At 34.3% G+C, this 566,786-nt stretch overlaps 23 protein-coding genes, 1 long non-coding RNA gene and 2 other non-coding genes across 60 annotated transcripts in view; 14 read left to right on the forward strand and 12 right to left on the reverse strand.

Moving 5' to 3' along the window:
• The first annotated feature begins 5,249 nt into the window (after window positions 1-5,249).
• LOC105210067 (uncharacterized) lies at window positions 5,250-7,378 on the forward strand. 2 transcript variants are annotated; one of them, XM_029038955.2, is made up of 5 exons: window positions 5,250-5,355; window positions 5,424-5,644; window positions 5,704-5,756; window positions 6,535-6,717; window positions 6,795-7,378. In XM_029038955.2, the coding sequence occupies exons 2-5, from the start codon at window positions 5,611-5,613 to the stop codon at window positions 7,260-7,262; spliced, it is 738 nt and encodes a 245-aa protein (XP_028894788.2). In that variant the 5' UTR covers window positions 5,250-5,355; window positions 5,424-5,610; the 3' UTR covers window positions 7,263-7,378. The 2 variants fall into 2 exon arrangements, with proteins under 2 accessions (XP_028894788.2, XP_011179098.2); XM_011180796.3 differs by having other exon boundaries at window positions 5,301-5,644.
• Window positions 7,379-12,864: 5,486 nt separating this feature from the next.
• LOC105210068 (protein twist) lies at window positions 12,865-26,146 on the forward strand. Its single transcript, XM_011180797.3, has 4 exons — window positions 12,865-13,314; window positions 14,881-15,556; window positions 15,642-15,949; window positions 25,370-26,146. The coding sequence occupies exons 2-4, from the start codon at window positions 15,231-15,233 to the stop codon at window positions 25,765-25,767; spliced, it is 1,032 nt and encodes a 343-aa protein (XP_011179099.2). The 5' UTR covers window positions 12,865-13,314; window positions 14,881-15,230; the 3' UTR covers window positions 25,768-26,146.
• Window positions 26,147-31,504: 5,358 nt separating this feature from the next.
• LOC105210069 (solute carrier family 35 member B1 homolog) lies at window positions 31,505-33,062 on the forward strand. Its single transcript, XM_011180798.3, has 3 exons — window positions 31,505-31,868; window positions 31,925-32,389; window positions 32,450-33,062. Exons 1-3 carry the CDS (start codon window positions 31,664-31,666, stop codon window positions 32,800-32,802), a joined length of 1,023 nt encoding a protein of 340 aa, XP_011179100.2. The 5' UTR covers window positions 31,505-31,663; the 3' UTR covers window positions 32,803-33,062.
• Window positions 33,063-33,931: 869 nt separating this feature from the next.
• Window positions 33,932-218,253, forward strand: Prkag2_1 (5'-AMP-activated protein kinase subunit gamma-2). Of its 12 annotated transcripts, XM_054225524.1 has the most exons (14): window positions 33,932-34,079; window positions 41,851-42,439; window positions 47,210-47,371; window positions 48,065-48,216; window positions 116,291-116,394; window positions 116,473-117,052; window positions 117,424-117,546; window positions 140,156-140,192; window positions 193,144-193,277; window positions 200,923-200,971; window positions 215,024-215,314; window positions 215,382-215,560; window positions 215,634-215,837; window positions 215,930-218,253. In XM_054225524.1, exons 3-14 carry the CDS (start codon window positions 47,236-47,238, stop codon window positions 216,680-216,682), a joined length of 2,742 nt encoding a protein of 913 aa, XP_054081499.1. In that variant the 5' UTR covers window positions 33,932-34,079; window positions 41,851-42,439; window positions 47,210-47,235; the 3' UTR covers window positions 216,683-218,253. The 12 variants fall into 12 exon arrangements, with proteins under 12 accessions (XP_054081499.1, XP_028894775.2, XP_054081497.1 ...); XM_029038942.2 differs by lacking the exon at window positions 33,932-34,079 and having other exon boundaries at window positions 41,842-42,439; XM_054225522.1 differs by lacking the exons at window positions 33,932-34,079; window positions 41,851-42,439; window positions 47,210-47,371; window positions 48,065-48,216 and adding exons at window positions 49,446-50,190; window positions 53,832-54,722; window positions 101,689-103,864.
• On the reverse strand, window positions 62,082-64,196 carry LOC105210081 (slit homolog 2 protein). The gene has a single exon (XM_011180820.3). It carries the CDS (start codon window positions 64,030-64,032, stop codon window positions 62,182-62,184), a length of 1,851 nt encoding a protein of 616 aa, XP_011179122.1. The 5' UTR covers window positions 64,033-64,196; the 3' UTR covers window positions 62,082-62,181.
• Window positions 77,511-81,255, reverse strand: Snmp1 (sensory neuron membrane protein 1). 2 transcript variants are annotated; one of them, XM_011180818.3, is made up of 8 exons: window positions 80,942-81,255; window positions 80,159-80,316; window positions 79,911-80,058; window positions 78,951-79,205; window positions 78,479-78,775; window positions 78,208-78,417; window positions 77,971-78,149; window positions 77,511-77,912 (listed from the first exon to the last, which is right to left on the reverse strand). In XM_011180818.3, the coding sequence occupies exons 1-8, from the start codon at window positions 81,059-81,061 to the stop codon at window positions 77,666-77,668; spliced, it is 1,614 nt and encodes a 537-aa protein (XP_011179120.1). In that variant the 5' UTR covers window positions 81,062-81,255; the 3' UTR covers window positions 77,511-77,665. The 2 variants fall into 2 exon arrangements, with proteins under 2 accessions (XP_011179120.1, XP_054081505.1); XM_054225530.1 differs by having other exon boundaries at window positions 79,911-80,103; window positions 80,942-81,190.
• Window positions 218,254-218,937: 684 nt separating the features above from the next.
• Window positions 218,938-220,922, forward strand: LOC105210078 (histone-lysine N-trimethyltransferase SMYD5). The gene is made up of 6 exons (XM_011180814.3): window positions 218,938-219,098; window positions 219,345-219,721; window positions 219,789-220,026; window positions 220,082-220,259; window positions 220,326-220,540; window positions 220,608-220,922. Exons 1-6 carry the CDS (start codon window positions 219,063-219,065, stop codon window positions 220,746-220,748), a joined length of 1,185 nt encoding a protein of 394 aa, XP_011179116.1. The 5' UTR covers window positions 218,938-219,062; the 3' UTR covers window positions 220,749-220,922.
• Window positions 220,740-221,995, reverse strand: LOC105210077 (DDRGK domain-containing protein 1). Its single transcript, XM_011180813.3, has 2 exons — window positions 221,800-221,995; window positions 220,740-221,737 (listed from the first exon to the last, which is right to left on the reverse strand). The coding sequence occupies exons 1-2, from the start codon at window positions 221,885-221,887 to the stop codon at window positions 220,929-220,931; spliced, it is 897 nt and encodes a 298-aa protein (XP_011179115.1). The 5' UTR covers window positions 221,888-221,995; the 3' UTR covers window positions 220,740-220,928.
• A 256-nt stretch (window positions 221,996-222,251) lies between these two features.
• On the forward strand, window positions 222,252-223,524 carry LOC105210076 (transmembrane emp24 domain-containing protein eca). The gene is made up of 2 exons (XM_011180812.3): window positions 222,252-222,525; window positions 222,603-223,524. The coding sequence occupies exons 1-2, from the start codon at window positions 222,393-222,395 to the stop codon at window positions 223,118-223,120; spliced, it is 651 nt and encodes a 216-aa protein (XP_011179114.1). The 5' UTR covers window positions 222,252-222,392; the 3' UTR covers window positions 223,121-223,524.
• Window positions 223,230-224,428, reverse strand: LOC114803706 (uncharacterized). Its single transcript, XR_003752144.2, has 2 exons — window positions 223,710-224,428; window positions 223,230-223,632 (listed from the first exon to the last, which is right to left on the reverse strand). It is a non-coding gene; the product is annotated as an uncharacterized LOC114803706 (long non-coding RNA).
• LOC105210075 (solute carrier family 15 member 1) lies at window positions 223,744-232,096 on the forward strand. Of its 2 annotated transcripts, none has more exons than XM_054225529.1 (10): window positions 223,744-223,771; window positions 225,859-226,071; window positions 226,575-226,803; window positions 226,883-227,157; window positions 227,292-227,500; window positions 227,568-227,696; window positions 227,756-227,935; window positions 228,085-228,195; window positions 228,261-228,368; window positions 228,427-232,096. In XM_054225529.1, exons 1-10 carry the CDS (start codon window positions 223,759-223,761, stop codon window positions 228,628-228,630), a joined length of 1,671 nt encoding a protein of 556 aa, XP_054081504.1. In that variant the 5' UTR covers window positions 223,744-223,758; the 3' UTR covers window positions 228,631-232,096. The 2 variants fall into 2 exon arrangements, with proteins under 2 accessions (XP_054081504.1, XP_011179113.1); XM_011180811.3 differs by lacking the exon at window positions 223,744-223,771 and adding an exon at window positions 224,741-225,254.
• Window positions 228,666-230,543, reverse strand: LOC105210074 (nucleoside diphosphate kinase 7). Its single transcript, XM_011180809.3, has 9 exons — window positions 230,374-230,543; window positions 230,205-230,312; window positions 229,948-230,114; window positions 229,723-229,881; window positions 229,453-229,660; window positions 229,296-229,395; window positions 229,100-229,233; window positions 228,926-229,039; window positions 228,666-228,864 (listed from the first exon to the last, which is right to left on the reverse strand). Exons 1-9 carry the CDS (start codon window positions 230,374-230,376, stop codon window positions 228,727-228,729), a joined length of 1,131 nt encoding a protein of 376 aa, XP_011179111.1. The 5' UTR covers window positions 230,377-230,543; the 3' UTR covers window positions 228,666-228,726.
• On the reverse strand, window positions 231,841-233,578 carry LOC105210073 (uncharacterized protein CG16817). Its single transcript, XM_011180808.3, has 5 exons — window positions 233,405-233,578; window positions 232,668-232,754; window positions 232,451-232,601; window positions 232,252-232,357; window positions 231,841-232,187 (listed from the first exon to the last, which is right to left on the reverse strand). Exons 1-5 carry the CDS (start codon window positions 233,419-233,421, stop codon window positions 231,994-231,996), a joined length of 555 nt encoding a protein of 184 aa, XP_011179110.1. The 5' UTR covers window positions 233,422-233,578; the 3' UTR covers window positions 231,841-231,993.
• Window positions 233,579-233,841: 263 nt separating this feature from the next.
• LOC105210072 (cytochrome c oxidase subunit 5A, mitochondrial-like) lies at window positions 233,842-234,727 on the forward strand. The gene is made up of 2 exons (XM_011180807.3): window positions 233,842-233,997; window positions 234,097-234,727. Exon 2 carries the CDS (start codon window positions 234,100-234,102, stop codon window positions 234,550-234,552), a length of 453 nt encoding a protein of 150 aa, XP_011179109.1. The 5' UTR covers window positions 233,842-233,997; window positions 234,097-234,099; the 3' UTR covers window positions 234,553-234,727.
• A 251-nt stretch (window positions 234,728-234,978) lies between these two features.
• On the forward strand, window positions 234,979-235,641 carry LOC128919904 (cytochrome c oxidase subunit 5A, mitochondrial-like). The gene has a single exon (XM_054225537.1). It carries the CDS (start codon window positions 235,143-235,145, stop codon window positions 235,590-235,592), a length of 450 nt encoding a protein of 149 aa, XP_054081512.1. The 5' UTR covers window positions 234,979-235,142; the 3' UTR covers window positions 235,593-235,641.
• LOC128919903 (kynurenine aminotransferase-like) lies at window positions 235,628-237,701 on the reverse strand. The gene is made up of 5 exons (XM_054225531.1): window positions 237,244-237,701; window positions 237,027-237,177; window positions 236,720-236,956; window positions 236,067-236,664; window positions 235,628-236,007 (listed from the first exon to the last, which is right to left on the reverse strand). Exons 1-5 carry the CDS (start codon window positions 237,672-237,674, stop codon window positions 235,790-235,792), a joined length of 1,635 nt encoding a protein of 544 aa, XP_054081506.1. The 5' UTR covers window positions 237,675-237,701; the 3' UTR covers window positions 235,628-235,789.
• Window positions 237,702-237,858: 157 nt separating this feature from the next.
• LOC105210071 (cytochrome c oxidase subunit 5A, mitochondrial-like) lies at window positions 237,859-238,597 on the forward strand. Its single transcript, XM_011180806.3, has one exon. The coding sequence runs from the start codon at window positions 238,099-238,101 to the stop codon at window positions 238,546-238,548; it is 450 nt and encodes a 149-aa protein (XP_011179108.1). The 5' UTR covers window positions 237,859-238,098; the 3' UTR covers window positions 238,549-238,597.
• On the reverse strand, window positions 238,584-241,407 carry LOC105210070 (kynurenine aminotransferase). 6 transcript variants are annotated; one of them, XM_011180799.3, is made up of 6 exons: window positions 241,268-241,407; window positions 240,198-240,367; window positions 239,981-240,131; window positions 239,674-239,910; window positions 239,021-239,618; window positions 238,584-238,961 (listed from the first exon to the last, which is right to left on the reverse strand). In XM_011180799.3, exons 1-6 carry the CDS (start codon window positions 241,328-241,330, stop codon window positions 238,744-238,746), a joined length of 1,437 nt encoding a protein of 478 aa, XP_011179101.1. In that variant the 5' UTR covers window positions 241,331-241,407; the 3' UTR covers window positions 238,584-238,743. The 6 variants fall into 6 exon arrangements, with proteins under 6 accessions (XP_011179101.1, XP_011179103.1, XP_011179106.1 ...); XM_011180801.3 differs by having other exon boundaries at window positions 241,200-241,341; XM_011180804.3 differs by having other exon boundaries at window positions 241,143-241,284.
• Window positions 241,408-241,561: 154 nt separating this feature from the next.
• Window positions 241,562-360,795, reverse strand: LOC105210084 (leucine-rich repeat-containing protein 15). 3 transcript variants are annotated; one of them, XM_054225533.1, is made up of 5 exons: window positions 359,501-360,795; window positions 317,775-317,803; window positions 292,209-292,323; window positions 273,737-273,772; window positions 241,562-244,699 (listed from the first exon to the last, which is right to left on the reverse strand). In XM_054225533.1, the coding sequence occupies exon 5, from the start codon at window positions 244,631-244,633 to the stop codon at window positions 243,332-243,334; it is 1,302 nt and encodes a 433-aa protein (XP_054081508.1). In that variant the 5' UTR covers window positions 244,634-244,699; window positions 273,737-273,772; window positions 292,209-292,323; window positions 317,775-317,803; window positions 359,501-360,795; the 3' UTR covers window positions 241,562-243,331. The 3 variants fall into 3 exon arrangements, with proteins under 3 accessions (XP_054081508.1, XP_054081509.1, XP_054081510.1); XM_054225534.1 differs by lacking the exon at window positions 359,501-360,795 and adding an exon at window positions 356,728-357,401; XM_054225535.1 differs by lacking the exon at window positions 359,501-360,795 and adding an exon at window positions 343,164-343,185.
• Window positions 360,796-398,961: 38,166 nt separating this feature from the next.
• On the forward strand, window positions 398,962-420,154 carry LOC105210086 (extended synaptotagmin-2). Of its 3 annotated transcripts, none has more exons than XM_054225760.1 (11): window positions 398,962-399,092; window positions 411,038-411,509; window positions 411,665-411,706; window positions 411,768-412,319; window positions 412,387-412,557; window positions 413,475-413,560; window positions 418,550-418,598; window positions 418,665-418,841; window positions 418,910-419,338; window positions 419,408-419,896; window positions 419,959-420,154. In XM_054225760.1, the coding sequence occupies exons 1-11, from the start codon at window positions 398,977-398,979 to the stop codon at window positions 420,043-420,045; spliced, it is 2,670 nt and encodes an 889-aa protein (XP_054081735.1). In that variant the 5' UTR covers window positions 398,962-398,976; the 3' UTR covers window positions 420,046-420,154. The 3 variants fall into 3 exon arrangements, with proteins under 3 accessions (XP_054081735.1, XP_054081734.1, XP_028894837.2); XM_054225759.1 differs by lacking the exon at window positions 413,475-413,560 and adding an exon at window positions 414,289-414,386; XM_029039004.2 differs by lacking the exons at window positions 398,962-399,092; window positions 413,475-413,560 and adding exons at window positions 403,310-403,653; window positions 414,289-414,386.
• Window positions 415,757-417,895, reverse strand: LOC105210085 (uncharacterized). Its single transcript, XM_011180824.3, has 3 exons — window positions 416,977-417,895; window positions 416,680-416,863; window positions 415,757-416,250 (listed from the first exon to the last, which is right to left on the reverse strand). The coding sequence occupies exons 1-3, from the start codon at window positions 417,243-417,245 to the stop codon at window positions 416,101-416,103; spliced, it is 603 nt and encodes a 200-aa protein (XP_011179126.1). The 5' UTR covers window positions 417,246-417,895; the 3' UTR covers window positions 415,757-416,100.
• LOC114803712 (U6 spliceosomal RNA) lies at window positions 417,989-418,095 on the forward strand. The gene has a single exon (XR_003752150.1). It is a non-coding gene; the product is annotated as a U6 spliceosomal RNA (small nuclear RNA).
• A 3,880-nt stretch (window positions 420,155-424,034) lies between the features above and the next one.
• Window positions 424,035-424,141, forward strand: LOC128920042 (U6 spliceosomal RNA). The gene has a single exon (XR_008470161.1). It is a non-coding gene; the product is annotated as a U6 spliceosomal RNA (small nuclear RNA).
• A 4,936-nt stretch (window positions 424,142-429,077) lies between these two features.
• On the reverse strand, window positions 429,078-496,525 carry LOC105210087 (protein CREBRF homolog). 7 transcript variants are annotated; one of them, XM_054225766.1, is made up of 8 exons: window positions 496,365-496,525; window positions 484,076-484,120; window positions 437,269-439,001; window positions 436,590-437,145; window positions 436,305-436,522; window positions 435,929-436,184; window positions 435,733-435,858; window positions 429,078-435,579 (listed from the first exon to the last, which is right to left on the reverse strand). In XM_054225766.1, exons 3-8 carry the CDS (start codon window positions 438,730-438,732, stop codon window positions 435,473-435,475), a joined length of 2,727 nt encoding a protein of 908 aa, XP_054081741.1. In that variant the 5' UTR covers window positions 438,733-439,001; window positions 484,076-484,120; window positions 496,365-496,525; the 3' UTR covers window positions 429,078-435,472. The 7 variants fall into 7 exon arrangements, with proteins under 7 accessions (XP_054081741.1, XP_011179129.2, XP_054081738.1 ...); XM_011180827.3 differs by lacking the exons at window positions 484,076-484,120; window positions 496,365-496,525 and adding exons at window positions 462,013-462,627; window positions 468,372-468,549; XM_054225763.1 differs by lacking the exons at window positions 484,076-484,120; window positions 496,365-496,525 and adding exons at window positions 462,013-462,630; window positions 468,372-468,549.
• Window positions 496,526-497,016: 491 nt separating this feature from the next.
• Window positions 497,017-499,428, reverse strand: LOC105210088 (BUD13 homolog). Its single transcript, XM_011180829.3, has 2 exons — window positions 497,246-499,428; window positions 497,017-497,177 (listed from the first exon to the last, which is right to left on the reverse strand). Exon 1 carries the CDS (start codon window positions 499,309-499,311, stop codon window positions 497,248-497,250), a length of 2,064 nt encoding a protein of 687 aa, XP_011179131.2. The 5' UTR covers window positions 499,312-499,428; the 3' UTR covers window positions 497,017-497,177; window positions 497,246-497,247.
• Window positions 499,429-505,962: 6,534 nt separating this feature from the next.
• Window positions 505,963-566,786, forward strand: part of LOC105210089 (mucin-17) — a 192,312-nt gene continuing 131,488 nt past the window's right edge. The window contains exons 1-2 of one of the 6 annotated variants that reach the window (XM_054225185.1): window positions 505,963-506,092; window positions 533,875-535,871. In XM_054225185.1, coding sequence (XP_054081160.1) covers window positions 534,561-535,871 — 1,311 coding nt within the window. In that variant the 5' untranslated portion in view covers window positions 505,963-506,092; window positions 533,875-534,560. Of the gene's footprint in view, window positions 506,245-514,562; window positions 515,913-524,255; window positions 527,271-533,874; window positions 535,872-566,786 lie in introns of those variants that run through there. The other 5 variants (XM_054225186.1, XM_029038957.2, XM_054225187.1 and 2 more) reach the window with 5 other exon arrangements.

The following is a 566,786-nucleotide window of genomic DNA, read 5'->3' on the forward strand; positions in this document are numbered from 1 at the left end:
CCTCTAGTTCACAGCCTTGACAAATGTTATTATAGGGTATGCACATTTTCATTGCATATTCTCCAAATGGTCAATGATCCGTTAGAGTAGCTGTAAGTCTGAAAATACTTTTCTTGGACCTATTTAATAATACCCCAGATCTAGTCTTATCATATTTTGGTCATATCTGTTTAGTTATTTTATATTTTGTTGTATTCTTCCATCCGTTCTCTGCTAATTGTTCAAATTGTATGTTGAGCTCTCTTTTGATCGCTCCTAGCGGGTATGGTATTGGCACAGCATCGGATTCGTCTAGAACGGCTTCTGCTTTTGCCAAATCGTCTGCCCTTTCTTTACCGTTGTTCCTATGGTCGGGAACCCAGACCAAGTCTAATTGTACTTTGTCTTTCAGAGTGCTCAATGCCTTCTTGCAGTTATGGACTACGCTGGAGTTAGTCAGTGGCGTCGACAAGGCCAGGAGCGCCGCCTGACTGTGGTTGAGAGCCTCCATACGTTTTTAACGAGTGTCGCAATTTTAATGAATTTTATTTCAAATAGAAATCGATACCCTTAAGTAACCCCTATGAACCAAACCTGAAAGAAGTCTAATAGCCATAAAGCCTAACATTTGGTGAATTTAGAACTCTTTAAAATTTACATATTATTCGTGCCCCGAAATTTTGTCTACAGGGTTACTTCTTGTTTTCCTATATATTAATGTAGATATGTATATGTGCAAATAAGAATAGGAGACAAGCAATATTTCATTCAATTTAAAATAAACGCTTCAATTTAATGAAATTACTCGCGTATCAGTCGCCGCGAACTGTTGATATGCTCCAACTGTTGGCGAGCTTTTGTTATTTGTTCCAAAAATAGTTCAAAGTGCCCACAGAAAGCTAACATAGCACGCACATATTTAAATATTATTATTATTTGGGTATCAGTAGCTACATTAGTGTTATAGGCTTTATTAGTTTGCTGATAACATTAAGATGTGTATGTTATTAATGCTAAGACATACATAACGATGGAGATTAGTACAATGTGTGATTGGCGTTGCAACCGTTTAGCCGGTTATAGCCGAATCGACGATAGTGCGCCACCTGTCTCTCTCCTTCGCAGTTCGGCGCCAGTTGGAGATCCCAAGTGTAACCAGGTCGCTCTCCACCTGGTCCCTCCAACGGAGTGGAGGCCTTCCCCTTCCTCGGCTTCCTCCGGCGGGTACTGCATCGAACACTTTCAGGGCTGGAGTGTTTTCGTCCATTCGGACAACATGACCTAGCCAGCGTAGCCGCTGTCTTTTTATTCGCTGAACTATGTCAATGTCGTCGTATAACTCGTACAGCTCATCGTTCCATCGTCTGCGGTATTCGCCGTTGCCAATGTTCTGAGGACCATAAATCTTGCGCAAAATTTTCCTCTCGAAAACTCCTAGTGTCGTCTCATCTGATGTTGACATCGTCCAAGCTTCTGCACCGTAAAGCAGGACGGGAATGATAAGCGACTTGTAGAGCTTGATTTTGGTTCGTCGAGAGAGGACTTTACTGTTCAATTGCCTACTCAGTCCAAAGTAGCACCTGTTGGCAAGAGTTATTCTGCGCTGGATTTCGAGGCTGACATTGTTCGTGTTGTTGATGCTGGTTCCCAGGTATACGAAATTATCTACGACCTCGAAGTTATGACTGTCAACAGTGACGTGGGAGCCAAGACGCGAATGCGCCGACTGTTTGTTTGATGACAGGAGATATTTCGTCTTGTCCTCATTCACCTCCAGACCCATTCGCTTCGCCTCCTTATCCATGCGGGAAAAAGCAGAACAAACGGCGCGGTTGTTGCTTCCGATGATATCAATATCATCGGCGTACGCCAGGAGCTGTACACTCTTGTAGAAGATTGTACCTTCTCGGTTTAGCTCTGCAGCTCTTATAATTTTTTCCAGCATCAGGTTAAAGAAGTCGCACGATAGTGAGTCACCTTGTCTGAAACCTCGTTTGGTATCGAACGGCTCGGAGAGGTCCTTCCCAATCATGACGGAGCTTTTGGTGTTGCTCAACGTCAATTTACACAGCCGTATTAGTTTTGCGGGGATAGCAAATTCAGACATCGCGGCATAAAGGCAACTCCTTTTCGTGCTGTCGAAAGCAGCTTTAAAATCGACAAAAAGGTGGTGTGTGTCGATCCTCTTTTCTCGGGTCTTTTCCAAGATTTGGCGCATGGTGAATATCTGGTCAGTTGTCGATTTTCCAGGTCTAAAGCCACACTGATAAGGTCCAATCAGTTTGTTGACGGTGGGCTTTAGTCTTTCATACAATACGCTCGATAGAACCTTGTATGCGATATTTAGGAGGCTTATCCACGGTAATTGGCGCAGATTGTGGGATCTCCCTTTTTATGGATTGGGCAGAGCACACTGAGATTCCAATCGTCAGGCATGCTTTCTTCCGACCATATTCTGCAAAGAAGCTGATGCATGCACCTTATCAGTTCTTCGCCGCCGTATTTGAATAGTTCTGCCGGTAATCTATCGGCCCCCGCTGCTTTGTTGTTCTTCAAGCGGGTAATTGCTATTCGTATTTCTTCATGGTCGGGTAATGGAACATCTATTCCATCGTCATCGATTGGGGGATCGGGTTCGCCATCTCCTGGTGTTGTACTCTCACTGCCATTCAGCAGTTCGGAGAAGTGTTCCCTCCATAATCCCAGTATGCCCTGGACATCGGTTACCAGATTACCACCTTGGTCTCTACATGAGGATGCTCCGGTCTTGAAACCTTCGTTAAGTCGCTTCATTTTTTCATAAAATTTTCGAGCATTCCCTCTGTCTGCCAGCTTCTCAAGCTCTTCGTACTCACGCATTTCGGCCTCTTTCTTTTTTTGTCTGCAAATGCGTCTCGCTTCCCTCTTCAGCTCTCGGTATCTATCCCATCCCGCACGTGTTGTGGTCGTTTGCAATGTTGCGAGGTAGGCAGTCTGTTTTCTCTCCGCTGCGAGACGGCACTCCTCATCGTACCAGCTTGTTTTTTGTCGTTGCCGAAAACCAATTGTTTCGGCTGCAGCGGTACGCAGTGAGTTTGAGATGCCGTTCCACAGTTCCCTTATACCGAGATGCTGATGAGTGCTCTCAGAGAGCAGGAGTGCAAGTCGAGTAGAGTATTTCGTGGCTGTCTGTTGCGATTGCAGCTTTTCGACGTCGAACCTTCCTTGTGTTTGTTGACGGGCATTCTTTGCTGCACAGAGGCGGGTGCGTATCTTCGCTGCGACCAGATAATGGTCCGAGTCTATATTTGGTCCTCGGAGCGTACGCACGTCTAAAACACAGGAGACATGTTTTCCGTCTATCACAACGTGATCGATTTGGTTCCGCGTGTTTCGATCAGGAGACAGCCAAGTAGCTTGATGTATTTTCTTATGCTGGAATCTGGTACTACAGACGACCATATTTCGGGCCCCAGCGAAGTCGATCAGCCTCAGGCCGTTTGGCGATGTTTCGTCATGGAGGCTGAATTTTCCGACTGTTGTGCCAAAGACACCTTCTTTACCCACCCTGGCGTTAAAATCACCAAGCACGACTTTTACATCGTGGCGGGGGCAGCGCTCATAGGTGCGTTCTAGGCGCTCATAGAAAGCATCTTTGGTCACATCGTCCTTTTCTTCCGTTGGGGCGTGGGCGCAAATCAGCGATATGTTGAAGAACCTCGCTTTGATGCGGATTGTGGCTAGACGTTCATCCACCGGGGTGAATGCCAGGACTCTGCGACGGAGTCTCTCTCCCACCACAAATCCAACACCAAATTTGCGCTCCTTTATATGGCCGCTGTAGTAGATGTCACAAGGACCCACCTTCTTCCGTCCTTGTCCCGTCCATCGCACTTCTTGGATGGCGGTGATGTCAGCCTTAAGTCGTATGAGGACATCAACCAGCTGGGCAGAGGCACCTTCCCAATTAAGGGTCCGGACATTCCAGGTGCATGCCCTTATATCATTATCCTTAAAACGTTTGCAGGGGTCGTCATCAAAAGGGGGGTGTCTCATCCGAGGCTTTCGTAGATTTTTCATTGGGGGGTGTTTTTATGTGGTGGGTCCCAAACCCTACGCACAACCGCATAAGCGGGCTTCGCCTTCTCACTTTAGCTCGCCTTCAAACGGATGTCTGTTGGCTACCCAGAGGATACTTGGTCTAAAACCGGAAGTCGTGAGCTGCTTGAACCATGTGGAGAAGAATCGTTTCTGGCCACTCCCAAGTGAGTGACAATCAAAAACTTTCCTCACTTGCGTGAACTTCTACACATGATCCCATCCTCCAAGTCTAATTGTACTTTGTCTTTCAGAGTGCTCAATGCCTTCTTGCAGTTATGGACTACGCTGGAGTTAGTCAGTGGCGTCGACAAGGCCAGGAGCGCCGCCTGACTGTGGTTGAGAGCCTCCATACGTTTTTAACGAGTGTCGCAATTTTAATGAATTTTATTTCAAATAGAAATCGATACCCTTAAGTAACCCCTATGAACCAAACCTGAAAGAAGTCTAATAGCCATAAAGCCTAACATTTGGTGAATTTAGAACTCTTTAAAATTTACATATTATTCGTGCCCCGAAATTTTGTCTACAGGGTTACTTCTTGTTTTCCTATATATTAATGTAGATATGTATATGTGCAAATAAGAATAGGAGACAAGCAATATTTCATTCAATTTAAAATAAACGCTTCAATTTAATGAAATTACTCGCGTACCAGTCGCCGCGAACTGTTGATATGCTCCAACTGTTGGCGAGCTTTTGTTATTTGTTCCAAAAATAGTTCAAAGTGCCCACAGAAAGCTAACATAGCACGCACATATTTAAATATTATTATTATTTGGGTATCAGTAGCTACATTAGTGTTATAGGCTTTATTAGTTTGCTGATAACATTAAGATGTGTATGTTATTAATGCTAAGACATACATAACGATGGAGATTAGTACAAGCATTGAATTTATTTAAAATAACCGACAGATAGCTTTGGCGTAATGTTATATGGCTTTGATTTAGCTGGTCGTATTTTGAAATGTCGAACAGATGGCGCTGTGAATGAGTTATTACTACAAATAAGATATCTTAGTCAATTTATGGCCCAATTTAATTAATTATAAATAAATTTACATATATTTATAATATTTTTGATTTTTTTTTGTTTTCTTCCTCCCTAATGTTAACTATTCCATTTCCAAAACTTTCCTCACCCACCCTTCACTGTTATCGCATATAAGAACATAGAGTTCTATGTGTGCAGATTTGTGAGCATAAACAATAGCTAGGCAATATTTGTCAATTGCTTCATTAAGAAAACACTTTGCTTCCTCACGAACTCGCAGTATGGTAAAGCGAATCAGTGGCGGTAAAAATTTTCGAGCATTATTGAGAGTGTCGGAATTTTATTGTTGTTGTTTTTTTTGCATCATTCAGCTGCCTTCCGCTCAGTTGCCATGATCAGTCGGTAGTTTAGTTCGACATATCCAGCATTTTCTTCAAGCAGTTGATTCTTGGCGGCGTTTATGTGTACATTGCTTGCTTTTTAGTTTTTTTGATTCTTAAGACAGAAGATTGGTCGCATTTCTTTTAGTACACCATTACAAGTATTAACATACACAAAATGAGTGAGAAGTCCTCAAATATTATCAGCAATGGTAGTTCTAATTATTTTTACAAAAAAAAAAATATATTAAAAAATAAATATTTTTTTAAGGCGAACTGGAGATTGTCAAGATCACCGAAGAGCTATACGATGATGCGGTCAAGGTAAGTCATTATATTGTAATATGGGTATCCGGGATATAAATCTGGGTGGTTATATTTCTATATTCATTTGAAATCGAAATTCGTTTTTTTACTGATTATTATTAAAAGTTATCAAATCGTTCAAGTTGTTATGGATGAGTGTAGTATTGGATCAGGCCATTTACATTTCTATCTTAACTTTTAATCCCTTATATAGATTTTTGCTATATTTTTTTTTTAATTGTGTATATTATTGACACGAGCCACTTTCTCCACAAACTCATCCATTATCTGAACTGATTTGATCGATTTTTTATACATATGTATATATCTTTCATCTCTATCATTTCATAAAAACATTTTCGAGTGTGCGGCAAGTGTTTTTTCAGTTATCAGTTTTGTGTGATTGATTTCATCACTACCAACATTAAAGTTATTCGACTTGAATTAAATTTTGCGAATACTTGACTCTTTTAAATATTATGTTCTTATCTGAATACAAATTTATATTTTGAGATATTTAACAACATTAGTCACTAACTTAAAATGTTTTTTTTTACAAATCAATGATGAATATCTTCGAAAATCACCAGATAGATATATGAAAAATCTATATTTAAGAACGCCATCTCTTGTCGGTGGTTACTTTCACACCAAGGAAAATATTAAACTTATAAGCGGTTTCAGAAAACTAATCTCTAGGTACATTTGATTTAGGTACATTTCAAGTGTTATTGTAATTGTGTTTGTCAGTTAGACCATTTGAAATAACCTCGAAATCTCTCATATTGTTTTGCAGTTGTTTACCGACAATTTTATGCAACAAGAGAATGCTTGCATCGCTACCGAAGTGCCAAGTTCACCACAAGCGATTGCAGAGCTGCAGGGGTTTTGTCGAGAATTACTCACAGAGAATATCTCCTTCGCTGCGCGTAATATTGCCAATGGCGAGTTAGCCGCCATCGCCATCAATCACCTAATGGTACGTATTTATTATCTCATAAGTATATGAGTTTAAGCCAAATTCATTTTAATTTCAAACACTTGTTATATCCACAGTCTGCGAAACCCGATAACTTGCCGCTATTTGGTTCGGTGCAGCAGGTGCAGTCTCCTTCTGTAGCGTGTATCAACGATTTCTTGCAACGCATCGAGATTAATGCTGACATCTATAAGACATTACAAGTTGACTGTGTCTTTGAGATTGTCTTCCTCTCAACTAGCACCAAATATGTGAAACGTGGCTTAGCGAGTGCCCTGTCCGAATGTTCGATTGAGTATGCGCGTCGTCTGCAGCAGGGCACCGTACCGCCGGAAGATTTGCCAGCTGAAAAAGTGCGTGCGCTAAAACCAAGTGCCGTCTGCTCGGTGTTCACGTCGATCTATACGCAACGCATTGGAAGAAAATTTAATTTTGAGATTTTAAATCAAATTCCATATACAGAGTTCTCGTTTGAGGGAAAAACATTTGCCGAGCGCATAGATCCCAAGCATACGTTTTCCACATTCGAGGCCTTGAGGCTGTAATGTTTGGACGAGTGGTGTCGAATGGAAATTGAATATGTTTACATATAATGTAACCAAGAATTATTCGAGAAATTGTATGAAAATCAATACAGTTAATTTTACACCAGCGAACACACACTTTCATTCTTCTACTAACTTAGATTAATGTTGCGATAGCTGAGTAAATCAAAGCAGAGTACTAGAAGTAAGATTTGTGGATTCAAAAAAGTTTGAGAGAAATATCCTACCTCGGCACAGCAGATGCCGTAACTATACTAACATGGAGAGAGGTTATGTATGGAATATCTAGTTACAATAATTTTGGCACAAGGGGGTTCAGGAGCGAAATCAAGCGAGGTCATGCCAGAGACACGCGATGTCAACCCATGGTTTCCGTTATTCTAGATGGTTATTTCCGTACCTCTGATTGGTGGTAATCATTTCACAATTTCGTCAAATATCGAATATTGACTTTAAAATTGATTCTAATTAAAGTTTAAAAGCTCAGCTTATAATATAGTGAACTTCGAAAGCTTTTGCAAATCTCAAACAGCTATGTTCTGTGATTTTTTGTAGGGCTGGTTTTCGTTTATATGTAATTAAAAAAACATATTTTAGTATTCACTATTCTCACTTTTAAATTGATTTCTTTGTTCAAAGGGAAAATTTTCAAAAGCTTGATTATGTAATGACAAACACATTTAACGCAACGCCATTATTTGTTGTTGCTTGTCTAATTTCATATATGTATTTCTATATGTATGATATTGTTATTGTATGTATGTATATAATACGCTCAAAATACCTTTATTGCTTGTTTACCGCATCCACAGTTTTGCTCTTTCAGGCGTGTACTCAAGAGGATTTGCACTTAATACCCTGCGTCAATAGACTGCCAACGCGATTACTCAAGAGGAGGGAAGATTTTGTGTGTGTGATAAGCGACGGGATTGTAATTTTTGATCCTTTTTTGATACTACAGTGTAGTTAAGTTTGGTTTAGAGATATGCTTGAACTGCGGATTTACCTTTATAGTATATACAAACATACATATATAATTATAGTTTTTTTTTTTTAATTTTAAAGTGACATCCCAATAAGCCTATATTCATTCAACTCGGTTTTATTTTTTATTTCTCGTCCCTTCCATCATATTTTTCAGGCATTACATTATTACATTGGCTAAATTTGTGGAGGGGAGAAATATATTACATATGAAGTTATCGTTTGCATAATCCTTTTAAGATAGGCGATCTTAAGTAGGGATATTTTCGGAAAGTGATTTTGGAATCATTTCGAAAAATAGTTAAAAATTAAATGCGGTTAAAATAGAACAAACAAATTTATTTAGCGAAAGTAAAGCATTTATGTGACGTTTTTTCTGTACATAAGATATTATATAAGTGAATTAATTAAATTTCAATAAGCAAATTAAATTGTAACAATTCCGAAACGTAACAGATTGACATAAAAGCCATTGAACCGATTTATGACCAAGAGCGCTGCCACGGATCTGTTAATATTTCTTTGGAACAGCTAGGAGATGGCGAGTCTTAAATATTTACAGCCAACTGAGTTCAAAATCATCATATTGAAACTTTTTTCAATAAGTAGTGCAATTTATACTGTGTTTTAAATAAAATTGATTGTAATTATGACAGTTGGTTGCTCCGAAAAATTGGTTCCAGATCAGATTGCTCTCTAACAGCTGGAGGACTCCTAAAGCTTTGATAAAGGCATTTCTAAAGATATACTATTGAATTAGTAACTTTTGGTTCGAAAAAAATGGGCTTGAAAATGATTTGATAACTCGTAAAGTAGGCAGTAAAAGTTATGATACTATGTTGCTCCTATGTTCGCTCTTTTTGTACACGTGTGTGTGTATATATGTATGTATTTCAATGTTTTCAAATCACTCAAATCACTCAAATTCTGATTAATGATGTTTTATGTCGCAAACTATTTCTAATTGTCATGTTGTCAAATTTATTTACTGTTTGGATAATGTTTTTAATTGTCTGCTATCTTAATTTTTCAGCATTAAAAGTGAAAGAAACTTACTATTTCACTTTTTACAAATGTACATATATAGGGTTGACTCTTAAATGTAGCAAAAAAGGAGTTACTAAAATGACTAATTGTAAATTGTTCTAATGTGGGTCAAAGCTTCTAACTTACAGTATGGCACGTCTTAACTAGCTCCAACACTTATACATATCTTTAACACTGTCAATGAAGAATTATCGTGATGTCTTTTTAATTATCAACAAATTTAATAGCATTTCATCTTGAACGTTTTTGTAATAATTTTATCAGACGAATTTGTTAATTTATAATTTTATAAAAAAAATACTATATTAGAAACAATAAAATAAAAAAAATATTTTACAAAAAAAATTATATTTTTGAAACAATTATAATTTACTAAAATTTTTATTCTAACACATCACGATGTAATTTCTTCTTTCTTTATTTGGTCTATAAACTGTTCATCATAACGCCAGTACGGCCTTCACGCTTTGAGGGTAGCGCTTATTATTTGCTTATTCAAAACGGCACTTCCACTGACAAGGGTGTCAAAATATAAATTCCTCATCCAATTGTTTAGCCACATTCAACGACATAATTTTTAAAACGCGTTTGAAACAAACGCATACTAAACGCAAATAAATATGTGACCCAGTAGGAAATATTATGCTTTCTTTATAAAATTACAGTTGAACTTTTCTAACTCGAATTACCATATAATATATATATATATATATATATTTGGCGTAGAAACCGCTTTAAGCGATTATAGCCGAATCCACCAGAGCGCGCCACTCGTTCCTCGTTTTTGCTGTTTGGCGCCAACTGGAAACACCAAGTGAAGCCAGGTCACTTTGCACTTGGTCTTTCCACCGGTCGTCCTCTTCCGCGGCTTCCTCCAGCGGGTACTGCATCGAACACTTTCAGAGCTGGAGTGTTTTCATCCATTCGTACAACGTGACCTAGCCAGCGTAGCCGCTGTCTTTTTATTCGCTGAGCTATGTCAATGTCGTTGTATAAATCGTACAGCTCATCGTTCCATCGTCTGCGGTATTCGCCGTTGCCATTGTTCAGAGGACCATCATCTCATCGGATGTTGTCATCGTCCACGCTTCGGCGCAATACATCAGGACGGGAGCGATTTGTAGAGTTTGATTTTTGTTCGTCGAGAGAGGACTTTACTTTGCAATTGCCTACTCAGTCCAAAGTAGCACCTGATGGCAAGAGTGATTCTGCGTTGGATTTCAAGGCTGATATTTTTGGTGTTGTTAACGCTGGTTCCCAAGTAGACGATGATATCAATATCATCGGCATACGCCAGCAGCTGTACACTCTTGTAAAAGATTGTACCTTCTCTATTTAGCTCTGCAGCTCGTATTATTTTTTCCAGCAATAGATTGAAGAAGTCGCACGATAGTGAGTCACCCTGTCTGAAGCCTCGTTTGGCTCGGAGAGGTCCTTCCGGATCCTGACGGAGCATTTGGTGTTGCTCAATGTCAGTTTACACAGCCGTATTAGTTTTGCAGGGATACCAAATTCAGACATCGCGGCATAAAGGCAGCTCCTTTTCGTGCTATCGAAGGCAGCTTTAAAATCGATGAAAAGATGGTGAGTATCTCGATTTTCCAGGTCTAAAGCCACACTGATAAGGTCCAATCAGTTCGGTGACGGTGATAGAGACTTCGAGTTATAGAACTTTCATTAAAACATGAAATTTTTCAAAAAGCTGTAAAATATAGATTTATACACAGTTTTATTTATTTACTACGCTAAAAGTTTTATGGACATGCGTTAAAACATGTATTCTGTAATTTTGTTATGGTATCTTGATGTCTATATCCCACGGCTTTGTTAGACGATTTATGCACTCCATAAGTGTAATATTATAATAATAATCGATAGTAAAATTTTAAATTTTGTATTAGTCCCGACCAAAAAGTTCGATTTATGGAAAGAAATTTGTATGAAAGTTGCCTTCTATTGCCTCTTCAAGAGTTCGAGTTATAAAGAACTTCGAGTTATAGAAATTCGAGTGAGGGAATGAAATTTGGCTTCTAAACGCTGTTGCCAATTCAAGTGTTCGAGTTATGGAGATCTTCGAGTTATAGAAGTTCGAGTTATGGAAGTTCCACTGTATTTCTAAAATATTATTATTTGTTTATTATTTTAAAAATTTCTATATATAAATATCGTCATGAAATTAAGTATTTTATTTTAATTAATACAAAATGTTTCCCAATTGTATAAAAAAATCTGAATAATGTGTTTTAAATTTGTTTATATTTATTTTTAATCGCCCATACTTTGTATACTTCATTTAATATATTTCAATAATTACTCGTAAATTACTGTAAAAATTGTATCATTTCATTTTACATATACTTTTCTTGTTCAAAATTTCCTACTGGTATTGCATTGCTTTGTAAATGAAAGTCATCACCCTACACATACTTTTATGAGGGTTAATTTTCAGGCATTTGATATCTACAGTGGGCTATCAATCGAATTGTTGTTGCTTGAGGTTAACATTATACAAATTACATATTGTTCTTTTATCATTTCAATCGTTGCTGTTGTTGTTTTACGAGTAGTCTATTATGATTGCGTTGTCCTAAGGATACGAATGATAAACAAATTATATTTATGCGAACTAACGAAAATTTGTTCGATGAGCAGCTGTGCAGCTGTATAAACAAATTAGTACGAAGGCAAAACCACTCACTGCAGATTTATATTTTTATAAGGTAAGAATTATATAGTAAGGATATTAGAATACTAGCTGACATCTACACTAGAGACTAGGTTAGATGTGGTTAACAATGAACGACTTATGGGGGTTTAAAGGAAGTCAAGAAGGAAAGATTTACTCTAATAGTCGGGTCATAGTCAAAGCTTTCGTGGAAGGATGGAACATCTTGGTAAAAGTTAAAACCTCAACAGGCCTCATTTTATGGAAAATCGTTAGCTCCTCTTGGTATGGTATAGTATCCTGGAAGAATTATTTAACTCACAAAATGAACAGAATGCATCAGAACAATATTTTATAGAAGAATTGCTAAACAAATCTTTAAGAAGACAGGTGCAATTGTATGTACTTTCCAAGGACATGGCAATTTGTACGTTTAGTTTTCGTTGACATAAATAAAGTAATTACTTGCTTGTTATCTTGCCATTAAATAATTTTTATAGAGATGTCTTAATACCTACATACATATGTCCATATACATACACATAAATGTAACCTTTTCACTGTTCAACCTGTCGTATTGAACTTCGACACCTCTGGCGAGTAAAAAAAATAAAATAACAACATTCCTACACTAAGCACACGAATCACTATCCGATTGGCACAGTGCTAAGCTCCGCCCAGTAAGTACATTCCTTGAAGTTTGCCGCCATCATTGTCGAAAAATGTCCACACACCCAACCCAACATGTGGCCTTAACTGCAGCAAAGCACGCACACACACGTTGCTTTGGTTCATTATCACTACAAGCTGTACAACAATCTGGCAGCACAGTCACCACCCTGTAGCACACAGAAACAACCCCCTCAAATGAGTGAGCATAACTGCATTATGAGGAGGTAGAGCGGGTGCATAGAACGTTCACTTATCAATTTGTCAGGATATCGGCGATGCTACGGCCACTTTTAACTGCCGCAAGGCATTAATTTGTCGTTCGATCTCGTGAACGGAAGTGGTACGCGATTTTGCGCCTAAAAACGGTTTAAATATAAATTGGCGATTGTCACAACCGACGGGCTTTCAAATCGCAGATTTAAGTGCGTGTATGGAAAAAAAGTTATTAAAAAAATATATGAAAAATATTTTATATCACGTTTTTCTCAATAAAAAAGTGCTGCCAGTGAATAGAAATGTGCTAATATCTGTTGTGTTTAATTGAAAATACTAAAAATTACTAATTATTTCAAAAACAGAATCTAAAAATGTTAAAAGAAAACAAATAGCATATCAATTAATTCGACGAGATCAAGGATCCGATGAAATCGTGAATTATAAAGTTGAAAACGCATAAAGTTAGAGGTATTTTTTTAATTAATTGATGTAAAAAAAATGGAACGACATAAAAAATCAACTTAAATGATACGCACCTCATAAATGTACATATTTCGTAAACAATAACATTTTTTTACAAAGAAAATAGTTTCGTCGAAGTGTACTTAGAAGTTTTTGGCGGTGGATTTAGACAATTTCACTATCTTACAAATCGCTTTTCTCTCTAAAACGTGCATTTGGCTGTCTTATAAGAATTTTTATTTCATTATTTAAAGATAACCTAAGGTCAAAATGGTTTCTTACTTTTATTCGTAGAAGAAATGGTTTATTCTTTTCAAAATCCTCGATCTTTTTGGTCAAATGATTAACTTAAAAAAAAAATAGAGAAACAATTAAAACGATATCCTCCTCAGAATTGAACTTTGTAAACCATTAAATTTTTTTTACAAAGAAAATAGTTTTCACAGACGATTTCGCTGCTATCTTACATATTATATTTTTTCTCCATAACGTACATATGGCTGTCTCATTCGATTTTTTATTGTGTTAAGTAAGGAAAACAACGCGATTTTTTCTAAGGTTAAAATGTTCAAAATTTTTTCTTTTCAAAATCTTCGTTATTTCTCTGTCCTTTTGGAACATTAGGTATAGAAAAGAACTCCAATAATTGAAATACTTTTTCGGAGCAGTCATTGGTGACAGACAAACGATTTGAAGACTACAAGCATTTCTTAAAACACCCTATTGTTTCAAAACGATCTCAAACCGTCAACATGCTTCATTTAAGAACAATGCCTAGATATATATAATATGTATATAAGATATCTGTTCGGCTAAACATATAGAAAAATTTGGAATTGAAATTATTACTACAATAAATAGGAAATAAATATAATTTTTATGCACTTAAATACTTTTTAAAAAATCTCATTTGAAATCGATTAGTATTTGATTTAATTTCAATTAGAAGACGTGTCATTTATCTATTTTCTTTTTTAGAGAGATGGCAATATTTGATGATAGTTCATCAAGTTTTTCCTTCAATACTTCTAATTTTTTATTGTATCAAGATCTTCGCAATACTGAAATGTTTTAAAATGCAAATTAGGTTCTAAAAGACTATCTAACGAACAAAGTGCTAAGCTTCTTTTATCACACCACAGATGTCTCAAGATTGATCGATTCGAACTAAAAAAGAAGAACTTTTATAAAAATTTATTAGATTTTAGCTTAGAATCAATCATTCATACTAAGTACGGAAATATAAAAAATCATGATTACCGTCCCAAGACAAGCCGAGCGCTCTCTAAAATTAACTACTACTTTTACATTTTATCTTTTATTTCATATATCTTTTATATTAAAAGCCACATTTATGAGTCATAGATTAAAAAGTGCAAGAAATATAGAATATTATGTAAAACAAAACGATTTTGATAACCAAAGTCATGTAAAACATTTTTATTACAATACGCTAAAATCAATAACCTCTAATATCCGCACTTAATATGTCATCATAAATTAATGATAAACAATATAATAAGAGCCAAACTAACATCATCAGATAATAATCATATTTATCTCTTCACATAGAACGTAATTCCAGCAAATTGATAAGGAATTCAAATACATTGAGCGCAGTTTTTAGAGAGAGGGTGACAACAGCACTGATTCCGATCATAAACAAATTAATTGTTATCTAACAAAGAATCTACAAACAGTAGACGACAACAGCTGTATGCTGTCGAAGAACACTTGTTCTGGTGTCAAGTGCACGTGTAGGACACGCGGCCCTTAGCAAGATTGTGTTGACGAGCATGAGGCATACTCGTATCGTTTTGTAACGAAAGTGTCAAAAGTCAAATACGAGTGCTGAAATCGGAGGCGACGCGTGTGCGCACTTAGAAAGTTGAGTTTTTGAAAGGAAATGCGCAAACCATTAAATGCCAATTATTCAATTAAATAATTGTGTTTACAAACAATTAGACGAGTCAACAAGCGTATGGAACTACAACAAGAACAATCTTAATAATAGTAATACACTTCACGCCGCACCTTTAACCAATATTACCGCTAAAATGTTCTCACTCGATAATTTCGATTTGGAAGCGACAATGGCGCGACACTTTTTCGAAGGCTCACAAGCAACGAATGGTTCCAGCTCCAGTTCGGAATTCTTCTTCGGCGATGATGATAATAGTTCGGAGAGTGACGAGGACGATGCGTATAGCAGTGGCTTCAATAGTGATCAGGAAAATAATGAAAAGAGGTGAGTTGCATATAATAAGGCTACAGCAGTTATTTCTGTTCCGTTAGCAATTTGATTTCAATTCCTTCCTCATTCCCTAAAATAGTCGCTTACACAAGCCGCGTCGCTTGAAGTGCGCCTCGCAGATGGCGCAACAGCGACAAGCGGCCAATTTGCGTGAACGACGCCGTATGCAGAGCATCAATGAGGCTTTTGAGGGGCTACGTTCGCATATACCCACCTTGCCGTATGAGAAACGTTTGAGTAAAGTGGATACCTTGAAGTTGGCCATCAGTTATATAACTTTCCTGAGTGAAATGGTGAAAAAGGATAAGAATGGCAATGAACCGGGTTTGACGTTGCAGCGCAATTATCAAAAAGAGCCGCCCAAGAAGATTATACTCAAAGATAGAAGTGAGTACCATCACTGTATAATAGTATTTATAAGTTTTTTGATATATTCTTTGGTTTAAACGACACGAAAAGTTAAAATGTTCGCTATTTGAATGATAAAATATGTGTATGATCTTTAAAAGAATACCGTCGGAGGTGAGTGGGTTGAGCCTTGAGTATAGAAAAACCATTTCGACGAAGACAGTCCGAAATATTGAAAGTCATCGTCATTCTATGACAGTTTCGTAGTAAGCATCTCTATAAAAACTAATCTGAAAGATCTTGAAAGAAGTTAGACAAAGTCATATAACGGGTGATTTTTTTGAGGTTAGGATTTTCGTGCATTAGTATTTGACAGATCACGTGGGATTTCAGACATGGTGTCAAAGAGAAAGATGCTCAGTATGCTTTGACATTTCATCATGAATAGACTTACTAACGAGCAACGCTTGCAAATCATTGAATTTTATTACCAAAATCAGTGTTCGGTTCGAAATGTGTTTCGCGCTTTACGTCCGATTTATGGTCTACATAATCGACCAAGTGAGCAAACAATTAATGCGATTGTGACCAAGTTTCGCACTCAGTTTACTTTATTGGACATTAAACCAACCACACGAATGCGTACAGTGCGTACAGAAGAGAATATTGCGTCTGTTTCTGAGAGTGTGGCTGAAGACCGTGAAATGTCGATTCGTCGCCGTTCGCAGCAATTGGGTTTGTGTTATTCGACCACATGGAAGATTTTACGCAAAGATCTTGGTGTAAAACCGTATAAAATACAGCTCGTGCAAGAACTGAAGCCGAACGATCTGCCACAACGTCGAATTTTCAGTGAATGGGCCCTAGAAAAGTTGGCAGAAAATCCGCTTTTTTATCGACAAATTTTGTTCAGCGATGAGGCTCATTTCTGGTTGAATGGCTACGTAAATAAGCAAAATTGCCGCATTTGGGGTGAAGAGCAACCAGAAGCCGTTCAAGAACTGCCCATGCATCCCGAAAAATGCACTGTTTGGTGTGGTTTGTACGCTGGTGGAATCATTGGACCGTATTTTTTCAAAGATGCTGTTGGACGCAACGTTACGGTGAATGGCGATCGCTATCGTTCGATGCTAACAAACTTTTTGTTGCCAAAAATGGAAGAACTGAACTTGGTTGACATGTGGTTTCAACAAGATGGCGCTACATGCCACACAGCTCGCGATTCTATGGCCATTTTGAGGGAAAACTTCGGAGAACAATTCATCTCAAGAAATGGACCCGTAAGTTGGCCACCAAGATCATGCGATTTAACGCCTTTAGACTATTTTTTGTGGGGCTACGTCAAGTCTAAAGTCTACAGAAATAAGCCAGCAACTATTCCAGCTTTGGAAGACAACATTTCCGAAGAAATTCGGGCTATTCCGGCCGAAATGCTCGAAAAAGTTGCCCAAAATTGGACTTTCCGAATGGACCACCTAAGACGCAGCCGCGGTCAACATTTAAATGAAATTATCTTCAAAAAGTAAATGTCATGAACCAATCTAACGTTTCAAATAAAGAACCGATGAGATTTTGCAAATTTTATGCGTTTTTTTTTTTTAAAAAGTTATCAAGCTCTTAAAAAATCACCCTTTAATACATAAGTTCTTTAAATGCGGTATATAAGTATGTTAGTTATATCAGCACCGGATCTAGAAAGTTGAATAGTAGAGTACCGCTGTAATTAATACCTTTGTATATGGAGCTTTTGGTGGATAATAATTACTAGAGTTTCAAGTACGTTTTCTGCTATGAAAATATGTACAGTTTCATCGTTCAGTTTCAAATAACACTGCTTGTTGTTATCCTTAATACTGTTAGAGTCCCATGTTGTTCACTCTAATGAGTGACCGCTCGTCTTTGCTAGTGCTTTCTCAGTTTCCGTAAGACGTCGTGGAACGTAGACAGTCTCTGAGTCATACAGTAGGCAGTCTTGAGGTCAAAAATTTCTCGGGCTTTAAATATCGGGCTTCACAAAGTGCTCGAGGAGTATTGACCTCTTCGCGTACATCTTTATATACATATATGTATCCACCATTAGTCCCTCACTTGTAAAAATGAAAAATGATAACTGTGCATCGAAATATTACCCAAAACAATTGAACTAATTATTACTCATAAGCAGATCTGGCACGCGATGCTGATGTTATACAATCATTCTTTATAACGCATGAACATCAATCAAATTGGTCAAGCGTTTACGCCCACAAGTGAAGCCACGGTTACACACAAATATGTATATACCCATAATTTGCTTTAATTTTCGAATTTTTTCACAAAATATCGTATATTTTTTGTTGAGATATGAAAAAATTGACGACTCATGGCTTGAATTGTGCGTTTCCGCGAATTTACGCCGCAAGCTGCACACTGAAATGAACATCCTTTGATCGAGAACACCAGCTTGAACTCGATGTAATACACCGCACCATAAATGCGATCGGATAGGGTGGCAAACACAAAATACGTTTGCTCTGCGTTCTTCTGCGTGTGCGTTGTATATTAGTAGTAACCGCTTACAGCAGCCACAATAAGCTGTTAAGTGTGACTAATTAGAATTTTCACACTTTTCTCATGAAAACCTTCGAAAAAAAGGTGCTTGGCAAAGTTAGAAGGGGAAGCGGAAGTATCGATCATTCTGTGCCATGCAATGCGAATTTCATAAATTGCCGCTGATACTCTCTTCATCAAATGTCTTTCTGTTGCACGTAGTGTTTGTGGCAATGATGCACGCGTGTATATATTCCTTCCTACTGCTTCCCCTTCTGCCGTCGCTAATAAAACCATCTTTAGTCACGGTTTTTGGTTAATAATTTTTCTATTCAAATTGAATGATGTGGCAGCGCATGCAAAAAAGGGGGTAGGGCAGCAAGAGCGCTGTATTTACTATGTAGATTTGGCTGATCTACGTTCTTCTACGGGCCTTCTTTCAGCTCAAAGGGTGCAAGTCGAAACGGGAATAGCGGTTAAGGTTTGTTTATCATTTCGAAAACAGTTTTTTTTATCAAATTTGTTGTATATTTTTGTCAAAACAAAAATAAATTTTATTTTAACGGGGAAAATTATGTCTTTTTTTGGTTTCTATTTTACGGGAACCACTTTAGAGAGTGAAATATTTGAACCGGTTTTTAGTTTTTTAACTGATATACCGCGGATGTTTAAGCAGTTACCCCATTATTTATGATTTTTATTTAAAAACAAGTAAGCAAGGACTAAGTTCGGGTGTAACCGAACATTTTATACTCTCGCAATTTATTTATTTAACTTTATTTATATTATATAATACACAATTTGACCCACATATGCGTCATATATATTGTATAAAGTCCATTGAAAGTTGGAAACCCTAATATTAGGTTAGAAGCACCGAGGTCCTCATGTTCCATATATGGGGCCTTGAAAACCTATGGTCCGATTTCAGCGATTTTTAGAATGGGGCTGCCACACTATAAACATAGTATTTGTGCAAAGTTCTGCACCGATATCTTCACTAGTATTTACTTTATATATTGTAAAGTAAACGATTCAGATTGTCTTCAAAGTTCTGGTACATAGGAAGTAGGCGTGGTTGTGAACCGATTTGGGCTATTTTCACAACATATCATTGGGATGTAAGGAAACTATTACAAACCAAGTTTCATTGAAATCGGTCGAGTAGTTCTTGAGATATGGTTTTTGACCCATAAGTGGGCGACAACACACCCATTTTACATTTTGTAAAAAATTTTGAGTGCAGCTTCCATCTGCCATTTCTTATGTGAAATTTAGTGTTTCTGACGTTTTTCGTTACTGAGTTAACTCACTTTTAGTAATTTTCAACCTAACCTTTGTATGGGTGGTGGGCGTGGTTATTATCCGATTTCTTTCGTTTTTGGACTGTATTAAGAAGTGGCTGAAAAAAAAGAATGCAGAAAGTTTGGTTTATATATCTCTATTGCTTTCCGAGATATGTACAAAAAACTTATTTGGGGGCGGGACCACGCCCACCTCCCCAAAAAAATTACATCCAAATATGCCCCTTCATACCAAATTTTATTTCCATAGCTTTATTTATGGCTTAGTTATGGCGCATTATGTGTTTTCGGTTTTCGCCATTTTGTGGGCGTGGCAGTGGTCCGATTCTGCTCATCGAAAGCAACCCTCTCACGGTCCCAAGGAACATGACAGACATTCGGACGGACAGACATTCGGATTTTGACTCGTCTCGTCACCCTGATCATATATACCTATATCTAACTCGTTTAGTTTTATGAGACTACTAGCTTTTTACCCGCGGCTTCGCCCGCAGTGGAGTCATTAAATAAGTATGAGAAATAAAGGGTAAGGGTATAATAATAGAAATGAGTCAATATGATAACTAAATTTGATTGTTTTGCTGAGATCAACAATTTTAAAAAATTACTACAGACAGAAGTTTCAACACTTTAATATATGCTTATTGAAATGCAACAACAAATGTTAAAATATATTTCACCGTAACACAAATAAATAATTCTGAATTCTAACAATTTAAAAAAATAAAATACAAAGTATTAATTTAAGATATTTTTGTAGACAATGTTATAAGTTTTCCTGTCGCGTGCAAATTTGTGTAAATTCCTGGCATTGGATACACGTGAACAGGCTACATAAAGATGACCATGAGAGAAGCATGGGTTTTCTAAATGCACTCCTGCTACCTGTATTGTTTGTCCTTGTGCCTTGTTTATAGTAACAGCAAAGCTAAGCTTGACGGGAAACTGAATCCTTTTAAATTGGAATGGAAGGTCAGTGGGAATAATTGGTATCCGAGGTATTATAACACTATTTCCCTTACCGACACCTGTTAAAATAGTAGCCAAGTATGTTTTGTCCCAATTTTGTTATCCGAAGCTTTGTTCCATTACATAGCCGAGGAGCATCTAGATTTCGCATAAGCATTACTGGTACATTTAGTTTCAATTGAAGTTTATGTGACGGGGTGTACCGATAGTTCAAGTGAATTTAAAAACTCCACAGGATATGAAGTACTTAGTTCCGTATCCATAATTGTATCCATTGACAAATATTCCTTCATTTCTCCCTGAACCTCGTTTGGTGCTAATATTGCTCTTGCACACAACCACTGATCACTACACAAATTTTGTTGTTATTCCGGAAAAACATTAGCAATGAGATCCACATCACTTTCTACTAAATTACAAAATTCTCTTGACAGTGATATGTAGCCTTCAGCGTCAACGTCTAAACAACCATCATCAATTTTCAACAACATTTCTGCGTAAAGTCCTGAATCCACGTCATTATGAAGATGCACCCTCATATTCGATTTCAGTCGGAGTTTTTAACTGTCGACCATAAGCTTGACGATTTAATGCACGCTTGAATTTCATCTGCTGGTGTCCCCCTCTGAATCACTGGGAGGGTTTGACGGAAATCACCAGCCAATAAAACTACCATGCCTCCCATTATATCTGTACTATCTCGCAAGTCCTGGAGGGTCCGGTTTAAAGCTTCTATAGCCTTCTTGTGAGACATTGTACTTTCATCCCACACTAAAAGATTGAATTCTACCTCGTGAACTATTTTTACTAAAATTACAGATGGGCGAATCTTCCTGTGCCAAATTCAATGGTAATTTTAAAACGGAATGTGCCGTACGACCGCCGTTTAATAGCGTCGCGGCAATACCTGACGAAGCTACGGCAACTGCTATTTTTTGGTCTTTTCTGACGGACATTAATAATAAGTTAAGTAAAAACGTTTTCCAGTTCCTCCTGGTGCATCGAGAAAGAAGAGTCCACCACTACCGGAGTCTATTTTACGTAAAACTTGATGGAAAACATGATTTTGCTCTGGAAGTAATTGAGGCACTAATTCTGTCACTTGATGTTGCAGTGCTATGAAATCATAATCTAGCTCTGTTATGCGAGCTACATATGTCCCAATATTGGCGCTCTCAAATCTCATACCTAACATGCTTCTAGAGTTGCCTGCCGTAAAGTCCTTCCCTTTTCATTAGTTAGTGTAGAGCTTTTGAAAAATAATTCATAGAACAGATCAGCTTAGACAAGGCCTTAAAAGCTTTTGGAAAGCTTGAGCCTTAGCTGGGGAGCTATTAAAGTTAATGAATCCTCCTCACTATATACTTCTTACGAAACATTTGCCCAAAACGAATGATTCCAATAGCATTAAAGATACTTTACATACATTGATTTATTGATTTCTGGCTCTAGCAACTGAAAATTGTTCTTGAATAAAGCTGTAATAGCGATGCAACAGAAAAAAAAACGTCTAAACAAACAAGTACATACTACAACAAAAATAATGTAATAACTGATAAGAGGAAACATGCAATGAAAATAAATCAAAAAGCGGTGAAATGGGGAAAATCAACATAATCATACCGTGAGAAATTCATTTTACGCCAACATATGGCTACACTTCAATAGACAGGCTTACACCCATACACTAGGAATTCATGTACGAGTATATACAAAAATGTAGAATGATTTTGTACAAAGCACAAAAGGTACGAACAGCTAATAAACAACGTTGGAGATGGATGTACAAAGTGGTGCAGGTATAATTGTGGGTGGCGGTGTAAAAAGGGAGCGCTTAATTTATATTTCATGTTTTAGGAGGCGAGCATAGTAGAAATCGTCATAGTGATAACCACAAAAACAATTTTAAAAGAAACTAGTAATCTTGTATCACGTTCTTAAATGATAGTTCAGCACTTAAGAGCTCTTTTTAGAAACTCGGGTTGCATGAAGAGGCACAACCAAAACAAAGAAGGAGATCCGACAAATGATTTCTATTTAAACTTTTGCAAGTGTTTTGGGTATTGCTGGTGATGTGACAAATTAGATATACGGCTGCATTCGTAAAATTGTGTAGACCCCACGAACTTAGAACCAGGTACGTGAAGTTAAGCTGGATGGGAGATATATTATTGGGAATTAAAAATTTATGCATTCATCTACATTTCTGTTGACGCCTTTAAAATATTCCCCATTCGATATTATCCACTTATGCCAGCGTTCTTCCAATTATCGAAACACTTCGCAAACTCCAACTCTTTTGGGATAGCCTTTAGTTCTTTCAGTGATTGCTATGCCTGTAAAACGACGGTCCATTAGGATTTCTTTATTTTTGGAAATAGAATATGGAGGCTCCGTCATCGTTACAATATCGTTTTTGATCAAAAATTCAGGAAAATAGTACCTCATGAGAGCTTTTAACAAAAGAAAATCGCCAAGCTCATAAGGACACGTCTAACCTTAGTCAAAGTAAGGGCTACAGACATAGTAAGCAATAAATACAGCTGGAAATACCTTCAGGGGTATATCATTCATAATAAATAAATTCTTAATTGGACTCTCTAAACTCGTAAGATTTTAGAGAATTTTACATTTCCCGTCATTTTTTGAACACACCACCTATATTACCCTCTGTACAGTCCAAATTAGATATACATTGATATCTTGTTGTTTCCAAGACTGAACTGAGTGTTTTGTCAGCCAGACTACATAAAAAGCCAGGAAAATACGAATTTGAGTGATCATTTTAGAAATTTAACCCTACATTCATATTTCTAGCCAAAAACGACAAGTTTTCAACACAATGAGCGTATTTCCGAACTAACATAAATTACACAATCTAATTAAGAGTAGAAGCTTCATCACATATCTGACGTGAAAGAAAGTATGTCCCTGAGCATTCAAAATGAAAAGACATTTTCGAAATTTTTAATGACTGCCCATATTAAGCGCACGCCTTGCGCATTTTCACACCAACAAGCAACAAATAAGCACCCAAAATAAGAGTAAATACAACAAACACTTCACAAAGAAACTGACACCAATGTAAATAATGAAGTGAGCTCTGCACTTTTGTTAAGCGTAAGCACTTGAACAACACCATTCGTGCACTTCAAATCTGGGAAACAACACAGCTTGGCAAAAACCCCACCCTTCGGCCACCCACACAAAATATCTAGGAAAGCGCATTGCTTACCGCCGCAACAAATTGCACGAAACTTAAGTTGTTTGGCAGGAAACTGGTGGCAATGAGCGGAACGCCCTCCAAACCAACGCATATTTAAACCAGTGAGAGCAAGCACATCCTTCCGCACAGCATAGAAAACATAGATACTTGCTACCCTCGGTGCTGCAACACGCGCTGATTGGCAGCTTATGCTTTCCTGCAAAGTTGTTGTTGTTGTTACAACTGCCGAAAATCCTGCGCTTACATGCAACACAATACAGCCGTGGCATACACAGACACACACAAAAAATTCTTAAAGGATAATTCGTTAAAAAAAAAAATAAAGTGCCAAAAGGCAATCAGCATCCGCGTTTTTAACGTTTTACGCAAACACACACAGACACACGCACTCTTATTTGTCAAACAATAACAAAAACGAGAGCAAAGCGGCAACCACTTGCGGAAGCGTAATTGTGGCACAGCATGCAGCTGCAATAACAAACAGCGGATAACGGCAAACATGAGTGTGTGCGCAGAGGCAGAGATTATGCGCCGTCGTCAAGTTGGGCTTACCTTTGCTCATCATGACCTCTAATGGGGTTGTAATGTTGCTGCTAATGGATTCTTGATTGTCAGTGCAGCCAGCCAGCCAGCCAGCAGACGGCTGGGGTTCGTGTAAACATGAAGGGGGACATGCAACGAAAGGATTCTGCAACATGTTATGTTGTTGTTGCTGTTTTTGTTTTCGTTGTAATTGCAATTGTTGGCATTTTAATTGTTTGGGCGTTGAAATTGTTGACACTTTCATTGAGGAAATTAAGCCCTTTATTTGTGCGTCGGGCCTAAAGTGAAGCACATACAGTTACTTGGTGTTCTATAAAAATCATTGGATTATATTTTTGAAATAATCTGAGATTGCAAAAATGTTTTTTATATAATTAATTTTGTATCTTGAAGCATAAATATATGGACATCGTACATGTTTCCTCGATGTTCGGGTTGGCAGTCCATGGTCCATTTGCGCAAGATCGTAGGACATACAAACATCACATGAGCTCATCAAGCGCTCGACAACACCAGCACCTGGGCAGAGCTTTCTCTTAGCAAAATCCATCTTGGTGCGATTATTGATGTGCTTACTGGGCATTGTCCGACATACATACATGTGTTGAGACTTGGGATCCTGAAAGATGCAAGTTGCCAAACCAGTTTGGAGGAAAGTGAGGTTTCACCAAAACATTTCCTCCTCCAATGTCCAATTACAAGTGTCTTTTTGGTCAATAAGGAGTTTATTGGTATCACAAAGGAGTGATCCAAGTGAGATCTTCTGGCCTCTAACCTAAACTAAACTATTCTTCTATAAATGTCTAAGAAACCTCTACATTTAAGCTATATAAATATAAAATAAATTTTTCAACTCTTTATAATATATCAAATTTCCTACCTTTACAGGCGGCGGTATTGCTCACTCACTCTCGTGGTATCGCAAGGGGGATCGCTATCCGGGTAGTAAACTCTATGCACGAACTTGGACACCAGAAAATCCGCGTGCACCTACACACCATAGCGCACATCAGCAGCACAATGGACACCAATCATTGGGACAAATGCCTTTACAACAACATCAGCAACACCAAATAACAACAACAGCACAACAGTTTAACAATCATAATCAGAATAGCAATCAAAGCGATGATTCAACCAGTGGCTACAGTAATTTAGGCGAAGGTAGCAGTACCGGCGGCGGCAGCACATCAACTGAGGGATATTGTGGTGGAACTGCGGATGGGATTGGAACATCAAAGCAGCAAGGCGTTAATGTCAATAGCATGCACCAAAATGGAATCTAAGTGGTAGAGTAAAGGTGCAATTCGAGCGTGCAATTAACAACAAAAAAACAAAAACAAGCGATAATGATGTGGTGATTTCTGTAAACGATGCTAGTCAAAAGCGTGTTAGTAGTAACTAAATATAATATGTAAAAATATTTTAAAACAAATAATAAGTAAAAGCTCTTCTTCGGCGCTAAGGCAAACAACAAGTTTCTGCTATAAACTCCTCGCTAAACACATTAGCCTAAACTCTTCTAAGTCATGATCATAAGACATACTTATTTACTAACTAAAACAAGTTCTTCTGTGGTATATTAATTTTAAGTGAATATTTATTTAATTAGAATAACTAATATTAAGGTTAAAGCTGAATTTAACTCTTTAGAAAATTGCGAAAAAAGAGTGTTCTAAGTCAATAAAAATATCAAAAATAAGCCTGTTTATATATATTTATAGAGGTTATGCAATTAAAATGAAAATAGGAAAGGCGAAATATTATGCAGAATCTGAAGGTTGAAGATCGATTTTATTCCGGCGAGAAAAAAGGCTTCTAACACAATTTCGGTGAGTTCTCATTTTCGGGAGAGCTCAATTTTTTTTGATTTAATGGATAATTGCAGACTGAGGATACTGATAGAGCAATGCACAGGTAAGGACTTTTGGTACTGTTTTAAGAAAATATACTCCAAATACTACCGATGTTAGTAGAGACAGAAAATTTGGACCTTTGAAGATCTTAGTTTTTCAAAAAATACTTTCAAAATCCGGTACCTAGATATTCGCTTTCGGACGATTGAAGTCATGAAAAGTAATTATATATATATATATATTTGGCGTAGAAACCGCTTAAGCGATTATAGCCGAATCCACCAGAGCGCGCCCCTCGTTTCTCCTTTTTGCTTTTTGGCGCCAACTGGAAACACCAAGTGAAGCCAGGTCACTTTGCACTTGGTCTTTCCACCGGAGTGGAGGTCGTCCTCTTCCGCGGCTTCCTCCAGCGGGTACTGCATCGAACACTTTCAGAGCTGGAGTGTTTTCATCCATTCGTACAATATGACCTAGCCAGCGTAGCTGCTGTCTTTTTATTCGCTGAACTATGTCAATGTCGTCGTATAAATCGTACAGCTCATCGTTCCATCGTCTGCGGTATTCGCCGTTGCCAATGTTCAGAGGACCATAAATCTTACGCAAAACCTTTCTCTCGAAAACCCCAAGAGTCGTCTCATCGGATGTTGTCATCGTTCACGCTTCGGCGCCATACATCAGGACGGGAATAATGAGCGACTTGTAGAGTTTGATTTTTAGGCGTCGAGAGAGGACTTTACTTTGCAATTGCCTACTCAGTCCAAAGTAACACCTGTTGGCAAGAGTGATTCCGCGTTGGATTTCAAGGCTGACATTGTTGGTGTTGTTAACGCTAGTTCCCAAGTAGACGAAACTATCTACTACTTCGAAGGTATGACTGTCAACAGTGACGTGGGAACCAAGACGCGAGTGCGCTGACTGTTTGTTTGATGACAGGAGATATTTCGTCTTGTCCTCATTCACCACCAGACCCATACGCTTCGCTTTTTTATCTAGTCTGGAGAAAGCAGAACAAACGGCGCGGTTGTTACTACCGATGATATCAATATCATCCTTCCTGATTGTACCTTCTCTATTTAGCTCTGCAGCTCGTATTATTTTTTCTAGTAATAGATTAAAGAAGTCGCACGATAGTGAGTCACCCTGTCTGAAGCCTCGTTTGGCTCGGAGAGGTCCTTCCCGATCCTGACGGAGCTTTTGGTGTTGCTCAACGTCAGTTTACATAGCCGTATTAGTTTTGCAGGGATACCAAATTCAGACATCGCGGCATAAAGGCAGCTCCTTTTGGTGCTATCGAAGGCAGCTTTAAAATCGATGAAAAGATGGTGAGTATCGATTCTTCTCTCTCGGGTCTTTTCCAAGATTTGGCGCATGGTGAATATCTGGTCCATTGTCGGTCTTCCATGTCTAAAGCCACACTGATAAGGTCCAATCAGTTCTTTGACGGTGGGCTTTAGTCTTTCACACAATACGCTCGACAGAACCTTATATGCGATATTGAGGAGACTTATACCACGGTAATTGGCGCAGATTGTGGGGTCTCCCTTTTTATGGATTGGGCAGAGCACATTGAGATTCCAATCATCGGGCATGCTTTCTTCCGACCATATTCTACAAAGCTGCATGATGCATGCACCTTATCAGCTCTTCGCCGCCGTATTTGATTAGCTCGGCCGGTAGTCCATCGGCCCCCGCCGCTTTGTTGTTCTTCAAGCGGATAATTGCTATTCGAATTTCTTCATGGTCGGGTAATGGAATATCTATTCCATCGTCATCGATTGGGGGATCGGGTTCGCCATCTCCTGGTGTTGTACTATCACTGCCATTCAGCAGGTCGGAGAAGTGTTCCCTCCATGAAAAGTAATTAGCTAAGGAAAATAAAAGCCAATCTGACCAAGATGAAATGAAAGATTGGATGAAACTTTGGCGTCTAAGCTGCGACTCTACGGGAGCTCAAAAGAAAGATAAAGGGAAAGATTTGTATATAATAAATGGAACATTAGCGAGTGTGAATTTTCGTCAGCTCATCCACACGAACTCAATTGAAGCAGTTCTAAAGGTTCTTAGCCGAGGTATAATAAGGACAATAAAAATAATAATTTACATGTGTAAATTAGCAATAAGAAGACAATGGATTATTTTCCGTGATGCTGTTCTCTTTCCATAAGTTACATATTTCTAACCAAAACTAATCAATGTAAAAAGAAAAATGTTTAGTAAACGAAATCTGTTAATCTATATACATATCTCCCTGTTGGGGGCGCCCAACTATTAAAAATTATATTTTCTACTTGCTGCAATATGTCACGCCATTCACTGAAATATGTTCGCTCAAATATCGTATCGTAATTACTTGTTTCACCCGCTGAGCATATAATTATGATTTCCTATACGTAACAAAACGAAAAAAAAATTGTATTGGCCTCCACCCACTAAACGCATGCAAGGCATATGCCTTATGTATAAAGTATTACAATAACTATTAATTGAGCAACAAAAATATTAAAAATAACAAAAAAATAAAGACTAACAGGTAACCTTTGTTTTTGTAGTGATAATTGTTGCACTTGTGCACATGTCAACTAGGGTTAAAAATGCACTTTGTTACATGCACCCACTCCAACCACCAACGCCACCACTGCATACCTTTTTTACTGCCATTATATCCAATCTGTATGTTTGTTGAGATGTGAGCGATTGTTAGTTGCCACAAATATTTCTTATCGCCTGCCGAACTAACAAATTTATTGAACACCTGGATTCATCATCCCTCACTCACATTAGTTCATAGAAGAGGGGTATAGAGAATTGCGTTTTTTAAACTAATTTCATATGTAAGTCTGTCTGTCTGTCTGTATGTATATATTTATCGTTTAATAAAGCATAACGTGTGTTATATTGGAATATAATGACCGATGTTTTGCGTATGCGACGCTGGTTACATAAAGGGGGCGGACAATTATTTCCGGTCTGCTGAAAATTATTATTGTTGTTACTATATTTTTTATTCAATTTGGAAGATAAGTTAAAACAATCAAGGCACGTAGCTAAAAAATTATGAAATTCTGGAAAGCATACAAAGACCTTTAGTGTTCCATAAACGGCGACTGATTTACTATACTATAACTATAAATTTCTTTTGTGGTTAAATTTCCATGTACAATTCGGTGTATAAGGAGCTTACTCGAGCCAAACATACAAAAGGCTATTAGAAAACAAAAAAGGTCGGCTACGTTCTAGGCTACCATTTAAACTCTCGAAATTTGTTTATTTAATTATACTAAGTTAAGACAAACTTTTACCCATTTCGCATAAAGCGTCTAGAATAACGAAAATCACTATATACATATATATGAGGGCCGGGGTAATCCCTAGACCGTTTCCACCTTTTTCGCCACCAATCTATATCATATCCAAAATTATATAATATATTAATTTAATTAATTTTGTTTTGATATCTCACATAATAATCGATATATACAGTATAACGGCGGCCGGAAGTTTGAAAAGCCGCTTATAAGGTATTGAAGGCTAGAGGAAGTATCGACTTGCTTTTGGTCATTTTTTATTTGATTTATTTTCGGTAAACAATGGGTTACAAGCCTTTCATGTTCGGTATCTGCGGCCTTGAAAACTTTTTGTCCGATTTCAGCGATCTTTGGACGGGCATTTCACACTAAAAATGTAGTATTTGTGCAAAGATTTTTTCCGATATCTTCACTGGTGCTTAATATTATAGATTGTAAAGTAAACGATTCAGATGGACTTGAACATTGTTGAATATGGGAAGTAGGCGTCCGTTGAAATTGGTAGAGTAGTTTCGGAAGTATGGTTCATGAATCATGATCAGGCATGGGCAAAGTCTTGGCAGGTACTAAAAGAGCGTAAGTGATCGTATACGTACACACATAAGTGGGCGACGCCACGCCTATTTAATTATTTTTATAACTTTGGGTGCAACCGCTTTCTGTCATTTCTTTTGTAAAATTTAGTGTTTCTGGAGTTTTTCGTTATCGCACTTTTAGTAGTAGTGGTTAATATCCGATTTCATTAATTTTTATGTATAATCAAAGTTAACATGTATAATCAAATGATATTGGGAAATGTGTGTATATACGCTCAAACCAATTTTCGAAGCACTTTTTTTGAGCGATTGTCAAATTGTGCGGGATCCAACGAGAACAAACCTTTTTTACGGCCAGGTGTTCATGCAATATCGAATGTATGCTGGTGGGAGATATGCATAGGCATGCCTCTATCTGAAGGTATGTTACATGACGGTTTTGCATTATCAGTTCACGTACGGCATCGATGTTTTCTGGCACAACGGCTGTTTTTGGACGACCTTCGCAGAATTCGTCTTTGAGCGAGCGTCGACCACGATTGAATTCGTTGTACCAGTTTTTCACAGTGCAAAGATTTTAGTTCATCGATGCACTCTTGTCGCGATAATCCACGTCGAAAGTTGTGAAAAATGATCGCACGAACTGGTGACGCTGTCAATCTCACTTTCTCAAAAAAATTACATCCAAAAATGTCCCTATATATTGTGATCACCTTGATTTTCATAGCTTTATAAGTGGCTTAGTTATAGCACTTTATAGTAACTTTTAACGCTATTTTGTGGGCGCGGCAATGGTCCGATTTCGCCCATATGCAATAACAATCCTCTCATAGTTCTAAGGAATATGTTGATCAAGTTTCATTAAGATGTCTCAAGTTTTATGTTTAAGTATTCGCTTGCAGGGACAGACAGACAGAGACACAAAATGCGGATTTGAACTCCACTGTATATCTGTATCAAACTCTTTTAGTTCTAAGTGACAAAAACAACTGTTATGAGAACAAAACTATTATACTCTGCGCATCATGTTGCGAGAGTATAAAAATTTATCATCGAATTTACGTAACCCATAAAATTTGAGAATTCGCCTTCTTTTTTGTACAGACCTCGAATAATCATACATACGCTTCCGACATTTACGCCATGCGTACAGTCGAGTTTCCTGCAGTTAAAGTAAGTACATCACAGACATTTGTACATTAAAAATCCGGCAGCACATATTCACCACCGCATTCCCAAACACTGTGGCAGCCCCCTGCATTTACTCAAACAGCTGATTTTGACAATCGCATAAATTGACGTAGCGTCGTTTGCCGAATGCAGAAATAAACGCTTTTAAAAAACTTCTGACGTGTGCAATTAAAGTAAAACAGTTCAGTGCTCCCAAAAAAAGTTAAATACTGCACTAAATTCTTTACTTATTGCGAGCGGTTAAAGCAAACGATAATTAACTAAAGTCAGCGTTCTAGCAGCACAAACGGAGCCATGAAAATACCAGAAAAGAGTAGTTTTCTTATATACTCCTTGAGTATATTCTTTTGCTACTTTCTATTCGGAATTGTGCAGGAGAAAATTACACGGGGGCGTTATGGAAATGAACCTAATGAAGATGGCAAAGTAGGTGAGCGATTCACTTACGTTCTGGCGTTAGTATGGGTGCAGTGCTTTTGTAATTTCGTTTTTGCTAAAGGTAAGAGAGACACAAGTACATTACGTTCGTTTGTATTTAATTGATTTATCACAAAGGTATGTTATGGGCCAAAAAACCAAAGAAAGAGGATCAAACACATTCTGGATACTATGCTGTTAGTGCGCTAACCTACCTATTAGCTATGGTATCGTCTAACATGGCGCTGCGTTGGGTACCGTACCCAACACAGGTGGTGGGCAAATCAGCCAAACCGATTCCAGTAATGATATTGGGTGTTTTAATTGGTCGCAAGTCTTATTCCTGGGTACGTTATGCTTGCGTTACAACTATAGTTGTTGGTGTAGTGCTATTTATGTACAAAGAAAGCCAAATTGCACATTTACCTAAAGAGACAACGGGTTTGGGAGAACTGCTGCTTTTCCTCAGTTTAGCTATGGATGGACTAACAGGTGCAGTGCAAGAGAGAATGCGTGCTTCGAGCGCACCATCCGGACAGCAAATGATGTTGGCTATGAACTTTTGGAGCACTATTATGCTCAGTTTTGCTACTGTTTTGACAGGTAAGTGCCATTAGAACTTCAGCAAAGTTCATTAAAAAGTAAAATAATATTTTCATTCAGGTGAAGCTAAAGAATTCGTACATTTTGCTACACGTCATCCTGAACTATGGAGCCATTTAGCAATGCTTGCATTATGCGGTGCTATTGGTCAATTATTTATCTTCCTAATGGTTGCGAAATTCGGACCACTAGCCTGCTCTGTGGTGACAACAACGCGTAAATTCTTCACTGTGTTATGTTCGGTTTTGCTCTTTGGAAATGTGCTTATTGCACGACAATGGTTCGGCGCTTTGTTGGTATTTGCAGCGCTGTTCTTTGATATGTTCTATGGAAAGGGAAATGACAAGAAAGCTGCAGCTGCAAAGAAAGCTGAAGGAGATCTTGCGGATGACAAGAAAAAGTTGATATCATAGAATTTAGATGAAATAGTATAGACTTTATATTATATATAATAAATATTTTTTAATTGCTGTATATATCAATGATATATCTAAGACATAACATATACATAACTTCCAAATTTACTTAAATAGTGTTTTATGCTGTATGAAGTAAAATTATACTTATGTGTGGTCTCTCTACTTTTATCCATAAAAGAAATGAAAGTAGTAATAGTGCTGTTGTACAAATAAAATAGCTAAAAATATATGTGAATTTGTTAAAAATCACCAAATTAATTTGTCTTACTCCACAATTATTGTATCCAAATGTAAATCACTCATTTTGCATAACGAAATATTTTCAAATTTATATTTTATATAACCTAGAACATTATATAACTAAAAAGAGTGAAGACTTCTATATCGCGCAGACATTGAAGTCTGTTTAAATTGAAAATGCCTCAATTGATGTCAGGCCGACCTGTTGCGACAGCTGCCTTCTAAAAAATATATTATTTGGCGGAAGTAGTTTACTGCTACAATAACAACAATACTTCCTTACAACTGTTGTTAACATGTTATAATCGAGCACTAATAGTTTTTTGATACGATTATGGAAGTTCAACGTACAAATTGACTTACATCACAATCCCGATTGCACCAATAACTCGCACTATTTTCGGAGATACACAATTTGAAAGAAAATATCGTAGGTTTATATAGTGGAATATATTTGGAAATTTGTATGCACCAAACCGTTTTTCAAACTTTTACATCTCTAATTGTTTCTAAATTGCTGCGGAAGCGCGCGTATTGCCGCTTATTTTAATTGTGAACTGTCAGTTTGAATTTTGCTGTTCTGCTATTCATCCATTTATTACAACAGTCCGCCAATGGAGAGTATTTTTTTTTAAATTCTCTCCTTTATATTTTCACTTATTCGTTCATCATATAAAGAGACGTTCTCTTACCGAATATCAAACGGATAACAGGAAGTGAGTCAAACAGTAAAGAAAATATCATTCACAATAGACAACAAACTAATAAAAAAAATAGTGAATGAAGCATTTTCCTTTGACATTTCGCCAGTTGACTGCAATCAGAAAAGCACTCTTTCTGTCATATTCATATAATATTCATTCATTAGTGTGTGCGTGTGTGCAATGGCATTATAATAGAAAAAATCCTATAGTTTTTAAAAATTCGCAAACGAATGTGTTGTATTAAATTAATAAAAATATATATATTTGCTATTAAACGATAAATGAAAACGAGCGCTCGACTACGAATGTGCATGTGTAGTGAAGGAGGTGATTATTGCAAATGAAATAAAATAAAATGAAAAGTTTAGCGAAGATGCCAATACACTAATGGCGATAAGAAGAAAAGAGGCTGAAGCTTGGGCCGAGGCTGCGCATTGAAAACGTTGTGCATGTGTGTTGGTGTGTGTAATATATACATAGCGTATGTTTGCCTGACCTGCTTGTGGTCGCCACTCGCTCCAATAGGCCGACCAGTTAGCTATTGGTGCTACAACGGTTGTCTGTTGTACGGTGAAAAATCATTACATTCGGCATTGTTTTATAAATGAAAAGTGTAAATTAAATGTGAAAATAGTATATACGCGCTTATCTGCATTACATAAAAGTACATAATCTTAAAATCTGTACTAAGTAAATAACAGTAGCCGCTACAAAAATAAAAGCAAATTTATTTGCTATACGCTATTTAATTAGCGTTAAATAGTAACGCGCGGCGCAGATTTTACGCCCCTCCAGGGGCTGTCGGCTAATTATCACCAGCAGAACAAAGGCATGCATATGACAATCAAAAACAAAAACGAAAACATGTAAAGAATAGAAAAAAAGGCATGTAGCAACCATAGTGTCAGTGTTTTTTTTTATAAAAAGTCGTTACTTTACGCGAGTTTTTGTTGCTGTTATACTACTGTTACTAAACCGACCGTTTGCTGTCAGTTTCGTGGACATCTCTTTAACATTGTCGGACGTAGTTGCATGTGCCCCGGGCTATTAGAGAATATTGCTAGTGTTAGTTGCATGAACTGTCATCCATTTGATAGCAGAGGAAGTTAATTTGTGAATGCATATATTTGTATGTATATATTGTGTGTATGTATGTAAGCGCATGCAAACATAACCGGCAAATGACGAGTGTTGTTATCGTTTACCGGCTGGCTTCCGCAGACAAATTGCTGTTATTGTTAGTTCGTTGTTATAGCATTTTAACGAATTGTTGAAATTGAATTTGATAAATGACGCTGTAAATTTTGTGAAATTTTGTTTAAAGTGCAAGTAAATTATAATTTATGTGCGCACATAGTAAAATACAAGTAAAATGATATAAACTCTGACAAGTTTAATGCATTGTAATGATTTGTGCGAGTAAATATAGCTTAAAGAATTGCTATTCAATCGAGTGTGCACCTAACCTAGCTTTTATAGACAACTAGTTCATAAAGCAATTTGAGCTGAGTGCTTTTCTGATAATTAGCTATTTGTTTGTGTTGCTGCAAAGCGAAAGAAAATAATCAATTATTTAATTGTATTTACAATAAACAACAACAGATACATGTATTTTTATATAAAGAAATATGAATACAAGTATATTTAAATTTTTCGTATTTCATTTTATTAAATATTCTTCTTCAACTTAATATTTACTGTCTCAAAGTATGTACCGTTGCGCGTTCTTTTTTCCCACTTATCACTACGCTTATAATAATAAAAGCCCCACACTTGCTGTCACCCATAAAACTGAATATTATAATTTATTATTGGAGATTTATAACACATCGACGCGGTTAAATTTAGCGAAATCAGCAATATCATTTGTATGTACTAATACATACATATAAGTATATACATATGTAAATATTTATGTATTTCTGCGCGCATTCGTGTTCATAGCGCGTTTGTATACGCTTTGTCGCGGTGTCCGATTGATATGATTATCAGCAAATATAAGCAATGGGTTCACCTGCTACGGCATTTCATAGAAAGTGATAAGATCGCTGTTTCGGCTCACATTTCTTTCATCGAAACTAATACATTTCAATGGCATGTCTCATGTCTATTCTCGAGTACTGGATATTATTATTATTAATAACTTTGATTCGTTTTTATGTAATCTATACAATTTTGAAATGAAACAAAGTGGCGCGCTTAAGCATTTCAGTAGTGTTGACGTATTTGTGTTTGTGTGAATCATGAGTATTTGTCACATGCGATTTTTTTTTTTGGTTTTTGTCAATACAAAATATTAGTATAAATTCTTTATAAAAAGCAACAGATTATACTATTTTACTTATAAATTAGTATATTCATTTATTGTCTACCAAAAGTACTTTAGAGCTCTGTTTAACGCCCAGAAGTGTGCCATAATATGAAGGTATATCGATCAATTGGTTTATGAGATGGAAATTTTTATCGAAAAACTTCGATTTGTGAATTTAACAAAATCTCGCTGCCAGTTTTTCTTTGATATAGAATAAAAAAGTTGCTTATATGACGTCACAATAGTTTAAAGCATTATTTGAAATTTATTTGCGTTAAAATAGAAATTCTTTGTTCGTGAGCTGCTGGTAACGTGTAATTTTTCCCCGCACTTTCATTGCAATATCGGACGAAATCAATTTCATGTTTAAACAACAGAGCAGACAGTCAAACAAATGAACTTAAAAATGGTCAACAAAAAATAATGAAAATAAATTAAATGAAAAACAAAAGCAAGTAAACGGATTATTTGACGGCAATGTTGAGACATTTAAGTAAAAAGTGTTTATTTGTGGCAAATAGACGTAATTGATTTCAAAGTAAATGCACAACAAAAACTACAACTATTAAAACTAAAGCTAATGAAAAGCGAAAAAGAGAAGTAAATCTTAAAAAAAAAGCAAATAAAGTGAAAAAGGCAGGCATGTCATACATTTTGTGCTCAAATATGTATGTATTTGTATCAAAGTATGTTTGTATGTATACTTGTTTCTTTGAGTATATGCACCAAATATCGCATAAAAAATTAAAAAATTTGCAAATTTCAGACACTTTTCAACGCAATAATTATTGTTTGCTCAATTGTTGCTTGTCTAAGGTACAGTACAATTTTTCGGTCAATTAAAAAATTTCCTTTGCTTACGATGATTCGCTCCTGTCAGCGTTTTCGCAATGATGTCATTAGTCACATGCGCCCATACTACAGCGAACACCATCATCGTCAGCACTACATACTTGGCACGCCCACCATTTGCTCGCGCTATAAATACACAAAATAATTAACGTAAAGAAGAAACAAAAAAAAATTAAAATAAACAAGCGTCGAAAGTCAAAATGTACGCCAAGCAACGTTAGTGTAAAACAAAAAAAAAAAAATAATATTTTGAAGCTGTCGTTAAAGCAGCTGAGTAATGAAAAAATCAATAAATACCTAAATTAACAAAACAATTTTGAATTTCGCTTTTATTGCGATTAGCTGTCATGAATTTGCGACGCGTAATTGAAGAAAATTTATGTCTTACTTGAAAAGAATTGCATTTAAAGAAAATTGTAAATTTGGAAAATATATTTTTATTTGTATTTTAACGAGATTTTCCTTTTAATTTTTATAGACAGCCGTAGTGCATCAATTTCAATAAATTTTAATTGAAATGAATTGAACAATTCGTTCGCGGCGAATGTGAAATCACGCAAAAATGCAAAAAAACATATGTAACGGCATTCTATATAATATATAAGTTGTATGTATGTATGCACAAGGCAGTCATGAATTAAATGGGGCCACCTATAGATTAGCAGGCACACAGACTCATCATACATTTTGATGGCCGGCAGTTGGCCGGCTGATGGATTGATAGATTGGCAACGTTGCGTGAGCGAAGGTCGGAGAGGCTGTAATGCAAAGTACTATTTATTATTATTTATGAAATAAAAAAAAAAAACAGAAAAAAATATTTAAATATGAGATTATTAGTTCTTCGCCAAATCAGCGCGATTTTTGTGTTACAACATTTTTCGCACTAAAATTCAAATTTGCGCTTTCGTGACACGGCACACACTTCCATACAATATACATATGTACATACACACTTCATGACAAGTTGCAATGTCAGCCGGCAGTCATGCAACCTACCATGGCGTGGCTTGCTGCCTGCAGGCATGACTCACATGCCACATGAGCGTGATTGTGTTAATAAACAAACACACCGCTCACGCCGCCGCTTGCATACTCGAGAGCGCTTTTCGTTTTCGCGCAAAAATGTCCAGTAGCGTTTGTGAAATTCGTGAAATTAACACCATGACTAATAATTCACTTAATCGCGCGCTGATGATCTCAACTCAGTGTAATTAACGAAATTACTATTCTCATTTTTATTGCCATCACCGAATATGCCCATAAAAATATTACAGCATTTTGCGTTATTTCACCGAATGCAGCAATGTTGCATTAATTGCATTCTTTCGCCACAACAACTGTGCCACACAGCCCGCAGCTTGCAGCGGGGCGCGTCAACCACTCACCCACCACCCATTCTTTCTGCTTTGGTACAACCCTCAGTCGTGCTCACGTGTTTTATCACAAACTGACAGACAGACACTCGTATGCAGTTCGAGTCCATCGCTGACAGCCTGCAGCAAGCAGCCAACAAGCCAGTGAGTCAAACCACAACACACGGCAGCGCTCTATTTTGGTTATCTTGGACGAACTTGTTTTTGCATTTTCGTTTTATTATTGTTATTTATTTTCCACTTGCTTTCGTCGTCGTCTCTGCGTTGCTGCTGTGCTGTCGTGCGCATATTTGCTTTGTTTTTGCGCCATTGCGCTGTTATGCTCTCTGCACGAATAATAACTCTCTTCTCAGTCTCTTTCTCTCTTTACACAACATTTTTACAAAATTTAACTGGTCACCGTTACTTGCCTGTTGTGGTGCATACTTTGAGGCTTTAACTGTTATGCCGCGTTCTTGAAAGTTCAAGATGAGGGTTAGAAATTGGGAGTACCGTTATTTTTTGAAGTCACATTGAATGTTTGACTTTGTTTTCAGTTTCTCGAGCTTTTCTTCTTTGATAATTTTTTAAATTATTCCAAAATTTTACAGTTACCAAAAATCTGCCTTGAAAAAAGGTCCATAGACGATTGATCTTATACAAGAACCGTGAATAATCTTATCTTATAATGTTGTTGGAAAGAAAAAAGAATTATGCTGTGCTGAACTTTCATACCAGCAGATCTATAAATACTTAGTCCAAGGTGTATGAAGATTCAATGTGATCCACATATGGATAACAACTCTCTGGAGTTTCATAGCCTCCACTCTGCATTTGACGATTCGTGCTCTATAATCTGTTTTTGACATTTAATCCATCGTTCATTTCAATATGGGAACCTGACCTAATTTGACAGTTTGGGTGTTAGGAAGGTGGTTCCTCGAGATTAAAAAATCTTCTACAAGATAATTATTAATAATTTTATGTTAGACTCAACCTTTAAAATACTCCGATCCATTCTGAGAACCCCCAAGACTTTATTGAAAGCAGGCATCTAGATATTTATAGAATATATTTCACGGATAACACCAAGAGGCATAAGCAGAGCTCGGGTGTTCGCCCTTACCCACCAAAACTGATCGATATAGTCAAAATCCAATAAAGTTTTGATAATTATGTAGTTTAGCGTACGCTCATAAATTGCTGAGCGACCGCCCTACACAGCGTATACGTAATCGCCGAACACGTGCACCTTTTCCCGGTCACGCATACGCCGCGTACAACATAAGAAAATACTATAAGCCAATGCCTTTTAGCATATTTTCCTTTTTCTCAACGTCAGTAACAGACACAATTTGCTATAACGTCAACGTGAAAATGCAAAAATTCTTGAAATGCTGAAATGTAAATGAACTCAAGTGTTTATTTTTATACAATTGGCAAAGTGGAACACATAAAAAGAGCGCAAGCACATGCGCACGAGAGAGCAGGCGCACCAAAATTGAAATGAATAGTATATAGCGAGTGATAGAGAGAGGCGGAGAGAGTGAGTTAGAGTGTATGAAAGGCTGTGAGCGTAAAGCAAGTGAATGCCTAGCCATTTTCACATGCTTACCCGAAGAGCTGTACATTATTTGCGAACGCTGTACGTACGGCAGCTGTTCAAAGCCAGCCAGCAGCACACAGTAGCTAGACAAAAGTTATTTTGTGCAAAATAGAAAATCAAAATAAAAAATATTATTTTCAAAACAAAAAAGAATTTTGGACAGTGATCGGGTTGAAAATTCGTAAAATTTTCCGCGCAGTGTGACTAATACGCACAGTACAGGCGAGTATTTTTGCTATTACGTCTAGTTAGCGGTTAACTGTGAGTGAGCGTGTTTTCATAAGCGAAAATGTAATTTTTTCAAACGAAATGAATTCTTATGAAATCGACAAGTTAAAGTGAAAGTGAGTGCGATTTCAGCAGAAGATTGCATAAATCGCTTGGGAAAAGTTTGTGTTTTAAGTTTTCAAAAGCAATCAACATTGTTGTTGGTATTTATTTGATTACCAAACACTCGCCTGCAGTCATATACAAGTGTGTGTGTGTGTTTGTGTTGCTGTGTGCGCTCGTAAGGGTGCATGTTTGCAGAGACGGCGTTGTGTTGCAGTTAGTTTCCGGTGTTGCACTGTACCAGCAACGATTGCAGTCGCAGTAGCAACAGCAGCAGTAGCAGTGCCGCATAGTTAATATTGCACGGCGTGTGTGTTGGAAATTTTAACAACTCAAGTGTTGTTGTTATTGTTGGCACCTCGACAAACAAAAACGCCGCAACGCAGTTGACACAACGAAATCCAAGACAAAATCAATAGTCGCCGTTGCTGCCAAGTGGCAAGCGTGTTGGTGGCGAAATTACATGCCGAGCGTGTGTTTTCAACACAGACTTTTGTCTGCAGCGTGCAAGAAAACTCGCGAAAATTCGGTAGTGCGACCACGAACCACGAAAACGCTTTGCAAATTGTAAATGAAATGCAAATCAGCAAAATTGATTTTGTGAATTATTTATGGTGTGTTTAGGATATGCAAAAAGATTATAACTGTTTTAGAAATATCATTATAAAATTTCAAATTGGGGCGTTTAAGTGTTTTATACAGTTTCAGTAGTGCAAAATTAGTTGTTTGGCTGATTTAAAAAAAAAATAATGAGAGGAAGAAGAATTATACAAATTTTGTGGATAAAAATTTAGAAAAAATTAAAAAAGTGTAAATTAAACGGTATAATAATCTTTATAATAAAAAAATAAAAATAATATACTTTGTAGACTTTGTTTGTAATTTTACCACGCACTCTCCTAAAATATGTAAATTTCTGGTTCGCGAGTTCTTCTTTATACTTAAATTGGCAGTTCTTATGAATTTCAGCTGAATTAATGCGTTGAACTTTTCTATATTAGAAATATGTTGCTCATTATCTATCAAATGCCGAAACTAATTTCCAATAATTTTAAAATACCAATTACCGGCTGCCAAACCCAATTTCATCTAAATATCAGTAAATAATCACACAGCAGTGGTCACGCTGAACGCTGAATGCTCAGAAATCAGTGTTAGCGCTACTTCTAGCATAAAAACTCTCAGGAAATGTTGGGTTTCAGTACTCATATGAATCTTCAAAGAAATGTCGAGCTCAGTAATCATTATTGCCAAAAAGTATCGTTAAAACTCGTTTCCTTACTATCTTAAAGGCATTAGAAGTGCACTAGATAAAATTGACACTACTTAATCGTTATGGTTTTGCATGCAATTCGAAGAAATTTGAGAAAAAAGTCCTTAAAACGTCGTTAATTTTTGTTATTTGCTAAAATTACTCGATAGTCGTCAATAAAGTAACGAGTAGTTAAGAATAGTGTTGATAATTCGTACTCAGTACTGATTAATATTGAACTCACTATCAATCCGAATATTAAGAATACTAATATTTTATTATTGATTTTTATTTTATTTTTATTTTAAATTACTTATATTAAATAAAAAATTCAATGAAATATTTTTCAGCATAATTTAATAAATTATTATTTAATTTTGTAGTAATTAAAGTGTCATTGCTTACACAAAACACTACAGAAATCAACAGCTTCATGATTGAACTAAAAAGTGTTGTGTATTGTACCAAAAAATAGTAAAAAAATAAATCGGTGAAAAATATATAATATTAAAGAAGATGATCAAATTAAAGTAGCAAATACTAGTTGTTGTATTTTTCATCTATAATAAAATGCTAATATTCTATAATATCCGCTGAAGCACAAAAAAGCTACCAGCAGAAGTGATGAAATAAAAAGTGCAATCTGAAAAAAAGAAGAAAAAAAACCGAATGCAATATAAAGCAATTTACACTTGCCACGTCTTCACCAACGTTCACTCAGTTTGTTTGCCTTGCGGCTTAACTAATTAACGCCTCCTGTGTCAAGTGCATTACTGTGTGGAAACCTTGAATAACTATACTAACCGCGCCGCGTAATTTTTCGCGAAAAAAATATTTAACTGCAAAACATAAGCTGCAGTAAAAGTGTAAAAACAACAACAAAGTTTATAAAACAAAGAAGCACCGTAGTTTTAATTCAGCAAACTTTCCGTACTACGTCGCTGCCGCCACCAGTTGTGTGGCAGTCAACAAATTGTAGCGGTGAGTAGCTTCCGTAGCTTTTATACAATTTTATTTGCATTACATACTACATATCTCATTTATTAATTTTATTACATGCAGGCGTGTAATCTATTAAGCCTATCACTTGTTGCCAATTACTTTGTGTTATCCATCGCCGTTGATAAGTTTGTAAATATTATGCCATAAATTAGAATTTTAAATGAGGCATCGTATGTCATAATAAAACAGACATAAAACGAAAGTGCGTCTATATCTATCTGCATACATACATATTTGATATGTAGTAGATGTAGATAAATTCAATTTTCATACAAAAGTTGTTGGTTAATAAATTATTAAGGCATGAATTAGAACATGAAAGAGTACGTGTGGATTTCTGCCTGACCAATAACGCATATTTTGCTTATTGAAGAAGCCATTCAGCCAGAAATGAGCCTCATCGCTGAAGATGATTTTTCGATGAAAATCCGTATCATTTTCAAATTGTTGCTCAACCGAATTTACGACCATTCGGCGATTCTGGTGATCAAGCTGCTTCAGTTCTTGCGTCAAGTTGGTCTTGTAAGTGTGTTGGCGAAGATCTTTTCGTAAAATTCGCCACAACGACGTCACAGAGATGCACAACGCTTGAGAACGATGTGTGAGTGACTGATTTGGGTCTTCCTCAATTGATATTGATTGATTGATACGGGCACTTCATTTTGTACTGTGCCTGTGGACTCAAATTTTTCCACTAGACGCTCAATTGTTGATCTGACAGGATGATTATGACGACCATAAGTTGGACGTAGCGCTTTTAAAGTTAAGGCCACTGACTCCGAATTACGGTAGCAAATTTTAATAATTTCAACTTGTTTTTGGATCGTAAATCTTTCCATGATGAAATGTCAAACCCTACTGAAGAGAGATGTCGAAAACTTCATATTGATACTTCACAGAGGAGTAGCTTGTCGAACGATTTTAGAAATAATTTTTCAACGATATATTTGCAAGAGATTTAATCTAAAAATGCTTCTAATATATTTTTTTTTTATAAATTCCGCAATAAGGCTTTGCTTGTCTGACCTTATGACCTTCCGTCATTGTTTTATTTAAACTACACATTCTCATTAATAAATTTCATTACGTGTAAGGATGTTCAAATTCGTTGTATCCTAATTAGTATGGGCAGTAAGTAGCTTACGTCAATTCCGCCACATACTTACATACCTGTACATCCTTTTTCGATATCACCGGGCTAAAAAAACGTTTAACAAAAGACTGCCAACACAATACATCTTTCCACTGAATTTAACAAAAGGCATTAGAAGGTTGGATACAAGTTTTGGTTAGATACAAATCATATACATATGTATGTGTGGTTTATCAATGAATTTGTGTGTGTTTATTTTTGCGGAAATGTTATTATAGCTTCGAGCATGAAATGGCGGTGAACCATGCAACCTTGAGAATGCCAAAAATATAAGAAATCAATTTTTAATGTTTCCTTTTATGAATGAAGGTGTACTGAATTGTGGTAAATATTCTGGTATTGTATGTATGTGCATGGTGTTTTAATGCCATCAAAAATCAATCAATCGGTTAGGTTGTAAGGCTGTTTCCCAAAGGGAAAACACACGTAGACTTTAAAATATAGTCCTTTGTGAAGCCTGGATCCCCCTTAGATTAACAAATTATGAGTCGACAAAGCGCCCTGAACCTACTACAAATCTGCACAGATTCTTAACCTCTATATTCGCTATTTCGCGAGCCTGTTCTAAAAAGCGAGATCCAAGAAATCTCTTTCTTGATCTCGCACATATGTATATAAGAAAGTTAAAAAATAAATTTTAAACTACATATATTTTTTGTATTTTTTTAAATTATTTATGAATTATATTTTTGAATTCACTATAATGTAGCCATATGTAAATTCAATATTTGGCTCAAATACATCATGTACATACATATCTAAATACATATTCATACATCAAACATATTGTGTAACGCCATTAGCCATTGATTTGCATTGAATGAACAGGGAATTGAGGCTAAAACAATAAAGTTACTGAATGCCCATATTAAGTAGCTCTTTGACAGGCAGTCCGCTGAGGATTGTGTGGAGAGCGTGTGCGAAGGATTTTTTATTAACTTGTTGCCTAAGAACACGCAATCCCTGAACCACATGGTCAGTTAATTTGATGGCAAGAGTAACGATATTTTAAAACTAGTTCGGTACGGGCCCCAAAGTAATGTATTTCCATGACAGTTGAAATTTTTATTTGAATTATAATGTGGAAGAAAATACCGTTTTGAGAAAAATTTTAAAACACAGTCTCAAAGACACCAAGTAGTTCTTGGTACAAGAATTTTCACACTTTATTGTTAGATCCAATATATTACACTACTTTCGTCGTTTTCCAATAGATGTCTCTAGGGTCAAGCACTGGTCGATTAAATCGTTTTATATCGATCTTGGACATTTGTGTCAAAATTAACCCAACAAAATATTTGTAGAGATCTGTTTGCATCCCAAACTTAATCTCAATTGAAAATGTCACTTTTTGAGCCGAATTCTCGACATTTGCGGGAATGTTTCTAGGGTCAAGCACTGGTCAATTAAATCGTTTTATATCGATCTTGGACATTTGTGTCAACATTAACCTAACAAAATATTTGTAGAGATCTGTTTGCATGTCAAACTTATTCTCAACTGAAAATTTCACTTTTTGAGCCGAATTCTCGACATTTGCACGGAATACGCATGCTGCCAGAGAGATGGTCAAAAGTAGTAACTGTTTTAATATAAAAAGCCTTAAATTTACAAAGAGCCTTAAATTTACAAAAAAAAAAGCGGCGGAAGCAAGGTTGTAGACCTAAATATAGTCTTATGTCTAATATCATTACATATATAGAAAACGTTAAACTGGGTTATCATAAGTTCTGAATCAGTTGGGTTATGTAAGTTTCCCTGTCAATCCAGCAACCAACGCGTTATTGCGCCAGCTAATACCAGACAATCTGATTGCCATCGAGGTTATTACGACTTATTTTTCCATGTTTGTTGCTTTTAGCACATTCATGGTCTCTCTGTAATACAATACAATACAACAACCATAACATCTTTTAAAGGGGGAGGCGGGTCCAACTAACGTGGATGCCATGCTGACGTCGTTTAGTTAAGCAACGCATTACAATGGCTAATATTGTTTGCGTATTTAGAATTTGTGCGTTCTCTTCATTCACTTATTGGAAGGGTGTTCCTGCATGCATCATTATCAGTTTAACGGTTTTTGTGTGGGTTTTACGCATTTTCGCTGCGGAAAAGTGTACCAACTGTTGACAAATGACATCAGCAAAATGATTTTATAACCGTTGTATAATAAAAATGACGCCACAGCTTTCAAGCGTTGGCCAACGTTCTACATGTTCGGGTAGACTTGTAGACTGCAGTGAGCTTTAATAAGAATAGTAAAGTATTAAAATAATTGTTGAGGGTTTTATCCTCAATTCGTTATATCTGTGGCTTTTTAGGGGTTCTCAAAGAGGCGTTTTAGTTACGAATTTGTCAAAGAATGCTTTAACCACCATCGATTCGTAACACTTTGTGAGCCCTAGGACTTAATGGTACTTTATGGTGTTCTAGATAACTTAAATAGGAAAAGAGGATTTAAAAATGATTGCTGATCGAACTTTAAAGACAATGTGAAGTAGTGGTAGGTTCCTTTCCTAGGAAAAACTGTATTCGAATTCTTGAAATTTAAAAGATACTGAATAATGACTGACTTTCGAGAAGCAAATATCTGTGATATTACTACGGTTATTATTCTATCCTACAGCGCGCTACTAAATACTACAAAATGTCTAACCACAGAAAGAGTACGGTATGCAGTAGGTATGAACCCCAGAGACACCATAACCTCACATCTTAGCTATCTGGTCTCGGTGATTTTTCACTCTCCACCACTGATCTGCAACTAATTAGACCGAAAGTCTGTCAACAACGCAATATCATCAGCAATTTCGCTTTAATTTCACTTTAATTTCCGTTGCACACTTTTGTCTTTCATCTATGTGGTTTTGCCATTTCCGTTTTTATTTAACCAAATATAATCGATGTTGCAAACACTCATAGCAGAAACAACATATACACATCAATCGAATCGCATGTCTGCAGTTCATTAGGCGCGTTGCCATGTCTCCTCCACATTGTTGGCCGCTATTTTCGATTCTCCCCACAGCTATTCTTGATTTCCATATACGAGTACAGCTAAAGTTTGAGTTATAAAGAGTTTCGTTTTCAGGTTTTGTGGCATTCATTTTATCGCTATTATGTCAATGACATATTATTTTGGAGGTTTTCATTTGACTTTTTAATATTTAATTTTCTATGAGGAACTGTCTAAATACCGTCACGTGATTTCGAAATCAGCTCTAGTCAAATTCCGAAATTATAAAAAAAATGTTATAGTCAATAGTCAAACATTGCCAAACCGACAAGTTTCTATCCGGTTTCTTATAAAACTATGAGGTTCAAAAAATCGTTCAGACATTCAGATAACATCAGAACAGCCAAAACAAGAAAGGTCGAAGCTCGTTTTAAGAAGTGACGCATTTTACTAAGTTACTTATATAGTATTTGTGGCTTTTTTTCATTATGGTCGGTTTGAGTTTCGGGCAACACCTCTCTAATAGACTAAACACTAACTGTATTGCAACAAATAATGCTTATCCTCCATATAAAATCCATGCCTTTCATGTTTTACCTGCATATTTAATATTATTTTGTTTTTGTGTATTTAATTACAGCGTGAACCTGCAGCAGCAACAACAAAATGCCTGGCGGTACGGGTGGTGGCAATGGCTACGAGGAGGTGGCTGCCGCCAGACGCGGTCGCTTTCATGTGACCTCAACGACAGCACAAGGACCACCAGAGACGACCTTCGGGCGATTTCGTCTAATGCCCACGTGTAAGTATAATTAAATGTTTGCGTGTACTTATATCGAGTATATAGTAGAGGACATAGCAGAAAAGTGAGATAAAATTGAGCTTCAGCAGAATTGTTAATTAGATAGAGGTTTTGTTCTGTACGCAGAATTACAGATAAGTGCTTGACTTTGACTGAAGAGTATTTTCTGCAGTTCGTCGGAAATTTAAATTAATATTCTTTGTTCTCTTTTTTCATTTCCATTCATTGTTAGGCGGATAATGGCTAGTTGATGAATACTTTACAAACAGCCGAGAGCTTCTTCGAATATTCTTCTTATTATTATTTATGTGGATTATTCAATGAATGATAGATAGGGATGTCTCAAGTTCGAATAAACCAAATAGAAACTCCTTGAAGCCTTTGAAATAGGTTTTACGTCTATCCTGTTTAATTGTCGACTAGAAATTTAAGAAATGAAGTCGAATTTAAAAAGCTTATGCCAGATTGTATATACAATACGTTCAAGAGTTGGTAGAAAAACTTAACTTAAGATTCCTTTTTATCATTCCTACCCACTCACTGAAAATTTCTCTCAGCTACCTATAATGCAATTAAATTAGAGTCAAAGATTGAAGGATTTGTGTGTTGAAACAAATTACGATTTTTGAGTTCATAATTATTTAGGCTCATTCTTATTAAAGTAATTAACATATTCCCTTTTTTGTTTTGCAGCTAATTATGGTGCTATTTCGCCCATTTTGCATCATCGTGGGCGCTTCGCTGTTATCCCCGAGGAACCACAAGGTTCACCGGCACAGGGCACACCACCCACTGGTGGTGCGGTGCGCTCACCCTCGCCGGAATGGGATTTTGATATTGAACAGGTAAGTGGAGAGCACCTTTTTATACGAGAATCAAAATAAATATGTAGGCGTGTGATTATATACATACATACATTCAGTTATGTAGCCTTCACTTTGGTAGTAATAATAACGAGCAACTGTTCTTCGCAAACTTCACTTTAGGGTTTCACTTATTTCGAAGAAAATTGTATTTAATCTTATACAAATGGTTACATATCCATTACTTTTACCGTTATGTTTATTGTTTTTGGATATGGTGTATAGTTCTTAGAATTTATTTATTCAATTTCTGCAGGCTTAGTTAGTTTTTGATCTTGAATTCATTAAAAGTATTCGAGTTCATATAGGGTGTTCTCAAGAGATTTGTAGTTTAAAATTAAATTACAAAAATTGTTTTCCTTAAATTTATATTATTAAACATTATTTTTGCATAGGATCTCTGTAAATTATTCGTCACTTTGGCTACGTTGTTTAAGATTTTCACGATTATTCATCTGAAAGAATCATTTATTTTTTCTTATCCCTCGAATAATTCTATCTCAAATCACGTCTTTTGGGTTGCTAATTTATATATTCGACATGGTTCATGAAACTATGCCTTAACATCAAAAGATCTCTTGAGTTTGAAAAAAATATTCCCCTCTCTTTCCATTGATAAAATTCGCAGTCACGGGAGAACTTTTAAGGAATCATGACAAGGTTCTTTATTTAGATTATTAACAAAAAACTGACAAGATGATATCGTCTGAAATTTTACTTTTTCGCGCAAAATACATATTAACCCGGCCGGTTGGAGAGTTTGCGATAACAATCTATGTTCACGATGGTGTTTCTACAAAAGCTTTATTCTTTCCTAATAAATGAATTGGAACTGCTAGAATATATTTATCGACTTTTATAGCATTATAAAAATAAAACTCAAAACAATTTGGAAATAAATCCAAGACTTTAGTGAAAAAAAGTTCCAAAAACCTTTCTCAGCGAATATCATATGACCACTTCCCAGGCTGAAATATATGTAGGTGGTGAAAAATGTTATGTCTTTCACTCGAATTTAAATTCGTAATTATTAATAAAAAAAAAATTAAATTAATTATTTTATTAAATATACTACCGAAAAATTGTAAACATGCCCTTAGTCAGTGAGAACTCGCTGCTGGAAAAGGTTCAGATCTTACAGTGAAATAAATGAAAACAAAACACAAAGCAACGAGTTGACTTCCAAAGAAACTGTAAACAACGTAAAACATGAAAACAGCTGATAGCCAACCAACTGCATGAAGTTCCAATAAGCAAAGTAAAAATTATAATAAACATCAACAAAGCATATGCTGTCTCATGCACGCACAGATAACACAAAGAGTGCATATGTAATCATTCTCAGTGAATAAATAGTCAAGCGGCGCATACAAACAAAGAGTCGACGTACTATTCCACTGTTTACAAAGGTAACAAAGCGGGTTGATAAGTGGGGTGCATTGAGGGTAACGAGTTTCAATGGCTGGCGAGCGAACCAGCTGAGTGGCTGTGTTGTCAAAACGTGCGCAGACTAACGAATGGAAATGTGTGTTTTGACAATTGGAAACTGGAAAATGGAATTGAAACTGGAACATTGTTGGTGTAGCGAGAACGCATGGAAACGAAAGCATTGAATTGGAACGAATTAGCAAATGCTGGAGCACAATTTAGTAACAGGCTAGTAAAATACTAAGCAGAACAAAAGGAAATACACAATACACCAACTGGAACACATTCACTTTGTAACAACAAAATGTGCAAAAGGCAAAATAAGACAGGAAACTAGTTAGAAGTAAACACCAAATAGCATCGTCTAAATTGGTGCGTGCTAACGTAAACGAGTGAATTCTAAATGGAAACGCTGCTTTTTGGCGAACAGCTGAGGACTTGTAACGAGAAAGCAGCAAATTGCTAATACTCTTGTAGGTAGGCTGGCCTGAGAATAATAACAAGAAGTGGAACTCCGGTAGTTGTGGGGTAAGTGTTGCCATCCAACAGAAGGCAAAAGAAATGAAAACGGCTTGGAATCGGGCAATCGTATGGCAGTGAACGACTTTAGTACTTAGCAAACTAGCGAAGTGTGTAAACGTCTAATAACATTGTCGGTGTTTATTTCGTTTAAATGTTTTTGGTTGTTGAGTCCGATACAAAACGGCGGATACGGGTCCGATAAAAAAACGAACGCATTGCAGTGAGCAATAAAATTAATTACAAAAAGTTAAAATTTTGATGAAAACTAATTAATTAAAAGACGGCGCGTGAGTTTGTGCGGTCGTAACGTCAACGATCGTGTGCATGTTCGTATGCATTTCTGCGCCAACCGTTTTGCTCATCGTCAGTAAGTTTAGTTAACTTCGCGAGTGTTTGATGTTCTTCGACGATTTACTGCTTTTAATACTTTATTTGTTGTTTGTCTGTGTATCAAATAAAAAATAAATAGAAATATAAATGCAATTGAAATCTCAGTAATTAATTGAGAAGTTTTTTTTTAAAGAACCTTCCATAAACGTTTGTTGAATTTTCGAGATTTCCAAGCGTGTGCGAAAGCAAAAGTGAAGCATAACGAAGTGCAGCGCAAAGTAAAGTATGTGTGGCAAAAAGTTTGTGTGAAATTAGAGAAAGAGCAACAACATTAAAATTTGTAATAGCCGATATAAAAGTTCTTAATGCACGATCGTATTATTTAGTGACAATGGTAGATGGAGCCAAAGAGAGCGGTAAAAGTCAGAATAAAGTTATAAAAAAGATTGGAAAAAAACTAAAACTGTATTAGAACAAGAATATGCTGGTTATTCCATCTTTTAATAGCCGGTTAGCATAGCTGAGTTGAAAGCATAAAAAATAGTTTTAATACTAAAAAAGCGTTGTGAATAGAATATTAAAAAAAAGTGGGGGAAATATACACCAATTTCTTATTAAAATTTAAATGTGTGAGGCTGAGCTTTGCTAATATTTACACGTGCTATTTGCATAGAAAATATTTTATTGCATTCAGCTTTTCTTAAAATCTAAATTTGAATTGTGTTTACTAGCTTACTTCCTTCTAAGTAGAATTATTGTAATTATTAATTGTAATTTGTGTGGAAGAAGCGCAGATTTAAATAAAATTATGAATGTATAATAACGTTTAGCATAACTTTTAGCGACAGGTGACTAAATAATGACTTTGGTCGAATTTTCAATTGGATGAGCTCAAAATAATAGTAAAGTCACAATAAAGCTTTTCAGTGAGTTTCTAAAAAACTCAGTTAAAGATAAAAACTTATATGCATAATAAATAAATATAACTAGCCTGACAATTTTTTAAGTTATATAAAATTTAATATACTAAAATAATTAAAATAAACTTTAATAATGATAATAACAAGATTTTACAGTGACGATATAAAATTTATTAGCTTGAAAGTGTAATTTTGATAAGAAATTATTTTAAATGAATAAATGTAAATATGATATCAAGATAAATAACTTTTTATGTCTATATGTATGTACATATCTATGTGTAAATAAATTCTAAAAGATTAAGGAATAAATAATTTTTTGATTTGCACACTGCAAATAAAAAATACAAATATACTCTACTAATAAAACACACTTTGTGTCAAAAATGAAGTTTCCTCTACAGTTTCCAAGAATTTTGCTGAGGTGAAAGTTCTTAACAGGATGTAGGCCCGGTTCCCTCTGACTGTTTATGTTATAAAAAAAAATTATAATAAATATTAGTTTATATGTATTTGTTTCAATGTGACTGAATTGTGAAACTGGTTAAAATTAAAAAAAAAAATATTTGTGAAATATTTGTGAAATATTTGCTTTGTATGTGAATACATACGAACGCAGTTAAACGAATATTAAGTTTAAATCAAACCTTGTGACTGGAAAATGAAATTTGTAAAAATAAAGAAAATGTGTTTGAATTGGAAATAATAAAAAGGCAATTACAATAATTAATCGAGTGTTTTGCAAAAAATATTGCGGCTTAAAAAACCAGTTTAAAAAATCAAATATATCACTTCTGTCCAGTTTGCTACATTAATTATTAAATATTAAAGTAAAATATTGAATTTTATATACGCAAATAGGTGTATATAAGTATGTAGACATACTTATAATAGAAATATAATTTCCCTTATAATTTTCTAAATTTAACTATTTAAAAAATGGTTTAGAGTTTAACTAATTTTTTAATTTTTTTTCTCAAAAAGCGCGCATTTTTAATTATTATCTATTTATATTTATAATTGGCTAAACTCAATATTTTATTTCTGTGAAAGTATTATTAAAAAGTAATAAATTATGTAAATTGCATAAGCAACAAGTTTTAAATATTTACAAAAAAACAATTAATTAACAAAAAAATCAGAATAACGTGGCAAAACAACCAGTTGATCGCACAACATAAAATGAAAAATATTCCAAAAGAAATCATAGCCATTAACGGCAAACAGCTGTTTTGGTGTCATTGGTGGCACAACGTCATCACCCCACCGTCCAAACAGCCTACATAATAACCAGCTCGGGCGACTAACGAACGCACACTTTACTGATAGGCCCACTGGAAGAAATGGGGCGAACACATAAAACGAAAGAAAACGAGTCAAACGTGTGCGTGTGATGTCAAAACAAAAACAAAAAAACAAGTAGTTTGTATGATTGGAGGCAAAATGAAATAATTGTGGAAATAATTGTTTAATTAAAAAAAAAAATTAACTAAAGTGTAGGCATAAAATACGAGTAGATATCGGTGTGAGTTTACAAGTAATTTATAAGTTGAGTGTTGTAAAGTTTTGTAAAAATATAAAACAAAAGAAAGGAAATGCAGCGATGTGACAACTGCAGGAGTTACGTATCCGACATGAAGTGGTGGGATTTGTTTACAAAAGTTGTAATAAATATATATACATAAATACATACATACAAACATATACATAGATATAAATATTTCAGCAACGTGCATAGAATTTGCGTCGCACCGCGTAGAATTACCTGAGAGCGCAAATAAAACAGTCGTAAAAGTAGTGCGAAATCATATGAAATCAAATGTAATGAAACGAAATATCGTTGTACCCTGAATCCCCAGACCATTACGACGACGTCACTAACGGCGACAGTCATTGTTCGTTTACACACATATAAATATTATATATGGAACTAAATAATCTTTGTTTTGCTCTCTCTGTATTTCATTTGTGTATAATTTTGTTTTCGCATTTGTTGCGTTGTTTTTAGCATTGTATTTTCTTTTCTTTCCATTTATTCAACACATTATTGTATATGCTGCGCAAAGCCTTGTACAAATTTTCCATACAATCGTCATGCACTGCGTAGCTACTCTCGTACATATGCTTTCTCTCTCTCTTTCACTAGCGCTTTGTTTACATGTTAGTTGTGCGCTACCCGGTCGCGCACTGTTGCTGATAAGATATGAATGACCTCCTTATGTTGCCTTTCGGTGGGTGAAGAAACATTGGTTAGTTAGGCAACCAAAATTTTTATGCGTTTTTTGCCTTACTCTCTGCTCCATCTATGCCATTGGCATTGGCTGATAAATAAGTCACGTTGTAGTGCAAAATTTTAAACTCTAAATTTTTTAATAATTCAATATTTTAATTTTTCAGTTAATTTAACAATGTACACGTTTGTAATTAATACGAAAATGCACGAAGCTTAAAAATAATTGAAAAAACAAGCAAGCAAACAGCGCATATTTTGTTTCAATGTAACTCGAAGTGTGAACTGTGTGTAAAATAATACCACGTTCAACGTGCAAAACCGGAGCAATATAAATTAAAAAAAAAAAAAAAGTTTTAAGTGTTAGTGTAAAATAAAATAAAAACGAACAGCAAATAAATATTGTATATTGAAATGAGCAAGCCAAAGGTTTGAATAATTAAAATTTTTCGATAACTGCTGCATACTAAACGCCATTGTGAAAACGAAATACCAGCTTGTTGAAAAGCAAGAGCAAAAAAAAATTATAATAAATGTGAATATAAAGTTTTTGTACGAAGTAAAGGAAAATATAAAAAAATTTAAATATTTAAAAGTGTATAAAATCAATTATTAAAAATTATATGAAACAAGCACAAAAAGCATTTCAAACAAAAGAGATTAAAAATTGATTGCTGCAGTTTTATTAAAACATAAAAAAAAATAAAAAAAAATCCGAATTTCCTCAATATCCGTGTGTGGAAAATTCATTTACGCATTTTATTGACACACTCCCACAATTTTCTGTGCCACATTTTCCACAGTGTTTGTGTGTGTCTATATATAATTTCGATTTCTTTGTTATTGTGTTGCATTGTGTATTTTATATACAAACATACATACTTGTGCATAAATATCAATTTATTTTCGTCTACGATTTGTTTTTGTATGTGCGTAAACTTGTTCAGTGCCCCGCGTATTGCTGTCTACAATTTACCACATCAACGCATGGCTTGCATTCAATAACGGAAAAATACACGCTTCACTGTTATACATACTGCATAAATACAGAAAAATAGGTGCGTATGCAGACGAAATAATTTTTTTATACACACATTTTTTTTATTTATCAAAATTTTATTATTTTTTATCTGCCACCAAATATGCTACTCTTCGATTGTGTTGATATGACTTGGTGTTGATTTGTTTCATGTTGAAATTACTATTTATCTTATCACAAAAGTATTTTGATATTTATCTTAAATTGTTGTGCGGGGAAAAGGCTTTTGCGTAGGGATTTCATTATGATTTCGGGGTGTCAAAATTGTCAGCTATCTACCATAATGTGGAAAGTTTAACAAAAACTAACTATTTTTCATGTTTCTAGACTTTGCTGCGTGAGCAAATACAATACAGGGTGCTGAAATGTGAGCACTACTACATGAATTTGAGTTTATAAAAATACATTTTTACGTAAATTATTTTCAACAATCTCAAAATAGTTTGAAAACATTTCAATCTATAGAATTATTAATAAAACTAAAGGGTTTTTCAATAAGATCGCAAGAAAAGTTCTTTATTCTTGTGAAAGTACATTCGATGCCATTATGTATGGAACTCGATTTCTTTTGCATGGCCATCACGGGCATGCTAGCAAAAGTTCAGACGCTGAACCGAATTTTCGACGGTTTTCACGTTCGATATTCGTACGAAATTCATCAATCGTCGCTGGCTTGTTGGCATAGACTATAGACTTGACGTGGCCTCACAAGAAATAGTCTAACGGTGTCAAATCGCACGACTGAGGCGGCCAATAGAATGCACCATTTCGTGTGATAACACGTTCACACAACTTGGTTATCAATAAATCGATTGAGACATTCGCTTTGTGCCTTGTGGTGCCGTCCTGTTGGAACCACATATTGTCCAAGTTCATATCATCCAATTCGGGCCAAAAATATTTGGTTTGGCCGGTCCTGATCATCACGGAAGAAGTACGGCCCAATGACGCCGCCTGCCATAAACCTCACCTAATCGTAGTTTTTTTGGAGCTGAAATGGTGACTCATGGAGTACGTGTAGATTGCTGCCTGAACAATAACGCATATTGCGCTTATTGACGAAGCCATTCGGCCAGAAATGAGCCGCATCGCTACGTAGGACTTGGCGCTCTTAAAGTTGATGCAACTGACACCAAATTTCGTTAGTAAATTGTAATAATTTCGTCTCATTGTTATTGGATCGTATATCTTTCGATTCGCTGTATAACCTAAAAACCATAACCTAAAAAACTTGAATGTTATAGATTCCGAAAATGGAAATATTTTTGAAGAATACGCCTGATATTTTGTGAAAAATTGTATTCCAATTTTAGTGTAGAACTCTGACGCTACTGTGGCTCAACTTCAAAGTATTAGCGTCCTTTTGAGAAGATTTTAATTTATGTTACTAATAATTCATTTATACATTTTTTGCAATAAATTATAAGTTTGTTTTATCAATAGGGGATTCCCAGCTGTCTTTTGCGATTTCATAATTCTTCTTTGTACCTTTATTGTAATATTCTTCTTGTGTAATAAAACAGCAACCCTGTAGCGAATGCATGCAGGGGATTTTTATGCTGCATTATACAATGGTTAGAAGAGTCGTAAGATAAATACATAGTTGGCAGCTGATATAGACTATAGAATTGCTTTATTGCAGGGCCAGTCTCGATACTTAAAAGGTGCACACGTAAATTAGTTGTGATCAGTGGAGATTTGAGTACAATTAGGCTTAAAAATTAAATCAATACATATTTCTATCACTAATACTTTTGTTTTATATTTGTTATTAAATATGTATTTCCAGCCTTGGCTGCTGTAAATTACAAAATCAAAGTGTAATACATTTGCGAGAAATCATATAAATATACACACAACTCACCAGAAACATAGAAAATATTATTTGATAAGTGCAAATGTAAATGAGTTATTCAAATGTTTACTTCACTTCCAAGCAAACACAATGTTCTATAACAAGATATGAAAGCACTATAATAACAACTACAAGTTTAAATTGCTAAGCTTTGCGCATATGTATATTATGTAATACATATGTATTTATACACATATGTACATACATACATATGTATGAATATTTTGTAATGTATTTCTACTTTTTGCATATATTTTTTAGTATCACGTATTTTAACACCTTGAAAGCGGAACTTGACTCTTCTGAAATGTTTAAGAACAATGAAACAACAATGAAATGAGCGTATTCGAGTGTCAAGCCACTTAAATATGCTTACATACAAATACATACATATATCATACATACGTATGCAGATAAGTGTAGTGTCCCACCTTTCTTCAGATACATAATCGCAGTTACTTAATCTGAAATAAACGTAAATGCGCCTTCAGCGTCAACAATCATTTGACGATCACATGGCAACGCTTATTGCTCGTAAACCAAATGAAAAAAAAACAAGTAAGGAAGGGCTAAGTGCGGGTGCAACCGAACATTTTATACAATTGACCCATATCTTCGGCATAAAGTTCAATAGAATAACGAAAATCATCATAAATAGTATATGGGTACTGAGGTAATTCCTAAACCGATTTCAAAAATTCAGAGGGAATGAATTACATAAAAATATCTGAGGGATTTACCTATATTTTCGGTGAAAAATTACCCTTAGGCACTGAGTTCTTCATGTTCGATATCAGGGGTCTTGAAAAGTCATGGTTCGATTTTGACAATTTTTCCACAAGTGATGTCACAGCTCAAATACAGTATTTGTGTAATGTTTTATTCCGCTATCTTCATTTGTTCATAATATATATATGTATTATAAAGTAAACGAATCAAAAGAATTCAAAATTGAGTTATATGGGAAGTAGACGTAGTTGTGAACCGATTTCGCCCATATTCCACCCGTGTCATCAGGGTGTCAAGAAAGTGTTATATACCGAATTTCATTGAAATCGATCGAATAGTTCTTGAGATATGGTTTTTGACCCACGCCCATTTTTCATTTTGTAAAAAAATCTCAGTGCAGCTTCCTTCTGCCATTTCCTATGTAAAATTTGGTGTTTCTGACGTTTTTCGTAAGTGAGTTAACGCACTTTTAGTAATTTTCAACCTAACCTTTGTATGGGAGGTGGGCGTGGTTATTATCCGATTTCTTTCATTTTTGGACTGTATAGGGAAATTGCTAAAATAAACGACTGCAGAAAGTTTGGTTTATATAGCTTTATTGGTTTACGAGTTATATACAAAAAACCTATTTGGGGGTGGGGTCACGCCCACTTTTCCAACAAAATTACATCCAAATGTGCCATTCCCTACTGGAAATCTATGTTCCAAATTTCATTTTCATAACTTTATTTATGGCTTAGTTGTGACACTGTATAGGTTTTCGGTTTCCGCCATTTTGTGGGCGTGGCAGTGGATCGATTTTCGAAAGCAACCTCCTCAGGGTGCCAAGGAACATGTGTTCCAAGTTTCATTAAGATATCTTAATTTTTACTCAAGTTATCGCTTGCACGGACAGACGGACAGACGGACGGACAGACATCCGGATTTCAAATCCACTCGTCATCCTGATTATTTATGTATATATATCCCCATATCTAACTCTTATATTTCTTGGTGACACAAACAACCGTTATGTGAACAAAACTATAATACTCTGTGCAACAGGTTGCGAGAGTATAAAAATTGTTGATATAGAGAAACATACAAAATACCATTTAAAATATAATTTGTAGGCATCGAAAGCGCACAATTCAATTGATTGACGCCACGTGATGGCTATGAGTGACTATCAATCTAAACTTTCAATTAAATTCTAATGATTTCTCTACTTTAAGCGCAATTTAGACTCTTCTGCATTTGCGCAAATGTAATTTTTTATAGAAATCTTTAACCTACAATACGCGATTTTATAGATTTTAAAATGAGAAGATTACTTTTTCAAAATGCAGTGCCGTGTGTAGTGATCGTCAACTCTTAATTAACGCTCGAAACTGTACAACAAGCTTTAGTTCAACAGTACATACTCGTGTTTTTCGTTATTTACTTTTCCAATTATATTTATTATTCTCGTATAATTTGCGCTAATTGATGCTTATCAAATACAATGCGAGCGGAAATATTTTTTTTATGATCGACGATCGTCAGCTTGGCGGCAATAACAAAAATGCATAGTTCAAAAAGAAATTGCTAAACTAAAATATAGACAAGTAAGGAAGGGCTAAGTTCGGGTGTAACCGAACATTTTATACTCTCGCAATTTATTTATGTATTTAACTTTATTTATATTATATAATAGACATATTGACCCACATATTCGTCATATATATTGTATAAAGTCCATTGAAAGTTGGAAACCCTAATATTAGGTTAGAAGCACCGAGGTCCTCATGTTCGATATATGGGACCTTTCACCTATGGTCTGATTTCGGCGTTTTTAGAATGGGGCTGCCACACTATAAACGTAGTATTTGTGCAAAGTTCTGCACCGATATCTTCACTAGTGCTTACTTTATATGTTGTAAAGTAAACGATTCACATCGACTTCAAAGTTCTGGTATATAGGAAGTAGACGTGGTTGTGAAGCGATTTGGCCTAGTTTCACAACATATCATTGGGGTGTAAGGAAACTATTACAAACCAAGTTTTATTGAAATCGGTCGAGTAGTTCCTGAGATATGGTTTTTGACCCATAAGTGGGCGACGCCACGCCCTTTTTCCATTTTGTAAAAAAATCTGAATGCAGCTTCCATCTGCCATTTCTTATGTGAAATTCAGTGTTTCTGATGTTTTTCGTTAGTGAGTTAACCCACTTTTAGTAATTTTCAACCTAACCTTTGGGACGGGACCACGCTTACTTCCCCAAAAAAATTACATCCAAATATGCCCCTTCATATTACGATCCTTCATACCAAATTTTATTTCCATAGCTTTATTTATGGCTTTGTTATGGCACTTTGTGTTTTCGGTTTTCGCCATTTTGTGGGCGCGGAAGTGGTCCGATTTTGCTCAACCTTCCTATGGTGCCAAGAAATAAGTGTGCCAAGTTTCATCAAAATATCTTAATTTTTACTCAAGTTACAGCTTGCCCAGACGGACGGAACTCCACTCTTCACCCTGATCACTTTGGTATATATGTATAACCCTATATCTAACTCGTTTAGTTTTGGGTGTTACAAACAACCGTTATGGGAACAAAACTTAATACTCTCTTTAGCAACTCTGTTGCTAGCAACTTTGTTGCGAGAGTATAAAAATGAAACGAGAAAGCAATCTCATATTTTTGAATAGAACGGCTAACTATTTGCAGGCTGCATTATTATGTTCATAGCCTTAGCTAAGCTGCAAATATTTTTGTATGAATACTAATAAAACAATTGTTATAATAATCACATCTCGTAAATAATTAATGATTATATTGAGTTATTAATATTGTCATATTATTTGCTTGACGTAAATTTACTGAAGCCTACTAATTTTCTCACTTACATACATATGTAAGTATTCTTTAATTGCTGCCCTGTTAGTTTTTTTCGGTATTACAAAATGGGTCAGGAAGACTTGCGCTCTTTTATCGTTAAATACTGGAACAGGTATTTTAATGTTATTTTAATGATAGTTTTCGTTTCACGTTTCCTGGACAATCTTCTGTCTTGTGATTTTCTTGTAAATAAAAATCTTGAAAATCAGATTTTATCAAAACAAGATTTTTCAAAAATTCGATTTTATTCACACAGTAAGCCCATTAATTAAGCCCAAAATTAAGTACTTTTAATAAAAATATCGTATGAAATTAAATGCTTTTAAAAAATCAATACTCTGTATACATATCCTTTGTTCTTCAATCTAACATAACCTACAAAATGCAAAGTCTGACAATTTCATGAATTCAAAGAAATTTATCATATTTTCAACAACTTTTAGCTATCAATCACAATCAAAATGCAAATATATTGTATCCACTGACATATTCATATAGAATATATTAGAATTTGCATATTTTTCGTGAAATTTCGTACGTCGCTACGCACTTATTTGCAATAAAAATATTCTGAAAAAATATGCAAATGTTTCTTTAACCAATTGTGGCCACTTTTTGGTAACCAAAAACAGTTTGCTTTTTCTAAAAATAGGTGCTGAGCGAAAATTCCTAAAAAACACTTAAATTTGTCATATTTGTATGATAAATGTTTGTACAAGCGTCATGCATGACTTTCAGACTTTTGTGACTAAGTTTTTTTTGCTGATTTGTGTTTGTTTGTTTTATTAACAATATGTGTACTTAGACACAAAAATGCGAAATTAAAAAAAAAATAATAATAAATAAATAAATGAAAATATTGGTAATTAAAATGAATTAAATCAAAAAATTTAGTTCATTATGTGTAGTTACAACTACCGTTGATGGATAATGTATTGTGTTAGTTAAAAATTGTGCGTTTTGCACGTGTGATTTTCAAGTAATCAGATCGGCTCTATCAAAGATCTTCGTGTCATTAACCTTTATTTTTTTCAAATTTAATTTTTTAATTGACTTTAATTTAGATATATGTGCATCTATCGGTAATTAAAATTTCTGATACAATTTTTTTCTATTATTTTTAATTTTTCCAAATATTTTATATAATAATTGAAATTATGAGAAAAAATATATTTTTTATTTTTACTATTTTATTATTATTTTTTGCATTATATGTTTTTCAGTGATTTAATGTTTAGTCAATAGATTCGAACTGACTACTGTACCAGCTTTGGCTAAACACCCTCGTTCTACAATCGTAAACAACTAAACTATATATACCATCATATATATAAATATGAATTATCTCTTTGTTGATAAGGCTACTATTTTCCTGATGATTTTTCAGCGATGTTCAATAATTATACTTAACTGTATGATCAGATAATCAATAAAATGAATAATACCGCTTTTATTTCAAAAATCTGCTTACGTAGATGATAGTTTGCTTCGAGAAAGCCTCTAGGTCTCTCAACTTTTGTTCACGAGTAATAAAAACTAGAAAACATGCTTTAAAAAATCAATATATCAAGTCTAATTGCAAATAAAAAAACTAATGTGATGGCGACCTCCATTATATTTGTGACATACGACGGAGCCGGTTTCTTGGAATACTTACATCCTCAGTGCCATCATTTAATAATATTACTTATAACTTCAACATTCCATTTAATTTATGGTTTATTTACGTAATCTATTGACAGATGACAGGTGACAACTGTTAGATGCAGGACTGAAAGTTCCACAGCAAGGTCAACAAAATAGTTTTATCACTGAAAACCTAACAGTAAATTGATTTAGATTGAATTCAGATGTATTTCACTAAAACAAGTCTAATATATGATTCGAACTTCCATATCTATGCAAGACCGCACCCAATAAACTATAAAAACTACAAATTTTTATTAATACACACACATACATATATATTTTGAAATAAATTGATATGACAGCAAAAACATGTAATTTATATTGAAATATTTGCCGTTTAATGCATATTTATACAGTTATTGTAACATGCTGGAAGAGCGTAGCATTCATCTTCTCAAAGGCGCGCAAACGCGCATTCAAGTTCTCGATCAGCTGAAAAGCACGATCGAATTTTTGTTCATAAATGCCCACAATAGCTTTAAGCTCCCTACGCAAGCTTTCCAACTCTTCTTGTGGATACTTTTGCAGTTGTGCTAGTTTATCCACCGCATTTGCACTACTGCTAGACTGATCAATGCTAGAGTCAAAGTCTTCCGCATCCTCGATACGATACATACATGCAATATCGTTGATATATTCGCCCGGAAATTCACTGTCCATTACATCGTGACCGTAAGCAATATTGTGCGGCTTAAGCAGTATATCCATAAGTATATTCAAATTGTAGCAGTTCCAATCATTGCCGCGTATATCGAAATTGCTCAACTTCTCCAGATACTTAAAATTTTGCGGATTGATCTCGCGCAACTGATTGTAGGATACATTGAGAAAGCTCAATTGCGTTTGCTCGGCGATTGCCTCGATGGGCAATTGCTGCAAGCCCGTATTGCCGAGATCCAAACGTTTCAAAGAGTTCGCCAACCACGGTGAGGGCAGTGTACGCAACTGCGGATTATCACCCAAATCGAGCACTTGCAACTCGGTGGCGCGCGACAGCGAGGCAACCTGCTGCAACGAATTGTTACGTAATGACAACGTTTTCAGTTGATCCGGTTGCGCAAAGTACAATTCTTGTATGTGATTGTAGCTGAGATCGACGTTGCGAACATAACCGTAAACGTTGACACGCGTAAGCGCACAATTGGCGGCGACCAAATTATGCAATTGCAGCAGCAAGACGAGTTTGCTCAATTTCGGATTATTCGTAATATCCAAAATGATGAACTTCGACTGACGTCGGAATGTGTTATCGTCAATCTGCTCAAGCTGATTACCGCTCATCGAGAGTATCAATAAATTCAAATTATTTACGAAAGGCTGATTGCTTAGCGTGCGTATGCGATTATTGTCCAGACGTAACTCCTCCAAAGCGGGGAGATAGTTAAACAGACGCTTCGGTAGTTGTGTCAGCCGATTATGACTCATATCCAAATAACGCAACGCCGTCAATCCCTCAAAACTATCGCTATCCAATTGTACCAAACGATTCGAATCGAGAAATAGATATTGCAGTTCACTCGCGTATTTGAAAGTGTTCGTGGTGATCACCTGCAGGCGATTGTTAGAGAGCAATAGTATGCGTAGATTTTGTGCCATCAGAAAACACTCCCACGTCACCACTTGTATGGAACAGTTACGCATATCCAACTCCTTAACGTTCACCGCATAGAAGAGATTTAGCGGAAAGCGCGCGAATGTGGAATTCTCAAAGATCAGCGTATCGTAATTGCGTCCATTCACAATATCATAGGTGGTAGCTTCTTTATTAATACGCACCTCCGTTTTAATATCGAAGAAGGCCACCTCATCGAGCCGTTCATAGCGGAAATTGTAGCAATAGCTCTCAAGACAATTTTCGTCCAAACTCTTGATGTTACGTAGTTGTGGTCGCGCATCTTCGTAAGTGTTTGTGTTCTCAAAATTATTCGAATCCTCAGTTGTTTTTAACTCATCTTCGAAATTGTTTGTGTTCTCAAAATTCTTTGAATCTGCAGTTGCTTTTATTGTAGTTGTCGGTTCGGCGGTATTTATGGGCGTGTTCTCAACCGAGTCGTACGTTAGCAAACCCAGCTCTACATTGTCTTCAACTGTTTCGGAGTCAGCATCTACACTTTCTTCCTCGCTTTGTGCGGCACTCGGCGCGAGTAGATAAAGTGCCAAAAATAAAAGCGTTTTAGCGAGTTCGCGTTTCAAAATCATGTCTCAAGAGGCGACGCTTAATTTTCGCGTTATCTTCAAATGATATTTTTTTTATTGAATTCTATGTTCTATATTTTTTTTGCCTTATTTAGGCTTCCCTTCTTGTTGTTTTATACTTTTGTACTTTTATTCGATTTTAACAAATTCGCTCCGTATTCGCCGACACTCGCCTTTTGACTGATCTCATTAATGCATTGATATTTTTCGTGCTAAAATTTGCTATATTTTTTCGCTGATCTTCTGAATGTTCTGAATGTGTGCGCTCGCACTAATAATTGTGTTGTATGTTTCATTTTAATGATATTTATTAAAATGTTTTGTTGTTGTTTTGTGCTTTTATTGAAAAAATAATAATAATAATGAAAAAAATATTATTTGCAAATTCTACACATTGTTGTTGTTGTGGCGCTCATAATAGATCATCATTTTGCTTTGTATTTACATATATAAAAATGACCTTTGCCGTTTTCATAGTAATTTTGCGTTTTTTTCTATATTTTTTCTATTATATTGTAATTTTTGTATTATATTTTTTTTGACATATTTTCCGTATAAATAATAGGGCATCGTGTAATTTTCGCAATTGTTGTTATTGTTTTGCCTGCTCTCGTGCCTTACTCTGAGGCTGTCTGTCTGTATGTAGGTTTGTAAATCACTCGCTAATGTATTTTGTTACAAATTGACATAGAATATAATTTAAAATATATAGCATTAGGTGCTTAACGCTTCACAAACGGCACATCATCCCGCCCGAGGCACGAGTATAGACCATATTTAAAGCTTACAAAGTTACGCCATATAAAGGGTTTTTCAATAAGAGCGTTAAAAAGCTACATTCATTGGCAATATGTATTCAAGCATAAATCGGCCGATACTGCTAAAACTTCGTACGAAGCCTCATCGCAACGTAGGACTTAGCGCTCTTAAAGTTGAGGCCGCCCCTACTCCGAAATTCGGTAGTCAATTTTAATAATTTTGACTCGTTGTTGGATCGTTTCCATGATGATATGGCAAACCTTACTTAAGAGAAATGTCAAAAGCGCGGTAAAAAATATGGCGTCGTTTGCTATCGCTATCGGTCTACTTTTGTAGCGTGCCTTTTGAAAAACCCTTTACTATAGTATACTACTCATAGTGCTTTGTGCGCTCAAGCATTTGTTTGTGCAGTTAATTCTAATAACATTTGCGTTGATAATAACCGTGAAGCGATTAAAATAGTTACGCTTGAGTTAATCTAGCTGCCATATCGTTTGGTGGGCATTATCTGATATTATTTTGCAATTAAAAATTACTGTTCTAATGGCTGCTGTAGAGCATTACATACGATAATCATTTTTTTGAGAACTTCTCTCTCTCAATGAGATACATTTTCGAAGAGGCAGTGCCTGATATCCAATTGAAAACTCTTCACCGACTAGAGAGTAAAATTCGTTGAAAATCATCTGATCTTATTGACAATCGTTTAAAATCTTGGATAAGTCCTGTGCAATGTTTATACTTTTTCTTACTTTATATTAGCTCTTTTGACGGGTTTAAGGGTTCTCCACCAAACTTAATGCTTCTTGAATGAAATAAATTTTATCTGTTTACCATTTTGGGCGTCCACTCTCAAATATATAATTCAAATGCTGTTGAAAATAACTTATTAGCTCTACAACTTTGCGTCCGCCGTTTTCCAATAGATGTCTCTGGGGTCAAGCACTGGTCGATTAAATCGTTTTATATCGATCTTGGACGTTTGTGTCAACATTAACCCACATCAAGCACAGGTCGATTAAATCGATTAAATCGTTTTATATCGATCTTGGACATATATTTATAGAGATCGGTTTGCACCCCAAACATATTCTCAACTGAAAATGTCACTTTTTGAGCCGAATTCTCGACATTTGCACGGAATACGCAAATGTCAAAAGTAGTACCTAGCGACGGCCAATATTTTGAATAACATTTTTGTAACCGTTTTTATACAAACCCCTGACCTCGGGGTTCCAAAAGATGCACGACTTTAGTAGAATGAAGAAAGAATGTTTTTAAAGGTAATTCCAATGGAATCGGAATAAACCGGCTATAGCACGTTCCATAGACACATAGACTATCCATGCTATCCGTCTTGAAATAAACCTCCCAACATTTAGGCTTATAACTTTAAGTTTACTTAAAACAATACCTGTATATAAATTTGTACTATACAGTATAATCGTATAACAGTTATTATATTGAATTATTATTTTTTCGCATTATCGCTTTAGCTACTTGAGTGGGGATCATTTTTTAAGCTTCCAATAAAGTTTAACACATTTAATTTGCACCGTTGTTAATAAATTAAACGAAAATAGCAATCGTTAATGAATTTTATATATGTAAAGAACTGTGTATATAAGTGTATGTGTCACTTTATAATCAATCAGCAAATTTAATGTCACTCACACTGCACTTAACTGATTTGAACGCGAAAATAATACAAAAAAATATGAAAATATCAGCGATAATGTCAACTGATAATGAAATCAAGGCAGACTTATAAAATTAGTAAAAAAAGGTTTGGGAAAAATATTGTGACAAATCTATTGTAATACCTTGATGAATTCTGATTTGAAAGGGAAAAGTACAAAATTTGTCCGCCGCGAAAAATTTAGACGCAAAAATTTAATTTTTGTAACCCATTATTATTTTGAATTTTTTGCGATCCCGAATTTTTCGGAATCAAGTTTGGGATCCCGAAATTTATTATTTACTATATTTAAAATAATCGCGAATAAATGAACGAAGATGTTTAGTGACGGTAACATCACATTTAAAACAATATATGATAGTCGCACTATGCCTATTTTTGAATCCCGAAATTTTCGGTATTTTTGAAATAATGTGTGTGGTATAATATTTTCGGTATCACATAAGCACTAAACACTTATTTCCATATATATTCATTTATTGTGCACATGTTCTATTTACCTAAGTGCCTGAGTGTCTGATAAGGTTGGCAATTTGTTTTGCCACTTGTCGGTGATAAATCTAAAAACACCAAGCGTTTCACTAAAAAAAAAAACAAAAAACACAATTAGAGAAAAAATTAAACATTAAAATGTACAGCTAATTGTGTACAAATGAAATTAACTTAACAAAGATTTGTTAGCTTTTAAAGGCTCAACAGTTACATTTCGTTGTACTGTTTTGTTGGAATTTTACTTTGTATTTGCTATTACATTGTTATCATGCATACTACTAACGTGCTGTGGAAATACCCAATCACTTACACGAAAATCAACAAGTGACTCACTTTGTATTATTATCTGTTGCTAAAAGCTATAAATTACCCATATTATTAAGTGCAATTAAGCTTACGTTTTTTATGAATTGAGGTATTAATTGCTATGTGAGCTCCGCCGTGTTAAGATCGAAAGTGTAATTTAGATAGTTTATGCAATCGTACAACTCTCATAGATTGTGTAGGAGGGTTGTATTGACTATTGACTCTATAAGTATGTACGTGCTTTGCCTACGCAATCCGGTTTTTGTTACACAGTGATATACTTCGAGGGATGTTCTTGCGTAAGAAACATACGATTTTGATATTACAAATGTGTCTCTTAATATCTCACCTTTATACGGATCTCCTTCAGCCCTATGAATCCCTTTTAAGAGTTTTACAGTACTCTTGAACTGTTTCTTCATCAGGTATCATTCATGGTTCGTGGCCACATGGCAGTACATTTCAAGTCTTCAGATTTCTGGTCGAAAGATCACTGTTCTTTCTAATACTTAATTAGTAGAGAGAGAGGGAGAGGTATGTATAATAACTTTGTCGTTGCTGACGCTCTCTAGAGGTGGGTTGTGGAAAAATTACAGACGTTTCATTGATCGGAATTTCGTTCGGTCAATAACAGTTGCGTGAACATGAGCTCTCTAAGGTGATGTGCTGGAGATGTTCTTGTTCGATATAATGGTTTTCAAAAACTACGCCTGGTGTATTGTTCAACAGATCGATATTGATGAATAGTTTGATGTTATACTTAAGTACTTTAGTGGATTTCAGTTTTGGACTAAGCATAACAGCTTTTGGTTGCCCTCGCTTCTTATAGCATTTATCATTTACTCTTCCAAATAAACTCTTCTTCATTATTTCTGTTTCATCATATAATTGCATGATAATATTTGTTCTATGATCTATGGATAGTCAAACATAGATTATTGTGAGCCGATAGACTCAACCGCTCAAAAGCTGACTTATTCGAATCCATTTCAACGATGGTACTTCGGACAGTAGAAATTATGATATACAGTGGAACTTCCATAACTCGAACTTCTATAATTCGAAGTTCTCCATAACTCGAACTCTTGAATTGGCAATACAAGTAAAATTTCATACAAATTACCTTCCGTAACTCGTCTCTCTAACTCGAGGTTTTTGTGTGGACTATGGTTATTCGAGTTAGGGAAGTTCGACTGTATATTTTATGTTTTGTGAGTGTATTTGCAGTCTCGATACAGATCATCAGAGATTCTTGGTTACATGGAAAACCTTTCTTATTGTTTATACACAAATATAATTATCCATAATCGCAAACTCGACCCAATTTCTTACTAATCAGAAATTTTTAATTTCCAATAATATGCCATCTATTGATTCCACACCGATATGCTTTCGTATTTATTTCCACGCATTTTTATTTATTTTTCAATTGGGGCAGCATATGACTTCGTTTAGCGTAAACAACAACAATGCAGTGGTATTTAATGTCTATGTGTATATACGAGTACTTAGATACAATCAAGTAGTAAAGCAAAGTAAAAACCGATAAATTCTCAATTTAATTTCATTTAAGAAAAACTTATTTTGATTCAATTGATTGGTCTCAAGGGGAATATAAATAAATTCATTATACTCCAGTGGCATGCAAAAGCATTAATTGATTTTTAATAAGCAAAAGCGCGCTCTCAAACTGATTGTGACTATCCCTGCTAACTGGCTTACATTTTATTATGTTTTTGTCTATTTCACAATTTATGCTAGAATATTTAAATTTTGAATTTATTCAGAATTATATACATGCATATATGTATACTATACACTATATACTATATACACTCATTTCAATGAATTCACTTCATACCCTCCCACACAGTTTACGGCGTTTACCTTTAACTAACCGACAACTTAAGCAATTCACTTTAAATCAGATTTTCCTTAATAGTTTTGCTTTGTCCCGAGTAATTTTATGATTAAGGCTCATTGACATGACACAAGTTAATTCAATTGTTAGGTTGTCTGATGAATTTGCGGCAATTTACTTGGATCTGTGTGAGTGTGTTTGTCATGTGACGGCACAATAAATTATAAATGATACTAGAGGCATACCTTACTTACATATGCACAAACTTAAAAGTAGGGGTATTCAATTGACGCGCGTTAAAGTGATAATTACTTAATGAATACTTAAGGAAATGTGTTTAAGTCGCTTCTAGAAAAAAAAACTAAACAAACAAATAAATAAAAACAATACTAATTACAATATTTTCTTATTTCCATAAAAAAAAAAATTTCCAAAAATTTCCACTCAAAATCGTTCAGTAATTCTGCATACCAATAGGTCCGGTTCACAACTCTGCTTTTTCGCTCGCTCACTCGTTCAATTACAATCAATTGACATACGTTTAATTGTCAATTTGTAATTGTTCAATATAGAGAGCATAGAAAGGCAGCTGGCAACAAGTACGAGGCACCAAGCGTCTAACAAGCCGCCACACTTCGAATTACATACGTGTACTTCATACATACAAACCTGTAATTGTTTGTAAACAGGCTAAATACTTGACAGCAACAATTGAGTTAGAAAACGGAAAGGTATCGGCGACACGATGACCTGAGAACTTGTCTAAACAAACAAGTGTGTCGAACGGTGTGTTGCCAGCTGCAAAATGCAATATACAACACCCTTCACCTAAACACTATTAGCCGGTAAAATTGGCAATATGATATAGCGAGTGTATGGAAAACAAATAAACAATCTAAAATGTCATTAACGCTTGATCGAGTGGATCGTCTGGTATATGGCTGCAAAGGTGTTTATTAACGAAAAGTTTCTAATCAAGCAATTCCGTGCAGTACAGTGCATCTTTTTAAATTTTTTCTGAAAAATATTTCCAGCTTAGGTTAAGACGGTCGACGATTTATTCTTCTTCTGGGAGAAACTACTACGCACCAAAAGGAAAACTGTTCAATATGTTTTTAAGCTGGTGAATTATTTGTGAAATGTCTCTCAATTATTTATATTAAAAAGTAGACTTCACAAGTGGTCAGGTATATCTTTGAATAAATAGAAAAAAAAGCTTTTGGAATCAACTTGTACTCCATCTGAGGCTGCCTAATACTTAAAGACCACTCTTCACTACCTTTACATTACACTCATAACTAATGCAAGTCATAAATCAGCCGTACAAATGCAGGATTATAAAGCATTTGTACATTTCCACATGCCAAGCAAGCGGTATCCTTACTTCAAGGTAGCATTAACGTTTTCTAAGAAAGAAACAGTAAAAAAAATAATAGCGGGAAAAATAATTGTTGTTTTCCGCTGGAGCGCTTAATCGTTGGCATTACAATGGCTGCCTTTATCCACTGTAATAAACAAACAAACCGCCTGGGCGAACTTTATATAATGATGACGCATCCGCATGGCAATGGAGACGAGCGACCGTTGGTGGCGTACACTTGAGCTGGCAGGTGTACATTTAATAAAAACTTTTTGTTGCAGGCATAGACACACAAATGTATGTATATCTGAGTAGATATGTGTGTGTTGCAACAATGTTGATACCAAGAAATATTGTATTAAGTGGCGTCAGTAATGGACAAAAACAATTCGCATTTTATACGCTACCTTACGTCCGTAACCGTGGATGGTTGGATGGCCAAGCGCTTTTGCAGAAGCATTATTAGAAAATGATTTCCTCAATTAATGTTGTTTCTTTTACTTCGGTTTTTTATTGTTATTGCTCCGTTTATTATCGATGACATTGTAGACATTCAGCTACAAAGTTATGGTTTCGAAGTCATCTAAAATGTAGAAGACAGTCAGAGAACTGTGACGTTTTCTTTTAGACAAAAGTAATGAAGCTTATAGTCTGCAAAAAAAATTTTTGATTAATGAGATTTATTTAAGGCGTTAATATAATCATCTATATTAAAAAAAAAACATTACCTTTACATTTTTTTTAATTTTCTTAGAATAATAGTAGCGATTTAAGTACTTATTTTTTACTTTACTTTTTTTAATTTTAATTTTTATTTTCAAATATTTAAAACAACATATATTAAATAAAAATCGCGGCGTAGCTTGGCTATCATTTCTTAAGCCATCCAGGCTTCTTTCATTTGAGAGTAGTACCCATTACTATATTGAGATTATCTGATTGTAACCATGACTTCATATGAGCTAACCATTTTTGAAAATTTCAAGCTTTAAATTTTGTTAAGGGTTAGGAGTAGTCAGAATTTTCAAAAAATAATTTTTTTGTTTTTTGCATTTTCGTTAAGTGTAATATCTTAAAAATATACTCTGAAAATTTGAGTTGATCCGATAATTACTTTTCGAGTTATTCGACAAGTAACAAAGAGCTCTCGGGCGCTCCAAAACGCTAGTGTGAAACTTTAAATGCGTTTTCCTCAAAACTACTAAATATGACGCTGACTGTATGTTTTTTGAACAAGTGACAACTGTAACTCGAAAACCGCTCAGTAAATTTTAATGAAATTTATACAGCTTTTAGAATACATAGTAAACTCAGGCCTGATCGAAGGATTTTTTTTTCAAAAATTTCGATTTTTTAAGACCAATTAACTGTTGATTTTTTCCCGAAAATCTAGAAAAAATTTCCTGAGGCCGCCATTTTGTTAATTTTTGAAAAATGTTTCGATCAGGCCCAGGATTATCTATTTATAATACTAATTTTTTATCCGATTGATTTTAGATGAATCTCCAAGGACTTATGATTGTCACCGCAAGAACCTTGTTTTGAAACTGGGTCAACGCAGACAGCTATAACGTTGGAAATTATAATTTTTTTTTTCAAATTTTCGTGACTTTAAGTCAAAACATTGTATAATAATGCCATATTATTACTTTTGTAAAATAACATGATTTAATAGCAAAAAAGATTCTAATTTTTTCGTGTCTCTGACTACCCCTAACCCCTTAACGAATAATACTACTACATGAGCGTGATTCCTATCAAAATTCCCATCTTCCATAGCAACCTATCTTAACCTCAAAGTAGCATGATTGCTTTGTAGCGTGAAATTATCGCAATTTTCACTTGATTAATCATAAAGGGTGATTTTTTAAGAGCTTGATAACTTTTTAAAAAAAAAAAACGCATAAAATTTGCAAAATCTCATCGGTTCTTTATTTGAAACGTTAGATTGGTTCATGACATTTACTTTTTGAAGATAATTTCATTTAAATGTTGACCGCGGCTGCGTCTTAGGTGGTCCATTCGGAAAGTCCAATTTTGGGCAACTTTTTCGAGCATTTCGGCCGGAATAGCCCGAATTTCTTCGGAAATGTTGTCTTCCAAAGCTGGAATAGTTGCTGGCTTATTTCTGTAGACTTTAGACTTGACGTAGCCCCACAAAAAATAGTCTAAAGGCGTTAAATCGCATGATCTTGGTGGCCAACTTACGGGTCCATTTCTTGAGATGAATTGTTCTCCGAAGTTTTCCCTCAAAATGGCCATAGAATCGCGAGCTGTGTGGCATGTAGCGCCATCTTGTTGAAACCACATGTCAACCAAGTTCAGTTCTTCCATTTTTGGCAACAAAAAGTTTGTTAGCATCGAACGATAGCGATCGCCATTCACCGTAACGTTGCGTCCAACAGCATCTTTGAAAAAATACGGTCCAATGATTCCACCAGCGTACAAACCACACCAAACAGTGCATTTTTCGGGATGCATGGGCAGTTCTTGAACGGCTTCTGGTTGCTCTTCACCCCAAATGCGGCAATTTTGCTTATTTACGTAGCCATTCAACCAGAAATGAGCCTCATCGCTGAACAAAATTTGTCGATAAAAAAGCGGATTTCACATTTCGAACCGAACACTGATTTTGGTAATAAAATTCAATGATTTGCAAGCGTTGCTCGTTAGTAAGTCTATTCATGATGAAATGTCAAAGCATACTGAGCATCTTTCTCTTTGACACCATGTCTGAAATCCCACGTGATCTGTCAAATACTAATGCATGAAAATCCTAACCTCAAAAAAATCACCCGTTATAAAGGGATATCTACATACATACGTACAATATCTGTTTTAGAATTCATCAGAAATTACCACAATTCGATCCATCGCACACAACAATTATCTTTGATTTCAACTGTAATTAAACCACTTTATGAGACCACAAACACTACATTTACCGCAACTAACAATCATTACATGGTGACCAGATAAACTAACGAGTGAAAAATCAAAAAAAAAAAAAAAAAAAAATAGGATATTGCATAATACATATGTACATAGGTATATATGTATATTTAGTTGCCTCTATTTTCTATAATGTACTCTAAACTAAGCTATGCATACACAAACAATTATTTTGATATTTGTTTTATGTTTTGTTTTCATTGCCTTAAGCAGTTTAGAGCTATGAAAAAAAACAACAAAGTTGCTAAGTATTTCTGTGGTATTTTATTTTGTGGTTGAATCGTAACAGACAAGTTGGCGGCGGCAACAGAGCAAAAGCAGACAGCTATAGAGATTGAAACAACAAAAGCTTTTAATGATAGATGCAAACATTTACATATAAATATAGTACATATTATAGAATGTAATGGAAAACGTCCCCAATAATGCAAGTTATTTACAAACAATGTTGAGAAGATGCTGTATCTGTTTACGGCTATTATATAAATGTTTATACTATATGTATATATATGTATGTTTACACTATATATATCTGTATACACATATACTATATGTTCTTACTGATAATTAAAAAATTAAAATCATTTGCACTTAAATAAATATCCATCTTTTAAATATACATATATTCATACAAATATGTGTTTTTTAAATTGTCCCATCATTTCTTACATCGAAAAGCTTAATGACCTATTTCTAATAGAAGCCACACAATACTTACATAAATTGGTTTTTTCTTCTCATTCCTCTGCCTCTCAAGATTTGGCACAGTTTTATCGCAACGATTTTGTAATCGGAATTTTTGTTTATTAAATGACGTCTTCGCTGAAAAATGTATACTTCTCTTGTTGGCAACAATGTACTCTTTAAAAGCATATTTGTTAAAATATTGCCAACAACTTGTATTTACATATATAAATGGTGGGTTTCTAAAATTTTAAATTCTACGTAATTTATTTTTATACCAAAAGTTGCTAAGTTTTGTTCACATAACGGTTGTTTGTAAGTCATAAAACTAAACGAGTTGGATATAAGGCTATATATATCAAAATGATCAGGTCGACGAGACGAGTCAAAATCCGAATGTCTGCCTGTCCGTCCGTCCGTCCGTCCGTGCAACGGATAACTTGAATAAAAATTGAAATATCTTTCGAAAATGGGCAATATCGGACTACTGCCACGCCCACAAAATGGCGAAAACCGAAAACACATAAAGTGTCATAACTAAGCCATAAATAAAGTTATAAAATTTGGAATAAAGGATCGCAATAGTAAGGGGCATATTTGGATGTAATTTTTTTGGGTAATTGGGGGTGGGCGGCCCCCAAATCGGTTATTTGTATATATCTCGCAAACTAATGAAGCTATATAAACCAAACTTTCTTGAGCAAAAATTGAAATATCTTTCGAAAATGGACAATATCCAAGTCCAAAAAAGGAAAGAAATCGGACGCACATCTCCCATACAAAGGTTAGGTTGAAAATTACAAAAAGTGCAGAAGAAATAGCAGAAAGAAGCTGCACTCCGATCTTTTTACAAAATGTAAATGGGCGTGGCATCGCCCACTTATGGGTCAAAAACCATATCTCAGGAACGTCTCGACAGATTTCAATGCAGTTCGGTATATAATATTTGCTAGATATCCTGGTGACACGTGTGGAAAATGGTTGAAATCGGTTCACAACCACGACAACTTCCCATATAACTCAATTTTAAATTCCATCTGATTCCTTCACTTTATAAGATATACATAAGAAACAATGAAGATAGCGAAATAAAACTTTACACAAATAAATACTGTATATGATCCGTGACATCACTTGTGAAAAAATTGTCGAAATCGGACTATAAATTTTCAATGCCCCGGATATGCCTTTCCTTACTTGTTTCACAAAGTTTTTAGATCCTTGCATTTTTTTCTTCCAATATTTGAAAATTATTTTCTATAGTTTTGGTTAAATTATGTTGTTTCGTAATGAAATATAAATTTATTTACGTGAGATCAGGTTTTTTTCACTCATCTTAAATGTAGGCAACACATTTGTTGGTATAAAATAATTGTTGAAAAGAAATGTGGTCTACTTTTTGGCGTTTAAAATGAATTAAGCGAAGTTACATAACTAATTTCGTAAAATAATTCAAATTTGTGTACAAAATTAAAGGGAGAGATATGAAGCTATTTGTAATCATTTTGAAAACTATTTTTAATTGAAAATTTTTATTTCAGCTGTTATATTACATTTAATGTGGATCATATATTGAAAACACTAAATATAGTAAAAATTTAAAATTAACTTAAATAATAACAAAATTGACCAACTGTAATAAAAAATTAAAAACTTCACTAAATTAAATTAAAAAAAAATTAACAAAACTATAATTAATTTAATAACATAATAAATCTCGAGAAAATTCAATAACCTTGTTTATATAATATACATCGCATAGTAGTATACATTCAAGCTAAATGATTATAAGGCATTCTAAAGCAAAACCTGCAGCTGCTTTAAATTCAAATTTCATTGTCTACACGCCTTTTTCACTTTCATTGAATAATAGAAATTTGTCACACTTGACTTGTTTTGAGCTATTTATAGAAGCCAGAGAGGTAAGGAAATTCTTAGAGCAAAACGAAAATAACAAAAGCTGAAATTCACTGAGATAAATTGAAATTTTGCCATTTTTCGCCATTAAAAGAATTACAGGCATGCACGGTGTTTTAAGCTGAATTTACATACATAGGTACATGAGAATTTGAAACAACCCAATAGGAAATTTTTAAAGCTAAAAATAGATATTTCCATCAAGTAAAAAAACAAAACAGATTTTGCTTTATTATCAAAATTAATTTTAAATTCGAGTCTGGAAAAATAATTTTACCGAAATTTTTACAATTTTCGTAGTTCAAATGAACGAGAAATTCCAGGGTATTCTACATTTTTTTATATAACGTTTCTTAATTTGTGACACTCTAGATTAAATTTCTGCAGTTCTTCTGCCATTTTCGTATTTGTTCTAATCTGCGTCGTCGCTAAACACCTGCAAATTAGCTGTCATTCAAATTTTCATTCAAAATACATATAACACGCTCGCCAAGAACTGTTTCGCTTGCGAGTGAGTAAAAAAAAAACAATAATTGCAACGAATGCAAAACACGACAAATTACATGGCAACAATGAAAGAAAGATGACATCATTCATGTCGAAAGAAAACACATAACTACATAAATCAAAGGAAAGATCAAAGCGAGATTAGCCACACATAACAGCAAAAACAACATGGGAGCTAGAAAAATCGGATTATACTCTGTGCGTGTAATTGCACGAGCGTAATTTTTAATTACAACTTGTTGTATGCAAATTCCGGCTATTGAGCAAAATCTAATAAAAATACGCCTATACTTAGTGCCTATGTCATTGGTATAACTAGTGATTTATAGCGCCTAGTGGTGTTGAAAATTATATACACGAGCACGAGGAAATTAAATGGGGAACACGTAAGAGTAATGCTTAGATAACAGATTCTAAAGAATTGAAATTTCTAAAAGAAATGTCTTCATATATATTTCTAGATCACATATTCCCGAATTTTAATAAAATCGCAGTCAATTCCCACACAATAATTCAGGTGTTAAATCCAAGAGAAATTGGTCTTGTTTTCGAAGTAAAACGCTTGTAGCTTGGTTTTCTTTAAAATCCAATGTTCAAGAGCTCGTAAACATGTCAGAAGAAGGTGTGGGTCCCTTCAAGGATCTTCCAAGTAGATGACCAAAGCTTAAATTCTGCCGAATGGCTGTGTGAAAGGTTATACCATCGACTGAGTCAGACCCTGTAACCGATTTGGGTCCATTTATTTCTGGGGAATTTATTGATTTAGTGGATGAAAATCAAAGATTGTTTGCGGTCGATTGTATTCATGTAGCTTATCTCGCCACTCTGTTAAGCCAAGACACCAAAGTTATAAACTGACTTTATGAATATTGCTGTTATTCCAAAATGTCTGACATCCTCTTGTCTCAAAGTCTCTGTCCCTACACTTTACAACACTGTATACATCAAATTTCTTAACTAAACGAAAAAAAATCGCTACTTTATTTCATATATTGTGTGTGTAAGTCTATATGTGATAAGATCATTATCTCTAGTCCTAGAGAATTGTGAATAGAATGTGCTTTTTGTAATACAAATTACAACTATTTTATTTATAAAATTAAAACGTATTCCTCGTGTCACGCGGGTTCGAGAGATCAGCCTGTGCGATAGTTGGAGGATGAGACCTTTTATCCGGCACTGGCTTCACATCTTCCACCTTATTGGTGAGCTCCGTTATGGCTTTCGGTGGCACAGTGATATCCAAACTATCACTCTTCTTGTAATACAAGTAACAGGTGGACATGAGTCCCACCAAGGCCATGGTGATGAGCGACCAACGCAATGCAGAGTTGAATTTTAGACCGCTGTAAAGGTTGTTTTTGAAAATTATACTGTTTACTGCATTCCATAACTATAACTTACAGAAATAATGTATATTTTAGCATATTTGTGAAAGTCTTATTCAATGCCACGCCCTCCTCAACCCAAAAGATCGGAAAAATCATTTTACGTAAATTCTTGGTGGGTTCAATTTTCTCAACGGGTTCCATATCAAAGTTGAATTGCAAACGTTTGGCGGCTTGAAATGGTGTGCCAGAGGTCTAAGCGAAAAAAAGTTTTGAAAATGAAAAGTACTGTTTCCGGAGTGTAAAATATTACCAATTCGAAATCAATGAAAACCGCATGATCATGCTCATTGGGACTTAAACCGTTCACCTCCTCTAGCAGGCGCGGATCGCCATTATAAAAGTGTGGCATTGATGCTATAATTGGTGCACCAACACAGGGTTCCAAATTCATGGTGCCTTTGGGTGGGCAACTGTCAATATCTTCCGGATCGTCGCAGAAGCAATGCAAACTGGGGTCCGCCTGTAGAGTAGTCGAAACTCTAATTTATTATTGTTTAACTCGAAAGACTTGTTGCAAATACCTTTATGTCACCCAAATCCATGTGATAACGCATTGCTGGCATACCATGGTAAGAGGACTTACGTCTGTAGACTGCGCCAAAGGAGCGACACACATCAGGCGTGAAGGCCCACAAGCCTTGCTCTTTGGTCATGAATGGTGCAAAAATCGTCGAATCGGTGCCGATAAATTCGTTACATTCATCGCCAGCCCACATATCCAATGTGGGCTCATCGCCGAAACGTATGACTTTACCCAGTTTACTGAAATTCTTGACGCCACGACAGACGGTAAAACGACCGCCATCGGTGTGATTGTTCTGGGAAAAAAGTGTTGTTGATGAGTTTTTTAGAAAATCAAAATAAACAAAAATTTCAGAAGTAGATTGCGTATGACATCACATTAGCGTTGACTTGGGAGAGAACGGAGATAATATACATTTTATTTTTACTCTCATATTTATAAACAATTTTACCACTTTGACCCAGACTCACATTGCCCATGAATGAGAATAGAAAATGTGTCGAGTTCACTTGTCTCGCTTGCTTCACCTCACCCGTGTAGAATGCCGTGCACAGTGCTTTGGCGGCAAATTCCGGTGACGAACAGTCAACGTAGAGTCCTCGAAAGAATAAATCCATAAATTTTACCGTGATTACTGCTTTCTCTCCGGCGAAAACAATATTTATAGCTTTAGCGACAAGGTCCAACATGGCGGCACGTTCACGTTGCACAACCACGGAGATTGGCTGCAAAGGTGGTTGGGGGCGTAAATATAAAAAATTGCTTTGAAATAAAGTAGTGCGAAATTTCTCATTTGATTTTCTCTAAGTGAATGCCAAATTAAATATTCTTTTTGTAAATATGCGCGACTTCGCTCTCTATAACCAATTGCACACTATTCAATATTTGTTGTAACAGACCCTACTGCATTTGTCATACTAAATGAATAATTAGTAGTTATTAATTTAATTTCATTTACTTTATTATTCACAAAGCGATAAAACGGTAAAAATAGAAAAAAAATCTGCCAGAAATGTCATTACATTTAACATATATTTTATCGTGATAAAAAAAAATTTAATCTAGGAATTTTTGAGAAACTGAAATGATTTTGATTTCAAATTGTTATAGAATGATAGAAATGGAATATTATTAATTCGCTTACTATTTGTAAATTAGAAGGATTAAATAAGTCAATTTGGAGATCCAGCATACCCAATATGATCTAATAGTAACTAGAACTAAACAGCCATACTGTTTACGAATAGCAAAGGTCATCTATCTAATTTCTAATTAAAAATCATCACACGCCAAACAATGGCAAATAAGTGATTTAATTTTAAAATAACAAAATTTCTCATATAAATCAGTTAGACATTTAGCGAAGAATTTGAAAACGGAAAAAACGAGTGTAAAAATACTTTTGTAAAAAATTATCACTTTCAACTCACCACAAGCAATGGATGTGGAATAGTTATGAGCTCTTCACCAGTTAGTCCCTTTGAAGCTTTTTCATTATAATAAAATGTGTTACGCATATTGTATGAGATCGAATCTTCAATTGGATCGTCGGCCAGATCATATTTATCCTTCCATTCGCTAGCATTAATAAGGTCATACAAGTATATTTTTAGTAGTTCTTCTCTAAGTCACATTTCATTTATTTATGGTGTTTCAAATATGTTTTTAATACACTCACTCGAAAACGAATGGCCCAACCTCTTGTAAATTCGGCTTTTCACCGTTAATCACCTCTTCCGGATTCGTGATGTTGAATACATAAATATAAAAGTGTAGTGGAAATGGCGTCTGTGTCCAGAGATCACGTATTTCGGTGCCGGGTTTCAGTGAAACTTGCTTTATTGTGGATTATTATTAAATAAAAAATTATATTTTTTTAAAGAGTAGAAAAAAATTAATTAGTTTTTTTTAATTTTTTCGAATGTTTAATTAGTTTTTTTAATAAACATTGCAATTTATAATTTTTCCTTTTTGAATTTGAGGCATTTATAATTTTAGTTCTTTGTTTATTTTATCTAAATTATAAATAGAATTATTAATATATTTTATAAATTTTATTTTGTTTTTTTTTTATTTGTTAATTATTTTCTTTTCTTTTTTTGTGGTAAAGGATTATCGTAATTTGTTGTTTTTAATTTTTATTTTATTTTATTTTGTTTTATTTTATTTTATTTTATTTTATTTTATTTTATTTTATTTTATTTTATTTTATTTTATTTTATTTTATTTTATTTTATTTTATTTTATTTTATTTTATTTTATTTTTATTTTATTTTATTTTATTTTATTTTATTTTATTTTTATTTTATTTTTATTTTATTTTATTTTATTTTATTTTATTTTGTTTTATTTTGTTTTGTTTTGTTTTATTTTATTTTATTTTATTTTATTTTTATTTTCAACTGATACCATTTTTTGCGTTCTCATAATCAACTGTCTGTGATATTTATTTAATGCGCACCTTTTTTATCATCATTTTGAGTATTTTCGGAAATCCGACCCAACCAAAAATCACGCCAAACAGCATCGCCGACACAGAGGCGATCAAAAGTTTATGTCTTTGCACTCTCATGGTTTTCATTTTCACTAAACTTAAAACTTATATGATATTTTTGGTGAAATGCACTTTTCAACTTCACCGGAACGCTTCGTTCTCAACTGCAAACCTTGCTTACTTCGAACACACTAAACGCGCCTATTAATTTTTCCTTTCATAGAACATGCAAACTTTGGCAATAGATATAGTTATTGCCCAGACGTCAGATGTCTATGTATGTCGCAAAAAATTATATATTACAACAACAAGTACTAAAAACAGCGGTGAAAAGCATTCAAAGTCGTTACTCCCCATCGGCGTACGTACAAAACAATCTGAGAATAAAATCATTATTAACTTAACTGCCTGCCGCCAGTCAGTCATCCATTCAATACATATGTATTGCTAATATTTTTCGCTTTAAATTCTATAATATGTGCAATTGATACCTGGCTATTGTATGGATATTACGATATTTCGCAATAGACGCCGTTCGCAACACGCCCGTTCGTCCAGCAGCAGCGAAAAATGCACATCATGCGTGGGCCTGGAAATAGTAGCATGTGTACCGGACACGTCCCACATCATTACAGCCGATCATACTCCACTTCCTCCACCTCTTTGACTCATATTAATTGTGTATTGGATAATGGTAATAAAGTCCTTATTAGTTTTGTTGTGGTATGAATATCCATTGTCCCTGACTTTGTTTTTTAATTGCAGTTTCTACGGAAACTTTAAGCAATTGTAAAGAGAACGCCCACTTAATATTGTGTTGTGATTGTGCAAAAGTTCTCACAAAACAATCAGCATTTATTTGCAGCAGGGTTGCCGTTTAATTTCCTTTGATAATTGAATTAATATCCTGACAAAATATCCTGAACATTTTTTTAATTTCTTGATTAACTCTATGACATAAAACTAGTTTAAATATTATAATCCAAGAGATTCGTGGCAAAGGAATCTTGTTTTCGTAGTTTGTTCTCAAAATGGCCTTGTTCCTGTTGACTATAGGTGTTTATATGTACCATATTTCCTCTTTATCCTATCGCTTCTTGTTTTGCAATTCGGTCGGTGATTAATTTCGTACTGTTGAAGGCATCGCTGGAGATGTTATATATGTAGCGCTGTTTGATATAATCTGTTGTAGACGGTAGCTTTTACTCATTTTTGTAGAGATGTACTTAATAGGTCTTTTCAATGATCCGTAGTACCACGAAAATAGAAGAAGATAACAGCTGCTCAGAGAATACTCTTGTGCGTTAAGATCGTTTTGATGAACCCTTTGTACATTATGTTGGCATCGTCATTATTTATATTACCAGTGCTTTCTAAAAGAAAATGTAACTTTTCAGTTTCTTCATACACCGATCGCTCTTAATTTCAATCGGGGATCAGTTAACATATCGTTATGTGATAGGAGTTGACTTAGACTCGTATAAAGTGGAATGACATTTGTTTCTAAGGTTATAGTTTTTTTTATAAATCTGAGGAAATGCTCGAAGTAAATATCGGTGTAATGCGGGATCGATAGTCGTACTCTCAAACTTCAATGCTTTCAAAATTAAGCGGAACAAAATCAATTAAGAGTAGAGAGCAACGTCAGCTACTATTCGGCCAACAAATGAAGGAAGTCGTATGTTTTGAGTGTAGTCAGTTAAGAAAGATGACATTTTCCTTGAGATGAACTTATTTTTCAAATATTCGAACTGGCAATCACTACAATACCTTATTTGCTTTCTTGTTTATTTACACATATAACCTGCAATTTATGCGTTCCTATTATCTAGTTAATTGACACAATTATGCAATGAAAATTTCAACTGTCGGAAATAGCTTTGAAACGCCTCAACACCTGTTCAAAATTCCATAATCTGGCAAATATTGTTTATCATTGGCAAAATAGCTGAACTTGAGAATTCAAGCAACTTAGTAATTGCTTCAAATTACAACACTTCAGATGGTGTTTTTCTTTTCTTTTTTTGTATCAAAAAAATATGCTTTTTGAAAAAAAAAAAATTAAAGGCTTCCAAGAAAAGTAACATGTGCTTATGATGTGTCATTATATTGTTAAATACAATATATTTGTAATTAAAATTGCATAAAGCAATTAAACGTTGGAATCAAGGCTGTACCAGAAGTACATTGAAATGGAAAAAATATTGAAAATTGCAACTTTTTCTCTTGAAATCGAAAAAAAATCTAAAATTAAAAAAATAAAAATTATTTTACAGAAAATAGCTAAAATAATATTTTTTTTGTTATTAAAAAATTATTTTTATTCATATTTTTTTAATAAATCCTTTATCCTGCAAAACATAAAAATTCACTCAAATCAATGAAAGTAATAAAATAATTTTCCGCCAAATCTTCAATGCTTTCTCTTGTGTATGTAATTTTTCTCGATTTTTCGGCAAGGCAAAGTTTGCATTTTCCAGCTTAAACGCGAATAAAACACTTAAAACATAATTGCCAAGAAATAACATTTAAAAACTCATTGCACAAGCAACTATAAGAAAATGGAAAGCACAACAAATATAATAAAGTAAATAGGGAAAAAAACGAGAAAAGTGTATTAACCTGTTCATTCCGCTTTACGCTTTTCTCGTTTTACCAGCACGTCAATCTTAAAAAGCGGGTCACAACGTGCTTCTTTCGATTTTCTGCTCGCACACATAACATGCATACAAATAATGTCAAAGCATGTGTGAGTGGCCGTGCAACAGCGCTTGCAACGTCAAAACCGGTTCTCTCAACACATTTGTATACAATTATGCAGCCGTAAGCAATGAAGCGCAACAGCATATATGCATACAGTAGATTTGAATGCTATACAAACCAGTATACAAGTATTCAAATGATTCAGAAAGCAATTGCATACCGGGAATATCGGTTCCTTGAATGGAATTCGTACATTGCTGTAAAATTAAGTAAACAGAATATATAATATTAATTGCATGTATCGTCATCAGCAAAGCCTGATAATTTATAAATTTTTCCTTAAATGTTTTCGATAATTTCTGAGCACAAGACCAAGGCAGAGAAGGCCAAAAATCACATAAGTTTGAGAATTTTAATTTCACATTCTATTTTATTCACTATTGTGAAATAAAAGGCAAAGGAAATGTCATTTTGGATAAATAATATGTATAAAACTTCTATATTATATTTAACGGCGTATATTAGAATATTTTAACTCCCTAGTTGCTCAATAGATTGATATTCTGAGGTCTTCCAAAGAAATATACAAAACCCTGTTTCAAATGTATAATAAAAGATTCTATAAAATTTCATTAAAATTCGACGGCCACACTGAACTGCTTATAATTCCTTCTACATATTTTCTCTAGTGTGTTTCTTGAATAGATTCTGATATTAAAAAAAATTTAAACACAAAAATGTTGGTTTCAATTTTTGTAAAATAATTGTTCAAATTGAATACATTTCACACTTTTCAACATAGAAACTTGTGTCAAAACTCCATATTTTCTTAAGCCTTTGGTACGAATACTACTCTTGCACAGTGTTGTTATTGGTTAACATAATGTGCATGCGGCAATATTTGTGTTGTTTCTTTGACTTTTACTAAAACATTCATTTTTATGCTAAGCTCTCAGCATAGTTTTTTATTTATGCTGAGAGAGAGAGAGTTAGTATCTTGCGCTCTCGCCGTGGCAATTGACTACATTCTCAGCCAAAGGGAGTGGCGATCTGCGCTGACCTGGCTGAACCCTAAATTAGCGGCTTGAGGAGTTAGTATGTGCAGCCTGTCTGAGGTCAATTATTGATAAAATATACACCCTTCTAATATGTCACTTCGGCACAAAATGTCAATTAAATTGGAAAGAAACAGTTGTTGAAGAGCAGCCACTTGCTGTGCTCTCTCACACCTATTACTACTGTCAACTTATGTATGTGTAATCAAAGTAAGCTTGCTTTAGGTATATGCTTAAGAAAAAGTCCGTTAAAATTTTGGCTTATTCATTGCTGAGCGCGACTGCTTTGGTGTTGGTATTGGTGCGCCGTGTTTGGGAGTGGCTTGAGAGTATGCGTCAACAAAAGTAGTATACAGTTAACACTTGTTCTGGCAAGACGTAACCATAACCATATTATTTAACATAATTTGTTTACACAATTGCAGACAGTGAAAATCTTATAGAAAAAACACAAAAATATTTATTATTTAAATTATTTTTGACACAAAAAAATATATACCACACATGGGTCCGCGTGGCGTCGAACTTTCCAGTGAATTGAAAGCGCAGATAATCCAGCATTATAAAGACAAGAAATCGGTGCGTGTTATTGCGCGTTTAGTGCACAAATGTCCAGCGACGGTTCAAAAGGTGATAGAACGTTATCGTGACTCGGGTAGCATACGAAATAAGGCGCGTCCCGGACGACCGCGTAAATTCGATGAGCGCGAGCATCATTTGATATTGCAGAAAGTGCAACGGAATGCCAAAATGAGCGCGCTCCAACTGCAAGAAGAGGTGGAATGTGAGACGGGCAAACTGTGCAATACCGAGACCATACGTCGTGTGCTCTACTCCGCTGGCTACATAGGACCACTGATCCATCGCAAGCGTGTGGAATTCGCCAAGGCTCATCTACAGCACGATCTCAACTATTGGCGCACAGTGATCTTCTCAAGTGAATGCCAATTTCAAACATACGAAACCGCGCAGCATGTGACGCAATGGCGACGCGTCAGCACAGAGTCGGATGCCACGAACCCTTTGTTTGCCTCAAAACAACCCGATAACCTTATAACACTCTGGGGTTGTATGGCCGCCAAGGGTGTTGGTCAACTGGTTATCTGCGATACGCAAATGAATCGTGATAAATATTTAAAAATACTACAAGAAAATGTGTTAGCAAGTGCCTCGAAGCTCGGCCTACTCTCTAGCGGTTACATATTTCAGCAAGATAATGACTGCAAGTACCGAACAGGTGTGGTGCGCGATTGGCTGCTCTACAAAGTGGGCAAAGTGTTGTATACGCCATCGCAGTCGAGTGATCTAAATCCCATGGAGCAAATCTGGGGTCATCTAGATTTCATGGTACAGCAAAGTGCGGTGCAAAGTGAAAAGCAGTTGCGCTCTTTGCTGGTAAATGAGTGGCAGCAGATAACTTCGCCCGTAACCGAAGCACTTGTCACATCCATGCCGAAGCGTTTGCAGGCCATTATAGATTCGGACCAGCCAAAGTCAAAAAATATATGAAGAATTTGCATTTACAACAGTTGCAATTGTTTTTTTAAATTGAAAAGTAAAACGACCGCCCATTACTCCGTCCAATTTTGGTTTAATATAATTTTAGTCCTAGATAATTTCGTTAAAATGTCCATATGCATTAAGTATAATTTTTAAAAGCCTATATGTTAAGTGTTTAGACTAATGTAACGCCAAAAGCTTTTTATAGCCCATTTTTTATACGAAAATATATACAAATAAAGTAAAAATTTGAAGTTTTCCTCAAAAAATTCCAAGTCCAGATACCTAATGCAAAATTATTTTCTCGGTCTATGCAGTCTTTATTTAATAGCTTCTCAAGGTATTCATTTGTTTACATATCCAAGGCGAAAGCCAACAAAACAACTTGATGAACTAAAAAATGTAAGCTCCTTCGCATGCATCGTTTGTTTTTCATATAGAGCGGATATCATGCCGTCGGAATGGTTCGAAACCTAGCCATGTTCTATAGTCTTATCCGCCTCTCACTTTCTATTGAATATACGAAACTTAATCTAGTTTCTAGTGGAGAGATCTCCTGGTAAATACTCTGCAATGGTCTCTGATCTCTGTTGGTTCTCTTTTTCCTGAAAATGGTACTTTTTTGGTCTTTCTAGAATCCAAATTTCACTCGCTTTCTTCATTCTTCGTATTTTTACATACTCATATTTGACTGGCCGAATTTTTTTTAACAACCTTTTCATCAAATATTGTCTCTTTTTACATACACCTACTCAATTAGGATTCGTTTGGCTCAACAAATCGTCTGAATTATAGGTTGGCTGAAGTTTGGCGTTTAGAAATCTTAACTTGATGTCTTGATACGATCTCGGTCAGAATTACAATGTATCAGGTTTTATATTATTATATGGTAATATACATCTCAAGTACCTATTATAAATAAATATTATTATCTAATATTCTAAAAATGTTAATGTATGTCAATGCATACCTTCAAACGTAAAAAGTAACAAAAACAAGTAAGGAAGGGCTAAGTTCGGGTGTAACCGAACATTTTATACTCTCGCAATTTATTTATTTAACTTTATTTATATTATATAATACACAATTTGACCCACATATTCGTCATATATATTGTATAAAGTCCATTGAAAGTTGGAAACCATAATATTAGGTTGGAAGCACCGAGGTCCTCGTGTCCGATATATGGGGCCTTAAAAACCTATGGTCCGATTTCGGCGATTTTTAGAATGGGGCTGCCACACTATTAATATAGAATTTGTGTAAAGTTCTGCACCGATATCTTCACTAGTACTTACTTTATATATTGTAAAATAAACGATTCAGATTGTCTTCAAAGTTGTGGTATATAGGAAGTAGGCGTGGTTGTGAAGCGATTTGGCCTATTTTCACAACATATCATTGGGATGTAAGGAAACTATTACAAACCAAGTTTCATTGAAATCGGTCGAGTAGTTCCTGAGATATGGTTTTTGACCCATAAGTGGGCAACGCCACGCCCATTTTCCATTTTGTAAAAAAATCTGAGTGCAGCTTTCATCTGTCATTTCTTATGTGAAATTTAGTGTTTCTGACGTTTTTCGTTAGTGAACCCCCTTTTAGTAATTTTCAACTCAACCTTTGTATGGGAGGTGGGTGTGGTTATGATCCGATTTCTTTCATTTTTGGACTGTATTAGGAAGTGGCTAAAAAAACGACTGTAGAAAGTTTGGTTTATATAGTTCTATTGGTTTGCGAGATATATACAAAAATCTTAGTAGGGGGCGGGGCCACGCCTACTTCCCCAAAAAGATTACATCCAAATATGCCCCTTCATAGTGCGATCCTTCATACCAAATTTTATTTCCATAGCTTTATTTATGGCTTAGTTATGGCACTTTATGTGTTTTCGGTTTTCGCCATTTTGTGGGCGTGGCAGTGATCCGATTTTGCTCATTTTCGAAAGCAACCTTCCTATGGTGCCAAGAAATAAATGTGCCAAGTTTCATCAAGATATCTTAATTTTTACTCAAGTTACAGCTTGCACAGACGGACGGACGGACGGACGGACGGACAGACAGACATTCGGATTTGAACTCCACTCTTCACCCTGATCACTTTGGTATATATAACCCTATATCTAACTCGTTTAGTTTTGGGTGTTACAAACAACCGTTATGTGAACAAAACTATAATACTCTCTTTAGCAACATGTTGCGAGAGTATAACAAAGGCAACTAAAGTCAAATTCCAGACAAATGAGCGTGACTTTGCTGACAAATGCGATGAAAGCGAACAATTGACAATTCCAAAGTTACATGATCTGCTAGTAAAATAAGCAAACTAAAAACAATAATAACAATCACGAGGTTCCTAAGCTGAAAGGTATCCAAAGAATATACGTTCAAAGCTAAAAATGAGTAATATAAACAAGACGTGGCTTGGCAACAGCTCTTCAATGCAATTCAGTGCATTTGCACTGCTTTCGATAAAAAATAGCAACAACAACATTAAATGAAACGAGCGAAATTGAAAAGCTAAAAACACTGAAATTGACAAATGACGCCTTGTGAGTGGCAAAACAAATCCGAAATTGATATTAATCGTAGAAATGTCAAAACAAAAAATGCGCTATAACAACAAATATGCAAATCAATACATATTTACATTTCTATACGTTTATATGCATCTTCACACACACCGAGTAAGAGCAACAAATGCAAATATGGTTGAATGCAATTATTCTGCCGCGCTATCACCTTAGCAACAGCAATTTGTTCTAACAATGTACATAATATTTTTTCTTTTTTTGTTTTTTTGTTATTGCGATTGTTGACAACACAAAAATGTGCCAACTTAATTTATATTTGAACGACATAAAATTAGCTCTCAACGCCAGCACCATAGCCGATTGCGTTGTTGACATTTATTTTCAACAATAAATTACTACTGCACAGTGGATCAGTTTACTTGATATGCTATGCAATTAATTATGTACTTGTAAACTCAACTCAACTCAACTCTTAAGAGTTATACTTGTTTTAAGTTAAAAAAAATAATATATCCTTAGACCAGAAACATAATTGCAGAAAGATCGTTTCGCATTACAACCTATCTTAAACAACCTTATCTATATAATTAATTTCTCACCAGTTTTTCGTCGGTCGTTAAGTTCTGTAAGAGATAAACCTACGTATATTGGGTAATTGTAGAAAATTACAGGATTCAATATTTGTTTTTCAAAGAGTTCAAATGAATCTCAAGCTTTTGCATTCTAATGAACTATGCCAAAAATATATCATACAAATAGATATATTCGTTTCTTTTAAGAAGTTTAATAGTACTTGTTTAGGCACTAAAATTTGTCAAAAATACGAATTTCTAAATATGAAGCCTCCAGCACCGGCACTACTAAGCCATCTTACGAAGAGCCAAATTACGAGAGTTAAAAATACATCCTTTTCAGTGCTATATACTCGTATAATGGATAAACTTTAGAAAACAGTGCTATAGACGCCAATACAATGTATAACTCGACTTCTAATGATACCTAACGAGTGATTAGTATTTGATATGTGAACACTATTTGACTAAAGAATTTCTCGATTTCATTTGCTTATTGAAATCAGAAGTATCTTCACTTAAATCTCCAAATTTGCGATTAAAAATAGTCGACTTAACAAATTGTAATAGACTGGACTGTCTATTTTTAGTAATCATGGTTTAAACCCATTGTATAGGTTTACATCGACCAAAATTATCATATTCAATTATATATACGAACTCCTAACTCTTCATTACTCGATCTTTGTAGATAACTTTTTAGTTTCTTCAGATAATGATCGATCATTTATCATATGAGGTTGATCTAAGGTTAGGTTTGGTTAATCTGGTAGGCGAATGAGATACACATAAACCGAATTCGGTTCATTGCGATACCAGATGGAGTGCCGTCACGTAGTAAATGAGAAGTAGTCATCCTTTAGGATGCTTGCGCTTGACGCGAATTTCAAAAGGTGTTGTGGTTTCACTAACGATATCTCTTCCAGTTTATCTTACTGTGAAGCCCCCAAGTGCTGAGCCGTTACTTTGTCACTGCAGCACAAGCACACAAGAGATGTTCCATTGTTTCTCTGGTAGCTTGCTCTTGACATTTTCTGCATTCTTCGCTTTCTGTCAGCCCGCCACCAGACTATGACCAGTGTATATGCCGACCATGTTCCTACATTTCCTTCTATCGAGCGTCAGTAAGAACTTCGTGTATTTCTGATTTACCGCTTTACACATAACATTTGCTGTTTTGCATCTTTCGCTCTGATTTTTATACTCTCGCAACCTGTTGCACAGAGTATCATAGTTTTGTTCACATAACGGTTGTTTGTGTCACCAAGAAATATAAGAGTTAGATATGGGGTTATATATACATAAATGATCAGGATGACGAGTAGATTTGAAATCCGGATGTCTGTCCGTCCGTCTGTCCGTCTGTCCGTGCAAGCGATAACTTGAGTAAAAATTAAGATATCTTAATGAAACTTGGAACACATGTTCCTTGGCACCCTGAGGAGGTTGCTTTCGAAAATAGGCAAAATCGGTCCACTGCCACGCCCACAAAATGGAGGAAACCGAAAACCTATACAGTGTCATAACTAAGCCATAAATAAAGTTATGAAAATGAAATTTGGAACATAGGATCCCATTAGGGAGGGGCACATTTGGATGTTATTTTTTTGGAAAAGTGGGCGTGACCCCGCCCCCAAATAGGTTTTTTGTATATAACTCGCAAACCAATAAAGCTATATAAGCCAAACTTTCTGCAGTCGTTTCTTTTAGCCATTTTCTTATACAGTCCAAAAATGAAAGAAATCGGATAATAACCACGCCCACCTCCCATACAAAGGTTAGGTTGAAAATTACTAAAAGTGGGTTAACTCCTTAACGAAAAACGTCAGAAACACCAAATTTTACATAAGAAAAGGCAGAAGAAAGCTGCACTGAGATTTTTTTACAAAATGGAAAATGGGCGTGGCGTCGCCCACTTATGGGTGAAAAACCATATCTCAAGAACTATTCGACCGATTTCAATGAAATTCGGTACATAACACTTTCTTGACACCCTGATGACACGGGTGGAATATGGGCGAAATCGGTTCACAACTACGTCTACTTCCCATATAACCCAATTTTGAATTCCATCTGATTCGTTCACTTTATAATGTATTCATAAGGAACCAATGAAGCTAGCGGAATAAAGCTTTACACAAATACTGTATTTGAGCTGTGACATCACTTGTGGAAAAATTGTCAAAATCGAACCATGACTTTTCAAGGCCCCTGATATCAAACATGAAGAACTCAGTGCCTAAGGTTAATTTTTCACCGAAAATATAGGTAAATCCCTCAGATATTTTAATGTAATTCATTCCCTCTGAATTTTTTTCTTATAACAGTTTCTCTCTGTACCTGAAATGGTAAAAATTGGGTCATAACTTCCCCCAGATCCCATATACCTAATTATAAGTAATATTAAATTAAGTGAGCGTATAGTCTTCGATACGTTGTATCTTGGTGGTGAAAACGAGTGAAATCGGTTTAGGAATTACCTCAGTCCTCATATACTATTTATGATGATTTTCGTTATTCTATTGAACTTTATGCCGAATATATGGGTCGAATTGTGTTGTCTTTATAAAATTACATCAATAAATTGCGAGAGTATAAAATGTTCGGTTACACCCGAACTTAGCCCTTCCTTACTTGTTCTTACTATGTTCCTGTCTAGATCATCATATAGGCAGTGCATGGGCTTACCTACGGCGATCACGTCTTCAGATGACAGTCTTACGAATCTCTTGGCAATTTCGTCTACTACCTCGCTACCCTCGACCTAAGATCTAAGATAATGATTAAATCATTTTTTAACACTTTCAGGATGTTTTTATATTCGTGTAGATTTTGTTGTAGTAATATTTTCTATTTTTTAATAATTTTCAAAAATTCTGACTTGAAAGCGTTCGCATTCCTTCCTGCACTTCATCTGTTGTTCTAACTGTTAAAATATATCTTTATAACACAAATACCGTTACAAATGCCGTCATCTATTTTGTTTTGCTAAGGCAAAAGTCATTAAGTATATTTCACTTGAGATGAGAAACTATAAAATTGTGTTAATATGCAATTACTTTTATGAGCACTGTTATTCACTATTGTCATTGGAAAATTTATGCCGTTATAAACACCAATATTTACTTATATACTCGCGCTTACATAGTATTTGTGCATTTATCTTAATTAATTGTAACATTTGCAAACGAATTGAATTTGTAATTGAAAGAAATATGCGTCGGCAGATGCATTTCGCTGGGCGAAGCGAGTGGGGGAGGTCACATCAATTTGAGTGGTTTACAATTAAAATGACAAAGAAGGCGGGGGAGTGAATGTCAATATGTAAGCACACATACGCACATATATATGAACTTCGTGTTGCAGCTAATGTGGGTGTGTTGGCTAAGTGGAGGCATCCTCCACTGTGTAATTGCAATGAGTTCAACTTGTTGCGCGCTTTTCCTACTTGCATGAACTTGGACAGTTAATGGGTGGCTGCCTACGAAGCTTATGTGGGTTTAGCAGCCTGTAAGCATTGCTGGGCGTATGCATTTACATAAAAGTACATATGTGTATATGTACATATGTATGTATGTGTTGGTATACAGCTAACTATTGAGTAGGCGCATCTGTGGCCATTTACTTGCATAGCAATCAAGTTTAATTGCGCGCGTGTGGCTGAGTTACAGCCCTATAAGTTTTAAAACATCCACTCACACATACACACATATTTGCATTCATACATATGGCTTGTTGTAAAAAATACCGCAATTTATAATGCAATAAGAAAATTGCTTTTAACAAGTTACAAAATGAATTGAGCTTTTACAAAGGGAATTGTTTTGTATGCTAATTCTGTAACTCAGTACTAATGAGTATTATGTAAAAGTCAATTAATTCATATTTGAAAACAATTATTTGAAAAAAAAAACAGTGACTGCAAGGATTACGTATACAAACACTTATTCTATTTTATAATCGTTCTATTTCGATATAGTTGTGAAGTAATAAAACAAATAAACTTATTAAGTTTATTTTTAGAAAAAATTTTTGATAATTATATGTAAACATATGATGATTATTAAGTGATAAATGCTATAATTAATTAGTTAGTTTACATTTTTGCTTCAGATATATTTAGAATATATACCTCATCAGTTAATATTGATATAGCTGTATATCATTTATTTCAGCAAGATTGCAAGTATAAATTTGATAGCAATTAATTCCTGGATTTATTTTTTTGTTTTTGAATAATTTTCGATAAAATCTCTCCACTTTTTTTAATTCTAAACACTCTTAGATACTTAAAAATCTTCAAAAAATAACCCTGACAGTTTAATCCCAATTAAATATGGTTTTATGCATGTTTAAAACAAAAGCAAATAATCTCTAAAATACCATTAATAATATTACAAAATGCACAAAATACAATATATACTGTAGAAAATCATAAAAAATTAAATTCATTGGCAAGCGATAACAGAGACGACAAGATTGCATATGTGAAACAAAGCGGCTTATTGGCTAATTAGCAGTAATTCACAAAGGATCGACAGCACAAAAACAAAAAAAATAATAACTTGAGAAAAAATGTGTTAGCGATAAATCACAAAAAAATAATCGCAATGTGTTGCATATTCTCGTAATAATTTTTGTTGAAAAGATGAGCATACATTTATGAGTACAATAGATTTTGTAGAAATGTGATCAGAAAGTTAATCTAAATAATTAATTGTATGTCATTTTAAAAGTTTGTATTTATTTTCTCGATAATACAATCTATTGTCTTTAGTAGAGTAATCTAAGTTTTAAATTTTATATTAAACCATTATAACTTCGTTTATCACACAGTTTTTGCTATCATGTTGGAGATTTCAATACTATTTGATTAATGCGCCTAATTGTAGGCAACAGTTTACTACAAATAACATTTCAAATTAGAAGCAACTCAGTGATCAAATATTGAAAGTGATAGTTTTTTAATAAATTTAAATATTTTTTGAAAGTTTTGGCTGCCACCCAGTGTCAGTTAAGTAATAGTTAATGAACGAAATGGACCACTCGGTCTGAAAGCGTACACATGTTATACTTGTGGAGGGTGAAACGCACAATAACTATATACTTTATTTTAATATTTTTGCCATAGGTAAACTACCTAAACTCATTTAAAGTTCATACTAAACACACTTATTGCATGACCCTTTATTTTTTCACAAATACCCATACGCTTCTAATTAGTGTCATTGCCAGTTATAGAAAATGTGCCATGTCTCGCATTGCCTCACACGCACACACACACACACACAGACATATGTTGTTCTTCGATATCTGCTGCAATTGTACCGTATTTGATTTTCACTTATGCAACATACATATATATATATGTATGTATGTACAAGTCTCCAATAATAGGTTTATCGCATAATTGTAATTGCAATAAAAGAGAAATGACGTCTGTCTCATTATGCCAGATATCTTTATGATAAACTTTGTTGATTTGGCATGAGTAGGCGCATGCATACCAACACTTGTTTGAAGGTATATGTATATCTCTATAATATAGAATAATTTGTGATAGCACATGATCATCGGCAGCATCGGCGCATGCAACCAATTAAAGTGATTTGAGTTATATATATGTAATTTACTAATATATTTATTTATATAAATATATATATATGTGTGTATGAGTATTTCCTGCCAAACACACCAGCCTGTATATACATTACCATGTATTGTTTGACTTTCCTTATTTTTATATTAGATGACAGACATGCATTCATAAATAAATATGTTTATAGCATGTATTTACACTGATCTCAATGCATTCTTTATCTGATATATATGTACATATATATTTATATATTTTGCACATTATATATGCATGCATTTATATTTTATACACGCTACTGTGACCAATGAGCCGTTGAAAGACTCTGCAGTAGGTCAAAGTGTCTCCAGACAAGCAGAGAAATAGTCCGTATTGGACTAGTTGTGGATGAGTTCAATTAGCAATCTAAAACCGATTTTTAATAGAAAATAACCTTCAATTGAATGGAATTTTCAACTTTTGTATATATCCAAAGTTTAAACGATTCTATGAAACGTTTAACGATAAATTTTTGGTGTATTCTTAATACTTTTATTCTTCTTCAAAACAGTTTCTCTCCGTCAGTCCCTTTCCAACTATAAATGTCCATATCTTGAGTTGTTGCTGTGATATTAATGCTAGTGTATCGTTCCGTTTTCTTAGTTTTCCAAGTTTTAGGATCATAATCATCGAGAATAATCTGGAAATAGGAGTCTTGGCTTTTTAGTGACATTGTAGCCTCTTCATACAGGAGCTAATTGATCAATGCACCGACCTCTGCTCGATTAAGATCGATTTACGATATAAAATAAAAATTTACATTCATTTTCGATTGAATTTTAATCGGTTTGAAAATTAAATGCACCTCTGCGACAAAGACCGTATCTGTAATTATGTATACGTTCTTTGTCTGCGAGTAGTTCACGCTCCACGGCGGTAGATGTCGCTGCTGATGAAACTTTCCAACTTCTTATGAAAAGCAAAAACAAGAATGTATAACAGCAGATCGGTTATCGAGTAGCCGGCAGTGTGAAGAACAGAAACTGATTTCTCAATCAAAATTTTAATTGTTCAATTACTTTGGCTGTGTGAAAGGAACAAATATTAGAGAAAATTGAATTGAGAACATCAATTTATTTTTTTTATTAGGTATTTAAATTTATTACAAATTCTTATTATACTCTCGCAACAAATGTTGCTAAAGAGAGTATTATAGTTTTGTTCACATAACGGATGTTTGTAACACCCAAAACTAAACGAGTTAGATATAGGGTTATATATACCAAAGTGATCAGGGTGAAGAGTGGAGTTCAAATCCGAATGTCTATCTATCCGTCCGTCCGTCTGGGCAAGCTGTAACTTGAGTAAAAATTAAGATATTTTGATGAAACTCAGACCACTGCCACGCCCACAAAATGGCGAAAACCTAAAACACATAAAGTGCCATAACTAAGCCATAAATAAAGCTATGGAAATAAAGCTTGGTATGAAGGATCGCACTATGAAGGGGCATATTTGGATGTAACTTTTTTTAGGAAGTGGGCGTGGCCCCGCCCCCTACTAAGTTTTTTGTACATATCTCGAAAACCAATACAGCTATATAAACCAAACTTTCTGAAGTCGTTTTTTTGAGCCACTTCCTAATACCGTCCAAAAATGAAAGAAATCGGATTATAACCACGCCCACCTCCCATACAAAAGTTAGGTTGAAAATTACTAAAAGTGGGTTAACTCACTAACGAAGAACGTCAGAAACACTAAATTTCACATAAGAAATGGCAGATGAAAGCTGCACTCAATTTTTTTTTTACAAAATGGAAAATGGACGTGGCGTCGCCCCCTTATGAGTCAAAAACCATATCTCAGGAACTACTCGACCGATTTCAATGCAACTTGGTTTGTAATAGTTTCCTTACATCCCAATGATATGTTGTGAAAATAGGCCCAATCGCTTCACAACCACGCCTACTTCCTATATACCTAAACTTTGAAGACGATCTGAATCGTTTACATTACAATATATTAAGTAAGGACTAGTGAAGATATCGGTGCAGAACTTTGCACAAATACTATGTTAATAGTGTGGCAGCCCCATTCTAAAAATCGCCGAAATCGGACCATAGGTTTTAAGGCCCTATATATCGAACACGAGGACCTCGGTGCTTCTAACCTAATATTTCCAACTTTCAATGGACTTTATACAATCTATATGACGAATATGTGGGTCAAATTGTGTGTTATATAATATAAATAAAGCTAAATAAATAAATTGCGAGAGTATAAAATGTTCGGTTACACCCGAACTTAGCCCTTAGTTACTTCTTTTTCTATAAAGAAAGTTGAGAGCACTAGTTAAAGTGTTAACTAATTTTATTAGGATTAGTCTTGCATAAAATAGAATCACTTAATCTTTTTTAATGGGTACATGTGGTTAAGACATTCATATGCCATTATTTATAAATATATGTATGTATATTATATACATAAGTACATCGTCGTTAATTACTGATTAAATCGCCACACGCTATGGCTTTTTGTAGACCCGGTGGCTCTGTCTCAGAATTCTCTGACTTCGACTCACAAACATGTAGCGGTACATGTGTGTATATCGCGGTACTCGCGATTTTATAATGGAAGTGTTGGTAATTATTGATTCCCTCACAGCGGCAATTGCCGTTTGTTAGTACATATGTCCATTATTTATTGCAGCTATCGATCAGGTGATTGATAAATCGAAAGTTCACTAAGCTAGTTGAGTTGATAAATATTTTACAACTTTAGTAGGTTGATAAGTAGAGGAAAGAAATAAATGTGGAAGTGGCAAAACTATATGTACATATATGAATTTTTAAATACATTATTTATATATATATAAATGCACTTAAATTCCATATTTCAAAATGTTAATATCAATATAATTCAAAAAATTATATATAATAGTTAGCCGCTATGATCAAAAATATTTAAAAGAACTCGTTTTTTTTAACTTTTGATTTGATTTTTATACTTATTTTATTTATTTTATTTTATCAAATTAATTTAAAAAACATGTTAAACAGTTGGCAACCCATTTCAAATACAAATTTCCACCGCAAAGTTTTCGCTAAATTCACCACATGTTTCGCATTGCATGACTTTGTGTTTCCTTCAAATATTGCAATTAATCGCCTTCCTTCGATCACTTTCAATTATCGCTTATATTCATAAATGTCGTGTTTTGTAATGCATCATTGCATTGAATTGTCTCTAAACACTTGAAGACTGCAAATGTACAGCATATTATATACTTGTCAGGCCCATATTCGTGATTTACAACCCACACTAATAATTTGTGTAGCAATTCAATGAAGTTGACTTGCAATTTCTTGTTCATTAATTATTGTGTATGTGTATATAAATATTTTCATACAAAAATTAATTACCAGGAAATTTATGAAACATGACAAATTGATTAAGTTTTTACTATGTACAAACCTTTTTTATTAAATAGCATTTAAGTACTTTGTTAATTAATTCGGTGATTTCTATTGTTCATGAGAGTATGTGACAGAGAAGTACTAGTACATATGTATAAGTATAAGAGTGTAGAAGGTAAAAGTAGACTTTTAATCGATGACGAATTCCTGTGAAAATTCATTGAATTATTTTTCTACATTTCTTATAAAATAGCGAACATATCGCTCATTTACTTGAACAGTGTCATAACTCAAAAAACACGACTTTTGAGTTAAGTATGCAGAAATGTGCGCAATTTCATCGTCCATATTGTATAAAAATTTCATTCCGATGCGTAGGAAAATAATCCATGATATAAGAATGTGCCGTTCTTAAACTTGTTATGTTGCATTAGTTTTTAACCACAATAATTATAATTTTTTTTAAGAAATAGCGACACATTTCTTTTGTTCCAACACATATGGGGCATTATTCTCTGGAAAAAAAGCCACTTGAAAAAAAAAAGTTCTTTATTTTCTTTGGCAATGATATATCTTATAGTACATGTAAAACCTAAAATAAAACATATTGTTTTAGGTCTGTGTAACGCGGGGTTGCCATATTATACGGGGCCAAAGTTTTTTGTAAACAAATTTTCGAACCGCCATAACTTTAAAACTAATGAACAGATTTTAAAACACCATGTGACTTTTTTGTACAAAATTTCTCAAACTTTAAAACTGTGTATCGTAAAAATTTTTAAAATTAATATTTCATAGCAAAAAAAGAAAATTTTTTTTTTTAAGTTTTAACAATTTTCGATTTCGATTTTTTTCGAAAATATCTTAAAATGTTCCTTATTTCATTACCTTTTTACCCCCTAAAGGGAATTTTGGGACAGCAGTATTTGTATGAGCTACAAATAAAAAACCAACTCAGAACATGATGAAAAATCATTGATTTATGCACTATTATTATCAGAATTTAGCGTAACCCAGGATTAACGACGTGTACGTAGCAGACATTTAATCCCTTTTTGTTTTTTTATTTTTTATTATTTTTTTTGTATTTTTCAAATTTTTAATTTTTTTTGTTTTTGTTTTTTATTTAAAATTATCACGTACTTGAATCTAATCTACGTAATAATTAAAAAAAAAGCAAAAACCAAAAAAATGAACAAACAAAAATTTGAAAAATACAAAAAAATTAAAAAAAAATAAAAAAAAAACAAAAATGGTATTTTTCTATATTTGCTAAATAAGAGACAATTGAAAACTTTAAATCGCTCTCCTGAGAAATCGACTTTTTTGTGTTGTGACACTATTCAAGTAAATGAGCGATATGTATCTTCCTACAAGCCTATGAAGTGATTAATCATATTTCGATTGAAGGCTCTGGAAGAATTTTTTTTTTTTTTGCCTCACAAGGAAACGGGGTTTCAAATGCGATCTCAATTGAACGAATCTCTATTTTTACGATTATAAAATTATACAACCCGCGCCTAATTGTAGACAATATTTTTATGATTTTTTCTGATTGTTCTCGTTTGAATAACCATAAATGTGGGATACTCTGAGATAGAGAAAATAAAAAGTATAATAATGTGTTAGTTCTAATTTAAAGTAATATCATTTAAAGTTTGTGTGGTGATTAGGAATGGGATTAAGAATACTTAATATCTAATAAATGACTAATAAAAAACTGAAGATTCTTAAAATAATTACTGCCTTAATACACCAATAATAACAACATATTTTTGACTGTTGAGATGTTGCCAGTAGTTTCCGAACGATGCCGATTAATCGGCTAGTTGAAAAAGAATCTGCCGGATCCGATGCCGATTAATCGGTCGAACTCTAATTACCAGTATTGTATTGTATTATAAATACCAACAGCGAAATTTTTAGCCGAATTTTTTTCACATCCCGAAATAAAAGAGCTTGAATGGTATATAATATATTCTTTTGTTTATAAAAATAAAGCACTTGCTCTGCGTAAATAATTTATTTGTTTGCTTCCTCAATTACTGGCTGTAATTTACTGTAAACATTTAATATTTTTATGCTGATCAGTTTGCATTTCGCATTTTCCATTTTACTTGATACCTTCTGCGCTTCAAGTTTCCGGCAAGTCCACCGAAGTGACTTTTTATAACTATGGCCGTTGTTGTTGTTTTTTGTTTTCGTACAATTTTGTTTATGAAATAAAATTAATATTTTTATTATGTTTATTTGTACAGCGGTGACCAAGTACACTTGATAACTTGTGCTGTTTGCGTGGTCCGCAAATATTGATACAATAAATAATATTCTTACAATGAGTACCAATGACTACCTCAAATGAATGGAAGTATGTACTTATATGTAAATATGTATGTTCTTAACTGCCAAATATATACATACATACATACTTTTGTGGTTACTACAAATCATATCAATTTTTTTTCTGTTTGAACTACACTCTCAAGAGCTTTTGAAGGCCAATCGCTACAAGCAACTCTAAGTATATTGAGTCCACATTGCTTTTACCGTCTGGCATTTCGATGATGTCAGTCGACCGCACTGCGTTGCTAAATGCTCTTTTGCGGTCAGTCGATATAGAGTATGCGCGCCTAAATGTATGTGTTTGTAAACAAATGGTGTCGAAGCAGACGCAGAAGCATTTTGAAAATATGAAAGCAGTACCTCTTGTGTGTTATTAACGCATTTTTGTCTGATGTGAAAGTAAAATATTTATTTATTTATTATTATAAACGCACTTGTAGCCATATGCGTACGCATATACGTTGGTATGTGTGCTTCCAAGTTGATTGATGATTGTATATAATGCGTCAGCAAATTTTCATAAGCTGCCTAAGTGGAGCTTAGTGGTCGCATATTAGTCACAAATAGGTGCTGACGGTTGGTGTTGATGCTTGGAGCCATTAATATTCTACCTTTTTTGTGATGTTAATTTAATTGATTGAGCGCGCATACGTGCCGTGTACGCAGACTGACACTTAACCCCTTAACGAATGAAAAATTATAATATACGAATAATATAATTTAAGCTCCAAAACTAGCGCATCAACACTTAGCCTTTAACGACTGATGTTTGACATCTCAGTAAGTAAGTTTGGGAAAAGTTTTAATTATTTTTTTTGTTAACGCTGGTTTACTTGAAAAGTGTCGTAACTCAAAAATGTCGAAAATTTAGTTAAGAACCCTCTTAGAAACTACCTAACTCAATTTAATGTAGCACTAGCGCGGGTCTCATTAAAGTCATATCAACATCAAACGAAATGGTAGCGGTGAAGCTTCCATAAATCATTCAGCTAACAATTCCTTATTTATTTTATTTTACAGATCAATGACCTGAAAACCAACAAATATCACTAATTCAAGTGCATACACATTATATACATACATAACCACACAAAAAGTATTTTCTTCAACGGTGTTAAAAACCAGCTAATCAATGTCGTTCAAAAGAAAATATTATCGACGTAAAGTGTAGTGAGTTATTTTTACTTGTGTACAATTCTAAAGTCCCTGTCCCCAAAAAGTTTAAACGTCGTGCTGTGAAATTGTGAGTTCAAGAGCAAGTTTATTGGTTGAAATTAACCCTAACCTTACACTATTTTATATAAGTTAACAGTTGAACGAAAACGAAACGATTTTATATACAAAACGAATAAAGAAACTACCTACAAGGCAGTATTTTCCACAAATGGCCACAAATTCTACACATATAAAGGATATCAGCCAAAGCACTGAACCGAGTAAATGCAATATATCGAAACACATTCCCGCTACAACAATGACGCACGAAGAGCACGCGAATACCGCCGAAACGCTGCAGAGCGAAAACGCGAACACGCAAACTGCAGATAAACCGAGTGTTAGCGCTAATAATGTTGCAACAGGTCTCCAACATGCCATCGACCCACATCGGTTGGGTGACGATGTCTTCGAAGATGCCTTCGACGAGTCCATGGATTGTTTGGAGCAGGCCGAAGCGGATGGTTATGAATCGGATTCGGAAAGCGCCAATGAGTACGACGATACACTCAGCGATTCTGTGACGCCTGGACTGCGTACCATTGACAGTGATCACCTGACTTTCTCAAGTGGTTTTGGCAGTTCGATGTTGTCCAGTTTTCCACCAACCGGTTCCTTTGATTACCACAGTTGTAGCAGTAGCAGCGATAGCGAGGAGGAAGTACGCGCAGCTGTACAACATGACGAGCGATTGGGCAAGTTCATGCCGGGGGATACGCACCACTTGGATATCTTCCATACGCGTCCATATTTATTGCCATTCGTAGAGCGTCGACGTTTGTCGCAATGCAAGGAGGAGGATGAGGATGATGGCGATAAGTCACCACAGCCGCAGACAAGCGATGCGGCGCCGAAGTTTGAGAAGTCCTCCCTGCCCACGCCGCCACCACCACCACCGGCCACAGATGAGGCATCAGCGGAGAAGTTTAAAGAACTGGAACGTTTGCGCCAGCAATTTATGCATAAAATCGACAGTATCAACACCAATAATGTGGACGATATAAAAACGGTTACAGTGACCGCAGAAAATTTTTCACCGCCACCACCACCACCAATACCGCCAACAATATTGCCACCGTCGCTTATTAATTTGTTGCAGTCGACAAAGAAAAAACCACTGCCGATGATTAAGGCAGCCGCACCACGTAAGGCAATTATGCCTGCACCGCAAATATTACCGGCGCCCAAGCTGGCGTCACACGAAGTCACCGTGGCGAATAATCAATTCCCTGTCGCAGAATCTGCCGTCAGCAAGGTTAACACAAACCACAACGAACAATCAGCATTGGTGAACACAAATGCGCAGCCACCAGCTACTAGTTTGCACTCAAAGATCACTACTATACCCACTAACAATGCAGTAACTGCAAATGTGTCAAAACTCGCACAAACCCAATTGCCACACGCCGAGAGCTCTGAGAAGCTTATTATTAAAGGTAAATTTACCGTAACCAAAGCGAAGGAGACGCCCGAACTTCAACAGTTGCGCACCGAAGCCGACAAGTTGAAACATTTGAGCTCAAGCGCCAATGCACACACTATCAGCTTCCCCAGCAGCTATGGTGGTTACACCTCGGTGCAGGGGCTCTTCTCACAACGTTACGGTAGTCACAAATTTACCCAAGCCGTGCCGCATCTTTCGAAGAAATTTTTCGATGCATCTTTAGTTGAAATACGTACACCGGCTGCCAGTAATACATCGCTCAATCAGGTCGGCAACGAGGAGCGTCCGAAGAGTGAACAGATCTCAAAAACCAATGTGAATGCCACATCTACGCCTACCGCCAAAGTCATAACGTCTCTCAATCACCACCAAAGTTACAATAATTGTGATAATAGTTTAGTGAAACCACGCGGCGATCTGGCGCATTTGGATGATGTGTGGATCAAGAGATCGGCGATCACAACGCCAGCAAGAAGGCAAACGCTAGATGAGAGCGCTTTAGGAAGTGGGCGCACAACAGCGGCGCCATCGGAAGATGTAAGTTTTAAAGCTCGAAAGAAACAGTTCTAAAATTAAATTTCTTGAGTATAATGATATGTACATCGTTCTAATTACACTGTGATAGTTTTTTTCAAAAAAAAAAAAAAAGACAAGACCAAATTCGACGATTTCCCACTATTTCGGGTCTTACGAATCGAACTGCATCATTACTTTTTTGAGTTACAATCATGGTTTCATACAAAAATTTTTGTTGAAGTTTTTCATCAAAGTGGCCCATTGTAAGAGAAAGGCACATTTTTCTTCGGTCTCTAACTTTTTTAATGTTGACTTTTTTGGTAAACTTTCTTTGGCAAAGCTTCTCAGAATAGGTCCGTCTTTAAGTTCTAAGATGACTGTAAACCCCAAAATCAATGTTTTTTGTGTCCTTATAGCCAATATGTCGAAAAAACTGAAATTTAATCAATTTTTTTAATTTTTTTTCCCTCTATCTCTATTCTCTGCAATCTATGCTTAAATTTTGACTCATCACATGTTATGAATGATTTTCAACGCACGGAATTTGAATATGTATATTTATAAAGAAAACTATACAGATCCCAATTTCTCTCAAATCTATTAGCTACAACTCTTTTAATCGTAATTTCTGTTTTTGTCACGTCATTTTTGAATTTTAGGTCATTGGCTTTATGGTACAAAAGTTCGAACGCATATTTGTACAACAAATATTGATATATGTAGAAATATCTATGCTCAAATACTCTCAGTTGTTTAATTGCAAGCCAATGCTTCGGACGAGACCAAAATATTTACATTTGTCTGCTTTTAAATTTTGACTGAGTGAAGCAAATGAGTAAGTAGCCTTGGGCTCTACGGCCATTGTCGGTCAATGCACCAAATAAATAAAAATAAAATCAAATCAAATGTGACAAGTATGAGTACGCATATTTCTCAACAGGCCATTAGCCTAACATCAAGTGAAAGAATTGCGACTGATAATAAGTCAATACATGTATTTAAAGGTAAACACAAACATAAATACATAAATATATAAAAATAATAATAAAAATTTATGAATATGAGTCTGTGCCTTTATTTACCAACCGTTTCACTTGTGCATTTCTCTAATTATAACGTAAAGTATATGGGTGTGGGGTATTAACTGCTTCCTTTCTTCGGCCATAAAAGCGAGTCACTTTTCAACTTTTGACTGTATTTATAGTATAAGAGTCATATGTATTTATAAAGTCCCAACTTTAAAATACTTTACACTTTCTTGCTTACTTAATTGCTTTCCGTAATTACGGAAAATTTCTATAGTTGCGGCTAAAACGTTTTATTTTCGCTGATTTAACGAGTTTCTTTGCATGGCAACTGTGCAAAGAAATTATTTAAGTCAGCGAAAATATGATTTTTGTAGAAATGCTGTATAAGACTTTAGTGGAAAATTATGTAAGTGCAGTGAATGAAATCTGTATAGAAGAAAAATTAGCATAATAATATTGTAAAATATGTATAGGGTGATCCATATTAAAATTTTTATTTCAAGAAATGTAAGACCACGTTTAAAAAGCGCTGAAGTCATTAAGTTCTTCTAAGATCTTGATATAAGTATGACTCGTACCCTTAAATACCTAAATATTTTAAATATTGTTGGCATAATATCGGGACTTCACTGTAAAGTACGTAATAGTTATAATTGCCGAGATTTGCGATCCATTATAAAAATCCACATTCTGCCAAAATTGGTCGCTGTCTTTTTATTCTTTCACAAAAACTCACTTATATTCAAAACACACTTGACGCGCCCTACATATACTAGAAGAAGTATATTTAAACAAGAATATTATAAATCAAAATCTCCCAAATGTACGCAAACATACCATATTCCATAGCTGCAGCATAAAGAACGAATTGTTGAAAAAGCCATTGGAATTGACTTCTAATAAACAATTAGTGCTAAATATAGCGCTTTTGTCGGAATTCGGTGACGACAGCAAAAAATGGTACCACCATACAAAAGAACCTCGCGGTGCTAGACATTTTGTAAACAAATAAATTAAGCAGGAAACAAATGAGTAATTTGGTAAACAACAAACAAAAAATACACACAAAAAGGGTAAAGAAGATAAATAAAGAATGTAGCAAAAATAATGAAGAATTCACAAAAAATTTCAACGCCAATTACAGTGTTATTCCCAACCATATTCGCATAATGGTTTACGAAGAAAGCAATAATAAGAAGCGAAATAAGAGAAGTGCGTTTTATTAATTCCGCATAGAGAAATTTAATCAAGACAAATGTATATACATAATTAATTAATGTCAGATTAAATATAATAATTTTTTTATAAAAATTTTTTCAACTGAAAATTGCAAAACAAAATATTTTTATAATTATATGACATCTAAGTGACCTTCATTAATAAGAAGCTGGTATATAATAACATTTTTATTAAGCTTTTGTAACTTAAAAAAAATACTAATCGATATTTTTGAGTATCGAAATCGATTTTATTACTACGCTTTGCGAAAAGTAAAGTACATATGAAAATAATCTCGTTCTAAGCTCGTTCAATAATCTAACCGTTTACATACATATAGCCAAAGGAGATTATCAATTGTCAAATGTGTTGTATTTGTTGTTGTATTCCGCATCTTTCTCTCGCTGTCGGCCATTTTTGTTTACATTTTCTTTGACATTTCACCTATTCTTCGCAAAATTATCGATAAAACTAGGAATAACACCGAAAATCTAGTTGTATAAAACGAGATAATTTTATAATCACGGATTATCAAGAGAGGAATTTTGTATGAGAAATCTCGTTTCTTAATTACAGTTTATTGAGTTAAGCTCGTAAATGGAGATAATCTCGTTATATGTAAACATAGTATAACTTTCCTTTGTAATTTAAAGAAGTTTGATAGAAATTATCTGTACATTATATTATCGTTTGCATCAATTTATCGATGCTCTTTACTTTCCTAAAATTTACTTTGTAATGGAAGACTAGTCGATAATATTTGTATAGAAATTATCGATTGCTACCATTTATCGACTTTATTAGTGTTTGTCGTTTGGTTTTTATTTTCTAATATACTATTTAATATTTTGCTTTCATAACTCAAACTTCTATAACTCGAAGTTCTCCATAACTCTAACTCTTAAAGTGGCAATAGAAGACAAATTACATGCAAATTTTGTTCCATAAATCGAACATCTCGACCAGGGTATAATACAAAATTTAAAATTTTACTATCAAGGAACGAGTTTAAAGCAGTCCCTATATTCGTATGGAGGCGAACAAAAAATAAGATATTATACTTATGAATTTCATAAATCGTGTAACAAAGGCATGAGATACAGACGTCAAGAGACAAACAATGGCAAAGTGCAACAAACAAAATTACAGTATATGTACTTGTTTTAATGTATTTAAATAAAACTTTTTGCGAAGTAAATAAGTAAAACTGTGGGTAAATCTATATTTTACAGATTTTGGAAAAAAAATATTTTTTAATGAAAATTTCTAGAACTCGAAGTCTCTCTAACTCGAAGTTTTTTTGTGGATTATGTTGGTTCAAGTTAGAGAAGTTTCACTGTAATTTTAAATTTTGGATTACATTTTTATACTCTCGCAGCAAATGTTGCTAAAGAGAGTATTATAGTTTTGTTCACATAACGGTTGTTTGTAACACCCAAAACTAAACGAGTTAGATATAGGGTTATATATACCAAAGTGATCAGGGTGAAGAGTGGAGTTCAAATCCGAATATCTGTCTGTCCGTCCGTCCGTCAGTCTGTGCAAGTTGTAACTTGAGTAAAAATTAAGATATCTTGATGAAACTTGGCACACTTATTTCTAGGCACCATAGGAAGGTTGCTTTCGAAAATGAGCAAAATCGGACCACTGCCACGCCCACAAAATTGCGAAAACCGAAAACACATAAAGTGCCATAACTAAGCCATAAATAAAGCTATGGAAATAAAATTTGGTATGAAGGATCGTACTATTAAGGGGCATATTTGGATGTAATTTTTTTGGGGAAGTGGGCGTGGCCCCGCTCCTACTAATGTGTTTTATGTATATATCTCACAAACCAATAGAGCTATATAAACCAAACTTTCTGCAGTCGTTTTTTTAGCCACTTCCTAATACAGTCCAAAAATGAAAGAAATCGGATCATAACCACGCCCACCTCCCATACAAAAGTTAGGTTGAAAATTACTAAAAGTGGGTTAACTCACTAACGAAAAACGTCAGAAACACTAAATTTCACATAAGAAATGACAGATGAAAGCTGCACTGAGATTTTTTTACAAAATGGAAAATGGGCGTGGCGTCGCCCACTTATGGGTCAAAAACCATATCTCAGGAACTACTCGACCGATTTCAATGAAACTTGGTTTGTAATAGTTTCCTTACATCCCAATGATATGTTGTGAAAATATGCCAAATCGCTTCACAACCACACCAACTTCCTATATACCAGAACTTTGAAGACAATCTTAATCGTTTACTTTACAATATATAAAGTATAGTGAAGATATCGGTGCAGAACTTTGCACAAATACTATGTTAATAGTGGCAGCCCCATTCTAAAAATCGCCGAAATCGGACCATAGGTTTTTAAGGCCCCATATATCGAACACGAGGACCTCGGTGCTTCTATAATATTTCCAACTTTCAATGGACTTTATACAATATATATGACGAATATGTGGGTCAAATTGTGTATTATATAATATAAATAAAGTTAAATAAATAAATTGCGAGAGTATAAAATGTTCGGGTACACCCGAACTTAGCCCTTCCTTACTTGTTGTGATTAGTTTTGAGCATTTTTTTATTTTTCTGGTTGTTTTTGTCCATAAAATTGATTATTATCCATGTATTTTTCTTATGCAATGCTCTCATAAATACTTAAAATATGTCATAAAACCCATAAATTGCTTTGCTACTACATTTTTGAGATTTAACAAACAAAAAAAATAAAATAAAAGCCGATTTAATAACACTCCACTCATATGCATACCACCTAAAATACAATAATAACTAAATATTGTATAAATATGTCTGTATGTTTATATGTTACTGCAAAAGACATAACAAAGTCCTAATTGTTGTGCATATTATTTGATTTTAGCAAAATTTATTTTCTCATTTTTGCCTTTCACATGTTTGCTTCGCCATTAAACACGTTTGTGCAAATATATATGTACATATGGATTTTTAAACAAATACATAGTATGTCCATATATGTATGCACTTATTAACACATTTATTTATGTCTTCAACTTTTAAAATCCATTTAAATTTATTTGTGCAAAATTTCATTCAAAAATTCAACAATAAATCTGACACTGTAGACAAGCATACAAGCAAAATACACATACGTATGCATGTATTTGTTTGCATATTAATAATTATTTATATTAGTGAAACTTAAGCGATTGTTATGATCATCAATCTCACTTGCGAAAAAATATTGATATTTATATGAAAATCATACCTTCAACCGGCAGCATTGCTCACTCGGCAATTTTCTAATCAAAAGTAGCTATGTACATATGTATGTGTTCAGACTAGAAATTATAATTGTGTCGCGCGTTCTCTTTGCATTAATCTTATGTAAAAAGATACTCAAAGACATACTTATCTTTAAATTGTCACTCTTTGTTATTATTTTATATAAGGTTGTAGCTTTATTATCTCTTTATGTGGTTAATCCTAATTAATATGCTTTTTTATTTCATTTAGATTTTTTTAATATTCCACTGAAAATTCATAATTTAGTCGGAAAACATTTAATTTTGTGTTATATATGACATTTTACTTAACAGCTCTTGGAGTAAACGTTCAAAGTAATCTTGACCGAGGTCACAATAACGCATCATAACTAGGAATGCAAACGATGTATCGATGTTTTTGAAACATCGATGTTTTCGTCAAAAAGCATCGATGTTAGCCATCGATGTCTTGAATTTAAAAATATCGATGCATCGATGCCACTTTCAACGATGTTTTATGTCGATGTTTTATATAAAAATTTGACTTCACACTTTTTCGGGTATTAACTCGAAACCCTCTATTTGGATACGTTTTATTACATTGGAATTCGATTTTTGTAAAATACGGAGAATTCCTTAAGGGAATGTGCGCTTGGACAATACTGCGGTTACTTTTATGATTTATTTATACAATTTAATTCTGGCGTAGGCTACTGCGTTAGATCAGAGATTCAAATTATTGCATTTTAAAGATGCTATGGCTAAGAGAAATACTTTTTTTGTTTCGTAAAAAATTCAAAGAATCGCGCTGATACAACAGAATCTTCGGATGAGTGTGAAACAGAATACTCGTTTGATATTTGGAACCAGGATAAACATTTGGTCCACCAAAGGGTGAAATGTAAGCTGTCAAATTTTTCTACAATTACAGGGACGGAAGGTTGAAGAGAAAGTGTATCTCGGCTGTTACACCTACCAATCAGAAGCCAATAGAGTTTGGGTTGACATGAATACTGTGTTTACGGAGTTGTATAAATAAGCTTATTAATATTTACACATTGTGGCCACTTCAGTGCCGAGTAAACGATCGTTTTCTAAACCCAGGGCAACTATCACGCAGAAGTGAAAACGAAAAGAAATGACAGTGAAAAAATTTTCCATATCGTTGTTTTGAAATTCTGTTATTTATTGAGAAAAAACTTTAACAGACATATAATGCTAAGTGAAATAAAACGTATCAACTTAAGACGTACTTCTTCTTCTTAACTGGCGTAGAAACCGCTTACGCGGTTATAGCCGAGTCCACAACAGTGCGCCACGCATCTCTCCTTTTGGCGGTTTGGCGCCAATTGGTAATACCAAGTGAAGACAGGTCCTTCTCCACCTGGTCCTTCCACCGGAGTGGAGGTCTCCCTCTTCCTCGGCTTCCACCAGCGGGTACTGCATCGAAAACTTTCAGAGCTGGGGCACTTTCATCCATTCGAACAACATAACCTAGCCAGCGTAGCCGCTGTCTTTTTATTCGCTGGACTATGTCTATGTCGTCGAACAACACATACAGCTCATCATTCCATCTTCTGCGGTATTCGCCGTTGCCAATGTTTAAGGGACCGTAAATCTTCCGCAAAACCTTTCTCTCGAAAACTCCTAGTGCCGTCTCATCGGATGTTGACACCGTCCACGCTTCTGCACCATAAAGTAGGACGGGAATGATGAGGGACTTGTAGAGTTTAGTTTTTGTTCGTCGAGAGAGGACTTTACTTTTCAATTGCCTACTCAGTCCATAGTAGCACCTGTTGGCAAGAGTGATTCTGCGTTGGATTTCAAGGCTGACATTATTATCGGTGTTAATGTTGGTTCCTAGGTATACGAAATTATCTACAACTTCAAAGTTATGACTGTCAACAGTGACGTGGGAGCCAAGACGCGAATGCGCTGACTGTTTGTTTGATGACAGGAGATATTTCGTCTTGTCCTCGTTCACCACCAGACCCATTCGCTTCGCTTCCTTATCCAGGCGGGAAAAAGCAGAACTAAAGGCGCGGGTGTTGTTTCCGATGATATCAATATCATCGGCGTACCCTGTATCCCTTAGCTTTTCACACTAAATTAAAAAAAAAAAGTTAAAAAATACATCGATATTTCGATGTATCGATATTTTAATGGTCGATGTTTTTGATTTCGATGGGTTTTGAAGAAACGCTTCATTTCACGATGTTTGCATCCCTAATCATAACTCGCCACCAGATTTAATTTTTTTTAATTATAATGTTTTGTTGTTCATCTATAATTCTTTCTTTCGCACAACCGAAGACTCATCTCACGTCCACCTTCTTGGATTATAAAATAGTTCTTTGATATTTAAGCCGATTACAATTTACTGTAACAGATTCAAGAAATCACACAACAAGGATCTATCTAACACCTTCCATAAAACATAAGTTTCGCTTTAAAATTTTGCTTATGTTAGAAGTAGACGAATTTCACTGCAAAGATAATATAGTTTCTATCATTTGTATACCAGATTTTATGAATCTTAACTTCTTCCTAACTGTATCTAAAACTTGTATTATTATTTGAGAAAAAGTTTATAGTGTTATTGTAATATTCCAGACATACAACTGGAAGAACCTATTCTTGAAGTAACCTTCAAAGCAAAAAATGTCACGCTAATTGATAAGAGGTTTTTTTTGCTTTGCTCACTTACAGTGGAACAAATAAATATGCCTATTTTTTCAAGCTGAAATGCCAACGTAGCCTTTATACAAACATGATATGTATTATATTTATTTTGAAAATCATAAAAACAAAGCGCCTATTTGTTGCCTTCTTAGCGTTTTATGAATGTCTTTTAGCTTTTTATGACGTCGTTTATATATTTTTTTTGATGTAGATATACGATCACGTAGACGTCTCGAGGGAGAGCCAAAACACAATTCTTTTATTTTTTGGTTTTCTGCTGACATATACATATGTATTTTGAAACAACTTTGTTGTTGCCTGAATATCATTATTTTTCTATCTGACAGTTTTTTGCATAATATTTTATTTATTTTTTTAATATATTTATTTATTTAACTTTTTATGACAAATGTATGTGTGTTTGTGTATATACACACATATAAATTTAGTATTTATTGTTTGTGCTAATCGTTTTGCGGTTTTGCATAGTTTTATGTTTGCCGTTTTGTTGAACTCGCTTCGCGGTTTTATCGTTTTATTTTATTTAATATATTTTTTTCCTTTTTTGTTTTCAAATTCGCTTTAAATGTAATTTGTTTATACTTTGCTTGCTCGTCTTCCACAATCTCTTTGCTCTTTCTCTATTGACAATTCACCGTTGACGCGCCACATTCATACATACATACAAATTTGGGTATACATATGTATGTCGTGGGGGCACGTGATAAGAATATCTTATTCCAGCTTTGGTACGCGTGCCTATTGAAGAACTTTGTTGATTTTTTTTTGTGATTTTTCATTACAATCTGTGGCCTTGTTCCGATTTAGTCAAACACTCTGCTGTTGGAATATCAAAAATACATACAAACAAACATATGCATATGTACATATGTAGGCAAGTCGCGTTGTGGGTGTTGATAAGTGGATCGTAGACGGTTGTTTGACACTTGCAACTGGTTTTGGTACAATTTCGATAAACAAATGTATAACTGCTTGAATTAATCAGAGGACTATATACAGTGAAACCTCTAATGGAAGAACACTCACCGTCGAGCGATTCTTGCCCGCCCAAGAGAGGTGTCCACCCATATGAGTGGGTCATTTATTCTAAAATTTTAACTACATGAAAAAATGTTCCGCTCAAGGCTGGTAACCGTTGAATGGAGGTGTCCGTTAGAAGAGGTTTCTCTCTGTATCATCATGTTTATTACCAACATATCTTTTTAATTCAAATTTCACGACGTTTGCTGACGTACGCCATGATATTGATATTATAGGAAGCAACAACCGCGCCGTTAGTTCTGCTTTTTCCCGCCTGGATAAGGAAGCGAAGCGAATGGGTCTGGAGGTGAATGATGACAAGACGAAATATTTCCTGTCATCAAACAAACAGTCGGCGCATTCGCGGCTTGGCTCCCACGTCACTGTTGACAGTCATAACTTCGAAGTCTTAGATAATTTCGTCTACCTGGGAACCAGCATTAACAGCAATAACAATGTCAGCCTCGAAATCCAGCGCAGAATAACTCTTGCCAACAGGTGCTACTTTGGACAGAGTAGGCAATTGAACAGTAAAGTCCTCTCTCGACGAACCAAAATCAAACTCTACAAGTCGCTTATCATTCCCGTCCTGCTGTATGGTGCAGAACCGTGGACGATGTCAACATCAGATGAGACGACACTAGGAGTTTTCGAGAGGAAAATTTTGCGCAAGATTTATGGTTCTCTGAACATTGGCAACGGCGAATACCGTAGACGATGGAACGATGAGCTGGGAAAGCCTCCACTCCGTTGGAAGGACCAGGAGGAAAGCGACCTGGTTACACTTGGGATCTCCAATTGGCGCCGAACTGCGTGGGAAAGAGAGGAGTGGAGCGCGCTATCATCGATTCGGCTATAACCGGCTAATCGGTTTCAACGACAATCACAATATACGTTTGATATCATTAATTTGCCCTTGTTATTGTATGTATATTATGTTTCCCAAATGGAATGTCCAGAAAATTTGTTGAGGTGAAATATTGACAGTTGATAGAGTTTAAGGTTAATTAATGACATAGACTCTCTCATCTATGAAAATTGAAGTTCATCATCTGCCAACTGTAGATATTTGATACGTAAATATACATCCCTTCTTGAATAAATTTTGTTCTGTTCTGCTCTTATATATTCTTCGCTACTATGTGTGTATTGCTGTTATCACACACGTGACTTTCTTCCAGAGCTAGCCACTATTTCATTTGCCGCTTCTTAGAAACCTGTTGCATTCTCGCTTGTCGCTATTTCGCTTATACGGCTTCATCTCGCACGTTCTTTCTCCCGCCGAATATTTTCGCTCGTCATTCTTCTTCGTTCGCATATTCGTTATTTTTTATTCGTTCAAAAGTTTTTGCGCACCTATACAAACATACATATTTTACGTACATATTTCTTCACGGTTCTGGTTCTTCAAGTTCGCACAGTATACATATTTATATAAGGTTTATTAACGGATTGGGGGTATGCTCATCGCCACGCTATGACGTAATTGATCCACAAATAACTGCATGTTGGCATATTTTTGATACCAGCTGCTTGTAGTCAGTCGTAAATACAAATTGAGAGATACATACTCGTATACATATGTATGTACAAACTTATAGTATGTCTTTCTTTAGAGTCAGTGGAAAGTTTGTTGAAATATAATTTTAGAAAAAAGGGATTGCCTGCTAAATTAGGGCGGCAGTATAATTTTCATTTCGGTAAATTTGCGAATTACATCCATTAATTTATACTGCAAGCTCACTGTGTTATCTTTTTATCCTTTAAGGTTATAATTTGTTAATTTTTTTTAGTTGTGTTCCCGGCAATTATTTTATTATATTTGCTTGCCAATTCCCTTTAATAAACCATTTTGGAAATTTTGGCTAGACATGTTTGTTCAAAGCTTGATAAATTACAGGCAATTCATTTAAGTGGACAGATTTCTTGATTTCATTTTCTAGTATATACAATGTAGATTTTGTTTATTTAATGAAAGGTTGTCAACATTTTCTTTTTTCTTCTGCAGTTTTTTTATTTTGTTTGTATAATAACGAAAAATGATGATGAATTGGCGTACAATTAGTATGAGACCATGGTCCTCCTAAGGTTTGTTGGACTTTTATTGAGACTTGTATTTATCAAATAGTTCCGCTCATCGCCTTTTTTTACTTACATCTCCATATTTCAAGAATACTTTCATGGACTCATTATATAAATTTTTATTTCACTTAATTTAATTAAAACAGTTATGTTTGTCTTTATATCTTCAGTAAAGCTATCCATAGTTTTGGCTTCATTAACGGAATGAAAGATCTTCAGCTAAAATGCGACCTTTACTCTTTGTCAATGAAATCGTTAACGTTAGAAGGAAGCACCAAATGATAGCTGAGCTACAATTCTTCAATTTCTATCAATATTCTATCCAATCTAAAAATATAGATGTTTTCAGAACTCGTTCGAAGTAATTATAAATTTGGAAGTGAAAACTGACTTTTGGAATCCAACATGGATGAGTTTAATAAAAAATAATTCCGAAAAATGTTGAACCGAAACTCAACACTGCTTCAAATAATCAATTTTTTATGTGAATTTTTTTCATATTTTCCCTAATTCAACAGTTCTATGTCTTCTAGAATATTTACTGTTTACATTTTTGTATGTTCTTTCTTATATTGTTGCTTTTGTTTTAACCCAACCATTTATGGGTTGTCTTCACGCCCAAAAAAATCGGCGTCAGCATTTGTAACGTTGTAAGATTGTAATGAAACCTCCTGCGGTTCGTTATCATTATCCTTTTTGTTTTCACACCGTTCCCTAGCATGCGCCTTTATTGACTTGCGCACACAAATTAATTGATAGCATTCGATTTAGACCACTGCGTTTGGCTTCCAGTGGCCAAAATTCATTGCGGCTAATTAACATTGTGTCAACAATTGACTAACAACTACTTATAGCAATTACAAGGGGTTTGGTAGTGCTAAAATAAATTTATATTGTCTCTGTACATGCATATATACATACACGCATAACTACAAATATAAATATTTATGTATGTAAGCGGGGGTTCTGTGTTGGCCAAAATATAGACAGCGCTCAAAAAATTGCTAGTCAGTGCTAACGGCGCTGCTGTGTGGAACAGTTGCTCTTAATATTATTAGACGAAGTGGTAGAAAATCGAAAGAGTGCACATTTCTTTTATGCAAAAAACGCCTAAAATACATACTCTTAAGCGACATGTACACTTTCAGGAACAAGATGGACGCTTGCCGGGTTCGCGACCCTCCAGCGCGCCAGCGGAACCCAATGCCAAAGCAGCACGAAAGGCTTCCAAAAAGATGGAGAAGGAGGCGCGGTGAGTTTGCTATTAAAATACACTTCAAAATTATCAATTTAAAATGAATTTCCTTTTTCACCACACACACTCAATTAGGCGCCAAGAAAAGGAAGCTAGTCGTCGCGAGAAGGAGGCACGCAAGTTGGAGCGCGAAACGGCACGCCGTCAAGAACGCGAGGCCGCCAAATTGGAGAAGCTCAATCGCAATATGGAGAAAATATCGCGCAGTACCGAACGTGTTGGCGCCACAACGCGCTCCGGTTCATTGGAGCGACGTCGCAGCGGCGAAGACTCGCCTGTGCTCAATCAGTCGACCGTGCACGGTATCGCCAGTCCGAATCGACGTCCCACCATCTTCGATGTGTTTCGACAGCGCACCAAATCCGATGCTAAGCGCAAAGATTCGCTGCTCTTGGCCGCTGGTAGTGGCAATGTCGCCGGTGCGCCCGGCACAGACAACAGCAGCTCGAGTAGCACACACTCCGGCACGGGCGGCGGCGGCGGCATAATGAATCAAATGAAGGTGGTCATGCAGAATTCAGGGCTGATTGGCCATCATCATCATGATAAGCAGCGTCAACATCCGGCGGTCACGATAACCGCCGCCGAGGGTGGTAGTGCGAAGAATAAGTACAAAGATGGATCGGCGCATCCGCATCAAGGCAGCGATGCCCAGGTGAGTGTGGGTGTGATATGAAAGGTGGGGGAGCAGTATGGTGGTTGATGAGCAGAGCGTTGTTAGATGTTTAAAAGTTGTCGGAGCTTTATTGTAATGTATGAAAGTGCGTTACTATTCATATGGCTGTTGCTGTATTTTATTTCGTTTACAAAAGAAAATATTTTCGATATTTTTTTTACTTTACAAATTTGTATAAAAAGTCATGCGACGCCAATTTTTTATAAAAAGTCGGTGTCGGCTTCTCTTTTGATCTACTCGTCAATCATCTGAAAGTGAAAACCTGCTAATTAACGTTTATTTATTGTTGTATTGTATTTTGACAAATAAATAAATTAATTATATTTTTTCACTTTCCACATTTTTTACAGTACTATCACACCGTTACAGCGGTACGTCGCGCTGACGCATCCCGCTCACCAATGACCAAAGTAATGGATTTGTTTAGAAGCCGTTCAAATTCAGCGGCCACCGAGGCTGATAAACGCAAAGCGGTGAGTTTGAAAATAACGTTTGTTTTTATATTTGTAATGATTTATATTCAACACACTTGTTAAGTGGTGAAAAGCTTATGAGAAGCTTTTTGAATCTCTTATAAAGTAGTGCTTTTTGGTTAGTATGAATAAAGCTTTTCGTGGTGTGTTCAGTGAGGTGAAAAGTGTTCACCTGTACAATTTTTCTCAATTATTTTATTCCTACTGCCCGGCAGATGGTGCATCACACACTTAAGTACGTTTTACACTGAGAAAAATTTAAGTGTTTCGTAATTAAATAAGGAAAATATCGGTATTTTTAGGATAATAAATTTTTTCAAATTAAATTAATTGTGGTCTAAGCGAAATATTGTTAGTAGCTAGCTCGTGATTCATCAGTCGCTTTATACCAGTGAGACATCGATAATTTTTATTTGTATATTCATATAACATAACATATAACAAGATGTCTTTTAGGTTGGTCCAACTAGTTTCCGACCATTACTTAGAGAAGCTGGGAACCTTATGTCAACGAATGAATATCAAAATGTTTAGTTCAAATTTTTAATTCAGGCCTTTACAGTAGATAATGATGGAAATTTTTACGATGATCTTGGTTATCCCTTTTTACAACAACAACAATGACACCGATACTAAATGCATGAACAACCAATTTTTTTATATCTCGTATACTCAATCATATCTAAAAAAATTTATTATATAAATAAATCTTTTGTAAACCAATAACAACAACAATATCCCACACAACAATTCTACAGTAGCTAAATCACATTTTGAACAAATCTCTATTACACCTAATTCATCAAACATTTTTTGCATTTAAAAATTCCAACAACACGCATGTATCTACCCACAATGTATGCGCTCAATGCTGTCTTGAAAAAGTAGAAAGTCAAAATAATTCCTTATAAGCAGAAAACCTAGTACATACACGCACACGTATACACACCTACAGCCACGTTATATTCATCAATCAAAATTAAACAAAAATTTGAATTGGTAATGAGTAATAATTGCGTTTGCAAAAAATACCCACTTTATCGTAATCATAAAAGCGTGTGTAACAGTTGTTGAATGTTATTAGTGTACACCCATTTGTCCATTGTTAATGAAAGTGAAAACGATTTTTGAAAATCAATTTCAAAATTGGTTACTGATATTTTTGGCATATGATTTTGTGGATTTTTTTCGCATATATTCCAAGGCATCTACTGCTATCGAATAAAATATAAAGAATTTTTTTGCAGTGCTGTCTATCACTCAGTTGTCAATGCTTCAAAAAATTCTAAATTTTAAAGTGGTGCTGGCAGAATGTCCTTACAAAAATTCCACACACATTTGTTTAGTAAGATTAACATTATAATAATAAACTTCAAGGAACACCCTGTGTATTTTGTTGTAAAATCTAATAACAGTAAGAAAGGAATATAAACAAGATCCTTCATTCAAATATGATCCCTAAAAAATTTTAAAATTTACATTAAAATGAGACCTAACACTAAAAAACCTGTAGAGCAGTGTTTCTCGTATTGGTTTTCTGATAATCTAAATATTTTCACTATCAACTATTCGCAAAAAAATATATAATTATAGCATGTGCACAATAAAAATGCCATTCGTTTTTTAAATCAAATTACTTCATAGTACGAAAATATAACTGTTTTCATTTTGCCTTTATATTTTTCTATCATTGTTCATTCTCGCTCATTCAATTGTGTTGACTTTGTTTATCTCGTTAATTTATTGTAGTAAATACCTGTGTATATAACATTTACCAAGTTATCGGCTCCGTTATATCGAACGTGTGTTGCAAAAAAATATTTTGATGAAATTGTTGTACTTTTTTTCATACTCTTTTTTAAGAGAAATCGTCTATACTTATAACTCTACTGCGCTCTCATTTGTGGATTGGTTATAAAAATATAAAATTGTACAGATTTATAGATCATCAATTGATCGATAAGTAATCGAGCTGTCGATTGATCTATTTAAAATATTGCTGAATACCTTATAACTGACTCAAGTGTTATTCGCCCTTCAAAATTGACACTTGCGACATGAGAATTTCACTTATTGTGGAGAATCACTTTAATCTCTCTTCCAATCGGTGAATTTGAGGTTCTTCTTGACTGGTGTAGAGGCGTGAGGTTACTTGCATAAAAAAAATTTAGTCCTGCGATTTTAAATTCAAGAGAAAGATCTACAGGTCTAATATTCTCTATATTAATTTATGGATAAACCCCAATTTTTCTTAATCCTCTCAACACTAAAATTTTGACATTAAAAATCACCTGTGCTACCGAATTGTTATTTAAACTAGACGCTAATGAGCAAAAGATAATAAGTATAATAATTGTAAATAGTTGTTAATACAATTATCTGGCGAGTATTAAAAACAAAAGCTCGAATATGTAAACAATAATTAAATAAATATTAATCAAGCAAACAGCTGTTCCACTGCGATCATGTGTACTCAGTCAGTTTGAACTTGAAAGCTCACAATGCACACACTCTTTCTCTCTCTCTCTCTCTGTGCGGTTTCTAGTAGTACAGCTCTCTTTCCACCGCCATTACCGGCTCACTGCTGCATAACTTTTCCCCAAACATCCGGCCCAATTTGTCTGACTTTTTCGCTTTCCTACGCTTTCTATCCAGTCAGCTGAATTCTTCTTCCTCTGTTTGTTTATGTTTCTACTTTCTCTCCGTGTGTGTGCGTTTCCTCTGCTTTATTGCTTGCTCTCTATTGTCCGCTATTTTGTATTGGGCCATTCGGTTGCGATCGCTAGCTCGCCTGTAGTGATAGCAACACTAGTCACTGTCTGTGCCCAAAGGTTCGGCGCAAATTCAAATGACTCGCTCGCATTGTCGCAATCAAACGCTCAAGTAAAACACGCGCGCGCCGTTTTGTATTTACTTTTCTTTACTATATACTTGTAAAAAGCGGTAAAGGTGTCTTTTTGTGATATTTAAGAGTTGGTGCTGATGCTCATGAATTTGACTGTATTGCCAATACCAAACAAAGGTGTTTTAGAGCAAAAAAAAAAAAATATTATAAAAATTATAAAAAAAAAAAATATTTTTTTAATGATTTCATAAATATAAAAATAACAAAACAATTAAAAAGTGATTGCAAGTTTTATTCAAGGTGTAAAAAAGCTTATCTACAACTAAAACGGCTTATGAAATTCTTAAAAAAAAATGAAATTTTAAATAAAAGAAGGTGTGTGTGTGTAGAAAAAATATGCAAAGGGCTTGTCGTTTAATGAAATAGAATTTTATGAGAAAGTTTTAATGCCGCACAACAATACAAAATCGTTTAATATTTATTATTCATAAAAATAATTCGAAAATTTTCAACTAAAAAGCAGTGCTCGAAAACTACTCAGCCTTAAAAATAAGTGAACCTGCACCTGCAGTGTTTATTTGAACTGTTTACTCTAATTGATTGTGTCCAAACAAAGCAAGAAAAGTGATTAAATATATTTACAGATATACATACAAACATACATATAGATAGTCATACCGTAATCAGTCACATTTCTTATCACACAAATCATAATATTTTGATTAAGGGTAAAATTTTAACAATAACATAGCACCTTTTGTACCTTGAAAATATTGATGAGTGTCAATTTTACATTGCCATTATATACTATACAAATGTATAAATATACTTTTCATTGTATAAAAATCTACATTTCAATCTGTGTATGTGTAAAACTAATTTAAATAGCGGCTTATTGAAAATTGCTCAGCTAGCAAAACCTGTACTGCCTTAGTGACGCGCTTTCAATTGTTCAAATAAAAAATTGTTATTTAAAAATATTCTAATATATGGCAAATATTGATATTGTGTTGAAAAAAAGATGACATAAGTGTAAATAACAGTTATGTGCAAAAATTTGTGTGCAAATGTATATAATTATTTATTTATTTATTTTTTTAAGTAGATTGAATTATATACTTATATAATCAAAAGTGAAAAAAACTATATATATTTTTATTGTGCATATTAAAACTTTATGAAGAGGCTGAAGCAACAAAAAAGGGTACACTGTGGAATAAACATATAAATATGGACATTATATTATTAACCTTCTCAACCAAAAATAGTGCATTTGATGTTCAATTACGAAAACTGAGTTTTTCTGTTCAACACTGGATCTATTTGTCATTATATCGCGCTCTTGTTGAAGGTTTTTCTTATCGAAAATCATAGATCTCGCATAATCTATTATGTTTCCACACTAGTCACCAGTTTTAACTGCTATATCACAGTTACTACCAGCCTAAAGTTGACATAAAAAAACACTAAACATTTTTCAGTTTCATTAAAAGCGTTTTAAAGTTTTTTCTTTTTTTTTAATTTTATGGTTTCAATATCAATAAGTGGATTTATAAGAAGAATATTATTTCAAATATATTCTAAAGAGTGTAAAAAAGCTTGAATATTTTTTAACTAAGCTTGTCATATGCTGATATCTGTGTATCACTTATCTGAAAAGCAGTTGTACAAATATTTTATTAAGCTGAAAAAAAAAGTGATTCCATTTCGTATTTATTGTAGTCCTGAAATTGAAAAACCATATATCGTGACAGACTTATTTTCTAATTGTGCAAACATGTGCGCCATAAAATCAACTTATATAATTTTAAAGTGATTTTATTTAAGGGGGGGGGGTTAAGGTTTGACAACTTTTTTTTTTATTTTTTGTTTCCTGAACCATCAACATCTCAAGAATATTGTGTGAAAGTTTTAGGTCATTCGGAGAAAAACTAACGAAATTACAGCAGGTTGAATAACGTGACCTCCAGTTACCTGCGCTGAGTGTACAAAACTTTGAATCGATTTTCCCAAATATGTCATTTTTAAAGTCGGTGACCAGCCTACAGAAAAAACTACTGCATCGATCGTTTTGAAATTTTAAACAAATATTCTACATACATATATATACAGCTCTCGAATGACGTCGAGTTTTTCCAAAAAATTTAATTACTAACAATTTTACAATAACAAATAGGTCGATTTTTTCGTCAAAAATCGTCATTTTGGCTTGAAAATGGTACCAAAAATTGAAAAATTAAAAAAAAACTCGACGTCAATTGAAAGATAAACTAATAAACTAAAGAAAGCATTTTGATTTTTTGGTTTCGGATGATCCAGTGATGCTGTAGGCTGGTCACCGCACAACAACTTTTTTCGAGATGCCTGCAGAGATCGACGATAAATCCGTTATTCCTCGCTATTTTTCGATAAAACTTTAACTTTTAACTTTTAAGTATCCTTTTTTAAGTATCCTTCAAATGTTGTGCTTTCATATAATAATAAGTAAAATAAACCTACAGCAATAATTTTTTCTAAAAAAATGCATGAAAAAAGGTCTTTTTTCGACGAAACAAACCTTAAGCCCCCCCCCCCCCCCTTAATGCCGAAGTATAGTTTGACGATAGCTGGGAGGTGGCCCTCATCTTCACAAAATCGAAAATATTAGCGTCTATCTGTAGATTATCAAAAAAATTGAATCAAATTCGAAAATGCGGGAAAATTTATTTTGTGACGTCACTTTAGCTATATTGAAATAATATAACGGTAAAAAATTTTGATGAGTAATTGTACGATTTTTTATTTATTAGTCGATAACTAGTGAAAAGTTGAAAAATTACTTCAGAACAGCTGATGAAATCGTAAATACAGAACGTCTAAGCCAGTTAACTAGACCCGATCTCAGCTGAACCCAAATGCAAAATGTTTTATTATTATTTTTAAACGAAGAAATTTTAATATAAAATAGTAGATTATTGCACATATAAAATACTAAGCTCGCATGCGAAATTGCACACCCACCAACTCTGACCTACCTCGTCCACTTGTTTGCGCACTAATTCGCTCATTTAAAAATATCAGCGATGGCACGTGACCGACCCACAGTCCGTAGTGGTGCCAAGAAAGCGTCAATTCCGTCAAGCATTAGCTCATTCCACATCATCTACAATCAACGCCGCTCCAAAGCGTTTGTGGCATGCCACACTGCTGTCACTAACACACAATCACACGTCAAGTCTTGCGGTTAAGCTTAATGGCATTACGTATACGCCGCGTGCGTCCAATTTACGTTCGCTTTTGCAGTTTTGCTTTAAAATAATTAACAATTAAGCATTAATTTGTGCGGCGCTGTGCAGCGGCGGATAAATAAAAATAGAGATAAGGAAAGAGCCATTAACTGCCGTAGACAAATGCAAATGCAAATTTATTTTGATTTATTTATTTAATTTTCTTATTGTAAGGAAGCGTAAAAATCACAAGTCCAATGCCAATAAATAAATTACATACGTTATGCAGCGCAATGATTTGCATTAAATAAATATTTAATATTTGTATGCTAGTGTACTCACTTGTTGTCACTCCCGCTACATGTGTTTGTGTTGGTGTGTGACGCCAATAATTTTCAAGTTCATTGACGGTCAAGTAGCGAAAATGAAAAGTGGCCATGTCGTTGAGTAAAATGTGTGATATATAAATGCACTGGCGTGTGTGTGTGTATGTGTATGTATATGAGGCGTGACACAAATTTTCTGTGAAAGAATTAAGCATATGAAAATTAAGCGCACGCAAAACAAACATAATCGTGTTGTTGTTGACAATTTCAACTTGCAAGAAGCAAGAATAAACGAAAAATCTTCAGACAAGCGCCGAGTGTCAACGAACAGCTGTTTCAATTTTCATTTATGTGTTCTCAAAATGTAAATAATTTTTCGAAATTTTTAATTTATTGGTACCTATGTTTTTATATGTACCATGGAAAATGACTCTCTGACAAATATAGACTATATATTTATGGCTCTCGGAAATACTTTATTAATTTTATTGAGGGACAACGCTTCAATAATTTTCCATTAAATTATGGAAAGGTGAATTATACCATATTTTATATGAAACATATAATATATACAAAAAACAAAAAAAAACGTTAACTTCGGTTGTACCGAAGCTAATATACCCTTCACAGGTGCATTTCTTTTAGTAACTATGTGTTTAAGCAAATCTAAAGACGTAAGAAAAAGTAAGTAAAAAACAAGCCCTTGATTCCGATCGTTCAGTTTGTATGGCAGCTATATGATATAGTGGTCCGATATCGGCAGTTCCGACAAATGAGCAGCTTCTTGAGAAAATAACATCCGAAAAATTTCAAAACGATATCTTAAAAACTGAAGGACTAGTTCGTATATATACAGACAGACGGACGGACGGACGGACGAGCATGGCTAAATCGACTCAGTTCAACATACTGATCATTTATATATATACTTTATAGGGCCTCCGACGCTTCCTTCTGGGTGTTCCAAACTTCGTGACAAACTTAATATACCCTCTTCAGGGTATAAAAAAACGTCATTTATATATATACTTTATAGGGCCTCCGACGCTTCCTTCTGGGTGTACCAAACTTCGTGACAAACTTAATATACCCTCTTCAGGGTATAAAAAAACGGTTTGCTGGCGTCACTTTAGCGTCTCCGTTCACAGAATGTCACTAGTTTCACTTCGATCCATATTGTTTCGTTTGTAAAATATAAAAGGTGAATTGATACTCATTACGACTTTGTTGTACATTGTTTTCGGAAAGCCAATTATGTATAGCCATACAATTCCATATAACTGACTTGTAATATCAATACAATAACTTCGAAAAAATTCCTTCATATTTTTCAAGTTCATTATTTTCAGTTGCTTAGAAAATTTACACCCAGCAAAATAAATATCTACTTCATTCAAAAGTTCTCACCTGTGCACACAGTTCATATGAGTCAACAACCCATCAATATACCGCTACATAACAGTAGAACATAATAGAACACACAATAGAAGTGAAATGTTAATTGAGCAATAATAAAACTAAAAATAAAAAAACAACAACAACAATAAAGTGCGAAGCAAGTAATTTTAATTGAAGAAATGTCATGCAACTACTTCATGCATTAGGTTGGATCGAAATACTCAATAAATATTATATCTCTTTTTAAAAACACTGCGATTTTGTATTTTATTAATTTTCAAGCTAAATATATATATATATTTATAATATATATTCTTTAATATTATGATACTAAAGTTACCCTAAAGTACAAAAATTTGCAAGACTTTACGTAAGAACACAAAGAAAACTAAACATTGCCTACATTTAGGCATGAAGCTCACTATTAAGCAAAGTTTCACACTCAAAGCGATATTGAGTTGATTCAAAAATGTTTCGAGTACAATAAAATTCTTATATAAGGTCTACAACTTTGCTTCCGCCGTTTTTTTGTTGTAAATTTAAGGCTTTTTTTGTATAAAAACGGTTACAAAAATGTTATTCAAAATATTAGTCGTCGCTAGCTACTACTTTTGACCATTCTTTCTGGCAGCATGCGTATTCCGTGCAAATGTCGAGAATTCGACTCAAAAAGTGACAATTTCAGTTGAGAAGAAGTTTGGGATGCAACCATTTTATTGGGTTAATGTTGACACAAATGTTCAAGGTCGATATAAAACGATTTAATCGATTTAATCGACCAGCGCTTCACCCTAGAGACATCTATTGGAAAACGGCGGAAGCAAAGTTGTACTACTGAGGAACGTATTTTCTACTGACGAACACAGGACTTAAAAATTGGTTTTTTATACGAAATTTGCTTCAAAAATATATAAAAGTTTATAAAACAAGTTCATAATTGTATATATTCAAAAAATTATTAATTTTTCGCAAATTTTACAAACCTTCTGTTTTCTGAAAAGCACAAAGAGTGCTTTTGCATCACCCTTTATTTTTAAACATGTATTAAATTGATCATGCGTACAGTTAAGTTTGCGTATAATAAAGTGGCTGACCTTTGTGCAGCAAAAATTTATTAAACCGAAGAAAATTAATAACATAAAATCAAGTAAAAATATAAAAAAATATTGGAATTCAATCAAAGCAATCAATTTACGAATAATCATAAAAGGCGTTAAACAAGTAGCATTAAACATTACTAAACAAAAAAATCGAATTCATTTTAATCACCTCATCCAAAAAAGGCACCGTAAAATAAATTTATTTCTAAAATATATATGTATACATACATCCATATATTAATATACATCCTTATATTTATAATTCAGCCAACCACACTATTTATTATACAAACAACAATAAACAAATAGCCGACAAAATAGCTTTTAATAAGCATTTATCTAGCGTAACCATATAAGAAGGAAAATATATACACAAAAATGCTTGAAATTTAGAAAGTAATTAAAAAGGTAATGCTGTAAATACTTCCTAGTTAATTTCTATTTGTTTAATACTTATTACAACTCATCACATTTGCTGGTTACGTAAGTTTGTTTCTTGCTTTTGTTTGTAGTACACTTTTGTAACATGCGAGTAAATAGTAGAAAATTAGATGAAATTTGTAATAAGAACGGAACAAATAAAAATTCTCACTACCAACGGGGTGAAAAGTCATAATTACTTAGTAAACATGTAACGGTAATAATGTTTCTAAATTGAGTTTGTATATTTTATAAACTCTTTACTGATTGTTGGCGGTGATTGTTTAGTATGTGACAATTTTTCCATCAATCGTAGCTTCGAATCTCAAAAACGAATTGTGTTTTCCTTGCTTAATGTGTTTCTTTAAAGGTTTAGGGAGAAATACTTTACGTTGTAATACTCTACGGATTATAGTAGAGTTTCGTGTTCGTTCTATCGAATCAAAATCCATAACTGAATACACTCAAAAGGCACTGATGTCATCTTAACAGGAATAAAGGAAATCTCAACATTTTCTTTGACAGCAGTGAATATGACAATTATGCAGGTTCTTAGAGATTACAGAGACCCAACTCTTTTGGGAACATCTTCTCTAGAAAACAATTATGCAGTAGGTACTATGTTTTTAGGTTATGTTATCTACATCGGCTGTATTTCTCCACTGTTTTGTAGAACCTGCCCAACCAAACAGAACAGCCTACACTTCAAAGATCACTATCGCTATTTAGCATTATAAAAAAAAAGATTCCTTAGTTACCTCAAGTGTCCACTAGTTGTTTGTTAAAAGGTTCTTATCTCTCATGCATTATCTACGCTGATTTTATGTAACTAACTTTTTCCCTAAGTCATCAACCGAAGAGTCAAAGACTCATCGCTAACTTTCATATTGTCTACAATAAAATTTTCTAAATTTTCCAAAATTTATTTATTTATTTACGTACAAATTCTTGTACAAGTAAATGTCGGAATACTTTTGCGCTGGGAAACCACATAAATATGATGAAAACTATTAGTATATATTATTTTTCCAAATTGTATAATATAAATTACAGATTAACTCTTGCACATTTTTGTAGAATTCTCGCCGCATTGCGACGCCAGATGATTACTATAATTAGTTGTTGCATTTTTACAAAATTTCCAATTTTGAGAATCTGCCAATTTAAATATTAATAATTTAATAGAACATTTGCCACATACGCCACATAAACGCCAGAATGCCTACGTATGGTTTGTTATTTCATTAATATTTAACGAGGCTTGCAACTATTTAAAATTGAACAAGTTTTTAGAGAAAAAATCGCTTGGTTTATTGAGGAAATGAAAAAATATAAGTAGGTGTTTTGAGCTTATTTCTAAATTGGGCACTGAATTATTTCTGTTTAATAACCGTAGTTTAAGGTTCCAGATATGCCTTTGTCATACAGTGTGGATTGCTAACTACATTAAGAAAGTAGAACAAAGATGTTTTACTTTGAAGACTCTTTTTTGAAAAATAGATATTCAATGCTATTTCTTCAAAAGTGTGGTAAATCTGTATAGCTACATATAAGGCCTAGTCTCATAATTAACGATCTAGTGTTGCGGTCTTCGCTGTCTCAAGGTGAATTATAAAATATGTGCGAAGCATGTGACACTCTATAAGGCACGTATTTATCTAGTTACAGGTGTTTTGACTGACCTATTCTCAATTCGAAGAACTCTAGGGGGAAGTATCTGGTAATGACATTAGTTGGCTCAGCAGATTGGAGATAGAGGCTTTTTTTGAAATGGTGGTTTACTCCATCTTCAGGTTTTAGAGTCTATCACATTGATCTAGTTATACTCTCGCAACAAAGTTGCTAGAGAGTATTATAGTTTTGTTCACATAACGGTTGTTTGTAACACCCAAAACTAAACGAGTTAAATATAGGGTTATATATACCAAAGTGATCAGGGTGAAGAGTGGAGTTCAAATCCGAATGTCTGTCTGTCCGTCCGTCCGTCCATCCGTCTGTGCAAGCTGTAACTTGAGTAAAATTAAGATATTTTGATGAAACTTGGCACACTTATTTCTTCGCACCATAGGAAGGTTGCTTTCGAAAATGAGCAAAATCGGACCACAGCCACGCCCACAAAATGGCGAAAACCGAAAACACATAAAGTGTCATAACTAAGCCATAAATAAAGTTATAACAGTAAAATTTGGAATAAAGGATCGCGCTAGGAAGGGGCATATTTGGATGTAATTTTTTTGGGGAAGTGGGCGTGGCCCCGCCCCCTACTAAGTTTTTTGTACATATCTCGCAAACCAATAGAGCTATATAAACCAAACTTTCTGCAGTCGTTTTTTTTAGCCACTTCCTAATACAGTCCAAAAATTAAAGAAATCGGATCATAACCACGCCCACCTCCGATACAAAGGTTAGGTTGAAAATTACTAAAAGTGGGTTAACTAACTAACGAAAAACGTCAGAAATACTAAATTTCACATAAGAAATGGCAGATGAAAGCTGCACTTAGATTTTTTTACAAAATGGAAAATGGGTGTGGCGTCGCCCACTTATGGGTAAAAAATCATCATATCAGGAACTACTTGACCGATTACAATGAAACTTGGTTTGTAATAGTTTCTTTATATCCCAATGATATGTTGTAAAAATAGGCCAAATCGCTTCACAAAAACGCCTACTTCCTATATCTATTCCTATACCAGAACTTTGAAGACAATCTGAATCGTTTACTTTACAATATATAAAGTAAGCACTAGTGAACATATCGGTGCAGAACTTTGCACAAATACTACGTTTATAGTGTGGCAGCCCCATTCTAAAAATCGCCGAAATCGGACCATAGGTTTTTAAGGCCCCATATATCGAACACGAGGACCTCGGTGCTTCTAACCTAATATTATGGTTTCCAACTTTCAATGGAGTTTATACAATATATGTGACGAATATGTGGGTCAAATTGTGTATTGTATAATATAAATAAAGTTAAATAAATAAATTGCGAGAGTATAAAATGTTCGGTTACACCCGAACTTAGCCCTTCCTTACTTGTTTTCTTTTATAGTTACTATTATTCGTCGTAGGAGAATTATTGTATCTTCGTATGTCAACTGCAAATTATTTTCTTTAATTATTTATTATATTTATTATACTATAAAGATAATATAAATATTTCGTATAGCAGAAAGCAAAATAGTCTGTTGCAAAATATTTAACCAAATAAAAATGAATATGTTTGTTTGTTTACGATTTTGACACGTTCAGCTGATAAATACATCATATTTAATTGGTTCACTTTACTGCACGTTATAGGAATATTTTTGAAAGTACAATAGTAAAGTTAGGAATTACACGTGACTTTACAGTAAAATAAACTAACGAACTTTTTATGTATAACATTTAGAAAAAATTCAAAAAATTGCACACACCTACGGTATTACGTATTTTTTTCTTTATTCTTATAAGTATAAATTTCTTATAATTTTTAAAGAAATGAGAGCTGTTCTCTCTACTTACTACAAGAGTTTGTCATATCCGAGTTTCAAACCCATTAAACGCCAACTGTTCGCAACCTCGCAATTAACCCACGCACCCAACATTCTTGTTGCTTCACTAAATAAATGATTTTTTTTATTATTATGCAATTAATATTTTATCATTTTTCGCTAAAGCCAACTCAATTAAATTTAATTCTGTGTGCGTTGTTTATTAGCACACTTTGTATATTAAATTATTTTTGCTTTCTTTTTTGCTTTCAATTTTCAATATTTACACTTTGCATTTAGTGTGTGCAAAGCGTTTTTCTCTTTGCTTTTGCTTTTTGTTTTTCCTTTTCCTTTTTTGTGTATATTTGTCTTTAATTAAATTACCGTTTGCATATTGAACACAGTGTAAGCACATACATATCTACATAGAAATCATTGCACTGCGCCATATTTATGTGTGTGTATATGTGTGTATTTCCGTTTTCTGCAGTTCATTTTGTAATTTTTCTTGTTTACCGGTTGGGCTTTTGCTTTGTGCAAATATTTTTTCTTCACTGCACGTCATTCTATTTTACATTTATGTATTTTCTTTTGCTCGCTTTTCCGATCAATTTGTTGCTTGTGAATTGTTTTTCGAATGTGCGATTTTCGTGACTTTGTTGCAAATGGTTGGGGTCTTGAGTGATTTGTGTGGTTGCATTTCATATTTTTATTATTGTAAGTAATTTTTTTTGTGTTTTTAATAAATTTTCATTCACTCAGTGGTGAAAGAAAAAACAAATATATTTATGTGGGTGATTCTACGATAAGAGGTTTCAATTGCATAGAGAAAACGGCCAAAGAAAAACTTTGCATTTTTTTCATGAAACCTCTATATTATGATTTTTGTCCCTTTTATTTATCTTCTCACGTAAGGGCAAGTCACATAATACATATTTTATTACTTTTTGAATCTAATCTACGTAATAATTAAAAAAAAGCAAAAACCAAAAAAACAAGCAAAAAAAAAAATTAAAAATATGAAAAATACAAAAAAAATTAAAAAAAAAAATAATAATGAAAAATAAAAAAAGACAAAAAAGGGATTAAATGTCTGCTACGTCCACGTCGTTACGCTAAATTCTGATAATAATAGTGCATAAATCAATGATTTTTCATCATGTTCTGAGTTGGTTTTTTATTTGTAGCTCATACAAATATTCCTGTCCCAAAATTCCCTTTGGGGGGTAAAAAGGTGATAAAATAAGGAACATTTTAAGATATTTTCGAAAAAAATCGAAGGGGGCATAAGTTGTTAAAAATTCAAAAAAAAAAATTTTCATTTTTTGCTATAAAATATTAATTTTAAAAATTTTTACGATATACAGTTCCAAAGTTTGAGAAATTCTGTACAAAAAAGTCACATGGTGTTTTAAAATCTGTTCATTAGTTTTAAAGTTATGGCGGTTCGAAAATTTTTTTACAAAAAACTTTGGCCCCTTATAATATGGCAACCCCGCGTTACACAGACCTAAAACCATATGTTTTATTTTAGGTGTTACATGTACTATAAGATATATCATTGCCAAAGAAAGTAAAGAACTTTTTTTTTCAAGTGGCTTTTTTTCCAGAGAATGTCCCATATATGTATATATATTTGGCGTATGCACCGCTTATGCGATTATAGGTGAATCTATTTGAGCGCGCGAGTCATCTCTCCGTTTTGCTGTTTTGCGCGAATTGGAAATACCAATAGAATCCAGGTCACCTTTAACCTGGTTTGTCCTACGAAATGGAGGGCTTACTGTTCCTTTGCTTACACCAGCGGGTACTGCATCGAACACTTTCCAAACTGAAGCGCTTTCGACATTCGAACAACATGACCTCATAGCCTCTGTATTTTTATTCACTGAATTACATATGTGTCGTCGTATAAGCTCATCGTTCCATCATCTGCGGTATTCGCCGTTGTCAATGCTCAAATGACCATATAAATTTTCCACAAAACCTTTTTCTCGAAAACTCCTAGTGCCGTCTCATCGGATGTTGACATCGTCCATGCTTCTACACCATAAAGCAGAACGGGGATGATAAGGGATTTATAGAGTATGGTTTTGTTTCATCGAGAGAGGACTTTAACATTTAAATGTCCACTTAGTCCAAACTAGCATATGTTGGTAAGAGCGATTCTGCGTTGTATTGCGAGGCTAATATTTTTGTTTTTTTTTTTGATGCTGATGGCTGGAGGTGGGGAAGGGGTCATGTTCAGAAGTTCACGCAAGAAAGTATCAAGACTCAAGCAGCTCACGACTTTCGGTCCGGGTGTCATGATGAATAGTATCTCCCCTGGTCTCTAACTTTCTCCCCTGGCAGTTATTTAATACGGCAGGGGAGAGACGTTTTCATTAAAAATTTAATTCTTTTAATTGACTGAATTATTTTTTGGGTTAATTATTTATTTCACTTTAATTATCACAGTATAGGCAAATAAATTAAATTAATAGAATACGTTATATGAATTGCCAGGGGAGAGACAAAATCAGTTTTCGAATTCAGTACACCACACGATCGGGGCGCAATAACTAAAAAACTACAGCGCTCAAACGGATTTCGCGATTAGTATTGTTAACTTCAGGCTGAAATGAGCTCATGACCACTTTTTTTCGATGCGATCTTTGAATTTATGTCGCACCAACGGAACAAAATTTGGCAGTGTAGATACATAAAAAAATCGAGACAAAAGTAAATTTTTAAGATTATATAAAATAAACAAAAATTTTTTTTTATTTAAGAATACTTAATTTCAATTATTTTACTTCCGATTGAACTTAGTTTGGGTTTAGCATTTCATACTAACAATATATGTATTGTCCGAAAGCTAAATAAAAAGTAGCAACGGGACAAGTCAGGGGAGAGACTAGACTAGACTTAGACTTTGTAAGGAATTCCAGAAAAAAATGTTTTAATTATGCAGTAAATTGTAATATTATTTAATACACTACATTAATATGATGTGATTAATTTAAAAAAATAGCAACATAAAGGACAAAAACAATACTTTAAGCTGATTGCCGCACAAGTTACCTCTTTCGTAGAATCATCCATGTATAGATAGCGACATATTTGAGTTTTAAACCGAAAATATGTACATACATAGGTGCTTGGTTGAAAGTAATTGAAACTCAAAATGACATTTAACCGTGACTCACATTTTTTTATTCAAATACTTAGTATCCATTTGTTAGTGTTTTCAAGTACTTAGCAATCGGTCATCAGTACTTTTACAACATTTTATTATTAGTTAAACTCAACAGTTCGCAGTATCAAGTAATCCCTTTAGATACTATTTAGATTACTTAGATTAGAGGTAATCATTGTTGTCAGTTTTTAAGTGCCATTTCAAAGATATACTTGTGTATTATCAGCACTGTGACGGTATTAAGTCGATAAAATCAATAAAATATATAGTATACAATCTTTAAGTAGTCTAACATGAGTTTGTAGTAATCGCTATTGTTTTCGATTACGCAGTGTTGATTAGAAATGCTGAGTTGCACGTTTTACCGTATCATTATCAATGCGTCTCAATTATACTACGGACTTTCGCTGTTTTAGAAATTATTTTACGTTAATGGAATAACCATTACGTTTTCAAAAACTCTTGTTCGCCGTTTTCATTTAATTATTCCCATAAATACATAAGCTAATGCCACAATCGGCTGCATTTCTAGGCATACAGGCATACTTATGTATATGAAACTGCATATTCTGCGTATGCATTCATTTACATTACTATTACGCTATCTGACGTTTGCTCATTTTACGAATTTCCTCAATTAATTTCAAGGCCAAGGATTAATTTGCTGTCTGCAGGTTTCTGTTTACTCAGCGCATTGCCTTTTTTGTTGTAATGTTGTGTTTTTTCACTTAATTATTGCATTTCATTTAATTATAGCAGACTACTTTGAATTTGTTGAGTGTTTTCTAAAGGGATTGCTCATATATTTACATACATATATTATTGTAATCTAGGTAAATTCGTTTATCATGTTTAACCTTCATTGTTTCTAACGCACTGTCTGCCTCGCTTTGTATGTAAAGTTATTTTGTGTTTATTATTATTATTTTTTATTTTTTGTTAATTTTTTGTTAATAATCTTATCAGCTTCACTTGTTGTTTTTGCACTGTCGCACTTAAGCATGGGTAAATAGCATATTGTTGTTATATTTACTTAACATTTCGGTAGATTTTAACTTAAATATTTAGATAAGGATTATATTTTTTCGTACAAAGCGCTTTTATAAAACTGTGAAAATGTCAGCTAATAATTTAGTGATTTATATTTGTTGGTGTATCGGTAAAATATATAACGGTAACATTTATCTGTGCTGCATGTGATGTGTGTTATCAATTAATCCCTTGAGATACGTCATATGATGAGATCTATTTTTATTTGTATGTATACATTGAAGACAGATGTGGTAGTTGCTTTTTACTTGATTTCTAGACTGTCTTTGTTCTAAAGAACTGAAAATTTTTAATTTGTCTGATATGCAGGTTGAAAATGATAAAATATTAATCTAATTTTATGTATTTTTCAACGCATAATCTATGGTCTTTAAATAAATTTTAATTACTTCAAATTGAATTTAGTGTTATTTTATCTAATCTGAGTTATTTTTGAACTTATTTAACTGACAACTGTAGTATTAATATATTTTTGTGTTGTTGCTTAGAGGCTTAGTATCTAAACGAGAATATGTATCTTATTCGAAATAAAATTTCAAAATTTTATACATATATGTATTATCCCTACTAATATTATAAATGCGAATGTAAGCAACATAGGGTACTTTATATTAAAAAAAAATTTACGAAAGGTAAAACAATTGTTTCTCAAAAAATCGTCAAATGCAAAGTGTATTCAACAAAGTGAACCTGGTATATGACATATCACAATTTTTTACCCGAATGTGACATGTTTGTTGCCATTGATTTAACCCATACATTTATTCAAAAATTCAAATTTCGAAATTCAAAAGTAAACAAATTTCAAACCAAAAAAAAATATTTTTTAAATGAATAAAAAAAAATGCCGAATACTTTCTGCTTAGGCAAAACAACTCATGGAAGCAATTTACTAAGGTTTTGTGCTCCAACTGACAAATTGAAAACAATTTTATCAATATATATTATATTGTTAAAGTTAAAAAAGGCGGGTTAATGTAAACAAATACATGTATTGTTTACTATTTTATTGTCAAAAGCGGGTATGTCAAATACTTAGTTCACTTTGTTGAATACACTTTGGTCAAATGTAGCTACTTCAGTAATGAAGTTTTACAGTCATGAAGTTTCAACCCTGAATACTGTAATACCGTCCCATTGTATGGCGGTAACGAAAATATCTAATTTAATTGAATATAGTTTCAACTGTTTATAATATTTCTATATTTATTGTGACTTTCTTCTGTCGTTACATGCAGTATAAAACTATTCCAATTTTTGAGGTTATCCGTAATTTTTGTGGTTAGCTGTTACTTTATTATTTTAGATCTTACTCGCTGATGTTAATTTTTACTCTGCTTTTTTTTTAAATGCCTCGAAAGCGGAAATCTGGTCTATCCAAAAATTCATTCAAATCAAGAAACTTCGGCTCACGCAGAGCTGAGAAGACAACAACAAGCAGAGCGACAAAGAGTTTTGAGAGCAGCTGAAACGCCTCTTCAGGCACGAGTTCGTTTAGAAAGACAAGCTGCACTGCAGACAACTAGAAGAGCGATAGAAACACCAGAACAATCGGTAGTGGTGGACTCTTCTTTCTCGATGCACCAGGAGTAACTGGAAAAACGTTTTTACTTAACTTATTATTAATGTCCGTCAGAAAAGACCAAAAAGTAGCAGTTGCCGTAGCTTCGTCAGGTATTGCCGTGATGCTATTAAACGGCGGTCGTTCGGCACATTCCGTTTTAAAATTACCATTGAATTTGGCATAGGAAGATTCGCCCATTTGTAATTTTAGTAAAAATAGTTCACGAGGGAGAGTGCTGCGAGAATGCAAGCTTTTAGCAACAAAATTTGTATAGTGATCAGTGGTTGTGTGTAAGAGCAATATTAGCACCAAGAAATGAAATCGTTAATAGGATCAACACTGACATTTTAAAGGAGGTTCAGGGAGAAATGAAGGAATATTTGTCAATGGATACAATTATGGATACGGAACTAAGTACTTCATATCCTGTGGAGTTTTTAAATTCACTTGAACTATCGGGTGTACCGATAAATTGAAACTAAGCATATATTAAAGTGTTGAAACTTCTGTCTGTAGTAATTTTTAAAAATTGTTGATCTCAGCCAAACAATCAAATTTAGTTATCATATTGACTCATTTCTATTATTATACCCTTACCCTTTATCTCTCATACTTATTTAATACCTCCACTGCGGGCGAAGCCGCGGGTAAAAAGCTAGTACATTTATATATCTATGAAGGGTTTTTCTAGGTGTCTGATAAGTATATTGAACTAATGCGTTGGCGGCAACACTTTTCAAGAAATCGAAAATCAAAGCATAACTGTCGGCTAAAGCCGTTTCAAGTGTTTTCGTTATCTTTTTACACAATTTAAATAATTCCAAATAAACTAAGCAACTGCATAGAATATATTTTTCCCACAAGATTATCATATGCAATTTGCGTATTATTCTGCTTAAAAAGTCTGCAACGGCTTGCAAGCGCATTATACAAACAATTTACAACGTGAATCTACATTTTTAACTGCCACTTAAGGTCATTAGATTATTTAGATTTGTTTCGTAAAAAAATTGCATTGGTTCATCAACCGAAATAAACGCAATTAAAAACAGGGAAAATTTAATTGGACTGTACTATTGACTGACGTTGTTGCTGTTGTGTTGGTTTGAAAAAATTATTTGTATATATGGACTTTGTAATATGCATTTGACTTTTAAAGTTCTAAAAAAGTAGAAAACTCCTCATAACTAAACAATTATTATAATTAAATTTTATGTAATGTTTTGCCGTAAAAATTAAAAAAAAAAAAAAAAAACAAATTGCCGGAAGCTCGTCTATTACACACACACACCCCGAGTAGTCTTACAATTGCAAGCAAGTGAACGTTTAAAGCTCGGACAGCGCCATCTAGCTGTGAGTAGCCAAATATAGTGACTGAAAGCTGCAGCCAGTATTGCCTATCTGGGGAAATTGTCTTTAAATATTTAAATTTAATTTTTTTTTTAAGTGAAGTTTTATAAACGAAAACGTTGAAATTAAAAAAATAATAATTAACAAAATGGAAAATTTAATCAAAAATGAAAATTAATTTAATATTAAAATTAATTTAGCTTTTATCTGAAAAATTAAAATATTTAATTAATTTCAGAAGTGAAAACTGTAAAAAAATAATGAAAATATTTAAAAATATATAAAGAGTATTCTCGAAAAGTATGCAATAAAATCTGAAAAAGATTAATCAAATGTGATGTTCGTGAATTGAAGTGCTGTGATCAATGACTGACCAAAATAAATATAATTTTTTAAAGTATAATTATAATATTATATATAACTAAAAGTTGGAAACATATATTTTAAATAAATATATACGTATAACGAAATTATTAATTAAAATAAATCACTTTTGGAATCATATACAACTCTATCTATACTTATGCAATAACTTTTGCAATAAATAAATTAGTAATCAAATAAAAAAATAATTTAACAATAATAAAAACCTGAAACAAATTTTTTAAAACATTTGTTGATTTAATTATTATACAACCACTACTATTATAATTTAAATGCTCAAATTGCCAATTAAAAAACTTGAAACCTAATTCAATAAATACTACGTTTCAAAAAAATGTCTGCTGTGAAACGCTGGATCTCCCGCTATGCCAACTCATCTTCGTCATCATCCTCCTCGTCGTCGCAGTCTTCGGCACCACCGAAAACGCCGCGTGGACGCAGTCAATCGCTCGATGTGCAAGCTTTGGAGCGTAGTGGTGTACGAATGCTGTTGCAAATGCAAAATGTAAAAAAAAGAAAATACGAAAATTAAACTTGCCTTACTATAATATTTTCTATTACTATTAAAGCTAGAGAATTTTAACGAAATATAAGACACGATTGTTCATTAAAAGGTTCAAATTGCAGTAAAAATGCATTGAACGAAGAACGTAATGAATATTCGCAAAAAAAATGTAACCGACAGGTGGTGCTAGAGTCGAAATACTTTCAAAAGACATATTTTGACCTATATAGTTGAAAGAATTTTTGATTATTTTATGGGATTGGTTCTTATTGGACTTAATGTTCCGATAATGAAAGCAATTTTATTTTTATTTATTTTTAAACTCTCGCAACAAAGTTGCTAAAGAGAGTATTATAGTTTTGTTCACATAACCGTTGTTTGTATCATCAAGAAATAAAAGAGTTAGATATGGGATTATATATATATATAAATGATCAGGATGACGAGTGGAGTTGAAATCCGGATGTCTGTCCGTGCACGCCATAACTTGAGTAAAAATTGAGATATCTTAATGAAACTTGGAACACAAATTTGGAATAAAGGATCGCGCTAGGAAGGGGCATATTTGGATATAATTTTTTTGGAGAAGTGGGCGTGGCACCGCCACCAACTCGGTTATTTGTATATATCTCGCAAACCAATGAAGCTATAATATATAAACCAAATTTTCTGCAGTCGATTATCTTACGTACCCCACTACACACCATTAAAATAGTTGAAATCGGATAATAACCACGCCTACCTCCCATACAAAGGTTAGGTTGAAAATGACTAAAAGTGGGTTAACTCACTAACGAAAAACGTCAGAAACACTAAATTTTACAGAAGAAATAGCAGAAGGAAGCTGCACTCAGATTTTTTTACAAAATTGAAAATGGACGTGCCATCACCCACTTATGGGTCAAAAACCATATCTCAGGAACTACTCACCAGATTTCAATGAAATTCGGTATATAATATTTTCTTGACACCCTGATATCACGGACAAAAAATGGGCGAAATCGGTTCACAACCACGACTACTTTCCTTACAACTCAATTTTGAATTCCATCTTATTCCTTCACTTTATAATATATATGTACATAAGGAACCAATGATGATAGCGGAATAAAACTTTACACAAATAGTGTATATCATCTCTGGCTTCATTTGTGAGAAAATTGTCGAAAACGGACTATAACTTTTCAAGGCCCCAGATATCGAACATGTTCAACTCAGCGCATAAGGGTAAATTTTAACCGAAAATATGAGTAAATTTCTCAAATAATTTAATGTAATTCAGAGGAAATTGTTTTCTTCTAATAGTGTGTCTCTGTTCCAAAAAATATTAATGTCGGAACATAACATATCCTAGCTCCCATATATGTACCTAATTATAGGTTTTTCAAAAATTCGTTGGGCTTTATTCCGCATATATGTATGGGTTAATATGTGAGATATCTTAACAAAATTAAGTGAGCATATAGTCTTGGATATAGTGCACATTGCTGGTGAAAATGAATGAAATCGGTCTCAGCCCTCACATACTATATATGACGATTTTCGTTATTCTATTAAACTTTATGCCGAATTTATGGGTAAATTTGTGTGTTATGTAAATAAAATTTCTTCAATAAATTGCGAGAGTATAAAATGTTCGGTTACATCCGAACTTAGCCCTTCCTTACATGTTTTTTTTTTTATTTTAATTCGCCATGGAACATTTAGTATATTATATAAATTTAGTTCATATAACAGTTATATTTAAGGATTTGTTTGGTATATTTTGAAATTACTCATATGCTCATCCATTTATTTATATTTACAGCGAGCAGCAGCGCATCAACAACAGTTAGCCGTGCAAAGTGAGTACAATTTCATTTCGGTAATATTTAATTCATATTTTCTTTTGTAAAAAAAAAATTACAACAAGTAACAAAAATAGGCGTGGCATTTAATGATTTAATTCATAATATTTAACTTTGGAATTTCAGCAACGTTAGCAATCAATGTTAATTCCACCATTTTCATTAGTAATTAAAATTTTATATATTTATTTTTATTTTACTAAAATTAGCTGCGTTTAGTCATGTATTTGTACTTTAGAACGCGTACGGAGCACGTGTAAAATATATTGACGTATGCAAATGTAATTAAAAGGTTCAGTGTGCATAACCTATAACTTTACATTAAATCACACAGTGCGTATATGTGGTCGCCAAATTACGAAAGTGGTTGTGTAAACCATAATTTTCAAGTGAATATGTAACAAATACCACAAAGTGTACAACCAAAAAACAAATTAAACAACAATTCGTTTAACCTTGACTTTGAAAAACTTCCCAGAAAATGAATGCAACAGTAAAAAAACAAACAAACAAATGAGAAAAACAAAAACAAAAACAATGAGTAATGTAAAGAAACTCGTTTTGAGCGACGACACTTGAAATTACAACACAACAAGAATGACTTACATACATATATACATCAATGCATTCGAACTTTGAAATCGAAAAAAAAAAAATAAAAATGCGAAAGAATAATTAACTGCTCAAATGCAGTTTGAGACAAGCGGCGTTCAGCAGCAGAGCGAGCGGTGTATATAGTTGCAGAGATACTTAAATATTACGTGAGTGGGTATGTAATATGGCATATAAACAAACAGGATCGCTGTCGAGAAACGAGGGCAATAAGACACAATCGATCGTGAAGCAATTTTATGGAACAAAGTGTACAAAGTATATACATATGTGCTCCTCGGATATGTGTGCCACTGAATGTCATGGCATTAAGAAGACCTTGAAATTCAGAAGCTTTTTTAAGTGTTATGGTGATCTGCTGAAATGCATACATACATACAGCTACAGTTCCATACACATATTATATATTATATTATAGCTAAAAGGTTGCGAGACTATCAATCGGGATAGCGTAAAAGTCTAAAGCTTAATCTGGAGATATTCAAGCAGACTGTGATCAGTTAAATGAGCAATTCATCCAATACCACTATCAAATTAAATACAAACCTACTTTTTGCCACTTTTTTGCTTATTTTCCTTGAGGACCTACACTTCCCTCGTTTACATATACAGTGGAACTTCCATAACTCGAACTTCTATAAGTCCAAGATCTGCATAACTCGAACTTTTGAATAGGCAATAGCGTTTAGAAATCAAATTTCACACAAATTTCCTTCCATAACTAAAATTTCTATAACTCGAAGATCTCCATAACTCGAACTCTTGAATGGACAATAGAAGTCAAATTTCATACAAATTTCCTTCCATAAATCGAACTTTTCGACCAGGGCATAATACAAAATTTAAAATTTTACTATCAAGGAACAATTTTAAAGGAGTCCCTATATTCGTATGGAGGCGAACAAAAAAATGATATTACACTTCTAGATTTCATAAATCGTGTAACAAAGGCATGAGATACAGACGTCAAGAGCCAAACAATAGTAAAGTGCAACAATCAAAATTACAGAATACATGATTTAATGTATTTAAATGAAACTTTATGCGAAGTAAATAACTAAATCTGTGGGTAAATCTATATTTTACAGCTTTTTGAAAAATATTTATGTTTTAATGAAAATTTCTATAACTCGAAGTCTCTCTAACTCGAAGTTTCTTTGTGGATTATGGTGATTCGAGTTAGAGAAGTTCCACTGTATTTTTCATATTGGAAGACGAACTTCTACGAGTAATTATGATCTCATACAATTCTGACTTAACTGACTGTCAGCTCTCTCTCTCTCTCGTCGTAAACTGACTCCTGAAGAATCTGAATTCTGCCTATCTCTAATGCTCTGCAAGTTATAGAAAATATACCGATTGAAGTGGGAATACTGAAGAAAATCGCTCATTAATCTCAGCTAATATTCAATTACCTAAATTGGAAGACTTACTATAAAACTAACTACATACTTTCATTAAATTAAAAGAAAGTTTCGCGTTTTAAATAACATACAACAACAACAACAATAGTTATACCCAATTTAATCAAGTTTATTCAATTTAATTTAAGCATTGCCGCCTTCAGTTCAAATAAAAACCGAAAATTTTTTTTGCGAAGGATACATTTAATTTCAAAACCGGCTGGCTTTATTAGCATGTAAATTTGTAAGTTCACACATTTGTACATGTGCATGTACCATATGCACAGCTAAGTTTAGCGTCCAGCCCCCATTTGTATGAGAAGCGTTTGTTTTGGGTTTAGCTGTACTCTGACTGTGCTGTTGGCTGGCTGGCAGGAATTTTTGCTTTTTTTGAACTTGACCTTGAAAGCTGTTGCATTTTATGCGCAGTAAAATATCAACCACTCAATCATGTACGTTTGTACAAATTATTTCTGCGCTATATGTATGTAAACATCCATTCCTTTGAATTTAAGGGAAGCATTTCAAGCACGCAACGTTGCATTTCCCTTTGGAAATATTGTTAAATTTTATATACTTTGCGATGTATATAAGCATTTCAGGTATTTGCAAACAGTACATGCCGGCTTTAGTGACACTCCGCATCTGAGCAGAACCCAGTAAGCATATTTTATATTCACAGAGAGTATGAGTATATAGAGACAAATGCCATAAGGTGCATTCCACACTAATTTTTTTTCTTAAAAAAAAAAAAAATTAAAAATTATTTTTATTTTTTAATGTAAAAATTTTAACCTAAATATAAAGAAAAAAAAAAAACTTTAAAAAATATACGAAAAATGTAATAATCTTGCAATTCCACTTGAATTTGCTAACCTTGAAATATACCAAATGGACAACTGTTATTAAAAAGAATCGCCATTGAACGCTTCCGTAAGTTTTTAGGGCAACATTTCCGCTTTACGCCTCAAGATATGCTTCATTGAATAATTTGAACTGTTAGTTTTCTCTCTCTCTCAGCTAGTTCTTGCTGATTGTTTATAAGCAAAATATTTGTTTTGGATTACTCACTTAGTTTATAGCTTGTCACAAGTACGATTTACAGAACTTGTAGCATCAGTATAAAGTACTGCTAACTGTGGCAGCTTCGTCTAATTTTCACTCATAAACTTCTCAGCTCTAAGCTAATTTTTTTATACTCTCGCAACAAATGTTGCTAAAGAGAGTATTATAGTTTTGTTCACATAACGGTTGTTTGTAACACCCAAAACTAAACGAGTTAGATATAGGGTTATATATACCAAAGTGATCAGGGTGAAGAGTGGAGTTGAAATCCGAATGTCTGTCTGTCCGTCCGTCCGTCCGTCCGTCTGTGCAAGCTGTAACTTGAGTAAAAATTAAGATATCTTGATGAAACTTGGCACACTTATTTCTTGGCACCATAAGAAGGTTGCTTTCGAAAATGAGTAAAATCGGACCACTGCCACGCCCACAAAATGGCGAAAACCGAAAACACATAAAGTGTCATAACTAAGCCATAAATAAAGCTATGGAAATAAAATTTGGTATGAAGGATCGCACTATGAGGGGGCATATTTGGATGTATTTTTTTTGGGGAAGTGGGTGTGGCCCCGCCCCCTACTCAGTTTTTTGTACATATCTCGCAAACCAATAGAGCTATATAAACCAAACTTTCTGCAGTCGTTTTTTTTAGCCACTTCCTAATACAGTCCAAAAATGAAAGAAACCGGATCATAACCACGCCCACCTCCCATACAAAAGTTAGGTTGAAAATTACTAAACGTGGGTTAACTCACTAACGAAAAACGGCAGAAACACTAAATTTCACATAAGAAATGGCAGATGAAAGCTGCACTCAGATTTTTTATAAAATGGAAAATGGGCGTGGCATCGCCCACTTATGGCTCAAAAACCATATCTCAGGATCTACTCGACCGATTTCAATGAAACTTGGTTTGTAATAGTTTCCTTACCTCCCAATAATATGTTGTGAAAATTGGCCAAATTGCATCACAACCACGCCTACTTCCTATATACCAGAACTTTGAAGACAATCTGAATCGTTTACTTTACAATATATAAAGTAAGTACTAGTGAAGATATCGGTGCAGAACTTTGCACAAATACTATGTTAATAGTGTGGCAGCCCTATTCTAAAAATCGAACCGAAATCGGACCATAGGTTTTTAAGGCCCCATATATCGAACACGAGGACCTCGGTGCTTCTAACCTAATATTATGGTTTCCAACTTTCAATGGATTTTATACAATATATATGACGAATATGTGGGTCAAATTGTGTATTATATAATATAAATAAAGTTAAATAAATAAATTGCGAGAGTATAAAATGTTCGGTTACACCCGAACTTAGCCCTTCCTTACTTGTTTTAATATATATTTTTGTTTAATTTCCATTAAATTTCTATTGAAAACTATAGTTTTTCTCCGTAAACTTCCATGGGCAACAATAATTTTTTAAATAGATAATACACCGCTTATCTTGGAACGCACCTCCATAATCTTTCATGGTACCACTTATTCGCTCAGTTGCATTTCAATACTTGTTTTTGTTGTTTTAATTTTTTCCTGTTATTACTTTTATTGCGCAACGAAAATAAATTCAAGCCCATGCCCGGAATGCATACTTACATATATATTTACTTACGTATGTATAAGTATATGCAACCGTGCATTCGCTTATGTGCCTCAAACGGCCGGCTTGGCGTAGCTGCTCAGCACAGGAAACCCCTTTTCAGTTCACTGCAACTATTTTGCTTTTGTTGTTGACTTTTTTGTATTGCTCATTGACTGAATCCCTCTTTTTAATAAGCAGCGCGTCTCATATGAATGTATGTATATACTCGTATACATATGTATATACATATACATAGCTCACATAAAAATAAAATACAAAATATGGACCATTTTTTTATATATTCCTGTACATATGTATGCTTGCAAATAAGAAATATGACAATAAAGCATAACGAAAAAGCGTATGAAAACAAAAACTCGAAAAAAATAATTCTCTCACTCTCCTTAAATCAACCTTGTCGCTCTTGGCAGCAGTGGCAATCCTTCTACAAATACATACGCCCTTACACGCCTACATTTATCGTTGTGCGTTTGTTTGTATGTACAATTATCTTTTTTATTTATTTACTCTTATGAGCTCACAAAGTGTATTATTGCCTTGCCATATGTAATAAATTTTTTTGTCTACAGTGTTTTTGTATTTTTTTGTTTTTATTTTTGTTCTTATTTTTATTCTTATTTCATTCCACAATTTTATTTTTATACCGTTGTTTTTTGTTTTTCTCGTAATCTTATTTATGTTGGAGCTTTGTGTGTGTGTGTGTGTCTGTTCGCCTGGAGCGGGCATGACGCAATTCTCCAACAGCTTGGACTCTATAATCAACAAGAGCAGCACATTCTTGCAAACTTTATACAGCTGGAAGAAGACTTTTTATGGCAGATTGCGTGATGTGTTGTTTTCGTTCTTTTTTGTTGCTTTTATTTTTGTTTTTATATGCCCACAATAATTTTTGGCTGGCTCTGGAAACCTACATATAAGAGGTGTTTTTGTACATATATACATACTCGTATATTTGTTTGTGCATACATCTGAATTCATTACATAAACTTGTTATTGCCAAAAGAATCTGATATGCTGGTGTTTTATACAAGGGGTTAGTGTTGTTCTGGAATACATGAATCTAGAGCTTAAATGAGAGATATAAAGTGTATGTACATACACATATTAAAACTGTATATGTATGTATGTTGGCATGATTGCTTAATAGAATATGTACATATGTATGTATGTATGTAGATATGAATAACATTGAACTTGATCCCATTTCTGCACCTTACATAATCCACTGTCATGACAACATGCTATTATGATAGATTATGCTGCAGAGTTGTCTGCGATAACAGCATTTGAGAGCACTGTGTACATACAAACATAATGAGACTATAAGTAGTGCCCCATCGCTACCAAATTTTTGCCCGATGCCAATTAATCGGTCGGATTCTATAAGTGATTAAGTTATTTGCAAGATTGTTGCATTAACATAATTTTTTTTTAATTAAAAAATAATAATATTTTATATAAAAAATTTTAATAATTTCATTTTTTTTTTCTTTTTTTTTCTAAATATATACCTATACGCTAGTCAATAGGCGTGTTTTGTTTGACCACCACAAGCTAATAGCTAAATCATGGACAAATATTATTTATTTAAAAACAATTAGGGAAGGGCTAAGTTCGGGTGTAACCGAACATTTTATACTCTCCCAATTTATTTAATTAACTTTATTTATATTATATAATACACAATTTGACCCACTTATGCGTCATATATATTCATTGAAAGTTGGAAACCCTAATATTAGGTTAGAAGCACCGAGGTCCTCATGTTCGATTAATGGGGCCTTGAAAACCTATGGTCCGATTTCGGCGAATTTTAGAATGGGGCTGCCACACTATAAACGTAGTATTTGTGCAAAGTTCTGCACCGATATCTTCACTAGTGCTTACTTTATATATTGTAAAGTAAACGATTCAGATTGTCTTCAAAGTTCTGGTATATAGGAAGTAGGCGTGGTTGTGAAGCGATTTGGCTTAATTTCACAACATATCATTAAGATGTAAGGAAACTATTACAAACCAAGTTTCATTGAAATCGGTCGAGTAGTTCCTGAGATATGGTTTTTGACCCATAAGTGGGCGATGCCACGCCCATTTTCCATTTTGTAAAAAATCTGAGTGCATCGTTACTGAGTTAACTTACTTTTAGTAATTTACAACCTAACCTTTGTATGGGAGGTGGGCGTGGTTATTATCCGATTTCAACTAATTTCAGGGTGTGTGGTGGGGTACGTAAGAGAACTGACTGCAGAAAGTTTGGTTTATATAGATTTATTGGTTTGCGAGATATATACAAATAACCGATTTGGGGGCGGGGCCACGCCCACTTTCCCAAAAAAATTACATCCAAATATGCTTCCTCCTAGTGCGATCCTTTGTTCCAAATTTTAGTTTTATAACTTTAAGCGACCCTCTCACGGTCCCAAGGAACGTGTGTTCCAAGTTTCATCAAGATATCTCAATTTTTACTCAAGTTATCCGTTGCATGGACGGACGGACAGACAGACATTCAGATTTTGACTCGTCTCATCACCCTGATAATTGTGATAAACATAACCCTGTATCTAACTCGTTTAGTTTTATGACTTACAAACAACCGTTATGTGAACAAAACTATAATACTCTCTTAGCAACTTTTGTTGCGAGAGTATAAAAACGGTTGAATTTATAAATTAAATTTCTTTTTGTCTACCGCTTTTCTATAATATTCTGATCTTTTAAGGAATCAACAATCATTATTACATCCGGGATGGTCTAAATAAATATGGATAAAGTTTTAATTTAAAATTTTGGTTTGTTTACATTTTTATCTGTCAAAATGGGGTTTCCGCGCTATTGTCAACTACTTTTTTTTGGAAAAAACCTAACTATTGTGAATGAAAAAACGCGATGAACTGACAATGCCTCTAGTTCAATAGACAAGCTATTATAGCTTATGACAAGCCAACATAATTATGTTGACTAAGTCTTCCATACAAAATAAGCTAATACCTTAATTTGCTGGTCAAATAAAACACCCATAATGCTACATCTATTTTGCTCACCTGTGGACATTTTCTTATTTATAAAAGTGTTATTTCAATTTGAATCATATCATATCGTCATAGAAAATCATAATCATAATGCATAAACGAAAATTTTTTGTTATCCAGTTTAATCCATTACATTATACAGAACTCGGCTGGGTATTTGACAAAACTATGTTTTTTCCGGGAGATCGTGTCTTAAGTAAAAAACCTGTATATCCCAATTTTCGAAGTTTGACTCCAAAATCGAAATATTCGGCTCCGAAGTTCGAACAATTGTTTTAAAAAAAAATTATATGAAAATGGTTTGTTCGATTCGTTACTCGCTAACTTTTAATGAATCAAAGACGAAGATTTTTTTTAATTTTAGCTACTCTTTCTACGTAAAAAAATACTGCCTGTTATGTATAAATGCTTTCAAATTTAGACGAACACTTTTATGCTCCAGTGTATGTTTTTACCTTACAATTAATTGTAAGCTTATTATGATTTTCTCATGTCTTTACATACCTTTTCATATCTCTAAGTAAATACATACATACACATGTATGTATGTTTGTTTGTTCATTGATTGTTATTGTTATTTGTCATACGATATACCCACTTACAATGCGTGCTCGGTCGACATAAGAAGCAATGAATGCTACATAAGTAAAGTACAACGTAAAACCAGCATTGAAAAAGCGCCCACGCACTGGCAAACAAGTCACTTAGCATAAATAAGAACCTAGATATATGTACATACATACATATGTTTTGTCTTACATTTATAGCAGGCAATTAGTACATTAAGAATAGCCTAAAAAGAGGAACAAGTAAAATAGTGGAAGTAGGAAAACATTGTTTATACAAACATATGTATGTACTTACAAATTCAAAAAGAAAACAAAAATTGTAAGCAAATAATAATAACATAAAGATAAACAAAAATAAATAAAATGTTGCAATAAAATTCTATGTTAGAAACCACGTCATATATTAAGCAGAAATCACGAGATTTGCCTACATTGCATTAGTATGCGACGCTCCTAACCTACACCACGACGAAAGGGTAATACGAAAGTGTACGAATTCGTATCCCCTGTCTGCTATTTCGAATTATTTCGCATTTAAGTGAAATCACGAGCTCTCAACCAAAGCACGATTTGCAAATCGTAAATGCTGAAATATGCGTAAGGGGTATCATACATATTCCTGAATCAGGTGACCAATAGCACACCATATTACAAGGAGTTCACCCACAAATACTCTACACGCTCATTCCGTATTTTACTTGAAGTTACTAACAATGCGTTACTGTGGTCTAATAAGAATCGAAACTGGCATACCAAGTGTACACGGATAGGACGCCCAGTCCTATCGGTGAGATTCGGCGCCCGACCACCTAAACGACAAACATCCAGAAAATGAAACGTCTGTCGGCTTTGCCTACGTGAGAAAAGTCATGTCGCGCAATAATACCACCGTTTGACGCCACCTACCCACCACCACGACCTGTACAGGGTGTGTGCGAGAATTACATAGTATCAATATGGTGCTGTTACAGTAAACATGAACGGAAAACCAGAGCGAATGCCGAAGCGACCCAACGACCTACCTATGCGCCCTACCTACCAGCATAACAACAATGGAAAACACGTGTTTTGTTTTGTTTTTCACTTTCGATGTTTGTTGTTTTCCGTCTACCGACCGCCAATACCACCAGTTGGTTGACTTGTTTTGTTGTTCTTTTTTTGTGAAAATGGAATGTTTTTTTGAAAACAACGCTAAAGCATGAATGAGATAGCTACATGTATGTATGTGTTCTAATAAGTGTGAGCAGTCAAGTGCATGTGAACGTTCGCCATGTAAGTTGTATGTTTGGGGAGAGTAACGCGCATGCCTCGCTGTTAAATGAGCGGCAATATTGCACTTTCCGGTCTCAAAAACATGTCGACCTAATATACTATTAGTTTGTAATGCTCTGCTCTCGCATGGTTTATAACTTCTTAAACTATTTGTTTGATCTCTTGTTGTAATTATTAATGTTGATGGTTTTCTTGCTATAATAAAGTGAAATCAAATCGAAAATCGGCTAGAATGATTATGTAATTATCGCTATGTTTTGTTTTGTTACCAACTTGTGGCGTCATGTTTAAGAGGTGGTTTCGAATAACTTAAAAACAAAATTAGGCACTTATTATACTTATTAGGTAATTTTGAGTGAAAGACAATTACAACATTAATACACTCGGATGTCCATCCTTTTTGAAAAACCTTTATGACCGTCAATATTAGATTTTAAAAACTATAGCTGAATTCAGCCATCGCAGCTCAATAGCTGGAACATATGGAGCATTATGTTTGCGGTTATCCGCGATTATTGCTCCTTTGCCTTAGCATGACAGCTTTTCGCATTATCTTGTCAAGTCGTTTCAGGGTGTGATCTATCAAATGGCGTTGACTTTCAATTCAATGTCAGTATATTTCTCTTTTATCTCGATATTCTTTTCAAAGCTCTCCCTTCATGATTGTAATGAGATTTTAAAAATAGCTACGCCGCAATGTTTGCCATTTTTCTAGCTAAAAAATTATTACTTCTAAGATACTATATGAGAAATATAAGAATCTATATTGGGTATGTATATATATTCATACACAACAATTTATAAAATCTACAACTTAATCTATGTATATTGCAAGTACTTTGTTATGAGCACTCTCTTACATTCTGTAGATAAGAAACAATACCAACAACAATATGTGTGACTTAATGCCTACACGGCAATTTACAAGCGCAAACATTGAATCAATTCACAACAACTAAACCAACAGAGCCGCGACTATTTAAAGAACAAAAATATGGAAGTGATAAATGTACAAATATAATATATAGAGATGTACATACATATATACTAAAGAAATAAACAGTACAAAGTATGAATGTATGTATGTATGTACAAATGGTTAGCAAAGTAATCACAGGACTTTTTAAGGAATCAGTCGATATCATTTGTACTTATCGATATGTGTAAATATGTATGCATATTTATATATGGAGATTTTACATACATATATATTTACCAACTGTCTTCTTAAGGCATATCAAAATTTAATTTTAATAAAACAATAAAATAAGAAAAAAATTCATTTTTATGTAGTATATGCGTCTTGAAAATTACAAATAGCTACAAGTACGCTAGTACTTCAATTCCAAAGCAGATAACAACTGTTATCTCACTGCTATTTCGAAATCGAAGACTTTGCACTGATTTACACTACCATCAATCACTTCCAGCACCCAGGGGAGCAATTCATATTCATATATGTAAATACATATGTATCTACTTATGTACAAATGTACATACAATTACATAGCACTGTTTTATGTAATCCTCATACACACAAGTTCTAGTTCTTCAGCACCGGCTTTTGCAACTGCGTCATTTCCGAATAGTCTAACATTGAAAAGTTTCGGTAAGAAGTTGAAAAAAAGTAATAAACTACAACAAAAACATTTACTAAAATTGTTATTCTCTGTTTTTTGCAATTTCCATTGGTATTAGTGCCGGTTAAAAAGAAGCAAAGAAACTACCAACCAACTTGTTTATTTTTTATGAACCACTAATGCCTGAGAAACCAGACGACTTTTTACTTTTTCACATCTCTATGCCTGTATTTGTAGTAAATGAAGGCACTTTGGCACAATACAAGTACATATAACAGTATTTCGCTCCCCTGCTGTGCATTTCATTGCTCTGTTGACGTTCGCGCAGTAATTTCAGTGTTTGTGCCTGCCTTACCCAACCCCACTGTGCGTTATCGTGCTATTCTTGTGTGTACGTTCTCTACGCTGTTCTACGGCTTTCGACTGTTAAAAATAAAAATTCACTGTTAATTAACAGTATCATGGTTTTTGGTATCTTTTAATAACATCGACTCATCGGCACAGTGGGATTGTTTAGTTATACTAATTTTGTATGATCAATAGATTAAATTAAAAACATCTCCATATCTCTTAAGAAAAAAGTTCTGTAATATGAGATCCTTCCTCTGTAAAGTCGTATACAGTGATCCCCGCTTAAGTGACCATATTTTGCGGCATCGTTATTTTTTCTCTAAATTTACATATAAAATTCCCCGCTTAAGAGCCTCCTCTTAAGTGCCTTTCCCGCTTAAATGCCTTTAATATTCAGACCACAAATACATAATTGTTTGCAATTTTCCTCTTTTAAGTGCCTTTTAATGTTTTTGACATTGAATGCACTGGGAATTGTAAAAAGAAAAACAGATACATAGTTTTGTAATATTTTTGTTTCTTTATATTTATTGTTATTAATAAGTATTTTTGTTATTAATAAGAAATAAATATGACTTTCAATCTAAAAGAAAAACTATTAAATCGAAGTATTTGCGAAAATGCTTGGTAAGTACCTCAAGCGGGATTCATTTAAGTGTCTTTCCCGCTTAAGTGTCTCAAAAGTCTTGCATGTTAAGAAGGCGCACTTAAGCGGAGATTACTGTGCTGACAAAATAAATAACTGGATTAGTTATACGGTGTTCTAATTAATTATTATTATTATTATTAACTGGCGTAGAAACCGCTTACGCGGTTATAGCCGAGTCCACAACAGTGCGCCACGCATCTCTCCTCTTGGCGGTTTGGCGCCAATTGGTAATACCAAATGAAGACAGGTCCTTCTCCACCTGGTCCTTCCACCGGAGTGGAGGTCTCCCTCTTCCTCGGCTTCCACCAGCGGGTACTGCATCGAAAACTTTCAGAGCTGGGGCACTTTCATCCATTCGCACAACATGACCCAGCCAGCGTAGCCGCTGTCGTTTTATTCGCTGGACTATGTCCATGTCGTCGAACAACACATACAGCTCATCATTCCATCTTCTGCGGTATTCGCCGTTGCCAATGTTTAAGGGACCGTAAATCTTCCGCAAAACATTTCTCTCGAAAACTCCTAGTGCCGTCTCATCGGATGTTGACACCGTCCACGCTTCTGCACCATAAAGTAGGGCGGGAATGATGAGGGACTTGTAGAGTTTAGTTTTTGTTCGTCGAGAGAGGACTTTACTTTTCAATTGCCTACTCAGTCCATAGTAGCACCTGTTGGCAAGAGTGATTCTGCGTTGGATTTCAAGGCTGACGTTATTATCGGTGTTAATGTTGGTTCCTAGGTATACGAAATTATCTACAACTTCAAAGTTATGACTGTCAACAGTGACGTGGGAGCCAAGACGCGAATGCGCTGACTGTTTGTTTGATGACAGGAGATATTTCGTCTTGTCCTCGTTCACCACCAGACCCATTCGCTTCGCTTCCTTATCCAGGCGGGAAAAAGCAGAACTAACGGCGCGGGTGTTGTTTCCAATGATATCGATATCATCGGCGTACGCCAGTAGCTGTACACTCTTGTAGAAGATTGTACCTTCTCTATTTAGCTCTGCAGCTCTTATAATTTTCTCCAGCATCAAGTTAAAGAAGCCGCACGATAGCGAGTCACCTTGTCTGAAACCTCGTTTGGTATCGAACGGCTCGGAGAGGTCCTTCCCGATCCTGACGGAGCTTTTGGTGTTGCTCAACGTCAACTTACACAACCGTATTAGTTTTGCGGGGATACCAAATTCAGACATCGCGGCATAAAGGCAGCTCCTTTTCGTGCTGTCGAAAGCAGCTTTAAAGTCGACAAATAGATGGTGTGTGTCGATCCTTTTTTTACGGGTCTTCTCCAAGATTTGGCGCATGGTGAATATCTGGTCAGTTGTTGATTTTCCAGGTCTAAAGCCACACTGATAAGGTCCAATCAGTTTGTTGACGGTGGGCTTTAGTCTTTCACACAGTACACTAATTAATTAGAATATCGAAAAATGGTGTTGAAAAACTCCTAATAATTGAACTTGTATAAATATACAGATCAGATAAGATTTAATAAATTTAATATTTTAGTCATATCCGATTAAGGTCGTAGGTGAGTACCACTGATTCAAGTGATCTCCACTAAATAGACGACAGATAAAATATCTGAATATTAAATTCTGATTTTTTGGTTTATTTTAATACATTTGGTGCGATATATTCATCATAAATCGCATGTTAAAGACGGACATCTTTGAAAGTATAATTGTATCGTTATTTATAATGGTCATACAAATTTTACTTTTACCTACAATACTTTTTAAAAAGATGTAGCAGAAATGACTTCAAATTTCAAATTCGTTTTTGTATTATACAATAATATACTAAAAAGCAATATGTCGATAATTAGAGATAATACGATTAACACACAATTAAGATTTGTTTTTTTGAAGACTTTCCTGCATTTCTGTCAATTAAACCTTATTTATTTAATTCTGTTTTGAACCATTACTTTTGTGGTCGAAATATGAATATAGAAAACGATCAGATTCATATTTCATTTATTTTTCGATTAATGTAGTATTTAATCAGTATGAGATTTTTCAGATTTTTCTTTACTAAACATTGTCTCTCTTCCCGGTTCTCTCTCGCACATTAATTACCATCATCTTACATCACTATTCTTGCCTAAGATTTATGACCAATTGTACCAATTCAATACACTGTGCAGCAAATGTTATATTATACTAGTATTTAACAGTTGCTTATATCAGCGCACTGTTACTTAGACCGATTTCACACAGGCAATTTTTGTTGCGGCAATTCTTAACTTTATAGGAGAGGGGGCGACGAAGAGAGGAGAATTTCTCTCTCTTTCGCTTCCCTTGGTCGCCCCCTCTCCTATAAAACTAAGAATTGCCGCAACAAAAATTGCCTGTGTGAAATCGGTCTTACAGAACCTCATTGCCCAATCGTTAACAGCGCGCTCTCTGTCGTTCGTGGCGTGTTTGTTCGTATGTCGTTTTTTTATCTTGCTGTGTTGGTATGTGTAGCCGCTGCCGCGCACGGTAGTTGAAGAATTTGTAGGTAGTGGCGCATTTTATATCAATTCAGTTTACTTTCAACCAGCGAGTTTAAAAGTGGTGTAAATTTTCAAATGTTTGTCGAAGGAAATTATTACTAAAATATATGAAATCAATTGTATAAGCAAAAATAATAGATTGGTGAAAAATACACGCTACAAAATACTATTATAAAAAGTGAAATTTATACATTAACGCAGCAGTGCAAAGGCGTTTTTACTACAACGTGCGTTGAGTGGGTGTGTCTAGAAGCGATTTTCAGTCTTGAAGTCAATTCATGAATTCAGTCTATCTGAAGTGTGGTGTGCAAAAGTGCAGTTCAAAATAATATTAAAATCATATCGGCTTAATAGTTGTTATTTTAACTAAAAGAAAAATTAAAAATCACGTGTTCAATTGTAAATATTTCATTTGGTTTCGAAATCAACCAACCAACTGTATGTTGTCAACACACACAAAACTAGAAAAAGAAAAGTGTAGCTAGACGAAACCGGTTAACACTTGAGGTCGAAAAGAGATATATTTATATTGTTTTATTTTTTTAACAATAACCTAAAAAAAGCAGCAAATAAGTCAACAAAAAATAGGAAGCAATAAAAAAGCGGCCTACAACCGGTTGACTGCCTGCCGTGTGTGACAGGTTTAAAAGAAATTAGCATACATGCGAGGAATGGAGGAGAGCTGAGCTGTTAAGAAATGTGCGTTTAAAGTTACAATTGCGATTTGAAACCGCTAAAGCAGTGAGGAATTGTGAGATATAAATTAAAAACTAAAAAAAAAAATAAAAAAAAATTTAACACTCATGTATCGAAAAATTGCATAAAATATTTTTTTAAATATTTTTGATTGTGTTGAACGTTTCGCCGGTAACACTAAACAAAATATTACGTAAGTGTTTTAAAGTTTTTTATATAAGATTTGTTAATTCTAGCTCTAATGCATACACACTCTCTCTCTACAATTGGTTTTTATAAATATTATATTGTCATTTAAGTATATAAAATGCAATGTAAAATATTATATATTTATTATTGTATATTATATACTACTGTGTATCTGTTTTATTGCTCTGTCAGCCGAGCGTGTACAAAAACCACAAGTGCCTGCTTTCTGTGTTTGTCAACAAAAAGTTTAAAAATTTTGACAGTTCGTCTACACTTTTCAGCTGTCATTGTGTGCAGCAAAAGTCTTTCGACACTTGCTTTAGCTACAATGGGCGGTGAGTAGGCATAAGGTTGTCGGAATTGAGTTTGACAGAAGTGACGTCATGAGCGCAAAATAATAAAATTTATAATTAATGAGTATAGCCGAACAAATAGCAGTGAAGAAGTGAAGCTGCATTATAATATTTAATTAAATCAGTAGATTAATAATGTATATATACAATATACATATGTATGTATGTATATGCAAGCATATTTATAAACAACTAAATATCAATAATTACTAATTATTAAAGCACGACTTTCCTCAATGAAATAACGATATTCGCGATTTTTGTTTATTCCATTTTATTATGAGTGGAATTGAAAACAGAAACTAGTTTATAGAGTAATTATTTAATATAGCTTCTGGATTATTCTGTAATTTGTTTTTTTATAAATTTTAAATTTTTTTTCAATTTTTATTTTTTTATTTTATTTATATTTTTAATTGTTTTTTTTTTGCGGTTTTTTTTGTTAATTAAAAGTACATTAATTTTTATTACCGCAATAGTCAATGAATATTTTGCACAAAGTGTAGAAGAAGATGAAAAATAATAAAAAAATATTAAATAAATAAAAGGTTGTAAACGCGTTTATTGTTGTTGTTATTATAAATGTAAATATGTATGAATGCTGCAAATAAATTTATGCACATATGTATGTATGTATATAATATAAGCCAATATTTTTGATTTTGTTTTGTGTTTTATTACACAAATATTTTCTTAAAATTTAAATAAGCTACTACATCGAAGCATCTAGATCTATTCTATAAGTTTCCATTTACATTTTTTTTAATACAAGTAAAATTTTTCATAAGTCTTACAAACTTTAAGTACAGTTTGGTAAATAAACTTCTTTGAATACAATTTTTAATGATATCGAGAGAGTATTATGTTCTGTCAATTCACATAATCATTAACCCTCCCATGTCCCAATTAAAATGGGTGAAGCTAAAATTTTTTTAGGACAGATATATATTAGTCTTAACTCAAATATGAAGCGATACAAATTTCAAAGTCATATGTATCCTGGTTCATTTGTTACAGGATGTTGCTTATAGGCACAAATTAAGTTATTATAAATAAACTAAACACTTTTCTCATGCAATTTTTTTTTTAATAACTCTTATCTTTACTTATTTATATAGTTCACTTTGTTTTAAAATAAAACAATTATTTTTATGTTTTTGAACACTTTTTGTATAACAATTTTTTTTCGCGAAACGATTTTTGACTATAGTTAACATTGGGCATGAAAGGGTTAAACAGTTTTACGTTTACGCAAAAAAAAGTTATGAGAAGTCCGCTCACTTAGATAGCCTTAAACATGTCGCGACGTCATTAACGAAAACCGAGTTCTTTGCTTTCATTTGACTTGTATCACTAAGTTTGGGAATTTTACTATGTTGCCACCTTTGAAATCTACAAATATAATTCTTAACAAACCATAATATAATCTCATGAAACTATTTATTTCACATTCACATTAAATATTCTTAAATAATAAATAAATTAGAATATTACAACAAAAACTATTATAATAAATTTTAAATACATTATTAACAATATAAACTTAGTTGCCTACTTAAAAACCTGAAACAATAATATTGTAAAACAGTTGATTGAAGTGATGCTTTGCAATTCAAATATGTACTTAAATGTCTAGTTTTTCCCATAGCACAATTATCAAGTATATTTAAGTGTTTGTTGTGCAAAATATTAAAAAAATTAATGAAAATATAGTAGGTCAGTCACGCAGCTGGTGGTGAAAGGGGACTTTGAGTTCATTTGTTAATAATATTTATTTGTTAACTATTAAATGAGTCGTAAAAGTAAATGAGTGCAAATTTATTTTTCTTTAAAATTTTTGTTGCTATTTTATCTCTATTTTATACCAAAAATTTTGAATCGCAGAAATCAAAGAGCTGATAATTTTAGTCTACAACACACTTAATGTGCCAGAAAGCAAGGTAGAAATAATTATTTTCGCTTTAATGTTAGATTTAAATATAGATGCATTAAATATAAACAAACTGAAAGCATTTCAAAGACATTAGTTTCGTAAATTTTAATTCTAAAAATATGATTTTTTCGCTGTTGATTTATTTTAATTATTATAAAATTATTTATTTTTATTATTTTTGTACCGATAAAATGTGCAAATTTTATTTATTGTGTCAGAGAAATATAAAATGGAAAACCACATTGCTCAGCAGCGAGCAATTGCCGGTTGAGACGAAATAATTTTTATACATATAAACAAAAAATATACATATGTACATACATACACGCACATCTGGGGGCATATCCATAATTCAATTATATTTCGTGTGTTTGTGTTTACATTTCTGTGCTAACAGAAAGTTTTATGGCTGTCACACCAGCAGAGTGCTAAGAAAATAATATAAAACGCGAAAAGTACGCTGAATGAAAAGCAGAATAGATAACGAAAAGTTAAAATGAAAAGAATGCAAACAAATTTTAGCAAGAGAAATTGCGCAGCAAATTTTTATCCAACCAGACGTGGGCACAGGCACCAGCAGCGGCACGCCAAAATATTGGAAAGGCCAACACATGAGAACAGTTGAGTGTAAAAAACAGGAGCAAAGAAGTTGAAGTGTTATTGGTAACAACATAAATTAAAACAATATCAACAACAACATTAGTTCTCAATATTGGAAAACAAAAATTGGTTAACAAGTGACTTCTCTACAGCTCTTTCGTCACTACAAAATTTCATGCAGTTCAACAACAACAACATCAACTCTCTCCACTTCAAACATTTCACTTTGTCTTTTAAACATTGTTTACATGTTGTGCTCTTAGACAGCTGTTATATGATACTTCTTTCTATGCAACAACAGTAGTATATTTGTTGTTTTTGTCATTGAGAAGTCAAGTTATGACAATTAACGGAGTGGCATGTTAATGATAAAGGTTAAGACTAAAACTGTGAACAACACACAATACGTGGAAAAATATTTATGCATATTAAGTAATAAATTAAAAATAATAAAATATTTTTTTATGATTAAATATTTAAAGTTTGTTATACAGTTCTCGGTTGGTTTGCATATTTTTATTGCTTAAAAACCATTATAAATTGCTTTTAAATCTGCTGAGTGCGTTAATTCTATTAAGATTTTCAATGAAACTGTCGAATGCACCTGAAAGCATGTTGGCGGTGCCCCGGGCCATAAAATACAGTTTTTTAACTTAAATCCGTTCTCGAATAATAAGAATTCGGCAATTAAATTTTTGCCAATTGACTTGTCGAGCTTTCTCCTGATTCCTGGAAGCTTTTTTAAATTAATTTAATTTCCATGTCGCCAGTTGAGTGAGGAGATACTGTTGCTGCAAGAGACAGTTTATCCATACATTTCTATGTAGGTACATACATATGGCATTCGTTCTTACTAATTGATGATGGCCTTAAAGCTTCTACGTTTGCAATCATTTAGCACTTCTTGTATCACATGATGATTATTTTTTTTTTTGTAAAAAAGAACTCAGAAATATTACCAACACGCAACTAACGTAATCTCTATTTATACCATTCTTGTATGGCATTTAGCCTACCCCATATATTTCTCATCACAATAGTCAATACTTACACTTCTATTGATCTAATTTAATATAAATTTAGTAGTACATGTGTAGAGTACAATTTCTGAAATTTTTGTCATAAATATAAATGTATGTTTATTGTCTTGTGTTTTCCATTTTATTCTTAAAATTCTGCAAACAGGTTAATCTTGTAGTTGATATCCAATGTGGCTGAATTTCATTTAATTTTTGTTTACCTTGCAGATTCTTTTGATGAATAAAATTCCCGTTTAAGAATGTAGATATCTTATTTGAGCCGTTGATTCGATTTACATTTATATAGCAATGCCAAGTCCATTCTTCCAAATAACCAAATATTGTTGAAGTTTCGTGTTACCTATGTCTGAGATTTTTCTGAAATAAAAACTTTAACTCCTAAATGCCCAAATCTCTTTAGGTCTATCCGTTATTCTTCATGCCAGTATTCACCTTTTTAAATTGCGTAATTTTCTATTCTTCATTTGTGTTGGCGTTAATTCATTACTTATTCATTCGACAAATCACTTTTACTTTCTACAGGACTGCCTTAGCAGCCAGTCAGTTATCAATGTCAAGCGGAAAAAATGTAGACTCCTCTTGTATGCATGTGAACATGTGTTAGTCAGTCAAAGAATAGGCATGTAAAGTGTTATGTTACTTGTGTGTAATGCACTAATTAATTAGGCGCAAAGTGTGTGTAATTTAATGACAGCAGGTGATCTTCTTCTTATCTATCCTTATTTTCACTTCATTCACAGTGTGATTCTTGAATTTTGTTGTAGTTGTGTTAGTAATTTTGGTATGTGGCCAAAAATATTTAAAGTGAAATCAATTAAAATTAATGGCAGATAATAGTAAAGATAACAATGACCCCAACATAGCAAGTGAACTTTGCGACGTTGAAAATTTGCTTGAATCTTCTGGAAAACAGCTACATATGGCATTGTTTTAGTCTATGTATATTTGTATATAGACATTATTTACTTGCGTCATTCTCATTTAATTTTCATTCAAATTAATAGTTGTATCTCTATTATATATATATTTTTGTTTGTTGGTAAAAAAGTTGGTTGGTTGCACCCAAATTTGCTTACAATGTTTTCACTTTAAATTTTTATTGGGTCAATGAAACGCCAAATCAACGTAGAATTTGCAATATATAGGGGGATTTATGCTCTAAATTTAGAGTTAATTAGCAAAGCATGTGCCTATAATAGCCAATTTCGCTTTTAATAAAAACTAAAAGTTAAAAATAAAATAAAATTTAATATTATGCCATTTGTTTACATATTCTCAACGTGCGTATACACCTTTATAATATAATGTAATACGTATTTCCTTTTATAAAAAAAAAAATATTCAATAAGAATTGACACGTGTTCCACAGACTTATGAACAATAATAATATTTACAATAATTTTATTATAATTTGATCTTTGATCTCTTTATTTATTTTGCCACAGTTACGAAGTCCAATTTTTTATGAAAAATATCCAGAAATTTCAATTTTTATTACTTAGTGTACCTTCATTATTTTTACTTGGTGTACTGTACTTTTATAAAGCGATTGTTTTAAAAAAAATTGTATTTTGACGACGCTTGACGCTTCAATGAATTAGGTTTGAACCTTTGTACATCTTATAACATTTTCTATTTTAATATTTTGCTATATGGCAACTCTTTAATTCAAGATTCGATAGTTTTTTCTAACACCTTTCTTACGCTTCTAATCTGCAATTAACTTTAAAGCGAGTGCTTGCTATTGTATTTGCGGAATTGCCTATAGAAAATACAATTCTTAAAATAATCCTGTCAATATTTAGTTACTCACAAAGCAAACACAAATATAATTTCATTTCATTTCATATAATAGAGTGTAGTATAGAGAGGGTGTTAATTAGCTGTAACTTAGCGCAAAAGTGTGAACATGCCATTTGCTACCTGACAGTCTAACTACGGGCTGACGCGTTCGACCAGCCAACTTTGTCGCATTGACGACTTTAAATGAGTTTAACAATCGTGAGCAGCTCATGAAATCATGTTTGCAATGTCGTTTAATGACACTCAGCGAAGTGCGTGCATACTTATATACATGAATACTTATGTGTGTGTGTTCTTGTATGTAAACATTCGTATTTATGAGTGTGTGTGTGCGTGTGTTTACATGAAATGTTTGCCAAATCAATCGATTCTATGCATTTATGTTTGTTCATTTACAACAAAAAGTAACAGTGCAATTCAAATGTCATTTGTCATACAAACATACATACATACATATGTATTTATATACAGACAGTTGCATTTTGTCCTTGCAATTGAGTTGTCGTGTAGTTGTTAGTTGTTGTTCTTTTTTGTTTTATCTAGTTTGTAGTGCGTACACAGTTCTGTTTGTCAAGCAAATCTCCTTGAGTGCACGAGACTATGTGAAAACAAATGTGCAATGTGAAATTATATGTTTTATTTTTTTTTTTAACTGAAGACACATAAGAGTAAATATGGATACAGCAGAGACTCACACTAGTTTCATATCAGTTCGCCACAGTTGCATTTATATACTGCGCAGTAGTTGCTAGTGGGGGTTTAAGTGTTGTAAAACGATACTTTTCTATAAAATTATTTTTTATAATAATTTTTCTTTTATCCTTTTAGTATCATTGTACATGAAAATATAATTTTTTTTAACTCAACTACTTTCAAACCACTTCAAAACTAACTACAAGTGTATAGGGGGTTTGAAACTAGTTGTAATTTTTTTAATATTTTTATACATTATAGTTAATAGTTGTACGCACTTGAACTAATGAGTTCAGTTTAATACTATAATTGTGTTTTTGCCTCCCGTTTATTTCTGGTTGACATTGAAAACTCTCCGTCGCGAAGGTGTTGCACGCAGTGGAATCCACACTCAGTATTTACAAATGTATTTATATGAAAATATGTATTCTCGTTGTATTTTCTTTATACTTTGCACAACTTTAAAATCATGAGGTTAATTTTGCGATTTACTGAATATCTCTGCGCTTTCATGGTGTTTATTGCACATATTTTTAGAATGATTTTATTTTTATTGTTGTTTTAATTTATATTAATTTTTTACGGTCTCAACAATTATTTGTTTTTAATAAGTTTATGTTATTTATATTTAAATTTGACTAATTTTTTTTTACTGTTTAAAGCTTCTTGATTATTATAGGAAAATATTTTCTTCAGTTTTCATTATCATTTAATTAATAATATTTTTCATAAAAAAATAAAATATTTTCCGTGCAACCTTGTGTTGCACTAAATTATGATACCACATTTTTTTGAATTTAAATTTATATATACAGAGGTAGTCAAAATTATTTACACATCGGACGTTTTTTTTTTACAAGTTTCACTGAAAAAGCTTTCGCTAGTTGTTGTTGTTGTCGCAGGGTAACAAAATGCTATGTTGTTGTAAACCTTGATCTATTCCCGAGCGAATGACGTCGGTTTGGCAAGAATTGCTAGAAATATGACTAAAGTTTTGGTCAGGGATGTGCGGAGGTCAACTTGATTTGCTTCATTTAAAACTTTTGTGGCTAAAGATCCTTTATGAAATGGAGCATTATCCTGTTGTAAAATGTAGTCAATAGTTGGAAAAGGCCGACAGACCACTATAATGGCATGGCCATTCTTTATGCATATATATACTCGCAACCGTTCATCAAACCAAATGTTTATTGGCGTCAACCGGCCGGCTTGCATTTGCTCTGTGTTGGCGTTGATTTTTAATTGAACTGAGCTACCTCAACATGCTTTAGATTTTGTTGTTTCTATTTTCTACTTCTATAACTACAACAATCACTCTCAGATGTGTTGCACTTGAATTTTCCATTTGAAGAAATCATTTTTACGTGCCATTTTTCGCGCCATTAATTTCAATTTTATTATTCAAGCTATGTTGCTGTTCCACTCGTATTAGTTTGCTGTCTCAAGGTGAAATTTTATGTATCTTACATAAGTGTCTGGATTTGCTACAGTTGTGCTACTTTCGACTGTTTTTCTTCATTTAAAAATCTTTGTTTTGATTTTTTGCGTAGTGAGCACATTTTAGTTGGGATAATTGCGAATATAAAATTATAAATGTACATGGATACCAACAATTTTTCTGGGTTGTAAGTCTTTTGTATACTAAATTTTCTTTTAAGTATCCTTTGGCAACTATTTTAAAATTATGAATTTATTAAAAAATATTTTTTTAATTTTTTATTTAATATTTTTTAATAAATGATGCCTTTATATACCGAATTTGAAAAAAAAAAACTAGCTGTTCTTTCCACATAAATCAAATGTATATATATATATGTATTTGTTTTGAGAAGGCATAACATTTAAATAAATTTAGAAAAATAATCACTTTAAGTCTTGTTGCCAACTCTTTTAAGTTTCATAAAATTAATAACAAATGTGTATGCGCACATAAAAAATAAATGTTCAGCTAATTTCAGTACTACGATAATTATTAATAAACTGAAATTTGCAATACACCAGAACTACATACATTTCGCTTTTATATTTGGCGCTAATGATTCCGAAAGTTATATTTGTATATTTAAATATTATTCACTTAGCAAAGCAATTATTGCCATGTCACTTCCCTGACCGGCTTCTTGATAGACACGTTTCACCGGCTGCGCTTGTTATGCTTCCTGGCATGTGCCGATGTTAGCGCCAAAGATTTATCTCTCTTTACTCGGTTTTTTCATTTTTTTTATAACACTCTTTTGGGCAACAAAATCGCCAAAATTGTTAAAAACAAATTCAATATTTGCGGTGATTTCTTATTTCTTTATTTTTATTTTTTGTTTTGCGTTGCTATTTGCATACCAATTGCCTTAAGCTAATTTTAGAACACATTTTCATAGTCACTGTTAAGGTCTAGAAGTCTAATCACACACGGCGCAGACGTACACAAATAAAGCAATCAATCTTCTTGTGACTGAAGCGAATTGAGTAAACCATTTTTATAAATCTGGCTGTCTGTCTGTATGTATTTTCTCACATTAATTCATCTTATTTCGTTTGATTTCTACATTTTATTTACTCAAACGCTTCGTCGCATTTGAGCCGCTCGTCGCATTTCATTTCGTATGACGTCAAACTTTTGCGCAAAAATTTTCGCGTTCATTTTTCGCCAACGTATCTGCAACGTGTAAATTATTCATTACAGTTTTTTTTTTTAATTTTACTTCTTCATTTAAATATCTGCATACTTTTACTCACATTACACTCACGAAATTATGCAGTTCATCTGTTTCATTTCAACTTGTTTGCCTCATTCATCTCTGTTTCTTACTCCTTCACGCGCCGCCTTTTATTTACTTAGGGTTAATGTTTTTCGTGCACGTTAATTACGCGCTCAACAAACCGGTCATTTGGCGAAATTTGATCACAAAGAATTTGTGTATTTTTGTAATTAATGCCAAAATGCTGATTTATTTATTTATGGCATGCTGCTGCAAAAAATCAGGCATTATTGCACTCGGCCGTAATGATTGACACTCCTCAGATAATAATGGGTGGAAAAAAGTGGTTCTCAAGTTGTTGAACTGACTCAATTCGAATTGAATGGCCTGGGTTCTTAATTGCCTATGGGGCAGCGTGTGCATGAGTAATTTTGAGAAGTCTTAAAATATTATTTTTTGAATTTCAGAGGCGGTATTTTCACTTTTCATACTCAAAAACATACTATCAGCCCTATTCTGTGCACTTTACAAATTCAACAAATTTCTAATTTGTAAAAATTTGAAATTTTTCAAGCATTTCGTATTCTGTGTCTAAAATAAAAAGCTTTTTTCTTGATAAATTGTTAAGAAGTAAAATGCTCTTGACAAATAAAATATCTCGTTGTGGATAGTTGTGAAAGTGAATTTGTTGTAATGGAGATATTTTACTTTTGTCGTGGAGATAATGAGGGTAACTTGAGGAAATTGTTTTCTATATATTGCATGCGATTACAGCTTAGCAAATTTTTGCCAATAATGAACAAAGTTTAGATTTCGTAATCCCCAAGGAACTTTTCTGAAGCTAAACATAACATCCAACTAAATCAAAATTTGCTATTAATGAAATATTTTTAAATATATTATAAAGGACATATGTACATATGTATATGTTAAGTAGTATTCTATAGCTTTACGGGGGAGCAAAAGACTAGGGGGAAATCCAAATCTTATCATCTATATAGTTGTTGTTGTAAAACCAAACCAAATACTTTGCATCAGGTCTGGGAGGCTTCAGTCGATATCTCGACATCAGAATCGGATAGATATGCTGATAACCGGTCAATCGGTCAATCGGTCAATCAAACCAAACTTATCAACGAAGCCACAATAAAAAGGCTCGGTTAAAAAAAACACTCATCCAAATAACGACCTTTTTCATGAAAAAATAGGGCCACATTCGGAGCATGGAATATTTATGCACTCTCAGAAACTTCACGTCTAGACCAAGGGCAACGGATTTACTCTGAAATTGAAGTTAAATTATTAACTATTTTGAAATGCATGTGAAAAAGTACGTTATAGAATAATTCTAATATATTTTTCAGTTCAATTCAATATAATTGGACAGAAATCAGCTGTTTCTGTTTACATTATTTTGTTTCCCACAAGTGTGGGGAAAAGCTATGCATACTGAAGCTTTTTATTTTATCAAAATTGTCACAGAATACCAAAACATTTCTTACTTGATAAAAATATGAAAAAAAAATTTCAATTTTTTTGTTACTTTGTCAAGTGCACAGAATAGGGCTGTATATGTATATACTTATATGTGATCCCACATATAAAGTAAGCACATGCCGAAATGCATTACCCTAGTGATTTCAGCTACATTAATTATGTATAACACGTAACACCTGAAAAAAACTGCATATAACTAGATCCAAATTCGCTGTTTACCATAATAATAAATAGTTTCAAAGTCACACCACAAATTGTATGAAAGCTCCACATGCAAAACACCTGTCAAGCGCACTGTTTATTATTTATAGCAATATTATACTGATTTTGACATTTTATTCTCTTCATCATTAATTTAAAAAGTGTTTGATATACTACGATTGGTACTCTCTCTCTCTTTTTCGCTTATGCTCCAGCGGTCATTCTTAAATTCAAGCTTGATTAGTTGTGCCATGATAAATAAGGTGTGCGCTTTGTAAGGCTGTATAGTGACGAATGTAGAGCCCATTTGAGGCAATTTAACAATTTAGTTTCATTTTCATTGAATTGAATAAGATTATGCATTTAATAGTAAAAAGCTTCGCGTAAGTGAGTTAAGTATGGGGAACACTATATACTATTAAATGAACTGGTTCAAGACTAGTCCACAAACTACTTATTTAAAGGTGAATTGTGTCTTAACTAAAAAAAAAATCATTATAACTTGTTCTATAAATTTAAAAAATGAAAGTTAAAAAAAGCATAGAGACTCAATTGAGTTTCTCACGCTTGAAAAAATGCTGTCAGTTGTATATACATATGTAGTTTAGAATTAAGCTTTGAAATGACCTTTCACGTATGACTCAGTTGCGGTAGGTTGCAAAATTGTTTTCTGTTTGTTGTTAATTAGCTAGTATTTTAAAATGTGCCAATCATATATGCTTTTCAGCTTATTCATGTAGCTATTCAAAACAGTTTTCTTTATCTTCAGCACAATAAATTCGCTTGTTATTTTTTTTCATATTTGCTTTTATAATAGCATATCACAATTGCTTTAAAGTGTCTTAAAGTAGCTTAGAAATGTAAATTTTCTACTGAGATTTATTGCTTTTTAGAGTAAACAATATCACTATTCACTCTATTATTCTGTTTTTTTATTGTATATTAATTATGTTTGTAATGTGCAAATTCACATGTAAGTGCACATGATAGCAGTTTATTCGAAAACAAATACAAACACTTGATAAATGGCAAAACACTTGTTGAATAAGTTCACCAGTGCAAACGCACACCTATGTAAATATATGTATATATTCTTTTTTTCTCACTCACACATACACACATAAAAAAGTGCAAAACGCTTGATAAGCAAAATCAAAACAATTTTAATTCGCAAAAAAATTAATTTTTTCTTTTGTTTATCAATTGCACTTTTTTTGTTTGTACGCTTTAGGGCATATTTTATTCGTCTGATTATAAGTCACGAGTTGATTTGTTGTACTTAACTTTTGCACAGATAGAGCGCACACTGGATTGCATTATTACAATGCACTTATGACTAATAAGTTATATTTTTGCGACGATAATTTTAAATAATGGCATGCCATTGTAATACACTCGCACTTAACACATGCTGACAAACATACATATATACACCTGTATATATATATAGAGTCGTGATCGTGACTGTCAGTATTCAAATAAACACATAAAAATATTGACTCAGCTGGTTGCAGCTATAAATTTGTATGGGATGAAGAGCAGTAAGTGCTCTATATTTATAATAAATTCGCAATTTGTTAAATGTAAAATATTATAATTTGTTTTCTAATTTGAAAATCACGAGAAAATATATTCTAATTATAAAGGCGGATTTAGACTGTAATTAATTTTTGTTAGATTAAATCCGTTTTAAAGAATAATCAATAAAGAAATTAACGTTCAATAAGTGTGAAAAAACAGACAGACATTAATATGTAATTAATCAACTTACGTGCAGTAATGTGAAAAATAATTTTACGAATCCATCTTAAAAAATGTCGTGACACAACTTTTTAGTCATTTCGTTATTTACAATAATCAATTATTTCTGTTTTAAACCATATAACGGTTATTTTTAACTAAAAGGAAAATAAATATAAATTAATAAAAAGCGAAAAAAAATGAAACCACTAACCTATTATTCGACTTTAGGCCCACCAGAACCACAACGTAGAACATAAAACCGGCTGCCAACTGTTTATGGTGGAAGACCGAAATTTATAGCAGTTTCGCCACTATAAAAAATCATTCAATAAGAATATTATTGGCAATCGGATAATTAGTTTGAATTGTTCTGTGTAGTTATGTCAAGAAAATTTAAACTTCATTAAAAAAAAAAAAATTAATATATATACTCGAAAATTAAAAATAAATTTAATTTAAAACTTAAAAAATTGGTTTATAAATTTCAAAATTAATATTATTTTATTTTTTAAATATTTTTATTTGAATATCCATTTTTTTTATTTTTATGTATGTATTTTTTTAAAGAATATTTTTGGAGCACAATAGTGATGAGCGATATTGCTATTTTTGAATCACTGTGATTTCAGTGATTGCTATTTTTAAATCACTGTTATTTTATATTGTTATTGCGATCACAAAAAAAAGCACGAATTATGAGAATTTGTACTCCACATTTTTTTTAATTTTTTACATTAACATTTTTATTAATTTTAACAATATCCAAAATTTACCTGCTTTTGTAATCACAATTAACTAATTAATAGATTTTGGGTACATTTAACTGCTTTTGTAATCACCGTACACAAAATTATCAAAATCACATCTAAAATTGCTACTGTGTTCACTGAGCAGTGATTGCTCGAACTGATATTGGTACTGAACAGTGATTGCTACTTTCGAACTGATATTGTTACTGAACAGCGATTGCTACTTTCGAACTGATATTGTTACTGAACAGTGATTGCTACTTTCGAACTGATATTGGTACTGAACAGTGATTGCTACTTTCGAACTGATATTGGTACTGTACAGTGATTGTTACTTTCGAACTGATATTGGTACTGAACAGTGATTGCTACTTTCGAACTGATATTGGTACTGTACAGTGATTGTTACTTTCGAACTGATATTGGTACTGAACAGTGATTGCTACTTTCGAACTGATATTGGTACTGTACAGTGATTGCTACTTTCGAACTGATATTGGTACTGAACAGTGATTGCTACTTTCGAACTGATATTGTTACTGAACAGCGATTGCTACTTTCGAACTGATATTGGTACTGAACAGTGATTGCTACTTTCGAACTGATATTGTTACTGAACAGTGATTGCTACTTTCGAACTGATATTGGTACTGAACAGTGATTGCTACTTTCGAACTGATATTGTTACTGAACAGTGATTGCTACTTTCGAACTGATATTGGTACTGAACAGTGATTGCTATTTTCGAACTGATATTGGTACTGAACAGTGATTGCTACTTTCGAACTGATATTGGTACTGAACAGTGATTGCTACTTTCGAACTGATATTGTTACTGAACAGTGATTGCTACTTTCGAACTGATATTGGTACTGTACAGTGATTGCTACTTTCGAACTGATATTGTTACTGAACAGCGATTGCTACTTTCGAACTGATATTGTTACTGAACAGTGATTGCTACTTTCGAACTGATATTGGTACTGAACAGTGATTGCTACTTTCGAACTGATATTGGTACTGAACAGTGATTGCTACTTTCGAACTGATATTGGTACTGTACAGTGATTGCTACTTTCGAACTGATATTGGTACTGAACAGTGATTGCTACTTTCGAACTGATATTGGTACTGAACAGTGATTGCTACTTTCGAACTGATATTGTTACTGAACAGTGATTGCTACTTTCGAACTGATATTGGTACTGAACAGTGATTGCTACTTTCGAACTGATATTGGTACTGAACAGTGATTGCTACTTTCGAACTGATATTGGTACTGAACAGTGATTGCTATTTTCGAACTGATATTGGTACTGAACAGTGATTGCTACTTTCGAACTGATATTGGTACTGAACAGTGATTGCTACTTTCGAACTGATATTGTTACTGAACAGTGATTGCTACTTTCGAACTGATATTGGTACTGTACAGTGATTGCTACTTTCGAACTGATATTGTTACTGAACAGCGATTGCTACTTTCGAACTGATATTGTTACTGAACAGTGATTGCTACTTTCGAACTGATATTGGTACTGAACAGTGATTGCTACTTTCGAACTGATATTGGTACTGTACAGTGATTGTTACTTTCGAACTGATATTGGTACTGAACAGTGATTGCTACTTTCGAACTGATATTGGTACTGTACAGTGATTGCTACTTTCGAACTGATATTGGTACTGTACAGTGATTGTTACTTTCGAACTGATATTGGTACAGTGATCGAATTAGAATCACTGAACTGCTATCGCTACAGTGATCGAATTAGAATTACTGAACTCCTATATGTACTGTGATCGAACTCAAATTACTTAACGGCAATTGCGATTGTAAATCACTGATATTTACAAAAATTGATCGCAGTTGCTATATGCGATTTTTCAATCACAGTGAAAAAATCACCGGTAGTGAAATATCGCTCATCACTAGAGCACAATATAATTATTTTTCTATAACAATTAATAATATTTTTCACATGACTGTATATTTAGGATCGCTGAAGTGTGTGTGGTTTTTATCAAAACACTTTTTTAACAAATTTCTTTGTTCAAGCTTTATTTTCAATGATAATCTTTGACAGGTTTGCCAGGCTACATAGGTCTTGGCATGCAGAAAACAATCAATCAAAACTGACGGGCTTTAAAACAGCTTAGATGTTTTTGTTGTCAGCTTTGCTTTTAATGTACTTTTTAGAACAAAAAAAAAATATTTGTATATATTATATAAAAATGTAATTTAATTTATTTAAAAAATATTATAAAGAAATGATTTGTTATTATTTTATAAAAAAATATTTTAATTTTTTTTATTTTAATTATTATTATATCTTTTTTTGTAATTCAACTTAATTACTCATTCAATCGCACTTTTAAATTTTCTGTATCAAAAATAATAATACTAAATGCCATTAGGAAAGCATAACACTTCTTATATAGAAAACAGGCGTAAATAAATTTATGCAAATTTTATGCTCTTCATAGTAAACAAATTTATATATTCAGAAAACAAAAATTAAATACAGTTATTAATATGGACCAACGCGCAACTATAAAGTTCATTAAGCAACCGCAGCTATTTGAATTGACTTCATTTACTATTCACCATGTTATTTATGAAAAAACAACAAGCACTATAAGAATAAACAATGACGCAAAGTATAAACAGTCAACAACAAACAACATACGCGCAAATTCAAATTGCAATTAATGAATATGTTAAAACGCCACACCAACCCATAAAGCAGCCAACTCACGTGTTCGCCCCATTGACAAGCCTCCTTTTCGTTGTCGCACTTTAATTACATGGTATTCATTACAATTTTTATTCACTTATTAAGCACATGCAACTTTTGATAGAATTGTTTACTTTTGCTCGCTTAATAGCTGTACAGCGCGCACACACACACACACACTTACACAGAAGTGTGCAGTTATTATTACATTTACTGTTATAGTTGTTTTTCCGCCACAGAATGGTCATAATTTTGTTTTGCTCGCCATCTCTTGTAATTTGCATATTCATAAGAAGGCACTATTCTGCCTAGTTAATAACAATTGTTTGTTTTTATTTTTCCGAAAAATGCACTTTGCACTATTTTTTTATACAAGTAGCGCAATATTTGAGGACTGATGCATCAGCTGATTGCATTGAATCAGCGGCAGTTGAAGTAAATCGTTTTATTTCCATTAAACGCTATAATTACAAGGGCAAATGTTGACAGTGTATATACAGATTATATAATTTTATAAAATTTAATTTAAATTTTTTTATTATGTGGCAACACTTTGTCGTATTTTTTTATTAAACAAGAAAAAACGTTAACTTCGGCTGTACCGAAGCTAATATAGCCTTCACAGGTGCATTTCTTTTAGTAACTATGTGTTTAAGCAATTCTAAAGACGTAAGAAAAAGTAAGTAAAAAACAAGCCCTTGATTCCGATCGTTCAGTTTGTATGGCAGCTATATGCTATAGTGAACCGATCTGAACAATTTTTTCGGAGATTAAATTATTTCTATGAGCAATAACTCACACCAAATTTCGTGAAGATATGTAGTAAAATGCGGAAGTTTTCCCTACAAGCCCTTGATTCTGATCGTTCAGTTTGTTTGGCAGCTATATGATATAGTGGTCCGATATCGCGATATCGGCAGTTCCGACAAATGAGCAGCTTCTTGAAGAGAAAATAACATCTGAAAAAATTCAAAACTATATCTTAAAAACTGAAGTACTAGTTCATATATATATACAGACAGACGGAGTTCGACTCAGTTCAACATACTGATATTTTTTATATATACTTTATAGGGACTCCGACGCATCCTTCTGGGATGGATGATGGAATTTCTAATGCATTACATCTTTCTGCAAAAAATGTTATGTGGCAACCCTATTCAAGTAATTTTTATTATCTTATTATGTGTGAATGTATCCTCCAGCGCCAGAGTAAGGAATCTACGAGTATCTTTATTTGAATCTGGTGTGCAGACAGTGTCTGTATCTGTGTGTGCTTGTCGCCTTCTAGACAGCAACAGGTCAAGGGTAAATTGTCTGCACTTGTAAAGTGTCGCTGCCTAACAACTTTGTTAAACGTCAGCTTTGAATGTCATGTATATTTCAAGAGCATGGTGTTCAGGCGCCATTGTCAGAGAATGAGTTGTACTTTTGTAGTTGTATAGGTGACAAATTATAAGAGGAAAGTATACTAGATCTTTGAAAGATATGTGCATTATAAATGAGCTGTGAGATGGTTAGCTGCTAATGAAAATTTATGATAAAGAAATATATGTTGATTAATACATAGAAAAGTGGAAGAAAACTTGGGTAATAAGGAGTAAAGTGGTGTTAGAATCATCGATACTGATATTAAAGCTTATATTCTCCACCTTCAATAACAATTTTGTCAAAATATACATTGAAATTATTGAAATAAATATAATAAAAAAAAAAATAATTTATATAAGTTAAACACATTTTTTTATTTTTTTTTTAAATTATGTAGTGTCTTAAATTATTTTTATTTATTTTTTTTTAATATTATTTACTTTCCTAAATTAGCTATTAAGTTTTATAAGTTGTTGTTTATACATTTGTGTATATTTAAACAGAAAATTTCTAGAATATTACTACTTATTCACACAAAAAAATATTTAAAACACACACAAATAACAACAATAAAAAGTGGGCTTGGCACGTCGAACGTGCTGTGTGAAGAAATTGCAATGAAAATTACTTACAAAATAAAAATAAATCACACACACACACCCACAAATCGCAAATGCATTGCAAGCACAATAAGTGCAAAGTTGAAAATTCTAAATAGTAAATTTAAGTTTAGCATTTAAACACGTACGCGACGACGCCAACAACAGCCGCAATAGTAAAAAGAAAAACACGCTACTTTATTTTTATTAACTTGTTTGTGCGCTATTATTTTTATGTATATTTATTTATATGGTAATTAACGAAACAAAAGCAGCAGTAGAAGCAACTTGTAACAAACAAACAACAGTCGACGCAATAAGCACGTAGACAAAATATAGAAATGCATTTCCGCAACATTTATGTGAAAGTTGAGAAAAACATAATTTTTTTTATTTTTATTATTAATATTTTTTTTGGTAATATTTTTAATCATTTTAAAATATTTTTTTTTGGCAATTTTTTTTTTGAATCTCTTTGTGGTATTTTTTGTTTTTGAATTAATTTTTGCAATTTTACTTCTGCGTAACAACAAAAACTACTTACCAATCAGCCAAACAGTGACACGCCCATACAATTATTGCCGCTGTCACACTTTGCTTGTCCAGCAACTAGATAAATTAGCTAATTTTTGTTACTAATTACAAAAAAAAATACAAAAAAGTAAAACACAAATCTCACTAATTGTCGATGCTTAATGAGCACAAAATATACACTTCCTTCCGCTAATTGCTGTCAACGCCGACGCAAACAGCGACGCAGGAATTAAAAGAAATGACAATCACAAAAACAAAGTGATTGCAGTGAATAGAGTGTCGCGCAGTGTATGAACAGCTGCCAACGCTGCAAGCAAAAAAGTCAATATTAATTATTTAGTCACAACAATAATGCAACACCTTGAAATGTCGCCAAGTGAGTGGCGAAAAAAAACAACAACAACAACAAAAGCGAAACTCATTTGCTTTGTGAAAAATTATGCATTAGTTGCACAATAAGGCAGTCTGTTCTATAGTGGGTGTTGCGTTAACTTGAATGCTACTAAACACAGCGGAAGTCCTTGTGTATGAAAATAAGAGAATAGAAAAATACAAATAAAAGCACAAACAAAAAGTAACGCTTCGTCATTCAAACGAAATTCGCCGCTTGCGTACGCTTAACAGTCGACATTTTTCCGTCTTTTGCTTGCTTTCTCCGCCAGTTCCCAGTGCCACCTGACATTTACGATGCACGCCCTCATCGGAGTAAAGTTGATAAATTGCTTTTAAATTGTCAAATTTGCCTCAAACATTATAATGACTCAGCAAAAATAAATGAACAGCGTTGGCGCCTTAGCGCGCAATTCATGTTCGCTACTCGAACGCCGGGGCGTATGAGTAACCAAAAATTATTTCGATTTTGTGGCCGCTTTTAATGAGCGACGTTGCCTAAATTTCCAAAAGAATTTACATTTCAAAACAATTGCGCCGCATTTGCTTAATTGCGATTGCATTTTAGAATATATATTTTTTCTGCTACATTTTGCTCAAGGTCAGGAGAAACATGCATTAGTCGTGGATTTTCAAGAACCAAAAATTAAAAGAAATAAATTAGTTAGTAATATTTTTTCGCTTAAGCGAAAGCTGGGAAAATTTAAAATGCTATATTTTATTGTTTAAAAATAATATTGTGATATTTATTTAAAATAATTTGAGTTTTGAAAATTTATTGTTTTGAGATTTAATAAAAATATTTCAAATTTTGAATAATTATTATTTTGAGATTTAAAAAAAGTATTTGCAATTTTAAAAATATATTATATTGAGAATTAAAAAAAAAGTATTTGAAATTTTGAAAAATTATTTGAAATTTTGAAAAATTATTTTTTTAAAAGTTAATAAAACTATTTGAAATTTCGAAAATTATAATTTTAAGATTTAAAAAAAATATTTGAAATTTTTAAAAATTATTATTTTAAGATTTAATAAAAATCTTTGAAATTTTCATACCAAAATGTATCGAGTTAAACTTTTTGGTTGGTAATATGTAATTAATTATCATTTAGAAGAGAGCAAGGGTTACTATTTTTCTCTCTCTCTATTCTCTCTTTCCGCATTTATCACAACACTTATATATTTCAAATTTTCCACTGTAATAATGAAGTGCAAAAAAAAAAACAAATGATTTATAATAATAATGACAATAACAGTAACAATACTATAATAACACTTAAAACCCAATAAGTCAACAGTTAAGCCTACTTGATATTCTACTAGCACTCCTTAAAAATAGTACCAAAACAGTCTTACTCATAACATCAGCCGCTCAGTACCACCCACTTGTGTACGGTATTTACACACAAGCGTAGCATATTTACATTATAGTTTTTTTTTGTATTTTGAGATTTGTAAAAATATTTATTTTTTGTTTACAAAAACTTATTAATTTAAGTATACACACACAATTACTTGTATTTCTGATTGACTTTACTTTACTGATTAGAGTGCCAATATGTTTTGTTATTCCATTTTGTTTTGGTCAAGGTCAAATGGCTAATGAAATTTTTAGCTTTTACAAGTACTTCTTACAAGCTGATATAATTTATAGAAAAAATAAAAATAATTTAACTAAAAAAACCAACAACAAACAAACCAATTTGCAAATCAGTGCCATTCAAAGCAGATAATAAGCATTGATAAAGTCAGCACTCGAGCCTATCAGCGGCGCACACACTCGGACATACTCCCGCACCCACCTGTGCATACGCTAACAACAACAATGGCAGGCTGCCTTTATAATATTTTATCAAATCAAATTGAGCGTAGACATTGTTGTTGACACACAGTGGTTTCTATTCTTCCATTTTCGCATGCATACATTATAAAGCAACAACAAAAACAGTTTGTGTTTATTTTGATAAATAATGTAAACTCACCGCTGCTGTCTATCGCCACCACGACTCACTCACCACAGTTGTTGGAAATTAGCGTTTGATTTTGTTTTTATTTTTTTTTTTTATGTATTTTTATTTGTTTGGAAATTCGTTAAGAACACTCAAGTTGTGTGAGTTGCAGAGATTTAATTTGCTTGTTGACAGGTAAAACGCTGCGCAATTAAAAATAATAATAAATAAATAAAAATAAATTGTTGCGGCAATATTTTACCACTGTTTACGTGAACACAAATTTATCACCGTTATAATTTTACTTTTATATTTTGGCCGACTTGAATTTCCGCAAGTAATAAAATCCAAATGTAAACCCAACAATTTGCTTTTTTTCACTTACATAAATACGCTGATATCATACACAATATGTTCTTACATACATATATACTATATCTAGTTGTAAATTGCTCCTGTTTTATCTGCGTTCACGTTGTTGGCATTCACCTTGAACGTGATAGCCAGTCGCTGCGCAGCTCGGTTTCCACTAAAATATTTCTTACATTTTTCGACTTAATTTTTTTTTCGTACTTTTCTCTCGTATAGTACGTTCAACGCCAAATATTTGCCGACTCAATGAGAATATGACACTTTAAGCCTGCTTTTCGCTGACATGTAAACTGATTTATGTTATTTGAGGGTGAAGTTTCTTTCTTTACTTTGGTGATTGCTGCAATATGAGCAGCTACATAAATCATGTGGTGAAGGCTTATTGTTGCTTGATTGCGCTGAAATGAGTGTTGGCACAATTTTGTTATCGGAAAATAAAACATAAAGAAACAGAAAAATACAACAAAAAGCAACAAAATAGGTTAGTATGCTTGCTATTGTAATTTATACGATTATACCAGTTTAAATGTTTTATACCAGTCGTTTGTTCGATTCACCAAAAAAGTCATATCTAACTTTTATATTCAAGTGAAGCATTTCATAAATTAATAAATTTAAAAATCATAATTAAGTTCCTACTCCTGGAGGTCGTAGACATTGTTGTCTTGGTCAAAGGTATCTAAAAAATGTTTAAAATTTGTGTTTTTTATGTTTATATTCATTTTATAATTATAATAACATCAAATCTAAGAGCATATTTTTCCACGTCATCAGCTGTTAACCCAAATAAGTTGATGTCTTTATAGGCGCTACGAAAAATTGCTATTGGCGCCTTGAAATATGCTACAATTTTCAGAGTACTATAAGTCAGAATCAGCAAATATTTTTCCCCTAAACTAGAAAACTAAAAAGAAGAATGTGCAAAAATTTTATTACAATAAAAAAAAGACGGAGCAAAGAGGCTCATAAGTTAAATTTTGATAGGGTCTTTAAACGTAAATTACAGCGTTGCATATCGAGTGGGTGGACATGTTACAGCAACTAAAAGTTGTCTTAAATTAGAAAAATAAGCACACAAGAGCACAGCTGCCTACACAAAATGAACCGCAGAGCATAATAATGGAGAAAAAGCCATGGTTGGGGTAACATAGTAAACGAAATTAATCATAAGCTCTGCATGACACAATTTTAGGCGTCTCGATGCTGTGCCTACGGCTGTGAATTAGTCACATACTAGGCATAAAGATTCATGTGCCAGTGGAGACTTATTTTAAAACCTTGCCAATTATACGCATGCACACTTAGCTAGTCGGTGAGCTCAGCATTCTGGTAACTTGAGACAAAAGCAGGCTGAAAAGTATGCTACGCTTTGAGTACAAGGGTCTTAAAGCTAATAAAGCACGTACACGTTCAAGTATTCATACACACATGCATTTTGCACGAATATAAACCCTCTTTTAGGTGCTTAAGACTGTAAAAGAGCATTGTAAACAGTTAGAATTATGCAGACACATGTTTATACACAAATGTACATATGTATGCTTATTTATATATGTAAATGTATGCTACATATATATTATGTATGTATCTGACAGCATATGCCTGCCAGTATATGTTATATAACTGTCTCGTTTGATGTTTTAAAGTAGAGAAAATTTGGGGAACTTTTTGAATGCAGCTTTATTATTGCCATTTTCAGGATAAAAAGAAATATTTTTCTTCAGAAATATATATTTCCCAATAAAATCATATATATTTATGTATGTGAGTATATTTGCTAGCAGAAATGTGCGTTGCTCACATAACATAAGACTCTCTTTGTTACAATAATAACAGATAAAAATCCCAAATATACACACAAATGGCAATCAAAACTTTTCAATTCCGACAGAAAATTCCTTTGAGCGCCTGGAAATAGGCCATCTGCTTTTGTATATTTTTTCGCAAAACAAAGTTAAATTGATATCTCTCATTTGCTCGCTGAATTATTTAACAGATACTTTGAATTAAAGTAGGCACTACATAAATAAATTGCAAAGTATTGGAGAAATCGCAAAAATTCTTTTGAAACTTTTTTTTCCTTTTGCATTTATCTAACTTTTGCAATTATTTTGATGATGGTATTCAATTTCAATAAAATACATAATATAATATAAATTTAAGTAATAAAAAGAAATTGTGAAAATTTTATAAAATTAAAAAAAATTAAATTATTTTAAATAATTTTTATAAATTTTTTGATTAAATGAGCATATGAAAAATATAGAGAGCGAAAAAAGTTATACTCTTACCACCAACGCATGTTGGATCATACTTATAAATGCAGTATTAAATAGCTTTCTAAGTATATTTATCAATCGATTAACGCGCCCCACTTTTATACATTGCGTGCACACATAATTAAAGCCTTTGTCTCCGCTTCTAAATGTGCCACAACGCACGTGCTTGCCATTACAACCCACGCACAACTTTTATGCGAGTGTATGCCTCTCCATTTCATATTTATATATATATTTGTCTCCGCACTCAGAATGGTTTATTTTTACTCAACATTTTTTATTCCACTTTATTATTTATAAATATTATTATTATTATGTTTTTTGGCAGCAAATCTCTTTCATCATATTGACGTCATGCCATCGGCAACATTAAATTATAGGCCATCAGCGCTGTTGTTTTGTTTTGTCAAAATGTCTCTCGGTCTCTCCTTTTATTTGTATTCATTATTTGCAAATTGTTATCATTTGTTGTGTGCTTGTTTGTGCCTGGGCAGAGTGCAAAAATTAATAGCCTTCACAGTGCTCCATGGTGATAATGATTACGTATATGCACACACTCTGCTGTGGTCCCAAAGCGTAAAGCTGTCAAGCTGATATATGCAAATGTACATACATACAAATACATATGTTTATAATTATGATTATTAAACGCCTTTGCTGCCTTTCTGCTCGTAATTATACGCTTTCATTAAGCGCGTATCTCATTGCTTTGTATATCATTTTGCTTGTCACATGCAGCCATTTGCTTTCAAGGATATCGTTTCGTGATATTTTATAAAGTTGCAGTGAATTTCCTGCTTTTAATTTTCGTTCAACTTGTCACAAAGCTACAGGAAATCAGCACATTATTTACTTGTAGCGTATTTCGTCCTTAACTTGAAGTGCCTTAACCTCACTTTTATAGTTTTTCCGTTAGTTTCTTTTTACTTTTGTAAAAAGCGGCTGGCAACCGGCCTGCAAAGCTCAAGTTTTTATAGTTTTTGTTTTCATATTTCCTTGAACTATTCGCGAGTTTAAATCTTAACTTTATACATGTATATGTATGCGATCACAAATAAAAACCGCCTAAATCGAATATGAGAAATTTGGAGATTTTGTAGTCGTAAAATATATATTAAAATTAATACTAAAATAACTGAGAAAAAACTGAAATTATTTTTAAAATTGAAATTTGAACATATTTATGTTAATTTAAAATAAAACTCATTAGAAAAAACTAAATTGAAAACTAAAATTAAAATTAAAATTAAAATTAAAATTAAAATTAAAATTAAAATTAAAATTAAAATTAAAATTAAAATTAAAATTAAAATTAAAATTAAAATTAAAATTAAAATTAAAATTAAAATTAAAATTAAAATTAAAATTAAAATTAAAATTAAAATTAAAATTAAAATTAAAACTAAAATTTAAAATTAAAATTAAAATTAAAATTAAAATTAAAAATTAAAATTAAAATTAAAATTAAAATTAAAATTAAAATTAAAATTAAAATTAAAATTAAAATTAAAATTAAAATTAAAATTAAAATTAAAATTGAAATTGAAATTAAAATTAAAATTAAAATTAAAATTAAAATTAAAATTAAAATTAATTAAAATTAAAATTAAAATTAAAATTAAAATAATAATCGATAAATTATTTCAAATTAAAATAAAATTTTCTTGAAAGAATAAAAAAAATGAGAAAAACCAAATTGAATTTTAAAATTTTAATAAAGAACTGAAAATAATTTCAAAAAGTAAAAAAAATATTGTACTTAAACAATTAATAAATAATTTCAAATTAAAATAAATTTTTCATTGCCCTAAATAAAATTGAACAACCAATTAGAATATTAAAAATAAAAATAAAAAAATTATAATTTTTAATTTTAATTATTCATACAAAAATAATAAAATACTCGATAAATGCTCTTTCTTATTTATAAACCTATGAACACAATTCATAAAATTTATTTATTATTCGTCTATTCCAAATATATGTATGTTTGTATGCATATTTCCAAGTTTATTTCACTAATTTTGTTTAATAGAGATTTCACAATATTTACATAAGAATTTCTATTTTCGGTTATATTTACCAAAATATACGAATACACATTTAATCATTTACTTATCACCCAAAAAAGCCTTAATTGCAGTTCAACTTGAATGGTGACTGGAGGTCTGATGAAACGTTGCCCCCAGCAGCAGCACCTCCAAAGGAGGCTTATATTATTATTGTGAGCATACCAGAGACTCGTTATCTACACAAGTGCGCTCTCATAGTACAGTTCGATTGTCATGCTCTTTTCGGTTTAAGCTCAACGCTGAGAACTTTTATCAGTACTTTCACAGCGCAAAGCGAATAGCATAAATGCACACAAATACATTTATAACTGTGTGTATACACATAAAAAAAAAATTAGTACGGACTGTTTAGCAAATTTTCGTTATCTTGACGTTCGTGTTCTCGATTTTCGTTTTCACTTTCATGCTTAGCTTTCATATACTATATGTGCTTTTCTATGTAGTGTAAGATTATGTCGCACGCATACATGCGCACATTTTCATTGAGAATATTTCCTATGGTGGTATTGGTTACTCATACGCCAAGTGCAGCCACAGCCCACATTCCGACACACACTCACTCCTCCTGTTCGTACTTTCCAATACGCTTACACTATGCTTGTGTCTGTGTGTGTGTTTATGTATTGACTTTTGTGCGTTGCGCTGTCATAGCACGTGCTTTGGCGACGCGTTGTATGACTGTATTTTATCGAGAATCGGCTAAAGCTTTACGCTGAAACGCGCTCACCATTCAGTCGCATTTCGTTCGTATTGCTTAGCAGACGCTAGCGCCGTTGAAACTGTTTTATTTTTAGCAAACCTAAATACTAAATGTAATATCGTTTTGTATCGCAATAGTAAATATATATCGTGTGTGCAGTGTATGTATTGTCTACAAATGTGTGTGTGTGTGTGTGACAGTGTATATGTGAAAAAGTGTCGCTCTCTAGCTGTGTCGCAACTGTCTACATATATGCGTTTATATATTTAATTGAACATCTTTAAAATGCTCTAAAGTCGATATATTTTTTAAAAATCGTTTTTTTTTCACTTACACACTCACATGCCTACAGTTACATGTGTGTATGAGTTTTCATCTGTTTTTTTTTTACTACTTTTTCATGCATACTCGTATGTAATAGTAAGTGCATAGTTAAACTCGTTTATCGTCTTTGCTTTTGTTGTTGCTGCACCGCACGTCATTGTAGTTAACCTCTGTTGACCTTAGAATTGCAGTCGACTGCCCGCTGAGTGCACAAAGTGCAACAATTTATGGCAATTTGGCGCGCCCTCGGACTCGGTGCACTAAAGTAAAAAGTGAAAAGTGAAAGTGTTTTTTTTTCTTTTGTTCGTGCTAAGGGTGAGTTTTTCGTGAAAATTTCGTGCAAGTGTGCCGGAAATTCAACGGCTTTGGGGTTGAGTCAGGTCGGCAGTTTTGGTGTGAAATTTCCCAAGTACTGTAATTTGCTGCGTAATTTTGGCTATTTACTGCTTCGAAATGTTTACGCAATCTTCTTATTTATGTTTTCGTTTTTTGCTTGCTGTGTAGCTCCCTACCAGCATTGCCTTGCACACGCTGCTTTGTGTATCTACACTTGCGCCGCTTTTCACACGCATGTCCTTGCTTTGCATAGCGAGGCATTCCTCTTACATAAATTTGTATACACATTTTTATTCGCAAGCAGCATTTTTTAATTGAAAATTGTAAACAAAGCAGTTTCTAGCTGGAAAATTTTTCATTTGAAAAATACAAAAATACGCCGTCTTGCATTTGAAAAGCTAATTATGAATCAAAGTTAGCGTGTTTTCTGAAAAGCTTGAGCTTTTGTTCAGCTTAATGGCCTGCAATTGTTCTTAAGCTACTTAAGTCGTTTATTATGCAAAAATTAATTAGCTTGCTTTTATGGCCGGTAATGAACTTCTTCAAGTGCTTAATGAGAGCGTTACCCAGCAAATATATAAAGAAGGCTTAACTGATATGGTTTGGAATTTCGCTATTAACGTCAATCTAAGTAAATTGTGCTGGTTTTTATAGTTTGTCGCGCATTTTTGCTGCCATTTTGTGCACAATTATGCTTTGACAAGCGAATTTGCAAGAAGAAGAAGAAAGCGCACTTGAATACTACGCAAAACAAATTAATTAATTCATTTGATTAATTAACACTTTCAGCTGGTTGTGAATTATTCATATTTAAGTTACTCGCTGTCATTGACGAAACTTACTATGCCTCTATACACACCTAGAGATATATAAATCGAATTAGCGACAATGTCTAAAGAGAAATTTAATTAATACTATTATATAAGTGAAATATATTACAACAGTTCAGCATGCTAGCAGCAAATATAACTAGCAAGCCTCGTGTTGCGCAGTTATTAGCACCATGGCGTATGCGTAATATTTGCCATTTCTAAGCAACTACTCAAACAGTTTGTTTGGCACTGGAATATGGCTTCAAAACTGTTAATAATGAATGCTTAGATACAGCTAATATTGACAAGTAAGGAAAGGCTAAGTTCGGGTGCAACCGAACATTTTATACTCTCGCAATTTATTTAGAGAATTACCTATATTTTCGGTGAAAAATTACTCTTACTGAGTTCTTCATGTTTCAGGGGCCTTGAAAAGTCATGGTTCGATTTTGACAATTTTTCCACAAGTGATGTCACAGCTCAAATACAGTATTTGTGTAAAGTTTTATTTCGCTATCTTTATCGGTTCCTTATGTATACATTATAAAGTGAAGGAATCAGAAGGATTAAAAATTGAGTTATATGGGAAGTAGGCGTAGTTGGGAACCGATTTCGCCCATATTCCACAAGTGTCATCAGGGTGTCAAGAATACCAAATTTTATTGAAATTTGTCGAGTAGTTCTTGAGATATGGTTTTTGACCCATAAGTGGGCGACGCCACGCACATTTTCCATTTTGTAAAAAAATCTGAGTGCAGCTTCCTTCTGCCATTTCTTATGTAAATTTGTAATTTGGTGTTTCTGACGTTTCTAGTTAGTGAGTTAACGCACTTTTAGTCATTTTCAACCTAACCTTTGTATGGGAGGTGGGCGTGGTTATTATCCGATTTCTTTCATTTTTGGACTGTATAAGGAAACGGCTAAAAGAAACGACTGCAGAGAATATAGCTTTATTGGTTTGCAAGATATATACAAAAAACCTATTTGGGGGCGGGGTCACGCCCACTTTTCCAAAAAAAAAAAAAATACAATCAAATATGCCCCTCACTAATGCGATCCTATGTTCCAAATTTTATTTTCATAACATTATTTATGGCTTAGTTATAGCTCTTTATGTGTTTTTGGTTATCGCCATTTTGTGGGCGTGGCAGTGGTCCGATTCTGCCCATCTTCGAACTTAACATTCTTATGATGCCAAGGAACACGTGTTCCAAGTTTCATTAAGATATCTCAATTTTTACTCAAGTTACAGCTTGCACGGACGGACAGACGGACAGACGGATTTGAACTTTACTCGTCACCCTGATCACTTTGGTATATATAACCCTATATCTAACTCGTTTAGTTTTAGGACTTACAAACAACCGTTATGTGGACAAAACTATAATACTCTCTTTAGCAACATTTGTTGCGAGAGTATACAAATTATTTTCGTTTCAACTAAATTTACAAAAACTTTTTTATATTTTTTTTAGCAATTCAATTCATTTTCAAAACTAAATGTATATTTTCGTAACCAAAGTCTTTAACACCATATTTAAATTCGATTTGAGTTTTTTAAACTCACAAATAAACAGCACTATTTTCATTTTTCATGATTTAAATTCAATAATTTCAATTTTTGAGGCTAATTTGTATAGTTTTCAAGTTCTAAGTCAGTACTTTTCCTTAGATTTGCATTTATATATATGCACCTATAGTGCAACAGTACTTTCCCCCGAGGCATCATTCAATTACTATAAATTTATTAATAACGGGTACATTTGCTGCCGGTCAATATACATATATAAACTTAAAACTAAACTCATATGAAGTTAAATACAAGACATATAGCATTATAAATATTGCATTTGCAACTTTTGCATTTCTTTGCTGAACTTTGAAATCAGTACGACAATTAAAAAGCTATATTTAAATAAAATGCTATCAAGAACAATAACTACAGCTAAAAAAATATATACATATATCAACCGCTTGATATGCAGTTGAACGCATATTAAGAGATAATAATTTATAATTAAATAATATAACACAGTGTAACAAAGTATTATTATTAAATATTACTATTTTATGAGATGAATAAAATTTGTAAAATTCTCCAAAATAATATAAGTTTAACCCTTCAATAGTTTATAATCAGGTTAAACATCTTGATGAGGTTTCAAATATTTTAATATTTTTTAAAAAGTATAAATTCATGCAAAATAATTTATGGCAATATAACTGTGAACTTAGCTTAATAACAATTTTTATTACAATATATTGGTCTACATCTTTGCTTCCGCCGTTTTTTTTGTTTTCGTAAATTTAAGGCTTTTTTCTATAAAAACGTTTAGAAAAACGTTATTCAAAATATTGGCCGTCGCTAGCTATTACTTTTAACCATCTTTCTGGCAGCATGCGTATTCAGTGACATTTTCAGTTTTGAGAATAAGTTTGGGATGCAAACAGATCTCTACAAATATTTTGTTGGGTTAGTGTTGACACAAATGTCCAAGATCGATATAAAACGATTTAATCGATTTAATCGACCAGTGCTTGACGCTAGAGACATCTATTGGAAAACGGCGAAAGCAAAGTTGTAGGCCTAATATATTTTTCTTATACACAATGTAATATTTACTGAGTATTTGACATTTACTGCATTGTGTAATATTTAACATTATCATTTTGTAAATATTCCTATACAAAATTATGTGTGTTTATGAAAAAAACCACACATAGTACACCACGAACTCCTCCGGCAAGCGTGAAGCAACAGCACAGTCAAGTAGCTTCATAGTCTGATAACAGCTTCTATTATCAAAATCGCTATTGTTGTTGTTGTTATACGCCTTTCGCTATTCGCTGTGCTCCTGCTGCTTATCAGCTGTTTGCATTGGTTATTGTTATTATTGTGGTTTGGTATACAGTTTATATTTATAATAAGAAATGTGAAGAGCGAGGCTTTTAGAAGCGTACAGTGTGACTGTGAAAGAATAAAACTGTAAAAAAAATCGATTTTTAATTTAACACGTTGACTGCCAAGGTCATTTTCTGAAAACTGTCCAAAAATGACATTTTGATTTTTTCACATTATTTTACTAAAAACTCTATTCCTAGATCATTGGTATCATCAAAAATCAAAAATGATGTTTTTTTGATGAGAAAAAGGACCTACGAGTTATCTCGTAGTTGGCGTCTGGGAAAGAACGCTACGAATTATCTTGTAGTAGGTAGGTCCTTTTTTTCCTAAAAAAACATCATTTTTGCTTTCTATAGTATTTTGTTTTATAGTTATTATTATTTATTAAAATTATCATAATTTTATTATTATTTTCTTGATTGATATTGAATGAATTTTTCAATACAATTTTTTTTTTAATAAAAAAAAAGCTCACGGAAGCCAAACCCAAAATTTTTTTATTTTCCCAGAAGCCATTTATCGATACTAACACTATTATAATACGGTTTTACTCGTAGCTACACAAGAAGTGGTAGTTTTAGGTAGTACGAGATAACTCGTAGTTGGCTTTCTGGAAGGGAAATCATACTACGAGTTATCTCGTAGTTGGCAGTCAACGTGTTCATTTATTTTCAAATGAATGTTGTACTCGGCTATAGCATGTTATAATGATTTTGGAATCGTGCCTTCACAGATTTAAGCCAAACTCCTCTTGTAATTTATTAAATATACAATACAGCTTCCATTTATTACATTGCAATCGTGCGGACAGGCGCCAACCAGCTTTTGGCTACTTTACAACACTACAAATACATGCATTTAACAATTGATATGTGTATGTGTATTATTTATACAGACATGCTCGTGTTAAGTCAAACACTTTACATCACGTTTAAAATACTCTAATTAGTTAAATATATATATATATATATATTTACAATTACGATGTACTTGCTAATCATCGTATTTTTTTTTCTACTCTACATAACGTAGCAAAATTGTAAATGCATACAGACATATATACATACATCTAAAAATGAGTTATATGAAATTCGATTATACGAAGTTTGCTGCCCTTGATTACTTAGCATATTCCAGGCAAACATTGTAATTTCACTGCGAACGGTTTTACAGCTGGCAACCAGCGTCATACGAGTATTCCCAGAAAAAATGCAAAGTAGGTCAATGCTTGTATACACAGGTATGCACAAGGACATTTATCGTGTAGTGTTTGTCTACAAAACTTTTTCTGTTTGTCGTACTTCGTTTTTTTGCACGCTACTAGCTGCTTTCGGGATAAAAATAGGGAGAACGTGCGCACAAACTCACACCCACTTTGCTTTATCCGCCGCCGCTATTTTGCTTATTAATCATATATTCTTTTTGACGCATGTGACAGTTTACGCTTGAGAGAGCATTGAGCATAAAAACGCAAATCTTTTTTATGAATATTGAGTAATTTTGTGCGTTTGTAGGTGTTAAAAATTATTAAAATGTTAATAAGCAAAGCAGCGATATATGTACTATGTGTATATCAACAAATAAATAAAATTTCGTAAATCAAATAAAAATAAATCTGCATACACATATAATCAGCACAATACATGTGTCAACATGCGCTCACATTTCTTCAGAGAGTGCTTGTCAACGTGTATTTGCGTACAGATAAGCTTTATAAATAAATATGTAGATATGTATGTGCATACATTATTCAAGATGTTCTGACAGATAAAACGTTTCGTATATTTTACTTATTATTATTGTAGACAGCGTATATTTTTGTTGTTATTTTTGCTTGAGTTTATTTATTTTATTCACTTATTCGGCCAGACAGAAAGGCAGGCGTGCGTGCATTGCTACACGAGCGCTTTTTTCGCGAAATCAGGCAGGTATACAGTACGCGGCGTCGTCGCTGACTACCCACAGCGTCAGCAACGAGCAGCGTCGTTCTGTCGTCTTCATAAACAATTGCTAATTTATAGTTGCTTTTTACAATTCAACCATACAAATCTACATATGTATATTATTTAATGAAACATGAAATACAATTTTTTATTCGGTTATTGCATTACTCATGGCCTTCGTGGCTTTATGTATGCATGTATATACCTGCGAATGCCCAAAATAGCCACGAAACAACAAAAGCATATAATGTGATTTTAAATTTGACTTTTCTCGTAACACTTTTATTGGCCACAAAAACAATTAATTTTGTTGTATTTGAGTTGGTCCTTTATTAAGAGATTAACTCGTATGATTACGCGCTGCGAGATTATTTTTGTATTTTTTGTTTGCCGAAATTAGGTTAAGTACAAGGGAGTTCGATAAAGTGTACTGATAAGAAGCGGGTTGTTCAAAACATGAGATGAAAATAAACACAACATGTGGAATAACTAAATACAAATAAAATAATATGAATATAATAATAAAAATAATAGAAATAAATATGATTAAAAAAAACAATACCTCGTTTAATTTTTTTCTAATTATTTTTTTTTTTTGTAATACGAAAATTATCAAAAAAAAATATCAAGCATTCATCAAATATAAGCTCAACAAAATTATAAATAATACCAATTTTTAATGACTTCATCAGGCACTTCGTCAAGCATAAAGTCGGCTGACCATTTGGCTAACATCGATTAGATGACACTTAACATATTGAGCATTTATTGATAATTTAGCATATTTGGTATATATTCAAATTCGGTCACGTAACGTAATTTTCTATATATATATATGTAAATATGAGTATTTATCATCATTACATATATACTCTCAAAGTTGTATAATATTGATATCTTAGCATATAGTAATATTGCGCTATCTTGTTAAAGAGTTGACAATTGTCACTATGTCTCCAGTCATTAGTGTCTCCTAATGGACAATTGATTATTTTGTTGTAACACAATCGCAGCAGAACACTTAAGTTATATACCACCAACTACAAAGTTAATATAATTGAGAGCTAATAGATTTGATTTTAATTAGATTGCGTTCTTGCAAATAAATAATGCATAGCTGTGCAGTACACTTTGTAATACGCATTGATGGCAGGAAAAGGCAGTTTTCTATCTTTTCTTATATAATTTAATTTAATTTTATTTTATTTTATTTTATTTTATTTTATTTTTATTTTATTTTATTTTATTTTATTTTATTTTATTTTATTTTTTTTTATTTTATTTTATTTCATTTCATTTCATTTCATTTCATTTCATTTTATTTTATTTTATTTTATTTTATTTTATTTTATTTTATTTTATTTTATTTTATTTTATTTTATTTTATTTTATTTCATTTCATTTCATTTCATTTCATTTTATTTTATTTTATTTTATTTCGTTTTATTTTATTTTATTTTATTTTATTTTATTTTTTTTTTTATTTTATTTTTTATTTAATTTTATTTTATTTTATTTTATTTTATTTTATTCTATTTTATTTTATTTTATTTTATTTTATTTTATTTTATTTTATTTTATTTTATTTTATTTTATTTTATATTATCATTTATTACACATTTTTATTTCATAACACTCTGCAATTCAAATAAATCGCATGTTACAAATTTAGTTCACTGTGGAAAATAATATTATTTGTCTTAAGTCATGTAAATGTACTTAAATATATTCAGACAGCAACAAAAAAATTCGATACACAGCGAGAAAATAGAGAGAGCGAGAGGGAGTGTGTAGTGCACGAGAGTACCAAAGAAATTATCATAAAAATTTTTATGTTGTCTACAGCTTTGACTTACTTACAGGTCGTTCAACTATCACTTTGACAACTGCAACTCGTATAACTAAATACACAAACAACAATAACACTAAACATTGTTGTAGTATTTGTAACAGCAATAACAACAATAAACTGAACCCGGGTGGGCGCAGTGTAACCACCAAGCATTTCGTTGCTGATAGTCTACTTGAATATAATGTGTGCATAGCAGTTGCAGTGTTACTAAAGCAGCGCAAAAGCAAAGCCAGTGCGTCGACCGCGGCGTCGACTGCGGCATTGGCAGCGTAGGAGAATTTGCGCGTGTTCGCATTGAGTGTTGTGTCGAATGCAATAGAAAAGGTAAAAATAAAATTACAAATTGTTGCACAAATGTGTATTACAACAACTGCATGAGAGAGCAGCATAGTGCAAGCGAGTAGTGAACTCTAAAGTTGTGAGTACACCAGCTGCTACTTAAGTGAAGAGCAAAAGTGAACTAGTGAATGCAGCGACGTGCGTATGTAAGAAGTGAGAGCGAATTATCGTTGCAGCAACACTTGCTGTTCTGGCGCAGAGACTTCAAATTGCCATAAAAGCCAGCTGATTGTATTGCTGTATTGTGTTTTTGTAATCGGATGCCGGCATTTTACAACGCTTCGTTATTTGTCGCTATTCAGCGAGTGGGTGACCGACAAGGCAACGTTCACATTGCAACAACATCAAGTGCAGTAGCAAAAACTACGTAAAGTGTGTGCTGTGCACAGTAGCTAATAAGAATTGATTTTTTCTTTACATACTTGCACACAAATGCTATGTTTCAAAAAAATAAACAACAACAAGTGCAATAGTGTAAAAAACGACTGCAAGGTGACCGACATTGGCCGTCAACCTGTCAGCGACTGATTTAAAGCTGTTGCGAGAAAAACGTGTTGCAATTCAGTTGAGTGAAAAAGTTTTAGCAAGGAAATCAACAACAATAACAACATGTGACTGTTAAAAAGTGAAAAAAGCTTCAAAATCTACAAAATACATAAACATTTACAAACGTGATTGTCTGTGTGATTTTATAATTTTTATAATTTCGTTAATTATTCGTAAACTAAATAATATATGATATATTTTAGTTTCTGCTATAATCTCATTACAACGCTGCATGTGTGATTTATTATAATATTACCGTGAAATTTTATTGCAAATAATTTTACATACATACATATAATCTTCGTTTGCGCCTGAAATTGTGATTTACATATAAATATTAATTAACTCAATATATATACTCGTATATAAAAACAAAAACAAAAAAAACAACAATAAATATTAATACATACACACATACATATAAATATGCATGGCATAACGCATTTATATCGGCAGCATGCTGTCGAAAAACAATTGAGCGCTGATAGCGCTTGCACAACTCATCATAATCACCACAACAACCATTCACCTTTTGCTGCACGCAACAGTTATCCACGTGACAGCATCAGCTATGATAGCAACGATGACAACACAAATCGTTTTCATAGCGTAGACTCGGGCAGCAGTTCCGGTTCATCGACCAACTCCAAATCGCCAAATTGGTCACAAGGTAAGCTATAGAGTTCAAGGAGAATGAAGAGATTTGAAGACTGTCTGTTTAACAGATATTCACAAGTGCGTCTTCATGCCCCACACTTAACTCTTCATATATGTATATACATTTTATAAGAAATAAGCTTTTAATCTCAAAACTCCACATTCCAGATAAGGTGATCGAAAAGTTGGTGCAGTCATCCAGTCCGCAACCCGTACCCGAGGGTAGCAAATCGCTCAACAATCATTACCGCAACTCGCCATCGAATGCCAGCAACATGACACGCAGTTCCTACGATAGCTACAGCAGCAGTTTCAAGCGTACCTGTTCGAAACGTAACTACTTCGATCGATCTCACAGTCCTGCCGTATATGCTGTAAGCAAAAATACTTATTTTTTAGAAACAACTAATATTAAATTGCAATCCCATTCATAGAGCCTACGTCGTTACCCAAACGATTATTGTGGTTCACCGCCAGTCTATGCCACACAGGGTGGCTATTTCCCGCATGATCTCGATGATATTTACGAATCGCAGGGCGATCATCAATACTTTACACATACGGGTGCGAGCAGCGCACGCACACCAGAACGTCCGAGTATAAATTCAATATTTCACCGAGTGGGCGCCGCCTACACATCGCTGGACGATTATGTCGGACAGACGCGACACTCGGCCGAAAATGGCGGCACTGGCAGTGCTTCGTCATACAAACATCGTTTCGATAATAACAGTTTTGTGAAGAGTTTGAGCACAAATGAGGATAGTGATAACTCATTGCCGCGCGAACATAAGAAATCCAAGGATCATCATCATCATCATCACTCCATACAGGAGATGTTGAAACAATTCTCGAAGAAGGTGCATATTTGGCCACGCAAATCGCATGACACGAATAGTGTTTGCACTTCGCCATTGAACGATCCGCAAGAGAACTTTCGTACGCGTTCGAAGAGTTTGGATGTGAATACGCTGAGTCGACCTAATCGGATATTAGAGGACTGTGGAGCAACATATAAAATCTATGAGCGGATTGTGAAAGAAGGTAAATGAGAAGTGGAGACATGGTGAGAGGTTTAAGAGATACATGAATGTTGTATATGAAAGGCTAAGTAAGAAATATGACGTAAGCTGAATAAACATTTGCTATTATCTCTAGTTTCTCGCGCATGTTTTATGATGCACATTAAATCACATGTCATATACGAGCATATCTGTATTTTACGCGCTATGAATACATAATACATATATATTTAACGATTTTACTTTTACTACGATTTTACGCCACGCCGTTACTTGTTGTAATTTTAGTTTACATAATACTTTGTACAGCACTGCAATGCAATTTCAACAGAAAAATACTAATTTTATTCATATTTTATTGAAATTAGGTGCTCATATGCGTCGCGCCTCAGCCGATCTGGAGAAACGGCGTGCTTCTTTGGGTGCAGCTAGTCGAGGCTTACGTGGCGATGGTACACTAGATCCGCATCATGCCGCCATATTATTCCGTGATTCCAGAGGGGTAAGTGAAAATAACATATTTTTATTTACGCACATTTTTCGGTGAACCTTATTCTTGCTTAAATCAAACAGTGATACTCAAACTGTTGGGCCCGCAAACAAAAATTGCGTACAACGAGAGTATGGTTAATGAGCACGGCAATAAAATCAAATATATAAGCTTGTCGTCTGTCTGCCAAGCGCTTAAACCTCATCATCCCCTAAATTCCCGATACTTGCTTAAAGAAGCGCAAACACACACAGTCAAGGTCATTTTAGTCTTCTAATCTTCTAATCGGCGAAAGAGTGTAGAACTAGTCAAATACTCGTACCAAAAGCATAAAATAGCATAAAGGAAAATATTGTTAGCGCGTCAATACTTCCACTGAGTTGTTTTTGTATTTATTTTCTCAGACAACACTCACTTGTTTGCGCTCCTATTTTACTTTTCATATAATTTTTCTCTTTATATACTACACATACACAGCAATAAAGAAAAACCCGTTGTAAATGCGTTTGCTTATAATTTTTTGTTAAATTTTTTGTTATGCGTCATTCGAAAGCTTTTAATCGTAAAAAGCTAATGCGCTTCATTCGCCATGAACTTTTGGTCAACTCTGTGAGCTTAATTTTTTCACAGGGTGACAATAAGCTCCCCATTTTCTTTAGCGTAAAACCAATTGAAGCTTTTACTTCTATATGAATGCCGCCAATATTCTGGTTAAGTTTATTTTAAATGTATTAAGAAAATTAAAGACGTTGTTTGAATCGAAACAACTATAAAATCTCGGATAAAAATCGAAAAAAATATAAACGAAAAAAGTAAAAAATTTACGACGATATTTAATACTTTAGAAATAACTGAAATTTTAATAATTACGAATTACTAATATTGCTCAGTGTAAAAGTAAAATTGTTGATTATATATCATAAAATTATGATATCAACCATAAAATTCCACAATTTACTATAAGTCATTACTATTACAGCAATGACTCAACAGATGTGCAGTGTTATTACAGCTCGAACGTGTCTTATTATCTTCATATGTTCTTCGAATGTATTTTTTATCTTTATGGGTGTTAAGCCTCAATATATTCAATATTTTCATTCCTTGCAGTCAGTAACCATAACACTTGACTCTCCGACTCCTAAGTCGTTCACAAACACGTTCCTCCAAAACCCACGTTTATGAATCTCTATTGACGCTGTTAATTAAATTTATTTATTTACACTTTTCACAGTTGTGACGCAAAACAAAACATTTTAGATGATAAAAAACAACAACAATTGCATCTTTGTTTAGCAACATTAAACAATTAGAGCCCAAAAACAAATTTGTGTTGATTGTAGATAAGTTTTATATTGTCGCTGTATGGAACGTAAAATTTGCTTTTAAAAACAAAATTCAATTAAGCAGCGTGTTTGCTAATTTACAATACATAATAAAAATATATATTTAAATAACACCATTAACTACAATAATTAAAAAATAATAATGAATACATAAACCTTGACGATTGTTTAGGAAATAAAATTAGTAAATTACACAGTGTGAGAACAGTGTGTTGAAAATGATGTAATTTTATATAAAATAAAAATAATAATAATTTTAATATGTTAATTATATTAACAAAATTTAAATTTTAAAACCCGAGACCATAATAAAAACATATAACAATATGCATTAAGGGGTTACATGGGTTTTGTCGGGTAAAAAAAGGAAAGACAAAAAAAGTAAAAACTGGAATTTTGGCAGAAATTTTTCCAAAAAAATAAAAATTTCTGTTAAATTTGCTTGTCATTTTTTTTTTTAATAATTGTAATAGAAAAAAAATACTTCGTTAAAGCACGAGTAAATTGTATCTCGAACACCTGTGTAAAATTTCATCAAGCTCGGTTGAAAACACGGTTTCGAGAAAAACACGTTTATTCGGATCGACTTGAAAATTTAGGATAATATTTTGAGATGTTGTAGAAATTAATAAGCAAAACAAAAACAAAAACGATTTTTTGAACCAAGGAAACCCATGTAACCCCTTAAAACTTCAAAGTAACTGCACAATGTAAGTCCACGCATCATGTTGCATAAGAATATAACAATTTTTTTTATCTAACGTAGTTCGAAAACTGCTTTAGAGATCATCCATAGAATATTCTGCATACTTTTTTATCCCAACTAGCTTACACAAATGCCGCTCCAGAACCAATTTTGGGCCACTATAGCAGATCTGACAAATCTGACATTTTCTGTTTTGAAATAACGTACACTAGCAAGAAAAGATAACAACATTTTTTAAAAACTAAATAAAATACTATGTAGAAATTATTCCGCAGCGGGTCAAGTGCCGCACTAATGAAAATCATTAACTGCTTGTCTAAAACTCCAATATGAACGTTAAGATAGATAGTAGCAGCAACAAAAAATATAAAATACGAAATAATTAAAAAAAATCCAAAAAATCCCTCAATTCAAAATTAATAAGAATTGTATTTTTATTTTCAATTTCAATAACACACTAGAAATGTCTACGTGAATTTGGCTGTGTTCTTTTGTGAAGATTCGCTAAATTCCAAAGAGCAAAAATCAGCATTAGCAACAGTAGTAAAACAATTTGTATTAATAGTATGTGCGCATGTATTTGCATATCACTTGCTTGATTATTTGACGATGTCTCTTTTGAGTCATTCAAAGTAAACACGTCACACCACAAAGTACGACAACACGCCACACAAATGTTTACCTAGTATTTGTACTTCTTATTCGCCCGACTTGGTCTGACTGTGTACCCTTCGCGGTATGTCTGTATGTAGTTATGTATGTTGATCGCAAACACACCAGTACTTTCGGCCTTCACTAACGGTTAGGTCGGTCGACAGTGGAAGTCGTTGGATTTCTCACATTCTCAGCATACCAATTTAGCACCAAATGTCTTCATATTTCTCTGTTTGGCTGCAAGAGTTCATAAAATTGTATATTCATTACTTAGCAGTACCTGAGTTAGAGGTCAGTAGACGCTTTGTTCATTATTCACACTTTTGGCAGCATTTTTGTATACGATAAAAACAATTGATTCCACTATTTTTATTTTCATTATTTTTTTCTTCTCAAAAACACAGTTTTGCTGTTTCCAGTACACAAACTTACAAATATGAACAATGTTATGTGCACTTAAATGTAATTAAAATCGCTAGTTTCTGCTCTGCGAGTAAATAAAACTCGGTCAATTGTTATTTAAGTGTACTCCTTCTTTTCATTCCGTTTCTTTAGTCACTTTCCAATTGCCTTAAATGCCTTAAATGCTCTTCGAAACTGTTATTAACGTTTTACCCAACAAAATTCGTTGTTGTAATGCATTGTTAACATATAAACAATTGTTATTGTAGTTGTTGGCAATCTTTGTTATACAAAATGTTGACTGCTCGGCCATCACCCAGCTGTTTGCGTGATCGCATGATTTTTTTGCTGTTGTTGTGCGTATGTTGGTTAGTTCATACGCTCATTTCCTGCTGCTTCGCTACTCACTGGAAATGTTGAGTGACTGCATTTGTATGGGTTTTCTCACATGTCGATTCGTTAGTTTTTGTTTACTCGCTGGTTTAAAGTTTTGTTGTTTTATTATTTGCTCGATAAGTGATGGTTTCTGCACTGCTTCCAACATACACGGTTTATATACTCTTTAAAAACGCACAACAGCAACAACAACAGCAATAGCAAACAAACGATAAGGTAATTGCTTTTGCAGCTAGTTTGCTGGATCGCTGTTGCAGCGAGTTACCATAGTCAAGTAGTTTCCAGTGATGATTGCAAGCGTTAAGTTGTGTTTTTCTATCGCGATCGCTGGTACACCAACTAACGGAGTGAAAACGATAAAAAAATTAATTTCGCTTATATGATTCGGCAATTTTGCCTTAAAATAGTCAAAGTGAAAAGTTCGCAAGCAAATAGTGCAATAAGGTGCTAATCAAATTAAAATTTTATGCATTGTGTAGTGGGGAAATATATTGAAATAAATATATGTACGCATTTACGAATGTTTTACATTTCTTTAGCCATACGCTTACATTTGTATAAGTATGTGTGAGTGTGAGGTACACATACATATATACAAACAACAATAAATGTGATTATCTTCGCACAGATAATTTCGTAATCTGATGTTATTTACTCGTAATTTTTAGATATTATTTCATAGAAAATAGTGTAATAACTTAAATAAATAAAATAATGCAAAAATAATTGAATTAAATAATAAAAACGTGAAGTGAACTATTGGAAAAATATAGTGAGGTTGTCATTATTGTTTAAACACTCTATGATGAAGTGAAGTGAATAAGTAGCACTTAAATCAAATTGTGCTGTACTTCAATTTTTGTTTTGTTTTATTTAAATATAAATATAAAAAAGTGTTGCTATGTAATGAAAATATTTTCTATTTTATATTAACAAAAACTTCTTTGAAAAAAAGTGATACAAAAGAGTTTTCAATAAAATATTATTAATTATTTATAAAAAAATTAAGTTTTATGAAAAATAAATAATAAAAATTTTTACATAAATAAAAATAAAAGGAAATTCAAAAAAAATATTTATATAAAGCCCACGCTGTACCAATTTAATGGAAATGCAAAGTGTAGTGTTAACCAATAAATATATTTTAAATAAAATTGAAAAAAAATTAAAGAATATTTAATATTTAGTACTAAAAAATTAAAAAAAAAATATTTAAATTATCGTTATTTTTCAACATTTCTCTTTGTTTAAACAAATTGAGATTAAAATCAACGATAATTAAATGCTTTTATTAATAGTGTGTTCCAATTATTTATTTTAAAACCGACCTTAAACTCAAAACAGTTTTGAAGTGCACCTCAAAGGCGAACAAATTAATATATAATAAATAAATCCGCAAATCAAGTTACGTGTATTATAAAACCACTTTGTATAAAGTGTATAAAGAGAAAAGTAGTTTGCAACTACAAAAAATAAATAGTTATATACATACAAACACACATATCAACAATGTTTCGACGTCGTTCTGCCTTCGAATCACCGCTGCGTCCATCGCCACCCGAGATACGTGTCAATCATTTGCCTGTCACCGATTACTGCACAGCATCCACAAAAAAGTCGGCACTAATTCGCGCTGCATTGCAACAGCGCGCCAAAGGTCGCTCGCTCAGCAATTCGCCAATAAATCGCAAGAAAAAATTTCATCATTTACCCGTACTCTTAGACGATGAAGCCGGTGAGGCGACACATAGCGGTGACGAGCACACCATAGCTGGCTACGAATACTGCGACTATGATAATGGTGTTGGTGCTACCGACAGCAACGTCGACTACCTCGGCACTTATACAGCGGATATAGGGGACGGCGCGCGGCATTCAAGGCATCACGTAAGCCGACGCGACCATACACGTAATCTAAATAGTTTCGGTAATAGTTTGGGTACGACGCGTTATAATCGTTTGGTCACAGGCCTGCCGACAACGGCGACAACCATACAAAGTGGACAGAGGAGTCAACGTTGGTTACAGCAACAACAACAACAACAACAGCAGCAATATGAATCAGCATTGCGTGCACAACAGCAACAAGAACAACAACAAGCACAACAAAAGTCGCGTTTACATCATCCACTTGTAAGAGACAGACGCGAATCGATTGCTACAAGCCGTCCAACAGCCACCACAGAACGCTCACCAGTACGGGAATGCATACTGGTGCGACGACGCAGTGATTTCACCGATCGTGAATATCAAGATTATTTACGGCAATGCAAAAAGCAGGAATACGAACAACAGTACCCAGAGCAGTATCCGCAAAAGCAGACTCATTTGCATCCGCAATTTACGGGAGCTTCGCATGTAAGTTGATGTGGTCGCTGGTGTCGTCGTCTTTCTTATTGTACGCGTGCCTTTTCGTTGTGGCATTGCCAAGTTTCTGACACAATTTTTCTTAAGTTTAAATTAATTGTGTTGGGATGCGAATTTTGTGGTATTTTTAATACAACCCCTTCGATTTTTAGTGGGCTTAGTGCGAAAGTGGACCCAACGGGTTACACCTCATATTTTATACTTCAGTAGTCGAGCTCAGTTGAAGTTGAAGCTTCTTTAACGAAAATTCTTATTATTAATTTTTCATCAGTTGTCGGCCTTTGCTTTCTTTCGTAATCGTGTTTAGTTTATTATTACTTTTTAATTTGCCGCTAACTCTTGACTACACGTCAACGTACACCGGCTTGTCGCTATGCCAATACATGCCTATATCTCATCGTATCTCGCTCTGTGTCTGACGTTGCGCGCTTTATTGTTGCTCATTGTGTAGTTATTCCGGTCATGTGTATTCAAGTAATTATAGTATGTTGTTAGGAAAATAAAAATGATTGCTTACATATATGTATGAGTGACAGACATAATATATGGTTAAGTTGTGCATTTATTTGGATTTGTATGCGGAAAAATTATGGCGGATTTCCCTATTGTGAATGGAAACGCGATCATTAAGTTATTGCTTTGAAATATTATAATGCACCCACATTATTTTTCATGGAAGCTAGTGCAGCGGCAAAGCCTTGAAAACTTGAATTGGAATGCCAGTTGTATAAATTTTAATGTGTATGAATGTAGAATGGTATAGTATTGCTATTTTATATTTCTTGCTTTTTTGATGGTTGGATAAAGTGCGACTTCTTTTCAAACTTTGGCAACAATTCAAAAACCATTTTCAAATTTTTTTGTAGAATGTTGTGAACTTGACAATTTTTCGCTGAGTAAAAATCTGGAACCATCGATTATTTTCCATCAACTATCATGGCAACGGAGCTAAAGTCACACTTTAATTCGTTTGATTTATATAATGCCTGAGCATATAAAATTTTAAAATATGCAATTAAAGTAACTTTACTTAAACATTAAAATCGTATGAGCAACTATAAATACCATAAATTTCGCATTAAATTCCGACGCATTTTGTAATTCTTTGCTTGATTTGAACTTGCGTTTGTTGTATTTGAATTTCGTCAGCGCAATATTTGCTTTTAGTTTTTAGCATATGAATATTAACTAAGCAATAATACTTAAAATTTGTTAATTTGATTAAAAAGTATTTGAATTGAGTGTTTAAACATTATCGGTTTGAGGCAAGCAATTTATAAGTGCTTGTGTACAATTTTATGACGTCATAACCACACCGGCGATATTGGCTATTAAGAATTTGAAGTATTTGTTGAACAACGCAAAATATAAAGAAATAAAAACTTAAGTGCTAATAAATAGAAAGCAAATAAGATAATTGGAAATACATTTTTTAACATAACTGTAAATGAGTGTGTTATACTTAATACTATAAATGAATAAGGCACTGCAATGAATGGTCACTAGGTTGTAATAGTTTTATTACCTTGGAAGAGAAATTCTTTCAAAAGAATAAATTATGTTGTTGCTTTATTCTACAGACATATAAAAAACAAAGAAAAACTTAAAAAAAATTATAATTAAGCAAAAATATTTAAAAAAACTTAAGGAAATATTTAAAAAAAATTTAATTTTAAAGAAATATTAAAAAAAAAAGAAAATTTACAAAATTTTAGAGAATTTTTGTTTAGATAACTAATACACATGTATTCCCATAATAATATATATTTTTCTTTAATTTTTTCAGTTGCCAGTTGCTGATCCATTCCTGGAAAAAGTGAACCTCTCCGATTTTGGTAAGTTCAACAAAAAATATTTAAAAAGCAATTTTAGTTAAATATTTTTATTCATAAATATGTATAGGTACCCAATCACTATGACATTGTGTATCTAAATATTAGCGACATATTTATTTCGCACCTGCGTTATGTTTTGCAGCGAAATAAATGGAAAAATATAATAATTAACACATTTCCATAGAAATGTCTTAAAAAAAAATAAAATATATGTATAAAAAATATAAATCGCTAACCAGTTTTTAAACAGAAAAACAACCAACCAAAATCGCAAATATACTTATAATATACATAGATGATTCATAGATATAAAGCTGTATTAATTACATCATCTGCCAACAGCCGCAGAAACAATTAAATTAATGTAAGGAACAAGAAAAAAAAATTAATATTTTATGCTAGTGTCAATTAATTTAATATTAATTAATTAAACTTTAACAAATTAATTTTTCATGCTTTAACTTATTTTATCTAAATCACATTTATGCTGACACATTGCCAAAATTCCAAAGAGCGGCACACTTCATAAAATGTTGAAACTGTTTGTTGTTAGACCATTGTTTTATAAATATACTTATCCACACATTATTGTTTTTGCCAACTCTTCAAAATAAAAAAAAACAAAAACAAATGGATGATCGGCAACTAACCATTGGCCGCAACGCAAATTCTTTGGCTTGTGTCGGCAACTGACAGTGTACAGCCTTACATTAATCAGGCTGCCGGACAAAACGTGGCATATAAATAACATTTTTCACACTCGAAATATTTTAATAATTTCATTTTAGATTTCATATTTCGCTAAATATATCCAAAATATCTATGTGTATGATCGGATGAAGATTAGTTGCTTCTGCTGTTGATCGAGGGCTTAAAATACCTAAAAATTTGCTTTAAACAAATAGTGAAAATCTATATATATGAGAATAAAGTTGTTTTTGTACTAGCTATCACGAAGAAAGTGGGAAATCACATGTGTTTTTCAAACAGATTTTAGTACTAATCGGTGGAGATTTGTTTATTATTGTAGTATTTAGAAAGATATACTATAATGGAACTTAAAACTAACTGTAAAGGCATTGATTTTTTTATATTGCTAAATTTAAAATAAAAACACTTAAATTTAAATCGTTAATCATAGAATATAATAATCTCATATCATAAGTTGATAATTCCAAACAAGGTGTTGTATCTTTTTTAACCTGTTCGCGTTCACTAGTAGTATACCATAACCAATTTTTCAAGAATATTCTCTACCAATATATTTAATTTTCTTTTTTTTTAAACGAACATCTTTGAGCAATTTGTATATTTCGAGAAAAAAAATTGTAATTTTAAACCGCCAGATGGCGCATTAGCATCCAATTATCTGATTGCATGTCGTAACACTGTATACTATATATATAAATTAATTAGCATGATTTTGGCAAATGACACACCCCTATTATTATTGCCGTCGATTCGACTTAACCATTTCGCATTCTTGTAAATAAGTATGTACATACATATATACCTAATATATAGAAAATTTAATTTAATAATATTTTTACATTTTTACACTGCCGCAGCATGTTAGATCTAAGCAGATTGTTGAGAACTCGAAATACAAAAAATCTGTATGATAAAACCTCGAAAAAGTGGTGGAAAATCATAATTTCTTTTGCTTGAAATAATTAACTATAATCGGTTTTTAGCTTACAGCCTCTTCACACTGGAGCTAATTGATCAATTAACCGACCTCTGCTCGATTAAAACGCAGATTAAGATCGATTTACCATACATAAAATAAAAATCTACATTAATATTTAATTGAATTTTTATCGACTTGAAAATGAAATGCAAGTCTGCGAATTATTGTTCACGGTACACGATGGTAGATGTCGCTGCTAAAAATAGCAATCAGCTGATGAAACTTACCAACTTCTTATGAAAAGCAAAAACGAAAATGTATAACAGCTGATCGGTTATCGAGTAGCGGGCAGTGTGAAGTGCAAAAACTGGTTTCTCAATTAAAATTATAATTGATCAATTAATTTGGCTGTGTGAAAAGGCTATTAAAGATTGATTAATCAATTAATATTTGTCTATTTTTTTTTTAGCTATATTTTTTCGAAAACATTATTTACGCTACATTTGTTGCAGAAACATATTGACTAGCTTTAATTATGTCGAAAAATTCGCTTTTCATAATATATTTAAGCGATTAGATGTTTGAAAACCAGGCAGTTAAGTGAGGTGGAGAATACTGTAGTAGTGCTATGAGTGGTATTTCTTCTAAAAGCTTAAATAGCGATTAGAATAATTATTAGAATTTCAATTACTGATAAATAAAATACTGATAATATTTATGGCACATCTTAGTGCTTACCCTTATTTACACCCATTAATACGTCCATATATAGCTTTATATATTTATCTAAAAATTTTGTATAGACATTTATAAATTTTTAATGACAATTTACACACATTTGGCAGCACATTAGTTTTTTGTTTTGTAGCCTACCACCAAATGTGGTTTCTTTTTAAAACCTATAATTTGCCGTAAACACAGGCAATAAATAACAGCGACAATTAATTATTATGCATAAGCGCTTATTTGTGTGTAGCTATGAAGATGTGCAACGCAAAGATTTACACATTTGCACACTTTGCAACAATTGACAATGCCAGACACTCGTCTAATTTGTTGCTACTATGTATGCACTACATACATACAAATGTACTTCTTAGTTTTTGTTTTCAATTTACATGCGATTTTTTTTCACTTACAGTTGTCTAATTGCCCGTCTAGATTTATCGCACTGATCATCGCATTGAGTATATCTCTAGACATTGTGAAGTATTTTAAACTCACTCACATTTTAATTGACGCAAACACACTCAAAATTGTAACAACTCAATTTCTTTTTTTTATACTCTCGCAACCTGTTGCACAGAGTATTATAGTTTTGTTCACATAACGGTTGTTTGTGTCATCAAGAAATAAAAGACTTAGATATCAGGTTATATACATATACCAAAATGATCAGGATGACGAGTGGAGTTGAAATCCGTATGTCTGTCCGTCCGTCCGTCCGTGCAAGCGATAACTTGAGTAAAAATTGAGATATCTTAATAAAACTTGGAACACATGTTCCTTTCGAAAATGAGCAAAATCGGGTCACTGCCCCGCCCACAAAATGGCGAAAACCAAAAACACATAAAGTGTCATAACTAAGGCATAAATAAAGTTATAACAGTAAAATTTGGAGTAAAGGATCGCACTAGGAAGGGGCATATTTTGATATAATTGTTTTGGAGAAGTGGGCGTGGCCCCGCCCCCAAATCGGTTATTTGTTTATATCTCGCAAACCAATGAAGCTATATAAACCAAACTTTCTGCAGTCGATTCTCTTATGTACCCCACCAAACACCATGAAAATAGTTGAAATCGGATAATAACCACGCCCACCTCCCATACAAAGGTTAGGTTGAAAATTACTAAAAGTCACTAACGAAAAACGTCAGAAACACTAAATTTTACATAAGAAATGGCAGATGGAAGCTGCACTCAGATTTTTTTTACAAAATGGAAAATGGGCGTGGCGTCGTCCACTTATGGGTCAAAAACCATATCTCAGGAACTACTCGACCGATTTCAATGAAACTTGGTTTGTAATAGGTTCCTTACCCCCCAATAATATGTTGTGAAAATTGGCCAAATCGCTTCACAACCACGCCTACTTCCTATATACCAGAACTTTGAGGACGATCTGAATCGTTTACTTTACAATATATAAAGTAAGCACTAGTGAAGATATCGGTGCAGAACTTTGCACAAATACTATGTTTATAGTGTGGCAACCCCATTCTAAAAATCGCCAAAATCGGACCATGTGTTTTCAAATCCCCATATATCGAACATGAGGACCTCGGTGCTTCTAACCTAATATTAGGGTTTCCAACTTTCAATGGACTTTATATAATATATATGACGAATATGTGGGTCAAATTGTGTATTGTATAATATTAATTAAGTTAAATAAATAAATTGCGAGAGTATAAAATGTTCGGTTACACCCGAACTTAACCCTTCCTTACTTGTTTTCTTTTCTTTTCTATTATTTTGCTGTGTTTTTAATTCTTTTACTACGCTAATGAGTTCAAAATTGTCGTAGCACTTTTCTCTAAAAAAAAACACAACGTTGCTTTGTGCTATTTTTCGTGAGAAAATTTTCAAAAATATCAAGATCTCTCAATTCGCACACCTTGAGTGTTCTACGCGTTGTTGGCCTGCTGCCCCTCATTTTCAGCAATTTGTTGCTTGATTTTCTTGTTGCTTTCATGTTAGTTTCGTGCACGAAAAATCGATGTATAGGATTTTCCTCAATGCCGTAGCTGTCGGCGTTGGTGAGAGCTGTTGATTACGGAAAATAGTATCTATAGATGATCGTGAAAATTCGCGCGCACTACAACAAGCGTGTGGTGATCTATTGGTCAGTCTGTGATAAAATTTCGAGACGTTTAGAACGAAATTTCTTTCGGCTTTTCAAATGAAATCAAATGTAAATTAGCGCAGAAAATATAAGCGGAAAGCAAGAAGGCTGAGCCCAAAGTGTGTTACGGTGACAGTGGCGATGACGCCTAACAAAATTGTGAAAAACATGCGAATCTCTACTATATATAAATAAGACAAACGGAAAATGTCTTGACGAAAATTAGTGCATAATAACGCCAAATAAAGTGTGGAAATCAAAAATAAATATAAATAAGTTTCTCAAACTCAAAAATACTCGTGTTGTGTTATTGATATTTGAAATAAAATTAAAAATAACTGTCTGCATGTGTATATATCGCTCATTTACTTGAATAGTGTCACAACTCAAAAAAGTCGATTTTTCAAGAGAGCGATTTAATGTTTTTAATTGTCTCTTATTTAGCAAATATAGAAAATTTCCAACTGTTTATTGACAAATCTAGTGGCATGTAATATATTAAATACAATGTTGAGCATAAATGGACCAAATACAGTGTACTAATGCTTTTTCTTGGGCATAAACGTGACCCATTTTGAATTGTGTCGTTATTTGTGAAAAAAATAATTCAATTTCGCCGTCATAAGTAAAATGTGTCGTTTTTGCTGAAAAAAGTCAATATGAAAAATTTAATTAATTTTTTACCAATATCGTTGTAACACAAAATATGTCTCTCTTTCAGATAAAAATCCATGCCTAATTCTGGCACAACTGAGAAGTGTCGTTGTTGTAAAGGGTGATTTTTTAAGAGCTTGATAACTTTTTAAAAAAAAAAAACGCATAAAATTTGCAAAATCTCATCGGTTCTTTATTTGAAACGTTAGATTGGTTCATGACATTTACTTTTTGAAGATAATTTCATTTAAATGTTGACCGCGGCTGCGTCTTAGGTGGTCCATTCGGAAAGTCCAATTTTGGGCAACTTTTTCGAGCATTTCGGCCGGAATAGCCCGAATTTCTTCGGAAATGTTGTCTTCCAAAGCTGGAATAGTTGCTGGCTTATTTCTGTAGACTTTAGACTTGACGTAGCCCCACAAAAAATAGTCTAAAGGCGTTAAATCGCATGATCTTGGTGGCCAACTTACGGGTCCATTTCTTGAGATGAATTGTTCTCCGAAGTTTTCCCTCAAAATGGCCATAGAATCGCGAGCTGTGTGGCATGTAGCGCCATCTTGTTGAAACCACATGTCAACCAAGTTCAGTTCTTCCATTTTTGGCAACAAAAAGTTTGTTAGCATCGAACGATAGCGATCGCCATTCACCGTAACGTTGCGTCCAACAGCATCTTTGAAAAAATACGGTCCAATGATTCCACCAGCGTACAAACCACACCAAACAGTGCATTTTTCGGGATGCATGGGCAGTTCTTGAACGGCTTCTGGTTGCTCTTCACCCCAAATGCGGCAATTTTGCTTATTTACGTAGCCATTCAACCAGAAATGAGCCTCATCATAAATCGGACGTAAAGCGCGAAACACATTTCGAACCGAACACTGATTTTGGTAATAAAATTCAATGATTTGCAAGCGTTGCTCGTTAGTAAGTCTATTCATGATGAAATGTCAAACATTGTATAGAGAAGTAGAGAAACTCCAAAAACCCACCTCCAGAAACTACTTTTGACATTTAAGCCAAGATGGCCGCCTATGTTGAGCTAATTCATATTCCCCAAATAGGGTTTCACATAATCAAAAATTTGTGTATTATTGTTTATTACCATTCGAATTTTTGGTAGTATTATGTTGTTATTTAGTATTACGAAATTAAATTATATTAATTCTGATAGGGATGAATACCCAACATAATTATTTGTAATGCGGTATGGTACGAAAAGTTGGCAGTAATTTAAATAGTATTTTAATTTAATTATTTTAAAGTATTTATAGACAAAATTGGGAATGGAAAATACAATTTATACATAAGTAAATATGCATGTGTATATTTTTATTGTAAATACAAATCGATTTTATGCGCTTTCATCAATGAATAAACATGAGAGAGATCATGCAGTTATTAAAATAACACTTCTTATAATAATGATATAAATTTGTTACATTATCAATTTTATGTATTTGTCTATATTTATACCTAAGACAGACATATGGTTTTCATACTATTACATGTACTACAATAAAAGCTCTAGAAACCATGAACCAGCATAGTAACACACATGTAGTATATTGTACTAAGTTTACATTCATCAGCTGATACAAATAAATTCAAGCAAATTGTAATTATGAATAACAGGCAGGAAAATTTATCCTGACTTAGTTATAACTTCAAGCAATCTTAAAATATTATTGTTCAATATAATTATTACATATTACATATTATTACAAACATATTACATATTTTTCACATTTTTTTCAAATTTTGTTTTTTGATATCAATTAATTTTGAATTTAATTTATTTTCTACATGTCAAAATGTCAAAAAACATATGATTGTGGCAGAAGAGCTTAAAGCTTAAGTGTGTTCAATGCAATCCATTGTAGTACATTTCACAACACCACAAAATTTCAATGGTTTCTAGAACTCTATTGTAGTACGGAACACCATTTGCTTTCAAACAAAATTCGGAAAACCGGTGATACACATATGGTTTCTGAAGCATACTACAATGTACACTACATGTCTGTCTCAGGTATTAGACAATACATTAGACCTATATACGAAGTTAAGGTTTTTTTCAAATTGTGTAAATATTTTTCATTTTTAAACAGCTAACGCTAAATCATATAAATCAAAAAAATTTACACTATATTTACAAATGAGTACAATACATTATATATTACCTATATTAAATTAAATTCTGTTCATTGTGCCCTTTTCCATAATTAATACGGATGTGCTGCCTTTTTATAACTTGTTCGTTTTATTCTTTTGCTACCCTTTTCCAATAAAGCTTTAATTATGAAAAGCAAAAACAACAACTAGAGAAACTGTCAAATAACTTACATGGTTGCTCAATTCTTGCTACCATATTTCTGTGGTGAATAATTATGCCACCACATTCGATAAAATGAAGCCCAAATAAATGCTTTCATTATTCTTAAACTTGGAAGTAAAAACGACTACTGTAATATTCAGTGTAAAGAGAAACCCTTTTTATATCGATAAAATATTGAATGCTTTCATGTAATCTGTATTTTTTTTACAACTTTTCATTAAATTTCGCAAAAATTCTACAATGCAACCATTTTCCGGTAAAAAGTCGGCCATCTTGGACGCCCAAAGAAACCTACCCCCGAGGACTACTTGACAGTTCTCCATGAACGTCTCTCAGCTGTGGATTGTTTACGTTTTATCAGCTGATAGTTTCTCTACTTCTCTATACAATGATGTCAAAGCATACTGAGCATCTTTCTCTTTGACACCATGTCTGAAATCCTACGTGATCTGTCAAATACTAATGCATGAAAATCCTAACCTCAAAAAAATCACCCGTTAGTTAAAAAATAATCCAACATAACAAGTTTAATAACGGCACATTCTTATTTCACGGTTTATTTTTCTACGCATCGGAATGAAATCGTGTTTTTTGAGATGTGACACTATTCAAGTAAATGAGCGATATATTCTTATACGAGTTTTGTGTTATTTTGAAAATAATTTTCGCTTGTTACCAGGAGCAGAAAGAGTTTTCCAATTTTTAGCTCGCTAATAGCGCTAAAAACAAACTACAATTATAGACACTACAAGCAAATAAGACACAAAAAAACAACTAAAAAACAAACAAAAATAAATAAATAAGATTCGTCTGAAATAAATAAATAGGATTCACCTGTCAAACCAATCAAGCACATCGTTTAGTTGTTTGCTAAAAGTAAAAAAAAAGTAAAACTAAAAGTTTAGTGAAACGAAAAGCTTACATTTTAAGCACATTGAACCGTTTGTATTTAATTGCCGAAATTGCAAAATTCGTAAATTACAGTGAATAATAGATAACAACAACAATAACCTTCACCCCTTTACATTAAATAAAAGAAGAAGAATAAAAACACAAACGAAGCGCTGTTTAAAGAAATTCGAAAACAAAAGTCACAAAAAAAGTGAAAAAACAACAACAAAAATTTCAAAGTTAAATAAAATTAAAATAATACGAAAAAATAAAAGAAAAAATGCATACAAAAAGTTTCAAAATTTGTATCACAGTAAATTTGTTAAAATTTATTTTTTGCAAGTTATTATAACTCGCAATTGATCCACGTTAGTTCCCATTGGATTATATCTAGAATATTCAAATTTTTAAATATAATCTCTTTTGAAATATTTATTTTTTCTTTTGACTACCAGTGTCAACTCAAACATTTAAGATAGTCTACCGATCACCAGCTAAAAGCCACACTTCAATGGCTTACAATGTGTTTCTGGGTATAGTTCTGCAAGGAAGATGTAATCCTGTTAGAAATAAATTCATTTTTTCTTTAGCCTAAACATATAATCCAAGAACTATGAATTTTGAAATTCTTTTTAAGAATTTCAAAGCACTAGACACGTTGCCTACGCCATGTCGTGTGGTGGGTGTGTTTTTGGCAGCACCCACTTTCTATCAGTATCGTTTCGGTTTTTGGCTCTCCTACACTTTTTTGTTGTAGCTAAAGCTTTTGATAGCGTAAATTTTTGTTTATACACCCACAAGTATGCATCATCAGCTATTTACATGCATGCATATATACTTATGCCAAACCACTACCACCAAAAGGCAGCCAGCCTGTGGCCATAAAGAACGAAAAATTTGAATTTCCTTAGTTTTTTTTCTTTTTTTATATTATTTATAAGCACACAATTAATATTTGTTTCTATTTTTTTATAATTATTTACTTTTTTTATTCTATAAATTCATTTGTTAATATTATTAAATATATTTTATTTATTTTTTTTAGGTTTGGATTGCATTAGTATTTGTGTTTTTTATTCCTTTCTTCTTCTTATTATTATTACTGTTCTTTAATTTACTATCACCCCCGCTTTAATATAGACTAATTTTCTTTTATTTTCAAAAGATTTGGTTGTGGCGTGTGTGCCAAAAATTCTCTTTAATCTGTGATCTGCATATAGATTTTTTGTTTTGTTTCTTAATCAAAGACAATGAAGCAAATACACCAGCCATTTTTTATATATTTTCTTATAAATATCAGTTTTTAAAACGATTTAAAAAAAAAATTATATTATATAGTATAAGCATAAATAATTAGACCAAGTCTCTTTTATTCACAGTTAAATAAAAGTAGCTACAATGACCTAAAATATTTTCCAAAACTTTTAGGAAATGTTAACGATTTTACAATCCTTATGCGTCCTAATTATGAGAAGCGCTTCCGCTCAGAATGTATTACATGAGAAAAACAGAGCGTATAATCCCAAATAAATAGGCCATAATAACTCAGAAGTAAATTGAAACATATTGTCATAGAGTTGAAACATATTATCATTTTAGCTTAGGCACTTTTTGTTAAAGATTTTAATTAAAAATCAATTAATATCACATTTACATCGAAAATCTTTATTTGTTTCGTGATATTTCTTTTGCAAGCTGAAAAATTTATCGCATGCTATATTATTCAACTGTTACTGCTTTCTCTCTCATGCTATATAAATAAACAAACTGTCAGTTTGAGCAAATAATCAAAAAGTGCCATTTTAATTGATGAATTGATTTGTCCAGAGGAAAAATCAACAAAAAAAAATTCTAAAAAAGCCAAAGCAAGGCAAGTTGATAGATATGCGATGAGAAATATGCAAATATTATAAAGTACATATTTTTGGTTCATTGAGTAGGAAATGGCATGAGAAGGTGACAGCTGATTTGTAGTGTGACACCTTTGCATGATCTTATTTCTTAACTAATTAAAATAAATACTTGTAATTTTTATATATTTTACAATAATTTTTTAGAAAATATTTCATTTATACAATATTTTTTTATTCAATTTTTTACTTTAGAAAAAAAGTTATATTTATTTTTGTTGCATTTTGAAAATATGTGGAAAATATTTATTATACTAGAATGAAAATGAATTCACTGCCAAAAGTCAGATATGTATAGCGTCAGAAATCATCTACTGATTTATGATATCTCCGATATAAATGTGTGTGTATCTACAGTTTATATTTAAATCTAAAATATTGGGCTAGGCAGGCGTGGCAGAAAAAATTATTGTTGCATGTACAGACATGCAATTACCACATCAGATTTTAATTGTTAGTTAATTGAAATAAATTTGAAAAGTATTTTAGTACTGTGTATGTACATATATAATCCTCAGCCACGTAATTATTTTAGAATTTTCCCGAAACGCTTGCTATGCGCCCTCCTACCAATTTTATTTACATACATAGAATTTTTTATATCTCTTACATGCAAACCACCTTCATGTGTATGTGTTTTAAAGTTTGCTTGCACCTTTGTCTGGTTTTTGTTTGAGAGTGATTTTCTTCTGGCTTCCGTTGCTTTGGTCACTACGTTGTTCGATTGCCAAAATAAATTTTGCGAAACTATTTGCCCAATTTATTTAGCGATAACCAGAAAGCACCGCATGGCGTGTGCTTACACAGCGAAGTTAATTAAAATGCACATTTAATTAAAATTTAAACAATGTTTGTTTTAAAAACGCCGATAATGGCCATAATGTGGGTGGGTGTCTGGCATATTTTCATGTACTTTTGTATGTATGTATGTATGAAATAATTTGTATGTGATTTTAGGCAAACATGCGTAAAATGCATTTCGGTTTAATGTAAATTGACGCAGGTGCCTGGTGTTGATCGGTTACAAATGCGGAAATAATATTTTCAAGTCACTTAAAAATCAACAAATTTGGGTTTTCAAAATAATCAATATTGTTTAAGATTTTTATTTTGTCTATGGAGAACAATTAGTGCGAGATTTATGATATCAAATAAATTTAAGTTTATGCAAATGATTAACCATATTCGAAAATCTGCAAAAATTATATGAATTTTCAGCTTTTTCATACAGAAACACATTTGTTGTTGTCCCCAGCTACTAAAAAGGAACTTTACTTGAATTTTTTAATTTATTTAATTTTTTTTCGTAAGCTAGTCTGTGGCAGTCATGCACTTAATTAACACCGTCGCCAACGTGGTTGGCAAGTCGTTTTTGATTGAAGTCGGCGAGGCGTGTAATTAGAATCGTACAAATTTGTAACAAATTCGCAGACTTAACTGAGATATGCAACCGATTCCACGTGCGCTTAAAATTAAATATTATTCGTTTGAATAAATGAAAAAAAGAGATTATTTTTTTTTAATTTTAAAATATTTTTTCTCTAATTTGAAAATTTTTTTTTAAATATTTTTTATAAAATTTTGAAAATCTCCCACTATTTCAAGCATGGTACCTTTTATATTTTTTTTTTTGCGCCGCCCATTACATTAGGCTGCTGCTACTCTTTTAGTCTTTTTTGCTGTTATTGTGTGCAATTACATACACGTATTGTGTTGATCCCTAGCGTGTGCCATACAAAGCTGGTTGCGCTCATTTTCATTTTGCCAAGGTGCGCATTGTTGAAATTAATTGCAAAATTGTACTTCATTTTCATCGGACTTTGCATCGCATTGCACTGACAGTGGGTAGATATAGGCGAAAATAAAAATCTATTTGCAAAAAATCAAATGTACCCACATGCTGTTGCATGTCTATGTACTGTATTTATGTATGTATGTACACTCATTTGTTGCAACCGGTGCTGAATTGTTTATTGTTGGTTTTGACAAATGCTTTTTGCTTGCTGCCAGACCTCAAGTCCGAGAGTAATGATGATAATTAAAAAAATTAATAAATTACACACATATGTATGTATGGTATAAACATACATATTTGTTTATAGAGTTGGTGATTATAATGTGTTAATGCCACACACAATTTTCATGGCAAATAGAGCGAAAGACAGGTTTATTTATACTATTATTTTAGTTTTTTTTCTTTCTTTTGCTTTGGTATTTTGTGGCATGTAGAGAGAAAAAATATAATTTTGTTTAAAATTTACAATTAATTATTTTTTAATTTTTTTTTATTTTTATTATTATTTTTTTTTCAATTTCGGTTATTAGACAGCAATAACAATAATTGTAAAGTTTTTAAGTTTTTTTGTATGCTTGCTATCAATAAAGCACACTCAATAAAAATGTATGTAAATATGTCAGTAAGCTAATAAAAAAATTAAAAAAGGAAACTATGAAATGTATGCCTAAGCAACAACAAGCTAAAATGCTGCTATATCATATTTCATTTTAATTAAAGCGCAAAGAAGAACAACACATAAAAGTTTAGTAATAATAAACCAAAGCGTATAAATTTTATATACGTACATGTGTATCTACATGCACAACTATAACGACACAACAACTTTGGATTATAGCAACAAATATTTGTATTTAGTGACAAAAAAGTGCTGTAAGTGTTCAGTGTTCGGTGCTAAAGGAATTATAAAAATTAACACAACAACATTAAATAAAACAATACAACAAAATTTAATGAATTTGCAATAAAAAAAAACCAAATAAATAGTACCAATCAAATTTTTTATATCAAAAAACATTAAAAATTCCTCAAATCAAAATAACGGTAATGCGCCAGCCAATACAAAATAATTTGTCACCACAACAACAACGAAAAGCAAACACAGCAAGCAACACTCTCGTGCAACACGCTGGCAACATTGTTGCGCATTTAACGCGCAACATTTACACATTTGACGCTGGCCAAAAGCGAAGTTCACGCAACAGCTGGCAATTGCAGCTGCAGTGTTGCTGATATTTAATATACTGTTAGGTATACGAGTAACAAACGCGTGCACACGCCACTAAATCCTCGTCCGCATGTTACAACTTCACTTTTATTCCAATCATGCTGGTCGTCTGGAAGTCGGTGGTGGCTCAAAGTCCACGGATCTTTGGTGGGCTCAGCAATACTATCCGTTAGAGAGTATAAAGGAATTTGAAACGGTATCGGAGCGATGGAAGAAATGTTTGGGGCAATTACTCAAAACAGGTGGGAGATAGTGTGTGAAGAATGTAAAGGAAGTTAAATGAAGGAAGAATAAGTTTATGTAAAAAAGAAAACAAATGTTTTATAAAAAAAAGATGTGTCTGTAACAAGCACCTTGGAATAAAAAATATTTAACAATTTTTTAAGTGAAAAGAAGTATATGTTTAATAAATAAGAAATTTTTAAATTAATTTAGGCTTACTTCGTATACTTTTTTACCTTTCACTGATTTTACTATATAATATTATATAATTTATACTAAAAAAAAAAAACAAGTGAATGTACAACATGTTTTTGCTGTTGTTGTAGCTTACAATATTCGATATTAGATTTAAGAAAGTTTGAAGATCGAAAGAAAATCTGTATAAGTACCGATAGAAGAAGTTTTGGTTGGTCGTTTTTCTGCACAAAAGAAAATTGTAGATATATACTGTTTGTTTATATATGTATAAACCGTTAAATACTCGTTTATACAAGTCTACTTTTATTTACTAATTTGTATTTTTATTTTCTTGTCATTTGCAGAAGAAGACGACTCACAAATATTCGTGAAATTCTTCCGGTTCCATAAGTGCTATGATCTAATACCAACCTCAGCTAAATTGGTTGTATTCGATACACAATTGCTGGTGAAGAAAGCTTTCTATGCACTCGTCTATAATGGTGTACGTGCAGCACCACTCTGGGATTCACAAAAACAACAATTTGTTGGCATGTTAACCATAACCGATTTTATCAAAATTCTACAAATGTATTATAAGTCACCAAATGCATCAATGGAACAATTGGAGGAGCACAAATTAGACACATGGCGAAGTAAGTGACGGCAATGCATACTTCTTTAAATTATGTGTTTATTAATTTCAATATTTCTACTTTTTAGATGTGCTGCACAATCAGGTTATGCCATTGGTTAGTATCAGTCCGGATGCTTCACTCTATGATGCCATTAAAATTCTCATACACAATCGTATCCATCGATTACCAGTCATTGATCCTGCGACGGGCAATGTTTTGTATATATTAACACATAAACGCATACTGAGGTTCCTCTTCTTATATGTAAGTGTTTTACTTAACAACTATTTATTTTAATTTTCAAACAAATTAAAACTGAATTTAATTTCACTTACAGATTAACGAATTACCAAAGCCCTCGTATATGCAAAAAACTTTGCGAGATTTAAGAATCGGCACATACGACAACATTGAGACTGCGGACGAGAACACAAGCATTATAATGGCGTTGAAAAAATTTGTGGAGCGACGAGTATCGGCTTTGCCGTTAGTGGACTCCGAAGGGCGGCTAGTAGATATTTACGCGAAATTCGATGTAATTGTAAGTATTTAAACACCTTAAATGGTGTTTTTAACTCACAAAAAAATCAAATGTGCCACAATATTTACGCTGTGTTTAACTTTGTTTTGCAGAATTTGGCCGCCGAGAAGACCTACAACGATTTAGATGTGTCGCTACGCAAAGCAAATGAACACCGCAACGAATGGTTCGAGGGTGTGCACAATTGTCGCTTAGATGAGTCGCTCTACACAATTATGGAGCGCATTGTACGCGCCGAAGTGCATCGTCTCGTCGTCGTTGATGAGAATCAGAAAGTGATTGGTATTATTTCACTATCCGATATACTGTTGTACCTGGTTTTACGTCCAAGTGGCGAAGGTTTGGGCAACGCTGATAATTCATTACGCGCCTCAGATCCCATCTTGCGACGTAAGTCGTCCGATGAAGAAGATGCCGACACAAAATCATCGGGCAGTCGTAGTATTATTGATGACATACCCGAGGAGGAGGCAGCAGTGGTGACAACAGCGCCAATATCGGTGCCACCAACGAATGAGGAAACCGTCGCTACATCGAATAGTGACGAACTTAAAAGCGCGTCGAATGAGGAGATCGATGCCTCAATACAAAAGCAAAATGGTGATAGTAATAATACCGCTGAAGTGTCCTTTGCCGCCGAGGCGGAAGAAGATCCTGTGGACGATGCCGATCAGTTAAGTGATAATGATGATGATGTCGTAACGGGACAATATGTGGATCTGAAGAAATCACTCGGCGCGTCAGCGGACGATGACAGAGAATTGGAAACGGCCGCGTCGGCAGCCTCAGCGTTGAGTGGCATGCCAACAACGACGGCACGTGAGATGGCGCTTGTTAGTGAATAAGTTTTTTTTTAATATACATTAATATTTCAAGCTACAAACAAACATATATTATATACATACATACATACTACATACATATATTTTAAGTATGCGTTTTTTAGTCAGCGAATTACAAACCATAGATTTGATAAACTTGAACGTTGCTATGAATGCTTCAAAGCCTTACTAATATAAAAGAAGAATAAAACATTCGAGGAGAGTGTTAATATTTTTTGAATGCATTGGAATAAATATGTGTGCGCAAACTGCGTGCGGCCAACGCTGTGAGTGAGGGAATGGCTGACGCTCGAGCGAGCAGCGGGTGTTGGTGCAACAACTTTGGAGTCTCAAAAGGCTTCCTGTTGATGCATGGTCACACATACACACACATACATTAAGCAGTGGCAAAGCAAGTGTAGTAAAAAAGCTTTTTGGATAGGGCTCTACACACCTCTTATATTTATATGAAGGTAAATTAGTGTTTTTTTTTTAATTTAAGTAGAAATTATTGCAAAACAACAAAGCAAACATAATATAAAACAAACGAAAAATGCTTGTATGATAAAAAGTCAATAAAGAGAATTATGATACTCTATGAAGCAGAAAATAAATACATTTTTATTTGCTAAAAATTGTAAGTAAAAATGAGCCTTAATTGGACAAGAAAACCAGAAAAATGGGAAGTGCGTGCAAAATCACACGAAAAAACTGTAAAATTTGTAACTTACAAGCTTCCCACTTTGCAAACACACACACACACATACAAATTCCTACACAAATATACATATATAAAATATATAAAAACATAAATAAATTCGTAAAAAACAAAATTACCAGCAACCTATTTAATAATAAAGCATAAATAAAAATAAAAAACATTGAATTGTAAACAAATACCGAAACAAAGATTTCATACCAATTAAAGCAGTCGCTTAACCACCATACAAATAAAGTGTAGTTTTAGTAGCGGAAAACGAAACAAAGTAAATGGAGCAAATAAAGTTTGGAGAAAGCGCCCGCGCGCGCTTATTATGTAATGTAATAGTTGATGGAAGTGTTATGTATGTTTTTATTATAATAAAACAAAAAAGCAAATTAAAATAAAAGTTGAAAGAAAAAAGGAAAAAACAAAAACATGATGGTACTTTTTATAAAGAATATTACTATTAAACTATTATTATTATTATGTACTGCTAATTCAATTATGATTACTATATATAATTATTAATTATTATTATTATTATATATAATTATTAATTATTATTATTATTATATATAATTATTAATTATTATTATTATTATATATAATTATTAATTAATGTAATTATGATTACTGCTATTATAATTATAAAGTTCAATAAAAGGAAACAAGTTTTAAAACATTGAATTATTGATGTATGTATGCGAATACTATTGATAACAATACAAACAAAAACAAAACTCAAAACAAACAAAATTGTATTTGAATAAAAGAAAAAGAAAATAATAAAAAACACTTCAAAACAGTAGTTAATTGTAGTATTTGCGCGTTGTGCATTAAACTAAAAGCAACAAAAAGAAAAAAAATAAATGCCTATATTTTCTTTGCAAAACTTGTGGATATCTATATATTTCTTGGGTTCTACTAAAAAATAGCGTTTGTATAAACTATCGCTCTTGACTTTTGTAGTTTTCGCTCTCGTAGGAAGACTGAACATTCCCAATTGGTTTAAGGTAATACATCTGATGTGACAACAAATTTCAGTCCGTCTCAGATTCAGACACCTATTTCGCTATAAAAATATAAGAACAATACTCTTGTCATCTATTGTACATATGGCTAAAATGGCAACATATTTACGTACACACTTTTTTTTAACCTGTATTTTTTCTATAATTATAAATCACAAAATGTTTTATTCGGAAATATTTATGTTGACTTTAGTTAAAACTATTTCCCCCACTCACTTTTTAAATACATTTATAAGTAAATTGTTTATATTTAACAAAATTAATAGAACTTTACCAAAAGGAAATCATTTATAAGCGTTGCTAAAAATATGGATGCCACATAAATACCAAATTATCACACATTAAGGTGTGTACATCCAGGAAATATGTATATCTGATTTGTTGAAAGTTATATTTAATATGTAAGTTAACAGCACATATTACTATAATTAAAGCTAATTAGTACATATTAATGGAAATAAGATTTTCGTCGACCATTTTATGTCAATAATATGTTTTATATGCCCAACTAAATAAAAATTTGTTAAGCAACACAATTTGTAGACATTGGTGTCACCCTGTGTAGCACATGTTTTTCGATTTGAAATAAATCAAAACAATATCACCGGGTTATAAAGTCAAGCAGTCAACACGTTAAAATTTTTAAGACAAGGAGAAGGCAATTATAGCCATGTATTCATTCGAAATTAAAGAAATTCCCGGCAAGGTGTGTAATCTGCGAGAAAGTTTAAAATATTTTCCGGAAGAGCAAAGTTGTTTGCTAAATCAAACAGGGCGTTTCTGTATGTAGCATTTTCAAGGAGCTGAATCCTCCTCGCTAAATGAATGTGTTCTGTGTCTGTGTAAAACGTTTTCTATTTGATTCAATGATTTATGTCCATGAGCGATATGCATAAAAAATCTAAACGCTCTTAGCTTATTGAAAATAATATGTATTTTTATTATGATTTAGGGACGGTCTATGATCTCTACAAAAGCATTTGCCGTTGGTGAAACTATATTCGAGGAGGAGCCCTTTGTGTCACGACAGTTTTCTTGGAACGCTGCTTATGGTTATAAAGCCTGTGATCACTGTATGCGACCTTTAGAAACAGTTGTTGAAAATGTACGTCGCTTAGCGAATAATAATGCACTGGCAGTGCCTTTGCCAGAATATGATCCAACGAAACCATGGTTGGAACAATTTACACAATGCCCAAATTGTAAAGTTCGTTACTGTTCCGAGGATTGTCGTATGGAAGCTTTAAATAAATACCATCGTATAGCGTGTATGGGTGCATTTCATACAGATGACACACATCCAATAAATGCATTAAATGAAATATGGAAGTAAGTAAAGAAATTTATCCGTACTCATTCCTTTATTTCTTTTATTTAACTTTAACGATATGTTTAGAAAAATGCATTATCCGCCGGAAACTGGTACAATTATGTTAATTGTACGTTTAATGGCCATGTATAAACAAAGTAATAACAAAGAGCAGTTTCTCCAGTCACTTCAATCCTTCCAATCGCTAATAGTTAATACAGAAGAAAAAATCTACCACAAAATGTTGGGTGAAAATTTTGAACAACAAATGGAACAACTTTTTGTGGCATTTTGTAGAGCGTTTGCGGACGAGGAATTGGCTGCAGTGAGTGTATTGACACAAAATACTGATGAACATATTTTCAAGTGTTTGCTTTTAGTTCACCAACGCGGAAGCATTTAAGGCTTTGATGGGTATGATTGGCACAAACAGTCAGGGCATCGCAACGAGTCCACTGGCGGAATGGGTTAAAAAAGTGAGCGATTTACCAATGCCTGAAGGCGATAAAGCAAAACTAGACGAATATATTGACGATTTATACAATAAGGTGGGAGAATGTAAGTTAACAACAAAAACTTCTTAAATTGTATTTTCTATTATCTCACACTTGCTTTTTTATAAAGTTGCTGGCGAATTTCTGAACACTGAGGGTGCTGGTCTATATCTACTTCAAAGCAAAATTAACCACAGTTGTGTACCAAATGCTCAATCGACTTTTCCCTATTCAAACGACATCGTTGTACTGAAAGCAGTGACACCGATACAAGTGGGTGAAGAAATTTGTATATCATACTTGGACGAGTGCCAGCTGGAACGCAGCAGGCATTCGAGGCAAAAAGTAAGTAAATTTATTAAATTCCATTCATTTGCTAAACTTGAATGCACTATTTTGAATACATTTGTAGATTCTTAAGGAAAATTATATTTTTGTATGCCAATGTCCTAAATGTCAATTACAAGCTACTGATGCCGATGAAACCAGCGAAGATGAAGACGACGATGACGATATGGATATGGACGATGACGATGCGAATATGTCGGATTAATAAAAATATTTATTTTATACATTTCGTATGTAGGTACATATTATTGTAAGAATTAACGTCATATTAAAATTGTTCATATGTACATTGAATTTTGTTCAGAATTTACATAAAGGTCTGTTATAAGAGAATTAAACAACAAAATTAGACTAACATATTTGTTTACATTCTCTGTACTATCTGTTAAGTACTTGATACAGGTGTCAAGTTAATCAAATTATTGCTACTTTCTGCCAGTTCGGCTATAGAAACTCGCCCCCGCTGTCTTATGAATTTTGCCACTTCAAGTAATTCTTCCTGAGAAACGTAGATGAATTTTCCACGATCATCGATTACTCCCGTTAATGTACCATTCGCTTGCAAGTCCTGTATACGGTCGATCACTTGTTGAGTTTTTAGTTTAAATTCCATCGCCAAATCTTCCAGAACAACTACTTTGTTATCTTTAATATATTGTATAAAATCTTGTAAAAGTTGCTCTTTTTCTGCATCTTCAGCTTCGTCAAAACCTTCTTCCTCAATTTTGAATGCTTCTTTCATTTTTAAATACTCTTCATGTTCTTTACGTTCGCGCTCTTCGCGTGCTAAACGTTCAGCTTCAGCAGCTTTACGTTCCGCTTCTTCCTCACGGTCTTCCTGCTGCTTTCGTTCCGCTTCGAGTTTGGCTTCCTTAACTTTCCGCTCTTCCCGTTGTTTCAACTCTTGCTCGCGCATTATTCGCTTTTGTTCTTTTGCTTCCATTTTGGCACGTTTCTTGGCGCCCATTTTTTCATCCAATACCGGACCTGATGGGATTTCACCATCATCTTCATCTTCATCGTTGTCATTCGCTTCCAAGGCATTATCTAAAGCAGCAGCCTGATCTGCAGCTGCAGCTGCCGCAGCGTTTTGACGCAAACGATTACGTTGATTTCGAGCTATTTGGGCACGTCTTGGGATACCTTCTTGTGCTCTCACTGGAACTCCTCGTTGCGCTGGCTTATCCGTTTTGTCTGTGAAAGTATATAAATAAATCTCAACAACCATATGCGAAATACCATATATTATCCCATACCTCCCGTTGATTTTCTTTGAAATAACAATATTCCAATTATTATTACTAGTAGCGCTATTGCTACACCTATTAATAACATCAGATCCATATTTATTTAGATATAGTAAAAATATATATGAAATTGATTTGCCTACACAGCAATTTAGCAATTTTGTTTTTGTGATTTTCTACTCAAACTGAATATCGTTAAACGTCAACAAATTACGAAAAGTGACAACAAAGCAAAATAGGTAAAAAGACTGCCAACTCAAAATATATTTATACGAGACATATTCAAATAACTGAATATACGATTATTTTGAAAATAAAGAGCAATTTGTAAATTTAAAAAGGGAAAGAAAATTATTTGATAAGAATTAATCTAATTTAATAAACTTATTTTCTTTGGATGACAATAACTTAAACATAATACTCTAGCGCACCCTGTAAGCCATATTGATTATAAAAACGAACAGAGCAAGGTATAAAAGCAAATAATAAAATGTCAGATTTTTCTACATTGGCATACGTGTCGAGGTGCCTATAAACGAATTAGGAATTAATAAATTTACACTTATTTTACCAGGGTTTAACCGATCTAAAAAGGATAAATCATGAGTAAATATCTAATTACCTCAATTGTGTTGCTTTGTGCGCTACAAACAACATTTGGACTTTACTTCCACATAGGTGAAACAGAGCGCAAATGTTTCATAGAGGAGGTGCCTGACGAGACAACAGTCATCGGTAAGTATTCTTAATATTACTATTAAGTATTTGCGATATATTTCAGATATGTATTCACCATTAAATATCTTTTATAGTGAATTACAAAGTGGAACTTTACGATCCGCGTTCTAATGGATTCATGCCGTCGTCACCCGGCATTGGCATGCATGTGGAAGTACGTGATAGCGATGATAAAGTTATACTCTCACGCGTTTATAGTTCCGAGGGTCGCATCTCCTTTACTTCACATATTCCCGGTGAACACGTAATTTGCATGTATTCGAATAGCACAGCTTGGTTTAGTGGGGCACAATTGCGTGTCCATCTGGATATACAAGTGGGCGAACACGCCATCGATTACGCGAATGTAGCACAAAAAGAAAAATTGACTGAATTACAATTGCGCATACGTCAATTACTTGATCAAGTGGATCAAATCACCAAAGAACAGAACTATCAACGTTACAGGGAGGAACGTTTCCGTCATACGAGTGAAAGCACCAACTCGCGCGTTTTATGGTGGTCGTTGGCACAAACATTCGTTCTGGTCTGTATGGGCTTCTGGCAAATGCGGCACTTAAAGAGCTTCTTCGAGGCAAAGAAATTAGTATAAAGTTTTATAACGAACGAGTAAGCGGGTGAATACGAATACAACAACGGCGGCAAATTGTTAATATTTAGTGAAAATAATTTTTGAATACACACCCTCGGAAGCAATGCTAATTAGAAGTAATTTCAGAATATATGATTTTAAAAGTTTTTCGAAGTGCCAACATATGGGAAAACTAACGTCGACACTAACCAAGTTCATCCACTTCATTTATTCTCAATCTCAGTTGCTTATCAATACAAATCTTTATATCAACACACTCTGTTTTGCAAAGAATTGCTCAGAAATAAAATTATAGTACTTTATAATATAGTAAATTTGTTCTGAATAACAATGAAACTTTGTATTAATCCTACCCATTTCTGTTTCATAATTCTTAGTAATAAAAAAAAGTAAATTTAATTAAATGTGATGTAATAATTTATTATGATAACTGTAAGTGTGAAACTCTTTCGTTCAATGTATAGTGACTCGGAGCACAGCATCAGCAGTAAGTTAACCATTTCACTGATTGTCTAGGAAGAAAGCGTTATTTACAAAACTTTATCTGCAGACCGCGTGACTTGTAATCAACACACATAAATATACATACATGTATAATCATATATTTTATGCCAGGATTACCACGGACATCGTTGTTTATGGTAAACACATGTAAGTACATAAATCGATACAGACCGTTTTGATGACAGTAATTGTAAAGATTAATTTGCATTTCAAAAACATGGCACCGAGCATACCTACAATATTTTAAATATTAATTATTCATACCTTTCGTACGACTGCTGCTACGATTTTTGAGAAAAATGCAAAGTATTATCAACTTCGATTTTCCTGAAATAATGAACCTAACGGCTTTTTGATAGTTATTACTTCGAATATTGATAAGGCACACTAATAAGTCGTCTGCAAGATCACAAAGTTGTTGATTTAAAAATTATAAGGTAAGTTTAACTATTACTATTCCAGGAAATTATCAGTGACCACCATCAAAAAATATTTTAAGTAAATAAAAATATTGTTACAACAGAAATATAAATATTTTGAATTCAAATATTTTTATTTATCTTTCATATCTTTTAATCGCTACACTTTTCGTCAACTTTGTTTGTACAAAATTATTGCACTGGATCCGACTTTGTGTATTTATTTGATAAGAGAAATATGTATTTAAACATGCACAACAACAGATATATATACATATGTACATATGTACTATGCATCGCGTAAGATGAACTACAAATAAAGCCTTTGATAAGAAGATCTCACTAAATATTATTAATTTACTACGCTTACACAGCGATATAAGATTAATGTCATAGTTATACTCATTTCAACGGTGGAGAGACGGCGATCCAACAATCGCTGCATCCAGAGAGGTGTTCGTTGATAGTTAAAAATCTGTTAAATGCCCCACAAGCATATAAACACTAATTAGTAAGAAATGCATTAAGGCAAATTACAATTAAAACGAAAATGAATGCAACGACTTGCCGATAATGTAGCTTCAGTCTGACGATAACTAGACTGAAACACTGTCGAAGCTAGACGTTATGGTGTGGCGTAAGACACCACAATCAGGCGGCTTATTTGCAGCAGCCAACAGCAGTCAGTCAGTGTTCAGTTAGACGCGTACGTTAACGGTTGGAAACGGTCCGTGCAAATGGTTTAAATGAAAATTATAAATTTACGATTTAAAAGCGAAAAGTTGGGCAATGTGTTCGTTTTACAAATATGTAGTTGATACTTTAAGAAAATAAATAAAATAAAATATTAAAACAAAATAACAGCGTATCATGTAAAAGATAAGAGTGTTGAACAAATAAAGCTAAATATTGTGAATCATGTTAAAAATAATATACATAATTTATTCAGGCAAAAAAATATAATTGCGGTATTTGATTAAATACCACAACAACCGCAACCACCCACCGCCGCAGCTTTTCCGCCACATTCAAAGGCCAACCACCCAACAAAGCGCTCGTATTCCATCTTAATCAGCTCATATGTACATACATATAGTATGCAATTGCGCTAATATCAAGAATCTACAAATCTACCTGTTTATGCACGCATTAAAAGTATAAATACCAAATTGAAGCAATGTTTCGCGCTTCACAGATCGTCAGTGAAGAGAGTAAGTGCGTCAGTTTGGAAGTTTTGTATTTAACTGAAATTGTGTTAAAACACGCATGAATGGAATAAAGTGCTGATATTATGTAATTGGAAATAATAATTACTCGAGAAAAAGAAGTGACATAAATAAACTACATATTGTGCTGAACTGAAAAATGATAAACTTAGATAAAATAATTGCATATTTGTAATATATTTAAGCTCTGTTGTAAATAATATAATAATTAAGTATTAAAATAAAATAAGAATTAAATTTAAAATTATTCCACCAGAGGGTTATAAGAAATTTTCGATAACACGGAAAAATGTGTTTCTCTAATATTGATTAGAAAAACCGGAAACTCGAATTTATGTTTGAATTACATCCCGTTAAAATATGCATATAAAAATGGAATAATATTAGTTTTACGAACTCAACGGAATCTGCAACATGTGTTTTGTAATGAGTGGAAAAATAATATTAATGTGCTTATCCAGCTCAAAAAAGGTGTTTTAATAAAAAAGCAATTATCATAAATATCCATAAAAGTAGTGAGAGAAATAAGAAAATTGTTTAAGCAATAAGTCGGTGTTAAATTCATAACGGTTAATTACAAATATTTCAGCACTACCTGCACTCTTTGAGTCAACTGCAGCACTATCAGACGATGATGTACAACCCGATTCAAGCACGCGTCTGAGAAAGTATGATAGAAGGTTCTCATTAAAATATGGACTTACAACAAGTTTACCACCGATTAATTATAAGTACCCACTGGCCGTCATTTTCATACTTGTAACGAAATTTTTCGAAGCGTTCGCCGCAAATGGTATTAGAAGTAAGTAAATTTTTGCATCTATATATGAAATATAGCATAATGCGTTTACATAAAGATAATGCCTCTAATTTCTATGATCTTTATATTACAATAGTAAAAAGCATATGTTTCAAAATATGCTAAATTATTCAATTCAAAAGCTTACTACGAATTTACGAAATTGTTAAGCTTCACTTCGTGCAATGAGTTTGGTATTGCAACAAAAATATATACATACATCAGATTGCATTTGGATTACTATCCTTTGTGATAGAAGAGGTCATTGAATTATACCTACTCATATGTATGTACAAACAAATATGTTGGTATGTACATATGTCTCTTATATTCAAACGAAATAAAAGTGTAACGCCTTTAAAGGGAAATAAAATGAGTATCAGGCCGCGCTTATAAATGTAAACAAATATTTTATGTTGTTGTTATTTTCATGACATGACTCTCATCTATGTACATACATACATATATTTAACAGATCACATTATCAATATTTTTGTATTTTACAGCAATTTTAGTTTTATATTTACGCGATGACCTCTACTTCAGCGAAAACGTTGCAACGATCACATTGCATATTTTCAATTTCTTTGGTCAGTTTTGTCCAATATTCGGTGCCATACTAGCTGATAGTTATATCGGAAATGTGCGCACCATTTCATATTTTTGTGTACTCTACGCTACCGGTTGGCTATTGTTGATTTTGACGGTTTTGCCCGCAATAGGAATATCCTTGATGTAAGTCGAACATAATTCATACATACATATATATATATATATATATATAACGTCTACAATGAAGTCATTTTATTTTCAGTTTCTTAGTATCGGTATCTTTGTTATTTATAGCCATAGGCAATGGTTCCGTACGCGCGTGCATAACCTCTTTGGGGGCGCAACAATTCAAGCTGCCCGAGCAGGCCACTCGTTTGGCTGAATATTTTTCATTGTATTATTTTGTTTACTATTTCGGTATATTACTAAGTAAAATTCTACCACCATATGTGCGCGCTAAATCACAATGCTTGGGGAAGAGCGATTGCTATCCGGCGGTATTTGGTATGCTGGGCTTATCCTTTGCAATCTCCTGGTGTACGTAAGATAAGTATACTCAAACAGAAATGTGTATGTGTGTGTTTATATTGCGCATACATAAGAAAACGTTTGTTTAAATTTACATTTAAACATACTTCAAACAAATACTTTTATTACTTACTTATTTGCAGTAATCTTCACTCTCGGTAAATTTTATTACAAAACTGAGAAACTCTCCGAGGAAAATATTCTTCTGAAATTGTGTGGTTGTATTAAACATGCTTTGGTTGTAAAGTTTCGTAGCGCGAACCAAAATGCGCAACCACGTGTCTATTGGCTGGAATATGCGACGGACAAATATGATGAGCCTTTTATCAAAGATGTTAGCAGAGTTTTGAAGGTGCGAAATCACTACTTAACTCACTTATGTACGTTACAAAATTTTCGATCAACATTTTGACTTTCAGATTTGTAAACTCTTCCTACCATTGCCGATATATTTCGCCTTGCTGGCACAACAAGATTCAAGTTGGACATTTCAGGCTTCAATGATGAATATGACCGTTGCCAATGTGATAACCATACAACCGGATCAGGTAACAGCAGTATATATATAATCTATTGTTTATTTGGAAATACATAATTATTTTTAAAGGCTAAAGCGATGGGTCCTATTTTGCTTTTCATTCTCATACCTTTATGGCAATATATTTGCACGCCGATCATTCGTCGTTTATTTGGTAGTGAGGTGAAGCCCTTGCATAGCGTTACTGCAGGTGGAGTGTGCTCAGCACTGTCTTTTATTTGTGCTGGCGTCTTACAAGAATATATTAATGTGAGTATGTTTAGTATATATGTTAACTTTAATATAAGTGATACTTTAAATTAAATGCAATTACTTATTCATATATGAAGTGGATGAAAAACACATAATTTAAAATCTCGCATATATTGACATGCATTGTTTTTGTTTTTAAATTTCAGAGTCATCCTTATCGTTATGTAAATATAGCTTGGCAAATTCCACAGTTTTTGTTACTGATGTTGGGCGAATTGTTATTATCTATACCAGGCTTGAAGTTTGCATTTACACAGGTTTCACAGTACCTTAAACGTTTACTTGATACATACTACACACATAATTGTGTTTTAATTCACAGGCGCCAGCTTCAATGAAATCGGTAGTAACTGCTGCATGGTTCATTAACAATGCATTTGGTAATCTAATTGTGGTGGCCTTAACGAAGTTGAATATGTTTGTTTCGCAGGTAAGTTTACAAGAATATAACTCAACACTTACGCTTACTTAAAAATCACTTATTTCAGAGTAACGAGTACTTTTTCTATGCTGTCATAATGCTTATTTCCATAATAGTATTTGCCGTGTTGGCCTATGATTACGTCCTACAAGAGACTGGATATTTGTTTACGAACAATATACCGCTAATTCGTACGCAACATTATGCACACAAAGATGAGGAGCCTAATACAAGCGCTGCAAGTACAAGTAGTCGCCGAACTAGTGTCTAAGCGACAAAGTTCTAATTATCAAATATACGAGATAGTAAAGCGGCCAAATTTATTTATTTGTACAATTTCGTATTTAAATTGAATATGAAATATCTCCTAGTCTAAAATTTTAAAGATATATTGTAATTCCAAAATTGTATCATCTGGCAAATCAGTGCAATGAACTGCATTTAATGTTTTACTAACTCCAAACTTGGCACGTAAGGTATGTGGACGTAACATTTTAGCAATTTCCTGTACACGAAATGTAGTTTATAATAAAAAAATAAGTATGTAGGTGCACGTAGTAACTTACTGGATCCATTGGCCCACAAAACTGTCTGAATTCCTCATAGCTATTTTTGTTTTCATCGGCTGACACTAGCTCCAATGCCATACTTACACCGCTTGCGAGTTGTGCCACCATTGGCTTTGAAAGAAATTATAGCTTTGTAATTACTTGATTACTGCATTGTTCTAATACACTTACAATATATTCCGGCAATATTCCACGATAAACTTCGAAAAATTCCTCACAATTCACTCGTTCCATCAAATTCATACGCAGTCCGGTTATTTTGAATCCATTATTGGTAATTTCAGATACTATTCGTCCCAAATTACCTGTAATGATATCATTAAATTATGTTTTTATTTTAAGTATTGAATATATAAAATATACAAACCATCTTTAATACAATGCGGTTTAATGATGCTTAATGTCGAATTTTTCAAACGCAGTGTGGCTTGCAAGCCATTTTTTGGATTAAAAAAGAAATTGAGATCCTGTAAAAGATTTCCGGAATTTAGCATAAGAATTTATGAACCTACTACATTTTATACCTGTTCAGCCTCCTCCTCATCATGTGGACAGTAAATACCTATGCGCATATCTTCCCGTTCGAATAAGGTAACAAGAGAGGCAACTGTGTTATCATTAGAACATTCCTTACTTTGGTCTCTGCAAAATTTAATCTTCTGTACTGCATTATCAGCGATTACTTCGAAACCCATTGAAGGACCACCGATTAACTGATTCATCAGCATACTCCTAAGTATTAAAAAAATACAGTATTTGATGAAAAATTAGATTTTGTGTTATGAACAACTTACGAAGCTTCTACATTGCGTTTATTGCTCAAGAACTGCTTTACTTGTTCCGGTGTGAATTGCACCATTAGGCCTCTGTTTATGCTAAAATTCGAATCTATGAGAGCACAGAGGACAGTGCCTAAGTGTTGAATGCACATGTTTTTTAGCAGCAGAAAGGTTCTATCAAGTGAATATAGCGGTAATTAAGTAAATATAACTAATATTTAAATATGTCGAATTAAATACTTTTTACGATATTTGTCAAGTGTATTCTTAGTTATGTCATCAGCATAGTCAACAATGTCAAATTGTCTTCCAAAGATGTTGATTTTCGAACCTATGAAAAAATCGCGTTCAGAAAGTTCAGGCATTTTAGTACGCCGGAGAAAAGTGCGTTTGTGTTGTTGATCATACTAAAACGAAATTATTCATAAGGACTTTCAAGTAAATCGTTTTTTTACTAATAAAATATCTTCTTTGACTGCTCCAACTGACGAACTTACCACTTCTATTGCATTACCCGTTGGAAAAAAGAATATAGTAAAAGCACGTATAATTGCCGCTTCCTCTTGGTACCATTCTGCTATAAAAGACAGACGACGATTGAAAGCCTTTGGGTTATAAATAAAACAGATTAAAGCTGATCTCAATTAGCATATAATATAAACACACCATTGAGTATAATTAGTTATTCTCACGTTTTTATAATAAAACTATTTTAAAAGTAATAAAATATATAATTCCTCTCCAATTTTCCGACTGATTGTCATTTATTTATTTTTTATTTTGGTTTCCCGGCAACCAGTTAGGAAATTGGTTAATACAGTGGCACTCAAAACATACACATGTAGTGTCAGAATAAATTTTATATATGTGTAATTCCAAACAAATCCGGTTAATTTTGAGCAGTCGAATACTGGATAAATATTAACTTTAAGTACATTACCACAATTTAATGTTTTTATATATAAATAAGAATTAAACTGTGGGTAAAAATAACATCTGAAATTGTAATTTGCTCTAAGAATTAAATTTTTAAATGAACATCTCGCGATAAGCAACAAGATACACCATTTTGTTGTTTTTTTATCTAGTTGAAACTCATACAATTTAAAGATTTGGAATAAAAATATTCTCAATTACTCCGTCAGAATCTCTGTATGTAAATGTATGGTAAATAAGAAAAAAAAATCGATAAGTAGATTAATAAAAAGGGAAACCCCACGTCTATTGATGTTTTCACTGAACAGATTGGTATTGATATCAGCAACTTTATCGTTCCAACTGTTTAAAATTGATATAAAATACTTATTTTATATACGCTTGTTATTGCTGTAGTTACACACGAAAATTACATACCGACAGCTTTCACACGTTTTGATATTGAATACTATATATGACATGTCCATAAATTTGTCGGATTCCCCACCGTTTTAACTAAAAACTTACAATTGAAACACTATATTTTATAGGTAAGATTTATTTACCCTCGAAGCGCTTGTTTTTCACAATTTAACATACTCTTTTCTTCCGACCCGTTTAGCAGAGTTATAGAAAAGTTTCATATAATATGAGTTTAATATAAATAAATTGATTGATTAGCAGCATGACGTAATTTGTTTTGCAGAATAGGTATGTTGAAGAGTGCTTTCGATAAGTATTATGTTTCAGTAGTCTGTAATTAAATGTAGTTCTAATATTTTTTTTTAATATTGGATCACTTTCTTTAGTATTACTGGCATATACCAACGTCTTTCTATGATTTTATTAGCACACTAACCCTTTAGCTAACACATCCATTGAATTCGAATTTATGTATAAAATTTCAAATATGCAAATATGTATGTATATTCAAAGTAAAAATATTGAATTTTCGGTCGATAAATCGCATATTATTTCCTTTATTTATAGGAAAAACAAACATTTATAGCTAACGTTCTCTGGTGTGGAATATATGTATGTAATAATGTAGTTGTGTGAATCGCATGACTGTGTGGTGTACATTCTTCCGTCTTATTAATTCTATCTTAGTACTCGAGTATCTTAGTAAAAGTACATCTCGAAACAAAGGTAAAAATAAAATAATTTACGCTTTAAAATCAATTAACGTACTGATTTTGAAATTATTTCGCAGTGTAATTGATTTCCTTTCCAATCGTTTGGAAAAATAGTTTATTTATAGTAATAGGGATTCTTATGTTTAGTTTGGAGTTTTTTTTTTGTTTTTGTGATCATCTCTTAAGTTCCATATTTTCTGCACTACGTTATTCAAATGTTTAACAAATTATTAAACTATTTCTTCTCAGCCTCAGGTGCTGGTTCCTCTGCTTCTCCCTTCTCTTTGTCTTCATCTGAAGAGTCCTCGTCATTTTTAGTTAAGCTGGGAATATCATCGTCTGAATCGTCATCTTCTAGACCTAAATCATCGAATTTTTTATTCCATGATGAATTGAAGAGATTATTGAAGGGAGGTTCTGGTTCACCCTCTGAAAAATTATATTTTGTCGTGAATCTACTGTGGTTTTTACTAAGTTTGTCTTTTATACATACCATCTTCTTCATCAGACTCATTTTTCCATTTAGTGAAATTTGCTTTCAAAAAGTGCAATTTGATTTTATCGTTGGTAAGAGAGGGCCAGTATGGACCTGCTTCTTTCTGTAATTTACCAGTAAATAATTGACGTATAAGTATAACAATATTACTCTTTTTTAGTACTCCTTTGATCGGGTAGTGAAAAGTTGTATGTACCTTATAAATAGTAAATTCCAAACATCTGCCAATGTTCTTACTCGTCACTCTTTCCGGATTCACAGGATGTAGGAAGTTGAGCGTAACTTCGTATTTTTTGGTTGCGTCTAGAGCGTTAACGCCCTTGAAAGTGAAAGTATTCTCTGTCACTCTATCAATGATAGCAAATAAATGTAAAATAAAACCGCGTTTATACAAAATATAAATTAATACTCACTTATGTTCAATGTTAGTGCATTCAACATCGATGATGACATAGAGCAGCTCGTGACGCTGGGCCCAAGAGACTGGAGGATATATTGTTCTGTTGGGATTCAGAATAAATAAATATTACAAATTAATTATTAAATGGTATTTACAGTATAAAATAATTATTTAAGAACTTTAAATACCTAACTCAAGTCTCATAAAACTCAGTTAAATTTTCTTCAATAGTTAGCTACCTAGCAAATCATTGCACATACAGGACTACAAAGCCAGCGTCACCCTAACCTAACATTAGTTTGCTATTTTCTAGTAATGCAATGAAATTCATTAAATATGTAACGAACAACGAAAAAAGTGACAAATTATATTTGTATAAAGAAGTTGAAAACGTCACTGTACATAACTATCAATCGGCATATTTCGGTTCATTCGAGAATTTGCTTCTTAACATAACCTAAAAAATTATTAATGAATTTGCGAAAAGCTGCTCAACACAACTAATACGATACAAATTTCAAGATTTAGACCTTTGGATATTATAATTCATTGAACCTCGTGCCTCGTGGAGTCATAATAAGGGGGGTTTTAGATGCCGGAATCACGGGCATTATTACTACCATCAACGCCATTGTCTTCGCCGCTACCGCTGTGCTTGTTGTTCTTCATACATATACATAGCCGTTGAAGGTATGTGCATCTCAATGATACGCCTGCCGCTATCGCCACAAATATATTTTATACACTTACCCTGCTGTTTCCGACATATTTTCAGAATGTATTTTAAGACTCCTTTGCGTTCAACGCCGTTCTTCACTAAGATATATTCTATTTCGTGTGTAAATTTACTTGTGATAGACGAGAAATTATCACCAAATCACGTTCAACTACTCGCACCCGTAAAAAAAGACGAATGGTAGAATAAAAAAAATTTACTCGTTCCTCTTTGTGAAGTAATGGGACTATTGTGAAAAGAACAAAAGTAAGAAGAAGAAAAGAAGAGTTGTATGCGGGTGTAATATTTGTCTTATTAACATAACTTAAATTAATTTATGTGCAAAAACAGTTATGAAATTAGGCATTTATTATTGAAAAGTATTTGAAATCCAGAAAACTCCGACGCCATTAATTTTAAGTTGTAAAATTCTAGAACAAATATAATATTATTTATAAAAGCTTAATAAAATAGCGCCCTCTATTTGTGTAAGTTGAATAAGCTAAATATGCTCTACTCGCCCAAATCTATAGTGTCAAATGATTTTGAAGTGTTGAATAGGTGTCTTTTCAGAGCTATTTGATTTCTTGTGAATTATTACTCGTCGTCTTGTTCGCTAATAAAAAAGGTACTACCAGAAATAAATTTATTACTTAACCAATGATTTATCAAATCTTTGATTCCATTCTTAATTGAAAATCTAAAATTGTTTTAATAAATTTCATAGAAAATGTTGCGTGTCGCTTCTGGACAAGTAGCCAACGTGCTGCGTGGTGCAATGGGCCTCTCTGGTCGTATTGCCACAGTCGGCTCAGTACGTGCTTCTCACGGTGAAGAAAATGAAGAAGTTTTCAACAAACGTTACCAGGAGTTCTTCAATCGCAACGATATTGATGGTTGGGAAGTTCGCAAAGGCATGAATGATTTGCTGGGTATGGATTTAGTACCAGAACCATCAATAATTGAAGCTGGTCTGCGTGCTTGCCGTCGTGTTAACGACATCGCCTTGGCCATTAGGTGGTTGGAAGGTTGCAAAGACAAATGTGGTGACCAGAAGAGCACCATCTACCCATACCTCATCCAGAACATTCGCCCCACCTTAGATGAATTGGGCATTCCAACTCCAGAAGAATTAAATTATGATAAACCAGAGTTGGCATTGCAATCAGTTTACGATCTGTAAATTCGTCCCATTCATTTAGTTAGAATCATGCTTAAGGTAATCTACGTTTAAGCAAAATAAAAAGAATGTTTAAGATAGAATGTGCTGCAATGATTTACATTAATGAGTAATAATTTCATTCGATCAATAAAAGTGCTGAATCAGAAATTAACCGACAGTGCGAAAAAGTGAAAAATTGTGTTTTTGTTGCGTAACCAATACCAGCCATTGAATTTTTAGTGTGTAATTGATAGCAAAGCGAGAAAATCGAGAAAACAGCTGTTGCATTGAGGTTAGAACTAGATGGTATAAAAAATATGGAACGACAACACAATTTCAGAATAAATGTTTAATTTAATGTCGATAAATTTGAATTTCATTAATTTTATATGTTTTTTTTAATATCAAGCCTAATCGTACCTTTAATAAATATTGTAGTGTGAAAGTCAAAAACCCATTTAATTGTGTGTACACATAAATATTTACAAATTGCAATTGAATCATGCGTTAGTACTGTTCTGAAACATAACATGTTTAATTATTAGTTTTCAAAGTTTTTTACGTCAGTTTTACTTTGTCGATTTCACGTTAGTCTTATACAAAAATCGAAAATGTTGCGTTGCATGTCTTCGGGTATCGTTAAGATTTTGAGTTCTTCTCAAAGGCTGCCTGCTTTGGTAATTTCCCGTAATTGCATGCATATGCACGAAGAAGAACCGGAACACATTTTTTCAAAACGTTTTGAAGATTTCTTTAACCGTTGCGAAATCGATGGCTGGGATTTGCGTCAAGGCATGAATGATATATTGGGTAGTGATGTGGTTCCCGATCCCAAAATAATTGAAGCTGCATTGCGTGCTTGCCGTCGTGTCAACGACATAGCTCTAGCTATCCGGTGGTTGGAAGCATGCAAGGATAGATGTGGCGATAAGGTAGACCAAATATATCCATATTTAATAGGTCACATACGCCCAACACTAATCGAACTTGGTATTCCAACTCCAGAGGAATTGAATTACGATAAGCCTGAGTTGGCTGTAAAATCAGTATTTGATATGTGAACTAATAAATCTGAGTATTGATAATTAAAACAAGATTTTTATCATTATATGACTTGTAGATTTTAATATTTTGCTTCTCTACCAGAATATATAAACAAATATGCAAGTGTACTTTTAATACACGTATGATTTACTATTGTCTCGAATTATCTTATTTCCGTTTAAAATATATATATATATATATATGTTCCACGGCATTAAGCTTTCCACTTCTTAAGGAGTTCAGCCGCCTTTTCTAAATTCTCCTGCTTTTTGATAAAGCAGTAACGAACAAAATTTTCACCAAACTTTTTATGATCTTCACCATAAAATGCACTTGGAGGGATTCCTTGCAAGCCCATATTTTTTGTCATCCATTTAGTGAACTTATAATCCAGATATTGGTCTGCTTCAGAACTTAAATCAATTTTGTTACCTGAAAATTAGTGTTCTTATTGAAACATTTAGTTTAATTAACTATTTAGAAAGTAATACCCAAATTACTCCAATCTGCTAACATGAAGTAGCCACCCTCGGGTATTGTGGGCTTCAAGCCTGCATCTTGCAAGAATTTCGCCATGAAGTCTCTTTTCACCTTCAATTCTTGTGGCAAACTATTGAAATAGCAATCGGGAGACTCTAGCCGGGTTAGTTCCAACTCAAAACCTATTGCCACAGCCTCCTGTATTGGAGTGGGGCATGTATACACAGAGTTTTGATGTACCATTTGTAAATTGGTAATTAAATTAGATGGTCCATAGGCCCAGCCGATTTTCCAACCAGTTACCGAAAATGTTTTGCCGGCTGAACCAATTGTTATGGTACGTTCCCACATACCGGGTAAAGTGCAAATACGAATATGCTTGGCATCATCGTATACCATCCATTCATAGACCTCATCTGATAGGCACAAAACATTCCATTTACGACAAAGAGCAGCAATACGTTCTAACTCTTCACGATGGAAAACCTTTCCAATTGGGTTGTGTGGTGTGTTTAGTATAATCATTTTGGTCTTATTGTTGAAAACCTGCTCAAGTTCGGCATCGTCGAGCACCCAATCGGCAGAACTGATGGTGCCATTCGATTTATTCTAAGAGATACCAACTTTAAATGTGTATTATGAAGTCATGACTGAATTGGTTTACCGGTTTTAGTGCTATGAAGCGTGGCACGCCACCAGCCATTTTCACCATAGGCTCATAGCAATCAAAAAATGGCTCGATGATAATGACTTCATCGCCAACATCAATATGACCCATTATAGCCGAATAGAGTGCTTCGTATGCGCCCGATGTTATAAGTATTTCGCTGAGTGGATTTACTTCACGATCAACTAACTTCGAGTAAAGTTTACTCAATGCTTGCACGAGTCTTACATGGCCCTGTGAACGTAAAATCGTGTAATTAATTAGAAAAACGAACCAGAAGAATAAGTAATTATCGACAACTAACATAACCACGTGTATATTGCTGCAGCATAGGATTCTCGCTTTTGGCTATATCCGCTAAGGCATCCGTGACATAAGATGGTGGAAGTTCATCTGGAAATCCCTGCCCCAAATTGAGTGGTTTGTACTGCAGAGCTAACGTAATGTACTCATTCCTACAAATTAAACAATTTTTGACGTTTTTATTTGATTATTCACATTTGTTCTAATTTTCAACTAACCAAACACTTGGTTTACTGCCCTGTAAACGTTTTGGCAGACCGAATTTTTCCATTCCGATGGTAGATTCTTCCCTTTGTTGTATATTCTGGACAAGATCTTTGCGTAAAATCTTCCATGTGGTCGAATAACTCAAACCCAATTGCTGCGAACGGCGACGAATCGACATTTCACGGTCTTCAGCCACACTCTCAGAAACAGACGCAATATTCTCTTCTGTACGCACTGTACGCATTCGTGTGGTTGGTTTAATGTCCAATAAAGTAAACTGAGTGCGAAACTTGGTCACAATCGCATTAATTGTTTGCTCACTTGGTCGATTATGTAGACCATAAATCGGACGTAAAGCGCGAAACACATTTCGAACCGAACACTGATTTTGGTAATAAAATTCAATGATTTGCAAGCGTTGCTCGTTAGTAAGTCTATTCATGATGAAATGTCAAAGCATACTGAGCATCTTTCTCTTTGACACCATGTCTGAAATCCCACGTGATCTGTCAAATACTAATGCATGAAAATCCTAACCTCAAAAAAATCACCCGTTAGATGGTATAAAAAATATGGAACGACAACACAATTTCAGAATAAATGTTTAATTTAATGTCGATAAATTTGAATTTCATTAATTTTATATGTTTTTTTTAATATCAAGCCTAATCGTACCTTTAATAAATATTGTAGTGTGAAAGTCAAAAACCCATTTAATTGTGTGTACACATAAATATTTACAAATTGCAATTGAATCATGCGTTAGTACTGTTCTGAAACATAACATGTTTAATTATTAGTTTTCAAAGTTTTTTACGTCAGTTTTACTTTGTCGATTTCACGTTAGTCTTATACAAAAATCGAAAATGTTGCGTTGCATGTCTTCGGGTATCGTTAAGATTTTGCGTTCTTCTCAAAGGCTGCCTGCTTTGGTAATTTCCCGTAATTGCATGCATATGCACGAAGAAGAACCGGAACATATTTTTTCAAAACGTTTTGAAGATTTCTTTAACCGTTGCGAAATCGATGGCTGGGATTTGCGTCAAGGCATGAATGATATATTGGGTAGTGATGTGGTTCCCGATCCCAAAATAATTGAAGCTGCATTGCGTGCTTGCCGTCGTGTCAACGACATAGCTCTAGCTATCCGGTGGTTGGAAGCATGCAAGGATAGATGTGGCGATAAGGTAGACCAAATATATCCATATTTAATAGGTCACATACGCCCAACACTAATCGAACTTGGTATTCCAACTCCAGAGGAATTGAATTACGATAAGCCTGAGTTGGCTGTAAAATCAGTATTTGATATGTGAACTAATAAATCTGAGTATTGATAATTAAAACAAGATTTTTATCATTATATGACTTGTAGATTTTAATATTTTGCTTCTCTACCAGAATATATAAACAAATATGCAAGTGTACTTTTAATACACGTATGATTTACTATTGTCTCGAATTATCTTATTTCCGTTTAAAATATATATATATATATATGTTCCACGGCATTAAGCTTTCCACTTCTTAAGGAGTTCAGCCGCCTTTTCTAAATTCTCCTGCTTTTTGATAAAGCAGTAACGAACAAAATTTTCACCAAACTTTTTATGATCTTCACCATAAAATGCACTTGGAGGGATTCCTTGCAAGCCCATATTTTTTGTCATCCATTTAGTGAACTTATAATCCAGATATTGGTCTGCTTCAGAACTTAAATCAATTTTGTTACCTGAAAATTAGTGTTCTTATTGAAACATTTAGTTTAATTAACTATTTAGAAAGTAATACCCAAATTACTCCAATCTGCTAACATGAAGTAGCCACCCTCGGGTATTGTGGGCTTCAAGCCTGCATCTTGCAAGAATTTCGCCATGAAGTCTCTTTTCACCTTCAATTCTTGTGGCAAACTATTGAAATAGCAATCGGGAGACTCTAGCCGGGTTAGTTCCAACTCAAAACCTATTGCCACAGCCTCCTGTATTGGAGTGGGGCATGTATACACAGAGTTTTGATGTACCATTTGTAAATTGGTAATTAAATTAGATGGTCCATAGGCCCAGCCGATTTTCCAACCAGTTACCGAAAATGTTTTGCCGGCTGAACCAATTGTTATGGTACGTTCCCACATACCGGGTAAAGTGCAAATACGAATATGCTTGGCATCATCGTATACCATCCATTCATAGACCTCATCTGATAGGCACAAAACATTCCATTTACGACAAAGAGCAGCAATACGTTCTAACTCTTCACGATGGAAAACCTTTCCAATTGGGTTGTGTGGTGTGTTTAGTATAATCATTTTGGTCTTATTGTTGAAAACCTGCTCAAGTTCGGCATCGTCGAGCACCCAATCGGCAGAACTGATGGTGCCATTCGATTTATTCTAAGAGATACCAACTTTAAATGTGTATTATGAAGTCATGACTGAATTGGTTTACCGGTTTTAGTGCTATGAAGCGTGGCACGCCACCAGCCATTTTCACCATAGGCTCATAGCAATCAAAAAATGGCTCGATGATAATGACTTCATCGCCAACATCAATATGACCCATTATAGCCGAATAGAGTGCTTCGTATGCGCCCGATGTTATAAGTATTTCGCTGAGTGGATTTACTTCACGATCAACTAACTTCGAGTAAAGTTTACTCAATGCTTGCACGAGTCTTACATGACCCTGTGAACGTAAAATCGTGTAATTAATTAGAAAAACGAACCAGAAGAATAAGTAATTATCGACAACTAACATAACCACGTGTATATTGCTGCAGCATAGGATTCTCGCTTTTGGCTATATCCGCTAAGGCATCCGTGACATAAGATGGTGGAAGTTCATCTGGAAATCCCTGCCCCAAATTGAGTGGTTTGTACTGCAGAGCTAACGTAATGTACTCATTCCTACAAATTAAACAATTTTTGACGTTTTTATTTGATTATTCACATTTGTTCTAATTTTCAACTAACCAAACACTTGGTTTACTGCCCTGTAAACGTTTTGGCAGACCGAATTTTTCCATTCCGATGGTAGATTCTTCCCTTTGTTGTATATTCTGGACAGCAGCACTTAAAATATTTCGTTTACCTCGTAAGTGACGTGTTTGTTGGCACAAAATGCGTGATGGTAGAATAAGCATCTGAAAAATTGATTTTAAAAGAACTATTTCATGCCGAATGTCACAAGAGATAATGCTGAGCACAAATCTTATCAGTAAAAGTATGTGAAGAATTGAAAGGGATTAATGATAAGCAGCAGTATAAATTAAAAGCCAAAGTCATAAGAGATAGGATGTATATTTACTTTTAGGAGTCTGCTACTAATTGCTCTGCGGTAATTAGTTTAAGATCACAGTAAATAAATGCAATTGGTTGTACTATGGAATTATATGCGCAACTTGTGAGCTTTTGCTTGTGACTAAATAAAAAAACGATTTATTCTATATACATTTATTGCATAATTCATAAGGCACATCATATACATATGAATATGACAATGACACAGCGAAGCAGTTCACTAATCTTTGCATGAAATGGAAGAGGTATACACGATTTTGTAAAGACTATATACAAATGATCGTGACAGAGAATGGATGTTGGTGCAATTGGAATGCCATAGTTAACTAGAGTTGCAAGTCAGCATTTGAAGCCAAGTGTTATCAAAAGTTATAAGAGTCAGCCACGTTGTGTGCCATGGAACCCTTTCCCATCATTAGCAATTATTTGTGTCGCGTTTGTTTGCACTCTTGTTTATATATTTTTAACAACTGATTTTCTAGTAAAAGGCATACTGGGATGCTTAGATCGTTTAACACTTACATTCCCTATTTTAATATATAAACATACAAACTACAAACTGTTGCTTGTCAAAATTCACACATGGATGTAAACAAATGCAATCACTGTAACGCTCACTTTTGCTTATAAACCCACTTTCATGATATATTTTTGTAAATAAAATAAGAAAATTACTTGATATATTTTATAGAAATTTAATTGCTATAGCATTTGTGTAGCAAGTTTATTTAAGTAATATTTACAAGTATTATCAGCAAACGGCAAAAACACAATTTGCCAAATTGCACATGCGCAATAGCTGACATCTTCGTATATTTTATTTATGGCTGCTATTCCTTTCTTTCATTACTGCACGCAGTGTTGCATTTCTGCATTTGTAGGCATTAAAAATGATTCGTATACACTCTGTGTTAAAAAAAATATCGCAAAACGATATTTGCGATAATTTTTTTTATTTTCTTGATTTTTTAGTTTAATCAATGATTCTGATGAAGAATTCTTATGAAGATTAAATAAAATTTATAAAGAAAAAGCAATTTATGTTTTACATAGTTCTTTTTATTGAGGTTTCTTATAAAAAAAAAATGAATTCATTTTAAAGAAAAGAACATTTATTATTAACAATTGCTTAGTTCACGTATATGCAATACACACGCGTGCGTATGTATAATACATAAGTATGAATGTAATAATATTATGTGCATTACTAATTTTAAACAATTAAAATCAATTGTGTTAATTAAATATAGTAATGAAAATTTAAATATGTATGTGTTAATTTGTAATTAATGTTTTTTTTTCAAATATATGCAATGTAAATTGTTAGTGTAAATGTGTGTAATTGAAGTAAAAAACGTCTTAACTAATTGCTATATCAGTAAATTGACTTTCCGTATTCTCGTTATAACCACACTTTATTTGTAGATATATGTATGTATGTGTGTATATGTATATGTATATAGTTCTGCATATCGCACATTTGTATAAGTACACAAGCATTTTGCTGTTTGTATTTGTATTTGTGTTTCGTTTCGTATATTTTTCTACTTGTGTTTTTTAACTTTATTCATTTAAGTTATTATTCTTTTCAAATTTCTTTTTTGCTTTTTTACTTTTCATTTCATTGTTTTTAGCGCTTTCAACCAACTAATGCTATGTAACTTAAATCACAGATATCACTAATGTATGATTTAATTCAAATGCAAGCGAGCACTAAATTACAGTGATTTTTGTTTGTTTTATTTTTGTATTGTATTGAATAATAAAAACTTGTATTATATATTCGAAAAGAGAAAGAAAATAATTGAATGTATATTTTAATTTATATATGGTATCTCATGTGATATCTGCTGGTATTGTGATAGACATTACTGTAGTTTGAGAGGCAATGTAGTGTAGTATAAATTACGTATGAGTTTGTTGATTTTTTCATTTCCGTTTTACTTACATAGCGGTTACATATACGAAATTTATAAATTGATAATATAATTTCAAATAACTACACACACTTTGTTGTTTTAATATCTTATTAAAAATAGTTTTAAATGCAAAAATATTAGCTCATCTCACAAAATTGCACGCAACACACTTTATTTAGCTTTAAAATGCAAAAGCAGCAATGGTCGCTAGAAACTAGTAAAATACATACATATAATTCAGTATTTATTTCTGGTCTCTTGAGCTTATTTTTCATTAAATTTAATCATATAAATTTTACTGTTTACAAATGCTGCTGTGATATGTTCCTGTTCTGTTGTGAAAATATTAAATATCTACTATGTATGTGTGTATGTAGTTTGTCTAATGTCTATGTTTGCAAGTGCGTGTATACAATATCTACAGATACATTTGTATGTATGTATGTATTAGACGATGGCTTTTAACAATTCCTGTGACACCACTGCTACTTCATACACATTTCAAATAACATTACTAACTACTACTATTTCCTGCGTCAGCTGCCATTTACATACATATATGTGTGTATGTGTATGTAAATATGCCTTACATTTCTTCAACTTTCGTTTTTGCGTCTTTTTTGTTTGATTTTTTGTCTTTAAATGGCACAAATTCAATTTTATTTTAGTAAAAAATCCACACGGTTGCCGCTGTATAAACCGCCACGACAGTGGCTATCGAACTGTGTTATCAACTAATTGGTGGTTTTCAAACTTTACACGTTACCACTTCAGCTCTCGAACTGTCACGCATTCGCTTGTCAATCTGTTGACTGTCATTTATGGCCTCTCATTTCATTTAACGCGCGTTAGTTTTTTTGTCGGTCTTTTTGTACTAGTTTGAGCACTTTAAACATACACTTCCGGACAATCCTCATCCTTGATCGATGTGTACTGCACCTTCTTGGCGACATTATCGAAAACCGGCGTTATCATGTACTTAATGCGCTCCCGACTCACATACACCAGCGCCACGACCAGTCCCAGCAAAATCATACTCAGAACAATCAGCAGGAAGATGAGTGTCACCGTGTGTTGATTCATGTGCGGCCGTCCGGCTGCCATGCTGTCATCACCTCTGCTCTGCTGCATGCCATAGTGCGCATCTGTGGCTGTGTTAAACATTGCGGCAGCAGCCGCCACCGTTTCCGCGCAAGCATCCATATTCAGCTCCATTATCGGTAGTGGCTCCACGTCGTTGTGATAGCACATTAGTGTGTTCTTATTGCGTACCGTTACATTCGTCGACAATATCCAGGTGTGAAATGAGCTGATTTTGCAGTCACACAGGAATGGATTGAGATTGAAATCGACAATCAGGTTGGTGGTGCGATCTTCACGTGTCTCCAGCTCGTTGAGCAGCATCATGTCGTGTGTCTTCACGTATTCGAATTTGTTGCGCTCCAAATCGAGAAAGCGCAAATTCTTCAAACAACGCACCTCAAAATTAATATCCTTTAGCAGATTATCGCCTAAATGTAAATCGCGCAGACTGGGCAGATCACAGAATACATTGCGATCCTTGAAGTGTGTGATTTCGTTCTGTTCCAAATGTAACTTCTGCAACTTGGTCAATTGACTATTCACGAAAATATCATGTAAATCTTCACTTAATTGTGGCGAACTGTTGTCAGCGAACGCATCGGTGAGGTGTAGACTTTGTAGATTCAAGAAATTCGAAAACACCCGTGGATGATGGTGATTCACTTCGTCGTCTTCGCGTGAAATGCTCAAATTGTTGTGATTTAAAATCAAACGCTCCACATTTTGCACGTGATGATAGGACTTGCCGCGTATTTCACGTATGTGATTGTTGCTCATGTCGACGATCTTCAGGTTTTTGTAATCGTTAATCGAGCCGAATACATTCCATGGCAGCTCGGGCACTATGTTTCCGGTGAATATTAAAATCTCCACCTCACCCGGCATGAACTCGAGTACGGTGGTGTTATGGATGCCAGTGTTCGTGCAGTTTACGATGTAACTGATGCTGCCCTCGTACAGTTCGCGCCCACAAAGGCAGGCCGCTGGAAAGTTGGGTCCACAACTGGAAGACCCTGTTGCCGGTAGCTGTGCTGTGACGCACAAGCAGGTGATGGTAAGCAGCGCATAAAGTAGCAGCTGCGATTTAATGCCTGTGGTCGTACTCATTTTGGTGCTGATTAATGGTGGTTTGGTGCTAGCAGCTCAGAGAAGGTTCAGTGGTACTGGTAGACGCTGTAATGGTAAGTAAAAAATATTTAAATTAATTAATTTATTATTATGTAATAATTATATTTAGTTAAGATAACGGTAAAAAAGTAACAGTTAAAAATTCGAGAAGTACTCAAAAAAAAAGTTGGCCTATACGATTCATATGCTTATAATTAATCCATTATTAGCACATAACCTAGACTTCTCACCAGCCTTGTTTGCATAGCGCGTTATTGGCCTCAATAAGCTTGCTAGTTGTTGAGTACCTTCAAACAAGTTTCCACGCAAATTGTACTACCACATGCACACATTGTCCCATTCATATATGTACAATATCAAGAGTCCTCTATATGTTGATGCATGAATGCAACCAGTGCAACCAATCAAGTTGAGGGTAAAGTTGATTCAAAAAGGTTGAGGCTCGACTTCGACATTCAATGCTAGCCGATATTTGTTGCTTTTGCTGTTGTCACTCCATCTAAAAATGATGTTGCATGTTGTGCCCAATTGTTCTTATTCTTCGTGCTTCATTTTCCTTTCCATACAGAAGATTTTCTGCAACTCAAAAATTTATGAGCTAAAGCTGGGAGATTTATGATTATGAGGTTTCATTTCGGTATATCTACTCTCATATGGGTCTGTACGTCTGTAACATATGTATATTTACACATACACATAATGGGTCTCAAATGAATGAATGCTGGCGTAAATTGGCTGAACGGCTTTGAAACGAAATGCACCTACAAACCGTAGCTACCCAGCAGGAAATTGAATTTGTAGTATTCGAAAAAGCTCGATACGAAACTAAAGCGATTTCGGTGAACATTATTTTTAGCTTTAACAGTTTTTAATACACTGCTCCTGTGAGAGAAAGCAATCCTGGACATTTCTCGAAAATTCGTTTTACTTTCTACCCTAAATCAGAGACCGTGCAGGATCTATTATAGTTCTATAAATTTGCCATCTACTTGTATCAGGTGTTATAAATTCGAATGATGATCAGATCTTTTTCTTTGAGATTTTTATACTCAGTAGGCATCTTTACAGTTGTGGATATGTATATAACACATCCACTATCCATTCACTAATGTGTGTAACTGTATGATGCAAATACATGCATATTATTTTTACTATATACACTTGTAACTCGGTTGGCAATTGAAGTGCAAAAGTTGTTTTTGTTTTTGTTGTACAAAAAAAAAAAAACGCATATGAGCCACAAAAGTCTGCATCGCGGTGCTTGGGGTAAGTTCATAGGTCAACTGTGTATTTATTGTGTGCTTATGAAGATATATGTTTGTATTTACTATGTGCACAACAGCTGAAAGTTGTTTACATTACATACAAACATATGGATGTATTAAGCGCTTAAAAGTTTGTTTAGTTCACACATATTTACATGCATACTTGTGATACATATAAGCCTGTAGTTGGTACAGAGTTATAGGTTACCTAAATACGCTGGAAAATATTATTTTAAAGTTGTTGTGTACAACAAGTGTTTTGCAACACTTTCGAGGAGCTATTATGTAGTTACGCACGTTATTATTCAGTTTATATGGCATCCTAATTATACCCTGAACAGGTTATATTAAGTTTGTCACGAAGTTTGTAACACCCAGAAGGAAGCGTCGGAGGCCCTCTAAAGTATATATATACATAAATGATTAGTATGTTGAACTGAGTCGATTTAGCCACGTCCGTCTGTCTGCCTGTCAGTATATATACGAACTAGTCCTTCAGTTTTTAAGATACCATTTTTAAATTTTGCAGATGTTATTTTCTCTTCAAGAAGCTGCTCATTTGTCGGAACTGCCGATATTGGACCACTATAGCATGTAGCTGCCATACAAACCGAACGATCGGAATCAAGGGCTTGTATGGAAAACTTCCGCATTTTACTACATATCTTCACGAAATTTGGTGTGAGTTATTGCTCTTAGAAATAATTTAATCTCCGAAAAAATTGTTCAGATCGGTTCACTGTAGCATATAGCTGCCATACAAACTGAACGATCGGAATCAAGGGCTTGTTTTTTACTTACTTTTTCTTACGTCTTTAGATTTGCTTAAACACATAGTTACTAAAAGAAATGCACCTGTGAAGGGTATATTAGCTTCGGTACAGCCGAAGTTAACGTTGTTTCTGGTTAAGTTTACACCTTTGAATATTAATGTAATTTATTTATATATAACTAGCAGACCTCCGTACTCGACTCTCAAGCGCGTATTTGGGAGGTTTTGGAATTTTGTTCAAGCAGCTGCGAGAGCTCGTTACTCGACTTTATGCCACGCGATTGCGATGCGAAGAGAATGACTAGACTATTTTCAGTTTCAGATTAAGATTCTCCATCACGGAGTCTTTTTGATACCCTCACCTGGGAACTATTTCCAGAAAGTTGAGATTCTAGCAATAAATATAGCCTGTGTTACTCGGGGTGAATGTAGCTTTCCAATGGTGAAAGATAAACATACTCTTTATAATAGTAGTATAGATATAAGTTTTTCATTTTTTCAGACATTCAAGAGCTTAACTCACTAATGAATTGTAATCAGTTAAATCAGTTAATCAGTTAAAGATTTTTAAACAACCCTCGAGGAATTTTTAGTCAATTGAGAATTATTTCCCTGCTCTTTCTTGGATTTCAGTGATTCGGTAATAAACGAATGGTTAGTAGTTCACTAGCGCAGAGCTGCTCTTTTAATCGGCATGGCGGAAATGCCATTTATTTTTCGAACTATATTAATCTCAAAAATCGTTTATATATTTAATTTATTATTATTTATAATTATTTCTCTTCTAAATAAATAAATAAAAAAATATTTAATTTAGTAACTTGCACTGCGAAGTAAATGTTATGAATATTAAAAGTTTGTAATTTCGGTGGCCATAATATGTGGTCAAGTAATAATAAATGGTGGTCGACGCTAATAAAATACTGAAAACTTATAAACACCTCTAGTACACATGTGTTCATTCTATATTTATGGCCATTAAGTATGTACATTGTATGTATGTGTGTCTAACTTGAGCGCTCGTGGCATAAGGCAACCAAAAACTTTATTAACTTTAAATACTAGTTATTGTATAAATATACCGTTATGCATTACCACTATGCATATTCGCACATACTCAAATACACACAGATACACATACATACATACAGTTATAAAACATAAATCGCATGCAGGCTGTGCGAACTGGATTCGAAATTTCGTTTTTAACTTGATCATAAACTTAGCTTTAGTTGCATGCAGCCATTTATGGAGGCGGTGCTTGCAATTGCAAATACAATAAAAATGTGGAAACTTTGTAACAATTGCATTGTAATCGCTTTTAAAGTTTGCCAGTTTGTTTTTAATGTCTCAAATTAATAGCTAGCAGACTAACAGGCGAGTACGCATTGAGCTCATATTGGTCACAAATGCAGTGGAGGTTGTGCTGGTCAATAGGAAAACAGCATAACTTAAAGCGGAAAATAATATTTATTGTACATTGTGTGGACCTCTAGCTTAATCTGAGTGTATGGACACTGGTAGAGAATTGAAGTCGGAAGGAATCATTGGAAAGAGTAGTATTAAATATTGGCTGAATATAGATATAAGTCGGTTAATAGAACAGCCAGTTATCAAACCATTTATTAATCTATACTGAGCTACTCGTATTCGACTTTGCATTCATGTCGGAAAAATCTCTCAAACGTTCCAAGACAGGTTAGGACCGTCCTTATTTTATATACAAAAGTCCAACGTGTGATGAGAAGGCTAATATAAAACAAGAAAAAACGTTAACTTCGGCTGTACCGAAGCTATAAAACCCTTCACAGGTGCATTTCTTTTAGTAACTATGTGTTTAAGCAAATCTAAAAACGTAAGAAAATGTAAGTAAAAAAAAAGAAAACATTTTACTAATTCTTTTTAGCCGGGTTGTTTGCTAGAAACATTAAGGTTATATAGTTAACCGATCTGAACAATTTCTTCGGAGATTATATTATTACCTTAAGCAGTAATCCATGTCAAATTATGGTGAAGATACCACGTCAAATGCGAAAATTTTCCATACAAGCCATTGATTCCGATCGTTCAGTTTGTATGGCAGCTATATGCTATAGTGAACCGATCTGAACAATTTTTCCGGAGATTAAATTATTTCTATGAACAATAACACACACCAATTTTCGTGAAGATATGTAGTAAAATTCGGAAGTTTTCCATACAAGAACTTGATTCCGATCGTTCAGTTTGTATGGCAGCTATATGATATAGTGGTCCGATATCGGCAGTTCCGACAAATGAGCAGCTTCTTGAAGAGAAAATAACATCTGCAAAATTTCAAAATGATATCTTAAAAACTGACTAGTTCGTATACATACAGACAGACAGACGGACGGACGGACAGACAGACGGACATGGCTAAATCGACTCAGTTCAACATACTGATCATTTATATATATACTTTAGAGGGCCTCCGACGCTTCCTTCTGGGTGTTACAAACTTCGTGACAAACTTAATATAACCTGTTCAGGGTATAATAAAGAAAATAAACACTAGTCATTTATAAGCTCCACTTCTTCACTTAATCTCAAGTGCTCCACTAAAGACACAGTAGCACGCTCCTTAGAGTTCTTTTATACTTCAACAACGTTGAAAGTGAAACGCTATTATCGTTGATTCTATGATAATAACACAACACACAACACTAATAGAGATGAAAATAAACTGACTGGTTGTTGTTTGTCTTAAAGTTGGCAACGCTTAACTGCTGCTCTTGCTCTGGCTTAAGTTCAAGTTAACTCAGTTGAGAAAGAAAAAAAAAACGATTTCAAAACGGATTGTTTACGCGTTGAGAGGCATCCCCGCTTAACTGTTGCGCACAATATGACCATCCGGCGGCCAAGCGGCACAATGGAGTCGTTTCGGCTCACTGCACCAAAGGGCACTACAGCTGCTGCGCCTAAGTTGGTCGCGCCTCACTTTGCGGTCGACTGTTGGCGGTTAAAAGTGCGCGAGTGAAAAACTAAAATTTGATATTCCGCACTGCACATTCTACAAATATGAATATACTATATGAGCATATAGTTGCTTTTGTATAGAAAGTGAGGTTAACAGCGAGACCTTGGCTAGAGACAATGTCAATTTTCACAAATTTTAGCAAAAATTGAAATGCACATAAATTTTCACTGCCCCATAGAGTGCTGCAAGTAAAATATGCAAAAGCATACAACAAAACAAAAACAAAAAATACAAAAACGCAGTAGCGTTCACATTGCTTCTAATAACGGTATAGTAAAAATACTCGGGGAAAAATAGTGAGTAAAATTTTAATAGTCTGCTGAAAAGTTGAGCGCTGCAAATGACGACTGATGAAGGGAAGTGAATTTTTTCGACTTTTAGTTGAAATCAAGTTAAAAAGTTTGCGTTTTTCCAACGGTTAAAATGATTTGTTGGTTTTTGCTACGTATGCTAAATGTAAACCAGTTCTATGTATGTGCCAGTGTATTTTTTGTTGGTTTTTCAATTGTGTTTGACAGTCACAGTTTGGTATGCAAAAATACAGCTCTGAATTCACAATGCCTAATTGGTTGGAAATTAAATTAAGAATTTTATCTCGAAATGAAAAATGATTCTAAAATACGAATATTAACTGAATATTCTATTCGTCACTCTTTTGTTCCGCATATACACACTATATCGATTAAACCTTTGCGAATTGGTTATGTTGGTCTAGAAGACTGGAAAAAGGACTAACTTCGACAATTTTTTCTGGTAGTAAGGGGAAAGGAATGGAATTTCTCTTAATACTATATGACATTTTGACACAAAACAGCGTCAGAGAGCCTCTATGGGCGACGGAACTGTAGGGATTCGCGGTATTTACGAATTGATGAAAATTAGTATATAGGAGATGGCGAGATAGATCAAGTTTAGGTACATTCTCCATAGACGGTCCTGAAACCATTCAGAGACCTTAAGATAAATAGAGAGATAATTTAAGACATTCCTGGGATCGATCAAAAACCGCCGCAAAGGTTTTGGAAATCCAAAACATCCATCTATTGGATCGTGGCGCTCGTATGTTCAGATTTCTGTTTTTCTAAATTATGAAAATATTTTTGTTACGTAGGCCAATAGAATATGTCATAGATTGGACAGATATTGAATAGTAGCGAATCGAATAAATAACTGGTATAAATGCAATAACTGGCATATTCAAATAGACTTAGAATACCAAACAGGTAATGAATAAAACAATAAATAAAAAGAATCAGTAGTAAGCGTGAAAGCTCAAAGCACTTATATAACATCTTATATAAACTTTGGCAACGGCGAATACCGCAGACGATGGAACGATGAGCTGTACGATTTATACGACGACATTGACATAGTTCAGCGAATAAAAAGACAGCGGCTACGCTGGCTAGGTCATGTTGTACGGATGGAAGAAAACACTCCAGCTCTGAAAGTATTCGATGCAGTACCCGCTGGAGGAAGCCGCGGAAGAGGACGACCTCCACTCCGGTGGAAAGACCAAGTGCAAAGTGACCTGGCTTCACTTGGTGTTTCCAGTTGGCGCCAAAAAGCAAAAAGGAGGAATGAGTGGCGCGCTCTGGTGGATTCGGCTATAATCGCTTAAAGCGGTTCCTACGCCAAATATATTCTGTGTATATATATATATAAGGAAATGAAAGCTCTACCTACACTTCGTGAATTTCTTCCATTTATCGCATCACCTTAACCTTCAATTCTTTTATCAGTATAATGTTAATGAAATTTTCAAAATCAGCACAGCAATATAACGGCACAAACTTTGGTCATTTGCGCGAAAAATCACAACTGAGGTTGTTCGGTGACCTCCCCTTGTTGACGCTCTATATTTTCATTACTTCCCATCTACCGTTATAAAAGCGAATTCTTATTGTGAATGTCTCTATGCAAGTTGGTGCAGTGAGAAAGAAAGCAAGGCGCAACAGACCGTAACTGCTCTCAGCTTTCAACGCTGTGCGGTTTAATGCAAAAGGCAAACATCTTTGAAATTATTGGCCAAAGTTTTTCGATTTGGTTGTTGCCGCACTTTTTCCTGCTTAACTTGTTTTATGCCAAGTTGTTTTGTTTCGCTTTATTTTGTCTCGTTTGCTTTTGCTTTTCCTTCGAGAGTTTGCGCTTGATATAAATCTCAACAAATTTGCTTATTTAATCTCGTTATGATTTGAAGATTTTTTCGTGGGTGGATTAAGAAATACTAACGAAATGGGATTAACAAAAATTAAGCAGGCGAAGTTCTCTCGTTAAAATAGTTATTTTATAAATAAAAACTTTTAATTCATTAAAGTAGAAAATTAAAATAAATAATTTTTATACTCTCGCAACAAAAGTTGCTAAGAGAGTATTATAGTTTTGTCCACATAACGGTTGTTTGTAAGTCCTAAAATTAAACGAGTTAGATATAAGGTAATATATACCAAAGTGATCAGGGTGACGAGTAAAGTTCAAATCCGGATGTCTGTCTGTCCGTCAGTGCAAGCTGTAACTTGAGTAAAAATTGAGATATCTTAATGAAACTTGGAACACGTGTTCATTGGCACTATAAGAAAGGTTAAGTTCGGAGATGGGCGGAATCGGACCACTGTCACGCCCACAAAATGGCGATAACCAAAAACACATAAAGAACATAGGATCGCATTAGAGAGGGGCACATTTGAATGAAATTTTTTTTGGAAAAGTGGGCGTGACCCCGCCCCCAAATAGGTTTTTTGTATATATCTTGCAAACCAATAAAGCTATATAAACCAAACTTTGCAGTCGTTTCTTTAAGCCGTTTCCTTATACAGTCCAAAAATGAAAGAAATCGGTTAATAACCACGCCCACCTCCCATACAAAGGTTAGGTTAAAAATGACTAAAAGTGCGTTAACTCACTAACGAGAAATGTCAGAAACACCAAATTTTACATAAGAAATGGCAGAAGGAAGCTGCACTGAGATTTTTTTACAAAATGGAAAATGGGCGTGGTGTCGCCCACATATGGGTCAAAAACCATATCTCAAGAACTACTCGACAGATTTCAATGAAATTCGGTATATAATATTTTCTTGACACCCTGATGACACTGGTGGACTATGGGCTAAATCGGTTCACAACTACGCCTACTTCCCATATAACTCAATTTTGAATCTTTCTGATTCGTTCACTTTATAATGTATACATAAGGAACCGATAAAGATAGCGAAATAAAGCTTTACTTGTGGAAAAATTGTCAAAATCGAACCATGACTTTTCAAGGCCCCTGATATCAAACATGAAGAACTCAGTGCCTAAGGGTAATTTTTCACCGAAAATATAGGTAAATCTCTAAATAAATTGCGAGAGTATAAAATGTTCGGTTGCGCCCGAACTTAGCCTTTCCTTACTTGTTATATAAAAAATTAAATAATTTTAAATGAAAAATTTTGTTGAATCACATTTACCGTTGATTTGCAGTGCTATTTTGTAATCGTTACTTGTACACCTGCACGATTTTGCAATTTTGGTTGGATTACAAGCAATTTGTTTGTGAGCATGAATCTTAAGGAAGAATTTGGTAATCGCAAAGCAGAGAATTGCACTAAGCGTAGCCACCAACATACAAACAATATCCGAGTGTAAAAAATTGCAAAAGAAATGCAATTTGTAAAACAACAACAGCAATAAGAAAAGAAGTATGTCAAACAAATGGCTGATCGAAGTGGCAGACAGTGTTTTTAAACAATGATGCCACATTTTTGTGTTTTGGAAATTTTTTTGCAATTCAAAAATCTCTTTTCTAAACTAGCGAACAACGAATAGAGTTGCTGAGAAGATTTTTGCTGTGTAATACCAACTAAAGTTGGATCTCAGTAATCTTATTCGCCAGATATTGACATTTGTAAAAAGGGTCACTGAAATATATAAATATCTGCCTCAAAGTTCGAACCATGAGTCGATCGAATTCGTAAGGAAAACTCGCTGAAGATACTTATATATTTAGATAAAAAATATTTTTATCGTATAAAACCACAATTTCTATAGTAATTGCTACAAAGTGGCAACGTCATTCTGAACTGCATCGATTTGCATTTTATTGGAATGCCACGAATACTCTGCTTGCCGGCTAAAGCGCGTGTAATGCGGCACGAGGTCAGACGTGGGCGTTGTTGGCGGATGGTATAGTCAGTTGGAGAGTGTGCTTGTGTGGAGAAACGGCACTTTTGCATATTGCTTAAGAGTCTTTGCCTTCAGGCCATGACTTCTGCTTTTACTATACTCTTTTATTGCTACACGCAGTCTGATTGCTTGCGGCATGCATACTTTTTTTCGTACAAACATATTTCGCTTGTATCTACCATGTCTCAATTTCTAGCATTCTCTTTTGCCTTTATACGCCGAACTCGAAAGCAAAAGCTGTTACCACTGCTCAAGAACATGACAAGTTAGCTGTTTTCGGTGGCAACGGTAGCAGCTGTCATTGCAAGCAATAACATAGTGTTTTCTTGCATTGCTTCTTTTCCTTTTTTCTTTTTCTTCCTCGCTTCGTTTTTGGTGTGTTGCAGTTGGCTCGACTGCATTTTTCCTTTGGTGAATGCCTGCAGTCACCTCCGCATTCAAAAGGCATTGTGTTGGTGTAAGAATGCGTACAAGTGTGGAAAGTGAATGCACCAAAAGCATGCTTAGAAATGTGCAGTTATGTTTGTATGTATGTATGTGGTGTGGATGTTTGTCTGCTTAGTACGTAGCGTAGTAGTATGACCAACAAATTCTTAGCAATTTCAAAGCAATTGTGATCCTTTGGAATTTGCCCATGTAATTGCTACAAAATCACGAACAACCACAAACATAATTAATAAAAACAACGAACGAACAATAGCACAATTGTTGCATATGCTGCAGCGCCTAAAAGCTAACACCAGCTGAACAAAGCATAATCGAACAAATACATGTGTAAAACAAAGGGATTTTTACAAAAGCTAAATTCTATTAAATGTATATGTGAGCGAAGAGAGAGTGGTAGAGAGTAGTGCTGCATATGCTGTTTATACCAATAGCTTGTTCGAATCGCCACTTCTCAAAGTTAGACTCTTTTCGCTAAATCTTAATTATTGTCTTGTATTATTACTGTGTTATATATAATGTACAACCTATACATATGTACAACAAATTGTTTGAATCGTAAATTGAACCGCATCAGTTGCAAACACAAACGAAACAAAGAATTCGATTAACAAACAACTACCACAGCAGGAATGAAGAACAAATGTTGCATATGTTCATGACTGTTTGGCATATGCCAGCATCCTGCAAGGAAACTCACATCTTACTGATACGATGTAGATATTCATATCGCTCATTTACTTGAATAGTGTCACAACTCAAAAAAGTCGATTTTCAGGAGAGCGATTAAAAATTTTCAATTGTCTCTTATTTAGCAAATATAGAAAAATGCCATCACTTTATTGACCTGTAATATATTAAATATAATGTTGAGCATAAATGGACCAAATAGAGTGTACTAATGTTCTTTCTTGGGCATAAATGTGACCCACTTTGAATTATGTCGTTATTTGTGAAAAATATAAATCAATTTCGCCGTCTTAAGTCAAATGTGTCGTTTTTGCTGATAAAAGCAAAAAGAAAAATTTAATTAATTTTTCACGAATATCGTTGTGTCGTTCTTTCTAAAAAGAAAATCAAACCTTTTCACAATATGTGTTGGAATACAAAATATGTCTCTCTTTCTGATAAAAATTTATAACTAATTCTGGCACGACTGAGAACTGTCGTAATTGTGGTTAAAAACTAATGCAACATAACAAGTTTAAGAACGGCACATTCTTATTTTCCTACGCATCGGAATGAAATTTTTATAAAATATGTATGAGGAAGTTGCGCACATTTCTGCATACTCAACTCAAAAATCGTGTTTTTTGAGTTATGACACTATTCAAGTAAATGAGCGATATGTATTTATATGATGTCGTTATAATTTTATTGAAGTAATGTGATAGAAAGAAGAAGTGCTCCAATAATTTCAAAATAGTTTAATTTATGCCAAATGGTTTCGAACTACTAGTACAAAATAGAATAGTTCTGCGAGAGAAATCAAAGTTCATATCAGATTCGTAGCGACAAAGAGAGCGTTTGAGAGAGAGATAGAGAGGGAGAGGAAAACGAATTATGGTCTAATCGATTTTAGATAACGCTAATCTGATTTTTTAACGAAAAAAGATCAATACATCGGTGAACTATTTCGACTTTGACAAATTTATACCAGTTCACGAACTAGAACTTACTAGCTAAGAACTCTTTCTCACGGAACATACTTTCAGCGTGAGCATATTCTGCAATCTCATAGGAAAGAGACGCTGGCACGACACTTAAAGGTATCTGCATATTTTACTTTTGTATTCGCAAACAAGTCAACTTAAGTCAAGAGACAAATGCAAGTGACAAAACAATAACAAAAACAATAGCAAGAACAAACAAAATAAATATGAAAGAGAGATGGAACAAACACAAACAACGCCCGCAATTTGTAGTTTTACAACAGTCACAACAACAACATAAATACAATAACAACTACAAATACCGGCATGGTGCAAGGAGATCGTCAAGTGGTTGCAAAAACAACAACTGCAATGACAGCAGCAATGCGGCAGCTGATACCAGAAGCTTTGCAATTTAAATTGAGTAATTTGCTGTTGTTGTACGGTTGTTGTAGTATTGTTGTTTTTGCTGTTGTGACAAACTGTGTATATAAGTGTGTGTGCGGATGTGTGTTTTTGCCATGTCTATTATGCACCTTTGACGAAGTTCTAATGGGAAACGCTGACTTTGTTTGTCACTTGTCTTGTGTCGTCTTTTGTTATTGCATTCACCGCCTTGGTAGCTAAACCAAGTACTATGTATAGCATGAAAGAGGTTGCAAATTAGTTTTTCCTGATAATAGAAGCAAATATAGATTTTGCGAAAAGTTAGTAAGTTAACGGAGAACAATTTTAAATTTTGCATATAATGAAATGCCAGTCGCTTGTGTTTTGACTAAATTTAGCGAGTGGCGAAACGAACGTGCAACTAAAATGTATTAAATACAATTAGATCTGACTTATTTTAGCATTTTTTTTCAAATAGTTAGAGGAGGTTCGTTGTAGCAATTAGAAAATTTTCAAAAAGTGTTGCCATCTGTTTAAATGTATTATTTCAGTACAATTTTTTAGATAATATAATTATATAAATGTTGGTATTAAGCTAATTATTTCTAAGAAGGCTTACAGTTGAAAATATTTTTGATAAGGGTTACCACCAATTTGAAAATTTTAAATCAAATGAATTTCTTTCAAATCTAATTAATAGCCGAAAAAAAATAATTTTGTTATTTTGAACACCCTGTAAATTCAATTCAACCAAGCATGTTCGTTTGATTTGAAGCAAAGCGCTTTCTCGTTGATTTATTGGGATCATTTAGGTTTAGGGATTTTTTCTGACAATAATAATTTTCTATCTTAACATTTTTTAACAATGTATCTCAGAGATTCAGTTCAAGGATTTGTACTATTTTTGTAGTTCTGCTTAAAAGTATTTTTTCCAAAAATTTAATTTAAGGTAAATATTTTACCAGCAAATGCACTATCTTAGCTTCCTTTTCCAATTGTGGCAACACGATTACATTGAATATAATTTGAAAATTCTTTTATCACCTTTTCCACCATGAAAATCGAATCAAAAGTCTCTGCTTTGCCAAACATAATTCGTTATCCTGCACAATTTTCTTTTATCCGTTTTTGCCAACATTCATCAACACTTACCAAATGTGCGCAACACTCAGTGATTCATGAGGAAGATGAGGAATAGGATGCCAAAGCGAAAGGGGGTAAGCCCTTGGCAGCGCTTGAACTCTTCGTTCGACTTTGTCGCCACTCTTTAACCCATTTATGTAAGCATTTGCTGGTAGTTGGCAGCAACAAACATCAATTGCCGACATTGCCGTTGCCAGCAGCAAAGCAAAAGCAATAGCAAACGCACGCTCAAACTCATGCCACACAGAGAGCACAAAAATCATTGCCGTTATGAAATTGAAATTCAGTTAAGAGATTATGGACAAAGAAACTCAGAAACTCGACTGTCTGTCTGTCTGTCTGGAACTCGGCTGGCTGGCTGGCTGTGGTGGTTTGCTGCTGAATGCATTGATGTATAGCTGGTTCTTTTATGCGCTGCTCAGAAGAAACGAGTTGTGGGACATAAAGCAGTCAGTTGCTCGCATATAAAATGTATGTTGTTGAAATAAAACGATTCGTTGTCCTACTTTCCGGACAATGCGAGTATGCGAACAGTGAGTGCGCACTGATTGCTGGCGCTTCAGCTGACACTGGGCCAAGCAAATATACATACATACTCTTATATTTGTATAGGTGAAGAGAGTTGGGAAGGGGGAATGCAATGTAGACATATGGACGTATGTGCGTGTGTGTGCGCAAACATAGAAGCATGCAAATACGCCCGCATGCAAATGTTGTATGCGAAATAACGGTACAAACCGACATTTTATGCCATTTTATTGCTTTCGCTCTATATATGTATGTATGTATGTATATATGTGTATATGTATGTGTGTGTATGTGGGTGAATCTCAAAGTAATGCCACGACACAGTGAAAGGAATGAACAAATAATGAAAGAGTGATATACAGAGTGTGAGGCATGGACCGAATGGCTGCCAACAGCAATGGCAGCAGCTTTCGTGCGCTTTAAAGCAAGCCAAAATATTGTATGCCGTAGCTCTTGGTGAAAGTTTCGGCTTCTTTCATTTTTCAAGTTAAAATCAAAAGTTGCCAAACTACGATCAATCTTAATGTGCAACGGCAACAGCGCGAGCTTCGCACTACCGCAGATGAGCTTGAATTTTGTATGTACATTAGGGTGGCCCTTAGTTGTATGGAGGATAAAAAAAGTTTCTGGCTTCTGGATCGCACCCCTTAGAAATATGCGAATAGCCCAAAAACTATTATATACAAAGTTTTGGGTCAATCAAAAAAGGTTTAGAGGTTGCGCAAGGAGCTTGAAATCCTGAAAAATTAAGAATTTTTGCCATTTTTATGTCTCAGACTTCCATATTTCAAAGTCACACTATCTGGTTTCCATACCGTAATAAGATCTGCATTTTATTACCTATCCAAAATTACCACAATCTTAAAAATCGGTCGATTGATGATAGAGTTACAGAAATAAATATATGAAAGTAAATTAAATGTGTTGCACGTGCATTCTCAAGCATCGCATGTTCGTGATATACCGTTATAACGGTTCTAATGTTATTCTTATTATCTTATTACGGTATGGAAAACCAGTAAGGGATAGTGTGACTTTGAAATATGGAAGTCTGAGACATAAAAATGGCAAAAATTCTTAATTTTTCAGGATTTCAAGCTCCTTGCGCAACCTCTAAATCTTTTTTGATTGACCTAAAACTTTGTATATACTAGTTTTTTGGCTATTCTCATATTTCTAGGGGGTGCGATCGAGAATCGGAATACTTTGGAAAATAAGGGCCACCCTAATGTACATATATGTATGTGTGTGCATGCGTGTGAGTAAATAAATGGTGGCATATTTTTGCAGTCAAAGAATTTTCGGCGTTTGTCCATGCTGCAAGCGGAAGCAAAAATAAAAAAAAAACAACAACAACAAAAACACATGCGTGTTGCATGCAACAGCAAACAAAGCGCCAACAAATTGGTGGCATAAATTTTAGTTATTGAGTATGCAAGTAAACTGCTGGCTTTGCCACTCTGTTTTTTGCGCTCGTTTTTTACACTCGCTCTCTATATTATTGCTGCTTTGTTGCGCTTTAATGCTGCAAGCACTGTTGCAGTCATGTCATTTGTTTTAGTTATTACTATTTTGGTTTCTTTAATATCATGTTTTCGCAAATTCTGCCCGGCGCTTTTCATTTATTTGCAATGAAAAATCATTTATTTCTTACACATACGTTCGTTACGGAGTTTTATTGACAACGGTCAAATGAAAAATTTCCAATAAAGACGCTTATGCTATGCAGCACTATCTGTCACAGTTATAGAGATGCAATAACTAATTAATTGAAAATAATAAATAATTTAAGAAATATGAATTAAGTCAAAAATATTAGTTAGGTTAAGTTAGATGAGGTTAAGGGGTTAGGTGGGTTTCAAAATTTCAAAATTTGGTCTTATTAAATTGTGCAGTAGTTTAAAATATTATCCGGTAGTTTAAAAAATATCAAATCAATCCGACTAATATTCTAAGAGATATACCATTTGGAAGTTCCATCCATCAGGCCACATCAGTATGAATGTAAAATTGTAAACGCGTTTATCTCTAAACTAAAATTTTCAAGTCGGTGAACACGATTTTACGAAAGTTTATGAACCGATTTTGTTCCAATTTAGCACACATATTTGAAATAATATTATCTAGTTAAAGAACGAAGGATTTTTTGTATCTTTATTACTACTTTTTTTTGCTAATATATGGCGAAGATTTGAACAAAAAAGTGAGTTTTTGGTTAAAATTCTGTCAAAAATTCAATTTTCAATAACTTCGTTCATTAACTAGATTTATTCATTTACTATCGAACTATTTTTAGATATCCACAGTAACACATTTATTTTGGACACGTCATGGAAGATGTGGCTGATTTTTCTTAATTCGTAAATAAAAATTTCACAAAATACTGTTTAATTATGTATCTTTGATATATTGAATTGCTTAAAATTTTTAAAATTTAAAAAATGCTCTTGTTTTTAGTTTCTGAAGCCCAACAAACCCCTTTAGTAAAAGTAATTACAAAACGAAGCATACATTTCGGAGCGGTTATACACGATGGATTCGTTCTAAATAAAAGCATCTAAATTCACTGTCTCTAAAAAAGACATTTAAATAAATAAATGTTAGTCCTAGTTTTGGTTTAAATCTAATCTTATTTTCAAGTCTTCAATTGATAGAAATTGAAAGCATGATTTTAAATACAACTTCTATAGTTCTTGTTTTAAACAAGAACCACATTTCATTGTCGTTTTTTTCTTTCTATGCACTCCTGAAATACTAAATTTCCATCGAGAGATATTGAGCAGCAACACAATCAGGCTAGTATCTATTCATAATCGTTTTTAGTTTACAGAAAGATGCCCCCTATTGAGTGCAATTTATTTGAGAAATTACAAAATATTTGCACATTCATATGTACATTCAAACATATTGAGTTTGTGACGAAAATAGTAAACATATTTGATACTAAATAGCGAAAAAGAAAATTGTTTCGAATTTACTTTATTAAAATTTTCTGAAAAATTCGTAGTGCTATGGAATATCTGCCTACATTTCGAATATCATAGTAAAAATGAATTTGTAAAGTTTTTGTTTACTTATCAAGAATTTATTTTGGATTTTGTTGTTGATTTCTATTTCTGTCTGAATCCTGAAAGAATATATGGTATGAAACTTAATTTGAAAATGAGATTTCTAACAGCTAAATCATTATTCACAATATGGCAACCCTGACAAGATTTTTCAAAATAAAAGATGACACACTCTACATGATAAAGAATTAGTATAGTCTTAAGTAACAGAGCCTAACATTTAAACGAATATTTGGATAGAAGATGATGAAACATGACAGACTAAGTAAACGGAACCGACTAGGATTCTTAATTAATCCTCATTAATTATTATTTTTTATTAACTCTCTTTTTTTAATAGGGCTCTAGTACTGAGTCTCAAACAATTTACTGAATATTCTGTAAATTGAGCTGACAAACATATTTAAATTAAAAATAAAAAGTGAAAATTGAAATAAAATACTAAGCGTCTCCAAAAAAAAAAGATTTTCTGCCCGCGCCAAACGAAACAAAGGAAAGGACAATTGAAAGCATCTGCTTCGTCGCCTTTTGTGCCATTTCGCTTTATATTCTATTTCAGCCACTCTTCATTCAATTCTTAGCATTTTTGTATTGCTTTCATTTGCATTGTTTTTATTGTTGTTGTGTTGTGCCGCCACCATTTGTTTGAAGCACGCCACTAAACTGTTGTTCTATTTTTCGCTTAACTGTTGTTGTTGTTCATTTTATTTTATTATTTCATTTTCATTTCGCAAACAAATAGGTCAGTTGTTGTTGTTGGTTTTGCTTTAACCATTGTGGCTGCAACAATTCGCTATCTCAGCCATCTGTTGAGCGCACTGCAGACATTCGAAATGGTTGCATGGGCAGTTAGGCCTCTTGGGAGAATGTTGCCGACAGCGGTTGTATGTTGCACATCGTCAGAGTTATTGTTTTGGCGTCAAGTGGCAATGTTTGTTGTTGGTGTAGCGGGGTATTCGAATGTAGTCTTCTTTCACTTTTGTTGAACTGTGCTTGTTAGCGCAATTTGTATGACACTCAGGATAGTTGTTGTTGTTGTTTTTGCATTTTGACAAAAATAATCGTAGGCATCTGCAGGCGATGGATACCGATGAAAATGTGAAAAATCGTTTAGACTTTTTTGGAACAGTGGATTCCGAGTGAATTGAAATTCGCTGGGTGCAACTGTACTGAAGTACATCTCAGGGTTGTAAATACTATTTTTAGCGAAAAATCCCTCTGTCTTTCGTGATTTTACCTCGTGGATCCAAACTTCATAATGTAAAACGACGAACGGCCGCGCTATGAACTGATTAAGAATTGGAAGTGAGAATTAAAATTCCGCTTTTGAGAAACAAAACAGAGATAAAGGGACGCCACAATATTAGAAGTATTCTGGGGTGTTATAATAAAAGATCTTCTGAAAGTTTTATTAAACTATGTAAATCTTAAAATGTGGCTTCTATAAAAACTCTAAAGAAGAGCATGGTCTTATTTAGCAAACATTTGCCGGAAGCAATCAGTCGCTCCTTTTGATTTTGTTACTTTATTTCGCTCTTTCCTTTTCACTTCTTATTCTTGTTCAGTAACTAGTAGTTATTTCCTTCATATTTCTATTGAACTGTACTTGACTTTATATTAGATCTGATGGTTGTATGTGTGTGTAATTTGATTGAATTCACCGGCAACCGGTTAACGCAACTGTCATTTCCATCTTTTATTGCATTTGCTGTAACCACATTTATTTAGTACTAGTGCCTGCCTTCCGATTTCCGTGATTTTATTTTATTTTATGATAATTTATTTTATTTTTTCTGCTAGCTCCACTTTCTGACCCATCTTCGTGTACTTGTTAGTTGCGCTTTGTTGTTGTTAGCATTTTACGCAGTGTTTTTGCTCTAAATAGTTTTGTAATATTTTTTATTTGAAAAAAAAAAACGTTCCAAATGCACTTCTCCATTTGCACTTGTCACTAAAAGCTGTATAAACTTTTCAACGAGTAGCAACTACTGAGGGCGTTCAGCAAGTTGAGCGCGAGACTAGCGGAAATGCCGAGAGGATAAAACTGACCAGACTGTTTAGCTGCGGTTGGGCAATGTCAGCGCGTGATAAAGTTATGCTTGCCGGGACGGTGGTCCATTTTTTGGTACTTGTGAGTAAATATAATTCTTTAAGGTATATTATTGTGTTGGAAAAAATGATTCCACAAAATGTATTAAATAATTATATGATAATTAATAATTAAACTGAATGGACTGTTCAAAAGTAACAAGGCAGTTTCTGGTGGGAATTGAAATGAAATGATTGGATTAAAATTTTCTTAAAATATCAAAAATCTAGTTAATGTCAGCATCGGGCAAATGTGTACTTTTTCATCCATGCTTTGTCGGTATGTTTCTATAAGTAATTTAAAATTAATCATAAAGAAAAGACTAAAACACTGTAAACATTTTTCACTTGTCTCTCTCATATTTCTCAAAATTAACTCAGTTCTTATGTTTCTAATTTAATATTAATTAATTAAATAAACAGTTTCACTTTAAAACTGTTTGAAAACCCAAAAAATTTCAACTTCTTTGTTTGTTGAGACAACTTTTTGGGTGCTTATTGAAGTTAACTAATTGGGAAAAGATTTGATATACATTTCAGAGTAACTCTTATTAACAAGTCATTAAGTGTGAAGTCGATGAAGGTTTCTCGATATGACGATTATACTTAGTCGATGACTAGGTATTTCGAAAGTAATAATGGATGGATATTGGCTTTCTGCTCAAATCGAACGACTCTAACAGCAATAAACTATTAAGTAGCAAATAAAAAGTTTAAAATATTGATACTTATTTGAAAGTAATCCATTATAAAGTACGAAGAATATCGATAAAGTCATTGATATTAATCTCAACATTTAACATTATCTATTTAGTTCATTTTTGTTTATTTTTAATTTGCATTTTCTGTTTTTCTTAAACAAATTATTTATGATTTTGTACATTTTTAAAAATAAATTCTCATTCAACTCTCTCAACAAGCAGAAACGGATTTTTATGAATAAATTCAAAGCTTATAAGCCAACAAAGCACAGAACGATTTTTCTACAATCTCAAAGGCGAAAACACGCTCTCATTGCCATAACGAGTGTTTTATTTGCACTTGTAAAGGATTTACAAAATTAGCAGGATAATTAAAATTCATTTCAATTAAATTTTCTGCATTTAGTTACTTTGACATTTTTGCGCTTCGCAAAAGTTTTTATGCGCTTTAGTTGCGATTTATTTTTTCTACAGCGATTTTTACGGATTTAATTTTGTCGGCAAAAGGAGCAAATAACAAAAACTCTGTGTGGCATCAAAAATTTACAGTTTTCAATGCAGCTGAATGCGTTTTAGCTAAGGCTGTGTGACACGAAATGGAGGCAACAGCTCAACCCGAACACTTCGCCCCTCCCGCGCGTAACGTATGTCACACGCAAGAAATCGCAAGCATGCCAAGGATAACGTTATATTGAAGAGCGCTCAATGCTTGTGAGTGAATGCAGCAGAAGCGGATTGACGCGCGAAAAGCGCGTGGACAGAGTTTATTTGAGAATTTGACGCTTGAAGGCTGTCTTTCGTAAGAGAGATGTGCATATGCACTATGATTCGTTGCGAAAAAAGCTATTTATTTTATAAAGCTATTTATTTTTGTACACTTATGTGCTGTGAGGCTTCTCCTTGTTATCCTTGTCGGGATTTGCGGAACTTTTTTTAAATATTTCTCGCAACAAAATTACTTGCAGTCAGTCTCTCAGTCAAGAGTTCACGTCAGCCATGCCGTGCTGTTGGTTATCAGTGCGACATGACAGGCAACAATAACAAAAAGTAAATGCTATTGCAACACTCGCCGCCCCTTAATAAAATACAGCGGAGCTAACGGCATCTACCGCATATGAGAGACAGCTTGCGAGATTCGCCCTAGCAACGATATTTAAATATCGAACCAGCCAACAAATGAAGAAATAATGGAATTAAATAAGAAAATACGAAAAGCTAAGGCAGTGAGACTGATAAAATTTCTCCGCTTACTTTACTGAGAATTTTCAATGTATATCATGCTCAAACATTACCATTAATTTAATCAATTAGAATATTATTGTTAGACAATTTTATAATTTTTTTGTTAATTGATTGTCAATTAAATGCTAATGAAGCAATTAGTTAATTAGTTTATAATGAAACGATTAGTTAATTAGTTTATAATTAAGCAATTGGTTAATTGTTAAAAATTAATTTAATAATAATAATATTACAATTAGTCAATAAGTTGATAATTGAGCAACTAGTTAAATGACAATAATTAGTAGATAAATTGTTAAAATTTTCTAATTTGTTGAAAATCTCTAAGTTGTCCAATAAGACCCTAAATCACTTTGATCTTGTCATTAAAAGTATTATTGTTTAATATTCAATAATCGACTAGTTCCCTATGTTAAAGCTTAAATCATTCGATTTGCAAGCAGAAACTGTAAAAGTAGCACTTTTTAAATGTCAGCAGGTGTGAGGGGCGCAATACCATGTTTGGGTCGCCTGTTAAATACATACATTTGCAGCTTGACGCCCCGTCATCAGTTTGCAGGGCAATTAAAAATCGTTTTCCATTTTAAGCGAAACTTTATAGTTCACTTTTTTTTAACGAATTCAATTTAACTTGCGAATTTTCGCACTTTTCGCAATTTTTCGCATTTTACTCTTATTATTTTTTGCCATTTTGCCGACAGCTCCCCCATGTTGCACGTTGTATTTAAGTTACGCAATTTTCCTTGGAAAAGTATGCCAATTTATCATTGTATTGAAGTGATTAAAAATGTTTGCTGCTCTTGGCAGTTAGCAGTTGGAAATAATGTGACTTTTCCGCATAAACTTTGCGAGCTTTTGTAGGAGGTCGAAAGAGGAGTGGAAGGGGGCGTTGGTGCAAACTGTTGCTGACATCGTAGTTTGTTTATTTGTTGTTGTAGCGCATGGCAATTCCCTTTTAATTTTCGGAAAATTGATGTTTTCTGCTGTTGTTGCTGCTTTTATTGGTTGGCACAATAGTAATTTTTAGCGTGTCGCTGATTGTTGCCCTAATTGATTTTTCGTACGCGATTTTTTCATGTGTGCGACTTATTTCGGATTAACACAATTTACTTTGTTATGGTTTATTGTTGTTTTGCGTTTTTTGATTGATAAAACTGTTATTAATAAAATTATGTTTTTTTTTAATTGTTTTCAAACTTTTTATACTCTCGCAACAAAGTTGCTAGCAACAAAGTTGCTAAGAGAGTATAATAGTTTTGTTCACATAACGGTTGTTTGTAAAATCGGACCATTGCCACGCCTACAAAATGGCGAAAACCAAATACACATAAAGTGCCATAACTAAGCCATAAATTTAAAGCATTTTAAACTATGTATGTGATTGGCGTTGCAACCGTTTAGCCGGTTATAGCCGAATCGACGATAGTGCGCCACCTGTCTCTCTCCTTCGCAGTTCGGCGCCAGTTGGAGATCCCAAGTGTAACCAGGTCGCTCTCCACCTGGTCCCTCCAACGGAGTGGAGGCCTTCCCCTTCCTCGGCTTCCTCCGGCGGGTACTGCATCGAACACTTTCAGGGCTGGAGTGTTTTCGTCCATTCGGACAACATGACCTAGCCAGCGTAGCCGCTGTCTTTTTATTCGCTGAACTATGTCAATGTCGTCGTATAACTCGTACAGCTCATCGTTCCATCGTCTGCGGTATTCGCCGTTGCCAATGTTCTGAGGACCATAAATCTTGCGCAAAATTTTCCTCTCGAAAACTCCTAGTGTCGTCTCATCTGATGTTGACATCGTCCAAGCTTCTGCACCGTAAAGCAGGACGGGAATGATAAGCGACTTGTAGAGCTTGATTTTGGTTCGTCGAGAGAGGACTTTACTGTTCAATTGCCTACTCAGTCCAAAGTAGCACCTGTTGGCAAGAGTTATTCTGCGCTGGATTTCGAGGCTGACATTGTTCGTGTTGTTGATGCTGGTTCCCAGGTATACGAAATTATCTACGACCTCGAAGTTATGACTGTCAACAGTGACGTGGGAGCCAAGACGCGAATGCGCCGACTGTTTGTTTGATGACAGGAGATATTTCGTCTTGTCCTCATTCACCTCCAGACCCATTCGCTTCGCCTCCTTATCCATGCGGGAAAAAGCAGAACAAACGGCGCGGTTGTTGCTTCCGATGATATCAATATCATCGGCGTACGCCAGGAGCTGTACACTCTTGTAGAAGATTGTACCTTCTCGGTTTAGCTCTGCAGCTCTTATAATTTTTTCCAGCATCAGGTTAAAGAAGTCGCACGATAGTGAGTCACCTTGTCTGAAACCTCGTTTGGTATCGAACGGCTCGGAGAGGTCCTTCCCAATCATGACGGAGCTTTTGGTGTTGCTCAACGTCAATTTACACAGCCGTATTAGTTTTGCGGGGATACCAAATTCAGACATCGCGGCGTAAAGGCAACTCCTTTTCGTGCTGTCGAAAGCAGCTTTAAAATCGACAAAAAGGTGGTGTGTGTCGATCCTCTTTTCTCGGGTCTTTTCCAAGATTTGGAAAATCGACAACTGACCAGATATTCACCATGCGCGAATATCTGGTCAGTTGTCGATTTTCCAGGTCTAAAGCCACACTGATAAGGTCCAATCAGTTTGTTGACAGTGGGCTTTAGTCTTTCACACAATACGCTCGATAGAACCTTGTATGCGATATTTAGGAGGCTGATCCCACGGTAATTGGCGCAGATTGTGGGATCTCCCGTTTTATGGATTGGGCAGAGCACACTGAGATTCCAATCGTCAGGCATGCTTTCTTCCGACCATATTCTGCAAAGAAGCTGATGCATGCACCTTATCAGTTCTTCGCCGCCGTATTTGAATAGTTCTGCCGGTAATCTATCGGCCCCCGCTGCTTTGTTGTTCTTCAAGCGGGTAATTGCTATTCGAATTTCTTCATGGTCGGGTAATGGAACATCTGTTCCATCGTCATCGATTGGGGGATCAGGTTCGCCATCTCCTGGTGTTGTACTCTCACTGCCATTCAGCAGGTCGGAGAAGTGTTCCCTCCATAATCCCAGTATGCCCTGGACATCGGTTACCAGATTACCACCTTGGTCTCTACATGAGGATGCTCCGGTCTTGAAACCTTCGTTAAGTCGCTTCATTTTTTCATAAAATTTTCGAGCATTCCCTCTGTCTGCCAGCTTCTCAAGCTCTTCGTACTCACGCATTTCGGCCTCTTTCTTTTTTGTCTGCAAATGCGTCTCGCTTCCCTCTTCAGCTCTCGGTATCTATCCCATTTTAAACTATTTAAGTAAAATTTGGTATGAAGGATCGCACTATGAAGGGCATATGTGGTCTAATTTTTTTGGTGAATGGACTTTATACCATATATATGCCGAATATGTGAGACAAATTGTTTGTTATATAATAAAATTAAATAAATCGAGAGAGTATAAAATGCGAAGCTAGCCCTTCCTTACTTGTCTTTGCTTGTTTTTATATACATATTTTTCTAAAATTGGAAACAAGATTTTTCTAAAATTTTATTTATTAATAGCTATTTGGAATTTAATGAGTTCGATAGCAGCAGCACCTGTCGGGCATACGACTTTAAATTTGACGTACTTTGAGATGTCAAAATCGAATAATAATAATATTTGAGTTGAAATCGTTTTCTGATAACAGCGCCACCTGTTAGTGATCAGATTATAGAACACTTAGTTAGCAACCACTTTCGACTTATCGATATGTTTAAGAAAAGTTTAATGTCTCTATAATTTCGCGGTATAATTAAAGAATTCTAGTGTACGTGATTTTTATTTAAATCTCGAAAACGTTATTCGGCACATTTTCTCTGCCTCAAACCACACGTTCAATGTATCTGTGAATTATGGAATTTTTCAAAAGCATTCTAAGTACACAAGTACACTTTTAAGTGTAATTATTTGTATGCACTCGTGCTCAAGTGTGTGTGTGTATGTGTTGCAGGTGATTGGAAGCGCGCGCTAATGGCAACAACGAATGCTACACCGCCAACACCATGAGTGACTTGATTGAAGTTGCCTTTGGTTTCGTAGCTTTCACAGTTGGCGGTTCCGGTACTTTTAACGGTTTCCACATCTTTCTTTTTACCGCTTTTAGCGCAACGAAGCGCGCACATACACATTGAATATCCAGCTGTGTAGACACACATACACATACATGTATACTCACAGTCGTAATGATGTGACAACTGCGGCAGGTGTGAACTTCTTGTGGTGACACATATTTCTTCTTTTTACTCGCTTTTCTTCGACTACTTATTCATACGAATAGAACAAAAAAAATATGAATACACGCAAGCATCATAGTCATACAAAGTGTATGAGCGTGATAAAACAACAACAAATAAATGTATAAAAATCCCCAGCAATGAAGTCGATGCCAAAGAAAACGCTTGTAATATTACAAGCATGCATCGCCGCTGAAGGGTGTCTGCAATGCAAGGAACACAGAAATAGTATAAAGTATAAGAACTAAATTCATCATAACCTCAAAGTGTGCGTTAAGGTTGCGCTAATGAGCAAGAAATATACACGTACAATACATACATAGAGTTGGTAACGCTGCTGCAAGGTGGCAAACGTGCTCGTCGAACGTGCTACATGGCGTATGAGTAACGCTGCGCTTCGCTGTTGGCGCTGTTGACGCTTAATGCCGAAAGCGAACCGAACGAATCGTATGTACATATTTACGAAGAACACGTGTAAATGCAAAGAATGCAATAAAAATTTTGTTGCAAAATAATGTCAACAAGCCAGCCCAAGTGTTGGTGTGTTATTTTCCTCTGCTCTAATGACAATAACAACAACAACAATAACAGCAAATGCAGATGTAACAAAAACGACACTTTATTTTAATGGTAACTAAAGCAAAATAATGCTAAATGATAAGAGGAATAAAGTGTTGTCAACGATAGTGCATTGAAAGTAGTAAACCAACAACAAAAACAAAACTAACATTTAAAGTTTTAATACGGGCATAATAAACAGGGCAACAAAACCCACTCAAATGGCGCTGTAAATAATTATTTATGAGGAAGTGTTTAAATTGTCCACGGATTTAGAAGGTACAGTCATGCTAACTTCAGCTGAGGTATAAAGAAGCCGTCTTATTAATATTAATTATTACAAGAGTACCGCTGATATGGCTGCGCAAAGGGAGTAGTGCTATAAAGTCTTAAATTTATTTCAAACTAGACAAGCTCAACCAAGTGATTGAACTGTATTGGTGAAATGTTGCTTTTTAGTACGCAGGCATATCTCTCTTTTTTAGACGTGATTGATTACAGGAAAGCATTAGCCAATGGGTTTGGGTGATCTCGGAGTTTAGATATATATTTATATCTGCTGTCCTATACTTCTTTCTTTACCATAAGAATTCCAAGATATTTTCATTACGCATGTACCATGGTCAGTACGTGATTGTTCTAAGTATTTCTGATTGGAAGCGCTGAATTATAACTATGTTGGATGCATAGAATTTTCTGAGAAAATAACCGTTTCATATTTGTTATGAAATCGAATTGTAAATAATCTTGTTGAGAAATTTTCTTTAGAAAACTTGGATTATTTCGTCTCTTAAACCATGCTGCGGCCAGAAATGTGGCTGGTTGAAAGGCATAACAGTGATAAAGACAGATAAAAATATAGAACCAATACAATTCACATATCACTACATAGATTTACATGTATAGGTAAGTAAAAGTCTATTGATTTCATTGTTCCGTGCTCCATTGATATAATTCTTCCTTTTATAGTCTAACTATAGGCGCAAACTCATACCCCGTAAATAATACACATGCAAATAATCAGCTTTGAAACGAAAAATCCGCTTACATGCTGATGCAATTGTGTCATACAATTGAATTACATTTGTCTTCGTTTAACAAAAACAAAACTCTACAATATTCATACTCCCACATTGAATCGCAACACTTTTACACATATTACTCATACGCCACGTAATACTACGACACTCATTGTATTGCCGCTGCTGGTAGTTAAGTGCAATCGTGCGAAATTTCACAATCTTTTTAAATATCGGCAAACACTGTTGCGACAACACCCAGTAAGCAATTTAGTGAACACGCCTGAGGTGGGTGGGAAAGTGTTGAATTTAATTGAATTTGAAACGTTAGATTGTATGAGCAAAGAAATTCCTTACCTTCATTAGTTTGCAATTTTTTTGGAGTTATTTTGGAAATAATTTGACTTTCGAAGTAGCTTTTTAAAGGCTAATATATCTACCAATCCATTTGTGTTGAATTTCACTTTTTCAAATTCAAAATTCCTTTTCAAAATTCGAAATTTTAATTTTAATTTTTTTTTTTACATTTGTATTAGCTTTTGGTTTGCTGGCCCTTCATATTTACAAGTACGCCAAATACTTGAATGGTTGAAGCTTCAATTTGGTGCATGTAAAACATTTAAAACACTGGTGTATTGCGAAAGAAGTGGCAGTAGTGTGTGTGGTGTTAATGTATGTGTGTAATAATATATACAGTGTATAGCGCCTAGAAGTATGCAACATGCAAGGCAAGTGAATGATATGCACTTGCTGTACGTGTGGCCCAAAATGAAGTGCGCTCACACTCATACACACATCCACACGCGCACACTCCAACTGCCTGGCGCATTTACTTATACATACATACATAGACTCTAATATACATGCAATTTAATATACACACAGATATATGTTTGAATGTGAATATTGTGCGGCGTGAATGAATTACATAGAGCTTTCATACTGTGCATTTTTGAGCGCAGCAGCACGTGATGCAGGGTTTTTCCATGTTTAGTTGCTGCTGCTATTGTAGTTGTTCGATTTTTTTTGTTTGCTACTCTTCGTCGATTGCTTGGTATGAATACAAATATGACAACATGATTAAATGCAACAACAATTACAACAATAGCAACAACAACAATGACAACAACAACAATAGCAGCAACTACGTTAGCAGTAAAGTAACAAAAATAACAACATAAATTCTACAACAACAAATCGAAAAAATATATATGACGCTGTTGAGCGATACCGAATCTAGTAAGGTTTTCGAGATTTATTCGTCGCGGCTAAACAGTTATTGCGAAAACGCTATGAACGGGTGTTGTACTAGCAGTTAATGAAACGTAATATGATAATGTAAGAGATATATTCTTTTTAACCGTAGCTGATATGTCTTGTAGTAAATCTAAATTCGCATACACACCCAAGTACCAATTATCTCTATTACTACAACTATAGATATGCACATACATTAAGAGGTTATATACAGTTAGGATTTTCAAAAAATCAATTTTTATATATATATCTGAGTATACACACACAAATTTCAAGTCGATCCGACAAATATTTTCGAAGTTTTAGACGCATTAGTGAAGGTGAGCCCACTACATGACTTGTTTTTCTCGTAACGGTGCTTTCAAAGTCGGTGAGCAAGATTTCTCAGAAACGGCTGAACCGATCGGTTTGAAATTTTTACACAAGCTTCTTAACTATATTTTTTAGCAATTAATCGAAGGATTTCCCCATCCGATGAAAATTTTTTATTTTTATAAACAATTAAAGACCCGAATTTCGGTCGAAAATCGAACATTTTGCTTTAAGTAGCCGCCATTTTGTGAAATTTTTTTTTTGCTAATTCCTTCGATCAATCACTATATTATTTATGATATTAATGAAATTTATTTGGTTTTTGCATTTTCGATGATCCAGTCCAGAGATATCGTGCTCACCGCAAGAGGTCTTTTTTTGTGGACCTCTGCAAAATTGGCAATATCAACGTTCCCGATAATTATTTTTGGCAATAAAAAATATGTGAATATAGTTTAAGGTTGTCATAATATACCTGCCATCAATAAACCAAATAGTTTCCTTAGAAAAAATTCTTGAAAAATTCCTTTTTTTCGACCTCCTAACTGTATATAACCCCTTAATCCATAATGTCCTTATGCTATAAACTTGCTCCGCCGCTAAATATGATTTACAACACGCTTGTTGGCTGAGTTGAGGCGTGAAATTAAATTACGAGCAGATTATGCGATTGCATTCTACGATAGTTTAGTGGAAAATTAGAGTTTGCAAATTTTGGCAAATAATAATTTGTAAAACTATACGCTTGATGTTGATGACTGTGGGTGTGCGTGTGTAAATTTGATAAACAAGTAATTTGCACGAGTGATTGTGCAAATGCAGTGAAGTGTTTGAGATTCGAAAATTGGTATTTTGTGCAGAAGTAGTTTGCAAATTGCATTGCTGTGACTAACTTGCTTAAAGTTGAAAGCTTAATGATTATTGAAGATGTGCAAATGCTGCGAAATATTTTACACAACAGTCAGTTAAGGCTTATAGAATTTAAAAAGTTGGGTTTAATAAAAAAAAATTGTGGAAAGAGCTCCTCAATAATTTGTTCTTGCGAAATTTCGGCTTTATATTAATTAGATGTTAACATTTAGGCAAGTTTAGTAATTACAGTGACATAAAAATGATATTTTTTCCGGATAATATAATCTAATGAGATTACTTTGGAAAGAAATTCATATCAAAAGAGCAAGAAAATATAAATATTTTGATATAAACAACGAATTACGTAACTTACCTTTAATTTTCAGACATAAGCTCATTGAATACTATTCTGTAAGCAAAAAAAAGATGTAATTTAAGTAAACTATACTATATAATATAAATACAATACTTAAATTAATGAAGATACCGGAATAAAACTTTACACAAATACTGCAGTTGAGGTGTGGCTTCAATCATTTCAAAATTGTTGAAATCGGATAATAACTTTTCAAGGTTTCAGAATCGAACATGAAGACCTCAGTGCCAATGGATAATTGTTTACCAAAAATATCTGAAAATCTCTCAGATATTTTAAAGAAATTCAGAAGAAGTCTTCTCTTAATGGTTGAAATCGGGTCATAATTTCTTCATGCTCCCATACTAGGGTTTTGAAACATCAGGTAGGCTTTATATCGTATATATCGGTTAATATATGAGCTATCAAAATTAAGTGAAAATTATTCAAATCGGTTAAGGAATTACCCCCGCCCTCATATATTATATATAATAATTTTCGTTATTATAGATCAAGTCTTTATAAAAAAAGAAAAAAAGTTAACTTCGGCTGTACCGAAGCTATAAAACCCTTCACAGGTGCATTTCTTTTAGTAACTATGTGTTTAAGCAAATCTAAAGACGTAAGAAAAAATAAGTAGAAAAAGAAAACATTTTACTAATTCTTTTTAGCCGGGTTGTTTGCTAGAAACATTAAGGTTAAATAGTTAACCGATCTGAACAATTTCTTCGGAGATTATATTATTACCTTAAGCAGTAATCCATGTCAAATTTCGTGAGGATACAACGTCAAATGCGAAAATTTTCCATACAAGCCATTGATTCCGATCGTTCGGTTTGTATGCCAGCTATATGCTATAGTGAACCGATCTGAACAATTTTTTCGGAGATTAAATTATTTCTATGAGCAATAACTCACACTAAATTTCGTGAAGATATGTAGTAAAATGCGGAAGTTTTCCATACAAGCCCTTGATTCCGATCGTTCAGAGTGTATGGCAGCTATATGATATAAGGGTCCGATATCGGCAGTTCCGACAAATGAGCAGCTTCTTGAAGAGAAAATAACATTTGCAAAATTTAAAAATGATATCTTAAAAACTGAAGGACTAGTTCGTATATATACTGACAGACAGACGGACGGACGAACAGAGACAGAGGGACATGGCTAAATCGACTCAGTTCAACATACTAATCATTTATATATATACTTTATAGGGCCTCCGACGCTTCCTTCTGGGTGTTACAAACGTCGTAACAAACTTAATATACCCTGTTCATAAAATGTTCGGTTACACCCGAATTTAGCACTTCCCTACTTTTTTTATATTTATTATTGCACACAGTGTTTTCAAAGTGCCTCTTTCACATTTTTAAGTTTGCCATTATTTGTACTTAAGTGATTGCAGCGCTTCCATTGGCAATACTATACGGGCATCTTGTGCGCCACGGCGTATGAGTGTCATAAATAAAGGTGTTAAAGTGACTGGCGTGATGCTTCCTTGGTATGCATATATAAATGCAAGCAGCTACGGAGGAACATACATACACACCATCAAAAAGTTACAACTGCATTGACTGGCTTGAAAATTTGTTCACACTAACATACAAGCACTTATGCACTGAGTAAGTGTTATATACCAATTCATTTGCATGCATGCATATGCATAAGCCAGCACACTGCATATATTTACATTTATAATAAATTTCATGAAAATCTTTTCAGCTGCTTGCCAGTAACTGTGTGCGTATGTGTGCACCACTTGCTGCTTGTCTTCCATTCTATTTGCATACATTTGGGCGTTTCTTGCCATTCTTCAATTGAAAGCTTTCCTTCCTGCCGTCTTCCTGCTTCAAAGTATGCTGTTTTTTGTTTTGTTTTTTGCACTCTGCTTTATTGGTTACCTGCTGTCTTTTACCGTCAGCTATCCAGTGGCTTCTTCAGCAGCTGAATTGCTACTTGTCGTACACTTTTTAGCTACTTGACTTCCGGCTACAATAGACCACAAGCCAGGCGCTTGCAAATGCTGCGGTTGGCAATCTTGGCCACTAAATCTACTATGTATTGTTGGTTTTGCTTTTTTTATCTTTATCATTCAAGATTTGAATGTATATGCGGATTTCTGGTGCAGCAGCTGTTGTCTTGCATCAAAGCAGTTTACTTGGTTACTAATTTCGTTAAACTGATTCTCTTTGATTTCTAAATTTTAGATGTTATTTGAATTTTTTTTTTCAATATTTAGAATTTTATATAATTCCCTGAAAGAGCTCACTATTTATCTATACTATAATATTTCAATCTGAACTCTCCATATTCTTCAATTTTATTATGGGTGTGTGACTTCGCTAAAAAAATTTTTGCCTACATTTAGGGTTGCGCTTAGAGTTGAGAATTCTCAGAAAGTGTATCTCTAGGATTGCAGGATTACAAATACACATGAGAGAAGAAGCGAATCCAAGCACTATCTTTTTTCACGTTTGACTTTTAAATAAATAGCATAATTAAAGTTTGCATATTGGATCATTTTTAATGCCAATACAAGCTCATTAAAAGTGTTTTCAAATCATTGGCTTATATTTCTCTTATCATCATTTCAAATATTTCCAACTCAACAATTTCTCGATTTCATATTTGTGGCTTGTTTGAAGCGTACGTTTTGATTGCGAAATTTCCAATAAATAGCATTGCCAAACCTCTGCTCCAACTCTTCCACACTCACCCTCGGGACAGAGGGCTGCATGAGAAGTATTGGCTTGGAAATAAACATCAAATCAGACACTGATACTTGCACATTCTTCAATATCATTGCCAACATCAACCAATAAGGACGAGTAGAGAGACCTTTCAGCAGCATTTCATTACCCAACTGCATTGCGATTGCGACAGAAGTAGATTCGCCACAAAACGAAGCCAATTTACTAGCAGCAAATTCTTTGGCAATACATTTTATTGAATTTGTTTAAGTATTTATTTACAAAATTGCAATTGCTCCCGCTGCTGCTGCTGCTGCTGCTGCTGCTGCTGTTGCTGACAAACAATGCGATAGCCAAGGGCTTACGGTCTGCAGTTGTGTACAGTGGTATGCGGTGAACGAAGGCGAGGCGTTGTACAAGTTGTAGTTATAAGTTGAGTAAAATCTCAACGATGCATATCTGCAACGTTACTACGCAATTGTGAAGCGTTTCTTAGGAAATCTGAGTACAACTTATTGGCTTGCGGATATATGATGGTTTATGTTGCAATATTGCAGTACTTAAAGTTTGTTAATGACATTGTCAGAAGCATAAATTTGTATATGCTGCTTGTGGTTGAGTTGGCAAAGATTTATAGTGAAAGCTAAATTCGATAAATATGAAATATTACATCTCTCATTATTAATATATACATATATATTTCGATTTTGAGCGAAATCGCATTAAAAATATGGATTTTACAAACATGTTGATGACCTAACGGATAATATTATGAAAAACAAGTAAGGAAAGGCTAAGTTCGGGTGCAACCGAACATTTTATACTCTCGCAATTTATTGAAGAAATTTAACCATATATGCAGAATAAAGCTCACCGTATTTTTGAAAAACCTATAATTAGGTATATGGGAGCTAGGAGAAGTTACTTTTGAAAAACCTACAATGAGGTATATGGAAATGTTATGACCCGATTTTATTAATTTTTGGAACAGAGACACACTATTAGAAGAAAACAATTTCCTCTGAATTAAATTGAGATATCTGAGAGATTTACCCATATTTTCGGTTAAAATTTATCCTTTTAGGCGCTGAGTTCAATATGTTCGATATCTGAGGCCTTGAAAAGTTATGGTCCGTTTTCGACAATTTTTTCACAAGTGAAGCCAGAGATGATATGCACTAATTGTGTACAGTTTATTCCGTTATCTTCATTGGTTCCTTATGTTTACATTATAAAGTGAAGCAATAAGATGGATTTCAAAATTGAGTTATAAGGAAAGTAGTAGTGGTTGTGAACTGATTTCGCCCATTTTTTGTCCGTGTTATCAGGGTGTCAAGAAAATGTTATATAACGAGTTTCATTCGAATCGTCGAATAGTTCCTGAGATATGGTTTTTGACCCATAAGTGGGCGATGCCACACCCATTTTCCATTTTGTAAAAAAATCCGAGTACAGCTCCCTTCTGCTATTTCTTCTGCAAAATTTAGTGTTTCTGACGTTTTTCGTTAGTGAGTTAACCCACTTTTAGTAATTTTCAAAATAACCTTTGTATGGGAGGTGGGCGTGGTTATTATCCGATTTCAACTATTTTTATGGTGTGTGGCGGGGTATGTAAGAGAACCGACTGCAGAAAGTTTGATTTATATAGCTTTATTAGTTTGCGAGTTAAATACAAATAACCCTCCTAGTGCGATCCTTTATTCCAAATTTTACTTTTATATCTTCATTTATGGCTTAGTTATGACACTTTATGTGTTTTTGGGTTTCGCCATTTTGTGGACGTGGCAATGATCCGATTCTGTACATTTTCGAACTTGATCTTCTTATGGTGCCAAGGAATATTTGTGCCAAGTTTCGTCAAGATATCTTAATTTTTACTTAAGTTACAGCTTGCACAGACGGACAGACGGACAGACGGACGGACGGACAGACATCCGGATTTCAAATCTACTCGTCACCCTGATCACTTTAGTATATATGACTCTATATCTAACTCTTTTAGTTTTAGGTGTTACAAACAACCGTTATGTGAACAAAACTATAATACTCTCTTAGCAACTTTTGTTGCGAGAGTATAAAAACATTAGCTTATCTTAGATTAAAAAAAAAAAAAAACACAAACAATATTCAAGTGTATTTATCTGTTCATGGTTCACTTTAAACAACAAAAACGTTCTATTTCCTTGCTCAGATTTGATTGACTTGCATAACAAAGTGTAAATAGAAAAGCTGGATTTGCATATTTCTATTTTTACACATTTTCAGTTTCCAACTTTCACTTTCGCACAATTTTCCGAATTAAATTAACTAAACTTGGAACCTTTTAAGTAGTTGTGGTTTTCCACTAATGAATTGCGAACGGAGCAAAATGTATTCCTGCCATTGTCTATGTGTCATACATACATACATTTGAATGCGAACAAATTTGTTTAATAAATTTCCAGTTTCAATGAATTTCATTAAAACGAGCCATTTATCATTTTGAGTGATAGGAAAATACGAAAAATTTAACAAGGCAAGTAAGAGAAAATTTGTTTGGAAGATACAAATTTATATATATATTGCATTTGTACAACTACAACGCTCAAATAGAGTGGAATAACTTATTTTGTATGCAAAAACGTATTTAAATGAATATCTAACCGAAATCAGTCAATACGATTTAATTGAGAGTGATGAAACTGCTGTAGTTCCTGTTGTTTTTGATGGATGATCGAGTTCTAAGAATTGTTGAGCTATGAAATATAGAAAATTTTGTGGAAAGCTTGAGCAATATTTCCAAAAACAATTTGATAATTTTTAAATAAATTTATATTTCATATGTCTTGTATATAATATGAATTATAAAATGCGCCTAAATGTAGGCAAATTGTTTTATTTAACTTTCTAAATTTTAAACTACATTTGTTTGTTTTCTGATTTCGTAACCAGAATGCAAGTGAATTTATTCTCAACTAAAAGAGATTACAACTTTGTAATCTATGTTCCAATGAGACTAACGTGCAATTAAAATCTTGCAATCTTGCGTATTTATTAACTTAATTGCCTTACCGAAGCGCCACCAACTACTGACAAGAATACCTTAACATTGATAAAGCTGCTTTTAATCAAATGGCTATTTAACTCCATCCATTTTTGTACTTTATATTATTAGCTGACGCTCGATTCTCCCAGCCAATTCCGTGCAATAATATAGTGCTCCATGCCGATTAGAGACAAATGGTCAACCTGCTCCAGCTTTTACTGCCATGAATAGATGCTCGAAATTGCAAATGCAAATGCGGAAATTCAACAACCTTTGTTAACCATCATGTGGGCACACCACTCGACCCAAACTCTCTTACGGTCTCACATGCACAGGCACGGCTAGGACTCGTACAACAACACGCATACCATTGGAACTCGGTAATACTTGCTCGTTAATGTATAAGCCTCAATTTACAAATGAGTTGCGCAATTGCTTTTGTGTTCTCCGCGGCTTTGTATTGCTTTTGTTGTTGTAGCCGTAGTTGCGGTGGCATAATCTGGCTATTTAATTAAGTAAGGCAAAAAAATTTCCTGCAATTAGTCTTGGCAAGGTAACGCTACTCTCGCCTCTCTTCTTCGCCTGCCTCTGCACGCATTAAGTTGCATAAGAGAAAGCTTCCAACTGAGGTGGTCATGAGAAATGCGTTACGAAAAGGCTTAAATTGCGTGGGCGGAATCAGTGAGTTGTGCTGCACACATTATAATGTGTTATTTGAATATTCCTCTTGGTAGTAGTTGGTTAATGTAAAGGCTCTACATTGGAAAAAATACAATTGCAGTCTAGGTTACGGAGAGTTATTTCGGTGGATACATATTTACACACCGGGTGTTTTTGGTAGTAGTTTAAAGGACTGGTTGACTGATTATTTTCCCCCATTCTTGGAGTGGGTGCCTATACATATATTTCAGCGATTCCCGGTTTATACCAGTTTCAGGTTCTCTGAAATGCTTTTGGATCTTATGAAAAGCTTTTTGGCATTTCACCTGATATTCTTTATTTTTCCAAAAATCCTTCAAGTGAATTTAGCTGAGTTTTTCTACGAAAACATTTTACACAGATTAAGTATCTTTGTACCAGACACCTTATAAGGATATGAAAGCACCTCCCGTAAAAGCGATTCTGATTCATAGAATTTGGAAAGTAAAGTTGAATTTTGCTCTTAAGTTTCCACACATTTTGGCCACTATAGTAACAATAACAACAGCAGCCACAATAACATAAGCAGCAACAAAGTGTACAACAAAAGTGGTCGCTTGAGTAAAGCTGTTGTAGTGGTTTGCTCGGTAAATGGAGAGAGTCTTCATGTGGATACATATGTGTGCATTTGTGTAAGTGTGTTTCAGTAAGAGCTCGTAAGCAACAACTTGAATTATGAGTTCATAAAAGGCATACATTTACACTGGGGAGCAATAAAAGTGCAACACATTTCTTTAAAATATTTTGTTGTTCTTTTTGTAGCAAAGAAAATATTGGTTTTATTAAATCTAGATTCAAAATATTTTACACTATTAATAAGTTAAAATCAAATGCTTATTTCCAAAACAATAGTTGGCAACTCTTAATGCCTTTTATTTTATTTTTTAATTTATCTATACTAATATTATAAAGCTGAAGAGTTTGTTTGTTTGTTTGAACGCGCTAATCTCCGAAACTACTGGTTCGAATTGAATAATTCTTTTTGTGTTGGATAGTCCAAAGTAATTAATCCTTTTTTTGTTTTCATGTAGATTATTAATTAAATAAGTAGGTTAGTTTACCTTATTTTCGTTTTACGGTAATTCTTTTGACATAATATTCAGTTTACGTAAATACCAAGTGCAGGTAAAAAAAATATGAAAAGCACTTGACAGAACAATGAAAGATCTGTGGAATAATAATCGTCGCTTTGGTTGTGCAATGATACCGTTAGCAGGCGATTTTCGACAAATACTTCCTGTTATTCCAAAATCAACAGCGGCGGATGAATTGAATGCATGTCTCAAGTCATCGTATTTGTGGCGGTACGTGAAAACCACACGATTGACCATGAATATGAGAGAGTTCCTGCAATAGGGCAAATTCCGTTTGATTTTTCAATGGTTTGATATCAATTCCACCTGCTAATTGTCAACGAAAGATGACTTATCACGAATGTATATCTGAATACATTGGCCAAAATTATAAGTAACTACGATTGGTTGAGCACACGCGCAATTTTAGCTGTCAAAAATACCGATGTCGATTACTGAAACTATGCGATTCAAAGTAAAATTCCGGAAGACTTGTGTTCATACAAATCGATCGATTGTGATGTAATTGAAGACAAAGCCGTGAATTATCCAGAAGAATTTCTTTGGATTTGTCTGGCATGCCACCGCATCCTTTGCGTCTCAAAGTTGTCATTATTATGGTTCACAATCTTCATGCGCCGAAAGTTTCAGTTTCCAGTGGGACTTACATATGCGATGTCAATCAACAAGTCACAAAGACAGTCGCTGGAAATGTGTGGTAAATCTGAAAATGCCATGTTTTTCACACGGCGAGCTATACGTGGAGGGTTCACGACAGTGGCGAACGCAGGAAAAAAAATTGGAGGGGGGGGGGGGCTGGTGCAGCGTATTTTAGGTAAAAAGACTAATGAAACATTTATTTTATTCACAAATTGAAGTCTAATCTTCTTTTATTTTGGGTCATAACATTTAAAATCTCTTCCTCCGTCACGTCTATATCTCTATGGATATTCAAGAGAGCCATTCCGTTCAGGCGTGCTCCTCCAGTTTTATTTCTTAAATATGTTTTAAGCCTGCGAAGTGAGGAAAACGAGCGTTCACTTGAAGCGACAGATATAGGGATTGTTGCTCCAATCTTTAAAAAACGATGCACTGTTTTGAAAATTTTTGCATCGCAACAATTCAACGCGTCTAAAAAAGTTTTGGATCTCTTTGTTTGATTTAACCAGTTCCTGAATATATATTCAAAATTTTAGTTAGAAAATATACCTTTTCCACATTCTAAATTCAGCAACGAAATTATCGGGATCTTCTACATCAGCGGACCATTGCTTTTCTAAAACACGAACAGTCTCCTGCATCTCAATAACGTCAAGATTTATGCATTTATTTGGCAAAATGTTTTCAATTTTGGAAAGCAGCTCTCGATGTTTTAAAAATCGTTCATTGATTTGGACCAAAAAATGATCTAAAAACGGTATATAAATTGATCTGCGGTGATATTCTTCCAGTTCGCCTTCATAATTGTCGCGATTAGTTTGCCGTTTCGCCAAACGCCGAATTTTGATTTCTAAATCTAATTCTGCGGCTATTGTTTTAACTGATTCAAAAATTAGTTTAAACGATTGTTCAATTTTGAAAAACAAATAATAAGTAAAGTTGTGTATCTAATTCAGACCAGTTTTTTCTGGTTGTTTTTATTAAAAATATAGACATTTTAGTTAAGACACACAAGTATTTTTTTGCAAAAAGCATAATTTTTTTTTAATTTAAATTTTTTTCACAACATGCTCATGGAACGAAAACTGAAAGTCATAATAAATGAGTTTTTATTTTTCCTGTATTATGATTAACAATAAACTGTAAAAAAAATAATAGAAACCTTATTGGTGACTTTTCAGTTCAGAACTAATTTTCAAAAGAAGTCCATTTTCGACTCACAATTCCCCTTAAATCTAAAAAAATCCAGTTCAGCAGCCACAGAGTTATAAGGCAAACTCATTACTTTGAAGCAAATTAAAAAAAATGTCTCTGTCCAGTTTATATTTTTCTGGGTTTTTTAATTGGCCTGCATTCCCACAACTTTTTAATACTATCCAGATACAATAGGTTTGTTTTTAGTTTAACATTTTCATAGTTTCAAAAAATTAAATTCTATCAGCAGAAAAGTATCAAAATAGGCCGTTTGTGAACAAAAAAGTATCAAATCACAAAATTTAGAAAAAAAAGTATCAAAAAAGATACAATTGTATCAAACCGGCAACGCTGTTAGTGACTAATGTATTAATTTATTTTACATATTCATACATCGTCGGCAAAAAGATTGCTTTGAAAACAACAAATTACAATTTTTCAAATGCCTATGAAGAATTAAATTCTATTATTTAAAAATTCAATTACTTTTGGGGGGGGGGGGGGGGTTTAACACCCCATTTCGCCCCTGGTTCACGAGTTGGAAAACCATCTTCTCTGTACATTTACGCACCGGAGCAGAAAACAAAGAATGTTGTTTATCAAGCTGCGTTACGTGAAAAATATGTAGAAAAATCGCAAATAAATCGCAAAATAACATTTCCCAACAACATTCTTTACTTTTCAAAACAAATACTTTCATACTTTCACGCAGGGCAACGACTGCGGGATCTGCTAGTATTACACAAATACCTCAGATTTGTTATATATTCTTTATTATTTTTACAACATTCATTATACATATTTAATTTTTTCTACAGCTGGCAATACTTTTAAAAATATTACGCAACTTTCCTCTTCTTTTGAATTTTCTCAAATACGTCATATTGGAATCAATAACAATTATTTTTTCACACAAATAAATATACAACATTTTAATTTGCTAATTTTCGAGTTGCATTTTTATTTGGCACCACTGTGCATTGTATGTGAAATATTACAGTGACTCTGTAAGTGTGTTTGTGAGAGTGTTGGACGACTTTTAAACTGCCGTTACCCACACTCACACAACGTAAATCACACAAGCTCATTTTTCACCATTCAAAAACAAGAAAAAAAACAAAAAAAATGTAACCACCATTCAGGCCATTGGGCTTGTGAGGTGAAATAAGCTAAGTGGTGTGTGCGTGTGTGTTGAAGTCAGGCAACGAGATTTTGATTGCATCGTGGCCAAATGCTAAGCCAGAATTTGCATTAAGTTAGAATAATAGGGAAGTAAGTAAAGCAGCTAAAGGAGCTAAATCAACTGCATACATATGCAAATATATACAAATACACACATGCACACATTTAAACATACTTATATAGTCAGCACATATATATATAAAATGCAACTGCGGAAGGCAAAGCTGTGCACATATGCTTAAGCGTGTATGTGTGAGTGTGTAGTGCCTCCAATAATCCCAGACAGCCATTCAGGCGACTAACAAAAGGTCAATGCCATTTTGTAGTTTAGGAAGTTCGCACCGAGCGCATACAAAGTACAGTCTATTAATTTTTGTTTTGTGTGAGTGTGCGCTTGTGTGTGTGTGTGTACTTTGTGCAGTAGGAGGAAATAAAACGGAAACAGCATTCATTTCCGCTTCCGACAAGGACGCTTTAGCTTCTCATTTACATAAAATCACTTACCGACACGCAGGCGAGGAGACACACACGTGTAAATATATGTAGGTATGTACACACACCTGTTCACATATAGGCGTGTGTGAAGAGAGTGCTTAAATTTATTTGCGGTAATTTATTTGGCATATATTTTTTCGCGTAAGTGACTAGGATGTGCCGATATATGGGAGTGTGTGTATGTCAGATTTGAAAAAAATTTTAAATTACCGGGGTTGGGAAAGCTTAATATGCTTAACTTAAAATTTATTGATTTTATATACAATTTGAAGGGATGTTGAGGTATTGAGCAACTGTTTTTTTATTGAAAAATAAAAAAACTTAGTGATGTGATGTTTAGAAACTTTATAAGCTAGTCGGAAATTGGAATTAAAAAGAGAAATCGGAATAAGAAAAGGGACACACTTTTTGACAGAGCTTTCCGTTCGAATTTAAATATACAACTTATGCCATCTTACCACACTTATCCACAGTTTGTTTTGGTGGTTGTGAAGCGATTTGGCCTATTTTCACAACATATCATTGGGCTGTAAGGAAACTATTACAAACCAAGTTTCATTGAAATCGGTCGAGTAGTTCCTGAGATATGGTTTTTGACCCATAAGTGGGCGACGCCACGACCATTTTCCATTTTGTAAAAAAATCAGAGTGCAGCTTTCATCTGCCATGTGAAATGTGAAATTTAGTGTTTCTGACGTTTTTCGTTAGTGAGTTAACCCACTTTTAGTAATTTTCAACATAACCTTTGTATGGGAAGTGGGCGTGGTTATTATCTGATTTCTTCCAATTTTTGACTGTATAAGGTAGTACCTAAAAGAAATCACTCTAGTAAGTTTCCTTGATATAGCTTTAGTAGTTTGCGAGATATGTACAAAAAACTTAGTAGGGGGCGGGGCCACGCCCACTTCCCCAAAAAAATTACATCCACATGTGCCCCTTCAAAGTGCGATCCTTCATACCAAATTTTACTTCCATGTCTTTATTTATAGCTTAGTTATTGCACTTTAAGTGTTTTCGGTTTTGTGGGCGTGGCAGTGGTCCGATTACGCCCATTTTCGAACTTAACCTTCTTATGGTGCAAAGAAATACGTCTTCCAACTTTCATCAAGATATCTCAATTTTTACTCAAGTTACAGCTTGCACGGACGGACGGACAGACGGACGGACAGACATACACTTTCCTCGTCACCCTGTTCATTTTGATATATATAACCCTATATCTAACTCGTTTAGTTTTAGGACTTACAACCAACCGTTAAGTGGACAAAACTATAATACTCTCGTAGCAACTTTGCGAGAGTATAATAACCTGCACTGCGACAAATATTCTACGCAATTGAGAAGCAGATCCCTCTCTTGACGAGAAAAAATTAGGCTCTATAAGTCTCTCATCATCCCATCCTGTTATGCAGCGTAGAAACATTGACAATGACAATCCGAGATAAGAAGATACTTGGAACATTCGAGCGAACAGTTCTCCGCAAGATCTTTGTAGCCGTCCGCGTGAGCGAGGAATACCGAACAAATTGAACCATGAACTGTATGAGATCTAGAGCGACATGAATAGATTTATAGAAAAAATCAACAAATGCGGCCATGTCGTATGGAATATAATGCTTCAGTGAAAAGTTTCTTCGTTTCGAGACTCATGGCTGGACAACGGAAGCAGGAAAGCGCAAACATCCAATGGAAGGACCAAGTGCATAGGGATCTGTCTTGGGATCGGTCCACACCGGTTGTAATGCTAAGGAAGAAGCTGAAGATATAGTCTTTTCTCTATCCATCTACATATCTGTTAAAGTCCTCTCCATGAATTTCGTGGAAAATAAAACAAATCTCCAGCATTTATATACGAAATAACGCTATATTACAGTATTCTATTTTATACTGTTCAAACAAAATATAACCAATGTACGTGTGTAGAATCTTGCTTACTTGCGGTTAACCAATATGGCGACACTGGCATTACATATGGTGCGTATATCCGGTAGAGCGTGCACAAAAGGCCATAAACTTGGCCAACTACTGTTATACGAAATATATGATAGTATTTCCATAAATTGCACACACATACACATGCAGGCACACAATAAATGTTTTTACTTTGGTGCCATGTGCCGGCACTTACTCCCAACTTGCACGCAAAGTTACTGTTCAAAAACAAAATCAAGTTAAAAACAGCAACAAAATACATAGAAATGAACAAAAAGAAGGCAAAAACATTGCAGTTTCGAATTTCGAGGTTACAGCAGCACCTTGGCCCTTAACTGTAAGCACACGACGCTTGACGGTCGCTACCAACGCAGCTGTGGTCGTAGTCATTATTGTGGTTGTTGTTGTTATTGTGTGTAGCAACAAGGCTGGTGTGCAATATGAAGCGGGCCAGGCTGGGCCGGATGCCATACATCTTGGGAGTTTCTATTGTTGTTATAATGATATTACTTGGCCAAAGTGCAGGCGGCTGCAGGGTAATAGTAGTTTTGTTGCACCTCCAGCTGCTCGGCATACATTATTTAAAAATAATTTTAATAACTTTAGTTATGTGAATGAATAGCAAATTAAGTATGTTTTCGAAAAATGTTGGAATATTTGAGTTTAAACCTTTGCCTTAGTCTAACTACATACATTTCGGAAAAAATTCTGTTATCTTTTCTTTTTTGCTAAAAATACGAGAATAAATCGAATAATTTAAAAATAATAAAATTTTTATAACAATTGATCAATTATTCCAAAGAATTAAATGCTAGTCATACCAGCTAGCTGAATGAATTTTAAATAAGTGTTAACACTGGTCATTTGACAGCCAAGATATGCACCATTTGTTTAGGCTATTTGTTGAGTCTTTTTATACTCTCGCAACAAAAGTTGCTGAGAGAGTATTATAGTTTTGTCCACATAACGGTTGATTGTAAGTCCTAAAACTAAACGAGTTAGATATAAGGTTATATATACCAAAGTGGTCAGGGTGACGAGTCTGTCTGTCTGTCTGTCCGTCGGTCCGTCTGTCCGTCCGTGCAAGCTGTAACTTGAGTAAAAATTGAGATATCTTAATGAAACTTGGAACACGTGTTCCTTGGCACCATAAGAAGGTTAAGTTCGAAGATGAGCGGAATCGGACCACTGCCACGCCCACAAAATGGCGATAACCAAAAACACATTAAGAGCTATAACTAAACCATAAATAAAGTTATGAAAATAAAATTTGGAACATAGGTTCGCATTTTTAATATAATTTTTTTGGAAAAGTGGGCGTGACCCCGCCCCCAAATAGGTTTTTTGTATATATCTTGCAAACCAATAAAGCTATATAAACCAAACTTTCTGCAGTCGTTTCTTTTAGCCGTTTCTTTATACAGTCCAAAAATGAAAGAAATCGGATAATAACCACGCCCACCTCCCATACAAAGGTTAGGTTGAAAATGACTAAAAGTGCGTTAACTCACTAACGAGAAACGTCGGAAACACCAAATTTTACATAAGAAATGGCAGAAGGAAGCTGAACTGAGATTTTTTTACAAAATGGAAAATGGGCGTGGCGTCGCCCACTTATGGGTAAAAAACCATATCTCAAGAACTACTCGACAGATTTCAATGAAATTCGGTATATCATATTTTCTTGACACCCTGATGACACTGGTGGAATATGGGCGAAATCGGTTCACAACTACGTCTACTTCTCATATAACTCAATTTTGAAATCTTCTGATTCGTTCACTTTCTATTATATACATTAAGAACCAATGAAGATAACGGAATAAAACTTTACACAAATACTGTATATGGGCTGTGACATCACTTGTGGAAAAATTGCCAAAATCGGACTATGACTTTTCAAGACCCCTGATATCGAACATGAAGAACTCAGTGCCTAAGGGTAATTTTTCACCGAAATTATTGGTAAATCTCTAAATAAATTGCGAGAGTATAAAATGTTCGGTTGCACCCGAACTTAGCCTTTCCTTACTTGTTATTTATTATAAATATACATACATACAAATATCTTTTGTGAAAACTTCATTCTTTGCGCTTTCTACAATTTATTTATCTTGCAATTTTATTGCCATTGTGGTTTGTCTCTTATACTACATTTCAATTGCTTCTTTGTAGAATCTCTTTATGCCTCGTATCATTCAAACAAACGCATATCTTCCTTATAAAGTGAATGCATAAATCTTGCAAGTACAACAATGAATTGATAGCACATTAAACGAGTGTACATATTAAAATATACCGTTATTTATGCTTCTCAACTTCAAGACTACTCACTTACAGTTTAACCACAACAGTTGTTTGTACGGATATACATAGATGATATGAATAAGTGTATTATGAGTTTTAGGGTGGTAATAAAATTATGAAAATTTTTCATATTTAGCGCAACAATAAAAATTTATATAAGTATATATTTAACCGTGCCTGATGCTAGAGAAGGTACAATCTTCTATAATAGTGTACAGCTGCTGACGTACGCCGATGATATCGATATCATAACACCCGCGCCGTTAGTTCTGCTTTTTCAGACTGGATAAGGAAGCGAAGCGTATGGGTCTGGGGGTGAACGAGTACAAGACGAAATATCTTCTGTCATCAAACAAACAGTCGGCGCATTCGCGTCTTGGCTCCCACGTCACTGTTGACAGTCATAACTTTGAAGTTGTAGATAATTTCGTATACCTAGCCACCAGCATCAACACCAATAATAAAATCAGCCTTGAAATCCAACACAGAATCACTCTTGCCAGCAGATGCTACTATGGACTACTGTTGCCTACTCAGCAACTGAAAAGTAAAGTCCTCTCTCGACGAACAAAAACCAAACTCTACTAGTCCCTCATCATTCCCGTCCTACTTTATGGTGCAGAAGCGTGGGTGAGATGACACTAGGAGTTTTCTAGAGGAAATTTTGGCACAAGATTTATGGTCCTCAGAGCATTGGCAACGGCGAATACCGCAGACGATGGAAAGATAAGCTGTAGGAGTTATACGACGACATTGACATAGTTCAGTGAATAAAAAGACGCTGGCTAGGTCATGTTGTCCGTATGGACGAAAACACTCCAGCTTTGAAAGTGTTCGAGGCAGTACCTGCTGGTGGAAGTCGAGGGAGAGTAAGGCCTCCCTCCGTTGGAAAGACCAGGCGGAGAGCGACCTGGTTACACTTAGGATTTCCAAACGCGCTGTTGTCGATTCGGCTATAACCGCGTAAGCTGTGTCTATGCCAGTCAAGAAGAAGATATATTTAACTGCAATAACGCCATTAATTTCATAGAATATATAATATAACAGAAATGTTTTTCCTACTTTAATGAACCACTCTAATGCATATGCATTTTTCAATTTTGTCTACGCTTTTGTTATATTTTATTGTTGTTCTTTTAGCATGCATTTCATATTGTCACTGACTATTGTATTATAAAAGTGTAATAGATAGCTTTCTTCTGGTCTGACAATGCGATATCAGTTTCATGAATTCATTATGGCACTGTCAACATTTGTTGTATATTATGCGAGTATACAGTTACACATGTGCATATTTCAATGTAAATTACTGTATGACAACAACAAAAGGGCACATGCAAAAGTCTGTACTCATATGTTTACATTATAAATGCCAGCATGCATTAGAAGTGTGGTTATGCTATGCCACACACATAGAGACTACACAACACCAATAAAAATGCGTTTGCATGCAGTCAGTGTTGGGCGTGTGAAGTGGGTTTATCGCACAAGACAAGGTTGACAGGCGATGTCACTTTACAGTCAGCTGTGTGTCGAGTAGGGTTGCCTTCAAAGAATATGCGTGTATTTTGGTGTTAGGCGGCTGAACTACTGAAGTTGGTAATAGTTTGTATATTTACAGCATTATATTTCTTCTTCTTGACTGGCGTAGCCACCGCTTACGCGGTTATAGCCGAGTCCAAAACAGCGCGCCACGCATCTCTCCTTCTAGCAGTTTGGCGCCAATTGGTTATTCCAAGCGAAGCCAGGTCCCTCTCCACCTGGTCCTTCCATCGGAGTGGAGGTCTCCCTCTTCGTCTGCTTCCACCAGCGGGTACTGCATCGAATACTTTCAGAGCTGGAGCACCTTCATCCATTCGAACAACATGTCTTAGCCATCGAAGCCGCTGTTTTTTTATTCGCTGGACTATGTCTATGTCGTCGAATAACACATACAGCTCATCGTTCCATCGTCTGCGGTATTCGCCGTTGCCAATTCTTAAGGGACCATAAATCTTCCGCAAAACCTTTCTCTCGAAAACTCCTAGTGCCGTCTCATCGGATGTTGACATCGTCCACGCTTCTGCACCGTAAAGTAGGACGGGAATGATGAGAGACTTGTAGAGTTTGGTTTTTGTTCGTCGAGAGAGGACTTTACTTTTCAATTGCCTACTTAGTCCATAGTAGCACCTGTTGGCAAGAGTGATTCTGCGTTGGATTTCCAGGCTGACATTGTTATTGCTGTTAATGCTGGTTCCCAGGTAGACGAAATTATCTACAACTTCAAAGTTATGACTGTCAACAGTGACGTGGGAGCCAAGACGCGAATGCGCTGACTGTTTGTTTGACGACAGGAGATATTTCGTCTTGTCCTCGTTCACCACCAGACCCATACGCTTCGCTTCCTTATCCAGTCTGGAGAAAGCAGAACTAACGGCGCGGGTGTTGTTTCCAATGATATCGATATCATCGGCGTACGCCAGTAGCTGTACACTCTTATAGAAGATTGTACCTTCTCTGTTTAGCTCTGCAGCTCGTATTATTTTCTCCAGCATCAGGTTAAAGAAATCACACGAGAGTGAGTCACCTTGTCTGAAACCTCGTCTGGTATCGAACGGACGTATTAGTTTTGCGGGGATACCAAATTCAGACATCGCGGCATAAAGGCAGCTCCTTTTCGTGCTGTCGAAAGCAGCTTTAAAGTCGACAAAGAGATGGTGTGTGTCGGTGGGCTTTAGTCTTTCACACAATACGCTCGACAGAACCTTATACGCGATGTTGAGGAGGCTTATCCCACAGTAATTGGCGCAAATTGTGGGGTCTCCCTTTTTGTGTATTGGGCAGAGTACACTGAGATTCCAATCGTCAGGCATGCTTTCATCCGACCATATTCTGCAAAGAAGCTGATGCAAGCACCTTATCAGCTCTTCGCCGCCGTATTTGAATAGCTCGGCCGGTAATCCATCGGCATTACAGCATTTGCTTCGTGAAATTGAACATTTTCTATACAACTAGTCCATTATTCACTTTTCTTTTGTGCGACTGCTACGTTTAATTATTTAAAGGCTAAATTATTAATTAATAAATATTAGACCACTTTTCTGCTCGCTATTGTAACTCTATTTTCTATTTCAGTTTGTGTGTTCGATTCGCCATTTTTCAAATACACTCAAATTACTGACTACTGATTATTTTTAGTTATTAAGCTACAAGAGTTTCACTTTTTTGAGCTAATAACTCAATAAACTTACCAATAACTCGAATGTTCACTTTATTAACAGCTTCTTCTAGGATGATTCATTGATGGTTTCCGGTAATAACAGCACTATGCTATGGTAGTAAATGCATACAAAATGTCTGCTGTTTCTAAAACGAGAAATAATAAAATAAAAAAATTTTAAAGACTTTTTATATTTGAAATTAAGTTTTTATATCAAAAGATCATAATAAGTTTTTAATAACCTGATAATTCTTATAAAATGTATTTCGGAATCCCGACATTTACTAATAATATTCGGTTCATATATTGGGATGTTAGTAACTAATATAACGATTTATATTGCATGGCCACCACGGGTAAGCTTGCAAAAGTCCAGAAGCTAAACCCAATATTCAAGCATAAATAAGCTGATATTACTGCAATTTGACGTTCGATATTCGTACGAAGTTCATCAGTCGTCGCTGGCTTGCTGACATAGACCATAGACTTGACGTAGCCCCACAAATCGCACGACCGAGGCGGCCAATTGACTGGTCCATTCCGCGAGATAACATGTTCACATAAATCGATTGTGACATTCGCTGTGTGGCTTGTAGCGCCGGCCTATTGGAACCACATATTAACATATTATCCAAGTTTATGACATCCAATTCGGATCAAAAATGTTCGGTTATCATTGAGCGGTGGCGATTTCCATTCACATTAACGTGACGGTCTTTCTCATCACGCAAGAAGTACGGCCCAATGATGCCACCGACCCATAAACCGACCAAACCGTAATTTTTTCGGGATGCAATGGGGACTCATGGAGTACGTGTGGAACGTAGAACGTAGAGCTCTTAAAGTTGATGCCACTGACTCCGAATTTCGGTAGTAAATTTCAATAATTTCGACTTGTTGATTGATGGTATATCTTTCCATGAGGAAATGAAAACCTAACTGAAGAGAAATGTCAATGAAATTAAAAGGACTAGATTTCGTTTAAAAAATATTTAATTACCCCTTACCGCGAGGTCAATTGTCTGATAAATTAATAAAGTATAATTACTTTAGACCATACCTTCCTCTTATTATCAATACTTCCGTTCATGGCAAACAAATGACAGGTAATTAGATTACGGCACAAGCAGCGCTACAATTCAGGTTGGCTACTAATACAGGGTAGTCCATTTAGATTGACTGAACTAACTAGAATAATATGCTGATCGTATGATAAGCAGGCATATGAACAGACTATTTGAACTATTTTTGGGTTATAGCAGCAATCAAGTGGTAAATCTTGTTCCTGGAAAAGTGTCTTTATCGATCTTCTTGGGTGGTGGGATAATTATTTCAGCATGAAGTTTAAGCTTGAGCTCATTAATAGTCCAAATACATTCAGGTACACTTCTAAAATAACTCCTTGAAAAGAAGTTAGGTGATTTCAAAACTGAAGATCTCTGCAATAAATATCACTACATGATGGGGAGTTTTGCGGAAAACTATAGGGATTGGCGAATCGAACAAACAACTGATATAAAACAAAACGCTGACACAATGCATTAAAGAGGGAACAACGAGTAGTTCTAACTTTTGTATGAGCTATCCATTTCTCTTACATCGATTTCAACTGTAAAACTTTGTTGTTGCTGTTTTGAACATAAAAAACTTGCATTAGAACCAACCATTATATATGAATAGATTTCCATTAATGTAAGCTTCCGACTATGCATTTCTACCACCTGAGATCCGCTGGTCCACAAACGGCATTTTAATTTCCGTTTGCTTTCGACCACAGCAAGGGAGAAGGAAAATTAGCCGTATCGGCAGAGATCAGCGCATTTTTGTTATGCACAAGCGAGGAGTATGGAGGTAATGATATTATTACCCGGATAGAGAGCCCACTGTCTACCTAATTGACTGACACACATACACCCAATAGTTAAGGCTGTCGGACGCCAGGATCCTGCGTCATTGTTGATGATTAGTTGTTTCATGCATGCAATTTGCAACTTGCCACATGTCGGGGATACACAGGAGTAACGGTGATTTTTTCTCTGTACACTGGGGCTGCGCGCATATAATTCCATTGTGGCGTACGGGACATTGATGTAGCAAGGATAAAGCAATGGCGGCGGCAGTCAACGGTGCACTGTAGCAAATGCGGACAGTTGTTGCTGGTGTTGTTGGCGGGATGGAGTTGTTGGTTGAAATGCGGAAAATTAACATGCTTAACGGCGCTTAGGCGCAATGACTGACAACCACTCGGCGATAAACAGGCGAATTACCAATGTTTACCGCAGGCCGCAGACCGGCCGCAATGCGGGCCAACTGAGGTATAAACGTAGGCTTTGGGGCTGCACACCTATGCTGTTGCATGTACATGTTTGTGTATGTGCTCTTATTTATGAGCTGTTGGTTGAGTACTAAATTGCTATGCGCGTGAGTGGTTATGTGTAAGTGTTTTGTGCCAAATCGCACAGCCATTATATATAGAGATGAGTGTGTGTTCGTGTGTATTTGAGTATGATTGGTGCCGTCGAAAACTTTGCAGTCAGTTTTATCTAAGCAATTGTTTTGGCGCGCACTTTGGCTGGCTGGTCGCTCAACCATGTCAGTCAGTTGTAAATTCTACGCAGACACTCATACATCAGAGTGCGCGTATGTGTGTGTGTGAATGAGTTTTGGTGGGTCGTCGCTTAACTCTGCGCCATTCGCGCGCTGTTCGACTGCACTTTGATGTTGATGTCTGTTAAACGCTGGTCGCCTAGCGAATTTTATAATTAGGCTTGACACGCACTGATTTCATTGTGCAACGGTGGAGCGCAGAACAGAATTTGAAGTAACGATGTGTTAGCTGCAAGGGTTGCCGACATCAATTGTCGTTTTTATTTCATGAACGGTGTGGTGAAACTAGTTTTAGTGCCACATTTCAATGGTTGCGTGGCCTTCCATGGGTGCGTATTAAGCTGATGGAGTGAGGAGAAAGTCTAGCTAAATGACTAACTTTTATTTTCCATACTTTGAATTTTCGGGAAATATTTCGAATTTTTGACGAAGTGCAAAGATGATATCAAAACTTAGGTAGATTAGCTTGGATGAAGCCTTATGATGGAAGAGGCATAAAAATTGATGAAAAATTCATCCAACAAGCTTTAGTCCCCATAAAAAAACTTATAATCATAAATACGAAATCACAACAAAACACCAGATATCAATAGATCGTGACCTCTGACACTATGCGAACATAACTCTTTCTCGGAAATAAATAATTTCTTATAAAGTACGAAATGCTTCGACGACACATATCAAGACCCATAATGTTAGACACATTTTGAAATGACGATTAGTCGAAAAGTTGGAGAAGACTGTATGTATGAAACAATTTACACTTCAAAGTCTACAGATTCAAACTCTCGGCATTCTTTTTATTGAACTTTTCCGTAAACAAAAAATAACATAATTTCTTAGCTATATTGTTTGAGAAAATCTGCTCACTGATTTTTCAATTGAAACGAAAATTAATAACCGTTTCACATAACCACTTGACTTCAGCAGCATAAATTAAATTCTTTAACAGTACACACTTTAAGTATGTTAGTGGTGTTGTGTCTAATTTGCATGGCGTAGAGAAAGTTCTTGTTTTGCCTTTCAATAACTTCGCAACGCATAGGCTCAACTTTGTGTCTGGTTTGCGGTTTACCTAATTCTCCGCTCTGCGGTTTACAACTTCTATTATTGGCTGCCTCAATGTGGTCTCTTACGCCTTTCACTCCTGTGTCGCTAACTTTTTCTACCTTCCTTGCCACATCTCCTACTCAAGTTAACCAGTTACATTTGCGGCACATTGTAGTAACTCAATCTCAATCTCTCATTGCACAGCTCTCTAGGTTGTGGTCCCAACAGTGTATACATATATATAAGATATTTTTTGCTGAATTTGACTCGTTGAAAAGTTACTGACATCCTTTCCATCAATAGATGCTTTGGAGCATAAAATGTTGAAAACATCCCACAGGAGCAAAACTGTAAATACGAGTACGTTTCGTTTGGAAAAAAATAAATAACAACAAATTACTTGAAATGGAAAGTGAACACGCATGGATAAACACACTCAGAGATTAGAGAGTATGTAGTATACATATCTACAATTATAGATATTATTTCTGTAAACAAAAATACGTAACAAATACATACGTTTAATAACGGGATATCAATTAATATTTAAACGATTTGAGAATATTGTTCTGCTCAGTTAACTATGTAACTTACTCCCAAAATATGAAGCTTTGAATATGGAAGAGTTAAAACTTCAAATTATTACAAAAACAACATCAGTGTTTCCTGGTATGTACTGAGTATTAATAAACTTGTGAAGACCAATATCTTTCGAATAACGTAAGAGCACATCTGTAAGCTCAAGCATCTCTTAATAAAATATTAGAATTCTAGAAAAATTATAATTTCTTTTTTCTAATTTTTAACCTAATGTTATAATCCATCATTCGTAAAAGCACCGAGATTCTTTGCTTTGGATATTAAACGTGTTTTTTTAACGTTAAAAAGGGAGAATTCTTTATGGGATAATTTCTCACGTTACCGTATAGCCAGTCTGTTCTCTAGTCATTAAAAAAATGTTATAAACATATTATTTGTATCTTCTATGTGTTCTGGGTGGTGCACAGATATTCACTTTTTTTATTTAAAAAACTAAGATGAAAGTTTACCGCAAAAGTTATCTAGAAAATACCGACATTTACACCTCTTGTAGATGTCTTTGTTTGTACTCCGCAACCGTGTTTACTTAGCTTAAATTCAATGTCTGAACATAACCTCAATAATTCCTCAACTCCCAGCCATTGACGTAGCCGCGGTTTACACACAAAGGTGTATAGAATGCAATTGCCAACGCCGGTAAATGCCGCCAAAGCAGTAAGTACTCATGCCACAACAACAATAACAATGACGATAACAATAATAAGACAAAAGAGAAAGATCAGAAAACAAACAAAAAAATAACAGAAACAATGCGACCACTTGAGCAAATCTCGCGCAGATAACGTGAAGTGTGAAAAAAGACTGCTGCATTTTCTCACAGAGCTAGTATGTAAGAACAGCAGTCGTAATAGTGTAGAAAACAAACGATTCGAGTAAATCTGTGCGGAGGTGCGAGTGATAGTTCAGCTTAAAACCCAAGTTAAGAAGTTGTCCAAAAGACAAGTAGGAGGCTGCGAGAACAATTTAGTGGGATGATTAGCAGAAACCACCTCAAGACTAAGAATGGCCGTTTTCTAAGAGCTGGGTTTCTTCAATAATATACTCAAATTTTACACCGTCTAACTTTCTTAATTCGGGAAAATACTCGGAGGTTTGACATTAACTCGAGCGGCGATGGCTCTTATAAAAGTTTTCTACACATTTTTCGATTTTTTATCGGCCAATATACCTATTATTATTTTCTGAAAGCTTTCGGCTAAGGCCGCTATAACCACTTTATAGGCACATGGTCGTCGATTTTATGTATATTTTTTCATTCTTCAGATAAGGAAAATTCAAAATGATTCCGAGACTTGCGGGCTTATAATAGCGAATATAATGTTCTCCGTATTCGAAGACCCGGCAGTTGATACATAACCATAATGACTAACCAAAAGGTTGTTCCAATTCTGTCGGGCTCAAGAAACCTACACACACAAATATTATATGAAACAAGTAAGGAAAGGTAAAGTTCGGCTGCATCCGAGCATTTTATACTTTCGCGGTTTATTGATATAGTTTCATTAAGATAACAAACAATTTGACCCATATATTCCAATAGAATAACGAAAATCATCATATTTACTGTATGAGGGCTGAAGTAAGTTCTGAACCGATTTCACTCATTTTCACCATCAAGTAGTGTATCTTATCCAAGATTACTTATTTTTGCTCACTTAATTTTGCTAAGATATCTCACATATTAACCGATATTCAAGTTCGATATCCGGGCCCTTGAAAAGTTATAGTCCGATTTTGACAATTTTTCCAATACAGAATTTCATTGAAATCGGTCGAGTAGTTTTTGAGACATGGTTTTTGACCCATTAACCACATCTCAACATTATTGAGGATTTCGAAATAATGATTAAAAAAAAGTTCTTAAAAACACAATGAAGCTCTTCTCTGCCGGGTTACCCGAACCGGAAATGAGATATGGGATAACCGGACATAATGTTACCGGAACCGGAACCGTGTCATCAGGGTGTCTAGAAAGTATTATCTACCGAATTTCATTGAAATCGGTCCAATAGTTTTTGACGATGCCACGCCCATTTTCCATTAAAAAAAGTGAGTGTAGCTCTCCTCTGACATCCTCTGCAACTCGTTTAGTTTTATGACTTACAACCAACTGTTATATGAACAAAACTATTATAATCTCTTAGCAACTTTTGTTGCGAGAGTATAAAAGTATAGAAAAACGAAAGAAGAAAACAAATGATGCCCACCATTTGTCTCACTTAAAGCCATCATTTGCTGTCTGCTCTGTCGACAAAAGCTTGAACTGCCAAGTGCGAGTATAAATGAGAAGTACGACCGCAGTGACTTCCTCCTGCTGGCGGCATCAATCTTATTCTTATAACTCTATTGCCGCTATTTATTATCTACTTGTTTTCTCGTTGGCTTTTAATGTATCTTTTACTTGCGTTGCCACCACTTTCACAGCAGCAATCTGACCAATTTATGCGTTCTTGTCAGCTATCGCCTGTCTCTCTCTTACTCTCTCTCGCTGGTGTTGAGTTGGTTGTTGCTCTTTTATTTGCGCGCTGCAATTGGAAATTTGTCTTTTGGCTGAAATCTTATGGCACTTGGCATATGACAGGCGCTATAACAAGGCCTGCGGGTCAAGTTGCGTCAAGTCGCAGTTGTGGCGAAATGCAGCGCCGTTTTGAAGAGTGTACATAACGCTTGTTTCACTGGTCACTTTTTGTATTATAGTATGTACTTATGTTTTGTTGTTCAAGAGATTTATTATTTATTATTTTTCCATTTTTTCTATTTCTGCTCTTTTTTCAAACCACTTTCACTCTTCGTACCACAAATTGTTGCACGTGCAGTTGACACATGGCAAGAAATATCGCCTGTGCTTCAAAATTCTCTCGGGCACACAATCAGTCGCATATACTCGTATAGAGTTCACATGTTTGACTTTTTTGTGTGGGCGTATGCGTGTCATATGTTCCCAAAAATTTTATGTTCCTGCTTGTAGACGCCTACTACCCGCCTGCTGCAGCAGCTGGCTTTCACATTTCTTATGTTGTCTTTCTGATTTTGAAATATCTTATTTTTTCTCCAAGTGTCAAGCGTTTGCAACTCTCTCTTTTTGTTGGTGGAAATATCTGTGTGAAACGATGTGGCTTCATTGTGTGTGGTATCATATTTCAAGTGACTGTATAAATGATTGCAATCACTTTGTCACAATAGCGGAAACATTTTAGCGAAATTATTTTCTTATTTTTTATTTGAAATATTTTACTCACCAAAATTTCATATATGTATAGTTATGGTGTCTTCAGAAGTGGAAAATTTCATTTGTATATATGTATATTGAAAATATAATAAAAAGTGCACAGATTATTAACAATCACCGCGTGAAAATTGTGGTTTTGCTCGCCTCTTTAAAAATTAACAGCCCTCATATTTTATTTTCATTTGATGCCTCAGTGTATTTTTTTTTTGTTTTTCGGTTCGCCCGATTTATTTAAGCTCTAATTGACCATTTAAAGCATATTTTATATTATACATAGTATATGCTAATTATTTTTATTACTATTTAATTTTCATTGTTTATCTTCGCATTATGGTTTCCATAATTTTTGCATTTTTTTGTTAAGAAAAAAACTCTGAAACATTTTTGACATTCAAGTACTTTTTATACTGACCGGCGCGCAGAATTGAGTGTGGTTAAACCAGCTCTTAATCCAAGAGTTTTGAATTAATCTGCGTTATTTTAACATATTTGCACAATGCTATTAATGAAATTATTTATTGGTATTTATACACTTACTTCGGTGCATTACCTTTAAGTGATAATTTAATGCAGTATTTGGTATTTTCATTATTATAATAACGGAAATTATTGGTAAGGAATTACTCGAAAATATTTGTTAAAGTGAAGAATTATAAAGTGATTTATTCGTTTGTAAATAAATATTAAATAGCTTTAAGTATACAGAGGTAGTCAAAATTATTTACACATCGGACGTTTTTTTACAAGTTTCACACAAAAAGCTTTCGCTAGTTGTTGTTGTTGTCGCAGGGTAACAAAATGCTATGTTGTTGTAAACCCTGATCTATTCCCGAGAGAATGAAGTCGGTTTGGCAAGAATAGCTAGAAATATGGCGGAGAAATAAGCAAATGAACTGAAGACTCGGAGTAGTCAAAAGTATTTACACACGGCGATTTAGCCTTTATCCTTGGATTTGGTTTGAGCAAAAGTAGTAATTTGATTCTATTGCATTCTTAACAACCTAACTCAGCCTTAAAATATAAAAATTGGTAAATAAAATATCGAAAACAAAGGAATTATCGATTATAACTAGATTGGAGACTGTTACTAAGTTTAAGACTCGGGTTTAGGCTTCGGAGTTAGTTAAAATTTATAGAATTTGATGGAATACTGTTTATAATGTTATTAAAAAGAAGGAAACGAAATATTGCAAGGACAATTTAAAGATAATTGGGCGGAAACCTGTGATAACTCAAGGAGAATGCAGAAACTTGTAAAAAAACATACGATATGTAAATAATTTTGACTACCTCTGTATATGATGGGTCCAAAGAACGAATAATGCAGAGTTTATAGATTGAATCGGCAGTTTTAGAAACGATGAACAAATACTTGTCAAGCATAAGTGCTTTTTTTTACCCCTAGTTTGACAGTTATTCCTCAAAGAAACCCTGTACTTGTAAAAATCATACACTATACTCTATCTATATACGGTACCCCTAGTTTGACAGTTATCCCTCAAGGAAACCCTATACTTGTAAAAATCATACACTATACTCTGTCTATATACGGTGTAGTATACCGATCATTTTGCTGGCGAAAATTCTAGTAAAGTTGCTCTCTACAATCCGGAACCGAGAGTTTCGAATTTTCAAATAAAAGCGATGCTTTATTCGGGGGATCTAAAACCTAATCTATATATTCTTCAAACCAGCAGAAATAGCTTCCCAAACGGAATGTCTTTAAAGACATGAACTTAAAATGAACGCTTCGTATATAAAATAAAAAATTACTCAAAATAAATTTTAATTCAAATATAAAACGTATGACTCTTGAAGTATTAAACTGAGTGACATGAACGCTATGAGCAAGCACACCGAGAGCTTAATATTCTTAAATTACTGAATGACTAATATAAATATTTAAAAGACGAGCGGAGAGAATACGCGAATATAGCACATCAAGCTTAACATTTTATGTGGAAAGAACGTACGCACAATATGAAATAAAAACCAATAAAAGCTGAGAAAAAACGAAACGTTGAAATAAATATTTACGAAGAAACGAAGCGTGAGGAGAAATACAATAAAAAGGGAATTAAATTAAATTGCAAAGTCTTGATACACGTGTTGTGTATGTGTGTCTGCATGTTTGGAGGATGTGAAAATGATATGGCAGCACCATTGCTTAATGAAAGTAAATAAATGCGCTGCAATCAGGCACAATTACAAGAGAGCACCCTTCTCAGTTGCACGCGCCCTCCCATATCACGCCCGACTTAATGAGTCAGTTGTAGAATTTAAGGGAAAAGTGGAAAAGAAAAATAAAAATCACAACAAAGTACATATTTTCATTGCGAATGAAGAAAGCTGTAAGAAAATCAAGCGGGCGCATGTGAGTTACTCACACCGACCCTTCATGACAACATGTACGAGGTTGGGCATTTGCAAGTACTAGCAAGATCAAGTGTGTTGTTAGAATCCTTGCTGCTCCTCGAGTCGAATCGGAAACGGAGGAGGGTGGGAGTGGTATGTAAATTGAAGAGACGCAAGGGTGCGCTGAAAAAGTTAAAAACAAAAACAAAGAAAAAAATAAAAAGTAAAAAAAGAGAGGCACAACTTGACAGCACTACTAATTGCTGGAAGAAAGAGTTGAGCTGCGTGTGTGTTGATTTGTAGCTTGTTAAGCCTGTGAAGTGATGGCAGATCTAACTTTATCCGTTTATACCCTTTGATGGATACAAAATGTGTATAGGGTGCGTCACAAATTCAAGTCAACGCATGCGATGTTGCAATACAGTGTTTTTCAAACAGGTGGCAACACTTCTCAAATCATTTCGGACCACAATTTTTTCAGGATATATATATAATCTACATGTATAGTAGATGTCCGTGTTTGAATATTTATCAATTTATTTTAATAACAAGTAAGGTAGGGCTAAGTTCGGGTGTAACCGAACATTTTATACTCTCGCAATTTATTTATTTAATTTTATTTATATTATATAATACACGATTTGACCCATATATTCGTCATATATATTGTATAAAATCCATTGAAAGTTGGAAATCATAATATTAGGTTAGAAACACCGAGGTCCTCGTGTTCGATATATGGTTCCTTAAAAACCTATGGCTCGATTTTTAGAATGGGGCTGCCACACTATAAACATAGTATTTGTGCAAAGTTCTGCACCGATATCTTCACTAGTGCTTACTTTATATATTGTAAAGTAAACGATTCAGATCGTCTTCAAAGTTCTGGAATATAGGAAGTAGGCGTGGTTGGGGGGCGGGGCCACACCCACTTCCCCAAAATAATTACATCCAAATATGCCCCTTCATAGTACGATCCTTCATACCAAATTTTATTTCCATAGCTTTATTTATGGCTTAGTTATGGCACTTTATGTGTTTTCGGTTTTCGCCATTTTGTGAGCGTGGCAGTGGTCCGATTTTGCTCATTTTCGAAAGAAACCTTCCTATGGTGCCAAGAAATAAGTGTGCCAAGTTTCATCAAGATATCTTAATTTTTACTCAAGTTACAGCTTGCACAGACGGATGGACGGACGGACGGACAGACAGACATTCTTGATCACTTTGGTATATATAACCTTATATCTAACTCGTTTAGTTTTGGGTGTTACAAACAACCGTTATGTGAACAAAATTATAACACTCTCTTTAGCAACTTTTGTTGCGAGAGTATAAAAAATGAAATAAGGAAAAACAGGTGACAACCCCCCCTGCATTTTTCTAACAGGAAGGCGTTTTAAATTCACTTAAGTTTAATAAATACTTATAACATATTAATTGATTTTTTAGAATTATTATTTTTGTAACAGGTGGTAACATTAAAAAAAATATTTTTTTCAAAATTGTTTTAAATTTTTCAGTTTAAAAATTTTTCTTATAAATAGTTAGACGTTTTACTTAAAAATTTTAACTAAGTGGCAGCATTTAAACATTCTGTCTCTCAAAAAAGTTTACTTTAAAACAAAATACATACATGGATGTTGTGTAGGGAATCACACGCACTTGCTTATTAGCAATGATTGCAATTTACATTTTTTATTCGCAATTTTTTTCTCGCTTCTTTAATGTTTCTCTTTCTTGCTTATAAAGGCGAACAAAAAAGTAAGAACCATTGAATAGATGATATAGGGGAGGGGGTGAGAAGTGCTTGTGCTGAGTTGGCAATGAGTCAAGTGTTTACGTGGAACGTGACTCATGCGACAACAGTGACAAATCTACACACACACATACGAGTACAAAGTATAAACACACAGGCTCTCTACTCAGGCTATCGATGGAAGGAAGGTAGGAAGGAAGGAAATGCTGCTACATACAGAATCAACACGAAATAAAAATAAAACAAATTTAAAAAATTTATTTAGCAAGAAAAACGAAGGCGTAAACTAAAACAACAACAACAACACACGAACGCAGAAAATTAAGGAAAAGCGCCAGCAACCAGCACAACCGCTGACGAACGTCAACGTTAATTGGTGTTAAAGTCGAAAGCGATGTTGCAAAAACAAAAACAAAACCAACCACTCGACAACAATAACACTCAACAATTAACGCATGGCTGGATGAAAATTAAAAACAAAAACCAACAACAACAAAAACAACAAGTTGACAAGAAAAACAGTGCAACGCAACAGCAAAACAACAACAACCACTACAATTCAGTAATTGCTGCTGGTGTGAATACAAAATCGGCAGCGTATATTAGTCGCTCGCTGATGATGCCACAGCAACAACACACACACATACGTACAATTTGTTGCTGCGACAAAAACAAACACGGGCTAAGAGCAACAGCATCATTTGCCAGTCAACAGTCATGTTGAGCTTGCAGTTTTTCGCGAAACGAACTGAAAATTGCAACTACAACAAAAAGCATTTGAGCTGCGAAACAAACATGAGCGAAAGAAAAATAATGAATGGTAATATCAACAGAAGCGCACAAAACTACAAAAATACAACAACAAAAGCAAACAATGCAACGCGTGGGGAGCAAACGGTACGTAAAGCGAGAAAAAGTGCAAATATACAAAAACAACGAAAGTTGAAAGTCAAAATACATACATACAGACGGACATACTGAAATCATAGGCATAAGTGTGATCGCGAAGTTAAAAAGTCAGCAGCGGTAGCAAAAATTTTAAATTTCGCAAAAAACAAAAAACATTGTTTGAAAAAGGTGAAAAAATGATAGAAGACTAGATAGGTTAAGTTAGGTTAGGTTAATATGGTAGGCCAATGAGCCATACATAGACTTTTTTCTTTGTTCCTTTGCGGTACCAGATGGAGTGCCGTAACGTAGCTAGAAGTAGTCATACCTTAGGATGAATGCGCTAGATGCGAATTACAAAAGGTGTTATAGTTTCACTAACGATATCTCTTCCAGATTATCGTACTGTGTAGCCCCCAAGTGCTGAAGCCGTTGCTTTGACACTGCAGGACAAGCACACAAGAGATGTTCCATTATTTCCCTGGTACCTTGCTCTTGACATCCCCCATCTTATAGGCGTGTGCCGCCATCAGACTGTGCGCAGTGAGTATGCCGACCATATTTCTACATTTCCTTCTATCAAGTGTTAGTAAGAACTTCGTGTATTTCTGATCTACCGCTTTATACATAACTTTTGTGGTTTTGCATCCCGGTAGATCTTTCCACCGCGCTTTGAACTTTCTTATAACGTTCCTGTCTAGATCATCATATAGGCAGTGCATGAGTTTATCTACGTTGATCACGCTTTCTGGTGATAGTTTAACGCCTCTCTTGGCACTTTCGCTCACTACCTCGTTACCCTCGATGTCCCTGTGGCCTGGCACCCAGTAGAATTGGAGTCGCTCATTTCTGGCGACATCCCCCACTGCTGCCCTACTGCATAAGGCACAAGGCACTGGACTAGATAAACTAAATAAGAACTGTTTATTCATCATAAAATACATAAGTAAAGATATGACTTTTTGAAAATGAACACAATTACATGTAACTATTGATTATTTTCCTTAAAATTGGCAGTTTTTCGTGTTTATTCATTTCTAACGAGCGGCGCAATTGTTGAGGAAAATTACGCTTCGACGATATTGCTGAAGCAAGGTATCCCTGAGTGTTTATAGTTCAAAACAGATTTCATAAAATCACATAATGAAGTGTTCCACAAGTTCATTTTGCCTGTTAATCACCAAATCAGCCCAAATAGTGGCGCTATTAACTAGTTTATTGAATCTACCAACTAGATGTGTGTAGGGCATCAGAAATTGCCGTTTAAAAATGCTGTAAAACATATTGTAAGCGATGTTTCAGCGGTGACAGTTGACACGACGAAACGTGATATTGGCGCGACATGTTGGTGCCAACCCGCAATTTGCTGTTGTTGTTATTGTAGCATGTTGACTGACGTTACTCGAGTGGTTTCCAATTTTTTTTTCGCACTTTTAATGAACAAATAGGCAGGCAGGAATATAGAGATATATTCATATACATATGTATATATGTATGTATATGTGTAGGCATGCGTCAGTGTTTGAGTGGAATGCGAATATGAGTATGCACGAATGCATAAATGCATTTAACTGTTACAATTAACATGTGTAAGAAGTCACGTGTGTACAGGTATACGTATATATACATATACATGCATGCTAAGTAAATATATGTAAGTAAATGGTTTTTCAATAGAGACGCTACAAAAGTTGACCGTTAGAGACAGCAAACGACGCCATATTTTTTCTCGCTCTTTTGCTAGGTTTCTCTTCAGTAAGGTTTGCCATATCATCATGGAAACGATCCAACAACGAGTCGAAATTATTAAAATTGACTACCGAAATACGGAGTCAGTGGCCTCAACTTTAAGAGCGTTACGTCCAATTTATGGTCGGCTTATTTCATGCTGAATGGCTTCGTCAATAAGCAAAATATGCGTTATTGCTCAGGCAGCAATCCACACGTATTCCATGAGTCACCATTGCATCTCGGAAAAAAAAAACGGTTTGGTTCGGTGTCATTGCGCCGTACCTCTTCCGTGATGATCAATACCGGCACGTTACTGTTAATGGGAACCGTTACCGCTCACTGATAATCGAATATTTTTGGTCCGAATTGATTGATATGGGTTGGACAATATGTGGTTCCAACAGGACAACATCACAAGCCACACAACGAATGTCACAATCGATTTATTGAAAACCAAGTTTGGTAAACGTGTTATCTCACGAAATGGCCCAGTCAATTGACCGCCTTAGTCGTGCGATTTGACGACGTTAGACTATTCCCTGTGGGGCTACGTCAAGTCTATGGTCTATGCCAACAAGCCAGCGATGATTGATGAACTTCGTACGCATATCGAACGTGAAATTACATCAGTATCGGCCGATCTATGATTGAAATCCGTCGAAAATTGGATTCAGCGTCTGGACTTATGCACCGTTTTTGTAGCGCCCTTATTGAAAAACCCTTTACTTATAAACACATGTACATAGATGCGGAAAATTAGTTTTAGTTTTATAGAAAGCGGTGGATATCCATTACATTACTGAGCATTTTCATTTACAACGTGCGAAATCGGCTATACATATACCGAGCTCAATCCGAAAACTACCGCTTATTTAATTAAAACCATGTTTTTTATTAAAATTATCGTTTACATTCTTGCCAGATCTAATTTACATAAGTAATTAATATTCTGATTATAAAATTGCACACATTTGTTAACTTGGGTTGTCATTTGTAAAAATGTTTTTTTTTTTTTTTTATTTTAAAAAGAAAATGAAGTTAATAAAGTAATTTTATATTTTTGCAAATCACCCACAGGCTAATAAATAATTGGCCTATTTCTCGCTTTACTTTCCAATTAAAATATTAAATATTTTTAATTTGATGAGCGTAATAAATATGCACTCGTGATTCAAATTTCTGATGGCTGAATGCATAATTAATGCACATTAAGGTGGTTCTTAAATAAAAAATGTTTAAGGTGCAAAAGCGAGGCTTTGATAAACACAGATTTTAGAAGATTTAAGAACACGGATAAATTAATTTAAATATTTCGCAACAATTTTACATACAATTTTCAAGTAGACGGCACGGTTGTAGTTCATAAACTAAAGTAGTTTCATTTCAAAAATCTATAAACAAAAGTTGAAAGGTCCTACTAATTGGAGGTTTACTGGGTAGATTGATACGTCTATACTAAAATTTATTTCCGATGTCTTCAACAAAAATAACAATCGATTGGGTATTAAGTGGCTATACTAGTGTGACATTTAAAAAAAATAGATTTTCTATTTTTTGCTTATTCGATAGTTTATACTTTCAAAGATATACTGTAAAAGCTGTAATGTCGTATTTTGAATAGTTTTTGAATGGCAGCGTTCTAAAGAGCGACCAGCCGCAGGTATACATAAGCCACTACAGTCGAAACTTTGAACACGTTTTTCTCGAAACAACATTTCCTAAAATTGCTGACATGAACTCAACGAGAAATTGGCCTATCGATTGCAAATTTAAACTGAGTATCCTTGAACATATTTACCATACAATGACCTATTGATTTTTGATTTGTTGAAAGTTGTCAATTTGGCATTAATAAAACAACCATTTTTTTACCTAAAAAAACAATTTTTTTCAGCACTATGCCATTTTGTTAATTTTTGATGTTTTTCAAAAATCGTAGGTCATTGTATAGGAAATATATTCAACTTTAATAACCTTTTTGAACTTTTTTGTTTCAGCTACTCATTCGGCCGGAATCATGTCAGCAGAACTTTTTTTGGTACCGCCGAAGACAGTTATTTTTTTATATTTTTGTTTTTTTTTTATTAAATCGATTTTTCTTAAATCGATCTTGGACATTTGTGTTAACATTAACCCAACAAAATATTTGTGTTTGCATCCCAAACTTATTCTCAGCTGAAAATGTCACTTTTTGAGCCGAATTCTCGACATTTGCGGGAAATTTTGCATTTCTTTTTTAATTCCAAGAAAAGTGCGGCTGAGGCTCATCGACATTTGTAACCGTTTTTTACAAAAAAAAAACGGCACAAGCAAAGTAATAGAAAAAAATTAAAAAAAAATCGCCAAATTTTAGATGGGTTACACTGGTGCTCTACCACCTACCTTCCTAAGTTTTGGAAATCTGATGCAACAACTTTATGAGTTAAGTGCCACCCTAATAAAAACATATAAAAAGTGATTGCTCATATTTCACTAAAAAATTAATCACTAATTATTGGCAATGCTTTTTAAAATAAAATCTCATTAAATATTAGTCAATTATTTACCGAAGTGGACGATGTTTGCTCAGCATGAATATTTTATAATGAACAGATACAACTAATTGCAAATACTAATTAGTATTAAATTCAAAGCGAAAAAAATAAATTTAATTAAATATTTATTATATTTTTAGAAAAAAAAACAGAATTTAATATTAATTTAATTTGTAATTTGCAGTTGAGGGATACATTAACGCGAATTGAATAACGACGCAGTGGGAATATCAGTCAGATACATTTGAAACGTATGTATGCATGTATTTGCCGGTGTTAATTGCACTAATTTAGGTGAGTGCTAGAAACGACTTTTTTGATGTTAAAATTTGACATTCGCCATTTGCAACAAAAGCGTGCAATTGAAAATTATTGTAAATATTCAGTGAAAATCTGCAAATGCGAACGAGTTTTTGCCATTTGTTGTTTGTGTGTTTCATTTTTTTGTATTGCTAACTATACAATTTTAGAATTTTTTATTTCTTTCAATACTTTTGTGCTTTGTGTTTCATATTTCAAACTGTTTTTATCTCTTTTGTTTTCGCTCTTCTATACACTAATGTATTCATTGTGTTCGTTCTACCATTAAATTCATTGTTGCTGATGTTTGTTGTTGTTGCAGTTACTTACAGTTATTCATGCAACATATGCAACAAAAGCATTGTCGTTATTGTGGGTGTATTGGTGGCGCATGCTGTCGTGATAATTAAAACTAATGAAGATACAATGGAAAATAGCTAATATAAAGCAAATATGTATGTAATTGACATTGAACTGTTTAGCCGGTTATAGCCGAATCGATGAGAGCGCGCCACTCCTCTCTTTCCTTCGCTGTTCGGCGCCAGTTGGAGATTCCAAGTGTAACCAGGTCGTTCTCCACCTGGTCCCTCCAACGGAGTGGAGGCCTTCCCCTTCCTCCGCTTCCTCCGGCGGGTACTGCATCGAACACTTTAAAAGCTGGAGTGTTTTCGGACAACATGACCTAGCCAGCGTAGCCGCTGTCTTTTTATTCGCTGAACTATGTCAATGTCGTCGTATAACTCTTACAGCTCATCGTTCCATCGTCTGCGGTATTCGCCGTTGCCAATGTTCTGAGGACCATAAATCTTGCGCAAAATTTTCGTAGTGTCTTCTCATCTGATGTTGACATCGTCCAAGCTTCTGCACCGTAAAGCAGGACGGGAATGATAAGCGACTTGTAGAGTTTGATTTTGGTTCGTCGAGAGAGCACTTTACTTTTCAATTGCCTACTCAGTCCAAAGTAGCACCTGTTGGCAAGAGTGATTCTGCGCTGGATTTCGAGGCTGACATTGTTCGTGTTGTTGATGCTGGTTCCCAGGTATACGAAATGATCTACGACCTCGAAGTTATGACTGTCAACAGTGACGTGGGAGCCAAGACGCGAATGCGCCGACTGTTTGTTTGATGACAGGAGATATTTCGTCTTGTCCTCATTCACCTCCAGACCCATTCGCTTCGCCTCCTTATCCATGCGGGAAAAAGCAGAACAAACGGCGCGGTTGTTGCTTCCGATGATATCAATATCATCGGCGTACGCCAGGAGATGTACACTCTTGTAGAAGATTGTACCTTCTCGGTTTAGCTATGCAGCTCTAATAATTTTTTCCAGCATCAGGTTAAAGAAGTCGCACGATAGTGAGTCACCTTGTCTGAAACCTCGTTTGGTATCGAACGGCTCGGAGAGGTCCTTCCCAATCATGACGGAGCTTTTGGTGTTGCTCAGCGTCAATTTACACAGCCGTATTAGTTTTGCGGGGATACCAAATTCAGACATCGCGGCGTAAAGGCAGCTCCTTTTCGTGCTGTCGAAAGCAGCTTTAAAATCGACAAAAAGGTGGTGTGTGTCGATCCTCTTTTCACGGGTCTTCTTCAAAATTTGGCGCATGGTGAATATCTGGTCAGTTGTCGATTTTCTAGGTCTAAAGCCACACTGATAAGGTCCAATCAGTTTGTTGACGGTGGGCTTTAGTCTTTCACACAGTACGCTCGATAGAATCTTGTATGCGATATTTAGGAGGCTGATCCCACGGTAATTGGCGCAGATTTTGAGATCTCCCTTTTTATGGATTGGGCAGAGCACACTGAGATTCCAATCGTCAGGCATGCTTTCTTCCGACCATATTCTGCAAAGAAGCTGATGCATGCACCTTATCAGTTCTTCGCCGCCGAATTTGAATAGTTCTGCCGGTAATCTATCGGCCCCGCTGCTTTGTTGTTCTTCAAGCGGGTAATTGCTATTCGAATTTCTTCATGGTCGGGTAATGGAACATCTGTTCCATCGTCATCGATTGGGGGATCGGGTTCGCCATCTCCTGGTGTTGTACTCTCACTGCCATTCAGCAGGTCGGAGAAGTGTTCCCTCCATAATCCCAGTATGCCCTGGACATCGGTTACCAGATTACCACCTTGGTCTCTACATGAGGATGCTCCGGTCTTGAAACCTTCGTTAAGTCGCTTCATTTTTTCATAAAATTTTCGAGCATTCCCTCTGTCTGCCAGCTCCTCAAGCTCTTCGTACTCACGCATTTCGGCCTCTTTCTTTTTTTGTCTGCAGATGCGTCTCGCTTCCCTCTTCAGCTCTCGGTATCTATCCCATCCCGCACGTGTTGTGGTCGTTTGCAACGTTGCGAGGTAGGCAGTCTGTTTTCTCTCCGCTGCGAGACGGCACTCCTCATCGTACCAGCTTGTTTTTTGTCGTTGCCGAAAACCAATTGTTTCGGCTGCAGCGGTACGCAGTGAGTTTGAGATGCCGTTCCACAGTTCCCTTATACCGAGATGCTGATGAGTGCTCTCAGAGAACAGGAGTGCAAGTCGAGTAGAGTATTTCGTGGCTGTCTGTTGCGATTGCAGCTTTTCGACGTCGAACCTTCCTTGTGTTTGTTGACGGTCATTCTTTGCTGCACAGAGGCGGGTGCGTATCTTCGCTGCGACCAGATAATGGTCCGAGTCTATATTTGGTCCTCGGAGCGTACGCACGTCTAAAACACAGGAGACATGTCTTCCGTCTATCACAACGTGATCGATTTGGTTCCGCGTGTTTCGATCAGGAGACAGCCAAGTAGCTTGATGTATTTTCTTATGCTGGAATCTGGTACTACAGATACCATATTTCGGGCCCCAGCGAAGTCGATCAGCCTCAGGCCGTTTGGCGATGTTTCGTCATGGAGGCTGAATTTTCCGACTGTTGTACCAAAGACACCTTCTTTATCCACCCTGGTGTTAAAATCGCCAAGCACGACTTTTACATCGTGGCGGGGGCAGCGCTCATAGGGGCGTCCTAGGCGCTCATAGAAAGCATCTTTGGTCACATCGTCCTTCTCTTCCGTTGGGGCGTGGGCGCAAATCAGCGATATGTTGAAGAACCTCGCTTTGATGCGGATTGTGGCTAGACGTTCATCCACCGGGGTGAATGCCAGGACTCTGCGACGGAGTCTCTCTCCCACCACAAATCCAACACCAAATTTGCGCTCCTTTATATGGCCGCTGTAGTAGATGTCACAAGGACCCACCTTCTTCCGTCCTTGTCCCGTCCATCGCACTTCTTGGATGGCGGTGATGTCAGCCTTGAGTCTTCTCACTTTAGCTCGCCTTCAAACGGATGTCTGTTGGCTACCCAGAGGATACTTGGTCTAAAACCGGAAGTCGTGAGCTGCTTGAACCATGTGGAGAAGAATCGTTTCTGGCCACTCCCAAGTGAATGACAATCAAAAACTTTCCTCACTTACGTGAACTTCTACACATGATCCCATCCTCCGTAAATACTAAAAAATTAAATACAATTTCGTTTTTCAGTTTATAAAAAATCCCATGAGGCATTCTAGATAAATAAGTACATATATTAATTCACAAGCGGAATGCTAATTGATTTTTAGCTGTGAAAATTTGTGTTGCCTACATTTTGGCGCGGAAGGCTTTTAATGAAAAGGAATTTAAAAACGTTGAAAATTACCTGAAAACTCGTATAAATTAAACAAAAACTTTTCACACTTTTTTGCTTGCATTGTAGAGATACAGGCAAAAAGCAAGTGTAGAGGCGAGAGAGCGATAACATGGCTGCAACATGCTGCAATGGCGCTGACAAAAAATTAACAGCAAATAAGAATATGCGACAAAATACAGCTGCGGGATACAACTCATTATTCCACACCAGACTCTCCGCCATGATTCAACACACCACACACTCGGATCTACCACATTTTGCTACTGGCAATTAGAAAATAAACCAAAAATAAATGTTGGTGTTTATATAAAACGCCATTGAGGCGATGTATAACGGGTTAACACAGTAGCAATGCTTGTTGCACAGACAGTTTTTTTGTGACGTCGCATTAGCGAAGCGTATTTTGTGACGAGAAAACTCTCAAAACCAACAACTCTCTTGGTAAACAATCAAACCATTTTTCGAGAGACACTAGTATTCGAGATTGTTCCTTGATTTAGTTTTTAGTAAACTCATCAGCTTTTTAGCCAAATTTCACAATTTAAATCGTGTACAGTAAAAGCTCCTAATTCGCGGGTCCTTTATTCGCGTTTTCACTATTCGCAGATTAAAAAACTGAAACCCAATTTCTATATTCGCGACTAAAAATTTGTTTTTGCGGATCTAATAAGTACATACATAATAATAAAATTATTCCAATAGGTATCCAACCCAATATTCTTGTCAAATGGACTAATAAAAAAGTAAAATAGATCTTATTACAAGAAAATGTTAAATGTCTTCACTTTTTCAATAACTTTTTTTTTTCCCAGATCGTGATTGCTAAGGTTTCGTTACATTGGCTTAATTATATGAGCACACCCGACTAAATCACCTGCGAATTTATTTTAATTTTTTCGCCAACCACGATACTTATTTCTCTGAATATGATCTTAGCAACTTCCCAACATATAACGGAACTTTATTGCGAAGAATCTGTGCAAGCTCAAATTTTAACGGCAAACATAGCCGAAATCGCGAATGGATAGGACGAGATGGGTTCGAACAGATAGAATCAAGTGACATTCAGGAAGTGCTTGAATCGCAAGATGAAGATTTGACTGAAACCGACTTGGAGGAAATGTTAAATTCACAACCTATTGAAGAAGAGGCTTCAACAAGCACTGGAAACGTGACATTCAATTTGAAAAATCTTAGTGAAGGTTTAAGAATGGCAAATGAGCTCTGCGATTTCTTTATGAACATTGATCTGTCTATGGAACGAAGTCTAATTTTTATACTCTCGCAACAAAGTTGCTAGAGAGTATTATAGTTTTGTTCACATAACGGTTGTTTGTAACACCCAAAACTAAACGAGTTAGATATAGGGTTATATATACCAAAGAGTGGAGTTCAAATCCGAATGTCTGTCTGTCCGTCCGTCCGTCCGTCTGTGCACGCTGTAACTTGAGTAAAAATTAAGATATCTTGATGAAACTTGGCACACTTATTTCTTGGCACCATAGGAAGGTTGCTTTCGAAAATGAGCAAAATCGGCCCACTGCCATGCCCACAAAATGGCGAAACCAGAAAACACATAAAGTGCCATAACTAAGCCATAAATAAAGCTATGGAAATAAAATTTGGTATGAAGGATCGTACTATTAAGGGGCATATTTGGATGTATATTTTTGGGGAAGTGGGCGTGGCCAATTTTTTTAGCCAATTCCTAATACAGTCCAAAAATGAAAGAAATCGGATAATAACCACGCCCACCTCCCATACAAAAGTTAGGTTGAAAATTACTAAAAGTGGGTTAACTCCTTAACGAAAAACGTCAGAAACACTAAATTTCACATAAGAAATGGCAGATGGAAGCTGCACTCAGATTTTTTTACAAAATGTAAAATGGGCGTGGCGTCGCCCACTTATGGGTCAGAAACCATATCTCAGGAACTACTAGACCGATTTCAATGAAACTTGGTTTGTAATAGTTTCCCTACATCTCAATGATATGTTGTGAAAATAGCCCAAATCGGTTCACAACCACGCCTACTTCTTATATACCAGAACTTTGAAGACAATCAAAATCGTTTACTTTACAATATATAAAGTAAGTACAAGTGAAGATATCGATGCAGAACTTTGCACAAATACTATGTTAATAGTGTGGCAGCCCCATTCTAAAAATCGCCGAAATCGGACCTTAGGTTTTTAAGGCCCCATATATCGAACACGAGGACCTCGGTGCTTCTAACCTAATATTATGGTTTCCAACTTTCAATGGACTTTATACAATATATATGACGAATATGTGGGTAAAATTGTGTATTATATAATATAAATAAAGTTAAATAAATAAATTGCGAGAGTATAAAATGTTCGGTTACACCCGAACTTAGCCCTTCCTTACTTGTTTATATACCTATTTGTTTTTTTTTTATCACCTAGGAACATATCCCCTATAATCCCATATAAATTACCATCCCGTATTCACGGTTTCTGTATTCGCGGCATATTTATGGAACATATACCCCACGAATAAAGAGCTTTTACTGTATCTAAAATAATTGGGTCTTACACACATATTCGTTAACATATATGTAAGTTCCAGGTCTCGTCATATAACAGTGATTAATTGAGTAATGCGTCTGATGTCATACTCAAGTCCAAATGTCATTTGTTGTTGTTTTTGAAATTGTTAAATGATTGATAAATGTGCATAAAAGCGTAGACAATAAATAATTGATTAGATCACTCAGGTACATTTATAGTACATAGTCTATCTTTGATCAAATTGTTGTGAGTTGCATAATAATTAATTTTTATACATTGTAAAATAGATTTGAATACGATTTATAAAATATAATTACCAACATAAAATCCACACTAGATGCGATAATAAAGTCATAAAGCTACCGAATAGTGAGTAATTCTGAAATAATGGACGAGTTTACGCTCTAGTTGCTTGCGTTATTCATTCATTTTCTAGTTACACTAACAATACATAGTTAGTAATAAGTTGAACTTAAACTTGCCATACTTGTCTCTATCACAAATGTTCAGGCAGTTTCTTATGAGAAGTTCAAAACTATCTATAATTTCTCAAACAAATGTAAACCCTTCTTTCTTCGCAAAAAAATGTAGTATACCTCTTATGTAAAATAACTGTAACAAACATCTTCTTTCCATGACCGATAATGGGCTTAAGAGAGGTTTCGTCTTGAAACAATAAGAAGATATGAGATCAAAATGAGTTATTAAAACGAGTGTTTACAGACATCACGTATAGCTAGCAGATTAAAGAGTATATAATTTCTCTTCATAACTATGTTGTTCTGAGTATAAGTATATATTCCATAAACTCATCAGCTCTTAATAAAGAAACTTTAAAGTATTTTAGTCATCTCTGCGTACTTACATATATCTAAATTATGTTTTTACTCGTTTAGGAATGCATCACTGTTTAAATAAGCACATATATATAGTAATTGATGGTGTTTATGAGTTTTGTATAACAATTATCCACACAATTATTTCTGCATTAAAATTTATATCAAATTCACGCATAAATACTTAGAGTATAGGGTGTCCCAACACAACACTTGAGCAACTCTTAAAGTTGTTATAAAATCAGCAGGTTGGTTAATACTATGATTCTACGATGTGTTCTTTAACTTCCGCTGTTTCCGATTTGAGCTCAGAAAAATTTGTGTAGAGCAGAACTTGAAGGATTGAATCATTTAAAACTTTTGTAATTTGTAACAAGCGCCATGAGCTTTCTAATTGTTATTTTAGGACTAATAATGAATTGGACTGAGTTCCTCAAGTAACAAGAATGTATATAGAATCTTTAAATATGCCACTTTTTCGTTGCTTTTGAAATGATGTTGAAAAGCTTTTGAAGAGCTTTTAACGAAATACAAAAAGTTTTAATAACAATCGGTAATCCCGTTAAGTTGGAGTACATACTTTTTTCATCAAAAGTTCATAACCTGTTAAGAAACTTCTAGAAATTTTAATTTCTTTTACATTAGATGAACATTTTGCTACACCCTGTATTAGCAAATGCAATTCTATATGTATGATTGGTATGCGCATCTGTGCGCAATTTGTATAAATTGTAACATTTGTGTGAACAAATCGAATGCAATTAATTATAAAATAAATTGTTTACGGAAAATGCATTTCATACACACATACATTCATATTTACACAAGCATATGCATATATGTACATTATTCTCTTTATTTTGTAAGCTTATCGATTTAACATGCATTAACGCGCAATAATAGCTTTTAGGCATTGTTGTTGTGTTTGCATTTCTATTATTATTATGGATTTATAAAATTGTAAAGAGTTTTGTTGTGATTTTCTATGTTTAATGTAACGAAGGTTTATCAGTAAATTATCTGGTATTAAATGGGTTTGGGCAAATGTGTGAAAGCTTCAATGCAAACAAACAAACAAACAATGAATTTTGAAGAAAGTGAAATTCACTTCTATAGATTTAGATTTTGTACAGAAATTTGAATTTTGATTGAAAAAGTTGGCACATACAAGTACATACTAATGCATATGTAAATTTTGTGTCGACAGATTAAATCATTATAATTTTACATATTAAATAAGTTTCAAATGCGAAAACATTTTAGAATATTATATCTTAATGGTTTTTTAGTAAATTTATATAATTTTATGGCTCATAAGGTTTGTGAGCCAGTATCCCAAATGCCATGACTTAGGCGTCTAATTTCAGACCCATTTATTGATGGTAAGCGGATCAAACCAAGGATTTGTTCAATAAAATTACTACTATATAGATTCTTGCAGCTTCCTCGCACCAATGATTCTTATATATACGTGTGGAACCAAAAAGCTTTGCTAGTTAAAGTAATAATACGTACCATCAGAAGTCAGTAGAACTCACGGAGATCTGCAAAAGAAAAATAGAAGCTTTTAGAAAGATAGCACCCAAAATAACTAAACATATTTTATTTGGGAACAAAGTATAAGATCTTATTAAGATATTAAGCTAGATGTCGGTAATTTTTTTATAGTTTATCGAAGCTTTTCTTTGAGTTTGGGAAATATTAACTCGGAAAAGAAGAGCTTTAAAAATGACAAAACAGCTTTTTGAACATGTAAGTATTGCAATTTTTTGAATATTTTGAAAACTTGCACCACTGATGTATTTTTTAGCTTTTTAACTCTCACAACAGCCGGTGGTAGATTTTCCCACTAATTTTATCCGCTCAGGGGATTTTTCAGAGGTCGGGACACAAACTCACCAATCCCTGGTACTCTCATGGATGTCATTTGTTTTGATCATCTCTCCACTCTCGAAGATTTGATGATTAGAAGACAGTTCTCTAGTATATTGAAAATAAAATTTCTATATATATGTACACAGTGGAACTTCTCTAACTCGAATCACCATAATCCTCCACAAAACTACGAGTTAGAGAGACTTCGAGTTATAGAATTTTCATTAAAACATATAAATTTTCAAAAAGCTGTAAAATATAGATTTATACACTGTTTTATTTATTGACTTCCCATAAAGTTTTATGGTCATGCGTTAAAACATGTATTCTAAATTTTGTTTGTTGCAGTTTGCTATTATTGGCTCTTGACGTCTATATCCCATGCCTTTGTTACATGATTTATGCAATCCATATGTGTAATATTATATTTTTCGTTTGCCTCCGACCAATATAGATGGACTCTTTTAAAATTCTGCCTCGATAGTAAAATTTTAAATTTTGTATTATGTCCTGACCAAAAAGTTCGATTTATAAAAGGAAATTTGTATGAAAGTCACACTCTATTGCCTCTTCAAGAGTTCGAGTTATGGAGAACTTCGAGTTATAAAAACTCGAGTTAGGGAAGGAAATTTGTATGAAATTTGGCTTCTAAACGCTATTGCCTATTCAAGTGTTCGAGTTATCTAGACCTTCGAGTTATAGAAGTTCCACTGTATATATGTATATATTTGTTCTATATATACTTATATTTCAGACAATAACCTCTTACCTCCATATATACAAGGAAATATGCAAATTTATTCGGGCAATCAAACCAAAACAATAACAAATAATTTCAATCGCTTATTTAAACGCCTCAAGCATTGCCAGATTTCACATAATTTGTTTACATAACGCTTAATGCAATGGTCCTTGCATTTATTTACATGTTTACTGGCTTGCGGGTGTTGCCATATATTTTGAAAACAAAAACACATAAATATTTGAAATTAGCTGCATTTGCCATTTAAGGTTTGCCCTAACTGCATTTAAGATGTGCTACTTATTTATATGAAAAGTGCATAAGTCATTGTTGCTATTGTTCTTACACACACACATACACACGCAAACGCCTGCCATGAATACTTGAATAACACGCTTGCTCGCTCATTACTTACACAGTTAGATTAATAATTTACAATTCTGCACGTGCGACAACGACACTTGAACACCCTTACGTGGAAATAGAGAATATAAAAACAAAAAGTTGAAAATAAATTGCAGTAAAATAGAATTTATGACAAAAGCTGACACTTGAGCAAAACTCATAGCTCAACGCATGCACGCTCATCCATTTGTAATATGCGCGCTTGCTCACTCGCTCGCTCTGTGCGAGTATATGGGTGTGTGTGTGTGTTTATGGGTGGGCGATGAGGCATTCACTACCAGTGAGTGGCATTAGTATGACTAACAGGTGCTGACGATTCTTGAAACTTAAGACAAGTCATCCAGGCGTTGTCGAGACAAGACTTAATGAATTTCTCTCTGGTATTTTAATTACATGTAAAGTCGTTTAGCTGTCATTGGGGAAGTAGAATTGCAAATTTTCGCACTGGTACTTACATACAGTCAAACATTTGATGGTGAAAAATTGTGAAATTTCAAAATTTCGTTCAGTCGATGAATTTTAGCTCACAATCCAGAAATTTACAACAATTTTGTTATAGTTCTCTTTAAGGTTTTTGTAGATGGCAACTCTTAAATATTATAAAATTAAATATTTTGAAAATATTTGTAAATGGAAGACTTCACTTTTTGTTTACACACCTAAACTAGTTAGTGGACTAGATCTTTCTTGTCATATCTGTCTTTATCATTCAATCTATCCGTCTTTATTTCTCTGTCTAGCTGTAGTCTGGTCATAGAACCTCCTTTGCCTCGGGGCTTTCATAAAATCTATGATTATCAATGGACGATTTTGGCAACAGCTTTGTTATAGATAATCTTCGGATTTAGTTTCCACCACCTATACAACAATAACATTTCAACAAGACAATCTTATTAAAAAACAAGTAAGGAAGGGCTAAGTTCGGGTGTAACCCAACATTTTATACTCTCGCAATATATTTATTTAACTTTATTTATATTATATAATACACAATTCGACCTACATATTCGTCATATATATTGTATAAAGTTCATTGAAAGTTGGAAACCATAATATTAGGTTAGAAGCACCGAGGTCCTCATGTCCGATATATGGGGCCTTGAAAACCTATGGTCCGATTCCGGTGATTTTTATAATGGGGCTGCCCACTATAAACATAGTATTTGTGCATAGTTCTGCACCGATATCTTCACTAGTGCTTACTTTATATATTGTAAAGTAAACGATTCAGATCGTCTTCAAAGTTCTGGTATATAGGAAGTAGGCGTGGTTGTGAAGCGATTTGGCCTATTTTTACAACATATCGATGTAAGGAAATTGTAATAGTTTTCATTGAAATCGGTCTAGTAGTTCCTGAGATATGGTTTTTGACCCATAAGTGGGTGACGCCACGCCCATTATCCATTTTGTAAAAAAATCTGAGTGCAGCTTCCATTTGCCATTTCTTATGTGAAACTTAGTGTTTCTGACGTTTTTCGTTAGTGAGTTAACCCACTTTTAGTAATTTTCAACCTAACCTTTGTATGGGAGGTGGGCGTGGTTATTATCCGATTTCTTTCATTTTTGGACTGTATTAAGAAGTGCCTAAAAAAAAAACTGCAAAAAGTTTGGTTTATATAGCTCTATTGGTTTTGAGATATGTACAAAAAACCTATTTGGGGGCGGGGCCACGCCCACTTACCCAAAAAAATTACTTCCAAATATGCCCTTTCATAGTGCGATCCTTCATACCAAATTTTATTTTCATAGCGTTATTTATGGATTAGTTATGGCACTTTATGTGTTTTCGGTTTTCGCCATTTTGTGGGCGTGGCAGTGGTCCGATTTAGCTCATAGACGGACGGACGGACAGACATTCGGATTTGAACTCCACTCTTCACTCTGATCACTTTGGTATATATAACCCTATATCTAACTCGTTTAGTTTTGGGTGTTACAAACAACCGTTATTGTAAATCGGATTATAACCACGCCCACCTCCCATACAAAGGTTACGTTGAAAACTACTAAAAATGCTTTAATTTAGTAGGGAAAACCAACAGAAATCTTAAATTTCATTATAAAGAAGGTACAAAAGAGCTGCACTCAAAATGGTATACAAAATTTTAAATGGGCGTGGTCCCGCCCACTTATGGGTCAAAAACGATATCTCCGAAATTACTCGACCAATTTCAATGAAATTCAGTTTGTAATATTTTCCTGCATCCCAATGACATGTTGTGAAAATAGGCCAAATCGGTTCACAACCACGCCTACTTCCTACATACCAGAACTTTGAACTCCATCTGAATCGTTTACTTTACAATATATAAAGTAAGCACTAATTAACATATCGGAATAGAACTTTGCAAAAAATACTGCATTTATAGCGTGGCATCGCTCTTCTAAAAATCGTCGAAATCGGACCATAAATTTTCAAGGCCCCATATATCGAAGGTAAGACCTCAGAGCTTCTAATTTTTTTTACCGAAAATATAGGTAGGTCTCTCAGATATTTTGAAGAAATTCGGAGGGAAAATCTTTCTTTTAATATCTGATATATCTCCGTCATGGACTTTATACCATATATATGACAAATATGTGGGTCAAATAGTATATTATATTAATGAAATTAAATAAATAAATTGCGAGAGTATAAAATGTTCGGTTACACCCGAACTTAGTCCTTCATTACTTGTTTTTCAATATTTGAAAAAAAGACGGAAAAACGGAACTTGAAAACTTTTTCTTGAAACCGTCTAAAATTTTAAACCTTGAATGTAATATCTCTTGAAATTCAATCTCTCTCAGGTTTTCTTTAATTACTAACTCACGACTAGCAACTTGCCGCATTCTTTCTGAGAATTATTCGCATGATATCGGCATTGCGCGTCGGATGCTTAATTACCAACTTGACGCATAACGAACTTTAAGCACAAAAGGTGTACAAAAACAATTGCCAAAACAGTCAATTTCTTAACGTCACCACAACTCAGCAACTTCCAACAGAGACTTGCGAAAGTATTACTTCTGCCAGACAGCAAAGTTGTTCCGGCCTTCCTCACCACCAGCCTTAGTAAATGACAGCTATGAAATTAGTCTGCCACTGCAGACTGTATGGCGGAGAATGGAGTAAAGTAGAATTTTTTGTTTGGTGACGAGTTTTGGCATAAAGCGTTAAAGTACTTTGTCAAAAAGGATAAGTCGGCGCAGAGCCTGACGAATAACTCGGTGGCTACTAGATGAGCAATTTGTAGTACAGTTATGCACTATGTATTTGTGTTGGGTATTCGAAGATATAGAGAAAGAGTTGAGCAGACAAAAGTCGGTGAGCATGAAGCACCCAATTGAAGAGGCAAGTCGAAAATGTTGACTAGCTTCAGAGAAGGCGCTTTTGGGACTCAACTCCGGTTATCTTTTCTGGCGAAAATGTTGTTATGCATGGCACTGAATGATTACTGAATAATTGAGTAGTGGAAAATGAGACTATGCGCATGGTGGTAGAGGAAGCGGGTGGCGGTGGCGGTGCGCTAGGGATTGTAGGAAATATGTACTTTATAAGTTGCTTGACGATTGTGTTGTAGTGGTGTAAAGATGTGTGTGCGTGTGGGGCAGAGGGAACCCACTGCCTTCGATGATTATTCAAATGTCGTGCTTTGTATGTGACTTGAATACAAAATAAGTTGGCAACGTTGAATTGGAAGGTAGAACTCAGGGCACATAGGATAATAAGGTTTTACAGGGTTCCACTAAGTGTACCCAAGAATGTTTTTGAAGATATGAAACGTGATATCGGTGGAAGTTAAGTAAGGTTATGCAGAAACACTGGTTATTTCATAGATGGCATCGATATAATTTGAGTGAACGGAGGTTTAGTGGTTGTATAAGCACAAATTATATGATTAGTGATTTATATAAAAATCGTTCGGGTTTATACTTAGTGATTTATGACTCTGTAGTATCACACCGATTATCTGGTTAAGTAAGCAACCAACATCAAGTGAGAAGTGACGAACTTTCGGATCATAAGGTTAGCATTTAAGTTTATACATCCGACAACACTATATAAAATAACACTGTCCAACAAATGAAGACTTTTTGAATGGAACAGAATAGCGACCCTATAATTCTGAAAGGGTATGTTGAGTAGATCATTTTTGTAGAACAAACTTATGGTCCAGCACGTCTGAGTTTTTTTTTTACAGTGGGTCAAAGTATTCATTTTTTGGTCGAAGGGAGCATTATACTATATGAAAAAAATGTTGTAAGTTAATGTCTGAGAGAATTCTTATGGTCAGAGTTGTGTTGTGGAATTGTATGAGGATTATTTTTGTGGAAGATCTTAACTCTCTAACTAGTTTCTTTATGGGTCAATTTGACCCTTTTGTTGAGAAAATCAAAAAATATCCTTTAAAAAAGGACATTTAAGGATTAAAATATTCTACGAAAATGTTTGGCGGAAAATTTCAGTGGGTGTCACCAAAGACACCATCGTTGTAAATAAAGCTCTTTACGATTAATTGGCAAAATTACACGCCAATATATACAAAGTAGGTGAAAACATCGTCAAGTTCGGCCGGGCCAAACACTGAGTTCTCGCGTCTAGTCAGCTGTGACTTACAAATCGGGTGTGATAAAATTAAGCATAATTGACTTACTAAGCAGTACATATCGGGTGTGATTTTTACTAAAATTAATATAAAAAAAGAACAATTAAAGCTTAAATGAGCATGGCGGATTCTGTTTGCAAATTAAGAGATTGGTTTTGTTTTATTTGTGGACATTTTACGCACCTTCAAAGCAGAAGAAAGATATTCCCTACAATTGAAGAACCATATTTTCTTTTCATTGGAATACGATTTTTATGTGAAGCTTGGATACCAAAAACTGTATGTACTACTTGCGAAAGTGGTCTTTTGACCTGGTACAAAGGCGGTACTAAGTTTTACTGCACAATGGAAATCAGCATCCATCAATACCAGTTGCGTATTCCACAAAAAAGGAGGAAACATACGAACATATTTCAAATCTCCTAAATAAAATTGAATACTATAAATATAAATGGGAAGTATGCGCAGACTTCAAAATGATTGCAATATTGACTGGAATGCAAACAGGATACACAAAATATATGTGCTTTCTTTGTAAATGGGATTCACGTGCTACCAGCAGCCATTATCATATTAAATATTTCGAAGAACGTAAAGAAAATATTATTGGTGACTTAAATGTAATCCATGAATCTCTTGTCCCAAAAGATAAGGTCATACTTCCACCGCTGCATATTAAGTTGGGCGTGGTGAAAAATTTTATTAAAAGCTTAAATACACAAGGATATGCTTTCAAACGCATTCAAACAATTTTCCCCAGATTATCTGCAGCAAAATTAAAAGAAGGTAAAATACGGTTTTAAGAAATAATTTATTTCATTTAATGTAAACTACCTTTTCTAGGAATGCTCGTTGGACCCGATATAAGAAAATTATTACAAGATGAAGAATTTTATGGTCATCTGTCGGATATGCAAAAGACAGCATTTGACTTTATGCAGAATTCCTTGGAAACTCAAAAGCACAAAACTATGCAGAAAATATTGAAAGCATGCTAATCGGTTTTAACAATATTGGCGGTTAGATGTCACTAAAGCTGCATTTTCTGCACTCTCATCTAAATTTTTTTAAAGAAAACCTTGGAGCGGTTTCAGATGAACACGATGAAAGGTTTCATCAGGATATAAAGGTATTGGAAGAAAGATTCAAAGGGAAATCCCATACTGTAATGCTTGCTGAATACGTATGGGGCTTGTACAGAAACCTTGACACATCGAAACATTCACGTCAAGCTAAATACAGGAAAGCATATTTAGTTTAATCTTTAATCCATTATCCTACTACTGCTGAAGCAAAAAAAAAAAATGTACATTCTATAATAAACCACTATTAAACCAAAATTATAATTTTTTTATCAATCGTAAAGAGCTTTATTTACAACAATGGTGTCTTTGGTGACCCCCACTGAAATTTTCCGCTAAACATTTTCGTAGAATATTTTAATCCTTAAATGTCCTTTTTTAAAGGATATTTTTTGATTTTCTCAACAAAAGGGTCAAATTGACTCATAAAGAAACTAGTTAGAGAGTTAAGATCTTCCACAAAAATAATCCTCATACAATTCCACAATACAACTCTGATCATAAGAATTCTCTCAGACATTAACTTACAACATTTTTTTCATATAGTATAATGCTCCCTTCGACCAAAAAATGAAAACTTTGACCCACTGTAAAAAAAACTCAGACGTGCTGGACCATAAGTTTGTTCTACAAAAATGATCTACTCAACATACTTTTTCAGAATTATAGGGTCGCTATTCTGTTCCAAAAATGCTGTTGGACAGTGTAATTAATTCCTCGTACTTCTGATTTTTCAAAAATATATGCTCTTCTGAAAAGTAGTCGCTTCAATCTTTAAATATATTACTAACCACCCTGTATGACTTAATATGGGCCGAGCTAATCGACTGCCACGCTTTTTTAGCTATGCTTCGTGGCTTGCCTACCGATGACTACCTCCCTAACTGCCATTATATATGTATGTAGCGTTTTCGTTGGCTCAGCGACTGTATTTTCGTTTTGGCATATCCGTTCGTGATATTCGTTCGCTGCCATATATGGATTCGCCGCGAATGGCTTTATAACTATGTATGTATGTATGTATGTACATAGTATATAGATAGACGTTATATAACAATCATTGTAAAGAACGTGTATTCTTGGCTATTGATGAACTTATATCGCTCATTTACTTGTATAGTGTCACAACTAAAAAAAGTCGATTTTTCAGGAGAGCGGTTTACAGTTTTCAATTGTCTCTTATTTAGCAAATATAGAAAACTGCCATCAGTTTATTGACAAATCTAGTGGCCTGTAATATATTAAATACAATGTTGAGCAGAAATGGACCAAATAGAGAATAGATACTAATACTTTTTCTTGGGCATAAATGTGATCCATTTGAATTATGTCGTTATTTGTGAAAAATATAAATCAATTTCGCCGTCATAAGTCAAATGTGTCGTTTTTGCTGAAAAAAGCAATATGAAAAGTTTAATTAATTTTCACCAATATCGTTCCAACACAAAATATGTCGTTCTTTCTGAAAAGAAAACCAATTTCACCCTATGACAATACATGTATGTGTAACACAAAATATGTCGTGGTTTCGTAAAAAAGGTGTAACTAATTCTGGCACAACTGAGAAGTGTCGTTAGGGGCCATCCATAAATTACGTCACACGAATTTAAGGACTTTTTAACCCCTCCCCCCTCCTTGTCACAAGTTTTCACCCTTCAAGGTGTGTCGTAATTTATGGATGGCCCCTTATTGTGGTTAAAGAATATTGCAACATAACAAAATCAAAAATCGTCTTTTTAGAGTTGTGACACTATTTAAGTAAATTAGCGATATGTATGTATATATGTAAGTATTGTAAGACGAATGCACCCATGTAAATTAGTCTCCAACCAAAAAATAACGGTTTATATAAATATTATTATTGTTGTTATGTTTTAAATATATAAATACAGTGGAACTTCCATAACTTGAACTTCTATAACACGAAAATCTCCATAACTCGTACTTTTGAATTGGCAATAGCGTTTAGAAATGAAATTTCATACAAATTTCCTTCCATAACTCAAACTTCCTTAACTCGAAGTTCTCCATAACTCAAACTCTTGAATTGGCAATAGAAGTCACATTTCATACAAATTTGCTTCCATAAATCGAACTTTTCGACCAGGACATAATAAAAAATTTAAAATTTTAGTATCAGGGCAAAATTTTTAGAAAAGAGTCCCTATATTTGTATGGAATCGAACAAAGAATATGATATTACACTAACGGATTTCATAAATCATGTACCAAAGCCGTGGGATACAGACGTCAAGAGCCACACAATAGCAAAGTGCACATACATTTTTTAATGTATTTAAATGAAACTTTATGCGATGTAAATAAATAAAACTGGGTATAAATCTATATTTTTGCAGCTTTTTGAAAAATGTATGTTTTAACGAAATTTTCTATAACTTGAAGTCTCTATAACTCGAAGTTTTTTTGTGGATTATGGTGATTCGAGTTAGAGAAGTTCCTCTGTATTGCCTAAATATATATATGTACATTATTACGACATGTGTTTTCTGACTTGAAAACAATATTTTACACACCAAAATTTATTGGGAATACTTAATTACTTTCACATTACTCAACGCATATGTGTCTTCCCGATATTGTAATTTATTGCATAACATACATACATATGTACATTATAATGATTGTATTGATTGTATAGGAATATATAACATTAGTAAGTGGAAATGTTATTCCTTTACGTATAAATACTCCCTCTTTTCTAACAGTACACAAGCGAGTACTGTAATCAAAAGTAATTACTTATTTTGCTTGCAATATATCTTTAATACTGATTAAACTTGCAAAAGATTTCAGAATGCTTAACTACCCACACTGCTAATAATTTCAAACCTACGCTCACTTGTAACGTTATAAAATTCTTAACATTTTAAATATGCAAATTGGTTTAAGGATCTCAATTTGTACCAAGGGGACACTTTGACTTTAATTGCTGGCATATTTTTCAAGTTAGTTAAAAGTCGTATCAAGCCGCTACGCGTTCAAAACGGATCCGCCTAATGGCTGGCAGTGCGTAGAAAGAGTCATTAAATTATATTTTGATATAGACGATGGAACCATACACTGCGTTTAGCATTTGAGCTTCAAAATATTTTGAAAATTTAATAACACACAACACAGAGACTCACTGACACACAACTGAGAATTGGATACCTTTGTGTGGCAGCACTGTTATGCGTTACCAAGGCCACGTGTTAGACTCAAAGGCAAACAAGCTTGTATATGAGTGAGATGTGTGTACATATGTTAATATAGAATACACTAGCCCGGTAGGGATAGGTTATAGTTTGATAAAGCTTACTTGGATAATAGGAAACTTTATAGTTAGAAATAGAAAGGTAATAGCATTGAAAAACTTGAGAACTGTGGAAGAAAGAATAGCAAAATGGTCGTTGAAGTTATAGACAGAAACTTTTTATATGTTAGCCAATAAAGCTATCCAGGCATCGGATGAACATACCTAATATTTGGCTCTCTCGTTTATTATATTCTCAAGAATTGCTAAGTGACTTGGAAGTAAATTAGTTACTACCGAAAGAAGAGAAACTGTTCCTAAGAAAGTGAAAATTGCCACTTACTGTATTAACTATAGAATGGGATGGATATAGAGATTTAGGCAGCTTCGTTCCGTTGCTTTTTGTGGTGTTCGTTTGATAGGTTATTTCGCGTTGTCACAAATGATAGATGCTTCTGTTGGATTTTGTCAGTTCTTTTATTTAGTGAAGTCTCATGTCGCAATCTTGTATTTTGCCTTATGTAGATCTTTTCTTTTACATTACCTATTTTTCTAACTAGAATATAAATTCGTCTATTCATAAAATTGGCAATATCGTATCAACTGTCTTTCTTCGACCATTGTACCACTTCAGCACCTTTGAAATTTAACCTACAGGGTATTCTAAGATTGACATATGTATGTTCAATTTTATGCCGAGTCATTTAAATATTTAATATTTTAATGTTGTGGAATGAATGTTTCGGGGATTTTTATTTGAATTAAGTTTTATGCCGCAACACATCAGGCAACAAAGGGCGGTTACTCACTTGAGCAAAGCGCCTATTGACACACAGACACACACACTCATACTATCATGCAAATGCTCGAAAACCATCATCGTTTAAGCGCATTTGTGGCCTACACCGACATGCATACATACATATATGCGTAGATATGTATGTATGTGTGTATGAATGCATGAGGCTTTACTGTGTGGCCCAAAGGCTTCGGGGCATACAAAGCTGTCGGTTGTGGTAAACATTGATATACTCGCCCATACATATGCATACACACATATACATACATATATCGTTTGCAAATATGTTCTATACATACATATGTACATATAGGCTGCTCGATTGTGCGTTTGTATTTTGTATTTTGTATTCCAAATAAATACTCTACCCACATACATATGTAGCACGTATATCGTTTTCATTTCCATGCTGAAGCTTCATTTCTCCATATCTGGTATTATGCAACAGACACGCTTTCGTGCAAAATTGCCGGGTCCATTATATTTCAGGAAGAAATTATTATTATTTTTTTTTTTTGTAAATATTCGAAGACATTATCATACAACTCAAATTAAAGAATTTATACTCGAGTGCAATTATTTTGAATAATAAGTAATCTGCTTTTAGTAATTGGCATGCAAAACAATTTTTATACTCTCGCAACAAAGTTGATACGAGAGTATTATAGTTTTGTTCACATAATGGTTGTTTGTAAGTCATAAAACTAAACGAGTTAGATATAGGGTTATATACATATATCAAAATGATCAGAGTGACGCGACAAGTCAAAATCCGAATGTCTGTCTAACCGTCCGTACGTCCGCAACGGATAACTTGCGTAAAAATTGAGATCTCTTAATGATACTTGGAACACATGTTCTTTGGGACCGCGAGAGGGTTGCTTTCGAAGATGGGCAAAATCGGACCACTGCCACGCCCACGAAATGGCGAAAACCAGAAACCTATAAAGTGTCATAACTAAGCCATTAATAAAGTTATAAAAATAAAATTTAGATGAAAGATTCACAATAGAAAGGAGCCTAACTTTTTTTGGGAAATGGGCGTGGCCCCGCCCCAAATCGGTTATTTGTATATATATATATCTCGCAAATCAATAAAGCTATATAAACCGAACTTTCTGCAGTCGGTTCTCTTACGTACCCCACCACACACCAAGAAAATAGTTGAAATCGGATAATAATCACGCCCACCTCCCATTCAAAGGGTAGATTGAAAATTACTAAAAGTGGGTTAACTCACCAACCAAAAACGTCAGAAACTCTAAATTTTGCAGAAGAAATATCAGAAGGAAGCTGCACTCATTTTTTTTACAAAATGGAAAATGGGCGTGGCATCGTCCACTTATGGGTCAAAAACCATATCTCATGAACTAATCGACCGATTGGAATGAAATTCGGTATATAATATTTTCTTGACATCCTGATGACACGTCTGGAAAATGGATGAAATCGATTCACAACCACGACAACTTCCCATATAACGCAATTCTGAATTCCATCTGATTCGTTCACTTTATAATATATACATAAAGAACCAATGAAAATAGTGAAATAAAACTTTAGACAAATACTGTATATGATCTGTGGCATCACTTGTGAAAAAATTGTCAAAATCGGACTACAACTTTTCAAAGCCCCGAATATCGAATATGAAGAATTCAGTGCCCCATTGTAATTTTTCACCGAAAATTTCGGTAAATCTCTCAGGTATCTTAATTTAATACAGAGGAAATATTTTTCTTCTAATAGTGTGTCTCTGTACCAGAAATGGTTAAAATCGGGTCATAACTTCCCCTAGCTCTTATATACCTAATTATAGGATTTTCAAATTGGGTCAAATTGTGTGTTATCTTAATAAGAATATATCAATAAATTGCGAGAGTATAAAATGTTCGGTTGCGTCCGAACCTAGTCTTTCTTACTTGTATTAATTTGCAAATGTGCTGTAAAAGATCGGAATAAAAAGCGATGAGTTCCATAATATTGAAGAGAAAATTTTTATTTTGAAATTTACATGCATAATTCGGAGAACAAGCTCTAATTCCGGGAAATATTTCCACAGTTATAACAGAGAGCGCTGTATAGATATTGTACTGTAGGGAAAAGGGCGCAAAAGTCAAATACTAAAAGTGATAATCACTAACTGATATAATAAGATCGCGGCCACACGTTCCACACACTTACATTTCACATTACAACGTCAAAAATAGGTGATCCTAAACCAATAATAAAATTTTGTAAAAATCGATATCTTATTTAAAATTCTTAGAATCACCTTAAAATGGTTTATTCAGTAAAGTTAAGCACACAATGAAACCTGCAGTAAACTAAGCAATAAAATAATTATTTATAAACGCTGACATTCATTACATACACTTCACTATGCAATTACCCTGAAGCCTCGGTAACTCTAAATTTAGTACTACTATTTCGGCGACAAGTTAATATTTACTATTTTCAATATGAAATTGTTTGCCAATTTGCAAAGCTATTTATTAACAGCCAAAAGCGTTAACCTGTTGGCATTTGAAATCTCTATAATTATATATTATATTATATATGCAAGTGTATTAAGTTAGACACAATGCATAAATGCTCATTTAAATGGCACACTAAAAGTTTAATTAAAGTGCCTCGGTGACGGCAGCAAACTGCACACGCCTGCAAATTAGACACCTTTTGATGTGAGTGTGTGCCTCTGAGTATGGAATTCACTTGTAATTTGCATAATGGAATAATTGATGGCATTGTTATTATCATGTTAGGTAACTTGAGAAATTGTTATTGTTGTTGCCCGTGTTAATGTTAAAGTTCTTGTTGCATTTGCCACATATCTCTTTTACAACATATGTAACATACTTGTATGGAATTCATATTAGTATATGCATATATGCAAATGTACATATTTATCGCACTTGTATGTAAACAATATATATAAATATATGCTCAACACCTGAGTGTGAGATATTAAGATACCTACATACTTTTTAATGTGGAAGGTTGGTCTCAAACCCATGTGGACTATCGAACTTCTCTTTGCAGCTTCAGAGCCAATGAGATAATTTTGGATGTACGCCTACATAAATAATTTCTCTTGTGATTACCGTTTTGATTTCCATATCTACAGAGGATCTAATTGATGATTTCAAGGATATTGTGAGTGAGCATTTACACATATATACATATATACATCATTAAACCAACCCAAATAAATATGAGCTGGAGTGGAAGATGTCTTCGAAAGGCAGAGCAAAATTCCGAACACGAATAGGAACATGAGTTAACACTAATACAACTAGTTGAAGAAACCTTTTGATGAGGACCGTAGTAAAGGTATAAGATCTAAGGCTTCCAAGATATGAACACAGTCTCCTCAAACTAAAGTTAAAGAATATTCTAATGGACCCTCTATTACTGAAACGGTCTAATATAACACTTTGAGCATTGAACTACAATCTAACTCAGGATTTGAGTGACCTACTACAACTCTCTAATGTATATTTCACCTAGATAAGCCTGAATACTATTTTTTGGGTAATATTATCCAATAAGTCTTATAGGTAGATAGTCCATAAAACATCGTCATATCGCTAATATGAATGGATAATCTTTATGTTATTCAAAACATTTTCCAAATAACGGATTTTATTTCAATAGGCTCTAGTTATTGAAAAACTTTCGAAAACAAATGTATTTCCAAGTTCATACTCTGTTTCGATTTGATTGACTGCAAGCATAACGCATTATCTCTATATTTTATACTTTATATATTTATATTTTATATTAAATCGGTAACTTTGAAAATTCTCATAAAGTTAGTTCGAGTAGTTTCACTTTTCTCAATCTGAAGTTCCCTTCTGTTGTTGGAGTTTATAATAACCGCCATTAATACCATTATTCTCTTACATGGTATAATCGTTTGTAATTCTATCAACTACTTGATTATGTCAGTCTATTGCATTTACACCAGTTGTTTGCTCGATTAACCGCGAAAGAAACACTGAATAAAACACAAAAATACTTTCTAAAAAAATAGTGAAATGTTTAAGCTTTGATTGAACCAGAAATGAGAGTGCACATGCAAAGTACATCTATATGCTATATATACAACTATATACACGGACGTAAAATATGTACTTGGCTAAGTTGTGTTGTTGTATATTTATACTCTCGCAACAAATGTTGCTAAAGAGAGTATTATAGTTTTGTCCACATAACGGTTGTTTGTAACACCCAAAACTAAACGAGTTGGATATAGGGTTATGACGGGTAAAGTTCAAATCCGGATGTCTGTCTGTCCGTCCGTCCGTCCGTGCAAGCTGTAACTTGAGTAAAAATTGAGATATCTTAATGAAACTTGGAACACGTGTTCCTTGGCACCATAAGAAGGTTAAGTTCGATAGGCGGCATCGGACCACTGCCACGCCCACAAAATGGCGATACCCGAAAACACATAAAGAGCTATTATAACTAAGCCATAAATTAAGCTATGAAAGTGAAATTTAGTACAAAGGATTGTTCTAGGAAGGGGCATATTTGGATGTAATTTTTTTTGGGAAAATAGGCGTGGCCCCGCCCCCTACTACGGTTTTTGTATATATCACGTAAACTACTAAAGCTATATCAACGAAACATTCAGGAGTCGTTTTTTTTTTCCTTATATAGTCCAAAAATGGAGGAAATCGGATTATAACCACGCCCACCTCCCATACAAAGGTTACGTTGAAAACTACCAAAAACGCTTTAATTCAGTAAAGAAAACCAACAGAAACCTTAAATTTCATTATAAAGAAGTTACGGAAGGGCTGCCCTCAAAACAGTATATAAAATTTTAAATGGGCGTGGTTCCGCCCCATCTCCGAAACTTCTCGACCAATTTAAATGAAATTCGGTTTGTAATATTTCCCTTGGATCCCAATTATATGCTGAGAAAATAGGCCAAATCGGTTCACAACCACGCCTACTTCCTAAATACCAGAACTTTGAAGACGATCTGAATCGTTTACCTTACAATACATAAAGTAAGCACTAGTAAAGATATCGGAACACAACTTAGCACAAATACTACATTTATAGTGTGGCATCGCCCTTCTAAAAATCGTCGAAATCGAATATGAGGACCTCGGTGCTTCGAACAAATTTTTTACCGAAAATATAGGTAAGTCTCTCAGATATTTTGAAGAAATTCGGAGGGAATATCTTTCTTTTAATAATATGTCTCCGTGCCTAAAATACGTGACATCGGGTCATAACTTCACCTAACTCCCATATACTTAATATTAGGTTTTTCAAACTTTCCATGGACTTTATACCATATATAAGACGAATATGTGGGTCAAATTGTGTGTTATATTAATGAAATTAAATAAATAAATTGCGAGAGTATAAAATGTTCGGTTACACCCGAACTTAGCCCTTCCTTACTTGTTTTTTGTTGTGGCTTTCCGTTTTTACGGTCTGTGCTGCCGGAGTCAAAGATTCCTTTTCGATGATTGCATTGGCAGTTTTGCGCTTTAACACACACTTTTTCTGCTTACATATTTGTATGTATATCGGTATATTTCTGTAATATTTCTCTGCACTTCAATAATATGTCTGCTTGTATTTTTTTTAAATTTTTTGCCTTACTTGCACTCTGCGGTATCGCTTGTATTGTGAGTGTGTCTGTGTGTGCGTGTGTAAATTTTGCGTTCGACAACTTTATCGTTGCCCATATTGACCGCCTATAAGCCATATTTCAATGTTGGCCTTAACTAACTGCACTGGTGATGCCACTTATTTACAAATGTGTATGTGCACTATCTTATGCTTGCTATTTAAAATATTTTTTCCTCTCTTCTCTTTTGCCTTTTCTACCTTTTGGTACTTTAGTACTCTCTACCGTGTAGTAACAAGCCAATATTGTCTGCCTTTTGTGCCTAACCGAAAATGTGCAAAAAGAAAAATGCTGATTACTTTTGAATACATTGCCTGAATACGGAAGGTGCGGTTTGGCCGACGAAAAATCTTTTATAAAAGTTATTAAGAAGCACACAGAAAATCGGTAACCTTTATGTTAAGGTCAATGATGGGTTATTCAATAGTCTGCCTTACGACAGAGATTGAGAGGGAGAGAGAAGAGCAGTTGCGTGGGAGAGCAGAATGGCTGGCAATATCATCAGCGTTAAGTTTATTTGCTTCGTTAGTGTTCCAAGTGAGGACGGGGTGTAACAAAAGGGTCTACAGCTATCTATGTGTGTGTGTGTATAGAACGGTTGCAAGGACGCCGGAAATCTTAAGTAGATTTTACTTGTGTTTTGAACCGCAACTCCCATACGACACGGACCCCTTTTGCTTTCTTCTTCTTCTGCACTTCCTTTTTCTCTTCTTCAGCTCTTCTGAGCCCAACGAAGCGTTTAAGACAAATTTACAACCAAAGTAGCAATTTTATTATAAAAGGTTAGCAAATCGAAAAGGATGCGCCGCATGAGGCTGGTAAAAATTGCAACAACAACTACAAAGAAAATACTTTGAAAACTGTAAGAGCGCCAAGTAGTCCCCACTTCGTTGAATTTTACTCTTCTTCTTGTGGGATTTTAATATGCTAAACGATTGTTTTGCTACAAACTGCTATCAACATTTTCATGTAAAGTCGTTGATATTTCTTTTTTACATTTTCTATACCTTCTTCACATTTTATTAATCCTTCCCTTATCACTTGTTTTCACCGTTAAGCCCCTGCCGCGACTCAAGGAGCTCGAAAGCTGAAAGCTTGTACGAAAGTTCGCAGCTTCCACTTTGCGCTGTTACTTTCAATGTGCGTCGCGTTGTGACAGCATTTTCTGGGTGTTTCAGCTGTCAACGCAAGCGTGCATTTTCCGTGGGTTCTTGTATGCGATCATAATCTGCTTTTATCGTGGAAAGATAGCTACTAATAGGATATTATAAAAAATGCTTTATTTTTGATGCGTCATGAAAAGGGTGAAGTGTTGGTTTTACACTTTTGCAAGGTGATTTGGCGGGATTGTTATTTGAAGTGGCACTGAATGGATGAAGCGGATGAAAAGGAGCTTACAAAGTGCATTTGCGGATAATATTGCTTCTTACAATTTAAATACGATTAGTACAACTAGTATTACTGTTGGTTTAGCAGGGAGAATATGAAAATGTTATTGTAGTGATTCATGTTTCACTTAGTTTAAATGTAATTTTGAAGCACTTAAACTAGAAATAAGAACAGAAAAATAATACGAAACTTTGTATAACCAAAATATTTTAATAACTTTATATATATATTTTAGGTCTCATTTTGAAAATTCCAAATAATATAATTTAATTCGAATATACTAGAATCTGGATTCACCATTCGTATATGAAAATATGGAGTCTCAGGAATTTTTGTATGAAACTGGTTTGCGCAGAAATTATCGTCAAAACTTCGCTATGATATTGAAGAATCGAAGAATAAAGGTAAGTGTGTTGACTGAGATCTGTAAGATAAGATATAGGGATATATATATACATTAAGGCAGTCCGCTTAAATAAGAATCAGATAGGAATATTGGACCCAATTAGATACACTTGAGATGTGTTGTTGAGTTTATACGAACAAAAAGGCCTCAATAGATCATAGGTCGCAGCTTCTGCAACACTTTTTCTTTTAACTGCAGAGCTCTAAGTGGCTCTAGGTCTCGAGTTCTGAACTTGCTTCTTCTCTTTTATGATTCCAAGTTCGCTAAATGCAATTTGAGGTTAGGATTTTTGAATAAATGTGGAGAATTTGCATTCTTCAAGCCGCTGCACACGCTTCGTACCCGACTCGCAAGCGCGTACTTGGGAGGGGGCAAGCGGCTGCGAGGGCTCGTTACTCGACTCTCTAGCACGCATTTGTGATGCGAAGAGAATGACTTGTAAAACGATTTTCAGTTTCAGATTAAGAGTCTCCATCACGAAGTCTTTTTGATACCCTCACCAGAGAACTGTTTCCAGAAACTTGAGATTCTAGCAATAAATATAGCCTATGTTACTCATGGTGAATGTAGTTTTCCAATGGTGAAAGAATTTTTAAAATCGGCACAGTAGTTTTGGAGTTTATTCATTACAAACATACATACAATTGGTACACATACATACAAGTAAGAATAAAAATTTCAATTATATTCGTGATAATTGTGCTTTAAATTCTTGTATTTATAAGTTTAGCACCACTCAAATCTACATACGCATACACATATGTACATTACATCGTTAGTTTTTATTCATCGTAGCATACCTTTAGGGTGCTTCCCGCTGTTTATTTTAAGTGTTTTTCTACAATTAATTGGAAATTGCTGGAAAACAAAAAGGAAAAACCGAAGAAGCTACGTGCATAGTTCAAATGTTTAATTGATAAACCTGTATAGACAAAAACATGTATATATAGATAGATTCATGCTTGTGTGAGTGTGTTTGTGAAAGTACGAAATTTTCCGGCTAACAATGTTAACAATTTTAGTTCAACATTTTTCTAACCAACGGTGGGGATAAAAACACCGACTAAATTGACACATAAACTAACAAGAACTTAGTAACATACATATGTATGTATGTATGTATATACAATAACAATATATATCTATGTATGTGTACTTGAGTTTAGAAACTTGTATTTAATACTAAATTGTATAGTTCATATATACATATATACACCGCTTAACACGTAAATTTGTTGTTGACTCTCGTTAAGCTGTTGAGTGCAGCAGCAAAAAACAAAAAACAAAACGAAAAGTTATCAAGCGGCAAGGGTGGCGCAGGCTAACAGGGAACCCGGCAGATGCAGGAGTTAGTAGTAAAACGGTGGTGTTGCGGTTGTTGTTGTGCATATACTTTTGCGTCCATTAAACTCAATACTAATACATATATATGTAGTGGAATAGCGGTAAATTTGCACAACACTTTTTATTCGGAATAAATTTCCGGAATCTAAATTTACGCACTTTAACTTGTACATATTATACATATTATACATATAACTGTATTTGTTTGTATGTCTGTATGTTTGCATGTATATATGTAATCGTGCATTAGAAATTTCAAGTATTTTAGTTACAATTCTTTACACAGTTTCTATTTACGAGCATTAGCTTTGGCAAAAGTGTAAATATTGGCAATGCTAAAATGGCAAATAAACAACAACAAGCCAAATACTACACAAATAAAATAAACACGAATAGACGAACACAACAAACGAACCCACCGAGAAGTAAATGAAGCCGACCGTACAAACTCACCAGCAATTGCAAAAAGCTGCAACATTGTTGATTGTTGTTGTTGTGCATAGTTGGTAGGGCGGAAGGAAAGAAGAGCAAGAAATGTGATTAAAATCAACAATACAACTATAACAACAAAACATTGCATTATCAATGGTTAGATAGAATGAAGTGTACAACTGAGATAATTGCCGGGAATCACACTTACATTAGGGTGGCTCTTTAAATCAGCTGCAAATTCTTTTCGAAATCACTCCATATAATAATACATTCACTGCATGAAGAGCGAAACATTTAAATTATTTTTGCTTACCAAAATTCACCTTTTGTGGCACACGTCATTGGCAACATTTGCATTTAATATCTTAAACAATATTGACGATAGCTTAGAGTATCGGTTTAGGTATATGAAATCCGATATAAAAAAGTAAAAGGTAAAAGCGGCTGCAAATGTCACTTTAACTGTTTGATCAACAATACCGTTACAAACATATGTCTTCTTCTTGACTGGCGTAGACACCGCTTACGCGGTTATAGCCGAGTCCACAACAGCGCGCCACGTATCCCTCCTTCTGGCAGTTTGGCGCCAATTGGTTATACCAAGCGAAGCCAGGTCCCTCTCCACCTGATCCTTCCAGAGTGGAGGTCTCCCTCTTCCTTGGCTTCCACCAGCGGGTAGTGCATCGAATACTTTCAGAGCTGGAACACTTTCATCCATTCGAACAACATGACCTAGCCAGCGTAGCCGCTGTCTTTTTATTCGCTGGACTATGTCTATGTCGTCGAATAATACATAGAGCTCATCGTTCCATCGTCTGCGGTATTCGCCGTTGCCAATGTTTAAGGGACCATAAATCTTCCGCAAAACCTTTCTCTCGAAAACTTCTAGTGCCGTCTCATCGGATGTTGACATCGTCCACGCTTCTGACATTGTTATTGCTGTTAATGCTGGTTCCCAGGTAGACGAAATTATCTACAACTTCAAAGTTATGACTGTCAACAGTGACGTGGGAGCCAAGACGCGAATGCGCTGACTGTTTGTTTGACGACAGGAGATATATATTGGAGGATGGAGTCATATGTGGAAGTTCAAGTAAGTGAGGAAAGTTTCTGACTGTCATGCACTTGGGAGTGGCCAGGAACGATTCTTTTACATGTGGCTCAAGCAGCTCACGACTTCCGGCCTTAAACCAAGTATCCTCTGGGTAGCCAACAGACATCCGTTTGGAGGCGACTAAAGTGAGAAGGCGAAACCCGCCTATGCGGTAGTGCGTAGGGTTTGGGACCCACCACATAAAAACACCCCCCAATGAAAAGGAAGGAACAGCCTCGGATGAGAGACCCCAATTTTGATGACGACGACAAACATATGTACGATGCGTAAATATACCAGGCAAGAGTGCAAAATTAAAGTAGTTGAGAAATTCCTAAATTCTTGGAAGTAGTAGAGTGAAATAAAGTAAATGCATTTATACCAAACTCATTATTGTTATTGTTGTTTAATATGTGCTAACGCTTTTACTTTGCAGGTACTTTGTAGCCTTTTTTACTAAATCCAAATTATTTTAGGGATGAAAACAAATCTTCTTATATATAATATTTGATTCAAAAAATCCTCTATTTTCATACAGTAGCGGACAGTGAAATCCGGACAACCATTTTATTTGCATTTAACGGGCGATTGTGACCGAACAGTGTATTTTACTGCCGAAAGGCTCATTCTTTCACATAAGTACGTGTTCGGTACACGTTTTAAAGCAACTTTTAGTTTATTTTTTAAGAGTTTAATAATTTATTTTGTGCTTGTACTTCGCTATTAAATATGCCGAATTTCAAAAAAAAATGTCCGAAATGCAAAAAAGTAATATTTTGATTTTGGAAAAATAAAAACTGACAATTCGTGAAATAAGTGATAGAGTTGGCTTCAGCAAGTCCTCCGTCGGAGAATTTCTTAAAAAAATCGATAGAACCAGGTCTCTTAAGAAAAAAACTGGCTCTGGAGCAAAGATGAAGACAAATTCAAAGGAAAATCGAGTGATGGGACGTATTTGTTTGAGGAATCGCTTCAAAACTGCTGAGGATGTTAAAGTGAAGATATTTCAAGATGTCGGTACAGAAAATTGCGCAAGAACCGATCGTTGAAGGCTTCAAGATGTTAATTTGAACGCTCTTCAGTCCGCCAAAAAACGACTTTGGACCTCAAACATGCATCAAAACTGTATACGATGGGCAAAAGATCATGAAAATTGGAGTCATTTTTTTGGCGAAATGTTATCTTCTCGAATGAATCAAAATTTAACCCTTCTTGTAGCGACGGCATGTCATACGTCAGGCGGAGAACTTGTGACTGGTTCAAGGACGAATGTCTTCAATGAATCGTCAGGGAGGCAGCCGAATGGTCCGGGGATGCTTTTTTTAGCATAGCCTTCCACAACTAGTCCTAATAGATGGAACCGTCATCGCGTTTAAGTACCAAGAGATACTTGAGACGAATTTAATACCCTCAAAAGAGGACCATTTTTCATAAGCGGATGTCCTTATTTTTCAGGATGACTCTGCGCCATGCCAGCGTGCCAAAATTGTAAGTATGAATTTTTTTGTACATCTAGAGGTTATTGCTATAATTTAAATTACAAATTTTATAATTGTCCTTTCATTTTTCTTTCATGTGAAGAATTATTTATCAAAAATCGGGGTTTCGACTTTATAGTGTTCAGGTAATAGTCAAGATTTCAATCAACTTGAGAACTTTTGGTTTATAATGAAGACTCAGATATCAAAGAAGAGACCAAAAACTTTAGCAAAATTGCATAGAATTCTCTAAGATGTGTGGTATAACGGTATCGCAGCAGGAACATTACAAAATCTGATAAATTCAATGGAAGAGCGGATAAAATCCGTTATAAAAAACAAAGGAGGTTCGACAAAATACTAATTATAATGTTTTTGTATCAATTAATGTTCCCTTTAAATAATACTAAAAAAATATTTCATTAGTGTAAAGAACAAAAAAGATATCACTGTTTATATTGCTAGCTACCAAAATGATAAAATATCTAAAATGAATTAAAATAAATGGAAGAATAAGTGCAATCAACAACACTGACTTTGTTTACACTTAATACTTAATTATTCTACATATATTATTGTTTTAAAGTAAAAAGTTTAAACATTTGACTAAAATAATATGAAATAACTAAGATTTTTTAGTTGTCCGGTATAGTATAAATAATAAGTATATTCGACAAAAAACTTAAAGACGCTTTTGAAAAGCTTTTTCATGATAGAACTTTTAATGCAAAGTCACATAAGAATTTTGTGTGTTCAAAAATTATTCTATTTTATTAGTTTTGCATTACTAAATCGTTTCAGTGCCGAAATTCATATTTAGGTGTATCTAAAGAACTTATGAGCTTTTAACAAATTATATCAAGTTATCTGAGACGTCATGATTTCATACTCAACAAGTAAGGAAGGGCTAAGTTCGGGTGTAACCGAACATTTTATACTCTCGCAATTTATTGATGTAATTTTATAAAGACAACACAATTCGACCCATATATTCGGCATAAAGTTCAATAGAATAACGAAAATCATCATAAATAGTATATGGGGACTGAGGTAATTCCTAAACCGATTTCACTCGTTTTCACCACCAAGATACAATGTATCGAAGACTATACGATCACTTAATTTAATATTACTTATAATTAGGTATATAGGATCTGGGGGAAGTTATGACCCTCTTTTTACCATTTCAGGTACAGAGAGAAACTGTTATAAGAAAAAAATTCAGAGGGAATGAATTACATTAAAATATCTGAGGGATTTACCTATATTTTCGGTGAAAAATTAACCTTAGGCACTGAGTTCTTCATGTTTGATATCAGGGGCCTTGAAAAGTCATGGTCCGATTTTGACAATTTTTCCACAAGTGATGTCACAGCTCAAATGCAGTATTTGTGTAAAGTTTTATTCCGCTAGCTTCATTGGTTCCTTATGAATACATTATAAAGTGAACGAATCAGATGGAATTCAAAATTGGGTTATATGGAAAGTAGACGTAGTTGTGAACCGATTTCGCCCATATTCCACCCGTGTCATCAGGGTGTCAAGAAAGTGTTATATACCGAATTTCATTGAAATCGGTCGAATAGTTCTTGAGATATGGTTTTTGACCCATAAGTGGGCGACGCCACGCCCATTTTCCATTTTGTAAAAAAATCTCAGTGTAGCTTTCTTCTGCCATTTCTTATGTAAAATTTGGTGTTTCTGGCGTTTTTCGTTAGGGAGTTAACCCACTTTTCGTAATTTTCAACCTAACTTTTGTATGGGAGGTGGGCGTGGTTATTATCCGATTTCTTTCATTTTTGGACTGTATAAGGAAATGGCTAAAAGAAACGACTGCAGAAAGTTTGGCTTATAAAGCTTTATTGGTTTGCGAGTTATATACAAAAAAACTTATTTGAGGGCGGGGTCACGCCCACTTTTCCAAAAAAATTACATCCAAATGTGCCCCTCCCTAATGGGATCCTATGTTCCAAATTTCATTTTCATAACTTTATTTATGGCTTAGTTATGACACTGTATAGGTTTTCGGTTTCCTCCATTTTGTGGGCGTGGCAGTGGACCGATTTTGCCCATTTTCGAAAGCAACCTCCTCAGGGTGCCAAGGAACATGTGTTCCAAGTTTCATTAAGATATCTTAATTTTTACTCAAGTTATCGCTTGCACGGACAGACGGACAGACGGACAGACGGACGGACAGACGGACAGACATCCGGATTTCAAATCTACTCGTCATCCTGATCATTTATGTATATATAACCCCATATCTAACTCTTATATTTCTTGGTGACACAAACAACCGTTATGTGAAAAAAACTATGATACTCTGTGCAACAGGTTGCGAGAGTATAAAGATGTACGTACCTTCATTGTACTCTCAAACCCCGAAGTTGTAACCTATTCTACGTCGAAAAGCTCAAAAAAATATGTATATTCCTAATATTAAAGAATTAGAAAGCTTTAACAATAACAATATATGCTTTTAAATACATGAATGGGCTGCTTTGAAGATCTTTCTCAAGGAACAGATTTATATCAGCTTTTATTGCTCTATTTTTATCCAGATACTACAAAGTAATAGAAAAGGAACAAATCGGAAAGCTCCAATTGTGACAGAAAGAGTTGGAGAAAATTCGTCTGTGTGGGAATTAGTTTGAGAAAGAATTCACCAACTCATTCCCAATAATCCTAAATTTTGTTATATATTGTTTTTTTTTTTGTACTTTCCTATCTCTATATTTTTTGCTTAAATGAATAATATTTGTTATATTCATACATCATCAAATCAACAGCTAAATAACAATGTGAATGATTACCTAATATTCTCTGCGAGATATTTCATTACGGTATTTCTCATGTAATCATTCACTTCACACACTGGTGACTAGCAAGAAATTGGCAAGTACAAAACCAAAGCCAAAACCTGAAATAAAAACAGCCCAGGAATGTGGGTGCGTAAAAAATAAAAATAAAAACAACAACAAAAACAAACAATCATTTACCGAAAAACGCAATTAATTAATTTCATGATAGCATCTGAGGACCACACACAAAAACACCGGCCACACTTTATTTGGGTGACTTAGCAGCAAAAACAATATAAAGAACAACAACAACAACAACAAATACAGAAATATTTCGCTTTTATTGCCATTTTTCCCACACATATACTTTCATCATTTATGTGCTTGACCACTTGTCATGGGGGATTTAATTTCGTTGCAAGCAAGCAACAAGAATGATACAACAACAAAATAAAAGATAAAAGAAAACAATCGAAATTGAGATCAATCAAGCTCGAAAATGCCTCGTTATGCGAAAAAAGGTAATGAAGAATTGCTCATGACAGCCTGCAAAACAGGCAATAAGGAAGTGTAGAACGCAGCATGTAAGACATTTGTGGGAGAGGTGATGAGGGTGTTGTTTGCTAAAATAAAAAATATAATAAAAATCAGTTCACTTACAAAATGAAATCAATCTTCGACGAGATAAGAGCTAAAAAGACATGGAAACAAACAGAAGTTATAAATGGTAAAAAATGATAAAATATTGATTATATAGATTGTGTAGAGCACATTGGTGTTGCCACTTCGGTGAGAAAATTTGAGGTTTGGAATTCCTGAAACTTTTGAAGATTTCATAATGCAGCTCTATTTACTTATTCTCTTAAAAAGTTTTGAAAAACGTAGTAGCCTTCTTATTTTAGACTCCCTATCGCTCCATTTATTTCTGAACCATGTGATCCAAAGTAGAACTGATTAGAACTGAGTACACAAAAAAGTTTCCAGTCTCTCAAAAATGAAAGAACAGTCGTAACTTGTTAACTTGGCTGTGTCAGCCATGTCTGAAGATAACTTCTGAATTTTTTTTCCAATTTTGCTGACTATAATATTCTTGAAGTGGCAACCCTGTTACTCGCGCATTTGTATATACCGAAGCGAAAGACAAACACCAGCGAAGATAAACATGAGTTTTGAAAAGTGGCTAGTAAACTGGTTGGCGGCGATAGTTTGAGTGTTGACTCCATAAACTTTGTCTGTTACAACTTGAGCAATGTTTTTGTTGTTGTTGGTCACAACAAAAGTTTAAACGAAATCTGGCTTACTGAACTGCCTGGGCACTGGTCAACGACGCTCAAGTGCATGCAGTATTTAGAAATGTATGTAAGAGTGTATGACTGCTGAAGTGCCATAATACCCTGTAGGAAATGTGCTCGGCCAATTTTATGTAGTTTTCGTAAATAAATATTAGATGAACTTTAAAGTGTATGTACTATTGCAGTACCCGCCGGAGGAAGCCGCGGAAGGGGAAGGCCTCCACTCCGTTGGAGGGACCAGGTGGAGAGCGACCTGGTTAAACTTGGGATCTCCAACTGGCGCCGAACTGCGAAGGAGAGAGAGAGGTGGCGCACTATCGTCGATTCGGCTATAACCGGCTAAACGGTTGCAACGCCAATCACATACATACATACTAAAATATGAATATCTTATGGTTTGAAAACCAAAATGTATTGGTCAAAAACAGAAAAGAAGATCAGATGGATTTCTATAGATATTTTTTGAAAGTAAATCAGTGCCTCCTACCTTGCCGTAACTATTTTAAAAAGAGAGATGTAGTGGTTTTCAAATAATTTAAAGCTTAACGAAAGCTAGATTTTCTCTCTGATTCTCCAAAAACGTCCTAAAACCTGTACCGACAGGGTGACGGTTTTTCTTGTAAAACTTGCGAACTAACCATAAAGTGTACTTGCGTCCTCTCATTCCCTTCAACAACAAATCACATCAAGTGGTTTCTCAAGTGCAGCCCGCTCATATATGATACACTTAGCGTACATACACATACCATATGTACTCGTACTTATGTATGTAGACATATCTGAGTGTGTGTTGACTCTTGCGTTGAATAATGGGAATTTTGATGTCCAAACGCGTTTAGCTGAATCGTCCGATACACCTCCGCACATATGGTCAGCGGCGTACAGCCGTTGTTCTCCAGCCGGCTAATGAGCGCAAAAAGAAGAGGAAGAAAAAAGTAATGGGTGGGCAAGCAGCAATTTGGTGCTGTAAATGAGATTTCCTTTTAAGCTAAATACAATCAAGGGATTGCAGAAATTTTCGTACACTTCGGTATGCGAGCGAACTTGTCTGTTTGTATGAGATTCGCCGTTTCTTTTCTGAACTCGTGCGGATGCTTCGCAGCAAAGTTTCCTTATTTGTATGTTTGTGTGCGTGGAATTTAATAACTTCTGTGAGAACTTTGTAAAATACAAATAAATAGAAATTAGCAGATTGGAAAATTCTCAACTATTGCGCGCAGTGATTGCAAAATGAAGTAAATAAGGATTTATTTGAGTGTGAGCATGTCGGAGATAAATCTTTAAAGGGCGTGTAAATAATTAGTTCATTTCATATGCAGCGCACGTAATCTTTATATTATTAGACAACTTTGCTTCCGCCGTTTTCCAATAGATGTCACTAGGGTCAAGCACTGGTCGATTAAATCGATTTTTTTTATATCGATCTTGGACATTTGTGTCAACATTAACCCAACAAAATATTTGTAGAGATCTGTTTGCATCCCAAACTTATTCTCAACTGAAAATGTCACTTTTTGAGCCGAATTCTCGCGGAAAATTTTGCTTTTCTTTTTTAATTCCAAGAAAAGTGCGGCTGAGGCTCATCGACATTTGTAACCGTTTTTATACAAAAAAAAAAAATAAAATTTACAAAAAAACAAGTAAGGAAAGGCAAAGTTTGGGTGCAACCGAATATTTTATACTCTCGCAATTTATTGATGTTATTTTCTTAAAATAACAAACAATTTGACCCATATATTCGGCATAAGGTTCAATAGAATAACGAAAATCATCATAAATAGTATATGGGGACTGAGGTAATTCCTAAACCGTTTTCACCACCAAGATGCAATATATCGAAGACTATACGACTCATACTCACTGCGTACCGCTGCAGCCGAAACAATTGGTTTTCGGCAACGACAAAAAACAAGCTGGTACGATGAGGAGTGCCGTCTCGCAGCGGAGAGAAAACAGACTGCCTACCTCGCAACATTGCAAACGACCACAACACGTGCGGGATGGGATAGATACCGAGAGCTGAAGAGGGAAGCGAGACGCATTTGCAGACAAAAAAAGAAAGAGGCCGAAATGCGTGAGTACGAAGAGCTTGAGAAGCTGGCAGACAGAGGGAATGCTCGAAAATTTTATGAAAAAATGAAGCGACTTAACGAAGGTTTCAAGACCGGAGCATCCTCATGTAGAGACCAAGGTGGTAATCTGGTAACCGATGTCCAGGGCATACTGGGATTATGGAGGGAACACTTCTCCGACCTGCTGAATGGCAGTGAGAGTACAACACCAGGAGATGGCGAACCCGATCCCCCAATCGATGACGATGGAACAGTTGTTCCATTACCCGACCATGAAGAAATTCGAATAGCAATTACCCGCTTGAAGAACAACAAAGCAGCGGGGGCCGATAGATTACCGGCAGAACTATTCAAATACGGCGGCGAAGAACTGATAAGGTGCATGCATCAGCTTCTTTGCAGAATATGGTCGGAAGAAAGCATGCCTGACGATTGGAATCTCAGTGTTCTCTGCCCAATCCATAAAAAGGGAGATCCCACAATCTGCGCCAATTACCGTGGGATCAGCCTCCTAAATATCGCATACAAGGTTCTATCGAGCGTATTGTGTGAAAGACTAAAGCCCACCGTCAACAAACTGATTGGACCTTATCAGTGTGGCTTTAGACCTGGAAAATCGACAACTGACCAGATATTCACCATGCGCCAAATCTTGGAAAAGACCCGAGAAAAGAGGATCGACACACACCACCTTTTTGTCGATTTTAAAGCTGCTTTCGACAGCACGAAAAGGAGTTGCCTTTACGCCGCGATGTCTGAATTTGGTATCCCCGCAAAACTAATACGGCTGTGTAAATTGACGTTGAGCAACACCAAAAGCTCCGTCATGATTGGGAAGGACCTCTCCGAGCCGTTCGATACCAAACGAGGTTTCAGACAAGGTGACTCACTATCGTGCGACTTCTTTAACCTGATGCTGGAAAAAATTATAAGAGCTGCAGACCTAAACCGAGAAGGTACAATCTTCTACAAGAGTGTACAGCTCCTGGCGTACGCCGATGATATTGATATCATCGGAAGCAACAACCGCGCCGTTTGTTCTGCTTTTTCCCGCATGGATAAGGAGGCGAAGCGAATGGGTCTGGAGGTGAATGAGGACAAGACGAAATATCTCCTGTCATCAAACAAACAGTCGGCGCATTCGCGTCTTGGCTCCCACGTCACTGTTGACAGTCATAACTTCGAGGTCGTAGATAATTTCGTATACCTGGGAACCAGCATCAACAACACGAACAATGTCAGCCTCGAAATCCAGCGCAGAATAACTCTTGCCAACAGGTGCTACTTTGGACTGAGTAGGCAATTGAACAGTAAAGTCCTCTCTCGACGAACCAAAATCAAGCTCTACAAGTCGCTTATCATTCCCGTCCTGCTTTACGGTGCAGAAGCTTGGACGATGTCAACATCAGATGAGACGACACTAGGAGTTTTCGAGAGGAAAATTTTGCGCAAGATTTATGGTCCTCAGAACATTGGCAACGGCGAATACCGCAGACGATGGAACGATGAGCTGTACGAGTTATACGACGACATTGACATAGTTCAGCGAATAAAAAGACAGCGGCTACGCTGGCTAGGTCATGTTGTCCGAATGGACGAAAACACTCCAGCCCTGAAAGTGTTCGATGCAGTACCCGCCGGAGGAAGCCGAGGAAGGGGAAGGCCTCCACTCCGTTGGAGGGACCAGGTGGAGAGCGACCTGGTTACACTTGGGATCTCCAACTGGCGCCGAACTGCGAAGGAGAGAGACAGGTGGCGCACTATCGTCGATTCGGCTATAACCGGCTAAACGGTTGCAACGCCAATCACGTACATACGATCACTCAATTTTATATTACTTTTAATTAGGTATATGGGATCTGGGGGAAGTTATGACCCGAACAAACTGTTGTAAGAAAATAATTCAGAGGGAATGAATTACATTAAAATATCTGAGAGATTTACCTATATTTTCGGTGAAAAATTACCCTTAGGCATTGAGTTCTTCATGTTCTATATCAGGGGCCTTGAATAGTCATGGTCCGATTTTGACAATTTTTCCACAACTGATGTCACAGCTCAAATACAATATTTGTGTGAAGTTTTATTCCGCTATATTCATTTGTTCCTAATGTATATATGTATTATAAAGTGAACGAGTTTGCCCTACCGAAAGCAACCTCCTCAGGGTGCCAAGGAATATGTGAATAAGTTTCATTAAGATATCTTAATTTGTACTCAAGTTAAAGCTTGCACGGACAGATATCCGGATTTCAACTCCACTTGTCATCCTGATCATTTATATATATATAACCCCATATCTAACTCTTTTATTTCTGGGTGACACAAACAACCGTTATGTGAACAATACTATAATACTCTCTTTAGTAACTTTGTTGCGAGAGTATAAAAACGGCGGAAGCAAAGTTGTAGACCTAATAAATTATTATTTTTTTATTAGTTAGACAATCCTATTTCTGAGCGCTACATATAACTTTTATCACTCTCTCTCTCTTTCTATTAAAAGCTTTTTTTCCGAACCATGCTAACATTCAGTTGCCAATAGCCTCCAGAAAGAGAACTATGATCAATTTCGCTCATTTGTGGTGTCTCTCAGGCATTAAACACGACAGTTTTTGTGAGACCGTGAGCTATTCTAACGGATAGATCTGCTGAGAACACGAACTTTCGAGGTTCTTATTTTTTCAGATATTTTAAAATAATAATCTTCTTACTTTTTTCGGCAAAGTTAAAGCCTTGGATCACTTTTCTATGGACCTTGTGGTTTATATTGAAGAAGAAGATAAATATAGTCCGAAACAGTTATCGGAAATATATCTCCTGATTTATCCTGATATTTATGATCATTCGGTCGATTTTATATATTTCAAAGTTCTGAGCTGCTGTCTGTTCCAATAACTGTCGCAACAAAACTACACATTTTTTACATAGCAAGCTGGTAGTTAAGAGTGACAGGGTTGCATTTAATGTCGCGTTGTAGGAAATCTACAAAGTCACAGACTTCTCAAACTAACCAGGCGAATTTTTGAATTCGTTTATATGTATGCACCTGCAGTAGCCATTACAAACCTATGTTTATGCTACATATGCACTTTTCAAACAAATTTGCCGACATATGCAAGCATCACACATTCACACACATACAAACAGACGCACTTGCGAGCGCTCAGGACAATTTTCAATTGTGCAAACATTTCCATTCACTTACGAAAATTTTCAATTATCCTGCAGCCAGTTTGTGTCTTCTGTGTTGTCAGCGGCGTTTGTCTGGCGCGACTTACCGTAGTAACGGTATGTGCATTTGGTTGGTGGAGCGAGCGGTGCAATGGTGATACGGCGTTCTCGCGTTGGTATGCTTCCTAACAGGTTTAGCAGTTTGCCATTTCGCAAGTTTGGCTATTTGTTACTTAGCCTCCTCGTGCGTGTTTATTTTCCCGCTAACTATGGTGTGCGTTGTATGTGTAACGTCACACAGACACATATGTAAGCAAGCCCATTCGGAAAGTTTGTTAAGAAAATTAAATGGGAAAACTCGGTTACAAATTGTATGTAGCGAATGTAGCCTTTTATTATTTAGTTTTTGTTCTGACTGGAAACTCCGTCATTTTATACAATACCATACGGTTTGGTTGTCCGTACATAAGTCGGGACATTATTTCATAATCAGAAGAGAAGAGCTTTTTTCAGAGAAATCCATCAATGCAGATAGTTGCTTGTAGTATAATAGTCTTCGGAGAACATAAAGACAGATTCTATACCACAAACTGACGATATTCAATCTTATAGCAATATATGAAATCACCTTCACAACTAGGGACGAGCTCCATAGGTCTCCGTTCCCACGACAGTCGGTTCTACGTAACCGGGACGGACCCGGATTTTTATCCGGCCAAGGACTGTCAAATCGGCTGCATTCCTCAAAATTATTTGGGGAATGTTTTATGTCGCTACAACAACAACAACAACAGCTCCAGAGCTCTACTATTTGATATCTTGGCTGTCGGATTCTAACCTATTGTGTTTGAAATCTCGATTTGCCGCGTTAAAACTTAGTATGTATGTAGTCTTCAATGCTTTCCAATAATCACTCTCTGAAACTTAAACTTTAGCAACCAATTATGTACCTTAAAGTCATTGAGTTGCTGAACCAGCTCCTTGTATAAACTCAATCTCCACTGAATTTTGCTAATTTGCAGCCTATGAATGTCCGAGTTCGCAAGTATTTGCATTTTTAATTAGTTTCTCAATATTTCCACACCAAATTACATGTGCATATAATTAGGTACGTGCGTTGAACCAATCCACAGCCGCAACCAGAGTCATGAATGAATAAAATCAACCACTTCGACACGTACACCAATTAATGCGTTGTATTCCATCGCCACGCAGCACCTACACAACACTTGTTTCTGTTGTTCTACTCTTTATTGTTGTCATTGCTGGTCGGTTGTGTGCTCCTGCGGTAAATAGTGAGTCTGAAACCGACGCAACTTTCGTGGTAACGCAAACTTCCGCCGCTAACTGCTTAAACTATGAAGACAGTAGAAGTACCGGGCCCTGCAGTCTACATGCCTGGCGTCTAGTCAGTAACAACTCAAACGTAAGTCCACCACAGCGATGCGTCTCTTCCCGTGTCATCCCACTTCACCATTTTATGCGACGAGTTGCAGTCTAAGCGCTTGGCAATGTTTTTGTGCTGGTTGTGTAGGGTTCGGGTTCTTTGGCCGCGAGTACTGCCTCAGCGCAAATTAAAATTACTTTTGTCTACGCCGCAAAGTCTGCCGCGAAGTGGGATTGAGTTACGATGTGGCCGTTGGCAAACAAGTAGTAGTAGTTGGCAACTTAAGCTGAGTTTTGTCTCGTGTCGGGTGACTATTTTCGCTTTGTTGTTATCGTTGTTGTTGTTGTATCGCTAGTTATCACACACTTGCGAGTAGTGATAGTGACATCCTTTTTAGCCGTTCGCACAGCTCGAGAATTGCTTCGCCTAGTACAAAACAAAAACAAAGTTGTTCTTTTCGCCGTGATCTCACGAAAATTCTAAAAATAAATATGAATGGGACGAACCAAAAATTCGTTTGAATTTTGATTTTTTTGTTGTTCAACCAATGTCAGGTTGCATGCCACATACGCGCTAAGTCACCTATTCGCTTGTTTGCTGCATGTTTTTGCAGCGCTACAACGATGCGACGACAACCTGCAAGAGCAGCAGCCCAAATGCAAATTCACGCTCACAAGCATTCACATACATCCTCAAACCGGGACGATGCAATGAATTTAGCGTTGCTGATAGCTTGCCTATGCAAGGGTTAAAAAACACCACACTCATGAATATGCTATGCTCATATCGACTCGCTTGTATTTGTTGTCATAGGTGCGAATAGCCAGAGGATAAACTGGTTTTTGTGGAAGCATCTGTGTCGGAGACAAAGGTTATATTGTGGTGCTGAGCGCGGTGGTACGCAGCCGGAGAAGAAAATAAACGCGTACTGTTTGTTCGTGGAATACACGACAAGCATTTTTAGATCGTCGATAATCTGATTTTGCAACATTACTATTTGAATCGAACTTGACAATATTTTTCATATTTGAAAAGTAAATCAATTTCTAAAGAACGAAGAAATTCTTATTCGACAAAACATCCGAAATATACTAATTCTCCACAACATAGGTTTTTTTTAGATACTTAAGAACTTAGATAGTCGTCTGATAGTAAATGCTCCCAGAACACCGCTTATTTAACACGTTGAAATTAGTGCGAACATTGTTTTCTATTCGATGAGAATGGATAGACGGATGACAATGAGTGTCCCTTAAGCTCATGAATGGGCACCCCTTTCTGATGTATTACAAGCAATCTGGTTGTGGGTTTTTCGATCTGCACAGCCAAGTAGCTTGATTATGCTGGAATCTAGTATTACAGACGACAATATTTCGGGCCCCGGCGAAGTCGATCGGCCTCAGCCTATTTGGCGATGTTTCATCATGGAGGTATCTTTGGTCACAAACGTCCTTCTCTTCCGTTAGGGCGTGGGCGCAAATAAGCGTTGTAGTGAAGAACCTCGCTTTTATGCGGATTGTGGCTAGACGTTCATCCACCGAGGTGAATGCCAGGACTCGGCGACTTGATCTAAGACCGGAAGTCGTAAGCTGCTTGGGCGCCTTGCAAAAGAATCGTTCCTGTCCACTCCCAAGTGAATGGCAGTCAGGAACTTTTCTAACATACGTGAACTTCTACACAATATCCCTACCCCCGTTCTGACACACTAATATTCGATATTTATGGTGAACGGATACATTTTGGCAGGCACTTAGGTATGAAAAATGTCGTGGAAGGTATGAAAAATTAGCTTTGTGATTGAGATTGGGATTGTCTATTGAACGACGAGGATTGCTCGAAAAATAGATTTTTATAATTTTAAGTCAGCATTAAATCCACTTAACAACATCGGTTGTTTAAATGTTGGAAATACAAAGATTTTTTATTATAATAAAGCTATTGAGTGGAACAATTAAACAAAATTCTGGATTAAATTGTATTTCATTTATATATTCATAACTGTATACAATTGCAATGTATATTGCGCAAAAAATACAAAATTCTGTATTTATGATTTCATTTCATTTAAATTGTTGCCTGCAATTTGTTGCTGCTGTCGATTTGATGCTGTTGATATACTCATACACTGCGTATGACTATACAAATTCATCAATTTTCATTTTTTATATTTTTTTCATATTTATCTTTGACTTCCATTTCGATTTTTTGTTTAATTAATCTGCGCAATTTTTCGCCATACCACTTTATACTATGCTAGCTGCATGGCGTTCCAAAATTTATTCATATCAAAACGAATTTGGCAAAAAGTTCGCTTTGGCTACTCCATGCGCCTGACATGGCTCCGGCACATGCATATTTATATATTTTATATATAATCGTATGTACATATGTATATATTCATTGTTTCGTTTTGGGCTTGTTGGCCCACGCAGATGTATTTAAGTGGTGTTGTTGTTGTTATTATTGTAGTTGCAGGCGGTATCTCGTGCGCTTATAGTCAGCGCGTTTTTCGCTTCTTTGTTTGGCAACTGCTGAGTCAGAAATTTTGATTTTTTCGCTTTTTGCTCATCTTCATTTATTTATTTACATACCAATGTATATGTACTATATGTATGTGTATATACATACTTATATAAATATTGTTGATACCGGCATTTTTACCCGTTTCGCATATTGCCTGTATCGCACAGCCAAATACATTAACGCCGCAACAAACGAAGTAATAAAGAGAAGTGACAGCGGCAAAATAATGTGCGGCTGCAGAATGTTCCCCACACACACACACTTACAAATATTCGTGTGTTAAAAAGTGTCGAGAATTTCGCCAAACGAAAACACTGTTGTTCTACAACTGAAAATATGCGAAATGACAGGCGTACGAATAACCAGACTAAAAGACAAAGAGTTAAGCCCACACGGATACAAGGGAATCTCTGTGGGTGTGGCGAACGCGGCTCAACGATGTATGTATGTATGTGTGTGTCTATAAAAAGTGCAAGACACGCGTTTCAGCTGTGGAGAGACAGCAATTTGGGCAGCGAGCGCCGCATTAACCGGCGAAAGCGTGTTGATAAAAAATTAAACAAACACGCAAATATTCAGACACTCATTTGCATATTAATGTGTACAGGTCTATATATACATACATAAATGTAATGTACTTCCTCACATCGGCTGGCTGCGTGAAAAAAACATATGGCCATAAGCATGCATAATCCAGACACTTGCGCATGTGATATAAATCTGTACAATAACAACACGACTCTCATCATATCGCTTGTAGCTTTAAAAATGTATGATTTTTTTTTTTTTTTTTTTTTGAAAATTTCATTTACACTTACTCACATTTTAAGCACATTTTGCGCCTCATTTTCACACAAATTACGCGAGTACATCAATAAAGGGTGATCCATGTGGTTTGTTTACTTGAAAAAGCATTTAAGTTTAATGCTAAGCCCTATATGTCGAGATTTTCTGTGATTAAAAATGAAAAGAAAAGACTACTATGATCTGGACAGAATTTGATTTTAGCTGCATAGTCTACTCTAAAGCAAATAATTTTGCCAAATTCTCTCAATTACAGATCTTGGCAAATAATCCCAACGTTCCTTTTTTTCTTCTCAGTGTTCTGAGTTATATAGTTTTTATTGACTGCCAAAAAGTACTGATGTTTTCCGAACAATTCTATTTATATTAATTATATATTATTTAAAAATTAAAATTTTAAAGAAAATGTAAATGCACCACCCTGTATATATGTTCCTATCATGCCTTTTTAATAATTGAATACTAATTATCTGAAACATGTGTGGATTTTGATTAAGACACTTTATAAAAGAATTTAAGCTTTTATAAAAGCTTGTTTATTTATAAATAAATAGAAAATTGGACTGAGTAAGCCCTTAGGCCATCTGTATACCTAATATATTATAAGTTTATATGTACAGTGGCTCACAGCTTATTTCGTGTAAGCAACATTTTTGATAATACTGATATGAAATTAATATTTTTTGCTCTGAACTAAATGAACGAATGATGCAATTATATTGATAATTTAGTTTTAAATACAAAAATGTAAACAAATTTACAAAAGTATTCAAATTCAATATTTTATTAAACAAAAACCAAAAACACTCATAATTCATGGGTCACAGCTTATTTCGTGAGGTATAAAAATTCTTACTAAAAAGTTATAAAAAGTAAACAAAAATAAAACGTTTCTTTCGATATTTTAAAACAACGTGAACTTTCAGACAAATTTCGTCCTCCCTCTTGAGCTTTGCTTTAAAAGCTCAGAACAGTAGCTCAGTTCATATAAATAAAGAGTGGAACTTCTTTAACTCGAACCATCATAATCTACAAAAAAAAACTTCGAGTTAGAGAGACTTCGAGTTATATAATTTTTCATTAAAAAATACAATTTTTTAAAAAGCTTTAAAATATAGGTTTATAGTTTGAAGTTTGCTATTTTTTGGCTCTTGACGTCTGTATCCCATGCCTTTGTTACATGATTTATGAAATCTATAAGTGTAATATCATATTTTTTGTTCGATTCCATACAAATATAGGGACTCTTTTAAAATTCTGCATCGATAGTAAAATTTTATTTTTTGTACTATGCGCTGGTCGAAAAGTTCGATTTATGGAAGGAAATTCCTATGAAATTTGACTTCTATTGCCAATTCAAGAGTTCGAGTTATGGAGAACTTCGACTTATAGAAGTTCGAGTTATGGAAGTTCCACTGTATAATATAACAATTTTTTAAGTATTCGAGCTTTACTTTTGGTTCAATAGCTCAGAATAGTTATTCTGTTCATATAAATATATTTTCTTCGGGAAGTTGTAAGTGAACAAACGAATATAGAAACGAATAATTTTACTTTAAGCACGATCATTATTTCATGATTTTAAGTGATTAGATGAGAATTATTTTGAAATCGTATTGCTTCCAGTAAATTAGTGTTTTGTCTCAATAATATTTCTCAGAGGATATTTGGATCATTAATTCTGAATCATTTTTTTTTTTAATTTCTGATTGATTGGAGTTGTAATGGGTATGTCAAGCTTTTTTCAAACTTTTTTTAGTTAAATATTATAGACCCCCTAAAAGTTATGTGTTTGAGTATGAATTCGTCAAATATATATTAAATTAATATTATATTTAAGATTCACATTCAAAAAAGTTTACTGGAACTTACGTATTGCCAACGAACATAACATAGCATGCTGATCTGCTTTGTCTCTGCTGTCAATTGAAGTGTTGCATGTATATTGGCTCAGTTGGTTTACCGGGAAGCAACACGCTGCGCTTCATTGAGACACACCTTTTCCATGGAGCGTTTGTTCAGTCAAACCACATAGCACATACACACACCCAAATGAATACCTACATATGTGTGCATAAATAATACACAGGTTGGTTGTCTCGCCGCCATGTGAGTATTATTACTGACCGCACGTTGGCGATAAAAGCTTACAAAGTCAACCGCAAATACCAACAACAAGCATACTAGACAACAACATGAATGCACAACTACCAACAAATACTGAAAGTGTTAACAATGAAGAGAATGTCGTTCGTTGAAAAATAGATCTGCCATTATCTGCCATTGAACTCTGCCAACGCTGTCACAAACAATATACTTTTTTAACTTTATAGCTTTTATGTGGTCACTATTTAATTAGTACGGAGGTTTTGCTGTGATAGATCTAGGAACTTCGTTTACTCTCATTACACTCTGTTTACACGCTCTCTCACTTTCCTAAACCGTCCTCTCTGACAGGAGGACGGTGTAATGTTATTTCCCAACATTTGTTAGACCCTAGTTGGAGTATTTTATTAATCACACTTGAAGACAGCTTTAACTTGTAAGCTTACTTTCTTCGGGTTTCATCTGAGATACTGATTTGTCCAATTTTATACCAATAAAATTAGCTTGAGGAATGCAGATTGACATATTAAGACTCCACGTGATCCAAATTAAAGAAACAACTGGAACTATGAATGGTCAAAAGTCTAAAATTTCTGTTTATACTGAACAGAGAGAGAGAGAGAGAGGCATCCGACGGAATTGAGATTTCAAAGCTCTAACGATTTGAATAGAGAACATGGAGTTGCACCATTATTAAATGATGATCAACTACGTGCATGATTTTTTCTGGTATTATGTAAGGTTCATAAGTATTCAATACATCATAAAGAATATAATAAAAAGAAATGGCCAGAGAATCTAAGCAAAGCCTTTAAAATTACAGTTTGGTTCTGCAACCCTGGAACATCAGCTTTATATATACAAAAGTGAGAGGTTCATATGACATACATAAATATAAGAATCCACATAAGTTCCACATATATTCCACTTAGTAAGATCCGCAAGATTTGAAGCAACTTCAAATAATATATGTAGAATAGTTAAAAAACTCTGAAGATACGCAAATAAACAAGAAGATTATAAAAACCGATCAACTGTGAAGGCATAACGAGTGGTGAACAATGCAAATACGAGCGTACAATGTAACGGCAGAACCAATCAAGCAATAATCTCAAAATTAAAAGGGACAACAAAGAATAAGACGTTCTAAAAAAATGAATTTTAACAAAAACAAAAACAATGATTTTCAAAAAGCAACTTGCTGCCAACAATAACAACATCAACACACTGTCAATAAACCATATTTATTTGTTGTTGTTGTTTTAAGTCTCGTTTAAGGCTCATATTCTTATTGTAAACTCATAGTAGTAGTAGGAATGTGTGTGTGTGTGTGTATTTGTAAGCGTTGGCCGCGCTTGAAACGAGTTTTCTGATTTTTGTGATTGCGAAATTCTGGTCTAAACGTGCGAGCAAGTTGAGGCATCGCTGCTGTTTGCGCTTCTATATGTTCCTACCCAGTTTTATTACATACAAAGAAATGTATACATGAGTATATATATACATGTATATATATAAATGTTTGTAACGGGTGATTTTTTTGAGGTTAGGATTTTCATGCATTAGTATTTGACAGATCACGTGGGATTTCAGACATGGTGTCAAAGAGAAAGATGCTCAGTATGCTTTGACATTTCATCATGAATAGACTTACTAACGAGCAACGCTTGCAAATCATTGAATTTTATTACCAAAATCAGTGTTCGGTGTTCCGCTTTTTTATCGACAAATTTTGTTCAGCGATGAGGCTCATTTCTGGTTGAATGGCTACGTAAATAAGCAAAATTGCCGCATTTGGGGTGAAGAGCAACCAGAAGCCATTCAAGAACTGCCCATGCATCCCGAAAAATGCACTGTTTGGTGTGGTTTGTACGCTGGTGGAATCATTGGACCGTATTTTTTCAAAGATGCTGTTGGACGCAACGTTACGGTGAATGGCGATCGCTATCGTTCGATGCTAACAAACTTTTTGTTGCCAAAAATGGAAGAACTGAACTTGGTTGACATGTGGTTTCAACAAGATGGCGCTACATGCCACACAGCTCGCGATTCTATGGCCATTTTGAGGGAAAACTTCGGAGAACAATTCATCTCAAGAAATGGACCCGTAAGTTGGCCACCAAGATCATGCGATTTAACGCCTTTAGACTATTTTTTGTGGGGCTAAAGTCTACAGAAATAAGCCAGCAACTATTCCAGCTTTGGAAGACAACATTTCCGAAGAAATTCGGGCTATTCCGGCCGAAATGCTCGAAAAAGTTGCCCAAAATTGGACTTTCCGAATGGACCACCTAAGACGCAGCCGCGGTCAACATTTAAATGAAATTATCTTCAAAAAGTAAATGTCATGAACCAATCTAACGTTTCAAATAAAGAACCGATGAGATTTTGCAAATTTTATGCGTTTTTTTTTTTTAAAAAAGTTATCAAGCTCTTAAAAAATCACCCTTTATATAAATATAAATATGTACTTATGCTAGACCAGACTGGCTTTGAGCCAAACTTGAAATTCCTATTTAAGATTTTGCTATTGGATGCTTACCGTTTGAGCGCAAAATTTATATGCACGTATGTTTAGATGTGTATGCATACATACATATATACAAGTTTATTAAATAATGTTGCAAGTGTAATTTGCTGTTTTGTAGGATTTTTGCACAAAAATTATTTTTATTTTAAAATTGAATATTTTCAGTGCATTTGTTTTTCACAAATGTGTAGATATTTTTTTAATTGTTTTAATATTTCTTATTCAATTTTTTTTTTAATTCTTTCAAATATTTTTAAATATTTTTATTTTTTTGTTGTTTTTTATTTTTTACTGCTACTACGTAACAGCGTCAAAATTTTGCTGAAGCGTAAACTTTATTTTTATTTCATTTAAAATATATAGGTTGGATATTGTTGTTGTTGTTTACACAAAATATTTTTTTTAAGTTGCTATTAATGCAAATTATATACACTAATGGAAATTTTCTTCTTGTTTACTTTTTTATACAATGACATTTAATATGTCTCTTCTCATTACAATAGATCATATGTAAATTACACATATGTATATGTATATATTTATTATTTTATGTGCAAATTTATTTTATTCGAAGTTAGCAATAGTTGCCACATATATATTTTTCAATATTTCTGAATTATCATAATAAATATACACATTTTTTGTTGCAATTTTTTTATTTTCTTAATTTTATTATTTATTAAAAATCAAATATCGATATGTAAATTTTTTCTTTTTATGAATTTTAAATTTTTTATATTTTTTTTTTTCAAAGAATATAACAAAAAAATTATTTTAAATTCAGAAATGTATTTTTTTTTTTTAATTTTTTCCACACAATATAACTCGAAAAAATATTGTCGAAATTTTTTTTCAATGTAATGTAGCACTTTTAACCACAATTCTCAGCACTTCCAGCTATAAATAGCAACAGTTTGGAGCATTGCTCACACATTTAACACCACTGTCGCGTGGTCACGCTTGTCAACTGCAGACGCATTTGCACCTACACTCACACTTTGGCACTCCTTTACACTCACTACGAATAAAATGACACATACACCGGCAGCAATTCGATTACAAATAACCAAATGTGCAGCGAGAATTTTTGTTTGATTTTTTTGTTCAACACACTTCCGTTTGCTCAATTTATTTTAAAAATAAAGAACTCTATGCACATTTAACTTGCATATCACAAAAGCCACTACACAAAGCGGCTACTGGCCACGCCAATACAAAATGTAATGCCAAATAGCCAAAAAGCGACGCGTTTAGTAAACTGGAGCCAACACAACGTCACGGCAACCGGTCAAAAACAAACTGAAAGCAACGTCAACTGTCTGTGGAAGCAACAGCCGAGTCAGCAAGGCACAACACGGCATAGCGTAGCGTCGCAGCGACTGCGATTACTCCACCTGGCTTGCAGAGGTGCGGCTCCAACGTGGTGGGGGGGCGAAATAGGCGCCAAAGCGCTGTCGAACGAGTGTGTACAACAATAATAATAATGTAGTTAGCTTAAGGCGCAAACAACATGTTGCAAGCGAGCGAACCAACATGTTGCGCGAGCATGTTGCAGAGCAGCATTTCAGTGCATGTACACATGTATTTGTTGTTAGCGGACATATACACATACATTAAGGTGCTGTGTCAGCTAATGCAGTCACCTTTAAACAGGCATACATACATATATGTAGACAGCAGTGATGCAATTGTTGTTGTTTTTGCTGTTGTTCTTGTATGTGTCTTGCATACCATTTTGGTTGTGCCTTGAAGAATGCTGAGGTGGAAACGAAGAAAAACTGGCTGTGCATATGCGCCAACAAATGTATATATGCATAGACACATGCTTCTTGGGAGTGCTTCGAAGTGATATGTTGTTGTTGTTGTTATTACATTGATATTTAAATGCTGTCACATTGTTGGCGTTGCTAAGAAAGTTTTTTTTTAGGTTCTTCTTGATCATGTTTCCAGAGTGTGTGTTGTTGTTGTAATTTTATTTCGATTGCATTAATTTTAAATTGTTTTCTTATACCAATCTAACAGCTTAAATTTGTTCGTTTATTTCCACCACTGTAATTGTATAACTTGTTAACTGTTATTTTAGGGACTTTGGTGATAGAATCTTCGGAATTTTTTTGAAAATTTTATCATATTTGTTTGGAGCTCTTGAAATCAAACTGAAACCAGTTTTATATTTTAGTATTCAACAAATCAATTTTAATCTGGCAAAATATCATCAAGAAACTCCATGAAGACACCAATTAATCGAGATTTATTAAATCGCATTCAAAAAAGTACTAAAACAAAAAAAAGTATTGAATACTCTTTACTTTTGAATCTAATCAAATACCTGATCTTAAGATCCAGTCCTATCATTAATCCTTTAGCCATGATCAAAAGCATAGCCATATTCAAAAGCCAGGACTTCAGTGATTTTTATTCGAAAATTTTAAGATTCCGTAGTATAAAAATTGTTTCTACTTCACTGCGCGTCTTTTTATTGGGAGCATCTGCGTAGAGACGGGCTTAAGAGACTCCCATTTCAAATGTTTTCTGATTATTTTCCATTTGTCACGGGTATTAAACCCAGCTAAATTCAGCTCAGACTCAACAATCAGTGTCTCGCTTGCGGCGGTGCTTGTTCATAGCTTTATAATTAACACCTAATCACTATTGTCTGCACTTCGCTAATCACCCGCCATGCATAGTTCGATATAAAATTAATTACTTCCATACTAGCTCTGTAATATGTGCAGATGTATGCTTCGGTGTAATAAAATGCATTCACTGATTCACTTCAAACTTTTTTCTTATCAGAAAATGTCCATTTTTATATTGAAGAAATTATTATTTTTATATTTTTTATAGATATTTTTTTTAACAACTGTTGCTTTTGAAGCGTTTCTAAATTGGTGGCAATGTTTGTCTACAGACTTTTCATTATACATATCTACTTTATAGTTCCATTACATGCACAATTGCTAGTTGTTGTTGTTGCTGTTATTGCCGTTGGTCGTTGCACTACTTATGCACCAATATTTGTGACGCTTTCAATTTCGATTTCGAACTTCAATCTTTCAATATCATCTCAATCGCACTCTTCTGATTACAATCATATACATTTTTGTTGTTGTAAACCATACCATAAACCTACGTAATTTTCATTGCTTTCTTTTTTGTCAAAAAACTCTAAATTCAATAAATCGTCTGACACGCTTGACTCTTCACCTCAACGCATTTTATTTATACATTAATTCAATTTTTCAGCTTTTCTTTTTTCGAACGCTTCGATAAATATTACTACCTGCTTTGAGTGACCATAAATTTTCTTTCACAAATCTATTACACATCATTCTCTTCTTTCTCCCATTTCATTAATTCATTGATTTTTAAAGGGGCACGTTAAAGCTTCTACCTCTGACAATTCCAATTTAAACAGCGGATATACTTCTAGTTGCTTTCAAAGAGCTTTCTCTTTTCAATGTGAATCAGTAATAAAATTTCAGTGCGACTAAGTACAATAATACAGTATTTCAAAAAGCGATTCGATAAATCCAGCATCTTTTTTGGAGAGCACAACTGACTTAATTTTGTCTCTCTTACTTCGACTAGTTCTCCATCTCTGTTGTTCAATTAGTCCATATTTCTTTCACTTTCTGCAGTGAAACTAAAAAAACAAGTAAGGAAAGGCTAAGTTCGGGTGCAACCGAACATTTTATACTCTCGCAATTTATTGAATAAATTTTATTAAGATAACATACAAATTAACCCATAAATTCGGCATAAAGTTTAATAGAATAACGAAAATCGTCATGTATAGTATATGAGGGCTGAGGTAATTTCTGAACCAATTCCATTCATTTTCACCAGCAAGATACACTATATCCAGGACTATACGCTCAATTAATTTGGATAAAATATCTCACATATTAACCAATACATATATGCGGAATAAAGCCCACCGTATTTTTGAAAAACCTATAATTAGGTATATGGGAGCTAGGAGAAGATATTTTTGAAAAACTCATAAATAGGTATATGGGAGCTAGGAGATGATATGACCCGATTTTAATAATTTTTGGAACATAAACACACTATTAGAAGAAAACAATTTCCTCTGAATTACATTAAATTATCTGAGAGATTTACCCATATTTTCGGTTAAAATATACCCTTAAGCGCTGAGTTCAACATGTTCGATATCTGGGGCCTTGAAAAGTTATAGTCCGTTTTCGACAATTTTTTCACAAGTGAAGCCTGAGATGATATGCACTATTTGTGGTTAAAGTTTTATTCCGCTATCTTCACTGGTTCCTTATGTATACATTATAAAGTGAAGGAATCAGATGGAATTCAAAATTGAGTTATAAGGAAAGTAGTCGTGGTTGTGAATCGATTTCGCCCTTTTATCCGTGTTATCAGGGTGTCAAGTCATTGAAATCTGTCGAGTAGTTCCTGAGATATGGTTTTTGACCCATAAGTGGGCGATGCCACGCCCATTTTCCATTTTGTAAACAAATGTGAGTGCAGCTTCCTTCTGCTATTTCCTCTGTAAAATTTAATGTTTCTGACGTTTTTCGTTAGTGAGTTAACACACTTTTAGTCATTTTCAACCTAACCTTTGTATGGGAGGTGAGCGTAGTTATTATCTGATTTCAACTATTTTCATGATGTGTGGTGGTGTACGTAAGAGAACCGACTGCAGAAAGTTTGGTTTATATAGCTTTATTGGTTTGCGAGATATATACAAATAACCGATTTGGGGGAGGGGCCACGCCCACTTCCCCAAACAAGTTACATCCACATATGCCTCTTTCTAGTGCGATCCTTTATTCCAAATTTTACTTTTATAAATTCATTTATGGCTTAGTTATGACACTTTATGTGTTTTTGGTTTTCGCCATTTTGTGGGCGTGGCAATGGCCATTTTCGAAAGCAACCCTCTCTCGGTCCCAAGGAATATTTGTGCCAAGTTTCGTCAAGATATCTTAATTTTTACTCAAGTTACAGCTTGCACAGATGGACAGACAGACAGACATACGGATTTGAACTCCACTCTTCACCCTGATCACTTTGGTATATATGACTCTATATCTCACTCTTTTAGTTTTCGGTGTTACAAACAACCGTTATGTGAACAACACTATAATACTCTTTTAGCAACTTTTGTTGCGAGAGTATAAAAATAGTAAGAAATTTGTATTAGATAAGAGCCGTATTCTACAATTGATTTAAGCTCCTAGAAACTAACAATTGCTTACGAGAACAATGCTTATCCACGTGCTCTAACTTCATCAACTTCTAACCACAGCTTTCTCTTGACTCATAAAATTATGCAAATTACATGTTGTTATTATTGTAGATTAGATTATATATATATGCAAATTCATCTTTGGGTCGCCGACATTGCATATTTAACATACGATTGCCGATTACTCGCTCAACTAACGGCTTAACTGGTCAACTGATTTATGAACTGCTTATCTGACCTACAACACCACAGACACACCGAATATTTGCGCTGATGTCTGCAGAAGGTGAAATTTGCATGTGCGTTTCAGACCTATATAGTATATAAATATGTCTATACACTATGGTTTGCAGTGGCAACTCAATAAACTTGAAATTTATGCAAGCAGAAAAGACAATCATATATTTACTTGATGTATAAATTAGAAGATAATGGCAAAGGTAGAAACTATTAAAAATAAGATGCTAATATGCATTTCCATATCTACTTACTTTAAAGAAATTAGTCTTTTATGAAACAAAAATCATGAGAAATTCAAGGTAGCAACCGTAAAAAACTGAGGGAAGATTATTTTAGGAGAAATATCAAGCAGCATGATAAATCAATCATCACTGTGACCTTTATATGCCACAAACAATGTGAACTCTATATATGCTTCCTAGTACAACTAAATATCAGTCATCTAACCCACACTTCGTCAAAGATTTATCCTTTCAAACAGTATGAGTGCTTAAACACCTGCCAATAGTTAATTAAATTCTATATCGATTAAACATTCTCCTATTAATTTGCCAACTAGCCGGCCAATTAAGTTCATTGTTATCAAATCAGCATAAATAAATGTGCTTGACTGTGCTATTTGAAGTCATTAAGTTAATGTTTATTAAATTTAACATAAAAATAACTCCGGGCCATAATAAATACGCATACAAATAACTGATCATGATTTTCATGCAATTAATTGAGCAATTATATTTTGAATGTGCACACGGCAAATATACGAGTATAATATAATCAAATGAATGCGAATAAAAATATATTAAAATGGAAAGTGTATACGAGTACATTAATTATGTGGCTTATTCACCATTAATTGACATTTGCTCACTCTTTATGACACAATTGTTTCTCTTTTATTATTACCTCACTGCTTTTTCATAAATTATAGCTAATTTATCACTATTTAATGAGAGCTCATTGCGACATTGTTCATCTATCACGGACAATTTTCAACGGTTATTCTTTTTTGCTTGAATTTCCTTCACCACGGAAATTTGTTAGTTTTCATAAATATGCTCTTCATAATATTTACTACGAAATACATAAATATATGGTCTACATGTTATTACATGAAAGACAAAATATTCTGCTTAAAGATTGGTTCGGTTTTAGTTACTAAGTACCACTACTAGTTCGCGCCTATTATTATTTTTTTGGTTAAGAGACACTGCTGTCAGATATAATGAACAAACCATCATTGAAAAAAGAACGTTTTATAGATCTCGAATTCCGAATAGGAACCGCTTTAAGCGATTATTGCCGAATCCACCAGAGCGCGCCACTCATTCTTCCTTTTTGCCTTTTGGCGCTAACTGGAAACACCAAGTGAAGCCAGGTCACTTTGCACTTGGTCTTTCCACCGGAGTGGAGGTCGTCCTCTTCCGCGGCTTCCTCCAGCGGGTACTGCATCGAATACTTTCAGAGCTGGAGTGTTTTCTTCCATCCGTACAACATGACCTAGCCATCGTAGCCGCTGTCTTTTTATTCGCTGAACTATGTCAATGTCGTCGTATAAATCGTACAGCTCAACGTTCCATCGTCTGCGGTATTCGCCGTTGCCAATGTTTAGAGGACCATAAATCTTGCGCAAAACCTTTCTCTCGAAAACCCCAAGAGTCGTCTCATCGGATATTGTCATCGTCCACGCTTCAGCGCCATACATCAGGACGGGAATAATGAGCGACTTATAGAGTTTGATTTTGGTTCGTCGAGAGAGGACTTTACTTTTCAATTGCCTACTCAGTCCAAAGTAGCAACTGTTGGCAAGAGTGATTCTGCGTTGGATTTCAAGGCTGACATTGTTGGTGTTGTTAATGCTGGTTCCCAGATAAACGAAATTATCTACAACTGCAAAGTTATGACTGTCAACAGTGACGTGGGAGCCAAGACGCGAGTGCGCTGACTGTTTGTTTGATGACAGGAGATATTTCGTCTTGTCCTCATTCACCACCAGACCCATACGCTTCGCTTCTTTATCTAGTCTGGAAAACGCAGAACAAACGGCGCGGTTGTTGCTTCCGATGATATCAATATCATCGGCATACGCCAGGAGCTGTACACTCTTGTAGAAGATTGTACCCCCTCTCTTTAGTTCTGCAGCTCGTATTATTTTTTCCAGCAATAGATTGAAGAAGCCGCACGATAGTGAGTCACCCTGTCTGAAGCCTCGTTTGGTATCGAACGGCTCGGAGAGGTCCTTCCCGATCCTGACGGAGCTTTTGGTGTTGCTCAACGTCAGCTTACATAGCCGTATTAGTTTTGTAGGGATACCAAATTCAGACATCGCGGCATAAAAGCAGCTCCTTTTCGTGCTATCGAAAGCAGCTTTAAAATCGATAAAAAGATGGTGAGTATCGATTCTTCTCTCTCGGGTCTTTTCCAAGATTTGGCGCATTGTGAATATCTGGTCAGTTGTCGATTTTCCAGGTCTAAAGCCACACTGATTAGGTCCAATCAGTTCGTTGACGGTGGGCTTTAGTCTTTCACACAATACGCTCGACAAAACCTTATATGCGATATTGAGGAGACTTATACCACGGTAGTTGGCGCAGATTGTGGGGTCTCCCTTCTTATGGATTGGGCAGAGCACACTAAGATTCCAATCGTCAGGCATGCTTTCTTCCGACCATATTCTACAAAGAAGCTGATGCATGCACCTTATCAGTTCTTCGCCGCCGTATTTGAATAGCTCGGCTGGTAATCCATCGGCCCCCGCCGCTTTGTTGTTCTTCAAGCGGGTAATTGCTATTCGAATTTCTTCATGGTCGGGCAATGGAACATCTATTCCATCGTCATCGATTGGGGAATCGGGTTCGCCATCTCATGGTGTTGTACTTTCACTGCCATTGAGCAGGTCGGAGAAGTGTTCCCTCCATAATCCCAGTGTGCTCTGGACATCCGTTACCAGATTACCTCCTCGGTCCCTACATGATAATGCTCCGGTCTTGAAACCTTCTGTAAATCGCCTCATCTTTTCATAAAATTTTCGAGCAATACGAGCATGTCGGCCAGCTTTTCAAGCTTTTCATACTCACGCATTTCGGCCTCTTTCTTTTTATGTCTGCAAATGCGTCTCGCTTCCCTCTTCAGTTCTCGATATCTATCCCACCCCGAACGTGTTGTGGTCGATCGCAACGTTGCGAGGTAGGCAGTATGTTTTCTCTCCACTGCGGAACGACAATTCTCATCGTACCAACTGGTTTTTTGGCGTTGCCGGATACCAATTGTTTCAGCTGCAGCGGTATGCAATGAGTTTGAGATGCCGTTCCACAGCTCCCTTATATCGAGATGCTGATGAGTGCTCTCAGAGAGCAGGAGTGTATACGTATTTTTTCTTTATCGAAGAAAGCCTAGTTCATTGATTCGGTGAGAGCTTCAGTCAACATTTTCTCTTTGTGGCTGAATTATTGGTTCAAACTGACTGCAATAATACACTAATTTTCCTACTACACATATGTTATATCCAACTTCTGTCTGTTCAGCGATGAATGCAAAATGTTCGAACCTTCTTTTTATTTTTGTAGGTTATGATCACTATATACATACATACTATTTCACTAATTATATTTGTGTATGAAAGGTTGAAAACATATTTTGAACTCATTAAACATAATTTAATACACAGCATAGAGTCCGTTTCGTCAACAACAAGAAGATAATCAACAACAAATCCTTTACACTGTGACATATTTTTGTAACATTTTGAAATTTAACAAGTAAGAAAGGTTTAAGTTCGGATGTAACCGAACATTTTATACTCTCGCAATTTATTTAATTAATTTTATTAATATTACACACAATTTGCCTCAGATATATATATGGTATGAAGTCCATTGTAGGCGTGGTTGTGAACCGATTTCGAATATTTTCATAAAATATCATTTGGAATTATGATACGGATTTCATTGAAATTGGTAGAGTAGTTTCGGAGATATGGTTTTTGACCCATAAGTGAGCGGAATCATGCCCCTTTAAAAATGTTTATACCCTTCTAGTGCAGCTCTTCTGTACCTTCTTTATAATGAAATTTAAGGTTTCTGCTGGTTTTCCTTACTGAATTAAAGCATTTTTAGTGGTTTTCAACATAACCTTTGTATGGAAGGTAGGCGCGGTTATAATGTAGTACCTATGAAACGACTCTAGAAAGTCTCCTTGATATAGCTTTAATATTATAGTTTACGAGATATGTACAAAAAACTTAGTAGGGGACGGGGCCACGCCCACTTCCCTAAAAAAATTACATCCACATATGCCCCTTCATAGTGCGATTCTTCATACCCAATTTTATTGCTTTATTTATGGCTTAGTTATGACACTTTATGTGTTTTCGGTTATCGCCATTTTTTGGGGCGTGGCAGTGGTCCGATTTTGCCCATCTTCGAACTTAATTTTCTTATGGCGCTAAGAAGAACGTGTACCAAGTTTAATCAAGAAATCTAAATTTTTACTCAAGTTACAGCGTGTACGGCGGACAGTCGGACGGACAAAGAGACATCCGGATTTGAACTTTACTCGACACCCTGATCACTCTGGTATATATCTAACTCGTTTAGTTTTAGGACTTACTAACAACCGTTATGTGTACAAAACTATAATACTCTCTTAGCACTTATGTTGCGAGAGTATAAAAATGGGTGATTCCACAGAATTCGGTACATTTTAAGAACTAAAACACATATGAAGTACGTAAATCTCCAACGGCAAAGACGAGTATAAAATTCGAGGTCCTTATTGAATATTTTGTGGACCTTCAAGTAATACTTCTAACAGCGGTTCAACCGGGAGTTTAAATTGTACATTTTTAGCAGGATTCTTAAGGCGAGGAACTTGGGTGGTATTAATAATAAACACATATACATACTTGTTTTCCGTTCAAACCTATATGGTTGCCAAAAATATTTAATTTTTGTCGCATTTCCCATGGAATTCCCTTTTTAAGGCATCATAGCGAAAACCCAAGCGGCGCCCGTCATCCCAGTGCTGATGTGCAATTTATCATTATCACTGTTAGTTTTTGATATCCTGCTGTTAGTGTTGTTGAAATGAATGTTTGTATTTGCTGCCTGTATATAGTGCATACTTGGTAGCTAATTTTGCGCTTGTAATTCAGTGAAATCAGTATCCTTATGGATATATGTACTTACATAAATGCCGGCGGGAGCTAATTGGAAATTCATGGTTTCATTGCTGAATTATTAAGCATGGCAATGCATAGAAAGTTGCAGATAAAGTAGGAAAACGGTAAATTGTAAATAATATATGTACTTCTACTGGCTATTCGTTCAAAATTCTTCGCCTCTTCTTGTTTATTGTTATAGTAGCGGCAGAAAATAATTTTTTTTAAGGAATATCAAGACATGATAAAACAGGCCCCTTTCGATTTCATATATCTGATTTTTGTGAGAACGAGCTTTTGTCATCCCGCCTATACAAAATCAGATAATTCACTCAAAACGTTTGGTGAAATGCAACACCTGGGGGAATCTGTGTGTCGATCGAAATCTGAATCCGTGGCAATCAAATGGGTCTGACAACATGGGAACCATAAAAGTGTGTCTCAAAGTATATTGTCAGCCTCCACACTTTTACATAACTCTATAGATAGATGAAATCATTCAAGTTTTCCAAAACTTAAGTTCAGAGATATTTGCAGAGATACCTTAACTACTCTTGCTATTTGTTGCTAAGCATTTAATTTCTATTATGCTTACCGCTTAGTGAGCACTCTCCCTATAACTTCTGGGCAAAGTACCCCCAAGTGTGTGCGAAATAATTATTATTTCTGCAATTTCAATAAACTCCATTAGGGTTGGACTGCAGTGACAATGGCAGACGTAACAAAAGCAAACAATAACAACAATGTAATGCAATTTTATGCAGGAACAGCAATAGCAACATATTTTTCACCAAACCCACAAATAATATTTTGTAGCAATCGTTTGGACTGTCTCAGACACAAGACTCCGGTTGACCTTCAACAATCGAATGAAAGTTTGTTCAAATTGTTGTTGTTGTTTCTGTTGCATGTAAAGTTTGTTGCCAATGTTTAGCCATTAAAATGATATATTGTTCGAATTTGTTGTACTTAGCCAAGTTATGAATGCCTTACTTACCTTGGTTGTGAGTATTTATTGGTTTTGTGGGGTACAGCGCCTAAAAGCTTACTAAAATTCGCGGCTTATCTATGTACTTTGGACTACATTTTATTTTGAATTATAAGCAGTTAAATATGGGTGAGACTGGCAAATTATTAATGATTTATGGTTTAGGTAGCTTTTTTAAAGAAATATAAGAATTAAGTTCATAAGATGTCGAGTGAGTTTATGTCTCAAATAACCTATTTGTTTCATGTTAAGGTTACTGTATGCATGTCAATTATTATCATGGTAATGGAAATCGTTAGTGTTGTTGTTTTCATTGATTCACTTCAACTGCGGCTGATTGAGTCCCAACACATCACTGCGGAGCGCAACACTTCGCCAAATTGCAACAGCAATTAAGTTGCAGCGATTGAATTCCAATGACAATAGGCGTCGAAGCTGGCGCCGGCATCAAAATGTTGTAGACAATGGTATGCGATGAAGCCATTGTTGCTGCTAATATCCTAAATTTGCACACGCGGATATGTATGCGAGCAGCAAGTAATATATGTGTGTTACCGTGGGCTAAAATTGCTGTTCGGTTTTAGCTGAAGTAGACCTCTAGAATATATCAGTGGTTTCATTTGATCTTTTGAAAGCTTTATACTAAATTGAAACTTCACAAATCACAGAAGTCCTTGAAATTATCTAACCATTGAAGACCCCTAAATGCGTCAACTCCTCTTTAGGGTTCACCAAAAGATCCATCACCATTTAAGAAGACCGTATATAGCATCTACTCGATCGCTACAGAAATTCAGTCATATCAACCTTCTTTCTTTATCAAAAATTCAAATTTCAAAAATCCACAAACACATTAGCTTCCATACTTGCTCACCAGAAGACTACGAAAAATGTCTCGGATTGTTTTATTTGAATTTATTTTCTTTATTTTAAAATTGAAATCCTCTTTAGACAAAGGGATGATTTATTTTGATTTTATATAATATTGAAATTCCACAAATATGGCAACCATTATGGTAAATATACCATGCATTATTTCATTACTAAAAGCCCACTCAATTGTAATTTGGAGTTCATTTACTGCATCGCCCTAACACAAAATTTCGAAAAGTGCTCGTAAATGCACACTTACAATCCTATATGTATGTATGTGAGTGAAAACCATTGTGCGTACACAAACACTCAATATGTTGATTGCACCAGAAATATTCATGAAAGTGCGAAAATTTTCCAGCTAATATAGCTCTTCTTCTTGCCATATTCGATCCATATAATTGGCCATGGTGCTCATGAAAAACGAATGTTGAATGGCTGGTGAAATATCTCAGCTGCACAGCTACACACTTGGCTCTGAGTGCCTATTCATGATTGTTGTACTATGAGCTAATAAAAGCCCCAATTTCACTGGTAAAATGATACTCGAATTTAGAGTCAATTTGAAATCGATGTAATTAAGTACCCTACATACATATGTAATTTACACACAAATATACATACATACATACTTACATATGTATATAAATGCTAATCGGTGTAGAATTATGTGTGTAGATTGCACTATATTAAGCTTTTCCCAGAATTTATTTGGCATACTAGATAAGTAGCTTTGGCTGGGGAAAAAATTAAAAAAGAAAACGTTGAACTTATTTTTGAAATATTTCCTGAAAATACTTTAAAATATCTCATGGATATTAATTTCTATGAAATACAAAACTCAAAGTTTATCCTATATTTACACTCTCGCAAAAAAGTTGCTAAAGAGAGTATTATAGTTTTGTCCACATAACGGTTGTTTGTAAGTCCTAAAACTAAACGAGTTAGATATAAGGTTATATATACCAAAGTGATCAGGGTGACGGCACTAGGAGTTTTCGAGGGAAAGGTTTTGCGGAAGATTTATGGTCCCTATGGAACGATGAGCTGTATGTGTTATTCGACGACATAGACATAGTCCAGCGCATAAAAAAACAGCGGCTACGCTGGCTAGTCATGTTGTTCGAATGGATGAAAGTGCTCCAGCTCTGAAAGTATTCGATGCAGTACCCGCTGGTGGAAGCCGAGGAAGAGGGAGAGTGGAGGCATTCCGATGGAAGGAGCAGGTGGAGAGGGACCTGGCCTCGATTGGTATAACCAATTGGCGCCAAACTGCCAGAAGGAGGGATACGTGGCGCGCTGTTTTGGACTCGGCTATAACCGCGTAAGCGGTGTCTACGCCAGTCAAGAAGAAGAAGAAGATCAGGGTGACGAGTAAAGTTCAAATCCGGATGTCTGCCTGTCTGTCTGTTCGTCCGTGCAAGTTGTAATTTGAGATATCTTAATGAAACTTGAAACACTTGTTTCTTACCACCATAAGTTGCTTTCGAAAATGAGCAAAATCGGACCACTGGCACGCCCACAAAATGGCGAAAACCCAAAACACATAAAGTGTCATAACTAAGCCATAAATAAAGCTATGGAAGTAAAATTTGGTGCAAAGGATTGTTATAGATAGGGGCATATTTGGATGTAATTTGTTTGGGAAATTGGGCGTGACACCGCCCCTACTAAGTTTTTTGTACATATTTCGTAAACTACTAAAGCTATATCAACGGAATTTTCAGGATTCGTTTTTTCAGGCATTTCCTTATATAGTCCGAAAATGGAGGAAATCGGATTATAACCACGCCCACCTCCCATACAAAGGTTACGTTGAAAACCACTAAAAATGCCTTAATTCAGTATGGAAAACCAACAGAAACCTTAAATTTCATTATAAAAAAGGTACAGAAGAGCTGCACTCAAAATGGTATACAAAATTTTGAATGGGCGTGGTTCCGCCCACTTATGGGCCAAAAACCATATCTCCGAAACTACTCAACCAATTTCAATGAAATTCGGTTTGTAATATTTCCCTTGCATCCCAATTATATGTTGTGAAAATAGGCCAAATTGGTTCACAACCACGCCTACTTCCTATATACCAGAACTTTGACGACGATCTGAATCGTTTACTTTACAATATATAAAGTAACCACTAGTGAAGATATCGAAGAAGATTATAGTGTGGCATCGCTCTCCTAAAATTCGTCGAAATCGGACCATACATTTTCAAGGCCCCATATATCGAACATGAGGACCTCAGGGCTTCTAGTTTTTTTTACCGGAAATATAGGTAAGTCTCTCAGATATTTTGAAGATTTTCTAAATCTATTTCTATTTCTGTCTTTATCTCTCTCTCGTAACTTTTTACTCTCTATATATCAATCCACTCCTTCTCTCCCTCTTTCTCTCTCTCTCTCCTTCTCTCTTGTACCATAATAATTAATAATTTCAATAAGAGTAAGTATTATAATTCTAAATTCTAACAAAGCTACATAGTCCCCGAGCAATATAGTTGCAATGAAAACTCAATAGAGGTTAAAGCTCATACTACTAATTGCACTTACACTTATTAAGCTCTGTATTAAATTTTAAACACATTTTCCAGCTTTGATTTGAAAATGTAAATTCTAAGCCTTCAATATAAAATGCAATGTATATATAGCTATGAGGAGGCTTTTGCTTCCTTCAACTTTTCCTCCTTATATAAGTGTGTGTTCATAGTGTTATTAACATGTTTTCAGACATGCAAATTCAGCTGACAGCCTCTATGAGTGCAGATTTATGATCGACGCCATTTGTTGCAAGCAGCTTAAGCGCCGCAACGAGCCTACGAGGCACAGCCTGGTAGCAAGGCGTGCTACCAGGATACCGTTAAAGGCAGCCGTGTGAACAGATTTTAGCAGGGAGTTGTGGTTGCAGTCAGAAAAGAGAGAGAAGTGGTGATGGGTGCATGCAACGAATTTAAAATGGCGATTCTCATATAAAATATAGGTAGGTAGACATACCGAAAGGGTAAACACGGCTGGCGGAGTTAGCTCAAAAATATTCATATAAAGTAAGGAAATTCATATTTTTGACACTGAAGACTTATCGAATTTTAGCAATTGAGAATAAAGTATTAATTTGAACGTTTCCGAAGGTTCTTTACCTAGTTAGATCAATATTTTACTAGAGCAATAGTGGAAGAGTATGCTATTTGTGAACCTTATGCAAGATCCAGGATACTATCGGTAATAGTATAGATCCACATTTGAGACTACTTTGAAATTTATCGTAAAAGAGAAGAGAAGACAGACATATACTAACGATCAAGGATAAAGCGGCCTTCCTACAGGTATTGTACTACCCTGTATGCATATGAACACAAGAGCCAAAAGTTCGCTGAGCAGGCATGAACTGCCAACTTGAGCACGTACTCATATGCAAAAATGTATGGATTCATCCTCGAAGCATACATGTGTATATGGTCGGTAGTGCATCATGCAATAACGGGCACTTTTTTGTAAACTACATATTTTCGTACAGCAGTAGATTGCAGTTCATGTTGGTCAGCAGCATGTCGAGCTGGCGAAATATTGCAAATATCCGCATGAAGCGTGACCTCTGAACCCACACACACAAACAAAGAGAGAGTGAACGTTGACCGTATTGCTACTCGCATAACCTATGCAGTGGCCAGCGTTCCTGGGTGGCGAGCTTCTGAAAAGCGTGCTAATGACTTAATCTGCTCACATTAAATGCGTGAAAGCATCCGCAAGCATAAACCCCGACACACACACACTAGCACACAGTAGCTGAGAGTGCTCCCAGTGCAATGTGTGTGTTACAAGTGCGACGGTGTGAACGGAAAATGGTAATGCAAGTGAAAGTGAGCTGGAACCACGCTTAGCAGCTTTTGAGAGCAAAGAAAAAAATTAATAAAACAGCTGGAAACGCTGTCAACACGCTGAAGGCGTATGCTCGCTGGGCGGAAAAGGATGCAGTAACAATAAAACCCCCGGAGAGTGTGCGAAATGCCGCGCTTTAACATTGTGTGTGCTCAGAAAGCGAGAAATATAAGGCAAGCATAGAAAACAAACACGCACACAAATGTACAAGCAAATAAGAAATCCAAGTGACAGCAAAACCGGAAAACATAAAATGTCCTGAAGCATTTTAATGACGCGTAAACGGTATGAAAGTAGCGTGGCTGTGAGCGGAAAGAGGTGAGTGAATTTAAGATATTTTTCTATTTAGTAGAAACCGCGGCAGATACACAAGAAAGTGTAGTTTCAGCATTTTAGTTCTAATTCATTTGTGACTTGGTTGGTACACTGTAAAGAAAGTGAAAGGTTTCATAAAGTTTCAGTAGTTTAAAAGCTTGCACCTTTTTGGAAAGCTTTCACTTTACAATGAAAGCTTCTGAAAACAATATCTCATCAAATTGGACCGGGCTTGTCCTAAAGTTATTCACTTAAAAATGTAGATCGTTGAAGTGGTTTTAATATGAGAATAACGTAGTAGTGCTCGTATTTTTGAAATTACTCAATGAAAAATGAGTTTTCGAAAATATCTTAATTATGGAGAATCGATTGCAGCATGAAAAGAATTCAACATCGTCCGAATAAAATTTCTTCAAGTGTATTCCCAAATCTTTAACGCTATTAAGGTCATTACTATTACGAATTTATTTGTTGTTGTTATTTTAACAAACGCTCAAGGGTCTAATACCTTTGATATAAGCTATTGTCACCATTAATTTTGGCATTTCTCTTGCTCTTTGATTCCGCCCCTAAGGCCAAAGTATTCCTACACTTGCTAATGCAAAGGCAATCAGCGAAAATGGTTTGGCTGCGGGTAACTTATTTATGTATAAACATTAGGGTAACTCTAAAAAATAAAATGCGTATGTTTCATATCAAGCGTAGACCCTCGAATGGTAATATCTCAGTCTATGACATTTACGACATGAAGAGCAGATTAAGGTCAAAGTTCATAACTCAAGTGTGCTATTATATTTTTTAGAACCTCCCCAATGTAAGAGCATTTTGCTAATGGGGCAAAATAAGTGTTTAATTTCGCGTAATTAATTTAACAAATTGTGCAACCTTTTCGTCCCAAAAAGAACGTCTTAGCAAATACACACCTACCCTTTGCTGACTGAACGACAACCGTTGTAATTTGTTTGCGCTCTCGTGAGTGCAAAAAGGCGTGCGAAGAAATCTAAGACACTAACAGAGAACATTCATTCATTAAAAAGGACATGATTTGATTATGAATGTGTGGCCATTGTACCAGTGTGTCTATGTGAATGGTGAGCTTGTCGCTGAGCTCATTAATTTCCGCTATTGCTATGTGACACAAAAGCCCAACTCAATGAGAATGAAATGGAACATTCGCCAGAATTAATTAAGTGATATGAAAAATTTTTAGAAAATCACACCGCTCACCAGCAACACTTTCCCTTCCACACATACATAGTATGTATGCCTGTATGTTGGTTTGTGGTGGTATTTCGGTTATTGCATTCAATTGCCAAAGGCATTGCAGTGCATCGTCAATTGTATGAATGAATGCGCTCATGAATGCACTATAAAGTAGGCCAAACAAGTGTTAATCACATACAGCATTACAACTACAACAGAAACACAAAAGTGGGTCAACAACCAAGGCGACCGACTGACTGAAGTGGTGTAGCATCAGCGGCGCTTAATAACACGTGACTATCTCATTATTGCTATTATTAACGGCACTTAGCTATTCCAGTGAGCACATGAAGGTCACATTTTCGGAATTTATAGCGTCTGTAGGTAGAAGTATAGAAAAAAATAATTTATTTTTTGGTAAAATTTGTTGTAGAAGCTGTGTGCAGAATTTAGAAACTTATGTACTTATTTCCTCAGATTAGTTAGAGTTGTATATTGGAGTATGCTTCATCATGGATATCATTCAGAAATAATTTTACCACATAAATGTTTGTTATTGGCTATTGCTTCTATTACCTTTGGATTCACGTGGCGTATACGTAACATTTTGGGTAAATTTTATTTTCACTGCATACTAAGTACATGTGAATTTCAATATATAAATATCTTTGACAGGGGTTTGTTTACATTTTGCGCCGTGGTCAATAATCTTTGACAGGGGTTTGTATCCATTTGGGCGATTGACCATTGGTCGGGGTTTGTTGAAATTTCTTCCGAAGTCAATAATCTTTGGAGGAGGTTCGTTCAGAGTTTTGCCGAGGTCTATTATCTTTGGCCGGGGTTTATTTGAATTTTTTTCGCGGTCAATAACCTTTGGAGGAGGTTCGAAGTTGGAAAGTTTTGCCGAGGTCTATTATCTTTGCGGTGGTATTTTTACATTTTGACCGATGTTATTAGTTAACATTTTGGTTGAGGTCAATGGACTTTAGCAGAGGTTTATATATATATTATGGGGTTCTGTGGAATCAGATTTGCTCAAATTTTGAAGGGTACGCGTTCACCCTCATCATGTGATATCTACGAGTGTAAGGGGGTAAGTTTTGTGAGATCCGAGAGGTTCAAGACAGATAATAAGGATGATCGTCAGTCAAAATTACGGGTTACGAGTGATTAATTAATATATAATATATACTAATTTCCTTATTCTGGATGCTTGTTTGCGAAATAAATCGATTAATATATGAGATATCTTAATGAAATTTAGTAACTAACCTCACTTTTTATCAGACTAATTTTTGAAATTTTTAAACAGCTTTTAAAGGTTATGTGGTAAATAGCTGGAGCCAGATTTGTATGGAAGCATCGATTAAAGATCAATTCTGCAACACTTAGAGACACTGTCTATTATATTGTAATCTTTAATATCCAATACACAAAATAATAAATTTTCAAGAGCAAACATGCAATTTTGTTTCCATAACACCGTCGTAACATATTTTCCTCATTGACTACATTTCACAATATGCACATATAAATTTATTATGGGCATTCTGCGAATTCAATAGAAATAAGCATAACAGTAAAATCAGCAAACGATTTTTATCGGAGCGTGACGCCGTTTTAATGTGATAGCCATATTGGTTCAATGCTGCAAGCGCCTTCCTGTTAGTACACACACACGGACATTCAAAGTGAGAAAACATGCGTTTTTTTTTTTCAAGTACATCTGGATCGAGTGCCTAACGATGCCTCGGCTCATTGTCGTGCATTTTTATTGCACAGATTATGTCCGAGAGGAATTCGTACATATATAAGTACGGGTGGATGTATCGCTATATAAAGGTAAACTTTTACCAGTCGCACTTGTGTATGCTTGAAGCACTCGTAACTGTATTCTGATCCAATGCGAGCGCCCTTTCGACAGCTGTTTATTTATTTGTTATTTTTTCACTTCGTTTTCCATTTTGCGCCCAATGGGCATTTTCGTTCGCGGTTTCATTTTGGCTTAACCGTTGCACACGTTTATGGAACCGCAGATATGCCTGTGGTTATAACATTACAATACAAACGCCAATGGAGGTTTGTATGCGGTAGGTAAACGTCGATGCTGCAGCTGGCGGTGTTTATATCAAGCGATATTTCGTACGAGGTGTGCTTTTTAAGTATTGAGAGCGGGAGATTCGTTGTTAATATATATTCTTTCTTTAAGCTTAGGCTTCGGCAAACATTAGTTCGTTATTGAAATCCTGATCAATAATGGTTCCGGAATTACGATTTCTTTGAAGTAACGGTGGATACTTACCATCAAAATGCTTCTTTACAGTCAAAAGTCCACAAGGCATTTTCTATTTTCTTGAATAAAATAAACTTTTTATTGTAAATATCCGAATACAGATAAAAGTGCTGAACAGATCCGAGGTCTGATGGTTTTCGAAGACCAAATCGAAGCTAATAAGATCAGTTATCACTGAATAGCCATTATATGTCTATCATGGCAGCAGGGTTTATAGATATTTTTCAGCGATTGTTCGTGGTAAAGGGATCCAAATAATTCCACGAAAGGTCGTTGGTTTGGTATTGAAACTTTGAGAGAATCCAACTAAGGTTTTAAGGTAACAGATTGATGCTGTAGTTATGCAGAGAAAGCTTCAATTTCGACATGAAAAATCGTTGGCAAGGTAATCATTATAAATTCAATCCGTATATAGTAAACTCGTACAACCCACTTAGGATCCAGTCTCCTTATCGTATAGTCAAACCTCGTAAATACATCCATATAGTTGTTGTCAAATGTCCATGCGACACAAAGGGCATTTCTACTGACCAATGCAGACTACTAACAATTTCCACAAATACATCCATGCGTATAAACGCACATTAAATAAACAGCCAAATGCGGCCAGTGTGCTGCCCACCGACATCTGTCGACCTTTCGTAGACCTCTGCAGCTGTTAATGTGACAGCGTTGCGTCTCGCCACGACTTCATTCATGTCCTTGCCACCGCAGGGCATTCCTAAGTATATATGTATAGAATTTCCAATGAAATATGTCTCCACGCCTTAAGCAATTCGTAGAGTGCGGAAGGCTTGTATAAGTGCTAAGTGGCTTGTACAAGTAATAAATATTGAAATGATTAATTTAATTTGGATTTTGCACTTTAACTGCTGTGGTTTCGTTTACTGGACGCTTGCCAAGAGAAAATAGGAATTTTAGCGTAAAATCTACAAAGTTTAGTTTGTTGTTGGTGAAGTTAGGAGCGGTATGAGGAGTTGCTGGCACGGTGTAATACTGATTGGAAAGCGTTGTAGATGTCTTGAACTTCAAAAAAATGTATTTTGAACGATTTTTGGCGAATTGAGTATATACTTTTGAACACTATTTCTTCACAGTGTAAACGTATTTTACACGCTCTATTACTGTTAACTTAAAATCCTTTCTCACTCATACATATGTACATATATATAACTTACATTTTGATTTATAGAGCTTTAATTACCCAAATAAATAAGAAAAGTGATTAAAACAATATCGAAAGGATAACGGGATTTGTGTAAACACAGCACGGAATATACTCAAGTATATAGTAGAGCAAATAAGAGCATGAAAACGATAAGTTCAGAAGAGAGAGAGAGATGGGCGGTATTAAATTAGTGGCTAACAACGGGATCAGTTACCACAGTTACCATATGGGTGTAATTCATATTATTTGCCACAATGTGAGTATTTCATACTTTAGGTTATTATGTGGCGCTTGTACACTGATTTATCTACATTATTTTTGTTATTGTTGTAAGCAGACTGTGCCTGCGCTTATTACAAACAAATACAATATGTTCCATCATGAAATCGCACTCTTCGGTTGATTAAGTGGATAATTAAAATATTTATGAACACATGAGTGTATGTGGTTAAAAAATAATTGCTCACCATGTAATCGATTGTTGAAGTGTCATTTTAATGAATGCATGAATACATCAATTTTTATGGAACATATTCTTATTTCCGATTGTAATACACTTTTTTATATTTATTTAATTTAAATTTTTTATTGTTTCTTATTTATTTTTTTTACTTTTCACTAAATGCGAATTAAAGCATTAAGCTGAAAGCGGCAACATGGTGTATATAATGCGTCATTTAACCAATTTGCATAAATAATTCAATTACAAAAGTGATCATATTGTATTATTTATTATTACCAATGAAAATAGTTAAACATTGTATTACACTTTTGTTATGCAGTAGTGCCGTAAATCCCTATTCATTGCAAAAACTAAGTATTAATAATGAATTTTAAAGAGAATTGGTGACAGATTAAGCAGTTTGAGAAATGATAGCCATTGATTTATTATAATTTTATTTTCGATGAAATCAAAGACAGAGAGGTTTCCCATAATACAAAAATAAATAGATAAATTCATACTATTTTTTGCTTCTTCTTTATATAAAATATTTAAAACTAGCACCCAGTCACTTCGACTTTCGATTTTAATTTCATTATATTTTAAATTTAATATATTATTCTTTGATATTAAACGCTTAAATATCATTCCATTTGCTCATAACACCACTCTTTTTCGTGTCATTAGCACGTTTTATTGTCATTCAACAGCACCGCGGCAACTTGCCTTCGTGATACTTGTGCTATTTATAGTTTTCATTTTCCACAGCAAGCATTTCTTGGAATCATATACATATACATACATACCTTATGCTGTGTCATCCGAAATTTCACCGCTGCATATTGTCACTGCACTGAATCACGCATTCAAATTATGTCACGCCGAGAAATTTAGGGTAAATAGTTTTTCGAAACAGTTTTCGAATTTAATGGCTTTGCTGAAATATTGTTGTCAGTTTACCATGAAATTCTTTGTGGGAAGCAGAACTTTTGTATTTTTAGAGAATGCAACAACATTTTATTGGAATCATAAATGATTATTTTTAAGGTGTAAAGATTGGGGAGATGTTTTACTAAAGTGGTATTTAAATATTTCATTGCTACTTTTCAGCAGTTAAAAAAGATACCGCACAGCGTAGATGCCATAAATATAAACGAATAGTTCTGCTGGCGACCTTAGATGTCCGAAATGCCTTTAACAGTGCGAGATGGGTGGATATGATCGACGCTCTATAGAAGAACTTTAGGATCCCCGAATACCTCAACACGGTTTTGCGGAGCTACCTCAGTAACAGGAAACTGTTATACCAGACAAGAGAGGGAACACGTCAAATAGCGGTCACGTCAGGAGCAGCACAAGGTTCCATTTTAGGCCCAGACCTGTGGAATATTAGCTATGATGACATACTCAAACTGGAAATCCCAGGCGAAACCTATCTTATTGGCTATGCAGACGATATCGCGGCAGTCATTACAGCGCGAGACATAGAAGAAGCCCGAAGAAAGCTGAATCAAGTCATGATTAGGACGCAAGCATGGCTTGATTCACACAATCTCCAGCTCGCCACAGAAAAAACAGAGCTACTACTGCTAACAAACAAGCATATACCTCTAGAAGTTAGTATGCAAACGACTATGGATATTCTAAGGACACAAAAAACAGTGAACTACCTGGGAGTTCACTGGGCTGGACCCCAGATTAAACTTCTGGGCACAAATCCAGCACGCCGCAGGAAAGGCAGGAAAATCACTTCCCAACTTTAATGGCGAACATTGGGGGGCCCACCCAAGAAAAGAGAAAGCTCCTAATGTCAACCACTATTAGCGTTTTACTATACGGAGCAAAGATTTGGGCTGATGTGCTAAAAAGGGAGAGTCGGCATAAAGTATTGGCCAGAGTGCACCGGACTGCAGCTCTAAGAGTCACATCTGCTTACCGAACAGTGCCAGGAGAAGCAATATTAGTTATAAGCGGTAATGCCCCAATTGACCTCCTAGCTTACGAAAGGAAAAAGATATGGGAACTAAAGAAAGTATGTCCAAACAATAAGAGTGCGATTGAACAAGCAAAGAAAGATACAGCATCAGCATGGCAACGAAGGTGGGAAAATAATAGCCGCGGCAAATGGACGGCCAGACTTATAAGGGATCTGAACTTATGGACAAGCCGTAATTTTGGAGAAGTCGACTACTACACAACACAGCCGCTATCCGGTCACGGGTACTTCAAAAAGTACCTCCACAGAATGGGAAAAGTCGAAGAGCGACCTACCTATACAACGACGCGACAGAAGACGACGCTGAACACACATTTTTTAAATGTGTGCATTGGCAACGGGAACGCACCGCCGTAGAAGACCTGGTTGGACCAATAAACGCTGATAACATAATCAGCGTCATGTTGGAGACCGAGGAAAACTGGAATATTATCCAGAAATACGTAGCCAACTTGCTACGCAACAAAAAGCGGGACCTGGACGCAGGTGTTTAGATGTAAATCTCTCTATGAGAAAAATGGAACGCCACCCTGAAGTAATGCGAAAGCGGTTCCAGGGTGGGCGACGGTTCCCTAACACATACAAGCGCTGCGACGACAGCGTTGATGATGCGGTAGGCATTTTCCACCCCCTCTCCCGCGAAAAAAAATTATTCTCTTTTATTTTATTTTATTTTATTTTAATTTAATTTAATTTTATTTTATTTTATTTTGTTTTATTTTATTTTATTTTATTTTATTTTATTTTATTTTATTTTATTTTATTTTATTGTATTTTATTTTATTTGATTTTACTTTATTTTATTTTATTTTATTTTATTTTATTTTATTTTATTTTATTTTATTTTATTTTATTTTATTTTATTTTATTTTATTTTATTTTATTTTATTTTATTTTATTTTATTTTATTTTATTTTATTTTATTTTATTTTATTTTATTTTATTTTATTTTATTTTATTTTATTTTATTTTATTTTATTTTATTTTATTTTATTTTATTTTATTTTATTTTAATTTAATTTAATTTAATTTAATTTCATTTTATTTTATTTTATTTTGCTTTATTTTATTTTATTGTATTTTATTTTATTTGATTTTACTTTACTTTATTTTATTTTATTTTGTTTTATTTTATTTCATTTTATTTTATTTTATTATATTTTATTTTATGTTATTCCACTTCACTTCATTTAATTTTTATTTATTTAAATTGTGTCCGACCCTTGACACAAACCCACAACAGTTACTCTCAAACTATTTCAAACAGCACAGCTTATCTTCAACTAATACATTGGCCATCAAACCCCCGAAAGCACAGCACTGCGTATAAGTAATGCTCACCGTGCACCAAAATCACTCAAACGACGGAGTGAAACTGAACCATAAAATCCCTTTCGAGTACACCCTTACTGCAATACACTCAAATGGGCTATATGGGTCAACCTGTGTGACAATTTGTGTCTTTTCGCCCATCTCTTTGCCGTTTCGGTGGCGTTGTCTTCTGGCTTCCGCAGCTGAGCCAAAGCATTTGCATTACTTTGTGTTTCAGTTGAATTCGCTGTGTGGTCTGTTGTTGACGTGTTTTGTCTCTCGTCGCGTGTGTCGCATGGTCCCACTTTATGTTTCAGTGAAAAAAGTAAATAAATATATGTGTGTTTATGTGTAGATAGGTGTAGTGCAAAAAAGCGCGCGCCCAAGTGCAGTTAAATCAATATTCAACAGATTTCCCATAAATTATTTCACTTCCGGGGAGACATTTCAACGGCATCAATCTGAAGCGCAAAAGTAAAATTAGCAAGAAAATGTGAGTAATTATTTATATGGATTTTAATGAAGCAAAACTGTAGAAAATTTCCGCGAAAATTGTATATACATGCATATGTGTGTGCGTAGGTATGTTCATACATTTCTTTATTTCTATTTTTATTTTTTTATGTCTTTATTTTCTAAATTTTCTTTTCTGCCTGTATTCTAAATAAATATTTAATGTGTGCACACATCCGTATATATCTAGTAGGTGTTTGCATGGGTGTGTGTGTGCGTATTTGCAACATTTAATGTGCGCTTTCAGCAAACCATAAAACACTTGGGAGTCTGTATTGGGTGTGATGTCAATTACAAGGCGGCGCCTGTTTGGTGATTTGCGTGCAAACAGTGTAGAAGATTGTATTTAAATTGCTGGAAAGTCTGCGATTTGCATATAAAAATTGAGATAATCAATAAAGTAATAAAAATTAATATAAAAAATTATTAAAAAAGACAAATATTCTCGAAAAAACTTTGTATGAGAATTGAACAATTATATGTCGAAAATGAAAATAAAAAAAAATAAATTCTCAAGAGGAGTATATCGAGTGTCATCAGAATAAAGAATATTTAAAAAATTAATTTTTAGAGTTTTTTAATATATTTACATTTTTTGCTAAGAATTATATGATATTACTAAAAATGTTAATACGCAGAGCAAATATTTCATACATTACTTTCCAGTATATTGTTTATATAGTTTTAATTTTTTTTTTAATTTATTATATTTTCTAACAAGTGAAAAATTTTTACAAAACTTTATTTCGATTCAAATACTTCTCAAACCTGTTTTGTTTGAATCTAAACATTATTAGGAGTGTTTTATTTGGCCAGCAAATTAAGCTATTAGCTTGGGAGACTTACAGCCGGTTTCATGAAATTTTTTCATTGAAAATTAAGTTCTATTTAATTTTAATTTTAAATTTTATTTAACTTGTATTTAAGTTTTTTAAAAATTAAGTCAAATGGTGAAACTGAAACAGATAATTTTTCACAAAAATTTGTTTCGTGAACATAATTATGTTGGCTTGTCATAAGCTATCATAGCTTGTATATTGAACTAGAGGCATGGCCAGTTCATTGCTTTTTACGCTCATTCACAATAGTTATGCTTTTTCAAAAAAAAAAAAATAGATGGCAATATCCAGAATTTTTAATTTATTTATTTTGACCATCCCGGATCTAATATTGATTGTAGATTCCTTAAAAGATCAGAATATTGTCGAAAAGCGGTAAACAAGAGAAAATTTGATTTATAAATTCAACCGTTTTTTTTTTTTCAAATAAATTACATTTCAGCTGAGAGTTCGGGCCCGTATTGCCAACACAATTAATTTTTAACCGAAGATATGAAATATGCTAAATGCATTTTATTTGTCCATGATTTAGCTATTAGCTTGTGGTGGTCAAATAAAACCCGCATATATATTATTTAATTTTATAAAAAAATAAATTCAAATATTTGGCAACGCTTAAATAATATTTTCAACTATAATCCTGCTTAAATATCTTAATTTTTGTAACCACATTGTAATAACACTGTCCAACAGCATTTTTTGAACAGAATAGCGACCCTATAATTCTGAAAGGGTATGTTGAGTAGATCATTTTTGTAGAACAAACTTATGGTCCAGCACGTCTGAGTTTTTTTTTTACAGTGGGTCAAAGTTTTCATTTTTTGGTCGAAGGGAGCATTATACTATATGAAAAAAATGTTGTAAGTTAATGTCTGAGAGAATTCTTATGGTCAGAGTTGTATTGTGGAATTGTATGAGGATTATTTTTGTGGAAGATCTTAACCCTCTAACTGGTTTCTTTATGGGTCAATTTGACCCTTTTTTCGAGAAAATCCAAAAATATCCTTTAAAAAAGGACATTTAAGGATTAAAATATTCTACGAAAATGTTTGGCGGAAAATTTCAGTGGGGGTCACCAAAGGCACCATTGTTGTAAATAAAGCACGGCGAGTGCCCAGCAATCGTGCAGAAAAGGAATTTCGTATTCATTGTAATATTTGAAATCACTTTCGGAAAATTTTTATGTTCAAAAGTCGATTGGTTTTATAAGTGCTCGCAACGCCCACAAATCCCCACCTTTGACTGCTCACTTTCGCATTCCATGGCAACCTTTTAAATGGAAAACAAATAAGGTTCTTTACCCAAAAGCACCGAAATCTTTCCAAAATCTCCAAATCCCAGCAGCTGCGTGTCTACGACTTTCAGCTTGTTGTGGTGTTTGTTAATACGTTTAGTTGCTGTTGTTGTAATGCGTGCCAGATTGTTTATCACCGAGTGGAAATAACAGCTGCTGGCGTCACAAATGAATAACAATGTGGGGAAACAACAACATTTTGCGGAAAATGAGAAAACACTTGTCCGAAAATTAATTTTTGGTTTTTGTTATTCTTGTTACACTGTGGTTTTCTCTTTGTTATTGTGCTTTGTTTGTTTTAATACATTTCTTTGTTTGTATGTGTGAGAATGATATTTAAATGTATCTATGTGCTTACATTATTCGGCATATTTCACGGTATTTCATTGTATTGCCACATATCGACACCTGTCACCAAGCGCATAGGCCACTGACCAGCATATGAATATGAATATACAACACGTACCCAAATAATCTAATATTATTAACCCTCTGCGGTGAGGCGCCACATATCAAGACCGATGAAGGGAGGTGTTTTTTGTGCTTTTTAAATAAATAAAAATGGAAGAAAAAATTTAAGTGGTGTCACAATATTTTTTCCATAAATAATCCGTTTTAACCTCATTTGGCAGGCGCATTTTAAGTCATATATTATATTAGTTCCATGAACTACTAGTTTCAGATTTGAAAGTACTTGTTAAGATATAACCTTGACTAAACACTGGAATCAGGAAATAATGTTGAGGATCTGCAATACATAAGCGATATCTTTAATAAGATTTAAAAATAGTGTCTGATGGAGCATTAAAAACATGCTGAAAACCGTGAAGAAACGAAATGAATTCTTAGGATAAAACCACACCGGATTAGTCAGGATGTCTTTTCTTGTCTGATACGACAACAACCCACACCGAACAAGACGAGACAAAACAAAGACGTCTTTGACTAATCCGGTATGGGTTGAGCCTTAGAAGATGGATTCAACTTTGGAGGGACTAATATAAATTAATATTTTTTCTCATCATTTGATGACATTTTATGTTCCCACATTGTGTAATCATTTCCGTTTTACGGAAATCATTCATCTTTAACTTCGGAAACAAATCAATTTTTAACTAATTTGGCATACTGCCTAAGGAAGTTAACTGCGCTAAAACATGCACAACTAAAGGGTGATTTTTTAAGAGCTTGATAACTTTTTTAAAAAAAAAAACGCATAAAATTTGCAAAATCTCATCGGTTCTTTATTTGAAACGTTAGATTGGTTCATGACATTTACTTTTTGAAGATAATTTCATTTAAATGTTGACCGCGGCTGCGTCTTAGGTGGTCCATTCGGAAAGTCCAATTTTGGGCAACTTTTTCGAGCATTTCGGCCGGAATAGCCCGAATTTCTTCGGAAATGTTGTCTTCCAAAGCTGGAATAGTTGCTGGCTTATTTCTGTAGACTTTAGACTTGACGTAGCCCCACAAAAAATAGTCTAAAGGCGTTAAATCGCATGATCTTGGTGGCCAACTTACGGGTCCATTTCTTGAGATGAATTGTTCTCCGAAGTTTTCCCTCAAAATGGCCATAGAATCGCGAGCTGTGTGGCATGTAGCGCCATCTTGTTGAAACCACATGTCAACCAAGTTCAGTTCTTCCATTTTTGGCAACAAAAAGTTTGTTAGCATCGAACGATAGCGATCGCCATTCACCGTAACGTTGCGTCCAACAGCATCTTTGAAAAAATACGGTCCAATGATTCCACCAGCGTACAAACCACACCAAACAGTGCATTTTTCGGGATGCATGGGCAGTTCTTGAATGGCTTCTGGTTGCTCTTCACCCCAAATGCGGCAATTTTGCTTATTTACGTAGCCATTCAACCAGAAATGAGCCTCATCGCTGAACAAAATTTGTCGATAAAAAAGCGGAACACCGAACACTGATTTTGGTAATAAAATTCAATGATTTGCAAGCGTTGCTCGTTAGTAAGTCTATTCATGATGAAATGTCAAAGCATACTGAGCATCTTTCTCTTTGACACCATGTCTGAAATCCCACGTGATCTGTCAAATACTAATGCATGAAAATCCTAACCTCAAAAAAATCACCCGTTACCTAACTGTAAATGTTTATATTCGCATGTGTAAAGTTTTCCTGATTGCTTCAGCAAACAATATCGCATGCAAAGGTTTATCGGAAAATCTTTGTAAGCATAAAGAAAGAGAGTAAAAACTCAACGCTGAAATTAAAATCCATTTTTGTAAATAATACATTTATTAGTCATAATTTTAAATGAAAAAGAAGCTTTAAAATGTGTTGTGCCACCTTTGTTACGAATTTTATGACTAAAGCTAAGCGCATAATCCAACCATAGACTAAAACGGCGTCCGAAGCAAAGCAGAATAATATAATAGAAAGCAAAAAAACATAAAAAAGTATACTAATGGTTGACCCTCTACAGATTTTACCTTTATCAAATCTGAGCTTTTAATTCTTTTCAAAAGAAATGCCTCAAATAACCTTAAATCGGCTCAAGATACTTAAATGCATAGGTTTCATGTTTTAAATGGTACTCTCTCTCTTAAAGACTTATATGTCAAAAGTTATTTTATATAAGTATAATGTGAATACTCAAGAACCCCATTGGCATAGAATACTAGGGGTTTAAACTAAACTGAAAACTTCTTAAACTGTCAAATCTTAGAAGACTTACTTACATACTTCGAAAAAACTGCCGAACGAATTATTATATTGATTATCTAAAGATTTTCCCAATGCATTTCCTTCTCGAAACAAAGCTTAGGTGTTTGAGATGTGTTCAAAAAATAACGGGAATTTTGGTTTTTTGGAAAAACTACTTATTCATTCCTTAACATTAATGTTGTTGTCGAAACGCTTCTCAAACTCAATTTTTAGGATTTGAACTCTCCAAATCCGAAAAATTTTACTTTGGTCCGAAGTGGATTGAAAAAAAAACGTAAAAATAATTAAAAAGCTTTCTGTTCATACATTATTACAGTACAAGAATTGCTTTATGTGCCATAAATATGCAAATAGTTACTGTCTACAAATAAAAATAAATATGTAGGCAGCGTCAGAAGACTGTCTCAAGTTACTATTTATACACTTCCATAAATGGTAAATGTTCGTGTGAGTATTATAATAAACCTGTGTATGAAAATATGAAATTATTTTAATATTTTTTTGCCAGCCAGTGGCATGTACGAGTCCGACGGGCTCAGCACGTGCGCTCGATTCTTAATAGCTGTTGAAAAGTTAAATAGCTGCTCACAAGCGCACTATTATACACGCTCATGTACATATGTATATCCAACCAGGTGTATTTGCACAAGTAAGTGAAAGCTATGAAATAACGCTTGTTCACATATTCATTCCAAGTAAAGCATAGGTATATACAAACGTATGGCATGAATTCATCACAAATTCTTACACACCGACCCACGCAAGTAGATTCACTCATCACCTATGCAACTGAGAGCATTTATTATACATTTTATGCCTGTCGTTGGCAGATCACACAAACAGTTCCAGCGAGGAGCATACGAGTTGCCAGCACGTGTTGACTACTATGTATGAATGGAGCGCCATTTAATTGCCATTAAATTAGAGAATAAGGTAATTTTCAGCCTTCACTTTCATTTTCACTTCCACTTCCACTTGATGCCGGTTGAGTTGCTTCCGCTTTGTTGATTTAATAATGCACACTTGGATTTCCGCTACTCATTAATGTTGCAAAGGCACAGAAGTGCATGAAATACTACTAAAATGTTAATATTTGAGTTGGTGCAAATTTTTCCACCGTCGGCTGTCAAATTATTAATATAGTTTGCAAACTGTGAGAAGTTTCAGGAGTACCACTTACGTGTGAAAGTTGGCGTAGTTTGCTTTTCACCAGTGCCAAATGTCAACTGCGCTCAAAGTCAAAAGGGCGAAGTTTGATTCGAAAGCTCATAGTCATACTAAAAAATTATATTTGAATTCGGACAACTCTCGTTCCAGCAGATAAAATATATATGTTACAAAGAGTTTGAAGATGGAATTTGTATATATTAAGCTTCCCAATAGACCCAAGAAACTTGGGGAACAGAGTTCACAGAGTTTTTCATATCTGTTGCTTAAATTTCTCATAAATCTTGTGGATTGTTTCGAAATACCAGATCTGTTCCGGTATGAGATTCCTTGCGGTTTAGTCTTTATAGTACTACTGAAGACTGATACTGATAAACAGCTTCTAAAATGGAATTGTTTTCAAATTATTTCAGGCATAAATTGAAATGCCCAAACACCACATAATTTTTTATTAAAATATCATTCTAGACTTGAAAAAATAGTAATCTTACCAAGATCACCACCAAGATCGATAGGTGCTTTAGAGCCCAAACTTAGCAAAGAGTTGAGGCTTTTAAATTCAGTATAGCCTAGACCAGTATTTGAAACCCTATTTGGGAACCTGGATTACATAAATAAAGCTGGTACTGTTTATTTATATTGATACTCTCTTCTTGGAAATTACAGTATAGAACGATCGTTTAGATCAGCGAGTAGCTTCTCATCGATTTTTTTCACCGAAAACCAGACAACTCGGAAATAGTCATTACGACAGATAAAAAAATAAATACTATGCTCGAATGCACTATCCCAGAATATATGTATGTGATGTATGACTTGATGGGTTTTTGTCTGACTGTGCTGTCCTTGTTACAAGTATGTGTCGCAATTAAGTATTTTTAGCAGGTGCTCATGGACAAAGTTAACGGCGAAAAACCCATTTGGCGAGTAACAACAACTGCCGCTTGCGCTCAGCGTATCAATGATGCTGCTGCGAGTGTGGCAACCACGCGAAACTTCTCCAACCCTTGATTGGACGTTCAGCGAGGCGTTGTTTTGAAAAAAAGCGAATACAGTCAACTAGCGCTGTGAGTGAAAAAACCTTGGCGTATGCGCTGGTGGCTGGCATGGAAATGAGATGACAACTAACTAGTAATCACACCAAATGCGCTAGAACCAACTCATCAGTGGTCTGCTGAGTGGCTTTTTTTCCACCTAAACACTGCAGGCAAATGACGCCGCTTATAACGGTTAGCAAGGACAATGTAGCTATTGACGTACCAAAGTGTCGCTGGCAGCGAAAACGGTTGATAAGCAGACGAGAATTCTTGTGGTATGTGACAGTTGCAAAAGCGTTTGGTATTAGCTTTTATTTTTATTTTTCAAACGCCTATTCTTTGTCCAAAATCACAGCACTGATATGCACGGAGGGCAGTACGCATTTCTACACCAACTGAATATATGGTCGAAGCCTGCTATTAAAAGCGATTTCAATCTCACTATTATTCCCACAAAAGATGTGATTTTACGATTTCTGCTGCCACTAAATGACCGTTTGAATTGTTTTATCCATGCTTTAGGTCACGTGTTCACCCACAGAGAGTAAAAACACATGATCGTGAAATAACAAGTAAGGAAGGGCTAAATTCGGGTGCAACCGAACATTTTATACTCTCGCAATTTATTTATTTAACTTTATTTACATTATATAATACACAATTTGACCCACATATTCGTCATATATATTGTATAAAGTCCATTGAAAGTTGGAAACCATAATATTAGGTTAGAAGCACCGAGGTCCTCATGTTCGATATATGGGGCCTTGAAAACCTATGGTCCGATTTTGGCGATTTTTAGAATGGGGCTTCCACACTATAAACGTAGTTCTGGTATATAGGAAGTAGGCGTGGTTGTGAAGCGATTTGTCCTATTTTCACAATATATTATTGGGATGTAAGGAAACTATTACAAACCAAGTTTCGTTGAAATCGGTCGAGTAGTTCCTGAGATATGGTTTTTGACCCATAAGTGGGCGACGCCACGGCCATTTTCCATTTTGTAAAAAAATCTGAGTGCAGCTTCCGTCTGCCATTTCTTATGTGATTATTTGGTGTTATTTGGTGTTTCTGACCGTTTTCGTTAGTGAGTTAACCCACTTTTAGTACTTTTCAAATTAACCTTTGTATGGGAGGTAGACGTGGTTATTACCCGATTTTAACTATTTTCATGGTGTGTGGTGGGGTACGTAAGAGAATCGACTGCAGAAAGTTTGGTTTATATAGCTTCATTGGTTTGCAAGATATATACAAATAACCGATTTGGGGGCGGGGCCACGCCCATTTCTCCAAAAATATTACATCCAAATATGCCCCTTCCTAGTGCGATTCTTTATAACTTTATTTATGGCTTAGTTATGACACTTTATGTGTTTTTAGATTTCGCCATTTTGTGGGCGTGGCAGTGGGCGTAGCAGTGGACCCTCTCACGGTCCCAAGGAACATGTGTTCCAAGTTTCATTAAGATATCTCAATTTTTACTCAAGTTATCGCTTGCACGGACTGACAGACGGACGGACAGACATCCGGATTTCAACTCCACTCGTCATCCTAATCATTTATATATATATAACCCCATATCTAGCTGTTTTATTTCTTGGTGACACAAACAACCGTTATGTGGACAAAACTATTATACTCTCTTTAACAACTTTGTTGCGAGAGTAACTATAAAAATCACCACAAATGATTATTCGAGCACAAGATTTGTTCAGTTTTTGCTGTATTGTATTGTAGTTTGACTCGCTTAACGGTAATTTAAAGTAAGACTTGAATAAAATATGTAAAGAAAGCGATGAAATTACTATGACAGTTCGCGTAATATACTAAATTTTTATAAAGAAAATGTTGAAGGAAATTCAGAGTGCTATGAAAAATTAAAATGGTCGTGGCATCGCCCACTTTTGGGTCAAAATCTATACCTCACGAATTACGCGATTAATTTAACCTGACATCCTAATGATGATAACTTGAAAATGCGCGGAATCGGTAGACAACCACGCCCACTTTCCATGTACTACAATTTGAAATTCCAGAACAAAATTTCACACTATTGCTGGACTTTAACATTTCAAAGCGAAAAGCGAGCATAAGATCCTCAGTGTCTAAAGATAATTTTTAAACGCAAATAGCAGTAAATCTCTCAAATATTTTATGAAAATTCAGAAGGAATATTTTTCGTCTAATACTGTGACTGTGTAAAATATTGTTGAAGTCGGTCATTACTACTTCAGGCTCCCATATACCTAATATTAGTATTTTCAAACTTCTGGTGGCCTTTATACCGCATATATCGGTTAATATTGGAGATATCTTAGTAAAATTATCATATAGTCTTGCATTTGATGTAGCTTGGTGGCGAAAAATTGTGAAATTAGTCCGGAAATCACCACAACCCTCATATATGGTACTACGAAAATATTTAAAAATACTACATATCGTTTTTGTCAAATTGGTACTGTCTGCAGCATGAAAGCAAAATTATCACATTTGTATACAATGAAATGTACTAGTAAACTACTAAATGCGGTCATAAATTTACAAATATATCAGATATGAAAATAACAGCCTTACTGGTCAATAATCATAAATATTGAATTAATACGTATCGCATTTAAGCAAAAATAAAATTGTTTGTATCGCTTGCAATATCAAACTAACCAATAAAATATGGTTAATATTAAAGCGCCACCAAATGGCGTGCTATCGATGCAATGGAAGATAAAAATTTATTCATTCCCATTTGCCAATTGTGGTTCATCAACGCCCCAAATATGAAATTGGATTTTGCCTTCACTGTCAATTCCATTTATACGCATTTGTGTGCGTGGGTGTATATGTGTGTGCCTTTAGTATGCTTAGTGGCTTAACAATGTAAGCTGTTTACTGCTGAAGTGTTTGTCAGTCACCGCGTATGAGCAACATTAATTTGATTACATATTTTATGAGTTACTCATACGCCAAAGCAGATATGACAGACAGCAACACGCAAGCCAGCTTAGTGTGCATGCTTATGCAAAATTATTTTCACCTTGCTAATAGTGGCAACAGATGTGCCATTTAGTTATGAAATATTTCATTTATTTATGATTGAATATCGGTATAGTAGATAGTCGTACATGAAACGATTTGACCCGTAGCGGAGAGACAATTTTGGGTGAAATTATTATTTTTTTCAATATTAGTTGATGGAAAATAGAATAATAGAGGTTTAATTATATAGACTAATTTAGGCTGACATGTAAGCAGTGTAATGAAGGCCTTTGCGTTCTCCACAATTTCTATCAGCTAATCAAAGATATATCTGTCCGTATAAACTTGCGACATAACAAAGAGTTTTCACTGAGCTAAGGCCGCCGTCAAAGCATTAACAGAGTAAATAAATATACACCATAACAAATTGTCTGACAAATCCTTTGTTGCTCACAATTCAGCGAAAAGTGTTGGAGTCCATAATTACACCGCCATGCAAACATTCCACTAACACATGTAAATGCTTGTGATGGGTTTTGTGAATCAGCATATAAATAAATATTTATAAGCATTTTTCGCCCTTTCAGCCAAATTCCATGCAGTTGCGACGAAACAAAAAAAGGAATGCCAAAGCAAACAAGCCTTGATCTGTCTGCAACGCACACACATACACACCCATTAGCACCGCTGTGTATTTCATACAAAGCGCCATCTGGTTGATGGACAGCAAAGTTGCGCGCTCGCTCGCTATTGTAATGGAGATGCTTGTTGCGAGCGTGTGTTACACATTTACATATTTATGTTGTTTGTTGTTGTTTTGCTGTTGTAGCCATGTATAGCTGACGCCTGACGCCAGCGGCATTCATTTCTCACGCTCAGCGAGGCTTAGCACCGATTTACAATGGTGTAGCTGCGAGGAAGAAGGAAGCAGCGAAAGGTAAACGCTGTGAAAAGTTGTCGACAACACAGCGTGAAACTTTCAAGGCAAATCGCTTCAATGGCAAAACGAAATTTATTAAATTTTTACTTTGTGTGAAATCATTTGCAATTTAATTAATTTATTGAGATTTTAATCATTGTGTTTTTATTGAAGTATTTATTGCTATATGCTAAGGAAATTGCTTAAAATTGTACGAAATTGTAAACCAAAAATTTATACAATTTTAGTGAAGTTTTTACAAAACTCTTCTAATGTTTCTTCTTTGAGGGATTCTGTCAATAGAAAATTTTATATTTTACTATAAAATGTGGAACAAGAGTTGGCAAGGTTCTAAAAGTGTCACCATTCACTTATATTGGTCCATACCTGAACCCAGCCCAGATTTCAAGCCTTATCATTTTCGTTGCCGAATTACCTAAGCAATTCGTTAGTCCAAAACAATGCTTTAAGAGTCTCTTCAACTCCAAATTTTACCATCAAGTAGATTTTAACATGATTTTTTCCAAATAAAGAAAGCAGCAGGAAGCTTCCGCAGAATTCACGTAGAAAACTTTCGGAACTGAAGTATGACTTTATGCAGTTCGTATAGCTAATTGTGCCTCTAGCATAGTGCAGTTGTCGCCACAATTGCGTAAAATCCCTCATATTTTGTGTAAACTATTTTAATCCAACGTCTATAGAGCCTTAATTCGGTAATCAATACCAACTACAACAGGGGATTTGTATTTACACGTTTCCAAACGTCAAGTCCATAGTGATCCTTCTACTTATGATTAGAACAATGACTTAACTGGCTATACCAGTGTCACCTTTGAAAGATTAGGCGATTTTCGTGATTTTTATACCCTGAACATGGTATATTAAGTTTGTCACGAAGTTTGTAACACCCAGAAGGAAGCGTCGGAGGCCCTATAAAGTATATATATAAATGATCAGTATGTTGAACTGAGTCGATTTAGCCATGTTCGTCTGTCTGTCTGTCCGTCCGTCTGTCTGTATATATACGAACTAGTCCTTCAGTTTTTAAGATATCGTTTTGAAATTTTGCAGATGTTATTTTCTCTTCAAGAAGCTGCTTATTTGTCGGAACTGCCGATATCGGACCACTATATCATATAGCTGCCATACAAACTGAACGATCGGAATCAAGGGCTTGTATGGAAAACTTCCGTATTTTACTACATATCTTCACGAAATTTGGTGTGAGTTATTGCTCATAGAAATAATTTAATCTCCGAAAAAATTGTTCAGATCGGTTTACTATAGCATATAGCTGCCATACAAACTGAACGATCGGAATCAAGGGCTTGTATGGAAAACTTCCGCATTTTACTACATGTCTTCCCGAAATTTGGTGAGAGTTTGTTCATAGAAATAATTTAATCTCTGAAAAAATTGTTCAGATCGTTTCTCTATAGCATATAGCTGCCATACAAACCGAACGATCGGAATCAATGGCTTGTATGGAAAATTTTCGCATTTGATGTGGTATCTTCACAAAATTTGACATGGATTACTGCTTAAGGTAATAATATAATCTCCGAAGAAATTGTTCAGATCGGGTAACTATATAACCTTATTGTTTCTAGCAAACAACCCCGCTAAAAAGAATTAGTAAAATGTTTTCTTTTTTTTACTTACTTTTTTTACGCCTTTAGCTTTGCTTAAACACATAGTTACTAAAAGAAATGCACCTGTGAAGGGTATATTAGCTTCGGTACAGCCGAAGTTAACGTTTTTTCTTGTTTTTTTTTTTTAAGAAAGTACTCTATCGAATGTTTCGAAGTTTTTTGGACATTATTAGGTATATTTTCAGCTACATTTTAAGACTTTTTTTTACAAAAATATTGAAAAATAACGGAGTTATGTGCTTGTCTTCGAAGGTGCAAAACAAAGTTCCCCAACAGTTGACATGATTCCGCCCGAATGAGTAGCTAAAACAAAAAATTCAAAAAGGTTAAGGAAAAATATCAAAAATTAACAAAATGTCATAATTCTGAAAAAATTGTCGTTTTTTAAGTAAACAAATGGTTGTTTTTTTAATGAAAGATCAAACCAAGTAATATCATAGGCCATTGCATAGTAAATATATTCAAGAATACTCAGTTTAAATTTGAAGTCGATCGGTCAATTTCTCGTTGAGTTGTGATTTCAGCAATTTCGAAACTGTCGTTTCGACAAAAACGCGTTTAAAGTTTTAACTATTGAGGCTTATATCTGCGAGCGGTCGCGCTTTAGAACGTTGCCGATTTTTTGAAAGTGTCACACTGGTATAGCCCCTTAAGCTACTCTTATTAATTAAATAATTTACAAGGTTGCAAGGTTAACTGCACGTAGTAAGTTTTTATTATAATTAATCTACTATAAAGCCATATATTGGTCTCATTCTGTAAGCATTTCCAGTAGAAAAGAATATTTACTAACTATTTATGATCCACCTATATACAAATCCATCTTATACAAATAGCATGGCAAATAAACACAATGTTTATCAAATTGGCTAGTTCTCTATGATGTCATTCGAATACACAAAGCATGACAACTTCACAGAGCGGACCTTCATACATTCCTTGCTGACATTCCGTAACTTTAATTAACACTCACTTATTATGGCCGAGCAGAAGTCACTAAGGAAGCACGAATATATACATACACATACACATAAAGATAGTAATTACTGTTTTACATGGCATTACCTTAGTTTTTCTTCGTACACATATTTTCTTTTTTGGCAAACTGTAATAAAAAACCCCACAGCTGGAGAAAAATAAAAAAAATGAATCTGCCTAGAAAAGTAGCAAACCGAAGTTAAACAAACGCAAACAATTGAAATGTGGCATTATAAGAATGTACGAGTGGCTGTTGAGCATACTCAGAAGAACTGAGTATGTACTTATATAGTTGTGCGGCACATATTTCGTCTGCGTTGCATGCCAACTTGACAATGGCCTATCTGCGAGCGCTGCGACACTGTGCATTTGTGCGTGTGCTTTCCAAGTCATTTGCGGTAGCCATGAATGGCGCCAAGAGGCTGCACAAGCACACACACATATACAGTGAGTGAGTATTTGCTAAAAATAGCGAAAATAAAAGAGCTTAAACGAAACGCTACGAATTTGCAAAGCAAAACAAAGAAGCTGCAAGAAATGCTTTATGTTGCTTCCATATGTGTATTTATGTATGTGTAAGAGTGTAAAGCATGCTCACAACACAACACTCAAAAGTCACTCATACTCAGCGAGCCGCACTCACTCAAAAGCTTTGAGCTTCTCAACGCGAGCTTTCACTCAAATCCAAAAGCTTGCTTCCACAGCAATTTTTTCTGCATAATAAATCTTCAAGTCACAAAAACCTATGCGCTTGCTATAGACTTCTTTTGATTGTCTTCAGTTTGAACGCGGTCGATGTATTGTGCGCTTTGTTTTTCGTTTGTGCGCTTGACGGCTTCGCTGTAATTCTGCGTTTGTTCATTGTTTGCGTAGCGTCAAGTTGAAAGTCAAATTTGCCTAATAATATACACACACACATACATATATAGATTTATATACTACAATAAAGAAACGTGTAAAGTCATTTGTGTTGTGGCCCGTAGATTTTCGGCTTCGCCGGTGCATTTTGCGGCTTTCTAAGCGCGCAGGTAACCAGAAGTGTAGCGCTAACAAAAGTGTGGTCAAAGAATAGTGCTTTGGTACATATTTACGTCAGCGTATTGTATTTTTGACAAAGCCGGTTTCTTTTCTTTTTTTTCGTTTCATTTTTCGGTTTGTTTTTGTTAGTTTTGTGCGATGCTTTCGGAATTTTAATGAACTACTACTAACATTAAGAACAACGAAACCGCTTTTGTTTTGAAATTAAAATTAATGCAAGCCATCTTATTCAATCGTTTGTGCTACGTGTTTAATTAAATAACAAAGCAAACAAAAAAGCAAGCAAAATATCGAAAACGAAATGTGAAATTGCTTATGGCAGCGAGCGCGTTGAGAAATATTATGCGGAGGCGGCAAAGTTTGGCAATGTGAAAGGCAATAAAGTGTGCGAAATTACACATAAATTGAAATAAAAATACAAAAATAGAAAGTTTTTTATTATTAAAATACATAATAAATATTTTTAAAAATGATAATTGAGTGAAACGCTTTGTATTTTAAAATATGAAATAGTTATAAATAATATTCAATAAATATTCAAAAATATAGTTTATGAAATAGTAGGTTACCAAATACTTAAGCTGGTGGTGTGATTTGCAAATACTTCTTTAAAAATATACAAAAAGAAAATTTCGAAATTTTTTCTCTTTTAAAAATTCTTACATAAAAAAGTACAAAATATTTCAATAAACAAATTTCTTCTTTGTGAATTTTTTTCCATGGGTTTAATGAAGGTGTATGTATACCTTGTTTGCTTGAGAATCATTAATGAAACCCTTTAGTGTAAATATGTTGTTTTAACGCATATATAATATTATATATTAAAATAAATAAACAATGTTTCTTTTGGATAAATTGAAGGTATACGAGTCTATCTTTTTTGTTCCTTCTTTGAGGGTGTAGTTACTCGCAAGTCAGTATCTTTCTGTTCGAAAAATATCTTATAGTACTTCATAATACACATTCTTAGGGCTCTATTAGTACCGATTATTCGTATAAAAATTGCTATTAGACACCCTTTAATGTAATCGAAGACTTTTTGAATATTTTTCCCTCTTATAAAACCTTCAAAATTAAACACATCTTCACCCTTCTCAACCAATTTTTCACCTCTTACAACCTTTTGTTCATAACTTTTGATTACTTTTGTTCTTTAGCTAGCTTTTTCTTTTCTATTCGAACTTCAATATGCTAAACTTGATTGATATCAGAACCAAAATACGTACAAAAAGTCATTTTAATGTGTTTGTAAGTGGGTTACATCTGGTTGGCTTGTATTTGTAGCATTAAATATTGCCTTCGTCGACCACTCAGAGGTAGTTCAATTTGTATGTATGTTTCTACTGCGTCAATACTGCGCTGCGTTTGACCATAATCTTTAATGACTTTAGTTTTTATTTACCTCAAAGTTGAGCTAGGAGGCAAACTTTATTTCAAAGCATAAAGAAATCACAGCTGTATACTTTTAAGAAAGCGTCGTAACTAAATTCAAGGAGTTCACAATTTTCAGTGCACTTTTTAGCTTTGTACTATTCTGAACATTGAGATCATCTAATAATACTCAAGTCTAACTGAAATGGCTGTAATTTTTTAATTTTTGAAAATTACACAAGTATACACGGTTTTGGATCTGGGCAACCAAAAGTGGTTTCTATGACAATTGATGACACTGAATCCGAATCTTCATTTCGTTGTTTAAGATTGATTCTAGTTTTTGAAATAATCAAGAATTTAATTTTTTATGATTTTTGTCAAATAATATTCATTTTATTAACTTAAAAGTAACATATCAGAAATGAAGATTGGTGGAACTTTGCCTTTTGTATTGTTTAGTATCTGTTTCACGTATTAGAGTCCAACAGTAGTCGCTCACCATGCCTTCATCCCAAAATCCTTCGTATCTTCTTTCAATGTTGGCTAGATCTTGGTGTAACCGTTCTCCTTGTTCGTCGCTCGTATCACCCAAGTTTTCGGGCAAAAATCGAGATGCGAATGCAGAAAATGGATCTTTAGAGACATTTTAGCTCAAATCTTTCGATAATTTTGCAACATATCGCCAATAATTTCCTTAAAATTAGGGGATTTGTGATTACCAAGAAAGTGGTAAACGATATTTTGAAAAGATGCCCTTAATTTTCATCAAACAAAAGTAGCAATCATTTACATGGTTTTTAGGTTCTCTCGAGAGCGCTGGCATTGAAAGGAAAAGTACTCACGTTGTCTCAATGACCACTTATACAGCTTTATTTTGCATGCGTTACAAATAAATTTCGGTATCCATGACTTATGAGTGTCTGCTACTCTGAAACCAAAGTAATGCAGATACGCATCTTTGAGCGGATTTGTTATTATTTTTTTTTTATCATTCAACTACCACAAACGTAACAAAACCACTTTGAATCAACTTTGCAACACTGTCTCTGCATTTTTATTTGCTCTAATCACTTATTTATAGCACAATGGTGCTATCATGCGAGAACTCGGAAACTAGAATCAATCTTAAGAAACTAAATGCATATTCGAATTCAGCATATCAAATATAGTTAAGAATCATTATTTTCTGCTCAGATCCAAAAGTTGACCTGAATTTGTAAACTTGTGTTATTTATTAACCAAAAATTTTAGAAATTTTTTCTTACTTTCACTGGCAAAAAATGTTTCGAGTTTTCAGTCACGAAGAATTTTCAATCAAATCCATCTGATAATACTGGCCTTGTACCCAGTTTAAAACATACTTTCACTCGGTATCACAACATATTACAATATTCCATATAATTAATTTTCGAAAATAGATTCGCTTTCAGATTATCTCTAAATAAATTTCAAAATCTTCAAAAACAAAGAATTCCAAAAAATGCTTTAGCATATGTTGAATGTCGAAAAAGGCGTCTGTTTAATTTCATTATGACCCAATTAAATGGCCAGCACACATACAAATACACAACAAGGCGCGAGCATGCAAACAAAAATGTAAACAAACACAGCAAAGGCATGTCAGCGCACACAAGCAAGCTTGTATAAATATATATGTGTGTGTGGGCGTACCTGTATGAGTGTGTGTGTGTATATACAATTAGCAACAACAACCACTTGTTGGTCAATTGACCGGGAACGCAACTGTGCTTTCGACACTCACTTACCTAGGCGCAATGATACATAACGGTAAAGCGCTGTTTGTGTTCCCGCATGTTTCTGTGTATGTCTGATTTGCTGGCTCTTAAGAGTAAATTAATTGCATATTTATTGCCATTTTCCTATTGCCACTCTACGCCGGCCACCAACATATGTACATACATATTATATATATGTACATATGTAAAATATTTCATCAACGTGCTGTAATTAATTGGCTTTGATTGCGTACATAAATAAATACAAATAAATATTCGTTATAAACAATATAAATCACGTCAAGTGTAAACACGTCCATTTTATTGGCACACATTCGAACAAATACACACAAAAACATTCGTGCAACATAAACAACAACTATAACAAATAACAACAACAAGCAGAACAACAAACACCGCACACAATTTAAGACAACGAAAACACTTTGCTGTTTTGCTAAGAAAAAAAAAACGCCGCGAAAATGAGGTGAGCTTTTGAATTGAGTCAATATCAACGAAAACAACAACAACAAAAACAACAACGGCAGCAACAACATAAACAGCATAATTCTTTAAAAACTACACGACGAACAAAAGTACAAAATTAGTTAGATCCCGGAAATTTCCCCAACAGATGACGCTCAAGCATCCGCGCCAGCCATTCACCCTTAAAGGCATTGTAAAGAAATTCGTACAATTTGCATAGACTGCGAAGCAAACAAACGACTCAACCAAAATTCCGTAGCGGGCACACACTTTTGGCAACGACTGTGACTGCGACTGCGACCGTTTTGGGGCGATGCGTTGTCGTCGCCACGCGAAAATTTCATTAATGTCGTGCTGCCGCGGCTGCTCGGACGATGTGTATGTGGTAACGGTTTGATGCCCCTGGTGACACGCCCACTTTTATGGCACTTTGGCAAATATATTGTTTTAGTTGTTGTTGTTGTTTATTACTAACACTAACACAATTGGTAATGGTAGTACTAAAGCACTGGTTGGTTGACAGCAAAAACTGACTAAGTGCAGTGAAGACAATTTTGATTTTCTTATATTTTATTGTATTAATTTTTTTTTTGTGGAAGTATTTTTATACTCTCGCAACAAAAGTTGCTAAGAAAGTATTATAGTTTTGTTCACCTAACGGTTGTTTGTAAGTCATAATACTAAACGAGTTAGATATAGGGTTATATATATCAAAATGATCAGGGTGACGAGACGAGTCAAAATCCGAATGTCTGTCTGTCCGTCCGTCCGTCCGTGCAACGGATAACTTGAGTAAAAATTTAGATATCTTAACGCAACTTGGAACACGTATTCCTTGGCACCCTGAGGAGGTTTCTTTCGAAAATGGGCAAAATCGGCGATGGCGAATAAAATGGCGAAAACCAAAAACTTATAAAGTGTCATAACTAAGCCATAAATAAAGTTATGAAAATAAAATTTGGAACATCGTATTAGGGAGGGGCACATTTGGATGTAATTTTTTTGGAAAAGTGTGCGTGACCCCGCCCTCAAATCGGTTTTTTGTATATAACTCGCAAATAAAGCTGCTATATAAACCAAACTTTCTGCAGTCGTGTATTTCAGCCGTTTCCTTATACAGTCCAAAAATGAAAGAAATCGGATAATAACCACGCCCACCTCCCATACAAAGGTTGGGTTGAAAATGACTAAAAGTGGGTTAACTCACTAACGAGAAACGTCAGAAACACTAAATTCTACAGAAGAAAGAGCAGAAGGAAGCTGCACTCTGCTTTTTTTACAAAATGAAAAATGGGCGTGGCATCTCCCACTTATGGGTCAAAAACCATATCTCAGGAACTACCCGACCAATTTTAATGAAATTCAGGATACCCTGATGACACATGTGAAAAATGGATGAAATCGGTTCATAACCACGACTACTTTCCTTATAACTGAATTTTGAAATCCATCTGATTCCTTCACTTTATAATGTATACATAAGGAACCAATGAAGATAGCGGAATAAAACTTTACACAAATTGTACATATCATCTCTGGCTTCACTTGAGAAAAAATTGTCGAAAACGGACTATAACTTTTTAAGGCCCCTGTTATCGAACATGTTGAACTCCGCGCCTAAGGGTAAATTTTAACCGAAAATATGGATAAATCTCTCTGATAATTTAATGTAATTCAGAGGAAATTGTTTATTCTAATGGTGTGTCTCAGTTCCAAAAATTATTAAAATCGGATAATAACATCTCCTAGCTCCCATATACATAATTAGGCTTTTCAAAAATATGGTGGGCTTTAATATGCATATATGTATTGATTAATATGTGAGATATCTTAGCGAAATTAAATGAGTGTATAGTCTTGGATATAGTGTACCTTGCTGGTGAAATTGAATGAAATCGGTTCAGGAATTACCTCAGCCCTCATACTATATAGGACGATTTTCGTTATTCCATTCAATTTTGTGCCGAATTTATAGGTAAATTTGGGTGTTATCTTAATAAAATTTCTTCAATAAATTGCGAGAGTATAAAATGTTCGGTTGCACCCGAACTTAGCCTTTCCTTACTTGTTTTAAAACACATTTTTTTAATTACGACATTCTACAAGTAAACAAGCTATATTCAAATCTATATTTATGTAAACAATACTTTCAGTTTTGTAAGCATTTTCTGCATTAAGAATTTCCTCACGAACTTTAATTTGTTTTCGCTTGCGGCTATTGCCTCTGCTTCAAAGATTTATGCTGCCAAACAAGCAACAGGTGGGCTACAAAGCATACTTATGTATATACATACATACATAAAACATAAAAAGCTTCACAGCAATTGTTGTTGCTGTGTTGCTGGTGGCATGCAGCCACTTGTTGAGTCACCTTTAAAGGAAATATGTGTCAATATGAGTGTTGTGTCTGTGTGTACTTGAAGGTTGTTTTAATCCAAATAGAATAGACTCAAACATATATACGGTCGGTATTAGAAAAATTAGTTCTTTATAGCTTGCTGTTTATTCATTCTGCCTTAAATTAGTCATACAGCAATTCCGTTCAATGCTATTTATCGCTTTTGTTTGAGTTTGCATTTGCTGAATTGTTTGCTGAAGACTTCGGTTCTTTGCTCATATGTCAGTTTTATCTACCTTTTATGACACTTTCAGATATTTTTATCGATATAAACATGTACATACACATATTTTTGGATATGATGGATAAAAGAGATTGCAAAATTTCGCAAATGCGTACTTCTTTTGGCGTAAAAATTTCAATTATGCCTTGTATAAATATTATATTTGAGAGGCATTGCCCGAAGTCTTTTAAGGTAATTTAAAACGATCCGACCTTCCACGTTAGCTCATTCTGTTGCAAATATAAAAAGAATGTCTTGGACCATTACACTCAAGTATGTATGTACATATGTAATTGTCGTAGAAACCGTTTAGCCAGTTAGAGCCGAATCGACAACAGCGTGCCATTCATCTCTTTCCTTAGCAATTCAGCGCAAGTTGGAAATCCCAAGTGTAACCAGGTTGCTCTCCACCTGATCATCTTTCCATCGTCTGCGGTATTCGCCGTTGCCAATGTTCTGAGGACCATAAATCGTCCACGCTTCTGTACCATAAAGCAGGACGGGAATGATAAGCGACTTGTGGAGTTTGATTTTGGTTCGTCGAGAGAGGACTTTAGTTTTCAATTGCCTACTCAGTTCAAAGTAGCACCTGTTGGCAAGAGTGATTCTGCGCTGGATTTCGAGGCTGATATTGTTCTTGATTCTGGTTCCCAGGTATACGAAATTATCTACGACTTCGAAGTTATGACTGTCAACAGTGACATGGGAACCGAGACGCGAGCGCCCTGACTGTTTGTTTGATGGCAGGTGATATTTCGTCTTATCCTCATTCACCTCCAGACCCATTCGCTTCGCTTTCTTATCCAGGCGGAAAAAAGCAAAACTAGTTAAAGAAGCATCGACTTTGTTTCAGACAAAAATTACATCGAAACATTCCGGCCGCTTTTTTGTGGTATCTCACAACAGGTTACTGAGAATTTACACTATTAATATACTTGATCTTATAATAGGAACTAGATACTGTAGGTCCAACGTAGCATTGATTCAGGCTTACGTTCTATCATCCTCAGTCCACTTCTGAAGTAGCTTTTTGATTTTTCCAATCAAATCAGCAGTTTTTTTTGGTTTGTTCCATAATAGATGATGGAACATAGGTGTTAATTTTGAAGACCCTTAAGGGGGTATTCTGGTCTAGACGCATGAATTTTTTAAACTGAGATAAAAAAATGAAAAACCTTTTAATAATATAAATGTAATTTTAATAATATAAAAAAATTGCAAAAAAACAAAATTCGTCGAGTGGAGTGGTGGCTTCAAAAAAACGGTGCGTCCTGGTTGACGTGATTTCAACCCTTGTAGAGATCTTAAACACAAAAAAACAAGAAGATTCTTCATTAGTGAGGATGTCGTTATCGGGTTGACCATTTAAAAAAAAATAACAAAATGGCGTCGACTTGAAAAAAAAAATTTTTTGACCCGATTTTTTCGAACATTTTCGAATTTTTTAAAAATACTTGAAATCAAAATATTTGGAAATCCAAGGCAGACACGATAGAGCATTGTATAAAGAATTGTATATCGGTTCAGTAGAACTTGAGATATCATGTCAACCACCTCAAAAAAAGTAGTTTCGAGAAAAACGCGTTTAATGTTTAGGAGACCGCTCGGCCGGTTCGGACGCCACGTCACAAAATCGGCTGTATCTCCGAAAATAAGTAGAATTTTGAAAAATCCTTCCAAGGTCATATTTTTGAAAGTCTAAACTTTCAAATCGATTTTTTTTTCAAAATTCTGGACCAGAATACCCCCTTAAGAAAATTTTATGAAAACTAACTTCAAAGACTCTAGAATTGTCAAGCTTGATGACATGCGTTCAATTCATTTGCATTTCAAATACATGTTCCACAGTCAAAATCCTCCTCCGTGACACGCCTCATTGAAGTACACTGTTTCTTGGAGTTCCAAAAGTGCATACATAAATTATTTTGTCATATGTTCTCTAAAATCTCAATCTCAAGTATGAACTCACTTTCTTAGAACTTAGAAGCGATTTGCTGCTAATACTGGCTCATACAAAGTCATTTGAAAGCTTGTGTCGGATATCAAGCATAACTTCCGAGAACTCTATATAAAATGTACTAAACGCACTAAGATAAGGGCACAATAATGTTTCTCGTTTTTATCAGCTTTAAATTTTCTTTATGAAGTATCCTTCATCCACATGGATACTTTATATAACTTATAACTCATGTTGAAAATGTCAGCCCTACTTTATCACAGTACTTTCTTCGTACATTTTTACTTTAATGAAACAAGTAGGTTTGTACGGATCCACCAATAATTAAACATATGTTAATGTATGTGCATACGAATTTATTTGTTTTTTCTCCTATTTCTATGATTAATGAGTAAAGCTTCTAGCATTTGTTAAAAAAATGCTACAAAACTGAGTCAGCGAGACCGGCATTCTATGCTTCGTTCTAGCTGCCTTCATCCACATGGATACTTCAGTGAACATTTAAACTAGTACACACATACATGTGTCCATTCCTCTAGTCGAGTCAGTATATTTATGTATATATATTTTTTTTGTTGAAAAAGCACATACTTGAGTTAAATGCTTCGTGTAAACATAGCGTGACTGCACGTTGTATACGAGTACATACTTTTTTTGCAATTTCTGTTTATATACATGCACCTAAATATATAGAACTGAATATGTGTGAGTTTGCCGGCATTTTTTCAGGCGGTTAAGCAGCAAAAAACACATATTTTAGCCTCACATACAACTGTACTTTATATTGAATAAATACACACATACATATCTACATATGTATATAACTAAAACGCATAAATATTGTGAGCCATTCCTCGTTAGAACTCATCGCCTTTACACTTATATCATTGTGTGTGTGTGTTAATTGCCAGCTGTTGGAATCAAATTGTTGTTTCTTTGTCCAAATAAAAAATGTTAACATTCACATTTCGCGACTGGCACTTTAACGTACTTGAAAAAATATGGCTTTCATTACAATTTCACTCCAATTGATACAGTTTTTATTATCCTTCAGCGCTTCATCATCATCTTCCATCATAATTTATAGCAGCAAATCGTTTTATTCGAAAGTGAAACAATGTTTTTTTACAATTACTACCGTTAAGAGGAATAGAAGGTGACTTTTCTTTTGTTTTTTGTTTATTTAATTATCCACAATAAATCTAATAAAGTTTCGAGGTTTACTTGGTTCGATTAGAGACAAAGCTTACATATGCATCAAGATCCTCTCCAAAAATATTATACTCAATACAAAGGTGATTGGCATATTGTCGATATTACCTTATATTCGAAAGCAATTTTCCCAATTTGATATCCCTACGTTAGAAAAAAAGTTAGAAAAAGTGTATATCTCGAAAACATGAAATTTTTCAGTGGTCATATCTTCAACAAGGCTGGTTTTCTATTTCGAAACAGAAAATATTCCCACTCTCTTACATATGCTTTCCATTTTAGGGGAACCCAAAGGCTTTATATGCTTTCCATTTTAGGGGAACCAAAAGGCTTTATATTGTTTTTTTCTTTCTGGAACCATCTTTGAAACTAATACAACTATCGTCGCCATTAACATTCATTTATTGGAAATTTTTTTTGTTATATAGACCGAATCACCTAGGAAAATACCTCACACGGTTCTGTAATGACTATTTTAAAATTTAAGTTTATGGTACTGTCTGATCTCTCAGTAACTGAGAGTATATACATTTTTTACAAGTTTTATAAAATATATGACAATCTCAAGTAGGTCCCTAAAGAACCTAGATACTCTGACCTTCACACACTTTCTTTATCCCATCTTCCAAAATGTGGTTAAAAATTTAAAATCTAATTAGCTTTTTACTTAATATTCATGGTAAAATACGTAACTTTTTTCAAAACGAAGCGAAATCGGTGTAAGTATATTATCTGTCACTAACGTCCAATATGGACCAAATACTCGTATAAACTGTCTCGTTGTTTTCTAATGAATCTAAACATGTACATATAATATGAGTAAATATCTTAGTTTCAGAGAATTGTGTTTCATACTGCTATTGACATTCCTTGACCGGTCTGTTGTGGTTACGACCGCAATGGAATTTCTCTAAAACTGAATAATCATTTCTAAAACATTTCCAGCATCTGTTATTGTAAGCAATTGCGAAAGTATTTCATGTACATTTCAACATATGTATGTATACTGAACCCTTCGTTAGGTATTTCAAGGTCACAACAATACCCACAAAAGGAATTTCTTATCGGTTTTGTGTTATTTATTTCCATAAAATGTTTTTTCTTTGTTTGGTTTGAGTATTATCACAATAAGTTACGAAGTATGCCAAAGTCAGTTTTATTGTGTTAGGCACTGGGAGATGACATCATCAGCATCCATATGTAAACAGATGGCTCTATATACATCTATGTATATATACATATGTATGTTTGTATAAACTCACGATTATCACGAATTTTGCGCCTCTGTAGTACTAATTTATCTCATATTTTTTATTCTTCTTCCTTTCGTTTATCTTATATATACAATACGTTAAATAATTGTTGTTGCTTTCTTCGCTAAATGTTCATATTTGTTATTATTATTATTTAGCGTAGTGAATTTGTTGAAAGCTTCGCCACTGATGAATTCGCCTAACGCTTTTGGCTTTCATTAATGCTTATATATTCATTATATATAAATATTTATATGCTTATAGTTATAAATAAATATATATGCGTTGCCGCACAGCGAACGAATTCTAAATAACGCCACACAGATTCCACTGACAGCGGCAGCCGGCAAAGCAAAGCATGAAAAAGTCCCACATTCGGTCAGTCGATCAGTCACATGCGTGCTTATTTCACAATTTGCTGTTAGTGGCGTCTTTAATTGAAATTCTGTGACTCAATGAGAGCGTGATAACATACTTCAGCGCTTTAATTCAAGCTTAGACAGCTGCCGACAGCAGAAGACACGACACAATCGACTTTGTGCACACGACGTCAGCTTATGTATGAGCTTGTGCTTTTACACCAAACACAAGAAATCACTAAAATCACTTGGAAAGCACTGCGCTAGCTTGTTGACAACTAACCACTGTTTAAATTAATAATTTGATACAAAAAATGCGCTCTACATACTCACACAGCTCATGTGCGCTTTTCTTTTTAGCACCATCGAAGATATTTCCGAAACCCCGGAGGTCAGCTCCACCACCACCACTGCCCAACAGGAACCTCTATTGTCCACGGCAAACGAGGAGTACGATCCCAATACGCCCATACCCCGTCCACCGCTCGCCGAACTTACTACTCGTCCACCAACACCCGTCGATGAAAGTGAAATGGCTGCCGCTAGCAAGGAAGTGAATCCCGAAAAAACAGTCCCTACAGCATCCTCCAGCAGCGATAGCATCTTCTCCGTCATCTATACGGTTTTCAAGAAGGTCGCCATTGTCGGTTCCATTTACTTGGTTGGCTATATGGGCTGGAGTGTTGCGTGGCTAATCGCGCCGGTTATATTGTCAGTGGCACGCGATGAATTGCGCAAAACCACGGAGCATAAGCGCAGCATTGCCAAAGCTTCGGCCATGGCCTCTGAAAAGGATGTCATACTGGCGCGCATCGATGAGTTGCCAGCTTGGGTGAGTAGAAATGTTCAGAATTTAAAGCAAATGTATATTCCCCGAAACTGCATTACGACACGTTGTTCCGCGTTATTTTTTGCTTGGATCACATCTCCCATAAGTGTTTAACAGCTTCTTACCTATTTTTTACACTTTCACACGCTCTTTTATAGGTCTACTTCCCTGATGTGGAACGTTGTGAATGGGTTAACAAGGTATAGAGATTATCCAACCTAAAAACACACCCCTCTAAACTTTATCTTCCACCTCTCACAGATTCTCAAACAAGTGTGGCCCAATGCCAATCATTTTGCACGCACTCTAGTCAAAGAGACCATCGAACCGAATGTAGCGCTCGCACTTTCCAATTACAAAATGAATGGCTTCCGTTTCGATCGCATCATTTTGGGCACGATACCACCACGCATAGGCGGTGTCAAAATCTACGATAAGAATGTCGATCGCAACGAGATTATTATGGATTTAGATTTATTCTATGCCAGCGATTGCGATATCAATTTCTATTTGGGAGGCGTGAAGGGTGGCATCAAGGACTTCCAAATACATGGCTGGGTGCGTGTAGTCATGAAACCACTCATACGTTCCATGCCACTGGTGGGTGGTCTGCAGATTTTCTTCCTCAACAATCCAAATATCGATTTCAATTTAGTGGGCGTTATCGATTTCATGGATATGCCCGGTTTGAGTGATTTGTTGCGTCGTATTATTGTGGAGCAAATCGGTGCGGTCATGGTCTTGCCAAATAAGCTGCCAATAACTTTGAGTAATGAGGTGCCAGCGATTAGTTTGAAAATGCCAGAACCAGAGGTATAATAGTGATATGCGATGTATTTGGAAAATATGGTTATGCTTTGCTTGTTTGTTTGGTTTGTAGGGCATTCTTCGTATACATGTCGTCGAGGCTAAGGATCTCATGAAAAAGGATATCGGTGTTTTGGGCAAGGGCAAGTCTGATCCCTATGCTGTGATTAATGTGGGCGCACAAGAGTTCAAAACGCAAATCATTGAGAATAATGTTAATCCCAAATGGGATTACTGGTGCGAGGTAAGCAATTACTTATTGATATTATTACAATTTTTTTAATTTTTTATATATGTATTTATTAATTAAATGTACAACTAAATTATTTTTGAAAATATTATACTCTACAAATAAAGGGTATCGAAATACGAAAAATTAAAAAAAAAAATTATATATATTTGAAATATAAATATTTAAAAATATTTTTTAATGGTTTTTAGTATTAAATTTTTAACATATTTTGAAAATGTTTACAAAACTAAAAAAATAAATTTATTTAATTTTCTGTTTATTTATTTAATTTAAATAATTCATTTTTTATTTAATTTATTTTTTTTTAATTTGTTGTTTTTTTATTAAAACTAATTGAACACTTTTTTTAACAATAAAAAAACAATTAATTTTAAACAATTAAAAAAAACATATATAATTTAAAATTATTTTTTATAAAATTATTGTATTTTCAAAGTATTTTTTTTAATTTTAATATCCTTTTATAAAATCATATATTTTTTTTAAATATATCTACTAATTCAAATATAATTATCAAACATATAAAAAATACTAAAAAATGTTTTTTTACGCACAATGCAAAAGCTGAGTTTTCAAAAACCAAAATTGCAAAATTGTTTTTGTTTTTCACGTTTGGCATGTCTAACCAGTTTTTGTTTGAAAAATTTTGAACACCTCTAAACTTTTTCTCACAACCCTCAATGTGTGTTTTGTGAGTGTTTACAAACTATCGCACCTTACACTATCCTACAAATTTATGTATGTACTATTGTTCTATACTCTTGATACTAATTTTTATTTTGTTTCATTTTTGGTTTTCACTTTGCATTTTCAAAAACCAAACAAATTTCCAAAACGTTAAAAATCATCCAAAAAATATTTCAAAACATACAATCTACTAAAAACAAAACAACAACCACTTTGAAAAGGCTAAAGTATTTGTTGAACTGGGTCAAAGTGTTGATATAACGGTATTCGATTTGGATAATGGCAAAGACGATGAGCGATTGGGCAGGTAAGTCAAAGGAATATTTTCAACATTAAATAATATAAATTGATTAAATAAATAAAAGAAAAATAAAAAAAAAATAATATATAAATATTAAATAAAAATAAAAATGTAATTTGGTATTAAGAAAAATAATATTTCAACTATATGATTATAATATAATATTATAAAAATATATAAATATTATAAATGCCAAAAAAATGATTAAATTAAATTTTACAAAAACCTCTCACAACTCATTAAAATACACTCATTGGTATTAACAAGTTCATCACCTAAACACAACAAACATAAACACGCCTACAAACATAAATGTCATATTCATACCGTAGCACATCACCCACACCCCATTGGCTCCGCGAACACCCACACTTGTAAGTGTCGAAGCGAGTATATCGTAATTAACGTGAGTAGTTCGCTAGCTTGTTTTTGCGCATCACATATGTATTTCTTTTTACACTTCAATTAAATAATTTCCCAAACTCTTACCCTCTTACCAAAAAAACTACCGTAAATTGTCTCTGCATGACGCTTTCCAACACTTTTTTGTACAAAACTCCGTTACCTTTTGTGTTTTGTGTTGTCTCAACTCTAATTAACACGAATAGCTTACATACCAACGAAGTGGCACGAGTGCTGCCGCCGTAAAAATACTTCCAAATTTATGAAATTAAAATGTTTACCGAATGGCAGCGACGTAGCATTCAACACATTTATCAGATATGTATTTGTAGGCCCCTGCGTTTGCTGACGGCACTTTGGATCTTAAGGTCGTCTTTCATCTATGGGATTCAGATATTCCCGGTAGTCCGAGCGATGATTTTCTGGGCAGGTTTGCTAATCGCATTTGTTAGAAATTTGTTTTGTGTTTTTTGAGTTTCTTTAGTTATTTGCTTTATTTTAATTTTGTTCGTTGTTTTTATATTTTTCTTGTTCCAAAAGATTAGCTCTAAATGAACTAAGTTAATTGTGTTCCTTACTAACCAACCGTTGTATAAAAGTGCTTACTATGCTGAGTTTTATTTTGCCTTTTATTTTTTAACTTTCTTTTCGCTTTGTTATATTCTTCCATAAGCTAAATCGTCTTTCCAAGTTATATTGTTAGAGTTCTGAACATATTAGCCATCATTTAGTAATTTGCGTCGTGAAGCAATGAAATTTTAAAAGACAAAAACTGAGTTTTCTTTCGCTATTTTGGTGGATAACCCACACCAGATAATTTACCCAGTATCTGAGTTCACTTCCGAGGCTCTGTTATGTCCTTCATTGGGAAGATTTTTTTATGTGGTGGTCCCAAACCGTACGCACAACCGCAGAAGCGGGCTTCGCCTTCAAACGGATGTCTGTTGGCTACCCAGAGGATACTTGGTCTAAAACCGGAAGTCTTGAGCTGCTTGAGTCGTATGCGAAATAATCGTTCCTGGCCACTCCCAAGTGAACGGCAATCAGAAACTTTCCTCACTTTGGTTTTCTTGGAATCAAACTTATAGGCTTTAGTCTCTTTACATTGACAACGTGACTCTCAACGAGTGTTTATGCTGCACAACCTCTTGAGACTGTTTATGAAATTAGTTTTTTCTTTCGAGCCAAAAATTCACTCTTCCATTAATCTCCTGACCCCACTTGACACAGTACAAATATACCAAAAAAAAAAAAAAACACGTATATAGCATGACAACCCGCCCCGTGACCTCTTGTGTGGAACTCGTAATTGCATGAATTTATATAATTAAGTAAATAAACACAAAAAACTTCGTAATTTAACTAAGCACATGTCTGTAGTAGTGAAAGTAGCAAAAGTAGAATATAAACACACTCTTTAATGTTTGGTAGACTTCTTTGCTTGTTGAACTTGAGTCAAATATTTTTTTATATTTATTTAATTATGTAAATGTGCGTCACCAGTAGCAAGAGTTGGTAGAGCAATTATGCAAATATTGTTAGTAGTATATATAACGGTATACTTCTATATAACAGTACATGCAATATGGTGTTTAGAAATTCAAAAAGTAACTAAGAGAAATATATTAAAAGTTGTTATTTGGCTTTTTTTTTCTTGTGTACCCCTCTCTCCTTCTCTTTCTTCTCTCGCTCACTCACCATGTAAAATTTACCACCACCCGAAAACGCAGGCCGTGGTTGAGGTGGCGCAACATACTTTCTTGGTATTGAGACTGTATGATTGGGATCGCACCGGTGATGATGAATCACTTGGCAGGTTGGCAATTACTTATGCACTTAAACGCTCTTTAAGTCATTTATTACATACAAAAGTTCTCTATGGCATTTGTTTTATGCGCAAAAAAGTACTTTAGTTTTTGACAATAGAAGTGCATAACTCAAAATATTACAAAATTTTAGTTCTTTTATTAAGGAATTATGAACAAAATTTTTATTTCAAATATTTTTAATAAGTTTAAGCTTTATGATTTTTAGTATCTTCGTGGCCATAATCTGAAAATTATATGCAGTTATTGCTCATCATTCTCTCAAACCGCTCTCTCGTACTTATTTTAATATAATTTGCTCTTCTAACCATCTTTTTATCAATCTTCCTCCATTGAATTCGTTTTCCTTCCAACCACCTTCTTAGGGTGGCCACAATGTAAACATCTTTTAGTTGTACAGCTCTTCTCATATTGTACATTTCGAGAAATACGCGGCGGCTCCCAAGGGATGCGCTTTTCGGGAATGACCTGAAAATATGATTAATAAAGAGTTTATAACTGTCAAAGCAACCAATAACTTTTCTTAAAAAAATAATGTTCACCCTAATGTTGGAAATCTACAATCATAATGATATGAAATATTGTTTCCATAATAACAGAGGTCCATAAAACCATAGACTTTCTTTCAGATCACATCAAATATTCTAGTTAAAATTTTCTCAAAACTCATTATAATTTCAAATCAAATTTCAAAGGGAATAAAAATATATAAGGACTTGTACTTCTTTAAATGATCCGGTGCCAATTGAGAATAATGTATGAAGATCTCTTTAAAAAGTTTCACACAAAACAGTCAAGAGACAAACTAATTTAAGTGTTGAATCAGAAAAAATTAAACCTTGGACCTCAAAGTTCTTCTATTTCTCACAAGGACTAGGCTATTATTTCTTTACTCACCACTTGCGTGCGCTCGGGTCTACCGCTACAAGTCGGACATCGGCGCGACAATTTTGAATTCGGCGACTTCAAAGCGCTTGGTGCGTTCGTTTCAAGTTCTGGAGACGTTGGACCATAGATAGTAATCAATTTCGGTAAACTCGAATAAGGGCGTGTTTCAAATAACTTTTCACGATTTAAAAAACTGCAAGAAAGAAAAAATGTGTAAAAGCTCATTAGCAAAAAAAAATATTTAAACTTTCGTGGAACACTTTAAACCCCTTGTGGAGTCCTGCCCTGCTTCTGAGCTCTACTTACTTGGGTCTCGGTGCCAGCCACAAATCCGACATACGTTTCGTCTTCATAATATCACCCAATTTCTGCAAGAGTCGCACATTCTCCACTTCAATGCGTTGCAAACGCTCCTTCTCGTTTTGCACCTTCTTCGGCTTGAGTATGACATGCGAGTAAATGGGTGGTGTACGCATATCGATGGCCGGTTTAGCTGAACGGAGATTGGCACGATGGTGTTCGTAACGTTGTTGTGTCCAAGGCAAATTCAAAAGCTTATCGCGACGTGAAATCATTATGCTTTGTTGTCGTTGACTATTGTTATTTGAGATGAAGTACCTTGTTGAGGTTCTGTTGACACAATGGATTATGAATCGCTTTACACCTCAAATGATGTGTTTGCCGTGTAGTAAATCAACTGTACGAATATCTTAACCAAGCATTAGCTGTAGACACTTACTAAATAGATATGCACTGAAAAGTGGGTTGGGAAATTATGGCTTGTTTATGCTGTTGCTCAGGTTGCTTGCTTGGTCTCTACGCTAAGGTAGCTAGGTGTTTTGATGTATATATTTAACAAGTACATATTTATGTATATTAAGCAGTCGAACGATGTATGTTTGTATATATACGTAGCTAGGCTGAACGCTACCTGGAAACCACTGTCAAGGACACCATCTTTGCGTTTGTTGATGAGCTGCTAGATTATACAATTGTATTTGCATTGCTCAATCAATTGGCAATATAAAATAATATTTTTTCTATTTATTGAGTAAATGATAAATTTAATATTACTTTCCTTGAGTGCCGGCTTCATATTACTTTACCCAGTGGCATCTATATCGACATACGCACATACTTATGCTCGTGCGTTAGTTCGTTCAGATAAAGGACTCACCGCAACCCCTAAAGGACATGCAGCTGTCTACTATGCATTTTCGTTGCATTTTTCATTCACGTCCGCATTCAATTGCTTCAATTCTCATGTGCTCTTTCGTCTTATGGACATTATAAGTATGAATTAAGAACAGTTCATTTTGTTCTTGCTTCGGCAGAACATATACTAAAATTGGAACGATACAGAGAAGATTAGCATGGCCCCTGCGCAAGGATGACACGCAAAATCGTGAAGCGTTCCACATTTTTTTTACAAACTCAGCTTGAAAAATTCTGAAGTAATACAATAGATAAATTTATTGAGAATTACCGGTTACGATGACTAGATGATGTTGTCGTGGAAGACGGGATGAGAAGAACCTCATCTACAACCTGTACTTTAGGAGGACCTAAGGAGGAATAAATTTGCTTCACTTCGGGAACATTTATTTTAATTCTAAGCAACACCTTGGGTTTCTCAACGATCATTTTTTTGTCAGTACAGGCTTAAAAAATATTTACCGTAAAATAACTAGCAGCTTTCGAAATATTAAGCAAACTAACTATAACGAACCCAAACTATTTTCAGTCATTAAATCATATTTTAACCGAGTTACACGTTCTTTAATACAATTTGATTTCCTTGAGTTCATCCAAAAGTTTCTAATTAGTAACGTTCTCAAATATAATTTGATACCAACACTAATCCTTGTATACCTTCTAGAGCTACCATCGAGATTTCCAATGTGATCAAGCGCGGTATTGTGGATACGGTAAATATATTATCCATAGTACCGAATGTTGGTATTTTTTCAACGCATATCTTTCTATTTGCACAGTGGCTAACTTTGGAGGACGCCAAACATGGACTCTTACATGTACGCATGCAATGGTATAAACTAACTGCCGATCCTAATGATTTACAAGCGGCGTTATTGGAAACTCAACAACTGCGCGTAACTTCCATGAGCACTGCACTGCTGACGGTCTTCATCGATTCTGCCAAGAACTTAAAGGTAATAATAATTATTTAATTCTTCCCTAAAACAAACATAAACAAATATATCGCCTATCCATACAACAGCAAGCGCGCACAAGCTCCAAACCCGATCCCTACCTAATCGCCATGGTTGGCAAGCATAAAGAGCAGACTGCAATGATTATGCGTGATGATTCACCGGTTTGGGAACAGGGTTTCACTTTCCTGGTGAGCAATCCGGAAAATGAATCGCTTCAAATACGCGTTGTGGACCAGAAGACCGGCAATGATATTGGCCAGTACACTTACCCGCTAAATCTATTGTTACCCAAAAAGAACATGGAGTTGGTTTCACAGCCTTTCCAACTGCAGAAATCTGGACCTGAATCGAAATTGATTATGTCGCTGTCACTGCGCATACTCAAGCCAGCCGAGATAATAGAGGAGACAGAGCTAAATGCAGGTTCACCAGATTCATCAGCTGCGCTAACGCGTTCGAGCTCGCTAAAGACGCCCACACAGGAAAGCGCTAAGGTAAATGCTCATACTATAATAATCATAAAATATATTTGACCCAACTTTCTCTGTCATTAACATTCCTAGGATCTGCAATCACAAACTAGTCGCATTTCGGTTGAATCACCCATTGCCGAGGAGCAAGTCACAACAATGAATGCCTCACCTGCTGCCACACCCTACTCAGCTGCACTCGAGTCGGGCGATGCAGTGCTCACACATCGTATGCCCGATTTGACTAGCTCGGCCGGTGAATACGGTCTCGGTCGCATACAACTTTCCATACGCTATAGCGTACAACGTCAGAAACTCTCCGTTACGGTGCATAAAATCATGTATCTGCCATTACGTGATCCCTCTAGCATACCGGATCCCTATGTTAAACTCTATCTACTGCCAGGACGTAGCAAAGAATCGAAACGTAAGACGATGGTGATCAAGGACAATTGCAATCCCGTTTTTGAGGCGACATTTGAATATCTCATTTCGACTGCTGAGCTCGCACAAACCGAATTGGAGGTGACTGTGTGTTCGCAAAAGGGCTTCCTCTATGGCGGCAGTCCCATTATGGGCATGGTGAGCGGCATTTTTTTAATATAAGTAAATATTTTATTAAAATTTGATTTTTTTTTATTTAGCTCAAAATCCCACTTAATGACCCAGAGATATCCAGTAATGGCGTCAACTCATGGATGGATCTGCAACCGGAGATAAAGCACGATTAAGCGCTAAGCTTAACGGAAATTATTGCTTTGTAGTGGTGATATGACTGCAGTAAGCGAACTTACAGTGCCGGTACCAGGATACCGTCTAACTGTAATGCGTTTTAAGTTATATATTTTATTCGAAATATTGTCATAGAAGAGGCGCTTCACTTCTCCAAATCTATTCTGTCAATTTTTTACATTAACACTCGGTGTTCCATATGGACTATCCTTTATGTAGTGCCTATTGTATCAAACATACCAATATGAAATGTTTATATTATTATCATTTTTCTTAAAGATTGTTCATAAAGAAATGTTCAAACTAATATGCATTTAAACAAATATATGTATATGCAACTTTCTGTAAAATATTAAGAAAAAAATTTTAATTTTTTTATTTATTAAATTTCATTAAATTAAATATTTTTTATTATTAATATTTTTGTATTTTAACAAGCTTAAATATCTTGTAGAATATACTTAAACGTTATACGTAAATATTCACTTCCTATTATTGTATTAATTAATTATTAATTATTTCAACAAATATTCCTAATATCAATGCCCAACCTCAATAATATTTAATTTTCATTTACAAAAATACACTACTATGTGCCTTCTTCACTACTGCGTTGTAGAGCACAATCTTTTGTGTATACATACTATATAAAATAATAAATAAATATGTATGTATTCGCAAAAATTTCATAAAATAATGTTTTAAATGTTTGTTACTGCAATTAAATGAAAATAAATTTAAAAAATTTTAATGAATTTTAAACTAAAACTATGTTAATAAAATGGATGTAAACCAGATAAATAAATAAATTAAAATAATAATTGTAAAATGTTTATCTATATTTAACCCTTTCGGGACTACTGGGATAATACATCCCACCAAATTACTAACTTTCGTATTTTCTTTACTGTGCATGCGATTGCCTATATAATTAGTCCCACAAACAGATTTAAGTGTATATTTTTAATTGTAAACAAAAAGATAGCGGTAAATTTCAGCGCATAGACGCCACATGACAAAGTATTTCGCAATATACGTGAAATTTGATCAGTTGGCTTCGCTAATTTGCTGAAATCGGTCGAAATAAAAGCGTGATCAACAAAATTTGCATTTGTTTGCATAAAAAAGTGTTCGGTTTGTTACATTTAATTGTTTAGTGGTGTTTTTTGCTATTATAGGGTAAGTTAGAGTTCATTTTATAAAATTGGGACATATAATAACTTGTCCCAATATGTTTTTTAGATGACGAAAAGGTATCTAACTCAGGAGGATATTGAGCGTAGTATGTCTGAAGAGTCAGACTCGGACGTTGATTTTGAGGACTCTGGGAGTGAATATTTGCTTGAGAGTTCCAAAAGCACTGAATCTGCATCAGAAACTGACGATAACATCAATGGGGCGGATAAGCCCACAAAAATAAACGACGATATACTGCCAGTTGCCCAGTGGGTAAATGTTGCTGGGGACGATTCTCAGAACTTTAATCCAAAGTATGATATCCCAACTGAGAGAGACTGCAAAATCCTTTTTGATTTTGCTCACGATTGCACCGAGTTCAAAGTGTTTTCAACGATATTTCCTTACAATTTGTGCATTCGAATTGCTGAATGTACTAATCAGCGTCTGACAGCTATGAATCGTCGGGCTCAGTCAAAGCGAAATTTAACCGATGCTAATGAAATTTTGGTATTTCTGGGCGTTTGCCATCTCTGAAGGACTATTGGAGCAAAAATCCATCGATGGGAAATTCAGTTATAAAAAGGTGTTTATCACGAGATCGCTATTTATTATTGTCATCGAAGTTATATTTCAATGACTGCAGTAAGCCCGCCGACAGTTGCAGAGATTATTATATCTCCGATGTTGTGCAATGTCTGAAACAAACATTTGCAGCTGCTCGAAGTGAAAGTTCATTTCAGTCTATTGACGAGTGCATGGTAAAATTCAAAGGTAGATCAACTATGAAGCAATATATGCCAATGAAACCAATAAAGCGCGGAATCAAAATTTGGATGCGATGTGACTCAAAGACAGGATACGCTTACGATTTTAATCTTTATACTGGTAAGGAAGCAAACGCTGTACAGTCTGTACCTACCACTCTTGGAGAAAAAGTCGTTTTGAAATTGGTTTCTTCAATTCGTGAGAAGGAAGTTTGTTTAGCCTTTGACCGCTTTTTTACCTCAATTAAACTGTTAGAAACCATCCCATATCCCGCACTTGGAACATACATGCAAAACAGAAAGAATATACCTAAATTTGTCGGAAAGTTGGCAAGAGGAGAAAGTCAGCTTCAAATCAGCTCTGGTGGCATTTTGGCAGCCCGATGGATGGATTCAAAAGAAGGTCTCTTAGCTTCGAATTGTCATAAGCCATCGCTTGTAGACGTTGAGAGGAAGCAAAAAGACGGATCGAAGAAGAAAATTAAATGCCTAAATGTATCAGTGACTATAACAAAATTATGGGTGGGGTCGACTTGGCCGACCAAAAGACAACCGTTTATGATTTCAATCGCAAATCTCAAAAGTGGTGGAAAAAGGTGTTTTTCAAGCTACTAATGGTTAGCGTCACAAATTCATGGATTGTTTATACTGAACATAAGAAGCAAAAGTTATCACTAAAAGACTTTCTTGTGCCCCTTGCTGAAGCAATGATTTTCGAAGGAAATAAAAGGCGTGAGACGATGCCTCGTCGACAGGGAGGAAAAACTCCTAAACGCTCAAAAACTGATAGCCTTAACGTTGGATATCACTTGCCAGTGGAGCAAGAGAAGCGTTGCCGCTGCGTCCGCTGCACTTCACTTGGAATCGAAAAGCGAACTAAAATGATCTGCTCTGGCTGTAACAACGCGTTGTGCTACAAATGTTTTGGACCCTTCCACAAATTAAATTAATAGTTATATCACATTACATTAAAATTATCTTAATAATAACTCAAATAAATATGAAATTTCATTACAATATAGCTATTTTTCTAAGTTTTTATTTATTTCTCAAATTTACAATAGTCATCAAAAACTCTTATTGGGATTTTATATCCCACAGTAAATGTTTATTGGGATTATATGTCCCAGGATAAAAGGACGATTTTAGGATTTCTGAGTATGCAGGACATAATTTTTTAGCCCAATCTTTCAGTATGAGCAGAAATTTTTGTTGAGACTATTTCCGGTTTTCAAATAAAACTCCGTCCCGAAAGGGTTAACTGAAAATGTCCAAAGCTTTGCGGTAAAGTCAACACTACTACTTTCAACTGTTCAATTCGTTGGACCACTTAATCAGGTTGTTGTTCATAAAGCCATTCGCCAAATATTAAATAGTTAGATGAATGCTTACCAGCCCTGGACAGATATAAATCATACCAACAGCGTTAAAGTTACCAACAGCTACAGCTGGAAGATACCACTCTGAAGCACTGATACACGTGAGTAGAATTCTCTTCAATAACAAAACGTTTCCTAAAATGATTGTTCCACAAGATACAGTGTAATGAGTTTGAAGACATATCTTCGAGGGCAACACAAAGAAATGGTTCTTTGTATAGAGTTAATGTCACCTACATATATCCGATATCAGTAACATTCATCCAAACACTTTTTGGAGGTCTGACATTTTATCATAGTTTACTAAAAGCATTAAACACAAATTCTATTAAAGAAATATCAAAATTAATCATTTGAAATTAAAATTTTTATAAATAATTAATTCTATAATAAAAAGTAAATTCCGTTAAAGAAGTAACAAAACGAATAATTTAAATTTGAGATTTTAATTACAAATGCAACCTTGCTTTTAGAAACAGCTGTTTAACACAGCCAAAGCAACTGTTCTCTGTTATAATGTTCTCACTATGAGTTGGGCAACAGGGTAGTTTCTATATTATGTACGAATGTGTGTGAGCTCAATTCTTTCGTTTCAATTTGCTGTAATTCCCATGTGCTTTTTCAGTAGAAAGTTAGTATAAGTACCCTAACAGAAGTTTCACAATTGTTCTTGCTTCGGCAGAACATATACTAAAATTGGAACGATACAGAGAAGATTAGCATGGCCCCTGCGCAAGGATGACACGCAAAATCGTGAAGCGTTCCACATTTTTTTGCGAAAATTTTCTTGAATATTATTTTTTGATCCAAAATTATTTACAGTTTATAACAATTGTTATATTTCTTTTGTGTTAAGACATTACTCTGCATTACAGGCTTCAAAAATTCGAATTTTATTTGTTTTGTTTTAAATCTCTTCCAAAACTATCCAAGAATATATCTTTAAAATTCCAGAGGCCAATTCGACATATTTTCGTAGCTAGAGCAGTTTTAGTGGCCGAGCGTCGAGCAGGTGCGAATACTCAGGCAGACTTTAAAGCGCGTTTTCTCGAGTTTTCATTTTCACAAGTGTTAGAAAAGGGTGCCGGCGATAGCAAAAAGAATATATGTCCGATCGAAAAAAAAAACCAAAGTGATCTAGCTTCAGTATTAAATTATCTTCTATATAACTTAACTAAAAAAGTTGGACAAAAGTATTATTTAAACTATTTGTTTTGCAACTTAAAGTCAATTTTTTTTCTTAAAAAAGTAAATTTTTTTTCAAACTTCGAAAAAATTTGGAATTTTATAACTTCTTCGGTATTTGTTTAGTTCATAAAGAAAAGAAACTTATAAAAATTAAAAAAAAAAAAATTGGTTCGACTGTTTCAGATGCATCGCACGACTTCCATCACCGGCACCGATTTACAAGTGCAGATTCCAGGCGCTCCAGAAAAATACTTACAACTTTCAAAAAATTTCAATATTTTTTAATAATAAATATTGTTTTTTAAGCCTTAAATATAGTACACTATCGTCTTAAAATTCGGTTTACCGCAATCATTTCCTTCCCTTTAAAAAAAATTGCTAAAAAACGCTTTTTACGCCTTAAACTATAATAACGACATTTTTTTATAGAAAGTGCCGTAAGCAAGTTGAAAGAGAAAAAACTTATAAAAAAATAATAAAATGTAGAATAAGAAATGCCATTGAGAGTTGTTCGTTTTTATCTTTTACTTTTTATTTTCTTTTATTTTTTATCATTACAATTTGAATCTGCAATACATCAAACACAATGAAATTTTTTATTTGTGTGTTTCCACTCCACCTAGAATGTTTTAATTACATATATTTATTGTTTTTTTACATATGTGATATTACAAATATATGCTTACTAATACTACATTTGTATGTTTATATAAATATTTTGAATGATTTTTAAGCATTATTTTTTATTTCTATTTTTTCATAGATATTTTAATGTAGCAAAAAATATTTTCAACTTGGCTTTCATTTTATTTTTTAACTTTCAAAATTAATAGATTACAAAAAAATATTATTTTGAGTGTTGCCATCGTTTTAGAAAAATAAATATTTATTGTAGTATTTGTAATGAATACCACATATTACCGTTATAAATTATTGTGCTTGTAAACATAAATGGCTGCCCATTAATGCTCACATGTAAAATAAAATATTATGTTTCTAACGGGTAAATTAAGCTTAAATTTATATTAGTAATTGATGATAACTAATTTTTCACAATTCAGTTTTTATTGACATGAATGTTGTATTAAATTTTTAAATAAATTTCTCAAATATTTAATATTTTTAAATTTTAGAAATTTGTAATTCTAAGACAATATTTTCATTTTCATAACAATATTATGACCAATCGAACATTTTTAGATATTCTCAAAATATTTAGGTAGAAATATTTGTTTTTTAATAATTATAATTTGTATTTTTGTACCACAGTTATTCATTTTTTATTTGAAATAAATGTTTTTACTTTTAATATTTCTGAAATGAAACACAGTTTATTTTTGTCTTATTTAGGTTTCAACCTATCTGCTCACAGTGTGTTGCGTTTTTATAGTTAGAATCTTCGTTTAGACTGAAATTTTTTTTCAGCGAACTCACAATTTTAGTTTTTTTTATTCGGGAAGGAATAATACCACATGTTTTGTTTGAATTTAAATTTATAAGTATTTGAATTTAAGAAAAAAATATTTTTTGCAAAGTTTTGAAATTTCTTCTTATATATTTTATTGTTCAGTTTTTATATATTTTTTTCTGAATTTAGTTGAATGTATTAAAAATTGCTTATGTATTTACATACATATGTACATATAGTTTTTTAATTTCGAAAATTTTCAAAATGTCTGAAATGAATATGTAGTAATTCGTTTTATAATAATTTTTTTGCTCAGAATTTGTTTGAAATTTGTCTGTTGATAGCATTCATCAGTTATTAAATATTAAAACACAATTGTAGCTTTCCAAAATTTCTGGTTTTATTTTAGAAAATTTAATAAAACAGTGTAAGAAATTTGAAAAAAAAAAAAAAAAAATTAATAATCAGCGGTGTTGTGGAATCCAAGGCAGATTTGCTGAATGTCAGAATGGCAAACCAATTCTGATTTTCATTGGTATCACAGAATCTGATTGGATTTCGTCTTTTCGAGTATAAGCAAACCAATATTCGAATCAGCTGTTCTGCTATTTATTCATGGGGAAAAGTTAGCAAGAAATGTTTTTGGAATTTTAATCATATAATTAGTTCAAAATATTCATTAAACCCAAAAAAAAAAATATAAATGAGAAATTATTTCAGCTTTTATTTTATTTGGCAATGAAAGTAGCGCGAAAAAATTAAAGTTTTAAGGAATCACAGTAATTTGCTTTATGCTCAAAGGAAGTCAAAAATAGTAATTATTTTTATGTAAAAATATACATATTTAAGTGTATAAATACAGTGAAACTTCACTAACTCGAATCACCATAATCCACAAAAAAAAATTTGAGGAAATTTGTATGGAATTGACTTTCAATGTGCCACTTCAAGAGTTCGAGTTATGGAGAACTTCGAGTTATGGAAGGAAATTTGTATGAAATTTGATTTTTAAACGATATTGCCAATTTAAAAGTTCAAGTAATAGAGATCTTCGAGTTATGGAAGTTCCACTGTATATTGTTTAACTTTTATATAAAAAGTTAGATATTTCCATGATCTAATCCGAATGACTTATTTTGTAAAATTCTTAGAATATTTTATTTTTTTCCGTTGAATTCAATAATTACGTCATTTAGCGTTCTTATCTTATTTTTTAATAATAATTATATTTTTTTTCAAAGCGTTTTAACGGCAAATCAAAATAAATTTGAACAAAATGTCTCAAATCTGTCAGCCCTGAAGCTCTTGGTTTGTTTCGGATAGCTAAACCGATAAAATTGGTTTCCATGACACCTAAAATCAATAGAATTTCTGACTCGAACATCAAACCAATAATATCAGAACTCATGACACGAACCAGAATTTTTTGTCGGTTTGAATTCTGATTCCGACAACTGTCAGATTCCACAACATAAATTGAAATTTTCATATTATATAAAATAGGAAACAAAAATTTAAAAAAAAATTTTAAAATTTCAAATTTCTGAGATAAAACATGCCATAATTTGATTATGTAGGAAATAAAAACCAGAAATATTAATTTAAAAATTAAAAAAAAAAAATAATGACATTATTTTTAGTTAAAAAAATAATATATAAATAATATATAATATATTCAGCTTCGAAACTATTTTTTTATGAAAAAAAAAAAACAAAAAATGTTTTATTATTATTTTCATTATTTTTTCAAAAACTATTTTCTAATGCCATTTTTACATACAATTTGTAAATATTTGTTTGTTTATATTTAACCACTATGCAAATATTTTTTTTTTCCAACGAGATTTGTTTTTTTTTATATTGAAACACTTTCTTTCATTTGCTTGCTTATATATAATATATAATTTTTATTTTAAAGCAATTTTTAATTCTAAATTTTTTTTCATATATTATGAAAGTAAGACTTGTTGTTCAGTTCTATTTGGTACCCTTAAGTGTCTTGGTTTGGTGCAGAGCATCTGCGCTTCATCCATACATAATCAAATTCTCAATTTAATTCTTTAATTGTTCTTCAAGGTACTTGGAATTATTGTTTGTCCCTTCTTTTCAGCTTTTTTTATTGTTTGATTGTGTTTATAAAACAATGGACACAATGTTTCAGGCTTTTGGATTTCGCAAATTTGTTGTTTCCTAAATTAAAAATTGCATTTTTTTTATTTTTATGATATTTGGAAATTTCATGGTTTTTTGCTTATTTCCAGCAAGTGCTATCCAATTATTGTTTTTACAAAAATTAATATTTTTTGTTGTATGAATATTATTCATTTTCATTTTGCTGCTTAGTTTCTTTTTTCCTTATTTTTTTTTTCTTCCTTTGGCTTCTATGCCACTGAGCACAGGGTTTTTAGTTTAAAATTTTCCTCAAAACTTAGTCATATATTTATATAAGCCTATATGGCTTTTGTGTATGTGTAGATGTGTGTGCATATGTATATATGTATGTATTTGCCAACTATTCTTCAGCATGCAAATTAGTGAAATACTTCAACTTATTATATAAACAGGTATTTTTATTTTTTCGTTCGTTTTTGACGGCAACTTAACATCTTAGTACTACGTATGTATGTAGAGTATGCACATATATAAAATTTAATTTTTTTTCTTTATTTTCATGTCTTAAATTAGAACTGTATGTACACATAATTAGGTCACACATTTTTGTATATATGTTGCATTCTTATTAAAGTTCTACTGAGGTAGTTATTTTCGCTTACACATTTGTTGGTTTTTGTTGTATTTCTATTTTTTTATTTTTTATTTCATCTCTACTCGTTTGTTTATTTGACTGTAATTTTATAAATCTTAGATGTTATACTTTTTTTTAATTTTTTATGTTTTTTTTTTATTCTTGGCTTTCTTATTTTTCTTCATTTTCGTTTGCATAATAAATGTAGCACATTAATTTAAAGCACATTTAACACTTATTTTTTAGTTTAAATTTCCTTTCAAATTCTTATTTTTTATGAAAAAAAAATTCTTAATAATATTATTTTTATTTTTTTCTTAATTCGCAAGTGGAATTTTATTTCTTTTTTTTTAATCCTATACTTTAATTTTTAATTCAGGTTTAGTATATTTTTGAGGAACTTACGTGCATGGTTTAAATTATACTTGCATGAAACTTAAAATCAAAATCGTGTTAAATAAAATATTTTATGAGACTTCTTTTAGCTAAAAAAATAGGTCTTTAGTAGCTAAATTATATTCCAAAAACTTTAGCCAGCAACATAAAAATTTGCTGCAACAATGTTGCTAGATACATAGTGACTGGAACACTTATCAACATTTTGGTGAAAAAAATTAAATTACATTTTTAACATTTTTTAAATCATAAAAATGACATTGGAAAATTTATATAATTTTTTAAAAACTTTTACCATTTTCTTTTTCAAACTAAATTTATATTTAACAAAAAAACAAAGTAATATTTTTATAATTTTTTGTTTTTTGAAACTTGGATTAAACTAGCGAAAACTTCACTCCACATTTTTGTCATTATATATATATAGATATATATATTTAATAGTTTTTATAACGGTTATTGTAAAAGAAGCCTCAAGTCACATACATAACTATAAAAAATATATTTCATATTGTTTTTTTATGCGCATTCATGGTTTCTGATAATTTTTAAACTAAAAATAAGCATTTCAATTGATAAATACAATTTTTTATTTCTAATTGTACTTTAGTTGCGTTTTTTAGTTTATAATTAGTTCCATATGATTTGCACAGCTATTTATATGCCATAAATAATCCTTACTTTATTTGTAAATATATGTATTTTTAATATATTAGTAATATACTTATATCATTCTTACATTCAATTTCAAATTCCTTAACACTAAATTCCTTATTTAACCCACACCACACTTGCCACTTGTAGCCTCCACTTTTGTAGCTGGCGAATTTGAAAATTCTTATCACTTTTCATTTAACATGTGTGTTCTTATTTCATATTCACCACACATTTGATCACTTTTCGTTTGCTCTTTCCTTTCTCATGCCACATATTCCATATGTGCTTTCTCGAATCAATACTTAATTTGAAAACTAAAGCTACTTTGGTAAATTTGAAAATTCTAAAACTTAAAAATATTAAATTTCAAAATTATATTTTTAATTTTTACTGCTAAAATTAACTCTTTTTCACATTAATTCTTTTCTCTTTATGCATTGAACTCTCGCTTATATTATATAGTAATTTATGCTCTTTTTTCAAATCATCATTCATCATATATTTCATAATTTGTTGTCATAACTACATTAAATACTACATAAATATGTCTTAAGAACACCTAGAATTCTACAAATAATTGCAACTTTATTTTTTTCCACGCTCTTTGTGAGTTTTCAGCTTGTGTCTCCTTATGGACGCTCTTCGTGTGTGCTTTCTTTTTTTTTAGTGCTATCCCTGTGCGAAATTTATATACTCCTATAAAGCTTAAGCTTTGCAACGTACCAAACATTACCAACTCCATTACATTTGCATTACAAAAAATAATTATATAACCAATAAAATAGCGTAAATTTTTCTGAGTCGTGTGTACTACTGTGTTCCTACTGGGTACATATAAGAGAACGTAGAGATTGTAAAGTTCCAAAAACCATATTCAATCTAATTTTTTTTTTCAAAAATACGCACTGCTAATGCTGCATACTTTTAGGCGCAGTAAGCAAAACATTTACTTCTCTATAATTTTTAACACATATTATTTCTTTTAAAAACCTTCTAGCCAACTAATTTTGATAGTAATTTGAACACAAAGCGTTACATAATAACAGCCAAAGGTACTTAAACGTAGCAGAGACAGAAGTTCAGTTTGCAAAATTCATTTATAAAATAAAAAACCGATATTAGTTGCTCTTATTGTTGTTGTAATAATCAAAAATGTTAAATTAAGTTGCCTTGGCTAACTTAAACTTGGTGCAATATACATAAATTCGGGTCCCTCACGGCTAAGTAGACCTCTCAAACTTATTATAACAATCGAAAATCAATGTAAAATTTTAAAAATTCAATTTTTTTTTTAGATAATCTAAACTGAATACAATGAAAAAAAAATTCCAAAATTATTAAAAAATAAATTTGTACTAAAATTCACCACACTTTGCACCACTTTGCAAATTTTAAGTGTAGTGAAACAAATAACAGTTGCTTTTAAACATTTATTGTTGTACTGTACCTACTTATTATTGAACTGAACTTCTGTAATATTTTTGTACTCAAAATTTCAAATCACAAACAAGCTGCTAAATAATTGGAAATTCAGCAAATATATACAAAACTACTAGAAAAAATCGATTTTTGAAAACTAACTAATAAAGAAGATAATAAAGAAGAATGTTTAGAGCAAACAAAGAGGTGTCTTCAAAGCAAAAAGTGCATAGAAAGAACAACTAAATGCTGAAAAATGTGTATATAGACAAGAGGGTCTACAATAAAAATTTTTAAAATAGTTTTAAAAACTTTTTTTTTTTATAACAATTTTGTTTTCAAAGTGTTGGTAAACAACTTTTTTTCAATAAAATTGCAAAAAAGCAAAATTAAACGTGAACAAAAGCAAAGGCAATAAATAGGTAGGTAGGAAGGTAAAGTGGATGTCAATAAATAAAAGCACTGAAAGTAATAAAACTCAATAGAATCTAAGTTGTTTTTATGTTTCATATTTTAAAAGTATTTTTTTTCCACAAAGGTTTTTGCATTGCATTAAATTAATAAATTTTAAATTTCTAAGTATATATATAGCGTATGTATTTGTGTTTATGTATGTGTAACGGCATGTAATTTAAGGTTTATATAAATATAAAATATGTTTGTTTGTATATGTACATATTACAATTATAAAAATTATATTTTTCTGGTTATACAAATTATATTTTATTGTTTCTGCTGTCATTATAAATTTTATATCTTTTGATTTTTATAATTTTGTTTTTGTACAATATGAAACCCGTTAAGTTTGTTTGTGGTGTGGCTGTTCGGTTGTTTGTTTTCTTGATTGATTATTTGGTTGCTTTATACCCATAAAAATAAAACTATTCTTTTGTTGCTGTTGCTTCATAGACAAGCCTAAATAGTTGTGGCAGTTAAATAAAAAAGTTATTTATTGAATAATAAATTTAAATTAAAAAAAACAAATAAAAAAATAGAAAATAAATTTCTAACATTATAGTAAAATAAAAACAAAATTAACTAATTAAAAATATTAAATAATACATATTATAAATAATAATAATTATAAATATTAATAAATGAAAAATTAAAATATATTAAGAAAAAATAAAAAATTTCATTTGTATCAATTCAAAACTAATAATTGTTTTAAAATTTACATTTTTCCAACAATATAAAAAAGTTAAATTGCTTAAAATAAAATAAATATAAAAATATTGAAAATGAAAAACTAAATAAATTAAAAAATTTGAAATAAAATCAATATAAAAATATTAAAAATTTAACAAAATAGAATAGAGTATTAAAAACAAACAATGTTATTTAAAAGAATAATTAACCAGAAACTAAAATAATATAAATATTTGTTTTATATTTTATATGAAAAATATAAAATACGAAATAAAAAACAACTCTTTGAATTTAAGGAAAAAACAATAAAAAAGGGAAAAATAATTAGACAAATTTAAATTGAGTGAAATTCATTAAATAATAAATCCATGAAATATATATAAACTATAATAAACTTCAAAGTTTGCGAAATTAAAAATATATCAATAATTATTATTTAAGAATTTTTATTAATTTAAAACTGTTTTTAGAAAATGTAAACTTGACTAACTCACAACAGCAACCGTTTTTGTAAAATCCGATGCTGCACATTGACACACTTGAACAAATTTCCCAGAGACAGCACTACAGTTTTGTTAAGAATGCTTCAAATTCCATCCATTTTTTAGTTTATATACTACAAAAATACATAAATGTATTTATACAATGTTAAATATGTATGTATATTAAATAAAAATAAAAAAAAAAATTCTCTCTATAACATAAATGTTCAGAAATTTGTTCACGAGTGCCTCAATTCAGCGTTAAATATGAAAAAAAATAATATTTTAGCAACTTGGTATATTTCAATTTCAAATATTTTGTATATAGTATACATATTTTTTTTTTTGTTAATTTTACTATTTAAATTTTTCAGCAATGCACTTTATGGCTTTTCTGTTTTCGAAAATTGTTTCTCTTTTATTTGTTTGAAAATATATTTCTTCGTAGTTTGCGAATATTTATTTTTATGTGTTTTTTTTTTTTTTTTGTTTTGTCTCATATAAAATAATTCATATACAATTCAGAGCAATTGCGTTATTATCCAAGTATTTATGGTTTTCAATTAAAATTAGAGTTTTAGATTACACAAGTGTGCATATAGTATATGTGTGCTTATATAAAATATATGTATAAACATAGTAATTAGATTAAATTAAGCAGAAATCAACTAGTTTAAGCATGAAAATAAAACTTAAAAATAATAATTAATTAAAAATAGCCATATTTTTTAACATATTATGTAATCCTTTATATATAAAGAAAATTAAAATTAAAATTAATTAGAATTATATCACCCTGTATATGTTGAAGTTCATAAAATTTATAGTATATTTATAGCAATTATATATGTACATATATTATGTATACACGTGGTATATATGTATTTATGTATGCGTGTTTGTGTAAGTGCATTTGCATTTAATTGCTACTACAGCCTAATTACGTATAAAGTAAAGCAACCAAATACCCATAATTATATAAAGCAAACAATTACATATGCATATTCAATGGTAAATGGCGCGTATGCATTTTTAACCGCATTTAATTTTTTTTATTTTTTCTTAAAAAACAAGCATATTTGCAAATTTTTTTTATTATTAAATTATGAAGGTAGCATTGTTATAATATATTTAAAATAGTTATATTTCATATGTATGTATATATAAAAAGCCAATTCTCTTAGCAAGCATTATTTGGCGTGCGTTCATTTGTAAGTTTGGCTTAACGCTGCAATTCGTTGTGTGCCATAAAAAATTAAGGTACATGTAGGTGTTTTTTGTTTTCACAACAAAATCAAGCAACAAAATGTACGTTAAACAACTATTGTTGTATATAGTATAATATTCAAAGCTAGTTGAAATGAGCGCTAAAATACATAACACAAATCTTTATTCATTCAAAAAAAAAAAACATAAATAAACTGTATGAAATTATGCACTAAGCACAATATTTCATAAAAATTATTATTATTTTTTCATATTCAAAACAGTATTCACATTAATTGCAGCATTTCTTTAACAAACAAAAAACTTAAACGCAAAACATTAGCAACCAAACTAAACTTAAAGATTGTTTTAAGCAAATAATTCATTATAATTGTTAATAATATAACAGTAATTAGAAAAGAAAACGCTTAATATATAATATAATAATATGCTGTGTATATATAAAATGTATGCACGTATATGTGTAGTTATGTGTGTAAAAATATATGTTTTAATAACTAAGTTGCGTCGCTCTACAATGTTTTTCGTTGAGGCGTTTCGCCGCCTAAAAGTGCAGCAACCCATGCACACGTGTGTGTTTCATACACATTTTTCACACTGTTCTTATCAGTAACATGAATTCATTTTTGTATGCCGAACTCACTAAATTTTTATATCGAAAATAGTTGTTTATTTCTATATCTATGTATACATATATTATGTAGTAAGTTTGTTTGTATGTATATGTGTGTTTTTAAAATTTCTGCATTCATTTGCATGTAAAAGCAAAACTTAAAAAAAAACCTTAAAGCCTAGGCAATTACACATACATATCTAAATCGAAAGTATATATGTATGTAACAGCCAACATTTATATGCTTCTATGCATGTGTGTATATATATAAATATGTATGTGGCTCACATTTAATTAAACTCCTTCAACAACCTTATATTGTTTAACACCCGCTTATTAACCATTACTTTTCACCGCATAACATTAGCACTTAAAAGCTAGTTCATATATATATATATATATATATATATATTATATGTATGTACATATGTGTAATTATATAACTGTGGCCTCTTTCGTTTACATTTAACAACTTTATGTTGACATAAAACCATGTTTCCTGCTCATTCTTGGTTAACAGTTATGCTCTAACAACTGTTAAATTCCCTTTTATAACACACAAAATCCTGCAGAAAAATCCTCGTAAATTCTTTACTTTCTTTCGCCAGTCAGTCCAGCATTCACACTCATTTCATTTTTGTTTGCCAGCAACTTTTAATCCCTCTCTTCCTCGACTACAGTTGCCATTACAGTATGTTTGTGTTCGTTTTTACACTCTTCCCTCTGCGTATCGCTTTTCATTTTCACTTTTGAGCCTCCAATATTTATCCTTAATAGCTATTCACATCTCCGATTTCTCACAACACTTCCGGCACGCTTCTATGAGTGCCTCAGATCCTCGAGACCACCATTTGGTACACCGCTCTTCACATTCTCCAGCACTTTGTTCACAAAGTCAGTAGTGTCGCCAGCTATGCGCAGACCAGCTGGAAGAGTGAGGGAGAGTTGTTTAGTAAAACAGTAAATGGATATCATATAGATAATATAAAGGACTCAAATGAGTGCTTAGAAGAAGTCTAAGCTTTTACTTAAACAACAACAAAAATGTCAAGAAATTGTTATCAAGCCACCGTACTCACTTTGTGCCGTTTTGTAGATCTGTTCAATGCGCTGATCAATCGCTTCGGTGTGCTCGCCATTGTTTTGGTTTTGATATTTGAGCGCCAAAGCTTGTTTTAGTTCGAAAATGCCATTTATTAAACGTTCTAAAATTTAAAAAACATGAAAATAATTAGCATAAACATGAAACTCGGCGAACTTTTCAAACACACTTACTGTGTTCAATTTCCAGTCCAAACAGTTTTATCTTATTCGCCTCGTGTTGAGCTTTCTTCTTGAGTCGGCAAGCACGTGAGGCTAATTTATTTTTCTCTTTACGCGATTTCGGACGCACATTGAAGGGCAATTCGGATACGGGTGTCATGTCGTTGATGGTGCGACCCAGCTTGTCCAGCTCCTTGCCGATGACGTGCAGTTTGCGTGGATTTGGCGTAAGATCATTGCCATCACCTTTGCGCGCCTTGCCGCTGTGCTGTAAAAATGAAGTAGAAGTGGGATTAGTCGATGAAAAACCGTTAGAGAACTACAATCTGCAACAGTCTGCAATTTAACATTGTTGTTGTAGTTCGACGACGCAATTGGTTGTATTTACTTTGAATACCTTGATACCGCGCACGGAACAATTTGGACTGAACACCGGATCGGTGGCCTCGTTCAAGACGTGCGGATCCTCCAGACGTGATTGGAATACAAGTCGTTTGCCTTTGGGGCCCTTAGCTTGCACATTGTACTGCCAAAAGTAGCGCTCCTTTCCTTTGCTGGACATATGGCCGGAGATGGTGGTGCGCGAGTCATCATCATTATCAGAACCTGCGGAAGGAATGTAAAACAAAAGTAATGAAACGTACACAAAACTACAAATGCTAAGCAAACATACCATCACTCGACAGGTCATCGTAATTGTCGCTATTATAGTCTGTCGACGCATCGTCATCATCGTCCTGCGATAATTCAATACCATCCGGCGACAACACACTACCGGTGCTAAGTGACGAGAACGATTCCGCCTCGGCCAGCGAGCCAGTGGACAACAAATGCTGTCGCGGTTCACGTCGCATCCAAATGTGTTCGAGTCCGAGATGTGTGGGCGCCGAAGAGGACAGGCGCGATATGGACGTATCCAATGGGTACTGGAACGATTTGCGCACTGAACCACCAGTGCTACTGCCACCTCCAGTGGTACTGCCGAAACCGCTACTACTGCCACCGCTGCTGGGGCTGAGAGCATTACCGGAGAGCAACAAGTGACTATTGCCCGGCACCGATTGACCCAATAGACCGGCACTGCCGTTGATACGATCGGGCGACATGGAGAAGCCCTTCTTCTGCAATTCCAACATGTTGCGCGACTTCACCTGCAAACTTTGTGAGCGATTGGCATGTGGCGGTGGTGGTGGTGTAATGGAATTCAGTTGAAGTGGCGAATGCGAGGCCTGTTGGTGGAGGGTAAAAAGTAAATATTATTATTTAGTTAAATCAAACGAATAAGACAGGAGTTGATAGGAGATTAAGTAGGAGTCAGAAGAACCAAAGGACGCTAATATATTACAACTCACCTGACTGCCCGGTGAAAATGAGTTCGAGCCCGAACTACTCAACTGATGTTGTTGCTGTTTATTTGGTGTACTGTGGTAGATTTCATATGGACTAGAAGAGTTGTGGTGGCTATGGTGTGTGTGTATGGCACCGCCAGCACTGTTGCTGTGCTGTATACGTGGTTGTTGTTGTTGTTGTTGCGATTGCTGCTGCTGATGTTGCTGCTGAGCCGTTTGCAGTTGTGTCAATTGTTGTTGCTGCTGTTGTTGTTGTTGTTGTTGCTTATGCATCTGCAGCAACTCCATTGGCGGTCCACCACTCGGCGAAGCCTGTGGACTATTCAACTGTTGTAAATTATTTGAGCTATTATTCTGTTGTGGCGATAGAATGAAATCATTCTGTCCAGCACCACTATTCAGTAGCTCATCAAAGTTATCGATCACATCGAGGAAATGATCATCCGGTATATCACCGAAACCGGCAGCCTGTATCTCAGCCTTATCTATGGGGAATATGTAGTCTTCCTCCAATGTGAATGGTTCATGCTTGGTGATGATGGCATTGCTGATGTCGCTCCACATGGCGCTCGAGTTGGGCGTGCCGGAGACATCGAACAGCAGCGAATTGTTGCCATCCTCGCCGGAGCGTATGCTATCGTTCAAACCCAATAGCGTGCTGGACGAGTCGACAGTGCCAACGCTACCGACTATGCTATTGCTGCCGCTGTTGCTGACCGGCGAGGCTGCATAGAAACCGTTGGACGTGATGCCGTGCAGCGGTGAAGCTGCGCCCAAGCTGACGTCTTGCAACAGTGTTGGTGACAACGAGGCAGCGTCCAGCGAGGCGACATCCAAACCGTAATCGGAGAAGTCGACGAAGAGACGAGGCTGTGAGTGCTGCAACGATTGCTGTTGCAGCTGGTGTTGTTGTTGTTGGTGCTGCTGCTGTTGGTTATTTTGTTGTTGTGCAGACATCATGGAAGATGTTTGGTTATGATTATGGCTATTGAGATGATGTGAATGATGCTGCAAGGGGCTGGGGCTGGGATGATGGTGCGAATCTCGTTCCTGCGTCCAGGGATTATGACTCTGATTGGGATTATTACTGCGCGGTATGCTGATGGCGTTGGTCAGCATCACATTACTGCTACCGGTGATGCTGCCACCACTGCCAACGTTGCCGCCACTGGTGAATGTGTGCGACTGCTGTTGATGTTGCTGTTGCTGCTGCTGTTGTTGTTGGTGGTGGTCGTTTGAAAGATAATTGGAATTGGGACTGGAGTTGGAATTTGTATTGAAAATGGTATTCACATTCAGCTGCTGCAATGGACTCAATGCGGGCAGCGTCGATGTGCCGAAAAGTAGACTGGAAGTGTTGCTGTTGCTCAGCGCCAACGAGAAGAGATCACACTTGAGTGGATTGCTGCTGTTGGACGAGGTGTCGAATAGATCGGTCGACATGGAAAATATTTGATTCTCGGTCATTTTACGACAAATGCTGACACGTTTGCGGCAGCCGGTGCATAGATTGCGGTCACTAGGACGCTGTGCTGCTGCTGCTGTTGCTGTTGTTGCGGTCGGGTCGCTGTTGCTGGTGTGGCTATTTGTGGCGGCACGCGCTGATACACAGCTGATAAGCACTATGTGAGGCAGCTAATTAAAAGCCTTCGTTGCCTGGCTGTGGTTAATTAATGGCGTTGGTGCCGACGCCGCGGCGTGTGGTCGCTGGGAAACGCCTACTAGTGCGCGTTTATCTGTAAATAGCAATAATGCATAAAGGAAGTTAGTGTTTTGACTGATACAAATGTGCAAATTTAATAGAAATAATAGATATTCAGAAGGTTTACAAATTTTACATATTTATGTACAAATTAAATTAAATAATAATAAAAAAATATAAAATTCCTTCCGTATGCAGCTATTAAAGACTCATTAGAGTATTGGTAAATGCTCGACCTTCACATTTTTGCACCAATATGCTAAGCATTAAAATGCCATTAATAAATTCTAGTGCAGACAGGGCGTGGTAACTCACCACGCTGCGATCAAGTTCATTAAGTAAGCAAAACGCGAGCGTAATTTAATCAAGTGGCACTCAATTATTTAGATTTTAATGCGCGCAACTTTATGCAGTTATAATTGCGTATGGAAAGCATAATAATTTAAATAAAGGTTTATTGTGACAGTAGCACAAAATGTCAGATCAAGTAATAATCTTGACTGTTTATCGACGCTTGAGAATTTGCTATCAGTTGATTAAATGCTTTACAGCTTGCAAATAACTCACATTCATACTTGAGTTGATTTGATTAAAAATTTATTAGATATCGATACAATATTATATTATCGATTTATATGTTATATTATCGATTATGTGTTCATTATATCGTTGTACTTATAAAATCCAATTATTAAAATATCGATAACGATACAATTATCGTGTTTTCTGTACATGCTGCCTATTTTATCGATTTTATTCCATTTAGTTCTTTCATAGAAAAAAGTCGAGAAACCTTGCATGTGATATACATATAAACGATAATAAATATATATTTTGAATTTTTAGTAAAAATTTCAGATATAATAACGTGTATCAATATATCGATAACTATTTAAGGATATCGATAAGTATCGATAAATTTTTGGAAAATTGAATTTAACTATTTCTAAAGAAATTATCTTAATAGAAATATTTTTAATGAAAAAAAAATTAATTCCGATAATTTTTCATTATCATAAATTTGTGACTGTGTGTGCCAACCTTGACTCTATAATTTTATTTAAAAGCAATAATCTATATTTAATGTTTATTATTAGTGCTTCAGCGAATGAACAACAATAAATAATGTTTATAAACACAGAATTTATTATTTCTCTTTTCACACCGCAGCAAAGCATTAAAATTAGCAATAAAACCAAGAAAACATCATCCAAGCACAGATCAGACTGCCTGGGAGGAAGAAGACGGATAATTATTAACCGCTTCGTATTATTTTTCTATTAATTTACCATTAATAAAAGCGATATAAATGGAATACACACTCGTATGTATGTATGTGTGTGTTTATCTATTTGCACTTAGCGCACACACTCGCATCCATTAATTGCGCAAATGACGAAAATACTTTAGGACGAGTGCGCGCTGTGTACAGCAAGCGCTAAGAAAATTGTAAACAAATTAAAAAATGCACTCGAGAAACGTGTCGACAAACGATTTGAATGTGTATGTACGCATATATGTGTGTATGTATGGTGTGCATTTCTGTTGACAAACAGTTACTTTGTATTACCAGCTAGACTGTCATTAGCATTTTCGCTAATTTTATCTAGCTTGTGGGAAAACATGCTGAGAACGTTGGAGCGTGCTGGTGAGAGCATGGCATGGCGGAGGAGAGCGCATTTAAAATAATAATGAAAAACAAAAATAAATGTAAATGTAATTGAAGTCGGTTGGCAAACACTTGAGCTGCCACATGCCGATGCAGCGAGTAATTGCATAAATATATTTACATGGGTAAATACAGACAGTTGAGGAGCAAAATAAAATAAAAATAAAAATTTAAAAAATAATATAGAAAAAATCAACACGTGCCAATACGGCGAGTAACACACGCACATACATACATAAGCTGAGTGTTCTAATTATAAGTATATTTACAATGCAGTACACCGTCATCTTATAACTGCAACGAAATGGCGCGCGTTTTTACAACTATATACAACTATATAAAAGCACATGGACTCTCATAAAAACTGGCAAAAAAATTCGAAGTAAAATTAAATATGTATAGAAAATAAAACTAAATAACATAAAATAAAACAAGTAAGGAAAGGCTAAGTTCGGGTGCAACCGAACATTTTATACTCTCGCAATTTATTGAAGAAATTTTATTAAGATAACGCACAAATTTACCCATAAATTCGGCATAAAGTTTAATACAATAACGAAAATCGTCATATATAGATATGAGGGCTGAGGTAATTCCTGAACCGATTTCATTCAATTTCACCAGCAGGGCTGTAAATAGATATATCGGAGCTAGGGGAAGCTATTACCAGATTTTAACAAACAGAGACACACTATTAGAAGAAAACAATTTCCTCTGAATTACATTCAATTATCTGAGAGATTCAAAATATTAGATATCTGGGGCCTTGAAAAGTTATAGTTCGTTTTCGATAATTTTTTCACAAGTGAAGCTAGATATGATATGCCCACCTCCCATACAAAGGTTAGGTTGAAAATTACTAAAAGTGGGTTAACTCACTAACGAAAAACGTCAGAAACACTAAATTTCACAGAAATAATAGCAGAAGGAAGCTGCACTCAGATTTTTTTACAAAATAAAAAATGGGCGTGGCATTGCTTACTTATGGGTCAAAAACCATATCTCAGGAACTACTCGACAAATTTCAATGAAATTCGGTGTATAATATTTTCTTGACACCCTGATAACACGGATAAAAAATGGGCGAAATCGGTTCACAACCACGACTACTTTCCTTATAACTCAATTTTGAATTCCATCTGATTCGTTCACTTTATCATGTATAAATACGGAACCAATGAAGATAGCGGTTATTATCTTGGTTATTATCCGATTTCAACTATTTTCATGGTGTGTGGTGGGGTACGTAAGTGAACCGACTGCAGAAAGTTTGGTTTATATAGCTTTATTGGTTTGCGAGTTATGTACAAATAACCGATTTGGGGGCGGGACCACGCCCATTTCCCCAAAACAGTTACATCCAAATATACCCCTTCCTAGTGTGATCCTCTGTTCCAAATTTTACTTTTAAAGCTTCATTTATGGCTTAGTTATGACACTTTATGTGTGTTTGGTTTTCGCCATTTTGTAGGCGTGGCAATGGTCCGATTTCGCCCATCTTCGAACTTAACCTTCTTATGGTGCCAAGGAACATGTGTTCCAAGTTTCATTAAGCTATCTCAATTTTTACTCAAGTTACAGCTTGCACGGACGGACAGACGGACAGACGGACGGACGGACAGACAGACTCGTCACCCTGACCACTTTGGTATATATAACCTTATATCTAACTCGTTTAGTTTTAGAACTTACAAACAACCGTTATGTGGACAAAACTATAATACTCTCTTTAGCAACTTTTGTTGGGAGAGTATAAAAAAATAAAATAAAATCAAATAACATAAAATAAAATAAAATAAATATTTAATAAATTTTAAGCTAATTTGGTATACAACTTTGCTTCCGCCGTTTTTTTGTTTTTTTTTGTAAATTTTAGGCTTTTTTTGTATAAAACCTGTTATAAAAATTGTGTTCAAAATATTGGCCGTCGCTAGCTACTACTTTTGGCCATTCTTTCTGGCAGCATGCGTATTCCGTGCAAATGTCGAGAATTTGGCTCAAAAAGTGACTTTGAGAATAAGTTTGGGACGCAAACAGATCTCTATAAATATTTTGTTGGGTTAATGTTGACACAAATGTCCAAGATCGATATAAAACGATTTAATCGACCAGTGCTTGACCCTAATAAATGTAATCCTTTTTTAATATTTTAATTCATAATTTTTCATATAAATTTTGATAATGTGCTCGACAACAACAAGCTAAACTCATTTACAAATTTTGAAACAGTTGAATTCTGGCGACAACAAAAATTATTTAAAAATATTCTCATTTTATTATGTCTGCCGTTACTCTACACTATAGTTGTTATTGTCACTTTTATTGTACACATAAATAACAAACGAACAAACGTCTAAGTGGCGCTTGGCACATGGCTGCCCCCAAAATGCACTTACAGCTGTACAATTTTGCAATTCATTGTCAGGGCTATGCACCAGAAAATATATATATACATATGTGTGTGTACACTGGTATAACTGTATGTAAACACTATCAAAATATATAAATAAAATAAATTAAAAAAAAAAAATTAATTAAAAAAGCATCATTGTTTGTTCATCATACGCCCCGTTGTACCGAGACATTTTTATTGCCGTCTGCGAGGACTCGTATCGATGACAAGCGGAGTGAACATGCACGACTTAATATATGGATTTTTGTACATACATACATACAAATACGAGTATCGCCATCAATACACACACACACACACATGTGTTTATTTCTATAGTTGTTGTAATGTTTTGTTTTTGCTTTGAAACGTCGTTTGCACTGCCGTCCAATGCACTTTTTTCGCGCGCCCTCACAATTGCAATTGCAATTCCCGCTTTTGTTTTGTTCAGCACGCCCGTTATTTGCATTTTTCGCTTCGTTTGCCATTTCTTGTTTGCTGCAGTTTATTGCATTTCGCTTGTTTGCTCATTCTGCAATTTTGTTGTTTACATTCGGTCACTTTGTTTTTTCTCTCCTTACTTTTGGCTCTGTCTTTCGCATTTCAATTTGTTTACAGAATGTTTTGCTGTTGTTATTACTGTTTCATCAATATGGCGCGTGATTGTAATTTGCATTTTTGCAATTCATGTAAATGCATTCGGTGTTTTTGTGCGTGTGTAGATGCTTTGATTCGGGCTGAGGTGTTTGAATTGTCAGCAATGTGGTCTGGCTAGCATTCGATGCGATATTAATTATTAAAGTACGACAGCATGGCAACTCTGCGTGTGTTTAATCCCGCTTTAAGTTCGCGAAGTTGCCTTTTTGAACTTAAATTCTTCACTTCTTAACTCTCCTCCATACATTATATCTAATCCATAAGTGGACTTCGAGAATGGAAACCTCATTTAGGATAGTACTACACAGAGTTATTGTTCTTGAAAAAAATTATCAAAATACTTTACAAAATTACTGTTCTTGCTCTAATAATACTGATCCATATATCTTCGCTTCCTTAATAGAGTCGCATTTGATTTATAACAATTTGTTAAATCTGTATTTATAAAATGTCTTAATTGGAAACATGAAATGCCAAGGGAAATTTTCACTTATTGAAGCTAAATCATGTATAGTTTTATCTGTTAATATGACTTTAGTTTAGATTCAATACCAGCGTCAATTAGCCGAAGCACTTAAGTGGTTTCCAACTCTTATCAATATACAATCTTCATAGTGTTACTATTGGGCTTTTAGAATAAATTTATTATCAATTAAATACTAATTGAGTAATTAGTTAATTACTCTATTGTCTATTAAATTGAGAATAATTAGTGGTTGATTTACTGATTGACTCTTAATTGCCCAATTAGGAGTCTGATCATTGTATAAAGTAAATATACTTACAACATTGATATAGAGAGGATTTAAATAGTTATTCAATTCTGAACCTGAGAACCTGTCATCTTCAAATTACATCTGTTACTTGCCAACATATCTTTCTAGAGAATTGTTTTACAAATTAATGAACTCACGCGTCTATTTATATCCAGTATATGATACTATGCTCACACAATTTCTCTTTACCTTCGAATATTAAATCTTTCGATGATGAAATTCCATGACTTGTATGTCATCATCAAAGCATTTACATATAACAAGAATTTTACTCAATAATGAATAATTTTTTGTGACTAACTCTCTTAATTATTTAATTAGTGCTGGTTCAACCTATTTTTATAGCAAATAAATATTGCTTCCTGAGAAAAATATTGCCAAAAAATAAACAGTAACTTGAAGTAACCAAAAATATATACACTAATGTGCTATAATTATTAATACACTAATGTGCTATAAAATTGTATACCAAATATTTTTCATGAAATCTAAGTTCGGATAGTTAGATTATTATTGCTAGAAATCGGCAAAGAAATGGAATTCAATATGCACAATAAATATTTATGGTTATATTTTTTTTTTTTGGAAATTTAATTGATACACGCGTAATTTAACTATATTGTGGTTCACGATTCAATTATTAATAATTTATTATTGATAATTTCGCTATTTTATCGAGTAATAAATTACAATTATTATTTGTAAGCAAAAACAGGGATATATTTATAATAACTGTTTTTACTATTTTTTTAATATATTAATTAAATATAATTGCTCAAGCATTACCACTCAATACTCGCTATGTTATTTATGGCATTCGCTACACAGCTAAGAAATATGTATGTATGAAGCAAAAAGTGGGTGTGTCACCAAACCCAGTCAGTTGTTTATATACAAATCAAGTGTTATTATTTTTCTAGAAATTCCTCTTTAATATGCATATCATACGAGTACATATATATTTGTAAATATTAAAGAAGTGCTGTTGTTGTTTACATGTTATTCATTTCTACAAAAAGTTGGCGAGCAAAACAATATTGATGACGGTGGTGTGAAGTGGAAATGGTTGACATTTAAATGTTGCGAATTATCTGCATAATGAGGAATCTTTATATGTACGAAGGTATGATCTAAGCTCTCATCATTTATGGAAAACGAAAACAATAACAAAATTTTCAAAATATAAATAGAAAATAATATAATAAATAAAAAAAGAAATAGAAATTATATTAAAAACACTTAAGTTATTTTATTTGTTTTTATGTGTGTATTACATTGTTATTTCCATCAAAACATTAAACAACAGACGTCAATAGAAGTACATATCTACATATTAAATTATTCATTCAACTAATACAAACTGAATGTTTATATTCATGTACCCTTAACAGTCGTTTGCACTTCCGACATAGATTACGTCGCGTCGGCTGCGATCGACTTGGACTATGGCGCCCGCACAAATTTGGCACAGTTTCACACTGATTGACGTCGACAAGTCAAAAGTTGCGCACAACGCCTCGTCATATTACTAAGTAATACATTGAGTGTATTCGACATAAACAAGATAAACTTTTAATCACATTACTTTTTTGTAGGAATAGTATTTAGCAAAATGGAAACCTTTATACCTAGTACATAAATGTTCTTATGATGCAGGGTTATCTTCAGTTTTATTCAAAACTACTCAAAATAGTTTTAAAATCCCGACTATTCTTCATATAAATATTTTTAGAAAATTACCAAAATAGAAATCAAGCACTTTAATTGTTTAAATTTCTTGATCTTCAAGTGAAATTACGAAAATGTACAAAACTTTCGAACAATTTTAGTTTATTTTTGGTGTAAGCTTTGTTTAATTTTTTAGTAATTAATGGTACATTTTTGATACTGAAGTGTTTTTTTAGCATTTTCGAATGTTCGAAAAAAATTTTGAATATTCGAAAAAATATTCGAATTTTCGAAAATAATATAATCTCACATATGTTTCCTACTGGGCATATTTCAATTGAATTCAAGTTATTTTCGTTTGTTTTTTTTTAATAGTTCTTCAGTTTGTTTCATTGTGTGTGTATTATTCTTATTTTTTAGAAGTGCGTCCTAATCTTTTGGCACGATTATTTCGTACTCATTTCTGCGTTATGTCTAAAATTTTCCATGGTTACCTGTACATATTTATATATAACTTATAGTATCGTTTTTGTTATTCTAAAATATTTTGTTTACAAATTTTATAATACTTGCGGTCCTCATTATACCATATGTATATGCTCCGTTCCCGCTTCGTTCCGCACCACACTTACCTACCAGTCGCTTTAATTTTATTACTTTTTCTCAATTATTTTTATTGCAAAACATTCACTTGTTTGACTTGTCTAACAGCCACGATCGATCGACTTACCTGTCTCTGTTTATCCACCAACCGGTTTAATTATAAACAAATTTTTTCTAGAATTATTCTGACGTTTTTTTGTTCATAGAAAAAGGTGTCAAAACAAGATTACGAAATTAGTTGAAACAGCTGATTTAGATGTGGCTTAGGAGAAGGCAATTGAGAGGCTGCTTTTGAAGGCGTTGAATTGTATTTTTGATTTTCGAATTAAATTATTGTATATATCTAAACGTGTTTTCTGAGCACTTTTGGAAGAAAAGAGTTAAACATCTAAATACTTGGACATCGAAACGAAATAATTCGAATTTTCGAGTTTGAATATGGAAATAATTTCGAAAATTATTTGTATAATGTTATAAATTTTGAAATATTTTAAATAGAGTTGACACCTGGCCAAATTATTAGATATTAGCAACTTAGTATTAAAAAGCTGTACCAAAGGTAGGAAGAAAGAGAAAATCTGCTGATCAGAAATAATTTTTTTTATACAAATGTTCTTCAAATGTCAAAACCAAAAATATTAGTCATCTACATTAGTCCATGGAATGTATATTATTTGTATTTTTCACTCAAAATTGTGACAAATTTCTAAAATTCCTGTTTTTTACATTTTAATCCAATAAATCAGGAAGCAAAATTCCTAAAAAAAAATATTTTTCAAGACGCGTGTATTGGAGTATTTGAATACACACATACTTATAAATACCTGTAGTTAAAAATAATAGCACATTAAGTACATATTAAAAAACAACTCGCGCCAATCTATTTTTAAAAGCATAGAGTTAAACATTTTTTTTTTTAAATAAACCCATCTACTAGCACCTTCGTCTATTTATTTTGTATATTTCCTTCAATTGTCTGCTAAAAATACGGAAAATTTATGAAAACGCTTAAAGTCATAAAATTCAATGCGCGAACACAAATGTAAGGTGTAATTTATGTTGCGGTCATAAAAAATATTTTTACAGGTGTGTATGCACCACATATTGATATAGACTTATTTGAATTATGCTTCAGAGGTGGGTAATAAAAATCAAATACAAATGCACTAATTTTATAGAACGACATAACTGTGTACTTAGTTGGTTGGAATTTCAAAATATGAATATTAGCGGAGCTTTACTTAAGGTGTTCTTTTAAGACTTCCTGGTCATTAAATTGCAAATAGTGGGTAGCATTTTATGACTATTTGTTAGTATGATTATAATACAAGATTTGTGTTTTAGTTGCGTGAGAAAAATAAAATTGTAAATATTGTCATATGAAGACAACAACCGTACAGAATATATAAGCATTTAAATAACTTTCGAAAGATATTTCAAAAATGAAGAATTATCTTCAGCAGACAAATATTCCAGATTTTGGTAATTTCTTTCAGAAATCATAAAATAATTTATTGAACAAGAAAAAGTTGAGTGGAATGCAAAAAACTAGGTTAGGTTGACAGACTTTCGACAACATTAAGTAGTGCAATGAAGAAATTTATATCAGTATATTTATTCAAATATAGAGATAATATTTCTGATATGAAAAACTGCTTGGAACACGAGCGAGAACCGACACAGGAAGTGCTAAAAACATAGCAAAGACAATAAATCTACCAAAGTGGAAAGTAAGGAGTTTTCTTTCTCACTAGATCATTGTTACAAGATATAGAACATAAGTTATAAAAATATAGAAAAATCTGAAACCAAATTGTGGTAAAAATAACAAACACAAATCAAATCCCACATGTCAAGTAAGCCGGGTAAGCGCACCTAATGTGACAAGCAACCAAAACGAATTAAATAAATAACTACGAAAATCCTAAAATATACTAAAATAAAAGAAAATCTATATTATAACAAAACGAAGAGTTCTACAATTCACGGCACCTCTACAATACTAATGGGTAGAGCATCAACATTTGGCATGGTTGCTGAGCTTTCAAAACATTTAATCGCCACAAACCAATACTTAAAATCGATTTTTTTTCGCGCGCTGCTATTTTCTCTATTTTGTTTAACATTTCGGATATGAGGTTATTGAACTCGCCCATTCCGAAGGCTGACCACATTCTTTTTTCTGGCATTTACAGCTACATATATGAATATGTTTGTTTATATGTGGAAAGAATAATCATAATAAAAATATCATAATTTTGCTTTACTTTGTATGTAAAACAATTTCAGTTTCACACACAACCACGCATAGTTAACGACTTAATGGGGTAAAAAAAAATATAAATTTGCATTGAAATTGATATTGAAAGATTAACAAGCACATAGACTTTTAATTAACTAGGTCGATTTGTAGCTGGGTGTATGATTCTTTGTTCATAGAAAAGGCGAACTGAAAGTTATTCGGTAAACTGAAAGCGAATTTATAATCGATACAAATTACAGAAAAAAAAATCGATTGAAAATAATTGAGATATACTACTTAATAGATAGATAGGATAGTAGATCAATCAAATGTTTCATTGGAATTATTAGGAAGTTGAGCTTTGTCCATATAGCACTGATCCAAACCCAATCTGGTTCCATACAAGCGAAGTGGTTTCAGTTTTTGAGATATTAGACCAACTAAATGAATATTCTCGCTTCTATAATTTAGAGAATTAGAGGGTCGGTGATGTATCTAATCAGATTTTAAGAGTTTAATCTCATTGTTGATATATATACCTATGTATATTCCATATTAATAAAGTCACACATATCACATAAGCCTGTTAAATCTGAGGTAAGAATGACATAAAATAATAATTCTACTCAAGCGAGAACTTAGATACATATGAGTATGTAGTAATGTAATAGAAAGAATGGAGGTAGGGGCAAACAGTGCCCCCATATCCATACACACACAACACACATTATCAAACTCGCCGGTAACTGGAGGCATTAGTAAACGTTTAAGGTAAAGAAGCATTTGAAAGATAATACGAAAAGCTTACGAACATATGACTGCAATATAAAAACTGAAAGCAAAAATAAATAAATAAACCTTTATAATTGGTGCGAAAGAAATACACAAAGAATGATAAACGATTTAAAAAAATTGCAATACTGCTGAAAATTGGCTGTCTAAGAAGAAGACACCAAAGGCAATTTTGAATTGAATGGCAACAAAGAAAACGCCAAACTTGGAAAGGAAATAACAAAAATAGAAGCTTTGAACTACATAAGAATTTACGAATGTGTAAGTAAAGAAAGCAATTGGGTGATAAGTGCAAAATGTTCAGAGTGCTAATTGAAGGCTGACAGACAGTGCGGAAGACAGTCAGCGAAATACTGGAAGTGATGTAAGAATAATAATGGAATGTATGAAGAATACAAAATTGATATATGTAATTGGGAGAGAAATCGAAAAATCTTCCGAAAATGTAAAATAAGATCAAATAAAATAAGAATGCGTTTCTAGGGAGCATAATGATAGCTTTATTAAATATAAAACATTTTTAATCTATCTGGGTAAGTGACCAATGGGCCACGGAAATTTCAATTGACAAGAAAGTATTGTATTGTATTGTAGAGCAAATAGAAGCATGAAATGAGTTTTTAAAAGCTTCGCAAAGCTTATTTGAATATTAGATGCGTAGTTGATGCAACTAGATAGGATCACATTTGAATCTGGATGATTCCAAGAAAACTGGATCTCCATATACCATATAGACGGCTCTCAGATAAAACTTATTGAACATTTTCAACACAGTAGGTTTCTCAGAAACTTATTTAGAAAATCATCTGCATTGTCACAATTTTTTATTTATTATAGATTAGACTAAAAATCTCTCCATAAAATTTTAAGAGAATTCTACAAGAATATGTTCCTTTGTATAATACTAAGCTAACCTTCGGATTGTGTCAATTTTTATACTCTCGCAAAGAAGTTGCTAGCAACAAAGTTGCTAAAGAGAGTATTATTGTTTTGTTAACATAACGGTTGCTTGTAACAACCAAAACTAAACGAGTTAGATATAGAGTTATATACCAAAGTGATCAGGGTGAGACTATGAATATTAGCGGAGCTTTACTTAAGGTGTTCTTTTAAGACTTCCTGGTCATTAAATTGCAAATAGTGGGTAGTATTTTATGACTATTTGTTAGTATGATTATAATACAAGATTTGTGTTTTAGTTGCGTGAGAAAAATAAAATTGTAAATATGGTCATATGAAGACAACAACAGTACAGAATATATAAGCATTTAAATAACTTTCGAAAGATCTTTCAAATTTTCAGCAGACAAATATTCCAGATTTTGGTAATTTCTTTCAGAAATCAGAAAATAATTTATTGAACAAGAAAAAGTTGAGTGGAATGCAAAAAACTAGGTTAGGTTGACAGACTTTCGACAACATTAAGTAGCGCAATGAAGAAATTTATATCAGTATATTTATTGAAATATAGAGATAATATTTCTGATATGAATAAACTGCTTGGAACACGAGCGAGAACCGACACAGGAAGTGCTAAAAACATAGCAAAGACAATAAAGACAATAATTTAGGGCTATATATACCAAAGTGATCAGGGTGAAGAGTGGAGTTCAAATCCTGTCTGTCTGTCCGTCTGTGCAGGCTGTAACTTGAGTAAAAATTAAGATATCTTGATGAAACTTGGCTTGTTTCATGGCAAAATCGGACCACTGCCAAAACGACGAAAACCGAAAACACATAAAGTGCCATAACTAAGCCATAAATAAAACTATGGAAATAAAATTTGGTACAAAGGATCGCACAATGAAGGGGCATATTTGGATGTACATAATTGTTTTTGGAGAAGTGGGTGTGGCCCCGCCCTCGACTTATTTTTTTGTACATATACCGTAAACTACTTAAGCTATATCAACCAAACTTTCTAGAATCGTTTCTTTTAGGTACTACCTTATATAGTCCAAAAATGGGGCAAATCAGATTATAACCACGCCCACCTCTCATACAAAGGTTATGTTGAAAACTACTCAAAATGCTTTAATTCAGTAAGGGAAAACACCAGAAACCTTAAATTTCATTATAAAGAAGGTACAGAAGGGCTCCACCCCAAGTGGTATACAAAATTTTAAGTGGGTGTGGCTCCGCCTACTTAGTGGTCAAAAACCATATCTCCGAAACTATTCGACCAATATCAATGAAACTTGGTTTGTAATATTTTCCTTGCATCCCAATGATATGTTGTGAAAATAGGCCAAATCGGTTCACAACCACGCCTACTTCCTATATACCAGAACTTTGAAGACGATCTGAATCGTTTACTTTACAATATATAAAGTAAGCACTAGTAAAGATATCGGTGCAGAACTTTGCACAAATACTACATCTATAGTGTGGCAGCCCCTTTCTAAAAATCGCCGAAATCATGAGGACCTCGGTGCTTCTAACCTAATGTTAGGGTTTCCACCTTTCAATGGACTTTATACAATATATAGAACGAAAGTGTGGTTCAAATTGTGTATTATATAATATTAATAAAATTAAATAAATAAATTGCGTGAGTATAAAATGTTCGGTCACAACCGAACACAGCCCTTCCTTACTTGTTTGTTATAAATTGCTACCAAATTTCAGCCGATTACTTCATGATTGCTATACAATTAAGTAATCGTTTTTGAACATGACTCAATACAAATCAAAATATCCAACTTGATTTATATGTTTATATGTAGAAGAACATACTTGTAGACTTATATTTGAATGTATGTAATCATATCTCTGTCAAAATTGTCAAAGCGGTCTCAGCCAGACCGATCACTGAACTAATGGAATATAAATAAATGGAGCAGTCATGACATGACAATGTGATATATGAGTACATATGTACACATTGAAATAAATATATATTGACGTATGTGGGCATATATAAAATGAGCAGCTATCAACCGATAGACAAATAAAATATAAATTTAAATTTTATATATATGTACATAAAAATATGTATTTGTGGATGAGGAAGCGTGACAGTTTATGATCGCCCGCCATAATGAGACGCCATATTTGAAAATAAAAGAAAAAACTTTAAATATTTATAAGAAATGTGTGTTTATATTTGTTTTTATGACGGCACATTGGTGCTGTGGGTATTTAGAAACACAATTATACACAAACAAACATATGAGAACACAGAAATCAAATGTTTAGCGAGTGTCAGTGTACTCAACTAAAATATACGATGAGCGATAAAAAATTAGCACAAAACCAAAACAAAAAAATTAGAGATTTTTCTTCTAATTTTAAAATAAATTTAACAACAATAAAAGCAGCGGTGAATTAAAAAAAAAATAATAATAAAAAGCTGCATATGGACCTACCTGTACAAACACCTATTTAAAATACACACAAAAAGTAGCGAAAAAAGTAGAATTTTTCAAATAAAAAATCAAGAACCCAGAGCTTGCTAAATAAAAAAATGTATACATATACGAATACAAAGTACAAAAAGAATTAAGCAAAACACTAAAAGACGCACACAAAGTAATCTTAAAAGTTTTGCCAACGTCAACAAAGCCTGGCAGCTGTATTTTTATTTAATGAGCGCTAAATGCGCTCGTACAAATAATAAAGAGTGAGCGTAGCAATATTGTAAACAGAGCGGGATAACTATTTACTTTATTTTTTTAGAAACATAAAAAGATAAACGAAAATGAAAAATGTCAACAGAGCGCCAAAGTGGAGCTTTCGGTGCTACCGGAGCCCCCTCATTTATTTATAATTTTAGGTGCCGGAGCGTGGCTCTCACTAGCTCACTATATCGCTCTCTGTATATAAATACTTGCAGGAATCTTTTGCTGCCCTTGTTTATCGCTCTTCGTTTTTGTTAATGTAATTCTTAGCTATAACAATAAGTGCATGTGTATTTGTTGAGGAGGTACAGCACGATGTGTGATGAATTCAAAATTCAAAACAAAATATAAAAAATAAACAGTATTGACCTTGAGTGTGGGTAATAACTGTGCATACACTTACTAGTACAAGCGAGCGAAAAAATTAAAAGCTTTTTTCGACTGACTGACTGACGACTGAATGAGTGCCGCTGACGGACTGTTTGACTGACTGTTGGGTGAATTGACGTTAGACCGCTCGTCGAAGTCTGCAATGTTTCGTTGTATGTGGGCGAATGGTCGTGTGAGCAATCGTTTATATTCTGTTTACACACACACACACTCACATATTACATACATACAGATATTATTTATTTATTAATCACTTATATGTGAGTACATAATACTCATTCCACGCATATTTCAATTGTAATTTGATTAGTCGAGTCTCAATTGAATAAGCTGCTTGAATTGTATAATGAGCTTTACTTTTTTTTATATGTAAGTATACACTACATTACATAATTTACTATACTATCAGCAAATCTAAGAGTTATTACATATAAGAACTTGAGCTTAATTTCACAATATTTTCTACAATTTATTGAATTTTTCACGATAATTGAATTCAATTTAGGTCTCCTGCAGAATATTTTCTTTTCTCTTTGATTTATTATTAAATTATTAATTTTATATAACTCATTTAAATTGATGTCACTAGATGTCGACAATTTATGAACTAATTTGACTAAATTTAATTCAATTAAACCTTCACACTGCGCTTAATTTTGTATAAATTAACTCATTTAATTTATAATATTCAGTGTAAATGAATAAAAGAAAATAAATTATCATTAATTGAACTCAATTAAACTAAATTGAGTGACAATTAATTAAATTTAACTCAATTAAAATGAATTAGGCTTCATGACATGAGTTTTAGCTTAAGTAAATACTGCAATATTGACTTTTATAGAAAAATAATTTACATACAATTTCACTAAACCAATTGAGAAAACTTCTAAAACACAAAAAAAAATTAAATTCAATTCAATCGAATAATTGCTCTCAATTAACTAAAGCTATTTTGTTTTTATTTCTATGATCGACGTTTCCGATAAACGAAAAGTAAGCCAAGTTTATAGCAATATATTTAAGTAAGTCCCTTAATTTAGTCAATTAACAAATTATATGGACACGAACACACGACTAATTGTCTAAATTAGTGAGATAATTATAACGTATTCACACGGTCTGCACTGAATGCGACTGCGATTTATGAAATGAATTTCAATTTCAAAAAAAGTCAGCAATATTTACTGATAAACTTCGACATTAAATCACTTGAAAGCTGCAAATTGTGTAATTAAATAACTAACTGAAAAAGAATTAAATGAGGTTAGTTGGCGAAATGACAATAAAAAGAATAAATTAATAAAATAAGAAAACTACAATAACATAGCGAAATCAGCAGTTCAATATAATATACAAAGCGATTTAATGCTGAATGGGTCGTTTGCTCTAGAAAAACCCGACTCGAATGAAAAAAAACGCAATGAATGAAAAAGCGCTAACACTATCTCTAGACGCGCTTTGAAGCTCCGCCAACGAGCCGTTGTTTAATATTTAATAAATATAATAAAAGCAAAAATCATTGACCAGAAGGAAGTGATTGCAAAAACGGTTGACACACACACACATACAAAATTACAATATAAAAGCAAACTGCAAATCAAGCAGAAACACAAAAGAAGAAGAAACGAGCGATTAATAAAAAAAAATCAAACTATGGTATTTTTATATGAAACATTTTGTATTCCGATCGTATAGGCGGTTGAAAGTCGGTGGCATCGACGTTCATTTGATTAATTTAGATTTTCATTCAATTGCAATAATAAATCAAAATTTGTTTAATGTTTTAAAATATGGTATTCTATATAAATTTGTGCAGGACGCTGCCTTACTGATAGGTAGTCACTTACTTCTAAAAATATGCTGTTATTCAATAGTATAATATATATTATATAGACAATAACTGTATGTAACTGGCTCGTGTTTCGCTGATAGCGCGCATACTTTTCAATATAAACGTTAAACTTTTGTCAAAGATCAGCGGAAATAATGAGGATTTCATTATAAAAATAATAAGTAAACATTATATGTTTAATAAGTTTGATTTATATTTCCATCAATTTTCAGTTTTCAGAGTATCATCAGAAGAAGCCTTATTAGAGCGAAAAATGCTGGGGAAATATATTTTTTTTATTTATATAAACTGTCGTGATGGTCACGTGTTGTTTAAAAATCATCATGTACATGTTATATACATTTAATCATAATTTAGAATTCATCTACCGTGATAATAACGTCAGATTAGCATACCGAAAACGTTTACTAAAAGTTAGAAAAAAAGATAGGCTAAATTTTATCTTGATTTGTAATTTTTTCAACCTTTTAAATTTTCAACTTTTAATTCCTAAAAAATATTTCAACTGTGAAAGGTGTTAAATATGTATCTCTAGTTATTCTTTCACTGTTCGAAAGTGTTAAATATGTATCTCTAGTTATTCTTTCACTGTTCGAAAGTGTTGTATGTATGGCTATCGATTTGAAATTGTGAAATGAAATCGCACGAATTATTTACGCTTGACATTGTTGAGGCTTTTTTGCTTTGCTGTACAAATATTTATTGTTGCTTTTTTGTATTTTTATTGGCTCGACTGCTCAACATTGCTTTAACACAGTTAAATTTGCGTGAAGTAACAAATTGTTTACTTAAATCAATATAAATTGATTTTAATTATCGATTCTATTAGCACAATCTATTGCAATATAAATGTACGAATATATAAGAGTGTACATCAACTACAATGCTGTCGGTACAGGGTGCCATAGGAAGTGAAGTGAAAATTGAGAGAGCTTTCACATGTTTCTTCAAACAAGCCGAAAAATTTCGCACGTTCTTGTAAAACAATACATTACGTATCTTAAAATATGAAACATTAACTATTTAATTCATAAAATAGTTAATAGAACTTAAAAAAGCTCGACAGCTTTCATATATCGTATAAAAACAATTTCGTAAAACATTTAAAAGCTCCGAAGCTTTCACTGGTAATTAAAAATACGTACTTACTTTAACTAGTAGATTGCTAAATTAAGTTATGAAGTATAAACCGATAATTACCTGAAAAGAAAAATATAAAAAATTATTTTTCAATAAAAAGTGACAGCTTTTGTATGCTTAAAATGCAAAAGTATAAACATTGACTTATGTGATTTGTACTTATTGCAAATTAAAGTTTTTATTGGCATTTCAAAGCTAATATTATGATACAATAATTGGGAGAAGTAAGTCATTTGCTGATAAGCTTTTATAAAAGCTCGAAGCTACAGCTAGATTAAATTTGAAAAAGGTTTCGTTTCCTATTTCTTTATGGCATTTAATAAATTGTGAGCTTTCATAAAGCTTTCGCTAGATTATAATGCTAAATAGATTAATAATTATAAATATTTTGAATTCTTGATCACAAAAATTATTCATTAAATTTAATTCTTACATACTTTTGAGCCCCCTCCTTTTTTCTGTTATAAATTTAAATGTAAAAACACCACACAAATATTTCAACAGAATTATCTCAGGCTATTATTAAACACTTCTATATTTATTTTCTATAACAACAACAACACTGGTGTACACAAATTTTCGTCTGAGCATTATTTGCAGAGTCATTGAGTCATTCATAGAAAATGCATACTAATGCACTTAAAATCACCAAAAATTACATTTTAGTAGGTATGTATGTACATTCATATGTGAAATGCCAACAAACGATAGCCTTGACGTCTGTAATGTGCTAATGCAATATAACAACAACATCAACTTCTAATCTCATCAAATTAATTGTGCGTTTGGTCACACGTCTTCATATCAACAAACACACATCAGGCATCAAAGTAGAACAATCTAAAAATATACTGACACTATCTTATCGATGGACAGACACCAATGTAAATACATAAATTTGTACTTAGTACTGTATGTTTAAAGGCTTGTTGAAAAGTAACGGTGCATATGAAAATCGGAAACAGTGAAAATTTGAACAAAAGTTAAACTGAAGAATATAGAAAATAATAATAATCCGCAGAGTGAATTAACAGTGCGTAGGAGATTACAGTTAGATAGGGGAGAGCTAACCAACTGTTATTACTTGCTACCTACCTAAGTTTGTTGTTATAAAGTAAATAAACCATAAATAACTGATAAAGAAATAAAGGAGACTAAATTGTTCAAAAGTAGGTCAATAAATATTAGATAATTTTCGATCTACTTTTTCATACGGGTACCGTTGGATATTTTTATAATTTAAATTGATATATAGAAAAGTGGTTGTAAAGCCGTTGTAATGAATTTTTTCTGAGATACTAAAAAGCTAAAAGTATCAAAGCTCAATAGCTTTCATTGATGTAATCAAATACTCAAATCAACACCCATAAATATGAAAGTGGTTGTAAAGTGGTGAACTTTCTCTAAGATACCAAAAAGCTTTCAAGGAAGTGATCAAATACTCAAATCACTGTCAATGAGAATGAAAGTGGTTGTAAAACTACAGTGGTGAATTTTCTAGGAAATCGAAAGCTTTCACAAAATTTTTTGAGCTTACATAGTAATGAACAAATGCTCAACTCATCGTGCTTATTATATAGAATATCACATCCAACGTTAAATGAAACATTAAAAGTGATTTCACATAGAAAAACCAAATTAAAAAAATTAATGGTAAAAACAACAATATTTTTTTGTAATTATCAATAATTAACTCAAAATCATATAAACAGTTTAAAAAACGTGCAACAAATTGCTTGAACAGTTTGTATTAAGCTGTCACCACCTCTGTTGTCACCGTCTCAACACATTGGTCTCTAGATAGCAGACATACATATTGAACGTATACATTCAGGTATTTGCACACATTTTTTATTTTTTTTTACTTAAAACGGTACACTTTGGTTGAAGGTCGCGGTCGACGTTTGCCAACCGACAATGACCGATTAAATATATTTAAAATGCAAATGTAAAACCGCGGCGAGGAGCCGAGAGGCAATAGAGTTAGCAGCAAAATACAAAAGTTATTAGTAAAGATGAAATTTGAAGAAAGGAAAGACGAGCACAAATTGTGTAAATTGATTTGAAAGCAATTAAAAAGAAATAAAGCAATTAAATAAATTTATACAAAATGAATGAAAAACTGGGAGTAATGACTGAGGCGCTACTGACCTATTTAGAAGGTGAAATTTGGTGATGAGCTTCATAGTTCTATCGACAATAGGAGGCGTGTGTAACGAGTTTCGGTTTGGTACAGAAGTTTTGTGACATGAGTTCTAAGTATTAATATTTTCATAATTATTATTGCCTACATTTAGGAGAATGTCAAATAGTTATACTTTTGTTGTAGTCTACTATTTGTGCATAAAATTTCAAATTGTTGCCTACATTTAGGCATATCTCTTAATGCAATTAGTAGGTGAATCCGCTAAACATATAATATGCGCTCAAATGTAGGCAATATTTTTTGTATATATACTAATTTAATTAAGTAAAATCAAGTTTACGCATTGAAGCTAAAGTATTTATTAATATACATACATATATCAGTCGCCATTCATAAAAGCATTCTCTAAAGAATTATAATACTAGGCTCCATCTACTACAATCATAATCACACCAGCCGCGGACACATGCTCTTAGGAGTGCCACGCGAATACGATTTTCATAATGAATTAGAGTAGTATCGTTGTAGAATAAAAACAACAATAACAACAAAGCCAATAAAAACAAAATATGATGCAATATACAATGGGAAACCATCAGCAATATATAAACGCAGCTCAAGCATAAAACGAAATGCTATCAATAATAACAACAACAAAGGATACGTCAGCAAAAATCAGCAAGTATAACCAGCGATAAATGAGCGACAGCCAACGATGGAGCGAACGCATTGTCACCCAAGTGTGAATGAGTCAAATTTCTTTTTAGTTATTATTTAATAAATAATATACATACATACATATGTAAGTGCCATTGTGGACAATTATCATAGCGGGTCATTGTTGTCAGAGGAAGAGATGTGAGGATGTGCGCATAAATAGCACAAAAATGATTATGAGCAGTGAGGGCTCGATCAGTTACCATATTGATATGTTTATGTATGGAAAAAATGCTTAACCCTGTAGGAAAAAGTGTTAGATACTGTTTGTGAATATTTAAAATTAAAAAACTCCAAAACACACCCACATGCATACATAATTAATGTATACACAAAAAACCACCAGCCTCCCCAAAATTGATTAAATAACATTTAAATCCGAGCGGCTTCAAATAATTTTAGGGAATTAGTTTAGGGTTCAAATGTAATTTTCTTAAACACACACAACATTGTAGCACTACATGCAGACCAGCAATTCGGGCAATAAATCGCCTAAAAGACCCAAAATGTTCCCAACAAACAAAAGCTTAATTTTTATTTTCTTTGTCATACAAAGGGCAGTGGGGCGTGACTGATAGGCTCTTTTGACCCTTTTCCGATGCCGCTACTAAACGTTAAAGAATGGCAGCACTAAAAAAGTAATAAAAAAACTTAAAAGAGGAGAAAACGAAACAAATTAAAAGCAAAATGAAGAATTGCTCATTGACATGCGATGCGGTTGGTGGCGGGACAGCAGTGAAAGCGATTATTGAAATTAAGTGTAGAAAGGTAAAAAAAAGTAAAGAAGCTTACAAACACACTTACATATTATTATAAAGAGAATTTTTTCAGTTGTGAATTATTGACCTTTAAAATTCTGATAGATGTATGTATTTTTAATCAAATTTCAATGGAAAGTTGGCAGTAGTAAAGCTCGGAGCTTTTTAAAACTTTAAAGCTTTTGAAGCAGATATCTTGCATAATATTAATACTAATACTTGGTTTAATATTTTAATAAAGAAATGATTTATTTTTAGTGATGTGCGATTCCTACGTTGTTATTGAATTCTATTGTTGTCAAGCTTTCAAGCTTTCAAGCTTGTTTTAATTTCTATAACGGTTAATGTGCTTTTATTTTTGATAATTATATTCCATTAAAGATATTAAAATTCTTTTAATAATTTGTGTAGCGTTTAACTTATACAATTTTTCATTTCAAAAAGCTTTAAAGCTTTTTAACTCGTTTTAAATTTAAAAATTTGTTATGACTCTTTTTTTTTTTGACAAAAACTGATAAAAATTACTGAATTCATTGACAATATGCCATATTATGTTTTCTAGCAGTATTTGATGTCAAAGTTATATGGAGCTTTTGAGCTTTTTAGGCTGTGAGCAAATATGTCATAAAAATCATCAACCATATAATTTATTTTTAAATATTTCAGCTAAATTAATATAATAAAAGGCTTACTCAAGCTTTCCAGCTTGAAAGCTTTTGCGATTTGCCATTAACATTTTAGGCGACTTTCAAATTTATTCATCCAACCACTCAAATAAAACAAAAATAGCTCCCACAGTCGACAATGTTGCACAACATTATTGCATTATCTAAGAAAAAGCTATTGCGCGTCCTTTACATGCCGAAACAAGTTAATACATAAATATAAGCGCATATGTCCTTAGCTAACCATTTGCCACTCGAAGTTAGAGACCAAATGACGCGCGTCTAAAAATAACCAAATACACCTAACAAATCACGTAGGAAGCAAGGCAGTAAAGGACACAGGAAATCAAAAGCTCAAAGTGGCTAAAAATAGGCTTACCTCAAACCACGTAGTGAAATCAAATCACGTAAACCACATCAAGCTGCACTACAGCAAGGATGTACGGATTTTTATTTTTGCATAAACTAGGAAAGGACTACTTGAATAGCTGAAATTCAGCGAAAAAGGTGTGAATGTGGGAGTAACTGTAAATGTGGGTTTTATTTGTAAAGGTTTGGCTTTGGCGTTTACAATAATAAAGTTTTCATATATAAACCATATATAAAATTTTTGCTATCCTCTCGATTTAATTGTGTATTAGAGATATTTTTTTAACGATTGATAATTTTATTTCTATCGATTTAAGTTTTTTTATTAAAGTTTAAATTTACTCAAACATTTCGATTTTTTTAATGAACTAAATAAATATAATTTCGATATTTCCCTATAATTAATTTTTTTCTGAAATAATTATCGATAAATATATGTATAATATATCGATATTAGAAATTAGTATTTTCCATTTTTTCATAAAGGAAATAATTGTTATCGATAAAAATAATCAATAGGTTGAAATAGTATTAAAAAACACTGTAAAAATAGTAAAAACAATAAACTTCAAGCAAAGTAGTTTACCTTTTTTCCACAAACTCTGTGCAATAAGTATATAATCGACGCTTAACAGGCTTTCAGGCCTGTTGGCCTTGCTCTCATGTACACCCCGCCTTGCCTCACTGTCGCTGCTGCAAATTTTGTACTCGCCTAACACGGTCAAATTGAAATTTCTGGACCTTTCAAATGATGTCACGCAGTAATGCGTACAAAAATCACGGGGAACACAAAAAATCACTTATCGTTTGTTGTTCTACGTTGCTTTTGTGCCGGTCTAAAGAATTAGGTAATAAGAGGATGGGTAGTAGAAATGTCGATTGTTGTATTTTGAGCGTGAGCTCAAGCCGGTTTGGTGCCGGTTTTTCGTCAAATTTATTGTTGTTGTTCTTTCTTGTAGTTTTTATTATTATTTCATGCGAGTTTATAGTTTGGGTTGTTTGTTAAACACTTCCTTGTTTTTCCATATACTCTTTCACTACTACTTAGGTACCACTTCATACAAATTGTGCTCGAGTATTTGAAATTTTTTTATTTATTTTTATTATGTTTTCTTCTCTTTTTCTTCCTTTGGGAACAGCTATTTTTAAACACTTTATATTGTATTTGTTAGTTTTTTTTTATATTTTTTTTAGTTAAAACCTGCTATTAAACACAAAAGAGCGATAAGTAAATTTGTTATAATTTATGCATTTTTGGCTATCAAACGCCACCGAAAGTGTGTCACGCATGTTTGCGCGTTTAGTTTTGTTTTCTCTTCTTCCCTTTTGCTCGAAAATTTCGTTCATCTATGCAGTTCATTTTCTAGTTTGCCACCTATTGGGTTTGCGCTTATTATTAAATCTACACACAGCCACAAGCGCGAGTGTCTTAAAGACGTCGAGAAATAAAAAAAATGTAACTTATGTGTGTATTTTATTCAAGCTCCCTCTTGCACCCGAAATCACAGCTAAACCGACATTCTTTTCGTATACTACACACATACAGACATGCTCATGTATATTTGTACATACCTAGTTGATATATTTGATTATATTTTTGTGATAATTTGCCTAACGAGCAAAACCCAACCTCAAAAAAAATGGCTTATCAACATTTGTATATTCGATTAGCGTTTTTGGCGCTGCCTCGCTTGCTTAAATTCGTTCGAAACCGATTATGTGTTTTATTTTGATTTTTTTTTTAATTTTTTTAGCTTAATCGACGCTTTTATGCCGCTTGCAAACTCGCAAATTTTTTCTATTTAAATTTTATTGAATTTTGTGTATTTGTGAGCTACTTAACTTATTTACTTTCGAGCTGCCTTTCTGCAATTCATGATAATGGCTTAACAATATATTTTTATTTCGAAGTACTCATGTATACATAACCTCAATCTATTATTCTTTTCTATATATTTTTATACTCTCGCCACAAAGTTGCTAAAGAGAGTATTATAGTTTTGTTCACATAACGGTCGTTTGTAACACCCAAAACTAAACGGGTTAGATATAGGGTTATATATACCAAAGTGATCAGGGTGAAGAGTGGAGTTCAAATCCGAATGTCTGTATGTCCGTCCGTCCGTCCGTGGCCCGCCCCCAAATAGGTTTTTTGTACATATCTCGGAAACTAATAGAGCTATATAAACCAAATTCTCTGCAGTCGTTGTTTTAGCCACTTCTTAATACATTCCAAAAATGAAAGAAATCGGATAATAACCACGCCCACCTCCCATACAAAGGTTAGGTTGAAAATTACTAAAAATTAGGTTAAAAATTACCAATAGAGCTATATAAACCAAATTTTCTGCAGTAATTTTTTTAGCCACTTCTTAATACATTCCAAAAATGAAAGAAATCGGATAATAACCACGCCCACCTCCCATACAAAGGTTAGGTTGAAAATTACTAAAAGTGGGTTAACTCACTAACGAAAAACGCCAGAAACACTAAATTTCACATAAGAAATGGCAGATGGAAGCTGCACTCAGATTTTTTACAAAATGGAAAATGGGCGTGGCGTCGCCCACTTATGGGTCAAAAACCATATCTCAGGAACTACTCGACCGATTTCAATGAAACTTGGTTTGTAATAGTTTACTTACATGCCAATGATATGTTGTGAAAATAGGACAAATCGCTTCACAACCACGCCTACTTCCTATATACCAGAACTTTGAAGACGATCTGAATCGTTTGTATAAAATAAGAACTAGTGAAGATATCGGTGCAGAACTTTGCACAAATACTATGTTTATAGTGTGGCAGCCCCATTCTAAAAATCGCCGAAATCGGACTATAGGTTTTTAAGGCCCCATATATCGAACACGAGGACTTCGTTGCTTCTAACCTAATATTATGGTTTCCAACTTTCAATGGACTTTATACAATATATATGACGAATATGTGGGTCAAATTGTGTATTATATAATATAAATAAAGTTAAATAAATAAATTGCGAGAGTATAAAATGTTCGGTTACACCTGAACTTAGCCCTTCCTTACTTGTTATTATATGTATTTCAATGATACACATTTTTTTTCATTTTAAAATTCAATTAATTTTCTTCTGTTTATATTCAATTTAAGCCAATTTAGTGCAAATTAAACATAATTTTAATTAATTAGCATTCAATTAAACAATTTTCGAAAATCTTTTATGCCACTCTGTTCCAGTACCGAAAGTGCGTTAATACAAGTGTAATGAAATCTAATTGTTTATGTTAACAAAAACGAAAAGAAAACCAAAAAAATTAAATATACAAAAAATGTGTTAAGCTGCCAGTGACGTCATTGCCAATGCGAGCTGTCGATAATCGAAATCTAAATTATGCATTCCATTCCATTATTTTCGGTTTGCACATTTTGCAATTATGTGAATTATTTATAAATATTATATATACACTTGTATGTTTATTTGCTCTACACTTCATTAATTAGCATAAACGCATTTTGTTATTGTTGTTTTTTTTTTTGTTTTACATTTTGCTCTTCTACTTCACTTGAAAATAATTCGCGCACTTTTATGACCGACCGCGTGTGGTTTTATAATACGAGTTTCGTATGAAATTTGAAAATGCTAAATAAATTCAATGTGAAAATGATTTTAATTGCTTCACCACTAATTGAAAATAAATGAAATGAAATGTGTTGAAAAGCGCTGCTACACTTAGGTGGTGGTTTCTAATTGAAAAGTAATAAAGTAGTCGTAAATCGTTATAATGGTATGTTTTATTGGAAATTTCAGTGAAAAGCGGAGAAATTTGGTGCGTTATTTAATGTTTTTTTTTTTTTTATTTTTGTTTTGAATGTTGTTGGCAATAATGTTAGAGTTTAGATTTGGTTTTAATTCAATAATATAAATTAAAAATATTTCTATTTTGGAATTCGAAACTAATAATGATTTGAAAATTTTTTACTACAGAGATTATTTAAAAATGGAAAATTACCATTATTTTAATTTTTAATTCTTATTAATTTTATTTTTTTTATTTATATGATATTTATTTTTTGAAATTAATTAATATTATTATATTAATTTTTAATAATTAAACTATTTTAATTTTATTTTTTTATATATTTATATTTCTTTCATTTATTTTAATTTGTTATATTTTATATTTTTTTATTAATGCATATTTTTTTAATAACACATTTTAGTTTCTTTAAATAATTTATTTTATTATTTATTTTTAATATCATTAATATTATTATTTTGTTTTAATTTTAATATTTTTTAATTTTTATTTTTATTTAATTTATTTTAATTCTTTCTATTACAAGTTTTTTATTAATTAATATTTTTCTTTTATTTTCAAAATTCTTAATAAATTTAATTTTGACTTTCTTTAATTTTTATTATTTTTTTATAATTTATTTTAATTGTTATTATATAATATATTGTTATTTTATATTTTTTAATTAATATTTATTTATTTGATTTTCAAAATTTTTAATTCTTTTTAATTTTATGTTTTTTTATTTATATGATATTTATTTTTTGAAATTAATTAATATTATTATATTAATTTTTAATAATTAAACTATTTTAATTTTATTTTTTTATGTATTTATATTTCCTTCATTTATTTTAATTTGTTATATTTTATATTTTTTTATTAATGCATATTTTTTTAATAACACATTTTAGTTTCTTTAAATAATTTATTTTATTATTTATTTTTAATATCATTAATATTATTATTTTGTTTTAATGTTAATATGTTGTAATTTTCATTTTTATTTAATTTATTTTTATTCTTTCTATTACAAGTTTTTTATTAATTAATATTTTTCTTTTATTTTCAAAATTCTTCATAAATTTAATTTTAACTTTCTTTAATTTGTATTCGTTTTTTTTATAATTTATTTTAATTGTTATTATATAATATATTGTTATTTTATATTTTTTAATTAATATTTATTTATTTGATTTTCAAAATTTTTAATCAATTATTTTAATTTTTAATTCTTTTTAATTTTATTTTTTTTTTATTTATATGATGTTTATTTTTTTAAATTAATTAATATTATTATATTAAAATTCTTAATAAATTTAATTTAACTTTCTTTAATTTTTATTCTTTTTTTTATAATTTATTTTAATTGTTATTATATAATATATTGTTATTTTATATTTTTTTAATTAATATTTATTTATTTGATTTTCAAAATTTTTAATCAGTTCAATTTCATTATGTTTCTAAATAATTTATTTTACCTATTTTTTATATTATTAGTATTATTATTTTGTTTTAATTTTAATTGTCTTTAATTTTTACATTTCTGTTATTTATTATTTTATTAATTAATATTTTTTATTTAATTTTCAGAATTTTTAAGGCGTTTAATTTGATTAATTATTTTATTTACTTTTCAAACAATTTTTATTTTACTTAAATTCAATTCATGTTAACATTTAATAAATATACATATTTATCATTTCCAATATATTTATTACTTTTTCTCATATTGATTTTATCAGTTAATTTTTTATAAAACAAAGTTTATTATAAAATATATCAACTTTCTTTAAAACATCATTTTATTATTTTTCAATTTTGTTTTTAGTTTTTTTACATTTAATGTCAACTCTTCGAACTTCTGTAACTTTATTATAATTTTTCTAACTCAACACATCAAAAATTGAAAAAAAATTATAAAACAATTTAGAATATAATTTTGCCATATTAGCGCGATTTTCTCCACCTTTTCAGCACAATTTCGCGAATTCAAAAGTGCTTTCAGCATATGCACGCGGCCTCGCTAAATGCTAAACTGAGATGCCGAGCAGAGCAAATTGAATGAATATATGAATGAGCGAAAGACTGACCGACTGCCTAATAGGAGACTGATATTGAAATGCACGGATGTCTTGCCCCGTGACCTGCCGCAGCGACCCACAAAAGGCGCCAAAAGCTTATATTATATTATATATATACGAACAAATATTTATATATACAAATATGCATGTATGTATGTGTGTATATATTTTGCTATTGTTGTGAAATTATTTCATTTCGCATGGTTCGGTTCTGATTGCTCGAGTCATTTGTTCTATAATATATATTTGCATAGTATATGCAAATGTAAATGTTTATATTGTACGAGTGTGAGTGTGCAGTTGTGTATGTGTTTTTATTTTGCTACTTTTAATATTGTGTCTCGAGTTGTTGGTATTGTTGCTTTTTGTAGCAGTAATCAGCAGCATTATACACACACATACCAACACATAAATAAATAAATATAAACACAGATATTTCAACTGATTATGCCTCACGTTGTGTTTGCTGTTGTAATTCGTGCATAAATTTCTCAAAAAATTATTTGTTATAAATCTGTTAATATTACTATTATATTTATTATTGTTGCTGTTGTTGTTGTCGCTGTTGTTATACAATGCTCACTGTATATTATATTACCGTATTATACACGTTTTAATTTCCTTTGTTTCATTTATTTGTAGTTGTTTTTTTTTTCTAAAAGCTTTTATTTTTTAATCACACACAGACGCACGCACACATCGACACAGTTATTAACTTTAATAAAACAAAACTCACTCACAGCTGTTTTTTTGTATACATACACATGGCAATATGTTACTACTGCAAGTAGTTGTTATCGTTGTTTTTGCACTTCAACACTTGCACTTGTTACGAAGATTTGTATTTCAATATGTATATATGTATGTACATTTGTATTTTTAATTAAGATCGACTTTTTTCCATCTGTACAATATGTCTGCACAAAATGGAATGAAATCAATTGAAATTCTTTGCTGAATTCACATTTATTTAGATTCTCTTTTGCACTCTTCTTTCATTTCATTTCAATTTCATTCGTTAGTTTTTGTTTGTTGTTGTTGTCACACACTTTATTGTTAAACAATTAGTTTCGTTTAAGTACCATACAAACACATATGTTTATAAGTATTTTATATAGTATAAGCTTTGCTTTTGTAATTTGTTGGGAATACGCGCGACCGCGTCTTAACGCGTTCAACTTCGACAAACGTTCTTGACCGATTGATAAAAGACTTTGGTCGCACCACTCCAACTGGCCCGAGTTCGCTTTGGCGGCAGCGGCTCCCACACTCGCGCTCGCACGACGACGAACAGTGGTACTCTCGCAGTAGGGCGCTCAACCTCACTTTTACACTCATTCTTCGTGTGCTCCACATGTTCATTTTTATACAAATGTGGGTGTGAATGTACATGTGTGCTCATATGGATCGACTTTGCTCTTTTCGACTAGCTGTTTGGGAACTATACAGTATGTGAGCACAAAAATAGAATAGCACAAAAATAGAATTTAGTTAAATATTGTAGAAAATGTGGTTGGATCAAAGTACGAGTCCGAAGCTAAGAGTTGATCAAATGAAAGATAATGGTACCAATATCTTAAATAAGCCTTATAATTATAATCAAAATTATATTTTCCATACCCTTGTCCTAGTTATAAGACTTTATTGTAAGTTAGATAGCAAGCTTTGCATCCAAGAAAACACTATGGGAACAAAATCATATACTTTCGATATTCTTTGGTTATCACTTTTACGGAATTCAACCATAGATTAAATTTTTATTAAATTTAAGGGGGGAGGTCTGGGTTTTCGCTATCGAAAAATCGATTTTTTTGTTTTATCTTATTGTTTAACATTTCAAGAATATGTCCTCAAAATTTTAATCCGATCTAAGCAATATTCATGAAGTTATTGTTTAATTAGTCTCGGGGCCTTTACCGCTCTAACTCTAACAGCGACGGCTTTAAACGCGTTTTTCTCAAAACTAATTTTTTGAAGTCCGTGTTCATTGCCATTTGAAAACTACTCGACCGATTCATTTCAAACTTGGTATTTTTCTTTTTTTCATTTTCTCCAATACCTCCCCCCTATGTTTAGTATTTTTTTTTTTTTGAACATTAAGGGTGTTTCCCACCCTGAAAATGGCGGAAATTTTACTCGAAAATAACGGTTCACACTTTAGATGGCCGCCAAAGATTTTTAAATAAAAAAACTAATAATCAGAGAACGTTGGGAGGAAGATTTGTTTAAAATTTAACTAAATTTTTATGGTTTGTCATTTTCGGATAATTTCCGGCCGAGTTACAGTGAACATCGCAAATTGTTTTTTTTTTTTTTTCAAGACGTCCTAGGGAAGCTCTGTCACGAGCTAATGGTTTAATATTTTTGCATGAAAAATTTACAGAACATAGTCAAAACTATGCTCAATAATGTATAGAAGCTTTGAATAAAATTGCTTAATCGATATTTGAGATAAAAAATCACAAAAAAAGTGTTTTTTTTTGCGCTGAAACTCAGACCCCTCCCTTAAAGGATTTAATACTAGTTCGACGTCGACGAGCCTTTACCATATACCATATACTTAGAATATCGGGACTTTCAGCTAGCTCGGATACAATTTTATCATTTTGTTCCAAGTCGGTGGAAGACCTGTTAGGGCACGTTAGAGCTCACAAGATAGCCTCATAGCGAACTGTATGCAAACAAATACCTGCTCTCTTGAAGAAATATAACCACAAAAAATACTTTGGCTACATTTTCAATGATTCGACGGAAGTAAAACTACATAAATAAAAAAAAAAACAACACAATTTAAGCCCTCTCTACAGTAAAGAAAACTCAAGCCAAGATTTTATTCTTTTCCACAGAGAAATCTATATTTGCTTGCCAAAAGTTTTGATAATTTGTGTGTCCTTTAATAGCGAACATTTTTACTTGCACGTATACTGTATTTACCACTCGCCACTCGTCGGAAACTCTTTGACTATATAAAATCATAAGCTTTTATCAAAGACTGCTTATGACAACTCTCTCATCATTCGGTTATTTGTGGCTCTGTTTTGTGTATATTCTACTTTAACCATATTTCGCTCCCTAATTTGTCGTCTTTCTGACACACTAACACATATGTTTGGCTTTATTTGTTGAACGAGTGTTTTGTTAGTGTGGCAGCAGTCGCCAGATTCCGCGCCTATCTTCACCCTTCGCTTGTTTACACTTTTTTGTCTTTGTCTCTCTTGTTTTGCTTTACACATTTATTTGCTCGTCTTTGTTTTTGTTTTAATATATTTTTCGCGAATGCTTTTCAAATTTCCTCCGTTGGCGCTCAGCTGTTTGCTTTCTAGTGCGCATGCTCGTACTTTTCAACTACCCGAGTGCCACCCCCCTTGCGCCCATTAAATACATATAAACATATATAAATATGTAGATGATGTAGAAATATTTCCCACACAGACGCGGCTCCCCTTTACACTAAGTAGTTCTTTATTTCCTTTGTTCAGCAGCGTAAAGTTCTTTCGTCAGCTTTCTTACAAGCGAAAAAAAAACGCCAGTAAGTATCATACAGTTACACTAACACGAATGTAAACCAGTGTGGTTAGTCGTTTTTACTCGTTTGTTTTCTTATTATATTTCGCATTTTATTTTCTGTTTTTCCACTGAAATTCTACACAGTTCATACTTCGCTTCGTTTACATCAGAATTTTCACAAATATCCCTGTTTCATTTACAATAATCATTTTATTCATTTTCTCTTTTCTCGGCATAAACATATCTCTCAGTTTGAATTTCCTTTAAATTCATGGGTTCTGATGAACACACTTACATATTTGTAACCAATTCGTGGAAAATACTCTTCCACGAAGACACTAGTATATTCCTTCGTTTGCACTATAACTTTTGCCCCCCAAAGGTTTTCTTTGTTCTTCAACAAAAATATTTGGTATGTGGAAAATTGCCGTAAGCCATGAGAAAAGACGCAGCGGGTGTGATAGCTAAAAATTTGTATTAAACAACATAAACGCTCTTTAATTTAAAATAGATTATATTAAAGACCAGAAAGCTTTATCTCAAAACATCTCTCTAAAATCTTGGTTCTTCTTCGTGTATTCTACGCGGTTGACTCTCTTGGTTTAAACAAAGTAAATAGTAAATAAATATTCTAATATAGGCCCCCAACCGAAACCCTTGAATATTCGAGAACACAATTTTTTAACAGTTCTTAAAGTCCAGCCTCTCGCATCGGGTCAGTAACTTTTTGGTTGTTATTATTGTAGCGTCATAAAACATTATCTACACAATTTTTAAGAATGCTGCCGATTTGACCGTCCTTGGCCGGAAAATAATCCTGGTCCGTACCGGTTACGTAGAACCGACTGTCGTGGGAACTATTTAGTATTAACATATGTATCTTGTTTAGTCTTCCAGCTGAACTTATTTTTTTAGCTTAAAAGTCACAGATCGTGGAGTCTACTATTAAGCACTTAGTACCAAACAGAGATTTTAAAGAAATTTATAGCCCTTTTTATTAGAAAACTTTTGAAAGATGTTCTTTAACCCCATACGAAGTAAAATTAAATTAAAACTGGATAATCCTGGACTTTTTAAGCAGTTTGCGGGAAACTTTTTGATATCACGAATACACTCAGGTTTAGCCTTGCTAGTTAAGTGAAGACAACTATTACCCCGTCGGGTTTTGAGCTCCCGAACTATCGTGTAGTAGGTACATCAGCCATGACTATGAAATATTTGTCGATTGAATATCTGAAAGTGCCCATGTGTGACATGTATATTCCCTCTTTCAAGGAATTTAGCTGTAAGGTGGAGCCTAGTCTGGCTAGTTCATACGGTTCACAATATCCTGGAATGTCACTATGTCCTCGAATTCATTGCAGGTTTATTGTGAAATAATCGTATGGTCTCATTAATAGCTGAAGGCATTCTTTCACTAACCTGATGAGACTCTAAGAGATTTCGATATAAAAATATTAAATATCATTAAGTTCAACAGACAGAACAGAAGTTTTTGATTGAAAACCTGTTTGGCTTCATGGACATGCCAATCAATACTCAAATAAATATTTTTATGGAGTTGTTTTATGTATTTTTTAATATTTTGGCACTCGATAAATTTTGCTTAAATTTTCATCATTCAGTTTCACTGTGCAACTGCTATACCACCTCCACTTGCTGGTCGATGACTATGTATGTAGCTTGTAACACGAAAATTCTTTGTTAGTTTGTTCATTCACTTCTTTTTGGGGGTGAAAATATTCCCAACGTACATATGTAAATAGTATAGTATATATGTATATATATTTATATACTATTATGTACATCTATTAAGGAACATAAATATAACATATGAGTTTTGTGATTTCATTTAATTTTTATAAATAAATTTCAAAAGTATTTGTATATATGGCATATTAATGTGAAATACTGTCTCTGTGTCTATGTACAATGTACAGATATGTATATAATGCAATATTTACAAAAGTTTGATTATTTCCTTTTCGCTTATTTGTTTAGTTGGCAATTCACTTGCTCTGCCTTCCAACGATTTCTCGCCACTTTTGCCATATTAAAGTGGTATGTTCTATGCGTGTGTGTGTGTTGGAGAATTGAGCATTTATATATGTACATACATACATTCCATCATTATCAAGTACAGTCGTTACATACAATAAAGCAATTTCATTTTGCCATTTGACGTTTCTTGGCAATTCTATTCGTAACTAATAATGTGATTTGACTATTTTGCTTAGTTTGTGTTTTGCTGACGAGTTTTATGATTTATTTTCATACTTTTGCTTTCAAACACATACACACTATATACATATGTATGTAAATAATCTTTGTATTTGTAGTATATAGTACCTTTCCGCAGTGATTCCCACACTTTCCTAGACTTTGGCTTGTGTTATGATTGTCGGCTTTCAGTTGTTTGTTTATTTTTATTTCGTTTGTTTTGTTTTTGTTATGACTGCCTTCAGTGTTACTTTATCTTTTACTTTTCGCCTCTTGTTTACCAATAATATTTTTTTAAATGTCTGTCTTGAATTTTTTTACAACAATTTTTATTGTTTTTATTGTTGTTATAAATTTTGTAAAATTTATAGTATTTACATTTATAGTATTTAAATTTAAATATTTTACGATAAAGCTGTTTATTGTAATAAGAAGTCGCTTTGCAATTAGTGATAAGATGGAGGGGTTCCCAGAAAAGATGGTTGAATGATAGATTTAATCTTCGAAACAATACATAAGAAGTATCAATGAGGATATCTACATGTAGAACAAACGAAACTTTTTTCTACAAATCCTGTATCCTGAAAACACGCCAGAAAAAAATTGTCAATATTTTTAATGTCCACCACAAATTTTAGATTTAATGAACTTAAAAAAGATAACCTCTATTTACCCTGGAACCTCTTTGTCTAATTTAATGATTTTTCAGTTATTTTTATAAATCTAAAATATTAGTTGACTTCTTAATGTAGTCAAATAGTAATAAAATGGTTTGAACCATTTGCTAATTGACTAAATTAAGACTGTAATTCTTATAATTTGACTGATTTATGTTTTTAATATAGTAATTTACATTTTTTTTCTAAATGTATTTTTTTATTTTATAAAAAAAAGCTAATTAAACGGCCTTTGCTCGATTAAAGCTGTGATTTAGATCGATTTACCATACAAAATAAAAATTTTATTTTTCTACATTAATTTTTAATCGAGTAATTACATATACATACGTTCGTTGTCTACGAGTAGCATTAATACTTGGAGACCGACCGATTAATCGGCTTTGGTATCGGCATCGGCCAGTATCGGCCACAAAATTAAGCATCGGCATCGGTATCGGCATCGGCCATATTTGACCGATTCTTAGCCGATTCTTTCTACTTCTTTCAGATTATACTAAAATACATTTTTTTTTCTTTTTTGATTTTTTTAGAGCATAAAATTTGAATTCTTCTGTTTACCATATAAAATACATTGAATCACATTTGACTAAACGAACAATTCATCATAAGATAATTTAAGTCTAGTATAAAGAAATTCAATAATTTTGCATTAATGAAAGGTTTTATTTAGCACTGCTAGAAACATTCGATTTATGTCAAATATGTACAGTTTTGTTTAAAGTTGTTGAGATTTTGAAGATAATGTCATAAAGTCACTATTATGGAAGCATTCGTTACTAGGTTAATTTATTTTTAAAAGTTTGCCATAGACAGACAAGCTTCCGAAGTTTCTATTGAGTCACTATCACTATTTGCCGTCTTTCACAATGTGAGATATAAATGACAAAAGTCATCTCTTTGAAAATAACGGATAATTTTTATTAGACCTACTATTTTCGAATATTGGCCTTAATGCTTATATTTGTCCTTAAGGGGTAACCCAGTGTAACCCATGAAAAATTAGACGATTTTAGTGAATTTTTTTAAAGGAAGTACTCGGTCGAATGTATCGAAGTTTTTTGGACATAATAAGGTGTACTTTCAACTATATTTTCAGATTTTTATTTTACAAAAATTTTGAAAAATAAAGGAGTTATGGGTTATGTCTTCCCCTCGCTGAGTTCAAAAAAAAAAAGTTACCCAACTGCTGACATGATTCCGGCCGAATGAGTAATTGAAACACAAACATTTAAAAAGGTTATTAAAGTTGAATATATTCCCTATACAATGACCTACGATTATTGAAAGATATCAAACATTAACAAAATGGCATAGTTCTGAAAAAAATTTAGATTTTTTAGGTAAAAAATGGTCGTTATTTAAATGCCAAATTGACAATTTTCAATAAATCAAAAAGATCGCAGGTCATTGTATAGTAAATATATTCAAGAACATTCAGTTTAAATTTGAAGTTGATCGGTCAATATCTCGTTGAGTTATGATGTCAGTAATTTTGTGAAAAGTCGTTTCGAGAAAAACGCGTTTAAAGTTTCGACTATAGCGGCTTTTACATGTGAGAGATTGCTCTTTAGAACGCTGCCATTCAAAAACTATTCAAGATACGACCTTACCTTTCACAGGATATTTTTGAAATTATAAACTTTCGAATAATAATTTATTTAGTTTTGAATATTAATTAAATCACTAAACAACTTCATATTTACATATGAATTAAGTGGTTTACCTATTTCGTGATGTTATTTGTCTTTGTTTTTATTTTGTTGCTATACTAATTTACTAAATAATGTTGTTGATGAAAGAATCGGCATCGGCATCGGCCGATTCTCTGCCAACTGGCCGATTAATCGGCATCGGCCAAAATTTTGGTATCGGTCGGACACTATTAATACTACTAGACGGTAGATGGCGCGGCTGGAAATAATGGGTGCGGTTATTGAAGAAATAGCAATCAGCTGATGTAACTTACTAACTTATGAAAAGCAAAAACAAAAATGTATAACAGCTGATCTATTATTGTTAATTGATCAATTAATTTGGCTGTGCGAAAAGGCTAAACATGTTTCTCCACCTCTCATATACTTATGTTTCGCTATTATCCATGACTTGTATTCAATAATAATATCAACAAAACGTCTAGTCTCTAGTCAATCACCATTGGCATTTGACGTAATTTGTTTGTTTACATTTTCAGGTGTATGCAAATGTCAACTCTTATTATGAGATACGCGAAGGTGGTCATGCCTTTTCATAAACAACAACACTTCAGGCTTGCACTTCACTCTTTCTATCAACAAATATGGTATTTGTTTTTGCAATCACGACAAAAAATTCATTAATTTCTGTACGTTTCTCAAATTTGTTTGAAAAATATTTTTTTTGTATTTTTTTGCAGTGGTTTAATAATATTTATAAATTTCCGAGAATCGCAAGAAACCCAGAAATAATGCAAGCTCATTTAAATACATAATAATAAGTAAATTAAGACATATGTGTCTGTCTGTGTAAGCTAAGCTCAAACATTTGCTTACTCTTTAAGCGCTTGCACTTATGCGCTTCTTCTAATGACACCATTAAGCTCTTAACTGTAAAGTTATTGTACTTTGTGTTCAAGTAAATCGCTTGATTTTGAATCTTGTGTGATTCCCCTCGCTGAGTGCATTGTAAATAAATTTAAATATACATATACGTGTTTCCCATAACCATCTGTTTTGGTATTTTTCGATTTCTAAATATAACTCCGATGGCACATGTGTGTTTCGCTTTGAGCATCGCGTGACAGAAAGCAGGCGGCGAATGAGTTGAGATAAACGGCGCCAAGCCTACACGCTGTCAGACGCCGTGGCAGCCCATTAGTCGATCAAATGGGCAAGTAAACATATACACTCATCGGAAACTTTGTTGTGGCAATGCTTTAACACGAAATTACATTTCATATTTACATTTCCAAGAACTTTTGAGGTTAGGTGTCATATAGTGCATGTTTTAGATGGTTTCATGGCAGGTTAATAACACGGAAAATCATACATAGATCTTTTGTACGTGTTCACCTCTTTATGATGAACAAAATTATTCTTAGTATTTATTACTAATTAGAAGATTCGCTTAATTGAGTCAATTAAGTTTCGAAACGTGAAATTTGTTGAATCTGATCTCGTTACAGCTTAATTTGTTAATTAAGAAACTTACAAAGTAAACAGTTGTCTATGTTACAGAGTTGAATAAAAATTAAACCCAAATTTGCATTCAATTTGCCTTAATTGCGTGGTTTAATATTTCGATTGAGTTCAATTATCGTCTTAATGGAGAAAATACTGTCAAATTGAATTCACATATTGTTATTTCTTGAAGAATATTTGACTTTAGAAATCATGAGAATTTAACCACAGTTTTGTACTTTAAATAAATCGAGAAAACAATTTTTTAACTCTGTTTCGATTACTAAGACATTTGTTATTCTATTTGGATAACTTCGCGAAAAGCTCCTTAAAATATCAAGAAGTACCGAAATTGGGTACACCCTAATGTATATACAAAGGCATTGAAGGGCTGTCAAATGGAATAGTTGTGATAGAAATAGAAAAGTATCGCTCAATAAATAAGGTGATAAATTACATTTTAAAAATTGCTTAGCGATGCTCATTACTAGCTCTCCAGCACCCTTAAAAAATAAGACGATATTTTCGGGATACTGAAAAGTAGATTTTCCAATCTCGGCATTTATATTTTGAACCATTTCGGAATCCCGCTAAATTGATTACTTATATTTGAGATGTCTAGTCTATGGATATATGAAATTTGTGACTTTGATACATCAAAAAAGTCATCGAATCAAAAGCTTGTTTTAACATATCAAAATCATGAGTTAAATCACATTACTTTGGTGAAATATGAATTGTTTTGTATTTTTTATGTAATGCGCCTAATTGTAGGCAATATTTTACATATTATGTATACATTTAGGATAATCAATGACGGATCAAGCGAAATTCAATAGTATAAGAAAATTTCGTAAAGTATAAAACAAATTAGAGTAATTTCATCTCAAAAAGGAATGGAAAAACAAAAACATATTTACATATACATAAAAATGCAAATAATGAAAACAGTCCTTGAACACTGTTCTACATAAAGTTCAATAAAAGGGAGAAGCGAACAAGCAAAACAAAATATAACAAAAACAAATCATAAATAAATGTAAAAGAAGCTAGAGAGTAATGGAGTAGGAGAAGAACGCCGTCCTTCACATATTTACTTCAACAAAATGGTTGGAATAGACGCCTAAGTCGAGAGGGGCTTGCATAAAAGTGAAAGTGAACTGATGAGTCAGCATATCTAATATATATTTATGGTAGTTATAGTCTGCTGTGGTAGGATGAAGTAAGGTCAGTGATGCTAGCAGCAGAGTGGATGTGGCGAAATTTGAAGGAAAGAGAGGTATTATGTGTATAAATGTTGGTAAAAATATATACATAATTTATAATGTGGTATATAAATACCTCTGGCTAGTAAATATCTAAAATCCCTTAAATATAGTTGGAAGCAAGCGCACAAGCAATTGAGATGCAAAAGAAAACTATTTTGACGCCTAAAAGTGACGCGACGGCGCGACAAAGCAAACAGCAACGCAAAAAAGTGGAAAGTGTAAGCTCCGAAATTTCCTCAATGAATGAATACGAAAACGGACCATAAGAGAGGTTATGTAAAACGAATAGTGCCGAAAATTTTCCACTACCACCACTCGTAACAAGCGAGCGACAACAGTTATCCTTAGCAAAAAAAACAGAAAAAGAAAAAGAATAGCCTGCAGCAGCACTGAATAAAGTCAGCGCACTGTGAGAGGCGTTCTATTGACATGGGCGTAGGCGTAGCGAAGAAATGGCCTTGGAGGTGAGTTTACGTTTATGTTTTCACTTTCTCTTTTCAATCAACCTTACAACGTTCGTTTTCACTTTTTCCTCCCACTTTTTATTACATTGTTGTTGTTGTAGGTTTTTTTATTGAACTGTGCGAAGCGGCGTTGCTGACGTTAACGTATGCACACACACACACACACCTGCAAGTGTTTCGTAAATATTTACAAGACACACTCACGCGCTAGCCACAGCCACAAGGCATACATGCATATGTGAGTGGGCGCACAGTGCGTATACGCAACCTACATGCAAGTGGCATTTAATGGGTGCGCAAGAAGTACAGCAGCCGCGTAGGCTGTTATGGACGCAAATGAGCAATAAAGCGGCGTCAAAATAATGCAATGGCGAAATACGAAAAATATAAAAAAATGGGTTATTTACAAAACATTTATGCGTTTGGAGCAAATGAGTTTTGTATGCTGGATGAGAAGGCATACCTACAGGGGAAGATCTGCACTGAATCCATCGCAAAGTTCGCCTATCTTAATGGGCTGTATTCAAATCGACATTATTCATAATTAAATGTAGAAAAAAATTTATTAAAATGGGATATTATCTATGAGTGTGTGTGGGGGTTGTGCGTAAAGCAATTTCAGCAAAGTGAATAGATGTGCCATACAAATGCAAAAATAAGTGTTTTATAAATACTTTTTTTTTGTTAAATTTCTTTCTGACAACACAACCAAAAACGATTTATCACAATTAAATCTTAATTAGAAGCAGAATTGCGTCAAAAGCGCGCGTGGAAATATTCTAACCTCAAAAATATTATATTGGTGAAATGAGTGTTTTGACCTACTTTTATTGGCAATTTGCATTTTTATAGTAAGAAAAATAGGAGTTAGGTTTTTTTCTCAAAATCTGATAATTTTAGTCAAAAAGAGAAAAACAAAAAATATATCTATATTTTTTTAAGCTTAAAAGCCCAAGTTTTTTTTACATAATCTAAAGTCAATAATTGACATAATTTAAGAACCTGGAACCAGATTTTTTTTTACATAGTTGTCTTAAATAATTTGTAATTTTCAAACATTGGCAAGTCCAAGAAAAAGCTTCTTCGAAAAAGCCGACCCCAACAAATATTAACTAACGGCGTAATAACTCCCTCCGTTATATATGTAAAATTCGTCCTTCGAATAAACGAAAAATTTCTGTTTAATAACACAAAACCAAATATTAAAATTTTTAGAAATTTGCTTTACAATTAGGCAGTATTACAAGAGCTTAAAAGCTTGCTAAGTAATAAAACGAAAAGTAAACACCGAGATAAAGAAAAGGTGGGAGTTAGGTAAACGCTAAATAAACGCTATGTACATAGAGTAAATACAGACAGAAATTCGGGCAGATTGTTGCGAAAGTACAGAATATAAACAGAATAACAAGATTAATATTTGTTGTTGAATTATGTAAATGAAATTGTAAAACAAAATGAAACATTAGGCATAACGGTAAAACATGGCGTGTAGGTGTCCTGAAATAACAAAATATTAGCTTGTTTATATAATATGTTTTGTCAAAGCCAATTATATTTTTGACAGTTACACGAATATGTATAAGTTGCCTAATCGTTGCCGGGGGCGTATGCGCAACTAATTTATAAGAACTTTGAACTTCTTGAGGACAGGTGTGATATTTCGCAAAGGGATTTGTGGGCGTTTGTAGTAATAAGTAGATAATGTTATTAATTGAATTAAAATTTATAAAAAATAATTATTTTTTTTTTTGTAAAAAAGTTTAAGGAATTATGGATAAAAGAAAATTTAAATTTATGTTTTAAAATTTATTAGAATTATAAAATATATTATTATTATAGATAAGGAATAAAAAAGATTTGAATGAAAATATAATAATTTATTTTTTTATTGTTATTATTATTATTTTATTTTATATTTTATTATAGATAAAAAGGATTACAGATAAGAAAAAATTAAATTTTAATTAAAAAAAATGTATTATAAATATAAATTATATTATTACGTAGGTAATAAAGAAAATGTAAAATGTGTAATAATTTCTTCAAAAAATATATAAATAAACCACAAAACGGATTTCCAAAATATTTAATATGAAATATAAACATAACCTAAAAAAATTTAAATTTACATATTAATTTGCTTGAATTTGTTTTCAAGAATAATTCCAAGAGCTCTATTTTTGCAGCAAATATTATGAACATGCTATTTTAGCAAAAATTTGAATAACTTGAAATTTATATTTTTTATACCAAAAATAGCCATTTCTGCATGCCCACATGTGGCTAATATTATTGCCAACAATGCAACAAAAATAATTGAAAGCTATTGAAACAAAAAAAAAAATACAAAAAAATAACACTTGAAAATTATTGCCATGAAATAATTTCGATGAAACGCCATTGATTGGAAAACCATTTTTTCGGTATTTTTAGACCAAGAATAAGTTCATGGACATGGGTGTTTGAAAATTTTTTTAACATTTAAAAAGAAAAAATAATGAAAACAAAAAATAAATAAAAACTGAAATTTAAAAAACAAAAATGAGAATTCAAAGAAAATCTAAAAAAAAAATGAAAAAATAAAATAATTTCGCACTAATAAAGTCAAAATATGAGCATTTACTTTAATATTGTTTCAATTTATTTCAAATACAATTTCTATAATGGTAAAAAAAGCAACCATTAAAACAAAGTAATTTACTCGCCATCCACGCAAAGTCAATAAGATGTCGCTTGCGGTCATTAGAAAAATCATGTTTATGAGAATTTCATTTAGCGATTACCGCATCGCATAACAGAATTGCATAAATACGCAAACAACAACAAAGAAATTCAAATGCTTTCCGGCAGCTTCTAGTAATAATAACGGATCGCAGGCAATTAAATTTGTATGCATATGAAATGAGTACGGAGAAAAACGCATAGCACAACACAGCATGGCATGAGATGACAACTTTTCGAAAAAAAAAAAATGTGCAAAAAGCAAATGAATGCTTGAGAAAATGCAATGAAAAGTAAACTAACGTAAACAAATTAGCGTAATTTGTAAAAACTGGCGTGTGCAGCGGTAGATTTATTTAAATATTTTTTTTTAAGAGCTGGCAACGCGTTGTCGTCGCCGCTCTGGGGGGTGTGCGACTAGGCTGTCTGCCGCTCGCAGACGGCGTACAAAAGTGCAGTTGCTAATTTTTTTGCTTGTGTTTGTTTTTGTTAATGAACGCGATTTTCAAGTTGAATGGCATTTTGCAGTCATAAATGTTTTTTTTTTATATTTGCAAAAAAGCTGGCATTTCAAAATTAAAGAAATAAAATAAAATAAAAAATATATACTTAAAAACTTAAATATGAACAGATGCATGTAAATATGTATTTTTTATTGCTAATAATTTTGCAATTTTTACACCTCCATACAACAAAGTGCAGAAAGTTGAGAAAAAAAAGGTGAACAAGTTGTGGAATTTAATGTCTGCGAGACTTTATTTTGTAAACAAAAGGCAACAAAAGCCGCACAGTAACAGTTAGTTTACACAAAGTGTTCACGCAGAACTGCAAATGGATTATTAGCGGAGTGGGCGGATTCACTTGTGTTTATTTTTATACTTAACGCTGATCTAAGGTATTTTGAGCGAACAAAGGGTTAGAAAAATTTCCATTTAAGCACAATTATTTATTATTAATATAAAATCAAATAGAAAAATAAAAAATAATGAAATGGAATAAATATAAAAGCAAAAAATGCAAATAAAAAATAAATATATAAAAAATATTTATAAACATATAAAAAATATTTGAAAAATTATAATTAAAAAAAAATAACAAAAAAATTAAAAAAAGAAAAACAATAAAAAAATATTAAAAAACAAAATTAAAAAAAAAATATATTAAAAAAAAATTAAAAACAAGTAAGGAAAGGCTAAGTTCGGGTGTAACCGAACATTTTATACTCTCGCAATTTATTGAAGAAATTTTATTAAGATAACACACAAATTTACCCATAAATTCGGCATAAAGTTTAATAGAATAACGAAAATCGTATATATAGATATGAGGGCTGAGGTAATGCCTGAACCGATTTCATTCAATTTCATTAGCAAGGTACACTATATCCAATACTATACGCTCACTTAATTTTGCTAAGGTATATCACATATTAACCAATACATATATGCGTAATAAAGCCTAACCAATTTTTGAAAAACCTATAATTAAGTATATGGGAGCTGGGAGATGTTGTGACACGATTTTAATAATTTTTGGAACAGAGACGCACTATTGGAAGAAAACAATTTACTCTGAATTACATTAAATTATCTGATAGATTTACACATATTTTCGGTTAAAATTTAACCTAAGGCCCTGAGTTCAACATGTTCGATATCTGGGGCTTTGAAAAGTTATAGTCCGTTTTCGACAATTTTTTTACAAGTGATGCCACAAACAATATACAGTATTTGTGTAAAGTTTTATTTCGCTATCTTCATTGGTTCCTAATGTATATATTATAAAGTGAAGGATTCAGATGGAATTCAAAATTGAGTTATAAGGAAAGTAGTCGTGGTTGTGAACCGATTTCGCTCATTTTTTAACCGTGTTGTCAGGATGTCAAGAAAATATTATATACCAATTTTCATTGAAATCTGTCGAGTAGTTCCTGAGATATGGTTTTGACCCATAAGTGGGCGATGGCACGCCCATTTTTCATTTTGTAAAAAAATTTTAGTGAAGCTTCTTTCCGCTATTTCTTCTGTAAAACTTAGTGTATCTGACGATTTTCGTTAGTGAGTTAACCCACTTTTAGTAATTTTCAACCTAACTTTCGTATGGTAGGTGGGCGTGGTTATTATCCGATTTCTTTCATTTTTGGACTGTATAAGGAAATGTCTAAAAGAAACGACTGCAGAAAGTTTGGTTTATATAGCTTTATTGAGTTTGCGAGTAGGCTTGGTCACGCCTACTTTTCAAAAACAATTACATCCAAATGTGTCCCTGCCTAATGTGATGCTATGTTCCAAATTTTATTTTCATAACTTTATTTATGGCTTAGTTCTGACACTGTATAGGTTCTCGGTTTCCGCCATTTTGTGGGCGTGGCAGTGGACCGATTTTGCCAATTTTCGAAATCAACCTCCTCAGGGTGCCAAGGAATATGTGTTCCAAGTTTCATTAAGATATCTTAATTTTTACTCAAGTTATAGCTTGCACGGACAGACGGACGAACAGACATCCGGATTTCAAATCCACTCGTCATCCTGATCATTTATATATATATAACCCCATATCTAGGTCTTTTATTTCTTGGTGTTACAAACAACCGTTATGTGAACAAAACTATTATACTCTGTGCAACATGTTGCGAGAGTATAAAAAACAATATTAAAAAAAAAATTTAAAAATATTTAAAACATTTAAAACAAAAATTATTGTTTTAAGAAAATTCATAAAAAATTTTATGCAATTAAAAATTCATAAAATAATTTATTACTAAATCTTACCTTATCTAAAAATTAAACACCGCTTGTATTGGCTTTTCTTCGTTGCTGTAAATATAATATAAGAGAAATAAATTGTTGTTTTGAGAAAATGAATATAATAAATAAAAGCTTTTATGTATATATTTATTAACAAACCCATATGTATGCATGTACATATGTATATACTAATTCATAAATAAATGCATTTATTAACGCAAAATTTGCTGTGTAAATTGTGATGTATATCTTGCCAGGTCCAAAGTGCAATTGAAACGCCGACTTTGTTGTGTTTACAGATGCCTTACATTTACATACATATATACATGTATATATATCCAATTTTTATGATCTCATTGAAAGTAATGTATTTCATATTTATTTTAAACTGACAATTAGTAATAAAGTTTACAGAAGAATGTGAACAAAGGCTTCTAATAATAATAATATGTACTTAATTTTACGTAGAGTTGTATAAATTAGCATCAATATTTTGAAATAGAAGAAATTTTTTTTTATATTGTTTCAAAATTAAATATTTAAATAAATTTAAAATAAATAAGACAAATAAAAATTATTATAAATAAATAAAAAAATATATATTGACAAAGAAAAGAAAAATTAAATAAAACAAAATAAATAATTAAAAAAATAAATAAAATAAAAATAAAATAATTTCAAAGACACTGGAATATGTAAAAAAAAAATTCCAAAAATTTTAAATAAAAAAAAAATATTTTTTTTACAAATTTAGTTTTTTTTTTTTATTTTTTTCTGTTCTTTTTTTTTGGTTTTTGTTTAATAAAAACCATGTCAAAGCTATAAAAAATATTAAACCAAAAAATTTAAAACCAAACCCACTATAATTTATACAAAAGCATTAATACATACATCGATTTTATGTTCTTTTTACGCAAAGAATTTGCGAAGACAACTAGTCAGCCAACTAGTAAATAGATGAACCATGCATAAACACTTGGCCAATTCGCAGATGACAAATGCGGAAATGCATAAGAGACACCGCTTTGAAAGCCAAGTGACATTTCTAAGAAACAAGCGAAAGAAAAAAGAAGAAATCTGCAACAACGGGTTAGCACTATACCATTGAAATAAGAAAAGAGAAATAAGCTATGTAAGCGTTATACATGCATATGTACATTGCGAAAACATCGAAGTATAAAAAGTGTGGGTGTAGATTGCCAGAATTGGAATATTACAAAAACAAGGTATATAGATATATATTATTAAACTTATATCTAAGTATATATGCACGTATATATGTATATGAGCCAAACAAGGACTCTGCTGACGTATGTGGGTGGGAGGCGAAAAATTCGTAACAAAAATTATTTGGGGGATGATTGCCCAAACTCAGTGTGTTTGTATGGGATTGTGGAATGCTTCTCCACCAAATTTAGAAAATAATTTGGTTAATGTAACTTAATTTGATTAATAATTTCATTAAAAAAAATTTAAACAAAATTATAATTTATTTGTACCTACATTATTAAAAATGTATAAATTACTTGAAATAAGTTTTACAAGGAAAGTATTAACTACTCAATTAATTTTAATTGAACTCAATAAGAACTTGTATAATATAATTAGGAATAAATAAATTATAATTTTATAAAATATATATATAACATTTATTATGAAATTTTTAATTAATGTTCAATTTAATTAAGTGACTTAATTTATTTAAATTGAATTTAATTTAAAATATCTAAAACATTAATTAAGTCTTCTCATTTAATATAATTTAGTTGGTGAATTTTGTTAATTAAGTATTATAATTTATATATTAAAATCATGTAATTAATGATGTTAATTAATTTAATATTTTCCCTTAACTCACCGATTTATAAACTGAGTCACTAGCACTGAGATTTTCTTCATAAAAACGAGTTCAACAAAGAATAACAAACTTTTTTTCCACAAAAAAAAACTGACGATTAATAACAAGTCAACAAGTAAACAAAACCGTTCGCCAAATTTATGCGGCCGAAACAAGTTCCCTCCAAACCGGCTGTATACACAAGCACCTAAACCAATGAGGTACTTAAGAAATTAACGGCAATGGGCGAGTACAACTACTACTACTAAACGCTACTGTTACGCGACGCGAGTCCCTATCAATGAAGCAAAACAACCGCACACTACGCGAGGACACAACAAAAACGTAAACATCCGACTCCGTTGGATTGCACACGAAAACTGTGTCAGCGCTGAAGGCAGGATTGCTCAAGAAGCTAAGAATTTCGCCAACTCAGCCATTGGCAGCAAGCCGAAGGGAATGCAACCACCACTTTGCTGCGGGACTTTCAGGTTGTGCGCTGCCTTGGTGAGTGGCGTGCGCGTCTCCCCCTCGCCTTGTGCTTAAAGCAGAGCGCGTACTTTCGACAGGATAACTGGTAGTTGAAGCACAACAAGTCCTTGCTTTCCTTGTGCTGTGCGAAATCGTAGAGTAATAACGAAAACAGGGAAGACTATATAAATGCCAACAACAGGAAAAGAAGTAATAATACAACTCAAATATAGATAAATCAAAATAAGTAGCGGAGGTAGAAGAAGGAGCAACAGTGGAAGAGACAAAATATAAATTCACGCAAACAAACCCTTATGTCGAATTGACAATTCAAGGATTTCTTATGATTTTCTAACAAGGCAAAAGCCAATCGAGCCATCGAAGGCCACAGGGGGAAGTTTGAAGGCAGACGTGAAGGTGAAGCTGAGACATAACGATTGCAAGTTCTTTTGTATCTGAATTTTCATTGAAACATACAACTACAACCCTCTTGCAACGCTTTGCTTGCGTGTCGGCCTCCCTGGCGTCGCGCATCCTCGCACAGCAGCTCGTTAAATGCCAGCAAACAGTGCCGACACGAATTGCGAAGGGTGGAAAAGCATTTGTTGAATGCTTGAAGGTCTTCTCCTCATCTATGGAATGTAATCATAGCAACAGGAGGAAAAACTTTTACTCGCTAGTAAATCATTGGAAATTTAAACACACACACATTGTCTGCTCGTTGAAGTTGGTTTTCATTAAAGGAAAAATGCTTTTGGTAGTACAGTTAAGTGGGCTACACTTTTTTGGTTTTAAAGTCTAGCATAGTTACAAGAGCAGAGGCATTACAGTGTCTTAAAGCTTAAAATTTGGTGTATTGAATGAGATTGTCACACTAGTATGTTATCTTTGCTTCACCAAACTTTGGAGAGTGACGAATCGAACAGACCAAAACATGGTATAAATGAAATAGATTAGTAAAAAAATGAAGGTACAAGGTTCTTCTTCTTAACGGGCGTAAGCATCGCTTACGTGGTTATAACCAAGTTTACAACCGAGCGCAATTCGTTCTTCATTTGGACAGTTTGGCGCCAATTGGTAATACCAAATGAAGTCAGGTCCTTCTCCACCTGGTGTTTCCAAGGGAATGAATGTGCAGATCGGCTTCCATCAGCGGGTACTGCATTGAACACTTTCAAGACTGAAGTGTTTTCGTCCATTCGGACAACATGACCTAGCTGCTGTCTTTTTATTAGCTGAAATATTTAATCGTCTGCGGTATTCACCGTTGTTTAAGGGACGGTAAATCGTCCGCAAAACCTTTCTCTCGACAAACTCCTAGTGCCGTCTCATCGAATGTTGACATCGTCCACGTTTCTGCAACATAAACCAGGACGGGAATGATGAGGGACTTGTAGAGTTTGATTTTTGTTCGTCGAGAGAGGACTTTACTTCTCAATAGTCTACTCAGTCCATAGTAGCACCTGCTGGCAAGAATGATTCTGCATTGGATTTCTAGGCTGACATTGTTAGATACAATAGCAAGTAGTTTAACCAGTGAATACTTCTAGATTATATTAAAGAAATCGGATAGTTCGCCGCTAAGAAGGAATGTTCTCTTCTAACGAGATAGTCGAATGGAATACATAAGTTACATTTCTGCACTTTGAAAGACACTCCGAATAAGGAGAGCAGATTTATTGAGGTTGAATACGGATACATTATTTTTTCTAGACATAAAGACCATGATACTCTTGAATGAATCTTTCTTGAAGCTAACTACTACGTCCAAAAGTGAACCATACTATGATTTCACGAACTCTACGCCCAATTTCTACGTGAGAGTGCCACTGTACCATGTTGGGGATGATATATTGCAGAGCAGTTATTTATAGTGGAGTTGAGCCATTCGATATGGTTGTATTTGGCCACCATCATACTTACACCTTTCAAGGAAGGCAAAGCCATGTGTATATTTGTAGGTATGTATATGGTAAGGTTTACGAGGTGTAGTTTATAAATAAGGAAAATACTGTTACGAAATTTGTATTTGAATTTTTGGTTTTTATGATATAAACATTTACTAGGCTTGAAATGCTGTGTATTAGTGAATTCAAGGTTTTGAGAAGCCACTCAGGTTAAGAACCTCGAATGAAACTGATAAGAAGCCCTTGAAACTACTTGACTGACCGTCGTTCAGGTCGTTTTAGGTTGCCGGATCAGCGATCCTGATTCTTGGCGTTTTTTAACTAGATGGCTCCGCCATTGGGAATGAATGAAACACCCTGAATGTCACAACTTCAGGCATCCAGGTGAACAGGCGGGATCGAAATGAAACCTAAACAGATCAGTGACTGGTTCGATACGCTTTGTTGAAATATGAAAGTGAAACTACTACAGGTAGTTTTTTTTTCTGATTTCACAAAGAACTCCATTTTAGCTTTCAAAATGCGGCCCCGATCGCAGGGATCAGTCAAAAAAACATAACCTAACCTTACAATCTTTTCGGATAATACAAAGAGAAAGATAGGTAGAAGGAAAAAGTGAGAGCGATGCGAGGAATAGTGTATGCTTGTGAGAGAGAGAGGAGTTATATTACATTTCTTTTTTTGTAACATCGTCAGCCACGTTATAGAATAACTACACCTCGTATATATCAATACATAAACATATTTACATCAATGCCTTCACATAGATTGTACCAAATAGTAAAACTCCACTGACATTCTCCACACCTATTTAAGATTTACAACTTTTTGTGCTTTTTACAGCTCGGAACGCTTTGATTTCACATTTTACTTCAAATTCGATGTGCCATGGAATTCATTCAAACGCACACATGCATTCGTTTGTATGTATAATAATGTTATATGTGAAATCCTATTGTTTTGCAAACAAAAGAAGGAAGAAGAAAATGACTGTGGGGCAGAAAACATGTTGAACGACAGTCACACAGAGGACAGGCGCTTGCGCACAACGAGAGCGACTATGACTGCATGTGTTTGTTGTTGTATGTATGAATGTAGGACGCGTTGTGTGTCATTAAGCAGATCTGAGGACAATGGAGGCACACACATGCACAGTGCGCTTGGCCGAGAGCCTGCGGCTGCGCGATCCTAATAAGGAAGATCGCTAGCGATGGCACACACACATGACTATTGGTGGATGCTACACTACTCTATTTTATTATGATTTTTATTATTCTTGGCCTATTGTTGTGCATTTGTTGTAGTTGTTGTTGGTTGCTATTTTCTTCCACGCGGCGAAGAAGTAATTCGCGTTGCTGCAGTGCCACCGATTTTCTTTCAACTTTAATCCCGTTGTAGTGTGGCGCAAACAACAAAAAGAGAACTCAGCTTAAGCTGAAGTAAAGAAAGAAGAAAAAAAGAATTCTTCGACAACTTACTCGCTCGCTTGTAGGTCTCCATATAAGGATTTATGCGTGGAAATTCTGCTTCAGAAAACAAATACAATGTTGCAAAACCCTTTAGACGGCACAACAAAGCCACGAAGAAGAAGAACAAAACAAATAAAGCAGAAAAAATATACAGTTCTTAAGTTGCTGCCTACTTATGCGCGCGCCATTGACATTTAAATGAGGAAAATCAACTCGGGAAATATTTGAATACAGCCAACCCACTGCTCAAAGGATGCCCGAACAAAAGCATATTAGACATGCAAGAAGTCCAGAGAAAAACATTTTCCAAAAAAGTGATCGCAAGCAGGGGTCGCACTTTTCCTTGAGTACTTTCTATTTTCCCCCTCTCACACATGTGTGTATACAAATTATTATAATTTGAATTTATGCTTATTGCTTATTGCTCGCGCTGCCGCAGTGACTCACGTTCGATTGGGGAGTGGGCACATGCAGGCAGGCAGCCGTCCCGACGTTCATAAAATTGCTTCCAACTGTGCCACGGAAGCGCCACGGCGAAGGGGTGTGTGCATGATTTATGCTAGCGTACTTTCTTCTAAACTGCATTTTGCATCTCATTAGTTGCAAATTTTTAACTGCAATCAATAACTGGGTGGCGTAAACGGGGAAACAATATTTATTGCAAACTGCTGTGCGGCAGCCGCGGGGCTTGAAACGATAAAAATAAGTGTGTTACGGAATTTCGAAAACCACAAATAATGATTTGCATACTATTTTATTGTAGGTTATGTTTGATTATGTGAGAAATTGTTTACAATATTTTCAATTGCGAAGGGAGTGGTACAGTCTGCTGAAGGGGGAAATATTTTAGTTGCAGTTGAGAAGAGTTAAATTGTTATATTTCCTATTTATAACGGGAAACTCCGGAAAACCCTTCAACTCTGGTTGGTAAGGTTCGAGGATTTCTTAGTCAAGCCACTTCGACGTTTACTAGAACCTTGAGTTACACTTTACCAGATCAGCATACTAAATGATTTTCTACGTAGTTTTAATCAACAAAGGCATCTCAACCTTCAACGTAGCCAAATTACATGAATATTTAGACGATAACCCGGAGAAAATATGTGGTTGGCAAATATGCTTTATAAAAATGATCGGATTTAGTTCAAATATGCGCCGTTTCGTTCGATAATCTGTTTCCATCTAGACGGCAACTTCATAATAACCGCCCCGTGGAGGCCAGCCTCCTTTTTTTGCGAAGAACTCGGACTACTTTTCACAAGCCTCTTTTGAGTTCAACTTTACACCACCAAGGGAGTTCGACATGGACAGCAACAGGTGGTAACCACTTGGCGCTATGTCCGGGCTATATGGTGGATGTGATAAAACCTCTCATCCGAGCTCCCGTAGCTTCTGACGAGTCATCAGTTGGCCAATTCTGGACGCGGTCCAGTTGTTCGCAGTAGATGGTAGAATTAAGCGTCTGGCCATAAGGGAGCAGCTCATAGTGGATAATTCTCTTCTAATCCCACCAAACACACAGCAAAATCTTCCTGGCCGTCAATCCCGCTTGGCCACTATTTGGGACGATTCACCGGCCTTCGACCACGACCGTTTCCGCTTGATATTGTCATATGTTATCCATTTTTCGTCGCCAGTCACCATCCGTTTCAAAAATGGATCGAGTTCGTTCCGTTTCAGCAGCATATCGCAGGCGTTGATTCGGTCAAGAAGGTTTTTTTGCGTCAAATCATGCGGCACCCAAACATCAAGCTTTTTTGTGTAACCAGCCTTCTGCAGATGATTTAAAATGGTTTGGTGACTAACTCCCATCTCCTGGGCGATGTCATGAGATGTCACATGGCGGTCTAACTTGAAGTTTTCATGATTTGATCGGTATTCGTCGTCACATGTCTTCCGCCGTCCGGCTTATCCATGGTGTCGTTTTTACCCACTCTGAATCGTCGAAACCATTCTTACGCAGTTCGAAGTGATAGAGCACCATCACTCAAAACACCACAAATCTTTCTTTAACGATTCTCTAGCGAATTTGCCTTTAATGAAAGAAAACTTTAAAATACGCGCGAATTTCGGCGTTAGTGAACTCCATATTTACACGTCTATAGCTGGTGAACGCAATATCCAAACTAATCATGCATAGCATCGTTTTGTAGGTTATGTCAAGACATTTCAATGATGTGTAGTATTGCCAGATACGAGCCCTGTAGCGCTTTATACATAGCCGCGAAATTCAAAAGACAAAAAGGCGGAAGGGAGATATTTCCCAACGAATATACCAAACTATGACAAACACTTTTCCTACAAAGACTATTCTTACGACTTTAGAATCTCTTAAATCAATTCCATTGCAGCATGGAGCTAACTGAACCGTTTGGAACGGATTTTCGAACCAGTGTGGGCTATATGGTATATACTATGAAGGACCAATTGGTTTTTTTATATAACATTGAGCTCATTACTATACTGCGGTTTTTTATTATACTGTTAAAGCACTGCTTGAAGCACATTTATGTATGTAATTGGAACCGTAGGAACCGTTTATCCGATTATATCCGAATCGATAATAGCGCGCCCCTCGCAATTCGGCACCAGTTGAAAATTTCAAGTGAAACCAGGTCCACCTTATCTTTCCAACGGAGTGGAGGTCTTTCTCTTCCTCTACTTCCATCGGCGGGTACTGCATCGAACACTTCCAAAGCTGGAGCATTTTCGTCCATTTGAGCAACATGACTTAGCCAGCGCAGCCGCTATCTATTCGCTGAACGATGAACTATCGTATAACCTCGGGAATGATGAGGGACTTGAAGAGTTTGGTTTTTTTTCATCAAGAGAGGACTTTACTTTTCAATTGCCTACTGAGTCCGAAGTAGCACCTGATGGCAAGATTTCGAATCACTTTCAGACATTAAAGTTGCGGTTTTATTGACCAAAGTAGGGTGGGAAACACAGTTGAACTTTGGATCTCGAACTTTTCACGATACAAGAAAACAAAAAAGAGAGGCATCTTAGAATTTGAACATTTTGAACTCATTACAAAGTTTTGACATTACCGAAGTGGCAAAGTGATCAAAACAAAAGTTAATTGAGGTGAGATTAATGATGCAATATTCTGATGAAACGTCTTCAAATTGTTTTATTGTAAATTTTATATATTTCAACAGCAACTAATGATGGGGAATATATCATAAATTAGCGTACATAAATAAGTAGACAAAAATAGTGATTTTAATGCAAACAAGCTAAACCGGTTAGAGATAGGTGAAAGAAGACAATAGAAGCGCAACACAAGGAGGGAGTCAATCATGTAGTAGTCTTAAGAGAAGGTCCTTTCATATTACAATTACGATAAGGCGAAAAACTTGTCCACTATTGAAAAAACCATTGAAATGCAGCTTTCATATACAACAACACAATAGCCACTCTCCACATACCCATACGGATTTATGTATGAAATAGGTCAGGCTGAGGTGCAAGCATTGGTGAAATAAAGGACAAGAGTTTTGCACGTGTTCAAATTAGCAGAACCAGTTTTTCTCAAAGACTTTTCATGATAAATTCGAGGGAAATCACAGTTACATGCCAGCACTGAGGCTATTGTTGTCTAAAGTTCGAAGAAAGCCATGAGGCAGAGCTCACTCAACACAGCGGGGTGAATTACATGATTTCATAAAGAAGGAGCAACACATATAGAATACATGAATGAAGTATATGCAAGGATAAAGCAATTGTAAATTGAATTGGAATTGGAATATAAAAATCATAATGGAAATTCCTATACAAATGAATTTCCTCAGCTTAAGCTCTACAAAGATAATGCTCACATTCGGAAGCTTGTGCAGTCTTGATGGGCCGTACTGTACGCCACATTTGGAATGCCCAAAATCAATTGTCAAATATATAGGATATACTTCTAGTGTTCGCATAGCCATACAGACCTGGCTTTGTTGTTGGTGTATGCTGAGAAATAAGTGCGAGTTCTTATTTAAAATACTTATTTGTAAATTCTACATTAAATCAGGGTGTAAAGCAATTAAAACCACCACCAAAGTGTTATGGAAAGGTCTAGGTGCACAGTGTTGTGGAAAATACCACCATCACGTTTACAACTACAATGCAAATCGAAGGAATTCATATTGTAATTACTATAACGGGTGGTAGAAAGGTATTTTTCATACATCTACATGTTGCACGGACCATAAATGTTATGAATTCTTGACTTGAGAAAAATTTAGATAATTTTATGAAATTTGGTACAATTTGGTTTGGTTGGGACACAATTTGAACCATTGTCACCCCCAACTTGACCTCCCAAATAGTAAACTAATCAGCCATGAAATGATTCCTTAAAATGTAAACAAACCAGACATCGCGGGATCCTCCAAAATATAGGGAGCATTTTGGGTGTCAAGTGAATTTTTACATTTTGGGAAAGCACTCGAAAACAGATTTGATGTTTAAGGGTTAAAGGGTCACATCAACTAAACCTTCCGATATGTATTCCCAAGATGATAGATGACAGAATGTCCGACCGCGAAATGAGTTCCCTCGATAGTCGGGTCTACGTAACCGGAAATGACTTGGATTTTTAAACGATTAAGGACTACCAACTGATTAATTGGTTTTAGATACTTACTGCCTGTACTTACTGTTACGAATTATTTTTCAACTTTTTTTTTTGTACTGTCTTATACGGTTTCGGTTATTACCTCTGGTAAAAAAGTAGGCATTGCAAATCTTGCTCAAATTAAAATAATAAACTACATTTACACACCATATAGTTTAATGTGTATGTATATTTAAGAGTGCTGCAAAAAATCTTAATATATTTTCTGTCCTGCTGTGTAAGTACTGCACTACCACCATAGAGGTCTTTGCTTTCACCTCCACCCCTTATTTTCCATAATTTTTAATACGTAATCGTGAAAATTTAAGGCGAAATTTAAAATGCATGCCAAGTAAATATAGATTTACATGTGTGAAGCATAGTACTGCCTCAAAAGCCCCCCGCTGCTTGCTTTTTGCAAGTATGTTGAACAAAACCAATAGTTTAAATTTACCTTCGTTGAGTAGAATATAAAAAAAGCATTCTTAGACGTGGCGTCCAAGCTAAGGTGATCGTCTAAGTAGGTCATCAGTCTAAATAAACTCATTCTAATACTTTTTTTTATTTTTTCCAGTGTATAGCATGTGATGTTAAAGAACCTTTCGAGGTGAAATACCGAAATTATTCAAGTATTGTTTTTCCGCTGATGTAATACTTAAAAGTCCAATTAGCAATTGCTTTCATAATGTAACTGTGACGTCAACTGTTCAATAAAAGCAGCAACAGCAAACTTTTACATACAATAATAAACAAACAAAAAACTGCTTTAAAAGCACAACAGCCCCAAACGAGACACACTACAATAGTTGATCAAACAGATGGTGTCTCAGCGCTGTATACGAATGTGTGTGGACCTGATAAACATTAGAATTTGTTCACATATAGTAAATTTGTGGTTACTGCTTATATTACAGTCACATAAATGTGTATTTCGAATGTGACGAGTTGAAGGAACGAATTCATGGTCAAAATGTGAGCTGAGCAGTGTGAAACAATTAATAAGAACAATGCCAAGGGTAGGAGAAGGTAAAGGGCAGTGATCGCACTCGCTAATGGCAAGAAATTCACGTACATACATAACTATAACAAAAGCAATAACAACAACTCACAAGACAGTAGTAGAAATAAAAGAGAATAAAATAAATTATACAAATTAAACATATACATATGTGTATGTATGTTTGTTTATATTATTAAATAAATTTAGCAAGTCAGCAGTCGTTAACGAATAGTCATGTAAATCGAAATGAATGTGGAACTTGGAGCGCGCTCATCAACGAACTTCAACTATAAAACTTTATAGAAGTCAAGTTCATGGCAAACACGGTATTTGAAGTCACAGAAGCTAAACATGTGCACAGAATATAAAACTTACTTCAGAGACAAACAAAGAAGCATTATAAATATTTTATTGTTTTAAACATCGGTGCATGAAGCACTCAAACGCTCAAGAAAATATTGATATAAATGCATCGAAATTTAAATTTTTTTTTAATTAATAATGCTTAAATTTTTAATGTACATATGTAAGTCAAAAAGTAAAACTACTTGGTTATTACAAGAACAAATGCATAAATTTGTGTATTATTGCCCTCAGATCTCTCCTAAAGATATTGATGAAAATCAACCGTTTGGCACTCTGACATCTACACAAACTTAATAATAATGTTAATTGGAGTTTATTAGTTTTAAAGTTAAGTTAAATAAGAGTCTCTACAAAGCATGATGATATAATATTATTAAATATAACATATTCTAATAAACACAGAGATTTTGAATTGTACGCTCAAGATTGTGGTTAGCGTTGGTGTCGCGCCCTCTAATAAGATTATATTCTTTGTATGTGCTTCTATGTCATTTGTAAATATACAAACAAATAACATAGTATCATAATCAGGTGCAAAGATATTTAGCTACCTGGAGTGAACAACTTTCAAGACCATGAAATCGTCAACAAACATACCAGCACCTCCACAGTAGTTCGAAACAAATCGTGCATATTTCGTGTGTATTTAGTTTTACTCACCAATTGGCATCAATTAAACAAAGTGCTGCTTTAATGAAATGTTTAAAACACTTTGAACGTTACAAGCAAAATGTTTATAAAAATTAAAGCACTATAATTCATTACTGTACTTGTAAGCACAACACGAATGGCACGAAATCACAAAAATAACCAACTGTTGTTGTTCTATTTCTTAGCAAATACATTTTGAACGCTGCTTTATCACGTTGTTTATTTTGGTTCTTCGGCTTTCAGCGCCAATTTGCAGTTATCGATAACAACGGCTATCGACCAGTGCAGCATATAGAGTTGCATGCAATTGTTTAATAAAATCAACAAATAAAATAAAAATAATTATAGTGAACTATGAAAAAATAAGTATACCTAAAAGCACTATAATTCATTACTGTACTTGTAAGCACAACACGAATGGCACGAAATCACAAAAATAACCAACTGTTGTTGTTCTATTTCTTAGCAAATCCATTTTGAACGCTGCTTTATCACGTGGTTTATTTTGGTTCTTCGGCTTTCAGCGCCAATTTGCAGTTATCGATAACAACTGCTATCAACCAGTGCAGCATATAGAGTTGCATGCAATTGTTTAATAAAATCAACAAATAAAATAAAAATAATTAGAGTGAACTATGAAAAAATAAGCAAAACTAAAAAATATTCTTGAATAACTTATAAAAAATCACATTTTTTTCTTTTTAAATAAAAGTTTCATTTTTATAACTTAAGAAGTAGGAATTCAAAACAGTAACATGGAATGTCCATTACACTGAATCCTCGGCCTTGATTCCACAATTATGTAGGACAGCAAACGTCACACTGAAATAAAAAGAAACATTTTTGTTAATAAAAAAATAAATTTGTCACATTGTTTTACAATAACTCACTTTCACATGTCCTCCACACTGTAAAGGTATGCCTCTTCCTGTAGCGCACGTTTCTCGTTTTGTACATCAAACCATTTCTTTTCAAAACCATTCGATCTGTCGACACCATCCCATCTATAACCGGGGCGTATACCGAAACGATTTTCTGGATAGGAACCTTCATATTTAGGTACTTCTGCCAAACCTCCCTCCTCTTTTTGGCGTTCCTTTTTCTTTTTTCGCATATAATCCAACATTGGATCTTCTGCGCGCTCTTGGTCTCGTAGATAATTATCCAAATCTTTGTCGTTTTCATAGCGCGCTAATGGTTTACTGCCTTCGTAACTCTCGGCTTCAGTGCGTTGTCGATAATCTTCAACCTGCTTCAAACCTTTGCCCCAACGATCATATTTCTCCTTCTTCTTGCGCTCGTGTTCTTCTTTTTTTCTTCGCACCTCAGGATCTTCTGCTTCAGCTTCACGCGCACGTTGACCTTTTCGCCCGGTATTGCGTACTCGCACCTCAGCATCCCGTCCAGACACTTCTTTAGACATCTCATTATACATGCGTTCCTCTCTACGTCGTCGTTCTTCAGTTTCATGTACTAGTGCTTTTGCATCTTGCAGACCAGCTTTTTTACCGTCGAGTGTTTTAGTTGCTTTTGGCTTATGTGTGGGCGGTGGAGAATCACTATCTCTTCGTTCCACCTTAGACCAACGACTATGTGTTGGTGGTGGTGAAGGAGAGCGCTCCTTTTTCACAGCGACCTGTCGTATTCTTGATGGTGATAGTTTTGGCGAAACTTTTTCACGTTTTATTCGAACTGGTGAATAGCTTTTTTGACGTTTACCATCGTTACGCCTTGGAGGTGATTGATCACTTGAATTTCTACCATTTATCTTAGCAGGTGAATTGCTTCGCTTCCTACCTCTTTCTACATGTTTACGCCTTGGTGGGGACTGATCAGATGACGAGTTTCGTTTCTTACGACGCTGTGGACTCAGATCGATACTGTTACTATTACTTCTTCGATTTCTTATGGACTTGTGCTTTTCTTTTCTTGGAGGGCTTTGGTCAGAACTAGAAGATCTTGTGTTATGCTTTCGACTAGATCGATTTATTTCTGGTGAACGATACATTCCTCTGGAGGAGGCTTTTTGTGGCGATCGACTTCTTGCCTTATTCGAACGTTGTTCAGCTGGGTAGTTATTTTTTCTTCTGGGGCTTTGATCTGAATGTTGACGGCCATTATATCTATCTTTACTGCGTTTATCTCTTCTCGGTGGACTATTATCTGGTGTACTTTTTCGCCTTCTTCGAGGACTACTATCAGGAGTGTACTTACATCTTCTAGGAGGACTATTATCAGGCGTACACATACGTCTGCGTGGAGGACTTTGATCATCAGTTCGATTACTTCTCCTAGGTGGACTATTATCGGGAGTGCGTTCACTTCTGCTTTTATGGATTTGTTTTGATTTGTATTCACTTTTCCTTGGCGGACTTTGATCCGATGAATATCTTTTTTCTTTCTGTGCAAGCCGGTGGGGTGAATGCTCATTTTTCCTAGACTTATTTTCATACTGTGAAAAATTACTGCTTGCGGGCTTACGCGTCACTTTATGATTATCTTTTTGCCTTTGCTGTGAATTGTCCGGTGTACTTCGTTGCGAATCCTTATTTGCATTTCGACGTGGCGGTGAAAATTCGTCTTTAATTTTACGTTTAATTTGTTTTGGACCCCATAAATCTTCTTGAGGTTTACTATTAATATTAAATGCGTTTTCTTCCTCTGGCTCATCTTTCACAACTATACTACGCCACTTTGGTGCATTAGAAGTGCTGCTGACCTCTTCTATATATTCACCCACAATTTGTGGCGCATCTTCGCCACCTAAAATCAGTTCTTCATCAAATTCCTCCTGTGTTTGGCTATATGAGACATCGTCATCAATGATTTTCACTTTGGCGGCGCCAAATTCTTTCTTATGCTTCTTGTCCTTCTTTTTCTTTTTCACTTTATCGCCGGATAAATATTTCTTCAAATATTCTTTCTGATCAATCTTGGTAGCGGCATGTGATGACATATTTTGTTGTAAAAATACTAGTAATTTACTATTTATTTATTTATAAATAAAACGTTTTGGAGAAACAAGCAGCCGCCTTGCTGCTATTTTATCCGCACAGAGACTATTCACAATTAATGTACACATGTGAATGCCTACAGCTGTTTGTATGCGCGCGACATCTGTTGCTAATTGCGGTGCATTTGTGGTTTGAAACATTGATAGTGAAATTAAATTTTTTCATTTTTAAAATTTGTGGTTTGAAACTTTGGTATTCAAATTAGAAACAGATTTTCAAATTTAACGGACGAGTCCTGACCACTCTTGTTCCTAAAATGATTATCCCAGACAGGGTTTGTTTGTTTGAAAACAGTATTTTATGATTTAAAAAACACACTATCTTCTTGAAATAAAAATTTAAAATAAATAAAATAAAATTTAAATTTTAATTAAATTTCATTACCAACACAGCACAACAAGCTGTGCTGTTCGATCATGATTCAATTAAAAAAGGTGATTCAATTAAAGCAAGTAAGTAAGTAAAGCAAAGTTTTGGTGTATTTGCGAAGGAAAGAAAAAAGGAAAACATTTTTCTTGTAAACGTAGTATATATTCTAAGAGTAGTTCTCGAACCAAAATGACGAGGGCTGCTATATATATTTCTTTTCGTGCGATCATTTTTCACAACTTTCGACGTGATTATCGCGACAAGATGAACTAAATCTTTGTATGGCTATGAAGCACCATCCTATAGCACTGTGAAAAACTGGTACAACGAATTCAATCGTGGCCGACGCTCGCTCAAAGACGAATGCAAGACCGTCATGTAACCTTCAGATAGAGGCATGCCTATGCATTTCTCCCACCAGCATACATTCGATATTGCATGAACATCTGGCCGTAAAAAAAGGTTTGTTCTCGTTGGATCCCGCACAATTTGACGGAGAATATTTTGAAAAACAATAAAAACATTTTCGTTGATAAATATTCCTATTTTCATTATTAGGCCAGAAATATATATAGCAGCCCTCGTAATAATAATTAGCATGGAAGTCCGGTTTTTTCTTCTAATAATGGTTTGAATTTTTAATTTTTATGTAGGTGAGTGACGTCCAAGTGCAGAGAGTTTTAAATCTTTTTAATATTTAATATTTAAAATTTTTCTCCATGAAACAAAAATTTTATTTTATTTTCGGAAATTAGTATTAAAATTATATAATAAATCATCAGACACATACAACAGATTAAGTCTGGCAGAATTTGATCTACACATTATGCTTTCGCTTCAAGTGAAGCGCTAGAAAGATTCTAACAATGGATAAATAACGTTGATTAATAACATAATCTTTCACCGAGAGAGTTACAAAAAGATCCGGAGTTGAAAATATAGTCATAAAATTTCATTCATTGTGCGACTGCTCTGAAGAATTCTCAGAAATATCTCAAAATGTATTATTCAGCTGTGATATATTTATCCAAAACTTTTTTATCTCTGATCAAATATTTAGCATATTTCTACTAGACTTGACAGTGTTAATTTCGGGAATGTATATGAAACCTTTGAAATAAATCTTCAGACACCTGAAAATCGCTTGGTTCCCCCATACATACAGTATACTCTCGAAAAGTAAATCGATTGGTATTTTGGGTAATTTACTTTTTCGAATAATTTACTTTTCCAAATATATACATAAATTATCTGTTTTTATAACATTAAATGCATTTTTAAACTTAAAAAATGCATTAATTTCTTTGTTTCAATAAAACATATGGATTTACATGAAAAACATATTTACATTTACATACATACATATACAGAGGTAGTCAAAATTATTTACACATCGGACGTTTTTTACATGTTTCACAGAAAAAGCTTTCGCTTGTTGTTGTTGTTGTCGCAGGGTAACAAAATGCTATGTTGTTGTAAACCTTGATCTATTCCCGAGCGAATGAAGTCGGTTTGGCAAGAATAGCTAGAAATATGGCGGAGAAATAAGCAAATGAACTTGAAGACTCGCAGTAGTCAAAAGTATTTACACATATTTTTTTACGTCAAAAGTATTTACACATGGCGATTTAGCCTTTATCCTTGGATTTGGTTTGAGCAAAAGTAGTAATTTGATTCTATTGCATTCTTAACTACCTAACTCAGCCTTAAAATATAAAAATTGGTAAAAATAAAATGTCGAAAACAAAGGAATTATCGATTATCACTAGATTGAAGACTGTTACTAAGTTTAAGAGTCGGGTTTAGGCTTCGGAGTAAGTAAAACTTTATAGAATTTGATGGAATACTGTTTATAATGTTATTAAAAAGAAGGACACGAAATATTGCAAGGACAATTTAAAGATAATTGGGCGGAAACCTGTGATAGCTCAAAGAGAATGCAGAAGATTAGTAGGAACTGTCATACAAAATCTCACAATTAGTCCTCTTAATATTGCATCATCATCGAATCAGCATATTGCATGAACAGCCAATGATGCTACACTGCTAAGGACAAATACATACGTTGTGTATAAAGTTGAGCTCTTCCGAAACCAAAAAATCTTTATTTCCGAAACCAAAAAAGCGATATGCCTCTCATTTGCCTTAAAATGCATCCTAAAGCCTGTCGTGGACAGATAAGGCTGATTTTTTGTTCCAGGGCTTCTTTAGTAAACGCTTTATGCATTTACCACGTGAGAAGAAGAATAATGCAGCTTAGACGCTAAATAGGGTCGGGAGTGATGATTTTTGATTTTTTTTATTCTTTGGGGAAATTTTCCTTACTTCTGTTTTGGAGATTTGGTACTAATTTAGTGACCCTAAATCATCCGGATATATCAGAATTCACATGACCATGCCATTTTACAACAGGATAATGCTCCATTTCATGAAGGATCCTTACCTTCAAAAGTTTTAAATGAAGCAAATCAAGTTGACCTCCGCACAGCCCTGACCAAAACTTTAGTCAAAATGTTTGGTCTTTCGTTAAATATCAGAGGACAATTGATATAATAACCGAAAACGCCGAAATTAGCGACATTTGGTCTAAATTAACTGTTAACTTAGCGCACAATTGTGTTGAATCAATTCGGACCATAAAGCAGGCCGGTATTGATGACAATGGTAATGTAACCAATTATGAATTTATCGCCTTAGAATAGTAACTTAGACTAAATATTAAAATTAGAAAAATTATCATTAAAAACTAACAGAATAATCCATTTTATGTTGTGTGTAAATACTTTTGACTACTGCGAGTCTGTAGTTCATTTGCTCATATCTCCGCCATCTTTCTAGCTATTCATGCCAAACTGACTTCATTCTCTCGGGAATAGATCAAGGTTTACAACAACATAGCATTTTGTTACCCTGCGACAACAACAACAACAAGCGAAAGCTTTTTGTGTGAAACTTGTAAAAAAACGTCCGATGTGTAAATAATTTTGACTACCTCTGTATGTATTTACTATGAAGAGAAAAAATCTTGAATGTTCTTTTGTTTTTTTTCTTTTGCAATATATTTTCTGACCATTTTTGTACGACAATTCAAAAAGTCTGACACCTGATTTGCATCGTTTTCATTTTTAAACCAGTGGATCAAGTCGGAGAGTTTATTTACTAAAAAGACGCGATAAACAAGAGAGTAAGTGTTTTTGCAATATCGTAAAAAATGCTGCTTGCTTCGTTTCGATTGTTTTATCACACTCTCTGAAAAGTAAATTAAAAAATTTACTTTTAAAAAATTTACTTTTTCGAGGTGCATGTGTAATCTTAAAGGTGATTAACTTTTCCGCGATTATTTACTTTCTGAGAATTTACTTTTCGAGAGTATACTGTACATGAGGTACCTATGTCTAAATATTACGGTTCCGTTCGAGTTCGAAATATATTCCTAATTTACTTATGCGATAAATAAAACAAGCAAAACAGAAAAAAGTTACAGTGAACACTTTATATTTAAAATTAGGTTTAAACAGTAATTACGTAAAAAAAATGAAGATAACTGGACTTCATTAAACTCATTTGTTCTTCCAATCGTGGCAGTCAAATTAATCTTCTTATAACTTCATAAGTCTTCTTGTTACTTTCTGTTTTGAACTCTCTTTTGATACGAAAGAAATCTCGGTCTCCAATCCCGAAACCAATCTGCAATCCTTGTAACTGCGCATTTTTGGCAATCGATTGTTTTGGTTTTTCTTCAATCGCACAATTCCCAGATTCAATAAAAAACTCGAATAAATTATCCTCTCGATATACATAACCTTATATGTAAATATGAACGATTATGTTGGTTTTTATATTAAAAATATAATTGAATCGAACAATTTATTTGAATTTCTGTAAAATTCGTTTGTCAATGAAAAAATTAAAAAAACATAGGTTAGGTTAGGTTAGGTTGGTCTGGTAGGCCTGCAAGCCACGCATAGACCAGTTATGGTCCTTTGCGCCTTAGTGCCTTTACGTGTTCCCTGAGTAGTAGTCATCGTTCAGGATGCCTGCGCCTATCGTGAATTTTAATAGTTTGTGAGGCTTCAAAAACGCTGTCTCGCTAACGCAGGACAAACGCACAAGAGATGCTCCACTGTTTTCTTGGTGCCCCGCTCTTGCCATTTTCTGCATTCCTCCCGATCTGACAGCCCCATTTTATAGGCATGTGCCGCTACAAGGCTGTGGCCGGTAAGAATGCCTGCTCCCGTTGCAGTGGAGGTGTGGCCGCTGGCGACACAGCTTGAAAAGTCGCTGTGCCCGCCGGTGGTAGCAGCCTCGTCTCCCACCGACGTTTGGGCTGATATCCCAGCCCGCTGTTCTTCCTTTTTGACCTCCATATTGAGTTTTTGTATTCGAGGGTCTCTACCCCTAGCGTTTTATACCTACCACCAGGTACCTCACTGGCAATGGCTGATGTACTCACGCCTCCACCGCCTTATGAGGATACATATAAAGCATTCCAACATATGATGAAGGATGTGGAGTACATCAGCTTTAGCTAGATGGCGCTTGCCTGCACTGCCGTGACTTAGCTTGTCATATACAGCTTGAGACCCCAGCAGTGCAGGCTGCGCCACCCATTGCCCAGTCGACACCCGCGCGGACGATATAGCCAAGAGGAATTTTTGTCGAAAATATTAATTAAAAACAAGTAAGGAAGGGCTAAGTTCGGGTGTAACCGAACATTTTATACTCTCGCAATTTATTGATGTAATTTTATAAAGATAACACAATTTGACCCATATATTGGGTATAAAGTTCAATAGAATAACGAAAATCATCATAAATAGTATATGGGGACTGAGGTAATTCCTAAACCGATTTCACTCGTTTTCACCACCAAGATACAATGTATCGAAGACTATACGCTCACTTAATTTAATATTACTTATAATTATAGGGGATCTGAGGGAAGTTATGACCCGATTTTTACCATTTCAGGTACAGAGAGAAACTGTTATAAGAAAAAAATTCAGAGGGAATGAATTACATTAAAATATCTGAGGTATTTACCTAAGTATATTTTCGGGGAAAAATTACCCTTAGGCACTGAGTTCTTCATGTTCGATATCAGGGGCCTTGAAAAGTCATGGTTCGATTTTGACACTTTTTTCACAAGTGATGCAACATCTCAAATACAGTATTTGTGTAAAGTTTTATTCCGCTAGCTTCATTGGTTCCTTATGAATACATTATAAAGTGAACGAATCAGATGGAATTCAAAATTGGGTTATATGGGAAGTAGACGTAGTTGTGAACCGATTTCGCCCATATTCCACCCGTGTCATCAGGGTGTCAAGAAAGTGTTATGTACCGAATTTCATTGAAATCGGTCGAATAGTTCTTGAGATATGGTTTTTGACCCATAAGTGGGCGACGCCACGCCCATTTTCCATTTTGTAAAAAAATCTCAGTGCAGCTTTCTTTTATTTCTATTATTTCTGACGTTTTTCGTTAGTGAGTTAACGCACTTTTAGTAATTTTCAACCTAACCTTTGTATGGGAGGTGGGCGTAGTTATTATCCGATTTTTCTTCATTTTTGAACTGGATAAGGAAATGGCTAAAATAAACGACTGCAGAAAGTTTGGTTTATATAGCTTTATTGGTTTGCGAGTTATATATAAAAAAAAAACCTATTTGGGGGTGGGGTCACGCCCACTTTTCCAAAAAAATTACATCCAAATAGGTTTTCGGTTTCCGCCATTTTGTGGGCGTGGCAGTGGACCGATTTTTCCCACTTTCGAAAGCAACCTCCTCAGGGTGCCAAGGAACATATGTTCCAAGTTTCATTAAGATATCTTAATTTTTACTCAAGTTATCGCTTGTACGGACAGACGGACAGACAGACATCCGGATTTCAAATCCACTCGTCATCCTGATCATTTATGTATATATAACCCCATATCTAACTCTTATATTTCTTGGTGTCATAAACAACTGTTAGGTGAACAAAACTATTATACTCTGTGCAACAGGTTGCGAGAGTATAAATATTGTCTACCCCTTGCGTTGGTAAATATCTGCTACTATTTACAACTTTTTGAACAATTTTCTGGATAAATTAAAATAAAAAAGAGTGAGAAAGCTGTTTACTTACCAAACCTTTTATAATTGAATCATGCTGTTCGATTATCTAATTGCAGAACATCAGCCACACTATCTCTTGAAATTTCAGTATTTAATGTTTTATATTTCATTACTAACTCAGCACAACATGCTAGCGCTGTTCGATTATCTAATTGCAACACAACAATCCGGCAGTTAAATGTCAAAATGAAAATATTTAAAAAATGCACGTCATTTCAAGGAAGTGTGTGTGGAAGGTATTCTGATTTGAATTAATACTCTTATTTTTATTGTGTAATTAAATAGTTTAAATGGTATATAAACTAACCACTTTGTAAGAGGTAAATATTTGAAGTGAGTGGTTATAAAAAGACGTGATTATTTAGTGAAATTAAAAACATGGAAATTGGTACGTACATTTGATTTTAACTAACCTCAAAATTGTAATAAGAAGCGGCTTGACCTTTTACATGTATGTATGTATATTAAACAGCTCTTCGTCATTCCAGTAAGACATTAAGCTGGCTATTGCTTCTACATCAAAAAGCTGTGTCGCTATTAGACTACTTTCATTTGTGCTCATTTGCATCCGGCCCTCATTAAGTGCATCGATCATTAGAAGCTATTGCACCAATTAGCGACAAATCAATTTATGTACATTACTTTACAATGTCTATTGTTGTTGTTTGTTGTAATTCACAATGTGCTGTTAGTATAGTATTGTTATATTTGCTTTTGAGTTTTTGCAAAAATATGGATTTCCATATGTTCGTCAGTTTGTACACTTCGGAATGTGGGCGCGCACTCTACATATTTGCATACTACAGAAACTAGCTGCCGATGCAAATTAGAAAAATGCATAAGTAATTGAAAAGGAAGGCCTCATTATTAGTTCGATGCAGTGTATCTATTGCGTTAAGCAATAATTGCATGAAAGTGGTTACGTATAGGTATCTGATCTGATCTATATTATATACATATATAAAATAATTGTATATTCTTATTTTCTATTTATGAAAGTTAGTGTACGGACGATATCAATTAAATGCCAATAATTGTCTTAAGCTTGATGACTCTATAACGTGTCTCTTCTCAGCATGATTTTCTAATATTGAAGCTGCCAATAAAATTGTTTCAATATTGTCAGAGGTTACTTCGACTTGGATAAACTCTATAAGCGATTTGGTTCTAAAAAAATACATTCAACAGAGAATAATTCTCCAGTAGCTACACTACTTTAATGTTTGAAGTATCTACTTGCACTACGGTTGCTGCTTTGTTGCGGTTTTGAACATTATAAACTATCTGGATCGCCGCTATAGCCCTTCATTTGGTTTTTAATAGCATATGCATACATATGTATGTACAACCATTCGTACAAAAGTATCTGTGTACATATGCGCAGTGTCTTAAACATATTATATTTCATTTTGGAATGTACGAAATTTAGCTGAAATGCCAAACACGTGGCCCACACACACAAAAATATCTCTATATACATAAATACATATGTACATACTTCTATACAAGCATAGTGCACCCAATAGTGCCTCGGAATATTTTGGAAGGCGCCAATAACTGAATTTTATTTTTTTTTTTGTAAAAGCAATTGAGAGAAACGCGATAAAATTTTGAAAACAATCAGCAACGAAAAGTAAAGTATGAATACATATATATTGTATATAAACATTCCATATATTATTTATCTACGTACATAGTTGCTATATTTAAACAGCAAGTGTTTGGTCTCGGTGCTTATTTGTTTTCATATCTGCGCTTTTATAGTCCACAGCAGCAGCGCTATTGTGCACATGAAATGGTCCGAAAATAAATGTTTGACGAAATGTACAAAGGATTATACGTAAATGCTTTGACAAGTGTGGCTACATACATACATATGTATATATTTGAGCACACGCCAAGCCAATATCTTTGTTGAATAATTTAAAGCACTCAAGTGACCACATTAAATGACTTTCGATTATCTTCTATCTTTACTAGCGACATTGCGACCTAACCGATACATTTCATATGGAATGTAAATTAATATATAAATATTTACTGAGCTACAGTTGTGGTGAAAGTAATAGCAGTGTGATGTAGATAAGAGATTGTCATACAAATTAATAAATATTCGAAAAAAAAATAATAAAAGTTAGGTTAGGTTATGTGAATTTAGCTAGCGTAACAGCTGGCGTTGTTCGAGCCGCAGAGTTAAACAGAGAAGATACAATTTTTTTATAAAAGTATACAGCTACTAGCGTACGCCGATAATATCGATATCATTGGAAACAACACCCGCGCCGTTAGTTCTGCTTTCTCCAGACTGGATAAGGAAGCGTAGCGTATGGTCTGGTGGTGAACAAGGACAAGACGAAATATCTCCTGTCGTCAAACAAACAGTCAGCGCATTCGCGTCTTGGCTCCCACGTCACTGTTGACAGTCATAACTTTGAAGTTGTAGATAATTTCGTATACCTAGGAACCAGCATTACCACCGATAATAATGTCAGCCTTGAAATCCAACGCAGAATCACTGGTGCTACTATGGACTGAGTAGGCAATTGAAAAGTAAAGTCCTCTCTCGACGAACAAAAACTAAACTCTACAAGTCCCTCATCAATCCGATGAGACGGCACTAGGAGTTTTCGAGAGAAAGGTTTTGCGGAAGATTTATGGTCCCTTAAACATTGGCATCGGCGAATACCGCAGCAGATGGAATGATGAGCTGTATGTGTTGTTCGACGACATAGACATAGTCCAGCGAATAAAAAGACAGCGGCTACGCTGGCTGGGTCATGTTGTTGGAATGAATGAAAGTGCCCCAGCTCTGAAAGTTTTCGACGCAATACCCGCTGGTGGAAGCCGAGGAAGAGGGAGATCGCCGCTCTGATGGAAGGACCAGGTGGAGAAGGACCTGTCTTCACTTGGTATTACCAATTGGCGCCAAACTGCCAAAAGGAGAGATGCGTGGCGCGCTGTTGTGGACTCGGCTATAACTGCGTAAGCGGTTTCTACGCCAGTCAAGAAGAAGAACAACAGCTGGCGTTGTAAAATGAAGCTGAAAAATTTTTTGGGGGTTACTTAGCAGTCACAAACATTGTAGCGCAGTTGTTCACAACACCACTGTACTCCGGTATTTTTTATAGAAAACACTTCCATTTTTATATTCATTGTCCAGCAATGCTGTTTTTTGACCACAGATGTGCATAAACCGTTAGTCGGCGGAAGTAAAAGTGACAACACTGAAAAATTATTGCAATTCGCCAATGAGAGAGGGTTGACATTTCACATCGCTACAAACACATTAATACTCATATAAGTATGAGTGTATCTATCAAATGAATGCCATTACAACTGCACGCCACACTCACTCCCCCAATAGTACTAATGCTGTGCAACCCCATTGTGTGCCGCACAATACTTCCTCATGATAATCAGCCACACAAAAGGACCTAAATTGTTTAAGGAACTGTGTGTTTTTTGGACCTTCACTTGATTTTGTCATCGATAAGAACTAAAGTGTCAAACACACTCATATATGTATGTTTGTGTGTATGAAGGATCGTCTCTATTGTAACGCAGCATCGCATCCGTCACGTTCATTATTGTTCGCGTCATTTTCGCTGCTAAATTACATATGTACATGTGAGAAATAGTTGAGCATAAAAGTATTCGTACACTAAATATTAAAGGAAGAAATATTTTTCAGAAAATATACATAAAATTTTATTATTGAATATTAAAAATTAGTGAAAACCCTAGAACTCAAAATCTGCCTCAAAGTCGTCACAATATCGTACAGCTGTAGAAAGATTCTAGGTAAACATCGTTTTAATTCTCAATTAGGTATTCTCCCAGACCCACAATACGACTGTATAACGATTCTTAGTAATAAGAGTCTTACAATCTTACGGAAATGTGTAGAATTGTTATGTAAAAGTTGATCCATTTCGATATTCCATAGTTTTTTTTTAAGAAAAAACACAGAAAATTCCAATTTAATGGGAAATGTTTATTATCATTCGAAAGAACATTCTTTTGCATTTATTTTTTTAAAATTATCTCTTCCAAATGTTGACCACGACTACATCTCACAGGGTAAATCCGTGGAGTCCAATTTTCTAATTTTAATTTAATTCTTTTTAATTTATTGATCCAAAAATTTATACACATATTATGGTATTTTTTAACTGTAGTTTTAGACTTAGTACTAGTAAAAATATTTATTTGAAAAAGAGCTACAGCTGATCTCCAGGAGCTCCTCTCAAAAAAGACGTTTTGCGGTGACCACTATATCTCGGAACTGGGTCATATGAAATTAAAAAACCAAACAGATTTCGTTAAAATAATGTTAAATCTAGTAATTAATCGAAGGAATAAGCAAAATAAAATTTTTTGACAAAATGGCGGTTTCTCAAAAAAAAAATCGATTCTTCACCGAAATTTCGGCCTTAAATTGTTTATAAAAAAAAAAAATATTTATCGGAGAGAAAAAATCTTCGATTAATTACTAAAAAATATATTTAAGAAGGTCGTGTTAAAATTTGAGACTAATCGGTCTAGCCGTTTTCGACTAATGTTGGTCACCGACTTTGAAAACACCATTTTGAGAAAAACGCGCTGCCGCTCAGACCTTGTACTTCCAAGCACGCTGAAACGCCTTTTCAAATTTGCTTGTAACTTTGAAAATATTCACCGGAACGATATGAAATTTTCTGTGTGTATTCTTAAATATATGTACATTAAGAAAATGAAATTAAAAAAATCGATTTTTTGAAAATTCTAGCCGTATATAACCCCTTAATTCTTGCACAAGCTTCATTTTGTACGCTTTCAATTTAAGAGCGCGACGTAAAATGGGCCAAGTAGTTCCATATGTCAATCCGAGTTGCTGTGAACGGCGCCGAATCGACTCTCCACGGTCTTCGTGTACACTCTCAGCTACGGCTGCTATATTTTCTTCAATGCTTGCTGTACGTGGTCTATTCAGTCGAATATTATCGAATAATGAATGCTGGGTCTCAAGTTGGGTGATGGTGGTGCGAATGGTACGCTCAGTAGGCCGATTATGTTGACCATAAGTTGAGCGAAGCGCGCGAAACACATTCTTTACATAACGGAATTTTCGTTAATTTATTTACGATGGACTCCTGTTGAAAAAACTATTCATTGCCGAAATCTGGCAAATTTTTTTTAATTTTTCAAAGTCGTCTCAATACTTTTACGGGCCACTGTTTCGCAAAATGGTGTATCGTACAATGTTATTGGGTGTCATAGGGATCCGAGACTGGGCAAGATAATCGCATAGGCAAATAGAAAAGCAATCAGCAAAAATAACAAAACACAAGCGCGTTTCAGCAGTCATTGCTGTGTTGTTATTGTTGTTGTTATAAAAATGCGAATTCACACAACAAACAAACACAGGCTGCCTTGGCATAAGTCCATTGTGCTAACTAAATTAAAATTTAACTATATTTGAGCATTTCTTCTTTCCAACCGAGAATAGTTGTATGTGCGTGTGTGTATGCGTTCAATGGTTGTGACATGGCATAAAAGCGTACAATCGAAGAAAAAATCACGTTCGCATAAATAACCAACATAAACGCATTGATTGGTCGGTTGACGTGGGACAACAATTTCATAGTGAAATTCAAATACAACAGCTCATGCGCAAGGCGTTTGTGTTTGTATTGTGTGTTGACAGACCGTCCTGTTGCCGGTAGACAGCATCAAACCCATCAATATGTGGAGAGTTTGAGTGCGAAAAAATAAAATACAGATTTATCCCCCCACTCTCCAGTGTGTTGTTGCTGTTGTTGTGGGCAATCACGATTGTGTGTTTGTTGTTGTTATAATACCTTAATTTAAATTCTTTTACCACCAACCATTTGTTGATATGTTGATGATTTAAGGCTGCGCTCGGACAACCAATGAAACACACATACATACATACAACTGCATATTGTGTTGCACAGTGCTCCGGTGCGGTGTCCATTACACAGTGTAATAGTTAGGCCAAGTTGTAGGCCAACAATAAGCACTAAAACAGCAACAACAACAACAACGTTATGCCCAGCAGACCAACAGAGCAATACAGAGCAATAAAAATCAAAATTATAAAATTGCCTGTTGTTGTTGTTGTTGTAGTGTGTAGTGCTGAGTGGCAAAAGGGTCGCACAATCGTCGAACCGGACAATTGATATGTGTCAACGGCGAATAGTAATGCCACCCCCAATGCGAGCATAATTTTTATTTTTTTTGATAATTTTTCTGGAGTAGCGGTATTTGCGGGGAGGCAAGTAATTTGAGCGATTTTATCTCACATGTGTACATACATACATTCATCCTCATATTTACTGTTTAATGCTTGATTTGTCGGTGCTTGAAATTGAGACCTTAAGTGCAGAAATTAAGATAAAGTGGAATTTCCTACAACAATAATACTAACACACATAAACACTATTTCTACTAAAGTAACCTAATCAAATCATATGAAGATTCGGCGAAACGCAAATTAATGAAAGACGTTCACACACAAAAGCGTCAATAATTATATTAGTGTATATGTGTATGTATGTGAATAGTGACATTTATGAGACAATTGAGGTTATGATTTGGCGCACACTGTGTGTCTAAATTGTGGGAAATAATGATATTCATAATCATATTATAATTTAAACCATTTTTGGGTTGTCATAAGTAAGGTTATGTCGAGTTCAAATTAACACTTTTCTTAAAACTGTATTTTAGCTTATGTTAAAGATGTTAGTGAGTTGCATTTTAGATTTTATTCTTGAAATACCATTATGTGGGTTCAGAAGTATACTTAGAGTACATTTTAAAATGCAATCGAAATTTAAGCGATTAATTATGAGATCCAAGGTTCTACTTAGGTTCCTGGAAAGCGTTACGATTTGTACAGCAAGTAGAAGCTTTCTGTACCAAAGGATATGCATAACGTATTGAACAGATTTAACCTGTAAGAGATATGTTAGAGCTGTTAAGGAATATTGATCAATTCAGGTTACCTCTCGAGATAAGTTATGTTAGGTTATGTGGTTGTCAAAACGACGCACCTAGGCCTTTTGGAGGCCCATTGTGACACCACTGGGACTGTGATCCCTCACACTATAGAGTCGTCTTTGAACCACCCTGTGGTCTTAATAAAGTGAGAAAGCTCACGCAATTTGATATGAGCAACTTCACCCACATCCTCGAGAAAACCGCGTCCAATAGTCGCAATTATTTTCCTATACAGAGCCTTACATCCACATAGAAGATGTGTAATCGTTTCTTCTTCTTCTTACCTCTCGAGATAGATAATAATATTTGTCATATCTTCATTGTTGAATTATAATAATTTATGGACCTTGTATTACTAATGGTATTGACTCTACTAATATTATTTCTATATAAATTAAAGTACGTTAAAGCTGCGGTTTCAAAAATAATTTCCACTTTTTCTTCCGTTACAAAATAGACATCGACATGTTCTTCATTATAAGAACACTAATAAATAAGCGATATGTATTTCTTTAAGAGCCGTGATGTCATCCCTTGTAATAACAAAGTATTTTCTAAGCGCCATTGTGAAATAATCTTCATTAGATAAACACATCATCAAACAAACAGTCAGCGCATTCACGTCTTGGCTCTTACGGTACTGTTGACAGTCATAACTTGGAAATTGTAGATAATTTCGTCTATCTTGGAACCAGTATTAACACCAATAACAATGTCAGCCTAGAAATCCAAAGCAGGATCACTCTTGTAAATAGGTGCTACTTTGGACTGAGCAGGAAATTGAAAAGTAAATAGATAAAGGTATCGATGAACAAAAACAAAACTCTACAACTCCTTCATCATTCCTGCTTTATAGTACAGAAGCGTGGACGATGTCAAGATCTGATGAGACGGCACTAGGAGTTTTCGGGAGAAAGGTGTTGCGAAAGATTTTCGGTCCATTAAACACTGGCAACGGCGAATACCGATCAACGAACTGTATGAGCTATTCGATTACTTTGACATAGTTCAGCGTAGCCGCTGGCTAGGTCACGTTGACCGAATGGACGAAAATACTCCAGCTTCCACTCCGTTGGAAAGGTCAGCTGGAGAAGGACCTGATTTAAACTATGTGAACTTCAATTCTTCTGAAAGCTACTGTCTCAAAAAAGATTTTGAAGCTGCTTTGACTTTGCTTTTAGGCATATCTGTCGCCTTCAGACTACAGTAAGGGCCAAAATTCCGCGGGAACTGTTTACAAATCAGATTCTCAATTTGTTGCTTATGTTTTCAAAGTGCGTGAACTCCAACGCGAAAGTCGGATTCGAGTGTAGAGTTGGAGCTGTGCTGTAATATTAAGATTGATTTCCATTTTTACCCACCCCTAACACCAGAAGCCTTAGCCTCTAAATTTTACAAAACGTAAGGACCTCCGGTTGACCCGGACCTCCTAATCGCTGACAAATCTACAAGAAAACAATGCAGTATTCCAAAAAGGGCTTTGACCATGTACCCCTGCAAGATCTAATTTTTTTTACATATAGAACCCTCCCTCCAATGCCTACAACACAGATCGAAGATAACGCACGAAAGATTTTCTTTTATTTTTTTTTTTTCTTTAAGAATTTCGATTTCTTTTATTTTTATTTTTATTTTTATTGTTATTTTTTTATTTTTCATTTACAAAAAAAAATTTCTTCAATTTCGCGCTTTTCTTTTCTGCTATCATGCAGTATGATTTATGTACCTCAATACATATGTACGCACATGCAAATGTACGACGCTACCAAAAAGCGCAGGGATTACCTAAACACCGTTTCGAATTAGCACGCTCATTCTCTACGGCATCATTTTTAGTCAAAACATTATTCTTTTTTTGCATTAAATTTTTCCCCACGCTTGCTCGACCGACCGACCTCGTTTGTTGATTATTAAAAACATATCAGGAATTCACGAAAAATGTATCGCCGCAGCAACCCTTCGTGACAATTGTCGTACAAAATAAATATACAAATATAGTATGAGCAAACATAACAGTTGTTTTATATGAGAGTGTTTGTGTGTGTGTGCTGCGCTTATGATTGAGTAACGTGTCGAATTTTGACCTTTTTAGCGTTTTGTCTGGAGCATATTCGCAATGCAATGTACTACATAATTAACCGCATAATAAATTCTTTTCGTTCCGATGTGTGACGAATCAACCCTTTAACGGCTGCAAACTGCACATGGCTACATGCATACATGTATACATAGATATACATATGTATATATATGATTGTATATACATACATATGTTTGTGTGCGTGTGCGTCCTTGCCAAGAGCAAATATTAAATGTGCGTATGCAAAAACAACAAAAATGAAAAGAAGAACTCCAAACATCTTGTAGACCAATAAATTGAGACTCACTTACACACATACATATGTACATACATATGTATTAATATTTTTTAGAGCGTGTAATCATTGCTTCCTCATCTCATTTGGTGTTTCAGGTATTTTGTTTTTATATTTTTCTTTACATTTCGCTGCTTTAGGGTTGTTGTTGTTAGCTTATTGTGTAAGTTGCCGCTTATCCGCCGTTAGAAGCACTCAATATGTGTTAAGGACATTATTACGGTTATTTTTTACTTTTTTGTTGTTGTTGTGTGAATTTTGAGGTGCGCATGAATTTCAATTAATATTTTCTTTTTTTACTTGTTTTTTTTTTATTTTAGTCCCGCGTTCATCTTTGTTATTGTATGAAATTGAAATCGCCGATCATTCGCTTTTTCTGCAGGAAATTGGGGACATTATTTTTCTTATTGTTTTTTGTTTTTGAAATTAAGCGTCGCCAACAGATGATTCTAATTTCCTCTATTATTTCCTTGGCAGGAAGGCGGCACAAATGCAATAATAAATATATCAAGTTGTTCAATATTTTTCACAGCGGGACGCTTTATGTCAATTATTATTTTTTTATTGTTTTCATTGTAGAAGGTGTGTGGAAATTCGTTTAGAAATGCAAATGTCAAACCTTACTTTGGCTGGGCTGAATGTTGATTACTCTTACCACGGCTTGAACGGATAGCAGGTATATTGTTCAATTGTTTTCTATTACCCCTCAACTGTAGAGCTGAGAGGGGGAAGAATCTGAAGAATTGAATGCATTTAAATTTAATTAGAACTTCATATATCTACATTTATTTATACATGAATTTAATTAGTTCTCTATAAGATGTGTTTTGAGTGATCTCGAGATCATACTTCTAAGTTTTGTACTGAAAGTAACATCAATACTTTCAAACCATCTAAACAACCCAGTAAAAAATCTTTGGATTACTACCAAAATCGAGTAATAAAGGAGTAATGACTTGTTCATCCATTTCGAGCATTAAGTGAGCAATAAAGCCATATTCGTTTGTTTCCTCGCTTTTTGATAAATTTTGGAGGAATAAATGAGCTTTACAAGAATAGAGGATAAAGCGTAAAGGCTGATCATAACTGTTAATTATTGTGAAATTCATTTATGTTATATAAAAGCGTATTTTGGCAATTTAAATTAGTTTGAATTTTGCAAACAACGCGTCAACGTGAATCAATTTTCGCGAATATTTGTATAAAGTTGTTATACGGGTAAAAAGTGATAAATTATATTATAAATGTATTAATTATTTATAAAAAATGTGTGAATATATTTATTCTTAAGACAATTAGTGAAAAAATAAATTTAAAAAAAGTCTACCAGTTATCGAGAAACTTCTTATGAAAAGGCGTCGAAACCAAAAGAAATTGTGATATTAATGCATTTGAATAATCAGAGATCAAATTCCTATTTATAATAATTGTACATAAAAAAGTTGAATTTATAATAAACTGCTAAAACTGAGTATATTGGTCCATCAAAGCCTTCAAACGTAAGAGCTTTACTTACCAGAAGAGCTGATTAAAAACAAAAACTTTTGTTTTTCGGTAAGATCTGAGTTTTTTATATTTCGTTTAAGTAAATAACATATGTTATTTTTTCATATTTTGCAGAATCCGTTAAAGAAAATTTTACATCATTTGTGGACTTTAAAATCAAAACCGTGAAATTCACTAAAATCTGCTCCGACTTCAACTCTTCGTAAATATGAAAATTACGTCTTTTATTTACCCACTCTTAACATTATTTTGAAATATCATAACTATTTCTGTTAAGTGAATTACTATTTCTCATATCTTAAAAATGAAGAAATTAATAAAAATTTTCAACTATTTACAACACTGTTTATACACTGTGTGTCGGATTTCTGCTCTTTTTCGTACTCTTTCTGGAGACAAAGAAGATTACTCCCTCTGTTTCGGAGGTCAAAAAGAGCTCAAAAGAATGCTCGGTTTGCACTCCATTTGAAGTTTAAAAGGAGTGATCCCTCGTAAGGACATGCTATGTTAAAAAGGAGTAATAAATGCATGAGTCTCTGAGCAATGTGGAGTAATCCATGGCTCGGAAAGGAGCGATCTAAGATTAATCTTTGGATGATCGGATTTGTTACTAGTTTAAACTTGTCGATTTTTCAAAGCAAAGCTTTGTTGTGACATTCCGTATAAGAACAAAACTACAAAGCTCGTTTAAGCTTAAGTTACTATACAACTATACAAAAATAAAAAAATTTTGTTTCAAACAAGAGGCTAAGTCAAAGTTAGCCAAATCTTGTGAATAAATTAGCTAATACATTTTTATTTCACAGTTCGTTGGTAGTTATTAACCTTGTTTGGTGATCTAAAGTTCACGTTCTTCAATTTTTCGGCACGAGTCTGGTAAGCGAATTATGTGCAGGAGTTTAATTTGAATAGTTCCGGAAGCTCTCTAACGCTAAGAAGGGTATTTTCGAACAATATTTTCTTCATTCTCTGAGCGCAAGAACGTTTCGCGATGGGATTTTTTTTTGAATTCACAGTCTACTGGGCTGGAGCCAACACGTATTACAATAGTTGAGAGATAGTTAGATTTGTATGATCACGACGAAACATATATATACATATATCCATTTCGACGTTCGCTCCTTTTTCAAGAAAAAACACAGACAATTCAAATTGAATCTGTAAGGTAATGTTTATTATCATTCGAAAGAACATTAATTGGCATTGATTTTTTTTTTTTTTTAAGAATATCTCTTTCAATTGTTGGTCGCGGCTAAGTGTCGGATGGTCCACCCGTTGAGTCCAATTTTCATTGACTCGTTCGATCAGTTCGACTGGTAACTGGCGAATGACACGGGTGATGCTTCCAAGGCATAAATCTAAGCGGAATTGTCCACAAACACTTACGATATCCTCACAGGAAAAATTCTAACGGTGTAATATCATACGATTTTGGTGGCTAATCGACCTTCCCAAAACGTGAAATTATCTACTCATTGAAGTGTTCCCTCGATAAATCCGTTGATTGATGCGATGTGTAGGAAGTGGCGCCGTCTTGTTGAAAACAAATGTCGCCGAGATCACGTCGAGATAGTCGGTTATCATGGCGGGCTAACGGTCACCATTGACGGTTACGTTCTCAACGGCATCATTTTTGAAGAAATGTGTATCGATGCCTCCACCGACCCACAAACCACACCAAATCGTTGTTTTTTTTTTGGATGAAATGACAGTTCTTGAATCTCGTCAGGTTGCTCTTCGTCCCAAATGTGGCAATTTTGCTTGTTAACATACCCATTGAGCCCGAAAAGATCAGAATTTGGGTCGAAAGGAACATTTTAAGTGCCCAAAAAGCGGAAAGACGTCGCTTGAGAAAGTCGGCGGGCTTCAGTTCTTGCACAAGCTGTATTTTGTACGCTTTCAATAAAAAGATCTCGACGTAAAATGCGCCAAGTCGTTCCATACGTCAGCCGAGTTGCTGCGAACGGCGCCGAATCGACTCTCCACGGTTTTCGTGTACACTCTCCCAGGTATGGCTGCTATATTTTCTTCACTGCGTCTCGAACGTGGTCAATTCGGTCGAATATTTTCCAATAATGACCGAGCAGAGGAAAAAGCTTTATACAGATCTTTTGTTGTTAATGTTCTAGGAATTAAAAAAAAACCTTCTTTTATAAGTTCTACAACTCGATCTCCAGTCTCCAACCCACGACATGTTAATGTATCTTTAAATAGAATCGACTGCGGTTGCCAGCAATGAGCTTTTAGAACATATTTCACATATCCACCTTCGGCGAAAATCGTTGAAATACTTCTGCAAACACATTTACCTTAGCACTCAATGCAGTCAGCAATATCTTCCTCGGTAAGCAATATTTTTCACGAAACGACAACAGCAATAGCGAAATACAAAAATTGCGATGCTTTAGATCCGATTGCATGCCATTCTGTGCGCGCAAATGTCAATCATTTATCAAAACAAACGAATTTTTCCCAGAACATTCCAGCTGTTTTCCAAACTAACACATCACATAAACAACAATGCTGCTGTCACCCGAACATATATACACACATACTTATCCGCCCTCCAATCGCACATTGCGCCTACTCAGCGCTAACCTCAATGCCATCCCCTCTCTTGGTGGTTCACCCGACGCGCACACGACACTCGACTTTCTTGCAATTAGCTAGAATTTTCTAAACATGTGGCAAGCTTTTGGCATGCAGAAAATGATTTTTCGCGGATAAAAGTGCGAATATGCACTTTTAACCTTTTTACTCGCATGCAAACACACACGCATACATATATAATATGTAGATCTAAGACAATAGCAAGCGCGGAACGCATCTACAGAGACAACAACAAGAACAGCGCGTATACTCATACTATAAATTTCGTTGGGTAACACTGCATGAGGTGTCGATTACGCGGAGCCTAACGATATGTACATATCTATTCATGGATGTGCTTATGAGTACATACATACATGAGTATCATAAGTAGTACTCGTAGCAACTGGCCTCCAGGGTAGCTGGCTTCTCAGAATTTCAAGCAGCACAGCAACAATAAGAGCAGCATTATAAATATATGTATGTATGTACAACAATAGTAGTGGCAATCTTTAAGCAGCGCACATATGTATGTATGTATGTATGTGTGCTTGTGCATTGAGGAATTTTGCGTCGGTTTCGCATTTCGAGCACGTTTTTGATTCCATCTTTTAATTTCTAATGTGCGCGCCGACACCGCAAGCTAGTGTTGTATCAAGCGGCGCACTGGCAGGAAAGCACAGCAAATGATGCGCTACATACAACAACAACAACACCAGCTACATATGCTTAGTAGGGAATATACTTCCTCACAAACATACAGAGAGACAGCGACAGGCGTACGTCGCCATCGTCAAGATTGGCGGCAGCGCACAAGACGCGTACACTGGCTGATAAAAAGCAACATCTCAAGGGGCGCAAAGCAAATACTAGATGTTAAATGAGACAGCGGCAGACGGCGCGCGCTAGTAAAAATTAAAAAAAAAAATTGCGGAAACAACTTTATTGTTTTAGCGCAATTTTTATGATTTTTCAATAGAATTTTTATTCCATTTTTATTTCATTTTTTTTTTTTTGCTATTTATTTGTATTTTCACCTTTTATTTCACGTGTGCACGTGTTGTATGCCGTCGTCATTGTTAACATTGTAAATGCATACGCTCGCCACAGCCGCAACCCTGCGTAGCTACTAAACATAATAGCGCGCAGCAGCGCTAACATGGCACACGACGCGCGCGCTCATACTCCCCAACCGCACACACACCACCCTACCAACCTACCGCCCAGCGCACAAAACACCTATCACTTGTGTCTTCTGCCCGACGTCCGACGTCCTACAGCCAACGTCCGCTGCTGCTTCCTCTTCTACTTCGTCGACAGGCGTGCGCGCGCCTACAATAGCTAGTGCTGCACAGCTTGGTATCCACCTTTGAGTGGTGCTTGAGCAACTCAATTGAATGTGATTTATGCTGTAAGATACACATAGCAGGAAAAATACTCCACATCACAGCAACAACATCAGATACATACACTTTTCTATTGAATTGTCTTATGGACGACTTCTTCATGTGCTACACACACAGCGCAGCATCAAGCGAGGAGAGCGAGCCGCCGAGCACGCTGGCAGTCAGCCACCCAAACCTAAACGCCCGCCGCCACATTCGCCACATTTCAAGCAGCATATGTACGAGTATATTGTTCGGCATTTCATTGTCGTTTTGCCATTTGTTGTTGTTGTGCGCTTGCCATTGCCGATGTTGAGGCTGTTGAAGCTGTCGTTGATTTCGCTATTTGTTTGCTCGTCACCGTCGTGCGCCTCGTATATACATATTTATGTATATTTTTCCTTTAATTTAGGGTAAATCAACACACAGCTAGATTTTCGCCTTGTTTGCCGCTTTAGAACAATGGCCAGTGCTGCGCGCAAGCAGTTCGCCACTTGATGACAGCCGTTGACCCCGCGCTCGCGTATATTTTGACTTTTCACTAAGTCGCAAACAGATAATCGCATTCATTGGAGTACAAAACGCTTCAGCGCAACAACAGCGTACCGGCGACAGCCTAGTCGTTCGTCCTAAGGCGGCATTGCTGTTGTCTTGGCGTATGATGGGTAAAGCTGTGATGGACTGGTTGGTTGTTGAGTGCGCGCATTATCGCTGTACGCATAGCTGCCGCTGGAGCTATTGTCTTGATGGCTTGACTCATTGAACTCGGGTCAACAGCGAACTATTTATTTGTTGTGTTCGTTTAATTTTTGTTGTTGTAATTTTTATATTTTTTTGGTATGATTATTACTACTATTTTTTAATTTTTTGTTTGTCATAAATTATATTATTTTTTTTTTTAATTTCTTTTGTTATATTCTTATATTATTTTTGATATTTTTTTAAATATTTTTTTAAATATCTTTAGTTTTTTTATATAATATATTTTTTATTATTATTTTTATTAATTTTTTCTATTATTTATTATTATTATATTTTTTTGGAATATTTTCTATATTTTTTTAGTTCTTTTTCTTGCTCCTGCGCCTACTTGTTATCAGCGCTTTTATGTAATTTCATCATGCATACATTGACAGCTTGTGTATGCTTGCTCCTACTCGCCAGAGTCAACGTTAGAGTTGTTGCTGTTGCTGCTGCTTATTGCCATGTTGCCTGATGTACTGTCAGTATTGTTGCTCTTTCTTTTCACATGTAAGACCGTTTTCACACGGGCAATTTTTGTCGCGGCAATTCTTAGTTTTATAGGAGAGGGGGCGACCAAGGGAAGCGAGAGAGAGAGAAATTCTCCTCTCTTCGTCGCCCCCTCTCCTATAAAACTAAGAATTGCCGCAACAAAAATTGCCCGTGTGAAAACGGTCTAAGCAATACAAATACAGCAGAAATTTTAATATGAGAGACATTGCTATGTGCACGTGTGTGTGTGTTTGTGTGGCACTGCTATCGACCGGTAGCAGGTAGCACGAATGTTGAGTAAACAATAACAAAAGAAACAATAAAAAAACATTAATAAAACAAATGCCCGCAGTGCTGCGGCAGCGAGCGACATTGTGCGCTCGTCGGCGGCAGCTTCAACTTGAGCGCATGAACAATATGCGCCTACACACACACACACACACACAACATCAGTTAGTAAAGCTTTTGCTGTTACAATTACAATTGTTGTTGTTGCGCTGCGCTACAGCTGTTTGTTGTATAACTGCTGCTGTAAGCTACGCTCTTCTTATTGTTGATGTTATTATTATTATTGTTGTTGTTGTTGTTATTCATTCGTTTCATGCATTTTAAGCATATTCGCTTCGGCTCCTGCGCATTTTGTCCGATTTTGAAGAGTTGATGGGTTGTCGCGGCGTTCGGTCGGTGGCTCTGTAGCTCGGTCGTGCAACGAGTCTCACGTACGCGAGCAATGCACACATGCTTACGTAAATTTGAAAACACAAAAAAGAAATGCATATAAATAGCGTGTAGAATGAGAAGTTTAGTGTGCGCAGTTGTTGTTGTTGTTAGCATGATGCAGTGCAGCGCGGCGCGCGGTGTGTGTTCGCACTCAACCACCAGACAGTCAGTCGGCTGATGGGCCTGTAGGCGCTTTTCTTACTTACTGCTGACTTGTTGTTGTTATTATTTTTGTATGTAGCTGCTGATTACTTTTCTGCTGGCACTGTCGCTGTTGTTGTTGTTGTTGCTGCGCTTACTTACTGTTCGTGCTGTCGCCTTCCTTTTCCTTTTGCTCTTCCACTTGCTGTTATTGCTTTGCTTGTTGGTTTAGCTCAACAATGCCATGACACGAGCTGTCGTTGGTTTATGTAGTTGTTGTTGTTGCTGTCGTCATTGCAGTCTATTGTCCTGTGTAGGAGCTGCAGAGCATATTGTGCGCTATATCGCACACATCCGGCGCATAGCACTCGTGACATTTGAGCGCACTCTTCGTACTCGGCAATCGCCGGCGGGAGTGTATGAGTGTGTAAATAAGCCACATTGAGTCACAATTGTGCGCTGTGAAAGTGCTCTCACTTTGTACTCGCGGTACTCGCACAATGCAGAGTTTAGTTGATAAATATTATGTGGCAAAAAAAAAAAATACAAAATAACAACAGCAGCCTTGTCTATAATTAGATGACATTAAATGGAGTGAAAATCATTGGATATTATAAAAATACAAAACACAAACAAAAATACGGTAATTTCATAATTTTGAGATTTCAAGGTTTTGCGCTCATTAACGTTTTATTTTTGTTTAATTAAAGCGCATTATTTATAGAAATTATATTATGTGTGTGTGCACAGAAAATTGTTTGTTTTTAATTTGAAAATTTTCTGTCAGTTTTGCAAAGAAGGCAGGGAAGCTTTATAGATTGTTTTGGTATTTGCATGAGGAAGCAAATCAAAATTGTTTACATATGGCAGACAAATTTAATTTTAATTCACAGCAATTAAAATAAAAAATATTTTTTTTTTAGTTGATTCTATTTTTTATTTTATTTTATTTTATTTTATTTTATTTTATTTTATTTTATTTTATTTTATTTTATTTTATTTTATTTTATTTTATTTTATTTTATTTTATTTTATTTTATTTTATTTTATTTTATTTTATTTTATTTTATTTTATTTTATTTTATTTTATTTTATTTTATTTTATTTTATTTTATTTTATTTTATTTTATTTTATTTTATTTTATTTTATTTTATTTTATTTTATTTTATTTTATTTTATTTTATTTTATTTTATTTTATTTTATTTTATTTTATTTTATTTTATTTTATTTTATTTTGTTTTATTTTATTTTATTTTATTTTATTTTATTTTATTTTATTTTATTTTGTTTTATTTTATTTTATTTTATTGTATTTTATTTTATTTTATTTTATTTTACATAATTTTTTCAATAAACAATCATTTGCTTTAAAGCTGCAAAAATTTAAGAAACCTTTTTGTTTATATTTAATTCTTGAATAAGAATAAGAGAATGAATGTACTTGTATTATAGTTATATATGACCTGGTCTACGAAAAGGGAGCTAACGTGCGAAAACTAGTTTTCTGGGAAACAGCTTTTAAAAATAAACAACATCTCATCTTCCATCCGAATCAACTAAAAAGTGAAAATTGATTTTTTGACACCGCCTTTCCGTAGACCAGGTCACATATAGTTGGAAATTAGTGGTTAATCACATAGTCGACGATTTGCGACTATGCGGATACTGAAAACCGAATATTATTATTCGAATAAAGCCCTATCCGGTTAATTCGTTTAGTCAATTACCAAGAGCTTTAGTTCCCAGTCAATGGTGATGGGTTCCTGAAAGACAATTTTCGATTGCAGACAAGTAAATATGAAAATATAAATAACTTTTGGTAAAATATTTTAAATTTTTGTGTTAATTCTCGATGAAATTATTCCTAGTTTATAATAAGCTAAGTACAGTTGAAATTCTATAACTCGAATATGTATAACTCGAAGTTCTCCATAACGTAAACTCTTGAATTGGCAATAGAAGTCAAATTACCTTCCATAAGTCTCTGAAACTCGAAGTTTTTTGTGGATTATGGTGATTCGAATTATGGAAGTTCAACTTTATTTTCAACTATTTTTTTAACTTTTAGTTCTATGAGGTGAAATTACTTAATTTGTACTATTTTATGCATAAATTAAAATTATGGGATCTATCTTCAACAACACCATAGTATCAAATTCTTCACATTATGACAAAATAAAAATGAAGATTTTTACTATAAATTAAAAACTGAACTGCATCAGCTTAAGTCTACTAGCACAACTTTGCACGAAAGTATAAAAATAATTAAATTAAATTTAATGTCAATTAAATAAAAATAATTAAATTCTTACATACTTGAACTGAAATGCATGCGTCCTTACTGGTACCTACTCCGCACACGCACGCGAAAGTGATACACTGTAAAATGTTGAGTGTTTTCCCCATTACAGGCACACATACATACATATGTATATATGTTGCTAGTTAGAGTGGTTAGCGGTCGAAATGCGGTAGGACAGCATCTACGTACGTACGTGGGCTATGCAAACGTCATTAATGCCGGTGCATTCCCCCAATTGAATGAGCTCAACAACAATGCAACCGAGAAGAGGCTGTCCCATCACTTGAGATTCTGTAACAATGCGTTGAGCTGTTGATGCAACTGTTGTTGCTGCTGCCGTTGCAATTGCTATAGCCATGTTGCTGCTGCTGTTGCTTGCTTATCAACGGCACTTTAGTGTAATTAGTCGCTGCAGTGAGCAATGATGCGTGCGTGTGCGCCGCGGGCTGCCACAGTGAAGAGCCAAATTCTACAAGTACTCACGCTGCCACTCCAATATAAACGTACATACAACTTTATTTATCTACATAGTTCATATATACTTATCTATATTTATGTGGCATTGTTTGTTTGTATACATTTTGGTCAAGTATATATGTATGTACACGCGACCGTTCTGCAGCGCATTCTACTCTGCTAGGCAACCCATCCAAACATCCATCCTGCTGTTGCTGTTAGTAGGTATGCCTGCTATCACTAGTCAAGACTGTTATATACAGCAGAAAAATACTCGCAAGTACTCAATTGAGCCAAAAACTATTACTCGCTATGACCGGCAACTATCAGCCGTATTTGTATCTGTGTGTGAGTGCGTATCTACACTCGTGCACACACAGAAATATAACAATGGAAATGTGTGTGTTTGATGTCGGCGCACAGCAGGGGCGCATTTTACGCTGCTTTGCCCAACGTTGCTAGCGCTCACTCTCCACCTTTATGCGCTCATTCATTAGCGGCAAGTTGCCAGATGGATGGTAAAAAATTTACCGATTGGTAAAAGAAAATGTCTAATTTCGCTCAGTAGTGCGGAGAGCGTAAGAATATACAAATTAGAAGAGCGTTCTCCGATATTTAACAAGAATTTTATATATTTCATAAATACATTTGAACTTCTCTAAGACGAATCATCAAAATCCACAAAAAAGCTTCGAGTTATGGAAGATAATTTGTATGAAATTTGACTTTTATTGTCCATTCAAGAGTTGGAGTTATGGAAAACTTCGAGTTACAGACGGTTGAGTTATGGAAGTTCAACTGTATAGATTTTTTAAGTATATTCTGTGAATATCGAAGTTTCAGTATCCAGCACAGTACCCTGAAATTGTTCGAGAGACTGCAAAAATGTCGAGAATATTACGCATGAAAGCGTACTGTCGATGTTCTAATCCTTGGAGTTCAATAGTGGATTTTTTTTATATTTTTTTTAGTATTTTTCGTTTACGAAATGATGTAAGTTTTCAATAGCATGCAATGCAAAATATTTTTAAATATAAAGTGAAACCTTTTTTGCACGGACAGTCACCGTCATGCGATTTTTGTCCCCCCAAGAGAGATGTCCGCCTAAGAGAGGGTCATTTATTCTAAACATTTTACTTGGTGCATGAAAAAATGTCCGCTCAACCTGAAAGATGTCTATTTGTAGGGGTGTCCGCTAGGAGAGGTTCCTCTGAAAAAATATATAAATATTTAATTTAATTTAACACATTATTCGAAGAAAATCCTAATTTTTAGATTAGCGCAAAACCAAATTTATTTTTTATTCCATTTAATTTCTTTTGCAAAAAATAGAAAAACACACTAACTTTGAGTTAAACCAATCGGACAACACACAGATCTGGCAACGTATTGGTTGAGCTTGCAAACAGCTGAGCGCAGCACAAAATCAAGCCGAAAATGAGTTGGTTTCCTATTGTTATTGCGAGCGTGTAGACGTCGCTGACGCTGACAGCGCCGGTAACGACGTCAGCAGCGCGATAGCACCAGCCGACGACAGCCTCATTGCCGTATGGCCGTATTGCCTCAGCTGACTGTGGCCAGCCGTACCGAAGTTAGTATCAATTCGTCTTTAGAAGCGTACGGTACAATAGAGTGAATGGTGAATAATAAGTTCGGAAAATTGTATAGAGTCCAGCGCCTATAGACCAAGTAAAGCAAGAGTAAGTTGCTGGTTGATTGTGGTTGAATTTAGAATATTTGAATGGAATGGCAGGTCGACGACGACGAGTACCTCAGCGTTAAGGTGCTTAGGCAAAGAGGGGGCGTACGGTGTGTGCGTGTGTGTAGTGGCATAATAAGACAAAATTTTAAAATATTCGTGTAACTTCGAGACGGTCGAGTGGGCGCGCGCGTACATAATACAAACACACAGATGTGATGTGTGCGCCTTCACGTGGGGCTGCCGTCGAAGTGTAGTTAACGGTGTAGTTGGGGGTGTTTGTTGCCTGCCGCCCTTGCTGGCGTTCCGTTGGTGTTTGTATTGGTGTGAGAGTTTTGTTTAGAGCTTTAACACGTGTATGGATTTGGTTTGGCGCAAGGGGTTTGGGTGGCTTTGGCAACTAAGCATACCTGGGCAGACGCACGTTTGGTCAGTGGTGTGCTCGAAACAATTACTGCTGCTGCGGTCGTGCGTGTGTGTGTGCGTAGTCGTGTTTTAATTTATTTAATCCGCTAGAGATGTGCGAAGTGAAGTGTGCAAAGTGCAGGGTCCATTGTGAGCGCTGTGAGAAATGTAAAATCCAATTGGCAGCCATTGTTCGACGTCTTAACTAACTGACAACATCCCGGATGGGCGCTCTACAAGATAACCTATTGAAGAAAGTGATATAAAACGAAATCGTGTATAACAACTACAGTAACAATAAGAAATAAAGTACGAAAAAATTGCAGACTTATACAAAAAAATTAAATAAATATAGTGAACTCGACGTTGAGGACGTTTTCGAAATCAATTTTCAATGAAATACCAACAATAACAATGTAAGCAACCAGTGCACTCATTGAAAAACGCTGATGAAAGCTTAAGTAAGCGCTGTGAACTGTGAAAAAACTGTTTTGTGTAACGGACAACGAAATAGGTATGTGTGTATGTATTACTGAGGCGAGTAGAAAAGTCCACAAGCAACGTCCAAATAACAGCTTGACCGCCCCCCTCCATCAGCTTGCAAGATTTGGCTGCTCAGCAAAATTGTACGAGAAGGTGAGAAATTCAATTGAAGGAAAGGGAAAGTCAGCTGGCTGGTGGAGCTCGTTTTGCGGACACTTGCTGATTTCGGTAGGCGACGGTTTGGCGCGGTGGCAACAAGCACAATGGAAATGTACAAAATATACTTCGGCATAAGTGTGTAGGTTCGAGTATACAAACAAACGTTTGGATGGGTTGACGCTGGCGGCAGTTTCGCAAATGCAAATCGCACGCGAAGACATCGCACGTTAGCAACGCTAATAACAGCAACAACAACAAAAACAATACCAAATCAAATGAAAACAACAAATGTACGTTGAAGGCTTCGACACAATAAGCGCTGGAGGTCTCCCCTTCGGTACCAGTATCAAACCTCGAACACTTTGTTGTTTTTGCTTTGTCGTCAATGTGTAAATAGTAGTTATTGTATGTACTTGATGTGCCTACTCGGTGCAATCGCGTGTACTCGCCACAGCAGTAATTTGGGAAAAATTCAGTGATTTTGGTGATACGTTTTTTTGGCGGACTTTAGTTAATTTATTTTTTGCTTTTTTCGTTTATTGAGCAGTAAAATGTTTTCTTAAGTGCTTGTGTGTGTGCGTGTTTCTTGGTTTTTATTACTAATTTGCTTCCGCGGTGCAAATAGTGCAAAGAGCAGCGTGACATGGCGGCACAATTTTATTTTAATTTCCAATTTTTGTTTTTATTCTTTTTCATTGTCATGACTTCAATTGTTGCAAAGTCGAAATGTATGTTTTCCCTGCTGGCCTAGCCGTGCCTCTGTGATATAGCGAGGTGGGAAAATCTTAGTTTGATTTTGGTGCTTAGGTGCGCCATTAGTGTGTACAAGCCAGAAGGTGCGGCGGCGTTTACAGACGACTTGCTCAAAAGATGCGGTAATATAATACGCGACGTCGTCAGGCCATCTAAGGAAAAGTGAAGCAGAGTCACGGTTTTTCCAGAAATGTGCGCAAAAACAGAAAAACGTGAAGACGAAAATTAAACAAAAACTTGAATTTTTCAAAATATGCAAAAAAATTACGACGAAAATTAAACATAAACTTTAATTGGAAAAAAATAAATAAATAAAAATATTGTGGCGTGAAAATACATTTATAAAAACATTTTGAAACATTTAATTCAGAAAATATGAACTTTTAAGCTTTTCTATAGTAATAAAATTGTGCTTGTGTCCAATAAATATGTGTTTAAAAGTGTTGTAGGGCTGTGTCGCGACATTTGTGCGCAAATGAAAAAAATAATTAAAAACTGTCTCAATTAAGCGCTAATCAAATAAACGCTAGACATGCGGTAATCAACGCTTCAAGCTCTGAAACAATAATAACAAACACGTGTCAATATAAATATGCACATACATATATATGTTTTTAATCTACACAACAACAATAAAATAATATTTTCGAAATAAATACGGCTGTAGCTTTTGTTTTCGAAATTTTTGTGAAATTCCGCCGGCTTTTTATTGCTCAAATACACGCTTGTTATTTATTTTTGTTGCAAAGGCTATCAATGCCGGAAAGGAAGCTCTTAAGCACATAATTTGTCTCATTTGTATAGGTTTAACGCTATTTAATGTGAGAAAGGCCTACAAACCAGCCCACTGATGTTATCAGTAAGAAGCAAAAAAGAAAAATAATAACTATGAAATACAATTTAATAAATAATTTAAAAAATCAAAATAAATTTTAGACAAAAATCGACATGAAATATTGAAAGAAATAAAATAAAAATAATAATTAAAAAAATTGAAATAAATTTTAGGCAAAAATTCGCATAAAATAATAAAAAAATAAATTAAATTTTAAACAAAAAGTCCCATAGATATGAAAAAAAATTAAAAGAATAAAATTAAATTTTAGTCAAAAATTTGGATTAAATGTTGAAAATAATCATAACAATTAAAAAATGCAAATTTAATTAAAGCAAAAAATCCATATTAAATATTAAAAAAATTATAAAAATTAAAATTAAAATTAAATTTAATTAAAACAAAAAATCCGCATTAAATATTGAAAGCTGACAGCTTTTAACGCATTATGAACTGATTTGCATGGTAAATTGTGTTGTGTGTGTGATTGTTGTACAGCCAGTTATGGAGATTTGCCCCAAATTTTCGTACTTACGCTATTACGCGCATCAGCAGCAACACCAACAGAAAATTAGAATTTATTTATTTTTGTTTGGCTATTTTTGGCCACTCGTGTATGTATAGCGTATTGTTTACTTTGCATTGTGAAAGCATTGTATTGTGTGAATTCTTGAAATTCTGCTAAATATGCAACTGTCAGCATTTGATTTTGATATTTACGCTAACAGCGAATACTCGTAGCTACCGCCCACCATCGCTGTTGTTTATTTTATTACGTTGCTAGTTTGTGTTGTTGTTTTTGCTTTCTATTTTCGCCAAACAGCCAGTTTGACGTGTGGATGTCTATTCGCAGCTGACGTCGCCGCCACCTCCACCTTCGTCAAGCAGTCAAGCAGTGCAGCAATTGTGCAAGTCATTCAACGAGTAGTATCGTCTATTACATTTTAGCAATTTTATTGTGTTCGTAACTAAACACCTGACTTGTGTCGGCACGTCGCTGTCATTGCTGTAAGGCAAGCGCAATGTAATTGATTAAATAGTGAGCGAAATTGTTATAATTGAAATTTATTGTGTTGTGTAAATGGTGCAAGTGAAATGTGCCCACACGTTTGTTGTGCTGCGAATAAATCAATTTTGACATTATTGGGAGGAGAAGTGTGTGAAAAGAAGGCGACTCAAATAACTATTAAATTTAAATTTTTTTATGCAATGCAACGAGTATCAGCTCGATTGTTCTACTAGCCGTCGCATTTGTTGCTTTAATTCTATTTCGAAAAAGACAAATACACGGCACTACTAGTAACTAGTTGGACTACGCATAGATAATGCTACACACACACATACGCACGCACATAATTGTTTTATGTATGCTTAGTGTGCGTCGTCTTTTGAGGTCAACGGCATCACACCAACGTTGTCAACTCTTCTTTCAACGACGAACGACCTAAAAACGCCATGCAACGACCAACTATTATTCTCTGCGCTAGCATAATTGTTGTTGTTGTTGTGGGTAGTCGACATATTATTTTTAGTGAATTCTACAGCTATGCGTCGCCCAACTCCACCGCCTGTTTACACACTCGCCCCAGCAACGAGACAATAGCCGGTGCTGTTGACTTCGTTTTTGCTTTTGCTTGTGTGTTGATAGCAGCAGCCAGCAGCAGCAGCAGCATTCATTCGCTCGCTATCACTATGCTTATGTGCATACATGAGAGCGTTGATTTTGATTTTGTATCTGCATGTGAGCGGCAGCATAGCATGTATTTATATACTTACATACAAGCATACATACATACATACGCACGCTGGTGAAACGTGTTGAGCGGCAGCAGCATGAACGTGTCGGTTATTCTAGTTAGAATTTAGAAAGAAAAGCTTGCTCATGCTCTGCTATGCAGCACATAGTTTGGCAAACAGCCGAAACTTGAAAGGAATTTCTCTTGCTTTTATATGGGAAATGCAGTGCGCAGGTGCTTGGGGTCGGTTGGTCATACAAATATACAAACAAAAATAAATATGTATGTGTCAGCACGGTTGATGGGCATAAAAGTAAAAACGTATATATGTACATATATTAACTCACCTCGCATGCTGTGCTAAGCAACTAGTATACCGCGTCTTAGCGCTTAGACAAAAGCGATGACTAATCATGCAACATTTGTGGCTTTGATCAGTGTGCCGTGTATATTTTATAGATACATACATATATATTTATTGTTTTTGTTGTTATAGCGGCTGCTCTGTCCAGTTGTCCGTTTTCGTTTTTATCGCCAGTTCTTTCGCCTCGTCTATTCCTTAAACCGTTCATGCGTCAATTTGTATGCGCAGCCAGGTACAATGGGGCATTTTGTAGGCGAAAGTGTCCTCATATTTATGAATGAATACAGCTAGTTGCTACAACCAGGCGTTGTGCTATTATTTGCAAATGCCGTCGGTGTGGTGAAATACGGATTGCTAGCAAACACATGTGTGCATTGTTATCACTAAAAAAGGCTGAAAAGCAAGCAATAAGCGTTGTCGATAACGCTGAAACTATATTTATAATTGTATATGTACACGCAGACAGCTATCAGCAGCGATAAGGAAATTGTGTTTTTATATGTTAAACAGTCTGAATTAAATGTGATAATAATGTCTGTTATTGTTGTTGTGCGGTTTTCAAATGTGCTGTGCCTGCTGTAGAGAAATGCATTTATTTTTTGTGTGAAAAAGCGATAAAATTTACTAAATTTAAGCATTTGCTTAGTTTTTAATCAATTTGAAAATATAATTATTTACGCATAAATGCCTTAAAAGTGTGGTGATGACGTAGGCAATAACAGTTAGACATTTGTTTGCACAAAATTTTGTTTAAAATACGAAAAACGAAAGTGTCCTTCTAGTATATAGACTAAAAATGAAGATAAAAAATTTTAAAGTGATTTTTGTATGGCGAAAATGCGTAAATATGCCTATATGGTAGTGATATAATATATTAAGAAATATTTTTAATATAATATTTAATATAAAATAGCTATAACATGACAACACTCAATTGGATTAGAAATGTGTGAAATAAAATATTACTGAAATGTCAAGACATTAGTGGAAAGAACTGTGTTTAATAATCGTCATATCTAGAGAAAAAATAAATACAGTTGAACTTCCATAACTCGAAGTTCTCTAAAATCGAACTCTTCAATTGGCAATGGAAGTCCAATTTCATACAAACCACCTTCCATAACTCGGAAGTCTCTCTAACTCGAAGTTTTTGTGTGGATTATGGTGATTCGAGTTAGGGAAGTTCAACTGTATATAAGAAAGACCGTCTCTCAGTGTAACAAACCCTAGCTTTTAGGCTAGCACAAAATTGACTTATCTTTCCAACTGCATTACACACGTTAATAGCTGATAACGGTGCATAGATAATGCGATAATAATTCAATAATCTATAGACAGCTGCTAATCATACAACCAAGACAATATAATTTACTCTAACATAAACGTCCAGTGTCGGTCCACAAATTTGTGTAGAAAATCCTACATATACCTTAAGCCTATAACACAGTGCAGAACGCACAGCATCGCGTCATCGGTGAATAAAAACTACCTGATTTGTCGCCAACGCCACTTAATCGAGAGCTGACTGACCGCTTACCTGTCACAGGCGCGCATTCCACGCTTTTTATTATAACCAAGCAGTGCAGGCAATACAATTTTTTTCCTTTCGATTCTTATAGCTGCGGCCATGCGGTGGATCCCATGAGATCGCATTGCACGCATGTTTATTTACCTTATATTTTTTGTACTTTCAATACCTTTATTTTATTACTTTTTTTTCATTACTTATTTGTTGTGCGTGTGTGCGCACAATTACAATGCATTACCTGCGTGCATACAAACAGACATGCAGACAGACAAATGTATATAACTCTGCGTTTGAGGCACTCATTAATAACAGATTTTTTCACTATCTTTTTTATGCTTGCAGATTGTAACAACAACAAGTGGCATCAATGTTTAAGCGCAGCATCTCCAACAACAGCAACAACAACACATACCATTGCGGATAAGTGAAGTGAAATAAGTAAATAAAATAAAAGCGCATATTAAAATGAGCAAAGAATCATAAAACGATATATGTAAATGCGCTTGAATAAGTGAACTGAAAAGGAACACGCATACAGCTGTAACTAAATGTATCAGTTATAAGAATACATATATGAATTTAAAGCAAAAGTGAGTGTGTGTGTGTGTAGCAGAAAATTGAGTTTTATTAAATTTATTTGCTGCTGCGCTAGTGCGACGTTTTCAACATTGTTGCCAACAATTGCGGGCGCGTCGTTATCGTCGTGGCGCACAAGTAGCAATTCACAAAAATATATTTAATTGTATGTATGTGAAGCAAAAAAAAAGCAACAAAAAATTGTGAAATTAACATAAAAAATACGAGGGACTGTAAATAAGCAGAAAAGTGAGTGAGTGAGTGTATAGTAAGGAAGCTAAAACAATAACAAAGTGCAAAAATCGTCCATTAAAAAAATATAAACAGTGCTTGTTGGGGTGTGTGTGTACAGCGTTTTCAACAATTCAACAAGTACATACTGCTAAAAATTACAATAAAAAGTGAAATACTAAGTGCAGCGACAAGTAGGAAGATCGGTTGAAACAACAGAAATGAACAGCGTTGACGGCGCACCCAATGCCACGATTTTAGCTGAGGGAGCACCAACAAATACAAATATAAATACAAAAACGACAACAACAACTGCTGCTGCAACTACTGTGGGCACTAAAACAACAGATACGACAACAATAACAACGCCGTCGAACGTAATAAACCCAACGGTCGCCGATGCCACCGATGAATTCCACGAAAGCGACAAAAATGCGCGCATCGTTGTCGTTGATGATGAGCAGCAGCAACAACCAGAACAAAAACAAATACAGCGTAATGAAGCGCCAATAAAGCAAATAATAATAACGACAAAATCCATAAGAGCAACTACTACTAAAGCAACAACAACAACGAACGGTGTCGTAGCAGTAACAATGGGCAATACTAATAAAACCACTATTGAAACAACAACAACAGACAAGATTACTACAGCAATAACAACAACAGCGCCAGCAACAACAAACGTGACAACAAAAAGCATACAAGATGCGCAGTATAATGACATACCAATGACAGATATGGCAACCGCAGAGGGAAATTGCGACGGCTGTGGCGATGGGAATGACGCCGCCGCCACCAACAGCACCGCGACAGCAACGATGTCCACCGCAACCGCCGTCATTGATAACACAACGACGTTGGCTAAGCCACAGCCATTACGGACAACGGCGGCGACGGAAGGCGATAATTGCGAACTCAATGAGTTGGAATTGTGTCGCTGTTGTGGCAAGCCCAATGTCACGCTCTATGATCTTTTCTCCAACAATGCAAGCACATTGGAGGGCGATACAAATGTAGACGCCACTGCTGCAGCCACTATTAAACAAACAACAGTTGATGAGAATCTGGCGACAGCGTGCGATATTGCTGCGAACGTTGCCAAAAATGGAGCAGAAATAAAAAACAAAACGGCCGTTGTTGACACAACCAACGGTGCTGCGACGAAGATCGATGAGAGTGCCAAGACTAATACACCGAAGCGTTGTTATCGCACTATTGCCGCATCTATTGCGGCGGCGGCCGCTAGCAGCACCAACACAACTGCTGATTCGTGCAACACTGGCGCTCCCACCTGCCAAAAAACCAATGACCCAATTGCGGCCACCGCCGTCAATAGTGACGGTGTTGCGGCGGCTGATCGCGGCGCAGAGGTCGCGCCATCGACGGCACATACAAGTGCTGCGCGTGTGAAACAATCTGCAACAGTTGCCGCTCATGCGGACGATGCGACCAACAATGCAGATGCCCAGGGACAAAGCAGCGACAACATGGAGAATATTTTGCAAGAGATGCAAATGTGGCGTTTACGGGTAAGTCTCACTGCAATGTTTTCAATACTTTATTTTTACTCCGATGTTATATAAGGTCCATGACTCCACTCTGGCACTGACTTTCCCAAAAGTATTATTTACATGACTGCGCGCTACAGTTGAGGTGTAGGAAAAAAAATACAGGAATTCATGTTTGCAATTCTTGCAACTGGCTACAACGTACTCTTACGTAATCTTGTAATTTATTTCTTTTACTAATTTGTTTGCAATGCCAAGTGTGGTTTGTGTGTCTGCATCTTTATTATTATTTATTTTAGTTTATCGCCTTGTGATTTTGGCAATAATTCATTGGCAAATATGGTTGGATTTGTGTTAGTTGTTTTTGTGCTTTTAAATGAAAGGAAAATTGTATTTGCCTTTACAAAAATAGTTGAAATAATATTTTTATGGTTAATTATCAATTAGAGATCTGTCGGTATGTTCTCTCAACTTGCTTTTGAGGTTAGGTTATTTGAGGTTAGTTTGAATATCTCAAAGGGGCACAAATTTAGCTTTTGTCTCTAACCTACCCTGAAAATCTTCAAAATGTTATTTAACTTCTTTAGAGAATGCCACTCTGCCGAGGAAGTAATCTTAAAAACCATATATTTTCTAAAACTACAGTGATCAGCAACTCCAATTTTGAGGTTAAACTTTCTTCTGTCATTCATATACTAAGATGACTGGATTTTTTCAAAAGATCCATGGAAGAGATCTAATCCTGGAAAAAGTTCCAAAGTTAAGTGGACGTCTTTCAACTGTTTTGAGTTAAGAATTCTTGGGATAATTGTTGTAATCAAATACCAAAACGGTCGAGTAAATGGTGATTAATTAGAAAGATGTCATTTTGTTCAGCGTTTGAACAAATTAAAGGTTTCATTCTAAAATTAAATTTAGCGGTAAAGCAAAAATTCGCGGTTACAGTAGTATACCACTCAATCGCTACTGATGAACGCAACACCTTCACCACCAACTATATTAATTTATTTTGTTTTACGCCTACTACATTATCTAGCTGATCTCAACAAATTAATCAAATCGGCTAATATAAGCCGTAACCTCTATAAATTATCTACCAATTAGTGGTTTTTGTTCACACAAAATCGCTTTTGTTCAAACTTTTTCTCCAACCAGTCATCATTAGAGCTATTATTCAATCAATATTGAGCTTTTGATAAGAATCTTTTGTTTACAAGCATGTCTGGTGCACGCATACATACACAACAAACAATGTACATAGGCATTCGGTGTAATTCACCTCAATTAATATATGTATGAATAGGCGCTGTTCATTTGTAGGTGTTACAACCGTTTATCAGCCGCAAATATACCGACACATAGCGATACAAATGTGTGTAATTTATTGACTTTGCTGCAATTAGTCTTGCTAATGATTGGTGTTTAGCCACCCCTGTTGAGTGCGCAGGCATATGAAATCTATATAAGATGAGTTCAAATCACATAACCTCAAATCAGTGACGGGTGGGGGTTATCTTGTATTGCTACGCAATGCCATTTCTTTGTTTACTTAACAAATGATGGACAGTCATGAGTCATGACTTAACCTTTTTTTCAACATATAACGTGCCGTTTGTATATTACTTGCTCGTATTTGCTTTTAACGACGCACAGCTGTTTGGATTTTAAGATTTTTTTCGGGCATCAAATCGCTGCGAGTAATGTGCAAGCGCGCATACGTAATGCCACCCACAATGCGTGTATGCCCAAAAATCTTCAAAATAATAGTTGGAAATAAAAAAATGAAGCCTGTCAATTTGTAATCGCTATCCATTTTTCATTTTTTTCGAGCATTCGATTTTAATGTATTCTTGTAATTGTTCGATTTTTCTCACGCGCTCAGTCAGTCGGTCAATTCACATACTCGTAGCTTGTTATAGTTTTTTTCTTGCATTTTTCTTTTTACGTTTCTAGTTGCTATTATGCCATTAAATATCGTGTTTGTGCGCTTATCGTACACGCTTGTGAACATGACTCCATTAAGTTGTATATCTTTTTCTCGAGCTTAAATGATGGCGAGTGGGGGTTTAAATGTATTTATTTTTATTATTATATTTTTTTTACAAATTTTATTTATTTTCTTTTTTAATTTGTATTTATTTATCTATATTTATTGTGTTTTTATTTTTACTTTTTTTTTTGGTTAATTTGTATTTTTATTTTCACTTATTTGTTTTAAAAATTTTATTTTTTTCAAATTTTATTTATTTTTTCAATTTTTAATTTTTAATTTTTATTTTTTCTTTTTAAATTTTTATTTTTATTTATTTATTCTTTTAATATTTATTTATTTTTTTTATGTTATCTTTTTTTATTTGTTATAATTTTAATGAAAACCCAATTTTTTTGTCTTTCGCAATATTTCACTGCATATTATAAAATTTTCTAATTTCATCTCTTCCGCTCGCCACTCTTCGTCACAACTATTTTTTGGCAACTTTTCGCCTTTGGCAACCACATGCGGGTTCCCAACGCAAATATTTGCTAATCCTTAACTTGATTTTAACACAAAAACGTGCCGACATTGCCAGACTACTAATTGGTGGTCGTAGAAATTTTTTGTTGTTGTTAATTTTTATTGTTGTTGCTTTGATTTTATGACTGCGCTTAAATGCCACATTAAACCTATATTTGATTTGCCAGCACAGAATTGCTGCAAGGCTGCATATAGAAAGGGTATTCGGTACGCCGCTAAATGTACTATACATATATCGCTATACAGATTAGTGACTTCTAATAATAAGATTTATGCTTTTATTGCGCTAATGGCAGTTACTGCGTTCCGTCATTTTACCCTTCATTCTTCCTTCCTCATTCGCAGATATCTTTATAAGTGTAAGCATGTTGTTGTTGCTCTTCATCACTTAGTTTGTTTATTTGTTATTGTTGTTGTTGGCAAATGAATCACGTGTGCTCGATTTTTATTGCTTTCAAGCGGCAATAAAAGCGATAAGAGCGTAATTGCAACAACAAAAACAGCGTATCTACATACTTAGGTACTTGTACGTATAGTAACCGTCGAGATATGCCACAGCAAATATATTTATTTATAACATAAACGTTCGCAACAAAGTAACGCATGCAAACAACAACAACAAAAATAAGAATAAACTTTAATTCAGTAAACCACTTCCTTGCCCTAAGTAGATATTGGCACGCATATATATTTACATTTAAAGCACATATACACTGACATATTTCAAGCCAGAGTGTAATGCTCCACTTACTGGGTTTAGTTGAAGCTGCCCTGTAGGAAAATAAATATTTATAAAATATACACCAAAAAATCTGTTGAATTTATAGCGAAAAAAATGAAGCAATGGAGAAATGAAAATAAGTAAGTCCCTTAAGTGAGTCAATTAACAAATATGGTTAAAAAATTAAAACTTGTTTCAGCATAAATCAAGTAATAATTCCGTTAATAATATTTTTATTGTTAATTGAACTCAATTAACATCTTAATCGACTCAATTAATATCGTAATTGAGTTCAATTAACATTTTAATTGTGCAAAAAAATTAACTAATCACTTGATTAGCCGTATTTTGCACCAATAAATTAAACTTTTTGGAAGAAACACTGCGTTTCAACGTCCTTAAGTGTTCTTAAGTAGCTCTCTTGCTTTGAAATCCCTTTAGAACCCACCATTGTTTGGTAAAGCCTACAAAGTAAAAATCGTTATCTTCAAAATTTGCCCAACACCACTTTCATTGCCCCCAACTGCCCATTAACAGCGTTCCATCAGTGTTTGTTTGCACAAAGCTGTGGTGCTATAATAATTCGATTCAAAGCGTCGATCTTTGGCACTTCTTCTTTCATACTAAGTCGTTTTTGCATTTTACACACGCAGACTTGCTGTCTATAAGTCATAAGTTCGTTTACCGCCACATGTCAAGTGTGCGTGCTACTTTGCTTCCCTGCGTCTGCCCCAAAATGCCGCTCCTCCTTCTGGTGCTGCTGTCTTCGTATTTAACTTCTTCCGCCGCGCTTGCAACACTTTCATGGAGCATGCGCGCTCGCCTTTGATAACCGCAGAAACCGCATATCCATAACCATTTGCTGCCCAATTCCTGGTATTGTTTTAAAACATCAAAATTTTCACTCCTCAATTTTGTCTACTAATTTCAGTCAATGCTGCTGTTATTGCCATTAGTCGTGTTGTTCTGGTTGTTGCACTCTTGTTTGTAATTTCATTTAAGGTTGTTCGCCAACACCATACACCAGTGATTGCTTACGGCTTTTCGGCATCTTTTTTCTTTGGCCGCCGCCGTCTGTCAGTCTCTGGTTGCCTTATTGCTGTTGTTGTTTTTTGTTCATTCCTTTTTCACATTTTTATTTGCCTTATTGGTTTTTCCCTGCGGGAGTAAGGTGTGAAATTTTACTGTGGCTTAACGAATGAAATAAATTTGTTAATTTAATATTTGGGTACCGAGAAAAAGGTACGAAGAAGTAAACTACCTTGCCGCTTCCTTATACTTATACACCTATGTAGTTATTACGTGCGCATTTTTTTTTTCTTTTTATGGCCTCTTTGCGCTCACTTAGGCTGAGTTCTTCCTCGGCTGTTGGCTGTCGGTCTGGTCTGTGTCGGCTGTTGGATACTGCGCAGACGCGCACTCTGTTCTTTAATTTAATTCCGCTCCTGCTCCACCGTTGCCGAAACCGACTCTTGACCGCCGCCACTGTCTTCTTCCAGTGCAACAGCAGCGTTGACCATATGAAAGATCGACGTTTGCCGACATTGCCATCGGCACTCTTGTCGGCACTAGTCTTCTTTCTGCTAACGCTACAGCGGCAACTATCTTTTTTGCTTGCACCGCCTACTGCGCCTCCTCCTCCTCAGCACTATCGCCGCCGTCGCTGCTATTTGAAAACGTGCTGTAGATTGACTGACTAAGTAGGAGTCATTATTATAGTGGTTGTTGTGGCTGCTTCATTTAACTTATGTATATTACACTATTGTCGTTGTTGTTGTAGCTGCTGTTGCTGTTATTATTGTTGTCAATGAGGCTGGCAGGCAATCTGTTTGGTTCGCCGGCGCGCACCGCACTGCACCACGTTGTCCTTATTATTATTGTTAGTGTTGTTGTTGTTGTTGTTGCTGTTCTTGGTGTTGCCTTGCTCAAAGGCTCTTACCACACGCACTGAGTACTGCTGCGCAGTCGCACACCAACTGCTGCATTGTTTGCCGTTGTTGTTGTTGTTTTTTGCCTTTTAACTGCTTGTCTGATAGATTGCCTTGTGGATTGTTCTTGCTGTTGTCGTTGTTGTTGTGGTTGTGCTTGTTTAACTTCGCGCTTGTTTGGTTGTTTAGTTTAGCTCAAGCAGCCTGTCAGTAAGTGCTCTTGTTGCACACACCGTCACACACATACGCGCCGTTACATAAGCACACACAATTAAGCTTGCGTTAATGTTATTGTTGTTGGCGCGCTGATTTATTCGCGTTGCTCGCGTGTTGTTGGTTTTTCGCCTTTCATATGCACTTACCAAGCAAGCCACCAACTAACCAACCAACTAGCTTGGTATGATGAGGTAACAACAGCAACAACAACAACACATGCAAAAAATGCTCGTTTATTTAACGTAAATTCATAACTGCTCATATGGTTACTTATGCGTGGCGAATGCGATTGCGAATACGACTGCGCAACCCCAAGCGGCAACAATAGCAATAACAACAACACGCTTGAAAATTGACTTCTTTAAAGGCCACAACAACAACACACGTACATCCATGTATCTTAAAACAACAACAGCTCAGCACCTTCTTCCTTTCGCTTGGGTGTCGAGTTGAGCGAATTCGCCGGCGGTTTATCGGTTAACTTCGCTTATAATTTACTGTTGCTTTTGTTGATCGCATTGTTTGCGCCTTAATGTGCATTGCGATGTGCTTTGTTGCTGTTGTTGTTTTTGTTATATGCTGCATAGCTAGCTGGTCATCCTTCGGCGTGCGCTTTTTAGAGCTTTCCCTCACCTCCATGCCTTGCGTAGCTGTTATTTATTCACTTTTTTATTGCGGCTGCGCGTCAATTTTATTTCGCCACGCATGATTGCCAACATATTTGTTGTCTGTTTATTTTGATTTTCTACACGCTTTGTTGCTGTTGTTGTGCTTTATTCTTGTCTACACATTTATCCTACAAATGTAGTGCGGTGTTTTTCTTGTTGTTGGTTGTTTTTGCAGGCATCAATTCCTTCAATATTTTGTTATTTAGCATTAATTTAGACTTTATTGCCTTTGAGATGTGAGGTGTTTTTTTATTAATCTAAAATTGCATTTTCGAAAATTGCAATTTTTTCTCAAATTTTTTAAATTAGTTTTTCTTTTTTTTCGAAAATATTTTTGAGTTTTTTCCAATTAAGTTTTTAATATTTTATTTTGTATTTTTCGAATTAGATTTTTATTTTTTCGACTTGATTTTCTAATTATTTTGTAATGAAAACTATTTTTATTGAACTTGAAAAAATCTTTCGAAAACATTTTCGATATTTTTTTGGTTTTAGAGATTAATCATTTTTGTTTTGTTTTCTAAATTTTTTGAGGTTATTTATTTCGAAATTTATTTTTTTTTTGTTTTCCGAGCTTATATTTTGCTATGTTGTGTTTTTTTATAATTATTATTTTTTTTTTGAATTTGTTTTGTGTTATTTAAATAAATCTTAAAATATTTTTGTTATTAAATGTATTGCTATTCCGAATATAATTTTTTGTAATTTAAGTTTTTATTTTATTTTGTGTAATGATTTTTGCGTATTAATTTTTTGTTTGTTTTTATTTTTTTCGAAATCGGTTTTTAATTTTGTTAAATTATTTTTTTTTATTATTATTTTTTTTTTTGTTTTTTATTTTACTATTTTTTGTTTATGTTTTTCCTTTTAATATTTTTATTTGGTATTTATGCAAATTATAATATTTCTCTGTTTTTGTTTTGTAATTATATTTTACAAATATATATATTTTATTTTTATATTTTTATATTTTCATTGTTTGAAATTTTTTTATTGAAAAATATGTCTAATAACAGTTTTTTGTTTATTTTATATTTCATTTATTATTTTTCTTTTAATATTTGTTTTTGTTGTTTAATTATATTTTACAAATATTTTTTTTTAATTGTTTGACATTTTTTTGTTTAAAAAAATATTAAATAATGGTTTTTATTTATTTTATATTTCACTTAAAATTTATTTATTTTTTTCTTCTAATTTTTGATATTTTTGATTACTTTCTTTTAATATTATTTTTTATATATTAGCTTGTTTTCTGCGCACCACTTAAGCGCAGTTAATTTAACGCTATTGCTCTCTCGATCAACATTGTTTGGCAGTCAATTATGTGCAACAACACAAACACATCATTTGCGCTCATATTTCTGAGCGCTTTATTTAATTTTATTTGCTTTAAATTATTTACTTTTTTATTATTTTTTTATAGTATCCACTTTTTTCCGACCGCCTTGTCTCGCGTATTATATTACGCTTGCTTTCAAACACAATGTACATATTAACTTACACATGTAGAGTGCTTGTCTGTCGGGTGGCTTGCACGCCTCGCGCTCATCTCTCCCGACGCTGCAGCGCTTTGATTTCTTCTCGGTATCAATGTATTTAAAAACAAATTGAAATTGCATGATCTGATCTCTCGACAGCAGCAGCTGTTTGTTTTTTGTTTTTTCCTGTTGTTGTTGCTGCTGCTGCTTTTATTGTTGTTATTGCGTCTTTAATTCACGCTGCGCAACTGAAAAAATCCGCCGCGCCACCTTCCTGCGCACCCTCAACGCCAGCGTGCGCGTTTAATTTTTGATTCTCTTTTGTTAGCGGCACGAATTCGCACAGTGTGGCGTCTGCAGCAAATCACCGCCGCCGCCGACTATTGTCGTCGTAATGAAGGTACTTAGTTGGAATTTGATTTGTAAGAAATTAGTTTTTCCATTGCTGTTTACTCTAGGTTGATTTTCATTTTTTATTTTTGGATGGGGGGAAGCGATTTCTATTTTTATTCTTCTCTCTTCCTGCTTTTTTAGGTTTTTTGAGTCACCAAAAGCATTGTTACTGCTTTGTTGACTTTCTTCTAATAAATTGACGTAATTTGTTTTGCTCCGTAGGCTGTCTCGTATAATGATTACTTATGCATTACGTGTAAGCTCCACGACGCACCCCATTCTTTATTTATTTTTATTGCATTTTTTTTGTGTTCTATCCACTTTTTTGTTATTGCATGACCACGTGTCGCACCCTTTCAGCTAAATTCAATTCCTACTCTTGACCATACGCATACTCATATGTGTGGGCGCACGTACTCCATATTACGTAGCGCTTACGCGCCCACATTCATTTCGGGCTGACTAGTTGGCTTTTACTCGCATTTTTATTGTTATTGTTGTTGTTTTTTTTTTTTTGCATTTTTTACAACTTTATTTGTGTACTCTAAACAAATTGATTTTCCTAAGTACAAACGGATTTCAAAAGCTACTTTAGTTAAACAGTTGAGCTTTTATCACGTGCGTTTGCGCCGGGTTCACGTGTGAGTAATATGAAAATGGGTGGGGCGTGTGTGTGTGCGCCCTTTGGCTCTGCAATCCATTAGCTTTGATGTAAGGCGATACTTTGGCTATTCTTCACATTAAAAATAAATAAACATACACAATAAGTAGTGACTTGAAAAGATTCTCATATGCTAAAATCTTGCTTGGAGCGCATAAATAATTTACATATCTAATTCGAAAATGGTGCAATTGCTCTTTTGTGAAAGAAACTTAAAGAAACTATAAAATGATGTTAGAGTCAGATATTTCAATAAATTTTTCGACTATGAAAACCTCTTCTAGTAACAATGAAAGCTATTGATGTCATAAAACCTTTTGAAATTCATGAAAGCTCTTAATACCATATAAGCTTTTGCTATAAAAGCCTTCACAGATCTAAATGTCTTACCCGAAACTTGCTTCATCACGCAGCCAGAATTGATGCTTACTCAGTTGGCTTTAATATTGTCTGAAACTTTTGGAGGCTACAAAAATGCACGCAGTACTGTCTAGAGCTAGCATGAGAAGGTTATTAAGACTAGGATGAGATAAATGACACTTGGTAAAATCCTTACAAAAGAAAATAATTATTTGACTATTTTCCAGAAAGCTCCCCGAAAAGATCAGAGGATCGGCAAGCTTAAAAGTCTACAATTTATTTTTAGTGGCTTAAAAAAAATATATAAGCCTTTTCCAGAAAGCTCCGAGGCTCGAAAAACTTAAAGCTCTATAATTTGTTTTTAGCGGTTTATATTAAAAACAAACCTCTTATAATGCCAAAAAAGTGAAATAATAGCATTTTCGGATTATTTGAGGATTACGCTAACAACACGGTTGCATTTTTGAACCCAAACACTACTCAAAAAACCTAAGGAGACCCTGGGGAACGAAGAGCGTATACTACGCTAGTCACAACACAATCAACGCAGGTCTAATTTTCGCGTTAGCAAACCGTTAAATTCCCGTCAAAAATGTTCTTCCGAAAATTCCTACCAAATTTCGTCATTTCAGTATGGAATTTGCCGCTAGCCATACACTGCATCCACAGCTCCACGGTGCATAGCTAAACAAGACGATGGACCAACAACCACTCAACCAACAACAATATTCAACGCATCATCACATCACATTCGCCTCATTGTCTCGTTTATATCAACATTTGTTCCGTCTAACAACGGGCAACCACGAACGGCTACGCTTTGTTATTACAGCCGCACAGCGCGCAAAAAGCGACGCAAAAAACACCTCATTTACCACCACACTTTAGCAAATATTACGTGCTCACAAGCGGCCGCAAGCTGTTGCGCGCAGCAGCCAGGGTGCCGCACCGCAGAGCGTGTATGTAGGTGCCACAGGGCGTTGTGGGGGTCGACATGACGACAACAATGCAACACTCGTTGCACTGATGGGACACACGGTTGCATGGTCGTTTGGTCGTACGGTCCGACACCCGGACGCTGGTGGAAGCTGCGGTTGCATTCATTTAAAGGAATGTTGAGAAGAAATCTCTGCCGCTTCTTGTTTTAATTTTTGTGTTTTTGGTTTTTTGCTGCAGAAAACGCGTGAATCTGGCAATTTCTGCGCGCTAACCGGGGGGACGCATGCAACGCCAAAGGCGCTGGCTGGGGAAATACGCGGGGGAAGGGAGGTGACGAAAACAATTGTTTGAATGGCTTGCTATACTCGCTTGTTTGAACGGGCACTTTAGTTGGCTTTTCTGCGCGCCACAGCGTCATTATACTTACAACTTGCTACTTTAGCAGGAAGTGCGCAAAGCGGCAAAACGAGCACTTAGCATGGCTGCATTTTTATTTAGTGCTCATGATGAAGCTTATTTGCTCATCGCGTTGGCTTATGGCAGCCACTTTGTATGTTGATTTGTTGTTGTACTTGCTGTTATGTTGCTAGTTGTTGTAGCGTTGCTTGGTTGCTGTTGGTGGCTTGAGTGCTGCGCTGTTGGCCGTGGGCAATCGACTTTTTAGCCGCTTCTACAAACATATTTTGTTTTCATTAGCCCTCAAATTTGATTGCATGTTGGTTGTTCCCACCGCAACGCGCGCACACACACACAAACACACACATGCGCACACGCTCACAAAATAAACGATCGCCTGAGTGACTGACTTGACTGGCTGGCTGGTTGTTGTTCGACTGCCGCTTTGGCTAGTTCGTCGTAGTCAAACGTTGTTGCGCCGCTGGCCGTCGGCAAACACCATACACGCTGCAAATTCGCTGAATGGCAGCACAAACGCTGCTGCTGCACCTGCGCGCCTGCGGCTGTACGCCGCGTTTTGCGTGATTGTCGGCATGCAAGCGGCAGCCGACAGCCGGCAGTACTGCGCTCCAACTCTAGCCTGTCCGGCCGTCAGCTAGCCAAATGTTCGATCGTGCTGCCACATTGCCGCATTTATGGATGTACAAATGTATTTGTTGTATTTGTTGTTTGTATGCAACTTGACGGCCTCTTTATGGCTTGTAAAGTATTGCCGCTTGACTTAGTTATTGTAGCCACATTTAGTTAGTTGATGTTGCTGATGTGGTTGCTGTCGCTTCTCAGGCAATTAAAGTTGTTGCGCGTCTGTATACACTTACATACATATATGCGCATTGGCACAAGTGCAACAATGAAAAGGCTCGTTGAACGCATTTATTTATAATACACTTGGACACTTGAACGACTACTCGAAACTTGTAGATTGTCCAAGAATTTAGGTTATGTCACAAGAGTGATGTATGCTTGTGCAAATCTACAAGCGCGTCGCAGTTGATGGCATGCTGAAGCGCGCTGTGCTTGTTATTGCTGTTATTATTATTGTTTTTGCCGTGATTTTCCGCTGCATGCGTTGTGCCCATTTTCTCATGCCACCACACCAGCGCCGCGCATCAGCCATCAGCTATTGTTGTGCCATCACAAGCGAACTGCAGCAACAAAAAAAAAACGAGAGAGAGAAGCATATAAATCTTCTGTCTGCAATTATATTTATTTGCATTGCAACGAAAAAAAGTACCGAAACGGAAAATACAATAAAACTTTTTCGCACTATTTGTTTGTGCGGCCTGTCAATACTCTCGCGCGTGTGTGTGAGTGAGTGTGCGTTTATTTGCAAGCTGTCAAATATTGACATTTCTGCGGATTTGCGATTTATTAAACCCCATCCAGTGCCGGCGAGCGACCGTACATTCAACCTTGGCTATATGCGTTCTACCTTACCACCTTTCTTCCTTCTAGCATTACATTATTTCTGCTGAACTTCACAATCAATATGTCAGCAAATAAATGCCGACACGCACTCAGATACATATATTTTGTTACACTAGGGTGGTACTAAATGGAGGAAGCTCAATTTCGAGTTTCAAATAGGTCACAGCTGATATTTGTAACACAGTTTCTTAGACCAGGCAATATAGAGTTGTTGCAATATGATTCTACAGGCAATAGGAAGTTTAAAGCCGATTTCGTTGTTTAAATACTACTCCGAGTTTATCAGATTCCCCTAACTCGCCTTAATTATCACGTTTTTGGTTATGTAAATTTGCATAAAAGTCTCGAGCTTATCCCCATTTTCGGTCTTTAAACTTGGAATTTACCAGACAAAATATTTTCGCTTCACTCGCCAGAATTACGGTGTTTTTCCGTTACTTTCGTACTAACCTCGAGTTTGTCGTTCCTTTTGTTGTTTAAACACTACTCACAAACTCCGAGTTTATCAGATTCCCTTAACTCGTCTTAATTATCAAGCTTTTGGTTACATAAACTCTCGTAGCAATCTCGAGTTTATCGTCCTTTTCTAAGTACCGAAAGGACTCTCAAACTTGCAGTTTACCTATACAAATATCGAGTTTATCGATGTTTAAACACTACTCATAAACTCTGAGTTTACCATATTCCATTAAATCGTCTAAATTATCACGTTTTTGGTTACATTAAAATCTCGAGTTTATCGTCACTTCAAAGAAAAATTCGAGTTTAACGCTTAAACTCGAGTTTATGTTCTTATCTTCGGAAACGAGTTGAACGAAGAAAAATCATTATTTTGACCACTTAAACACCGCCCTAATACAAATTTCCAATCAATATATGCACACACATGCCTTTATCCTTGCATACCCCCCCTCCATTATTATTCGCCTCCCTTCCTCCCACACGTGCATACAATATATGTTTTCCATGCGCTTCTGCTCACTGTATGCCGAGGCTTTTAAACATCGCAGCCTGCCTCACGCGCCTAAATATCCGATTACGCTTTCGCTGCATTTTTAGCATATTCCACTGCGTAGCGTTCGCTCTAAATTCGTCATGTCTGCACAATTTATATTATTATTATTATATTTTTAATTTTGTTTGCCTTGGCCTTTGTCTATTTAATTTCACGGAATCGCTTTACTTAACGTAATAAATACACACACATATATATACAATATGAATATCCAAAGGACGCGTGTCCATTATTTCATGCAGTAGCCGGAGCTAACGGTAGCGCGTCGTAAACACGCGTGTCGCGGCGCATGGCACTCGAAGCAATCAAAATCGTGGGCCACCCGCAGCATGATTCGCCGTCTGAAATCCGTTGCCGCGCTGCTGTGCTAAGCTGTCGTTGTAGTCCGCCGGCTGAAAGCAAATTTTGAAAATCAATAATCCGCCAGAGTTTATTTTATTGTTATTAAGGTTTAATTTTATTTTTGTACGCCGCTGCAATGCTTTTAGTTCAAAAATTCATTTTCCTTTCCGCCTATGTGTTGAAGGGTTGCTGCGTCGCTGTTTTGCTTGTAATAGGATTTAAAGGTCAGGCGCGCACACACAGTAGGCGTTGGCCAAAAATAAATACAGCAAGCTTAATGCCAAGGCTGGTTAGGTTTAATCGTGTATGAGTGTAGGTGTGTGTGTTTGCTGCGAAGGTTGTTTCGGAAAATAAGTCGATATGCAAACATATTCAAATTTAATAAAGGGTGTGAATGCGCGCGCGCTGACGTGAGAAAATTATTTCCTGTAATTGTTGGATAATTGCGGAAAAATTAGTATATACACGTTTGCAACGACAATTGTGCATGGAAACGCTGATAATCTGAGTTAAAGAGTGGTCTTGAACTTGATATGTAGCACAGCAAATTATGGGCAAAACAATTAGAATTTATTGCTCATCTAAGGAGCTTTTTTAAGTTTAGTAAAAATTTTGTTTTGATTTTCGATTTGGATCTGATATTTTTGGACACAGAGATGATATTTCAGTTTCCTGGGCAATAAAACCAGTTGAACTTATGAAAAATATACCCATCTTCTTTACTCTTATTCTTTATTTGAAAGTTTACGTCTACTTAGAAAAACTTTCGTGAGCTTTTTATACTTTTTACCGATTCGCTAGTGGAACTATTAAGCTAAAAAGCTGAAATGTAACGCTTTTAACAACACAATAAGGTTATTAAAACTTCCAATTTTAATTATTATTATTTTTGTCGAAGGTTAGCTTCAAAATTTCCTAGTAAGAATTCTCTACTTTCTAATTTTCATTATTATTTTTGTATATTATTTTTTATGTATTCCTTTTACCCCTAAAAATCTACTTTTTCGTCTGCTCCTAATGGTATGCTACAAATTGCTCCCAGCATATGGCGTAAAATAACACCATTTAACGGTAGTTGCCGCTGAAAAGCTGCCGGCCCAGTTATATTTATTTGTAAACAGTCTAATAGCAAGTCAGCACATAATATTATGCAAGATTAAGACTTTGCCAAGTTTGCAAGCAGTTTATTATATACAAATTAACGCCTGCGTCGGGAAACTTGCTGGCGAAGCATGTATTTAACTTTGACCTTTGACACACACGCAGGCAAGTATATATATATATATATATATATATATATATATATATATATATTTACAATACATATGCATGTCTGTCACATGGCGACCGTGTCCAAACACAGTTGTAAACATAATAAGCAAACAGCAACTAGTCTCCTCAAACCAACCCAGCTCAGCTGCTTTGCTTTGCGCGCTCTCTTCGACAAATCATTCCCGGGTGTCAGATTATAATCGCTGCAAAAGCAATTTTGACACAATTTCGTAACAACTGCGTTGGGAATAGCAAAATGATACCTGTGGCTTCGCACGGCCACAGTCACAGCCACGAAAAGTCAAACCGAGAAAGGGAAACGCAACGCAACAAAATCAAAAGCAAACAAATTGAGGGCACAAGCAAACCAATTCGCACAACCTCAATTTGAACCTGAACCCAAACTCCACACTGCCGAATGTCAAGATAACACGAGTGTGTTTACAGCACTTTACAACACTTGCGTGCCCGAGAATGCGACTTTAAATACACTTTAAATAAATTTTGCGTGGAGATGCCATAAAATCACAATCCACTTATGCTCTAATAGATATGGAGGCCAATAAAAGTCTATACAAAGAGCGAGCGCGCTCAATTGGTCGTAAAGGAAATCAATCAGGATAATGTTTGTTTTAATAACGCAAAAAAGCACACGAAAAATACAGCAAAAAACAGTGGCAACAACTGCTACATAACAGTCAATAAAAAGCAAAAACAACAAGCGGTGGCGGCAGCAGCGCAAACAATGCGGGCACTTTAGTTTGCACAGTTTATTGGTGGCATTGTTGGAGCGCCACAAATGAGGATTGTAAAAAGATTAGTTGGGCAAAACAATTTTGTTTGCTTGGCTTGCGTAGAGTAGCTTCAATTGATTTATGATCTGGTTGCGGTTTGCTGCCATGCCATACCGCGCGCCTGTTTATGTGCGTGCGTACTTCAACAGCAGCGCTTGGTTCCGTATCGGAAGCGCTGGTTGGTTGCTGATGTGGCGATGTGGAAGATTTATAACAAAGCACAGCACAACAAGTGAAAAAGTGTAGCGAACGAGTGGCGGCGGCGTCGTCTGAGTGTGGGTGAGCGCACATTGTAGTGCGCCACTGTTTCCGGTGCCAACATGTCTGGCATATGTATTTTTTGTCTGAAAAAGCAGAAAACTGCAACTCATCGGCAGCGGGACGCTAACTGTTTTTTCAGCCGAAAGGGTGGGTGGGGCCAACAAATAGCTAGTTGTGCTGCTTGCTTAGTATCAGACAAAACGGTTGATTGATTCAAAGCTGTGCCGGCAAAAGCGTACAAGTCATTAAGCCTTTATTTGTGTAGTTTTTTCTATTGCTCTTGTGGTGCGAGAGAAAGAGAGTGAGCGTGTTGCTTGCGTTTTTTGTAAGCGCTCAAAAGTATAAAAAAAGAGTCGTTGTAGACAATTACGGTATTGTGTAACCGGAAACCACTAACATGCCAAAAAGTGAAAGTCATTTTGGTAATACTTCCTCCTCTATGTGTGTTGTTGTGCGCAAGCTAATGTTCTACAATGCCCTTTCAAGCGTGATTTATGCTGCACTTATTGTTTGCGGGTTATAAGCATAAATATTAACAATACTTAGTTACTTTTGGTAGTTTGTTCTTATAAATGATAGCTTGGGGAAACGGAAATCCATTTCAAAGACGAAATGAGGCTTAGAAAATTTTATTGTCGTATTTTTTATTTTTCTGATTTTTTCTTTTAATTTTTTTTTGTCATTATACTCTCGCAACAAATGTTGCTAAAGAGAGTATTATAGTTTTTTTCACATAACGGTTGTTTGTAACACCCAAAACTAAACGAGTTAGATATAGGGTTATATATACCAAAGTGATCAGGGTGAAGAGTGGAGTTCAAACCCGAATGTCTGTCTGTCCGTCCGTCCGTCTGTGCTAGCTGTACCTTGAGTAAAAATTAAGATATCTTGATGAAACTTGGCACACTTATTTCTTGGCACCATAGGAAGGTTGCTTTCGAAAATGAGAAAAATCGGACCACTGCCACGCCCACAAAATGGCGAAAACCGAAAACACATAAAGTGCCATAACTAAGCCATAAATAAAGCTATGGAAATAAAATTTGGTATGAAGGATCGCACTATGAAGGGGCATATTTGGATGTAATTTTTTTGGGGAAGTGGGCGTGGCCCCGCCCCCTATTAAGTTTTTTGTACATATCTCGCAAACCAATAGAGCTATATAAACCAAACTTTCTGCAGTCGTTTTTTTTGCCACTTCCTAATACAGTCCAAAAATGAAAGAAATCGGATCATAACCACGCCCACCTCCCATACAAAAGTTAGGTTGAAAATTACTTAAAGTGGGTTAACTCTCTAACGAAAAACGTCAGTAACACTAAATTTCACATAAGAAATGGCAGATAAAACCTGCACTCAGATCTTTTTACAAAATGGAAAATGGACGTGGCGCCGCCCACTTATGGGTCATAAATCATATCTCAGGAACTACTCGACCGATTTCAATGAAACTTGGTTTGTAATAGTTTCCTTACATCCCAATGATATGTTGTGAGGCCAAATCGCTTCACAACCACGCCTACTTCCTATATACCAGAACTTTGAAGACAATCTGAATCGTTTACTTTACAATATATAAAGTAAGTACTAGTGAAGATATCGGTGCAGAACTTTGCACAAATACTATGTTAATAGTGTGGCAGCCCCATTCTAAAAATCGCCGAAATCGGACCATAGGTTTTTAAGGTCCCATATATCGAACACGAGGAAATCGGTGCTTCTAACCTAATATTGTGGTTTCCAACTTTCAATGGACTTTATACAATATATATGACGAAGATGTGTATCATATAATATAAATAAAGTTAAATATATTAAATTGCGAGAGTATAAAATTTAACTTAACGAACTTAGCCCTTCCTTACTAGTTTTTATTTATATTTATTAACGTAAATCAATTTTATGATTGTTATTTAAATAAATTTAACAAATATATCAAATTTTATTAATTTTTTATATTACTTAGTTTGTTTGTTAGTTAATGTCCAAATATTTTTTTGTTATTATTGTTAATTAAATTAATTTACTACTTTTGTGTTTACTTTTTAATTTATTATAATTTATTTCATTTTATTTCATTTCATTTCATTTCATTTTTTTATTTTATTTTATTTTATTCTATTCTATTCTATTTTATTTTATTTTATTTTATTTTATTTTATTTTATATTATTTTATTTCATTTTATTTCATTTTATTTCATTTCATTTTATTTTATTTTATTTTATTTTATTTTATTTTATTTTATTTTAGTTTATTTTATTTTATTTTATTTTATTTTATTTTATTTTATTTTATTTTATTTTATTTCATTTTATTTCATTTTATTTTATTTTATTTTTTTTTTATTTTATTTTATTTTATTTACTTCCAGTTCCAGCCTCATCAGTGGATTTTCTTTTATTTGTTTGTTGTTTATTTGATTCTCTCTTAATTTGGCTCATTTAACGCTCTTCTATTTCACTTAGTAATTCATCGCTTAACATTGCAAACTTTTTGTAAACTTTTCGCGCCGCCTGCTTTGTCTCCAGCGGCCACACCACGCCGCATTTTTGCTGGCTTTTAGCATTGCACAAACAGAAACAGAAAAGACCGTAATAACATTTCGAAACTTTTGCCGCCCCATTCGCTTTTAATTTAAATTACCCATTGTTCAAGTTTTCCGCTGTCTGTCTGCTATTGACGCTTGCGCTCATTAGTATGCGACCCCCAATGTCGAGCATTTACTTACTCCACATCCAATTACTCGGCGCTAACTACCTTTTGTTGCTAACTTTGACACCATTGTTCGCTAGCATAAAACAGATTTTTTTGTATGTATGTATGTGGCATGCCACAGGCACTGTCCGCTTCTTCGACAGCTCTTACCGCCACCGCCGTCAAAGTAACCTAAACTAACTTTTGTTTGCCACAAGCGCTGCCACTTCCACAAACTTACGAAATGCTAACCTCATTCATTACACGCTTCAAGGCAAACATATGATTCCCATTGGACACATTTGGTATGGGTCGTACTCCCAATGCACTGCAAGGCTTTAGCAAACACTCACGATTTTTTCTGTTTGTGTGTGTGTTGCGCGGAAGTGTCAAAAAAGACGAAAAGTTTTGAGTTGCGTGCTGCATTTAACAAGACAACAAACGCGCCCTCGGTCACAACACCGCCACCCGCGCGCCCAATTCAATGTTTGCATTGTTGCCATTCTTTTACTGCCCAACCGAAATAATTGTACTCCAGAGTACTACATAAATATGCGCACAAGCTGCGCGTGAATTGGTGCAAATTCCAGTTTCCATTACGCGCTCTGCTGTGCGGCTGGTCACAATTGCTTGACATTGTTCGCGCGTTAATGCGCCGTATTCTCTCTACAACTTTTTTTGTTTATTATTTTCTCAGCTCATATCTGTTGTCAAACTGCGGTCGCGGTGTACTTGTGAACGCGCTGTTTTTGTGGTCACAATATGATGCGCTCTCATGTTGCTGACTCCCGTTTGTCCATACAGTTTTCGCTTCGCTTTGACACGTACATAATTGCATTTGCCGCCCCATTCGACATGCACACGCAGGCGCACACACATGCAGATTGTCCGCGCGTCGACCGCAAACGAGCATATTTTAAATACTCAACAACATTCCTCGCATAGTCAGCGCTATCGTCATCAGCACCGCCACCACTACTGCCGCCGCTATCGCGCGCACAAGTATTTCCGTTTTAACGCTTAAAAATGTTTGCACACCTCTACCGCCTCTAACCTGGTGTGTACGCACACACACGGTAGAGATATTTTTTCTGCCTTACATTAACCGACAGCAAATTTTCCGCTTTGTCAGGCAATTTTCTGCTGTCTGTGCTTGACAGCCGCGCTAATATGTTGGCGTTAATGCATCTACTTCATAATATACTGCCATTTGGCCGGAAGATTTGTCAAATTCTATTGTCAAAGCCATCGCCCAGCGACAACAATTCAGCCGGAAGCTGACAAGCACACACACACACATACGCGCTTGCTTGCGTATGCGTCATGCGTGGCGCTTATTGTCATACGACATTCTGTATGGCTCATTATTGACTTATTGTTGTGGCACTGAGTGTCTGCATTGGACTTAGCTTTTGTGCTGGCGATTTACGCTGATATGCTTTTATTGTCGCACAGCAGCAAGCTTCTTCTTACTTTTAGCTGCTGGCTGACATGTTTGACGCGCCTGTCCTTGATACAGCGTGAACTGAAGCGCGCGCCCACACAGGCGCATCCGCATACTTTGCGCACATTTAATGTCAATACATTGCACACACACACACACACACCACATGCTTAAGGTAGTCAAGCAATAAATTGACAGGAGCATCAAACTGACCAGCAGACAAACGCGTAATCGCAGAAACGTGTGACTATTCATGTGACGCAGCAGCGCCTGTTTGCTACGCCACACATTTAACGTCGTCTGACCACCCGTTCGCCTGACGGTCTGACCGAATAGTCCATAGTTAGCTTATGTGGCTGCTTTGTCGTCTTGGCAATGCCATATTGGCAGTTCCCATTGACCAGTTGACCAACTAAACACAAGCCCCATTACATGCCGACCGCCAGTTTGTCCATTTTGTTGCGCCCATTTCTTAGTCTTCCTAAGCCGCTACTTTGCCAGTTGTTGCTTAAAGTATTTCCAGCGACGCACAGTGTGACAGGATTAAATATGTTAGGAAAAAATATAAATTTGAATTCAAGAGGACCCGTACAAATGATAATAGATTTCTTTTAAAGCTGACTTCACACAAAAATCTAACCTCAAAATATTTTTCTTAATTACAAAAAAATGCAGCTTATTCTATTATATATTAAGTGCAATCGTTGGAGAAATTAAGAAAATTTTATAAAAATTAAAGGCTGAGTATGGAAAAATTATTTTCAAATATCAATTAGAAAATTATTTTTATTAAAAAAAAAACTAAATACAGTTGAACTTCCATAACTTGAACTTCTATAACTGGAAGTTTTGAATTGGCAATAGAAGTCAAATTTCATACAAATTAGCCTCCATAACTCGAAGTCTCTCTAACTTGAAGTTTTTTTTGTGAATTATGGTGATTGGAGTTAGGGAAATTCTACTGTATATAGAAATTTCAGCACTTACCTTGGTAAATATTAGTTTGCATTTACTGTGACATAGAGTTTTATAGGTAAATATAATCGTAAAAGTATGCTTCTCCTTACAATTTAAACCTTTCTTTGTGATTGAAATTGAGGTTATGTTAGATTTTATGAATTTGTATGAGTTTTAAGGAAGCTATTCCGGTCTTTCAGTGTTTTAAAGCCCGGAAACGGAGCAAAGCATCAATTATTTTATAAAAATCAGTAGAAATCACGGTTGTGTTTAAATAAAATTCTGCTTTCATTATATAGAAAAATTTATAATATTTTTTATTAACTGTTTCTATATAATTTCCAAAATTTTAAAACAAAAATAATTGCATGTTCATAAAATCGCATTTTTTTCATAAACAACACACTGTGCGCTGCATCGTCAGTGTCAACTCAGCACTCAGAACACTTAACAGCAGCCGATCGACCCAATTTTCGCAGGAAACTTGAAGCTATTCTTCCTTAACTATATAACTTACAAACATACATATCTATATATAGTAAATATATTTGAGTGCGTGTATACTTCGGACTGAGCGCCTCTTGACGCATTCAGTAGTGCCCTCATTGCCGTTGTTCATCATATGTTTATGTTTGATTATCGTTTGTCAGTGTGATGTCTCATCGCATTTTACTTCATTTTATTTTTATTTTTTATCTTTGTTGTTCTCGTCTTTGTGCGCAATTCTGCCTGTCACTCGACCGGTATTTACAAAGCGATTTTTCATTGCATGGTTGATTTCAATACGGCTTGATTTAATAGGCACCCGAAGGTGGGTAGCAGCAGCTAGCAAGTAGTGGCAGTGACTGTGGCTAGCTAAGCGTGTTCTGTTGTTGACACATTAACGCAAACACACGCATACGCACAAGCGCAAAAAGGTGTGTGTCCGTCCGCTTGTTTGCTTGCATTTCTTCCACGCCATCAACACACAATCGAATGCCCAGTCATTCTCAGCCTCAGCCTCAGCCTCAAACTCAACCTCAACCTCAACTTCAGCCTTAACCAACAGCCATCACCAGCAGTAGCAGTAGCAGCAGCAACAACACCGATATCGACATCTCATCGTCAGCTCATCACCCAACATTATTGTCATCATGCGCATCGTTGACAGTTAACATACAAACATACATACATACATATATGTGCATAAGTATGTGTATTTACATGTAAGCAAGTTTTTCCCTTTGGTCATTATTGATGGTGGGCCTGATACCTATTTAGCGCATACTCTGCGACGCCTACTCAACTTGCATGCCATACATGCACATACACATATACCCTTATTCACATAAATGCTCATAAAGGGCCAGTTGGAAATTGTTAGCGAGATTTGATTACATTTGATTAGATTGCCCAGCGCTGTGTGTGTACTGCATGTATAATGAACATTTTAGTTGGGGTATCAATCGCCCGATGAATTGACAGCGCGTCATCTAATCGCCGTAGGTGTGTAGTGTCGGATTTCTCAACACATATAAACATACAGACAGACATTTTATTATTACAACTACTACGTGCCGGCGAGGCCAGCGCAGCATGGTAGCTGACCACACAAAACTCCCGGTATAAACACCCAACCACCTTAGGGTTCAACTAATTCGACAGTTTATTGCAAAATGTAGCGCTTGATATGCTTGATATCCTGGATGTGGTCCGCTATAAGATTGCAAATGTCATTTATTACCTCATCAATTAGTAATCTATAAACTGTAGCGCCTTTCGAATGCACTAATTTTGGGGGAGATTAGCAATATTTAGCATTTTATTTCGTTTTTTTTATTGCCGCCAGGGGTTATGTCAAGTGCAGCTACTTTCTCCGTGCGTGTCTACAGGCTTTTGCTTTAACTTTTATGTGCGCTTTAATTACTTTTTGTAGGTCTGATGTATAGCTTTAGGCGTTAGCGCCTGTAATTTACTGTATTAGACACAATGTGTCAATTGCTTATGAAATTCGCACTTTCTTTGTCACAAAATTAGTCGGAGGAACAAAGCAATTTCGCTAAACAATAAAGATTAAGCCTGAAAGTCTATAAAAATAGTTAGATACAGCGTTTGCTTGATTAGTTTGCCTAATTGGCAAAGTTTAAATATGAAAGAAACCTGGTATAACACAAAAAGTTATGGAACTTAATAAGTGTGGGAGCTTAGTAGCTTAAGCGGTTGGCTAATGAGTTTCGGATTTGTTATGAGTTTTATATGAAGTTTCCAAATATCTATAACTATTATACCGAAAAATCGCAAAATAAAGGACTGGCATGTTATATTTCTAAGCTACTTTTTATACACCGTTTAAATTTTATAGACTTAACAACTCCAAAAGAAGTCACTACTTCATATAAAATACGTTACATAAACCATATGAGAATTCCAGGCAAGCATTGAACGCTTGCGAAATTGTTAGCAAATACTTTGCCTTGTTTGAACTTCACAAATTGAGCACCACTTGTCTGAATCAACAGACAAATTAACATTAATTGTGCTTGATTTTTTATTGCTATGGTTGTAATGACCTTTACAGTTATATTAGTTCTATAGCATTCTATCGTTATTTAATGTAATTTGTTTGATGTGAACAATTACAGAATAAATTATATATAACGGTCTACAAATAGACACTTAACATGTTATGACATGAATTGAGGACACTTGTCACATAGCATAGCATATATGAATGTGTGATAAGCTTACTGCAATTAGTTACGTTATGTAGTGCTATGTAATGTAGTGCTATGTTATGTAGTACTATGCTATATTGTGTCATGCTATGCTGTTCTATGTTATGTTGTGCTGTGTTATGTAGTGCTATGTTATGTTGTACTATGCTATGTTGTGTCATGCTATGTTACTTACTTTAACTAAGCGAGAAATACAATATTTCTCAACTATTTAATTAGGTCAAAATATTTTTATATTTAGATTATTCTATGGCAGAAAGCTACTACAATGAGGACTATAAAAAAATAAAATATTTCTACAATTAAAAAAAAATATTAAAACTGAAACATTTCATGCCTTCCCAGCTAATTTACTGCTTTACCCATTATATTCACCACATTAACATAACCTCACACTTCCAATGCCACACAACTGCCACACCGGCCACTTACTGACACATACAATTTGCTCCTTAACTGTGCGCCCACATTGTCAACAGCAGCATCAACACCGTACACCAGAAGCAGGCAGTTAGCAGCAACAGTTAGCCGTAGCCGACACTAACGGCCACATTATTGGGGGACGCCCCACTTCAAACACAATTCACCTTAAACTCAACACTTTAGTTGAAGCGGTTGTTAGACTATTTTTTATTACCACTTCTTGTGCTGTGCGCGCAGCGGTTGTTTGCGTAAAGCGCTTATAAACGTTTTGTTGTTGTTTGGTTTTTTTTCGGTTTATTTTGCAGCTTAAAGCGCTATTTTATTCATATTTTTCGTATTTCTCTATTTGTGCCGGCCAATAAGAGTGACTGTGACTTTGTGCGGACCTTTTCACAGTCTTCTTTCTTTGACGATCAGCAGCACCAACACCACAAATACACACAGTTAGCTGGTGTTGCTGTTGTTATTGTTTTTGTAAACCTTGTTTTTTGTTGTGTTAGTTTTTTTTTTACTTAACACTCACGTGTATTACCCCCGCAGCCATTGGTGGTTGGCGTTTTTGCTGTTTAACTTAACAGTTTGTTGCCTCTTGAAGTTGTCGACTTCTTGACTTGATGCTTTCTTTACATAACATATGTAAATGGCTGAATTGTTCTAGAGCGTGGTGTTTTGTTAACAGCAATCAACTCAAATTGTGCTGTCAGCGATGATGCTGCAGTTTTTTGTGGTCAACATTTTTTATGTTTTTGTTTTTGTTGTTATTATTTTTAGTTTTTACTTAATCACGCATTGTGTAAGGAAAATAATGATTCATGATTTTTAAGCGTTTGCTTTTAAGTCAATATTATTTTATTGTATTTATATTTCATTCAGTTTTGATTGTTTGTTTTTTCGCTTTAATAAATTGTCGTTTTTGAAAATATCTTTGAATGACGGTAATTCTTCAATTTTTTATATACGAAATGAGTTTTAAATTTACTGTGCAGTGTTTAATGAAGCGCCTCATATTTATACCAAAGCCATGCTCAATAGGCTTAATTACAAAGTGTACAATCAGGAAGCTGCAGCCTAAGAGGTTTCAAGGGTTATTCTTAGGCTAGTAGCCATAAAACGTACAACAACAAGTGCGCTGTTGTTACATAAAGTGGCGCAATTTTAATGATGTTCTTAATGAGAATTGGTCGAAATCTGGCAAAGATTATCGAAAAGCACTTCGAAGCGTTTAAGCTTGTTTATTTGATAGCAAAATAGCCCATACTTTCAGCAAGAAATACTACTTCAGACTCACTAAATAACCATTTTATAAATTTTTGAGTGAGTTCTTGGTTAAGTTTTTCAAAAAAGCTTTGAAGACACTTCTAGTAGTATAGTTAATGAGTCGTCGAATTGTTCAGAATAGATAAAATATAAAAAATGTAAAATTAGACTTCATAGGATTGTCTACCATCACTTTTCAACTCTCTAAGAGCTACATTATAAAGACAACTTAGAATTACATTGTAGAGTTGTCTTCTGTGAACAAAAGCTCCATTTAACTAAATATTTAGTGGTTTTCTCACTCGCTGAGTTAATTTAACACATTTGACGTGATTAAGTGAAGATTCTGCGAAGATTTATAAATTTTTTATCACAAAAGAGTGTGAAAGAGCTCTAATTTTCAACGAAAAGCGCCTATATAAGTGTTGTGAAGACTCACTTCTGTTTAAATTGATAGTGAGAGCAAAACACACGCGCTAAAATGACGTCATCATAGCAGTTGAGGTGGAAAATACGCAAAGAATTAAACGCTATTTACGAAAATTTATTTTGTTTCACTTCTTTGAACTACTTTCTGTTAAAAATTAAATGATTTTGATATCGAAATTCCCCAGAAATGAAAGCTTTACGGCGCGCCGCTTTTGCTGCTCCACTTTCATCGCCTTCTCCTGCTGCTAGTGCTTCAGGGGCACACGTGCGTACACATGCATAATAATTCATATTGCGTTATTTGCTCTTCAACACGCCACTTCAGTGCGCATTCGTCGCCGTCCACAGCGCAGTTTTGCTACTATCAAGTATTTGCGCCAACTTATTAATGAAGTCAAAAAGTACACACGCCAATGCGCGAGACAATATAACTACAAAATAACTAGCGCTATTTTTGTTGGATTTCGTTCTTGTTGTTGTTATTGCCATGCCGATTGTTGACAGCAACGATATTGATTGATTGAGCACAAGCGCATATCAGGCCAAAGCCGGCGCTATGAGCGGCCAGTATTGGACGATATGTTGACAAGTGACCGCATACCTTCGCTGGCACGCACAAGCATAGGCACATACATACATACAAGTGAGTCTGTATGTGTGTTTGTGGGTGTGCGTATGCGCATTTGGCTGCCAATATTGTTGGCAAACATTAAAAAAGAAAAATTATTTTATTTACTTAACCAGCACTTGTACTTGCTGATATGCAAATATCTGACTATATCACTATTGCTGTCTGAATGTATGTTTGTATCTGTGTGTCTCCAAAGCAATTGTTGTAAAATGCGTTACTTTTACGTTTTACGCTTTTGCGGACATTCGCGTCAATTCATTTTGTCAATGACAAGTTGTGTGTCGGTCGCGCTAGACTTCCTACCCATTTCACTTTGCACGATTTATTGCATGCTCTCACTTGTTATGCTTATTGTTATTGTTACACTATTGTTGTTGTTGTTTTTTTGTTATATAGTACTATTGTTTGGCAGCAGCTTTATTTCTCAGTTTTACTTTTATATCTTTTGTAAGTTTTTTCGTATTTTCTTATTCTCATACGCGCTGCTTTTTGCTTTGGATTTGTTATCCTTTGCCTGTATGCGTGTATGTTTATTGCTTTTCTTGTAGGTGGGGTGCTAGCGCGCTACCCTCTTTGCGCTTTTAACATATTTGCTTTTAATGGCATGCCTTTTTTACGGCTACCATTTGACTTAATGCTTGTAAGCTTAAATATATCTAAGTATATACATATATATGTACATGTATGCTTGCGTGTGTGCGCGCATAATGTATGTATCCTCACACTTCAACGTCGCCACCTAAATACTTATGTCCTGCCCCACACCACTTTCTCTGCTTTGTTTTTCGTGCCATTGTGTTTGCCGCCATACTCGCATGTGTGTGTGTGTGTGTGGACACGTTTTTCTATTGAATTTTATTTGTAAATTTTCAATTCGCTCGCAGCGCCGTTGATTTGCTGCTATTGTTGTTTGTTCTTTTTTTCAGCTTTTTTCTTGCTACAATTTCTTACATTTCGGTTGCCCACTTTACTTTTACTTTCGCTGTGCGCGTGTTCGTGTGTCTGCACTTTATAATGTCATTGCTGCCACTCAAGTCCATTGTTGCCACCGGCAACTCATAGCCATAGCAGTTTGCCCTTGATATGCGCCCGGCCATTTGTGTGGCTTTTTATGACCGCTTTGACGGCGTACGCGCCCGTAGCGGCGACAGCGGCATTGGACGCGTCTTAAATTATGTATTGTATGCATGCTTTCATATGTACTCGCTCTTCTAACTGTTCGCGCAAAATAGCAGCTCATTTCCTTAAGTCGCTTTTTGTGTTTTGCGCTTATTTGCACAAATATTCTACTTGTGTTTTGTATTCTCGTTTTTTGTAAAACACATTTTACATTTTGCTATGAAATTCAGTCATTTCGTCAGCACACAAACAAAGGACGGACGCGCGCCGCAGCGGTTAATCAAGTGTTAACCCCAATATGTGCGCGCTGGCTGTTATGCATATTGTATTGTTGTTGTTGTACGGTTTTATTTCACTCATTATTTATTTGCGCTTTTATTTTTATATTTTATTCTACGTGTTTTATCACTTTTCTTGAGCATATGTTTTGTTTTTTGTTTTTGTACTTTTTTGATTTTTCTTGCATTTATATTATTTTTGTTGTATTTTTTTGTAATTTTTATTTTTGTCTTCCTTCTCTTTACTTTGGTTAATAAATATTGCAACAAGCTGACAGCGGCGCAAATGCCAAGCATCTTGTGTGCGTGAAACGTGTCTCAGGGGAAAAATGCTTCACCGCGCACCACAGCCTCCAAACGCAACACCCTTTCTTTGTTATAGCTTTTCACTTACTTTCTATGCAACCTCCACAACACACACACACACACGCGCGCACGCACAACCCTTGAGAGTGCGAACATCAAAAGTCACCACAAAAATGTCAGCTAAAGTGTTGCTGTCCCCGCGCTGCAGTCGTCGCCAGCTCCAGCTTCAATTGTGGCTTTGCTTACACATAATTCTTTATTTATGTAAATTCGAGAGTGTGTATGTGTGCTTGCGCATTCTTTCAGTTTGCACATTGTCGCTGTGCTGAATGATGCGCGAAGAATTTAATGAGTCGCGCGTGGTTTGCGCCCAACCACCCACTCACACACTCACTCATACACTCATCCAGTCTTTCTTCACCCATTGTTGGCATGTGTAACGAATATTAAATAAATTTCTGTCATTCTTTGCAGCGCTTCTCTTTGATTTTATTACTTAGTTACGAAACACAATTCGCCCAGACCACAAAAGAAGTGAGTGTCTAAATTATTATTGTTTGCATGCGCGCTATCTCCACACCGCCGCGCGCCGCTTTTGTCATTATTATGATTTTCAAAAATTATTTTCAAGTTTTTCTTTCGATAATTTTTTCCGATAATGCTTTTTTAATGCACATCCTCCCCCTCCGCCATGCATACATATTCATAAATCTTGCGCGCGCCCGTCCGCAAATCGTGTATCGACATTAGCCATCAGTTCGCCCTACCGCCCGCCGGCTGCCCTCGCGCATTTTTGGGTGCGTTTGCAGGCGCTTGTTGTTGTAGATATTCGAAAATTGCTGTTGTTGCTGGCACTTAGAAAATTTGTTTTAGGTGTGTCCTTCTCGCTGGTGCTGCTGTCGCCCAACAACAACGTCGAAGTCATTATTTCCGCTACACATTCATACATCCTTTGCATGAATTTCGGCGCAAAACTTTTATTAGCATGCAAACCGCAACGAAAACACACACACACACACGCTCAAATGGTGCGCCATTTGTACGCCTCGCATTATTTGTTATTATAATGTTTTTTAGATAATTTATGACTAAGGGCGTGAATTGCAAATGCGGTAAGCAAGAAAGGGTTGCCATCTGCATAATGAGCTCAAGTGAAAACGAACCCTTGACTTTTGCCTTCAACGGTATGTGTTGTTGTTGTTCATTTTATGTTATAGCCGTAACCTTGCCTTGGCCTATTAGCTTATTAAAAACAAATACAATAAGCCGTACAAATCATTCAAAGCGCTTACAACCGCACGCATTGCGCTGGAAAATTGCTTCATCACGCGTTCTTATGAACAGCTTGCCGCACTGTATTGTACTGATTTTTTTCCTTTGCTTTGCCTTATTTGCCATTCGTTTGCCATTAGAAACTTTTGTAGTTAATTAATTAATTGTGGCTTATTAACTGTTCGATTTGTTTTGTTGTTGTTATGACAAGCTGGTGAAATTACTTGAAATTACAGTGCGTCACTGTGGCAACGTTGCGCAGTGCGTCAAGTCATTTAGCAGCTAACGTTTGCTTTTGTACACGCCTTATTTGTTTACTTGTGCAGTCGTAATGGCTTCAAAGTGAACTTTCAACTTCAATTTACACAGTTAGTGTAGATGGCTTCCATACATATGTATGTATGTATCTATATGTAAGAATTTCTATTACATGCTTACACACCCGCGAAGCTTTGTGAAATTATGTTCTTTTGTAATTATCTCGCAGATTCCCCAGTGATTTTTAACTTATTCATACAATGATGACATTCATGTACAATTATTATTGTTGTTGTTTATTCTTTTAGGTTCATTGACAAGTTTTACAGTTAAAAAATTCAGCACTGCATTTTATAATTATTTCCCTATTTATCATGAGTCTAAAATAGCCAATTAATGAAATCTTGTATATAATATATACATTGATATTATATATAAATACATATAATATTTCGTAATAATGGAAATGTTTGCAATTTTTCTTGTATAACATATTTAAAAAAAATATATTAATTATAAAATATATAAAATTATAACTAAAACTATATTATTAATTCAATTTTCTTCTTTTTTCTTACAGGTAAGTTTGGAAACTGACGTTTCTATCACATTTTTCTGCTAAGATAAACATTAACATATGCTTATATAGGATTACTATGTAAGTACCAATAACATAGCTGATAAATATAAATTTTCTATCAAAAGTCAATATACAGACGGAATAACGAGGATTCGTTTAAAAGCTTAACATTTGTTTTGATAATTTTATTTTTTAATATTATTATAATTTAATTTATTATTAATGAATTTTGGTTAAATTAAAATGTAATAAAATCTTATTTTATTTTTCTGTATTTTTTTTATTTACTTAATTTTGTAAATTTAATATTTGTTTATTTTATTAAAATATAATTTATTATATTAATTAATTTTACTTCAATGAAATTATAACAATATTTTAGTTTTTTCTGCAATTGGTTTTCTCATTTAATTGGTTTTCTAAATTTTTTACTTAACTATTTTATTCTATTTTATTTTATTTTATTTTATTTTATTTTATTTTATTTTATTTTATTTTATTTTATTTTATTTTATTTTATTTTATTTTATTTTATTTTATTTTATTTTATTTTATTTTATTTTATTTTATTTTATTTTATTTTATTTTATTTTATTTTATTTTATTTTATTTTATTTTATTTTATTTTATTTTATTTTATTTTATTTCATTTCATTTCATTTCATTTCATTTCATTTCATTTCATTTCATTTCATTTCATTTTATTTTATTTTATTTTATTTTATTTTATTGTTGGTTTTGTACAATCATTTTGTTATCTAAGCTAGTTTTCTTTTGTCGCTCGCATTAAGATGTCTCTCTGTTAATTATTTTTAAATAGTTTTTTCTACTTTTGTTTCTTCCTTTTTGTGTCATTTAAACATTTACTTTCTTTTCAATTTTCACGATTTCCCTTCGATGACATATTCGTACGTTCACACACATTGCTTCTAAACCTTTTCTTTTTTTTTTGTCTTCTTACTCCCCAGCACAAAATGGTTAGGCTTATTGTAGCATGCAACTTTAATCACAAACGAGCAATCTATCGGCAAGACATTAATGCCTTTATAACGTCAACTTTCTCTTAATGTCTCTTTTGTGGAAAAACCAAGTGATTTTATTTTTTTTTGTATTTTTATTTTT

The sequence above is a fragment of the Zeugodacus cucurbitae genome, chromosome 2 (assembly GCF_028554725.1).
Source record: "Zeugodacus cucurbitae isolate PBARC_wt_2022May chromosome 2, idZeuCucr1.2, whole genome shotgun sequence".
NCBI lineage: Eukaryota > Metazoa > Arthropoda > Insecta > Diptera > Tephritidae > Zeugodacus > Zeugodacus cucurbitae.

Bases quoted from the DNA above. Each gene is read 5' to 3' on its own strand.
- LOC105210067 (XM_029038955.2), top strand. From the start codon at position 5,611: ATGAGTGAGAAGTCCTCAAATATTATCAGCAATG. The intron at 5,645-5,703 runs GTAGTTCTAATT...TATTTTTTTAAG, and splicing joins CTCAAATATTATCAGCAATG to GCGAACTGGAGATTGTCAAG. The intron at 5,757-6,534 runs GTAAGTCATTAT...ATTGTTTTGCAG, and splicing joins TATACGATGATGCGGTCAAG to TTGTTTACCGACAATTTTAT.
- LOC105210068 (XM_011180797.3), top strand. From the start codon at position 15,231: ATGCCAATTATTCAATTAAATAATTGTGTTTACAAACAATTAGACGAG. The intron at 15,557-15,641 runs GTGAGTTGCATA...TCCCTAAAATAG, and splicing joins CAGGAAAATAATGAAAAGAG to TCGCTTACACAAGCCGCGTC. The intron at 15,950-25,369 runs GTGAGTACCATC...CTACCTTTACAG, and splicing joins GATTATACTCAAAGATAGAA to GCGGCGGTATTGCTCACTCA.
- LOC105210069 (XM_011180798.3), top strand. From the start codon at position 31,664: ATGAAAATACCAGAAAAGAGTAGTTTTCTTATATACTCCTTGAGTATA. The intron at 31,869-31,924 runs GTAAGAGAGACA...TTTATCACAAAG, and splicing joins TAATTTCGTTTTTGCTAAAG to GTATGTTATGGGCCAAAAAA. The intron at 32,390-32,449 runs GTAAGTGCCATT...ATTTTCATTCAG, and splicing joins TTTTGCTACTGTTTTGACAG to GTGAAGCTAAAGAATTCGTA.
- LOC105210081 (XM_011180820.3), bottom strand. From the start codon at position 64,032: ATGATTTTGAAACGCGAACTCGCTAAAACGCTTTTATTTTTGGCACTT.
- Snmp1 (XM_054225530.1), bottom strand. From the start codon at position 81,061: ATGAAAACCATGAGAGTGCAAAGACATAAACTTTTGATCGCCTCTGTG. The intron at 80,104-80,158 runs GTGAGTGTATTA...AATGTGACTTAG, and splicing joins GTTGGGCCATTCGTTTTCGA to AGAAGAACTACTAAAAATAT. The intron at 78,418-78,478 runs GTATTTGCAACA...ACTACTCTACAG, and splicing joins TGGATTTGGGTGACATAAAG to GCGGACCCCAGTTTGCATTG.
- Prkag2_1 (XM_054225522.1), top strand. From the start codon at position 102,053: ATGGCCACAAATTCTACACATATAAAGGATATCAGCCAAAGCACTGAA. The intron at 103,865-116,290 runs GTAAGTTTTAAA...GTACACTTTCAG, and splicing joins CAGCGGCGCCATCGGAAGAT to GAACAAGATGGACGCTTGCC. The intron at 215,561-215,633 runs GTAAGTGTTTTA...TTTCACTTACAG, and splicing joins TGAGGTTCCTCTTCTTATAT to ATTAACGAATTACCAAAGCC.
- LOC105210078 (XM_011180814.3), top strand. From the start codon at position 219,063: ATGTATTCATTCGAAATTAAAGAAATTCCCGGCAAG. The intron at 220,260-220,325 runs GTAAGTTAACAA...TTTTTTATAAAG, and splicing joins ATACAATAAGGTGGGAGAAT to TTGCTGGCGAATTTCTGAAC. The intron at 220,541-220,607 runs GTAAGTAAATTT...ATACATTTGTAG, and splicing joins GCAGGCATTCGAGGCAAAAA to ATTCTTAAGGAAAATTATAT.
- LOC105210077 (XM_011180813.3), bottom strand. From the start codon at position 221,887: ATGGATCTGATGTTATTAATAGGTGTAGCAATAGCGCTACTAGTAATA. The intron at 221,738-221,799 runs GTATGGGATAAT...ATACTTTCACAG, and splicing joins TCAAAGAAAATCAACGGGAG to ACAAAACGGATAAGCCAGCG.
- LOC105210076 (XM_011180812.3), top strand. From the start codon at position 222,393: ATGAGTAAATATCTAATTACCTCAATTGTGTTGCTTTGTGCGCTACAA. The intron at 222,526-222,602 runs GTAAGTATTCTT...TATCTTTTATAG, and splicing joins TGACGAGACAACAGTCATCG to TGAATTACAAAGTGGAACTT.
- LOC105210075 (XM_011180811.3), top strand. From the start codon at position 225,221: ATGTTTCGCGCTTCACAGATCGTCAGTGAAGAGA. The intron at 226,072-226,574 runs GTAAGTAAATTT...TGTATTTTACAG, and splicing joins CGCCGCAAATGGTATTAGAA to CAATTTTAGTTTTATATTTA. The intron at 228,369-228,426 runs GTAAGTTTACAA...CACTTATTTCAG, and splicing joins TGAATATGTTTGTTTCGCAG to AGTAACGAGTACTTTTTCTA.
- LOC105210074 (XM_011180809.3), bottom strand. The intron at 229,661-229,722 runs GTAAGTTGTTCA...TTTAATACTTAG, and splicing joins AAACGCAATGTAGAAGCTTC to GAGTATGCTGATGAATCAGT. The intron at 229,040-229,099 runs GTAAGTGTATTA...TTTCTTTCAAAG, and splicing joins GAATATTGCCGGAATATATT to CCAATGGTGGCACAACTCGC.
- LOC105210073 (XM_011180808.3), bottom strand. The intron at 232,602-232,667 runs GTGAGTATTAAT...TATCATTGATAG, and splicing joins TGCACTAACATTGAACATAA to AGTGACAGAGAATACTTTCA. The intron at 232,358-232,450 runs GTACATACAACT...GGTAAATTACAG, and splicing joins TGGAATTTACTATTTATAAG to AAAGAAGCAGGTCCATACTG.
- LOC105210072 (XM_011180807.3), top strand. From the start codon at position 234,100: ATGTTGCGTGTCGCTTCTGGACAAGTAGCCAACGTGCTGCGTGGTGCA.
- LOC128919904 (XM_054225537.1), top strand. From the start codon at position 235,143: ATGTTGCGTTGCATGTCTTCGGGTATCGTTAAGATTTTGAGTTCTTCT.
- LOC128919903 (XM_054225531.1), bottom strand. From the start codon at position 237,674: ATGAATAGACTTACTAACGAGCAACGCTTGCAAATCATTGAATTTTAT. The intron at 236,665-236,719 runs GTAAACCAATTC...GGTATCTCTTAG, and splicing joins GCTTCATAGCACTAAAACCG to AATAAATCGAATGGCACCAT. The intron at 236,008-236,066 runs GTATTACTTTCT...ACTAATTTTCAG, and splicing joins AGCAGATTGGAGTAATTTGG to GTAACAAAATTGATTTAAGT.
- LOC105210071 (XM_011180806.3), top strand. From the start codon at position 238,099: ATGTTGCGTTGCATGTCTTCGGGTATCGTTAAGATTTTGCGTTCTTCT.
- LOC105210070 (XM_011180799.3), bottom strand. From the start codon at position 241,330: ATGTCAGCTATTGCGCATGTGCAATTTGGCAAATTGTGTTTTTGCCGT. The intron at 239,911-239,980 runs GTTAGTTGTCGA...TTACGTTCACAG, and splicing joins AGCAATATACACGTGGTTAT to GGTCATGTAAGACTCGTGCA. The intron at 238,962-239,020 runs GTATTACTTTCT...ACTAATTTTCAG, and splicing joins AGCAGATTGGAGTAATTTGG to GTAACAAAATTGATTTAAGT.
- LOC105210084 (XM_054225533.1), bottom strand. From the start codon at position 244,633: ATGAGTACGACCACAGGCATTAAATCGCAGCTGCTACTTTATGCGCTG.
- LOC105210086 (XM_054225759.1), top strand. From the start codon at position 398,977: ATGGCCTATCTGCGAGCGCTGCGACACTGTGCATTTGTGCGTGTGCTT. The intron at 399,093-411,037 runs GTGAGTATTTGC...TTTTCTTTTTAG, and splicing joins CACACACACATATACAGTGA to CACCATCGAAGATATTTCCG. The intron at 419,897-419,958 runs GTGAGCGGCATT...TTTTTTATTTAG, and splicing joins GCAGTCCCATTATGGGCATG to CTCAAAATCCCACTTAATGA.
- LOC105210085 (XM_011180824.3), bottom strand. From the start codon at position 417,245: ATGATTTCACGTCGCGATAAGCTTTTGAATTTGCCTTGGACACAACAA. The intron at 416,864-416,976 runs GTAAGTAGAGCT...TCTTTCTTGCAG, and splicing joins TGGCTGGCACCGAGACCCAA to TTTTTTAAATCGTGAAAAGT. The intron at 416,251-416,679 runs GTGAGTAAAGAA...TCATATTTTCAG, and splicing joins GACCCGAGCGCACGCAAGTG to GTCATTCCCGAAAAGCGCAT.
- LOC105210087 (XM_054225766.1), bottom strand. From the start codon at position 438,732: ATGACCGAGAATCAAATATTTTCCATGTCGACCGATCTATTCGACACC. The intron at 437,146-437,268 runs GTGAGTTGTAAT...CTCCACCAACAG, and splicing joins CATTTTCACCGGGCAGTCAG to GCCTCGCATTCGCCACTTCA. The intron at 435,580-435,732 runs GTGAGTACGGTG...TCACTCTTCCAG, and splicing joins GATCTACAAAACGGCACAAA to CTGGTCTGCGCATAGCTGGC.
- LOC105210088 (XM_011180829.3), bottom strand. From the start codon at position 499,311: ATGTCATCACATGCCGCTACCAAGATTGATCAGAAAGAATATTTGAAG.